Genomic DNA, 547,708 nt, shown 5'->3' with positions numbered 1-547,708 from the left:
CTTCTTAAGAAAGATGTTGAAGGAAGCCTTTAGGTATAGGAAATAATTCAGTTAACTGATAAGAGTTTCTTCATGTAGCAAAAGCCAAGCTATTGGAGGAGGCCCACATTTAGGCCACATTTTGTCTGTAAGGAAGACACTGGGGGGCATTCCCTGGCACCCAGTGCTTAGGACTCCACGCTTCCACTGCCAGGGGCACAGGTTCCATCTCTCGTCACTGAGCTGAGATCCCGCATGCAGTGTGGCGCAGCCCAGGCAGGAGAAAGAAAGGAAGGCGTTGGGGCGTGTCGTGACTCTGTGTGTGGTCACCATACAGTGCGTTGAGGCCTAAGCCTGGGAGGTGAGAGAATCCGTGGTATGGAGTGGCTTGCACGGTGGCGCAGGCCTTGGTGGAACACTGTGCTAACTTGACTCGTCTCTCGCAGCCTCTCCCTCCACGTTTATGTGCACAGCAGTACAAAATGAGATTTTAACACGGGTCTCAGGTGACCTCTGATGAGGCACAAAATTTCTGATTTTAGAAATGTCCTGAGGTCCCACACTCTGCCCTATGTCTCAACCATTAGCTGAATAAATAAAGCATCTATCATATCTATTCTCTGAAAAAAGAAATAACAGGAGTATTAAAACCGTAAGAACAACCAGTGTGGTGACTGTTTTCTTGAATTTTTCTTCCCTCTTGTATCTCCTAGTGTCAACTCTAGGACAGCCTGAATGTAAGAGCTGCATCTTAGGAATGAACAGAATACCCAAGAGAAGCCCTCTCCCCCTGAGGAAAGCGGGGACCCCTGTGGGACATGGGGAGGGGAGTCACAAAACTACATTTGTAAGCAGTAGCCCTGGAGACACTGAGGATTCAAAAGAGGAACTAGGCGAGGGGACTTCTTTCTAGTCCAAAGAAGGTCAGGGAGAGAGGAGGGTAGAAATACTTCTCTTTGGCCCCAAGAAGTTTACAACATCACACACAGGCTAAAGCCTGAGCTTTTTAGCCAAAGGCCAGAAAAGGGGGTACCTTGGAGACAGGACATTAGAGGAAGACTCCCTAGGGCTAGGTATGGCATTCTGGGCTCACCCTCACCTGCACATGCCTGGAATTGACCTTGAGTAAGCAAAGGCTTTATTAATTGAACAAACTCCCATAAAGATTGGCCCCAGATAGCACTGCAGAGCTTGGCAAGCAACTAACCCCAAACAGCCTACAGAGGGCAGGTCAGCCTGTTTAGTCTGAATCTAGCTAGGTTATTTGCTTAGACAAAAAAGTTCTGCATTCACTAGAGGATTTAAACAGGACTCAGATTCATAAAATGAACAATGTCCAGAATGCACAAAATCTCTTTATGCCAGGAAAATCTCTTAAGGGGAAAGAAAGTTAACATGTCAGTTGAAGTATGTTGGAATAATTGGAAAAGGACATTAGCTTTCTATGGCTTTAATTATTGTAACCAAACTCCATGAAGTAACGGCAGATGCTCTTGAAATGAACCAAGAGCTACAGAACTTAAAAATAACAAAAAAATAATAACAAATAAAAAATCCAGTGGATCAACAGAAAGATGCTTGGAAACAAACCTTAGGCTCAGGGACCTGTGAGATAATATAAAGAGATCTAATATACGCTGGCTTAGTGAATTTCCAGTAAGAGGAAGAAGACATTAATGTTTAAAACAAGTATTTTTTAAATTGATGCCTGAAATGTCCCAAATATAATTCTAAAGATTCACAGTTTCAAATAGGATATACCCAAAGAAAAACCCTGTGAAGGCATTACCAGTGGTTATGAAACAAGACATTTTGTCTGGAAAGCAGCCATAGAAAAGTGACTGGTGGCATACAGAGTAACAACAATCTGAATACAAATTTCTCATCAGGAACCATGGAGGCCATAGGCCTAGAAAATTTTCAAAGGGCTGAAAGTAACTGTCAATCTAGAATATTATATCCATAGAAAATATCAGGAGTGCAGATTAAAAGATATTCTTAGATGAAAGAAAATTGAGAGAATTCCTAACCTATAGAGACGCTCAAAAGGAAATGCTAAAGGACATTCTTCAGGCAAAAAGTAATAGCAGAGAGAAAACTTGGAACTTCAGGAATGAAGGAAGAGATGAACAGAAATGGTAAATATTTGGGGAAATAAAATAGTTTTTCTTCTTAAATACTTTAAAATATCCTAACCTTCCAATGTAAAAGTTTTAACACTGTCTGTCAGGGTTTTCAGTGTCTATACATAATATGTATTGACAAAAGTACAGTATAAAGGAGGAAGGCAAAGGTCTAGACGTCTCTACATTTCCATATTGAAATGGTGAAACATTCTGAAGTAGACTGAAAAGCTAGCTTTGTGTGCCATAGCCACTGGTGCAATCACTAATAAAGGAAAAATCCAATAGGCAAATTAAAATCGAATGCTAAATTTTTCTTGAAATAACACAAAGAAGGCAGAGAACAGGAAACCAAGGTGGAGGGGATAAGCAAAAAAACAATATGGTAGGATCTTATCAATAATTACATTAAATATAAACAGTCTAAGCATACTCAGTGTCAGTTGGATCAAAAAGACCCAACTTACTTTAAATAATATGGATAGGTTAAAAGTAAAAGGATATAAGAAGTAAATCCTGCAAACATTCAAAAGAAAGTTGGACTATATTAATGTCAAAGTAGAACTCAGGAAAATTACACCTGAAGGACACTGCATAATGGTACAAGGTCACCGTGCCAAGATGTACAACAGCCCTAAGGTTCCAAGCACCGAGCAGCGGTCTCAAATGAAGCAGGAACTTTGGTTTCTGGTTCCATGGAGCTGGGAAGTCGTCACTCCATCCATCCTAACACATAAATAGCACAACAGCCTGAGAATCAACAACTCATCTCAGATCTAAGGGAGGTGAGGATACAGGGCAAACCACTAGCCCCAAGATTAGAAAGAGAAAATACAAGCGTGGAGACGGAGAGTCCGAGTGTTGCAACAAAGGAACCAGCATGACACAACAGACCCAAAGTAGCCAGATGAGTAAATAAACAAAAAAAAATTTTTTTTTTTACAAAAAATTTTTTAATGGCAAGAATTGACTAAAAGGAAAACAATTCATACAGATGGAGCAAGCATCAGAACCAGATGTGACAGGGTGCTGGTGTTAGCAGATGGGATTGAAAACAAGGATTAATATGCTAAGGACTAATGGATAAAGTAGACAGCATGCAAGAACAGATAGGCGATGTAAGCACAAAGATGGAAATCCTTAAAAAGAAGTGAAGAACCCTGTAAGGGAAATACATGTCTTTGATGGGCTTGCTAGTAGACTGGACACGACTGAGAGAATCTTTGCGCTTCAGGAGTTATCAGTAGAAACAGGTAACAGGAGAAAGACTAGGGGGGAAAACACAATATCCAAGGACCATAGGGCAGCTACATGAGGCATACAACCTATGTGCAACAGGAGTGCCGGAGAAGATGGAAAGAACAGAAGAAATACGTGAAACAATAATGAGTGAGAATTTACCCCAGTTCCAGGAAGCTCAGAGAATGCCTGTCAAGATAAATGCAAAAAAAACCCCACAACCAACTACTTAGGCATAACATTTTCAAAGACGACAGTACAAGACAGAAACAGATGTAGTAGATATTAATCCAACTATATCAGTGATCACTTTGAACATCAGTGGTCTAAATACACCAATAAAAAGCATAGATTGTCAGAGTGGATCAAAAAACACAACTGTATGTTGTCTACAAGAAACTAAATATGAAGACATTTCATATAGATTAAAGGTAAACAAACAGGCAAAGATAACCATGCTAACACTAATCAAAGTAAGAGTAGTGTTTCTGTTTTGGCCACACCACGTGGCTTATGAGGTCTTAGTTCCCCAACAAGGGATTGAACTCTCAGCAGTGAAAGCACAAAGTCCTAACCACTGGACCGCTAGGGAATTCCCAGGAGTAGTTATTTTATTTTCAGACAGAGCAGACTTCAAGGACAGTTATCACCAATAAAGAAGGGGGCACGGTATCATGATAACAGGAGCAATTCTTCAAAACAACGTTAATTAAATGAAGCAAAAGCTGACAACTAAAACAGATAAATCCGCATTACACTTTGACACTTCAACACTCAACTCTAGGTGACTGATATTTTTAAGTAGAAAGCAAGTCTATAAGCCTTGAACAACCCCAGTCAGTGTAACTGTGATTGACAGAGTGTTCTACTCAACAGAATACACATTCTTTTCACATGCACATGGAACATTTCACCAATATATACCAAATCTTGGGTAATAAATCTTTTCAAGAGTTAAAGAATTAAAATCGTACATAGTATGTATGCTCTTTGTCAATTAGGGAAATCAAAGTAGAAATCAATAATAAAGGTATTTTTAAAATTCTCAAATGTTTGTGGATACTGGAAAAAACTTTATTTTTGATCTGCACAGCACACAGCCTGTGGGATCTTAGGTCCCCGGACCAGGGATTAAACCCGTGTGCCCTGCAGTGGACGTGTAGAGTCTTAACCACTGGACCACCAGGGAAGTCCATAGACAACAGATTTTGAGATAATCCATGATTCAAAGAGGAGGTCTTAGAAATTACAAAAAGTCTTAGAAAACTGGAGCAGAATGAACATGAAAATATATCAAATTTGTGAAAACAGCTAAAAGAGTTCATAGGGAATTTTATAGCACGAAATGCTTATAGAAGAGGAAACCTAAAATTCTACCTTAAACTAGAAAAGACTGAACTAAACCCAGAGCAGTCAATATAATTGAAAAAGGCGATAAGAAAAATATCAATGAAATAAAAACTGATTCTTTGAAAAGAAAAAGATCAGCAGATTAACTCCATCTGGAATGACCAAAGAAAAGGGACACAAATGACCACTGAGGAAGGCGAGAAGGGCTGCTGTGATGAGCTCCGGTGACAGCAGCATTATTGGTGATCGCCCAGACCTGGAAGCGTTCCAGACATCCTTCAGTAGGTGAAGGAAGAAACAAGCTATGCTTGTTAAGTGGAGCCCCACTTGGAAATCGAAGAAGCTACTGAAACAACCGGTGAATCAGGCATTTCCCACGGAATGAAGACTCCAGACTTAAGATGCAGACTGCATGCTGGGGACTGAACTGTACCTCCTCCCCGCTAAATATGCTCGTCCTAACCCTCGTTGGGACAAGTCAGTGGAGACAGGAAGGATGTTTGTGTTTGCCAGAGGCTGGAGGTGGGGAGAACGGGCAGTGACTGCCATTGGGAATGGGGCTTCGGTACTGGATGATGGAAGGTTCTGGAACTAGGGAGACTGCACAACACTGAATGTATGTACTCAGGGCCATGAACTGTACTCTGTAAAATGACTTAAATGGTGTATTTTATGCATACTGTACAACTTCTAAAAGTTTTACCTGGAAGAAGGTGGGGGTAAAAAATAGGATTTATGTGATGAGCTTACAGATCTGATCCAACACAGCTGCTGAGCAGAACGAGGGGTTGAAGGGTTCAGGGGTTGGACTGCAAAGGAGAGTGGAGCTTAACCCGTGTTCTGCCCAGGATCCCTGGGGAATTTGCTAAGGGAGGAAGCAAATTCATCCACTCAACACCGGGCCCAGAGGTGGCTGCTGCATGTGACCAAGTCAGGCACACCTAGGCCTTGAAATGACTGCAGAAACCGGGCTGCAAAGGCTGTGTGTGTCTGCCCTTCACCACATCACAACTGAAAGCACCCTGAAGCGGAATTTCACAGAAAATGCCAGCTGGATTTTCTTTGGAGCCTCAATCAAAACGGACTACACACTGGCCGTTGTGTACAGAGCAGATTCGGGAGACTGCCTGGCCTCTTACAGACGTCCTGCCCCTGCCCCAGTCTTGACCCCGACTGGGCTGCGATGGAATGAATCTCCCTGAAGCTGTGAGGTTGCTCGGGTGCCTGACAGCCGTCCCATCCTCCCTTGTGGACCATTTTCGGAAAGCTTTGAATGGTGTCCTCCAAGACACAGGCTGACCTTCGAAAGAGTGGGTGTTACAATGATTTTAACATGAAGAACTCTTCAACGGAGTAACAGGAGACAACTCTTTTCTTGGAATTAGAAAAGTAGTTTGATTGGTGGCTCTTATTCTTGCTCAGTGTTCATTCAGATGGTCTGACTATTCTGGGCTGGACTGGTTGCGGGTGTCCATCTGCAATCTCAAGGCCACGTCCAGCAGGCACTGGGAAGACAGGCACTGTCAGCACGGGCGCTGGCCCCTGGACATGGTAGACCCAAGTCCAGCCCCTCCTGTGTGTGTCAGAACAGCAGCAATCACTGATTTTCTGGAGTCACACGTCTGCTCTGGACATCAAGACACCTTCGTCCGTAGCACCTGCCCAAGAAAGTAACTGGCCCTTTGAGGTAACTAACCCTCATCAGTTCACACCCCCCAGAAGACAAACTCACCGTCACGCAGACCGTGCTCGATGACCGAGCTCTGACTGGCAGCCAGGATGAGGACTCTATAGTCTATGATATTCCTCCAGCATCTGTGCGCAGCACCGTCAGAACAGATGCCCAGGTGAAAACAGCTTTTATTCATGGTGACATTTCTCACACATAAAATATATATAAATTTCACTAGGTAGGTGTTGCCGCGGATCCTTTTTGTAAAAATCCACTGTATGTTTCTATTTTGGTGGCTGTGGTATAAATACTTTAAATGGATGCCAAAACTATAAAATCACTAACCCGAAATCCATGATGCCAAAATGTGGCAAGGACTTTATGAGAAAATTACAGACGAGTATTTCTTATACACACATACACACACGGATCCTTAAATATACAGCAAGTCCGATTGGCAGTAACTAACAGTAACTGAACAAGGACAACGCACCGCGACCCAGTGGGGTTTATCTCAGGATGGCAGAGTTGGTTGAACGCTCAGAAATCAGTGTGATTCACCACGCGAACGGAGTAGGTAACCATCTTACAAAACCACGTACCCATCTGCAGCGGCACGAAGCTGAGTGCTCACACCTCCTTCAACTCGGCGCTCTCAACAGCTCATCTGCCCCCCTCTCGTCTTGACCCCACCCAGCTGCATCACGGGGCACTGTTCAGGTGGGTCCAGAGCCCTTACATGCTTAGAGTGAAAAAACCCTGCATTCCGCAGAGAAACGAAACAGAATCCACAACATACATACCATTTCCAACATCCAAGATACAACCCCACAGTACTAGGACACGCAGGTCCATATGACTAGTACACAGAATGAAAGAAAATCAATGAAGACTTGCTCTGAGAAGATCCAAATGTGAGAATGACCAAAGACTTTAACTCCTGTACTATATGTATGCACAGGATGTAAAAATTGTTCATGTGCATGAGCGAATGAAAAAGTTAAGAATTAGAAACTAGTTTTAGATTCATCTCAAGTTTAAAGGATATTGTAAAGTCTTTAAAGAAGAGTGGGCAGTAATAGGTCATTTAGTGGTATTCAATGACATGATCCTATTTTTTTAAACAGGAAAAAATACTTTAAAAACTGTATGAACAGCCTTAGTAATCATTGAGTGAGGTAATATAAGATGTTATACATGTGTACTTGAATCCCAACAAGAGACAACAGCAGAAGAAATTATTTGAGAGAACAGCTAGGAAATCCCACAAACTTGATGAAAGACATAAATCTAGATTCAAGAAGCTTAGCAAGCCCCGTGCGTGATAAACACAAAGAAAACCAAACGTAAACATCACAGTTTCCAAGTTGTAACGCCATAAAATAATTCTGATCCTCTTGGAACAGAGGACATGGGAAGGACAAAAGGAAGACTCACAGCTTTCCCCACACAAGTTGAACAGCTTTGCCATTAAAACAAGCAAACATGAATAGTAGTGCGCTTACGGTGCCCGCTGTGATATTACATTACTGACGGGGAGAAAATCCTTATCACGTCCTGATACATTCTGTCCCTCAGCTCTTCAGAAACAGAAACAATCACTTTTGAGTTTTTGGAATTCCACTAAAATTTTATTTTTAGCTTTTATCCATTTGCTTTCAAGTTCATCTGGGGGAAAAAAAATGCTTAAGATCAGCAGAGCCATGTAATCAGAACATAGTTCTTCATGAAGCAGTATAGTAAGTCCCTGGGTAATAAACCAATCAGGTGAAAGATGGAACTGTAGTAGGGCAACTATGTAATTTTCACCCAAAGTAGAAAAGAAGGTTAAGGTGGATGAGACACCACTACGTGGGGCGGGAAGAGGAGCTGGGGTTGAGTCACCCTTGGCTTGATCAGTGCCCGACCACCTGGTGCAGAAAGATGAGGCCCTTTCCTCATTACATGCTGGGAAATCAGGCCCAGACTGAATGATGAAAACAAGACCCGTACATCGACGCCAGTGAAAAGCGTTCTGTTTTAATCACGAGCCAATACTAGAAACCATAAAGGAAATAGGCTGATCAATCAGACTATGTAAAGATTCAACATACACAGCAAAGTAAAACCCCTCAAACTGAAACAAACACAAAGTGAAAAAAATGACATGGGGTGATTATTTTTAAAGTCCTTATAAACAAAATACACCAACAGAAAAATAAGCAAAGGCATGAGTAAGCAATATACAAAATAATTTCACATGGCCAGCAAATGTATTCCAAAACGCTCAACCTGGCTAAAAATCAGAGCTCTTTTTTCTCTATCAAATATTAAAAAGCCTGTGCTCAGAGCCTTCTGGTGAGGATGAGGTGTTGGTTACTGAAGTTGACACAATCATGGCGGGCATGATAAATCTTACACATATAGATCCTCTGGCCTGGCAATTCCAGTTCTATTACCCAAAGAAATAGGTGGACAAGTGTGTAAACATGTATGCACAAGGATTTCCATTTCCAAAATGTTTATAAAAGCAAAAAATACAAGTAGGCATCTTTGGGCAATTATAGTACGTCCTGACACGTTCTTGAATTGTGAACTGTTAAAAGAATGGTCCCAATAATGCGATTGAGAATCACAGACTTCACCCGGAAGGCATGGGGGTTCCAAAGGTCGTCTCTGGAGATGGCAGCTCAGGGTGATGTTGATTCCCACGTCATGTTCTTGTATGTGTTCACCTTACAATGAACGTTTTGTATTGTGATTAGTGTTTTTTGATCCACTCTGAAGACCAAAATTTCAGCCTAAGTTCCAAAAGTACTAAAATTGATGAAATACTTTTTACACAAAAGAGGCCAGGGACTAAGTTGTGTGAAATCACCTACAAGTTTGGTTTGGTTGCAGAAAGGAAATGCAAACATGAGAAGCTTTGGTCTCACAAGCTGCCAAGTAAGGAGGGGAGTAGGCCGCACCTCCCAGGCCATGGTGAGCAGAGTGGTGAGCACTGAAGACGGACGGGACAGAGCCGGGGGCACGGCAGGGGCGAGGCTGCAGGGCACGGAGGGCTCTGTCCCCACCTGACACACTGGAGCCCTCCCTCCACCCCCCGTTCACAGCCTGGAGAGCAGGCAGGAGAGCCCAGTGCGCGGGGCCCCAAGAGGTGGTTCCCGAATGTTCACATGGACATTTGGGGGACAAACACATCAGGCTGGTCCAGCCTAGCCACCAAGTGGGGCTTGGGGATGCCCTGGACACGAGAATTTCATGCCTGCCCCTCCGTACCCATGTTCAGGGGCCGGCAGGATTCAGCCAGGGGGGAAATCAGAGGTGGCCCGGGCTTAGAACATGCTTTCCCTACACTAGGCAACAAATCAGTGGTTATCAGTTTGAGAAACCAAGTCTGCTACTGCCCCTAAATGAACCGAGGAAGGTTCACCCAACAGCCCACTGGCCAGGACAGCTCTTCCCGCCACCTCCCTGAGGGGGCGAAGTGAGGCCACGTGCCCAGGCCTGAGGAGGGTGGACAGGCCACGCTCCCTCGGCCTTCCAGACCTCAGCCTGCCCTCCAGGAGACTTACCAGGGCATTTCCCAGGCGAGACGTGGTACTGTCACCATCCCGAGGGGAAACCCGAGAAGACAAACCAGAACCTCTTGGTGGGGGTCACTCACGCACCACCCAGGGTGTCCCTGTGCCGTCACTTTACAAAGCATGCAAGGCTGTGCCCGGAGTGGCAGGGCCTGCACCTGCTCCCACACTGTGGGCTCTTAATGGACGTGCCAGAACATTTTGGATATGGAATGTTTCCGGGTATGGCCTCTCCCAGGGCCAGTGAGCCGGCTCCTCACTCAGCCCAGCTTTCCTCACCAGCTTGCAGCATCTCCACACACCGTGACACCAACCTTTGCAAAATTCTTTTCCTACTTTGATGTATATTTGGATACACTACAGGCATTGTACTGCGGAAAATCTAAACTAGTGATCATACAGATGTGAAATACCCCCTCTTACTCCTGGGCCCAGAGTTAAGGCTGAGACACTGATGGGTGGCCCAACACCAGGCTTTCCCCCAAGGAGACCTCAGACAGAGCCTCCTGACCAGAGACGACGGACACTGCTAGGCAACACCACTCTCTTCCTCTCTGCTCCCAAAGCTGCGCTGCCACCGGGCCCCGGCCCCCCGCAGCCGTGGACAGTTCAGGCCACGAAGCACACTGGGCCGTTCCTGCAGCCTGCAGTCCAACAGAACTGGGGCCGTGGTTTTATAACATACAATTCTCTTCCCTTGATGGGTACAGAATACAACAAAATTAGCCACGTTTATTTAAAAGAAATGTTACAAATAAGTGTGCAAAATTAAATTTCATGATGAAATACACATAAAAGTAACATGCATACTTTACACTGAAATCCACAGACAAAGTTAGTTGATTACACGACAGTAAAAGAACCGGCAGAACTGAGAACTTGCAGCTGCAGATTTTAATGTCTGCAACCTGAAATCAACATAAAATTAAGTTTAAAGGGAATTTAAGAAAATTAAATATATACCTCAAGTAGTACTAACAATATAGAGCCCATAACCTATTTTAGTTACCAAATATTAAAAAAAGTATGTGCCTCTCATTCCCAGAATGTTAGTGTGCAGCTATTCTTAAAAACGGGGAGAGAAGACGGTGAGAGGGGAAGTGAAGTGGCCGGCCGCGGCCCACGGGACCGGGCGCTGCTGTGTTGAGACGCCGGTTTCCCTTCGTATCCTCCGAGCTAAGCGCTGCGTTCTTCTATGACTCAGTTTTAAAGTCTACGCGTTACTCTGTTCCCTACGAGTAAAGGGGAACTCCCTTTGACCCAGAGTGTCGCCAGGAGGCCACAGGTGCGGCTCACGGGGCGTGCCTGGCGCTGCCTCAATTCCAATGGCTCCAACAAGAGGGGGACATGTGATATGTGACTCTTGAGGGAGACACCAAGCCTGTGAACTCTAAACTTTCTTCAGTTTAGGCGGGAGAACTGCTTCCTCCCTCCTCCTCCTAAGGCTGCCGGTGTGATAATCCCACTTATATCTGGTGAGAAAGAACCAAGATTGCACGTGTGTTCACCTCTCCATCACAGACTCAGCAAAAAGGATGGAATCTGGCGCCACAAACGAATTTCACGTTGTCCCTCCTTTTCTCAACGTGCCCCCAGTTTGTCTGGAGCCCTGGCTGCAGGTGGCGGATGCGGCAGAACCACTGAAGCGAAAGGTGAAGCCGGCAGTCAGGCGGGAGTGTCCCCGTGCCCTGCTGATTCTTCCTTTAACACTGGACTCAGGAGGCCTGGCTTCGGAAAACAGCCACAAGTGGCTTTGCGCAAGGTCCCGGGCCGTCCCTCCAGCCCATCGTCACCAGGCCCAGCTCAAGGGGCCGCTGGGCGCCCAGGGGCCGCGGTGCTCCCGGTGGAGGGTCAAAGCTTGTCATCGGTCATCTCCAGGAACTGCGCATACACGTCCCGGACGCACTCTCCCTTGGGGTTGAACAGGAACTTGTAGTAGCTGCCGTCCGCACAGATCGCTGGGCAGAGGAGACCGCGTCACTCAGGGTGAAAAGCAAGCAGTGTGCACTGAGCTCGCCGCGCAGCCTGAGTGGAGGCTGAGCCGCCCTCAGGGATCTGCGCGTGGTAGGGGCACGCTCGACCGAGAACCCACTGTTCTGGGGGCTTGAGCTGTACCTACTCAGCGAGTGCAGCAACAGGAGAACCCTCTTAGGTCACTGGTTCCAAGACCAAATGATCTGCCCTATCAACTTCCCAGGAACCCCCAGAAGGCAGGCAGCTGCGTGAGCCCCGAGAGGGATGCACAGGACCCCCAGGAGAGAAGAAGGAACACCAGTGAGGCCGGTGTGGCGCTGATCACACCTGGGCCACTCTCCCCAGGAAGGACCACTTACCAATGACAGCGTTTGGCTCTGTCCCAAAGGCACAAATGCATGGAGAGCCTGAGGGGACCTGAAACTTGGAGAAACTCCACTTGGAACTGAAGTATTTTGGAAGGAAACTGGCTGATGCCAAACTGTGAGGACAAAGAAGCAAAGAAAGGAAGTGATGGTCACATGACAAAGTTAGAGACACAGCTCTCCTTACTGTCGGCTTAGCCTTAATGATTTAAATTCTATTTTTGCTTTTAATTTTTATTTTTCACACAAAATAACTAAGCTGTTACAAATGGCTCTATTGGAAACCCAGAAACCATCACCACCAGAAGGGGCACAGGGTCCTGCTGCCACCAAATCGACTGAACAGCAAACACGACGAGGACTGTGCAGTCCAGAACCAAGCTCTACCTCCCCAGAAGGTGCCTGGAACCTCATCAGATTTCCTAAGGAGCTAACGGCAGGGCGAGTTGTGATGCCAGTCTTAGCATCAAGTAATCTGCACTGGTTTTTAGAAAATCAAATGAATGACCAATGAGAAGCATCCGGCCTGTGACTCAGACCCAGTGGGCGAGCACTCAGCCAACGCTTCATCCTTCTAACTGGGAAACCTACCTTGATTGTTTATTCCTTTTTGGATCTTCAGCTGCAAAAATGTGCACCGTGCCGTGGTCACTGGACACACAGATGAGGGAAGCATCCTGATTGAAGTTAATGCTGCAGAGGAAGCAGATGAGGCTTGGGTCTCTGTCTTGTGTGGACACAGGAGCGAGCCCTGACCTCAGCTCCCCCGCTCCAACACCCCCGTGGTCAGGACAGACACTCATTTTACCAGAGTCGAAACCAGGGCACAGCCCCTCCTCAGGTGCCAATAGCAGACCACCTTGCCACCCCAGGGGCCCTGAGGCCACCGCAACAAACTGCCCAGGAAAGAAAAACTCCCCTCCAATGATCTGGCACCCGAGGTGGGGGACGTCACTCGGACTGGCTGGATGGGCCCCAGAGCAGATAGTTGGGAGAGTGGGTTGCATGACGGCCCCACGGACACGACATGCAGATACTGGCTACGTTTGTATCACTTAAGCCCAAGTGCAGCTCCACACTTGCAAAAGCCACAGACACAAGGACTGAGGTCCTGCCCAAGCAGGGGTGCAGCCCCCTCAGAGCTACAGACACCGTGAGACGTGGTAACAACCACCACAGAGAGACCAGGTCAGCCTCACTGGAGGTGAAGTGACTAGGGACGGGCTAACAAGGCCTCCAGGGTCTGCCTGAAGACGCTACCAAAAAAATAAACTGGAGGGACAGTGGAGAGATGAAATCAAACAGGCAAATTCTGACAAATGCATGATGACAGGTCCATGGTAACTGTAATATTCTACTTCTCTGTGTATTCCCATGATAAAGAGTTAAATCAGTAATAATAAAGTGAACTAAAAACCCAGCTCCTTCCAGTACAGCAGCCTGCCAGCCTCATGTGGGTGGTCCTGCCTCTCCCGCCAGATCACACAGGGCCCCTTCTCTAAGGTGAAACAACGTGCTTTCTTACCAATAAATATTAGCTGCTTGAGATCCTCTTCGTAGTTCCTGGATTAAATGCCCTGATGAAGTATCAAATATTCGTATAAGGGTCCCCTTTGAAAAACAGTGAAGTGTTTCATTATCAAAGATTCACAACTTTTTAGTTTTTTTTGAAATGATTTTTATTCACAAACCCATTAGCCCATCAGAGTCTTTCCCAAACTCGCCCACATAACCTAAAACTCAACTTTCCCCGTTGTCACTGAGAACGAACTGAAGTCTCTTTAGTCTGACAGCAGCCGGCAGGAGCTAAGAGAGGGTCAGGGAGCCCAGGGCCCAAGCCCACATGTGGCCCTCTCGGAGTCCTGTGCACATGCTCCCCTGGCAGATGCCCTAGGCTGTCTGATGCCCCGAGAGCTGTCAGTTCACTCACCACCCAGGGAAATGGCATCTTAATTCTAGCTCCCACAGCCAGTCAGAAAGAGAAACACTAATTCCGCTGCCAAACAGACGGAGCACGACTGAACAAAATGACTTTGGACCCTCTGTGTCAGCTATGACTTGCTTTCTGAGCAAAGAACCTCAGGGAGTTGAGATCTTCAGGGAAGGGCTAGTTTGCCAGGAGCCCGCACCCTATAGCAGGCGAGGTCAGTCTAGAGGCATGACCTCCGGTGGGACAGGGACACCCACTTACTTTCTCAGATGCGGTCGCAATTCTTGTTCCCTGCAGGTTGAGAGCAATGCAGCTCAGGACGCCCTCGTGGGCGGGAATGTCCACTGGCGGCTTCTCGGTGCTGGCCAGGTCCACAAGCTGCACGTGGCCTGTGTGCGTGCCCGGGAAGGCCAGGAGCGAGTTGTTACTGTTGGGGCACAGGACACAGAGGCCTAAAGAGGGACAAGAAACTTGTCAAGGACTCAGGACTGTCCCAATGTTTCTGCTTTTAAACAACCACACCTACTCTTGGGCTTCCAGGTCTCACCAAAAAGTAAGATTTAGTCACAAAATCCTCCCCCAGTAAAGGGCAGCAGGGAGCCAAGCAGAGTTTGCTCCCTCGAGATGGCTTCATAATTGCAAACATTTGCTGAACTTATTATTAAATAAACTTTATCAAATGTCTGTCTTTTGGGAGAATGCAAAATTGTAAAATCTAAAAATGAATCTGTTAACAAATACATAAAAAAATCCCAAAACTCGACAATAAATTTAACGATAGATGGAAAACACTGTAACACACCCAAAGGCCTCGCAGCGGGAGAGCTGCCCTATGACCTCAGGCTGGAGCCTGCCTCCCTCCATCAACAGAGTAAGTGCAATCAGTACTCTGCAGGCTTTTCTGAAGAAACAGGCAAGCTGTCACCAAGCTACAAGGAAAGTGAACAGTCTTAGAACAGCTCCTTCAATTCTTACACAACAGGAACAAGATCAGAGGACTTATTCTACCTAATTTCAAGAATTATCTTCAAGTTCCAGAAATCAAGGTGGCCTGATATTGGCATACGGACAGAAACACAGACCACTGGAGCAGAATAGAGTCCAGAAAAATCTTACACTTACTTAAAAAAAAAAAAAAAGGTATCAAAGTAATCCAATGCAGAAAAAATAGTTTTAAACAAATGGTAAAGGCACTTCGCTAAGCAAAAAAGCAAAGGTCACAAGCAGAAACATGAAAGCTGTTACAGGGAAAGCTCGCTGGCTGAGGCAAATACAGAGCAGCAGTGAAACCAGCCACACACGCCAGCGGGAAGGCCAGAAGACAAAGGCAGTGAGACCGTCTACGTCTGCAAGGGGCGAAGGACACACACAGACGAAAACACAATGCCAAAGCCAGAAATCGTGGGGAGAGGGAAGAAACTGTAGGGCCGTTAAAACGCATCTGAAATTAAGAGGTCAGCCATTTAAAATAATCACACACATACATACTGATTGCTATATTAAACCTCATAGTAACTACAAACCAATAATCTATAATAGATACACACACAAAGAAGAGAAAGGAATCCAAACGGAACACTAAAGAAGAAAACAAAAGAAGAAAGGAATAAAAAGACCTACCCAAACAACCTAAAACAATTTGTGGCAATAAGTACACACCTATCAATAATTACTTTCAATGTACATGGACTGAAAGTGAAGTCGCTCAGTCGTGTCCGACTCTTTGTGACCCCATGGACTGTAGCCTACCAGGCTCCTCCTCCCATGGGAATTTCCAGGCAAGAGTACTGGAGTGGGGTGCCAGTTCCTTCTCCAACATGGACTAGATGCTCCAATCAAACACAGAGAGTGGATATACACCTGATGGAATACAATGCAGCCATAAAAAAAAAAAAAAGAATAAAATCCTGCCATCTGCAACAGCATGGATGACATGGAGGGTGTTTTGCTAAGTCAGAGAAAGACAGATACTGTACGTTAACACAATGTGGAATCTAAAGAATAATTATAGTATGACCCAGCAATTGTACTCCTCAGTATATATGTAAGAGAAATGAAAAAAAAATATATCCACACAAAGACCTGCACGTAAACATACACAGCAGCTTCTGTTCCTAACAGCCAAAAAGTCTGGTGTGGATCAACAGCTGTGGTATACCCATATGATAGTATGTTACTCAGCAATACAAATGAAAACAACACACACACACACACAAAGGAAGGAATCTAAAACATAGTAAGCTAAGAGAAAGACAGCCAAGACATCTGAAAAGGCAAAACCTGAAGGTCAGGTGGGGAAGCGTGCAGCCTGGGAAGCCTCTGGGGTGATGGGGCTGTTCCGCTCTTACTGTGGTGGCAGCTGCACGACTGTTTACAGTGACTGAAGTTTATCACACGATGCACTTAAAATGGGTGAGTTTTATGTAAAGTATACCTCAATAAAGCTAGAAGAAAAATCCAAAAAGTTTCAAAGCAAAGTAAAGATGATACAATGAGTAACAAAGCCACATGCAAAGAAGAAAACAAGAAGGAAAGGCCTCAGGACTTAATGAAACCATGGATTCCAGGCTCACCACGGAGCTCCTGAATGGCTGACAGTCACTGTGAAAAGTCCCGAGAGAGACCCAGAAGTTCTGGTAAGAGGCGCGGTCTCAGTTCCATAGTGAGGAGGCTGGGCTGTGACCCAGGGCAAGTTCACAGCGGAGTGGGGGGAGCTTGCACCTCTTAGACCTTTCCCCAGCACCCCACATGCTCCAGGACCCACCACGAGGCTGACGTCACTCCAAGACCACCTGGAGGAGAGGCGCCCAGCACGGGTCTGCGTCCCACTTGGTCTGGACTCAAGAAGCCCATTTCCACCATCGGTCCTCCTCTGGATTCTTACCTTTAGGGTTATAGCAGGTTTCAAAGACGTGCAACTGATGGGGATTATGTGTGAATGTAAACACTTTGATCATAGAGTCCAAAACAACCACAATTCTGGAAAGAAGAAAACACCATCAGAATGTTCTCTCCCACAAAGTGAAACTCAAACATTTTGTGGCTTTTGTTCTTGTTATTTGGAAACAGAAACACTCCAACAACCACATACAAGAGGATCATTCCCATTCCTGACCCCGGAGCAGGGCAGCGAGGTGTGCGGAGCAGGTCCGCAGGGAGCCCGAGGGCAAGCAGGCTCCCACCCAGGAAGAGGCAGGTACAGCCCAAGGTGGGGTGCTGGTGTGGGACATTCTCATCAACCATTCTATCTATAGAGCAAGAAACAAGTAGGATACAAAGCCAGAAATTCTATCTTAACACACTTTTAGACATGTCTTGACAATTCAGAAATGTGAGAAAGCAGATCCTTGATTTGGCTCCAGGATTTGCATTATTACAAGCCCTAAATGTTGACATTTCTGGAAGAATCAAGTCTACCTACAAGTGCAGGATGACAGACTCCATTCACACCCCACGCCACAATACAAATTGAAGCTTTGCTCCACTGCAATCAATATACTAGGAAAAACTCCTGTGTTCTACTAAACACAAGCGACAACGTCTGGGAGAGACCGGCTACTTTCAACAGGTGAGATTCAATGACACTCTCTGTGAGCAGTTCTTGAGTTTTCCTTTACCTTCAAACTGAAACATTTATGAGGCATGATGTGGACAAGCGTGGGCTAAGAGAGAGGCAATTCAGGGGTCAAAACTTGTGTCCTCAGTCTGCACCCAACGGGGAGGACGGTTCCCCTGAAGGCCTGAGAGCTGGAGGGCAGGGCCAGCCCAGGGCCGGGTCCAAGGAGGTGCACCCACTGACTGCTCACCTCTAAATGATCCCAGGAGGCAAATGAAACTCACTGTCCTATGTTCTTGAGTCAAAAACTACAGCCTTATTTTTTATACATTATTTTCCAGAACACGTCTCTTCCTTCAATATAAAATGATTTCAGCCATCTTCAGAGAAGGTGACTATTCTATCTTGAAAAATGAGACACCAAACCTACCTATCTCGCCGTAATTTGGCAGCCTTGACTTCGGTAGAAAATTCTATTTCAATCACAGTTTTCTTCTTCAGGTCATCCCAGATCATCACTGAAACACGAAAGAATTTATGAACATGACAACGAACAGGCCAGGGGTTGGCTTGCTAGAGGCCCTCCTGAGGGAGTCTTCGCATCAGGAACACCTGTGGGGTGAGGGCCGTTACCCTCCGCATCTGTACACACCAAGAAACGGAGGCCAAGAGAAGGCAACCTGCCCAAGTCACAGAGCAACCTGGCAAAGGGCAGAGGAGGGCTGGATCTAAACAGTGTGGGCCCAGAGTCTTCCACCACCGGCCACACGTCTTTCTCTAATAAATAAAAATTATAGACCAGCTTACAAAATAAACTCCTAGATAGAAAGCTCTCCCAGGCCCCGCCCCCAGGCCTCAAGCCATGCCTCCTGCTCACCCGCTCGCTCCCGCCCCCCCCACCTTACTCTCCTGCACGCCTGCTCACGCAGGTGCCCACAGCCTCTGCCTCTCTGCACACACTCACGCGAACCTCTTCCCTAACAACCCTCGCCCAACTTCCAGGCAAACTTCTCTCCACCTCTCTCTCCTGGGTCCCATTAGACTGAGCCGAAAAGCAAGCCCTACCACAGGTACCAAGTGCTGGAGATAAGCCTGGATCAAGAAAAGAAAGGCAATCAGACACATAAAAACCTGGGCCAGGGTTCTTCGGCCCTGAGTTCTCGCTCTGCTTCAAGCTGGAGAATGCCTTCTGCTCACACCACAAGCTTCCATCAGGATGGATCAGCAGTTTAAGTCCCAAGGGCTGAGACAACCTACAGACAACCCTGGAGCGTGTGTCCAGACCTCTTCTCTCCTCCACTTGAAAAGCTGCGTATGAGGCACGTGGGGTGAGGGAAATAAGCTCCCTCCACAGTCAGGTCACAGCTGACTGAGAATGGAAGGAAAAGAATGTTCCCCTCAAGGTCTCAACACGTGACCAACAACAGTCCAGGCCGTGGGATTCAGGGGTCAGTTTTGTTAGAATGGGTAAGTGTCATCTAAGTTTCAAATCAAGAAAGAACTGAATACCAGCCTACCAGAACTGCCAAAATTATTAACATAGAACGTATTTACTATTGAAGAGGTTAGTTATAATTCATAACCACTAAAAAATGAAGCAGTGTTTCTTCCTCCTTGAAACACCATCTGTGATAAACTTCTCCTGTCAGCTCCTCCTTAAAGTGCACCAACATGTGAGTAGATGGCTCCTTATTGAAAATAACATCTTTCCAAAACCAAATGCTCACAACTTTTCTAGGCAAAGGACACTACTCTTGAACACAAAAGGTGATTCAATGAACTTCCTCTGGCCCTGCAGCCTAACACCAGAAAGTCTGTAACTCAACACGAACTGGCTCAAACTAGACACAGTCCAGACACAAGGATGTCAAGGGTGTCAGAAAAACAGGTGAACCCCATTTTCAGAAATGTTTGGAAACAGCATGATGAAGCCCCAGAGGCAGCAGCATGAATTTTCACTCACAAGAGAGACCTGGGTAGTGAGAAAAATCCAAGGACACCAGTTAATGCCAACTCCCTGTGGCCTCCGAAGGCTTCGAGCTGCTTTGCTGCCGGGAACTGGAAATTTAAAATGTACTGGGTGGGATTCTGTCTTTTAATAATATAGTTGTTAATAGCAAAAACAGTATTTCAAAATTCTGGACTCCCTTCTAAAAAGGAAAGGGCCTCTCTGCTACCTAAGCAGCACCCTGTCTGGACCCTGTTGGTCACCGTGACAACCAGTCTCCTCCAGTCCTGTTTTATTCTGTTCTCACAAACCAAAGAAGCTAGATTCTTTACACTGTAACACCGTGTATCTTAACTGGCAATTAAGAAAATATTTAGAAGTAATTTTGACATTACCAAAAAAAAGTTTAATAAAGACCAAGCTCTTTTCTTAAAAATCACCTTTAGCACACTACAAAAAGCTTACATTTTACGAAAAATGTGCAGTTAGAAAATTGCTTTAAGTCTGTGAAATTCCTGAGGCTCTCTTACTTCAGAATTTTTTTTTTATTGACAATAAGATGCTACAGGTGAGAGACCCCAGATTATCCAATCCACTGCTTCCTTGGGAGTGGGGAGCAGTGACCCCCTCCTCCCCCAACAGTGCCACAGGTGGGGCCAGGCTCCTGACTCCGCACCAATGATCGATGAAATTCTTCATATGACAAAGGCTGATCCAACAGCAGGATCTGTGCCTATTCCCACGGAGCCAGGTCAGGTAATTCCTGTTCCACTGCAAGACCTGCCCTTGGCCCCAGCACAGCTGCAGGACTGTCACTTCTGGGGGGGCCTCTTCCAGGACTCACAGCCACAGTCCTGCCCATCCACGCCACGCTGGCAATGACCTGGACAGCAGCCAGGCTTCCTGCCCTTCGGCCCGTGTTATCAGGGAAACCCTCAACCTGAGAGTGGGTTCCGTTCCCCACATCACATCCATACAACCCACCAGGCTCTACTGAGAAACTGCCAGTCAGGCCCAACCCTGCCTGGGGCCACACAGAACTCTGTGCATTCCTGTGCCCGCCCTCTTTCTTTACTTCATGGTCTCAGGCAGGTCTCCAGCTCACTCCCATCTTTATTCTCTGTAGGGAGACCTCCCTTGCTATACTCCTTTCCTCTGCCACCAAGCTTTAAGAGAGACTGGTCTCCACGGCCCCTGACATGGTGGAGCCTGTCACCAGTGGGCTCCAACTCAACAGCCCTCTAGGGCTGCAGTGGCCACCCAGGCCTCCTCCCGTCTCTCACATCTGCCTGATGCCCGCACTCACTTCCCTCTCTTGCCTCTTCTGTGAACACGGCTCCCCTTTCTTTTCCAACCGCCGCGTCTGCTGAGCCTTATACTTAACTGCTTCCTGAGACTGTTCCTGAGAACTACTGGCGTTGCTTTCCCAACCACACCCTCACCTGGCACCTGAAGCCCTGGGGTCTGTCCCCACCTTCTTCCCCTGCTCTACTCTCCTTCACTGGGTTTCTTCCTTGTGCCCCAAATGATACCTACACATTTACAGACACATGATATTCAGCTGAACTTGTAAAGTTCCTGTTTCTCCCTTACTTTCAAAGAGCCACACCCTTTACACTGCCGTCTCTTTGAACAAAGGCTCACACATGCACACCAGAAAAAACATTCTTCAACCCAGAGCCCAGCTGTTCTCTGTTCTACGCGTTTCCATGAGTCCATGGCTCTCTGCAGAAGTCGCTTCCCCACACCTGGGTTTCAACGGAATTCACAGAACAGAACACCCACCGCAGAACACCCAGGACAAAATGGGGGTGGAGGCCCCCATCCAGTCAACCCAAGTGAAAAGCATGTGCTCTTTGGCCACGGGGAAGAGTGACTCTGGTCACATGTTTCTTCTCCTGGGAACAGCAGAGAGCACTCTCTTTCTGGAGGCTTCTGTCCCTTCAGGAGTCACAGGGCCACCAGGGGAGATCTAGTGTGGCCAGACACAAAGATACTCTAAAAAGTTCAAGACAGGACTACATGTGAGACGCATTATTAAATGCAGGATTATTTTACCTACCTTTGTTCGGAGGGTATTTTGGCTTTTTCCCACCACCAACTAAAGCTAAATAGTTGCAGCGAAACAACATTTCAATATGACCAACTCCTCCTTCTAGAAATTCTGAAATGATAAAAAGAAGTCAGTATGTATATTTTACAGTTAGCATTTGATTTTTACTTTATTTTATTTTATTTTTATTTGTTTAGCATTTGATTTTTAATCAGCAATCTGTATCTATGATCAGAAATGAAAATAGTGACCAGCTAGGAAAATAATGAGCTTCAAACCTCTCAGCATCAAGAACTGTATTTTCATGTATAAACACTGAGCACCTAAGAAGCCAATATAGCAAAATGTATGAAATATCTGAATTAATAATTTAAAGTGCAGCAAAGTATGTAAGATCTGAGAAAGCATCATTTTCAAATGGTCTGATGCAAAAGCTGGAATTCCTTTTCACCACTTTTAAACACTTCTTCCCCTAGAAGTCCAAAATGTTCACAAATGTTCACAAATTATGTGAAGGGGAGTGTGTCAGCAGCTTTTCAGCTGTGCTCCATGACAGAAGGAAGCCCGATACTCAGGGGAGCAACAGAACCCCCACGAGGAGTGTGGGGAGTCAGAGGAACACACTGTTCTCCGAGCGGTTCACGCCACAGCTGGGCACCCCAACCCTGGCCCCTAAGCCCCCACTCTGGTCTGTCCTGACCACAGGCTCCTGGCACAGTGAGGGTACAGCAGAGGGCAAGCAAGGAACCCAAACCTTTGAAAATCAGAAGTTAAACTAAGAATTGACTCCTACCTGTCTAGTCAGAGCCACACAAGATGGACCCAAAGTCCATCAGCTCACTTGAGAAGTTTCAAATTCAAGGCCTAGTAGAAACCCTAGAAAGGACTCTGTATTTAATACTATCCACAAGGAACACAGCTCTCCTTATAAACAATTTACTGTCCTGTGACACACAAGCCACCTCAAGTAATTCTGGCTGTAACAGGATGTGGCCACAGCCCAAACTCAAAGGACTACAGTGCTTCAGTCCTTAAACTGCTCCCTGCTGGTGTGTGGCCTCAGACCCATGACAGCCCAGGAATCCTCCACCCCAAAGGCCAGGGCATGCCTCCGCCACCAGGGGCATCACCTGGTTCCCTGGCCCTCACCAGGTTTGGGGAGACTGTGCAGTGTGCTCAGCTGCTCAGTTGTATTCGACTCTTTGCAACCTCATGGAGTTTTCTAGGCAAGAATACTGGAGTGGGTTGCCATTTCCTACTTCAGGGTATCGTCCAGACCCACGGATAGAACCCAGGTCTCCTACATCTCCTGCACTGGCAGGCAGATGACAAAGGGGGAAGAAAATACAATGGAGAAAAGACAGTCTCTTCAATAAACAGTGCTGGGAAAACTGGACCACTACATAGAAGAGGGGCTTCCCTGGTGGCTCAGCAGTGAAGAAGCCACCTGCCAACGCAGGGGACTCGGGTTCAATCCCTGGGTCAGGAAGATCTCCTGGAAAAGGAATTGGCAACTCACTCCAGTATTTCTGCATGGAAAATCACATGGACAGAGGAGCCTGGTGGGCTACAGTCCACGGGGTTACAAAGAGTTGCATACAACTAAATGACTGAACAACAAGTAAAAGGAGGAAATCAGAACACTCTCTAAAACCATATACAAAAATAAACTCAAAATGGATTAAAAATCTAAATGTAGGACTTCCCTGGTGGTCCAGTGGTTAAGACTCTACACTTCCATTGCAGGGGGTGTGGGCTCAGTCCCTTGTTGGGGAACTAAGACCCCACTTGCTGTACAGCAAAAAACCAAACCAAAAGAAAAAACAAACACCTACATGTAAGACCAGATACTATAAAACTCCTAGAGGAAAATATAGGCAGAACACTTTCGGATGCAAATCACAACCATACTTTTTTGGATCCATCTCCTGAAGTAATTGGAGAAGGCAATGGCACCCCACTCCAGTACTCTTGCCTGGAAAATCCCATGGACAGAGGAGCCTGGAAGGCTGCAGTCCATGCGGTCGCTAAGAGTTGGACACGACTGAGCAACTTTACTTTCACTTTTCAGTTTCATGCATTGGAGAAGGAAATGGCAACCTACTCCAGTGTTCTTGCCTGGAGAATCCCAGGGACGGGGGAGCCTGGTGGGCTGCCGTCTATGGGGTCGCACAGAGTCGGACACGACTGAAGTGACTTAGCAGCCTGAAGTAATGGAAATACAAACAAAACTAAACAAATGGGACCTAATTAAATTTAAAAGCTCCTGTACAGCAAAGGAAACCATAAACAAAACAAAAAGACAGCTTACATTCTGGAAGAAAACATTTGCAAACAATGCTACCAAGAAGGGATTAATTTCCAAAACATATAAACAACTCATAAAACTCAATAATAACAAAAACAAACAACCAAAACAAAAGATGCACAGAAGACTTAAAGACATATTTCTCCAAAGAAGACAAACTAACGGCCAACAAGCACGTGAAAAGATGCTTGATATCGCTAGTTATTAGAGAAATGCAAAGCAGTAACTACGCTGAGGCACCACCTCACACCAGTCAGAACGGCCATCATCAGAGAGTCCACAAATATTAAATGCTGGAGGGACTTCCCTGGTGGTCCAGTGGTTAAGAACCCACCTCCCAATGCAGAGGACGTGGGTTTGAGCCCTGATGGGCAACTAAAATCCCATATGCTGTGGAGCAAGTAAGCCCCACAACTTCAGAAGCCTGCATGCTGCAACAAACAGCCTGTGCCAATATGCAAGATCCTGGGTGCCGCAACTAAGACCAAATAAGGATTATTTTTTGAAATGCCAGAGAGGGTGTGGAGAAAAGGGAACTCTCCTACACTGTGAGTGGGAATGCCAACTGGTATAGCCACTATGGAGAACAGTATGAAGGTTCCTTTAAAAACTAAAAATAGAGTCACCATACTAACCTGCGGTTCCACTCCTGGGTATATAACCAGAGCAATTCTAATCTGAAAAGATACATGCACCCCAGTGTTCACAGCAGCACTATTTACGACAGCCAAGACACGGAAGCAACCTGGCTGTTCACCAACACACAAATGGATAAAGAAGATAGGACAGATACACACAATGGAATATCATCAGCCACAAAAAGAACAAACCTTTTGCAGCAACATGGATGAACCCAGAGATGATCATACCAAGGGAAGTCAGTCAAAGACAAAGACACATATCATACGATATCACTCGTGTGTCGCCACAATCACTAATTAGGCCACCATCAAAACAAAACAGAAAGTAACAAGTGTTGGCAAGGATGGTGCAGGTGCTCCAGGAGACTGTATGGTGGTCCCCCAGACCGCCGCATGCTCCAGCAGCACCCCTTGGTGGCGTATATTCAAAAGAACTGAAATCGAGGGTGCAAAGAAATATTTTCACATGCCTGTTTACAGAAGCATTATTCACAATAGCCAAGAGGTAGAAGCGGCCTCTATGTTTACATAGTATTATGTTAAATGAAATAAGCCAGTCACAAAAGGACAAATACTGCATGAGTCTACTTATATGAGGTCCCTAGAGTAGACAAATTCATAAAGATAGGAACCAGGATGGTGGTGGCTGGGGGGGGGCGGGGGGGGGGGGGGGGTTAGTCAGTATCTAATGGGGACAGAGTTTTGCAAGATGAAGAGTTCTGGGGGTCTGTTAGGAGTGCAACTATTTCCTCAGCGCAGGTTCAGTAAGTTCTAGAATCAAATATATCAGGAGAAACCTGTAAATTATGCCAAGAAGTAACTAATACATTTTAAAAATACTATCCAACCAAGAGAGAATGTTTCAGACTAATATCAACAACACTACGTGAGCACTGAGACTTCAAACTCATTACTGCTGTATTTGTCAGTTGCAAGTCTTCTCAAGTTCCGAAAGCAGTGAGTCACTAGCAGATGTGACCAAGCTAACAGGAGAATAAAGAAATGCCAGGAGGCACAACAGCCTCGGAAATGTGACCTGGGCACAGTGAACCAATCAGGGAAAAAAACAAAAACTGAAGTACTTCACACAAAGAAATCACAAAAATTTCTGTTAAAAGGAAATTACATTCTGTTTCAAAGGCTGTTTTTTTTTTTTTTAATTTTAATTTAAATGATATAGGTTGTGATTTTTCTCTAAGCCTCTTTCTAACAACAGCAACAAAAAAAAAAACAGTGTTACATGAAATCAGAATTACTTTGTATTACCTGGACGCCTAATTTATGGCTAACATTTTGATGCTTTTTTTTTTTAATCAATGTCAAGATTACAAAGATGTTAAGGGTTAAGAATTAAGACAGAGAAGCAGTATTAACCACTGGAAACAGTCGTGGCCTCTGGGATTTAACTTTGGAAAGAGAGAAGGGCAGATTTTTCAGCATCAACCAATGAGGCAGGGAAAGAAAAACAAGCTTTCCTGGGAAGAGCAGAAGCAATCAAAAGCGAGACTCCAAACTCCCCGAGAATCAGAGGATTTTAGCTCCCCCAAACCAAGGGCCACAGCCCCCAAGTAGTTGGAGAGGAGGGGGTCTCCTGAAAGGAAGCCCAAGGTTTGCCACTAGAGCCCCCGAACCCCAGGCCCCAAGAGCTAGTCCTGAAAGATCCACAGGGGTCGCCAATCGGTGGAAAAAGCAGAGAGACGCGCCCACATCTCTAAAAGCGGCCAGGCCCGGTGGCCAGCTATACAGCAGACTAAAACTATGGAGAGGCAGAGAACACAAGACAGGCTCCCAGGAAACTTTGATCGATGAAAGCTTCAGGCGCTAATCAATAGCTGACATGTCCCACTCTTCCAATAGAATCTGCCTCAAAGTGATAAACTGGAGGGATTCCCTGGTGGTCCAGTGGTTAGGACTCTGAGCTCTCAACTGCCAAGGGCTTGGGTTCAATCCCTGGCTGGGAACTAAGATCCCACAAGCAGCTTAGCCAAAATAAACACACACACACAGAAACTGAAAGAAAATGGGGGAGAGGGACGTCCTGAGTGTTGGCTTAACCTCCCCTCCACTGAGAGGCTCTTGTTTGAAGGGGCAGAAGTCAGCCCTCCAGCATGACATTAGCCCCCAGCCTCTTCCCACGGCATCTGCCCCGCAACCCTCAGCTTCTTCTTTCCTATTTCCCAGGCGTTTTAATAGAAATAGCCTAATTATTTCTCATTCTACAAATCATATATTATCACTATAAAAATGAAACAACACAGAAAAGCATAAAGTAGGAACAGCTGTAAACGAGATCACGTGTGTACTTCTGAACTCAAACCAATGGCACCATCACACTAGTTTCCAACCTCTTCGCTCTTATGGTGCATCACAGCTGTACCTTCACGTCAGCATGCACCACAGCATGGACCATCTACTGTCTTTTTCCCGGTTTTTCCCTTCAGATAAAATCCTTTAAGTGTGATTGCTGGATCAGAGCCTGTGTGTGTGTGTGCAAATATAGAAGATGAACTGTTTGTCAAATTTTTCTACAAAAAAGGTTCTACCAATTTAAACTTGTACCATCAAGGCTAGGAATGTGCCTTTCCACACCCTCCCCAGAGCCATCGCTAGCTTGGACACAACCCCATTCCCCTGCACCCACATCAGCTCAGCCCCTCCCTCTCACATGCTTCCCACTTCTTTCTTGTTCCCTCACCTACCACACGCTGGACTGACTGACCACACAGGGCATGGAGCCCACACGACCTGCTCTCAAACTGGAGGATGACGGGCCCTGGGTAAGACCCTGAGAGACTGTCAGGTCAGGCAGGTGCTGCATCGTGGACCCTATGCAGACAGGCCACCTGTTATTTCCAGTCACTGGGTGGTCTCACCAAGGACCTTGCCCACATTATTCATCGCTGCATCCTCCACCCCCAGTGCAGCGCTTAGTGGGCTCAGAAACAAGTGTCTCACCTGCTGTCCCATCTGTCACGAGTCATCCCGTCTAGGCCTCCGTGTGCCCTCTGCTCCCCACACACGGCTGCCCACGTTACACGTGTGAGCACTGGCGGTGTGGAAGAAGAGTCAGGCAGCACCAAAGACAAGGGGCTTGAGCACCTTGCAAGTTCATCGAGCGTGGGCTACAGAAGTTCTAGGCACCTTTGGAATGTGGGAGGACTGTGTTTCTAAATGAAGACTGGAGTTAACCTTTTAGTGCTCCTTTTATTTTTATAACCACTTAGACATAATTTTATCCAACTGTATTACTCCTGACACATCTTTGTTCAAATTATGACTTGAACCTTCTTGTCAGGATGTGCTTGGATGTGTGTGTGATATACATAGTGTGAATCAGTCCTACACCCTGGCCCTGCAGCACCCTAGAGAGAACACCACACAGGCTGTGCTCCCAGGGCTCCCACTCCTCCCTTGAGCAAGCCACTCGGCTCTGTGCATGGGACACAGGACCTCCAACACCTTGGAGGAGAACGCTGCCTCCACTGGGGGCCCAGGATGCCCAAGACGGCTTCCTGGCACTGCCAGCTCCATCCAGCAGTGGGTGTGACTGCAAGATGCCTGCGGATCACAGCCTGTCGTGCAGTCCCCCTATGCAGAGCCATGGTCACAGCGGAGACAAGGCTGAAAGCCCAGATCCGGGAATGACCCTCCAATGCAGGCACACTTCCCTTCTCACACAGGAAAGCAAATCTCGGCGATAAAATAGGAACAAGGTCAAGTCGTCTGCCTGTTTTGAGTTCGCTGCCAGAAATAAAGCAGTGGACCAGCCTGCAAGCACATGTAGGTGGAGTCCTTAAACACGCCATCAATAAGCACCACACAGTCCTGCTGGATCCCTGGCAAGTGCAAAATTCACCACAAGTGAAGCTCAGAGACAGTCTGAGCCAGATACAGTGCCGCTGAGCAGGGACGGGGATCAGACACAGCACTGCAACATGACAATAGCAAGCCTTCCTGGAGGTTGAGATACTTCTTGTTTTCACTGACTGTTATAAGAAATCCTAGATCCACTGTAAACATTTCATTACTTAGAAAGCAACTTTTAATATGCCGCTAATGATTCAACTTTGACACTCAAGTCTAGTTCCTAAGTTTCTAGGTCAATTTAGGTAAAAAGCATCTGGAAATTTGCAAGGCAAGCTGTTTCAAAATACTTTAGAACTATTTTTCTGTATAAAACAGAACTGTCTTAATCTACAATGCAACCAAAATAAATTAAATAGAAGTCAGAAGCATAAAAGACTGAGAGGAGACTCCCACTATCATGGGTAACCCTCATTAATTCCAAAGACTCACTCTTTAAAGGTAACACTGTTGCCACCAATGAGGAGCGAATAAGCTTACAAAGCACTTTCGGTGTGTGTGCTGCCACTAGCCCGTGTGTCTCCCTCATCCTAATTCATCCATCTTCACAATAAATTTAGGAGGTCGGCAGTTAACATTTTCATTTTTACACAAAAAGAAACTGAGGCCAAGAGAAGGTGAGTAACCTGCCCAAGGTTTCTCCTGCCCCAGGTCACACGGCAGCCTGATACGGCGAAGGGCAAGACCGAATCTAAACAGTGTGGGCCCAGATCTGAGCCTATTACCACCTGGCTGCCCTGGGCTTTCTCTAATAAATAGAAATTACAGACTTCAGCATCCCAACTCAATGGACATGAGTTTGAGTAGGTTCCGGAATCCGTAATGGACATGGAAGCCTGGAGTGCTGCAGTCGGACACGACTGAGCAACTGAACTGAACAGACTTCAGCTTACAAACTACTTTATTTAGAAATAAAGTATCACTTGCTGTTTTACAGAAGATTTTACTTGACAAAGAGGTTTCACTGCTGAAAAAAAAAAATCTGAAAATCCCTGATGTAGACTGTTAGTTGTCAAAACGGAAGGGGGCTGACAGGGGAGCATAAGAATGCAGGGACTTCCTCTTACAGATGAGAAATGGTTCTTGCATCAGAAAATAGAACTTGCACACTGAATAAAAACCAAAACCACAACTGCAGGAAGAAAAAGGAGGTTTCTCACTGTTTATGATTTATCTGAGATTTGTTCATCTGTTGGCAGGTAAGGACTAGGAGTCACTAAAAGCTTAAGAAAAATACACAGGAAAGAAGCAAATGGGAAACGTCTACCCGTTAAATTACACATCTTTCCTGCCAAATGGGCAAAGGACCACCATTATTTTACTTTACAAAAAGAATTTCTAATTTCAGCTTGTGAAAACTTGTATTCCATGAAAACGTAATTTAAGACACTGAAATTAAAAAAAAAAAAAAAAAAGACACTGAAATAAGAAAACAAAAGCAACTATAATTTATCGCCACAATAGTATTTTCGAAGAAAGAGTTATTTTAAGAGTTAGCCCTACCTGTCGTATCCAAGCCTCTCACTTCAGCTCCCCACAGCTTCATGTTGGACACGAAGCATGGCGAGGCCGGCACAGCCACACCTGGTTCTCAGCAGGGCCAGCAGGTGCTGGATTCACCAGGGTCACCAGGACCCATGGAATCATTACTACACCCAGTCCGCAGAGCCCAGCGCTCGTAGAAGCTCAACACAAGGAAGAGAAGAGCTGCTGACAGGCCCATGAACAACTTCTCACAACCCACTCCTCTCCAATCTGAAGGACAGCACCTAGACTCTGAGGACTGGGAACAGGCAGAAACCAAGAATGTGTTACTCTTACCTTGTTTCTCTTTTTCCTTCAGTGGATCGGTGTTATAGACTCGGAATCCATTTTCCATCCCACATGCAAAGCATCCTAAAGTGTAAGAGAGACAAATTAATCACCTCACTGGGGTCTCAGCTGAAGACCCCAGGCCTGGAGCAGCACATGCAAGGGGTCCAGAGACAGTGGCCTCTCTGAGGAACTCTTGTGGATGCTCAGGCCACACGGACGTGGTCTGCATGTGTCATGATGACTCTCCTCATGGACTGTTATCAAAGGGCTTGCACATTACTCCACTTGCCCCCTCAGGGCCCTTCTGGCATCCCATGGACCAGGCTCTCTGCTCCAACACTTAACTCCCGCAAGAGGGGCTCAGCAGCTACCGAACCAGCCACTCTGCCACCCCACGTGTCCCTCAACTCCAGCCTCTGATGCCCACCACTGGCCTCCCTGTTCCCAACACACCTCTCCAGGGCTGTATCAGGCACCAAGCCCTAGAGAGACAACGACAAACAAGAGAGTCCGCAAGGACAGCCACAAAGCAGGCCACCTCAGTAAGCAGGGACACATCCAGTTGGAGAAGGGGTGGAAGGGCTAGTACGGAGGGTCTTCTAGAAGGCAGCTTGAGGTCTCCATGACCTCACTCCCACCGGGAACTAATCCTAACTCCCTAAATCCATCTCAGTCACCATCCCCAAGGCACACACCAGACTGTTAATGGTCCAACTGAAGATGCTGTGAGGAAGTGAAGGAAGCACTCAAGTTTTAAGATGACCCTGTGATCTGGACTTCACTTGCCTAAGTGTGATCAAGACCACATTAATCTCCATCAACACCACCAAGTTCGACTGCTGGCTCATGTGAAGCTTGTGACCAGAAAGAGAAACACCAAACCTTTCATTTCCTTTCCCAAGACAAGCTGCAGTGGCTGGACCCTCACCACAACACATCACTGACCTGAAAGCCAAAGCCACCCTCAGAGTCTCTTCTGGTTTTGATCCCTGTTCCAGCATTGGGATGACATTATTCTATTCTATCAACCACTCCATCCCCCCAATATGAAAAGCACGCTTCTGTTTTTTTTTTTGTCCAAGTTAGGCATAAAACTACATGGACCATAATAGCTTTCCCAGGAGTTGGAATCTGTTCTGTAATTAACTCTCAGGCTCTGAAATGAACTTTATCTGGGCCTGGAGTCTGACACTGACTGGAAAGTGCAATGTTACTTATTATCTCTTATTCTGGGTTGTAACTCCCTCTTTGTGTTACTGGAATTATGTAATCTGGACAGAAGAATCAGAGCTTGGCTTTCTGGAAAATATGGAAATACAAAAGTCGAAAGTTTTCCTTTTGTTTCTCAACTATTACACCTTCCACAAATTTTAAGCCTGCACTGATCTTACTTGTCTTCACCAGAACACACATATTTCTGACAAGACTTGTATAAAATACACAATCCTATAAATCCATAAGAAAAAGGCAGACAACCCAATAGAAAAATTAGCAAAAGATTTGGACATTTCACAAGAGAATATCCAAATGCTTACTAAACCTACAGAATCAGGGAAATGCAAATACAGTCTCACACATACATCACAATGAGATCTACTAAACATCCACCAAAATGGCCAAAACGGGTGTGCCGAGGCGTGGGAATGGAGGGCAATCCAGGACAACCACTGCAGAAAACTGTCTGCAGGACTGCACTCAATTCCACTCCTAGGCATACAAGCCGTGTAAAAATGACAACACGCATTCACTGAAGGACAGGTAACAGAATGGTCACAGCAGCACCCGTACGCTCAAAATGGCCCCAAACCGGGAACCTACCCAAAGGCCTACCAAAGGTTGACTGGACCAACCACCTGTGATGTAGTCACACGAAGAAATACTGCACCAGTGAGGACGACCTACAATTACACTCAACAGCATGGGAAAAAAGCTCTTGCAAACACGATGCTGAATAAAAAAGCCAGAAACAAAATATAGTACAGAGACAGGCAAAACTAATCCGTGTCGCTGAAGTTAGACTGGGCGAGCGGCCTGAAGGAGCAGAGGGTGCCAAGATATTTGGTTTCTTAACCTGGGCGCTGCGGAAGGTGTGTTCAGTTTGGAAAATTCACCAAGCTGAATACTTAGGATACATGCACTTTTCTGTAAGAGTAATGCACTTCAGTAAAAAGCTAGAAAAAAGGTCCTACAAACACAAGACTAGAAACCACTCTCTAAGAAGGCTAGGCATTATCTTTGCTATTTCGCAGGGTGGGAGAAGTAAATTAACTGATTTTAGTTGGTTATCACACAACAGTTGGCATGAACCTTCCCGTCCTTGCTATCTTAAAGCTAGTCTACAGAAGTGTGTCCACTCAAACCTTCTGTTTCCCACGGGAAGAGAAAGAAAAACACCAGCCAGATTATAGAAAGGCACACAGCTCAACACTTCAGAATCTCGAAACTGTAATACAACTTAACTTATCTTTGGGAGAAGATAAGTCAAAAGCTTGAATAATTTAAAGTTATGAGCAAAGGTTTCTAAAGCTGAAGTTTCCATGAGAGTGCTAAAAATGCTGAGTAAAAATTAAAAGTCAACATAAAAACAAAATGTAACTCAATAACCTGGAATACATTTTAATTATAGGGAATTAAGCTAAGGGTAAGCAGAAGGTTAAGTATAAATGCATTTTTTTTTCAGCAACACTGTAAGTTTTCCTTTTAACTATTACAACCAAATGAGGTGGTTTTACAAAAGTGAGAGTGTATTTTTCAGACAACTGAAATATATCCATTTAAAAGCCAGAGCTGTATTTTCTAAATAATCTTTGATGAAACCTTTATAAAAAATTATAAACTTCACTGGTTTCTAAAATAACTAGCTTTATTGTGAGCCTCAATTATTATACCGAAGTCTACTACAAGGATTCCTCATTGGCCCTAAGACCAATGTGTGTGCTTAGTCGCTCAGTCGTGTGGGTACAGACCTTGGATTTAAAGGCCACAGAGTCAGTAAGCTTTGTGTTTCCGTGTTTGTTTTTTAGGACTGCCTCTCCTTGCCCTTAATATCAATCAGTCACTTCTTTCCATTGAAAGCACATTTCTTAAGAAGTTGCTACACCACGGTTAACTCCTTAGAGTTTTCAACTATCAGAACCTTTTAAGAAACCTACTGGCCCTCCTCTGGAAATCAAAACCCAAAGTGTTCAGTCACACACTGCCCGGTGCCCAACTTTTGGCCCCCAAAGCAGACCCCACAACCCTTGCGGTCCCCAGCCCAGCCGCCCGCATCCCACATTTTTCCCCTCGTCCAACTCCATTCCTCCAAGAACTCTTCCCGCCCTTCAAGGCTCCTCCCTGTAGGAAATCCCGGCCTCGCCTCTGTTCCCAGAACACACTTCACTCTCCCGGGGCCCTACAGTCAGAACCTTGGAGCCAGCACACCACGCGCCCACGCTCTGACACAGCTGGGCGACCCCCGCCCGGCCTACGTAACTCTACCCCAAACCGGCTCCACAGACACGGATCCTGCAGTTCCTGCTTCTGGATCCTCTTCAAACGGGCTTCCAAAGCGAACCCTCAGAACAGACGCGATGCCCCTCCCTGGGCTAGAGCGGGGCGCAGTCCCGCATCACGCAGGATTTCAGAAAGGCGAAAAAGGCCATCTCACGAAAAGCCGGGCTTAAGAGTCCGGCTGCCACCCAACAAAAGAAAAACAGTGTGAGTTCGGAGGCATATTCTACGACAATCAGCAGAAAAGGTGAGGACCTTCGCGGACGAGGTCCTGGGCCTGCAGGGGCATTCTCACCTCGATGCGACCCCGTCCCGGCCGCTGGGGACCCTAAACCCGCAAGAAAGAACCGACGCCGCCCCAGAAAATCCCATCACTGTCCGACCTGGATGGGGGTGGGGGTCAGGGCGGGGGGGAGGCGGACTGGGCCGGGGGTAGAGGGGCGGCCTGGGAGAGGAGGACGGCTTCAGGGGCAGGGGAGAGAACGCCAGGGGCAGGGGATGAGGCCTGAACCCGGTGACGACGCCGCCGCAGGGCTGAGGGCGGGACCCCGCTCGGAGGGGAAACGGCGGCAGGCGGGGGCCGGAGCCACTGACGGGCTCTCCTCACCATGGTCCTGGTTGAAGCCGGCGTAGAGCAGCCCGTTGCCGTGCGGGTTGCAGGGCAGAAGGTTCATGGTGCCGCGGGATCCACCGCGCCTCAGCGCCGCATGCCGCTCCGGGAGGTCGACCGCTGGGATCCGTCTGGCCAGCGCCGACGCTGCCGCGGCCGGAAGCGAAAGGCCCACAGCCTGCGCGCGCAGCCAGGGAACCGCGGAGCGCGGAGCAATCCAACCACGGCCTGCCGGGGCGGGGGGGAACGCCGAGAGCGTCACGTCTCCGGGGCGGCGGGGCCGCGTCCGAAGAGGGAGGGTCGACTCGGCTTGGAGGCGGGGCCTGACCTGAGAGGCGGGGTCGCATCTCGAGCGCGGTGCTAAGGGTGGGAACCACCTGACTGGGTACCCCAGCCGTGCTCCTCAAACCTCAGGAGCAGGCAGGACCCAGACTCTCACACTAACTCAAGCCCGCCCCCCCAGAAATCATGTAAATTAAGGTAAAAGAGATTTTCTTATTTTTAATTGATAAAAGGATAAGTATCTCAGTATAAATAACAATGCTTTGTGGAGTTTTTAACAGGTGTGCTGGTAAAATGTTCGCGAAAAGAGCAAAATGGGTGGAAGTGAAGAAATGGAAGTACAAATGACCCTTGAACAACGCGGGGCCACTTAACACGCAGATTTCTTTTCAAGAGTATACGCCTCGGGCCTACCTACACGACCCTGGTTGGTTAGATCCGCAGCTGCAGAACCGTAGATACCATGGATAAGAGGGAAGACTATAAATTAGACGCAGATTTCTTTGCTGTGTGAAAGGCGGGTGTCCCTAACCCCTGTGTTGTTCAAGAGTCAAGTGTAAACGAATGTCTAGACTCTCCCACCCCCACCCTCCACCTCCCCATAGAGAGAACCTCGCCACAGGGACACAGACTGCCCCCCAACCCAGGACCCACAGCTACCCACAAACACACAGCTGACACAGAACCCCCAAGGCACAAAGCCCCCTTCAGGACACGCAGAACCTCCTACAGAGACACAGGGCTCCCCAGGACACAAAGCCCCCCCCCAACAGGCACCAATCTGTTCTGTATTAAAACCCAGCTTTCTATTTGTTAAGAGGAAAAACACCCTCTAACGTTTTAACAGCGTAGGCCCCAGGAAGAAACATTTCTCAGAATGCTTTTGGAATGCTGTCTGTGTCCCTGTGACCAAGTATGTCTCCACTGGGGGCTGGGCATCCAGTGAGTTGTCTGTCTTCTGAGGGGTTATTAAAGAGTTTCTTTTAAAAGATAAAACATACTGAGCAAGGCCAGGGAATTTAGCCATCAGTGGAAAAGAGTTGCACTCCATCTACCCATCAATGGACAGATAGGCAACACCAGAGAGGCAAGAAGCAAACACCAGAGCCCCTTATGTCCACGTGGATGAACATCTAATCAAGAGAGTCCATTCCTAGGCAGGTTGATAAGTCTGGAGTCCCAGAGGAGGAAGGGGTCCAGGGGTATCAAGCAGGAGAAAAGGACAGCCTTTTTTTTTCTAAACTGCTTTGTATTAGTCAGTATAACAAAGTATCTTGCTCGAGGACATGTTTCTCCTTAACAAGAACCTTCTGACTAATCTTGTTATTTTAAGAAGTATGTTGTGGGAGTGGGTCTGGTAAGACCTTTCTATTGTTAGTTCTAATCTTGCTAATTTAAGATGTATGTTGTTGGAGTGGGTCTGGTTAAAGTATATAAGGCCTTGATAAGACCAGGATTGGAGAAGGAAATGGCAATCTACTCCAGTGTTCTTGCCTTGAGAATCCCAGGGAGGGCAGAGCCTGGTGGGCTGCCGTCTATGGGGTCGCACAGGGTTGGACACGACTGAAGTGACTTTAGCAGCAGCAGCAGCAAGACTCTCTGGCCCCCTTCTGATGTCTCTGTCAGAAGCTCTTTTTGTTTTTTTTTGCGCCAGAGGCGTATCCTAGCTTTATTAAAGGGCCCACGCCACAGTCAATATAAAAACACAAAAAGTCCCATCAGTTTAATAATAAAAAAACCCAAAAAATGGAAAACTGAGGGGGCAAGGAAGAGGCCCCTGGGCCAGGGGCACGGGGAGCCCTGCTCGTGGCACCAGGCCTGGCCTCAGGGCCCCCTGGTATTGCTGTTGCTACGAGGTCGGGGTGGGGAGGGGGGCGCGGGCAGAGACTGTCCTGTGGAGCCACCGTTCAGCTGGGTCTACGACCCTTCTTCTGGGGTGTGCTCAGCTTCTGCATGCCCCGGATCTTGTCCAGCAGGCTCAGTGGGTTTGTAACAGTCAACCAGCAGCTCCTTGACCCTGGCAGCCCAGGTATCATCGCTCTCCATGTCCAGGAGTTCATCCACATCGATTTCCAGCTCCGGGATCTCCTCTTCCTGGCAGTCGTAGAGGCGAGTGAGCTGCTCCAGAATCCACTCCTCCAGGCTGAGGCGCTTCAGTAGCTCCTTACCGTCATACTTGACCCTTACGTTCCCTTGGTGCCTCACTGGGCCCCCGTCGTCCGCGCCGCCCAGGCCCTCACCTGCAGCCCCAGGGTGACTCTGAAAGTAGAGGCGGGGCCCTGGGCCGCCACTCCCCAGTCCGGTCTGGAGGCCGGGGCCGCCAACGCGTCCCTCGAGGGTCACGTGCGCGTCTGGCCCCTCCCTGCGCCGCCGCCTCCCGGACCCCACGCTAGCTCTGGGCGGTTGGCTCGGGTTAGCTCCTGAGCTCGGCTCCGGGGCACGGGCAGTGGCGGGGAGGGGGAGGGGGAGGGGGAGGGGGGTGCCTGGGGGCAGCTGCAGCATGCAGAGCCCCCGGACAGAAGCTTTCTCTGTCCCTTTAATAAAACTCTGCTACACAAAAGCTCTTGAGTGATCAAGCCTGGTCACTGGTCCCGAAGCTAAATCTTCCGAGATCACAAATCCGACATCATTCACTGTAAGTTATCAACATGTTGAGCAAAGAAAGCAAGTTACTGAAAAGCAGACCCACGTGCAGTTCACTCTGCACAAAGCTCAAAGCAGGCAGACTCAGGAACCCGCTGTTCAGGGATGCATACCGACCTGGATACAGACAAGTAAAACAGCACAGAACTGGCTGTGCTGTTGTGCTTAGTCGCTCAGTCTGACTCTGCGACCCCATAGACTGTAGCCAGGCTTCTCCATCCATGGGATTTCCCAGGCAAGAATACTGGAGAGGGTTGCCATGCCCTCCTTCAGGGGATCTTCCCTACTCAGGGATCAAATCTGCATCTCCGGTCTCTTCTGCATTGCGGGCGGATTCTTTACCTGCTGAACCATCAGAACTGGAGATGGTGGTTTCTCCTGGAGCAGGGTTGTCGTCTGCAAGAGGGGAGGGGCCTGTGTGGTCAGCTGAAAGACCCCCCCACCCCAAGGTTGTAAATGTGTCCCCTTGTATGGCTGAAGCAACTTTGCAGGTGGGATTACTGAATTTGAGATGGGGAGAGGATTGGGCTCTAAATGCCATCCCTTGGTAAGAGGAAGACAGGGTGTCAATGTGACCCTGGAACCCTGGAGGCAGAGATTAGAGTGGTGTGGCTATGAGCCAGGGAACAATGGCAGCTTCTAGAAGCTGGAAGAGGCCTGGAACTGATTATTTCCTGGAGCCTCCAGAAGGAGAAACCAGCCATGCCCACACCTTGATCTTAGCTCCTTAAGACTAAGGGCTTCTGACCTCTAGAACTGTGAGAGAATAAATATATATTGTAAATCACCGCAGCCAGTGATTCAGTACATCATGTAGCAGGCTGAAGACTGGCCCTCAAAGGTATCAGGTCCTCATCCCTGGAACCTGCAAATATTACCTTGTTTTGGAAAAAGAATCTTGGCTGCTGCTGCTAAGTCACTTCAGTCGTGTCTGACTCTGTGCGACCCCATAGATGGCAGCCCATCAGCCTCCCCCATTAAGGACCTGAGATGGGGAGATAACCCTGGGTTATCTGGATATGCGCTGAGAGCCATCACATGTGTCCTTAGAAGAGCAAAGCAGAGAGAGGTTTGATTCACTTAGGAAGAAGGCCATGTGAAGACGGACACAGAGGTCAGAATGATGCAGCCACAAGCCAAGGTATACCCGAGGTCACAGAAGCTGGAAGAGGCAGGAAAGATCCTTCTAGAGCCTTCAGAGAGGTCACAGCCCTGCCCACACCTTCACATCAGCCCAGTGGTACCCATTTCAGACTTGTGGCCTCCAAAACTGTGGAAGAATATGTTTCTACTATTGGTAAATTTGTTACAGCAGCCACAGGAAACTCAGAATACAAGAGCAGTAGGAAACTATTACAACAAGCAGAGGGCTTTGGAAATAAAGTTGTTTCATATGATACAGTGTTTCACTAGTAAAACAATCTAGCTGCTGCTGCTGCTGCTAAGTTGCTTCAGTCCTGTCCAACTCTGTGCAACCCCATAGACAGCAGCCCACCAGGCTTCACCGTCCCTGGGATTCTCCAGGAAAGAACACTGGAGTGGGTTGCCATTTCCTTCTCCAATGCAGGAAAGTGAAAAGTGAAAGGGAAGTCGCTCAGTCGTGTCCGACTCTTCGCGACCCCATGGACTGCAGCCCACCAGGCTCCTCCGTCCATGGGATTTTCCAGGCAAGAGTGCTGGAGTGGGTTGCCATTGCCTTCTCCGAAAACAATCTAGAGAACCTTCAAAAAGCTACCATCCTTACCCCTGATTTCTGAAGTGGACCAAGGAACAAAGATAAAATTGGGGTGGGGGCGAGGAATCAAGAAACCAGGAGACAATGCTGGCTGGCTTTGAGCTACACAAGGCACTGTTCTCCAGTAGAAGTAGGAAGTCAGCTTCTGCCAGGGCAGACAGGTGTTTTCTCTCACTGTGATGAGTCAGCTGAGTTCCTGATGATCTCTGATTGACAGCAGTGACAGCACCTCTGGGCTGCCTTGCCTAGGAAGGGTAAAGGTTGAAGCAACTACCTTCGGACCAAAGTGGACTATGGAACTTCCTCGTTGTCTCTGTCTTCCTCTCTGCAGTGACTCAGAGGCCTCTGTGCCTCGGCTGGTTCCACTGTTCTCATGGGAAAGTAGAGTGAAAGAAGCAATAGTCCACACTTGATTTCTAGACTGAGGTAGGGAAGGGACAGTAGGATTTCAAGCCAAAACTTGATGGGCAGAAATCAGCCTTATTTGAGAAGAGCAATATGTGAGATTTCAGAGATCCGAAGAAGGAGGGCACCGACCTAAATAATCCATCAAAGCTGGAACAGATGGAGCCAGACCCCGACTGTTGAGTTTAGGCTGGTTGGAGAGCAAAGGCTGGGGATCGAGGGTCAGAGGTGAGGAAGGGCAGGGCCAGCCCGACCCTCCCCAGGGCAGGGATCCCTATTGGGCACCCACTGCCTATGTGAGAGATGGCTCCCATTACTACCATCAACCCATCTGCCTGCTGCCAGCAGGAGCATCTGCAATAACAACCGCCCTGTTCTGAGGCTTTGTCAGCTTCAACCACTAGGTCAGCATATTAACGACACCCCTGGTGGAGGTTGGGGCCCCACGGGAAGAGAGGTCCAAGAGCACACTGACGACACCCCCAGTGGAAGTTGGGGCCCCGCGGGAAGAGAGGTCCGAGAGCACATTGGGAGCAGGGAGTGAACATGGGGTTCCACCCTCCTGGTGTGTTAGGGCATATCCCCTGCCCCCCATGACAGCTCGGCTACCTCCCTCCAGTTCCCCAATACATGCAGCTTCATGCTTGCTTTTCAAATCCACATTTACTTTGATGACACACTTCTCCCGCAAAGGGAAGCATCTCTATCTCCTTCTCTTTGGCAAAACAAATATTATCAAGCCCGTAATTGACATTTTTTGCAGATTCAATATTTGCCTGGATCATCTCTCATCAAAGTTGTAAACTCCGTGTCTAGGAAATTATTCTGCATTGCAGTAATTTTCACAGGGCAATTGAAGACATAATTGTACATAATACATTTTGAATCCAGACGCTTGAAAAGACAATTACAAACAGCTGGGACACAATTTGGTGTTCTTGTTTCTACTAGGGGGTGGATTTGGCCAGGGGAGAAGCCACAGGAGAAAATGGTGAAGTTTGAGAACAGTTTCTCCAGGGCTCAGTTTACATTTCAGTTATGATTTCGGGGTGCTCACCACCAAAACATGCATACTTGTACTTCATACATTCTATACCGCATGAGCCATGCTGTCATTTCACAAGTGAAGCTGTCCCTTCAGTCATCTCCGACTCTTTGTGATCCTATGGACTGTACCCACCTGGCTCCTCTGTCTATTGGGATTCTCTAAGCAAGAATACCGGAGTGGGTTGCCATGCCCTCCTCCAGGAAATCTTCCCAACCCAGGGATCAAACCGAGGTCTCCTGCATTCATAGGCAGGTTCTTTACCACTAGCGCCACTGTATTAGGGTTTATTTCACAGGAATGCCACTTTGATAGCACTTTCTACTATGAAGCATAACTTATTTTCTTGTGTGAGCCCTGGAGCTGCTATAACAGATTGCCACAAACTGGGGGGCTTAAAACAACAGAAATCTGCCTCTCACAGTTCTGGAGACCAGAGTCTGAATCCAGGGGTGGGCAAGGCTCTCTTCTGCCTCTTCCAGCTTATGGTGGCCCCAGGGGTCCTTCAATTAAACAATGAAAAGGGACAGAAGGGGCCTGGTTTAGCCTTGAGACCAGGCCTCTCTCCCCAGCCTCCTCCCCTCCACCTTGGGAACTTACCCCTTGTATATCTGTGTACCCTTCAAGGGTGGGGAGAGGGGCTTGTGTTCAGGATGGACTCCTCCTCATTTCTGCTGGTCGCAGTCGGGGAAGTGACACCCCACCTCAGCTGTCTGGCTTCATGGTCAGCAGGTCAGCCCTTCACTCTCCTTTCTCCAGCCACTGCCCAACAGAGAGAAGGATGTGACAGCCCTCCCAGGCCCAAAGCCCCTTGCAGAGGGACCATCCCCTCCAGGCTTACCTGCTATGCCCTCACCTGCTCCCCTGTGGACATTTGTCCCCTTCATGCCCAGGGGGCTGGGTGACCAGCAGCAGCTAAGCTCATTCCTCCCCTCTGGGCCACACCTCCACCATCTCTGAAGGTGTCACTTTCTTTAAATTTCTAAAAACCTATAAATCAGGGACTTCCCTGGGTGTCCAGTGGTTAAGACTCCATACTTCCACTGCTGGGGGTGTGGGTTCAATCCTTGGTTGGGGAACCAAGATCCCACATGCCAGGTGGTACAGCCTCAAAAGCAAACAAAAACTATAAATCACCAACAGAAACCAAGGACATCTGGGTGTTTTCTCTTCTCTGAAAGTTATTTTTTTAATCCATTGTTGCATCTTCCATCTGCCACAGAGAGTCAAACCATAGAACCAGGAAGGAGGCCCTGCCGGGAGTGTTGGCAGAGTCAGCTCCAATCTTGACGTCACTCATGCTGGGCAGTGATGCCCCATGCACTGGAGCCAGAGCACCTCCCACTCTTCCTGTATAGACACAGGCTGGACAGCTTCCCCTTTGGGCCCCACTGTCTGCCTCTGCGTTCTTTTCAGGAAAAGGCATCCTTTCACTCCGTGGTTCAGGTCAGGGACACAGCCCTGTTGCCAATGCCAGGTACTAGCACTGACTGTGGTTAAGGTTAGGGTGTGGTAACTGAAATAGGCAATAAAGCAAATGGGACCAAGCATGATGGAAGTACACAAAACCAGGAAGAAGCAGCCCACGAGTCTACCAAGAGATGAGTATACTTTTTATTGTCAAGAAACGTCGATTCTTAAACAACAGTGCTCGCTTCACTCTTGGCTGAAAATGGCTCCGAGTGACATTCTCTTGCCAGTCTGGACGTGGTGTGACCATGCTGCGGTGTGCTTGCTGTAACTAGAAATATCTTTGGCATTTTCTTCCCTTTAGTGTCATAACTCGTAAAACATTTGTACAAAAAAATGTAGATTTACAGAAAATATGCATATAAATCACTTATCCTAAAATGTAGTAAATAACGTAGCAAAAACTTGATCAGATCCGTTTCATACACAAGCTGGACAAATTGGCTGTGCGTAATCTCTAACTTATCTATGGCGTTTTATAAATTAGTGCTTTGACATTAAAAAGGAGGTTTATAAAAAGACCCCTCATAGCATCAAAAACTCTTAATTTCTCTCTCCATTTCCACTTTTTGTAGTCCCTAGAATTTATACTCATCACAAACATATCACCATTCTTATAAAAAGTAGTTATTTTAAGAAAAAAGTTGCACTGCAATCATGATACGTTACATTCAAAATTCCATGTTATCAAGAGTTCTTCCCTTCATAAACACATGTCTGAAATAAGAGCCCCATGCCCATCCATGCAGAAGTATCTGGTAAGCGGGGTACCAGCCTCGGTTTCATTGCTCGGGGCCACATGGTCACCACGACACTGGCGGGCGTCTAGATCCAGAGCGGCCTCCCCCTCCCATCTGTGCCCCTCCTCTGCCTTGCACCCTCCTCAAGAGACTTTGCAGTTGTTCCTAGAGCAGCGTCTGGGGGGGCTTTGGGGGAGGTGGGTGCCCTTGGCTTTTCGGAGGCTGGTCCTCTTGTGGCTGGAGCCGGAGGCGAGGGAGCAGGGACGGCCGTGCGCCATCCTGGCGCTCAGGCCGGTGGCCATCGAGAAGGACTTGAGGTGGCTCCTGAGGGCCGTGGGCAGCGGCAGCCTGTCCAGCAGGTGCGCAGGCGTGCAGGACACCACTGCCCGGCAGCACAGGTCCTGCAAGCTCAGTACTTGGGAAAGGAAAGAAAACCCGGTTCACTTGCGTTGTCCTGGCGTGGGGCCAGCACCAGGGCAGCAGGACACCTGTCCACCCTCCGCTCTGGGACTCTGGGGCAAGACGTCAAGGCCCAGTCTCCCACCCTGTGCCTACGGGTGGCAATTAGAAATGGGTGGTCCTGCTTTCATCTTTTTAAACCCACTTTGCCTTCAAACTTGAGACCACCATCTTCCCTTGCACTGGGTCTGAGAGATGAGTCCTGCCCGGCAATGGCCAATGAGGTCTCCTGTGCAACCAGCTTTTGGGGCTTGAGGCCAAGGGCTTCAGGAAACGTGCTTCCCAACTGAGTAGCTGACCCAAAATAATGTGTTATCAGCTTTATAAAGACATACCGGAGAACACACCAGAAAAGCAAATGCTCTCACTTATATTTCACCTACATAGTTTGTTTTATGAGTCAGAGTCCCTGCTCAGATAGAGCAGGGCTCCCAAGGGGCCTTCTGGAAGCAGAGACTGTGTCTCACCCTTGGTGCGGTTAGGGCACTCCTCAACCCCTGGAGGATCAGACAGAAGAAACACAACCCAGGGTTTTGGTTCCTTTTAGAATCAAGGTCCTAACAACTTTCAGAACAGTACTTCTCAACTGGAGGCGATTTTGACTCCCTAGGGCATTTGGCAAAGTCTGGAGACATTTGTGCTTTTCACAAATGGGGGCAGGGAGACCAAGGATGCAGCTCACCCACAGCATAGGAGACGCCCCCACCTGAGGACACTCCATCCCAACTGGCTCTAGTGCCATGGGGCAGAAGCTCTGATTTATGAGAATGGAGACAGCGACCTGGGGCCAGGTCCTGGGAGGCTGAGCGCTGGAGGGGCTTCCTGGCAGCCTGGAGGAGCACCTACCCTTGCTCGGCCTCCAGAGCCGGTCCATCCCGTGCCGCAGCAGCACGATCCTGGCCAGCTCCATAAAGGACTCAGTGATGTTGAAATTGCACAGCGGGCTGACCTCGAAAAACGTCACACCCAGGCGCTCCGCGTAGGCCTGGGCCTGCTCCGTGGGGACCTGCCGCTTGAAGGCCAGGTGCAGGCGGTTCCCCACCAGGATCTTAGGGACCCCTGGGGCGTGCTAAAGGGAGACAAAGAGGCAAGGAAAGTGGGTCAGGCGCAAGCTTTGTTGTTGTAATGACAGGTGCCCTGGGGTGATATCCACCTAGAACTTCAGAATATGTCCTTTTTTGAAACTAGGGACTTTGCAGATGGAATTAGTTAAGATGAGGTCTTGGGGTGGACCCGACATCCCATTACTGTGTCATTATAAGAAGGGGAGAGGATGCACAGGGAAGGAGACACGTGATGGCAGAGCAGAGATGGAGTGAGGCGTCCACAGATCAGAGACCAGGGACTGTCAGCAACACCAGAAGCTGCAGGAGGCAGGAAGGATCCTCCTCTCAAGCAGAGGGAGCCAACACCTTGATTTTGGACTCTGACCCCAGAACTCAGAATGAGTTTCCTTTGTGTTCAGCCACACAGTCTGTAGTGAGCTGTTACAGCCACCCCAGGACACTCACAACGGTGGGTGGGACTGACCACTGGATGTCCCCGTTGGCAGCTGGGCCGGTCAGGGTGCCAGCAGGTAGCAGCCTAGTCACCACTGGTCAACCCACCTGACTGTGTGCAGGGCCTCATCCTGTGCTAGGAGGTGACATGTCCTCCCTGCTGTGGCTGGAGCCTTGTGCCCTGGCCCCCCGCCCGTCCCCGCCGTGGGCCCACAAGGAGGGCGTCCCCGCTGTGGCTGCAGCCTTGTGCCCTGGCCCCCTGCCCGTCCCCGCCGTGGGCCCACAAGGAGGGCGCCCTGGCCCTGTTGTACCTCATTGATCTCCTTAATCCACCGGTCGATGCCATCAAAGGACCAGCGGTTTGCGATGTCGTACACCAGGATCACACCCTGGGGAGGCAACGGTCACTTGTGGACAGACTGGCCAGCACGCAGGCCACTCAGGCACACACTCACAACGAGCTAAACAGTCATTCTACTTATTTTAACGCAAAACACCTTTTTTAAAATTTATGTGCCAAATGTAGCAGCTATATGATCATTTCCAGTGATAATTTCATAAGCTCATGGAGAAACCCACAAATGTGAAGGTGTGTTGGGTAGTGGAACTCAGTTCCCCACATTCATGAGCTGGTCCAGGGACATGGAACGTGGGGGGACTGCAGAGCCCACCCACCTGGACAGAGTTCCCACACGTGCAGACACACACTCATGTGAATGTGGTGCACACACAACCCACATGCCTGCATGTTTATCTATGTACATGCATAAATGCATGTGAACGCACACCACTCATGCACACGTATATACAAATGCAACATGCAACCACCACCCCACCCCACCCCACCCCGCCCCCGATGCTGAAGGCTTGGGAGTCACCAAACAGTCCACAGCACAACTTTAGACTCTGGCATCAGTTTATATGTGAGCTAATTGCTTTGTCCTCCAAGTATCCATTAAAGAGCATTCCGAAAGTCATTATTAAAGTCAGTTTGACCTCCCAGTTCAGGGGATGTTACCTGTGCGCCCCGAGAGTAAGAGCGGAATATGGTACAAAATCTTCCCTGACCCGACGTGTCCCTGGAAAAGATGTTGGAGGCCTGTAAGAAGAAATCACTGCTTCCTGACAACAAGGTTTTTGAACTTGGGAGCCAGAACATTGTATCATTGTCAGTCAGTGGCCATGCCAAAGGAAAGTCCAAGCCCCCAACGAAATGTTGGGCACATTTTCCCTGGAGAGATCCGGACCTTGAGATGTCCTTCTGGGTGCTTTCTCTTTTCTAATTATTTGAAAAGTCAACTAGAGAAAGTAGTAATGGGTTGAAGTGTGATGTGTTAGCCACTCAGTCGTGTCCGACTCTTTGCGACCTCATGGACTATAGCCCGCTAGGCTTTGCTGTCCATGGGATTTCCCAGGCAAGAATACTGGAGTGGGTTGCCATTTCCCTTCTCCAGAGTAATGGGTTTCCACATAATAATTCTGACATTTCAATAAATCTAATTTAGGTTTTTTACAAGTTGTATAATTTGGAGATAAAGCTATCTTTGGAATGTGAGTCTACACTGAGGGAGAAATAGGCCAAAGGATTTGGTGGGGTCACTCCACTTCCAATTAGCTCAAAAACATCATGGGAATTCCCTGACATCCAGTGCTTAGCACTCCTCGATTTCACTGCCAAGGGCACTGGTTCAGTCCCTGGTCGGGGAACTAAGATCTGGTAAGAAAAGATCTCATGAAGCCAGCCCTGTGGATACATCCCTATATTCCTCAATATGAGGAAGTGATCCTGGGATGCATTCATCAGGATAAAAAAGAAGAGCACTTTGGGACGGACTCCGCCCCGTCTCAGGGCATTTACTGAGATGGACCGACCACCCCAACCAGGCACAGGGGCTCCATTTCAGATGCCAAGGAAACAGGAGCAGCTGTTACAACAGCCTTCTGAGTCCAGGACAAGTTTGGATTGAGAGGGGAGCCCTCAGGAGGTCTCTGGGGAGGAAGGAAGGGAAAAGAGATTTGAGAGTCAGCAGGGACAGGGGCATCGAGCGGACATCATGGAGAGAGGCTTCCTGGGTCAGCCTTGGGAGCTTACTGCTCTTGGTTAGGGGTGGGTGGGGGTGGGAGAAGGGGCTCTGGGCCCTCTGGAGACACTTATGGCCTTGAGAGGTCTGGCGTGGTCAGGCGGGAGAATGGAACCATGCAGGTGGCCCAGGAGAGGGGATGACACAGGAGCTAGTGATGGTGGTCAGGAAAGCCACGTGGCGTGGGGGCAACCAGGGATCAGTCACAGCAGGAAAACCCTCGTCACCCACCCCTGGAGCTGGAGGGTCAGGAGTATCACACCAGAGCATCAGAACCAAGGCTGCTGGAGTAGGGACCAAGAAAGAGACCCAATTCAGAGCTGGGCGACACCCTGGCCTCTTACACTCCCACCCCTGTCCACCCTCCGCCCTGTTGAGCTTGATCACAGTGTATGGCCCCTCGGCACTAGCAAGACAGAAGAAGGCCACATGCTCTGGACTGACTCCGAGGCCCATGCAGATCTCAGCTCCCAAGGGACCTATTGGGTCAGGCTGGGGCTAAAGCAGTGGATCTTCCCTCGGGTGCCACCAGAGTCCCCAAGGGCCAGGACAGCTCCCCCCACCCCATGTTCAGGGGTCAGGAGGGACCCCTGACTCACCAGAGCTGCAGCTTCACCCTCCGGCCGTCCAGCAGGATGGTGGTGGTCTTGTAGTCGATTCCTGTGAAAGAGGGTCGAGGCAGCTTAAGTGCTAAGCACTTCCACAAAGTCTTGTTCAGGTAAAAGGTGCAGATCAGAGAGATAATCTCATGCTGGGGAAGAAAGGACTTCTCACTGGTGGGATCCAGCACTCACGGGGCAGCTGAACTGGGCCCTACTTGGACCCTGGCCCACCAGCCTCACCTACCTTCTATCTGAAGCAGGGTCTCCAACCTCCGCTCCTCCCTTACCACCACTGCCTCCAGCTCAGTGCCCAGGCCCCTGCCACTACCTGAGCGGTGGGCAGCAGGAGCCCCCAGAACAATTCTGCAGCTGGCTCTACACATGGCCTGCTGGCCCCAGGTTTGCTGAGAGACTGTGGGCAGCCCAGCCACACACCCTTGTCTCTGCTGGACTCAGGGCTAGAACGTGGCGCTCCTTTCCTCCAAGTTATCCCACTGCGAATGTAAGGTAAAAGTGTGTAGAAAATGAAATTAGTTATGAAGTATTTTCTCAACTATGCAAAGATGAAACATGTACCGATGTGCACAAGGGTGATGAAATAAAGTTCCTGTTCTATGGCGAGACAAGAAAAACTTAGACATAAATAGTTTTTCTGCCCATATGGACTGCCTCCCTCCTCCGCTTTATGTATTGGACATCTGCATTGACCACACCTCCATAGGAGACAACGTGCGTGCCTGCTAAGTTGCTTCAGTTGTGTCCGACTCCTTGTGACCCCATGGAGTGTAGCCCACCAGGCTCCTCTGTCCATGGGATTCTCCAGGCCAGAGTACTGGAGTGGGTTGCCATGCCCTCCTCCAGGGAATCGTCCCGACCGAGGGATCCAACCTGCATCTCCTGCATTGCAGGCAGATTCTTTACTGCTGAGCCACCGGGGAAGCCCACAGGAGAGAACATTCCTTCTTAATTTTGTAAACCATCAGGATGGCCTGGTCAGCACTTGATAACTCCTCAGGAGATAACCGTCTTTCGTAATGTTGTGAGGGATCATGATGACCCAGATTTGCTTTGGATGAGCAGACCTAGACTGTGTAAACCGTCAACGTGCCTTTTGATGTATATCCCTTTGTCTCAAAAACATTTATAACTGTGCTTTGACCTGTGACAGGCAGAGCAGTCCTCAGAGCTTTCCAAAAGACAGTCTCCCAGGTTATAATCCACAGGTTGGTGCAAATAAAATTTTGCATTACTTTCTTGAAAAATGTTAGTTTCTCAGTCACATCTGACTCTTTGCAACCCCATGGCTTCTCTGTTCGTGGAATTCTCCAGGCAAGAATAATGAAGTCGGTTGACATCTCCTAGCCCAGGGGATTTTCCCAACCCAGGGGTTGAACCTGGGCCTCCTGCATTGCAGGCAGATTTGTTACCATCTGAGCCACCAGGGAAACCCTTCATTTTCTTTCTTAGACTAATTGATTAATTTTTCATGGTGTAGTGGCAGGATATCAGAGACACCCACCAGAGGACACCGGGGGTCTACCCTGAATGGGCGCTCGGTATCAGCCTTCTGAGCCCCGCTGGCTCCTCAGTACTCCTCAGGTGTTCTGGTGAGCTCTCCTGATATCCGGATCTCACTGTTTAAGTGATGATCCTACAACTTGTATTTAAGGTTTTCTTTACTTGACTTGGAGTCTTAAGGGGCACTGGTGAATTTCCTTGGTAGAGTCCCAGGCAGGTCTGGGCAGGAAGCCCAAAGAAACATAGGCAGCTGGAGTTTTGTTAAATTTGGCTTCAATTAAGAAGAAAAAAGAAAAAAAAAAAACAACAAGTCGATACATGGTCTGACCAAACAGTTTGCCAGTGACACAGGACAGCCTGCTCAGCCCCAAGAACAAGGGACACCAGCTCCTGCCCGCCACAAGGTGTCCTCAGGTGACTGAGAACCTAACGGAGATGTCCGAGGATCGAGCCTCCAGACCTGCAGCAGTGCTGCAGCAGATCCCAGATCCCATTACGAGGATTAAGTAAACACTGTTCTGGGGACACACGAGATAAAAGCTGATCACCGAGTACTCCAAGCACCCATGATGGTTTTAGACTGTCAGAGGGTGAAACTAAGAAAAGTAAAGAAGTCGAGCCGATCCTGGGAGTAACTCCTTGGAGAGCTAGACTCAGAAACAGCACAAAGCTCATCAACCACACTGTCCTCAGAAAGTTGTTCAGATCGTATCTCATCTCTGAGCAACCAAATCAATAACGGGAAACTGCTTCAGAGGCCAGACAGCTCATGGATGGACAGTTACCGATGGGGACACAAGCTGGGTTTATATAGAACTGATGCTTGCAAGTGCTTACTTAATTGGGAATTAAAGGAAATCCTGCCCTGAAATGACCAAGTTGGGATTCTTTTTTTGGCATTCCAAAACCGATTTTTGTGTGAACACTCAGAGGAAGCCAGCAGAGGATAATTTCTTACTATGTCAGTCAGTCTCCAGGACCTCTGCCTGCAGGGTCTCCTGGGAACTAGAGTGATAAGAGCTTCTCTTTTTTCTAAAGTTGGATTGCATGCATGAGTACTAAGTCACTTCAGTCATATCTGACTCTGCAACCCTATGGACCGAAGCCTACCAGGCTCCTCCATCATGGGATTCTCCAGGCAAGAATACTGGAGTGGGTTGCCATGCCCTCCTCTAGAGGATCTTCCCGACCCAGGGATCAAACCTGCATCTCTATGTCTCTTGCATAAAGGCAGGTTCTTTATCACTAGTGCTACCTGGGAAGCCTTAAAATTGGATTAGCAGCAGAAAATATTTGTGGGGCTAGTTTCTTGGATCATTTGAATTGGAAAGGCTCCTAATTGTCAAAATTTCAAAAGACTCATCTTAAACTATTGTACCTGTTTTAATCTGTATGCAGAAGCCCCTAGGAGGGACTTCCCTGGACGTCTAGTGCTTAAGAATCCAGATTGCAATGGAGGGGATGCGAGTTCTACTCCTGGTCAGGATAGATCCTACATGTTGCCGAGCAACTAAACCCATGCGTCCTAACTACTGAGCCCAAGCCCACGATTAAGATCCCGCCGGCTGCAATGAAGACCCGACACAACCAAAAAAAGGCTTGTCTCCTGTCTTAAAGCAGGTCAAGGGCAATGCCACGTGTCTGGTGGGGATGGCAGAATATTCAGCCTCACATTCTGAGGACACATCATCCAAGTGTTTAGGACAGAGTATAGATTCCAGACAGTGTTTAGGTCAGTAGTTTTGGATCTGGGCAATTGCATCTTTTTAAAATAAATTTTTATTTATTTAATTTTATTTATTTTTGGCTGCACTGACTCTTCACTGCTACACTTGGGCTTTCTCTAGTTGTGGCAAGTGGGCTTATTGTGGTGGCTTCTCTTGTTGCAGAGCACAGGCTCTAGAGTTCAAAGTCTCAGTATTTGTGGTGTGTAGGCTTAGTTCCCAGACTAGGGATCAAACCTGTGTTCCTTGCATTGGCGGGAGAATTCTTAAACACTGGACCACCTGGGAAGTCCTGAAATTACATCTTGTAGTGACTACCAAGGACCTCTTTACAGTCCTTTAAATCCCTTCAAATGCTTATGTCCTTCCTTTTGCAATAGTCAGCACTGGGGCATATGTAGCATGAGACACCCACACACATGCACAATAAATAAATAGAATATATACACATTTACTAAATAGAGTGTATATGTGCATAATAAATAGGTATGAATGCATATATATATACATAATAAATACAATTATAATTATATATTTTTATATAAGCTATACATAAATTAGAGATACCAAGGGAGCATTTCATGCAAAGATGGGCACAATAAAGGACAGAAATGGTATGGACCTAACAGAAGCTGAAGATATTAAGAAGAGGTGGCAAGAATACACAGAAGAACTGTACCAAAAAGATCTTCACGACCCAGATAATCACGATGGTGTGATCACTGACCTAGAGCCAGACATCCTGGAGTGTGAAGTCAACTGGGCCTTAGAAAGCATCATTATGAACAAAGCTAGTGGAGGTGATAGAATTCCAGTTGAGCTATTTCACATCCTGAAAGATGATGCTGTGAAAGTGCTGCACTCAAAATGCCAGAAAATTTGGAAAACTCAGCAGTGGCCACAGGACTGGAAAAGGTCAGTTTTCATTCCAATCCCAAAGAAAGGCAATGCCAAAGAATGCTCAAACTACCGCACAATTGCACTCATCTCACATGGTGGCAAAGTAATGCTCAAAATTCTCCAAGCCAGGCTTTAATAATACGTGAACTGTGAAATTCCAGTGTTCAAGCTGGTTTTAGAAAAGGCAGAAGAACCAGAGATCAAATTGCCAACATCCACTGGATCATCGAAAAAGGAATAGAGTTTCAGGAAAACATCTATTTCTGCTTTATTGACTATGCCAAAGCCTTTGACTGTGTGGATCATAATAAACTGTGGAAAATTCTGAAAGAGATGGGAATACCAGACCCCCTGACCGGCCTCTTGAGAAATCTGTATGCAGGTCAGGAAGCAGCAGTTAGAACTGAACATGGAACAACAGACTGGTTCCAAATAGGACAAGGAGTAAGTCAAGTCTGTATACTGTCACGCTGCTTATTTAACTTATATGCAGAGTACATCATGAGAAATGCTGGGCTGGATGAAGCACAAGCTGGAATCAAGATTGCCGGGAGAAATATCAGTAACCTCAGATATGCAGATGACACCCCGTTTATGGCAGAAAGGGAAGAAGAACTAAAGAGCCTCTTGATGAAAGTGAAAGAGGAGACTGAAAAAGTTGGCTTAAAGCTCAACATTCAGAAAATGAAGATCATGGCATCTGGTCCCATCACTTCATGCCAAGTAGATGGGGAAATAGTGGAAATATTGAGAGACTTTATTTTGGGGGGCTCCAAAATCACTGCAGATGGTGATTGCAGCCATGAAATTAAAAGACACTTACTCCTTGGAAGTTGTGACCAACCTAGACAGCATATTAAAAAGCAGAGACATTCATTACTTTGCCAACAAATGTCTGTCTAGCCAAGGCTATGGTTTTTCCAGTAGTCATGTGTGAATGTGAGAGTTGGACTGTAAAGAAACCTGAGTGCTGAAGAATTGATGCTTTTGAACTGTGGTGTTGGAGAAGATTCTTGAGAGTCCCTTGGACTGCAAGGAGATCCAACCAGTCCATCCTAAAGGAGATCAGTCCTGAGTGTTTATTGGAAGGACTGATGTTGAAGCTGAAACTCCAATACTTTGGCTACCTGATGCAAAGAACTGACTCACGTGAAAAGACCCTAATGTTGGGAAAGATAGAAGGCAGGAGGATAAGGGGACAACAAAGGATGTGATGATTGGATGGGGGCTCAATGAATATGAATTTGAGTAAACTCCAGGAGTTGGTGATGGACAGGGAGGCCTGGTGTACTGCAGTCCATCGGGTCGCAAAGAGTTGGACATGACTGAGTGTGAACTGATACATATTTATATAGAGAGAATATAGAAATATATATTTATGGTTCAGTGGTAAAGGCTCCACTTTCAATACAGGAGACATGGGTTTGATCCCTGGTGGAGAAGATCCCCTGGAGGAGGAAATGGCAACCCACTCCAGTATTCTGTCCATGGGAATCCCATGGACAGAGGAGTCTGGTAGGCTACAGTCCATGGGGTCACAAGAGTCAGACATGACTTAGCAACTAAACCACCACCATCATACATAAAAGTTAACTTTGAGGTTGCTCAGACGGTAAAGAACCTGCCCGCAATGCGAGAGACCTGGGTTCGATTCCTGGGTCAGGAAGATTCCCTGGAGAAGGGAAGGGCTACCCACTGCATTATTCTTGCCTGGAGAATCCCATGGACAGAGATTACAATCCTTGGGGTCACAAAGAGTTGGATACGACTGAGGGACTAATGCTTTTTTTGCATACACACACACACAAATATTTAGTTTTTCCCTTGGAATGCTTAAAGGTTTTGCACTGTCTGCCTGAAGCAACACGTAAGTAGACTTGGGTATCTATTTTTGCATCTGGAGATAACATGGGCTTTGGCACATCTGTTTCCAGACAATGAGAGAGGATGCTTGCTACTCACAGGCTAGAGGGCTGTTTTCACTTTTATTCTAAAGGAAGTTAATCTACCGCATGAGCTGGGCTGGCTCCTTTGATTTAGAAAGTCTCCTAGCGTACTGATATTTTAGGTCCACAATAAAAAAAAAGTTTTCATAAATGTGAAAGAATTTGTTCCTGATGGTCTTCTTAAGCATACTATTAAAATGAGTTTTTAAAACTGTATTTGGTTTTTGTTTTCATGAGTTGTGGACGCACATGGCTTCAGGGGTCACATAATTCTCTAGGGCTTGGTGTGGAAAATGTACCACACCTGTGTTCCACTCTCCATTTTCTTTCTTTCTTTAGATTCACTGCACAGCTTGTAGGATCTTAGTTCCCTGACCAGGGATTGAACCATGGGCCCATGGCAGTGAAAGCACCAAGTCCTAACTACTAGACTGCCAGGGAATCCCATTCACTCCCCATTCCAGTCTTCACTAGTCCCTTCTTTTGCTGTGTCTCTCCAAACTTCTAAACAACGTCCTTATATTCCTACTTCCTGACTTTTCAGTTTTAGGCATTAATCAATTTTCCATTACAGAAGGTGAAAATATAGTTCTCTTTCGCTGACGTACCCCCGCCTCTATCCCTAACACACACTCTCTCTCTCGTTTATACATGCACACACGGACAGAGACTAGTTATGTTGCTGTTTTAGCTAAATCAATACTCAATTTTACATCAATGTGACCAAGTGAACACTGTCCAGAATGGAACCATGTGGTATACTGTGTTTATTTGTCCTTCATGTATGATTTGTTTTTGTTCTGGGTCCACCATGTGACATGTGGGATCTTAGTTCCCCAGCCAGGGATCCAACCTGTGTCCCCTACATTGCAAGACAGATTCTTAGCTGGATTTCCAGGGAAGTCCCCATTTTTTGTTTGTTTGTTTGTTTCTGCTGGAGTTAAAGATTGCCTTTTGGTTTACTCGCTTAGTTTTCCCTGCATTTATCACTAACTCCTCCCTATGGTCTCCCTAGTCATCTAAATCTCTAGATGTGGGCCTATCTGAACTCAATGAAGAGTGACTGCCCTAGACACAGCATAAATAAGTGTCTAGGCTGTCCTCACTCTTACCGCTGAGGTAAGAAATAATTTTCCTTCAGAAACGCAATCTGACCTTTCCTCTGGCAGGGTATGAGGGGATCTTCTCCTTGGTGTTGCTGTTTTGCAGTTGCAAACCTTAGTATGGGGCATCTTTAGTCTTCTTTGTTTTGCTGACCACTCAACAGCTCTTTCAATCTGGAGATGCAAATCTTTCAATTCGGGGAAACTTTTTTTCCCGTATTTAGTTATTTGGCTGCACTGTGCCTTAGCTGCGGCTCCCAGGCTCTCTAGGTGTGGTACAAAGGCCTAGCTTCCCCGCAGTACATGAGATCTTAGTCCCAGACTAGGGATCAAACATTAGATCAATTCACCTTGCATTAGAAGGTGAATTCTTAACCACTGGACTACCAAAGAAGTCCCTGGGAAAACTTTCTTGACATATGTTTTCCTCCTCTGGGGTCTTATTAATAAGACGTTGGCTTTCTTTGGAAATTTTATTTCTGCCATCACATTTGCAATTTCCAAGATCTTTGTCGTTTTTTTGGATTTCTCGCTTTTGACATTTTGCCTCTGGTCACAGCTGCAAAGCTCCTACTGGACCAGCCCTCCTGCAGATAACAACTCTCAGCGGTGGACATGATATAAAAACCAGTGAGCTGATGACCCTGGAGAGTGACTGGCCAAGCAGGTAGGAGAGAGAGCGTCTTCACTGTTTTCTCCACATTGGCATCATAGCTTGCAACAGTCGTATAGTTTGGAGTTGCCCGGGGCCAGCTTCCTCCCCAGGTGGAAATTAACCTAACACAGAAGAAGCAGGGATGGGGCATGTGCAGAGAGCAGCTTTGAGGAGAAGGAATAGTGGAGAGTCCAGAATGGCTCAGCCTTGGGATCTAGCCTGAAACTAGGTGCACCCCTCAGCCTGTCAGTTACATGAGGCCACACAACTCCTCTTTGCTTAAGCTTCTTTGAAAGGATTCTTTTTTTGCACCAGAAAATGCTCTGACAGAAAACCCATGAAGCAGTGACTGGAGAGAGAGGCAGAGGAAACTTAACACACAAATCTTGGAAAAGGTACAGAAGTACCTTTTAACATCTTCCCAAAGCAGAGCATAATGCCCTCTACATCCCAGAGTTTCGCTAATAGTAAAAATGTATTTGGCCTTTCCAGGTGGTGCTAGTGGTAGAGAATTTGCCTACCAATGCAAGAGACCCAAGAGACACAGGTTCAATCCCTGGGTCAGGAAAATACTCTGGAGTAGGAAATGGCAACCCACTCCAGTTTTCTTGCCTGGAAAATCCATGGACAGAGGAGCCTGGAGGGCTATGGTTTGTGGGGTCACAGAGTCAGACATGACTTAGCGACTGAACACCAAACATGTATTTGAAAGAAAATCTAGGGACTTCACTGGCGGTCCAGTGGCTAAGACTCCATGCTCCCAGAGCAGGGGGCCCATCTCTGGTTGCGGAACTAGATCCCACATGTCGCAACTAAGACATGGTGCAGCCAAATAAATAAAAATAAATAAATTTTAAATTTATTTAAATCATTATCAGCGATAATGATCTAACTATTAATATTTGGGACCCAAACTGAACGATGACTCTGGTGGTAGTTCTTATCAGGGCCAGTCCCTGCCGGCTCACCTGCGCTCGGCACACCAACCCTGATGCCTGGGACCCTCAGGCACCCTCCCCGAGTCATGTGTGCTTTGGAGACCCAGGTGGTCTCCATCAGTATTAATGTCCTTTAGTGCTGAGACCCATCCTTCTTCCTGCACAGACCCATCTGTGCAGCTGAGTGCTCCACTCCCATGGTAGGCACCTCGTTTATCCCTGTAGCTGAGAATTTGGGACGGGGAAGAACAGGGGAGGTTGTGGGTGAGGGTTGGGGGGATGGGAAATAAAGTTTGAGAAAACATGCCTCCCCTTTGATCTGTAGGGTGGAAAGTGGGAGCAGAGATGGGCTGGCCCACCGGGGACCCCACAGGTTTCCCATGTAGGACTGTGAAGACCCTGCAGGGAGAAGCTCTGTGGCACCTGGGAAAATCCCATTCCTGATGACCAGCAATTTCCTCCTTCTTTTTTTTTAAATTTAATTTATTTTTTATGGAAGGATAGTTCCTTTACAGAATCTTGCTGTTTTCTGTCAAATCTCAACATGAATCAGCCATAGGTATACAAATATCCTCTCCCTTTCAAACCTCCCTCCCATCTCCCTCCCCATCCCACCCCTCTAGGTTGATACAGAGCCCCTGTTTGAGTTTCCTGAGCCATACAGCAAATTCCCATTGGCTACCTATTTTACATTTGGTGATGTAAGTTCCCATGTTACTCTCTCCATACATCTCACCCTCTCCTCCCCTCTCCCCATGTCCATACGTCTATTCTCTATGTCTGTTTCTCCATTGTTGCCCTGTAAATAAATTCTTCAGTACCAGTTTTCTGGATTCCGTATATATGTGTTAGAATACAGTATTTATCTTTCTCTTTCTCCCTCCCTCTTCTTGTGCCTCAGTTTCCCGGATGGCTCATGTCTGAGACCTGCCACCAGCCATGGCCTCAGATCAGCACAAGCTCCATTCTTGCCCAGGCCTCTGGGCCCCAGAAGATAAACCCTCCGTCAAGGATGTGCCCACCTCAGAGAAGCCCCCAAGTCACACCTATCCATGCCAGGTTCAAAGCCTGATTGTAAGAAGGGTCTCTTTTTTCATACACTTATTTATTGAACCGTTTTTTTTTTTTAATGTTCCTCCATTTATGTGTTCGCTCTGTGCCTATTTATTGCACTTCCTCTTCTCTGACTCTCTTGCTTTTTGGTTCATAGTTTTGACAGCAGTAGTGTCCATGTTAGGCTCAGAATGTATAACACACATTCGGTGCACTCAGCCCATTCACCAAGAGCTCTGTCCATCAAAATAAAATAAAAATACACAAAAGTCCTTGAACAAAGCCTGTCGGAATGTTCACTGAGTGAATCAGAACAACAGAACAAGAAGAGAGATAATTTTAGCCTAAAAGAAAAAGCAAATGTCAACTGCCAAGCCACTCCTTACACTTTGAGGCCACCGGATGTGTAAATAATCTATTTCAGCTTCTCCTGCACCTGCTGAATTCTCTCTCTATGACTTAGAGGACCCAGACATGTAAATACTGGCTAAGTATCATTGACGAACGTATTCATCATGAGAACCTGACTTTTGAGAACATGCCTTATGTTGAATTAAAATATCTGAAAGCAGAGTGCTGGCTGCCAGGGGTGTGGGAGGGTCCAGGTTTCTACTTGCAGGGGCGAGGAAAATGTTCTAAAATTAGAAAGTTACAGGGTTGTGAATGTCTCAAATGCCACTGAATGATTCACTTTAACACGGTTGCATGTGTGCATGCTAAGTCACTTCAGTTGTGTCCAACTCTTTGTGACCCTGTAGCCTGTAGCCCACCAGGCTCTTTTTGTCCATGGGGCTTCTCCAGGCAAGAATACTGGAGTGGGTTGCCATGCCCTCCTCCAGGGGATCTTCCCAACCCTGGGATTGAACCCAGGTCTCCCGCATTTCAGGCGGATTCTTTACCGTCTGAATCACCAGGGAGGAAAATGTGTTCCTTGCACATTTCTCCTTCCTGGTTTTTCTCTTGGAGATAGCAAAGTGGGGACTTCCCTGGCGCTCCAGTGGTTAAGACTCCAAACTTCCAGTTCAGAGGGTGAGGGTTCAATCCTTGGTCAGGGAACTAAGATCCTACACATAGTGTGGACAAAAAGACAAAAAAAAAAATAGCAAAGTAGTTTGACCCGAGTGTCTCCAGCCTCCTCATGGCCTGGCTACCCCAGCTCATCCACACAGCTCCCAGCTCTTAGCTGCCCCAGCTAAGAGCTGCCCATTTGGGGGCTCCCCATTAGGGGGCTAAACTCTCCCATGCCTTCCCTGGCAGGAACAGGACCACTGTCATGCCCACCTTTTCCCCTAACAATCTATGTGCTAAGCTACTGCATTCAGGCCTTGTGAAATCCCGCAGCAAGGACAAGCTCCACAGACCAGATACTGATGGGACCCAGTACATCACCTACCATGAATGAAATTAGGGGTCATCCAGAGTTTCCCCTATCACTCAATATGGCCCAATGACTACCCCTTCTTTCCAGAGCCCTGACACATCAGAGGGTCCCAGGCCCTTCAAACTGCAAGGCTGCCCCTGCCACATCTTGAGGTCACCCCTTAATGTGGGCACTGCTTAGACCTGGACTCAGGCCACCAGCCGGGCTCAGTTGTCGTGTTACTGAGTCTAAGCTCCCTCTGCTCGCCACACAACCCGTCAGTGAATCCAAGAGACAAGGTGTTGAGGCACGGAATACGATGAAAGCCAGCTGACTGAGAAGGTGGCATAAATAAGTGGAGAGAAATAACGTGTTCATGGACCGGATTGATAGACCCAGTATAGTTAAGTTGGCAGCTCTCCCCAAATGGATTCATAGATTCAATCAAAAATCCTGGTTGGATGTTTTGGGGGGGTAGATTGACAAAGCTAAATTTTATATGGAAAACGAAAGGAATTAGTATAGCTCTTATGAGGCAAGGAAGACCCAGTGCAGCCAAAATTAAACTTAAAAAAAAAAAAAAACCCACCCAAAGAGACAAGTCATCTGTATTAGCAAACTGATGAAATGCTGGTAGCATCTTAAGCCAGCGTGCTGCAGTCAGATGCGCTTTAGGAGCCCCTGGAGCCCCTGCAAATGGGTGGGTGGACCGGCACCCTGCTCCTAGAGAGGAGGAGGGGGGAGGGTGACCCAGGTTGAGTGGGGAATTTGGTTGAGGCCTCCAAGGAGGCAAGCTCACTTCTGAAGAAGGTAAACCCTGAAGATGTCACAGAAACTGCTGTCTTACATCATAGCCCCTTTAAATTGTCTTCTTTGTGGATCTGACAAAATCTACATAACTGATATTTTTAGGTCCAAGCCCCCCGGGCGTTGCAGCTCTTCTGTTTTTATTTATATACAATTCACTTTTTGCCCCCAGTTAAGCTAAAGAAGCCTGGAAAGTGTGAAACAGAAGTTCAAAGCAATCTCTTAAGGTGAAGTGAGCCCACCACAGCCTGCAAGTACTCAGTAACATGCCAGCCATTTCCATACAACTTGCTACTTCTCTTCACCCCTAACAGTCGCCACATGGACCCTGAGCTCCTGGGCCAGCCATGAGTAAGCAGGTGTGGCTGGCAGGACCCGGGCAGGACCTGGAGGCTGTGATTACCTGGCTGCTCTCACCTGGCAGCCACCAGGCGTCCCATGACAGTGGCAAAGGACACAGGGAGGGGTGGCTGGGCCTCCCGCTCTGGTAGCTGAGTCTCTTACAACCTGGACTGGCTAGTTCTGAGCCCTTCCCTGCCCATTACCTAAAGTCAGGTTCACCCTGGACTGGGGGCTTGCAGGGGTTAGAGGTCAGACTAAAGGGGCTGTCTCCACTTCAGGGAGAAGATCCCACAAAGACACAGGAGAGGTAGGACTTACTCAAGGACTTTTAACGAGAAAATCTCATACAAATACAATTTTATTGTTTTCAAATACGTGGAAGTATTTATGACGTAATTTTAAAAACCCAATGCATTAAGTTTACTGAGTGCTCACAAGTGGTACTGAGGGAGATGAAGGAGTTTGACCATGAAGAAGGATAAAACACGACTCAATTCTCAGTTCAAACTGGAAAGTGATGACTTTATAAATCGTGTTTTGAATCCTAAAGTGGTTGCCCAGGGAGACGGGCAGAGTCCCTGTAAGCTGTCTGCAGCATCTAGAAGGTAGCAGGAGAGAGTGGGCATCTCCTGGCAGAAAGACTGTCAAAGGCAAAGAGAAAGGACAAATAACCTATTTCATGCCATGGTTCTTCTACACTCTCAATAAGTGGGAAGTGTTATTTTTAGCTCTTGGCAAAGATGAAATGGAGAAAGAAAGATGGGAGCTTCCTGCTGGGAAAAGGAAGCTGGAGAAAGAGTCAAAAGAAAGTAGTCGGAGAAACAGTGAGTCTCCTGTTGGGAAGGAAAAAAACTGGAAGGCAAGAGATTGTAGCTTTTGATGTCAGTTTGATCCACTCCCATCACTCAGGAAATGAACAAAATGTAGAAACTCAGCAATCAGGGAAGGAAAGGGTATGAACCTGGCATCAGGAACACCCCAGCCTGAGCCCAGGGGGAACCCAAGATGAACAGAAGACAGAGCCCAGCTACAGCCTTGATTCGCCACCTTCTGGATACCAGCTGTTGAGGCCTTCTTTCCATTTCTGCCCAGAGCAGGACTTCCAAGGGGTGAAGAGGTAGGACTGAGCACCAACCCACTGGACAGAAGTGAGGCTCCAGGGCCAGTAAGGGCCCGGTAGGACCCTGAGTGTGCATGTCAGCCATGGGAAGGAAGGACAGCTCCTTGGGCAATGGGCCACCCAGTGAGAGGTCTCCACAGCTCACATGCACCCTCCTGCTCCTCCCAGAACTCAGGTTGCAGGACAGGGTCAGGAACCTGAGGCCCCCGCCCTCCAACTGTAGGCTAGGAGGCAAACAGAAGGTCCTTGGTGGAGAAGCCAGGCCTCACCAGACTGTGTCAGAGCACAGACTACATGCAGGTGGAGCTGCCCCGGTATGAGACAGACACAGGGATACACAGCAGACCCGCCTGCAAGCATGGAGCAGACCCGCCTGCAAAGCAGAAAGCCTGCAGGTGGGGGGTGTCTGGTGCCCCGGCTGTGACAAGTGACAGAGCAGTGTGAGGGGAAGGGGGTCTCTACTGGGTATCCAACTGGAAAAGAATGTGTCTTGACCTCCACCCCACACCATTCCTCAGTCCAGTGGGACAGCATCCACCAATGTCAGAGATAAGACAGTGGAGCCTCAGAGGACACCCCCAGCCTGGGACAGACAGAGACTTGTTCAGCACCCAGAGTCCCCCCCATGAATACCCATCATTTGGATTATGTAACAATGAAGGGTTTCAGTACTTAGAAATACTATTAAAGGGATTAAAGGCAACACATCAACACATGAGTAGATAACTCACGATACGTATTTCTGACAAGAAACTCACAGCCAGAATGTATTTTTTCAAACACCCGCACTGCCCAGTAAATTCAGCCTAACGGAAAATGGACAAAAGTGTTCAATGTCATCAGTCATTAGAGAGGTACAAATTCAAGCTACACTCTACTTTCCAGAAGGGCTAGAATGCAAAAGAACAAGAACCAAGTGTTGGTACGGATGTGGGCAAACAGAACTCCCAAACTTGGCAGCAAGAGTCTAAATTGAAAATATTTTCAGTGTATCTTCTTAAGTTAAACATATGCGTGCCACAATACTCAGCCGTCCCAGGTATATTCTGACAGAAATAGGTCTTTGGTGTTCCAAAGACTCACAGTGGACACGTTCACAGCAGGACTAATCACAACAACCAGAAACTGGAAACCACAGAAATGCCAACCCCAGCAGGATGGGTAGATAGATAGATCACGGTGCATTCACACCAGGGATATCATAAACCATCCACAACCATATATGACCCAGGAGAGTCTTATACAATGAGAGCAAGAGAAGCAGTCACAGTACAGCTCTAATTTTTACACAGAATGAATGAAAAAGTAATGACCCGCAATGTCAGAAGCCCGGGCAGCGGTCATATTTTGGGGTGTTGTGGCTGGCGGAAGGGTTGGGGGCCCAGGAACCTGTTGGTGTTGGGCTTCCGGGGTGCTGGTTGCATGGGCTTGTTAGCTTTGTGAAAATTCACTGAGCTATGCAGTGATAATAGGTACATTTTCCTATATGTATGCGTCATACTTCAATAAAAGTTTAAAAAGGAATGGAAAACAACTCAACTTGTAAGGAAATGTGAGCCCAGGAGCAGACGGAAATTCATCCCAGTTACTTCATGCAATGGAACAATCTAATAAAACCATGAAGTTGGTAAAATAGTTCAAAGAAGAGTTTTTTAAATGAACTTGTAAAGAAGTTTTTAAAAATTGAAAAAGAGGAAAATTTTAAAAGTAAGGAAAAATGAGAGAATTCTCTGCTGGTCCTGTGCTTAGGACTCTGTGCTTTCACTGCTGAGGGCATGAGTTTGATCCTTGGTTGGGAAACTAAGCTACTCCGGTATTCTTGCCTGAAGAATTCCATGGACAGTGGAGCCTGGCAGGCTACAGTCCATGGGGTTATAAAGAGTTGGACACAACTGAGCTACTAACAGGCAGAATAATGGCCCATCAAAGAGGTCCATGTCCTAATTCACAGAATTTGTGGATATGTTAGGTTACATGGCAAAGGGGAATTAAGTTTTGCTAGTGAGGTGATCTTAAGATACAGAGATTATTCTGGATCATCTAGTGGCCCCAGTGTGATCACACGCGTGCGTGCTAAGTCTCTTCAGTCATGTCCGACTCTTTGCGAGCCTACACATTGTAGCCCGGCAGGCTCCTCTGTCCATGGGGTTCTCCGGGCAAGGATACTAGGGTGGGTTGCCGTGCCCTCCTCCAGGGACCTTCCCAACCCAGGGACTGAACCCATATGTCTTACATCTCCTGTATCGGCAGGTGGGTTCTTTAGCACCACCTGGGAAGCCCAGTGTGATCACAAGCGTTCTTAAAAAGGAAGCAGGAGGCAGAGTCCAGCTCAGAATGATGAGATTCGAGAAAGACGCACCCCCCCACCCCGGCCCCCGCCCAGCTCCCACTGCTGGCCCTGAAGGTGGGGGAGGACCTACAGGCCAAGAGACAAAGGCAGGTTCTAGAATGCGGAAAAGGCAGGAAAACAGACTGGCCACTAGAACCTCCAGAAAGGAATGCAGGCCTGCTGATCTTGACTTTAGCCGATGAGATTGGGTTGACTACCACCCCTCAGAACTGTAAGAGAATTTGTGTTATTTCAAGCCACTACATTTGTGGCAATCAGCCCAGCAGCCACAGGAAACCAATACAACTGGTGTCACTGAAGTAGAAACACCAATAAATGCACCAGAAGATGTTTTGAGAACATAAAATAAATTTCCCTAAAATTGAGAAAAAAAATCTGCAAATTGAAAGAGTACTCAGTGTGCCAGGAATTCAAAATGAAGCTTTCAGCTCTGAGACATGGTCTGGTTAAGCTCATGAAATGAAGCAAAAAGAAGGAACCCGTCAGAAATTCATGAAGAAAATGCAAATCACCAGTATGGGAAAAAAAAATCAGCTGTCTTCAGGCTTCCCCACATCCAATGGCAGAGGATGGAGCAGCGCTTACAAAGGTTGAGGGAAAGAAAACAGCAGTTGAGACTATTACACCCAGCCAAGACAGTGTTCAAAGATAGAGGCAAAGGACAGTGACATGAAAATGCTTAGGAAACACTCATGAGCCCTTCCTGAAAAAATGATTGAAATGAAATTAGCAATCAGAGGGATAGCAAAATAAAAGATTACCAGTGAGCACAGAGTACTCTGAAATACTGAATTAACACTGAGCAATTGTGGGCACTGTAGCTACTATGCAGAATTGGGTATTTGGAACCTGGGCACCTGAACATACAAACAGGCTCTGAACTCAGGGATAGGGTGGAGGGAGATGGGTTGTGAGGCTGAAAGGCCCTTGCCTTTTCTGCCAGAAGCACCCACACTGTTTCAGAGTGAAATGTGTTTTTAAAATAATAATCATGATGATTCCAATTTCTGCCAATTTTTCATAATCTCTTTTCAGTTTTGAATAGTTTTATTTATTTTTGGCTATGCTGGATCTTTGGTGTTATGTGGGTTTTCTCTAGTTGTGGCAAGTGGGGGCTACTCTCTAGTTTTGGTGTGCGGGCTTCTCACTCTGGTGGCTTCCCTTATTGCACAGTGTGGACTCTAGGGCATGCAGGTTTCAGAAACTGCAGCACCTGGGCCCAAGAGTTGCAGCTTCTGGGCTCTAGAGCACAGGCTCAATAGTTGTGGCACACAGGATTAGTTGCTCCTCATCATGTGGGATCTTCCCAGATCAGGGATTGAACCCGTGTCTCCTGCATTGGCAGGCAGATTCTGTACCACTGAGCCACCAGGGAAGCCCCATAGTCTCTTTTCTTAATCCAAGAAGAATCTTTTAGTAAATCAAAAACCCACAGAGGGCGCATCTATCATATCAGTTCTTTTCTGCAGTGTCTCAAGCCAAGCTGACAAGACCTTTTGTGGAACATGTCTTTTTAGCCTAAATCCTCCCTCTGTGTCAAGGAAAAAACTTCAGGAGAAATCCCTATCTAGTTGTTAGAAGTCTCGGTTCAGCACATAGAATGAAAGTAACAGCAGAAGCACCAAGCCCCCATTCGCACTGTATCTGCTGAATGTTTTGTTACTTCACCTCCGGCCCATCCATTCACTGAGCCGCACACCAAGAGGACCCAGCTGAGGAGGAAACAGTCACAGCTCCCCACTCTCATAGAGCTTAAACCCAGCACTGCGCTGTCCAGCACGTCTGCTGCCTCACAAGTGGCTGTCCAGCACTACAAATGTGGCTAATGCACACTTTTAGGGCTTCCCCAGTGGCTCAGTGGTAAAGAATCCACCTGCAATGCAGGAGACCTGGGTTCCATCTCTGGGTTGGGAAGATCCCCTGGAGCAGAGCACGGCAACCCACTCCAGTATTCTTGCCTGGAGAATCCCATGGGTGGAGGCTATCATCCATAGGGTTGCAAAGAACTGGATGCGACAGAAGTGACTGAGCACGCACACTTTTAGTTGTATTTCCCTCTAACATGCTTTAAGTGTAAAGAACTACATGTAGCTGATGACATCATCTTGGACAGTCTGTTCTAGAATCAGAATCTGCCTTTTCTTAGAACCAGGGGGTGACTGTTACATGCACTGCAGTGTGAGAATGGATCCAGAGGGGATCAGCTCATGCCCCCATCTCAAACCTTCCCCAACTCAGTGTGCTGCCCATTGTCTTCTCAGTCCTACCCTGGCTGACCAGGACAAGAAGCACCCCCAGGCTGGCTTGAACATTAAGATTCCATTCCCTAGGCTGCCTTCCTCAGCTACCCAGGAACCAGACAGCAAGCAGCAGCCTCTGTATTGGAAATGTGGCTCCTGCCCCTGAGATGTTAGCTCAACGGTGAACATCCACAGCTCTCCTTCCACAGCCACTCAGCCTGCACCAGCCAAGCAGCCTTTGGTGGGTAAAGACCCGGGCACTGCGGGAACACCTGGTCCTCCCGCCTCTTGGCCCAAGTTCCTCCCGCTTTCCTCCCTGCGGCCTTTCTTTTCCTCCTAATGTCCACCCTCTTTCAGGGGCTGCTGCTCTCAGACCAGAAACTTCTTGGACCCCCTGTAGGCTGCCATCGGGTGCTCTGGTCTCCCCTCACCCTGGGGCCCTCATTCTCTGTCGATCCTTCCCTTCTTGCACCCCAGACCATGCTCCCTAGGTCACTAGGGTTCCTTGCCCTTTCAGGCCTGTCCACCAGGAGGAGGAGCCCCTCCACATACAGGGAACCCTGAAGAAGCCTCGAGATGTGTCCTCTGTGCTTTCTCTCCCTCCCTTTCCATCCGACCCACGCGCAGAGCCACCACCTGTGAGCCTGCCCGCGCTGTGCTCGGATCCCACGCTCCCAGCCCCTCGCGCCGGCATCGCATCCGCAGGCGTCCTTTCCAGACTCGTCGTGTGCCAAGTGCGACCTCCCGGCAGGACACCCAGGAGCAGCCCCGCCAACCTTCCTCCCCAAACCCGGACTGTGTGGTCGTACGCTCTCCTCCGTCTGGCAGTCACCCCCAGGTCGGGAGGACCCCAGCGCCCCATTCAGCCGCTCGCTCCCGCCTCACGCTCAGAGTGCGCGCGTCCCAGCCTCACTCCCACTAGTCCCCTGGGTCCCCCATGTCCAGGGTTTGGGGTGTGCAGCCGGGGCTGCCCGCGTCGTGCGGGCGGGATTCAGGCAGAGACTCGACGGCCCTAAGCCCGGTGCTCCCCTTCCAGGTCCCGCGTCCCCTTCTCTTTCACAGTCCCGGCGCGCTCCACCCCTCCTCCCCTTGCCTCGGGGGCCTCGCTTTCCCTCCCAGGCTCCGCGGCCCCAGCTCCCCTCCCTGATCTCCCTATTCCCTCCGCCCGCGGAACGCTCGCCTTCGGGACCCCGTACCTCCCCGGCCTCTTTTGCTCGGCTCTTTGGCGACCCTCGCCGGGCCAGCTACCCCTCTTCGCAGCCCCCGCGCTCTCCACCCCCTCTTCTCTCCTCTCCTCCCCTGCACCCCGCCCCCGCCTAGCTCTCGGGTCTGCGCCCCTCTCCTCCCCAGCCCCCGCGCGCTCCACTCCCACTCCATCCCGGCCCGGCGCTCACCCGCGGGGTGGCCATACGGGGACTCGGCCGCACCGTCCTGCAGGCTCGCCAGGATCTCGCCTTTGCCCACGTCGCTGTCGCCCACCAGCAGGAATTTGAGCAGAAAGTCGTAGGCGCGGACCGGGCTGCCCCCGGTGCTCATCTTGCCGCGCCAGCGCCCGCGCCCATGCCCAGCCCACGGGACAGCGCAGAGGCGGTGGCCTGGCAGTCCAGCGCCGCGCGGGTCCAGAGGTCCCTGGAGCACTGCGAGCCCCGCGGTCCCAGCAGCCTGACAGCGCGCACTCGGGCTCCGCCCAGCCATTGGCTGACCGCAGTTGCTAGGGCGGCTGTACGCTCTCATTGGCTGGCTGCCCATCCATCTCGCTTTCGTCTCCTCCTCTAGGCCGTTCCCATCCGCCCCTCCTGGGAACCTACGGTCTCTGCTGCCAATGGTAGACGGGAGGCGGGGCGGGGCGGGGCGGGGCCAAGGTTGGGGCGGGGCGGGGCGATCAGGGGGCGAGGCTGGGTGATCACACTCCAGCGTGGGCTCTTGGGCTGGGTGCCAAGGCTCGCCTCGCACCCACCCAGAGTCCTCACTGGGCCGGGTGGGGTCGTCGCAAGGGCCGGTTCCGGTCGCAGACGCGTGGGAAGTGGCCTGATGTCAAGGGCCCGTGCCCCAGGCAAGCTCGGGCTCTCGGTCGATCCCAGAGGTCCTTCCACCGCACCACGCAGAGTGCTGGGTGCGCGTGCTTGTGAGTGCCTGTTCACGTGTTTGTGCGCATCCGCGTGCCTCTGCGCGCGTGTGTGCATGCGTCTGCGCACCTATGCCTGGGTACGTCTTCAGGTGCTGGTGTGTGAGTCCGTGCAAGTGTCTGTGCAGCTGGGAGAGAGGACCAGGTGAGGACCCTCCAGTTCCTGGGCTCCTTTCCGCATCTAGGGAGCAGTGGGCGCCGGGTGGGGGCCTGTCTTCTGCGCTGGGTGTCTGACGAGGTGCGCGTTCCTTTACTCGCGGAATCCAGACAGCGCTAAGCGGCGCGTGCAGGCGTGATGGCGCTCAATCTCTGGAGACGCCACCCTGGGGCTTCATCCTGAGGCTCGCTGAAGAACTCCAGCGGCTGGGAGGCCCGCGGCCTCAGCCTCTCCTGCTCCATCCTTCCATCCAATGTTGGAAAAACCCCTCTGCGCCTCTGCGCGTGTGCAGGGAACTGCTGTAGCCCCCACTTTGGGAGAGGGGGCAGAGGAGAGAGAGAATTTAAAAACCAATTGTTTAAATTTTTATTGTTGTCATTTGAACTTCTTTGGACCTAAAAACAGGTTTCCTTTGGAACACTAGTTTACAACTTACTGCTTATTGATTGATTGGTTGGTTTATGTATTGGCGAAGCCACTTTAATAAAAAAGAAAATACAGTAAGATTGAAAGATGGAAAGTGGACATTGGAAAAATATGCAGGAGGTGGAATTCTGTCCCCACTCCTATTCTTGCAAAAACCAAGCCAAAAAACTCAGGAGAATTTCTTCCCGTCTCCAACTCTCAGCTCCACGGTCCCTGTCGGCTGAGAGCCACTTCACAATTATCTAGTTAAGCAGGATCCCTCCTTCTGCTGGACTTCCCAAATAAAAGTAACCACCTAAGAAAAGGCTTATATCCACATATAGATTTCCATATTTCTGCTCTAGGATAAAATAAGGCCCACCCAACAGTGCCTGGAATGTCTCCACCAGAGGTGTTTATTTCACAAAAGGAGAAGGGTTCCTGCCACTAGAGCCCCCCCTCCCCCCAACCAGGCCTCCTGGGGGATGATTCCATGGCTAGACACTGACTTCTGCCCCCTCAACCCTGGCAAATTTCAACCAAAGTCCAGGCAGAAATAGAGGAATCTGTATGCCACTTGCCCATCTGACAACTCAAGGCCAGGATTCCAGTCCCATCTACCTCTGACCATTGGAAAATTCCTTCCTGTGGCCAGGCTGAAATTGGCTCCCTGAACATCTCCTGACATCCTGGAACTGCTCCAGAGGTCAGGCTAAAGTAAAGCCCCCGGCTCCTGCTAGCACAGACACTGACTGGGAACAATGTAAGTAAAACAGAAAGGCAGACAGGATCATTTACAGATGCTTCTCCATTGATAAGAGGTAATTAGAAGATCAAGTGGTAAAGACACACTTAGGAGGTTGTGGGGAGGCCACTGCGCTGTTGGTCAAGGAGGCTGGAGGGCCAACTGGTCCTTTACTGGATCCTTGACTCATTTATGCTTTTCTACAACATACCACCCTGGTCAGGGCTCCAGAAATTCTAAAGGATTCATTGAAATAAAACTGCAGTTAGAGATTAAGCAATATTGTAAATCAACTATACTTCAATCAAAATAAAATAAAATGTAAAAAAACCCCACAAAACCCCTACAGCTGATTTTTGTTAAGATAGCATCAGGCCTCCAACTGTTCTTAAGAAAACCAGTTTTTAAAGGCCAGAGTCTTCCTTCTCCAAAAATCAGAAACAAAAAACAAAACCCTTCAAATACTTGATCTCTTTCAAGTGGAGATAGAACCAATACTGTGACCACAAGATGTCGAAGACCCACTGGTGGCATAGTAGGGCCAGGATGGCATCATGACATGCCATCCCAATTTTATGAACTGCTTCAAGCTTCTTTCTGTGTTTCTAAATAACATGCCTTGTTTATCAATGCTAAAAGCTATATTGCTCAGCTGTGACTGTAATACTATAGTGGAAAACTGGAGACACGTGTTTGCCATATACTATATGATGAGGGTTATCCCCAAAAGATCTATTGAAGTCCTATCCCTGGTACCTGTGAATGTGACCTTATTTGGAAATAGGGTCTTTGGAGATATAATCAAGTTAAGATGAGGTCATCAAGGTAGGCCCTAATCCTATATGACCATGAAAGAGCCCATGGACCACACTTGAAAACTGCTGATCGGAGCCTGTCTGTCCCCTGGCTCTAACCAGTGGAGGTGTGGCCGAGCATGTGACTTTAGTGAAGGAACATGATGGGTGTCTGCTGCGGGCTTCAAAAAAAGGGACACCAGGGAGCCAACTTCCAGCTGAAGCTAGTGACCATGAGGGCATCGTGAAGCTGTGGACTTCCTGTCATGTGACTGGAATAGTTCCATGGCCCTGGCCATCTCCAGATAGATGTTCTGTTGCTGGAAGTTAAAATAAGCCTCAGTAACATGCCCAGTATCTAGTTCTAGCATTTTTCTTTGGGGCAGAGCATCATTGTTCTTTATCTTCTTCCAGGGCAAGTGAGGGTCCACCCTGCCCATCCATGCACCCTCATCATATTTTGCTTAACTGCATCACCTGACCCTCATGAAACAATTGTCTGCCCCTGACCCTTGTCTGATCCCTCCCTGATCTTCACCCAGTCCTGACCTGACCTTGATCTGGCCCTCACCTGATCCCCTCGCACCTCCACCCCCACTGCAGTTTCACTTCAAGGTTGATGGTGCCACCCACACATCTGACATCTTCCCTCCCTGAAGAGCTGCACTCCCTGGCCTGCCATGGCCACAGTGCTCAGGGGGCTGCCCATAGGCTCAGCTCTGTGTTCTGCGCGTCTCCGATGGTTTGCTGGGGACACCAGTGTATTTCTGGAGCACTTGATGCCACTTCAGCCCTTTGCTTCACGCACACTTGCTCCTTCCCACTAGATCAGTGTCCACAGTGACACCTCCTCCCAGGAACCCTCCCTCCACCCTCCTGACCTGCATTGGGGCTCATCCTGTCTAATTAAAACATCCGTTTGCATGTCCGTCATCTCCACAAACAGCACCAACTATCCACAGTACAGGGAAAAGGCCAAGCAATTTCCAGAGAACTGCTCAAGAGTCACCGATTCTCCTGGGAATGAACTTTGACTCACTGTCAACTTTGACTCACTGACTTGGCACAACACTGAAAAGCGAGAGAGTCTTATTTTCCTGCCTGGCAGCTAAGTTTTCACCATCCTGTAGGGCATTAATCAGCTTTGTATCTAACTGAATGTTCCTGTTTTGGCATTCCTTCTCCCACCGACTGCGTAAGTTGGGGATTTGAAAACGTGTTTATACGTAGGGGAGTGGGCAGCTTCCTGACACCACGTGAGGCCCAAAGTGCTCAGTGAGTGAGTTGAAAACAGCATCTTCCCTGTCTCCCCATCCATAGGAACGGGACGGTGGGCCCTTTCAGAAGCTGGATCCCCAAGCCCAGGTCAGGGGACGCTCTCACCCTTTCCTGGGGTCCCATCTGTGGCACCCGTCACTGTGTCGTGGACTGTGTGTAGGGACAGAGCCTTGTGTCCCTCTCCAAGGAGCCACTCCACGTCTCACAAACACTAGGGGCTGCATGAGGACTTGGACTTAAGGCCATGCTGGGCTCTCCCATGGCCCCTCTGCACAGTTCTTGCTCACATGCCATCTTCTCAGTGAGAAGCTCCCTGAGCCAGGCAAGGATGCTGGGGGCAGGAGTGTGCGCCTTGGCTACAGAAAGGCTGGAGTTGGTCTCACGCCAATTAGACCCTGAAAGAAGTGGTCCCTACACCCCAGCTGCTCTGGGTTGTCAGGGTCATGAGATCCAGAGCAGAGATGGGAAAGGCAGACCTAGGACCCAGGGCAGTGAATTCAGAAGCAACCTGCAGCCTGCACCCCCCCCCCCCCCCCCCCACGCCCTCATCTCCCCTGTGTTACTCTGAGCACTGAATCCAAAGGAACTGGAGCTGGGAATTAGCATGCACCCTTGGCTGCAGTGAGAAGACCCATCCTCCTGCTCCTGTTCTGGGCACCAGGGAGTGGGGTGTGGGGAAGGGGTGGGAGGGCAGGGGGTCGGGGTGGGGAGGCAACATGGACACACTGTAGCCTAGATCCTACAAGAGGTGGGCCAGCCCAGTGCTCTGCAGAAAGGCCCCCAAAGTGCTTTTCTCCAGGAAAAAAGTATGCAGTTTATTGAAAGAGAACATTTTCATCCTGTGCCAAACCCACCACTTCTTCCCCTCTTGAGTTACAGAAAATATCCCTTCTCAACCCCAGAGCCTGAAGAACATTTCTTTTCAGAGAAAATCTATTTGATTCAGAATGCCAGGGGAAGAAAACAAGCAGCTTCTTTTGTGCGAAACTTCACCCTCAACCTTGTGCTTTTAAGTGAAAGCTCCCACACGTTTGTGCTTCCTAAGGTTTCAACAAGCCATGTCCAATTTTTGCATTAAAATCTCCGCACATCACACAAAGGCATTTAGGAAAATATATTTAGAGATGTCAGAGACAAAGAGATTGTTTCAAAAACTCAGCAGATGGCGGACCCTAAACTTCAGAAGTGTTTGGTAGGACATATCTGGTTTTACAAGTAAACTTGCCTTTTTAGGCTACTCAAGATGATTAAATAGTTGCAAGAAAAGTTAAACATTTTTAAAGATCTTGAGAATTCCCTGGTCTAGTGATTAGGACTCATTGTTCTCATTGCTGAGGTCATGGGATCCATCTCTGGTCGAAGAACTAAGATCTTGCATGCCTTGGGGCCAAAAAACCAAAACCGTAAAACAAAAGCAATATTGTAACAAATTTGATAAAGAGTTAAAAAAAATCCAGTGTCCAGGCCTGTGGCCGCTGGACAGTAAAGGTGTCTCAGAGTGTCTGTGATTGGCCCACATTAATCTCACGGCAACCTTGAGAAGTGGGGGTGTCATTCCTGCTGACACCAGGGAAACGGGCTCAGAGAAACCTTCAAGGCCCGAGGTCCTGCCTAGGTCTTCCCATGGCTGGAGCTGATCAGTGTGGCAGCAGAGACCTGGTTTTGTCCTGTTTTCCTTTTTTAAGGGTGCTAAATTATACATAACATGCAATTTATTATACCATCTCACCCACTTTTCAGTGTTAGAATTCAGTGGCATTAAGCACATTGACATTGTTATGCAACCAACAACCACCATCCATTTCCAGAATTTTGTCATCTTGTAAAACAGAAGCTCTGTCATCATTAAGCAATATCTCCCCATTCTGTTCTTCCCAGGCCCAGGCACTCACCAATCTATTTTCTGCCTCTATGAATCTGACCACTCTAGGGATTGCATATGGAAGCATACAGTATTTATCTGTTATCCTTTTGTGACTAAATTATTTCACTTAGGGTGTCTTCGATGTTCATACATGTTGTAGCATGTGTTAGAATTTCCTTCCTCTTTAAAGCTGAATAATATTCCATTGTATAGATAGACCACATTTTGTTCATCCGTTCCTCAGCTAAGGGATATTTGGGTTGCTTCCACCTTCTGGCTGTTGTGAATAATGCCTCTATGAACATTTCTGTACAAACTTCTGTGCAGATGTATGGTTTTTTTCTTTACAAATATATTTTTATTGATGTAAAAATTCACAAAATATAAAATTAACCATTTCAAAGTATACAATTCAGTGACTGTTTACTACATTGACAATGTTATGCAACCAGCACTTCTTGTTCCAAAACATTTTCATCATCCTGAAAGAGAACTCCCTATCCATTAATCATTCAGGCTCTATTCCCCTTCCCCCTCAGTTCAGTTCAGTCGCTCAGTCGTGTCCGACTCTTTGAGACCCCATGAATTGCAGCACGCCAGGCCTCTCTGTTCATCACCATCTCCCAGAGTTCACTCAAACTCACGTTCATCGAGTCGGTGATGCCATCCAGCCATCTCATCCTCTGTTGTCCCCTTTTCCTCCTGCCCTCAATCCCTCCCAGCATCAGAGTCTTTTCCAATGAGTCAACTCTTCGCATGAGGTGGCCAAAGTACTGGAGTTTCAGCTTTAGCATCATTCCTTCCAAAGAACACCCAGGGCTGATCTCCTTTAGAATGGACTGGTTGGATCTCCTTGCAGTCCAAGAATTTTCTTTATGTCTCTCCGTTGTTGTTGTTGTTGTTAAGTTGTCTCCAACTCTTACAGAACTCATGTACTGTAGCCCACCAGGGTCCTCTGTCCATGGGACTTCCTAGGCAAGAATACTGGAATGGGTTGCCATTTCCTTTTCCAGGAAAATTCGTTTGTATTTCTTTTAGGTGTATACATAGGAGTGGAATTGCTGGGCCATGTAGAAACTATCATGCGTGCTTGAGGAACTGCCAGACAATGGTATAATTTCTGAAGCACTGAAATCATTATGAAGTTTGCACTGCATCTGTGTGGCACTGTGCAGTGGCCTCTGGCCTGGAAGCAGGAGGGCAGAGGAGAGAAGGCATGTCTGCCATTGTCAGGTGATAACGCAAGGAATCTTTTTATGCCACCTTATGCCATTTGACTATGGAAAAGCATTTCTCAAATTTCTTTCTCTGATGCTCAAATAAAAATAGACCGAGGAACTAAAAAAGGACTAACCATATTTTCCCCAAAGCCAGGCACTTGCACACACCAATTAACTCTTCTTATTTCTTTCTCCTGCTGTCGAGAAGTAAATAGAAACTAACAGCTGAGCACAGATTCACACTGGGTGTATATTTGGTGATGACTCACCAAGAATTCGCAGCCATGGTGCCAGTTGTTCTTACGCCATGGAAAGAAAACCTATTTTAGACAAAACTGTAACCTCACGGATGCCCCCAGAAAGCACCAGAGCTGTAGAGACAAAATCCGTGTAATATAGGTTTCATGTCAGATCGTCAGTCCACGGCGTGTTCGAAGCCCCGCCCACTGCCATACCCCGCCCACTCGTTGATGTCCTATCCCGTCCACTCAGAGCTCCTCCCAGACTCCAGCCTCGCCCCTGTCCTGCGCGACTGGCCCTTCCACCGCCTGCCGGACATCCAGGGCCATCTGTGCTCCAGCCCCCCAAGGCTTGTGTCCCTTTCTGGCCACCTCTGAGCCAGGCTTCTTCTGCACTGCCCCTCTCGTCTTCCACAAGACAGTGGCCCGTCGTCATCATTCTTAGGACTGTTAACGTCAGGCCTACCTGGTGGAGGCATGGAGGGGACACCTGGCTCCCCTCTGCCCCCTCCCAGGCAGCCAGTCCTGGCTCTCTGGCCCAGAGCTGCCCCCAGCTCCTACACTTCGACTTGGTGTCTGGAGGACGTGGAAACCCCTCCTCCGTTGTCAAGGAGAGAAGATTCAGATAAGAAATAAATTGGGGCACTTCCCTGGTGGTGCAGTGGATAAGAATCAGCCTGCCAGTGCAGGGGACACAAGTTTGGTCCCTGGTCCGGAAAGATTCCACGCGCTGCGGAGCAACTAAGCCTATGCACGGCAGCTTCTGAGCCCTCATGCCACAACTGCTGAAGCCCAGGTGTCCTAGGGCCTGCAACTGCTGAGTCTGTGTGCTGCAATTACTGAAGTCCACGTGCGCTAGAGCTGCACACCTCAACTACCGAGCCCACGTGCTGTAACTACTGTGCCTAGAGCCTGTGCTCTGCAGCAAGAGAAGTCACTGAAATGAGAAGTCTGAGCATCACACTGAAGAGTAACCCCTGCTCGCCACAACTAGAGAAAGCTGGTACGCAGCAAGGAAGACCCACTGCAACCAAAAAAAAAAATACATTATAAAAAAAAGAAAGAAATTGGGGGTCAGGGTGGAAGCTCTTGAAATATAAGCCAGTTTGTCCTTTACAGTAATTCTGAAGTTATGCCAGCTGGAGCAATACAGCTTCTCCAGTTGCAAGTAAGCCCTGCCTGGGGAGGAGGGGAAGGTGTCCTGGCATTCTGGACGTCCTGGCGTCCACCTTCCCTAGACAACAGCCCCCGTCCCTGTCCTGCCTGCCCCTGCCCCCAGGTCCGCGGCTGAGCCCCAGAGTGAAGGTCTCTGTGGCTATCTGGTGGAGGCTTCTGTGTGGAGGCCGACAAGGGCACATGGGGGCTGCAGAAAGGGAGCTGGACACCAGGAAGGAGGGGGGTGTGGGTGTGAGAGCAGGGACATGCTCATTCCCTGGCTGGGAAGGAGTCATCTGAGGGCGCTCTCCCTGACTCCGCTCTTTCAGTTAGGATTGTGCTGAGACGGAAAAAGCAGGATGCCCTCAGAGGAGAGGACCCCCAGTCCCTGCACCAAGGCCCCGCAGGCTGTGGAAGCCTTGAGGTGGACGGCAGGCCCCTGCAGGGAAAGTGCAAGCTGGAGGACAGGGAGGGCTCCTGCTAATGCAGACCATTGAAGCCCCCCTGAGGACTGATCACTCTCTTGGCAAGTGGGTGGTGCAGAAGGATCAGTGGTGTCTGGTCCCCATATTGTCTCCAATTCAGAGACCCTTCTGGGGAGTGGGTTTGTGGACGTTGAGGTCGGAAGGAGTCAAAGACTTGCCTGCGGTGAAATGCTGACTCCATTTTCCCAGCTGTGTGAACTTGGGTGAACGATCACTTACTTAGTGGGCTTCAGTTTCCCTGCTTCTTCTTTTTCTCTTTTTTTTTTTGGCCTTGCCAGTTGGCTTGTGGGATCTTAGTTCCTCCACCAGGGATTGAACCCAGGCCCTCAGCAGAGAAAGTGCAGAGTTTTAACTGCTGGACCACCAGGGAATTCCCCTTCCCTGTTTGTGAGAAGTCTATGATCCTCACACTTGGCAAGTGTTTGGGGCAAGCGACTGGTACACAGCCAGCACCTAGGTGTGTCATCCGCCAAGTCCCTGTGGAGTGTTGATGGAGCCTCCACTGGATACACATCATGCTCCTGCACACTCTGGTCCACTATGGTTTTAACTTTTGATACAGCAGCAGCTCACCCAACTCATTCTGTGTCAGTGCATCACAGGCATCTCAGGGAGAGGTGAGGTAGAAATATGTTGCCACCAGTCACCCCCACCATGCCAGCCACCTCTGCCACACCAGTGCCAGCTGCCCCTGGCTCCGCAGCAGGTGCCTGGGATGGGAGGAGTGAGGTTGGGGCTTGCCATTGAGACGGGACAGTTGGATTGGGGTACACACGTGCCCATGTACACAAGCACAAGGCAGGTCTCAGACAGAGGAGCAGACGGGGTCCCAAGAAGGGGAGGCTGGAGACCTCCTCTGGAGGACAGCCTCAGGACACAGAGAAGAGAGTGCCATTTGAAGGAGTCACACTGACTCTGCTCTTTCAGTTGGGACTGTGCTGAGATGAGAAGAGGGAGAAACTGGAGAGAAGGAACACCAAGAAACTGCAAGGGCAGGATGTCACAAAGCCGGATGTTTGACTCAAACGCAAGAGTATCTGGAGATGTATGGAAGGGTTGGATTAGCAAGGCCATGGTCCCATCTTCCACCACAGAGCAATCATGGGACATTTTCTCATGGATGAGTAAGCGCATACAAATGATTAGTCTTATATCTAATATGTAATTAATATTTCTGCTTCAAATATCAACACGAATTTTTTAAATAACATAGGCTTAAAAAGCACACAGTGAATTTACATCTTTATATTTGATTCAGGAAAATTAGACTCAGTAGATACAATGGCCCTGGGTGGGAGAACCTTTGTAACATTAGGTGCATAGTCAGCAAAATCTTATATGGACCAAAAAAGAAAAAAAAAAAAAAAATGGACTGAAGGGTTTGATTGATGTGATGACAGTAATTTCATCCAAATGAAAATTGAAAAATAAAATGGTTTATAAAAATAAACCATTTCAGTGAAGTCAGAAATTAAATGGACTTGATAAAACTCACTCTTGAAAGTAATTTCTCAGCAAAATCTCAATTAGTGGTGGCATAATTCTGATGAAAACTTTCCTGTTCATGGCATGAAGTTAAAGTGACTTAGACCACAGATAAAGACAGGTTGTAACAGGCCTTGACGCTGCACGCTGCTGTGCTACCTTGGGCAGATGTGATTCAGGTACTCCATAACCTTTACAAAATTTTTGAAATGCTCCTTACTATCCTCTGAAGTGGCAGTTCACCTGCTACCGTTTGTAGATTTTCATCTGCTCATTTTTGCTTTTTTAAATTGTGAAATACAGGACTTCCCTGGTGGTCCAGCGGCTAAGATCCTGAGCTCCCAGTGCTGGGGGCCAGGGTTTAATCCTTGGTCAGAGAACTAGATCCCACATGTTGCAACTAAAAGTTTGAATGCTGGAACTAAGTGTTTGCATGCTGTAACTAAAACTCAGCGCAGTCAAATCGTAATGCCTGTGGGCGTGCTAAGTCGCTTCAGTTGTGTCTGACTCTTCGAAACCTTATGGGCTGTAGCCTACCAGACTCCTCTGTCCAAGGGATTCTCCAATCAAGAATACTGGAGTGGATTGCATGCCCTCCTCCAGGGGATCTTCCTGACCCGGGGATCAAACCTGTTCCGCCTCTTTATGTCTCCTGCATAGGCAGGTGGGTTCTTTACCACTAGTGCCACCTGGGAAGCCCCAAATATTGATAACTAAATACAAATAAATATTATTTCAATTGTGAAATACTATATATATATATATATATATGGAAAAGTGCATGAAAACACATGTGTACCACTTAATAAATAATTATAAATACTTGAATTGTAAATCACCCCCAGAGGTCAAGAAATACAGCATGGCTGGTGTGCCAGAGACTGCGCACATACCTCCCCAGTACAACACCCTCCCTCCTGCATGACTGCAACCACTGTCTCAGAGGTGGGCTCCCTCAGGAACAGATAAGGTACAAATGCAAATAGCTTATATGAGGGTGACCCTGGGAAGCCTTCGTGGGAGTGGGAAAGTGAAGCAGGAGGCCAGAAAAGAATGTTAAGTTGGCTGGAATGCATCCCTCTGGGGAACTTAAGCAGTGGGGCAGCCTCAGAGATAGCTGCTCCTGGGGGCACCGGACTGGGCCAGCACCAGGGGTAGAGAAAACTCTTGCACAGTCCCAGGAGCCGGATCCGGGAATCCCTGGGCTGGTGAATGTCAGTGAATGTCGAAGGCGCATGCGTGGGGTACCAACACCATCTCTTCCAACCACTGTCCTGACTTTTGTGAAAGACTATGGTGTTATCAGGGACTTCTCTGATGGCTCAGATGGTAAAGAATCTGCCAGAAGTGTAGGAGACATAAACTTCACCAAATATATATAGTCCAGATCTGCATGTACAGGCAAGTGCTAGGGCTTGTGTATGTGGACTACACCTTCAACTTCTAACAGGACTCAGATTATAGTCCTCAGGTTGGCGCAATTAGAATTCTCTATTTCCTCTTTAAATTGACTGTTGATTAATTTTTTGTTGCTGTTGACAAACCAAAAAGAGCTTTTAGAGATAAAAACATAATATTAAAAATTTAAAGCCTAATGAACAGATTCAACAGATTAGACCCATGATCCCTTACAGAATTAAGGAAGGAAAAAAATTAATCTTCCAAAGAGTTACATTACTGGCATCAGAAGTAGAAAAAAAATGATATTTACAGTCAGGCTAGCTTTGAGGAGGTCTAGTGTGGGCTTCTCAGGTGGCGCAGAGGCACAGTATCCGCCTGCCAATGCAGGAGCTGCAGGAGACATGGGTTCGCTCCCTGAGTTGGAAAGATCCCCTGGAGGAGGGCATTGTAACCCACTCCAGTATTTTTGCCTGGGAAATCCCATGAACAGAGGAACCTGGCAGGCTACAGTCCATGGGGTTGCAAAGAGTTGACATGACTGAGCATGCACAGTTAATGTATTCATATAATACATATGTACATTACGGAGGACCCAATATGGACAGGAAGTATGTTATGCCTCAGTTTTCTTGTTTTGCCTTTAAACATAAATTTTACTTCCTTGGGTTCTTCATAGAATCTGAGATTGGGCACTTAACAGAAACGCATTTTTAAAAATTATTTAAATTTTAAAAATTAATTTATTTTATTTTTGGTTGCACCTGGTCTTCATTGCTGCGAGTGGGCTTTCCCTAGTTTCGGTAAATGGGGACGACTCTTTGTTGCAGTGCACAGGCTTCTCATTGTGGAAATTTCTCTCATTTCAGAGCACAGGCTCGAGGCACTCGGGCTTCAGTGGTTGCAGCATGCAAACTCAGTACTTGTGACTCTGGGCTCAGTAGCTGTGACTCACAGGCTGTGGAGCACAGGCTCAGTAGTTCAGGTGCCTGGCTTTAGTTGCCTGCAGCATGTGAAATCCTCCCGGGCCAGGGATTGAACCTGTATCCCCTGCATTGGCAGGTGGATTTTTAACCACTGTACCACCAGAGAAGTCCAGAAATGTATTTTTGAATAGTTCTGGAGGCTGGATGTCAGGGTGCCAGCAGCCCTGGTTCAGGGTAGAGCTCCCCGGTGTATGTATGAAGAGAGATTAGGGGCGAATGTTCCTTGCTATCTTGTCATCTCTCCAGTGCTTTGTATACGTACTGAAGCTGTCTGAGTCAGCATTTCTAGTTATTTTTAGCAGGAATGTTGGGCTGAACTATCTGCTTTTTCCTTAATTCTTCAAACTTCAGAACCTCAATTATTATTCATTCTTCCATTGTTTTAGCACATTCTCAGTGAATGCCCACAACATGACTGGCATTGGTGCATCATGCTAAGTAAGCACTGGGAAACAATGGGGAATGTGATGGTCAATTTTATGTGTCAGTTCGGCTGGGGCACAGTGCTCAGATATTTGATGTCAAACATGATTCTGGATGCTTCTGTGAGGGTGTTTTTTAGATGAGATTAACATTTAAACCAGTGGACTTTGAGTGACGCCAGTTACCCACTCCAGGGTGGGTGGACCACATCCACTCAGCTGAAGGCCTGCTGAGAACACTGACCTCTCATGAGGGAGAAGGAATTCTGCCAACAGGACTCTGCCCTCGGCCTCCAGCCTGCTAGTCTACTCTGCAGATTTTGATCTTGTCTCTCCACAATTAAGGACTTCCCTGTAGTTCAGATGGTAAAGAATCTGCCTGCAGTGCAGGAGATGCAGGTTTGATCCCTGGGTCAGGGAGATCCTCTGGAGGAGGGAATGGTTACCCACTCCAGTATTCTTGCCTGGAGAATCCCATGGACAGAAGAGCCTGGAGTCAGTGGGGTCGCAGAGTAGAACAGGACGGAGGAACTAACACTAGTACACTAGTGCTGCCTCCCCAGTTGTATGAGCCCTGTTAACCGAAAAAAGAAAACATCTTGTTGGTATAGGAGCAAAATGGGTTTATTCGGGAACAGCAAAGCATTGCAATTTGAAAAAGAAAAAAGAAAAAGCTGCAGACAAAGCCAACAAACAAAGGAGAGGAATGTTATTTTACAGACAGAAAGGAGGAAGCTGGGGAGGGGTTGTTTTGAACAAAAGTCAACCCACTCCAATATCCTTGCCTGGAAAATTCCATGGACGAAGGAGCCTGGCAGGCTACAGTCCACGGAGTCAGAAAGAGTCAGACACGACTGATCGACTTCATCACTGAAGAAAGTGAGAGTTGAGAGTAATCACTGGTTTTCATTGGCTGAGTAGACTGGGTAATTAATTTCTTGTAGGAGATACAAGGAGAAGGCGATGGCACCCCACTCCAGTACTCTTGCCTACAAAATCCCATGGACGGAGGAGTCTGGTGGGCTGCAGTCCACGGGGTCGAGAAGAGTCGGACACAACTGAGCGACTTCACTTTCACTTTTCACTTTCATGCATTGGAGAAGGAAATGGCAACCTACTCCAGTGTTCTTGCCTGGAGAATCCCAGGGATGGAGGAGCTCTGGGGTCTCACAGAGTCGGACACGACTGCAGCGACTCAGCAGCAGCAGCAGGAGATAAAAAGAACACCTTTCCTGATGAGGTGCGTTAATTGAGGATTCTTGCCTGTTGATGATTCTTCTTGTTGGGGTCTGTAATTGACAGTTTTTCCTGTTCTTGACCCTGAGTGGCCCCAAGGCAATGGCACTCGCTGACTCATCTTTACCTTCAGGCTGGGTCTGGGCGGACTGTGTGAGAGCTTTCCCTTGGCCTTCCCACTCCATTTTAAACAGGTTTCTCTTTATTAACCCTCACAGCCATTCCTTAAAATAAACCTCTCTATATACACACACACACCCTGTTGATTCGATTTCTCTGGAGATTGCTGATTGACACATGGATCTGTAGACAAAGAATGCCACCTGCCATACCAGTAAGCAAAAGATGTTGAGGCCGTCAAGCCCTTAGCCACTAAAGCCACCCCACTCCCCACACCTCTGTACCTGAGCAGATTCAGGATGGAGAACACAGGAATACTGGCCCTAGATAGTTAGGGTGTATGTATCAAAGGAATGGTTTCACTAAGCTCAGACTGTTGCATTTTCCTATATATAGAAAAGGACTTCCCTGATGGCTCAGCAGGTCAAGAATCTGCCTGCAATGCACAGGTTCTATCCCTGGGTCAGAAAGATTCCCTGGAGAGGGGAATGGAAACCAACTCCAGTATTTCTTGCCTGAAAAATCCCATGGACAGAGGAGTCTGACAGGCTCCAGTCCAAAAGGTCGAAAAGACTCAGACATGACTGAGCCACTAAACACACACACATACACAGAATAGCACCAGATTCATGGCGATGGCACCCCACTTCAGTACTCTTGCCTGGAAAATCCCATCGACAGAGGAGCCTGGTGGGCTGCAGTCCTTGGGGTCACTAGGAGTCGGATACGACTGAGCAACTTCACTTTCACTTTTCACTTTCATGCACTGGAGAAGGAAATAGCAACCCACTCCAGTGTTCTTGCCTGGAGAATCCCAGGGAGAGGGGAACCTGGTGGGCTGCCCTCTCTGGGGTCTCACAGAGTCGGACACGACTGAAGCGACTTAGCAGCAGCAGCGGCATTTACTTGAGATGTCTGGTTTACTTTAATTAGCAGTAGTCTTTCCATGTTTGACTACTTCTTTTTTTTTGGTAGGGGTTGTTTGTTTTTTTGCAAAAACTTCTATACATCCTTGCCCTTTCCTTCCCTCTTCTGAATAGTCCCTCATAACCACCTGAGAGGCTAGCTTCCCAGCTTAAGTCCTCAGTAATATCTCCAATAAAACATAATTCTCAACTTTTAGGCTGTGTTTGTTTGTTTGTTTGTTTCAGTCGACAGAATAAAGACTTAATTCAGCCCTCAAACCTCAAATCATTAAAATCTAGTTGGGAGACTGAAGATAATTGGATGTGTGGGAGCTATGTCGCTTCAGTCACGTCCCACCCTTTGTGACCCCATGGACTGTAACCCGCTAGGCTCCTCTGTCCATGGGATTCTCCAGGCAAGAATACTGGAGTGGGTTGCTGTGCCCTTTTCCAAGGGATCTTCCAGACCCAGGGATCAAACTCGTGTCTCTTAGGTCTCCTGCATTGGCAGGGGGCGCGGGGTGGGGGTGGGGGTGGGGGGGTTCTTTACCCCTAGCGCCACCTGGGAAGCCCTGCAAACAAACAAACGACAGCATTCTGTAGGATGTTACAGAAGCGTCCAGGTCGAGAAAGTCTCTGGGAGGGGTGATGCTCAGACCTGGAGCCGGTGAGGTGATGAGGGGCCGGAGCAGGACGCAGTGTCACGGGCAGGTCACAGGTCAGGTCAGGGGAAAGGTCTCGGCGAGGCCCCTGGCAGGGAGAGTCACCAGGGTCTCGGGGCTGCGGGAGCACGACACGGCCCCGCCCCGACCTCAGGTCGCCCCGCCCCTCCATCCCCGCGCGCTCCGGCCGGTCCCGCCCCTCAACCAATCCCCGCGCGCCGCCGTGGCGTCGCGGCGCCTGCGTGCGGCCTGAGGCGGGTCGGCGGCCCCGGCGCGGGGAACATGGAGGAGCTACTGAAGCGGGAGCTGGGCTGCGATTCCGTCAAGGCCACGGGTCACTCGGGTGGCGGATGCATTAGCCAGGGCCAGAGTTACGACACGGACAAGGGGCGAGTGTTTGTAAAAGTGAACTCCAAGCCGGAGGTCAGGGTCGCCGCGGGTGCGGGTTGGGGGGCGGGGCCGGGCCGAGGGTCCGTGTTCCTAGGCCCTCGTCCGGGCTCGCGGGTGGGGGCCGGTCTGGAGTTGGGGTCCGTGTCCGAGCCTGGGCCGTTGGCTGAGGAGGCGCTCGGTCACCCATGTCATCGTCGGGCCGGCTTGGACTTTTTGGGCCTCCGCGGCTCAGCTCTGCGGCCCCTCGAACCCTCGGGAGGTCGGTGCGTGTCCAGGCCGGTCCGGCGCGAGCCTCTGCCACTACTGGGACGCTGTGGATGGTTTTCCTGCGCGACCTAGGTGGCCGCTGCCTTGAAAGTCCATTGTTTGGCGAGTTTTGAATAAGGACAGGTAACAGAAACCCCTTGTCTTGGGGTTTATTTGAACTTGCAGAGATCAAAACCCTTTCTGAGTATTGGCAGTAATGAGGCTTTCGTCCTCAGGGCTAGTGTAACACTCCCGCACTCTGGGCCGCTTTAAACCCGAACATGTGCTTTTCGGGGTCTGGTCTTGGAGGCTGGACGTCCAAGAACGTGGTGAGGCCTCCTATCCTGGTGTGAAGGCCACTTCTCCCCGTGACCCCATGTGGCAGAGGGCCCAGGAGAGCTCTCTGGGATCTCTTACAGGGGCTCTAATCTTCCCATGAGGGCTCCACCCCTGTGGCCTGGTCACTTCCCAAGGCACCGCCTCCTAACACCATTACATTGGGGGTTAGGTTTCAACCTGTGAATTTTCGGGAGCCACATTCAATCCCTAGGGCCACCCCTCCATTCTGTTTATATCCGAACGTTTTCTCAAGTGTTCGAGTATAAAATAGGTGAGCCTCCCTGCTGAAGTTTACTTACTCTGGGATGTCCCTTCTTTGCACGCTTTGGGTGGGTCGTGCCTGTAATGTTAGCTGGGAGGTCCCGGATGGCTCTAGTAGGCAGGGAGCAGGACTGGCAATACCTTGTTTCAAATAGGGCTGAAGGCACTGACCCCAGTACCGGGACCTGTGTGTTGCACACCCTCAGCCCTTCAGAGAATCCCACCCTGCATAGTGTGGGATGATCTCTTTCTGGATAGATGCTGTTCTCTCAAGACCAGCTTTCAACTCTTTGTTCTACAGAGATCAGCTCCATGTCATCCTGTACATCCCTTCTATAGGAATTTGGCAAATAACGGTCCTTGAAGTTGCTCTTTTCCATTGGTTTCCCCCTAGCAGTACTAATGTAGTGGAGGTGTCCTTCCTTCCTTTCTATCACAGGCCTTCTCAGAGTTCTTTTTCTATTATGTGGCTCCGTCCTTTTCATGTCTGTATTTTCACTGTCATTAGCATTTGTAATAATTCAAAACTTGGTATGGATTACAGGGAAGCAAATGGTTTCCAGCAATTAAAATGGAACCACTCAGCAGTGCTTTTTAAACGTTGTCTTTCTGCTACTATTTCTTCAAGTTGTTGTTTTTTATTTTGTCATCAGGGTCTATTTTATTTTTGCTAGTCTTCACATAAGTTCTTTCTAATCCTTTGGTAGATAGTTTCAAACAGGTCTCTTTCTAGTTTGCTTGGATAGATACTTGTGTGAGTTATGCAGATGTACCGGCTATAGCAGAAACATTTGCTGATTGTGTGGAAAATAGGACTCTCTTTATGCTTTGTATTTTAGGAGGTGAAATGTCTTCTGGACTCTTCTAAGTGAAGACTACACAGCTGCTTTTCTGTTTTCCTTCTCACTCTCTGCTCGAATGACCTGGTCTGAGTTTTTCCTCCTCATTATGCTTATCTGTCCTTTGCATGCTTGTATATTTGGTTTTCTCTCATGTTCCTCTCCTAAGTCCTGGACCTTTTGTAACTCTGCACCCCAACTGATGCTTACTTTGCCCTGGTCCCACTCTGGAGGAGTGGTTTTAGGGTTAGACACTTAGGACTGTGTGGTAGTAGACACTTCTGTGAGGGAGCCTTGGCTCTAGCTGGGTTCACAGACCCTTCTTCACCTCTCCCTGCATTTTTTTTTTAAATAAAAATTTTTTAAAATTCGATTCCTTACTTTATGCTGCACAGCAGTGCTTTAGTACAAAGTACATCCTGGGCCCAGGTGTGTTCCTTCATCTTCAGAGAATGCTATGAAAATTCTCCTTAAGACACAGTTCTTATCTTACTTCTCACCAACCTTAGCTCCCCAAGGTGGTGTACTAATAATTTGTAAAGTGTTTAGAATGGACTGTGTTAACTATTAGCTGCTAACTCAGTTAATTACAGCAGCAAACCTATGAAATTGGTACCGTTAATAACTCCATTTTACAGATGAGGAAACCAAGGTCACAGAATTAGTAACTATGAGGGATAGAAGTAGAAGAATATCCTGGGTCACTGTTTGTAGTGAACCCAAACTGGAAGCCCAGCGTCCTTCATTGGACGAACACATTTTAGAACCTTTGCTCTACAGAACAGGGATAATAAACTCTCTTGATGCAACAGCATTACAAATGCAGTGTGAAATGAAGAGGCCTGACTGTCTGCCTCTGTGTAGATAACAAAACAGATGGACAGATGCACTGGTGGGGCGGCAGTGTCTGGGCGGAAAGGAGTGCCAGGCGGCTGTCATGTGGATGTGCTGATTTTGGGAGAATTAGAGTTGGATGCTTTTGAGTTTGCAGTTTTCTTCTTATATGTCTGTAGAAATTTTACTCTAAAAAAAAAAAAAAATACTTTAAAGAGGAGGAATTACCTAACCTGGTAAGTTAGGGAAGATTTCTCTGAGAAATAAAAATTTTTATTAAGTTGAAATGTGAAGCATGACAAGGAGGGGGCTGACTTAGCAAAAAGAATGGGGAGGGGTGTTCCACGCAGAGGTGACATGGCATCTGGAGGTCTACAGGCTGGAGGCGGCTGGGGATCTCTGAGGAACTGAGGCTATAATCCAGGAGCAAAATGTGTGTGCCGGCCTAGAAGTGTGGGGGTGGAGCCTGGGTAGGGGCTCAGATGAGGGTGCAGGGGAGTGGGCAGAGCCAGACCCTGTGGGGCTGTCACTCAGGAAGTGGGGTGACAGCTTGGAGTGTGTTCCAGGGTGAGATTTGCCTTCCAAAAGCAGGAGCAAGGACTTTTGAACTAGAAATGGGAAAGGCGATGGTGATGAAGTAGTGTCCGGTGCTAGGAGATGCCATAGGATTTGATGGTCCATTCAGGTGAGAAGTGTCCCCAGCTTGGTGGCACCTACAGTTGAGGGCCACCTGTGCCTGAGGGCCGAGTGGGACAGGATTATGGTTGAGGTCCTGTGCGAGGAGGACCCATGCACAGTCCAGTTGCGCACCAGGCGTAGGTTCCTCCCTCTGGAGAGACGGGGATCAGTGATGGCATACGTGCTCAGTCGTGTCCAACCCTTTTGCAACCATAGCCCACTAGGCTCCTCTGTCCATGGGATTCTCCAGGCAAGAATGCTAGAATGGGTTGCCACACCCTTCTCCCGGAGGTCTTCATGACCCAGGAATCAAATCTGTCTCCTGCGTTGGCAGATGCGTTCTTTACTACTGTGCCACCTGGGAAGCCCAACGACAACATAAACATACACAAAACTGGCAAGCACAATCCCTTTAATTCCTACGCAGCTTCAGAAGGTATAATCTGCTGTACTGAAAGGCGAAAAAGCTGTCCTTTCTGTTGAGTCTGCAGAGAGCCTTGGTTGTGGTGCTGGAGAAAACATGTCCACACAGAACCTTGCTCTCCCTCCTCCTCCCCTCCCTTGTTATTTCTCTGGCAGGCCAGAAGGATGTTTGAAGGCGAGGTGGCAAGTTTAACTGCCATCCTAAGGACAGGCACAGTGAAGGTGCCCAAACCCATCAAGGTCCTTGACGCCCCAGGAGGTGGCAGCATGCTGGTGATGGAGCATTTGGACATGCGGCATCTGAGCAGGTGCGTCCTGGCAGCTTCATCCCTGGGTGGCTTTGTCCTTCCTCTGAGTGGGAAGCTTGCAGTTGGGGCTACAGTTCTGCAGGATGTGATAGAAGAAACCCGTGACCCCCACACATCCCTGGGTCCTGCAGAATGAGCATCATGTACTCTGAGGGCCAAAGGCAAACAGGAGAGGAATCCTGTGCTGAGATGCTGACAGAGGACTGATGAGATCCTTTTTTGAGGATGCTCCTGTGAGGTCCTCTGTTCCCCCTTGCTTCACCAGAAGAGACTCTCTTCTCACTGCCTCACCTGCTTCATGTCGCTTGAGATCTTTCAGTTAGAGGTGGGTCCCCATTTGTGCCACATGTTTAGTGCCTGCCTTTTGGTTTCACAGTCATGCTGCAAAGCTTGGCACCCAGCTGGCAGATCTACACCTAGACAACAAGAGGCTTGGAGAGACTCTCCAGAAGGAGGCTGGCATAGTAGGTACGGCTGTGGGCCCGAGGGGACAGCCCCCCACCAGACAGAGGAAGACATCTGGCCAGTATGGGTGTGTGGGCAGAGTTGTGCTGCTGCTGTGTGTGGGCAGACCTGTGTTGCTGCCACAGGAAAGGAGTGTAAACCCAAGGCTGCATATTTGGTGTGCAGTAAACAGTGAATACAACTAGTGTGTTGTTTCAAAAATGCATTTGAAAGACAGGAAATATCTCTGGAACTCGAAACTCCATCATATTATAGTTCCTTTGATCTCTCACTCTCCAGAAGAAAGCCTATCCAAGTTTCTCTGGCTTACCATACCATGCCTTTTCTTCTAGGAACAGTCACACATGAGGCTCAGAATGAGAGCCCTCACGACTGACCTTTTTAGAGAGCCTAGTGTGGTGGTGGCACTGAGGGTGTCTTCCAGGATTTTCATCCTTTGACATTGGATAATTCATGTGTAGCCCAGATGGTTTCTCCGCCAGGCAAAGTAGCAGACACAGCAGGAACAGATGACCAAGAATGTACTGTCCTAGGGGAATTCCCTGAAGATCCAGCGGTTAAGACTCTCCCACTACAAGGGGCACAGATTCGATCCCTGAATGGAACTAAGATCCCTCATGGCATGTGGCCAAAAAATAAATTAGAAAAGACAGCCTCGTCACCTCCACCCACATGTAGTTCAGGCCTTCAGGATTTGCTTTGAGTTTGGGAAGCTGCAGAGGATGACCTTTTACAAGCACAGTGGCTTATCTCCCATAAGTGACAGATGCTAAAGTGGCCACTGGAAGCCATTCTTTGCTGTTGGGTCATGGGGTGGATTCCCTCCTTGTTGGGACACAGGGTTGTTGTCGCTCCTCTGATGCCTCTCCTGGGAAGCAGTGGATGTCCTGGATCGTTGACTCTGATGGGGCAAGCTCTGTTCTGGGCCCTGATAGTGCATGGAGGCCAGGACCCTTGTCTGTCTCTGGAAGAGGATCCGGAGTGGAGAAGGGCACGCTGAGGTCAGGCCTCAGAGCTTCTCTGGACTTCCAGAGCAGGCCCCAGGGGAGCAGGGGGATTGTCATCTCTCTGGTTTCCTTTTGCTCGAAAGGAAGAAGAGATGAGCTGGTGGCACGGCCCTTTGTAGCCCAGTTCGGGTTTGACGTGGTGACGTGCTGCGGGTACCTCCCCCAGGTGAGTGACACCAGTGCTTTGCCCGTATTTCCTAGTCGCGTCAACCATTTAGAAACAGCCTCATTTTTGGTGAAATTTGGTGAACGGTCTTTGCTCCTTTTTTTTTTCTTTGCTAATGAAAGAGGTCGACATGGAGAGTGTCCACCTCACATGTTGCTGCTGCTGCTGCTGCTGCTGCTAAGTCGCTTCAGTCATGTCTAACTCTGTGCGACCCCATAGACAGCAGCCCACCAGGCTCCCCTGTCCCTGGGATTCTCCAGGCAAGAGTACTGGAGTGGGTTGCCATTTCCTTCTTCAATGCGTGAAAGTGAAAAGTGAAAGTGAAGTCGCTCAGTCGTGTCCGACTCTTTTAGACCCCATGGACTGCAGCCCACCAGGCCCCTCCGTCCATGGGATTTGCCAGGCAAGAGTACTGGAGTGGGGTGCCATTACCTTCTCCACCTCACATGCTAGGTCAGCTCAAAGGAGCCAGGAAGGACTAACAGGATGCTGGATACCAAGGGGGCTGAAAATAGAAAGTTAAACAGTGTTTGATTTTAAATTGGAGACTCCTAAAGGTAGTGCAATGGAAAGGAACTATAAGTTTGCGTTTTATGATTTTGAGGTTGGCTGCCCTGGGGGTTTCAGCCCAGGGAGCCACACTTGGGGCAAGTGGGTAGGATGGTGGCCATGCCCCCCGAGGAGAAGCAAGCAGCTCCCTGGGAGGGCCGCACTGAGTAACCTACAGGGCACTGTCCACTTGGTTCAGATCTTGAGGTGTTGTGGGAGGTTGTCCAGGTGCCTGCTGTCCCTGCATGTCCTCTAGACCCCAGGCTGCCGGGTCAGCTCCCCTGCTTCACACCTGTCCCTGTAGTGGCGCCTCTGGGGGTCAGCCCTCCCAACCCTGGCTCTGGCACCTTCCCCTGAGCTCTGCTGTCACCCACACAGGTGAACGACTGGCAGCAGGACTGGGTCACTTTCTATGCCCGGCAGCGCATTCAGCCCCAGATGGACCTGGTAGAGCAGAGGTCTGGTGACAGGGAGGCCCGTGAGCTCTGGGCTGCTCTGCAGGTGAGTGTCCATCTCCCCGCGCCCTCCCCCCCGACCCCAACCTGTGCCCATCATGTCCTGCAGGTGCTGTGGCCAACGCAGCCACCTTGGTGTGGGTCAGGACAGGAGGTGGGTGTGTCTGTGTACCAACCAGGCACCGGGAGCCACACTCAAAAAAGCCCATGTGTCCCTCCCACACGCATCGATCACTTTGCTGAGGCTGCATTTACCCTGGCAGTTAAAGATCCCCGACCTGTTCCATGATCTGGACATCATCCCAGCCCTGCTCCACGGAGACCTCTGGGGAGGAAACGTAGCGGAGGATTCCTCTGGGCCCATCATCTTTGACCCTGCTTCCTTCTATGGCCACTCGGAGTATGAGCTGGCAATAGCTGGCATGTTTGGGGGCTTCAGTAGCGCCTTCTACTCCGCCTACCACAGCAAAATCCCCAAGGCTCCAGGCTTTGAGAAGCGCCTGAAGCTGTATCAGCTCTTCCACTACTTAAACCACTGGAATCACTTTGGATCCGGGTACAGGGGGTCCTCCCTCAGCATCATGAGGAATCTCGTCACCTGAGCTCAGGAGGGAGGCCGGAGTCCTGGTCCCTAGATCCTAACCGGACCCCTGTGGCCAGGCTCTCCTACCCTGGAATAGCTTCAGACCAATTTTCCCAGCCTCGTATATAAAGTATGTGACATCTCAGGAGAAAGCTTTTCTCACCCTAAAGTTAGACTTCATAGCTGGATGCAGCTGCACTAGAAATTGGTGTGAACCAAGGGACCAGTGGAGGGTGGGCTGCATTTAACCTGCAGCTGCCCCAAAGGTAGAGAAGGGAGGTGGCCAGAGTGCCAGGCGCTGCCACCAAGGGCATCTTCCCTCCAGCTCCCCATCTCTGCAGGAGTGACTGGTATCCAAGGTAATGCTTCTTGGTGGGTCAGACTTGATTGTGGACATGAAGGCATTGTCCTGGGAGCACCTCCTGATGACCAGTTCCAAACCAAATACACCCCCTTTCCTCTGTGCCACCGCTGGACTGCTCATTTCTACAGCTTGTGAGCTGTCGTTCATCGGCACTGTAGAAACCGGTACTACAGCGGTGGTTTCCCTCCTTCAGTCTTGAAGTGGTGAGAAATGTTCACGAATGCCACTGATTCTAACAAATCCTTTTGCGTAAAAACTTGAATAAACTTCAAATGGCTTCAGTGATGTGTGAGACTGTATTTTCCTCATTTACGTTCTCTCCTGTGTATTGGTGCTGTTTGCCAGGAAACTCTCGTAATGTGACAATAAGTACAACTGTTGTTTCTTAAAAAAACACTTTTTTTTCTTGGCTTTGCTCAGTAAGAGAATAGCTCAGAGCTTCCAGATAAGGGCAGGTGTAGCCTGAGGACTTGCTGCTACCAGTTTAACTGCTGTTGTTATCACCTTATGAGATTTGCTTAATGGTAAAGGGAGGTTGCGGAGAAGGCGATGGCACCCCACTCCAGTACTCTTGCCTGGCAAATCCCATTGACGGAGGAGCCTGGTGGGCTGCAGTCCATGGGGTCTAAAAGAGTCGGACACGACTGAGCGACTTCACTTTCACTTTTCACTTTCCTGCATTGGAGAAGGAAATGGCAACCCACTCCAGTATTCTTTCCTGGAGAATCCCAGGGACGGCGGAGCCTGGTGGGCTGCTGTCTCTGTGGTCGCACAGAGTCAGACACGACTGAAGCGACATAGCAGCAGCAAAGGGAGGTTGAAAGTAACTCTCAAATTTCATTTCAAGGAAGAAGCCGATGGGTGGCCCCTACTAGTTCTGGCTTGGGCCTTGGAGGACACTGGTGTTAGAGGGGACAGTTTCTCATGACGAAGGTCCAAGGGGATACATCCATGTTTGCCCCTTGTCTGTTTTTTGTTTCTGGGTCAGGGCTCCTCAGTGGAATTCAGAAATGGAACTAATGGCTTCAGAGTTTGGTTTTTGGGAGAGGATTGTGACTTCTTTTTTTTGGCTGCGTTGAGTCTCAGCTGCAGCACTCAGGATCTTTTCATTGTGTGTGCTGGCTCAGTGGCCCCTTGGCAAGTGGGGTCTTGGTTCCCCAACCAGGGGTCGAACCTGCCTCCCCTGCATTGGAAGGAGGATTCTTAACCACTGGACCACCAGGGAAGTCCCAGTTACCTCTTTTAAAAAATCATTTTAATTGTTACTCTTTTTAAAATTAGTGTCATTTATTGATGTTTCTTCACTGTATTGGCGCAGTGGCATGAGAAAATACATAAATAAAAATTCTCCATGCACAAAGGGTGTCTGATTGACCGAAGATGACACGGGAAGAATGTGTTTTGGTCAGAGGACATTCCTCACTGTGCTCGGGGGCTGAGGTTGGCCCAGTAGGGCACCTGCAGTGAAACTTCCAAGCAAGATCGGGTGCCCCAGATCAGGCCCAGCCTGGGCCAGGAGGCATGTTGGGGAGAAACCTGTCCCCTCCCACCCCTCAGCAGGCATCCCTGGCTCCTTTTCTCCTCCTGGGGCCCCGGCCCTGAGCTGAGAAATCCCACCAGGTGGATGGGGGGGTGGGGCTGTGCCTGGGGGTCCATCAGTGAGTTCCCACCACCCTGCAGTCCCCATGTGTCCCTCTCACTTGCGTGCTAGTTGTCCAGACTGTGACTTCTAAGAGCTTGTAGTTGTCAAAAGTTTCAAACGTAGTAATTCCTAGACTATTGTTTGCCAGAATTTTAGCACCTTTACTATGACCTTGATGTGGCTTCCCTGGTGGCTCAGATGGTATAGGATCTGCTTGCATTGCAGGAGACCCAGGTTCAATCCCTAGGTTGGGAAGATCCCTGGAGAAGGGAGTGGCTACCAGTATTCTTATTCTTGGCCTGGAGAATTCCATGGACAGAGAAGCCTGGTGGGCTACAGACCATGAAGTTGCAAAGAGTTGGACACAATTGAGTGACTTTCACTCTGACCTTGAGGAACCTGATGACTGTCTCCGTGGGAGGTTTACCCCCCCACCACCAGGTTTATCGTGATGGCATGTGTGCTGCTGTGTTCACACCTGTCATTACACAGACGTCGTTTCCCAGATGGTTTTGGTTCTGGCAGTAGCCAGACTTGAGTCTTCCTCAGAGAGAACATTCTGTGATGGAGACCTTTTGGGAGCTGCAACCCAGTGCTCCTCCTTCTCTGTGGTCTACTGGGGAGAAGCAGAAGGGTTAGCAGGCAGACACTGGTGGATGTGTGTTTGTTTAGTTAGAGGATCTTAAAGGAAGGGGCTCCATTTCATGTCCCTTGTTTCACACAAACCATCCAGTGGGTGGAAGCCCCAACTGGCATTGTGGGAGTCACTAGTGACAGGGAGGCATTCCTTCTGCTCCAGTGGACTTTCCTGCAGGCCACACTCCACCCTCCAGGTTCTAAGATGGGGAGGCAGCCTGGGGAAGGGACAGGACACGGGCCCCCTGACAAGGAGGATGGTGGACCCCTTCCAGGAGAGTCATCTTGGGGCTGTGCCGCAGGGAGCAGGTGCTTCTGCCCCACAGTGGCTCCCCCGCCATGTCAGCCCAATATGACCAGGGATGAGAGCCAAGGCCAGAGCTTTGCTGGGGCGCCGCATCTTAGAGGGGCAGCCAGTCAGCGTGCTCAAGACAGGATGTTGGGGCGTATCCCAGAGCTGTGGCAGGCACTCAGGTGACAATACTGTGGTGTTTCCCAGCTTTTGTGATGGTGCCAGTATCTGTCAGCGGTTTTTTTTGCTGTGCAGCATGCAGGATCTTGGTTCTCTCACCAGGGATCAGACCTGTGCCCCCGTGCAGTGCAAGCGTAGAGTGTTAACCACAGGACCACCAGGGAAGTCCCTTCTGTCAGCTTTTTAGACTGCACTTTGCTGTGGTAGTTTATTCTAAAATAACTATTTTGGCATCTCATTTTGTATTCATAAGTATGTAAATATTCCTATATAAAGGGTTGCCAAAATTGTATAGACCTCAGGCCAAAGGCCACTGGCCTCTCCAGAGTTACTGTTTGTGGAGTGTTCTGTTCCTTGAAGGCTCCTCTGTGCGTCTGAGGAGAGGGTGGCTCAAATGGATTGGGGTGGGGGAGGTTTTGAGAGGCACGAGGGAGGTTTTGAGAGGCGCGAGTTCAAGGGGCAGGTGTGTGGCTGGCGTCCCTGCAGGGCGGCCTGCTGACCCCGTAAGGAAGGGGGAAATATGACTAGACCCTCAGGGGCTAGCTCTGGAGCTCCTGGATTCCTTGGTCACTGAGACAAGAGGAGAGGCCTGTGCCCTTTGGGGTGGTCGAGCACCTCAGGAGGCCAAGGGAGGTAGGAGCTGCCCCAGGTGCCCATGCAGGAGCTGGCTCTGGGACAGTGGCACTTACTTCTTATTGAAATAGGAATATTACATCAAAACATCTGGTTATCTGCTGCTATCAGGGCATCAGCTTTCCAGAAGGAAGTCTTCAGATAACAGAAGTTTAGCTTTCTACCCAAAGTTACTTACTTTGTATCCTTTTGATGAAAGTGGACCTGAAATATGGGCTTTTCTACCTTAAACAGAGGATGCCAGTGACCTTTACCGCCTTCATGATCAGTCTTCATTGTCCATACCATCCCCCTGTGTGCCTAAAAATGTTTCAGGTCATTTGTTTATGTTAAGGGGCCTTAGCTAGCCGTGTGCCCAGTTTATGCCCTTGACAGCATCTTGGGTGTGGGGTGCTGAGAGACCCCCTCCCCAGTTTATGGCATGTCATCACCATCATTAAGGTTTCACCTACAACTTTTCCCTTTGTCTCATTTACCACTTCCCTTTGTCCCCATATCCTTTCACCTTCCCCTCCTTCAGTTCTAACTTTCTGCTTCTGAAACATCATAAAATCATATAACTGGTGGCTTCCAGAACAGACTCGAGGCAAAGGCTGGAAGTCTCTTGGGAGTGAAGTGTGTGTCTTCAGGGCTTGGGTTTTGAGATCATTCTTGGGCTCATTCTCAGTTATTGCTCAGAGTATGAGCTGAGACAACAGAGAGAGAATGTTTGTAGAAGAGAGTCTGACCTGGGTGGGTATCCCTACTGTAAAAAGCTGGGATTCTGACAGGTCCTGTCTTGCTGTGCAAAGCCCCAGCTCAGATAAGTTGGTGGCCATGGAGGGCCCTGTCTACTGCTGTCCTGAGCCTCACGTCTTCAGGGTGTCAGAAAGACACTTGTAAATAATTGGGATTCTGTTATAGGATGATGTTATGGGATGTATTGGGCTTTCCTTGTGGCTCAACTGGTAAAGAATGAGCCTGCAATGTGGGAGACCTTGGTTCGATCCCTGGGTTGGGAAAATCCCCTGGAGAAGGGAAAGGCTACCCACCCCAGTATTCTGGCCTGGAGAATTTCATGGACTGTATAGTCCATGCGGTTGCAAAGAGTCAGACATGACTGAGTGACTTTCACTTTCACATGGGATGTATTCTGTCTGGGATTCAGAGGGAATCTGGGATATTACAGCCAAAATCAGGGAGGAAAATGCTCATTTAGAAAGAAGTTCAGTTTGTTCCAGAGAACAGTGCACCCAACTGCCAGAAGAAAGTGCCACTTTGCTCCAAACAGACGTGAATCTAGCAAACACTTAACCTGCATCACACAGGACTATATGTCTATGACGTCCTATTGGAGGAGTTAGGAACCGTCCTGGTGGACAGTCTTAGAAGCCTGGAGACCCTCCACTTCTGGTGTAATGGAAACCAAGCTGCGCTGGGGGCCAGGAGACCAGTGTGAGAGGGGACTCTTAAGTTTTACCTGAACTTTGACTCCTTCATTTCTAAAATGGGTTCAGCAGAAGACCCAAGTAGACATATCTCCAAAGAAGACATACAGATGGCCAACAGGCACATGAAAAGATGCTCGCTATTGGCTAATTGTTAGAGAAATGCAAATCAAAACAACAGTGAGGTACCTTCTCACACCAGACAGAATGGCCATCATTAAGTCTACAAATAACAAATGCTAAAGAGAATGTGGAGAAAAAGGAACCCTCCTACACTGTTGGTAGGAATGTAAATTGGTGCAGTCACTGTGGAGACCTGTATGGAGGTTTCTTAAAAAACTAAAAATAGAATTACCATGTGATCTAGCAGTCCCATGCCTGGGCAAAAACCTGGAAAAGGTGAAAACTAATTTGAAAAGATACATGTACCCCAATATTTGTAGTAGCACTCTTTACAATAGCCAAGACCTGGAAGCAATCTAAATGTCAATCAACAGATGAATGAATAAAGATGTGGTACCTGTATACAATGGAGTACTACTTAGCCATGAAAAAGAATGAACTAATGACCTTGCAACAGGATGGATGGACCTAGAGATTATCATACTTAAGTAAATCAGACAAAGACAAAATACTGTGTGATATCACTTACATGTGAAATTGAAAATAGGACAAATTAACTTACTTGTGAAACAGACATAAACAAATTTATGGTTACCAAAGAGGAAAAAGGATAGGAGGAGATAAGAGTTTGGAATTAGCAGATTCAAGCAACTATCTGTAAAGTAAGTAAACAACAAGGTCCTATTGTATAGCACAGGAAACTATCTTAATATCCCATAATAAACCATGATGGAAAAGAATATGAAACAAATATATAAATGTATAACTGAATCACTTTGCTGTACAGCAGAAATTAACATCTATTAACTATATTTCAGTAGAATATAAAAATAATATAAAAAAATTAAAAAGTAAAGGGACTTCCTTGGTGATCCAGTGGCAAAGACTCTGTGTTCCCAAAGCAGGGGACCTGGGTTGAATCGCTGGCCAGGGAACTAGATCCCAAATACTGCAGTGAAGATCAAAGGTACCCCCATGCTGCAACTAAGACCTGGTACAGTCAAATTAAATATATAAATAAATATTAAAAAAAATACAGTGGGCCCAGGTAGCAATACCCAAGGGGTTATTGGAGATTAACTCCTTGGTGGGTACCTTGCCTGTAAGCACTGCTCAGCCTGTCTAGCCTGTCTCCCAGGGTGGGGTGAGTGGGCAATTTGCTCTGTCCTCCTCCTCATGGTCTCCTAGTAAACATTTTTTTTAAGCCACGCCATGCTCTTTGTGGTATTTTAGTTCCCTGAACAGAGATCGAAGCTGCCCCCGTCAGGGGAAGCACAGAGTCCTAACCACTGGGCTGCCAGGGAATTCCTGGTCTTCCAGGGAAATTGCTTCCAAAAGTCCCTTTTGTGAGAACTAGTCTCCTGGCTGGGGTTTCCTCTTAGGCAGAAATATGTGGATATACTGAGAGTTGTTCAGACACAGTGATCAGGGATCAGAGTGGTAGGGAACTGTGGAGGGCATGGAACAGCCGCCTCATCACAGCCATCTCTGAATTCTGAAGTGACATCAGAATTCCCCTCCCTTTCCCAGAGTCTGGCTGAGGGGCATGAACCCAGAACACTTCATTGGAGGCCAGGATAGTGGTCTAGCCTCGATACCTGGATGGCATCCACCGGCCCTGCTGGCAGCCAGGCCTCAGGACCCCAACCCCTGTCCCAGCTGCCTGATTTCAGAATGGACTGTTCAGAATGACAGCACCCAAGGGCCGGTGCTGTCAGCTGCCTCCTTGGTGCTGCTTTTCTAAATAGCATTACACCCCCCCGCCCCGAGCCTTCCCCCACGTGGAGTGGCAGGACACATTCGGTTGTGGGCTCCGTTCTCCTCAGTGCCGTCGGACTTGGTATTCATGGTAAGGGTCTGGATGAGCAGGACAGTCGCTCCTCTGCCTAGGGACCCCAGTATCTTGGCCCGGCCCACCACCATGATCCACACCCCAGACACCTTTCCTGAGGACTCTTGCAGCAGCTCCTTAAGTTTGGGCTACACCTGGGGCTGAGAGGTGCCTTCTGCACCTTTGCAGCCATCATTCTGGTTTTCGGGGAACCAGTAGCACAAGGAGACTGGCTGAAGTGAGTCAGGGGCTGCTTGGATGTGCCTGAGTCACATCTCCCATTTGAGTTTCCGACCATAAACCAAAGGTGTGGAAGGAGGGTGGGCTGGTTTGCAGTGTCAGAGTGGTTTCCTAAACACCTTTGTGCTGAGGGGTCTGCTTTCAGACCCAGGCTGCTCAGATGGGAGCTGGGAGGCCTGGGGGGTAGCCCCAGTGCCTGGGTTGGGGACCAGTAAGATGGTTTGCCCCTGCCTGGCTGCCACCTGGCATGTTCAGACCCTGCTTGGGCAAACTGTGGCCACGGCCCAGAATGGGGCTCAGTCAAGTCCAGCGTCTCCCCCAAAAGGGGGCAAGAGGGTGTTGGAGGGCAGAGCTCACAGGCACTTGACCCCAGCAACCTTGGGACTGGGTTTAGACCAAAGATTTGGAATTCCAAAAGAACAGAGAAAACAATGGAAATCATAAAGAGAACAGAAGAAGCTGAAGGCAACCTCATAGGGGTGTAGGACCTAAGTTTCCATCCTGAAAGGGCTCACCTGCCCTGCCCAGAGGAGACTCACCCTGGCCACCTCCCTGAGGAATTGTCAGGTACTGGTGATAGAGGACGGAAGGACCTCCAGAGAGACAGAACAATGTCCACACAGAGAATAAGAATCAAAATGGCTTCCAGCTTCTCAATGGCATAAGAGCTGGAAAGTGAGGTTGCAGAGCCATCTCAGTGATGCAAGAACAGCCCGGAGTTCCTTACCCAGCAGGACTGCTCATCAAGAATAAAGACATCTGCAGAAGTGCCAGAGCTCAGCTCTGCTGTCAGATTCCTTCTCAAGATGCGATAGGAGATTGGACTTAACCAGGATGAGAGGAAGAGCTGGGAGGAAGGGGACTGTCAAGGGGGAAGTCAGGCCCTTCCTGCAGATGCCACACAATCTCCTGCCCACCTGCTCTTGGGCCTGTGTGTGCAAGGGCATGTGTATGCGTTTATGCATGCCTGTGTGCAAAGACATGTGCATAGGGCGCATGTGTGTTTTGAAGCTCCCTTCCCAGGGCAGCTGGCTTCTGTAATCAGGAGTCCCACTCAGGGTGGGGTCAGTTGCCCGTGGTTCTGGTGGGGTATCAGAACCACAAGGGCACACTCTATCTCTGATGGGCACCAGGTGCCCTAATGAGAAAGCCCAGTGCCAGCAACTGGTGTCACCAGGCATGCCTGGGGCCTGGCATGACATGGTGGAGACCCCCAGCCTTCTACAGAGCCTGTAATCTCCCCTGGACTGTCCTGGGTATGGCTGGGTGGGAGGAGCCTGGGCCAAGGCCCCGGCAGGGTTCAGGGAACCTCAGTGCGGGGAGGTCAGGCCCTACAGAGCCCTGGGCAAATCCCCAGCAGGTCCAGGCTCAAGAACTGTGGACACACGGGAGGGCACCGCCCCCAAGTCTGTCCCCCATCAGAGAACCCCGCCCTTCTCCCCCAGGGCTAGGACCACCGCGCTTGGCCCTCCGGTGCGAGACAAGGAACGCTTGCCTGGCCTGACAGCACCCCGCCCTCACACCCCACCCCTCCCCGCCGGAGGCGGACCCGGAGGCAGGACATCGGGGCGCTGGGAGCCGCTGGGAGCCGGTAGGCCGCGCAGAGCGTGAGCCTCCCCCGCGGCGGACAGCTGCCTCGGCAGCGTCAGCGGTGAGCTTGAGCTCGGGCCCGCTTTCTGCGCGGTCCCCGGCCCCATTCTGCCCCCCGCCTCTATGGAGCAGCTGCTGCGCGCCGAGCTGCGCACCGCGACCCTGCGCGCCTTCGGGAGCCCCGGGGTCGGCGGCATCAGCGAGGGGCGCGCCTACGACACAGATGCCGGCCCCGTGTTTGTCAAGATTAACCACAGGACTCTGGTGCGTGCCCCTCACCCATCCCATCCCACCCCACTCCTCCCTCACGGCCTGAGTCCGCCTCCGGAGCTGGAAGCAGAAGGGGCTGCGGGGAGGGGAGGGCTGGGAGAAGTGGGAGAGGGGAGGAGTGGGGCGAGGGGGCCCGGGGCGCAGGGGTAGGGGGCGCTGTGGTCTGGTTCTGGGCCAACCCTGGCGTCATAGCCGCGGGGTCAGCTTGCGGACTTGCAGGGCTAGCACCAGCTGCGGGAGGAGGGCTCAAGCGTTTTCTGCAGGATTCCACGGTTCTCTCTGCTGCGGGGTTAATTTACTCCCTTTTGCCTGGATGCACAGGCGTTTTCGGTGTCTGTTTTAATTTCCCTACCCATCAAACATGGAGGTGAGGCTTGGGGTCCTGAGCTGCTTCTGCCTCTCCCCTGGGACCCAGCTCTAGTCTGCATTCCCCTTAGCGGCTGGGTCCTCCTGGGCAGATGGAAAGAGGCAGGAGGGACCCTTGCCCGACCTTAAGGGCCAGGTCCCTGCTCTTCTACTCACAGGCCTTGCTTGTGTTTGGACCTGATTTCCATTGCCAGCCTGAAATATTGCTGTTACATATACTTTCCATGTATATTTCCATAGATGTATTCACAGGTGGAGAAAGTCAGTATGGCTGACTTTCTGTGTGTGCACCCACAGAAAGTGCCGAGGATGCCAAGGATGGCGTTCCCTTGACTCTGGTGGGGGACTCCAGGGAGGCCCGAGGGCCAAGCCCCTTTGAGATGCAGCAGTGGGTGGAGGGGCGGGCTGTGGAGGGGAGGAAATCCCAGGGTGATGCCTCTAGTCTCTCTGCAGCACGGTCCAGGATGGCCAGTGGGTTGGTGTTGTCTGTTCCCTGCTCCATTGGCGCTGGTTTCAGAACCCAAATAACTCAGTGCCACCTACCGGGAAGTGTTATTGGGTTCCAGGTTCACACTGGCCCTAGAACCTTCACAGCTGGCTCCTGAAAGCTCTTCCAGACTGGGATACCACTATTCACCCTTGAAAGCTTCGGTGCTGGCACACAGTAGGTGCTCAATCAATACACGAGAACAGGGGACAGGTGAAGCCCTTAGCATGTAGGCAAGCTGAAGCCCAGGTGTTTGCTGCCCCTCTATGTTTAGGAGCTCACCCTGGAGCATGACTAAGGGTCGCTGGACACCCCACTCCATGATTCTAGGTGCAGGTTGGCAGTTAGGACGTCTTGCAGGTTCTCCCCTCAGGTACTTGAATTAAAAGATGGAATTCTTTTCTTATGTGGACATAGATGTTTTGGACTTGTTCATAAGGGTTAATTCTGTAGCCAGAGATAGTCACAAATCATATTATAACAAACACATTTCAAACCCACGAGTACTGTACCTGAAGTGAGAGTTCACGTAATTTAAAATTGGGATATTTGTGCAAAATGTTTTAGAAGTAGGAAGACCCCTGGGTCCCGGTAGAGGCTGTTCTGCTTCCCTGGGGCATGACTGTCTTCTTCCTGGCTGGGGTGGATGGCTCCTTCCAAGCCCCCAGGCCCTGCCGGGTGCTTGCCCCTGGGGACTGGCCCTGGACCCAAGTCTAGGCCCAGCTGACCCCCCCAGCCCCTGGCTTCCCGTGCCCCAAGTGTGTGCCCCAGTCACATTGCCATGCTGCCCCCTGCTGCCCCTCATTTACTGTAAGTGCCCCAGATATTGTGGGGGCAGGTAACCTGGAAGGGGACCCAGGCCCTACCCTGGATCCTCCACTAACCTGCACTCCAAGTTGCCCACCAGTACCCCATGGCACCCTGTGGCACCCCAGCACCCCCATGGTCTACCACGACACTCCATGGCCTCCCAGCACCTCACAGTATTCCCATGATATTCCCAGTACCCTAGCAGGCCCCACGGTATCTCCATGGTGCTCCCAGCACCCCCAGCACCCCGCCCCCCTACCATGGCCTGTGCTTCCTCACCTCTCAGGGCAGGCGCTTGCTGCAGACATCAGCATCCTGTCCACCCCAAGCTCCCTGTGCAACCTCGTCTTTGTAGCTCCTTTCTATCCGAAGGGGGCCACCTGCATCCCGCTCTCTGCGGGGCTGATGCCTTGCTCTCCAGTCAGTTTTCGTCATCCGGAGGTCCTGGGCACTTGTGATTCCTGGCTTCAGCCGGGCTGCAGAGCCACTGTTTGCTTCAGAGCTCACAGCCATGTTCTGGACGCAGGCCCGGCAGATGTTTGAGGGGGAGATGGCGAGCCTGGAGGCTCTTCGGAGCACTGGCCTGGTGCGGGTGCCTCGGCCCATCAAGGTGATTGACCTGCCTGGAGGTGGGGCTGCCTTTGTGATGGAGCATCTGAAGATGAGGGGCCTGAGGAGGTGAGAGAGAGAGAGTGTGCGTGTGTGTAGTGTGTGTGTGCGTATTTGAGAGAGAGAGACAGAGGGAGGGGACAGAGGGACAGAGAGAGGGAGACAAGAGAGGCGGAGGGAACAGCCTCTTGCTGAGCTGCCCACATCACTCAGTGCAGGAACAGAGGCAGGGCTGAGAGCCACACCTGCCTCCCTGATGGAGACAGGAGCTCTTGCTTTCCACGCAGGGCCAGTCTGAGGCCAGTTTGGCTTCACAAAGCTGCACCAAATAAGCACGTTGAACCATCTGTTACTCTGTGTTTAGTGAACACCAGTGCCTGTTCAGTATGGGCAGTGAGGTCTGATCTAGTAATTATCTGAAATCTAGTTATTAAAGTTTTGCCATGCTAAGTCGCTTCAGTCATGTCTGACTCTGTGCGACCCTATGGACTATATAGCCTGCCAGGCTCCTCTGTCCATGGGATTCTCCAGGCAATACTGGAGTGGGTTGCCATGCCCTCCTCCAGGGGATCTTCCCCACCCAGGGATGGAACCTGAGTCTCTTAATGTCTCCTGCACTGGCAGGCGGGTTCTTTACCACTAGCGCCACCTGGGGAGCTCCAAAGTTATGTATGTTTATTGTTTAGAAAATGGTGGAAGAGGCAAACTCGTGAAAAGAAGACTAAAGGCACATGACATCCCAGCGGCAGGGAGCAGTCACAGCTATGATGTGTGACTGTCGTTTTCTTTTTTGTGATTTACATTTGTTTTTACAAAAATTGGAGCTTTTTTTTTCCTTAACTTTTTTAGTATTTGATCCTTAATTCCTGGTATTCCCTTCTTGGGTGATTTTACACTATTTTGATCTTTTGGAGAAGATCATTGCCTGCTGCAGTTCATTTTTCACTTTTTAAAGAACAGAGAGTTGTTTTTAAGGTATTTAAAACATTTCTCAAAAGGGAACATGTTCCCTGGTTGTTGTTTCTTATTTCAGTTGGCTACATTTTCTTCTATCCTCAGTCAGGCATCAAAACTTGGAGACCAGATGGCAGATTTGCACCTTTACAACCAGAAGCTCGGGGAGAAGCTGAGGGAGGAGGAGAACAGAGTGGGTATGTTCAGAATGCTGTTGTGAACCCTTGACCTGGATATGTCTACCCTGGGTAGGTGCTTGGGGGGACATTTTAGTAATGGGTTGGGTTTCATGCCACCTGCTCAGACTGCAGAGTGAAAAATGAGATTGTTAAAAAAGAGTTTTGATGATAAGTTAGTAGAGTTGGCTCATGACTCCTTTATACGCAGTCCTGTTGTCCAATGTGCTAGAGACAGGTATGTTCTGGCTGGTCTTGTGTGGACCAATTGCTACCACGTCATCCCATGGTGACCTTGGACACCATGGGTCACCATGGGCCACACACTTGGGTGACCATGGTATCATATCCCTGGAAACTGGGCAGGCTTGGGTCCCAAGGCTGGATTGTTGTGGGGCTCAGGGATCTGGGATGATGTGGCAGGCTGTGTGCCCCCACGATGTTCTTGGAGTACATCCTCAGCCACCCATATCCTAGCAGTGTGGTCCTGATGCTCGGCTGAGGTCTGACATTAAGAGAAAGATGAGCAGCTCTTTCTGTTAACAGGCCAGAGGGCTGAGGGTGCCGGGCCCCGGTATGTGGCCAAGTTCGGCTTCCACACAGTGACCTGCTGCGGCTTCATCCCGCAGGTGAGTGCCTGGCAAGGGCGTGCCTGCTTAGCTCCTGGCGCTCCAGTGCTGCTCATTCCACCCCTTGTGTATAACAGAGTTCCAGTCCCCTGGGCACCAGGAAGTCTGACTACCTGATTCCTGAAAGCAGTGTGTGAGCTGGAAGAGTTGATGTTGAGGTTCACTGCGCTGAGCTCAGAGGAGGCAAGGAGCTGTGGGGCAGGTGGAAGAGCATTCCAAGTAGGGGAAACAGCAGGTGCAAAGGCCATGTCACAGGAGGGCATGTGGTAAGAACAGTGTAAACAGAGGGCTGTTCTTCCAGGCAGAGTCACTAGGAGCAAAATCCTTATGAAGCTGGAGGCAGATTTTGGGGTCTGAGTCAAGGGCCAGCCCTCAGATCTGGGGTACCTAGAACTGTACCCCATGGTTTACCAGGATTACTAAGACCCTATGAATCTCTGCTGAGGCCAGCTCCCCTGGGGGTTACATGGAGCTACTGACCAGCACAATAGTGGTTCCAGGCCAGTGTGTCCAAATGTGGCTTGTTGTCTTGCTTCAGATGTCGAGTTTAAGAATGCAAGTCTACAAAGGCTCGGTTGACCTCATACATTGATTTTTCAAGAACTGAGGAATGAACTTGTACATAGAACCCCAATGTGTGAAGCTGGTGAGGATGGAGCTGGCCTGTTAGGGACACAGGCAGCCATTGAGCACCCCCATTGGAGTCTAGGATCAATGAACCAACTTGGTTTAGCTTTAGCCTGGCTAGGAAGGGGTGGGAGACCTGGGAGGACCCCTGGTCCACCTCCTTGTGCTGTGACAAGATGGTACAGAACATGGCGTCCAATGGACACAGCCTGGATGGTCCAGCCTGAAGTTTCAGGAAGCTTCCTGCTCCTTGGGACAACCGAGTGGGCCCTAAGGGGCTTCAGCCATTGATGGGGCAACCCTGAATGATGGTACCCTGAGCTGAGCCCCCTTGGGACCACTGGCTTGGTCAGAGTACTGACACGGTTTGTTTGCTGCCATGTCCAACTCAGCTCCCTAGTTTCCATAGCAACCTCAGGAGGCAGGTTTTCACTGACTCATTTTATAGATGGGGAAAACGATGTGTGCAGAGAAGCCAGGCGGGGTCTAGTTGTGCAGCTGGTAAGCAGAGGGGCCCGAGTGTGGCCCTGTCTGACTTCAGAGCACAGACCCTGACCACCACACATGCTGGTCCTCTGTCCAGGTGAAGCCTGGGTCCTCCCACCAGCCATGAACCCAGGTAGCCCTGCCTTTGGTAGCTCAGGGGAAGTTCATGTCTTTCTGTGGGTGAGGGGATCATGGCCCCTCTTTCTAGGTGGAGGGCTAGCCATGCCGGTGTCCAGCTCCAAACACAGTCTGTGTCTTTTATGACCTGGTCATCTAGGAGGAAGACCAAGGCTGGGACACCATGGGCCTAGGCAGGAGATGGGGCAGGAGGGCATGCCATCCCATATGCCTTAGGCCATTTGGGGAGGGGAACTCCCGTTTTCTCTTGAGGTACACCTAGCACCAAGGGGATGAACCCAGGGGTTCAGCAACCACAGCCCTCAGCACAGGATGCTGACCAGGGGTGCATGTTGTCTGGAAAGTTCTTCCCTTAAGGAATTTCATTAAGTAACCCTTTGTATAAAATAAGCTTTGCATCTTAAAAAAAACCCGACTCTATTAAGGTATATAGTTGACATAAAATAAACTGCGCTTATTTAAAGTGTACAGATTGGTAAGTTTTGACACGTGTACACACCTGTGAACCACTAACCATAGTCAGGTCAATGTGTCAAAAAGTTCACCCCAAAAGTGTCCTCCTGCCCTTTTTTAATGTCTTCCTCCTGCCCTTCCCTGCCCCGGCAGCCACCGATCTGTTTTCTGTCACCATAGACGGGTTTGCATTTTGCGTAATTTAATGTAAATGAAATCATATGGTGTGTGCTCCTTTTCGTCTGGCTTCTTTTACTCAGCAGTCATTTCAGTATTCATCCATGTTGTTACACATGTCAAAAATCCATTCCTTGTACAATAAACTACAGTCTGTTTATCCGTTCACTGGTTGATGGATATCTGAGTTGTTTCCAAGTTTTGCTTTTACAAATAAAGCTGCTATGCACTTTTTGCTTCCATTTATTTTGGGTTAATACCTAGGAGCCAATGACTAGGTCATATGTAGGTTCATATTTTGCTTTTTAAAAACATTTATCTCTTATTTTGAGCTGTGCTGGGTCTCCATTGCTGTAGGCGCTACTCTAGTTGCAGTGTGCTGGCCCACGGGCTTAGTTGTTCTGCAGCATGTGGGATCTTCCTGGATCAGGGATCAAACCCACGTCTCCTGCACTGGCCGGCGGATTTATTTTTTAACCACTGAGCCACCAGAGAAGCCCGATATTTAACTTTTTAAGAAACTGTCGAAATATATTCCAAAGTGGTTATATCATTTTGCATTCGCACCACTAGTGTAGAAAGTTCCAGGCCCTCTGCACCCTCACACAGTTGGTATTTTCCTTTTTCTATAATTGTAGCCATCCTAGTGAATGTGAAGTGCTATCTCAGTGAAGTTCTATTTTCTCTAATGACTAAGGATGTGGAGCATCTATTCAGGTGCTGATTTGCTATATATTAGGGACATAAATATTTAGGCTTATTATATCTTCCTCATTAGTTGACTCTCTTTCCATTGTGAAATGACTTTATAGTCGGTGTCTTTGCTCTGAAATCTACTTTGATATTAATATAGCCACTCCAGCTTTCTTTTAGCACAATTTATCTTTTCTATCCTTTTAACCTGTTTCCGTTTTTATGTATAAAGTGTGTATCTTATTCACAGCTTATAATTGGGTCTTGCTTTATTTTTTCAACCTGTTGATCTGTCATTTAACTGGGGTCTACAGACCATTCATGTTTAACGTACTTATTGATATGGTTGAGTTTGGATCTGTCGTCTTGTCATTCTTTTTTTTTTCAATTTGTCTTATCTATTCTTTGTTCCCCCTTTACTCTTTATGCTCTTCTGAATTAACTAAGTATTTTTTAATGCTTTCATCTTGGCTCCCTTGTTGGCCAATGATAACATGTGTTGTGCTCTTTTAGCATTTGCTCTAGGGTTTAGGCCGTTTCCGTGCATAACTCTGTCCTATGACCACCAGCTGCAGCACCAGCCCCTCCCTTTCCCTTGTCACTCAGGTGAACGAGTGGCAGGATGACTGGCCAACCTTCTTCACCCGGCACCGGCTCCAAGCACAGCTGGACCTCATTGAGAAGGATTATGCTGACCGAGAGGCACGGGAACTCTGGTCACAGCTACAGGTGGGCACAGCAATTATCCTCTGCGAGAAGGGCTGTCCTCTTACGAGCCTTACCAACACATTTGTGTGGCCCCTCTGCTAGAACAGAGCCAGAGAGGGGACCACTGAGCCTGGAGCAGGGCTGGGCAAATCATGGACACATAAGTGTCCTGACTATTGGTTCGATGGGGAAACTGAGAAGGGGGTGGCCCCTGAGAGCACCTCTCACTTCCTGGGTCATCAGATATTAACCTCAAACTTTGCTCGCGTGAAATGTAGGTGTTTGACTTGTGATTGGTGGCATTTACTGCTACTTTCTTGCCCACTCTTATGCTGTTCTTTCCACCAAGGCACAAATGACTTACCTTTTAGAGCAGGTGTGAACAGCAGGTGCCCCAGAGTGACTGGCTTCAAAACAGAACTCTCAAGATGTTAAAAACAGAACTCGAAAATCAGTCCCTCATGAGCACGCATAAAAGAAATTTTATTGAACTCCTTACTGAAATAATCAGGCTACAAAAGAGGTACAGATATATATGTGCTATGAAATAAAAGAACAGCAGAGAAAGTTTGCTAAGTTACATACAAAAAACTTCACTCAGATTCATATTCTACACAACGGTAAAACTATAACCTCCGAGGTTCTCTACTGTATGACAATCACTAATGTTGTAGAGCTTTTAGACCTAAATTAGCAGTAAATACCAAGACAAAATTACATTCCCCTGGAGTCAGAGGATATTTATCTGTGGGCTTAGTAGGCAGTGGTAGTTGGACCCTGAGTAAACACAAGGTCCTCTTTACCTTATTTCCAAGTATTGGATGAGGAGACTGTGGCTCCCAGGCCTGTGATAACTCTATGTACCATAATTATTTTCTTAGGTGAAGATTCCGGATTTGTTTTGTGGCCTGGAGATTGTCCCTGCCCTTCTTCACGGGGATCTATGGTCGGGAAATGTGGCAGAGGATGACAGCGGGCCCATTATTTATGACCCAGCCTCCTTCTACGGCCATTCTGAGTTTGAACTGGCGATTGCCTTGATGTTCGGGGGGTTTCCCAGGTCCTTCTTCACTGCCTACCACCAGAAGGTCCCCAAGGCTCCAGGATTCGACAGGCGGCTGCTGCTCTATCAGCTTTTTAACTACCTGAATCACTGGAACCACTTCGGTCGGCAGTACAGGAGCCCATCCCTGGGCACCATGAGGAAGCTTCTCAAATAGCAGCCCGCCTGTGTCCCCTGCCCAGCTGCTTGCCAAGGGACCAGGGCAGCCGCACCAAGGCAGTTTCAGGAACAAATAAAGCCCGTGGGGGTGTCAGGGACGGAACTGTGTGTGTCTTAGTTTCACCTGCGTCTCTGTCCTCCACGCAGCTGGGTTAGTTTACTGGGGGCCCAGACCACCCGCAAGTTCTCTGCCAGGCTCATCACCTAGTCCAATCTAGGGGGAACATGGAGTTTGGAAACTTTCATGACAATTGTACAGAAATTCACACAGATCTGGGGTTTGGTTAGGCAGAAGTTGGTGTCACAGTCCCCGCCGTGGACTCAGGGCTCCTGTTTCTGGCTTAGGTAGAATTGGGGACCATGAAATGGGCCCAACTCTTGAGCAGTGGCTCTGGGGCTGTGTTCAAGTCCACCCTTACTGAGGTGGGCGGGTGGGAGAAAGCCCCCTTACCCCTCAAGTACTGGAGCCACTGCCCCTCTCCCGTGCTCCATTTTGCAGTTGGTAGTTTTGCTCGACAAGAGGGGGGCGGGCGGGAGTCTTGGGTAGCGGGTGTGCCCTGGTAGGTGCACGGGGTGTCCAGGGTGAGCGGGGTGTCACCGTGGAGGGGCGGGGCTGCCGGGCCCCGCGGCCACCCAAGTGTGGGTCTCTGAAGACCAAGCCGTCCACATCACCAATTATTTCGGGGCGTTACGAGCGCCCAGTCAACCCTTCTTATCTCCCACTGCAGCCTGCGCACCTGTGGGCTGCTTTGTCTGGTAGAAAGATTCCCGACACCTGTCGGCGGTCACGGGGAAACTCAGCGCGCGTGCGCGGGGAAGGAGGCGCGGCCGGGCTGGAGTCTTGTGCTCCGCCTCCGCCCCGCCCCTGTCCCCTGGGCCCTGCCCAACCCGGGCTCGGCACGGCCTCCGCTCGCACTCTTTTGGTGGCCGGCGCGTTCCGTAGCGGGGGCTGGCGTGCAAGGTCGGAGTTCGTGGGGGCGGGGCTGGCGTTATTGCCGCCTTCTCAGCTTCAGGCTTCTTGAGCATCCCGTGCCCAGCGTCCCACCACCCTAGTCCCACGGCCCTTACCTCGCGCGCGGGCGTAGTCCGGCTGCGGAAGATGGCCCTGAGCGAGGAGCCGGCCGCGGGCGCCGCTGAGGACCCTGCGGAGGACCCGGTGGAGGATGCGGGGGAGGACGCGGCTCTGGCCTGCGGGGCCGCCCTCGAGTCATTCGGCGAGAGCGCGGAGACGCGGGAGCTGCTCGGCCACCTGCCGGCGGTGCTCGCTGACCGCTCGGCCCGGGAGGGCGCCCTGGAGCGATTTCGGGGTGCGCACGGGCCAGAGGCGGGGAACAGCGTGCAGGGTGTGCAAGTCTCCTTTCCTGCGGCCCCAGACACGGGCGTGCCTAAGAGATGGAGGGCAGTGGGCCTCCACCGTCACGAGTAGGGATGGTGGAGCTCCCCTGGGTGGGTCATTTCCCAGTCCTTGTCCCCACCCTGTCCTGGGACCACCGCAAAGCGCAGTTCCTCCGAGACAGCTGTGTGAACGGGGCAGTGGGAGCAGGAGAGGCCCAACATGCAGGAACGGGCGGGGGCCCCCACCCAGAGCCTTCTCCTCAGCCCCCGTGGCTCTGCCAAGACCGTGCGTGCAGCCCAGTGCAGTAGCGCTGCTCCGGGCAGTGCAAGATGCTTAGTCAGACTAGGTTCTCCAGGTTTAGACAGACCCTTGCCGTTGTCTATAATGGATAACTTACAAACGATTCCTTAAGATCCCGTGGTTAGATAACTAGGGTTTTGTGATTCAGTAAAACCGTCCTTGGGGACCTTTGTAGCTATAGAAGTTTCTACATGATTTTGCCTTGGTGGACTTGTGCCACTCACTTGAGCAACTCCTCCCTGGGTTCAAATCCCACTCTGCCACTTGGGCTAGTTGCTTGATTGTGCCCTTTTCTCTGACTGGCTGCTGGGGTTAGCACTGAAAATACCTCAGGCACAGAACTGTCCTGAGAGTGAGGTGAAAATCCAGGGAGCAGTGAAAGGTGGCTTTCCCATTCATGGGGAGTGGTCAGATGTGGAGGTGTGTGGCTCATGAGAACTGCCATAGGCCAGGTGGGCGTGGAATCTGATAGGAACGGTTCTAGCTGCTGGTAGGAGTAGAAACCAGAGTGTTTGGGATTAAGAAAGCCAGAGTATGAGCGGGCTAGGAGGGCACATGGCTTGATGTGTGTGGCAGAGGGAACATGGAAAGTATGAGTCCTAATGAAGGGGAGAACTCAGCTTGGCTCTCAGCAGGCAGTGAAGGAAGGAAGAAGTGAGGACCTGAGAGGAAGGTGCGTTGAGCAAACAGAGCAGAGGCCGGGGTAGTGTGGCCCTGAGGAGGCGGGTGGCTGGGGGGCTCACTCCAGCTGGCCTGTGCTCTTGGGAGCTGCCTGGGAAGTCCGCATGGGACAACTCGAGGGTTTCCAGGGCTCATGTTAAGTCTCACGTTTTTCTTTTTAGTAATAATGGACAAATATCAGGAGCAGCCTCACCTGTTGGACCCACACCTAGGTAAGAACAGAAGCTGAGGTTTTGATCATTTACAGATAATCACAAAGGCCTTGGAATATGTGTGTGTGCGTGTGTGTGTGTGCACGTGCACCAGCTGAGACTATCAGGATAAACTGCCCGGGTTGTTCTTGTTAGTGGGGCCGACAGTAATAACACCTCTTCCTGGAAGTGAACTTGGGAAGGAGGAAGGTAGTGATAGTAACTTACGTTGAGGGAAACACGGGGTGGTGGTTAGGGTCACCAGCCCTGGGGCTGGACCGCCTGGATTTATATCCCAGCTCTGCTGCTGAGCTGCTCTATGCCTGAGTTTCCTCACCTGTGACGTGGGATCATCAGTGCTGCCTGCCCCCTGGGCTGTGGAGATCTCAGGTCACCAGAGAGGCACCAACAGTTAGCCTCAGTGTGCACACAGGTGCTTTTTAAAAAGTGGGCTGGTGCTGTGTGTGTTGATTTTTCTTTTTTAAGTAACCAGCAGGTTTTGTGGAAGGTAAGCATTCTGAACTCTCCTCTGTCTTGGGCAGAATAAATGCGTTTCATGCCTGTTTGGCTGGGTGGGGATGGAGGGCATGGGTCCATTGTCTCTCGTCTAGTTATGCCAAGTCCGTGTCTGAGTTTCTTTCTCAGGAGCCTTTTTTGCCTTGGAAAGTTTCTGGAGCTTGATATTTTAGGAGGGTGTGACTCACTCTTGGCCTTTTTTTTTTTTTGGTTTTCTTAAGTGTTTTTATTAAATTTTTTAAAAATTGGAGGACAATTGCTTTATAAAGCTGTATTAGTTTCTGCTGTACACCAACATGAATTATCGCTTTCCTCTTGAGCCTCCGTCTCACCTTGCCTCCCCCATCCCACCTCTCTAGGTCATCACAGAGTGCCGGGCTGGGTTCCCTGTATTATACAGCAGCATGCCACTAGCTGTCTGTTTTACGCATGGTAGCATATATGTATCAGTGCTCCTGTCTAAATTCGTCCACCCTCCCCTTCCCCCTCTGTGTCCACAGTTCCATTCTCTTCTTATGTTAGGCATTAGCTGGACAATTTTACACTAAAGACTTGCATCTTTTGGTACAGGGGGCTTTGCTTCTGGTGTGTTTTTGATCGCTTCTCTGCTCTGCCTTCTGGTGTGCCTGTGAACTGGGTATTGAATTTCCAGGAGTGATCCTGTGGGTCCCTAAGCTTTTTCCTTTATAGTTCTACTTTCAGATCTTTGTTTTTGCACATAGAAGATGTTCTTGAATTATTTTTACAGTCATTTTTACTTTCTAAGAGTGCTTGTCCTTGGTTGGGTGTATTTCACAGTTGTCTTACTGGTCAGGTTTTCCTCCCTGGGGAGCACATGCCTGGCTGCTGTGTCCCTCGGCCCCCCGTGGGGAGGGGAGTCCCATGGGCCCATGGGGAGGGTCCTGTAGTGGGCTTCCTAACCCAGAATTCCCTTTTGAGTCAGGCACCGAGGCTGGCTTCCAGCTCTAAGCCCTTTAGCCTACTGTCTTTGGGATACCTCTGTCCAGGAGAGCTTTGTGTGATGATGGAATGTTCTAGACTCGTGCTGTCTGTGTGGTAAGATCACCACTAGATACATGTGGCTGTTGAGCACTTGAAATATGGCTCGTATGTCTGAGGAACTGAATTTTATCTTATTTCATCTTATTTTTTGTTTTCTTCTTTGAATTTTAAAATTGATTTAAGTTAAAAAACAAAACAAAATAAAACAAAACCCAGATGTGGCCAGTGGCTATAGTATTCTGTACTCTTGAGTAAGCCTTTAGTTTTCTGCCTGGATTGGCACAGGGCTGTGGTCTGGAGACCTTGGACCACTCCTCCTGTTTTCAGCCCTGCCTCCATTCTGTCCTGGGCTGTCCCTGGCGCCTCAGGGCTCTGGCCTCAAGCTGTGGCACAGGAGCTGCTGCTGTGCTTTCCCTGAGTGGCTCAGTTACAGCCTGGGCATCATGCTGAAGTCTCTTGGCTGCTGTTCCTTCTCTTCCTTGTGGATTTATTTCTCTTTGTTGATTTACTGGAGTTTGGAGGGGACATTGCTCAGGGGAGCTCTAGAGTCGTCGGCTTTCCCAGCCTCTGTTCATGGTGAGGGCTGTGCTGTCTGAGTCTCTCTGAGCCAAGTCCTGGCTTCTATCTACTGGTCCCCAGGTTCTCCTTTTTCCTCTGGGGTCAGCTTTTCCTTGTAATTTGATCTTTTCGTCTTCAAGGGATCTTCCCTACTCAGGGATCAAACCCAGGTCTCCCGCATTGCAGGCAGACACTTTAACCTCTGAGCCACCAGGGAAGCCCTTCGTCTTGCTGGTTCAGACCAAATGGATGCAGACAACGGCTTCTCTGCTTCTGTTTTGTAAGTTGGAGCATTTTCATCTGGGTTTTTCCTGAACAGGATTCTTATAGGCAGCTCCTTGTGGGGCAGTATGATGAGTTGATGGACAGATTTTCTCTTAGAGCCATTGAGCTGGTTGAGAATTCTCTATCACATTGAGGATGTTCCAGATGCCAGAATGAAGGGCTTTATCTGGGGCACTCCTGTCTCCTCTGGAGAGCCCTTCATTTTCCTAAGGGTTGGCTCGGAGCTTGGTCCCAAGACTTGGTGAGTCTGGGGCTACAGTGATTGCAGACCCTTCCCCACCTTGGGCTGCACCGTGCCTCCTGACTTTGGGCTCTCCTTGGTTCTGCATTTGGGCATCTATAAAGTCGGCTCCTCTGCCTGTTTAATTTGGAGCTGGCTTTTTCCCAGAAGTCTTTACATCTGCTCTCTCCCCATTCTTGCCGTTGATCAGGACTTTCCATTTTGTGCAGCTGTCCCTTTATTTTACTGGCTCTTAGAAAGAGGAAGCAGATGTGTGTGGACTCCTGTTTTGTCCATTTTTGTACTCTTCCAAGTAGCCTAGACATCCACACACCTCTGCACAATTTAGAGTTTCAGGAAGTGGAAGTGCTGTGCTTCTGATTTGTTGTTGTTCAGTCCCGTCCGGCTCTTCGTGACCCCGGTGGACTGAAGCACACCAGGCTTCCCTGTCCTTCACTGTCTCCTGGAGTTGGCTCAGACTCATGTCCATTGAGTCGGTGATGCCATCGAACCATCTCATCCCCTTTGCCCCCTTTTCCTGCCTTCAGTCTTTCCCAGGATCAGGGTCTTTTCCAGTGAGTCAGCTCTTCACACCAGGTGGCCAAAGTATTGGAGCTTCAACATCAGTCCTTCTAATGACTATTCAGGGTTGATTTCCTTTAGCATTAACTGGTTTGATCAGTCAGTTCAGGCTTTCGATACTTAACTTCAAATTCACCGTACGTTTTCATTAACAGTATATATATCACTGCCAAGATGAGATTTGAATATTTGAAATCTTTACCAGCATAAAGTTAACCTATTAAAGGGGTTAAAGGCATCATGTGCTTTTATTTTGCATTTTGTTGTTTTCTAGTGAGGACAAAAATTTTTTTTTTTAACATATATTATTACCGTTGCACAATATTTTTCCCCTTTGTGAATTGCCCATTCATACTCATTTAGTCTTAATGTATTTACCTTGTTCTAAATGGTTTTTAATGCTTCAGTTTAATCATCACAGTAACCTCGTAATACCTGTGGAAGGTCGTCATTTTGGAAACTCTGGGGGTGTGGCCCGTTAACAACGTCGCGATAGTTTCAGGTGTGCAGCAGCGCGAGGCAGCCATACATGTAGTGTCTCCGTTCTCCCCCAGTCTCCCCTCCCATCCAGGCTGCCACATAACACTGAACAGAGTTCCCTGTGTTGTACAGTAGGTCCTTTTGATTATCCATTTATTTGTCAGGTCTTAGTTGTAGCCCCTTAGGTCTTAACCCGCGTCCCCTGCTTTGCAAGGCAGATTCTTAACCACTGGGCCACCAGGAAAGTCCTGGTTATCCATCTTAAGTATGGCAGTGTGTACATGTGGATATCTCAAGCTCCCTAACTGTCCCTTGCCCCTACCCTTTCCTCCCTGGTAACAATAAGTTCCTTTTCTAAGTCTGCGAGTCTGTTTCTATTTTGTAAATAATTTCATTTGTATCATTTCTTTTTAGATTCCGCATATAAGGGATATCATATATTTCTGTTTCTCTGACTTCACTCAGTATGACAATCTCTAGGTCCATCCATATTTCAGCAAATGGCATTATTTTGTCCTTTTTTATGTCTAGTAACTTTTGAGTGGATGATTGACATTGTGATTTTTATGTTGGGTGGCTTTAAGGTTTTTATCTTTAAAGAATGAATTTTGGCAGACAGTTAATTGTGTATCATGTATATCCTTTCAATCCTTTTTAAGCTTTGTTAAGGCAGATATAGCTTTTTCTCTAATTTTTCTCTAATTTAGTCTTCAGTGCAGTTCAGTCTTCAGTTCAGTCGCTCAGTCTTGTCCGACTCTGTGCGACCCCATGAATTGCAGCACGCCAGGCCTCCCTGTCCCTCACCAACTCCTGGAGTTCACTCAGACTCACGTTCATCGAGTCGGTGATGCCATCCAGCCATCTCATCCTCTGTCGTCCCCTTCTCTTCCTACCCCCAATCCCTCCCAGCATCAGAGTCTTTTCCAGTGAATCAACTCTTCACGTGAGATGGCCAAAGTACTGGAGTTTCAGTTTCAGCATCATTGCCTCCAAAGAACACCCAGTACTGATCTCCTTTAGGATGGACTGGTTGGATCTCCTTGCAGTCCAAGGGACTCTCAAGAGTCTTCTCCAACACCACAGTTCAAAAGCATCAATTCTTTGGTGCTCAGCTTTCTTCACAGTCCAACTCTCACATCCATACATGACCACAGGAAAAACCATAGCATTGACTAGACAGACCTTTGTTGGCAAAGTAATGTCTCTGCTTTTGAATGCTATCTAGGTTGGTCATAACTTTCCTTCCAAGGAGTAAGCGTCTAAGTAAAGAATTTTCTGCAATGTCTGCTGGTGGCTCTGGGTGTTCAACAAGGACTCTGCACTCTGGCTCGATGGAGTTTGAGTGTCAGCCCTGTATGGGCTATGGGAACTCTGCCTTAGAGCTTCCTGGCAGTTCTTACCCAGCCTAGTGAACTCTAACCACTGTGCATGTGAAGATTCAGCCAAAGGTTTGAGGGGACCTTTCAGACTTACAGAGCTCGTTTTCTGCTTAGCTTCTTCTGGCATGTTGCCCTGCAAATTTCAGCTAAAGCAGCTTCTGCTCTGCTTGAGTCCCCCTTCTCTGCAGTGGATTTTAAAAATTATTTTCTAGTGGACAGCTTGGGCAGCTATAGAGTCCAGTTGGTTGGTTACAAGTCGCTGTCTTCCTAGTACCTGAAAATACTGAGTTGGCCAAAAAGTTCATTTGGTTTTTTCCTAAGTGGGCTCTAGTAGTGCTTGGTTGTCTTTAACTTCATTTGAAACAGTTTTGTTAGATTATATTGTGACAGCTGTCTTACCAGCATCCATTAAAAAAATTTTTATCAAAATTGGTGAGTATTTATATAGCCATTTAAATAATGAAGATGGAAGAAAAACAACATTTTTGGCATACTGTGCTTTATTATTTCAAGAAAGGTACACGGTGGAAATAAAAAAAAAGGTTTGGGCAGTGTATGGAGAAGGGACTGTGACTGATCTGTCAGAAATGGTTTGCAAAGTCCCATGCTGGAGATCTCTTACTGGACAGTGCTCCATGGTTAGGTAGACCAGTTGAAGTTGATAGCAATCAAATTGAGACATTAATTGAGAATAGTCAACGTTATACCATGCAGGAGATAGCCTACGTACTCAAAATATCCAAATCAAGTGTTGAAAATCATTTGCACTTATTTTCTTATATCATTAAATAATCTACAATGTTAAAAAAAAAAAAATCATTTGCACCAGCTTGGTTATGTTATTGCTTTGTTTGGGTCCCACATAAGTTGTGAAAAATTTTTTTCTTGACCATATTTGTGCATGTGATGCTCTACTGAAACATAATGAAAGGGTTCTGTTTTTAAAAACAAATTGTGACCAATGTGGATACCCGGGGAGGTCACTCTCCCCGGGCTCTGTCCAGGTGGCGTACGGGAGCATAGCGTTCTGCCCGGTAATGTATAGTCCCTTTCCACAACGTTGGAGATGAAGCCGGGCCTTGAGTCTGCGCCTGCATATTCCTACGTCTTCTCAGAGTCCTGTGGACAATGACTGAGGAAAAAAACCATGCAGAAAACAGCTCTGAAGAGCAATCTGTCTGGATCTGGGTTGCTCCGAAGTGAATTTTTTTTAATTGTTTTAACCTGTTTTGCTGTGCAGTTGGGTTAAGGTTTTCCCTCTTTTGCAGCATTTTGTTTGGGATTCCAAATACAACTGGATTTGAGCATTTTGTTTGTGATTCCAAATACCACTGGATTTGAGGGGAGAAGAGGAGCCTCACCAACTTCGCAGTTAGCAATGCTTTGGAGTCTTTCTTTGACAGGGAAATTAGTAAAGTAAAAATTAACTCCAGGCAAAACTACTGGAGTGGAACCCATTCCTTTCTCCATGGGGATCTTCCTGACCCAGGGATTGAACCTAGATCCTACTGCATTGCAGGTAGATTCTTTACATTCTGAAACACAAAGTAAAATGAGTAATACATTCATTGAAGATAAGCCTGGGAAATTTGGAAGTGTATAGGTACGATATTTAACCCCTGGAACTGCACCTTAAAACCCATGAGTTCTAGTGTTCTGTAATGTATAAGAAATGCCAAAGACCATATGGGCAGGTTTTAGAGTATAGTGACCTGGAAGGCTCAAAAGACCTTTTCAGGTTTCCTATCTGGTGAAAACTTGATGTAATGACACTAAGATATTGACCTCTTTATCTATCATTCTTAAAAGTGGAAAGTAGGTGCCCATGAGAATCAGCATGTCTTAAAGAAATCCATCAATTTCTAATGTAATCGTGAACTTTAATAAAGATGACTATATGTGTAAAAAAAAAAATAAAAACAAATTGTGATGGGCAGTGAAGTGGATACTGCACAGTAATGTGGAACAAAAGAGATTATGGGGCAAGTGAACTGAATGAACGACACCAAAGGAGGTGATGCTGTATTTATGGTGGGATTGGAAGGAGTCCTCTCTTAATGAGCTGCTTCTGGAAAACCAGACAATTAATTCTAACAAGTACTGCTCCCAGTTAGACCTACTGAAAGCAGCATTGGATGAAAAGCATCTGGAATTAGTCAGCAGAAAACACATAATCTTACATCAGGATAACACAAGGTTGCATGTTTCTTTGATGATCTGGCAAAAACCGTTATAGCTTGGCTGGGATGTTCTAATGCATCCGCCATATTCAAGAGACACTGCACCTTTTTTTTGGAAAAAAAATTTATTTTTGACTTGTGCTGGGTCTTTGTTGCTGTGCAGGCTTTTCTTTAGTTGCGGCCTGTGGGCTTCTCATTTCAGTGGCTTCTCTCGTTGTGGGGCTTGGGCTCTAGGGCACACGGGTTTCAGTAGTTGCGGATCTCGCTCAAGAGCACAGGCTCAGTAGTTGTGGTGTATGGACTTAGCTACTCCATGCATTTTGGGATCTTCCTGGATCAGAGATCGAACCTGTGTTTCCTGCATTGGCAGTCAGATTCTTTACTGCTGAGCCACCAGGGAAGCCTCAACATTGCACCTTTGGATTTCTGTCTATTTCAAAGGTCTTTACAGAATTCTCCTGATGGAAAAGATTTCAGATTCCCTGGAAGGCTGTAAAAGGCACCTGGAACAGTTCTTTGCTCAAAAAGATAAAAGAGTTTTGGGAAGATGAAATTATGAAGTTGCCTGAAACATGGCAAAATGTAGTGGAACAAAATGGTGAATATGTTATTCAATAAAATCCTTGGTGAAAATGAAAATATGTCTTTTATTTTGACTTGAAAACCAAAGGAACTTTTTGGCCGCCCCAGTACAATTGTTGGGTTGTCTAATTGTTGGTGGAAAGGTAGTTCCATATCAGTTATTCCTTTATAACTGGAAGTGGAAATCCTTTTAATCCTTTTTGTCTGTCTTATTTGTTGTTTAGAACCAGATTGTTCTAAACATAGTAGTTGTAGACGTGTCCTCTGTAAAGCATGGTATTAGATATTGATTTGAGACAGTATTCTGAAAGAGATGGGAATACCAGACCACTGGACCTGCCTCTTGAGAAACCTATATGCAGGTCAGGAAGCAACAGTTAGAATTGGACATGGAACAACAGACTGGTTCCAAATAGGAAAAGGAGTACATCAAGGCTGTATATTGTCACCCTGCTTATTTAGCTTATATGCAGAGTACATCATGAGAAACGCTGGGCTAGAAGAAGCACAAGCTGGAATCAAGATTGCCGGGAGAAATATCAATAACCTCAGACATGCAGATGACACCACCCTTATGGCACAAGGTGAAGAGGAACTCAAAAGCCTCTTGATGAAAGTGAAAGTGGAGAGTGAAAAAGTTGGCTTAAAGCTCAACATTCAGAAAACGAAGATCATGGCATCTGGTCCCATCACTTCATGGGAAATAGATGGGGAAACAGTGTCAGACTTTATTTTTTTGGGCTCCAAAATCACTGCAGATGGTGACTGCAGCCATGAAATTAAAAGACGCTTACTTCTTGGAAGGCAAGTTATGACCAACCTAGATAGCATATTGAAAAGCAGAGACATTACTTTGCCAACAAAGGTCTGTCTAGTCAAGGCTATGGTTTTTCCAGTGGTCATGTATGGATGTGAGAGCTGGACTGTGAAGAAAGCTGAGGGCCGAAGAATTGATGCTTTTGAACTGTGGTGTTGGAGAAGACTCTTGAGAGTCCCATGGACTGCAAGGAGATTCAACCAGTTCATTCTAAAGGAGATCGGTCCTGGGTGTTCTTTGGAAGAAAGATGCTAAAGCTGAAACTCCAGTACTTTGGCCATCTCACGTGAAGAGTTGACTCATTGGAAAAGACTCTGATGCTGGGAGGGATTGGGGGCAGGAGGAGAAGGGGACGACAGAGGATGAGATGGCTGGATGGCATCACCGACTCGACGGACGTGAGTCTGAGTGAACTCTGGGAATTGGTGAGGGACAGGGAGGCCTGGCGTGCTGCGATTCATGGGGTTGCAAAGAGTCGGACACGACTGAGTGACTGAACTGAATAATAAATAATATTTTTCCTACATTTTAAAAGCAGGAGTGAATGTTATATTAACTCTAATCTCCTTTTAGAAACTGAAGATGAAACCTTTTCTTTTGCTCTGTTGATACTTGGATTATAGAGATTTACTAATATTAAACTATTCTGATATTTCTAAATAGCTCTTTTTTCTTTGGGCATTTTGTTTTAATGTCATGTTGATGTTTAATTTAATAGCAAATGTTTTACGTTTGTTTTTCCCTAGAATGGATGTTGAACTTGTTGTTGGAATTTGTGCAAAATAAGACATCTCCGGCAGACCTTGTACATCTGGCTTTTAAATTTCTTTACATCATCTCCAAGGTAATATTTAGATGGCACATTGTAGCTGACCAAACACTTTGTTGATAAACTTGGTCCAGAGGTACCTTCCAAAATGTTATCATGAAAGATGGTTCTCACGCAAAAGTTGTGGGTTTCATCGTTTCTCTTTTTACCATGTGCTGGGGATCAGTTGTTAGCGACCCAGGGGGTCCTTTGGCTGCAACAGCATTTTTCAGCATTGTTTTCATCATCTTGCACTTGAATTGATCAGGCATCAGCTAACCAGAAAGGGAGGGAGAAGATATATGTACACATACATACATGTATATATGTGTCAGTAACTGAGAAAAGATTCCTATGAGGAGAAGGCGAACAAACTTGGAAGCAGAAATGCTTCTCAGACATGAATGTGCAGATGGCTTTCTGGGGATCTCATGGGATGCAGATTTTGAGTTAAGTAGGTCTGGGATGAGGCCTGATACTCTGCATTCTTGCAGGCTCCCAGATGATGTGTGTGCTGGCCTGTAGACGCACCATGGGAGAGACTCGGCCCTCCCGGCTGGGGTTTTGCCTCTGTGGGGCCTGCCGTGTGGTGGAGAGAGGCCTGCGTGCACACTCCTTGCCCTCGGTTGGTTGAGTGCAGGGTCTCCTGAAAGTGTAGCGCCATGTTTCGTGGAAGCCTTAATGAATTTGGGACCTTTTGGGTTCTTGAGGACTTATTCCTCATGATCAAGGTAGACGCAAAACCTGTAGTTTGTAATATATCTGTATTTCTGATGAGCCAAGATTGGTTGGTCAAACTGGAACAGAACACATTTCTGAAATGATTCAAGAAGTAAAGGTGGCTTTCTTATTGTTTAGTCTTACTAAGTTGTATCACTGTAATATGTAATTTTCTTTGATCATTGGGTGGCATAGTTGGTGATTTTTGATAATAGAGAAGTAATCTTGCTACTTTTTGTATTTTCTGGTTGTATGATTCAGTATCTTTTTATTTGATAGGTTCGAGGATATAAAACATTTCTTCGTTTATTTCCACATGAAGTGGCTGATGTGCAGCCTGTTTTAGACATGTTTACAAACCAGAATCCTAAAGACCATGAAGTAAGTGTCCCTTTCCTCCCCCCAGTCCTCGCTGTTTCCTTGGTTTGCCTGCTTCTACACTGGCAGGTTCCTTTCCTGTTTCCTTCAATTTTATCTTATGTTATTTTGTTCATTCCCTCTTTTTCATTTGTTCCTTTGATTTTCTCTTTTTACATATGTTGCTTTAAATTATTTTCTTTTCAAAATTCCCTTTATAAAGAAAACTATACCTGAATATGGTGTGATGATAACTATATTATTATCCAAAATTTTTTTTACTTAAAATAGAACTATGTTGGGGCTCCCCAAGACCACTCCAAGTTTAGTGATTCCCTAGGGCCACTACAAGAATTGACATCTAGTTATCCTCATGGCTATGACTTAACTCCAACAAAATCAGCAGAGTGAGAAGGCATATGGGGTGAAGTCCAGAGGAAATCAGTCGTGAGCTTCCAGAGTCTTCTCTACACTGGGTCACCCAAGGCACTTGCGATTTCCCACAGCACCAAGCTGTGAGAACACATGAGGTGTCCCAACAGGAAGATCACAGGGGCCAGCACCCACGATTTCTAGGAGGCTGGTCATGTGGGAACTCTGCCAGGCACATACGAAAACACGGAAGGTGAGCAGGTGTTCAGCATAAGCCACATGGTGTGTGCCAGCGGTCTGAGCACAGAGTGACCCTCAGCAGTTAGGAGGCAGTGAGAATGTTCCCACAGTTCAGGCTCCCAGATGGCTGCCAGTGGCCAGCCTTGCAGTTGCGTGTGCTGTGGAGTGCGCTCGGGCGCAGGATTCATTCAGAAGGGCACATGGATTTTAACTTCAAACTCAGGAAATTGTCTTGCCGTGTATGTGGCCTGCTCTCCTCCGTTTCTCATGCCTCTGATAGGGAGTCTGGGGCCAAAGCGGAATCTTGTTTTGTTGACTCCTCTGTGACAAGAAGTTGAGAATTTTTTTCTTTACTCTTAAGTCTTCTGTTTTTTTTTTTATCTTTGACTCTGTTTTCCATTTTTCTTGAAATGCTGATTGCATGCTGAAGGGTGCCAGGGATAAGAAGCCGTACACTGACATGTTAATGATTTTTATTTGTTCGTTTTGCTGTTTCTCTTGCCTGCCAAGGTAGCAGCCAGGCTGCGTGCCAGAGGTCGTGCGGCAGAGCATTGTGTGTTTGGAGTCCTGGGTGGGCGCTGAGCGGGAGGGGCGGTGGGACTGCGTGGATGCCCTCCACACAGGAATCATGTTGCTTTGTCCCGGCCCCGTAGACCTGGGAGACCCGCTACATGCTGCTGCTATGGCTCTCTGTGACCTGCCTGATCCCGTTTGATTTTTCCCGCCTCGACGGAAACCTCTCTCAGCCTGGGCAAGAGCGAGCATCCACCATGGACCGTATCCTCCAGGTAGCGGAGGTGAGTGTGGCCCTGCAGTAGTGAGCTGCTGACCGGTGTCCTTTCTTGTGCCATCCTGCTGCTGGGACTTAATTAGGTACACTTGTGATGTTTGGGTATTTCTTCAGCTGTTGTTACCCTTTTTCAGTGAGGTGGAATTCCATTTCATAACTTAACATGAAACTGATAATTCTTACAGGGATCAGGATGTATTATTTCAGCAAATCTCATTTCTCTGTAGATAATACAGATACTCTGATGATAGCATAAAAGGGGGCAGTGATAAGAGAAAGGTCCATTTAAAATCTAACTTTTTAATTTTTAGCACTATGTAAATAATACATGATCATCAAAGGAAAATCAGAAAGAAAAGCAGGAAAAATATTAAAGTGAAATCTCTCAACTACTAGTGTTGAGCGATAACACTTTATTTTTTTTCTTCAAGGTTCTCCTGATGCATGCCTTATGTGTGTAGATACAGGTTTTTGTACATTCTGCTGTGGAAAATATTACCCTGAACTTGAATGACTTAGCACACGTTCATCATCTTATAGTTTCTGTGAATCAGGAAATCTGGCCATGGCTTCGCTGGGCCCTCTCTTTCAGGGTCTCCCCAGGCTGCGGGCTGAGCTCGCCTAGGACAGGTCTGCTTCCAAGCTCTCATGGTTGTTGGCAGGAGTCAGACCTTGAGGGTGTTGGCTGAGGGCCTCAGTGCTTTGCTGGCTGTTTGCCATGCAGCCGCCCCCGCCACAACAGTGGTGGCTTACTCTGTGAAAACCAGCAAGGGGCAGGGTCTGTAGCAAGGCAGAGGTCACACGTCCATGTGACGTCATCATGGAAGTGCCGTCCTACCTCCTGCCAAATTGTCTTGGTTAGAAGCAACTCATTGTGTCCAACCCACCTGGGAGGGATTACACAGGGCGTGGGCGCTGGTGGGCAGGACGCCTGCCACACTTCAACTAAGCTGCTCTGGGCGCCTGCTCTGCACCAGACGTTCTTCTAAGAGGCTATTCATACATTAACTCTTTCATCTTGCTTAATGAGACAGTTCGCTGTTGTTCATCCTCATTTTACTGAGGGGGCAACATGGATAAAAAATAAATGCCTTTGCCAGCTCTCTTTCTCACACATGGTGGATCCAAATTTGAACCCAGGGGTTTGGCTCCCAGCCTATTCTTCACACTGCTTCCTGTGGCCCGCGTGTACAGGGCCGCGGTGTCCTGCTGCTCTGGGACCTGCTTTTCCCTGGAGCACTTTGGTCTGAATGTCTCACGTCAGTAAGTAGACATCTCCCTCACGGTCGTTAAGGGAAAAGGTGCACCACTGTGTCCTTATTTCTAAAATATTAATAGTCTTTTCTAGATGGGTGGTTTGTTTCTAGCTGAGTTTGGTTACCCTCTGGGTGCTTGTCTCCTAAGTGGGATTGCCCAAGGAGAGGCCCAGTTTCTAGAGAGTTGTCCTTCAGAAGGAAGATCTTCTAAGTATATTGTTTGGGAAGCAGTTGAGAATTGGAAACCTCTGAGAGGTGTCGGAGTCACTGCGGTGAACTGCAGCCTTCCTGTGTTTGAGCAGGGCTTCCCGGCTGTTCTCAATGCCATGGAGCTGGCGGGCCCAGGCCTGTTCCGTGCACACTCTGGGTGGCAACACACATGCTTCATTTTTCAGTCACTTTTGCAGATGTACATTTCAAGGAGTGTGGCCACACGCTGCGTGGGGATTGGGCCCTTCCCTGAGGGTGAGCACATGTGTGGCAGCTGCAGCCCTGAGCTCACGTTCATGAGTGCTTCATGCAGCTTCAGAGTGTCTGGCCTCTGCCGCTGAGCCTGCACCCTGAGCAGTGGATCTGCTGAGTGAGGGACCAGATGGCCGAGCGGGTCCCTAATGTTTATATTATGTGTGTAACTATACCTGTCCTTTTACCCTTCCCTGTAGTCTTACCTGGTCGTCAGCGACAAGGCCCGAGACGCAGCTGCTGTCCTCGTGTCCAAGTAAGTGCTTTCTGAGACGATTTGCCGTCTGTTACCTGTGTCTCTGTTGTCATCAGAGAGGACACTCGGTTTCGAGGCCTGGGGAATCTTTGCCGTCCTGAGGACTTTGCTGCATTCCCTGAGGGAACCCAGCACTGGTAAAGGAACCCTGAACCTGATGTGACCACCTTCAGTGCTGGTCAGGGACTCAGGGTTACCTGATGCCAGGTTAGTGGCTCGTGGGCCCATCAAGGGAGTGCAGATTTTGAACAGGTGTAGCAGTTTTGTGGGGCCATATCTCTCCTCTAGCGGGGTGTCAGTTAAAAGAGCTTTTGGAAGTCACTTAGAGAGCAGACTACACTGTGGTTTGTGGAGATCATGGGCTGTGATTGCATCATTGTGCAATCACAATGATAAAAATCCCCAAACATGGCATGTTAACTAAAAACAGTCTGTGCCTGAAGCAGGCAAAGATGGCTTTTTCTGATGAGCTGAGTAAGACGACCCAGGCAGCAGGGCCTGAAGTCTCAAGAAAAAAAATGGTGCCAAAGATGGGTATGAAAACTGAGTAACTTGTTTCATGGAATATGAGAATGGAAGAAAGCAGTTTTTATAACTCTTTTGTATGATGTGATTTAAAGTATGTGTAGACTGTAAATGATTTAAAAAATTTGACTTTTATCCCTCCTCCATGTTTATGAAAGTTGAAAACTGGCTGTAAGAGCTTTTGGGTGTCTTGATTGTGGCAACACTTCAGGGTCACCTTGTCTTAGGTGTGTAGCCGTGATCTTGTGCAAGGTGGGAAGAGATGTGCTTGATTTATGGGGCATTCAAATGGCAACCCACTCCAGTGTTCTTGCCTGGAGAATCCCAGGGACAGGGGAGCCTAGTGGGCTGCCATCTGTGGGGTCGCACAGAGTCAGACACGACTGAAGCGACTCAGCAGCAACAGCAGGGACATTGAAGGAAGTATTTGTGGAAGTACTTGCTAAGCCATTGGGCAGAGCCTGAATTCAGGAGGCTGATTTTAGCAGTGAAGAAGGAAGCAGCTGAACATGTCTGGTATACCTCCCCTGAGTGAGGAGAAAGTCACCGACAGAGCTTTCTCATGGTTTTGACAAGGAATGAAAAAGCATGGGTTTCTTTCTAACTGTGAAAGTAATCATGTGTGTTTTGGAAGATAAAAAAAAGTGCAAAATAAGACTCACATGTACTGTCATGCCCGGAGGTGTAACCGCCGGGTCCTCTGTTCTCCGCTGCCGGTGGGCCTGTTGGTCCCTGGCACGTGGCTGCACTCGCAGGTTTGTTCCAGGGGCCGGCAGGCCGGCCTAGACCTTTGGTCAGTCTTCCAGACGCGATGAAGGTGTGGTGTATTCTTTCTCCAGCCCCACGGCACGAGTAGACCTTTGGTTAGTAAAATTAGCACAGCCTCAGACACTCAACATTAAACTTCGTACTCGTTTGATTGGCTCTATTTTCTCCTTCCAGGTTTGTTGAGATATAATTGATGTATGGCACTGTACAAGTTTAAGGCTTACAGCATGGAGATTTGACTTCTCAGTTCAGTTCAGTCTCTCAGTCACGTCTGACTCTTTGCGACCCCATGAACTGCAGCACGCCAGGCCTCCCTGTCCATCACCAACTCCCAGAGTTCACTCAAACTCACGTCCATCAAGTCGGTGATACCATTCAGCCATCTCATTCTCTGTTGTCCCCTTCTCCTCCTATCCCCAATCCCTCCCAGCATCAGAGTCTTTTCCAGTGAGTCAGCTCTTCACATGAGGTGGCCAAAGTACTGGAGTTTCAGCTTTAGCATCATTCCTTCCAAAGAACACCCAGGACTGATTTCCTTTAGAATGGACTGGTTGGATCTCCTTGCAGTCCATGGGACTCTCAAGAGTCTTCTCCAACACCATAGTTCAAAAGCATCAATTCTGCACTCAGCTTTCTTCACAGTCCAACTCTCACATCCATACATGACCACGGGAAAAACTATAGCCTTGACTAGACAGACCTTTGTTGGCAAAGTAATGTCTCTGCTTTTCAATATGCTATCTAGGTTGGTCATAACTTGCCTTCCAAGAAGTAAGCGTCTTTTAATTTCATGGCTGCAGTCACCATCTGCAGTGATTTTGGAGCCCCCAAAAATAAAGTCTGACACTGTTTCTACTGTTTCCCCATCTATTTCCCATGAAGTGATGGGACCAGATGCCATGATCATAGTTTTCTGAATATTGAGCTTTAAGCCAACTTTTTCACTCTCCACTTTCACTTTCATCAAGAGGCTTTTTAGTTCCTCTTCACTTTCTGCCATAAGGGTGGTGTCATCTGCATATCTGAGGTTATTGATATTTCTCCCGGCAATCTTGATTCCAGCTTGTGCTTCTTCCAGCCCAACGTTTCTCATGATGTACTCTGCATATAAGTTAAATAAACAGGGTGACAATATACAGCCTTGATGTACTCCTTTTCCTATTTGGAACCAGTCTGTTGTTCCATGTCCAGTTCTAACTGTTGCTTCCTGACCTGCGTATAGGTTTCTCAAGAGGCAGGTCCGGTGGTCTGGTATTCCCATTTTTTTCAGAATTTTCCACAGTTTATTGTGATCCACACAGTCAGAGGCTTTGGCATAGTCAATAAAGCAGAAATAGATGTTTTTCTGGAACTCTCTTGCTTTTTTGATGATCCAGCGGATGTTGGCAATTTGATCTTTGATTCCTCTGCCTTTTCTAAAACCAGCTTGAACATCTGGAAGTTCACGGTTCATGTATTGCTGAAGCCGATCATAAAATGATTATCGGAGTAGGCTTAGTGAACAGGTATCATCTCATATAGATACAAAATAAAAGATTCAGAAAAAAATTTTTTTTCCTGTGATGACTCTTTCCTTGTGATGACTTTGGATTTACTCTTTTTTTTTAATTGAATGAAAGATTTGTCATATTCTGTAGTGCTTCCCAGTTTTCAGAAGTTTCACACACATAATTTCATATAATCTCATAATAACTCCTTTTTTTCTCTACCCCTGTTATCGCTCCGCCCCTCCCCAGGTTTTACTCTCAACAACTTTCATATATGATATATATCAGTGTTAATTATATTTATCATGTTTCGTGTTACATGTCTAGTACTTATTCACCTTATAGCTGGAAATTCTTACCTTTTTGACTGCTGTTCTCCAGTTCCCTCCCTGACCCCTTTCTCTGGTAGCCGTAAGTCTGACCTCGTTTTCTGTGAGATTGTTTGATTTCTGATTGATTCTTAGGGATGAATTCCTAGAAGAGGAATGAACATTCTAGGGGTTTTAAATGCAGCTACTGGAAAGGTTGATCAAGTTGAAAGTCTCCTTTTTCCCAAATGTTTGCTAAATTTGTTAAATGAAGCATAATGTCTTTATTATCAGCAGTACTGATTTGGTAGCGTTCTGCTGAGCTTGACCTGGTGGAGTACTGCACGGTGGGGCGAGGGGGCTGAGACCCTAAACCCTTCTTCCCTCGGTGGCAGGTGTCCTCCAGAAAGGCCGTAGCCAGAGACCCCTGGTGGGCTGTGCGCTGCTGACTGGCTGCTCCTGCGCCATCTAGTGGTCGGACAAGCTGGCGTTCGAGAGGTTGAGGCCAGGTTTTTATCTAGCGCGTTAAAAGAGCTCCGGCTGATTTAGCTAGGCTGTAGGTCACCCAGTTTCCTTTAGCTGTGGAAAGGGCAGATGACCTCAGGTCTAGAGCTGCTCTAGGTAACATGCCTCACAGGTGGGTTCTGACTCTCCTGTTTTTTTGGTGAGCTGTTACAGTGAGACCCTGGGTATGCAGAGTGGTCACATGTGGCCTTTGACCCACTGGCGTCTGTTCTCTGGTGTTCCATGAGGGAGCTGCCTGTCTGCCCTATCAGCTTTGAAGGCTTCCCCTTACCATGTGCAGTTCATCTGCAGCTGCATCTGTTTCCCTTCATTAACCAGAACCTGCAAGTTCTGTAACTTTGTTACTTTGATGCCAAGACATTTGGATATGAGTGTTACTTTACAGAAACTTGTCAATGGAAAAATAGGCCTTTATTCTTCCTGATTGTACAGAAATGCATCAATGGAAAAATATGCCTTTATTCTTCCTGATTATATTAGTTTTAAAAAGCAGATGCTTTTATCTAACTGTGAAATCAATGTATGCTCCATGTGGAAAAGTTGGAACATAGAAAATTGGGAAAACCCCACCCATTTATAATAATAATACACAATAATGTGTTGTATTTTTTTGTTTTGTTTTTCTGTGCTGTCACTGTATGGAATTTGTGTAGCACAATCTCTTTGAATTAACATTTGTTTTTTCACTTAATTTCACATTACCACTGATTAAATGGCTCCTTTATATTCCACTGTTTTTAACTCTAACCAGCTAACCAGGAAGACCTCACGTTTTCCTCAGTAGTGATGTAATGACTAGCTTTGGGTGTAAACCTATTTTGATATTTGGGATTTTTTTTTTTAGGATAGTCCCCTAGAGGTGGCCTTCTGAGTCACAGGACACAAGGACATTGTTGAATCTGTACACCAGTGACTCTTGGGAGCAAGTTTTCAAAATCTCTGGCACCACAGGCAGCCTTCAGCACAACCCTGTTCTCCCAGTTGGATTGTGCATTGTTTTATTTATTACTAATGTTTAGATTGTATTTCACTGATCGCTGGTGAGTTTCAACACATTAATCTTATTTCAAACATCTTATGTCCTGTGTTGTAATCTGATTTCTAATATCTGTGGGTTTCTTGGTGCTTTTTCTCTGCTAGTGTGCACTTTCTCAGTGAAGGATGTTAGCTCAAGGAGGGTGTGATATTTTCTCCAGGTGGTTGATAACCTTTTTTTTTTAATTGTTTGTTTAGGGTTGTGCTGGGTCTGTGTTGCTGCGTGGGCTTTCTCTAGCTGTCGTGAGCGGGCACTGCTCTCTAGTTGCCACGTGCAGGCTTCTTGTTGCAGTGACCCTACCCTAGAGCGTGTGGCGCACAGGCTCTGGGTGCTCTGGTCTCAGTAGCTGCAGCACCTGGGCTCAGCAGTTGCGGCTCCCGGGCTCTGTAGCACAGGCTCAGTAGTTGTGGTGCACAGGCTTAGCTGCTCCATGGCATGTCGGGTCTTGGCTGTGCCAAGGATTGAACCTACTCCTGCACTGGCAGGCAGATTCTTTACCACTGAGCCCCCTGGGAAGCCTGGATGGTAGCCTTTTACTTCTTCGGACTGAAGTTTTTAATTCTAATGTCAACGTGGTAGCTATTTTCCTTTATTTATTTTTTACTTTTATGCTTAAAGGTTTACTGTCATAAGAGAATTTACAAAGAATCATATTTTTCTTATTTCCCCTTGCTATTCTTTGGAACTCTGCATTCCAAAGTGAAAGGCAAAGGAGAAAAGGAAAGATATGTCCATCTGAATGCAGAGTTCCAAAGAATAGCAAGGAGAGATGAGAAAGCCTTCCTCAGTGATCAGTGCAAAGAAATAGAGGAAAACAGTAGAATGGGAAAGACTAGAGATCTCTTTAAGAAAATTAGAGATACCAAGGGAGCATTTCATTGCAAAGATGGGCACAATAAAGTACAGAAATGGTATGGACCTAACAGAAACAAAAGATACTAAGAAGAGGTGGCAAGAATACACAGAAGAACTAGACAGAAATGATCTTTATGACCCAGATAACCACAACGGTGTGATCACTCACCTAGAGCCAGATATCCCGGAATGCGAAGTCAGGTGGACCTTAGGAAGCATCACTACGAACAAAGGTAGCAGAGGTGATGGAATCCTGGCTGAGCTACTTCAAATCCTAAAAGATGATGTTGTGAAAGTGCTGCACTCAACATGCCAGCAAATTTGGAAAACTCAGCAGTGGCCACAGGACTGGAAAAGGGCAGTTTTCATTCCAGTCCCAAAGGCAGTGCCAAAGAATGCTGAAATTACTGCACAATTGCACTCATCTCACACGCTAGCAAAGTAACGCTCAAAATTCTCCAAGCCAGGCTTCAACAGTATGTGTACCGAGAACTTCCGGATGTTCAAGCTGGACTTAGAAAAGGCAGAGGAACTGGAGATCAAATTACCAACATCCGTTAGATCATAGAAAAATCAAGAGTATTCCAGAAAAACATCTACTTCTGTTTCATTGACTACACTAAAGCCTTTGGCTGTGTGGATCACAACAAACTGTAGAAAATTCTTAGAAGAGACGGGAATACCAGATCATCTGACCTGCCTCCTGAGAAACCTGTGTGCGGGTCAAGAAGCGACAGGACCGGACATGGAGCAACAGACTGGTTCCAGATTGAGAAAGGAGTATGTCAAGGCTGTATATTGTCACGCTCCTTATTTAACTTATATACAGAGTACATCATGAGCAATGCCAGGCTGGATGAAGCTCAAGCTGAAATCAAGATTGCCAGGAGAAATATCAATAACCTGCAATAATCAATATGCATATGACACCACCCTTATGGCAGAAAGCGAAGAGGAACTAAAGAGCCTCTTGATGAAAGTGAAAGAGGAGAGTGAAAAAGCTGGCTTAAAACTCAGCATTCAGAGAACTAAGATCATGGCATCTGATGGGGAAACAGTGAGAGACTTTATTTTCTTGGGCTCCAAAATCACTGCAGACTGCAGCCATGAAATTAAAAGACGCTTGCTTCTTGGAAGAAAAGCTATGACTAACCTAGACAGCATGTTAAAAGGAGAGACGTTACTTTACTGACAGAGGTCCGTCTAGTCAAAGGTATGGTTTTCTCTTCCAGTAATCATGTATGGATGTGAGAGTTGGACCATAAAGGAAGCTGAGTGCCAAAGAATTGATGCTTTTGAACTGTGGTATTGGAGAAGACTCTTGAGAGTCCCTTGGACTGCAAGGAGATCAAACCGGTCAATGGTAAAGGAGATCAGTCCTGAATATTCATTGGAAGGACTGATGGTGAAGTTCCAATATTTTGGCCACCTGATGCGAAGAACTGACTCATTTGAAAAGACCCTGATGCTGGGAAAGGTTGAAGGCAGGAGAAGGCGACGACAGGATGAGATGGTTGGAGGCATCACTGACTCGATGGACATGAGTTTGAGCAAGCTCAGGGAGTTGGTGATGGACAGGGAAGCCTGGTGTGCTGCAGTCCTTGGGGTCACAGAGAGTCGGACGTGACTGAGCAACTGGACTGACTGATATTTTTCTACCTTCTTATTGTTTCATATAGAATTAGTAATCCATTTGGAATTTCTTTTGTCATAGGTTATATAACAGATGTTTTCCCCCTCTTGTAACTAAATTCACCATTTTACAAACATTTCACTTTTCCTTTATTAATTTAAAAATACACAAATATACACAATTAATTTAAAATACACAAAATAGGGTTCGTCACTTCGCCTGTGCTGTTGCACTCTCAGGCCAGGTGCCGTGTGGTAACAGCACCAATGAGCGGTGTGTCCGTCCCACCTGGTAGGTCTGGTCCTGTTAGAAGGTTTTGCTGCTCACTCTCTGGCGCTTACCTTTCTGAGAGAAGGAAAAGGAGGGGTCTCTGAACACCCGCATGTGTTTTCTGGGCTCCACATTGACAGTGGACGTAATTTGTGATGTAAGTTTTCCTAAAAAGTAAGGAAGCATAGGATTCAGAGATCTTTCAGTGTGTGCAGAAGGGTCTTCTTCTGGGCGTTACATCTGTGGTGTAGATGTTTTCCATTTTTGCTTATCTGTACTTTAGGACCTCTGCTGCTGTTACATTTTTAGTAAGAAGAAAAAAATCCTGCTTAAGTCTTTCAAAGGAGCCCTGGGTGTTCTACTGTGATTTGGCAACTCGCCTTGTATGATTTCTCCTGGGAACGGAAGTCAGCCACTGCAGGATGCACGCAGAGCATCGGGCTCCTGCCGACTCCGCAGGCCAGCGGGGGAGGAAGCAGGGAGTGTGACCCCTAGTGGCCAGCGCTGTGACTTGTGTCTCTCAGTAGGGCTTCGAGTTCCAGCCGGGCTGCCTGTCGGCCCTGTGGGCCACTCTGTGCCTGTCCCCTTGCCTGTCCCGAGGGCTGCCTCACTGCGGATTCTGCGCCTGCCCACGTAGTGTGGTGCTTGGCGGCTGGCTGTTGTCTTCAGCCTATGGGCTGATCAGAAGTCAGGCTGAGGATCAGATCGCTATGTGTGGCCCTCATCCTATCCGCACCCTCCCCCTCATCAAAGGGCTTTAAACAGGGCCAAGGACATTGAGCAGAGAAGGCAATGGCACCCCACTCCAGTACTCTTGCCTGGAAAATCCCATGGACAGAGGAGCCTGGTAGGCTGCAGTCCATGGGGCCGCTAAGAGTCAGACACGACTGAGCGACTTCACTTTCACTTTTCACTTGCCTGCATTGGAGAAGGACATGGCAACCCACTCCAGTGTTCTTGCCTGGAGAATCCCAGGGACGGGGCAGCCTGGTGGGCTGCCATCTATGGGGTCACACAGAGTCGGACACGACTGAGGTGACTTAGCAGCAGCAGCAGCAAGGACATTGAGATGGGTATATATCACCAATTATCCATTTTAGGTGATCCCCCGAAGTGCAGATTTTGTGAAATTTTTGGCCCTTCTTCCCAGACCCACTGAAACAAGATGTCTTGAGGGTGTGGCATGTGAATTTTCCTTGGTAACCAGCATCCTAAAGTTTGGTAACTCCTTGGTGACCTTGTCTCTGGGTGTGCTCCCTGTTGGGGGTGGCGGAAGACAGTAATGGCAGCTTTGTTTTTTTTGACTGAGAGACCTTCCACGTGGCTGCAATAGAATTCTAGCGCTGGGTGGTGGTGGCTGAGAGAAGAGGGGCTTATGGGGTGCGGCTGGGGGGCTTCTGGTCAGGATGAGAGGCTCCTGCAGGGTGCAAAGGACGGTGCTGGGCTTGCCAAATGCTGCTCCTGGGGCGAGTGTGACCTTGCGTGTTTCTGTGGTATTGGTGCCCAGGCACTTAGCCCCTGGCAGAGCGAGCAGTCCTCACAGGTCACCTCCCTGATGCTGTCCCTGGGCCTCCTGTCCTCCCCTCAGCTCTTTCCTTCTTGTTTGCCTGCTTCCTGTGTTTCTGCCCCCAGACTGCAGGTTCCCCTGGAGGACGGGGGCTCAGCCTCAGTCCTAGAGCTGGGGGACGGGCATGTGCGCTGGTTGGAGAGGAGCGAAGGGGGCCCAAGCTTCAGTGTGGGAGCCCGAGGGTGGCTGCCGGCCCAGACCAGCATGCAAGAGGGTGGGCAAGTGCCAGCACGTGGGGAGGGCAGCGCTGAGCACGCACCTGCGATGGGAACGGTGGGGCCGTGGACACGGCCGGCGCTTCGCATGGGGCTGTGCAGCAGGCAGAGAGGACGGGGAACGCGTCCTGAGGGAGGTGCGGAGCGGAGATCGCACGTGGCAGCGCGGAGCCCCATGGGGAAGGGGTCCTGAGTGGGCCAAGGAGTGGGCGTTGCTGGGCTTGGGTGAAGGTGGGCCTGTGGTCCATGGGGCCTCGGGGTGAGCGGGGGCTCAGGAGGTGGGAGCTGGGAGGAGAGGGACTGTGTGAGACTCCCGAGAGGTGGTGGTGGGAATCGCCACCCGAGGGCCAGGGTCTTCATTGGAGAGCGGTGGTAGGCCAGGAAAGGGTGGGCTCTTGTCAGCTGGGGCCAGGTTTGAGTTGTCATTACCTGTCTGTTCCCTTCTGGCAGGTTTGTTACGCGGCCTGACGTCAAGCAGAAGAAGATGGCGAGTTTCCTGGACTGGAGCCTGTGCACTTTGGCCCGCTCCTCCTTCCAGACCATCGAGGGGGTCATCGCCATGGACGGGACGCTGCAGGCCCTGGTAAAATGAACACTGCCCCAGTGGGGCTTCAGCAGTCAGTCTGTGGGGTTGTGGGAAAGGCAGGGACAAGCCCTATTTAATACCTTGGTTTCATTGTGAAGTGGCTGGAACACAGGAGACGTTGAATCCCGACAAGATGATCAACTCGGTTTCTCTCCTCGGCTGCTTTGCATTGGGCCCTGTGACCCAGGGCTGGCCCTGTGCTGTTGGCGATCGACTTTCTGCCCAGGTGAAGGGGATGGACTGGTGATGCTGTGCGTCGCCACCAGGGGGCACTGGTGCCCGCAGAGCAGAGCCAGAGCCAGTGGGCGGGCAGGGGAGTGTCCTCCTTGGGCTTCCTGCTGCTTAGACAAGTTACAGAGGAAAATGGTTAGAACCAGCGTAAAGGAAACAAGGCAGGTGATCTGGAATTTGTTCTTGTTTAGATGCTCTGGGTGTTTGCACCAAGTGCAGACCGGACCCGCACCCTTTCCTGGCTGCCTTTGCTTGTCTGGTGGTACTTTTTCTAGTGTAGACGGGGAGGAAAGGTTAGTTTAAATTCTTCGGGGGAGGGGAGGCTGCCGCACCTGAAGCTCTGGGGTCATGGCTCCCTTCCCTGGACCCTGTGGTCCTTGCAGTGGGCAACTTTGTCCTTGTCTCTGAAGCTGGCGGGCCCAGGGCCCGCTTAGAGGAGAGCAGGGTGTTTCGGGCTGTGTTTAAATGGGGGCATTTGGGCCGTGACTCAGTGTGATATCATCTTCTTGGGTGTCGTCCCATCTTCTCTCTTTGGCGGTGGCAGCTTCTGACGGGGTGTAGGAGGCGAGAGGGCCTGGGGAAAGCGGGGCTGATGGCGTGATGGCCCGGGGCGGAGGGACAGGAGGTGGGAGAAGCAGAGGACAGCACTCGGCCCTGCCTCCTCCACTCCTAGAATGTTCTCTCATCTGTGTCTTTTCATTCACAGTATCTTCAGGAAGGGCTGTCATTTAAATGATGAGACTATCTAAGACATTAAAAAAAAACAAAACCAAAAACCTTGAAAAACAAAACCTGTCCTGAGTTCCTGTGGTCTGTTGAGGTGATGTCTGTTTCTCCTTGTGGCCTTTTATTCTGTAAATAAACGTAATGTGTTATTACAGAGGTTTTTAATAAGTTGAGATACAGTTTGCATAATACCCCCTTTAAAGTTCAGTGGTTATTTTGTACATGCACAAGATAACAACTGTCACCATTGTCTAGTTCCAGAATACTCTGATCACCCCAAAAGGAAACCCCCCACACATGAGCAGCACCTCCTCCTCCATGGCCCCGGGCACCCCCAGTTCCTGGCAGCTAGTGATCTACTTTCCATCTCTCTGGATTTGCTTTTCGAGGACGTTTCACACAAGCGGAGTCGTGTACGGTGTGGCCTTTTGAATCTGGCTTCTTTGGCGTCGTGTTCCCACAGGACTTCCGTGTCGCAGCCTGTCCGTGCTTCCTTCCTTCTTAATACTCCCTTGTAGTTACTCAGAATTCTGAGATACTCTGAATAAGGCTGATCTGAAAATGTGTGTGTCACATTTTGTTTGAGCATATATTTTCAACTTCCTTGCTACAATAGTAGCAGTAGATTTTTTTTTTAAGTGTAACAATTTAAATATACTTCCTGTGTTTCTGAGGTCTTCTAGAAACTTTTTATGGCATACCCACCTGTCATACTGACAAAACATGGGTATCAGCCTGTGGCTGCAGGCAACTCTCATTCCAGCCACGTGTGTGGGGAGGTGCTTCAGGAGGACTTTATTGCTTTGTTGGGGGTCGGTGCTGGGGGAGGCTGGCCAAGAACGGTGCTGAGCATGGAGTAGAGGGGAGGGAGTGGTCCTGGTCACCAGGCTCTCGCTGCAGGGTTCCTGGGTGGGCGTGTGCAGGGCATCGAGTCCTGGTGAAGAATGGGGTGAATAGGGCTGAGATGGTTTATTTGAAGGTTTGAGTGTAAGTGGATTCTTAGTTTTTTGGCGTGAGTCACATCGAGAAGTCTTAGGTCATAGAGAAACAAGGGTCTGACGAACGCCGCTGAGCCTGCCAGTCCACTTGGGCCTGCAGGGTAGGCCCGTCCGGACATGGGTGCCGCTTCCTGACTCACTCACTTTTGTCCTGCTTTAGACCTCTTCTGCCCAGTCTGGAATCTGCGTCCTTGACAGGCTCCTGGGGTCTCCTGGCAGTGCTCCCTGGCCTGGAAGCCACCCCTCCTGAGGCCATTGCTGCACTCATATCAGGGCACCTGGGCTGTGGGCGCCTCCACTGGGGGGCTGAAGCCAGTGGTGACCACCCCCAGGGCCTGCAGCTGGCAGGGCCTCTGTGGCCCTCGCCCAGAATTGGTGGCGGTGGGCTTTTGGCTCAGGCCACTAGCGAGCGGTCCTGTGGCCTCCTCCAACTCAAGTCCTTGGGATGCTGGGGCCTCTTGGCTTGAGAGGGTCGTGGGGTCACTTCCCAGTTTCTGCTGTGGCTGGGCCCAGAGGTCCTTTCTTTTTTTTTTGAACAGTTTTGATCCTCTCACTGCTTGTTTCTGGGTTGTTCCCAAGTTCTGCTGCTCCTTCCTACGTGGGGCACAGGTGTTGGCGAGCCTGCTGCCGCCCTCCTGCCGGCCCTCACTGGCCTCAAGTGGGGAAGGGCTTTATACCGGGAGGCCTCCCCGTTTTACACTCAGGAGGAGTGAAGGCCTGTTGTGTCTTCCTCCTGAAGAGTAAAGTGATTTTCTCAAAGCCTTAGCAAAGTTGAACCCCACGTCCCCGCCCCTGTTTTGGCCCAGAGGAGGAAGCCCTGCAGGCCGAGGTGCGTTGGCAGCCACGCCCTGGTGCTCTCTGGGGAGATGTGCCCTCGGCGAGGGTATTGCCTGCTTCGACAGTCCTGCCAGGGGAGGTGACCCTGCCGTGCTCCCGGGGGCAGGCCCATCTCTTCTGCAGCCTCAGAAGCCCGGTGGTTCCTCTGGAGAAAAAAAAAAAGCCCTAGGGTCTCTCTGGAGTCATGTGCCTTCTTTCCTTTCCTTTCTTTTGAAGGAGAAATCTGGTCTAATTGCCGCTGCTGCCGCCGCCCGCCCAGGCAGGAGGAAGCAGTGCTGGTGCTGAGCTCTCCGGGCAGGAGCGGTTTCGCCATGAGCTCGTCAGACCTGAACGGGGAGGCTCGGCGTCCGCTGTGCATGACGAATCCTGCAGGTGTGCTGCGCCGCAGGATTCCATCTGCCGCCTCTGATGCACTTGGCTGCACTCTATCCACCTGCTCATTAGTGTGGGTTAGGCGAAACAGGTGGACTCGTAACAAGTACCGTCGAAACTGGGCCTTGATTTTTATTTCCCTTGAAGCATATTTCTCTTGCAGCGGTGATTTTTTTTTTTTTTTTTAAACTCTTGTGGGAGGGAAACGTGTCTGGCGGCTTCATGTCATTGGAAGGCCCCTTAATTCTAGCTCTTTGAAACAGCCTTTGATTTAGGCCCTCCTTAAGCATTAGGATTAGTGGAAATCTAGGAAATTCAAGGAAAGGAAACATAGTATTAAAAACGGAGGCTGGTGGCCATTTGGACTTGGTGCGCTCTGCTCACACTGGCAGCTGTGCCGTCCTCGCTCTGGCCCTGCAGGTTGGAGGTTCACAGACCGACGGGTGGCTCTCTGTGCGCCCCGCCCTGCCGCTCCGTGACCCCTACCCTGGCACTGGACAGGGGTGCGCTGTCCTCTTTGCCAAAGTCTGGGGTGTGTCCCCCCTTCACAGTGAGGCTGCTTCTGTCCGTTCTATCACTGTCATAGGTACACCTTGTTAAAGGGTGAAACAGTCACAGACGACACGAGAAACCAGGGAAGTGAAGAGAAGGCGCGGGCTCACCCAGAACCTTTCTCACGTGGACGTGGTGCCTGTCTGTTCAGGGTTCTTTGGAAACAGCACCCAGTGGTTTCATTTAAGGTGTTTGGTCAGAGGACAGACGAACCTGCTGGGGTTTTTCAGTCACAGCACTTGCCTGGAGCAAGGTTCTGGGTGGAGGAACATGGGGTAAGAACCCTTTGAATGTGGCCATTTTCAGGGTGTGCACATTGATGAAAAGTTCGTGTGCTGTTGTCAGATTCAGCAGAAATAAGGCACCTTCAGGTTCCTCATGTGTCTGAGATGTGAAGCAGCCAACTCCGAGTCCGCTTTCGTCTCACGTGACTCATTGTTCTGTGCGCGGCGGGCGGCCCAGAGCACGGGTCTTGTTAGAACACGCACGGTGTGAGGCTGGCCTCCGTTCCCTGGCGGCCTGGTTTGTACACCTGCTGTGTGATGGGGTGACGTGTCCGGCAGGACAGGTGTGCCCTCGCCGGCGGCCCAGCTTGGGCCCACGCTTGCAGGGGAAGGGACTCGGCCATTGCTGCGCCCCCCCGACCCTTGGATGAGAGACAGACACAGAGTGCTGTGCCCTGTGGGAGACAGACGCAGACTGTCTACCGTTGTCCCTCCTCCCAGGTGGTGGTGCCCGCCTCGAAGCCCCCACCCACCCGGCTGCTTGGCCACCCTGCCCTGCCCTCCAGCGTGCTCTGTGTGTGCCTGAGTCTCCCTGACCTTCGTCCCTGGTTTCTGTCCTCGCTCCCAGAGCTCTGGCTCTGCTCACCTCTGGTGCTTCAGGCTCCACAGCTCAAGGCGGTGTCTGTCGTGCTGTGGCTCTGCCCTCCTCCCACCCGAGTTCTGAGTGCGGCCCCGCAGCAGAGGAGGGTGCCGGCCGGCACTCTCTGTGCCCTCCCAGGCCAAGTCCAGTGCTGAGCCCCACGGCAGGGACGTGGTGCGAGGTGTCTCCCCGGCCCAGCCCTCCTTTACTGGTCCAGTGCTCGGCGGGCCACGCTTGCCGCTGCCCCCCCGCCTCCCCCCATCCTCCACCCAGGTCCTCGCCTCGAGCGCGGGTGTCTGCCCGCTGCTGCCCGCCCTCCACTCAGTGGCCTGCCCTGTCTTGAGGGTCCCTCGGGCAGGCGCGCTGCCTCTGGGTGTTCTGCGTCCCGTGCTCGTTTCTGCTCCCACGTGGCCTGCCCCGTCAAAGCCCTTTGGTTCAGTAGGCTCAGCTCTGCCCATCTGGTCCCAGGCGAGGCTCTTCTCCCCTTTCTCTTTGTGTCTCCCTCCTCTTCTCTCACTTCTGCACGTAGTCCTGTCTTCCTGCCGGGGTCGGCTCCAGAGCTCGGCCCCTGCCCCTTCCTGCGTCCTAGCCAGCTCTGCTTGGGACTGTTCTCTGGGGAGCACAGCCCCCTCCTCTGACCTCTGCTCTGGGAGCTGTGCAAGCCCTGTGTTGACTGTTTCTCAGTTTCTGGGATAGGGATCGTGTGTTTGTATCCTTTGTATGCCATGTGTTAGGCAAATAGTTTGCGCAGTCAGTATTTTTGATACTCGTCAGTCAATTGAGAGTCTGTTTTCATCTGAAGAATCTTCAGCAGTAAAGTCAGTGGTCCTAGAGAGGCCCGTTTGGGAGGGATCGGAAGTCCGCTGGTCTGGCTCTGCCTCCAAGACCGTCCCTCTGGTCTTTGCCATCCTCGGGGTCTACCTTCCCAGTATGGAGGTCGAGGTGCAGCAGCCTCTTTACTGCTCTTCAGATTGATTCTGATCCTTTTAAGAGCAGAGCCTTGAGCTTTCTCAGCTTCATGGTGTTTGAAATTCATGTGTTAGGGGTGGTGGAAAGCCTGCCTGTGCCTGTGCCTTTGTGTGGCTGCTCGTGGTTTGTGGTGTCTGTCCAGGCTTTGTCGGGGTGGCCGGGCCAGGTGAGAGCCACCTGAGTGGCTTCCCAGTCGTCTGCCCCTGCCTGGAAAAATGGCCCCTCCGGGTGGTGAGGCCAGAGGGCAGCCCAAGTGCTCGGGTTTGGGGAGGGGTCATTTAAATGGGAACCTCTAAATGCAGCTTGCTGTTAGGATCCTGACCTCTCCATGTTCTGTTCGGAGCGGTTGAGAAAGCTTGGCGGCTAATAAGGTGGTAGAATGCATCATCACAAGCAGGTTGACATCTGAAGACAGGAGGGCATGGTCGTCCGGTGTCCTCTGAGCTCTTGTGCGGCCTCTTCTAGGTGGGACCCTGGAAGGCGCGGTCAGGGGCTGGGCCGGGGCTCCATCTGCCTGCCTGTGAAGGTGTGTGTTTATGGTTGGGATTTCACTGTTAGGTTAGGGAAAGATTGAACTCACAGTGGGAAGATAAAGCTAGACGTGATTGTTTTGATCGTTTAAACATTTCTTCATAACTGTTAACTATTATTTACATGTTTATGTACTTAAAATCCTTTCAAGTTTACTAGGTGTATTAATAAATGTGTTTTATCAGAATTGTAGTTTTTCATTCTGGGTTTTAGCCAATAATAGTCAGCTGTTTTTCCCAACCATTGAAAACTTAACTTCAGCAATTAGAATTTTTCCATAGTTAAGGAAGTTTTTTTCTTTTCCCTTTAATGTATATAGCCCTGAGGACGTAGAGCAGGCACACTCTCAAGGGAGCAGAAGTCTCGCTGCTGCTTGAGGCTGGAGGTGCCTCTGGGCGGGCTGGCTTGCCCGCTCGCCTCCCTCAGGCCTGTTCCTCAGCGTAGCCTGCTGGGCATGGCCTTCAGGTCAGTTCTCCTCTGTATCTGTTAGTGCTCCCTCATCCAGTTTCAGCTTACTTTGATTTCTTAGGGAGATGACGGCATCTTTCATGTTCCCCCCACTTTTATTTTTGCAAGCCTCCAGGTGTGTGTGTGTGAGGGTGGATGAGTGGAGGGTGGTGGAAGAGGGGTGGTGGTGAGGTTTCTTCTCTGACCTGGTGGGAGGGGGCCTGGAGAGTGAGTTAAGAGAATTCCTCTGTACAGCGCCTTTGGGTTTACTTGAAGGGTGCTCAGCAATTAGCCTTTGTTGCCTTCCCTGGAAGGTTTGGCCCTGCTTGGGCTCTGTGGCTCCCACAAGGACCGTGGGTTAAGCTCTGAGTGGCATCCGGCCTGGAACTGAAGTGTTGGTGCCAACGGTCCTTTCCGATCACGTGTTGTCCCCTTTGTGTGCGCACATCAGGAACAGTGGTACCGGGGTTCGGTGCCCTCCTCGGCCCGGAGACGGGCCTCAGGAGCACAGAACAGGGGAGGCTGCCCTTCCTGGCCCTGTGCCGTCTGCTGGCGGTGTCACATCTCCCTGGGGGACGGGGAATGGGCCGTCGTGCAGCCAGGTGTCCCGCAGTGCTCCTCAGCTCGCAGGACAGTTCTCGGGTACTCGTGGCACCCCTGAGCCCTGTGGTGTGGGCCCCTTTCTCCCGGAGCCTGGGGTGGAGCTGCTTTTCTTGGCCTTGACTCGGTGGTGCCTCCAGGGGCCTCAGACCAGCATCTCCTGCTCAGCAGCCAGGCAGACTTGCTTCCAGCAGCTGACAGCCTGTGATTTACGGCTAGAGAACATGCCCCGGGGAGGGAAGCTGGTTGCACAGCGGGCAGAAGAGCCGGCTTGGGTGGGTGGTGACTGGAAGGTGTGGTGGTTGAGAGCGATTACTGAGAAACGCGTCTGTTTGCACCTTGTGCTGTGCTGGTTTCTAGAAGAGCAGGAACAGTCATCCCGCCTCAGATGTGCGTGCTCTGTGGCCTTGTCTCTGTGTGGGGTGATTGCCTCAGGGGTCTTCAGTTGGCCCGTGTCTTACGCATCCATGAGAAGTGGGGTACCCTCCCCATGTAGTGGCTTGGCTGATGGCTCCTCCTGAGCATCTAAAGATCAGACTGTTTCTGTGGGCCACTTCCTCCCTTTGCTGAGGGTCACCATCCTCTGCGCACGCTGGGTTGGACTGTGTTTTCAGGAGGGAAGGCCAGTGAAGACGGCCCCGTTTCCTGTGGAAAAGCAAACCAACCAACAAAACCAAAGCCCTGGCCCTCTGTGATTCTTGTTCCTGTTCACCCCTTTTGCCCTTCTGAGTCCATTCACAGGAGAATCCATAACTCCTGTGACCCTTCCCTTCGTGTGTACAGAGTCCGCCTGGTGGTGGCCGTGGAGCTGGTCTGGGGCCAGGAGTAAGGAGAGGGCAGGCCACACCGCACAGCCCATTGCTGTCCCTCACCTGCCTCGCATCCCTCCAGCTCTACCATGGCCTCCCCTGGAAGCCAGGCCAGGCCCTCGCACAGGACCCAGACAGCTCACACCCCAACAGTGAAGCTTACGGGACACACACACAGCCCCTAAACTGCTGATCTCGTCACCAAGTATAGAATAAAAATGAAGTTTTCAAAGGGGACTCTTCGTTCTCTACCCCCTAATGTGCTGAGGATTCTCCACGCGTGTTACACACGACACGTTTGCTAGAATTTGTTATGAAGCCATGTGGGCCTGGGGTTTTCTTTCTGGAAAGATTCTGCAGTACTAATTAGTTTTTTTGTTTGTTTTGTTACATGATCCAGGTCCATTCAGATTTTCTGTTTCTTAAGTCATTTCTGCTAATTTGGAATCTCGTAGTTTGTCGCTTTCTTTTGAGTTGTCTTACTTGTTGTCATAAAGTTTATAAAACTCCTTTGTTATCCTTTTGGTTTCTGTGGACTCTTGTGAAGTCCTTGAATTCCTGACTTTATATATGTGTGTTGTATGTGTTGGTGTGCACCTGTGTGTGTATATTAAAATACACAACCACACACGCTTGTGTTGTTGAACTGTTTTAAATCACTCCACTGCCTCTAGATACTTCAGTGGGTGTTCCACATAATCAGCACGCTGTTTTTGAGGACTAATTTTTAAAACAAAAGTTTTTTTACCCACATAGTAATAATTCTTTTTTTGTAACTTATTTTTTAACTGGAGGAAAATTGCTTTTCAGTATTGTGTTGATTTCTGCTGAAAGTGAAAGTTGCTCAGTCATGTCTGACTCTTTGCAACCCCATGAGCTATACAGTCCTGGAATTCTCCAGGCCAGAATACTGGAGTGGGTAGTCTTTCCCGAATCCAGGGGCTCTTCCCAACTCAGGGATCGAACCCAGGTCTCCCGGTATGCAGGCGGATTCTTTACCAGCTGAGCCACAAGCAAAGCCCAAGAATACTGGAGTGGGTAGCCTATCCCTTCTCCAGCAGATTTTCCTGACCCAGGAATCGAACTGGATTCTTTGCCTATCGCAATGCAAATTAGCCATAATTAATACATATATCACCTCCCTCCCCTCTCTCCGTCCAACCTGTCTAGGTCATCACAGAGTGCCAGACTGGGATCCCTGTATTCTCACCAGCTATCTGTTTTATATGTATCAGTATATATGTTGATATATGTGTGTGTGTGTGTGTGTTTATCTCCACATGTATATGTAGCATGCATGCCTACTAAATTGCTTCAGTCACGTCCAACTCTTTGTGACCCTATGGACTGTAGCCCACCAGGCTCCTCTGTCCGTGGGATTCTCCAGGCAAGAACGCTGGAGTGGGCTGCCGTGCCCTTCTCATGTATGTAGATATGCATGTTGATGCTACTTTCCCCATTCTGTCCTGCACTCGCCTTCCCCCACTGTGTCCACTGGTCTGTTGTCTATATGTCTGTCTTCATCCCTTCCCTGCAAATAGGTTCTTCAGTACCATTTTTCTAGATTCCACATAAATGCATTAATATAGGAGATTTGTTTTTCTGAACTCCTTCACTTTAACAGGTTCGTCTACCTCACTAGAACTGGCTCAGATTTGTCCTTTTTCATGCCCACGTGGTAGTACTTCTGATGGTAGGAGCCCCTGGAAGAGAACGGAGGGTGGGTACTTTGAGTTCAGTGGTGCCCAGCACGCATTTGTGCCTGCTAACCTGGCTGTGTCTGCCCGCCGCGCCGCCCTGTGTGGCGGGGTCTCTGCTCTTGCCACCTGGGCTCAGCGCAGAGCTTGCGGGGGGCAGGGTTCAGAGCCGTCAGTGGTTCTGGTGCTTCAGAAGTTGAGACCATCAGTCTTCCTGGTGGTATTTTCTACGTCACTTCCTAGAGCTGTTGGCGCGCTAGGGTGTGCTTCATGGGTTTAGAAAATTTCGGCAAGATTTGTGTCGGCAGTTATTCTTATACCAAGACATTTATTTGTGTTTTGAAGTGTATAATTGCTATCACTTTGAAAGTCGATTGAGACCTGAGTGGTTTCATAACTTCGTGCTTGTCGTGTTGTCGGCTGTATCCTAGAGGCTCCGGTTCTTTGTGTGCAACGGCAGTGGCCGTGTGGATGGCCTTGTGCTCCGAGGACAGAGGGGAGGTGGTGTGTGACTGTGGTGCGCTGGCGCCATGACCTGGGCTGGGCCAGCCCTGAGCACCCCGCACCCCTTCCCCCCAGCCCTGCTCTGCTTGGAGGAGAAACCGGACCCTCAGTGAGGCCGCATCCTTGGCCAGGTACTCTGTCTTGGTTTGTATGAGGCACTTCAGAGCTGAGACCACCATGGCCAGGTTATTGTTATGAACCCTGACGTTTAGTTTTTTAAAGTTAGCGGTATCTAACAGTGGTGTGTCCTGTAAGCTTTATTGTTGGGGTCTGAACTGTCTGGGTCGCTGGGGAGGCCAGGGTAGAGCTGGAGGGATGCGAGGCAGGTGAGGGCTGGCAGTGGGCTGTGAGGCGCGGCCTGCCCTCTCCTTACTCCTGGTCCCAGATCAGCTCCGCAGCCACCAGCCTGGGCCTCTGTCCTTCTGAGCCAGTCCACTGGGCCTGTCCTGGCAGTCTGGGCGGGAGGCTGACGGCCAGCACTGAGAGGGTGGCTCTTGTGGCCGCTGCTGCTGGAGCAGGGTGAGGAGTGCTATGCCCGGGGCCGTGGGCGGCTCGCCTGGGGGCTTCCCATCCTGTTGAGACTCATCCGGCTGCCGGATGGTTTCCTCCTTCCTTTCCACGGAGCCACCTCCCTGACTGCTTCCAAAGTTCACCAGGAAGAAGCTCGGGGATCTGGGTGACTTTCCCCCTTGTCATAAATCCAGATTGTAAAGGCAGAGATTTCAAGTGTTTGGGGAGTGGTTTACCAGTCCTGAAATGGGTATATTTCAGATGTGACCTGTGGGTGTCCGGGGGTCCTTCTCCATTTATAGTGTGTGTCATGGAGGAGCGAAGTGCCCTGAACGTCCCAGTCTGATGGCTGGCTCATGGTTTTGGGGTTGCGTTGATGGGGAGAGAAGGGCAGAAAGTGCAGAGCAGAGCGTGACTTCTGCCGAGGGGCTTCGCAGCAGAGGTGCAGAGCAGGACTGGCGTGGCCAGGATGTTGTCCCACGTGCTGGGACATGGTGGTGGAGCTGTGGGCTGCTGGCTGGGAGGTTGCTTGTGCTTTGAGTACTGGGATGTCTTGGGCCTGTGGGTCTGAGCCCCTGTGGCCTGTTCTGTGTGCCTGCCTTGGCGCGTCCAGGGCTCCCGGGTGGTTAGTCTCCACATGAAACGCCACTGACTAAGTGTCTGGGATGGTGTTCACCCTCTTCATCTCAACTCAGTGTAGCTCATTGGCTGGCAGGACCTGGTGTTGGGGGACAGGGTCCAGGGAAGTCAGGCCCATGTACCTTCAGATGGTCTAAGCAGCGGTCTTCTGTGCCAGTTAAATGCTATTCCTGAAGGAGGACAAGTTCCTTAGCTGTTTTCTTAAAGGTGCTCAGCTTTAGAGCTCTTCGTTTAAGGGCTTGGGTACCTGTGTGAATTACCACGAGTCTTGCAGACTTGCTTCCCTGGTGGCTGAGACGGTAAAGAATCCGTCTGCAATGCAGGAGACCTGGGTTTGATCCCTGGCTTGGGATGATCCCCTGGAGAAGGGAAATGGCAACCCATTCCAATGTTCTTGCCTGGAGAATTCCATGGACAGAGGAGCTTGGCGGGCTACACTCCATGGGGCCGCAGAGAGTAGGACACGACTGAGTGACTAACACTTTGACTTTGCAGACTTGAAAGCAGAGGGTAAAATTTCAGGTTGAGGACTTCAGGGTTTGATGTTTTGACGGCCTGCTGGCCCCACGTGTGTGCGGTGCAGGAGGGGCCCTTTCTCCTTTGTTGACTCGGATTGCGGATGAGTTTGTGGGAGCCTTACCTTTGTGTGGGATAATTCAACCTGTGGTTCTTATCCTTTGGTACCTTCAGTTACACGCCAGTCCTGGAAACCTGGTGCCGTTCTTTCCTCTCCGTACAGGCCGGCGCGCTTACTCCAACACGGGAGTGCGTCAGTGAGCCTGCCTCAGGCTGCGTCCCTGGTTTATGCTGCCCACTCGGAAGATTTTCAGTCTCGTAATTTCTTTCCTGTATAGCAAATCTTGTTACTTCATGGCGAGTGTTCAGGATAAAAATTTTGAAAGATTGCAATGAGTTGTTTTGATAATTTATGTTTTAAATTTGTAAAGGTTTTTGTAACATTTTAATAGTTTTTTTTTGTTTGTTTTTTTTTTAGGCACAAATATTTAAACATGGAAAACGTGAAGACTGTTTACCCTACGGTAAGATTTATTTGTAAGTGAGGATGTGTTTGTGACATGAGTTTGCCCAAATTCTGATCAAATGTGTCTCACTAAGATTATTCATAGGCACAAAAATTTGTGACTTGCTGTATTTTTTTGTTGTCACAAATTTTTTTTTTTTTGTCTTCTGTGTGTGTATGTGTGTGTGTGTAAGAGAGAGTGTGTATGTGTGAATAATCTAACTCTTTGGCCTCAGGCCTTGTACGGGAGGAGGTCTGGGTTCCTGACTGACAGGTCTCGATCCTGGGGACTTGGAATGTAGACCTAGCCCTGAGGTCTTCAGCTCGCTTCTTGGGAGCCCAGCTGCATTCTTGCTGGCACCATGGCTACATCATTTGCCCTTTTCGTCGCATTCTCTTAATTTTAGATTAAACTTCAACTTATGAAAACCTATATAGTCATTCTTGCTGCAGGAAGGCTTACTACCTGAAACAAGATTCTTAGTCTGTGCCTTAGAAGATGCATGGATCAGATTTGGGTAGTAGAGTCTGTTTATATCTTGACATTTCATCATGGGACATTTCATATACACAACGGAAGAGACACTGGTATAGTGGACTCTCATGTTTCTATCACAAGCGTCAGGTTTTTGATGCATGGGCATCCTGTTTCATCCATGCTCCCCCTCACACACCGTCCCCCCTGCCCGAGACACCCTGTCATCCCATTGGCATCTGTTCACTCTCTTAAGAAACATCATTTTGATGTCATGGTCACACCTGAGAACGTGAGCAGTCGACACTCAGCATCATCACACGTTTGTCCTCAACAGACTTGCACACGCAGACCCCGAGTCTGTCTTGAGTTACCATCAGTTGTACCCAGGCTGGTCACTGTATGACGTTTGGGTCTTTTGGGGAGTTACCCAGATGCCATCACAACTTGGCTTGAAAACTGCCCTGCTCTTGTCTTAATGCGAAACATGGTCTCGTGTGCTCTCCTCGCCTCCGCCTTCTCTGACGCTCTCCTTATTGCCCTGAACAGCCTTAGTGGCAGGGGGACCCGATCACACCGCTCCCCTGGTTGTGGAGATCCCTCCCTGTTCTTAGAGCCTCACACCCACGTCTGTCTGCATGGTCCTCGTGGCCCTTAGCGTGTGCTCCAGCGCCATGTGCTCACCCAGCCTCTCTGCTCAAGGTGCTCCTCGCTCCCTGGGCTCCTCTGCGTCCCGCCTCTGGATGCCTGGTGGAGCAGGTCCGACTCCAGTGCGCTTAAGTGACATGAGGTGACGAGGTCTTAATGAAGCAGAGCTCAAGGGGCGCAGCGTTGATGTGGGCCTTCACGCTGACTTGGAGGAGGGGCCCGGGAAGTGTCTGGTTTTGATGTTGAGCATGTCAGGTGGGGTTGGTGGGTTTGGGAGATCACACAAACCTTTCCAGCAAACTGAGCAGGATGTTCTGTGTTCACAGCTGCCACCGTTCTCCAGTGCCTGGACAGCTGCAGGCTCCCCGACAGCAACCAGACCTTGCTCCGGAAGCTCGGGGTGAAGCTCGTGCAGCGGCTGGGCCTGACCTTCCTGAAGCCCCAGGTGGCCAAATGGAGGTTGGTAGACTGAGCAGTGACCATGCAGCCTGGGGTATCTGGAGGCTGGTGTGGGGCCCGGGGTTTCAGGCATCTGGGCCCAGTGGGCTAATTGATGTGTCCTCCTGCTTTCATTCCCGCCCCCCCCCCCCCCCCCCCCCCCCCCCCCCCCAGTCTCAAGAGTGTTTCTGATTTTGAAAGGAACAGCTTTTTTCTTTGGATTATTTTCTGACTTCACATCTTCCAGGTAGAATTTTGAAGTGGGGCTGATGAGAGGGAAAGCTTGTCTCTTGTTCTGAAAGTGCCTATTCTAGTGTAGGGCAGCATCACTGACGGGTCACACCGTAGGGGAAGCTCTATTCTGGTCATTTCAGTCTGGGTTTCAGGCTCACTCCTCACGGTTTACTCAGAGAGAGCTGTCTCTGTCTGAGGATGGAAAAGATGTCTTAATGGTCCTAGTGGCTCCCATGGAAACAGCCTGTTCTATTGTGCTGGGGTACTACATTTTTAACAGTCTTCAGTATTTTTTTAAAAAATTAATTAATATATTTTAATTGGAGGCTGATTACTTTACAGTATTGGAGTGGTTTTTGCCATACGTTGTCATGAATCAGCCATGGGTGTACATTGGTTCCCCATCCTGAACCCCACTCCCACCCAGTCTTCAGTTTTATTTCAAGTATTAATATGTATGTTTTGGGAGGAATTATTTGGTTATGAGGAATCATTGATTATGTTTTCAGTTATAGGGAATTGCAGAGAAGTGTGTTATATATTAGTGATGTTTTACTGAAATACCTTTTGAGTATTCTGCATACTGTAAGGATGTTCTGTAAACTTTATGAGACTAATGTTAGTGTCTGCTTTCCAGACGCTGTAAAAGGTTAACATTCTGTACTATGTTAGCGTTCCCCTGAGAAACAGAACCAGTGTGGGAGTGGGTGTGTGTGTATGTGTGTTAAGAGACACAAGGAATTGGTTCCTGGTTGTGAGTGTCCAGATCTGGTAGGCTTTGAGACTCAGGAGGAGCTGATGTTTCAGTCTGAGTCTGAAGGCAGGAAGAATCCCTCACTGAGGGGAGAGTGATCCAGTCTGTGGTCCCCGGGCCTTCACCAGGCTGGGCAAGGCCCACCACACTGGGGAGAGCAAGCTGCTCTACTCAGCCCACAAGGTAAATGTTATCTCACCTAGAGTCACCCACAGAGGTGCACCCAGAATAACGTTTGAACAAATATCTGGGCCCTGTGACCCGGCCAGCTTGACAAATTCAAGTGAACCACCACAAGTACTCTAAGCGTTTACTCGGGAAGGAGAGTAATTCAGCATCACAGTTACGTTGTTCAGGCTGTACCTCCCTGGACACTGAGTGTGATCGTTAAACGTGGACACTGAGTGTGATCGTTAAACGTGGTGGCTTCAGTCTTCCGGCCTGTTGTTTGCTTTCTGTCTCTTCGTCTTTTTTTTCATTTTATCCCCTCTGATGCACTTTCACGTTCTCTTGTAGATTCATTTCCTTTTTGGTTATCGTCCCCTTAGGAGTGCGTCTATCTGGCAGGCGGGTAACTGGCTGCACTGCCCCTCTTGCTATCTTGCTGTCTGCCCGGGCCTGGTCCGTTCCTCCCACTGGGATGCAGCCCTCGCTCCCGCAGCAGCTGCTGTGTCTTACGTGTGGCCTGTCGGTCCCTCCTGCTGGACCCACACTTCAGTGACTGCCCGGTGTGACATGGGTACCTCTGGACTCTGGCTCTTGGCCTCTTACCTGCTCTCTGATGGCGCGTCTGGATCTTAACGCGCCTCACAGTTGCCTGAGGATTCAGGAGACTTATGCAGAATTTGGGGTGCTTTCTCAGGTCCGCTTCCTCTAGTGTCTGTCCCCACTTAGTAGCCATCTCGTCACGATTTTTTTTTCTGCCCGTCAGGACAGTGGCTCTCTGCTTGGGCTCTACTTTCCTGTGCTGTGGTTTAGAAAGTTCCTCTGGGAGGAAGCAGGGGGGACAGTGGGTGCGCCCGAGGGCTTCTCTGCTGTGAGGGCTTGGAGCCTTGCCGTGGGTGTCTTGTGCCTGCCAGCAGTTGGTTTATGCAGTTTGTCTGGATCTGTGGTTAAGGCGGGAGGGAGAGTCCGGTGGCAGCCTGTCTGGTCCCTGGTTGCTGGACAGTGATGAGGACTTTGCCTGTGAGCTGGTGAGCATGTCCTCACTGGAGGAGAACAGCGGCAGAGTCAACAGTCGTCACCACGTGCCTGCTGCTTGTTGGGCGCTTTATGACCACAGTCCTGTGGCGCCTGGTGACCTTCTCCCTGATTCAGTTACCTGTTGCTGCTCTGATTCTTTTGCGTTGTTTTCCCCAGACCAGGCAGTTGTCATACACCCTCTGGGTGACCTGTAGTGTGGACTCAGTTCTGAATCTGTCTCCGTGGAGACAGCACCAGATCCCACAGATTAAGGGCTCAGTCCCCAAGACTGTCTCTTCCCCCCTCAACCCCTCCCCTCGCTGGTTCCAAGTCCCAGTTGTCACCTGCGCTCCTGACAGCTGGGCTACAGGTTGGCGGTTCCCACTACCCCCTTTATGGGTTTGATAATTTGCTAGAGTGGCTCACAGAACTCAGAAATATTTTATTTACGAGATGATTGGTTTGTTGCAAAAGGCTCAGGAATAGTCAAGTGGAAGAGATGCCGAGGGCAGGGCAGGGCAGGGCTCAGGGAGAGGGCATGGGGCTTCTGTGGGTTTTACTGGAAGCCTCATTGCATAGTCAGGGCTGATTCCATCACTGGCCATTGGTGGTTGGTTGACCTTCCATCCTGGGAACTGCCCCACGGAATCTGAGGCCTCAAGGCCACAGCTAACAGCGTCCAGGTTGCCTCTATCTCCAAAGCCCCAGTTATCTCTTGCCGGACTTGGCCTTAGGCTACGGCCCCTAGTGGTCATGCTGTAACTCCGCCTGTCACCATTTGTGCCCCAGGCCCTGTCCTGAGATGGAGCTGCCCCAGAGTCAGGCCCAAGCGTGCCTGCCGGCTTCCAGGAAGGGAGGCGGTGTTTGTGGGCCTCGCTCTGCACAGGCCCTGGTCTGTGCTTTGTGCGCATCCTCCCATCTGCCCTCACTTTACAGACAGGGAAACTGAGGCAACCGGAAGTTCAGGGACTGTGCAGTCAGACAGCTGAGCTGGCCTGTGCTGTGGGACCCTTCACGGCGCCGTGGGAGATAATGCTGGTGACCTCAGTAGGTGGAGGAGGGGGGTGTGGTGGGCAGGAAGTAGTGAGAGCCATTCAGGAGGTGGGCTCTGGGAGCTGGAGAGGACCAGCTGTGGCCCCTGGGGTGCGGAAGGCAGGGCCTGGCCCAGGGGCGGGGGTGGGACTGCACTCAGCTGGGACCTGGAGGCGGAGCCTTTGGAGATAGGGCCAAGGCCAGTGGGTTCGAACATGCCTTTCCTGCCATCTCAGTCACAGGCTTTCTTATTGTCACGCTTTATCATCTGCCTTTCTGCTAAGAAAGCTTTCTAACGCGTGAGGGTTTCTAAGTCCTCTAGAGGGTGAATCTGTGTTCTGAAGCTCAGATGAGGTGGTCATCTTTCCTTGACAGTCCATGCTGGCAACCGTTATTGCTCAGTTTCCTTCCTGTCCATCCCGTCCCTGGAAAGCACATGGAATTTTCACAGTGATGCTATTCATAAATTGCTGAATCAGTCGGGAGTTTCTAGCTCCAGGGTGTCCCAGTGGGTCTGAGGTTTGTTTGCTCCTTGCAGGTACCAGCGGGGCTGCCGCTCCTTGGCCGAGAGCTTACAGCATTCCATTCAGAATCCCAGAGAGCCCGTGACACAGGCTGAGACCCCCGACAGCGATGGACAGGATGACGTCCCCGAGGAGGTGGAGAGTGTGATCGGTGAGTGCGGGCCGCCTCATCTCCACCTACAGGGCACCCAGTTCGACCTCCGGTCTTTGCAGGGCGGGAGGAGAGGCTGGGGGTTCCTGCACCCGCAGTCCCCCTTGCCCTCTGATGCAGCCCTAGATTGCTGTGGTCAGGGTGCCCCTGTGTGTACACCTCCACAGGCTCCGTCCTGCCTCTGCTCTCTAGCAGGGCCTCCACTGACCGGCCTGCAAGGCCTGTCGTGCTCACGAGGCCTCTGAGCAGCCTCTCCTAGTGGCTGACTGTTTCCAGGACCCGGTCCCCAGGAGAACTGCTCTCTGCAGCCTCCAGCAGACACTTGTTTTTTCTGGGCAGCCTCCCTCACTGGTGCTCTCTGCCCAGTGCCTGTGAGGATGGGTGGATGTACTTTTTAGGAGCTATGGCAGAAGTTGGTCTTAAATGATGATTTGAAAACACACAGGAGGAAATGTCCTTTTCTTATGATTAGACTTAAGGTTCTTCCTGTAATTCCCTTCATAGTGTTGTTTGGAGTGACATGCAGGGTGGGTTACCTTAAAGCTGGGAACTGAGAGCTCAGCTTGAATTCCGAGTGCTTCCATGCGGCTCACAGACTGGCCTTCCTTTGTTCTTCCAGAGCAGCTGCTGGTTGGGCTGAAGGACAAGGACACGATCGTGCGGTGGTCTGCGGCCAAAGGGTAGGTGCCCAATTCAGGCCAGGGGTGGGCTGGGGGCTGGCAGCTTACTTCCCAGGTACTCACGGGTCTGCTGGGTCTTCTTAATCATGAAGAACTTCTTGTGGATTTTGATAGCTGTGAACAGCTCTGAGAGTTTTAAAAGGTAGACTGATTTTTTTTTCCCTAATTTATATTTATTGCTTTATGTCCTAATTTTCAAGAACATTGCTGAGATTGGTCAGTGGCTCCTTCATTTTCTTGCATTTTTGGTTGGAGTGAGCCACATTTGCCTTTTGTTAACCTTCAGGTGTTCCTTTTCTTACTCGTCCATGTCCTCATCGCCATGACCCTCACTTCCTGCCCCCAGGGCCAGGGGTACACCCCTCATGTAGGAAGGGGTGCTGCACAGCCCCGCTTAATCCCAGAGTCTGGCATCTCCCCTCTGCTGCGCCTGAGGGAACAACCAGCAGAGGTGCCCAGGCCCACCCAGGTGGGCCAGAGGGACATGGGGGACAGAGTACAAAGGAAATGGTTACGGGGAAAAGTAAAATTGATGGAAGTGCTGGTGGGCCTCCCCCGAGAGTTCTGGGTTTCTGTGCCAACTAATTCACATAGCAAGCAGCAGGGAAAGGGGGCGCACATGGAGGCTTTTGGGTAACTTTGAAGCCCAGAGTCTTGTCTGCTTGGAATGTGATGGGCTGGGAGGGTGGGTCTTCCTGGGGTGCTCCTGGCCGGGACACAACCCAGGCAGGTGACCTTAGGGGAGCCAGCCCAGTTGGCATCCAGCATGGGGGTGGGACAGCCTGCCGGGCAGACCTTGGGGGCTGAGCTGGGACCCTTGACTGTCCGAGACAAACACGTGCCCAGTGGGCCCCCTTTGCCTGGGTCCCCCAGATATCTGTCCTGTGTTCATGTCAGTGTGATGGGCCCCCGATGGGGCAGCTGGCCTTTGTGGAACAGACTCAGCCACTTGGCCCTTCTCTGGCGGGAAGGACAGTCTCTCGGGATGTTCCTAGTGTAGCATGGGCTCTCGACGGGCTGGTTATGCTGACAGATGCTGACGCTGCTTTTTCTTTTCAGAATTGGTAGGATGGCCGGAAGACTGCCCAAAGAGCTGGCGGATGACGTGACTGGGTCGGTGCTGGACTGTTTCAGGTGTGTGGGGACATCACAGAGGGAGGTGTGTTTCTGGGGCATGTGAGGCTGACCCAGGACTTGGACTCTTTCTCTGGAGATCTGAACATGGCTGAACATGGCTGTCCAGTTGGTTTGGAGTACTTTACCTCGTTAGCTGACAAACTTACTAAGAGTTTTAATGATGCTTTCAGCCCAGTGGGTGGACGTGTGCTCTGCGTCCTGGGGGGGACAAGCTGGCACGGTGCTGGGGTCTCAGGCTCTCTTGTATTTTCAGTTTCCAGGAGACGGACAGTGCCTGGCATGGCGGGTGTCTGGCGCTGGCGGAACTGGGCAGACGAGGCCTGCTGCTCCCTTCCCGGCTCTCAGATGGTGAGTGTGAAGCTCAGTTTGTGTGTGCACCTTGTGGTGCTTCATCCAGCCCCGTCCTGGCGCGGCCCAGTCCCTGGCATGATGCGAGCATCGTGAGTGTTGCAGGAGAGAGCCTTCTAGGCCTGTGTCCTCAGGCTTCTTTCTCACGTAGGCCTTTCTGAGTCCCAGTGTCTCTTCTCCCTTCTGTGCAGTTTCAGTATCCTTTCGGTCCCAATTTGGAGGGTCGTGAGCTCTTGTGATGTCTGGGATTGTCTTGTCCCCCAGAACCAATTTCACCCTCGTGGGGGTGCTGTCGCCCATTAAGAATGTGTGCGTGGCCGTGGTTCTTCTCCTGCAGTGACATCATGGTTCCTGGGAGCAAGACTCATGCCAGTGAGGGGATGGGGCGGAAGCTTCTCAGTGGGTCTGAGCAGGGGGACAGCATGGCGGGTGCAGACGGACCACTGATTTCAAGGCCTGCGTGTCCTAGCTCTAGGACCCGGCCACATGGAGGTGCAGCCTGGGACCGAGGCCACAAGAAGCTTGCCTGTGGTGGGTGGGGATGTCCCTGGGAGCACCGGTGCCTGTGGATGGAAGGGCTGGATACCTGGGAGGGATGAAGAGGGGCCTTTGCTGGAGTGTCTCCACAGATGGCACGCGCCCTGGGGATGACGTCTGTGCAGAGAAGGTGCTGTCAGCAGCCAAGCGGTGGGCTTGTTGCAGGCGCTGGCTGTGCGCCCGGTGTTGTGAGGCACGTGCAGAGCTGCTCGACCCTTGATTTCTATGGGCTCTTTCAGCTTATTTTTGTAGCAGCTTTACTGAGAGACAATTTATGTTAATATATTGTGAAGTTCACCCATTTAAAGAGTTCAGTAGTTTTTAGTATATTTACAGAGTTGTGCAACCACCACCATCTGAGTCTAATTTCATTGTTTCTCAGAGAAACTCCATACTCCGGAGAAGTCATTCCCCATTTTCCCTCAGCACCCCCAGTCCCAGGCAACCACTGATCTCTTTCTGTCTCTGTAACTGCCTTTTCTGGACACTTCGTGTAAATGGGATCTCCAGTGGTGGTCTTGGCATTGGCCTCTTTCACTCAGTGTAATGTTTTTAACCTTCAGCCCCGTTGTACCGTATAGTGGTAGTACTTCATTCCTTTTTGTGGCTGAATAATATTCCATGGTATGGCTGCACGTTTATTAATCTTCTCATAGGTGATGGACGTTTGGGTTTTCACCTTGGGCTACTGTGGATAATGCTGCCCTGAACATTTGTGTACAAGTTTTGTGTGGCCACGTGATTTGAGTTCTCATACTCAAATCACTAGGTGTAGACCTAGGAGTAGAATTGCTGGATCAATGCTAGATCTGTCTTCAACTTTTTGAGGAACTGCAAACTCTTCCAAGACGGTTGTACCATGCACCACCGCTTGACATTCCTACCAGCTGCGTATGAGGGTTCCAGTTTCCCCATCCTTTCCAACTCTGATGTTTCTCTGTTTTTGTTTTTTTTTTTTTAATAGCCATCCTAGTGGGTGTAAAGTGGTGTCTTACTGTGGTTTTGATTTGCATCTCAACTGTGTTGAGCATCTTTTCATGTGCTTTTTGACCATTTGGATATGTTCATTGGAGAAATGTATGTTCAAGTACTTTGTTAATTTAAAAAATTGGGCTGTTTGTCTTTCTACTGTTATGAGTTCTTGATGGATATAAGCCTTTTATCAGATACATGATTTGTGGATATTCTGTCTCCTCTGTGGTTGTCTTGTCACTTTGCTGATGGAGTTTGATGCACTGAAGCTGTAAGTTTTGATTGACTTACCAGTTTTCTGTTTTGTTGCCTGTGCCCCTGCTTTCATATCTAAGAAGTCGTTGCCTACCCCAAGGCCACGGAGATGTACTGCTGTACTTTTACTTACTCTTGTTCCACCCTAAGTGACTTACACATTTATTTGTGAAAACAGACGTGTGAGAGTGTGTGTGTGCACAAGGGTGTCACAGGTCAAGAGGAAGTCTGCCTCTGTGGTGCCAATTTCAGTTTAACTTGAAGGAGACCAGAGCCCTCACGGCTTCTCGTGCCTGAGGCTGGCTGGCACAGTGTCTTGTCTGTCATATATCATGACGTCAGCAGCCTCCACCAGCCGCAAGCAGCCAGAGTGAGAACGTAGAGTGCTGGATGAAGTGTACTGTTGTAGACAAATGTAGATGAAAAGTGTCAAGATGGGGCCCAAAAACTGTGAGACATCACATGTGGTGAGGTGGCCTGTGGTCTTAGGTGCTGGCCGCCTCCTGCCTGTGGCGCCCTCCAGGTGAGCCACGCCTCTCCGCGACCTTTCGTGTGGCTGGTGGGTTGTGGAGCTGCGCTGTCTCCTGCCTCGGAGGGGTTGTGCAGGCAACTGCGGTCTTATCCTGGAGCAGGCTCCAGAGGTGATGGGCCTACACCATTCAGTCTTCTTTAGCCCTTTCTCCTGCTCCTCAGACTGGGCCGTTTGAATTGCCCTGTCTTCAGGTTCTCTGATCCTTCCTTCTGTCTGCTCAAACCTGCAGTTTGTTCTCCTTCCTCAGCTGAATTTTTCATTTCATTGACTATATTTTCAGTTCTAGAATTTCTCTGTGGTCTCTTTTACAGCCTGTCTCTGTATTGACACTCCATGTTTGTACAGACATTGTTCTTTTGTTTCCTTTAGCTCTTGGAGCATATTTGAGATAATTGATTGAGTCTGTGTCTTGTAAGACGCTGTCTGGCCTTCCTCAGAGGTGGTTTCTGTCAGTTTCTTTTTTTTTTCACTGTGACTGTACCATAGTTTTTTCTTTCTTTGTATGCCTTGTTACTTTTTTATTGAAAACTGGGCATTCTGACATATGATGTGGTAACTCTAGAAATCAAGTTCCACCTTGTCAGAGGTTTGCTGCTCTTGCTGTTGAAGATTGTTTGGTTGTCTCTTTATTCGTGACTTTTTTTTTTTTTTTTTGCAATGACTTTATTCCTTGTTGTTTGGTCACTGAGGTCTCTTTTCTCTTGTTTTAGTGTATCGCCAGTGACCTAACAGAGGCTTCTTAGATGCTGAAATATAGTAGCCTCTCTGTTCACTAAGCACCCTGTTGGTTGATGCAGGTTTTTTATTAGATTCCAGAGTGCTGAAAAGGTAGATTCTGTTTTTACCAGCTTACTGGTTTCCTTGGTAGAGGGACCAATTCGTGGAGCTCCCTATGGCGATATTCTGTCACATCATCCAAAAACCAGCATCTGAATAGCTTTCCAGTATTACTCTGGGTCTTCTGAGAAGATGTGTGGACACCAAGACAGAATTAAGTGTGCAAGTTATTTTATTAGGAAATGTAGGGAAGGCTGGCAGAGCCACCATCCAGCCCCAAGAGCTGCGAGGCTGGGGTGTGGGTGGCGGAGTCCTGGTGGGCTGTGTGGTCTCAGGAAGGGCTTCTAGGGAAGTGGGGGTCCTCAAGCCAAGGTCAGCCTCAGATACATTCTCGGCTTCCTGGGATGGTCTAGGCGTGGCTGCTGCCCTGCCTCCTTGGTGGAGTGGCCATGGCGCCTAGGGTCAGCCTGTGCCTGTGGGTGAGTCCTGCCCTGGCCACAGCCTGCATGTGCAGAGTGCTGACCTCTCTTGTCTCCTTACTGCTCCCTCTCCATGGGCCTGTGTGCCTGGCTTTCCTTCTCCACTGCTCCTGACCTCTCCTAGCACTTTCTTGTTCTCCTGACGACTATGCGCTTTGCTGGTTTTTAACCTTTGTGCAATCTTGAACATTCCAGCCTGTAAGAAAAGTGATGGCCATACCAAGACATCTCTGGCTTAGTGTGTGGAGTAGGGGTTGTGTTTTTCTGTATCAAAATGTTTTTCTCCTTGAGTGAAAGTGTGTGCGTACTTCATTTCATACTCACTCCTCTCCCTGTCTTGGGAGTGGGGGCATTTTGGTTGAAGATTAAACCAGGGGTAGAGGTAGATGCAAAGAAGGCAGTGGCACCCCACTCCAGTGTTTTGCCTAGAAAATCCCATGGAAGGAGGAGCCTGGTGGGCTGCAGTCCACGGGGTCGCTAAGAGTTGGATACGACTGAGCGACTTCATTTCCACTTTTCACTTTCATGCATTGGAGAAGGACATGGCAACCCACTCCAGTGTTCTTGCCTGGAGAATCCCAGGGATGGTGGAGCCTGGTGGGCTGCCATCTATGGGGTCACACAGAGTTGGACACAACTGAAGCGACTTAGCAGCAGCAGCAGCAGAGGTAGATGGCTGTGGGCTGCTGGTAAGACTGGTACAAAGCAGGTTGTCAGTACTTTAGTTTCTTCAATGTGAATACAAGGATCCTTTTTAGAAGTTATTTTCAGCTTTACCAGGATGTGTAGTTCACCAAACATACTGTTTACCTATTATAAGTGTCTGATTCAGTGGCTTTGGTTTGTTACATTATCGATTTTCAAAAAACATTTTAGAATATATATGACATCAGTTCAGTTATTAGCTCAGTTGCGTCTGACTCTTTGCGACCCCATGGACTGCAACACACCAGGCCTCCCTGTCCATCACCAACTCCCAGAGTTTACCCAAACTCATCTCCATTGAGTCGGTGATGCCATCCAACCATATGTGACATAAAACTTGCCATATTAACTATTTTTAAGTGTACAGTTCAGTGGCATTAACTACATTTACGGTGTTGTATAACCATTATCATCACCATCTATTTCCAGATTTTTTTATGTTCCCAAACAGAAGCCATGTCCCCTTAAAGCCTTAACCCCCCCTACCTCCCCTCCCCTCGGCCTCTGACACCCACACATCTGCCTGCCTCTGTGAGCTCACTGCTTTGGGGCCTCAGTAAGTGGGGTTGTGCAGGGCTGTCCTTTGTGTCCTACTTGCTTCATCTAGGATTCCCGGGTTAAGTTCGTTTTGTAGCTCATGCCCAAGTCTCATTCCTCTCTATGGCTGAGTGACAGCCCTCTGTGTGTGGACGACCTGTTATTTACGTGTTCGTCTGTCAGTAGACATTTGGGTTATTTCTGTCTTTTTACCATTCTGAATAATGCTGCCGTGAACACTGGGTGCCTGCATCTGTTGGAGTCCCGGTTTTCATTTCTTTTAGGTGTATGTCTAGGAGTGAAATTGCTGGTGCACATGGTAATTCTGTACTAAAATTTTTGAGGATTTACTGCTTTTTATACAGGAAGGTTAGAGACAGCTCTGGAGTTGGGTTATATGTGAATGAAAAAAGGTACTGTCATTGATAAATCAGCAAGATGGAGTTTTTTTTGGCTGTTGTTGCTAGGATCTAAGAACCCACTGTGCTTGTAAAGGTAGTTGCAGAGAGCCTGCATGGTTTCTGTGGCTGTACGTGTGCAGATGACGTTTTGGAGGAATTCCCTTAGGCGGGTTAATTTCATGGGGCTGCAGGCACATGTGGCTTCCCCGTGAAAATCTGCAGGCAGCGCTGGGGCTCCCTGGCTTGTGTGTTTGCAGGGCTCTGAACAGTCATTAACTGTCTCTGTTTCTTCTTGTTGTCATTTAAGATGGTGGTGGACATTCTTGGGTGAGCTTAGAATCTTTGGGCCCCCAAAATGGAAGTTTTATGTTCTTGCCTGTAAGGCACGAGGTGAGAGCTTATCTCCAGGGCCCGAGGCTTTGGGCCCCAAGCCTAGAACAGCTTCTGACGCTCTGCTTCCTGCAGGGTGCGGACTGGCTGGAAAGCAGGGGTCCCCTGTTTTTGGTCTTTGTAAGCATATTGGTACACAGAAACACAAGAGCCCAGGCTTGCCGGGGAAGGCTGTGCGTGTGTGCGTTGGTTTCAGGTCACAACAGCACACGTGTTGGATTGGTGGTGTGGGGCAGGGACTCACAGGCCATCCTTGATGATTTATAACGATCTGTATCAGCGGCTTCCTATTTACCTTAAAAGAATCAAGACCAGCTCTACATCCCTGTTGTGGGTTGGTGGTATTCAGTCGCTAAGCTGCGTCTGACTCTTTGAGACCCCATGAAGCACACCAGGCTTCCCTGTCCTTCACTATCTCCTGGAGCTTGCTCAGACTCACGTCCGTTGAGTCAGTGATGCCATCCAACCATCTCATCCTCTGTCATTCCCTTCTCCTCCTGCCCTCAATCTTTCCCACCGTCAGGGTCTTTTCCAGTGAGTTGGCTCTTTGCATCAGCTGGCTAAAGTATTGGAGTATGTGAGTTGGTATCAGTGGTTTTATATAAATCTAACTTGCTGGAAAGCCGGTTGTTTGCCATACTGAATAGTGTTTTGTTTTTTTTAATAAGGAGGATTTTAAAAATTATTTTTATTTTATTTTTATTTTTGGCAACACTGGGTCTCCATTGCTGCCCGTGAACTTTTCTCTAGTTGTGGCAGGCAGGGGCTACTCTCTCATTGCAACACACGGACTTCTCATTGCAGTGGCTTCTCTTATTGCGGAGCACGGGCTCCAGGGCTCATGGGCTTCAGTAGTTGCAGTGTGTGGGCTCTAGAAAGCAGGCTTAGTAGTTGTGGTGATGGGTTTAGTTGCCCCGCAGCACATGGGCTCTTCCTGGACCAGGGATCAAACCTGCGTCTTCTTAATGGGCAGGTGGAGTCTTAACCCCTTGATCCTCAGGGAAGTCCTTGTTATTTAAAACAACTTTCTTGTAAAAACTGTTTGGCTGTACCAGGTCTTAGTTCCAGCATGTGGGATCTAGTTCCCTGACCCAGAGATTGAACCCCGGCCTCCTGCCTCGGGAGCAGAGTCTTAACCACTGGACCACCAGGGAAGTCCCATGAATGCTGTCGTTTTAACACAGCTACTGCATCACTGCTTGGGATGTGTCTGGTGGGATCCAGGCATCATGATGCCTTGGAATACACCATACTCCATCTAAAATGCAGGGACTTTATCCTTCGTCTCCTTGAGCTTGTATTTCCATTTACTTCTCCCAGAGGATTTTTTCCTAATGTAACATGTTTCTGTGCTTGAGAATCTTCTATTGATCTCTCTGTCAAGTGTCTTCAGCACGAGGATGTCTGTGAACGCAGACATCAGCTCTTCACATTTTGTTCTACCAAAAGATACTAATTGCTTAAGAAGTTTTCTAGATTGAGTTTTTACAGAATTAGTTATTAGTATAATCTTGATCAAAACAACTGAAAATAATATCTTATTGAAATGCAACTATCAACCAGATGGATTTTTAGTTCAGGCTGTCTTTCTGTGGTATGAATCCGCCTGCCAGTACAGGAGATGCGGATTTGATCACTGGATTGGATAGATCTCTTGGAGAAGGAAATGGCAACCCACTCTTGTATTCTTGCCTGGGAAATCCATGGACAGAGGAGCCTGGCAGGCTACAGTCCATGAGTTTGCGAGAGTTGGACACGACTTAGTGACTAAACAGTCTTTCGGTGAATAGTGCTTATATCTAGAACAAGGCAACTTTTTATTTAAAGCTTGTAAGTTTTTGGCTTAAGCGCTGAGAAGCCTTGTTGTGCGTGCTTGTCACTGGGAACGGCTCGTTCTCATTGGATGGCTCTATTGGGACTGCCCCTGTGTTGGTCAGAGTTGCATTGAAACCTCCCGTCTTGTGGAGGGACCTCACTCAGTCCAGTCAGCTTAGCTCCATGCCACCATTTCCAGGCCCTTTCTTGACCCCCTCTCCCCACACCTTATGCTTTTGAGAGGCACCCTCTGGACAGTGGGGAATGGCCCTTGTGAAGGGTGAGGGGCCCTGTGGCTGTTTAGGCGGCGGCTTAGGAAACTGAGGCCCTGGATGTTTGGTCTCCACAGGTACCCCAGGCACGTGCCCTCACCCAGGCTTGATGACCCCTGGTGCACAGCAGATGCACGCGCACCCTCACACGCTCGCTGAGGCATCCCCACCTCAGCTTTAATTGCTGTTGCCTCCGTTCTTTTTCTTTTTCATTGAGTTTATTTATTGTGGCAAAATATAACACAGCATTTATGCTTATCTTCTTTTTACGTAACCTTGAATTTTCCCTATGAGTTTATTGGAGAATTAGCAACATATACATCATTTTAGGAAGTGGAAAACCAGTCGAATGTGTCAGAAGATGCACTGTAATGTAGTGAAGACCGAGCACGTGGAGACTGGCTTCCCCGCAACGCGTTCTTCCGGGTGGAAATAAATTACTTGTATAAATAGCCTCTTGCTGTCTGTGATTCAGTCATAACAAACAGCATTTTTACATATAGCACTGTAATGCTAGTACCGGAAATGTCTTTTCCTGGCATTTTTTTCCCCCCAGTAATTGTTCTTTACTTGGAAATACATAGTAGACATAATAGAAAAACAATTAAAAATAAGAAAAGTATTTTTAAAGAGAGTTCCTCTAAGATGCTAACACTTAAAAGTTGCCTTTCGGTCCTGTGCGTTTCATTTGACAATTTGCATCAGGTCCTAAAGTGTGAGTCATTCAAATGTTTTACAGCCAGAAGCAGAAGCACCTTTTAACGTTTACGCTTAATATTTACAAAACTGGATTGAGTTGCAGTTTTATCTTTTTTTTTTCCCCCTATTTTGTGAAGAAGACAACTGAGTTGTCAAAATGACCAGACGAGAAAAGTGAGGGCCAGGTGGGGGTTTGCTGCTGTCTTGCCTACATTGCAAGTCGTCTTGTGGCTGCAGCTCTGGCCGCCCGGGAGCGGCTCTAAGACACCCGAGTTCTCTTCCGGAGTGTGAACACTCTGGCTGTGTCACTGGGCTTTGCCTTCTTGGATCCCTGCTGGCCCTTCCCCACCTCCCTGGGGCTCGTCCTCTTTTGCCCTTTGGGTCTGAGGTCGCACTGAGCCTCCTGGCTCTCTGGGGCCCTGGGGGTGGGTGCATCTGGCTGGCAGGTGGGCTCCTGGGCCGCGGGCTCGACATTCCCCGGGCTGTAGGCTGCCAGTTGGCAGAGGGCCACGGCCGCCGTCTGCTTCTGCTCATCGCTGTCAGCTGCACGTATATCCTGGGCCTTCCCAGTGGGGCTGGGCACCGGGGCCTCCACAGAGCTGGGGTCAGGCCTGTCCCCAGAACTTGCAGGTTCCCTCTGCTGAGTTGGAGAGGGGGTGGGGGCAGCGGCGGGCTCGGCTCCTCGAGGCGGGCTGCACACAGAGGGCCTTGAGGTCAGGGCGTTGCAGGGGTCCTTCACTGAGAGGTTGAGGGGCGCGTCCTGCGGCTCCACGAATCCTCCATGGGCAGGGCTGCACGTGGCAGCCGGCTCAGCCTCTGGTTTCGTGGACAGGTTCAGCGGGGCTGCCCTGGAGCTGTCCTCCGGGCTGGAGGGGGCGGCCTCCAGGCTCCCCAGCTGAGTTGGAGCATCTGTGCTCAAGGCCTCGAGGCTGGAAGAGACACAGAGGGCGTCACAGGGACCTTGCTAGGGACCCTGCCCACAGGGAGTTTGGGCAACTGCCATCCCCTCTGACTGAGCCCAACCAGAGACATTACTTCAGAGGTTTGGAAAATGGACTCGCTTACCTTTTCGGAGATGCCGCTCTGTTTTCTGGGGCCTGGGAATGTGGGTGCTCCGTGTTCTTCTTGATGGGCTTGAAGGCTGCGAGGCCCTGTTCAGGTGGTGGGATCCTTCCTGGGGCACTGGACGTGGGCGCATCTGAGAGGCCGCACAGGCCAGCGCATGGCTGGCTTGTCTGTGTGAAGTTGGTGGGACTCGGCCTTCCCGGGGAGCCTGTGGCCGCGCTGCCCGCACGTGGGCTCATTTTGGTCCCTTCCGTGTCCCTTTGCCCATCTTTGGAAGGTTCTTTAGCCTCGGGAGTCGGACTCTGCTTCTCCAACTCTGTGTGTTTTTTGTGGGAGTTGGAGGAGTTTAACTTGGAGGGACTCAAGGCCTGGTAACCCAGGGCAGCTTCTTCCAGTAGATGTGAGCTTTGGTCCCGTGAAATGCCAGCCACGGGTGGGAGTCTGAGGCCGTAGGAGGAGAATGCAGACTCGGGTCTGTAAAATCCGTAAGGAATTGGCAGGCTGGAGTGATACTGCTGGAAGAATCTGTAGTGGTCGTATGTGGATGGAGCCGGGTTCAGGTGCTTAGGGATGGGCCCTGGGTGAGGCAGGAAGTGTCTTTGGTCTTGGGTCCCGTAGACAGACAGCAGGGGGCTGTCACACTCGGGCGAGGTCCCTGCGAGTAGATAGGGTGAGTAGATGGTGGCCAGTCCATGCTCCGTGTAAAAATGAGGCGGGTACTCCGTGATGCTGGGGTGCACATACGGGGAAGTGGCGCCAAAGCCCTTTGTGGATGGGATTTTATGTGGGAACTCAGGTGTGAGGAAAGGTGAGCCAGCTCTCCAGGGGTAGCCGGGGGCGTGGAAGGCAGACTTGGTGTGGAAGGAGGAGGCTTTGGCAGGGGCGTGGGTCAGGGCCAGCGCTTCAGGAGTTTCCGTGAGCTCCTGCCCTTTGAGTCTGTGCTCCCCCACTGGAACGAATGCTGAAGGCCGGACAGCTCCTTCCAGAACAGGCTGGGTGCCCACGGCAGCTTCTGGGGCTGGGCTTGGGGGTGCTGCTTCCTTGTGGGGAGTGGGCTTCTGTCCGAGGCACCTGTGGGGCCCGCGTGCGTGCAGGTCCAGGTTTTCCTTGATGTCGTCCTTGGCGAGGCTGTGTTGGAGCTTGGCATCCAGGTGTGAGAGCCCGCTTGGGACTGGCTTGGAAGAGGTGGGCTTCACCACAGGGTCGGGCTGATTGGTTTGCTTAGGGTCCGAAGAGTTTGGTTTGGAGCACTTGGGAACGCGATCTTGTTCGGACACTAAAGTGATGGAGTTTTTACAAAGACCGTATTTCATGTGGTTGAAAAGATGTGACTTTTCATTGCAAGTAAAGGGACACTGGAAACACTTGTACTTGAACGGCTTTCCTGGGGGCCTGGGGATGTAATGTGGCTTTTTTGGTTTTCGCTCTTTGAGAAGGCTCATTTTCCTTCTGTGATTTGGCGTCTGAGCCCTGCTGGCTCCTGTGTAGTTCAGCCTTGTTTTTAAGGAAGCAGGTCACCGTTTCTCCTTTGCTTTCCTTTCTGAGCGCTTCTACTTGAAGCCGGCTTCACGGGCTGTGGGTGTGACCAGGGAAGTCTTGCTCATTTGGGGACCAGGAGCTGAAATGGAGGAGCAGAGCTTTAGTGTCAGGATGTTGGCTAACAGGCTAATGAAGAACCAGCCTGAGCTCCCTGGCTCATGGAGGAGGAGAAGCAAAGGCCCCCCCAGGTGATGTAACTGCTGAAGGAGGAGCAGGTATGAGACGGCATCAGCCGCCCCTCTACGATACCCCAGGTGCCACCCCCACAGTGCTTTCTGTTACCGTAGGGGAAGTGTGGTTGCAGGAGGGTTTAGTGGCGTTTCACAGAATACCTGTACCTCTTTGGGTTTTGGGAACCTTTAACCTGTGATCTGAGGCCTCATGTGTCAGGAAGGTTGTGCACCCAGCTGACCGAGTGACTGTTGAGATCCCGCCCCCGTCTGTGTGCCTGGGGTTTCTGGACGAGTCCTGTTACCTGGACCAAGTGCTGAGCTCCAATGCGACCTGAGAAAGCCTGGGCTCACGCGTGCCTGTGACATTCACACTTGTGCTCACTGAGAGCAAGGCGAGTGTGATTGTAACATTCAGTCTATCTGTCCTATTTAATCACAGTGTTCTGTTCTACGAGGGAATATTTAAAAGTGAAGAACAAGTAAAAATGCGACATCCCCTCCCAGGCAACCCCCCGCCCGCTTCTAAATTCACAAATGAAAAGTCAGCTTTCTGAGTAGTGTTTGTGTTGGCCAGCATACAAACATAAGTGCTGTGTTTATGTTGATTTGAATGATATTAAGATGTGATGAGCCTGTGAGTAAGCAGTTGTCCTCATGTGGTTTCGCCTTCCACTGCCCACCTCGGGTAGTAGCCCATCCCTGCCTGTTCTGGCCTTACCAGAAGGCAGAAAAGCTTAGCAGCCCTCCTGGCAAGAGGAAACCAGAGTGAGTGGTGCCTAATTTTAGAAATGATTGGATTCTGGGAGGAACGCAGCCCAGCCTTTAACCTGTAGAAGGGGCCTCTAGATTTCTTCCCCAGGGTCCTCCTGTCCCTGCCCACCCCCCAAGCTTAATCTCCCGAATTTCCTTCAGAGGCTGCTCTGCACACCCCTGGGCTCTCACTCTGCTTCATAAACTGAAGCTGAGAACAAAAGACGTGAGGTCTGGGAGGATCTCCGCAGGGCCGGGTGCGGCTGCGTGTCCAGGACCAGCCCATGGGGTGACTGTGTCTTAGAGAAAGCCTGTGGGTGGGGAGAGCTGGGGGCGGTGGTGGTGAGGAATCAAGGCCGGCACTTTAATTTGCATAAAAGAGTGTCGAAAGGACTTAGCTTCTCAATATTTTTAAACACTTTAAAAAATAAACTTATAAAGGAAATAACTTGCAACTGCAGTTTTAAGGAATGAGTAAATATGGTTAGTTCTGAGCCTTGTGAAATTGCTTGTATAAAGCATCACCTTCTAGACGTCGGGTTGGTTAAAACACTGAGCTGGAAAGCAGCCCTTTAAAAATAGAGAAATATGCATGGGAAATCTAAGAGACTTGTTTTCACAGAATAAAGCGTAGCTACCCTCTGTGCCGTCTCACACATTGAAGATGAGGTAATGGGTAGTTTGCGAGAGGAGGGCTTAAGCGGGGAGGGAGTGGGATTTTAATTTCACTTGGATATCTTCTTTAAAAAAAAAAACTCTGATCTTACTCTTAGCAGACTGGTTCCTCTGCTCATTATTTTCATATTTCTTAAAAACACAAAGAACCACTCTTCCCCCCAACAAGCTGCCTCTGTTAACCTGTTTTATTGTCCCATCCCCTTGAAAACGTGTTTCTGAGAAGTGGTTTGGGTGGCCTGCTGCCTTCTGTCATGGGGACGGTTTCTGGAGAGCAGGTTTGCTCGGGTGCATAGTTTGGACGAGAAACTAGATTTTTGGCTGCCCCCTAATTGGAGAGGTGGGTTCCTCAGGCTGTCTTTGGGGTGTTCATTGGTAGGGTACCAGGTGGGCAGCGGCCAGCCCGGCGGCACCTGGTGCCTGACTCTCGCCCGTGTTCCTCCTCTCCCCCTGGGAACAATTGCGGGAACTACACGCAGTATGAAAGCCCAGCTTGGTTAAACATGTGGTCACAGCTTTGCGTCTTCCTAATTTCCCCTTTTATTAAGGGAAAATGCGAAATAGTTTACGAGTTCAGTCCATACCTTGTGGGGCAGGTGTGCCCTGGGCTATAAAAGCATTATTTCCTGCCTCCCGTCAGGAAGCTATTCCAGCCAGCTTGGGGCCAGCCTGATAAGTCAGGGCAACCTGTGCTGGCACGTCCCATTATGCTCCCTGATTCTGAAGGCGTGAGAACCTCTGCAAGTCAGGTTCCCATGATTGTATAGGATATGTTATGGCAGAGATCTGAAAACTGATGATTTCATCACTAGCTGGAAGCACGGTGATCAAAATGATGACAGTTGCAAAACGTTTCATGAAGTGTGAGCCCGAGAGTCCTGGTGGTACCAGGAGTGAACACAGACACACACCTGCTGCACCAGCCCGGACCCGCGAGCCCAAACCAGCTGAAAACCCCTCGGGTTTAAGATGACGATGGTGTTAGCTTTAAAAGCACTATTGTTTGATGTTGCTCATACTTTGAGGCCAAAATATAAAATAAGCTCACTTTGGTTAAGTTTTCTCAAAGGTTTATAGGAGATCTGTTGTATGTAAGTTTTCACAGCGTTACTCAAAATAATAGTTTGGGAATTAATTGCTCCTATGTTAACATGTACTTTTTTCAGTCAGATGATCTTGTGCCCGCAGTTTTGGTCTGAACCTTTTGTTCTTTGGTCGGCTATCTTACAAGGACAGTGAACAGGTTTTCAGGGGATGGTTTCCTTCGTGCCAATGTTCTGGGAGATGAGAGTATTCCAGGGCGCAACTGTTGGAAGGCGAGCCTGGATGGAGTCACAGGGGCAGCAGTTTTAGTAACTTTGAGTAAACTGACCTCTCCAGGGTTGCACAATTCACTAATTAAAACAAGGGAGTGCAGCTGCTTCAGACGCTGATGGAGACGAGCTAGTTCACTAGGTTATAAAAATGCAATCATGTCAGAGAAATAAATGGGGTAAGATTGAGGCTTCTGTAAGCTTCCAAAGGGGACAGCCTCTAGGAAGATGATGTCAGTCCGTGGGTTTTCTCTTGCCCAGGTGAAGTTTACAGGGTGAGAAGCTAAAGCTGAGTGCCCAGGACTTCGTCAGTCTGGCCATCCGCAGAAACAGGGTTTACCCATCTCTGGTCAGTTTATATCTGCCAGACCTGGTGCAGGCTGGCAGCGGGGTGGGGATGGGGGAAAGAAAGGGTGTTGTTGCCAAAACAATATAGTCCAGAATTTAAGTTTGTAAATAGGAAGTTTAGATTAGCAATCAGAGGTGAAGTTTTTTCTGAAGGGGATAAGATGGGTGTTTCACTGTCCTTGTCCTGGGAAAGCTGATACAATCTAGGGGCTGGGGGGCCATACAGGGAGAGGTTAACAAACCAGGGTCCGCGGTTTGGCTTTCCTGGGAGAACTGCAACGTTAGCATGTTAGTTGAAAATGCAGATGTTAGCCTAGTCCTAGAAGGTTATTTGTGGGACAGCGTCTTTCACCCTTCTTACAGCTCTCACTGGGTCAGCAGGAGGCGTGGGGAGCCCTGCATGTTAGGTCAGGGTGCTGTCCTCGAATGCGGGAGGGGGTCCCCGCCTGCCTTCCTGCCTGCGAGCAGCTGTTGGCGCGAGGCCTGCCCTCAGTTGTGCCCTCAGCGGAGTCGGGTCCCACCCTGAGGGGTGTGGGTAGGGAGCAGGGCCACAGGGACACCGTGGCCCCTGGCCCGAGCCCACTCTGTTTCAAAACACCCTCCCGTGACCCCTCACGTGCCGCCACCCCTGCCCACGTCCCACCTGGAGACCGGGGAGCCGGCTGCGGCGTCCCCTCCCACAGGCCTGGGCAGCTGGATGGTGCTGCCCACATAGTGCGCTGAGCCACCTGTGGTTTCGTGTCCACGGGGCTTTGTCTGCCTGTTTCGGAAGCACTGAGGTGCCATTGCACGTCTCTCAATAGCCTCCTAAGTGTGGACAAGTGTCTCCATAGTTGCCAGTCGTTAGGGTGATAGTGAGTGGCCAGTATGTTTAACAATTTTCTAGAGAGTCTGAACTCCGAAAAATAGGCAAGAGAAAGATGTTTTTGAACTTTGATAGGACACAATAGAGGTAATTACAGCTTAACTTTATGGGGCATTGCTGTGACGTGCCGGGTAGCTATGCGTGTCATGCGTACTAACCTCTGCGCTGGAAGAATCTTCCACCCTCCCCGGTGGTGTCCAGCTGCCTGGCAGGGAGCCTCGCCAGGTAGCGCGTTCTGAAGGGCATGCTATAATTACGATATTGTGATGTGGCATTATTGCATAACTCAAGGACACGCCATTGTCGCCTACCCACTGGGGTGTCGCAAGAACGAGATTTGTGAGTTTTACTCCCAATTGAGCTTTTCCAGTGATTAACCACCACTCCCTCCCAGACTTTCAGTTCTTTAAAATGAAGGATAAACATGAGGGCAACCATGACCTAGGGTAAAAGATAGTTTTCTGGAATATAGTTTGGAGAAATGGATCCAGGAAGACAACCAGGGGCTCTTTCTGGTTTCAGCCAGAGACCCTGGGTTACAGACAGTGTTCAGCAGTGAACACACAGCTTTAACATTTGGGACACCTCCCTAGAGCCAGAGCCCCAAACTGCCCGCCTCCTCCTTAAAGCACCAGGTTAAAGCATTGGAAGGATTTGGCTGATACAAAATAAAAATCAGGATAACAGGTAGACAGGTTTTCATTACTTTAAGTCTGATGTTGGCCAGTCTGACCAATAATTTGATCAGTAATTGTTTTCATGCAAATTTATGAGAAACTTTTTTAAGAGTAAGAAAATTCCCTTTTTGTATGTACAGAGATCCTTTTTAGTTAAGATGTTTTTTGTTTTCTTGGTAAGCTTATGTCAAAACAGCACTTATTTTAAACTCCAAAAGGTTTGAATTTTTTTTCCTCTTTAATTTTTAATTTAAAATTTTTGGAGAGAGAATACATTCACAAAGTTTGGAATTCAAAAAGCGTGAACGACAGCACAGTAAAAAAAAAAAAAAATCTCACTCCCACCTCTGCTCCCCAGGTCTCTTCCCCAGGGACTACCAGTGTTAATCATTTTTTTAATCTAAAAGGTTGTAAAATTAAATTACAAATTAAGATCTGCAACTATCTATATATATATGTGGTCCTTTTATGTTGAAACTTGTTAATTTTTTAAGGTGAAGAACAGATAAGCATAACATCAAATTGAGTTTGGGTTTAAAGTTGTTGAATTTTATGGTAGAATTGAGAACTTCACATCCAAATAAACTCGTTTATACTCTTAGAATAAAGTGTAAGCCTTATTAAAAGTTTTGTAATAATGGTCTCCTTTCCAGCAGTGCACCTGCTGGGTCCTGAGTAATCCGCAGAGAAAAGACCAGGGCAGAGAGACTCCGGGCAGGTGATTCACTGAGCAGATAGTTTTAAGGTATATCTGAGAGGAGTTTTGAAAGAAAACTTGCGTTTGAGAAGAAATAGTAGGTACAAATAGTAGGTACTTACCAGAGGTGGGGAGGTAGAAGCTGTGGCTGCCGGGCCGGAGCAGGACCTGTTCTCACGCTCGCTCTCGCTGAAACTGGAGCCGGCTGTTCCAGTGGGAGGGATTTAATGTAGGAGTCGAGCCCTCGGGGCGTAGAGATGCACCTGATATTCCTCCCGCCCGCAGCTACGATTCATGTGTTTGCACCCACCAAGCCGGCCAGCCAGCGCCACCTCCATGCCTCACGGCAGCTCCCTGCCCGCGTTTCCTGAGTGCCAGGGTAGTGCCGCCTGGCTCTTTGTGAACTCGGGGGTTGCACACATTCGAGGTGAGGGTAGAGGCCTCCCAGGGGAGCTGTAGTGTGTGCAGGCGGCGGCAGCCAATGCTGACATTTAGCCTGAAATGCATCTCTTCTAACGGATGCCGACAGCCCCAGTGTCCTCCCCGTGAGGGTTTGACGGAACCTTTGTCACCCTCCACCCCGGGGACTGGGAGACCTGCCCGGGTCCTCCTGGAGAGCCGGAGGGGGGCCGCCTGGGCTGCCGTGGGGACCTGCCGGTGCACGCCCAGGACCAGCCCTGAGCAAGGCTGTCCTGCTGCCTGGCTGTGTGCTGCTGTTGGGAACGGCCTCCATGCCTTTCCTTGCTCCCCCTTGTTTTCTCTCCAGATGATTAAGACACTTAGTTTGTGATCCGGGGCACCCCCACTCCCCTCCAGCTGCTTGCTGTTGAGTCACTGGCTGCCTCCATGCTCTCCTGGAGGCCGCACGTGGTGCAGGTGTGGGGATGTGGAAACGGGTGTGCGCGGCGTGGCTGCCAGGGTGGGCCTACCAGCCCAGATGCTGTTTTAGTGTTTTCTTTTTAGGCTTAAGATTTTACTTGGCTTTACCTTCACGTTTAATTGAAAAAAAGGTCTTTTAGTTACTTTCATCCAAATCAGACGTCCACATAATTTAGAGCTTACAAAAAATAGTCCTGTCTTACCACGAAAACACAGTGGTTCCTGCTGCTCCCCTCACCTCCTGCTGATGACAAACCACCCAGAGGAGGTGGCTTAAAACACTTCCATTTTTATGATCTCAAGATTTTTCGGGGCAAGAGTCTAGCTTGCTCCAGGCCGGCCTTGTGTGCTATGGCATTAGTGGGCACTCGGCTGCCTCATGTCCTGGGGGAGCAGCTGGTCCCTCCTCCTCCCTTTGTTTTCATCCAGAGGCCTCTCCAGGAGGGTGGTCAGTCTTATTCCATGTGGGACTCAGAGCACAAAGCACCATAGGACCCCACTTGGCTCTCTGGGTTTGAAGGAGGGGAGGGGCCCCAACCTCTCAGTGGGAGGGTGTCACTGGCTGCTCCCCTCCCATCCCTCCTGCCAGGGGCCCCACTTGGACCTTTTTCTTAGCTGATGATTTTGGAAATTTACCTCCTTGATTACAAGTAACATTATTCTGTTGCTTGTTTTGTTGCCTCCACCCCCCTCACTGCTCCCGGTTTTGGGTGTTGTCTGTTGCCTTTATAGGAAATGAGAGTGTAGCCCTTTAACTCCTCTCCCTCCACGCCTGCCTTCCCTGTCATCTGAGATTCCCTCTGCCTCTTTCCTGAATTGGAAGCCAGGCTTCCTGGATCTCATATTGTCTTCTCTCTTGGGTTAATCCTTCGTTTGAGTATAAATGAAGCACAGCCCTTTAGTAGGCTCCTTAGAAAGAATGCAAGACAGGCGAATCTTTGGGACCCTGAATGATTGGAAGTGTCTTTTTTCTGCCCTTATATCTAGTTGATAGTTTGGCTAGGTATAGAACCTTAGGCCAAAAAGTATTTACTGTCAGTGTTTTGAAAGTGTTTTCTGTTGATCTGGCCTTCAGTGCTGTTTCTGAAAAGTTTGATGTGATTCTGATCCCTGACTCTCTTCCTGCAACATTTTAGTACAAAAAAGTTCACACACATAGATGAGTCGCATAATTCACATAAGTGAGTGCTCAGACTCCCAGCACTGGTTCTGCGGCGGACGTTTTCTCTGCCCTGCCGCTCAGGGTCTGCCACACCCCCTCCTCTTTTCTACATGTTGGTCTGTCTCAAGCATTTGTTGCATTTCAAAGACAGACGTGTTCAGCAGGCATGTTGTTAACTATTAATACTTCTTTTGAAGGTAGAAGTCACATGTGATGAGGGCACAGGTCCCAGGAGTACCCTTCCGTGAGTCCTGGGCATGCCTCCTGTTGGGAGGTCGAGCACTATGGTCACTACTCGGAAGCAGCTGCTGGCTGGATTCTCTTGCATTATAGATTAGTTTTACCTGTGGTAAAATTTTGTGTAAATGGTGATTCCTGATTCTTCACATGCCATTGTTTCTTTCCTGTAGGCTCTTTTCTCTGTTCTCACCTTCCTCAGCTTTCTCTTCTGGCCCTTCTACCCTGCTATTGAGATGTTTGGTCTCCATGAGTTCATGCGTGTTCTCTGGGTGTTCCTTTCTTAGTATCGTATTCTTAGGTAGTAGTTGCAATAGGCTTCTCTTATTTCTCTGAGAGTTTTAATGATGGCTTTTGACAGGTGGTGCTGTTCCTTCTGCAGTCTCCGTGTCTTCCACAAAGGTTTCTTTTTTCGTTGTGATCCCTCCTTCACCTGCTTATCTTCGCCAGAGTTTACTCTCTCGGTGGGGCAGGGGGTGGTTAGGCACTTATTGAGTGTTTATTCGATGTAAGGCCCTGTGCTGAGGTAACATTCTATCTCTATTAATCCATTTAATCACTGCAGTAACTCTTTGAAATGGGAACTTCAGGAGCCTGATTTGCAGAGTCAAGCAGCACAGAGAGGGTAAGTAACTTGGCCAAGGTCACCCAGCTTCAAGGACAACAGAGCAGAGTCCTCTCGGCAGTGAAAAGGTTGCGCTGGGGGAGGGATGCCATGTCTGTGAGTTGAATCAGGGACTTGCACTCTGGGGCTGCTTCTGAGTCTTGGCTCCATTCTTTCATCCTCCTGTGACTTAGAGTAGTTATCTGACCTGGGCCTCAGCTTTCCTATGTGTAGAAGTTATCCTGGAGGCCTCTACTGGATCTTTTGGAACCTGGTGGGTTAATTACAGTACCCCACCAAATTGCCTTTGTACAGTGGGAATGGTATGTGTCACAGAACAAAACATCTTTGATGAAGGAAGCAGATCACTTATACTTTCGACGTTACCAGATAGTTTTACTTTCAGTTGTTAGCGCTCCTTTGGGATATGGCATCCGGAGGAAAGGAAAAGGAAATGGAAACGCTACAGAAAACCCTAAGCATAATTTCAGTCTCTCGAATTTTGGTTGTCGTTAAGGACAGTAAGCCCTAACCAGCTGCCGAGATGACAGTCGTTAAGTTCTTTGAGATTAACATGCTCTTTTTTACTGACTGGCTGTGCAGGCTTCCGTCGCTGGCACGTGCAGCTTTCTTTAGTTGTGGCAGGTGGGGTGTGGTGTTGTTGCGGAGCACAGGCTCTAGGCACACGGGCTTCAGCAGTTGCAGCTTGTGGGCCTCGGAGCGCAGGCCCAAGGTCTTTCCTGGTAGCTTATGTTCATGCACATGTGCTCACTAGGCCTTTGTTCATTGGTTGGAGAAAGAGTCCAGGGGATCAGGACAGACACATTCCCAGACTCCTGGGGGAGGCCCAGGACCAAGGCTCCTGGTGCTGCCCTGCCCCCGTGCTGACCACCTCCCCCAACCCCCAGTTTCAAGCCTTTGGCCTGTGTGATCCACCTCGCTTGAGCTGAGTGCAGTGTGTACAGGGGCTGGACTTGCGCCCTCCGGGTCTTCAGGGTCCTCCCTGTCAACATGTGAGAGCTGGGCCTGCGAGACCAAGTGTAGGGAGCATGGGGCACATGCCGGCCGAGGTGGGGGCTTTGTCAGGTGAGGTACTTGGTGTCTCATTAAAAAAAAAAAAATCCTGAGGGTATCAACTGATCTCTTGCTTATCAAATAGTTGGAAAATGGAAATGAAAGTGGAGTTTATTTGGCTGTCCAGTGAGGCAGGCCAGGGGATGTGGGAGTGTCCGGGGAAAGTTTTCTTGTTGGCCCTTTACCTTCCTTTGATGAGTAAGTGGACGGCTTCATTTGTAACTTGAGGTCTGAGATGTGTAATGCATTACTTGAATTTTAATTTGCTTATGATCCCAGTAGGGCTGGTGTCGGAACGTCTGTGGACTGGAGCTGCTCTGCTTTGGAAGAGAGCGTACCGGCCACTTCCCAGCCTGGCCACCCTGTGTCTTGTGCTCCCGGACGGTGGCTGTAGGGCTTCCGGTTTCGGTGTCTGTGGCCTGTGGGCAGCTTTTGTGCCGGCAGCTCCTGAGACTCCTCCCTTATGACGCCTTCCCCCAGGGAGGTGTGGAGCCCAGCCAAGCTGAGCTGGACCCAAGGCTCCTCCTCACCTGGCCAGCCCGCGTTGGGGCCCGGGCTGGGAGGAGGGGTTCTGCTTTGGGCAGGGTCTCTGAGCCCAGCGAGCCCAGCGTGATCTGGGCTGTGGATTCTGTGTCTCAAGTGAAACTTGAAACCATGAGCTCCGGCTTGTTTTGTCTTTGGCTGGGAGACTGATTCAGGTTTGTGAACTTGGGCCAAGATTCGAGGGTTCCCACAGCTTTCCTCTCCTCTTCCCCTCTGCCTGCCCAACAGTGTCTGCCGATGTTTCAGGGTCCTCGCTGGTCTCTCATCAGGCTCGTTATGGTTTTCTGGGGGCAAGTGACGTGGTGCTTACCTCCTTTTATTGAATTTGTACGTGTGTATGTGTTTGTTTATTCATTAAACAAATTTTTTTTCGGCTGTGCCACGTGGCTTGTGGGATTTTAGTTCCCCAAGCAGAGACCGAACACATGCCCCCTGCAGTGGAAGCACAGAGTCCTAACCACTGACCCGCCAGGAAATTCCCTGAATTTGTGTTTTAAAAAGGCTTTTTACCTGATGTCTCTGGATATGTTCACAACCACATGTAGAAGCTGCTCATTTAAAGTAAACAAGGCCACGGAAAAGAATTAGCACCCCGATTTGTTTTTGCCTCGTGCTACAATATAACGTCAGTGAAAACATAGCAATAAAGGAGCTGTGTACAGACTAGAGACAGTGGGGAACAGGCCCCTGTAGTCGCTCCCTTGTTCTGGTCGAGCCGGGCTGCCAGCCCTCGTGTGTGTGGTGTTGCATTGCTCCGCTGGCCTGGCTAACTTCCTGTGCTTGGCCTCCAAGGCCACTGTAGAGCTCTGCCCGTGGCATGAATCTTTTCTCCTTTTGTTTCCAGACGTTGTTTCAGTTCTTTTTAAAATCTCCCTCGGGTCCTTCACTGTGGTTTTCATTCCTCTTCTTATATGTTTAGTACTCTAGGCCTCCATTTCCAATGTTATCTTTTTTTTTTAAGATTTATGTATGTATTTTTGGCTGCGCCATGCCTGTGTTGCTGCACGAAGGTTTTCTCTGGTTGCTTCTCGAGTAGTGGGGGCTACTCTTCGTTGTGACGATGGGCTCTAAGATAGCACTGGCTCAGTAGTTGGGGCGCACGGGCTTAGTTGCCCTGTGGCATGTGGAATCTTCCCACAGGGATTGTCTGCTGCATTGGCACGAAGATTCTTAACCAACTAGACCACCAGGGGAAGCCCCGCCAGTGTTATCTTTTAGGTTCTGTTTTTATCTGGAGCGCTCGGGTTTCTGTCCGTTGTGGCATCTGAAGACTCTCCCTCCCATGTGTGCTTTTCTTGTGTGATTTTACCATGACTGCTTTTCACTCCACCTGTTTCGAGGCAGCTGGTTATGATGTTTGCCCAGAACCTGGGGGACAGCTGGAGCCGGCTCCCTGTGTGTCCCTCAGCACGGCTCGTCCCCTCAAGGTGGTTCATGTGGCCCGGGCGGGGCTTTGACTCCTCGTGGAACCTCCCCTCTTCCAGGTTCCTGGAGGGCGCGAGGCACTGGTGGCAGCTGTGCTTGTCCTTGTTTCCACCAGGAGTTCGGGCTGGGTGGCCTGGAGCTGTGCAGGGTCTCAGCAGGCCCAAGGCCGCGTGTCCCAAGTCGGCCTGGGTGTCAAACCCCAGCCCTTGGCTGTAGAGCAAGTGGTGCTCCCAGGCATGCTTGCTAGAAATAACCAAAACAGCAATTTGAGAATCTTTATTGAGTACCTCCTGGGCACCAGACATTGTTCTGTGAGTCTTCTTGGTCACCCTGGGGACCGAAGCTTTCAGGTGAGAAGAGGAGGGCTGGTTCAGAACCAAGGGAACGATTGCCCCCTCTTCCTCCAGCCCTGTGTTGGAAGGTTCCTGTCCGCAGGCCACCACCACACTGCCACAGTGCCTGAGCTGGGTCCCTCTGCCGAGATCCCCTCCCCTTCTGGTTCTGCGGGAAGGGTATACATGAGGCGGAAGTCAGGCGGTGGCCGTGCACTCCTGGGCCACATCCTGTGGCAATACTTTCATGCATGGTGTGTGTGGACGCTGGTGTGCTGACACTGTGATGCAGCTGCTCCCCTCGCCCTGTCCTGTCACGGCTCCTCCCCCTCCTCCAGGACTCCTCCCCTCATCCAGACCCAGAGGCAGTTCCGTGGTGAGGTGTGCCAGCTCTTCAGCAACGTGACTGCATCCTCCATGTTGGTGGCTGGGAGGCCAGGGGGTGGATGTGAGCATTGCAGCACATGCCCAGAGGTCCCCCTTGTCCTTCTGTCCCCTCGCCATGCCCAAATCCCGCCAACACCAGTAGCAGAGACAGAGGGAACAGATGTGGGTAGTCCGGCCACTTGGCGTCATCCGTGACTGACACAAGTTGCTATTATACTTGAGGACATGAAAAACAGACATCGTAGGGCTCCAGGGATAAATGGACGAATCTGGTGTCATCCTGAGAACTCAGAACACCTCTCTCCATTGCTGACAGTTCATTTATGAAAGAGAATAGTGGGATGAACTGGAATAGCAGGGAGCCTTGTGTAAGACTTAGGCAGCAGGAGACAGGCCTGATTCTGTGGGTTCATGTAGGGCTGTGCCGCTGTGGCTGAGCGGATGCTTGCTTAGACACAGGAGCATTTACAAATGCTGCACATTTACTAGTAAGGCTGTAAAACAAGTCTCAAGAAATTTCAAAGAACCACTGGTGTACAGTCTACATTCTTTGACCAATGAAACAATGAAATTGAAAGTTGGATACAGAAAGATAAAGGCATGACATGAGTATTTAGTTTGAAAATATATAGATTTCTAAATAACACAGGAGTTAAAGAAGAAATCCCAAAAGAAATTTTGCAATAAAATTGTAAAGATAGAAATGAACAGTAACACAATTGTATATCAGAACTCTCCAGATGCAGCTAGCAGCGTACTTACAGGGCAGTCTAAAACTTTAAGGAGGAATTGTGAAACCATGGCCCGCGGGCCCAAGCTGGCCTTGGCCTGTTTTTGTATGGCCTTGGAGCCAAGAGTGGTTATTCCTTTTTTTTCCAACAGTGTTTTCTTTCTTTCTTTCTTTCTTTTTTTTTTTTTTAAAGAAAAGGGAAGCAGTCAGTGGTCTGCAGAACCTCACTGTTTGGGCCCTGGCCCTTTGTAGAAACTGCTGCTGACCCCTACCTTGCTGCTGCTGCTAAGTCGCTTCAGTCGTGTCCGACTCTCTGCGACCCCATAGATGGCAGCCCACCAGGCTCCTCTGTCCCTGGGATTCTCCAGGCAAGAATACTGGAGTGGGTTGCCATTTCCTTCTCCAGTGCATGAAAGTGAAAAGTGAAAGTGAAGTCGCTCAGTCATGCCCGACTCTTAGCGACCCCATGGACTGCAGCCTACCAGGCTCCTCCATCCATGGGATTTTCCAGGCAAGAGTACTGGAGTGGGGTGGCATTGCCTTCTCCAGACCCCTGCCTTATCCCCTTTCTAATGTTGTGAGGAGGAGAAGAAAGGCTCAAACTGCCAAGGAAAGAGCGAGGGTAGTAGCAGGGGAGACAGTGAAGGGGAACACAGGAAATGAGTGAGGGAGAAGACACAGGTTTGCAAGAATCATTGGCCAAAAATGCCTCCCAAAGAGAGAGACTTCCGGCTCATCAACAGAGCAGGAGGGGAAGCGTATAAACCATAGTAGACACCCGGATGGGGGCTATAAGACAGGTCTTGCAGAGAATAAAAGCCACATGTTCAGACTGTCTTTTGCTGGTAACTTTGATAGTTCAGACAAAAATAGACATTCTTAGAAAAATATAAGTTATCAAAACTGACCCCAATAGAAGTAGAAAGGTAACTTACCTGTGCTTGAAGTATCCTTATTGATTACTTGAGATAGTATCTGCTTATCTATGAGATTTTAAAAATAGGTTCATTGGGATATAATTTAATTCTGTACAGTTCACCCATTTAAAGTTTACAAATCAGTGGCTTTTAGTTTATTCACAGAGTTATGCACCACAGTCAGTTCTAGAACATTTCATTACCCCCAAAAGGAACCCCATCCTCCTCAGCGATGCACAACCACTAATCTCCCTCTTATTGCTGTGGATTTTCCTAATCTGGTTGTTTCTGATAAATAGAATAATACAATATGTGGTCCTTTGTGACAGGCTTCTCTCACTTGGCATGATTCAAGGTTCATCCACGTTGTAGCGTGTGTATTTCGTTTCATTTTTTTGCTGAGGATTACTGCCTAGTATGGTGTATTAGTTTGCTCAGGCTGCTATAACAAAGTACCCAAGCTGAGTGGCTTGAACAACAGTTCTGGAGGTTGGGTGTCCTGAGATCAGGGTGCTGGCAGGGCTGTTTCTCTCAAGGCCTTTCTCCTTGGCTTGCAGATGGCCACCTGCTTGCTGGGTCTTCACGTGGTTGCCCTTTGATCAGTGTCTGTGTCCTGGATGGACAATAGCCCTGCTGGATTCTGGCCCATCCATAGGGTCTCATTTTACCTCAATTACCTCTTTAAAGGCCCTGTCTCCAAATGCAGTCCCATTATGAGTTACCGGGGGGATACAATTCAGTTCCTAGCAGGACAGACCACATTTTGTCTATCCATGTGTCAACGGATGGAGATTTGGCTGCTCTTTTATGTTCCCGCCAGCAGGGCATGGGTTCCAGTTTCCCCATATCCTCACCAGCCCCTGTCATTTTACATTAAAAAAAAAAAAAAAAGTAACCAACCTAGTGGGTCTCTCATTATGGCTTTGATTTGCATTTCTCTGATGACTAATAACGTTGTCATCTATTCAAGTCCTTTGCCCAGTTTTAAATTGGGTTGTCTTTTTGTTTTTGAGCTATACAAGCTCTTTGTATTTTCTGGATTCTAGACTCTTCGATCAGGTAGACAATTTGCAAATATTTTCTCCAGTTCTGTGGTTGTCTATTTTCTTGATCTTATACTGTGTCATTTTTGATGTAGAAATTTCACCCCCCCCCCCTCCTTCTTTTTGGCTGTGCTGTGTGGCTTACAGGATGTTAGTTCCCCAGGGCTTAAACCTCCACCCTCATCAGTCCTAACCACACAGAGTCCCAACCACGGGACTGCCAGGGAATTCCCTCATCTTTGCTTTGATTTTCTCATTTGAGTTCTTTTTCTCTTTATGTGTGCAATTTTGGGGGATGGGAGTGTGTATATACATGTATATGTATGGTTTTTTAAAGAGTATTTTTTTTTCGTTTTAAGTTTGAAGGAAGTATTAAGCATGCCTGAGTGGTATGTATTTAGAATTTATACTTGACACAAGTATGGAGCCATGCAAATTACAAAACACCTTGTATCGTATTACTGTATGTTATTTTTAAGAGTTGAAATTCATAGCTTGGTTCAAAACCAAGATTGTGACATTTGTGATCATAAAGTGATTTAGTTGTGTGTCAGTTATATACGGTGTGCTCAGAAAGTCACGTCTGTCCACATAGTTTATTATTTTAGACACTTTGATAATATTTATACTATTTTAATGGAAAATCTTGTTCTGAATCTTTTAATGAGAAATTTCACTACCAGGAAAAACCCTTTGTCCACTAATTTATTTCTACCTCTCCTTAATTTTGTCACCTGCTTCTGCCAGCAGCAAGCCTGTTTGGTGTTTGAAGTCCAATGCAGGTTGGCTGATTCGATTGGGGAGCTAGTTGTTACCCAGGAAGACAGCTCGTGGGTTCATTTCACTTGAGTTTCAGGTTTGCTTATGGAAGTAGCCTGTTAGCAAGTGACGTGTCTGGAAGGGCACCATGGCCCCAGGATGAGGACACAGTGAGGTTGGTTTAATGTGCTTGGGGTGAGGTTACTGTGCCTTTCCGTGTTGCCCTGTGCTCGCTGCCCCTGTGGGCGAGGCTGCCCGGCACACAACAGTTGTTGCTCCCATAGGAGCCTCTTCGGGGCTGGACGGCTCCATGTGCTTCCCTGCCTGGCTCCCACTGTGAAAGCCACGGGGCTGCCGCTCTATTCTTCGTGCCAGTGTGGGCCTGTCCCTGGCCCCAGACTGGTCCCAGGCTTTGGGAAGGGAGCCCGCAGGAGTGCCCTGGGAAGCAGCCCAGTGGTCACACCAGGGGAAGATGCTCAGGCCTGATTTCTCACCCGGCAGGCCTGGTGCTGCTGCACGGTTCTCCGCTTGCTCTGTGCTTGGGTGCTGTGAGAGTCGAAGCGTAGCTCTGGGGTGGGTCCAGATCTTCAGGGGGTACGGTGGGCAGTAGAGTGCTAGGGGCCCAAGAAGTGAGGGCGGAGCTCTGCTTTGGCTGTGTCATGAGGAGGGGCCCGTGGTGGGGATACCCGCCGTTATCTGGGCAAAGGGAGGATGTGGCCAAGTTCTGCCCCTCCCTGGTGGGACAGCCCCTTGCTGGGTGGCACCACCATGCCTGAGGGTCTGCCTTCACCCTTGGAGGTCAACATGGGAGGTCACTGGGGCAGGCCAGGCGGTGTGGCTGTGTGAGACGCTTGGCCTGTGGTTGAAAGTCTGCCGTCCACACTCCCCTGTCCCAGCTCTCCAAGCCGGTGACCCAGGTGGTTAGATGAGAGAAGAAAACTCTTCAGAGAACTCACCCTCAGCCAGGTGCAGGCGTGTCATCAATCAAACACGAGTGACCCATCGTCTGACATTTATCCTCCTTCCTTCTGGCCGTCTGACCCTGGGCCAGGCCTCCAGTTCAGTGACCCTCAGCTCGGTGAAGGCGGATCTCTGGCAGCATGGTCCTCCAATCCTGCCAGTCCTGAAATTTGTGCCCTGGACACTCTTGGGGCCAGTGGCAGTCTGGGCACTGTGGCCAGGAATCCAGGGCTGTGAGTCAGTGGCAGAACTGGTCCCTGACTTCCTGGTGAAGCCTTTAATTCTCCTGAACGCTTGTTTTTGCTGCTTTCAAGTTGTTGTGCTTGGGCCACTCTGCCAGCAGCCGTGGGCGTCTCCTGCGCCAGTGGCAGCGCCGCGCCCCCCTCCTCTGCCCTGCCCTCTCTCGTGCGTGGCCTTTGGCAAAGGGACTGGGTGGGCAGGCACTGGGCCCCTGTGCTGTGTCCTAGGCGGGGGCAGAGAGATGGAAAGAGCCTGTGTTGTCTTTCCCCAAGGAGGGTTATTCAGAGATCACGAGAGTTTAATTTGACAAGAGCCATAACTTAGGTGACCTGAAAAGAAAGTTCTGTAGACTGAGGCCGGGCAGGCCCTTTGGGGAGCCAGCACCCCCTGTGACAACTGAGAACCAGGAGATGCTCTGGCTCTGCTGCTACTGCCAAAGCAGGGGAACACTTTTGTCTGCCAAGGATGGGACCTCCCCCTGGGGGTTCACATCTCGCCTTAGTTCTGGGGTGTTGGGAGAGTGTGTTGCTTGTCCCCAAGTCCTGGCCCCAGGCATGCACAGTGGGCACCTGGACCAGGTGTGGGCGGCACCGGTGAAATGGTTTTGTGCCTGTGTTTTCCCGGTGACAGCGTCCCCTGGGTACCGTTTGGCGTCCTCTAGTTCGAATTTAATAAACCGCAGCCGGGCGAGGAGAGAGCCCCTGTTCAGTGGCCTTGCTCCAGGCACTGTGGTGCTACTTGTCATCGCTGCTGACAGAGTGACAGCTGTTCACGCACAGCCCTGACTCAGCGGGAAGTGTGTGCTGGCCGCAGGCTCTCTGCAGGGCGAGTGGCCCGTGTTGGGGCCAGCGGGGAGGAGGTGTGAGGGCTGCCTGCGCCCTCCTCCTGTCATGCGCTTCCCCCTCGCAGATCGGGGATGGGGGGCTGCCGGGGACTTAGAGGAGGTGTAGGGTGTTTTGATCTTAGAGAAACTGTCTGAAATTTTGGGTTTTCAGTGGTGAAAAAAGGGACTCAATCTGTCAGTAGAAGGCTATTTTCTCTCTGAGGGTTAATTTCTAAGCAAACAGTTGTATTTGAATTTTAGCATAGTGGAGTGATGTTTCAGTTTAGAAACTTTGTTTCCCAGCTAAGAGTTAAAGCAGTCAGTTCCCACAGTGGCCATGGAATCAGTCACCTGCGGAGGTTTCTAAACGTCCAGGTGGCCACCCCAGGCTGGAGACCCTCCTCAGCAGGCAGTTTTGCCATGTGCTGTGGGGCATGTGGGTTGTGACCAGCTGGGGAAGGCTCTTCTCCTTGGTGGTATGACTGGGATGTGGCGGCCGGTCACTTGGATGGAAAGTAGCTCCTTGCTTTCTCGTGCTCCTTCTTTGGGGAGGCTTGTTAATGTGTTTGGAGACGCAAGGATTGGACCTTAATCTCTTGCTGTGACTTTCCAATAGTCCAGGGGCCTGTGGTGAGAGAACCAAACTGCAGTTCTGCCTGTCCCTACACTTGTATTGTCCACAAAGCGTCCAGGCACTGGCCTTATTCACAGATCAGACTCATGGTCACAGTTACTTTAGGCTAGGCAACAGGTCGGGGGGTGGGAGTAGGAAAGAGGTTTTCCTCCAAAGCTTTAGACTGTCATTGATATACATAAAATTTGGAGAAGCTGAAAGATTGTCATGGTAAGTGTATTTCAAGAGGGGTAGAAAGGTGTCTGTTATCCTTCAGTTATAAAGAAGATTATGTTTGTGGGAAACATTAGGGAAATATTTCCAGGAGGAATGGCTTAAGCAGTTTAAACAATTTCAAAGGATGTGTGCTGTTGGAGAAGGAACGAGAGAAGCACTTAGGTTCCCTGTGTTTTGTGCCTGCTGTGTGCAGTGCACGCTCTACATAGTGTGGGCAGGGAGGCTGCTGGGAGGCTGGGCTCCACACGCTGGCACCCTCGATGCATGCCTGAACCGACTTGAGGGGAGGAGGGGTTACGTGGGGGACCTGCATTCACCCAGAGGTGTGGTCCTCAAGCCTTTGAAATGCTGATTCACCTTCAGGGGCAGTTCAGTGAACTGACATGTAACGTAGCCCCATCGGGTTTAAATGGAGAAATGTCTCTGCCATGTACACATCCCGGTTCTCGATGCTGGAAGCTCCCCGCGAGTTGTTTCTTAGATGCGTCGTAAATGAAGTAAATGCTACACGGTCTCCTTCCTCTTCTCGTGGGGTCTTCTTCACAGGCTCATTTCTTGGAGAAAGTGAGTAGAAAATGAGGAACCGTCCGCATACCTTATAACTTCATTTGCTCTCCCGGGCCTCTGTGAGAGGACCCGGCGTCTTGATTTCGTGGAGAGTGGTTTGTCCTCAGAATGTAAAACCCGCTGTGTCCTGTGCTGACTTCTTACTGGGACGTCGCCCTCACAGCTGTCGTCCAGCCGTCTTTGCCCACCTTCTGCGGCAGGCACACTTCCTGCCCTTCTTCAGTAATTCTTTGAGCCCCCACGTGTGGCACACAGCCCTGTGGGTGCCTCCTGACAGAGGTCCAGCTGTTGGCTCCTGCTCTGGCCTGCTCAGAAGCGGCTAACCCCAAGAGAGTGGCTTCAGGGAAGCCTTGTCACTTGGCCTTGTTGTTTATCATTTGTGTGGATGGTGGCAGCAAAAAGGGTGCACGTTGTCCTGTTTTTTGGGCCTGGTGGTAGGGACTTTGGGAACCGCACGATTTCCGTTTCCCCCTTGGAGGCCCTTCATCCCCCCGAAGGCCCTTCATCCCCCCGAAGGCTCAGTTGCTGTCTCTCGTACTCGCCTCGTGTTCAGTGTCGTCTTCATATCCTGTGGAAGTCGTGTTTCATTCGACAGGATCAGCAGCTCGTTTCCCCTGCGCCAGAGAGCTGGTACCGTGGAGATAATCTGTTTACTCAAAGCCGGCCCCACCACAGTCAGAAGGGCCAGCCAGCTCTGGGTTGTCTCATGGTGTGCAGACCGGTCATGCCACCCCCGGGGATGGCCACACGTTAGCCATCCAGGGGGCAAGGTGTGGTGGCGACGTGGGCACAGACCTGGGAGGTCAGCTGCCGGGCCGCACTGGTCAGCCCCTGTCCCCAGTCATGGCAAGTTAAAGATCTTAGCACCCCGGAGTTCATCCTGGGGCAGGGCCTCTGTGGCAGCACCCTGGGGAATCAGATTCTAGAACCAGCCACCACTATCCCCTCGGATGCTTACTGCACTGAAGAGAGGAGGTGCTTTTGTTTATATTCTATTGATACCTTAGTACATCAGTGTATTTTAATTGATTTTTTTTTTAAAAGACATGTAATTGTCTCTTAAAATAGGAAAGATATGCAATTAGGTTATTTTACAGTGTAGTCCAAAAAGTGACATTTAAAAAAACTAAATTTTTAAAGAAAAGCACTCTTGATTGAAATCTTTATTAAGTTTGAACACCTGGAATCATGTGAAGTCTGTTTTTGGAGTCGTGTTCCATTGTGGCAGGTCACGGAACGTGGCTGAACGCACGGAGCCCAGGGTTCCTCGCAGAGCTGCTTGGAAGCATCTGGTTTAGAACAGTTCGTTCCTGTACCAGGTGGATACCAGATGTTTAGTATAAACAGTCTAACCAGGAGTTCCGTGGAAAGCGCACCTGCTCGTCCAGCCTGGTGGAAACTTACCATGGTAGCCACAGGGGCATCTCCTATACTGGGCACTTGCTTTCTCAGTCAGCACCTTCCTTAACCCTCTGGGGAGCCCAGGGAGCTGGAGGGGAGGAAAGAGGTACCCAGTGTCACCTGGGTGGATGCTCTGGTAGCACAGGTGACGAGGAAGCCATGGCTCAGAGGTTCTCAGTTACTCGGCTTCATTGGTATTGTGCCATGGCCACCCCAGTGGTGAGGTAGGGGTACCACTCTGGGCTGGGGCTGCCGCTTGGGTAGGGGGACTGCTGTGGGCTGGAGGAGGACCCCTGTGTGTGTGGTGGGTTACCGCTGTGGGAGGACTTATCTTCCCTGTGGCCTTGGCTGATGTCAGATCTTTTTTTTGTTTTTGGTCGTTCTTATTTATTTTTATTGAAGTATAGTTGATTTACGATGTGGTGTTAATTTTTTAAAATATTCTTTCCATTACGGTTTATCATAGGATATCGACTGTATAGTTCTCTGTGCTGCACAGCAGGATCGTGTGTATCTGTTCTGTATGTAACAGCTCACACCTGCTAACCCCAGCCTCCCACCCCTTCTTCCCTCAGCCCCTCTCCCTCGGCAACCACAAGTCTGTTTCTCTGCGTCTGTGGGACCGTTTCAGTTTTGTCGGTAGGTTCATTTGTGTTGTATTTTAGATTATGTCGTATTTAGATTTAGATACAAGTGACACCGTGGTAATCTTCTCTGTATCGTCCCAGGTTTAGTATATGTGCTGCTGAAGCAAGCACTCAGATCGTTGTAAGTGTTTACTCTTCTTTGATTTGTCCTCTTCTCTGATCTGTGTTCCACACAGGAATGGTTCCTGTGAATAAATGGAGCATATGTGTTTGATGTTGAGAAGGACCCCGCTGTGATCCTGTCTGAAGTGTCAGACTCCTGGGACCCACGCTAGCTGGGTGGGCCCCAAGGAGCAGTCATCCTGGTCCCAGGGTCCTTCACCTGCTCTTGGCCTAGTGGCTAACTGGTGTCCTCTGAATAGTGGAAAGGGTGAAACCACGTTTTAAAGTGTGGTATTGCCTTTGTTAATAATTATGAAGATCGTGAGTGATCATTATGGACACTGGGGACAGTGACATGAAGCAGCAGCTAAGGAAACCTGGAGTCTCGCTGCCTGGAGGTCGCACTGTTGAGGTTGTAGCAGGTGGGGGCCATGAGCACCTGGGGCTCTCAGCATGATGCTTGGGCTGGCTTTGCAGTCCAGGGGCTGGGCCGTCTCTCCGTACCTCGGTTCCCCTACCTCCAGGGTCAATCGGACAAAGGCCTGGCCCATAGTGAGTGCTGATTGTCACCAATATCACACGTGAGCCATTGATGGCATGCACCCTGCTCGAGGGTTCTGAGTGTCCTCCTGTCATTAAATATTCTTTGGGTAGCAGCATGAGTTGCATTGAGTGGCTCTGTTGTATTTAAACAACACCCCCCGTCCCGTCATGGCAGGGTTTATTTCTGCCCTTAGGAACCATGGTGGCAGCAGTGCAGCTTCTGTGACAAGTTGGGGACATACCCCAGGAGGCCCAGGCACACAGGGTCAGGGCCATCTGCCTGCACTGCCCTCATCACCTTGTTACCCATGCCTCCTGAGTCCATGGTGAGTGGCTTGAACACAGCAGTTCCCGCACTCTCCCCTCTGGACAGGTGTCCTGTGGATGGGTCACAGGCACATGGCCTACTGCATCAACACACAGGTCTGGAGGTTTTGTTGAAAGTCAGGTTCCGCTCGAGTGATCTTCAGAAACGGCTCTCTTGTCCCTTACCTTTTACATTCCTGTTTTTTCCCCAAGTTTCCCCGTCTGCTGTTTCTCCCCTTTTTAGGTTGGAATATTCCCATGATACATGTATGTGAGTTTTTTACATGTAATCGCCATCACATCTTTATCCATCATACCACACTTACCTTGTTTGTTATTCGCTTTAAAACTTTCTTGAGTGTATTGATCCACTGAGGTTTGAGATGCTTTATGTAGGAATATTCGCTAATCTCTTCCTCTGGGCGGGAGCTGCCCTGCACACCGAGGAGATAGGGTGCCGTCAGATGGAAGAGTAGGTACTTCTCGTTTGCCCTAGTCTTGCTTTGCGATTGTGTTACGCATTTCACAAGGTCCTGCCCCAAGACTATGGGCTCCTGCCCTAAAATAGTAACTTCCTGCTATCTTGCCATTGTGTGTTTCTCTTTTGAGGAGAGCCTTTATCTGTGGCTAAACATGCATCCCAGGAAATCCTGGACTGCATGCTTCACACCGGGACCTCTCGTGTTTTTACGGCACCTGGTAAAGGGAATGTCCATTTCTGGCCTCTGGACAGCTGAGCCTTGCCTCCCAGCCGCAGCACCATGGGCAGTGGTGGTGGGGGGGCGGTCTTGTTCACAGGGAGGACAAGTGGGAGGGCCCTTGGACCAGCATGGCCACATGACTTTCCTGTGGAAAGGGAGGCAGAGGGCTTCATGGGTGCTCCCCCGTGGCAGGGTGCGTGTGCTGGGAGCACGTGGGGGAGGGGGAAAGCAGGTGGTGTGCGGGCCAGGTGCCCACCCCAGCAACACAGGGTGCCCCAGGATCCCGCTCTGTTGTACCTGTGGAGACGAGCCCTGGCTGAGGACTCCCAGGGTCTGTGGGGCGGGCATCCCTCACGCTCCAGGGAACGCCGGTGCCCAAGTCTGCACTTGCCCCCGAGTGCAGAGTGGTTGGTGCTGTGGCTCGCAGTGCTGCCCACAGGTCAGCCTTTGGGATAGTTTTTTCAGATGTCCTGTGGGAACTAAAAACTAAATGTCTGTGGAACCAGATTTTCTGTCCGTCATTTCCTTTCCCCCAGCAAATTCAGCATGTTTTTTCCCGAGCAAGTTGGACTGCATTCTTTAGGAAGGTATGGTGGCTGTTTGTACTGATGACTGAAATAGAAGTTCAGTGGTGCTGGCCACACCTGCTCCCGGGAAACTGGTGCTTTCCTGGGCTCAGACTGGGCAGGCAGGCTCCTGGCTGCATAGGCGGTTCTATCATGTGCCGAGGCTCAGGGGCATCTCAGGAGACTCAGCCAAATGCGTCTGGGAGATGTCGTTCTAGTACTACTTGGGAGATGTGGCGCAGTGCATCCTGGTAGATACTGAACTGCATCTCGGGACGTGGCTCAGTGACTCTGGGAGACTTGGGCCCACGCGGTGATATTCCTCACGTGCTGAGTTTGATTTTGAAGTAGTATGTTGTTCAGTTGCTCAGTTGTGTCCGACTCTTTGCGATACCATGGACTGCTTTAATTAGGATAATTCATTACTTATCAAAACTCATAACTTCTGAGCTGGCTGTATGGTGATTTTTTTTATTTTTTAAGGATGCTGCAGAGAACGTCTGAGCTCCTCCCGATCCCTGGAGTGCATCTGTAAAGGCCTGCAGTGGGGACTGGGTGTTCTGAGGGTTAACTCGTTTCTCTCACCTAGAGGCTGCTTTGTCCTTAGGCAGTTGGCGTTAGACAAATGACATGCTGTCTAGAGAGAAGGGTATTTAAATTACATTGCTGGACTCTGGGTTGCCAAAAGGAAGCCCTCTGGGGAACCTTATATATTTGACATGTATTTGCAGTGTGTAATTGGAACCGTGAGAAAGGTTTTTTGTTCAGTGTGATTGAAGAGTTTCCTTATTTTAAACCTGTTGAATCTGGAAAGAGCTGTTAGTTTTTGAATTTTTTCCTCTGATAATGGCTTCTTATAAAAGTTTAGGGCAAAGACTGTGTCTCCTTCATATACCACCCCAAGGCTCAGTAATTGCTCCGTACCCTGCGTGGACTGGGGCTGATCTGTCTCTTGTCTTCCCGTCCCCGGATATCTGAACTGGAAGCCCAGCTCATCCTGCACAGAAGAGCCTGGTGATGAAGGTCCCAGAGGTCAGGGGCAGCCACAGGCCCTGCCCAGCAGCAGCAGCAGCAATCCCGACCCCATCCTTCTACCCGCCTGGGGCATGAATTGAAGCCGAGAGCCTCATTTTCCAACTTTCTTGTTGAAGAAATCCGTCATCTCTCTCTCCTCCTGAGCGGTTTTGCATTAGGCAGATCAAATCCCTTTTCAGTGACTGTGAGGCGAGTGTCCCAGCATTGCTCTCAGTGGCCCTGTAGTCCCCTCTCAGACCCCAGTCCAGCAGCGAGGCCTGCGTTTATTGCTGGCAGCACTTCTTCCAGCCCATCCGAAAAGAAACCGATCCTGAATATTCATTGGAAGGACTGGTGATGAAGCTCCAATACTTTGGCCACCTGATGTGAAGAGCTGACTCAGTGAAAAAGACCCTGATGCAGGGAAAGATTGAAGGCAGGAGGAGGTGGAGACGACAGAGGATGAGGTGGTTGGATGGCATCACTGAACTTGATGGACATGAGTTTGAGTAAGCTCCGGGAGTTGGTGTTGGACAGGGAAGCCTGGCGTGCTGCAGTCCATGGGGTCGCAAAGAGTCGGACATGACTGAGCAACTGAACTGAACTGAGCGCTTCTTCACCTGTACTTGGGCCTCAGCCACTGGTGTTTGTGGCAGGAGTAATAGAGGGGTCACCGGAGCTTTCGAGAGAAAGAATTTGAACCTGCCCATGCTGAGAACTGGGGTGGGACCCGCCAGGGGAGCTGCAGCAGCCTGGTCGCATGGGTGGGCAGGGCTGGCAGTGAGGCCCTGAGGCCCATGCGGGCTCAGGTCTCTGCTTCTCTGACCTAGCTGGGCGGACGCAGAGCAGTCAGAGCCTTTGTGTCTTGAGGGCCAGTGGCTACCCGAGCACATCACATGGGCACATGTGGGTGCCAGGGACCAAAGTTGGGGTTTGTGGGGGCCACCTTGCTACACAGAACTCAGAGCCCATGCTTTGTACTGTTTTTTTCCTCTCTCAAGTAGGGCTGAGCCTGAGTGCAGCATATGGCTCCCACTGCCCTCTCACAGCTGGCCTCCTTCCATTCCTTGAGGCAGAGAAGTGGGCCAGATAGCCCTGTGTTCGGACCTCTGAGCGTGTCGATTTTCCCATCAACAAATGCCGGTCAGCCATGTGAGGTCTCTTACTGTGCTGAGGCAGACCTCTGTTAGTGGGCACAGGTCACAGTGGGTGTCCTTTTCTTTGTGACTGGTTGACCTTAGGACCCATCTCACTCTGACCCCGGCGTCCGGCGCCCCCACCCGCTCAGGGGCCTGGGGGCCTGCTGGTCAAGGGTGAGGCTGTGTCCTTGTGGAGGTGGGCTTCTCCCAGGGGTCCCTGAGCCTGTCTCAGGGTAGTGGTTGGATGTGACGTCCACCTGAAGCGCATGTGGACGGTACTGACCGCTGTCACTCATAGCTGTCTGTTTGGAAATTGATTTTGTCCAGTGGACCGATAAATTGGGACTCAGCAGTTAGCATCCAGATTCCCCTCAGGCTAAGAGTTGCTGAACGGTCTTCCCCAGAAGTGTCTGGGCAGCTGGGTAGAGTGGTGATTTTAGAGAATGTGGCGAGGCACTGACGCTGAGCTTATACGGGGCGCCCGTCAGGTGCCACAGCCTGTTAGTTCTGACACGCGTTGGGCCATGACTAGGCTGCCCTCTTAACACAGAGAGTATGAACAACATTAGAAAACTAGGAGTAGTTCCAGGTAAAGTAGAACTTCCCCAGGTAAGACAAATGAAGGCCAATTTTAAGCATTACAGCTTAAGTTCAAGTTGAGATAATTTTTAAAATGGCTAATTAGATTTAACTATTTTATCTGAAATAGCTGTGGTAGTGTCCTCTGGTTTGGTTTGGCATTTATACATGCTTTGTATTTTATATTTTATTTTATTGAAGTATGATTGACTTACAATATCATGTTAGTTTCAGATGTATAGCACAGTGGTTTAGTTTTTCATACACACATATGTTTTTCAGGTTTTTTCCCCCCTAAAGGATATGATAAAATACTGAGTATAGTTCCATGCTGGCTGGCTATTTTATTTTTATTTTAAAAGCTTTTCTGGCTGCTCTGGGACTCTGTTGTGGTGCTTGGCCTCTCTCAAGTTGCCGTGAGCGAGGGCTGCTCTCTGGCTGTGGTGCGTGGGCTTCTCCTGTTGCAGGGCACGGGCTCTGGGCACGCGGCCTCGGGAGCTGCAGCAGGAGGGCCGCGTCGCGCAGGCTCAGGAGTCGGGGCACTTGAGCTCACTCACTCGAGCTCACTTCTTTTACTTTTAAACCCCCTTTGCTGTTGTTTAGTCACGGAGTCCAACTCCTTGTGACCCCGTGGATGGCAGCACGCCAGCATAAAACTCTGTGCGTGAGTGTTATATAGTTTATTTTCTTTTAAAGTAATTTACGTGTCTTTAATAGACAAACCCTTCCCATATACATGAAATACATGAATATGATAATAGGCAAATACCGTACAGCTTCAGCTCCCTTTAACAGTACAGTGTTCTTCCCAGGGGTCTTAAACTCACTTGTTTCTTTGTATAAAAAACCACGTATGCAGTATTAGAAACTCAGTGAGACATTTTAAAATGGAACCAGAAAGAATATCTGTATGTATTTCCAATTATTTTAAATATCACAGATGATTTACATAGTTCAATATATCTGGGTTATTCCTGAAGTTAGCACAGAGTGACCCTGGGCTTGCTTTCCTTTGTCATCCTGGCTCTCAGCCCTGAAGCTCAGCGAGGTCACAGATACCCTCTGAGCAGGGTTAGCACACCTGTGTAACGGGGTCCACGCTCACTCCCCAGCTGGAGACGGCTTTTGGCCAGAATTAGAAACCCATGTGTTGTTTGTGGTCGCCTTGACAACGAGACTCTGGGGGACGTGGCCTCGGGGTCAGGTGTCCTTTGCTCCCTGGACAGTGTCCTGGGTGACGTTGCCCACCCTCCTCTCACTGCCCTGATGTGCCAGCGCCTTCCCTCACTCCTGGCGGCCCCTGTGTCCCTTTGCGTCTTCTAGGACCTGGTAGCGTCCCTTGGGTGTGGCCGACGGGCGTGTCTGTGCCATCCTCTAGGAGTTTGGGGGCAACTTTTCAGAAACATTCTCACCTGAGTCGAGGTGGTGGACTCTTGAGTGACTTCCTGAGCAGGTCGTGAGTTTCTAAGTGACTTGGGGTGGGACCGTGGTGTGTGTTGCTCACACCAGGCTCTGCGGGGCCAAGGTGCAGGCGGGGTGGTGGTACAGCGGGCACAGTGTCTGTGGAGCCAGGAGCACTGCTTCAGGGCCGCTTCACAGTCTCTCTCCCCTGTGTGCAGTTGTCCCCGTGATCCTGAGGGCGCTGACGTACGAGGAGAAGCGGGGCGCCTGCAGCGTGGGCTCCAACGTCCGGGACGCCGCCTGCTACGTGTGCTGGGCCTTCGCACGTGCCTACGAGCCTCAGGAGTTGAAGCCTTTCGTCGCGGCAATCTCAAGGTAAATCCTGTTAAGTGATCCTCCAGTCACTTTGGACTAGTGACAGCATTGGCTTGCCTGCTTCACTGTCTGCTCCTGTGCAGTGAAAACCAGCACAGCCTCATGAGGTCAGAAAAATACCTTTTCCATGGCTTCCTGGGCAGAGCATTGAGGGCAGCGGGCTGTGCCAGCCACATGGGCGTGGGCCCCACTTTTAGGATCCTACGTCTGTGCCCGGGAAAATTCGAAAGAGATGTGTCCCTAGTATAGTGATGTTAATTTTCTCCCTGTCTCCTGTCAGACTGAAGTGAGTCCCTCTGACATGAAAAGGGAATTCAGCCGTCCACTTCTGGTTGTTGGTTCTGTGTCACGCTGGAGGAGGAGCTGAGAACTGGGTTGGTCATGGTTGTAACACCAACCTGACCACTTTTACTCAGAGATGGATTTTAACATGATCTCCAGTCCTGGAAGCTGCCTCCCACCAAGGAGGTGCCCTGACAAGAGTGGGAGACCCTCAGGCCTCAAAATGTATCCACAGGGCAACTCTGTCTCCTCCTCTGGCCAGTGCAATGGGCTTCCCTATGGTCTGAGCACCAGCAGCGCCTGGGGAAAAGCCGCAGGGGACGGGGGCCGCTCGAGGGTCAGGAGAGGGTTCTCAGGCTCGCTTACTGCTCAGGTCGCGTGGCCAGGCTGTATCTCTCAATCTTAACCCTCATGTGAAGGGAAGGCCTGCAGAGCAGCCTGGGGATTCTGATCCTTGCTCAGGGAGATACACTGCTTCCTAGGAAGTCGTAAAAGTGTCTGACTTCTCCTGGCCATGTCACCCCGGGAGGGGCAGGAGGGCAGTAGGCTCCTGGAGAGGCCGTGGTGGGTGTCTGCGGCCTGAGGCCTGGCTCCGGAGACCAGGCTGCCCATGTCTTTGTCCCCTGCTCCTGCCCTCGTGTGTGTTCCCCACTGTCTTGTTGGTCTACGAAGGTGAGATCGTTTGCTGTTAATACAGCTTCGGGGAGGGCTCTGCCTGCTGCTTTCTTGCTCTGCTCCTCAGCTTTTTGGAAGCTGCTTCTGTAACTAGAATGAAAGCGCAGGGTGTATTTTGCTCACTGTTTCCATCAGCAGTCACAGCACGATGAGCCTCTAGATGGGAGCTGTCTAATTCACAGTCGTGGCGTCCCACTCAGCTGAGGTCTTGTGCCCAGGGCCCAGGCAGGTCCAGCTCTGCACCTGTCACACTGCCTCTGCCAGAAGCTGGCATGCCCCGACTTCGGGGGACCTGGCTTCAAAGGGTCATTCCATTTCAGAGTGAAATCATCTCGGCAGGCTTCTTTTTTCAGTTTAACCTTTGTGGCTGAAAGCACTGAAGGTTGCAGGAACCTGGGCCCCTCCTTTCTCTGGGGACTGTCTTTGGCTCAGCCCAGCCAAAGAGAGAATCAGGACTGAGGGCTGAAGCGTCAGCAGAGGCACTGGGCACAGAGGTGAGTGGCCACCACTCATAACGTCCTCTGCTTGGGGCAGAAGCTTCTCGCCACCCCATAGGTGAGAGCATCAGAGTCACAAGACCTCATTGCCAACTTGGAGAGACATAGTGTGAAGAGTCCTGAGCCCTGTGGGCACAGATGAGCCAGAGAGCAGGGTTCTGTGCAGGCCCTTGACTTGGGAACGGAGACTCTTTCAGCCGCAAGCAGACACCGTTGCAGTGTTCATCTCAGCAGAGGTTTTAATGCAGAGTACCAGCCATTGAGGGTGTGCAGGAGTGCTGGTGAATGTTAAGCCTGGCCCTTGTGTAACATGTGACACTCGAAGCATGGTTTCCCATTGTGGGCGATCCTTCACAGACTCCCATCCAGTTCTCCAGGAGGCTGAAGGGGCACCGCACATCTTACTCCAGGGTGACCCCTGTTACTCAGAAAAGGAAAGACCCTGTCTGGTGAAGGGGTCACATCCTGGAGCTTGTGCCTGTCTGGGGAGGGTGTTGAAGAGACCAGTGACCCCACTGGATAGAGGCCTCTGCGGCCAACCTTCAGGGCAAGGGTGCTGCAAGTCTGCTTATAGCTGAGGGCCTGGGCAGGCCCTACCAGGGGACCCCCAAGGGCTCTGAAATGTGGGGGGATGGAGTGGAGGTGGGTGGTCAGGATGCCAGGCTTTCTGAGGTGGGATTTTTTTAAAAATGGTGCTTGGGTTGAAGGACAGATCACAGTTGCAGGGACTGGTGGCCACGTCCATCCACAGAAACTCGTCCATCCACAGAAACTCGTGTGGTTCACTCAGGACCTTTGATCTCGGGGAAGGCTGAATTTCCCTGACGTCTCGGGCACGCCCAAGAGATCGCTGATGAGTTTACACTCACCGAAAGTGCAAGCTGGCAGGGGAGCCCAGAGACTCCTGCTTCACAGCGCTCCTAATTTCTCCTAATTGACCCTGGAATTGGTGCCTTGTGGAGTTTCTGCTCAGAGAGGGCCTCTCTTGTCCCCTTCCCCTGCACCCATCCCAGGACTGGATTGGCATGTGCCCATTGGAGCTGTGCCTGGCAGCTTTCTCAGTCCAGTTTGGCAGGTTCCTAGGGAGCCTGTGCTCCAGCCCTTCCCGGTCCATCTCCATGGCAGGCCTGGGGGGTGGAGCGGGCGGGCTGGAGGTGAGTCACAGTGCCACGTGAGCCTTCAGGACGCTGCTGGTGCTCGCCTCCCTGCCTTAGAAGTATCGGTTGGGGTGTGTCCTTCGAGATCTGCCTCTCTTGGTTTGTAATAAGTGACCACATTTTAATTGTCAGCTTTTAAGCCCATTCATCCTGGCACATGATAAAATCTTGAGATCTTCAACTATACTTTCACAAACTCTTCAGTTTGAATCCTGCAAAAGTAGACAGTTGAGATCAAACTATAATTCTATAAACGAACTAGACACATCTGATGGAGAGAGTCAGGCGGCGGTAGTAACGAGGCAGGGCTGGGCGCAGCCCACACAGAGGGAGAGGTCAGTGTGGCCGGCCCCCAGCTCAGACGGCCGGGCAGGGAAGAACCTTCCTAGAGGAACGTGAGGAACTGTCGTTTCACTTCACCCGTGGATATATGCTCACCATCTCTGTTTTATAAATACCCCAAAGGAAGTTTCTAGGTCAGTACACAACATAGTTTGAATTAGTGTTGGTCGGTTTTGAAAACCCGTATTTCCTAAGTGTTATACGCAGATTAAGAGATGGAGTAATTATTTTGTGGATAAGTAAATCGGGCTTCCTGAGAAGCTAAGCGTAATTTAGGGACAGAGAAACACAGAGTTAAAATGGTAGAGGATGGTCGTGTATTATTCTGAAATAGCCTTCTCACCAGTAATCAAAAGCTAGTTTGCAAGAAGAAAAGGAGAAAAAAAAAGAGCCCTGTTGCCAGCATATGCGTTGGTTGTCACCTTCTAGCGATTTCCTCACCTGAAACTCTTTTGTAAGCCGAGCTCCTGTTGACATCAACCCTGCAGGGCCCCTCCCGTGCTAGGGGCAGTGCCCAGCTCAGCCTCGCAGAGCAAGCTGGGCGAGCAGGGCAGCGTGGGCAGCGCCTGGGGATTGGCTCCCAGATCTCTTCCTCGAGGGCAAGATTGTCCTGAAAAATCAGGAAATGGCAAGCATTGCTCAAAGCTACGTCTTGTTCCCACTCAGCGTTTCTTGATGGCAGACTTCCAGGGGGAAGATAACCTTTTTTGTTTCTTGAGAAAAATTAAGTGGCAGTTACTGACCAGAGTGTTCCCGCCTGTCCACCTGTCAGGCCTCCCCTCGGCCTCCATGTAGCTCTGCTGTGATTGAAGTACTTTGCAGATGTCTTGTGTTTCACCGTCATGTCAGCTGGCTCCTGAACTTTGATTCTTCTGATTTAGGGAAAAATTTAGCCACAGGCGGGTCTTGCAGTTTATTTCCCAAATAGTGTGACTTGTAGCTTTTAAGCATGGATGGGTAAGAAATCATCCATCTTGATATTTTGAAAAGCATATTTTGAAATGACATTTTGATATTTTGAAATGACAGGGTTACTGTTACTCAAGGTAAAAAGGATGTTTTGTTTTTTATTGCCACAAAAATACTACACCAACTAACAAAAATTGAGTTTGGGGTAAGATCTGCTCTTTGCTGTACCTGCTAAAAGCCAGGTGCCTGGAACTTGGAGCAGGTCTGGGCATGCAGCTCCCCTGACTCGGACAAGAAAGAAAATCCCTCTCTGTTTGACATAGACCATCCTTCTGTGTTGGGAAATCCTGGTGAAGTATCACCTGAACTCTCCCAGCGAAAGCAAACAGGTGAAGATACCGAGAGCGTTCCAGGCCCAGTGGCTGCCATGTGCTTAGAATGGTCCTTGGCTGGCTGCAGCCTGGCCCCTGCACCCCTCTCGGAAATGGGAAAAGAGAGCGCAGAGTCATGCTCTGCCCCGTTCTGCTGAGGAAGACTTCACAGCCCACGGGACGTGGGGGCCCTGGGGGCCCTGGGGGAATCTCTCGTGATTATATGTAACCCGTGTTGTCACACGTACTGTTATTTGAAACATGCTGGTATTTCCAGATAAGCCAGTTTTGTTCTGAAAGTGTGAAATCAGAACAATTTTCAAAATTTAGTCCACACCAGAACAGTGTTAAAAACCTGTTGCATTCACAGAGGTTTACACAGTGGACTTGTTGAATTAACTTGAGTCTGTACTTAAAAGTTGTGCTTTTTAAGTGGTTTTGTTATATTTGTCCTACTGTATTCTGTGAAGGCTGGTAGAATGTGAATAAAGCAGTAAATATTTTAAGCCATTTACTCACGAATGCAGAAGCAACCTGATGGAGGTTTGTGGGCCCGTCTGTAGTGCCCCAGGGTCAAGTTCTCGGCTATAGCCAATGCCGGCCCTTTGGTTACCAGTCTTTGGACAAGCCTCACCCTGCCTGTCTGAGTTGGTGGCCTGGCCCCAGGCCCTCATGAGCTGTGGGGGTCTGTTCCTGTGACCACAAGGCCAGGGTATGCTCACCGTGAAGGAACAGGGGCCTTGCACCCAGAGGTAGACCGCTGCTTGCCATTCAGGGGGCTTTCTGCTGGGGTTCCCATGACATACAGTCTCTCCAGGAATGACTGCTGTGTGGCTAGTGACCACAGGAACTGAGCCAATTGGGCTGGGCCGTACCATGGGGGGAGGGGGTGTGCCCACAGACCCACCTGAGGGCGAACACAGAGAGGTGTCTGCAGATGAGTGTAAACGCAGTGTCCTGCAGTGAGTGCCTGAGCTCGACCGGGACAGCCCCTGCTGCGCCCCTCGTAACCACCAGGTAACCATGGGGAGCAGGTGCAAAGAGAGTGAAGTAGATGGAGCCCCTTGCCCGTGGCTGGAAGGAGGTAATCCACACATGATGAAGCTGGGAAGGGCCCTTCGACACAGGAGTTCAGTACTGTTTTGGCTTGATTACAATGTAAACATACAGTCTTAAAGCCCAACTATCTCCGTTTGGCACCACAGGGCAGGCCCCCCAGGCTGACCTGCATGGCGCAGCAGGTGGCACAGGGTGGAACTTGGTCTTGGCTCAGTGGTCTTGGCTGCACCAAGGTTGAAATTGGGCTCAGCCTGTCCTGGGCAGAGCCAGCATGTCCACAGCTTGGAGGGGGGGTGGTCTGGGGGTCGGAGGGGTTTGGTGTATAACTTAGCAGTGACCTTGCAGGGGTTATGGTGGACTGTAGATTGGCAGGTGATTCTAAGTTTCTTCTTTTTTTCCATTTTCTCTTTATTAATAAGTGTTCAATAATTAAAAAATTGTAATTTAGGACAAATAGATTGACAGGAAATTTCAAGAATTCAGTGTGTAATGTGAACTTCTGGTAGTGTTGGCTGGACCCAGAGTCAGTGAAAACATGTCCACATATTTCTTATGTCAGACATTAAAGGAAAGCGGGAATTCTTGGTTAGTATATTTTCCTAAAATACATATGATCTTATGGAGGTGGCGCTAGTAGTAAAGAACCTGGCTGTCAATGCAGGAGATGCCGGAGACACGAGTTTGATCCCTGGGTTGGGAAGATCCCCTGGAGGAGGAAATGGCAACCCACTCCGGTTTCTTTACCTGGAAAATCCCATGGACAGAGGAGCCTGGCAGGCTACAGTCCATGGGGTCACAAAGAGTCAGACACAACTGAAATGACTTAGCTTTAGCACTTACTCATATGTAAATATAACACTTAAAATTCCATTGATGATAGTATATTTTAGAGTAAAATATCAAATATGTTGTCACTAAGAACAGTCACGTGTATATGTTAATCTCAAACTCCTAAATTATCCCTCGCCACCTTTCCCCTTTGGTAACTGTAAGTTTGTTTTATATGTCCGTGGGTCTATTTCTGTTTTGTATAAACGTTTATTAGTACCATTTTTTTTAAAAAAACTTACTTATTTTTTAATTGAAGGATAATTGCTTTACAGAATTTTGTTGTCTTCTGTCAAACCTCAACATGAATCAGCCATAGGTATACATATATTCCCTCCCTTTTGAATCTCCTTCCCATTTCCCTCCCCATCCCACCCCTCTAGGTTGATACAGAGCCCCAGTTTGAGTTTCCTGAGACATACAGAGAATTCTCGTTGGCTCTCTGTTTTACAAATGGTAGTGTGAGTTTCCACGTTACTCTTGCCGTACATCTCAGCCTTAGTACCATTTTTTTCCCTCTGTGTAAGTGATATCATATGATACTTGCCTTTGCCTTACTTAGTTGGTAATCTCTAGATCCATCCATGTTGCTGCAATTGGCATTATGCGTACTGCTGTATAGAAACCCGTCTCAGCAGGACCTCCTGTGTGGCACAGGGAGTTATACTCAGTGTGTTATAATAACCTATAAGAGGAAGGGGTGTGAAGAAGGAATAGATGCACACCTGTGTGTGACTGAATCACTTCGCTGTTCACCCGAAACTAACACAGCGTTGTAAGTCAGCTGTATTTCACAAAAGAAAAAACCAGGAGGTTTATAATTGCTGGTTATTGAAAGATCACGGAATTACATGTCTTGGTCAGTTTAATGATTTCTGAAATTTTGTTAACAAAAGCATTTAGATGTTGAAATGGAATCAATTAATCTTTAAATGGTCCCGCTAAAGTTGATGAATTTCCTTTAGTGTTAAGACTGGTATTTTTTTTTTTTTAATCTCGTCTTGGGTATAGTTTATAATATAGTAAAGAGTTGAGAGAGGAAAAGGAAACCACTCTCTGTTGCCTTTATTAAAGGAAAAGGTTCTTCTCTTTAATAAGAGTTTTGCTGAAATTCATTTCAGCTTCAACTAGTGAAAGGACCCCAAATACTAATAATACTGGATCTTTAAAAATCTTTAGATATTTAGTTGCTTTTCAAAAAAACTTTTAAGTTTGAACTAAATTTAGACTTAAAGAAGAATAGCAAAAATAATAGCAGTTCCCGTAAAAGCCCTTCATCAGCTTCCCTGAACGTTGACTTCTCACAAAGGAGACCAGAGAATGAGTGTTGTGTGGGGCCAGTGATTAAACCGCAGCTGCTGTTTGGTGATGTGCCATCTTGGTTTTGAATTTGGGGTGTGTCCCAAACTCACTGCCCCCCGTTGAAGTCTATAAAATTAACGTTTAAAGAGCGATAAGCATTTTGGGGGTGCTTTGAGACTCTAATAACTATCCAGTTTTCACACTCGGTGCCCATCAGCTCCTGTGCTAGGCCAGCAGCGATGGTGGTGGTTTCATAGGAAAACGGGTCCCTCTGCTTTCTGCTCCTTTGTTGACTTACATCAGTGTGGACCACGCCTTGTCTTCTAACACTGCTGGTTATTTTGGTGTCAGATTGCAGCATGTTTAGTTATTGGGAACAACTTCAGGTTGGCTTCTGTGCCTTTTTTCATTTTTCCTAATGGTTTCTCAATTTCTAGCACGACAAGATGTTCCAGGCTTTTCTTTTTTCCTTGCCCCAGCCTTGGAGTCAACCACCTCCAGGAGTCCTTGTTCCTCTTAGTGGAGAATGGTGTTTAGAATTCAAGACCTGGGTTCCACGCCCACACCCACTCCTACACTACCCTTTGTACCTCCAGCCTGGCCAACTGCGTGGACACCTGCGATTCCAGCCCAGGCCTGCCCAGTCCCCTGACCTCCTTCCTGTGCGCAGTACTTCTTCATCCCGGCTCCCTCCCAGCGTCTGTGTGCAGTGGTTTCAACACTGCTGACCCTCCCTGTGAGAAACACGACCGCTCCAGGGGAGAGTGCTCCTCTGTGTCCTCCCCGTCCATCGAGTGGGGTGCCCCTGGCTCACACAGGCACATTTCCAGTGTCCCAGGGGCCTCGCTGCCTATACTTTTTAATTTGCATTCGGGAAAATTCACCCGTCATGAACAGCTGTTGACAGATTCGTAGAGTTGGCTCCCCCAATTTCAGTACCAAACAGAATGGCTATCAGACAGGAGGGCAGCATCTCTTTCAGGAGATCTCGGTGTGTCCGAAATAACCCCTTTTCAAGCATTTCCTCTGGGGGCTGATGGGAGATCAGTTCACAGGTCACACCAGCAGCAGCGCTCTGTCCCAGTTTGCTTTCTGTTGTCGCCGAAGCCCAGTAAGCACTTGAGCTCCTCCTGATATGTCCCTGATGGTTGAGGGTGACGATGTAGCAAAGGGAGGTTTCAGTGAGGCTGGTGGACAGTCTGAGCCCGGGGGGAGCTTCCTTCTTGCCAACTGTGGTCAGAGTTTGACTTCGGGAATAGGCCCCTCAGAGCAGCTCTGCTTGGCTGCCATTTCTGGGGAGGTGCAGGGCTCATCGCTGCTCTTGCTGGCCTCCTGGGCCCTCTTGTTTCTGTTTGTACCTGTGGTCCTGCCCCCAATACTGCTGTCCTCGTCCTGGCCTACAAGGCCTGTGCACGAGGCCACCCTCCCTGTGAGCCCGCTGGCTCTGGTGCAGTTGGGGTTGGCCACCCCCGCTGCCCTATGAGCATATCTACCACTGAACCCACGAGCCATGGACGGGCTCCTGGGCACGTGGAGAAGGGAGACTGTGGGGTCAGCATCCCGGGGGTCTGTGGAGAGTCCCTTTCATGAACCTCCTCCTCTCTTCCTCACAGCGCGCTGGTGATTGCCACTGTTTTCGACCGAGATGTAAACTGCAGGAGAGCAGCCTCTGTAAGTTGTCCTGTTTGGTCCTTTTCTTGAGGGTGTGGGTGGCTCTCACCCGTGACCACCTCCCAAGAGACTGTTGTCACCGGCTTATGAAGCAGGAGCGAGGCCCAGGGGCGGGGGGAGGGTGGCTCCCACTCCCTCTGGGTCCCAGCTGGAAAGTGGGCTGTAGCCTGTGGCGGGCGGGTCACAATGGGCTGCCGGCCTCCAGGCGGAGATGCAAGGGGGTCCCGGAGGGGCGAGTGTGCAGTGGGTGCTGCCATCTAAGTGAGGGTGGGGCCTGGGATCCGTGTTGCAGCCGTGCCCTCTACTTGTGGGTGATGTGGAATCATGACCTCTGTCCTCAGATGTAGGGGCTCCGTCAGGTCACAGAGCTCCCCACTGCCTGCCTGCTCTCTGTTCTTTGAAGTATGTGGAGTCTTTGAAACTGTGTTTCAAGCAAAAGTTTCCCAGGAAAGCCCAAGACCTTGTCTGTGTCCTGCAGTTTCTCTTCTTTTGTCTTGAGCATCAGTAGGAAACCTAGTGATTCCTTGAGAAATCTTCACGTTTGTGCCTGATATTTTCCCCCAGGCAGTAATTGTAAGACTCCTTGGGATACAGTAAGACTCTTGATAAATCTGTGTTTAAGAGTTGCTTTTTGGGGAGTTCCCTGGTGGTCCAGTGGTTGGGACTCTGGGCTTCCACTGTAGGGGGCCTGGGTTTGATCCCCATTATCTTCGCAAGCTGCACTGCAAGGCCTTAAAGAAATTGCCTTTTATATTTTCTTTCTGTTTATTGGAACCTAAGAACTAATTTTGGGAAGCAATAATAAAATCAAAGCACTGATGCTTTTATGATATCCTAGGGAAGAGGTGGAATAGAAAAACAGAATTTTTTTTTTTCTAAGTTACAATTAAAATCCTTTAAAATCAGTGGAAGTTCTTTGTATTAAACACCGCCTAAGTGACCCCTCCTTCCTTAGTGGCACATGTCTATCGCAGTGAAAGGTGCTTCTGTTTGAAGCTCATTTGAAAAGGTAGGGATCGACTGCCTAATTACTGGCGATGAAATTTCTCCTGTCACAAAGCTGCTTCCTGGTGACGATGTATTTGGTCCTCTTGGATTCTGGTTTGTGCTCTGGCCTGTGCGCTCCGTGGGGCGCCGCACCCAGTGACCTGGGGCCTTCTCCTCTGGGGCCTTCTCCTCTGGTGCCAAGGCGGAGGGGGCGCTATGAGCATGCTGAGCTGCCGTCTTCGCGCTCTTGTGGTTTGGATGCTTTTTTGATGATTCAGTGGTTGTTGGCAATTTGATCTCTGGTTCCTCTGCCTTTTCTAAATCCAGCTTGAACATCTCGAAGTTCATGGTTCACGCACTGTTGAAGCCTGGCTTGGAGAATCTTGAGCTTTATTTTGCTAGCGTGTGAGATGAGTGCAATTGTGTGGTAGTTTGAGCATTCTTTGGCATTGCCTTTCTTTGTGATTGGAATGAAAGCTGCCCTTTTCCAGTCCTGTGGCCACTGCTGAGTTTTCCAAATTTTCTGGCATATTGAGTGCAGCACTTTCACAGCATCATCTTATAGGATTTGAAATAGCTCAGCTGAAATTCCATCACCTCCACTAGTTTTGTTCATAGTGATGCTTCCTAAGGCCCACTTGACTTCACGTTCCAGGATGTCTGGTTCTAGGTGAGTGATCACACCATTGTGGTTATCTGGGTCATTGAAAAAGCAAGAGAGTTCCAGAAAAACATATACTTCTGCTTTATTGACTATACCAAAGCCTTTGACTTTGTGGATCACAACAAACTGTGGAAAATTCTTCAAGAGATGGGAGTACCAGACCACCTTATCTGCCTCCTGAGAAATCTGTATGCAGGTCAAGAAGCAACAGTTAGAACTGGACATGGAACAACAGACTGGTTCCAAATAGGATAAGGAGTATGTCAAGGCTATATATTGTCACCCTGCTTATTTAACTTATATGCATAGTGCATCATGAGAAATGTTGGACTGGATGAAGCACAAGCTGGAATCAAGATTGCCGGGAGAAATATCAATAACCTCAGATATGCAGATGACACCACCCTTATGGCAGAAAGCGAAGAACTAAAGAGCCTCTTGTTGAAAGTGAAAGAGGAGACTGAAAAAGTTGACTTAAAATTCAACATTCAGAAAACTAAGATCATGGCATCTGGGCCCATCACTTCATGGCAAATAGATGGGGAAATAATGGAGACAGTGACAGACTTTATGTTTTGGGCCTCCAAAATCACTGCAGATGGTGACTGCAGCCATAAAATTAAAAGATGCTTGCTCCTTGGAAGAAAAGTTATGACCAACCCAGACAGCATACTCAAAAGCAGAGACATTACTTTGCCAACAAAGGTCCGTCTAGTCAAAGCTAGACGGTTTTTTCAGTGGTCATATATGGATGTAAGAATTGGACTATAGAGAAAGCTGAGCGCTGAAGAATTGATGCTTTTGAACTGTGGTGTTGGAGAAGACTCTTGAGAGTCCCTTGGACTGCAAAGACAGTCTATCCTAAAGGAAATCAGTTCTGAATATTCATTGGAAGGACTGATGCAGAAGCTGAAACTCCAATCCTTTGGCCACCTGATGTGAAGAACCAACTCATTGGAAAAGAGCCTGAATGTTGGGAAAGATTGAAGGTGGGAGGAGAAGGGGACGACAGAGGATGAGATGGTTGGATGACATCACCAACTCAGTGGACATGAGGTTGAGTAAGCTCTGGGAGTTGGTGAAAGACAGGGAAGCCTGGTGTGCTGCAGTCCATGGGATTGCAGAGTCAGATACGACTGAGTGAACAAGAATATACGGTGTGACCTTTAGGACTACCTTTCCTGCAGCAGGATTCCCAGAGTCCAGCCAGGCCTTGGCAGTAGTGGCAGCCCCTGCTTCCGGCCCACCCCTGGCTGAGTTGCGTTCCCAGTCTGGCTGTGCACAGCTGCCTGTGTTGTTCATCTGCTCTTGGGCCTCTGGGTTGTTTCTGCTTTGGAACTGTTAAGAATTAAGCTGCTGTGACCATTTATGTACAGGTTTTCGTGTGAATACAATTTCTATTTCTCTGGGACAAGTGCCAAGAGTAGGATTTGGGGGGCATATGGTAGTTGCACGTTTAGATCTGCACGGAAGGGCCTTGCTGTTTCCCAGAGGGGCTGCACCACTGTAAGCGCGCCCTCCGTCATCTGTCAGCATTTGGTGGTGTCATTATTTTTGTGTTAGTTACTTTGCTGAGCTGTGTGGTGATAGCTCACCATGGCTTTAATTTGCATTTCTCTCATGGTGATGCTGGGGATGTTGAGCATCTTTTCGTGTGGTATTTACCACCTGTATCCTCTTCAGTGAGATGCTGGTTTGTGATGTTTAACCACCAGTGCTCCTTGTGTGCTTTTGGTCGGTCTAGTGATTAAAGTGACACCAGACAGATTAACAGGGGAAAAAACGAGTTAATTCGTACACACGGCGGTCTCATAAAATGGGCCCCCTGAAGTGACCAAAGCAGGCTGTTTATATATCATTTTTGGACAAAGAAACGGTTATTTGGGAAGATTTAACAGAAGGGGCTGGTGAAGGAGTGACAAGATTTATTTCCGTAACTGGTGATGAGGATGCTTTCTTGCTTCCTGAAATGGGGAATGTACCCTCACATGAGACATTTATTCTTGCTTTCAGAGTTGGGGTGTTTTAAATACCATCCCCCCCACTGGCCATTTGTCAAGTAACTTTAACTCATATAACAATATGTGGCTTGGGTGGCCTGCCTTCAGCTCCAACAAAGTCTTTTGCCTCCCTTTTTTACTGGGTTGTTTGTTTTTTGTTGAATTTGGGAGTCTCTGTATTCCAGATACGAGTCCTTTCTTGGGCAAGTGGTTTGCGTGTTCTTCTTACCAGTCTGTGGGTTTCTGTTCATCCTCTTTACAAGTCTTCACGACAACAAGAGTCTTAATTTTGATGAGATCCAACTCACTACTGTTTTCTTTTATGGATCATGTTTCTGGTGTCAAGTCTGAGAATCTGAGAATTCGTTGCCTAGCTCTCGATCCTAAAGGTTTTCCCTGTTCTGTCCCATTGGTCTGTCTGTCTTTCTGTCTGGGTTACCACGGCTCCATAGTAACCCTAATACTGGATAGAGTGAGTCCTCTAATTTCCTTTTTTTCCCCCCCAAATTGTGTCACCATTTTAGGGCTTGTGCTTTCTCCTATAAATCTTGTACTTTTTTATCTTTTAAACGATGTCACCTGTATAGTAGGCATGTTACATAAATTGACATTGTATCTTTTTTTCATCGCCTTTTCGTTGGTTTCATTTTTTTTTTTTTCTTTAATGAATTTATTGTGAAAGCTGAAAAATGGTACATAGCAAAAGTCCGGTCTCCCTGCTCCCAGTGTGAAAGCTGCCTGAGGGCCCTCAGGGAAGGGCGGTTCTAGCTGTACCTCCCTGAGGCCGGCGAATGCTTGGTCTTGGAGACAGCCAAGTTTTTGCTTTCCTCTGTCACGTGCGGGAGGTTTTGGGCGCCCATTTAAACGTTATGTGGGGTCTTTGTGTTCTGTTGTCTTGATTCCTTGTGCACGACTAGGCGTGTTCCTCCCAGCACTCCCAGGGGATGGTGATGGTGTGCGTGAGATGAAAGTCCTGGAGGTTATGACCTCATTCCCAGGATGCTCCCGCTCCAGGCATTCAGCCTGTGTCTGTAAGCAGGTTTGTGCCTCCCAGGAGCTCCCTGAAGCCACTGGCCACCTGACCTGTGCTCTTTGGCCTGTGTCTGGTGGATGGCACGTGGCAATGAGGTTGCACTGTGTGCATTGATAGCTGGTGGCGAGAAGGTCCCTGAAGGACAGGGAAGCCTGGTGTGCTACAGTCATGGGGTCACAAAGAGTCGGACACGACTGAGTGACTAAACGACAAACAAGAAGGTCCATCCGAGGACACCTCGTTCTAAGTGAGGGTCTGGACCTTCTGAGCAGTCCCTCGCTGGGCCTGTGAGCGGGACGTGGAGCGTGTCCACTGTAGTCCTGGGGAAGGCGGCGTGGGGAGGCCAGGCACTCAGTGTCACCCGCTATGTGCTGTCATCACAGATCCCCAGTAAGATGACTTGGGCTTTGGGCCTTTAGTTCACCTAATAGATTTGCCTTTATTCCTGTTTCTATATCTAGGGCCTTGAATCAGGCTTTGGTGTGAAAGTCAGCATCGGCCGCTTAGCAGATTTTATAAACTTGAATTCTTAGCCTGTGGTTTGAGAGCACACCAGGATGTAAAAAGAGAAAGATAAAACCACCCCTGAGGCTCTGAGTGGCCAACAATGAGACCTTTATTTTAAAAAAATAAAGTCGTGGCTCATTTGTTTTGCGCCGGCTTTGCTGCGCGTCCATCACCACTGGCCAGCGAGTGCACGCCTAACTCACCACTCTGTTTGCGTTTCTCTTCCTTAGGCTGCTTTCCAGGAGAATGTGGGACGACAGGTATGGTTACTTTTAAATATCTTCATTCCTAAAACTTCCTGTAGATGTAGAAGTAAAAATAGTAGAGCCACCGACATGGATAAAGACTTGACCTAAAATAAGTGAGTGCTTCACAGGGGGACTCTGGCCACAGGTTTACTCATAACTCGGTGAGTGTTGACACAAGTTTTAAACAATTAGTAGCTGTTTTACAGGAAACTTGAATGTGTAATTTTCATAAACGTCAGAAATCCGTGCCTCGTGCATTGCTGAGACCCTTCTGATGTCAGCAGTTGCCCCTGGGCGCAGAAGGGGTTTGGGCAGAGGAGCCTGGCTGGGCAGGGGCAGAGACATGAGCTCTGCCTATCCCCATTGTGGAAGGAGCCAGCTTCCTCACGCCAGCGCCCCACGGCCCCTCCTGACGCAGCATCCTGCTGAATCTCTTACCGCCGGTCAGCCTGGGCTGGGAGTGTGGCATTTATCCCCAAGTCATTCATACTGTATGTGACAATGACCACCCTTGGACGTGTGGCAAATGGGGGAGAGGTCTTCTTAGGGGAGATACCAAGCTGAGCTCTGTTGAGAGGGGCTCCAGGAGAGGGGTCTGGGCTGGAGGTGAGTGAGTTGCAGGTGTGAGGATACTGGGGACAAGCAGTGATGGGCCTTGGGGTGTTGAGGGGCACAGTTCAGACTGCAGGACTGAGGGGAGTCCACGCAGAATGGCTGCTTGGCAGGTGGGAGGGCAGGAGAGGGGGTAGGTGGGAGAGGTGGTTGTCCTTGAGAGGGAAGACTTGGATGAATACGGGATTCTGAGACTCCTGCCTGGACATCTGGGAGAAACTGTGTGTGCAGAACTGTTGCCTTGGGTGACCCCGAGTCCGTCGGGGTTCTCACGGCACGGTCAGCCTTGCTCTTGGACCGGAGCCTGTGTTCGCAGCACTGGGCCCACGGCCTCTGGGTTGACTCGCCATTCCTGGGCTGACAGGGAGGGACCAGGGTGAGAGGGCTGATGCTGCCGCTTCCACAGGGATGGCGTTTGGTACACGGTGGCAGGGTCTCCTGGAAGCCTGGGGTACTGGGCATGTAGAGGTGCTTCCATCCATGTGGCCCGGGTGTTGGAGGGGTCCCCCAGCCCTTAGGGTGGAGCCGGGAAAGGAATCAGTGGGGCTTCAGGCTGGACCAGGTCTGTGAAGGCAGCCGACCTGCTCACCTTCCATTGAAGGCCATAGAACCGCCAAGGGGCAGTGAGGAGGGTGGGTTAACTGGGAGTCCTGTAGCCTGTATTGTGAACTGTGGCCCTGCACGTGGAGGGGTTAGGGCCTTGAGGTGAGCTCTCCAGTTCTGAATGCAATGTTAAAGCTAAACTGATGCCAAGGTGGTTTCAATCGAAGACTTGAATTCCATAGTCATTGCCAAAGGTAGAGGGAACCAAATCACGCAGCTTGAACTTGAACTGAGATTGCTGAGGTGCCACCGCATCCTTCGGGGGTGCATTTCTGAGGAAGGAACCTAGTAAGGCCTCAGCCTTTCTTCCATTGCTGTGAGGTGACTGAGACCCAGTGTGCTTGAGTGTCACTTAGTCCTGTCTGCCTGGAACCCCGAAAACTTAGAAGAAAGAAAGCTGGTCACTCGGCAGCTAGCAGCCTCTGGAGGGTGGCTGGCCCGAGGAGACCTTGGGGCGTTGGGAGGCGTCTCAGTGTTGGCCAGGAGGCGGCAGGCTTGCGCAGTGGAGCAGAGGGCGCCGCCGCCTCCTGCAGCCACAGGGGCCTCTATCTAACTTGGCCTCAGCTGGTGTGGGCGGCCTGGGGTCCAGCAGGAGTCAGCCCGGTGCGCGGTTGCCCCTGCAGTGTTGGGGGGCCCTCTTCTGCACTGAGCTGTGTAGGGAGATGGATTGACTTTTAGGTTCACTTGAGAACCAAACCTCTGATCCTGAGGTCGTATCCGTGACAAAATTGCCAAGGTCCACTGACAATTCAGAGTCAGATTTCAAGTTCAGTTCTTCATGTGTGGGGCTCCCTCAAAAAGATAGTGTGGAAGGTTAGCGGTTTATGGGTCCCTCTGCCTAGGGCTTGCTCAGAGTGAGGAAGGGTGCCAGGGACCCAGGCCTCCCCACACCCTCATGGTTAGTGACAGCACAGCATTCGCTCCTGGGTTGCAAGTTTGTCATTTATGTCCTTTTAGAAAACGTATTGTCATGTTTTCAGATTTTCAAGTATTGTCACCAGAGAGTGGTATCAGTAATAACTTGCAGACTTTGGGGTGGGGCCTGGGCCTAGGCTGGGAACGTGTGGCTGGGTGTGGCCAGTGTCCCTGACCACACCCCCCCAACTGCTTGTTTCAGAGTCTGGTCCTGGGTGTCAGCTATCGGGCCCCCGCAGGTGACCTCCCAGTTTTTGTCTTGCTCATTCTCCCACCAGCTGTGGGGGTGGGCTCCTGTCCAGGATTCACAACCCAGGCAGGTGCCAGCCCCCCTCAGGGGTTCTGGGGTCCTTCTGGCTGGAGGGGAACTGGTGGAATGAAATCTGAACTTGAGTTCTGCTGAAATCTGATGTCTTTCTGTGGTGTGTGGTTTAGAGAAACGGCTCTTAGAGTATTTCAAAGTTGAAATGTTAGTATTGTTAGGAAAAAATTTTATTTAAGTGCTTCAAATAATTTTAGCACAGTGTCCAGCCTCGGAGAGGCAGTCAGTAGTCCTTGACTTGAAAGTCCTTGGGTGAGCTTGGTAAAGGCGTGTAGTTTTAGCTGTCAGTTTAGTAACCAAGTCTGCGTTCCCCGGCACTTCTCAGTTTGTTTATAAGCCTAACTCATGTGCATATGGTTATCAAACTTTGAAAATGCCTTTTTTATTCATTGAAATAATTTTCGTTTCTTTTTTTTCCCCCATTTTTTTGTTAGGGTACTTTCCCTCATGGGATCGATATTTTGACCACAGCTGACTACTTTGCTGTTGGTAACAGATCTAACTGTTTCCTGGTTATAAGGTAAGTTTTAATAGTCATCGTAAAATACAGTGTTTTCTTTGAATCACAGATCAGTTTCCACCGTTTGGTCTCTTGAGCCTGGAAGATCCATTGAAAGTAAATTTATGTGTGAAAAGATTGAAAACTGTTTTAAAAGGTTTTTTTCTCATTGATGGGACAGAGTGCCTAGTGTATGAGTCTGTTTACATAAAACTTCACAAAATACGAAAGAATCCAAAGGAGGACAGTAGCACATCGAGGGTGGCCTGGAGAAGGGGGTGCTCACCTTTTAAAGAGGTGTTAACGGTTTGAGGAGCACTGCTGTGGTGGTGATTTTTCTCTTAAACCACTATTTCGTTGAGAGCATGGTCTTTTACAGGGAACAGCCAGGAGCCAAAACCGTGTGTTGCTTTCTGTGTGGCCACTGCTCCGCTGGGGAGCTTCTCAGAATAAACCCTCAGACTGAAAGTGACTGTTCCTTTATTGTTTCAGTGAAGCAGTGTTTCCCCAGTGGAAGTTATCTCTAGCTTCTTTATGAGTAAAACAGAGGTATTTGAGCAATCAGGTCAAGGAATAAATATTTAACGTCCCTAACTGCAGTTTTACAGAAATCACATCAAAGCGTACTAAGTCGTGGGGCAGGGAGTCCAGTTAATTAACCCATTGCAACACTAGTACAGGATGGGCATGATTTCATGAAGTGACTTATTTGCCTTAAATTGGGAGAGGAAGCACACCAGTGCCTTTTTAAATTGTTACCCGTTATGTGTCTGAAGTATAAATTCCCCAACACCCCTGCTGTGCGTACCGTGCAGAAACTACATTTCTCCACAACCTGCATGGACAGATTTTTTTTAAAAAAAAGATGTAGCATTTGGCCTCTTTCCCAGAAACAATCTTTGTCCAAACAGACTCTGTATTTTTAGCATCCTTTCCACCTTTCCTCAGCATTTAATGGCCTTCTTTGCCTTATCAGTTCTTTCCTGTTTTACTTCTGTTTTCTTTGATTGTTAATCTTTGAACATGTATTATACATGGAGAATCTCCCACCTTTGACCAAGTTTCCTGGCTAAAAACTTGCAACATTTGGCCTTGGCATGCTTTTCTTGTGGCTGAGGTCTCTTAGTTGGTCTGCTTTTCATAGATGGGCTGGCTTGGGGTCTGTCTTTTTTTACAGAGGGTTCTGCACACTCGCCTGGACAAGAGGCAGTTTGTGCAGATGGGTCCAGCAGTCATGGACCAGGGGGCTGTGGCTGCACCCCATTACCATGGGGCACTTTGGGGAAGCTCTCCTCTTGCCCCAACGCAGGGCTGACACCCAGGGTCCTATGCCAGAGGAGCCTGGTGGGGCTGGGGGGACAGCCCTGCAGGAAAGAGTCCACAGAGCAGGGCCCGGCCTGGCGGGGTGGGGCTTCTGAGCCACAGTGGTCCTTGAGTTGTCCTCAGGTCAGGGAATGAGGTTTGATGGTCAAATCTGCATTTTGAACATATCACTGTAGTTACGTTTTGGTAACTGGAAGCAAGGAGACAGGGCCCCTCCTGAGGTGGGGGACAGTCAGGGGAAGGTCAGGGCCCCTCCTGAGGTGGGGGGACATGGTCAGGAGACAGCTAGGGTGCAGGAGTTGGGTCACCAGGAGAATTGGGGTGTTGGGGGTACCAGTGAGGGAGACAATGCCTTGGGTTTCGGGGAAGGTCTGGAGTTCAGCTTCACCAAACATGAGGGGCTCATGGCACATCTGGAGCGGATGTATGGGCTGGTGTGTGGATGGTTCTCCTGGAGATGGGGGAATCTGACGCAGAATTGCGGACGAGGACCATCAGGTGGGGAGACTGACACCGTCTTGCCTCTCCTTTGACTCAGCTTTGTCACGTACTGGTGACACGCAGAAGATCGCTCGTGTTTAACGAGTAGATTCCGAGCAGTGTTGGCGGGCACAGATCTCTGCCACCAGAGCGCAGATGGCGAGAGACCTGGCTCCGTCTCCGGGTGCCCCTCCTCCAGTGGCTGAGAGTCTGCCTGCTGGTGCAGGAGACACGGGAGGCGGGTTCAGTCCCTGGGTCTGAAAGATCCCTGGAGTAGGAGATGGCGATGCATTCTAGTGTTTTTGCCTGGGAAATCCCACGGGCAGAGAAGCCTGGAGCCTAGAATTCAGTGGGGTCTAAAAGAGTCAGACCATACTGAGCACGCACGTGGACACTCCTCCTGATTTGCATACAGTAAAATTCACCAGTTTAAAAAGTGAGCTTTGGCAGGTACATAATCATCTCTGCAGTCAACACGGGGAATGTTTCTGTCACTCCAGAAAGTTCCCTCAAACCCAGGCCCTGACGGCCTCTGAGTTGCCTTCTGTCGCTGGAGTTGGCCTTTCTAGCGCGTGTAGGACCGGCGCGTGGTGCGTGGGTCCTGTCACCGTGTGTCACCACCCCTCAGTGCTGCAGTGCTAGTCCCCTGCGCGGGCTTGTCCCCTGCTCACCAGCCGGTGGCCGTTTGAGGCTCTTGACTTTGGATGCGCGCGTCCGGGCGGTGCTTCTCTCTGCCCAGCTATTTTCTGCTGTAGCGTAACGAGCAGTTGTGAGCACTGTTTGTTGGTTTTGTCTTCGTGCAGTTGTAAACTTCGTTAACATATCGCTGGCACCACAGCACTGTGCATCCTTCTAAAGATGGATTTTGTCATATTTTGCTTTCTAGTGGTTTTGCATGTTCCTGTCCCGTAAATGCTTCAAACTAAGGAAGCCCCAGAGTAAACTTTCCATCTTACTTCCTAACTCAGTGAACATGGTGCTGTCCACATCATCAGCTCAGTTTTGCTTCTCCTTCTCTCGTTCCTCATGTCCAGTTGGTGACCTAGTTCTGTCACTCCTTCCTTCCTAACAACCCTCAAAAATTCCCTCTGCGTGTCAGCTCAGTTGTCACCGTAGCCCCGCTCTCACTGTCCTGTACACTTGCAGAGCCTCCGTGACCACCCGTCACTTGTCTGAGTGCAGGACGGAATGCTTTCTCTTTGTCACAGCCCCGCCCTGCCTCCTGGCCCCCAGTGGGTCGCGCACCCTCCCTGGCTCTCCTCCCTGTGGTCCTCGCCTTGTGGTGGATGCCCCTCGCAGTTTGCACTTGGCCTCCGTGCCTGAGTCCTTGTAAGTGCTGAGTGCCGCCTGGGCTGGTGGCTCCGGCAGCGCGTCTTCTCCGAGGTCAGCTGCTAGTTAGTGCCTGAGCTCAGACTAGAATTCAGGTGGCCAGCCCCTGTCTGGTTCTTCCTGTGAGGCTGCTGGTTTCTCTGCCCACTTCTCTGGGACCTCCAGGTTGCTGGCCTGGGTTGGGTCTGTTTGTTGGGTGGGGCCAGGGCCCCATAGGCTATGTGGGACCAGGAGTCACATCTTGACTCCATTTCTGACAGCTTTGACTGTCCTGACTTTTCTGTTTTGTTCGTCTGACTCTCGCTTAAGTGATTTCTTCATTTTTAGAGGGGCTCTCAATCCAGCTTGCTGCTGGAGAAGCCTCTGCTTTTCTTCCTCTCATGCCCGGAGCACAGATTTTTCCCTGACTTGACTCTCCCAGAGCTCATGCCTTGTAGCACAGGCATGCCCACCTGGCACCCGTGTTCACCTGTGTACACGCACTGTGCCCACACAGGGTTTGGGTAAAATCCCGTTCCCCCATCTTGGCCTTCTGTGTCGTCCACTGTATTTGGATGACACATGGCTGATGGACAGGTGTAACACATGGGTGATGGACAGGTGTGACACATGGCTGATGGACAAGTCCACAGTGGGGCATGTAGGTGGTGTGGCCGGTTCAGACAGTATGTGTAAGCAGTTGGTGTTTTAGAGGCATTAAGTATAAAGGTGCGTTTTTTTGAGTAAGTAATACATGTGCATGGTATAAAATTCAGAAGGTGCAGGAGTTGTTTAGGGAAAACCAGGGCATCTCCCCTCTCCTCTGAGGCACCTGGTTCTACCCTGGGGGTCCTTGTTGACCCCCAGTTCCTGTGTCTTGTAGAGAGCTTTGGCTCATGTCTGTGGGCGTATTGACTTCCTTTTGTCCATGCTGAGCAGTGGCACACGGTGCCCAAGGTGGGAGCCACTCAAGTGCTCACCCATGGAGGATTGGCCAGATACAGGCACGCCGCGGGGATACTGTGGGCTCCGGGCAGACCGCTGAAGAAAGCAAGCATTGCGTTAAAGTGAGTCACATGAATTTTTTGGTTTCCCACTGCATATGAGAGGTATCTTAACACAAATCTGTAGTCTGTTAGGGGGTAATAGTTAGGTGTCTATAAAAACAATGTACATGCTTTAATTTAAAAATGCTTTATTGCCAAACACTGCTAACCATCATCTGAGCTTTCAGCAAGTCATAGTAACATGAGCCATCACTGTTCACAGATCACCATAACACATATAATAATATTGAAAAAAAAGTTTGAAATGTTGCAAAGATTACCAAAATGTCACACACAAAGTGAGCAAATGCTGCTGGAAAATGGTGCTGATTTGTTCAATGCAGGGCTGCCATGTATCTTCAATTTGTAAAATATGCAGTGTCTGTGGAGTACAATAAGACGAGGTCAGCCTGTAGTAATCAAGTTGGCTGTCAGTAGTAAGGAGCAGCTCTGCGCGTGTGCCGTCACAGCAGAGCCTGGACGCCGTTTGCTGCCTGTGACGTCCTGCGTCTTGGAGAGCCTTCCATATCTTTATGTGGAGTGTGACCTGTAGGTCTCCCCCTCCTGGCCATTGGCTTCTGTCTTCTGCTGTTATGAACGATGTGGAGTGAATATTCTTGTGTATATTCTCACCTGTGTAGTTATATCTGAGTGAATTAGTAGAAGTGGAACTGCTGAACCAACGGATATTCGTTTTCAGTTTCCTGGGCAGTGCCACTTGCTGTCTCCAGAGGCTGTGCCAAGATGCTGTCCCCAGCAGTTTCTGGGTGCTTCTAGATCCTTCCAGTGGTAGCTATAAAACCCTGATTTTGGCAGTTTGCCAAAAACTTTGGACAAATTTTTCTTTCTGTTTCCCATTGAATGACACTGAATGTTTGAGCTGTATCTTTTCTATAAACTTGAGTGATTTTTCTCCTAGGTGATGATATTATTGATTTGGAAATACTCCATGTTACAGAAGTCTCTTGTTTGTGATAGCAGTTGCAGATATTTTTTTGTTTTATGGTGTGTTTTTCCCGGCAGCATTTTTCTCCTTTGGTTGAGTATTTTGAAGGTACCAATTTCTTCTTTTTTTGGCTCCTGGGTTTTGAGTCATAATTAGAAAGGCGTGTCCCACTTGGAAACTATTTTTAGAAGTTCTCCTATGGTATTTTCAGATGGAACTTTCATTTTTAAGGCATAATTACACTTCATCAGCTGTCCTCACATGAAGTGTACAGTTCAGGGAGCGCTGGCAGCCTGCACACTTGGTGGCCAGCACTGCCACTGACATGTGAGGAGCTCAGCTCTTTGGCCCCAGGTGCTGCTCTGCCCATCACCGTAGCTCACTGATGCCTTTTGTAGAATGTCGCACAAGTGGAATCAGAAAGAACAGATTCTTGGACCTGGCTTCTCTCAGCACAGTGGTTTCAGAGAGTCACACTTCCTGTGCGCGTGTGTGTAGCTCGTTCCTCTTTATTGCTGAGCTGTCTTGAGTCTGCCACTGTTGCCGTCTGTGTGTTAGTCCTGTTATAGACAGACATTTAGGGCGTTTTCTCTTTGGGGCTCTGATGAATGAAGCTGCTTGAAGTCTTTATGTATTTAGAAGTCTTTTTGTGGATTTATATCTTCATTTCTTTTAGATAAATACTTAAAAGGGGATTTATAGGAAAGTTAAAAGATTTATAGGAAACTGCCAAACAGTTTTTGAAAGTGGTTATATCTATCGCCTCATGTTCGCAGAAGCAGTGTGTGAGTGCCTCTTCCTGCACATTCTCACCATCTCTGCACATTGTTTTTTCCAGCATGTTTATTGCCGGCTTTCCTGAGTACACGCAACCCATGATAGAGCACCTGGTCACCATGAAGGTCGGCCACTGGGACGGGTAGGTTTTGTGTTTTTGTGTTTGCCGAAGTAATTTATCTGTCAAATAAGAATTCATATTATTTCCCAAGGGAGAGATTAAATTGAGCTCGTAAGCCTTTGATATGTTTTTTGATTATAGATTTCGTATTTTTGAAGTTAACACTTGAGAAGTAATGTAAGCTCCACTCTTCACACCTGATGTGTTGGTTAATGGTCTACCTCCAGCTTTACTTCTGGAGACTTCAGTGACATGTGCTGGGTGTGTAAACATTCCCATGTCATGAGGGCAGGGAACTTGGGCTGTGAGATCCACTCACCCCTCTATGGCCACGGCCTCCCACCTCACATCTGCTCCATTTGGCCACTTAGCCGTCTCCTCCATCCTTCCTGGAGCCAGGCAGGCCTTTGCTTTTTCCTGATTACGGGGCAGTTTCAAGGTGTCTTCGCATTTCCCAGCAGTTAAACGTGTCCGTCCAATGGGGAGGGCCATTGTATGACCCAGAGCGGGTTATCAGCGCTGCTGTCAGCACCTCTGGGAAAACAGCTTATTTTCTCTTGGAAAGCTCTGTGTAGCTGCCGGCACTCAGGCCGAGGTCTGAGGGACACAGACGCCTGTGTGTGTAAGGAGCTTCTCCAGGTTCTACATCTGGAATCCCAGCTTATAGTGGCTGTTGCTTGTGGTCAGTAGGACATATAAAACCAAAATTGCAACTATGTCACCCATGGTGTTAAACTAAACTTTTTAGCCATTGAAATCTCCAGCTGTTGTTGAAATGTTTATTTCTTTTTTCAATTCTGTCTTTTTTCCTTCGTGTATTTTGGGTGAGACTCTCTGGTTAGGTGCATATACATTTCTAACTTTTTTGGTATCTTCCAAATGTATTGTCTCTTTTTGTTTCATGTTAGATTTCTTATCTTAAAGTGTAATTTGATATGATTATAGCTTAAGGGTTGCCAAGCTTTTTCTTGTAAGGGCCAGAGAGTAATATTTTGGGTCATTGTCCCATGTATTTTATTGTTTTTTGGTCTTTATAAAATCCTTTAAAGATATGAAAACCATTCTAAGCTTGGGCCTTACAAAAAGAGGCCTGTCACAGCCCCCGTCACCTCGCACCCCTGTCTGTCTGTAGGGGGACGGCAGACGGTCCTTCCTTTACATTGAGCCTGGCGACCAGTGCCTTTTATTTGAGGGCTTTAGACTTTTCACATCTGATGTGGTTATCCGTGTCATTTAATTTACACTTGTCATTTTACTATGTGGTTTCTGTTTTTTCCTCATTTTTTAAATTGTTAATTTTATTTAAAACATTCTTTGTGGAAGTATTCTTTTTAGTATAAGCTCTAAAAACCTGAAATTTCCAGGATTCATGAATGGAAGGATAACTGCAGTCAGATCTGAAGGTCCTCATGGTAATACCTGCTCAGACTTTTTTCAAATGGTAGGATTCATGGAACAAGATTATGCCTAATTTTTAAATGATTCTTCAGAGGCGGAGATACTTCTGCCTTTCTCTGTTTTTGGCCTAGATTATATCCATAAAGAGATATGAGCTAAAAGTTGATAAACGGGGTCTCTTCAATTTCCTGTGAATACATGGCTATTGGAAAATGGGGAGCCTTGCAGAATTCTTCACTAGTGTAGGTATCCTGTTATACTTCTAATAGTATATACTTTTGAAAGGTATTGTCCAGTGTTTTGGGTTTCTTTTTAAACATTTTTTGATAAACAGCAATGTCTTACTGTGTAGCACAGGAAACTATATTTAATATCCTGATAAACCATGATGGAAAAGAATATGAAAAAGAATACATACGTATAACCGAGTCACTTTGCTATACAGCAGAAATAAACACAACATTGTAAGTCAACTGTGCTTCAGTTAAAAAAAAAATAAACATTTTCTGATACTTGGCCATACCGCAAATAATGTATGTATCAAGATAAACATAATTAAAAAATTTTGACTTTGGTAATATGCACATAATATTTATCTTAATGTCTTAATCACTTTTCGTGTTCAGTTAAGTACATTCCCCTTTCTGTGCAACCAGTCTCCAGAACCTTTTCATCTTTGCAGAACTGAAACTCCATACCCATTAATCACTGACTCCCCTCCCTGTGGCAACCCTGTTTGTCTCTGTGGATATGAATCTTGTAGGAATCTCATGTGGAAGCCTGCAGGATTTGTCCTTTGGTGCCCAGCAGATTTCACTCCACATAACATCCTTCAGGGTTCATCCATGCTGTAGCCTGTGTCAAAATCTCCTTCCTTTATAAGACCAAGCAGGAGTCCATTCTGTATACTTGCCACATTTTCTTTATCCATCATCCTTGGGTTGCTTCCACATTTCAGCTGTTGTGAGTAATGCTGCTATGAATATGGATGTATAAATATCTCTTTGAGACCCTGCTCTCTGTTTTGGGGGTATATACCCAGAAGTGGGATCCATAGTTTTTCGTAATGGTTGTACCATTTAACGTTCCCAATACCAATGCACAAGGATTTCAGTTTGTGCAAATCCTCACCAGTACTTGTTACCTTCTTCTTTTTTCTAACGTGTTGATCTTTATGGGTTACTTCGTTTTCGTTGTTGTTGGGTTTAAGAGTTCTTTATATATTCTGGATGTTAGTCCCTTATCGGATACATGATTTGCAAGTATTTTCTCCCATTCTGTGAGTTGCCTTTTCTCTCTGTTGATTGTATCCTTTGATACTCGGAAGTTTTAGATTTGAACACAGTCCGGTTTATCTATAATCAGTTGACCTGTTGTCAGTGTATATAGTTTTTCCTTTGCCTCTGCTTTTGGTGTTGGAAAACATTTTAGAAAAAGATCTAAAAAAGTTTAGATTTGGCAAGAAAAACATTGCCAAATATAATGTCATGAAGCTTTCCCCTTATGCTTTTTTCCTAAGAGTTTTATAAATGAGGTCTGACATTTAGATGATAAATAATATTATTTTTAAATACAGAAAGCTTATCTTCAAAGTGCACTAATTGGGAAGATCACTGCTGGGATGGGGCTGGGGGGCGTGCATGGAGGCGGGCATCCGTCTCACAAGTGGCCCTCTGATCAGAGCCTGTCCGGCCCCTGGCAGGCTTGGCTTTTTACCCAGTCTTGGGGTCGTCCTGTTGTGTGCTGAGAACGTACCAACTGTGCCTTGATTGGAGATGTTTGCACTGATGTGATGTGCACCTCCTGTGTATTAGCTTGAGCCACTGGAACTTCCCTCGTTCCGCCTGTGATCTTCCCAGTGGTGTTGCCCAGACTCCCGGTACTGCTGTCCGCTGTGTCCCTCGGGGTGCAGGAGGTTAGACCCACGTGGCCATCCAGCGCCACGCAGATGGCAGGCTTGCATGTAGTGCCGCCTCTTGGTGAAGGCTGTCTCCCTCATTTAGGAACAGAGGTTCTTATTTGCTAGTTTATTTGTATCTTTTCTCATAGTGTTTGGCTAAGTGGCCAGGAGACAGCTCCCGCACACTGTTCTGAGTGAAAGCCAGACTCCTCAGCCTGCAGGACTAACAGTGTTGTCTGCCCCGCCCCCAGGACCATCAGGGAGCTGTCCGCCAAGGCGCTGCGGAACCTGGCGCAGCGAGCGCCCGAGCACACCGCCCGCGAAGGTAGGTGCTGCCCACATGCCCTCACACGTGCACAAGGGTGTGCGCTACAGACACACGCACACACACCCAGCAGAACGCTGATGTTAAGACCTGAGGGTCTCTCTCTTGCTGGGAAGGGTGTGAAGAGCTGGTCTGTGCTTCGTTGGGGACAGAACACAAACCAGGCGCCGCAGCCTCTGGGAGCACAGGCGCTGTGAGCACTGAGGTGTGCGTGTCCCCGGGAGCCCCAGGGCTCATTCCTCTGCCATCCCAGCCAGAGTGGAGGATCTGCTGTGCACTGTGTGCGTTTCAGGATGAGCCTTGAAACAAGTGAAGCAGCTCATAATATAACACACAAAACAGTGAGCTGCCTCCCTGGGGCTGCGGGGGACTTGCTGACTTCCTGGGCTGGGCCTGAGTGTGCTCTACTCAGGAACAAGACGGCCAGTCTGAGTTAATGACATGCCCTTATCGTTAAGAAAAGACCCTGTATTTGTTCCATCATGGCTTTTCTATTTGGAATCAGTAGGCATCTGATTTCAATTCAGGAAACAATACATAGGTTTCTTCGATTTGTACTTATTCCCACTGACGTTTATTAGAGAAGTGACTGTTGTTGGATTACAGTTGTTCAGTTGGAGTTACTGATTTTATGCAGACACTCTAGGATTTTACATGAGGACTTGGGGCCTGTGAAGGTCCTTCGTGGTCTCTTAATTAATGTCAGAAATCTCTCCTGGTGTTTACTTTCCTTTGATGCTGATCCTGCTGCCTGAATGAAGGGGACACTTTCTTCCCAGTTCAGGAGTGCTGACTGCTCTAGGATTCTTAAACACTGACCACTGCCACATCTGAGTGCCCGTGACGGCCCCCTCCCAGCAAGGATGCTGTTGACGTCCACGGCCTCTGCAGGGCTGTGACCATGCTTTCCCTGGCTGGTGGGGCTGGAAGGACAGAGCCTCTGTCCTGGTTGTGACTCCTCATCTGTACTCCCGGCCAGGCTGCAGGGACTCTGGTCCTGCTTTCTGTCCCCAGAGCACAGGCTCCGAGGTTTTCTCTGCTCTGAGCAGCAAGGAGGGAACTCCTGGCTGAGCCAACATGTGTTGGCTGAAGGGTTCTACAGCCCAGCCTCTGTCCTCGCTGCCCCCCAGCACAGCCGTGGGGGTCCCTGAACAATAGGAAGGACCTGGAAAACACTCTGTTTTCCTTCTTCCCTGCTGTCTGTCCTCACCCTGAGTCACCACCCTGTGTCTGGGGCCCCGGAGATGTGTGCTATTTGGGACAAGTGTCCTCTTAAGTCACATTCGTCCTCCCTGCTCATGCATCTGCTGATGGGGTTCGGCGTGTCGGAGGCCTTAGTTTCGCCCTGGTTGTGAGGTAATGACAGAACTGAGCGGGTGCATTCTCCCCTGGATCCTGAACCCGCGCGTCTGACAGTCACCCCGTGTGCCTCTCCCGCTGTGTCCTGGCAGTGTTCCCGCGTCTGCTGTCGATGACACAGAGTCCAGACCTGCACACTCGGCACGGGGCTGTGCTCGCCTGCGCAGAGGTCGCCCGCAGCCTGCACACGCTGGCCACGCAGCAGGGCAGGTAGGAGCCCCTTCATTTGCACCTGACAACATCTGTCAGCGGTCCCCTGTCCTCTCTAGGGGATCCCACCTCACTGGGCTTCTCTTGTCACCTCGTTCTTTCCGAGATTTAAACAAATTGTAAAGCAAAGACACGTTTTCCAGACTTGGTGTGGAGTAGCCGTGTATTCAGTATTCTGTGTTCGTTTGTCACTTTGAATAATGTAAAATACTAGAGGATATAAAAGTTTGAACCAGGAGCTTCTTCTGTTGGTGCAGTTGGTATAAATAACAACAGACGCAGTATGGGGTGGCTGAGAACGTCTGAACGTCGAGAATGTTTTGTGAAGCAGCTGCTCCATCTTCTTACTTTCTGACTGACTTTTCCTCAGAGACACAGCTCACCACACACTATGATGTCTGTGCCATGGCTCCTGAACTCCACCTTGAGGAAAACTGTGTTATATAAAGTCGATTCCTGTCCCTCGAGGTGGTTCCCTGGGGGCACGATGATGGCGGATCTGAGTTGACCCTACTTCTCTCCCCAGGGCTCCTGGGAATTTCAAGCCCCCCGCCCCAGACTCAAAACCATGGTCCTCACATGTCGTGTTTGAATTCCTGCAGGCCCGTCTCGGACTTCCTGGACGAGAAGGCCATGCATGGCCTGAAGCAGATCCACCAGCAGGTCAGTGTGAGCCGCCGGGGCGCCCCCTCCTCGGTCTCCTGGTGCCTGGGGGCCTCCCTGCCCCCACGCCCTTCCCGCTCCTCAGCTCCAAGTACAGCCTGGAGTTGGTCCTGGGGCTTTGGGCACGAACCCTGGGGGTGAGCTCAGGCTCTCCTGTGTGGCCAAGTGTCCCCCGCTGGGCCTGGCAGAGAGTGCCTGCCTCTCGTCTGGTCCTGCTGCACTGCCTGGCCGCCCTGCTCGATCCGGGCATTCTCGCGGGATGGTGGGTGGGTGGTGGCTCACAGAAGGCCCTGCGCCCCCAGCTTTACCCCCACGGGGGAAGCTCCCCGTCTGCAGTCACACCCAGGGTTTATGTATGCACTTCTCTGGGGGGGAGGTGTGTGTGTTTTTCTGGGTTTTGAGATTCTCAAAGGCTTTTTGTGACTCAAAATTGGTGAAGTACGAGCTCTGGGTCTGAATGTTATAGGATAGCATGAAAGTCACTCTTGAGTGTTAAGCTTTACCATTTGTTGTTCTGGGTTGAGTTCTGTTGTAGGATTTTTATGTGATAATTGACCATTTTGACATCCTCCCCTCATCCCGTTGGTGCTGTTAGCTTTCATTTCCATTTTAGCAAAGTCATTTCATCTGTTGAGGTGCGTTTCTCACCTTTAAGGGTGTTTCTGTGTATGTTTTTGGCTGTGGTGGGTCGTTGTTGCTGCACGCGGGCTTTCTCATCCCGGTAAGCAGGGGCTACTCTCCGTTGCAGTGCTTGAGCTGCTCATGGTGATGGCTTCTCTTGTTTGGAGCGTGGGCTCCAGGGCGCTTGGGCTCCAGTATTTGTGGCTCACGGGCTCCAGAGCTTATCTCGGGAGTTGTGGTGCAGGGGTGATGTTCCCCGACCAGGGATTTAACTCGTGTCCCTTGCATTGCAAGGCGGACTCTTAACCCCTGGACCACCAGAGAAGCCCTCATTTCTCACTGTAGAGTGGAGTCTGGTGCTACCTGGACACTGTGGAGCCAGGCTGATACCAAGTGGTGCTGTAGAAGGTTCAGTGTGGGGGCCACCCCGTCCTCGGCTTCTTTTTTTTGTAGAGCCTGGATGATAGCGGAACCTACTTGCTTGAGTTTCTGTGAGAACTGAAGAATGTGTCTGGAGAGTTGGGTGGAGTTTTTGGCACAGCATGAGCTTTCAGTGAGTGGGGGCAGGGACGGTAGTTAGTGGGATGCTGAGGTGCTTCTCTGAGTTCCTTGCCAGGAGAAGGGCTGGCAGGCTTAATTTTCTGCCTGAGGGGCTGTTGGGGGGCAGGTCCGGTATCCAGGCATCTCCCTGCTGTCACTGGCTGGTGACCCTCTTCCTCCCTGCTCTGACCCTCGGTTTCCCTACCAGGCCAGGGAGGGAGGAATCTGGGCTGTCTTGGGGATCAAGCGCAGTTGTGCCGGAGGGTCTTAGCGAGGGAGGGGCTTCTTAGCGAGGTGCTCCTGGAGAGTGGAGTGCACTCCGTCAGCCCTCCTGCGAGACGCCCGCCTGTGCTTGTCTCTGTTCTCCTTCTGATGCTCGTTGATGTTATATACCTGCTGTGTTATATTTTTAAATCCTAGTAATTCAGATGACTAATTTTCAATTCTTTATTTTTAGCTTTACGATCGTCAGTTATACAGGTAAGATTTACATACCTAAAGTTTTATGTTTTGTGAAGAAAACATTGGGCCCCTAGTCACGGGCATCTCCTGAGTGGTCCTTGCTGAGTCATCTGTGTGTCGTATTTGAGCGAGTGAAGAGCCGTGAAAGGCGTGGTTGGGTTCTGAGCTTCACAGACAACATGACGAGAAGCTTCCGCCTTTGACTGTGGAGCCTGACAGGCTTGTGGCTGTGGACAGACCACCCGCAGCAGCGGCACCGGCTGGATCTGCCTTCTGCCCTTTGCAGCAGGTCCCCTCTGCCCTGGTGGCTGTGGTCCGCCCTCTGACTATCACGTGGATAGAACTATACTGTGCAGTCTTAGGGTCTGGTCTTTCTCACCGAGAGTGCTGTTTCTGAGATTCACCGTGTGGTTGGTGTGTAGCGGTGTGTTCTCCCATAGAGCTGTTGGTGGTCAGCGACCTGTGTGCTTGGTACCTTCTTGCCAGGTGATGGGCATCTTCACTTCTGTGCATATTGGCATATGAGTCTTGGTGTGGACGTGTGTTTCTGTTTTTCTTGGGTGAATACCTGTGTCAGGACCCTCTGTGGTCAGTGTGGAGACGGGACGAGGTTCCTGGGCTCTTTGGTGGTGTCTGTTTCCTGTTTAATGGTCCTTCCCTTAGAGGCATCCTGCAGGTGATAACTCTGCTGAGCGAGTCTCCTGCTGGGTGGGCGGGGCCTGGTGTGGACCTGCACCCGTGGGTGTGGCTCTGCCTCCCGGTTTCTGCTTCTTGGGTGGAGGCCTGGAGGGAGTTCCCGTGGGCGCTCTTGGCTGTTCCACCAGTGCTGCCTGCCTGCTTTTCATCTGTTTTAAATAGAGAGGAACGACTCATTTTCTCATACATGAAAACGTGTTCAGTTGTTCCTGATGAAGTGGCCTGAACTCCGCTGGACTAACCATGGATGAGCAGGGAGTGAGCTGCGTGCCAGGTGAACTGAGGAGTGAACCCCTGGCCACCCTAGGGCCAGTGTGCTTTTGTCGTGTGTGGCTTTTTTTGGAGCTGAAGGCTTCTGATGATATCGTTAGCATTTTACAAATTCCAAATGCACATCTGTTCATTGCCTTTAAATGTTCTTTTCTAGTGATAAATCTCAAAAGTAATAGAAAAGAAGCCCCTTCCTTGAGGCCAGCGTAGGGAGATGATGCGCGTGGCGTCTGGTGTAACAAGGGCTCTGGGTGGGACGGGCCTGGCGCCTCAGCAGTGTTTGTTCCCCAGGTATGACTCCCACACAGACCACAGAAGGGAGGGCACGTGCCCCACAGAACCAGACTGCAGGGGCCTGAATCCGAGTGTCCAGTCCTGACCTGTGAGATCCAGCTTAGCCCCACTATTTCCTTCGACTGTTTTCTGATTGTGAATTTGGGGGTCCCCGAGACCACTCCCAGGATCAGGGACTGGGCTGGCAGAAGGACTCGGCACTCAGCATAGCCTTTGGTGCTGTGGAAAAAAATGAAAGTGAAAGTCACTCAGTCATGTCTGACTCTTTGCGACTCCATGAACAATACAGTCCATGAAATTCTCCAGCCAGAATACTGGAGTGGGTAGCCTTTCCCTTCTCCAGGGGATCTTCCCAACCCAGGAATTGAACCCAGGTCTCCTGCATTACAGGCGGATTCTTTACCAACTGAGCTCTTGATGCTGTGACTGTGGCTTATTGCTGCAAAAGTGTTCATTCAAATCAGCAACATAAAAGGCCCAGAGGACAGAGTCCCTGGCAGATGAGGCACAGCTTCCTGGCTGGGTCCTGTCCCCGTGGAGTCAAACCAAATCCTCCTAATGGCTACTTGTGACACACAGCTTTTGCCACCCAGGGAGACCACCCCCCCAGCCTTGGCATCCAGGGTTTCCATTGGGTTGAGCTGATTCTCTGTGATGTGAGGGCCCACCACAGATGGCACTACCAGTGTTGACCTCCCACAGGGCTCCCGGCCCAAGTAAATGGAGGATCCTGCCTGGCAGAGCCCTCTCGGGCTCAGACCTCCATAGCTGGGACCTCCTTGGAGCTGGAAGGGACAAAGCTCCGGACCCTTCCTTCTTGGCCCTCACCTCCAGGAAGCAGCCTCGCCTATGGAAGTAAATCCTCTCTCCTGGAAGGGACCCCTTAGGTCAGTCTGGTGCTAGAACCTTGGGTCCCACGTGACCTGAAGATCCCTCTTACATTGGCAAAGAACACAGGGCTGGAGCATCTCACAGGTTCTGACAGACTGACAGGGCAGCCCCGTGACACCAGGGGTGGTCAGTGCTGGCTGGCTGTGGGGGGCTTGTGCTGGGAGGACCGCCGTGTGCAGTGGGAGCTCTGAGCACTCGCTGTGTCCGGCAGGTTGGAAGGAGAATCCCTGTTGAGGAGGGGCAGGAGGGTGAGAACTCCTGGCCAGGCTGCGTGGTGCTCCTGACTGGGAACACCCAAGCTCTGAAACCTGGCAGGCACTTCGTCAGCGGGCCTGGAGCTCTCTGGGGAGCCCTCGCTGAATTTCCTCTGACACTTGAGTGCGTGGGGGCCTCGTTGCTTGTGGTGGCCACGGCCCAGTCCCTATGTGTCTGGCAGCGTCAGGCCCTCCTGCAGGAGTGGTGACAGGCCATCCTTTGCAGGACAGAAAGTCTTAAAGAAATGTGAACTGTGGGGAAATGGAAACGGCAGGTAATGTGGTCGAGGGAGCTGGATCTTGATCTTGGAGGGAAATGTGAGTTGCATGTGGGGTTTGCACCTGCTCTGTCTTCTGGTCCCCTGGGGGGTGTGCTCCTGCTCCTCTGTGAGTGAAGCAGTTGGCCCTTGGGAGGCCGCCTGATGTCCTGGGAGCCACGGCCTTGTGGCCTCAGGGGTGCTGGGTTCCCCCGGTCTCTTTGGGGCCCCCTTGCTTTCTCAGAGATGTGAGCGACTCTGGGAACTGCGTTCTCTTGGGTGGACTGTGCTCAGAAATCTTCCTGGGGGAGGACGTAGCAAGGACTGATTTTCCCTAACCCCGAACGTTTTATCTTGAGTTTGGGGTCTAAGTAAAATTAAAAGAATCACGCAGGGAATGCCTGTTCACCCTTCCTCACCTCAGTCAGTCATTCATAACATCTTGACCGTTTGCTTTCTTTCTTTCTGTATACGTGTGTTGTTTGTTTTCTTTAGTAAGTTCTGGGCCTGTTACTTCCTCTTTAAAACTTGAGAAAGGATCAGGGAAGAGCAGGGACTTTCTCCTGTGTGACCACATACGACCAGCGTCTGCACTGCACCCAGGAGGTTCCATGTGACCTCCGTGACCTGTAAGCGGAGGTTCCTTCAGCTTGTCTTCAAATGCTCTCCGTAGCCTTCTTTCCCCCTTGAGCTAGGACCTACTCAAGTTTTTGTGCTGTGTTTGGTGTTACTCAGTTAGCCCCCTTTTTGCTTTGCACGACACAGCCTCTTTTCAGGCCAGGTGTGCTGTGTGCCGTCGCACATGCCGGGTTTGCTGGGGTGCTCCCTGCATGACGGCTCTGGCTCACCCATGGCGTGGCCGGTGCGGCCGGCTCTGGCTCGCCCGTGGCGTGGCCGGCGCGGCCCTGCGGACCCTTGTGTTGCCTGTGATGTCGGTGTGTTTGCCCCCTGGTGGAGACGCTGACTTGACCCCTGGGTTTAGGGACGACCTCCAGAAGGTCAGACGTGCCGGTGAGAGGCATGCACCCCCTTGCAGCTAGCAACTGGCCTGACGGTGGTTTCAAGACTCGTGGATCCTGGTTTCCAGCGCCGGCCTTGCCTGAGTCAGCCATCACCCTGTGGTCTGCCAGGGGGTGCCTGGCTGATTCCCTCATTCTTTCCATGTGCATTTTCTGAGACTTGTCTGCAGAGAGCAGCGTCCCTCCCCACTCCCACCCTGCTGTCTGCCTGTCTGATGTATCACTATAGACTCGTGCACGCCCCCCCACCCCCGCCAACACCATGCTGTACTTTAGTAATGTCCTTGTTATTCCTTCTGTGACTTAAACCGCCCTGTACTTGGTCCACCGAGGCTATTTAAACGGACTCTGTCGTTTTTACGTGATTCGCTTATCTTTGAGCTGGGTCTCTTTAACCTCTTCGTCTTTATTGCTTTGGTTTCTGTCCCCATCATCGTTGATTGCGTTCAGTGCAGCTTTTCTTTTCAGGTCTGTGTTTTTATTTCTTGAGGTCCTGTTTGTGTCTTGCTGTGACTCAGTCCGTCTCCTCCCCTCCTGGGACATGTGCATGAGCTGAGAGCTGTTCTGACAACCCTGTGTGTGTATCCCCTCCTCTTGGGGAGCTGCTGGGTCTGTGCGGGTTGTTTTCTTGGAGTCGTGAGGGGTGTTCTGATCCTCAGCGGGGCGCTGGGCTCTGTGGTGTTTCTGTCGCTGGGCGCCGCCTGCTGCTGTCGGGCTCTGCTCGCCTGGTGGGCTCAGTTGGACCCCTTCACAGCCAGCTCTGGAGGCCTGGCAGGGCCAAAACAAGTGGGCCGGCCGCTGAGGTGGTCCTTGCGGGGGTCTCCTGGTGCCTCGTGCCTGAGGAGGCCCGTGCTCTGCCTGAGGGGGCTCCTCCCCGCCTGTATGGGTTCCTATGCGTGCCCCGCCTTCTCCTTAGGAGTGTTTTTCTTCTTTCAGACTCAGGGTCAGTGCTGGGGTGCTGCTCCGCAGCCCCTCAGATTCCGGCCGCCTTGGCCTCCCCACCTTCCATCTGCGGGGGCCTCGCTGCTGGGCCCTGGCTGCTCCTTCCTCCTCCCACACCTCTGTCTGCAAGCCTCTGAATGTTTGTCCAGTTTTCCACTTGTTTGAGGCAGGAGGGCGAACTCGAATCCTGTTCCTCTGCCTCGGCCGGAAGCCATAGCTTTCCTGCCTTCTCCCGGAGTGTTTCTTGAACTCATGTCCACCAGTTCCCCATCGTCAGCGTCCCACGTCAGTCGGGGGTCCAGGCGGGCAGCCCCTCTCCCCGATCCTGCTGGGTGATGATATCTTCCTGGTGCCTTAAGTTCCTGTAGTTTTTACAAAATACCCCTCTCCCCGATCCTGCTGGGTGATGATATCTTCCTGGTGCCTTAAGTTCCTGTAGTTTTTACAAAATAAGAGTTGAACAGTGTTTGGAGTTTGTTACATGTGATTCTGTGATATAATTCATACCAGGGATTAGAGTCTCCAGTGAAAACTGAAAATCATCTCATAAGCGGTCACAGCACATATTTTCATTTCTTTTCATAAAAAGTAGTTCACGTGGCCAACAACAAATGCAGCTCTTTAATGTCGTCTTAATATTTTTTGGAGCCTGAAGTTACATCTGTTACTCGGTGAAAATATTTACGTTTTGTATAACAAGAGTTTTAACTTTGTTTTCATTAATTTTCAGGGGTCTGGGAGGAGAGCTCATGAGACAAGCAGGTAGGTCTGAGCAACAGAGGCTGCAGGTTGTGGGGCAAGGTCCTTTCTTCCCACCACTGAAGGAAGACAAAAGTCCCAAGGGTATTTATTTACTTGTTTTCCATCTTGTAAAGTTCCCTGATGGGCTCCTTTGCAGGGACCAGTGGCCGGGCCATTTTCTGGTCAGAGTTACCGTGGCGGTGCACCTGGCCTGCACATCCTAACTCCAGGGCTGCCTGCTCAGCCCGCTGCTTCTCCTGTGTGTGTGCACCCCAGGCTCTTAATTTTCAGCTTCTGTGGGTCCAGATACATTTTAGTAGCTATGGGGCTGGCAGCCGCTGGGGTGGGATGAATGAGTAGAGTAAGTGTCCCATGAAGGGGTGATACAGTTAGGAATGCGAATGTTGCCCTCTTTCCCTCTTCAGTATGATAGATTGATAAAACAGAAGGGAGAATCAGAAGTTTCAAACGTACATGGGATTTCACGTGTGACAAAGAAGGTACGTGTTTCCAACCTGGCTGAAGAGGGCAGTTGATAGAGTGGTTGATGATGTCCCAAGGAACCACGTGGAAGGAACCAAAACTGTGTCCCCTCTGCACACATACACAAAGCTAAATCTCTAATTAACGGACATTTTACTGATTAATTCCTGATTAAACTTAAGTGTAGGAGGTACATTTTTTAAAACTTGAAGGAAATTTTAGGAGAAATTAAGTGATCACATTGGTCCCTAAAAAACTTCCTACCCAGGAAGTTTTCAGCCTCACCTGGTTGCTGGGGAGATGCTGGTTAGCTCCACGAGGAGGACGCGTCTTCTCGATCATATTGGCTACGTCAGAGCTGGGTGATCCTCTGCCGATGGAACGCCTGCTCTGGAGTATATGTTGTTACAGCATTTTCCGGTTGCGAAGGGCATTGTCTCTTAGGATTAAAAACGTGCAGTCTTCTGCCCTGCATGGCCACTCCTAGGACTCTGCACCCCCAAAACATGTAGGGGTGACAGGCATCCTGCTGGACAGACAGGCAGTCTGTGTGCTGATGGGATGTGTGTGGCCATCTTGTTTGACATGACAGAAACTGGAAGGAGAGCTGAGCCCAACAGGAAATATTGGATTAACAGTTTCATAACCATAGTGTGGGATGTTGCCCGTCTTCTAAAGAGCATGGGGTCTCCCGTGGTCAGTTACGTTGTTTGAGAAGAAAAGCAGTTCGGTGGCTGGAGCCGGGGAGGGGCCTGTGCGCATCCTGGCTCTGCTGGGACACCCCTCCTCCGGCCCCCAGGCCCCCTCGTGCTGGCAGGTCACATCTGTGCTCAGGACGGTGGGAGTCGGGAGTGTGAGGAGGTGGGGTGGAGTCCATGCTCGCAGAGACTGCAGAGCTGGCTTCCTCGCTGGCCTGGCAGCATTTCAGAGGACAGCTGCCGCCAGTCACTGGTCCCTGGGGGGCAGTGACGGGCACCCCTGCTGAGGCATGGCGGCTGTGCAGTGGGCACAGGGAGCCTCTGTTGCTGTGGGCGCTGAGGTTGGGATTTGTTGCTGCCAGCCCAGCCTAGCCTGGCCATGGCGGGGGGCGCCTATGGTCTGTGACCCTCTGAGCGTGGGAGGAGGTATGGGAGCCATGCTCCAGCTCAGCTTAGTTTCGGGGTCAAGGTGGGAGCAAGGTGGTGAAGACGGGGTCAGGGCACCGAGCTGACGGGAGGAGCGCCTGTGCTCTCTCAGCCTGTGAAGGTCCGTGATGGGACCCCCAAATTACATGGCCACCAAAATGTCAGTGGTGGTTTTCTATCTCATTTTTCTGTAGTGTTAGATTTTTTCCAGCAAATGCAAACTACTCATTCAGTAGGAGAAAACCATTAGGCTGTTCTATTGTAGGGACCGAGGTAGGGGTGCGTTTGCTGTGTGAATGGGCAGCGTGAGGAGCCATGTGGGATGGGCAGAGCCACGTGGCCTGTGGGCAGGCGCCGGGCAGGTCAGAGCCTCCTTGGTGCCAGGACAGCCATGTGAGGCCACCACACAGAGGCTCAGGTGTCCTTGTGGTGGTGGCCGCTGAGCAGCTCTACTGGTCTATGTTTCCACGCGCAGAAGTGGTAGTTTATTAAAACGGACACTGCATTATTTACAGAGGTCAGGAATTTACCAGAGCTTTGCGCACTGTGGCTCATCTGGGGACTGTCCCGTCGGGGTGATACGTGTTACCTCCTCTGACCCTGTCCGGACCCTGGTGCTGACCTGAGGTGGGGGAGCCCCCCTCCAGGGGAACTTGCTTCTCCGTGGTCCTCATCGGGCAGGTGCCTGCTGCTCAGCCACAGCGCCTGGTCACTTGTGGGTGTCCGTGGTTTGAGAGCTGAGTTGTCTGTCCCTGGGGGTTCGTATGGGGTCAGACCTGCGGCCTCCACGTGTTGCTCCCTTGTCTGGGCAGGGTTCCCCGAGGGCACCAGCGTGATGCTGCTGCTCGTGGCTCCTGGCACTGCCCCCGAGCCTGGGCCAGGTCTGGTGCTGAGGACATGCTGGGGGCTCGCCCCCGACGCCCACGCTGAGGGGCAGGGGCGGGAAGGCGGTGCTGGCCGCGCCGGGCTCCGGTGCGGCAGGGTGGGTGCTGGGATGGGCACTTTTGGGGAAATGACATTGCGTTCATCCTTTTTCTTCCTAGTGTGCATTTTAATAGAAAACATGGCCCTTTCCAAAATGCCCTTCAGAGGTGACGCCGTGATCGGTAAGTGCACCTCTCCAGCGACTCACATTGTGGCATTTTTTTCCAGAACTAATTCAGCTTGAAAAGTGAAGACCAACCTGTTAGGGTGGATGGTAAATTCCATCTTGTTAGTATCTGTTTTAAGTTGCTGTTAAGAACCCACTGTAAACAGGGAGCATCCCCCACACTCTCCCCACAGAAGCAGAGATTCTTCCTTCTCTTCCAAGGGCTCAAGCTCCTTCCTCAGGGCTCCCGACTGGAGCTCTGCCTGTCACGGCTGTGCCCAGCACCAGGCATTCTCAGCCGTTCCTCTCCCATTTGGACAGTGCCAGCCTGAGGGGCGAGAGCGGAGGCCCAGCAGCTGCCTCGGCTCTTCCAGGGGTGGCAGTCAGGCCCCGGTGCTGGTCTGGAGCGTCTCCAGGCTCTGACGTTGTGGCCGCTGGTCACAGAGAGGTAGTAAGAAAAGCCTTGGGGTCACCGCCCCTGCTGGCTGTGCTGGCTCTTTGCTTTACAGCCTCAGAAGTTCTGAAACTTGAGGAAGAAGCAAAAAATGAGTTAGTGTTTGTTTCCAAGTATTAGATCTAGTTGAATTTTGTGTTTCATTTTTATTGGTGGGGGGATTGTTCAGGGAAGAAGTACAGGCAAAGACCACTTGAAGCTTGCAGGGGTAAAAGGAGAACAAAAACTTGCCCATCGTGACAGTTTTCACATTTCAACAGCAGAAAGAAGAGTTTACCCCTATAGGTGGAGAGGGCAAAGGCCTTTAGAATTTCATTCGACCTGGAGAGCATGTACCTCAGATTTCCTGCAGGTTCCTCTCAAAGGTCACTGTCTACTTTGACTTGAGAGGTAGAAGATCTGTGTGGTGTTGTTTTTAATTTGATGCAAATGTTCTTTACCAGCTGAATGAATTTGTTTCTTTGACAGATGGTTGGCAGTGGCTGATAAACGACACCTTGAAAAACCTCCACCTCATTTCAAGTCACTCTCGACAACATATAAAGGTGTGGGGAGCAAAGGCTCTCTGGCTTTTGCACTGTGTATAAATATTTGAGTGTTTCAAAGGTCTTTGTGCATTTTGAGTCCCTTTTGTAGACCAACATGATTGATAAATGCCAATAATTATATTTGGAATTCTGAATGATATTGTTTATGTAATTTATGATCGGGACAACTAATGCAGCCATCATTGACCAGAATATTTAAATTTTTTATTATTGTTTCTAGTTTTATTAATTAATTTGCCTTCTAAACGTGTTCCCTATTGAGCTGTATAATTTAGGGCTGGAGGCTCCTGTTGTGATGCTCACGTGCGGACGAGCAAACTGCTAGAATCGTGACAGCATGTCAGTGTCAGTCACGCCCCGTGGCCACTGCTGTCCTGCCTCAGGACAGGTGAACTTTGGACTAACAGAGTTGCAACCTCTACCCCCGTGCAGAGATAATAGCCTTGGTATTGATAATGACTAGGCTTTGATGTGGAGGATGAAGGACTGGAAGTAGATATTGGTCTTTCTTGTAGCTCTCCAGCCTCCTGTGTCTCAGTTTTTCTGTTGGGTGAATAGAACATATCTTCAGTCTTCATCCCTTTTTCTATAAGTAACTTTATCGTTCTGTAGGATCCAGGTACAGTTTTACTAGTTGAATTTGAGTTCTTCATGATCGGTGTCAGAATTCCTTTTAAAAACAATCCATAGTTCATTCACACCAGTCGTGATCGTGTGTGAACCTGCTCTGATTTGTGCGAGGACACCCCTCCCCCGGCACCTCCGTTGGTGCTCCCTGATCTGAAGGAGCCCTGGGAAGACCCAGGCTTCCCTGGTAGCTCAGTTGGTGGAGAAGCCACCTGTAGTGCAGGAGACCCTGGTTCGATCCCTGGGTTGGGAAGATCCCCTGGAGAAGGGAACTACCCACTCCAGTATGCTGGCCCGGAGAATTCCATGGACTGAATAGTCCATCGGGCCACAGAGTCAGACACGACCAAGCGACCTTCACTTGGGAAGAACACAGGAACCCAGCATTTGCCCCGTGTGGTCTTCACCACGGAGAAAGGCTGAGGTGAGCCACTGTGGAGGCGACAGGAGGGCCAAGGGCCTCTGTGGTGTGAACCCCATTCCTGCGCTTTGTCCCCTGAGGTGCCCCAGCCTTGGGTCAGCCCTCCTCCTTGTCCAGCCAGCCCTGTTCCCAGCAGTCCTGGGCCCCCAGCTCCACTGCATACTAGGCCTCTCTGTGGCTCACCTGAGGGGCCTTGCCATGCAGCTTCTGGTGTTTAACACACTTTTCCATCATTATTTCAGCTGGGAAAGAAGAAAACACCACATTTCATTATTGCCTTTCACATGGAGAGACGTGAAATTTGCACTGTATGGAGAAAATAACTTTTATATCCAGTGTATTAGTTGCAGAGAATAGTAAACTTATGACCACATCTGACTGACGATGATGACAATGTCTAGCAGACATACCAGAAAGAATGATGTCATCAGCCTCTGGGTCTTTCAAACCAAGTCACTGGCCTGACCGCAGGGCCACCTGGCTGCTCCTTGACCAGGAGCCTGCAGCTCACTCACGTCTCCTCTGTTTCAGGAGGCGGCTGTGTCGGCCCTGGCCGCCCTCTGCAGCGAGTACCACGCCCGGGAGCCTGGGGAGGCAGAGGCTGCCGCACAGGGTGAGTGGGTGTCTGCACTCAGCCCTGCACCCAGTGGGGCTGGGGGTGGGTGGCTGTGGGGTGCCTGCCTCTCCTGCTGTGGTGTGGACGGGCCTGGGGGGTAGAGAGAGTGGGCGGCAGGCTGTGGTGATGCCGCCCCTCCTCAGCCCATCCCGTCCTCACCTGGAGCCAGACTTCTCTGAGGCCACGTGGGCTCCACTTCCTGGATGTTACCACTTTACTGTAGAATCAACTCTTACTTCAGCGGTGTTTTGTTGTTATGTTTTTAAGTCCACTGTGCCCTGTTTTGGACTTTGGAGGCTCCCAGTGCTGTGGTGGAGCTTTGTCTCTGGGAGGACCTCTCTTCTGTCCTGTCCCTGGTCTTCCTCGGGGCCCAGCCCTCATTATCAGGGGACTGTCATTCGCACTCGTTCCCCAGGCTCTGTCAGCTCAGAATTGTCCGCTTCTGCTGCCTTCCCATGTCCTCCTGCTTTCATGCTTTTTCCTTGGAGTCTGTTCATTCGGTGATTACTTGACTGACTTTTCTATTTCATGGTTAAGTGCATTTAGAATTTTTGTATGACCCACAATGCTTTTCTGGCACGTGTCCTTCATGTGTTATTATCTTTTCCTCTTCCCATGAACAGCGTCGGTGTAGCTGTCTTGTTGCATGTCTTTGCATCAGTTGGGTTTTCCGGAACTAGCCTCTAAGCTGCAGTTTATCTGACACGTCACACGGTCCTGTTTGTAGGGTCTAGTTCCGGAGTGGGAGTTTCATATTAAAAAGCTTTGTATTTACACGTTATGTGGCCTGGAGCTTTCCCTTGTATCATAATACAGAATATTTATTACAGTTACTTCAAAAATATATGGAACACTTCAAAAATTATTTTAAGTATGGAAGAATCATGGGTTATTTTTCAGTTGCTAAGTCTTGTCTGACTCTTTGCGGCCCCATAGACTGCAGCATGCCAGGCTTCCCTGTCCTTCACTATCTCTCATGAGTGTATTCAAACTCATGTCCATTGATTTAGTGATGCCATCCAACCCTCTAATTTTCTGTCACCCTATTCTCCTGCCTTCAATCTTTCCCAGGATCAAAGTCTTTTCCAATGAGTTGACTCTTTGCATCAGGTGGCCAGAGTATTGGAACTTCAGCTTTAGCATCCATTCTTCCAACGAATATTTGGGGTTGATTGCCTTTAGGATCGGCTGATTTGATTTCCTTGCTGTCCAAGGGACTCTCGAGTCTTCTCCAGCACCACAGTTCAAAAGCACCAGTTCTTCGGTGCTCAGCTTTCTTTATGGTCCAACTCTCACATCCATAGATGACTACTGGAAAAACCATAGCTTTGACACTACATCCCTTTGTCAGCAAAGTGATGTTTCTGTTTTTAAATATACCGTCTAGGTTTATCATAGCTTTTCTTCCAAGGAGCAAGTATCTTTTAATTTCATGGCTGTAGTCACTGTCTGAAGTCATTTTTGGAGTCCAAGAAAATGAAGTCTGTCCCTGTTTCCATTTTTTCCCCATCTATTTGCCATGAAGTGATGGGGAAACAGTGGAAACAGTGTCAGACTTTATTTTTGGGGGCTCCAAAATCACTGCAGATGGTGATTGCAGCCATGAAATTAAAAGACGCTTACTCCTTGGAAGGAAAGTTATGACTGACCTGGATAGCATATTAAAAAGCAGAGATATTACTTTGCCAACAAAATTCCATCTAGTCAAGGCTGTGGTTTTTCCAGTGGTCATGTACGGATGTGAGAGTTGGACTGTGAAGAAAGCTGAGAGCCAAAGAATTGATGCTTTTGAACTGTGGTGTTGGAGAAGACTCTTGAGAGTCCCTTGGACTGCAAGGAGATCCAACCAGTCCATTCTAAAGGAGACAAGTCCTGGGTGTTCATTGGAAGGACTGATGCTGAGGCTGAAACTCCAATACTTTGGCCACCTGATGCAAAGAGTTGACTCATTGGGAAAGACCCTGATGCTGGGAGGGATTGGAGGCAGGAGGAGAAGGGAACGACAGAGGATGAGATGGCTGGATGGCATCACCGACTCGATGGACATGAGTTTGGGTGAACTCCGGGAGTTGGTGATGGACAGGGAGGCCTGGCGTGCTGTGATTCATGGGGTCGCGAAGAGTCGGACATGACTGAGCGACTGAACTGAACTGAACTGTTGGACCCAGATGCCATGATCTTAGTTTTTTGAATGTTGAGTTTTAAGCCAGTTTTTTCACTCTCGTCTTTCACCTTCATCAAGAGGGTCTTTAGTTCTTCACTTTCTGCTTTTTGCATATCTGAGGCTGTTGATATTTCTCCCTGCTATCTTGATTCCAGCTTGTAATTCATTCAGCACAGCATTTCACATGATATACACTGCATGTAAATTAAATAAGCAGGGCAACTGTATACAACCTGACATACTCCTCTCCCAACTTTCTACCAGTCTGTTCCATGTCCGGTTCTAACTGTGGCTTCTTCACCTGTAAACAGGTTTCTCAGGAGGCAAGTAAGGTGATCTTGTTTTCCCATCTCTTTAAGAATTTTCTGCAGTTTGTTGTGATCCACATAGTAAAAGGCTTTAGCAAAGTTAATGAAATAGATATAGATGTTTTTCTGGAATTCCCTTGCTTTTTCTATGGTCCAGTGGAGGTTGGCAATTTGATCTCTGGTTCCTGAAAGACGAGGCTGTGAAAGTGCTGCATTCAATATGCCAGCAAATTGGAGAACTCAGCAGTGGCCACAGGACTGGAAAAGGTCAGTTTTCATTCCAATCCCAAAGAAAGGCAATGCCGAAGAATGCTCAAACTACTGCACAATTGCACTCATCTCACATGCTAGTAAAGTAATGCTCAAAATTCTCCAAGGCAGGCTTCAGCAATATGTGAACCATGAACTTCCTGATGTTCAAGCTGGTTTTAGAAAAGGCAGAAGAACCAGAGGTCAAATTGCCAACATCTGCTGGATCATAGAAAAAGCAAGAGAGTTCCAGAAAAACATCTATTTCTGCTTTATTGACTATGCCAAAGTCTTTGACTGTGTGGATCATGATAAACTGTGGAAAATTCTTCAAGAGATGGGAATACCAGGCCACCTGATCTGCCTCTTGAGAAATCTGTATGCAGGTCAGGAAGCAACAGTTAGCATTGGACATGGAACAACAGACTGGTTCCAAATAGGAAAAGGAGTACGTCACGGCTGTATATTGTCACCCTGTTTATTTAACTTATATGCAAAGTACATCATGAGAAACGCTGGACTGCAAGAAACACAAGCTGGAATCAAGATTGCCGGGAGAAATATCAATAACCTCAGATATGCAGATGACACCACCCTTATGGCAGAAAGTGAAGAGGAACTAAAAAGCCTCTTGATGAAAGTGAAAGAGGAGAGTGAAAAAGTTGGCTTAAAGCTCAACATTCAGAAAACGAAGATCATGGCATCCAGTCCCATCACTTCATGGGAAATAGATAGGGAAACAGTGGAAACAGTGTCAGACTTTATTTTTCTGGGCTCCAAAATCACTGCAGATGGTGACTGCAACCATGAAATTAAAAGACGCTTACTCCTTGGAAGGAAAGTTATGACCAACCTAGATAGCACATTCAAAAGCAGAAACATTACTTTGCCAATAAAGGTTCGTCTAGTCAAGCTATGGTTTTTCCAGTGGTCATGTATGGATGTGAGAGTTGGACTGTGAAGAAGGCTGAGCGCCGAAGAATTGATGCTTTTGAACTGTGGTGTTGGAGAAGGCTCTTGAGAGTCCCTTGGACTGCAAGGCGATCCAACCAGTCCATTCTGAAGGAGATCAGCCCTGGGATTTCTTTGGAAGGAATGATGCTGAAGCTGAAACTCCAGTACTTTGGCCACCTCATGCAAAGAGTTGACTCATTGGAAAAGACTCTGATGCTGGGAGGGATTGGGGGCAGGAGGAGAAGGGGACGACAGAGGATGAGATGGCTGGATGGCATCACTGACTCGATGGACGTGAGTCTGAGTGAACTCCGGGAGCTGGTGACGGACAGGGAGGCCTGGCGTGCTGCGATTCATGGGGTCGCAGAGAGTCGGACACGACTGAGCGACTGATCTGATCTGATCCGCTGCCTTTTTAAAATCCAGCTTGTACATCTGGAATCATGGATGCAGTAGTCTAAATCTACTTTTTGGGAATTTTTCCAAAAGTTAGAAAATACTTTGTCATCTGATCCTGATAGACTTTCTGAGTTAGTGACGTTATACTGTGTCCTCGTACCACACGCAGTTCTACCTAAAGAGCCAGCACAGTTGGCCCTCTGTGTCCGCAGACTCCACGTCTAGAAAGAGGACTTTCAGCTGAAGTGTGTTATCGTAAGTTCCGCCAAAGGTGTCCGTGAAAGTGGAATTCGTTTCCCCCCCCCAATGTATGAGGACGGAGGCTTTCACACACACGTTACAGAAGCCTTGCTGTGTTGAAGTGTAAGCGGTGGTGGCACCGCCTCTTCGGTTGTGGTGGGTGCAGAGCAAGGGCGTCCGGCCTTCCTCGACTTCGGAGCTGCCTTTCCAGAGAACAGAGCTGTTTTCCACTTGACCTCCTTGAATTCTTGAATAGCTTCAGGGCCCCTTTTCCTGTGAAAGTGAAAGTCATTCAGTCCGTGTCCGACTCTTTGCAACCCCGTGGACTGTATAATCTATGGAATTCTCCAGGCCAGAACACTGGAGTGGGTAGGTAGCCTTTCCCTTCTCCAGGAGGCCTTCCCAGCCCGGGGGTTGAACCCAGGTCCCCACATTGTAGGCGGATTCTTTACCAGCCTGTCCTGTGTCTCCCTGTCAAACCTCTGTTTCGGTTGCTCTCCAGTTCCCATGACTGGCCTCTCCTGTGTGGGAAGGTCTGCTTTCCCAGCCCTGTGCTCTCTCAGTCTGACTGACTGCACTGCCCGTTTCTGCCCGACCGGCCGTGGGTGTCTCGTGCGGAGTGGCCCCTGCACCCCTGCTGCGCCTGAGCACCTAGCCCTGGGGGTCCCACTTGGGACCACATTCGCTCTCGGTCTTTGAGGAAGTATCCTCATCATCTGAGGAAAGCATTTGTGTTCTTAGTGAATAAAAAACAGAAGTTTGACCGTGTTGACTACCGGTAAAACTGTTGGCTTTATTTTCTCAAGAGTGAAATTGTGTATTAAAATTGCTTATGAAAATCTTAAAACCACCTACTGAAAACCTCTTTTCTTCAATCTGGCTGATTTACGCTGCTTTGAAAACACGTCTGCTCTAGGCGTCTAAGTCGCCCCTCCTTCCTTCAGCCACTGTTTGCTTATCTTCTGGACTGTACCTGGGGAGTGTGTCTTGTGGATAATGGACAACAGTGGTCACGCTCTGGTCCTTTCTTTTCAGAGGAGCTGGTGAAGCTGTATCTCGCTGAACTCCAGAGCCCCGAGGAAATGACTCGCTGTGGCTGTGCCCTGGCCTTGGGCGCCCTGCCGGCCTTCTTCCTGAAGGGCCGGCTCCGGCAGGTGAGGCTGGCCTAGCATGGCGGGGGCCATGTGGGACCGGACCCACGAGCGGGGTATGTAGGCCGAAGGGGTTCCTGCAGGCCAGCGTGTGCATCCGTAAGGAAGGGGAGGGGAACACCCAGGGCAGTGAGTGGTCTGTGAGAGCCTGGTGAGCAGTCTAGCTGAGGAGGCTTGGGGGAGCTGACTCCTTGGCTGAGGAGGGAGCCTTGGCCTCCGTGGAAACACCCCCGGCCTTTCCTTGCCTGTGGTGTGCCATCCAGCCTTTTCTGCATTAGGAGCAAATGTCTCCGGCCTCATCTGGGAAGGCTGCCCCCGTGGCCACGTGAAGGGTCCCAGGCCTCCCACCCCAGAACTCCTCCTGGGGAGGGGCCTTTTCTCCCCAACACGGGGTCCTATGCTCTGGCATGGCCGGGGGGCAGGGTTCTGCTTGCCCTTGAGTTCCATGATCCTCGGCCTGTCTCCTTTCAGGGTGATCCATCAGCTCCCCTCATACCCTGACTCGGCTCCTGAGCTCCCTGGGAGAGTGGGTGCCAGAGTCAGACCTAGGAGACCCTGCCGGCCTCAGCCCACCCAGCTCTTCCCTTTGTGCTCCCCTTTCCCTCGACTCAAACGTCAGTCATGGTCCTGGCGGCCCACCTCCCAGGTGTCACTGTGGCCAGGTGCCTGGCACACGTGTGCCCCTCACCTGTGTCGCCTTCCCCTGCCCCTGACAGCTTGGGATCCAAGGCACCAGACCAACTTAGGTATCAAGATGGGGAGCAGACCATCCAAACCCTGCCCGGGGGCTTTTCTATTTGAAGCACCTGGCGTTTAGAACGGAACTGTCACTTCCAGAGTAACTGGTGAAGATGTGAGCAGCTGGGCACTTTCATGTGCCGAGGGCTCCCCTCCAAGCAGGGAGCGGGAGGGAATGGCTGGCCTTGGGTGCAGGGTCTTGTCCTGGAGGGAGGAGGCAGACTGGCAGAGATGGCCTGAGTGCCAGTGATGGGGGCGTGGGTAGGAGGGTCGTTAGGAGCCAGCCGTGGGAAGTGCTGGAGGCGCCTCTGCCCCACTCGGGCTCTGTGTGTGCTCCAGAGCATGTGGTCTACCCGGACAGGCCGCCAGCCATGCTGTGCTGTGTTCCGGGCACAGGGTGCCAGGCCAGGCCTCCACCTGCATGCACGTACGTGCGTCTTCAGGCCCGCAGTTCTGCCTTTGCTTTTCAGGTTCTAGCAGGCCTGAGGGCCGTTACCCACATTTCTCCCAAGGACGTGAGCTTTGCTGAGGCCAGGCGGGATGCCTTGAAGGCCATCTCTAGGTGAGCCCTGCTGGTTTTTCTCTCCAAAGTCACTGTCCTCTCAAAAGCCAGCGACCGAGCATGAAGGGATGTTCACAGCAGTTTGTGTGAGAATACCCGTGGGTCAGGGGCTGAATCTACTTTGAGGCAAACATTTTTATTTTCTAGTTTCTTCTCTTTACAGAGGACTGTCTGAGACATGCCAACTCATAGAGGATCATTACGGTTTTGTCATAATGAATAATGAAACCCATAGTGCACTTACCTCTGTGTTTTGGGGACAGTGGGCCTGCTCAGGAACTGGGGCTGAGTTATCTGCTCGTGACCGTGGCCCCCCGGTTGCCTGTGTGGAGGGAATGCTGACGTTAGTCACACACATGCACGTCGGGAGGGGTTGCCCTTTCTCTGACAAGCCCTGTGGAGTGCGTTCTGTAGGATGGCGGGGTAGGAGGGGCCAGCCACAGCCAGCCCCCAGTGCACCCTGAAACTGTAGACGCTAGAAATGTGGCTTGGCGACGTGTCATTCAGCATTGCATTAGTGCAGGAGCATTACGAGTCTGCTTCTGAGGTTATGGGTCTGTTCTGAGGGCATCCTGGCAGGAAAGACACATCCAGCCAAAACGACAAGAACGGCAGGAGAGCTTGCATGGGATTCTCAGACGTTAGCTGGGTTTCACACGTTTTTAATTTTAGGATTTGCCAGACTGTCGGTGTGCGGGCAGAAGGGCCTCCGGACGAAGCTGTGTGCAGAGAGAACGTCTCCCAGATTTACTGCACGCTGCTGGACTGTCTGAAGGATTACACCACCGACAGCCGCGGGGACGTGGGCGCCTGGTGAGGCGCTCGTGCTGTCCTCGTCCCCTGCTCTTCTCATGAGTGTCCCACCAAGGCCAGAGGTGGTCCATGTCGCTGCTCTGACCCTGGCTGGGCTCTTGATCCCCAGGGCAGTGTGGGCGATGGTGCTCTGCCTGTAGCCGGGGCTCACGTCTGCCCGGGACATGGGGCCCGTCTTCCTGGTTCTTTTTGTGCCGTGTGGCTCTCGAGCGGATCCTGGACACTGAGGACGCTCTGGTTCTGCTTCGTCCTTCCAGAGGGCGCTGACGGCTCTGCAGCAGGCAGCGGGTCTGCCTCGAATGCAGAGCCATGGTCTCCATCTCGCCTGGTGTAGGCGGCTGCTCAGGGTCTGGTCTTCTGACCGCGTGATGGTGCATGCTACCTCCTGGGTGGTGCTCTCTCCTTGGCGGGAGGGTGGATGCCCCGGGTGTGTAGTCCCTGCTGACCCTGGTAATGTGGGGCTGTTTGTGGTCCCCATTGCCCAGCTGGACTGAGTGTTCTTTGTCCCAAGTTTGAAATGGTGCTCTTACTCTGGAGTTAGCCCAGCAAACAGGAGCTGTTCTACATACATTTATCCCTCAAAAAGCCTTTAAAAGTTTTTTTGCCAGGAGGAAAAAACAAACCGACTTTGTAGAGTGGGTATGTTCTGTGCTTAAAGGTTCAGGGGGAACCAGCGCTATTTCTCTGTGCACTATTGGAGAGTTTTCTGGGCCCTGGCCATTTGTCTTTGGGTGTCAGGTGTTTCTGAGGTAATATGTGAGGGAAGCATCCTCAGAGAAGGGCTGCGAGCAGCCTTTGTCGAGCCTCCTGCGTGTTTTTTGTCCCGGGTTGAGGGCGCCAGGCCCTGCCGAGTGGCTGATGGTCACGTAGCACCTGGGGCAGTAGGCCAGCTCCTCAGCCCCTCCGTGTCTCTGCAGGGTCCGCGAGGCAGCCATGACCAGTCTGATGGACCTGACTCTCCTGCTGGGTCGGAACCAGCCAGAGCTGATCGAGGCCCCCCTGTGAGTCTGTTCTCCCCGTGTGGGGAGAGGGGCAGCCCAGGCCCTCCCTCCTGACACCAGGGCCCCTGCCCCTGGCTCAGCCTCTCCTGGGGTTCAGGCCTGTTAGAGGACAGCCAGCTCCTGACCTCAGGGCCCCTGTGCCCGAGCGTGCTGCTGCTGGAGACTGGCCATCCTGTGCTCTGTTGGTGCCCTGGGCACCGGGCTGCCTCTGGGCACCTTGCCAGCTTGGGGTCACCATGCCCCCTCCATTGCTCTTGTCCAGGCCCCTGAGGAGACCCGGGCTGGTTTCCCCAGCAGCCCCCAGCTCAGTTCCTCTGGCTGCAGATGCCCCTTCCTCCATCTCTTCCCCTTCTTGGAGCCCATGGTCATGTCAGGCCCACTGCTTCCACTCCAGACCTCCCGCGCGGGCTTCTGAGGCGTCAGGTCCCATCCCGCCCGCCGCCAGGTTGGCCCAGGTGCCCACTCTCCGGTTCCAGACGCGCTAACCCTGCACTCTGGTCTGCAGCTGCCAACAGCTCATGTGCTGCTTAGCCCAGCAGGCGAGTGAGAAGATCGACCGGTTCCGTGCACACGCAGCTCGCGTGTTCCTGGCGCTGCTGCACGCCGACAGCCCTGCCATCCCCCACGTGCCCGCCCGGCCGGAGCTGGAGAGGCTCTTCCCCAGGTGCTGGGCCCTGCTCCAGGGCGGGGGGACAGCCCTGCTCCCCATGGGCCAGCGCCTCCAGCTCTTGCTCCTGTCTTGCAGGGCCGCCGTGGCCTCCGTGAACTGGGGCGCGCCCTCCCAGGCCTTCCCGCGCATGGCCCGCCTCCTGGGGCTGCCTGCCTACCGCTACCACGTGCTGCTGGGGCTGGCCGTGTCCGTGGGTGGCCTGACCGAGTCCACGGTGAGCAGGCGCCTGGGTGGGCGTCCCTGTGAGGGAGCGCTGCCTCCTTCCTTCCTTCGGGACCCTCTGGGGGTGGGCGGGTGGTGTTCCCCTGACCTGACGGCACATGAGGCAGAAGCTCAGCAGCCAGCTCCCTGGCTTTTGTTCGGGTCTGGATTCATGCCCCCGCACAGTGAGGGCCCCGTGCTTCCCCAGCCGGTCTCTCCAGGTCCCTGTCCACTGCTTGTGTGTTCTGTTGGTGGTTCGTTGTCTGTTCTACTCTGTTGTCGCCCCTGTGTGACTCTGCCCCCGCCTCTCATCCCTCCCTTGGCCCCGATTCAGTGGGTTTGTGGGTTTCATCACTTCTGAAAAGGTGTCTGCCCCCTAATTCCTGCCTACTGTCCGTCCTCTCCGCCTTCATGCTCCTGTTAAGTTACTCCAGTGTCTGCAGTTTTGTGTAGCCTGCCTGTTCCCTCCCACGCTTGAATATTTTGTCATTGCTGTTCAGTCCTCACTTGTGTCTGACTCTTTGTGACCCCCACGGACTGCAGCACGCCAGGCTCCCCTGTCCTTCACTGTCTGCTGGAGCTTGCTCAAACTCATGAATGTTTGGTGTTTCAGAAATTGTATATTTCATTACCAAACATTCGGTTTGATCTGAAGCGTTCTTGTGCTTTTTCCTTGCACATTCATCTCATGATTGCATTTTCTTTAATAATCATCGCCCACTGTCCCGCACTCTGTTTCACGAGCTGGTGTCTGCTGTCGGAGGGAGGCCTGCATCTGCTCTCCTGCTCTGCTGACTCCTCCCTGAGGACTCGCCTGTTGGGTGCTGGTTGCTGACTCCTCCCTGAGGACTCGCCTGTTGGGTGCTGGCTGTGTGGGGTTTGCTGTTATCCTGAGCGGAGGTGCCTTGCTTTTTCTCCCCAGCAGCAGTGGTTGCCCAGATGCCAGGCATCTAAGTGGTGCTTCTTACAAATTTGGTGACAGTGTGTGAGGGCTTGGGTTGCCTCCAGAACTATCTCCCTGATATGGGTGTCTTCACGCCCATGATGGGCTCCTCACGCCTGGCCTGGACAGCCTCTGCCGGATCCCCATGCTGTGCAGCAGACGAAAGTCTGTCACACAGGCAGCCCGGGGAGGGAGAGCTGGGAGCAGGGTGGTCTTGTCCCTCTTACGAGAACGCTTCTCTGTGTGGCAGGTCAGGTACTCAACACAGGGCCTCTTTGAGTACATGAAGGAGATTCAGAACGACCCGGCGGCCCTGGAGGACTTCGGCGGGACCCTTCTGCAGGTCTTTGAGGATAACCTTCTGAACGACAGGTGAGCGCTGGTATCGTCACAGTGATTTCTCAGACCCCCAGGGTCTCACTGCCCAGCAGGATTTTGTGGGGAGGTAAGGTAGGCACAGCCAAGCAAGAGCGTGACCCAAGCACGCGTCCCCGGGTCTGGCCGTCACCTCCCAGGCCCCTCAGAGCCTGCACTCTGAGGTGGCTGTGTATGTTGGAAGTAAAGTGCCAGAGGCTGTGATCCCAGGAGAGCTTGTCCGGCTCTGGCCTGGGTGCTTCCCGGTCGTGCCTGCCTGCACGTCATGGCCGCTGTTCCAACACGTGGCTCACGCACAACCGTGACCACCAGGATTGGAAAGCAACCGGTCTTCTCATCGTTTTTGCTGTAGCATTTTGTTAACTGCTTTTCCAAGAAGATGGAGTGTAGACCCCAAAGCCCTGACTTGCAGACTTGGGGATGTTTCGTGCACCTTCTCAGAGGGCTGTTCCTGGACTCGGTGCTCGGCTGGCCCAGGGCAGCCGGGTACCGGTCACTCTGGCTGGACTGCCTGCCCCTCACACAGGCCCTAGTCCTGGGAGCCAGACAGTCTGAATGAACAGGAACTCGACCCAGAGCGCTCTGCTCCGAGGCATGGGTGACACCTAACGAGAGGCACGTAAAGAGTGCAGTCTGAGAAGTTCTGGCTCATGCCGACAACCATGACCTAACGAGAGGCACGTAAAGAGTGCAGTCTGAGAAGTTCTGACTCGTGCCGACAACCATGAAGCGGTCAGGCACACCTGTCACCCCCAGTTTGCCTCCTGACCCCCGCCCCCACCCCCTGTGGCCCCCCAGCCCCAAGGCAACCACTGATCTGCTTTCTGTCACTGAGAAATCTGGGTGCCCCCAGCCTCACCACAGCTGGCCTGGTCGGCCCTTTCACTTAAGCTGATCTGACGGGGTGCGGTGTCTCGTCGTGGCTGTGATTTGCCTCCCCTGCTGATTGAGGGTGCCGGGCCTCTTCTTGGGCACTCGTGGGCTGTCTGCAGAGCCTCTTTGGTCAGGTGTCTCTCGGATCTTCTGACTTTTTTTTTTTAACTGGGTGCTTATTTTTAACATGCTGCTGGAGTTTGAGGTTTCCTTACAATGTTGGACGAGTCCTCTGTGAGATGTGATTTGCACGTTTCCTCCCAGTCTCTAGCTTGTCTTCCACACTCCTAACAGTCTCTCTGTTAAGGAGAAACATTTTATACTTTGATAAACTTGTTTGTATCCTTGTTCTTTTATGAATTGTGTTTTTTGTGTCATTATCTAAGAAATTTCTGCCTGACTGAAGGCTCCACGACTGTCTCTTAACGTTTTCTCCTAGAAGTTTCGTAGTTTGAGTGTTCCGCTCAGACCTCAGGTCTGAGTGGGGTTGGTTTCTGTGTGATGCGACTACAGGTCCAGGCCTGTGTCCCGGTTTTGCTTGTTGACGCCCCGGTGCTCCACGTGTGCAAAAGACTGGACTTCCCACTGCGTTGCTTTTGCGTCATTCTCAGAAATGGTGGGTGTGTGGTCCAGCCTGGGGCTCTTCTGTTCCTGGATGTATTTGCTTGTCTTCACACCAGGATCCCACGGTTTTGATACTTGGGCTCTGCGGTGCTAGCTCTCCAGGCCCACGCTTTCTTCCCGTCGCTGCGTGGGCTTGTCTTCATCCTTGGTGTCTGCACATGAGCCTCAGGACTGGCTTGTCGTTTCCTGCACGTCCTGCCAGGAGTTTGGTTGGGGCTGAGCTGTTGGCCGTCCAGGGAGGCCCGCGAGGCAGTGGCACTGAGTTTCCCGCGTCGCGGGTCTGCCCTTCTGCTGTTCTGACACCTGGCATCTCACACTTGCCTTCCCCCCAGGGTGTCCGTGCCGCTGCTCAAGACGCTGGACCAGATGCTGGCCAACGGGTGCTTCGACATCTTCACCGCCCAGGAGAAGTGAGTGCTCCCTGTGCTCTGTGTTCAGTGCTGCCTCAGTGGTTCAGCCTCGGGCTCACCTTTCAGAGAACCGTTAATCAGATCCAGAGATCAGGCTTCTGGGAGATAGTTTCCTGGTATGTTCAGGGTCAGCTTTTATACACACTCTAAGAGCCACCAAGAACATCGGCTGCTCCCGTGGGGGTTGGGGGCTCCTGCTGTCTGTTTGGGACACGGAGCAGGTGGGGCGTTGCCCCTGACGGGGGCCTGCAGTCAGCACCACTGTGGACGGTGGATTGGATGGTGAACGGGATCACAGAGGGCCTGTGATGGTCACGGTGCTGAGACCTGGGCCAGGTGAAGAGCCCATCTCAGACACAGCGGGGCCACTGGGAGGCCGGCGGGGGTGGGCACAGGGAGTGGACACGAGGCCACTTCCCTCTCCGCTGGGTTCAGGCTGCTCAGCTGCCGAGCACAGAGCATTGCAGCCGCTGCGCCAGCCTCCCCGTCTGCAGCTCTGGCATCTGGGGTTCATTTTCTCCCACTTCTGAGGTCTCTGCTCTCGGTCACTTGATCTCAGAGCCCCCCCTAGGCTGATGGTAACAGTCGTTGAGGGTCACATTTCTGGGGGTTCTTCCACAGCCAGGGCAGCATCCTTGTGCTGAGCAGGGTTCGGGCGAATCTCTCAAGGCCTCTGGCCTGCAATTTGAAAAAGAGTGGCACCGGGTTCTGCGCCAGTCCCCTCTGTGTGCCCGCCACACCCCCTCCACAGGCAGGAAGCTAGGCAGCTGCAGGCTCGCCCCCTTTGCCACTCAGGCCTCGGTGGTCCCGTCCTTTGCACTCTGCCGTCTTGAGTCTTGTTCACTGTCAGTTCCTCCAGGCGGGAGTGGATCTGGTTGGTCCCTGTTGCTCTGCCTTTGCTGAGACTCTCAAGTGCTCTTTTAACATCGAAGGGTTTCTCCTTTAATTCGCTGGCGGTGCAGCGCAGCGTGTCTGTTAGGCCTGCTGTTGGAGCGGTGGCCTGTGCGTGCACGGGCTGTGCCATGTGGTCCTGTGTGTACTGCACGGCTGGACTTGCCAAGTGTTCTGTTTCAGATCTTAACCTATTTTCCTGCTTTGAAAATTTTCAGACTGAAATGGTAGGAGAAAGCAGCGCTCCAGGTTGTCAGGCTCATCTCCAGCTGGGGGTTCGTGGCTGCTGGTGCTGGAGAGGAGCAGCTTGCCAGCAGATCTCTGTGGGTGTGCGGGCACGAGGCAGCCGAGGAGGACTGTGGGCTCCTGGGCAGGCCCCTGGGAGGGCACAGTGGTTCTCAGACAGGAAGGCTGGATGGAGCAGGCGTGGACCAGAGAGGCCTGGGGGTCGAGTTGGAAGGCTCTCCAAGCAGATCAAGATGCTGTAACAAATACCACGGCCCAGGTGGTTGAACACCAGAAACTCATTCCTCCAGTGCTGAAGGTTGGATGTCCAAGTTCAGCAGAGGGACGTGGTCTTCCCGTGTCTTCAGGTGGCAGAGAGACCATCTAGAGACCACGTCTTCTCTTAGCCCACTGATCCCCTATGGGCTCCTCGTCAGCCTCCCAAGGCCCCACCTCCTAATGCCCTCACGTTCCAAGTTAGAACTTCAACGTAGTAGACGTGACCATTCGGTTCATAGCAGAAAGGTTTGGTTTAAGGTGCTTATAGATCTCGTCCAGAGGAGATGGATCATCAAGGCTGGAACTCAGTAGAAAGTCCTCAGTAAACAGGTGGTGTGTGATCTCACGAGGTCACGGGAGGGCAGGAGTAGACAAGTGGCTGGGGCAGGCACACCAGGAAGAAGGAGAGTTGGGGAGCAGCCACATAGGCTGAGAACAGAAGGGACCTCAGCGTCCAGAACCGGCCTGGGGTCGCGGCTCTGCCGGAGAGGAGCATGTTCCTCTCATGGGGACCCACGCTGGTCGTGGTCGCCATGGCCTCACGTTCTCCTCGGTCAAGCAGAACTGGGTGGGGGGCGCCCCTGGTCCCTCCTTGACCCTCCAAGAACCTGGGCGCAGGAGTCCTGGGACCCAGTCACGGTGCGGTCGTTTTCCTTGATCCTGCGTTGAGCCTGGTGCTGCCATGGCACACGTCGGCTAGGTGTGCAGTGGGGTGGGGGTTCTGGGTGTTCCTGTTACTTCGAGGCCCCACCAGGGCGTGGCCTGCCCTCCTGTTGCGGGGCCATGGGACAGGGAAGTGTGTGGGGAAGGTGGCTTGTCGAGGACAGGACAGTGGGGCTCTGTCCCCTGCTGCACTTGCAAAGGGGCCAGCTGGGTGCCCTGGCGTGCATCCCCAGGGGGGAGTTGTCTTTGGGGGTGCCATCGGCAGATGCTCCCCAGAAGCCCACCTCCAGGTCTTGTCCTTTCCTTTCAGTCACCCCTTCTGTGTGAAGCTGCTCGCGCTTTGTAAGGAAGAGATCAAGAAATCCAAAGACGTCCAGAAACTGCGGTCCAGCATCGCGGTGTGAGTTCCAAGGAGCTTATTCAGGCGGGAAGGGGAGAGGCCGGCCCAGCAGCTGAGCACAGGCTTGGGGATGTTCGTTCTGATGCTTCCGTGTTCCTGGCAGAGCTGGGGGGCTCTGCCACACCCTGCCCACCCTTGGGCCAGCCTCCTAGGCAGGTCAGTGGGCACTGGGTCAGGGAGCCTTGTCATAGAACAAGACTTGATCCCGACCGTGGAGGTATGGATGCCCCCACCGACAGAGAGAAAGTGGATGTTGAATCTGGGCTGCCTCCCTGCAGGGAGACGGCCCTGAGGCCTGGGGATCCTCACAGACAGCACCTGGGTCCCCTCCCCCGCCGGGAAGCGAAGGTGTGGGGTGTCGTGGGTCACTCACTGGAGTGTGGGGTCCCCGCAGGTTCTGTGGGCTGGTGCAGTTCCCCGGAGACGTGAGGAGGAAGGTCCTCCTGCAGCTCTTCCTCCTGCTCTGCCACCCCTTCCCCGTGGTGAGTGTCCCGGCCCCCACATCAGTGCTGGGGGTGCTGATGCTTCCTGGTGTTGGTGTGGGCGGCCCTCAGTGGAGGGCGGGCCTCGTCACGGTGGGCGGGGCCTCGTCACGGTGGGCGGGGCGTCCTGTGCTTGGTGGCTGCAGCAGCTGCCGTGTGATGGCTGAGCTTGGCCCCTGCCTCTGGGGGCAGGTCCTGATGTTCCCCTGGGGCCCCAGGCAATGGGCCCGGGTGCAGGGAAACGCCCACACTCAGGGGGACCCCTGCCCCCTGGAATCCTGGCCGCAGGTGCACCTGGGTGCCCCACTGAGAATAGGCATTCAGCCTATCAGTGTCCTGCGGGCTCTGGTTCTGAGGCTTCTGGAAGGCCCAAGCTGAGTGGCTTTACCCCCACCTGGGGCAGCACCTGCCCCACAGCCCCCACCCCAGAGTCAGGTTCCTAGGCAGTCTTCTCTTCCTTTGGCAGAAGAGATACCCCAGTGTGACATCTTCCTAGTGGGGCCACTGGATGCCCCTTTCCCCGTGATCAGAAATGCAGGTTCCAGGCCCTGAGCTGCTGGCCAGGACCTCGGGGGTGGGCCTGGGGGTTCTGAGGGCACCTGTTCCATGAAGTAAGTCCCCACCAGGCACAGCTAGACGAGAAAACAGGTGAGAGGACTGCTCTGATCAGGGGCAGGGTTTAGCGCAGCGTTTCAGCGAGGGCATGTTGGAAGCTGTGCGGCCTCCTCCTGATAAGGGCCGCTGGGGGGCGCGGGGCGGCCATGGCGGTTGTGGCCTTGGATCGTGAGTGGGGAGAGGTCAGCTCCTCTTAGCTGTCTGCCCAGCCAGCCTTTCCTGGTTTCCCGGGACTCTGGGCCCTCAGGAGCTGCCTGGCCCCCATCCCTGCTCCCAGCCAGGGTCCCGTCAGCTCTGCTCTCCGTCCCACCAGATCCGGAAGAACACGGCCAGCCAGGTGTATGAGATGGTGCTGACCTATGACGTGGTGCCCACCGCGGTCCTAGACGAGGTCATGGCTGTGCTCAGCAGCACGGCCTGGTGAGTGTGGCCCAGCCTTCTCCCGGGAGCGCGGCGGGTGCGGCACCTCAGTGAGTGGGACCCCCGGAGCATGTCGTGGTCTCTCCCAAAACCCTCCAGAGGTTAGGGGAAAGAGGGGCTCCAGCCCTCGGCTCAGCTCTGGGTTACAAGGCGGCAGTGGTGTCTGGCCGACCCCTCCTCACCCACGTGTCTGCGTTTCTGTTGCGCAGGCTCACTTCCTCCCACCCAAGAGGATGAGGAAGGAGAGGGTGCCTCCTGCTCCTGGGGTGTTTGGGTTGGAAGATCCTCGAAGTGAAATTATTTTTTACCAAATACCATTTTTTTAAAGTGAAAAGTTGGGTTGTTCCGAGCACTGATTGGTTAGAGCCTAACTTATTTTTTTGTGGCCACTTTTCCATTGATCGTGTCATGGCTCTGGGCGCCCTTTCTGCAGTTTATTGGGGTTGAAATCACTTGAGAATGGCAGCTCCCGCCCCCTGAACTATGGTGTCAGAAGTGCAGGGAGGCGTGGCGTGGCGTGGCGGGCAGTGTCTCCCTCCGTGGGGAATGTCTCCCTCCCACCCCAGACACTCACTTCCCTCCTGGCGCCCAGGGCCACCCCTCATTCCAGGTCAGGGCTCCAGGGTTGTTTTAAGCACAGTTCCTGCCATCTCTGTTGGCTCCTTGACTCTTGATGGGTTTGGATGATAGGTTTGAAAGGGGTGTTGAGTGGGGCAAGGAGGTGCTGATGGAGAAGCAGGGAAGGGGTGGCCCACGAGCAGAGTCTAGCGGGCAGCAGTGCAGGATGACGGGGGGTGACGCTTGTCCCGCTCCAGGCACCGCTCACACGTATGCGCACCCTCGGGCATTTGCACGTGCTTCTTCAAGGTGACCACGTTCCTCGTCCCCATTTTGGGCACAGAACCAAAGTTCAGAGGTTGCTCAGGCAGCAGCAGTGAGGCCCCCAGGACTGGGTTCCGTCCAGGTCAGGTCACCCTGCTTACGAGGGAGGGACATGCATCATGTCCTCACGTGGCCCTCCCTCAAAACAGTGACGTTCCTGCAGGGCCAAGCCCTGCGCACGGAGACTGAGCATCGATGCAGCTCCCACCCCCACCCCAGCTGCCCCGAAGGACAGGGCAGGGCCTCGGGTTTTAGGGCCTCGTCGAGGTTTCCTTGGGAGACCCCTGCCTCCAGGAGGAGGGCGTTCTGGTAAACATGCTGCAGCCCCCACGACAAAAATTCCAGAGCAGAAAGCATGGCCCCAGGAGACGGGACGCCTCTGCTCTGCGAGCCGCTGGACAGGGCACGCTTGTCTGCGATGTCAGTGATAACAGCACAGAGGCGTGTCCTCCATGCTTGAGAAGGACTGTGAAGGGAGGGTGACGTGAAGCCACCAGCGCCCGGTGGGCCCCGGGGTCCCCTTGAGCTCCCACACCTGCCTTCCTCTTCTCACAGTTCAGGGCAGAGGGGGCGCGTTCCCAATTCCTTTGCTAAAAAATTCCAGAGGATTTATGGATAACTTTTTTTTCTTATAACAAAAGAAAAACATGCCCAGTTTTCTTTATGGTGCTGCTAAATATAATTTTTATTTTTAATGAAAGTTGTAACAGCTTTCAAAGTCAAATAAAACCCATCTGTGCCCTAGCCCCATCTCCCTGCTGTCTTGGTGTTTCCTGCCTCTGGCCCCTGGGTGGGGCTCTTTGGGGGCCAAGGGCCCCTCGCGGGGCTCCCTGAGAAAGCATTCAGGAGCAAGGCCTTGTGTGAGTGCGGGTGAGGCATCCTTTTCCCTGATTTCTACCTCATCTCGGGCGTTGGGGTTTCTGCACACCCGACAAGATCTTGGCAGATTTACCTGCGTGGACTGTCCCCACGGCTGACGGTGCTCCCTGCCTTCTCCTCCCCAGGGACGCCGAGCTCCCGGTCGTGAGAGCCCAGCGGAACCGCCTGTGTGACCTCCTGGGCGTGCCTAGACCGCAGCTGGTTCCCAAGGTATCACCTGCCCCTCAGGCCACCTGGGGGACCTGGGTCCCTTCCTTGTGAGACCTCCAAACACAGCTCCATGAGCTCCTGTTCTGAGTCCCAGGGTTCTGAGTTCCAGGATGAGCTGCCTGCCGCACGTTCCATGTCAATCCCTTTCAGGATCCCAGGAGGCAGCAGAGCAGGACTGTGGGATGGGGGCAGAGCCGAGGCCCACACTCTCCTCTCCCACCTGCCCCCCGTCCCACCAGATGGGCCCACCCTGAGCCCTGGAGCCGTCCTGAGCGATGGCGGTGTTCCTGCTGCTGCTCCCCCCGCCCCACACTCTTCCGCCAGGCATGTCTCACGTGTGTCCTGTGGAGCAGCAGCACCCAGGCCTGGCCCGCTGAGCACCCGTCTCCCGCCCTTGGAGCAGCACAGCAGCCTTCCGCTGTTTCCACTGCCCCCCGGGCCTTTGTCCCCCCAGGGCCGGCTGCCGTCCGCCCGCCGAGGCCGCCGTCCTCCGTGGCGCGTGTGCCTCGTTGCTGCGGTTTTCTGACACTGAGGGCTCCAGGCTGCTCTTGCAGCTTCTGTGTCATTGGGAGACTTGAGACTGTTATGTGTGTTCCTGGAGAGGATCAGGGCTCTATTTCTTTTCAGTCTGTGGGTCCTGCAGGAGCGGAGGTGGGTCGCAGCAGCTTGGGCTGGGGTCCTGGGGAGGGCCGTGCCCTCCTCCTGTCCCCACCAGCTGTGTCCCTCTGACCTTGGGCACGAACCCTGCTCTGGAGAGGCTGTTAAGGAAGGACATGTGTGCAGGAGAGCGTGGTGTCGAAGCTCTAGGTCTCCAGGCACCCCAGTGTTTGCCCTGGCCACCCCAGGCGAGCGCCTCAGGCTGCCGGAGCACCAGTGCCCGTTTCCGGTGGACTCGCCGGGCCGAGGACTCGGGCGGGCAGTGCTGAAGCAGACTCCAGCGCGACGGTGCTCCCTGCTCGCGCTCAAGGCTGTGTGGCGTCTGTGATGGGCGCTCCCTGGTTTCCCTGGTGATGGGAACGTGACCACTTTTTCTGAGATCTGAGGTGTTGGGACATTGTCGTTCCTTGCGTGTCAGACCTTTTGTGTTCTCTCCAGGTTGTCCGTCTTTCTATACTTTTGTCTTCAGGGTCCTTTTTTTGGACGTGTGTCCCGCCAATGTCTCCTCCTCCAGGGATGACCTTCTCGTCCTTAGACTTAACATGGTCCTGTTTGGGTATTTCGACCTCCTGTAGGGTTGACAGTCTTTTTCCTAAGAGCTTTACTGTATTACTTTCTACGTTTGGACTACGATCTGCCTGATCAGCTCCTCCTGGCTACGTGGTGGCATCAGGCCACACGCGTGGCTCCGTTCTCGGATCGTCCTCCCTCCATGAGCCAGCCAGCCTACAGCGCCGGATGCAGGCCTCAAGATGCAGGGAGGGCTCTGCAGTCTCACAGTGGGTCCTGGTGCCCAGTTATCTCAGCCTCACGGTTCTTTTTGCTTCGTGGTCGTCTTCTCTTCCCAGCCCTTGCGTTCGCACCACACCTGTAGGATAGGCTTGTTGGGAGTTTGGCTGAGGTTGCCTGCAGCCTGAAGGTCCATTAGGTGAGAAGTGGCGTCTCTGCTCCGAGTCTCTTGACCGAGAACACGGTGTGTCCCTCCGTGGACCCCTCAGTGTTTCATGGTTTTTGGAGCAGAGATGTTCATGTCTTTTGTAATTGCCCCACAGTTCTTGGATTTTCCACCCCCCCACCCCCACCCCCACCCCCACCCCATTTTTGTTTCTCTTTGCCTTTCAGTTTAGGAAGCTTCTGTTGACCTGTCTGCAAGCTCACTGATCGTGTCCTTGGCCCCATCTGGCCTTAGGAGGCGCCCACTGGAGGCACCTGTTTGACCCGCAGTGCTGGTGGCCCCTCCGTCCCTGCTTGGTGACGTCCGTCCCTGCGTGGCCTCCGTGGTGCCCACCAGAGCCCCTGGTGTGCTGATCCCAGTTGTGTCAGGCTCCTGGTCTGATAGTTGCAGTATCTCTGCCGTTTCTGAGTCTGCTTCTCACATCTGCACTGTCTCTTCAGACTGCTTTCTCTTGCCTTTTTTGTATTTGGTATGTTTTTGTTGCTGCTGCTGCTAAGTTGCTTCAGTCGTGTCCGACTCTGTGTGACCCCATAGACGGCAGCCCACCAGGCTCCCCCGTCCCTGGGATTCTCCAGGCAAGAACACTGGAGTGGGTTGCCGTTTCCTTCTCCAATGCATGAAAGTGAAAAGTGAAAGTGAAGTCGCTCAGTCGTGTCTGACTCTTAGCGACCCCATGGACTGCAGCCCTCCAGGCTCCTCCACCCATGGGATTTTCCAGGCAAGAGTACTGGAGGGGGTGCCATCGCCTTCTCCAGTGTTTTTGTTGAGGGCCAGCCTCTTAGGGGAACAGGTGTGAGGTGACCGGAGTGTGAGGAATCTGCTGCAGCCTCTTAGGGGAACAGGCGTGAGGTGACCGGAGTGTGAGGGATCTGCTGCAGCCTCTCAGGGGAACAGGCGTGAGGTGACCAGAGCGTGAGGGATCTGCTGCAGCAGCAGGTCCGAAGCTGAGCCGCTCCTGGTCCTGGTCCTCGGGAACCACGCGGGAGTGTGAGCTCCTTGGAGAGGCCGCCAGGGCTTCTCATCCTTGTGCCCGGCCACGCTCAGCCACCAGCTGTTCGTCAGTCACCATTTAAGTTTGTCTTCTAGATCTTTTCTGTTTCCCAGCTTTGGGGTGGGTGCTGAGAAAGGTGACTGGTTTTCAGTCTGTGTATGACTGTACTTTGTTGCCATTTTGTTGATCATTGAGAAAAATCTCAGCTTGTCTTTTCAGTTTTCTCAACTTCTGTGATGCATTTGAAGCTGTGTTCCCTGTAGCTCAGCTGGTAAAAAATCCACGTGCAATGCAGGAGACTCTGGATTGATTCCCGGGTTGTTAAGATCCCCTGGAGAAGGGATAGTCTACCCGTAACGCCAGTATTCTTGCCTGGAGAATCCCGTGGACAGAGAAGCCTGGCGGGCTACACAGTCAACAGGGTTGGCAGAGAGTCAGACACGACTGAGCCGCTTTCACTCACTACAGGTGCCTGTAGGTTTTAAAGTCTGTGGTGTCTTCCTGGCGGATTGACACCGGTGGGAACATTCTCGTTTATCTGTGATGATGCCTCGTGCCTTAAGTCTCCTTGGTGTGATGTCGAGCGCCACAGTGGAGTTTTTGCTTAGTGTTTATGTAGTATATCTCTCTTCGTTATTTCACTTCCAATTTCTGTATGTTCTTATATTTGAGTTTCTTATAAACAGTAGATAGGTCTTACCTCCTTTTAATCCAGTTCAACCATTATTGGTAGCTTGAGTGTTTTCTCCACTTGCATTTAATGTGTGATTTTGGCTTTATTGGGTTGGTTTGCCGATTTCTTTTCAGTCGTTTCTTTCCTTCCTTGTCATCGTTGGCAGTGGTTAATGACGTTTTTACCATCTCGCTTCCCCTTCTGTTAACTTCTGCAGTTTTCCTGCTGTTCTGCTAGGGGCTGCTCGGCGGCGGCGTTCCTTCCTGATGTACTGCACTCAGAACGGGGCACCACGCAGGGGGCTCAGCTGTGCTGCCCTCGCTGCCCAGGGCCCAGGTGGCCGTGGCGTGCCTTCCATTCGGCCACCTCTCCCTTCATTGCCCTTCGGTTCACTGTGCTCTTAACTCTCCGTTTCTCCTCTCTGTGGCAGTTATTCCTGAGGTGAAGTCTCCCCCACCCCCACCTTCCATACAAGTGTACGGCCCTTGCCTTCTCTGGGGCCTGCAGGCCCCCTCGGGTGTGGGGCAGGGGCAGCCCAGTCGGTCCCAGGTGATGCTGCTGGTGACAGGGTGGCCAGATGAGTGTTGAATCTGTCTCCTCATGTGATGGCCAAGCACACCACCGGCTTCCTAAGGAAACGCGCTTTCAACATTATTAGGAAAATGTTGTAAAGATGGGTGAAGCGGTGGGGACAGGACAGTCACCCTCCACACCCGCTCACTGTGCAGAGGTGGTGTCGGCCAGAGGGCTCCCGGCATGTTCAGGGAAGTGGCACAGATGCAGTTTCCGCAAGAAATGGGGCGCAGGGGCGGCTGGGAAGACAGCACTGACCGGCTGGCCCTGTCCCGTGTCCCCCACAGCCTGCTGTCCGCTGAGGCCGGGCCCGGAAGCGAACTCGTGCCTGCCTGGCCGGGAGGAGGAGCCCGGGCACGGTTGACAGATAAGATGCGGACGGATGGCAGCCTGGCTGGTGTGTGCGAGGGACCCGGTGTCTGTTACCTAGAGGTGGCATCTCCTCACGTGCGTCCTGCGCCCGAGCGCCCTGGCCTGTCGGTGCTTCTGTCCTCATCCCCAACCCCTGTTTAATAAAATTCCCTGCTGAGAAGCTCCCCGCCTGTGTCTGCCATTGGTGCCAGCAGGGATGTCTGGTCAGGGAGCTGGAACCAGAGAGGCGTGTAAGGTCCCTCCCCACCCACCCCCCTGCTGAGACCCACAGGGAGGGGTGCCTGGGAGCACAGGCCTGGGGAGACCGGCTGCAGCCCCCCAGCTGTCCCGTCACCACGGCCGCCGTGCCTTGCTGGGCTTGGTCTTACTCACTGACAGGCTCTAGAAGACTCACACTTAACGTCAGATCACAGGGCAGAGAAGGCGCCACGGCCCGGGGTGGGAGAGGGCGCCTGCTCCAGGCCCTTTTGCAGGGCCTGTGAGGGGTGGTGTGACAGTGTCTCCCTCACCCTGTTCTGGCATCCCGTGCACGCGGCCATCGCTAGTCACCTGCCTTCCTGTGGTTTTGTTCAGTCGGAGCTGACACTGTTTTGAATGCTGCGGGGACCAGTTTCATCTACACAGGGGACTTGTGGTGGTAGCTCAGACCCCGGACTGGAATGGTGTGGCCAGCAGCTTCACAGCTGTGCCACGTGTGGCCTCCAGGAAGTGGAAGAACCACACGGTCTGTACCTTTTTCCCATCTGTCCAGAGTGGGTGCACACTCGGGGTTTGTGAAGCAGACAGGCTTCTTCCCTCCACGCAGGCCTGTCCAGAGGCCAGCGTGCGTAAAGGTTCCCCGCCTGGGCACTTGCGTGGCCGGGGGTTCGGCACCTCCCTTGCTGCCTCCGGGGCTGAGGTCTGGATGCAGCAGAGATGTGGACGGACAGGTGAGGATGTGTGAGGCACAGCCGTCGGGCCAGGACGGCGCCGCTGCTCCCAGGCCACAGGACAGACTGCCTCTTGCGGGACGCGTGGGGCCGTGTGGACTCAGCCCGCGCGGCAGGAACAAACAGGACCCTGGGGGCACAGCTGCCCTTGGTGCACAGCTGGTCTCCAGTCTTCACTGCTGCCACTGAGGGCGAGTAGCTGCTGTGGGGACTGTTCTGTGCGTCGCAGAATATTTAGCCACAACCTAGATGCCGGCGGGAGCTCCTCCCAGTTGTGATGACAAAAACACCTTCAGGCAGATTCCTGCAAACAGTGACCACGTGACAAGAATAACAGCTACTGTGTGGATTTTTCAAAAGCACGTAGGATTTTAACAGCAGCAGCAGTGTGAATACACGCAGTTTTAGGTTTAGAGCCCTGTGGCCAGAACACCAGTTCTCCTGCCTCTGCCTGCCACCTTTGTATTCTGTGAAGGGTCTTCCGAGACCCTCTGCACACAGGGACCGCAGTGCTTTAATCACCAAGGCTGGGAATTCCGACCAGACGTGGCTTCACAACGCGGCCACTCCTGATTGTTCAAGCCCCTTTGACCCTCCTCAGAGCCAGGAGTTATTGCCTCGTTCATGTGAACTGTTAGGGCAGGGCCTCCATCCCTGAGTCATCACTCTGGCATCGATGACACTAACGATTCAACACGTCGATGATTTCTTCTTGGATCAAGGAGACAAGCCCAGTGGCACCAGCATCACCTTTAGGGGAGAGCCACTGGGCTCCTGAGACCGAGAGACCAAGGGGAGAAATGGTCAGTGCCCGGCCATTTCTCAACTCAGGACTGCTGTAGCTGGGGGCCCCCAGCGGCCAGGACGTGGTCAGAACTGCCACCTTCCCCAGTTCTGGTCATACCTCCAGCGTAGGACCAACCAGAGAAAGAGGCGCTCCCCTGCCCACTCACACCCGCGGCCCCTGCCAGGCACCACGGGCCTCTCCCTCCCCTGCCCAGGTATCTGCCTCACTCAGAGAGGGGCTGACTCCCCACCGGACAAGCATCAGCGCACAGCCTCTGTCCCCTCGGGGGCCTCATCCAGACCCACGTCTCTAACGTAGGCTGACCCCCACAGAGCCACGCATCCACCCAGACCGCACAGAGGGCAAAGCTGGGAACAAAGTGGGCGTTGGGGTTCGTGGCCATGGGGAGCTGGGAGTGACCAGTACAAGCTGCTGGTGCCACTGACGTGAGGGATGCTGCGGAGGGCGTGGTGGGCAGCCAAGCCCCTGCCCCCAGCAGAGGAGCTGTTCCGGGTCTTAGTCTGTGTGTGTACATGTGTGGACACGTCAGAAATACACGGTGGGGCGCAGACCACACGTAGAACACTGAGCACCCTCTTGGTGAGTGGGGTTTGTGGGGCATCTGGGCACCACCCGCCACATGCATGTGGGGCCCTCCTTCCCTGCTGGCCCTCAGCCCTGGGCTGCAGCTGCTGGGGGCCTCGTACATACCTGGGAGCAGCTGCCACGGGTCTGTCAGCTGAAGTGAAGGAAGTCCCGGCCCTCCTGCAGGTTCAGCGACCTCAGGTTGTCCTCAAACGCGCCCCCCGTGAGGTCCTGTGGGAAGAGCGACAGGTCAACTCTGTCCAGCCTGCGCCGGGGACCCCAAGGTGCTCCCTATGAACTCCTGTTCCACGGCTGAGAGGACAGAGGGGCCTGAAGGGAATCCCCTGGGCACTGTGTCTCACTGGTCACCAGGGAGATGGGGGGCAGGGGGTCCTCTGAGGGGCCTCCACCCACCCTGCCTTTGGCCCCCCGCTGCAGGTGGTGGCTGACCCACCCCGGGGACTCAGGTGAGGTTCACGTGGGCAGTCCCTTTCACTCGTGCCTGGGTCCAGGGCAGACCCAGCTTCCCCGCTCCTGACTTGATCCCAGGGTCTCTCTGATGTCCCCCTGCCCCATGCCCTCCTCGGGCCACAGGTGGGAGGCGGCCCGGGGACAGAGCCTGTGACTCTACAACCAGCTGCAGGCAGAGCCCTTCCTACCCCCCACCCCAGGCTGTCCCCATGGCTGTGACAAGCCGTGGCCCTGCAGCAGGCAGGCTCCGCCCACGTCTGCCCTGGGACCTTGCTGGCGCCCTGGGACCTTTCTGGCACGGGACTCGGTGGTCCGAAACCCTTCGGCCGAGCCTGCCTGGTGGCCACCCCATGGATCCCCAGCCCTCCTGTGTGGGCCACAGCGGGTTTGGGGAAATGCTTGCAGGCACCTGTCCTTCGTCCCAGCACCACCTGCCGGGTTCCCTCCTGCCTCCATAACCAGCAGGGCAGGCGTCTCTAGCGGGACGGGGGAGGGGTGACCTGACCACCACGTCCCTCCCATTGGGTGTCACCTCTCCTGGGACCCCACATGGAGGCGCCCCCTTGTCCTCGGCCGTTTCTGCAGCTACTGCTATTACCTAAGTTTTGCTAGAAGCATTTGAATGGAAACCATTCTACCTGGAAAACAACTGGAATTTCCACATTCTGTTCTCTACTTGCTGCCTGGTCTCAGCCCCCCTTTTCTCCTCCCGTTATCTCCAGTTTTCAAAGGAAACACATGTGGGTTCAGGGCCAGCCCGGTCACAGACCTGGGTTGATAGAGGGGCCACCGGGCAGGCAGGCCCGTCCCTGACCTGGGGAGGGGACTGACTTCACAAAACTGTTCAAGTTAGATGCTTCCATGAGTGGACAGACCTCCTTAAGACAACAGAAAGGTCAGACAAAACCAACAAGGACGAGAACCCAGAGGGTACAGGGGACTTCTACAGGTCATGAAACACACAATCCCATAGACGAGCTGATCAGAAATGTCAGGGGAGGAAATCCACACACCTGATGTGGGAAAGGTCTCAGCCTTGCCAATGATCAGACAGAAACGAACCCCACCGTCTAGCTGTGGGGCCTCGGAACCCTCCTGCCTCCAGGCGTGTCCCCTGGCCTGGCCACTCCCTAGGCCTTGTCTAGCAAAACAGAAGACATGGCCATCCCACAAGCCGAGGACAGCAGTCAGGACCCTCCACACAAAGCTCTGGTGTGACGCCCATGGCTGGATCCCACAACACCAAGAAGAGAACAGCTGGCCGCTAGCTTGATGTGGAGGAGGCCGGACCCCAGAGGGCACAGCCGACTCCATCACACAAGCCAGGACCATGCACTCTGCCTGGAAGGACTAGCTGAGAAAGTATGAACCACAGAACCAGGCAGTGCTGGGGGATGGCTCGTCATCTATTAAACTGTGTGGCAGGTTCTGGAACAAATGCCTCAGTTTTCTTCAAGGGCAGGTGGTTCGTATTTACGCCTCTGTTCTGGTAAAACTACATTTACAGATGCAGCTGATAGGCCACACTTTGGCCATTTCCTAAAGGTGTGAAAAGTTCACAATAAAGTTTATCAAAGAAAAATGTGAGAGGGACTTCCCTGATGGTTCGGTGGCTAAGACTGCACACTCCCAATGTAGGTGTGCTGGGTTCGATCCTTGGTCAGGGAACTAGATCCCACATGCCACAGCTAAGACCTGGCACAGCCTTGAAGGGTAAACAGAAGAAATGCGAGAAAAGTTCTAAAAGAATAATGAAGGAAGACTAGCTGCACTCGGTGGTGAACATTATAAAGCTACAGTCAGTAATGATGCAAAGCAGACAGATGAGTAGAAAAAGGCCAGGACTCCAGAAGTAGCTCCACATCCACATTCATACCTCACACACCAAGACGGCACTTCCCAACAGGCAAAGACATGGGCGCCTCACCAAACGATGTGGGGACAACTGAGGGTCCTCATGGAAAGAGAGAGTCTTTATAGCAAAATAAATTCCAGTTGTATCGAAGATATAAGGAAAATACCGGAGTCTGAGGACCAGACTTAGATAATGTTTTTATAAAGTCTCATGAGGAATGATTGTCTTAGAATGAATAAGACATCTAAAAGTCTTAAAAGGAAAAACTATTTTGACTATACCTGAATAAAAAATTTCCAAGTGGCCAAAGATACAAATTCAGTCAAATGGCACAGAAGAATCTGCAGCTCTTCACAGACAGTGGTTGGTTTTTGTTGCTACATAAAGAAAAATACTGAGACCATCAGAGAAACAGGCCAATGCAAAGGATAATGTACCAAGGGGAAATAAAGATGATTACGAATGTGTGAAGAGACGCCCTCCTTACCCACAACATGACATTGCTGGTTGGAACCATAAACTTACTGTTTCTCACCAGCAGCTTGCAAAGACGGGACGTCGGGTCCCACTGGAGAAGGGTCACTGGTGGGGGTGTAAACTGGCTCAGCCTCCAGGGATGGAATGGCTGGTCTCATGGCTGATGGCGGGCATGCTCGTTGACCAGCACCTTTCAAACATTTCTCCTAAGCGTGTAGCCACTTGAGCAAAATTATGCGTATATAAAGATATGTAGCGTTATTTCTAACAGCAAAGAGTAAAAATGGCCTAAAGCTACATCAGTAAGTATTGGGTTGGCCAAAAAGGTCTGCAGGGTGATACATTCTGTACATTTTCTGTAATATAATAACATAATATCTGGATAATAAATGTATGAAACATCTGTATAATTGAGTGGGATGCAGATATTTTTAGGACAAGGGACGTGATTCCCCCAGAAGCTCCTCTAGCCAGCAGTGAAGGAGGCGTTCCTGCCGGCACAAGGAACCCTGGACCTGAGCCCCTAGAAACACGTTACCCCACAAGCCAGTTTTGGCAACAAAGAGGTCGCAAGAAAGCGAGGGAGACGGAGGTTACCGCGGGTCTGCATTCCAGCACACAAGCATGAAAAGATAAAACACACCTACAGGGCAGATTTCAACACTGATGGGATATCTGGAAATTTGGGGTGAGATAGTGTTGTTTGGGTAGTTTTTTGTTTTTTTTTTAAGCTTTTAATTTTTTTAGGAAACAATGAAGAAACAAGGCTAGAATCTGCCTTGATCGCAGGTTGGGGGAGTTGGGGCTCAGGACAGCAATTGGGGCTCAATGCTTTGGCCGCATGTGCTGGAAAGAAAGCTCCCTTCATGGTGAAGGCAAGCACAACAGGGTTAGGCGGCGCCAGGGGCTTTATGTGGAATTAACTCCAAGATATACCATTAGGTGAAAAAGCAAAATACAGAATAAGTATGTACAACATGCTGATGCTGGTTTAACACACACACACTCTCTCTCTCTGCAGGGGGCAAGGGTTTGACCCCTGGTTGAGGAAGAGCCTGCACGCCATGTGGTGTGGTGTGTCCAAAAATAAAAATCACTTACACGTCTGTGTTTGCGTTTCTGCCTCTGGACCCTCCAAAGGCACAGAGCAGGTGGCGGGGCGGGAACAGCGCTCCCCCCCCACCCAATGTCTGCTCCCCAGGGAAGGTTTGCATGGGTGGGGTGTCTGCTTCCTGGCTATTGTGGGTCCCTGAGAAGTAGACCCTTAAGAGAACCCATCTTATTTGAAAAGTTAGGTATTGTCTGTGTATAGTTCTAAGTTTTCACGTTACAACTGCTCCTTTCAGCCCCATCATCATTCATCCAGGGTCCCTGGTAACTTGGTACATCGCTTATCTTGGTCTCTCAGGAAACTGCTTTCAAACCAGGAAACCCAAGACCAGGTGGGTGAGGGCCACAGGAGCAGTGAGTCCGTCCCTGTGCCAGGCCCCAGAAAGCCATGCCCCTGACCCAGTGCCGGCACCCCGTGGAGCCCCTGCTTCTAGTAGACACTCCATGATTAGGTCATGCGTTACTGTGACGGGCGTCTTGCTACAGACCCAGCCCCTTGTTGGCTTTCACAGAATAAGCTGCCATCACAGGGGGGAGTGGGGGCGGGTGGCAAACAGCCAGCAAAGCACTGAGGCCCTTGGCCAACATCCTTGAGCTCTGACTGCTGCCAGTGACCATGAGAGTCTGGAAGCCAACCTGCCACACATGAGCCTCCCAATGAGAGCGCGTCCCCGGCAGGCTCCACCGCTCTCACCTGAAGCTGAAACCCACCTGTGGTGCCTGGACCTCTGACCCACAGAAACGTGAGGTAATAATAAACGTGTGTTGTTTAAGGCTAAGTTTGTAGCTTGCTATGTAGCGTTAGTTTAATAACAGGTTCAACCTGGCAAACAGTCTGAAGAAAACCTCAGGGTGACAGGTTGGGACTGGAGCCATCTGGCCACCTGGCCCCGGGACCGTCACTGCAGGGCCACCAGCAAAAGTATGAAACTGGCCCCTGCTGGCCCCACACACAAACATCAACTCAAAATGGGTCCAAGACCTAAATGAAGGGGCAGAAACCATAAAACTCGTAGAAGGAAGCACAGGGGTAAATCTTCATGACCCCGGATTGGGTGCTCTTTTCTTAGCTGTGACACCAAACAGGAGCAGTCAGATTTAAAATAGATAAAATGGGGACATCCCTGGTGGTCTAGCGGTTGAGAAATTGCCTTCCAAAGCAGGGGATCTGCATTCAGTTCCTAGTTGGGGAACTAAGGTCGTGGGGCGACTAAGTCTGCCTGCTGCAGCTGTCGAGCCCAGGTACCACCACGAGAGATCCCACAGGCTACAAGCAAGACCAAACCCAGCCAAAAAGAAAGAGCATTCTTTACAATTTGATAAAATGGACTTTGTCAAAGTTAAGCACTTCTGTGCACCAAAGGACACCATTAAGAGAGTGAAAAGACAGCTCACGGGGTAGGAAAAAACTTTTGCTGAAGCATCTAATCGGGGACTTGAACCTGGAACTATAGAGAACTCTCAGGACTCGATCAAAAGACAACTTGATCAGAAAATGGGCCAAGGACTTGAACAGACAGTTCCCCAGAGGAGACAGAAAAATGTCTAACAAGCCCATGAAAAGATGCTCTGAGTCCTCAGTTGTCAGACGCAAATCAAAACCACCATGACAGCCATGTCACCCACCAGGACAACTGTGATGAACACACACGTCACGAGGTGGGTGAGGATGTGGGAAACTGGGACCTCTGGGCGACGGGTGGAGCATAAGTTGCCCCAAGACCAGCGATTCCACCGCAGGTCTGTGTCTGAGAGAACTGAGAACACGCCCCACGGAAATCGGACCTGAACTGAGTTCACGTGGCCGTGTTCAGACTGACAGAGCCTGTTGTGCCCCTGAAGCTGTGTCCTGGTCTGCGTGTTCAGCTCACCCGTGGTGCAAAGTCACCAAGAGCAGTGGGAACCTCACCTCTACGGCCTCGCAGCTTCTGTGGGGCTGGAGCCCAGCCACGCGGGACCAGCTGGTGCTCTGAGGCCACTCCCTGCGCCAGGCTCCTGGGCTCAGCCTGTCCTCCCACCGCTCTCCCAACAGTTGGGTGACTTCACCACAGCGGTGCTTTGAGTGATGAGAAGAATAGGGATGCCCAGCCTGTGCTCCAGCCCCGCACGGGACCCCCCGTCTGACCAACACGCTTCAACACCTCCCATGTCAGCTCGAGCCCCGTGGGAGCACAGCCTCAGGGAAGCAACATCCCCCATCAGCGTGGGCTGCCCTGGCCGGTCTGGGGGACCCCTGGACCACAGAGTAAACCGCACTTGGAAGCTGTGAGTAGCGCTGCAGTGCAGAAGGAGGCACAGGAGGAGGCCTGGGATCTTAAAACCAGTCACCAGCGAAGGGCTCTCCTTTCTCCGGTGCCCTCCACGGGCTTGTCCACTGCAGAGCAGGCCACCTTTGCTGTGAAAGTGTGTGTGGGACCCATGGGCTCCCCGAGTCCAAGACTCAGCGAGCGTCTGCACTTGAGGTGAGGGTGAGAGGCGGGTCCTGCCCGCTTCCCTGCTGCTGTTGCCTAACTGTTGAATGAACACTGCCTCCCTTCTGCAAAAGCCGCTGCCTCCAGGAAGGCCTCTGGCCTGCCACCCTTGTTATTGAAGTTCCAACCTCAGAGGCTGGAAGCAGCCGCCTGTGTGCACATCTGTGCACCGTGGCACGTCCCCAGGGCACAGCACAGGGCCCTGCTCATTCACCCAGCACTGCCCCCTGGCCCCCGGGGACACTTTGGGGCAGCCCCATCCTACACGAGCCCAGAGGACTGGCCCTACAGTCCAGGTGGGTTAAGGACACTTTACACCTTCATCTGTGACTATCTTTCTGACCACAAGGAGGAAGTTCCAAAATGGGGGGGACACTAGAAGTGTTCATGAGAAAAGCTGATAAATGTACTGTGTTAAAAGTAAGTTTTTCTGGGAATAACCTGTGAAAAGACAAGTCACAACTTGTCTTGTTGTTCAGAGAAAATGTGCTGAACACCAGTCAACCAAGGGCCAGCACCCTCGATGCCAGGCTCCCAGAAACCAAGGAGAAGAGACGGGCAGGCCAGCTGGCTGAGGGCTCCAAAGTCAAGAGAAGGTTGCCATCACCAGAGCCCACCAGTGGGCTTCATGATGGAAACTCGCATACCAGGAGTGAGACCCCCACGAGGAGAGGGTAGTTCAAGGACCCAGCTCGTCCCCTCCATGCAGGACCCCAGTGTCCAGTCTGGAGCTGAGAAACAAGCACCTGTCCCGTGCAGCCGCAAATAAGAAAGGCGAGAGTGTGATGGAGAAAACCGCCAGGACGCTGGTCACCCAGTGGGTGCGCGCGTGCAGGGCCACACGGGTGCAGCTGGGCAGCCTCGTGGGAAATGCAGCCTGCTTATAGGGCACTGCCGCCTCCCCGACACCCCGGGCCTGGCTGGAGGTGGCCCTGTTGTACCCGTCCCCGCCCGCATGCAGACCACCCTCCTGCCCCCACGCCCAGAGCAGCGGTTGCCTCCTGCCATCCTAGCCCACGCCCTCCTGGTGGACACGCCATACTACCTGACCCTGGGGCTGTCCTAGCCACACGTGGGAGGAGAGCTGATACTCACCAGCTTCACGCAGATGACAAAGGGTGGCCGTGCAGCTCGGAAGTGCAGGACTGGGATCCGGGGCTTGGGCCTTTCCTGAGAGGAGAGGAGGGTCATGGGCTGCCCCGTGTTGCTCCCTGCTCCCCCACAGCTGCCCTGTTCACAGTTTGACACCCTCAGATGGGCACCAGGGCCACAGCCGGACCCAGGACTGGATCTGCTCCCCAACACCCTGGCCCAGCCATCGACACCTGCCCCAGGACTCCCGAGGCAGGCAGCGGAGACCCAAGCCTGTGAATAGCATCTTCAGTGGGGCTGGGGGCAGCGGGGGGCAGGCACAGGGGCCCTCTGGGGTCCTAGAGACCCCGGGAGCCTGGGGGCTGCCTCTGCCAAGCCTGGCAGCTATCTGGGCTCAGATGGCCTTTCCCCAGGAGGAAGGTTCTGGGTAGTGTCTACTCAAAAGTCCTGGGATGGCACCCAGCAGTGGGCCAGGTGTGGTGTGAGTGACTCCCGGGCGGGGGTGTAGGGGGGGCCCGCACCTGAGAGCCCTCGTAGCAGTAGAAGCCCTTTCTGATCTTGTTCTCGTCCACGTCGCAGAAGGCAGCCACCTGGGAAGGACACAGCACACAGCCTCAGGGGCAGCGGGGGCAGTGCTGCCTGACAGGCAGGGATGGGGCTGGGGCGGGGGGTGGTGCAGGGGCAGGCCCCCACCTTGCGCTGTGAGCCCGCCGTCAGGCTGCGGTAGAGCCGGCGGCCCTGCCGGCCCGCGTTCCAGATGGTGAAGGTTGCCCAGTGGGGCAGGGCCTGCTCTTCCAGGAAGCGGACACGGTGGGCCCAGATGGTGGTCCTGCGGGGGTGAGGGGTGGGTGAGGGGTGTGAGCCAGGAGGGCAGGCCTGTGATACCCCAGGCCTTCCTCCCTGACCCAGAGCCCGCCCCACAAGTGCCCCTGGTCTGGGGCCCAGGTTGAGGCTGGGGGGAGCGGCAGCGCTGCAGCTGTTGGCTGAGTGGCTGAACCCAGGAGCCTGGAAGACAAGGTCACACTCCTTGCTCCACATGGGCCCTCAGACGTGCCCGGCTCATGTCCACGTGCTCAGGAAATGTGGGGGATACCAGGCACAGGAGCCCAAGGGAGACCTGGCCACCCTGGTGTCCAGCACCTGCCACTTTCAGAAACAATGAGGCAGAATGTGCCGCCAACATCACATTTTTTAAAGAGGGAAAGTATACTGGTTAGAGGACATCACACGTGGTCCAAGTATAAAGAAATGGGTCCTGTGGAAAATAAACTTCCCGCTTGGGACACCAGGAAATGGAACCTGGGAGATGCAGGAGATTTGGGGAAATGGGTGACTTCATCTTAAAGACGATTCCTCCATGCCTCTGGCTGTTGGAAGTATTTCATAGTGAAACTGTTAAGTGATATAAATGTTGATCATTCTCAATTTAAAATGTAAAGGACAAGATTCAGGGAGCCTCTCATAGGGCTTTTGGGGAAAGACTTTGAAGGAGTTCAATTATTGACAAGCCTGAAGGTGTAATTAGCGCTCGCTGCTCTGTGAGGTTTTGCTGCTCAAAGACTTTAATCCGACACAGAAACTAACATGAGATCACCTCTTTTACACTGTGGGTGGCAAAGCCTCACGCTGCGAAAAGAGAAGAGTCCTGGCATAAAAGACTTATCGCATGAGAACAGGAGGAGGGTGTGTGTGGCACGAGCCATCTGGCCGGACAGCTGCCCCCAGGTACACGGGCACACCATGGCGAGGCGCGGCGGGCCACCACCAGGGTCGCCACAGACCCGCCTCCACATCACCTGCTTCACAGCAGCTAGTACGAGGACACACACACGTGAACCTTCAGGAGACAGTGGAAGAGATCCTAGAGGCCCAGGCATTTCTTAGCCCTGCAGAGCATCTAAGGTGTCCAAGCACTTCTCAGCTCTGCAGAAGACTTGTGTCCAGAAAAACTGTCTTTGCATTTTATTCACCCAGCGTTTCCAACTCCGTTTTATGGATGGTGGGAACGTGGTTACTTCCCTGAGGTATACCTGCCAGACAGTTTGGTAATGTTTAATGAGATCCACATAGAATAAGAGCAAGGAGCTTAGGTATACATACAAGTCAGGTGGTTATGACAAACACGTACCCAGGTCACCCCCAGCCCTATCAAGAGGTGGGGCACCTCCATCACCCCAGGAAGTTTCTGCTACCTCCCTCCCCTGAGGAGAACAGTCTCGTTTTTGTCCCTGTGGACTAGTTCTGCCTGTTGCAGAAGTGTGTGTGCTTTTGTATCCGGTTTCTCTTACTAATCATATACATACATACATATACATATATATATATATTTTTTTTTTACATTAATCCTGGTCTGGCAGGTATCAGTTGTTGAGCAGTGCTCCGTTATAGCGGTGCTTATCGATCACCTGCTGACCGGCATCTGGGTTGCTCCCGCTCTTGGCTGCTAATAGAGAACTGTTGCTCAATTCATTCATTTCTCATGGATAAACACCTAGACATGGAATTCCTGGGTAATGGGGCAGGTATTAATAAATAAAATAAGGTCCAACAACTTTCGAGAGAGGAGGCACCATGTTTACACTCCCAAGAACAATGAATATGTGTCTGGTGGTCCACGTCCTCCCCGTGATTTGGAATTTCAGACATTCCTTTTAACCCTTCCAGTGGGTGTGCAGAGGTTAGTTTTCATTTCTCTGATAATAGTGATGAAACCTTTTTCATGGACTAATTGGCCATTTATATATTATTTGTGAAGTGTCATGTCCATTCAAGAATTAGCAATCCCACTGCTGGGCATACACACTGAGGAAACCAGAAGGGAAAGAGACACGTGTATCCCAATGTTCATCGCAGCACTGTTTATAATAGCCAGGACATGGAAGCAATCTAGATGTCCATCAGCAGATGAATGGATAAGAAAGCTGTGGTACATATACACAATGGAGTATTACTCAGCCATTAAAAAGAATACATTTGAATCAGTTCTAATGAGGTGGATGAAACTGGAGCCTATTATACAGAGTGAAGTAAGCCAGAAGGAAAAATACCAATACAGTATACTAACGCATATATATGGAATTTAGAAAGATGGTAACAATAACCCTGTGTACGAGACAGCAAAAGAGACACTGATGTATAGAACAGTCTTATGGACTCTGTGGGAGAGGGAGAGGGTGGGAAGATTTGGGAGAATGACATTGAAACATGTAAAATATCATGTAAGAAACGAGTTGCCAGCCCAGGTTCGATGCACGATACTGGATGCTTGGGGCTAGTGCACTGGGACGACCCAGAGGGATGGTATGGGGAGGGAGGAGGGAGGAGGGTTCAGGATGGGGAACACATGTATACCTGTGGCAGATTCATTTTGATATTTGGCAAAACTAATACAATTATGTAAAGTTTAAAAATAAAATTAAAAAAAAAAAAGAATTTTGCTTATTTTTATTAGATTTTATTTTTTGGTGGTAGAGGTTCTTAATATACTCTCTATACTTGTCCTCCGTGAGATACATAAATTATGAATATTTTCTCCCAGTCTATGGTTTGTCTACTTATTTTCCTAATGGTGTCTTTTTAGGAGCAAAAAGTTTTTAACTTTGGAGTTCGATTTGTCAAGTTTTAAATGGCTAAAGAGTCTGGTGTCCTAACAAATGTTTGCCTATCCCAAAGTTGTGAAGATATTCCCTGATGTTTTCTTCTAGAAGCTTTATCGTTTAACTGCTTCTATTTTTACATCTAAGCCATCTAGAATTAATTCTTCAATAAGGGGGTGAGTTCTTTTTTCCATATGCATATCCATTTGTTCAAAATATTTTTCTTTTTCCATTGAATGCCTTTGGAGACTTTGTTGAAAATCAGTAGTGAGTCTATTTCTCGACTCTCTGCTCTGCTTCACTGATATGTATTTCTGCATTTATGCTACTAATACATTTTCCTGATTGGTGTAGCTTCAGAGTGAGTCTTAAAATCAGGCACAATGGATCCTCAAATTTTGCTCTTTTCAAGATTATTTAGGCCAGTCTGGGTCCTCTGATTTTTTTGTGAATTTTAAAATCAGATGATCGGTTTCTACAAAGAAGCCAGCTGGGACTTTTACAGGGGTTGCACTGAATCTACAGATCAATTTGGGCAGAACTGATGTTAACAATACTGAGTCTTGGGATTTCCCTCATGGTTCAGTGGTTAAGAATCTGATGCAGGGACACAGGTTCGACCCCTGGTGTGGGAAGATTCCACAGGCCGCGGGGCAACCAAGCCTGTGCGCCGCTTCTGGGCCTGAGCTCTTGACAGTGCAGACTGCAGCTACTGAGTCCTGCGTGTCCTAGACCCCGTGCTCTGCAAGAAGCCTGTGCATGGCGACTAGAGAGCAGCCCCCACCCGCCACAGCTAGATAAAGCCTGCATGCAGCAACCGAGACCCAGCACAGCCAAAAGTAAAGTAAAAAAAAACCAATAATGAATCTTCCAATCCATGAACGTGGTATCTCTCTCCATTAATCTATTGTATAGGTTTTAATTTCCCTCAGCATTTTTTGGAATGGATTTTAGCAGCTAGAGCTATACTTTGTTACACTTACTTAAAAATATTATATCACTGATGTCACTGTACATTTTTTAAACTGCATTTTTTTTTCAATTGTTTTATTCCAAGTCTATAAATTTGTATCTTGGAAGACTATGTTATTGGTTTTGATTTCCTATGAGACACAATCATGCCATCTATTGATACAAATGATGCCGTCTTCCTTCCACTTCCTAATGCTTGTATCTTTTCTTCTCCTGATCTTACTGCACTGACTTCCTTACTATGTTGAATAGAAGTAGTGAGAGGAACAATCAGGAGATCGCTTCCTCCTGATCTTAGAAGGGAATGCTTTCCGTCCTTAATTATTAAATATAAGGTTAGTTATAGGTTTGTGTAGATACTATCAGACTGAGAAAGTTTCCTTCTATTTCTAGTTTGCTGAGATTTTTTTAAAAAACCATAAAGGGATATTGAATTGTTAAATGTTTTTTCTGCATCTATTGGGCTGTGTGATTTTTATCCTTTATTCTGTTACTGTAGGAAATCAAACTGATTTTGGAGAGTTAAACCAGACTTGTATTCATGATGCATTATCCTTTCCTATATATTTCTGAATTTGACTTGGCAATATTTTGTGAATGATTTTTTGCACCTATTCTCATAAGGGATATTGGTCTGTAATTTTATTTTCCTATAATATTCTTGTAGCATTTTAAACTTCAGAGTCATGCTGGTCTTAGGGAGTAAGTGTGAAGCTCCTCCCTCCCAACACCCAATAGATCTTTCTCCTCTTCTATTTCCTAAAAGAATTCACGTAAGGTTAGTATTAGTCTCCCTTACATTTTTGATAGAATATATCAGTAAAGCCATCTGGCTTGGCTTTTCTTTATGAAAAGTTTTAAAATTACTAATCTAATTTTAATTATTATTTATACTTTAAGTATCTCTTGGATCTGTAGTGATGTCCTCTCTTTAATTCTCAGTATACTGGCAATCTGTGTTCTCTTAAAAATCAATCTTGTGAGAGGTTTTTCAATTGCACTGATTTTATTTCAAATCAATTCCTGGTTTTACTCATATTTTTCCTATTGATATCCATTTTCAGTTTTACCTTCTTTATTCCTTTTCTTCTATTTGAGTTTACTTTGCTGTTAGTTTGTAACTTTTAAACGTGGAGACTTAGATAATTGCTTTTTTCTTTAATAACATAAGCTTTTAAAGCCATAAAACTTTACTGTAAAACTCTGCTTTAGCCAAATCCCACAAACTTTTACACACTGTTTTGTCATTAGTTAAAATTTCCCCCTAGTATCCTTGTGATTTTTTTCCCTTGGTTGCTTAATTTCCAAATATTTTGGATATTCAAGATGTCTTAATGATTTCTAATTTATAAAACATACCCAGTATTTCAATCATTTGAAACGTGTTCAGACTTGCTTACTGGCCCAAAGTAATGTCTATCTTGTACTTTAAAAGTATGTATATTCTGGAGTTTAGTGTTCCTTGTAGATTCCCTGGTGGCTCAGATGGTAAAGCGTCTTCCTGCAATACAGAAGACCCGGGCTTGATCTCGGGGTCAGGAAGATCCCCTGGAGAAGGAAATGGCAACCCACTCCAGTATTCTTGCCTGGAAAACCCCATGGACAGAGGAGCCTGGCAGGCTACAGTCTATGGGGTCACAAAGAGTCAGACATGACTGAGCAATTTCATTTTCTTTCTGTCAGTTCAGTCGCTCAGTCGTGTCTGACTCTCTGCAACCCCAAGAACTGCAGCACGCCACGCCTCCCTGTCCATCACCAACTCCTGGAGTTCACTCAGACTCACGTCCATCGAGTCAGTGATGCCATCCAGCCATCTCATCCTCTGTCATCCCCTTCTCCTCCTGCCCCCAATCCCTCTCAGCATTAGAGTCTTTTCCAATGAGTCAACTCTTCGCATGAGGTGGCCAAAGTATTGGAGTTTCAGCTTTAGCATCATTCCTTCCAAAGAACACCCAGGACTGATCTTCAGAATGGACTGGTTGGATCTCCTTGCAGTCCAAGGGACTCTCAAGAGTCTTCTCCAACACCACAGTTCAAAAGCATCAATTCTTCGGCACTCAGCTTTCTTCACAGTCCAACTCTCACATCCATACGTGACCACTGGAAAAACCATAGCCTTGACTAGATGGACCTTTGTTGGCAAAGTAATGTCTCTGCTTTTGAATATGCTGTCTAGGTTGGTCATAACTTTCCTTCCAAGGAGTAAGCGTCTTTTAATTTCATGGTTGCAATCACCATCTGCAGGGATTTTGGAGCCCAAAAATATAAAGTCTGACACTGTTTCCACTGTTTCCCCATCTATTTCCCATGAAGTGATGGGACCGGATGCCATGATCTTCATTTTCTGAATGGTGAGCTTTAAACCAACTTTTTCACTCTCCTCTTTCACTTTCATCAAGAGGCTTTTTAGTTCTTCTTCACTTTCTGCCATAAGGGTGGTGTCATCTGCATATCTGAGGTTATTGATATTTCTCCCAGCAATCTTGATTCCAGCTTTCTTTCTATAGTGTTCCTTAAATGTCTACTGTTATGTTGGCTAATTAACAGTGTTGCTCAAATCTTCTGATCCTCAGACTTCCCAACTTCTAACAATTACTGAGATACGAATATTAAAATTTTCAACTGTAACTGTGGGTTTGTCTACTTCTCCCTTTATTTCTACCAGTTTTTGCCTGTGTATTTTGAAACTCTGTGATTAGGGATATACACATTTAGGACTCTTATGTCCCCCTAGACCTTCACCCCATGTGTGCAGATCACACTTACAATGAGTCAAGTTCATGACAATAAACTCCCTATGATGCTTCACTAGAGCTACTATATCAAAATTCAGATTTATCAAAAGACAAGAGAAATCAAGCTCTTTTGCTTAAAGCTGGAAAACAAAGAAGCTAAGCTTCAGTAAGGAATAGCGCCCCTGCAAAAGTTCAAAGATCTCCCAAATGAATATGAATACTGCAATCTGTGATCCCCCCACAACACATTCTCCAATCAGCATCACGCCCGCTGTGACAGTGGGCAGGAGACCTCTCTGGACAGCAGCTGAGCGGCCATGCCTTCCAACGAGTCTCATACCCTCTGGGGAAGAAAAGAGTCTCCTCTGTGTCCAGAAACTCAAATGCATGTCTTTGCCTCACGCTCTTTCCACTCAGAAGATGCCCTGATCACAGACCTGTTTCAGGGCTCCACTCCTCTCTGTCCCCAAGTGAGCAGCATCACGGTAGCACCGAGTGTCTCCACACTTGTGGTGGTTTGAAACAAAACACTCACACACACCTGCACAAACATACATGTGCACATGCACAGAGTTCAAACTAAAGAAAGAAACACACAGCTCGCTCGTCTTCACCCAGCCTGCACTTCGGGCGCCTCCCCTGCCCTACCCCTGGCAGTTGACCTCCAGCTTTGGAACCTGGGAGGCCGTGAGCCACGACAAGGAGGGGCCGGCCTTTGCGATGGCCTCGTAGGGGATGACCCAACCTCTGCCCCAGCCGGCCTCCCCCTGGTGGGCAGAGAAGGAAGAGGATGCCCCCAGCCCACCTGTCATCACATCAGTGGTGCGCTGGGCTCATTCTGAGTCCTTTCAGCTCAAATCAAGTGAGAACAGGACCCACAGACAACATCCACATGTGGATTCTGTGTGTGCCCAGTTGCTCAGTTGTGTCCAGCCTTTGGACTGTAGCCTGCCAGGCTCCTCTGCCCATGGAATTTTTCAGGCAAGAACACTGCTGTGGGTTGCCATGCCCCCTGCAGGGGATCTTGCTGACCCAGGGAATCGAACCCACGTCTCCTGTGTCTCCTGCATTGCAGGCAGATTCTTTACCCACTGAGCCATGGTCCAGTGGTTAAGAATCTGCCTGCCAATGCAGGGGACACGGGTTTGATCCTCAGTCCAGGAAATACAATCCCATGTGCCACGGGGCAACTAAGCCCCGTGTCACAACTACTGAGCTCATGCTCTAGAGACCTTGAGCCGCAACTACTGAAGTCCAAGGGCCCAGAGCCTGCGCTCTGCAATAAGGGAAGCCACCACAATGAGGCGCAGCTAGAGAGCAGGCCCTGCTCGCTGCAACTGGAGACAGCCTATGCAGCAACAAAGACCCAAAGCAACTGAAATAAATAATAAAAGTGAGAGCAGACACTTAGCCTTGATCCTGAGGAAAATGCTGGTCCACAGACTGGGGATGACCTCCCTCCTGGGAGGCCATGGGCTCTGGTGTCAGCCACGCTCCCAGGTCCCCACCTTGGGGCAGAGACCTGACTGGGTCCCCCCACCCCACCCAGTCTGGACCCCAGGACCACGTACTCGAGGACGGAGTGTGTGGCCGCGCCAGGGTGGTAGCGGTACAGGAGGAGGCTCTGGTCCACACGGACGACCCCGCCGCCCTTCCTCAGGTGCTCGTAGAAGAACAGCAGGTCCTCAGGGACACCCTGCAAGATGAAGAAACATGTATCCACTCAGAACAGAGCCTTGGTTCAGGCAACGGGAGATGGAGGTCGGCCTGGGGCCCCCACACTTGAGCCCAGCCTGACCGGTGAGGCCTCAGCTGGAAAACAACACATCCAGCTGCCCCCAGCTCATGGCCAGAGCTCGGCAAACGTGACCATAAGAGGCGGCTCTGGGACAAGAAGGTGCCCGAGGAGTAGACCCAAGCCCTGTAGTCACTCTCACTCACGGCCTCCAACTGGACCCTGGACCCCACTGCCCCCTCCCTGTTGACGGGCACACTGCTCTGAGGGTCTGCAGGGTCCCATGGGGTCCTCCTATCCTGTGAGAACCCAGGCCTCCCACCCTTGTCTGGAGAAGGGCTCAGATCAGGGCTGGCTGGCGGGGCTGCAGCTGCCCTGCTGGTCAGTCCGGGGCTGGGGGACCTCAGTCCTGACGGGGATAACAATCGCAGCTCCTTCACTTCCTTGAGTTCAAGGTGAAAACCAAGAAAGCAGAGGGTCTGGACAGGGGGTCACCCAGGGCGTGACTGGTGAGCAGAGCCCAGCAACAGCTGGGCAAGCTGCCAGGACCCCTGCTCCGGGCAGAGGCTGGTTTCCCCACAGTGCACAGGCTGCTGTGCGCCGGCCCCAGCCTGTTCTGCCTCTTCAGCCCAAGCTCAGGTCAGGGCAGCGCCAGCACCACAGTGGGGCTGACTGTTCCCGGTAGAGCCAATGTTGCTCACCCAGCTCATCTACCCTGAGGGGAAGGTGGCATGGCTGGCCTCTGAGGTCTCGACGCCCTGGTAGAGCCCCGTGGCCGTTACCCTTGGGGAGAGAGGGGACTCCTGGCCACTTCTGGCCAGCTTCTTGGCCCAAGTGTATCCCCGGACTGGGCCCTATGCACCCAGCCTCTGGGGTCTGTGATGAACTGATGCCCCTTGTCTGTGATCACCCGGCCATGAATTCTGCCACCTCCTGGCTCAGGCCTGAGAGCCACCCTGTGGGCAGCCCACTGGGCTCACTTCTGAGCTGCCACACTGAGCGCCGCATCGGTCCCCACACAGAGCCACCCCTGCCCAGGGAATCGCTGCCAGGGGGTCTCAACACACGAGAGACTGACGGGGCAGCAGGCCGCATAGGAAAGTGACGCAGGAGCCGTGCAAACAGCCTCACTTCCAGCATCAGCTGCTGAGTCATTCCGTGACTTGATGGACCACTGTGGTGACTGAAGTGTTTTCACAAAGACCACAAGTCATGAAAGGATTTATATCAGAATGTTAAAAGTCAGCTTTCACAATTGTGCTTGCACGCGCACTGCAACTAGAGAGGAGCACCCACTAACCCCACCCAGAGAAAGCCGGCAAGCAGCAATGAAGACCCAGTGCAGCCAAAATTAAGAAAAGAAAAAGTTTGCAGCTCAGCTAAAAGTCGTCCACAGTTAAAGAAAGACAAAAGGACCCCACACAAAAGTTCAGAGCAGATGTGTGGTGATGGGCTCACCGGTGATTTGTATATTCTTCCTTTTGCTAATTTTCTGCATTTTCAAAGGCACCTTTCAAGAGCACATTGTAACTCTGCGCTTTATAGATTTAGGAAGGAGAGAGGATGTCCTCTCTGCTCATGACCAGTAGGAACTCAACCCCAGAGTTTTCTTATTTCTGGCAGAGAGACAGCTGAGAATTTAGCCAGAGAAGGTGGAAAACCAGGTCCTGAGGCCCAGTCCTCCGTGGGGACAGGGGCCTGAGAAGATTGGGGGAGTCACCCCTGCCCTGGGGGCTCTTGGGGTGTGGAAGGGCGTGTGCCCTCGGAGGTGTGGAGAAAGGGGATGAGGGTCCTGTGGGATGAAACGGGAGAAGCAGGAGACACACTCTCCTCCCCTTCCTGCCCTCAACGCTGCTGTACTTCCCTGGGGTCACACAAGGGGTGACCCTGGGGCAGGAGTCCTGTGAACAGAGGCTACACAAAGCCAGCGTGACAGGAAACAGAAAAACACTTCTGTGAACAGACAAGCACCCCAAACAAAAACATCACCACCAAAAATCAAGGAGAAAAAAATTCTGTGAACAACTCTCCACGTGAAATCACACGTCCTCCACAAGGCTTGAGAAAGGGGCAGGCCATCTTGAACCAGAAATTCCGTAACAGAGCTGGACCCGTGCAAAGAGTGCGTGCAAAGACAGAGGAGGGGGGACTAGCCTGGGCTGGGGGCGTGACCGCAGGTGGGCTTCTCTGGGAGGCGAAGCTCTTTCGTAACATCAGACAGTGGTAATGGTTGTACATCCCCGTGAATGTGCTGAAATACACTGAACTGCACATTTAACAGGTGAATTATACGAATTATACCCCAATAAACCTTTTAAATAGGAGAGGATTGACTGAACTCAAAATAGAAATAGAAGAAAAAGACAAAAATTATGTGAGAAATGAAGACGAAATTAGTTCTCCAGGGAAAACAGATCTGAATAAAAATAAGGGGCACTGAAGAAACGTAGGAAAATAAACAAGAAAGTGAAGATTAAGAAAATTAAATAATAAAAAAGGGTTTAAGAGAGAGTTGTTGAAATGGAAGACAAAGAAAATCTAGCCAATGTATAATGAATATTGAAATAGAAAACCACAGCAACAGCGGACAGCTAAAACTTAAAACTATAAGCCAAAAAGAGATAAGAGCAGACCTGGTTCCCACATCGGAACCAGATCACGTCGGAACCCAGTGAAACCAAGAGTCTTTAACAACAAGGGGGGAATTCCGCTGTTGCCTCCAGGTGAGTCTGAGGAGTGTCAGGCAGAGAGAGGCAATGGGGAGCTGTGTCCTTAGGACAGGAGGGAAGGTGTGGCCCAGGGTTTTCTGTGCAGTCCATCCCTCCTTTGTGTGTCCAAAACCACAGCGTCAATGTGCAGGAACAAGGAACGCCATGGCCCTTCAGACGTGGGGAAGCCTGACGTGTGAGGCTGAGTCCAGGGACTCGGACAGGCACCTGGGGACTCAGCATGGGGCCCACCTTCTGATGTGAGCAGAAATCCCACATCAAAATCAGGAGAGAGAGAGAGGGAATAGGCTTGACTGCCATTCAAGCAACAGGTAGGAGTCAGAATACTTTCAAAAACAAACACAAAAAGCTGAGCAGGAAAGGTTTAAGAAGAGCATATGGAATTAAGGGCATTCGATACAGAGATGACAAAATACAAACTTTCTTTGATACCAAGAGAGGTTTCTAAGGCACGAGAGAAGATGCCAGCTTCTGGCTTTGGGTGTCTGAGAGGCCAACCTCTGCAGCACCTGTGAGGCCCAGGCTCAGAGCGGGGGGTGCTGGGGCAGGGAGATGACACCCACAAAACAGAGGTGGACGCCCAGCCTCGCTGCCCTGACATCCTCGGGACAGAACCGGGGCGAGCATAGGTGGGAGTGAGGGAAGATCCCAGAACACAGAGACCAAGGATGGGCGGAAATACCCACGAGCACGCATCTGACCCGGAACACCAACACCTCAACAAGACGACTCCACAGGGATCTCTCCGGCGGTCCAGGCCCCCTGCGCTGGAAGCATCAGATCAAGCGACTAAGACTCCAGGCTTCCAATGCAGGGGCCTGGGTTCGATCCCTGTTCAGGGAACTAGATCCCACAGAGTCTGAGTGCTGCAACTAAAGATCCCACGTGCTTCAACAAAGATGGTAGATCCTGTGTGCCGCAACTGAGACCTCCCTGGCCACATAAATAAGATGCTCCACCCAAAACCGGGCAAAAAAACTGGATGCTGCATAAAACATAGGAGCAGCCAATCCGCACATGAAAAATTGCTCAACATTGTAAGTCATCTAGAAAATGTAGACTAAAATACAACAGGAAACCACACAACTCCAGTCAGAATGGCTAAAATGCAAAGGAGCCTGGGGCCCCCACCTCCAGAGAGGGGGTGGCAGCTCATAAGCCACACGGCGACTCCAAGCCTGAGGATCTTTCCAACGGGTGCAAAGGCACTTCTGAAAAGTGTCTGCCGTGCCGGGTAGCAGCTCTTCTGAGCAACCACGACCCACTCCGGGCCATCCCCGCCCTCAGAAGAGCTCTGTTCTGAACCAACAAACACCATTTTGGTCACTTTCTTTTTGGTTTAAGGGCCTGAAACAGTTGTCTCCTGGGAACATCCAGACCCCTCAAGCTGGGTGCCGTCCCGCGCCCTCCTCCAACTCTCCTCCTCCCTTCCACCTCACTCTGGGAGTGCATCTTCCGGATTTAAGACCTGAGCACCTTGTGGGCTCAGCTCATGCCTGCTTCGTCCTCGTTTATCCCATCCTGCTCTGGGACCTTTAGCACCTCAACTGTCCCGGCGGCTCCAGTTCCCTGTTCTTCCCTTCTGGGTGAGAGCTGCAGCCTCCCGGACTGGGACAACCAGCTGAGGACCAGCCCCCAGCACATGGTGCTCCCTCAAATGCATTCCACAAAGAACTCTTCAGCTCAACCTGTTTTCTTGGGGGAGGGCCTGAAGGAACCAGGAAACACCTCATGTCCTCACCTGGAGGTGGGCTTCACGGCCATCTGTGACCCCCTCCTCATGCCACATCCCTCACTTGCTGCAGCCACGGCCCCAGCCCAGCCCAGGTCCTTGGTCCCTGAGCCCCGATTCCTGTACAAAGAGAGGGATGGACTTTCTTTCCTTCCGCAGCTGTCTCTCCAGGAAGAATTAACTTGTGCTAAGAGGCCTGACGCACTTCCCGTCCTGAAGTTGGTCATGGCTGCAATTTAGGGAATGCCTCCTGATGACCATCTTGGAGCTACTTGCCGCAGAGGAATGAGAACAGGTGCTTGGACTCAGCACCAGTGAGAGCGGCTTTTGCAGCACCTGCTTAGTGGTGGGGAGACTCATGGTGTGTCCCTTTGCTCCCCCCATGCTTTGATTTCAAGGAGAATCTGTTGGCAGAGAGGACACTCCGCCATCTCTCTGGCCTTGGCCCCCTGCAGCCCCCAGTGGGAGTCCCTGGGCAGAGTGTGGCTACGCGCTCACGAGACCCTCGAGGACAGGGAAGGCCAGTGGAGCTGAGGCGCAGACATTCCCCAGTCTGGCCAGTCCTGAGGACAGGCGGGCTGGGCCCCTGGTTTGTACACGCAAGACCAGCACGGAGGGCATGTCTGGGTAGTTATGGGAGGGACTGTCTGGCCAGGGTCCAGCGCAGGGGGCAACTGAGGAGCCGGCCTCTCCCTGGGGGGTGGTCAGAGAAATGCTGGGTGGGGTCCGGGAGGAGGGGGCCCCAAGCCAAGGATCCCCTGGGCCCCTGGCAGTGGGTGACAGTCCCCTCCAAAGTGGAGAGAAGACTGTGAGCGGGCTGGACGGGGGCCAAGGTCCTGGGGCAGATGGTGAGCCTGGGCCTGCGTCACCCCCACCTTCTGGCCTGATGGGCGTTAACACGTCTGGCCCACGGGCTCCATCCACCACGAGACCAGAACACACGTCTCAAAGCCAATTTAAGGAGACTTAAAGGAAAGCAAACTAATCAACCTTGATTTACCTTCTGACCGAGTGTTCCGTCGGAGTGTTCCCTCTAAGGCCGTCGAGGAGGGACAGAAGGTCGGGGTCTGTGTCCCCGTTTCTAAGCCAGAGGCCAGCGTGGGTCCTGCCCTGCGGGGGAGGCCCAGGCCAGCTCGCCCCCGGTGCTCCGGGGCCGCCACCCTCAGGGGAGCGAGGGGCGCTCCTCTCCCACTGCCGCCCAGGGTGGCAGGGCGGCACTGCCCGTGTCCTGCGTTTTCCCACAAACAGCCCTTAAACCAGGATGAGGTGGCCGCGTGGGTGTGAGCCCAGAGCAGACGCCCATGGTCTTCACACAGAAACCTGCTGCTCCCGGGGAGGCCCAGCACCCACACGCAGCCCCAGGGAGCGCCGGGAAGGCCCTGAAAGCCCCTCCCCGCGTGCCCAGAGGAGGGATCCATGGACCACACTTACCCGCCCGCCCTCATCAAACGGGCCCACGTGGGCGAACCAGGCTCGGGAGCAGAACCAGGTGGGCATGATCACGGTGGGGCCGTTGGAGGTAAACACCTGGAAACAATTAGCACCGACACAATTAACAGAGAAGAACAGTTGTCACACAACCCCTCGGGTTATCTCCCAGAAAGTCACTCAGAAAGTGATAAACCGTGCATGGCCCTTCCCTGTCAGTACAAAGGTCAAGTGGCTCTAGAGGCAGATCAGTGGTGTCCGGCTCCCCAGGCGGACAGGCAGGGGGGATCCCCACCCCAGCTCCTTGGGGCTGTGCTCTAATCACTCCCTGATCGAGCTTCACCTACACCCTAATGCAAAGGAACGCCTGAAAGGAAGAGCGACGACAGAGAGGAGCTGCGTGTCCACCACGGGGGCTTTGTCTGCCTGACTGGGGGTGGCTGGGCTTGGGGGCTCCGAGCTCTTTATTTCTACTAGGTTATAAAGTCTGCACTTGTGCCATGGACTCTGTGAGAACCTGCCTGACGTCAGGCCCGACCTGCACCCAAATCAGGGACAGTGTGAGGCTGTGAGCACGTCTTGGGGACAGGGAGTCACGCCCAGAAGCTAAGCTGGAACAGAATGGGACGGACAGACCCCCACGCTCTGTGCCTGGGACAAGTTTCTTCTGTACTTGTACGTGGTTTGTGAACACCCAGCAGCAGACAGTCACTTGGGACAGCCCACCCCTTCCACGCAGCCCTCACCTGCCAAGCTCGCTCAGCCCCGAGCAAGCCTGTCTTCTGCACTTTTGCTTCGAGACACTTCCACCAGAGACTACTCCCTGCCTAGCCCCCGCCTCTCAAGCTTTCTGCTCACTCAGGAGCCTCACCGACCACAGGTGGCTGGGGGAACCTGTTTGTGGAACTTTCTCTTTGGTGATATAGGGAAGGGGCGAGGCTGCTGTGGTGACTAGGGCTTGGTGATTGACATGGGATCCCCCCTGCACCCCACCCCACCGTGGGCTTAAGAAGTGGAGCGGCTGCTGACGTGTGGGTTCTGAGTTTTAAATGTGGTTTCCAGCAAGACAGAACTCGTGAGGGTCTTAACAATCCTCTTAGAAATTTGCCAGTCATCAGTTCTAGTCACTGTTTGAATTGTGTGTAGGTGAAGGAATGTCGTGTCTTAACCTGGTGTGTGAAGTGTAGCGTGTGAGCCCCTCTGTGTACAGGTGCCCCCGTCTGTCACCTGAGGCTGCCAGTGGGTGCCCCTTCCTTGTCCTGCAGCAGAGCAGGGGGCTGAGGTCCTGTCCAGATCAGCCCCTGACCACGGGAGCCGTGGAGCCCTCGGGAGAAGGTGTTGTAGGCTTAATGAGCATATCCCACCTCTAAAACCCCAGGGACTCATTATAAGAAACCTTGAGCAAAACTGTCTTAGAAGAAAAACAACCCTTTCTTCAATGAATGGCCTGTTGTGGCCACTTCCTGCACTCAGGTCACGTGTTCCTGGATGTGAAACATGGCCAGGCCCCAGTGTGGGTCAAGCAGGTCAGCAGGACTCAGGGCCAGCTCCCTGGCATGGTCACGATTCTGCCTCCACTGCTCCCACGAGCTCAGGCTGGTCCTGCCAGCCCACAAGGAGTGGAGAGGGGTTCCTGGCTTTCTGGGATTCGCCCTGCCTGTAGCCACAACACCTGGCCTGGGCCATGGAGGTTCTGCCAACAATAACTAGAGACCAGAACACAGGGCTCTTTCCCTTGACACCCTGGGGCACGAAGGATGTGGGGAAAATAAAAAAGGGACTGGGCCCCCCTCCCTCCCTCGCTGTACTGCCTGCACTGAGTCTGAGGCAGGGAGGGAGAAGGAGGCAGCACCCAGGAGCAAAGGGGTCTCCAGGGAGACCCAAACATCTGCCTCTCTCTGCCCTGGACTCTGGGCAGAGAGCCTTCAACCCAGACAAGCCCCTCACACACGCACACGCCTACACACATAGACAACATGCATCCCACAGCCTTGGGCAGGCGGACCCTGAGGGCAAGCCCACCACCTGCAAGGGAGATTTGCAGGAATTGAAGACTCCTGTACTGAAGTCTGGAGAAGGCAATGGCACTCCACTCCAGTACTCTTGCCTGGAAAATCCCATGGGCGGAGGAGCCTGGTAGGCTGCAGTCCATGGGGTCGCAAAGAGTCGGATATGACTGAGCGACTTCCCTTTCACTTTTCACTTTCCTGCATTGGAGAAGGAAATGGCAACCCACTCCAGTGTTCTTGCCTGGAGAATCCCAGGGACGGGGAGCCTGGTGGGCTGCCGTCTATGGGGTCACACAGAGTCGGACACGACTGAAGCAACTTAGCAGCAGCGGCAGTACTGAAGTCAGCTCACTTCCGCCTTCATTAGGGGCGCAGGGCGGGCACCGGGCCCACCCTTCTCAGCCCAGAACACAAGCTCCCCCGCGCGGCAGTGCAGCAGCCTCAGCGGGTGAGGGTGTCTCAGGCAAGGCCCTGGGAGGAGGGCTAGGGTCCCCATGCTGGGCCTGGTTACAGCCATGCCTACCCACACCTCTGAGCTTGGGCGCCGTGTCCAGCCACGGCACTGGCTTAGAGTGACCGGCGTGTGCTCCTGATTCTGACAACACACACTCGGCCCGGAGACCACCAAGCTGAACGTTTGGATAGTACACACAGGCCCTGCTCCCCTGCGCCACTTCATTTGGCTGCAGCTGCTGAGAGGCTCACGCGGATGGCGACTCACACCACAGCTCAGGGCCCGGTCTGGTGGGGCCTCTTCCTGGCCTGCAGGCGGCCTTCTCCGTGTGGCCCCACATGGCAGCAAGAGCTCTGGCGTCTGATCCCATCACAGGACCCACCCTCACGGCCTCAGCTGACCCCAGTCACTCCCAAAGGCCCCGTCTCCTAGTCCCATCACATTGAGGGTTCCGGACCTCAAGACAAGGATGGAGGACATGGGCATTCAGTCCAGGACAGGTCCACCCCATTCTCAGACCTCCAGCTCTGCCCTGTCCCCCAGTGGCAAGTGCTCCCGAGCCCTGAGCCACAGGCATTCGCACCCAGGAGCCCATCAGCAATGACCACTCATCTCTAATTGACCCCAAGCTCCAGACTACAAACCTGGCTGCCCACTAACGTCTTCCCTTAGTTGCATGAGGGACGACTCCAATGACTTACAATTTTGTTGTGCATGATCAACACGCAACACATGGTACATATTTAAAGTTTGATGAATGTGACCAAAGCTTACACACCCAACCACCCCATCCCCAGCTTCCTTGTGCCCTTGTCCGTCCCCCGGGGTGAGCTTCCCACCTCCCTCCCCCAGGCAATTGCTAACTTGCTTTTTTGGGGGGCGGGCACACACTGCTTTCAGGATCTTAGTTCCCCAAAAAGGGATCAGACCCTGGCCCTTGGCAATGAAGTGTGGAATTGTAACCACTGGACCACCAGGGGATTCTCTGATTGGCTTGCTATCACAAGTAAATTACTTGTGTTTACCAGGATTTCACCGAGTCATGCAGTCTTTGCTGGTTTCTTGCACTCAGTACCATCTGTTCGCTCTGAACTACAGCTGTTTTCCCTTTTGCCTGTTGGATGCGGGCTGCTCCTAGTTTATGTGGCGAGCATCTGGGTTTAAGTCTCTAGGCTTCTGTTTCTCTCAGGTAAACACCCGGAGGGGATGACTGGATGAAAAGGCAGTTGAATGGACAGCTTCTAAAAAATCTGCTAAACTGTTTTCCAGAGTGGTTGGATCATTTGAGTTCCCACCAGCAGCAGTGTGAGTTCCCGTTGCTCCACATTCTTGCAAAAACACGTGGGATGGCCAGCCTTTTTATTCTGGACCTGCTGACAGGTTTGCACTGGTATCTCACTGAGGATGTAACATTTTTCTGATGGCGAACCACGCTGAACTAATTTGCCATCCATATACCTTATTTGATGAGGCATCTATTCAAATCATTGGCCCATTTTTTGGGGGGACGTTTATTTTCTTATCATTCAGCTTTGAGAGCCCTACAGAGCTCTGGGCACAAGCCCTTTATCAGAAATTATCTGCAAATATTTTCTCCCATTCCCCTGACCTGTCTTTTCCTTCTCTTAACAATGTCTTTCAAAGAAGTTTCCAACGTTCTTGAATTCCAATTGACCCATTTTTTTCCTCTTATTAATTGTGATTTTGGTATCTTATCTGAGAACTTTTTTGCCTAACCCAAGGATGTAAAGATTTTTTTTCCTAAGTTTTCTTCTAGAATTTTTACAGTTTTAAGTTCTACATTTCGTTCTAGGATCCATTTTGAGTTAATTTTCACACATAGTGTGAAGTTTTAAAGTTCAATTCTATTGCATATGGATATCCATGTGTTCCATCTGTTTGAAGATGATGCTCTTTTCCCACTGAACTGCATTTGCACTTTGATAAAAGATCAGTTGTCTGTGCACACACAGGTCAATTCTGGACTCTACTCCGTCCCTTTGATCTATCTTTATGCCAGCACACTTTGGATTAGCCTTGAGGTTGGGTAGTGCTTGTTCCCTAACCTTGTTCTTTTTCGGATGAACTTTTGACTATTCTAAATCCTTTGCATTTCCAACAAATTTTAGAATGAGTTTGTCAATTTCCATTAAAAACAACAACAACAAACAACCCTGCTGTGATATCAACTGGGATCATGATGAACATACAGATCAGTCTGGGGAAGACAGACATCTCAGCAACACTGAGTCCTCCACCATGAGCACCGTGCATCTCCCCATTCACTTAAGGCTTATTTCTTGCAGTAACTATACTGGTTTCCTGTGGTTGCTGTCACAAATTACCACAAACTTAGTGACTTAAAACAACAGTGGTTTATTTTCTTAAAGTCCTGGAGGCCAGAAGTTCTAAGTGAGTCTCGCAGTGTGAAATCGGGGTGTCAGCAGGGCCTTGCTCCATTCAGAGGCAGGGGGACCATGGTTCCAGCTTCTGAAGGCCACCAGCACCACTCACCCTCCCTGGCTCAGGGCCCCTCTCCTGTATTCACAGTCAGTGGCTTGGTGTCTTATCTGTCTGGGTCAAATCTCCTCTGACTCCTCTTATAAGGACACTTACGATGGCAGGGCAGTCTCGAAGTCCTTCATCACATCCGCAAAGACACTTTTTCCATTTAAAGTAACATTTCCAGTGTAACCCCCAATCCCCAGGGGACATCTGTCAGATGTTTACAGACCTTTTCAGAGATTACACCTGGGGGTGGGAGGGGTGAGGAGATGGGGAGGGGCCCTCCTGCTATCTAGCTGGGACAGGGGAATGAAGTTTTAACTGTGAGGAAACACACTACACCCTCATGTTGCTGCAATTAAAAAGACTGACACCACCAAGTGAAAATCGCACAGGTTTCGGGGAGGACAGTGAGACAGAACCACTTTGCAAAGCAGCTGAGCAGGTGCTCAGACCTTCTGCACAACCAGTCGCTCCGCTCCTGGGCACACACCACACAAAACCTGTCCACGAATGTTCCAAGCGGCTTTCTTTAGAGCAGACAAAACACATTAGAGCCTAAACATTATGCATCAACCATGTATGGCAGGACGCCATAGTGCAGACGCAACACACGCGCCCCCAGCAAAAGAGCAACCGATGCGCACGCAACACAGGTGAACGTCAGCCAAGTGCAGCCATTACCGTTTTATTTGTGTGGAATCCTAAAAATGGGAGTTTTAACCACTAGCGACAGAGATAAGGTTAGTGGTGCCTGCAGTCGAGGTACAAAGACACAAACTTAAAAAGTCTTTAACAAAATCTTTGCTGCCACGCAGCAAGCTGCTGGCATGAGCGTCCTGAAGCCATCAGTACAGACCTGAGCCCTGTGACTCCCAGCATCTCAGCATCTGGGTGTTTGAGGGGGTATCCTTGGGGGTTGGGAGGGGGTCTGAAAGGTCTGTGAAGCCAGGCCTACAGCCAACAAACGCCACAGAAGGGCCCCTGAGGCCCTCTGGACTCAGCATTATACAGCAAATACAAAAACATCAGTGCCAACAAACGTGCTCCGTAATTTCCCAACAGTCAGAAAAAAAGCTGATTTCACACTATTATTTGGAAACCATTATAAAGCAAAACAGAGCTTCCTGTTTTCAACGCTGACTTGCCAAAACTCCAGACGCATTTTCTGGTGAGTGACTCCACAGCTGCACACCTGATGTTCCAGCTGTTTCCCCCGGTTGTGGGACTGACCAGAGAAAACAGACCCAGTCCCCAGACACACGGGTGCATGAAATGAGGCTTTGAGTGTAAAATGCACATCAGATTTTGAAGACCTGGTATGAAAAAAAGCATGTAAAATATCTCACTGACATTTTCATATTGATCACATGTTGAAAGGATAATACTGTGTATACATTAGACTAAAGAAGATATTATTATAGTTAATCTGTTTTTAAACCTTTTTAATGTAACTACTAAATTTTTTAAAATTGTATTTTGGCTTCCATTTGTGACTCATCTTCTTTCTTTTTTAATTTGAAGTATAGTTGATCCACAATGTTGTGTCAACTTCCACTGCATCACATCATATTTCTAAGTATCTGTCCCCAAACAGTTCAATACGTTCTTCTCCTTTCTTTTTAAAAACAGTGTATTTTCAGAGTTGCTTTTTCTCTTTTTAAATTATTTATTTGGCTGTGCTGGGTCTTAGCTGTAGCATGTGGGATTTTCAATCTGTGATGTGGCATGCAGGATCTTTTTAAGCTGCAGCAGGAGAACTCTTAGGGGGACCCAGTACCCTGACCAGGGATCGAACCTGGGCCCCCTGAATGGAGCATGGAGTCTTAGCCACTGGACTACCAGGGAAGTCTGTCAATCCATTCTTTAAGTGGCATAGGGCCATGAGGTAGCAGGAAATGCACAGAAACAGCAAAGGCTAGTTCAGACAATGGGCAGCACCGGTGGGAGGGAAGGAGTTTAGTCAGCAAAGAGCGAGGCCATCACCAGACTGGCCGAGGGTCAGGCCTGGGCAGCTGTGGAATTTGTGAGCACCAGCCTTCCCTCCTGCATTGCCTGCTGCTTTGGTAGGACCACCAAATATTTGGAAATTAAAACAAAGTATTTCTAGATTTCCATGGGTTGAAGAGAAAAAAAAAAAAAAAGAAACTTAGAAAATATTTTAAGCCAAAGGAAAATGAAAAGAACAATATATTAAAATCGTGGGAAGCAGTCAGAACAATAGAGAAGATTTTATAGCTTGAAACATTTATATTCGAAAAGAAGGTCTCAGATCAATGACCTAAGCTTCTACCTTAAGTAGAGAGGAAAATAGCAAAGTAAACAGAAAAAGGATAGAACAGATACAAGAACAGACATCTGTGAAATAGAAAATGATCAAGAACATCAATAAAACCAGAAGCTTGATCTTCAAAAAAACACGTGATATTGATAAATATCTACCTTATCAAAAGTAGATACAAATGATCGATATGAGAAATAAAAGAACATGTCACTTTTACAAAACTACAGACATTAATAAGGAAGTAAAGGAACATTGTTAAGTTTACACCAGTAAATTCAATGACCAGATAAAATGGACAAATTCTCAGATGTTCCAGCCAAGGAGACCAGGTGCCTGATCTGGGGGGAAGCAGGAAAAATGCCACAGATGTCCCCAGCCCACCATAAGCCCAAGAAACTCGACTGCCCACTTAATCCACAAACCATGACCATTGACAGCAAACTGTTGCAAGCCCTAAGTTTGGAGTCGCTGGTTGCTGCTGCTGCTGCTGCTAAGTCACTTCAGTCGTGTCCGACTCTGTGCGACCCCATAGATGGCAGCCCACCAGGCTTCCCCATCCCTGGGATTCTCCAGGCAAGAACACTGGAGTGGGTTGCCATTTCCTTCTCCAATGGAGTCGCTGGTTAAGCAGCAGTAAATAACTAGAACCAACTAAGTGTCTGTTGGATGGCCTAAGTGGTGGAGATACCACGACCAGAAGGTAAGAGAAGCCAGAAAGGCCACAGGCAGCCGTGCTCGGTCCAGGGCTGGTGTGGAGGGAGTGATGCAAGAGGACCACCCCCAGAGCTGGAAGAGGGAGCAGAGCCCTCGGGGTCACGGTCCTTCATGGCTGCCACTGGGACCCCCCACACATGTCCCCAGTAAGGACACCGGCCCAGGGGTGTCTGGGGTCCCACAAACCCCACATCCAGGATGAGGGCTCTGAATGCAGATTTATGGAGCAGCTGCTAGCCAAGAGGCAAAGATTTGGACCTATTTCCTCCAGTTTCATGGCTGAGTCGTCACAGCAGCAGCACCCAGTGAACCCTCCTTGGGTCAGGCGTGTTGTTTGTGGACTGCATACTGGCCCCCAAAGGGACAGTCACCCAGGGCCCAGAGCAGGCCTCCCCGGTCCTGCCAGCCCCAGTGCCCGCATGCGCAGTGGGCACTGCTGTGTTATCCATGGTGTCTTACTCCATGAGGTGGGGCCTGTCCACCTTGGCATCTGACCTCCAGACTGAACCCATGGAAACCTCCATGTCCTGGAAATGTTTTCCACTTGCAGCTCCAGTGCTGGGCTGGAGGAATGATGGAAGGAATCATTCAAAGTTCCAGAGAGATTTGCCAGCAGCTCTTTCAAAAAAGGCACCAAGGTTTCCAGCATGTGAATACGCAGCAGCTGATGAGGACGCTGCTGGGAAATGTTCTCATGTGTGGCTGGTTCAAGGAGTCCAAGGGTCAGGTCTCCGCAGCTGATCTGCAATGGTCGGCCATCTCATAGGCCCTGAGGGGCCTGAATCAGTCTGAATCACTGAACTTTCTGGAATTATTGCAGGACAGATGACCACAGGCTCGGGAACCCCTTCACTCACAAACCATCACACGAAAACTGGCTACATATGGCCCAGGGAAGCCATCGGATTCATCAACCCTTCTCGCCCATGCTCAACCATCACCTATTTCTCTGAGTTGTCCAGCACCAGGAATGAGGAACAAGGCCCACCCGCTAAATCTGAATCTAGGGCGGAACTGGATCTAGGGTGGAATTAATAGATTTCAGACAGGCCTTAAAATCTCAAATCCTAATCAGAGAGAACAGGGAGAGAAGGCCCACATCCATTCACAGATATGTGGTCAGTGCTTCCCCTGGGACTAAAACACTAAAAAGTCACTTAGTAAATGGAATTAAGCAAGAAAACACTACAGCCTACCATGGGCACACTTTTTAAAGTATTTTGAGTAGAAAATTGATACTCGTTTGATATAAAACTGACTTGACATGAGAATGAAATGCAGAACGCTTGGGTTCCCCCTAAAATGAGAGAGAAACAAAGGGTTTACAGCAGGTTTAGAAGCAGCTCTGTGTCTGAGACCGTGTTGACCACGACACCCCACGTGTCCTCACACGTCTCTGCGCTCTGTGGCCTTGTGGCCTCATGACGTCCCCCTCGGGGTGGGGTGGGGGGTTCTGTCAACATGCCTCCAGCACAGACAACACAGAGGATACGCATGTCCGTCCACACGGGTGATGCTGAACTGAGACACCATAGCCAAGAGCTCTCCGTGGGCAGTTCTGCCCATAGGATGCCCAAGCAGGGCCAGCAGCTTTGTTCACACACATCCACACTCATCCCATGTGGACGGGGCCCAATTTACCGTGCTTCCTGGTTCCAGAAACACCTGCTGAGCCACTTCCGATGTTGTCGTAGTGGAGGAAAGGTGTTGGTGGCTGGACTGGTTTTCTCTGCAGGAGAGTCTGGCCTGGCAACCGGGCACACGCTGCCCCGGCCAGCTGCTGGCCCACCTGGGGGCCCAGCTGCTGCAGAATCCCTCATCTTGCTCCCAACTTGGGGGTAGATCTGGGCCGGGCAGCACCCATGTGCCTCCCTCGACTGCTGAGCAGCCAGTGTTGGCCCTGAGAACCACTGCTCGGATCTCCCAGGGCCTACTGCTGCCGTCTGGGCAGCGCTATGTCCAGCCCAGGTCTGGCCAAGAGGCGCCTCTGACTCAGACCCCGTCCCTTGTGTCTGAGGTGCCAGTCATCCCACAGGGCAGTCAGCAAACCTGGCGCCACCCAGACTCCCATGACAGGGCAGGGGTGCCCATCCTGCAGTGCCCTGGCACCACGGCATCCAGCGGTGTCCTGCTCACCACGGGGCTCAGCGATTGCCCAGTGGGTGAGTGGGTGAGCTTGAGGGGCAGGACTGACCAGAGGGAATCCAGCTTGTGCCTGTGCTCTGCTCACACACGTGCAGGCACACCCGGCTGCAGGCATCCACTGTGACGGGAAAGGAGTGGGCGGACACTGTGTGGGGCTGAGCGCGCCAAGGGAGCCCCGTCTGCGTGGGCACAGGTGGACACGGTGCCCTGGGCAGGACACATACACTTGTTTCAACTGGGGTCCCCAGAGAGGAGCAGCCCAGTGCCTGTTGGGTATGCCTCACTGTCCCACCCTCGGCTCTGCAGGCCCTCATGATGAGGCCACGAGGGGCTGGAGGTCCCAAAAATCCTTCCAGGTCAGACTCAGCTGCAGGATGCTAGAGGTCAGAGCCTCACACGCTGACCCGTAGGGGCGGGAGGCCTGGGAGAGTCTCCAGGCCAGCGAGAGGGGTGGGCTCCACAGGGGAACATGGCCTGCACCAAGGCTGTGAAAAGGCCCTAAATTTGGGGATAAGGAGCAGCAGATGGGTAACAGGGCAGCAGCCAGGACCCCCAGACGCCAGCTTCCCACGGAGGTGAGAGGAAGGAAAGCCTGGGCAAGGGGCCAGCAGCACTGCCACAGCTCCGGCCGCTCGCAGCTCTGCCCGTGGGGACCTTACTTGTGCCGGCTGGGCCCTTGGGTGTGGGGACGCCGGGGGCCGTGGGACCAGGGGCTGTGGCCACACAATACCAACTGGCACCACCAGGAAGTTACGTGCTGCCCTGACAGCCACCCCTCCTTAGCCTTACGGCTCATGTGTCAACCACATTCTTGGGTGGCCTTGACGAGCACACGCCCAGCACTTGAAACTCCTTCACACAGCCGACGCCAGGGATCCTGTGTCAGTGGAGGGAGCGCTGACCAGGTGGACCCCCACCCCTGGTCTCCCTGGAATGGGTGCCAAGGGCACTGCGCAGCCTGAGGCTGGCTCTGCCCTGAGCTCCCGTGTGGCCCTGCTGGCTGCCGGCCGGGTACCCAGCACTGGGTTGGTGATAATGATAAAAAGGACAATGTCAGGAAAAGCCTGTCTGTCATTATTTGAGGAAATTGTTAAACTAACTCCTTTTGTTGAAAATGGGCAACGACAGGGAAGAATTATCCTTTTCATGACATTAAGCTCAAGCTTGCCCCTTGGGGGAACTGCCCTTCAGAGGAACATGAACTTGTCCTCCAGAAATGCCAAGGGTACTCTGTGTCCCTAGAGGTGGCAAAGCTGGGGGACCTCCGATGTGGGGGGCACGGAAGTGCCATCCCTCCAGCTGGGTGTGGGTTCATGGTCCAGCACCCCTGTGGGCCCGGTAGGGGCTGGCCTCGGGCCAGCTTCTCCCCTGCCATGTCTGTACGGTCTCAAGCTCTGCTTTGCGGAACCCAACCCAAGTCATTCATGCCTGTGCGTCCTAGGCAGGCGAGGACGGTGGGTGCCCAGGAGGTGAGCAAGGATCAGGAGTGGTGGAGGGAGGGTGGAGAGACGTTTGTTCCGGGGTGCTGCTGGCAGAGATGGGGGCACCCAAGAGCCGCTTGATGAAAGTGAAAGAGGAGAGTGAAAAAGGAGAGAAGGAGGGAAAGGGCAAAAAGGAGAGAGGGAGGGAAAGGGCAAAAAGGAGAGAGGGAGGGAGGGAGGGAAAGGCTGCATCTGGACTCCCCCTCTGGGACTGGTCATCGCAGGAGGATTTTCTCGGCTCTGTGCTTTGATCTCCAAATTCACGTTTCAACCTCCCCTTGGGGGAGGGAAGGAGGAAAGTTTTTTCTGAATGTGCAACAAAGCCTCCATCCAGAGCGGGCTTTGCAGGGCAGCCCCCACCCCCCGCCCCAACCCAACACGGAGAATTCCTTAACACCCAATTTACATGGAATCATTTCAGATTATACTTAATCACCGAGAGCAGAACACCTATAATTTTGGGGGGGGGGGGTTGCTCCTTCCCAGACATTTCTTAAAGCTTCATACTTTCTCTGTCTTATCGACCCCCGCCTGCCCCAATCCTATCTGAACAAGACAGAACAGTTTCCAAAGCATTTCGTAATGTTTCTCTCGATCTACAAAGAACAAAGCAAGAGGCCTCCGTCCCCACCTGCCACTCCCAGGGCAGCTCTCGACCTTCATGCCTCTCACTGAGCGTTGTTGGGGCTGCGAACCCCCGAACCCCGAGGGGCAGGTGTTTCTCGGGGCTGCACTTGCTGCTCCTCACTCTCACCTCTTTCCTCTTTCTTTCTCACCTTTTCACCTCTTTTTCACGTTTTGGTGAACTGGCATCTCCTCCAGGAAACATCTCACCCTGAATGACCTGAACCATGCCTGGGGGCTTCAACGGAAAGGGCTGCAGACCTCCTCACTGTGGCCTGGCTGTGCCCGGCGTCCTGCTGAAGGTCATCTGACTCAGTCCCAGCACCCGGTGTGGAGACGGTCACCGTGCTGGGGACTCAGACCCACTGATGCTCCAGCAAGGCCAGCAGGCGGCCTCCTAGCTCTTGGCTTCCTCTCTTCCATCTCCAATCAAGACCCGTGGAAATCAAGTGCAATTCTTAAGCAATTTTATGATGAATTCCCTGGTTTTTTTTTTTTTTTTTTTTAACAAAGGTAGAATTAAAAACAAACAAGAGAAGCCAAATTCAAAAAAAACCTTCCTTAAAATGAATGTCCAGAAGACACCTGACTTTTTACCCTAAATCATTAAACATTTCTTCTTTTAAAGAGACACATATTTGATTCAAGTAGTCTAAAATATAATGACCCCCCAAAGAGTCAGTTTTTGGAAAAAAAGAAATATGTGGGGTTTTGCACAACAGGGCTAGGAGAAGGTACGCCAACACTCGGCCCTGCACACTTGGACTTGAGCACATGTTCTCCCAAAGAAGATACAGAAATGGCCAATAAACACACAAGAAAGATGCTCAACATCACTGATCATTAGGGAACTACCAATCAGAACCATGAGATACCACCTTATACCTGTGAAAATGGCTACTATAAAAAAGTAGACAAAAACAAAAAATGAAACCAGAAAACTGTAAGTAATGACGAGGATGTAGAGAAACTGGAACTCTCTTACATTGCTGGCGGGAATATAAAACACTGCGGCTGCCATTCTTCAAAATGTTAACCATGTAACGATCCTGCAGTCCTACTCCTGGCTATACACCCCAGAGAATCAGAAACAGGGACTGAAGCACAGTAGGGCAATGTTTTCACAGCAGCATTAGCCACAAAAGCCAGAAGGTGGAAATAACCCAGTGGCCCTCAAAACATGAATGGACACACAAAACGTGGTATATGATGGACTATTACTTAGTAACAAAAAGGCATGAAATTGTGACAGACACAGGCACTGCCACCACCCTACACTGCCTGAAGGCAGAATGGGAACAAAACATAAAAACAGGACAAAGAAAAGACAGAAGAAAGTACAAGTTCGGCGGCCGCTTCTTTTGGTCCCATCAGAACAAGGCAATTATTTTCAAAATTCAAAGAGAAGTTGGCTCGTCATGACGGTTTCTTTCAAGCTTTCTTTCGTTCCCGCTTCCAACAGCCACCCATGATTTCAGACTAGCAACAGCTGAGGGGTTGCGTCCGGCCTGTGCCTTAATACTCACATGAAGCCTCGGACACACCTGAGAATACGCTGGCTTTCCACCGGATCTGAGCCCCCGGGGAGCTACAGCAAAGGAACTATGAGGACAATCTCCCTGTTTGCTTCAAGGGTCCCTGCCTGCTGTCATTCTCCAGACCAGCCTACATCTGACTCCAACGAGCAGTTTATCTTCATTCTTTACCTCCAATAAATCGCACATGGAAACGGCCACTCAACACAGAGCTGACACCCAAGATGGCTTCCTTCTTAATGAGGAGACCAGGATAAGAATAAATCACATATTCGTGGGACCAGGAGTTTCACCAGCACATTCTAGCCAGTACCAGGGTGGGCTTGGCTCGGTCCATCACCTTCCTGCTCCCGGGCGGGGGCTGGCTTGCTCCAGATCATCCCTTTAGTCAATTAAATGACTCACACACACACACATACATACACACAAGAGCTGTGGTGGTCTTTCCTTTCCCCTGGGACTGTCCTATCCATGTTCTGTAGTGACAGAAGTGCAGTTGTTATCAGATGACTGCAGTGTGGGTGCAAGAGCCCCAGCAGAGGGCGCTCGGGCCGCGAGGAGGGAGCTGACCCGCGGGCAGCAGCGGCAGCGGCAGACCTCGTGGCTGACCACACACCACCTGGGAACACAAACGCACCTCGCCAGCAAACTGCTCAGAGGCGCCCCGTGAGGCGCCCGGTGAGGCTGCACACCTGGCGGGTGTGGACCTGCGTCTCGGCTGCTTCTCACAGGTTGAAGGGGAGCGGTCCCCTCCCACCCCCTCCTGCCTCCATCCCTCCATCCCCCCAAGGAAGAGACGCAGCTGGCTTCACCCCCCGTTCTCCCACCTGTGCCAGGTGGCTGGACCCTCTCTGCCCTCCTCACCCACAAGGAGGGCCCTGGCCCACCCACTGCCCTCTGTCCAGGAGTCTCAGCGAGTGGCCTTTGTCTCCAGCATGTGGGAAGTCATTTAGTGGGTTTTCAGCGATATTTTTACAAGTATATTCTTCACCTCGCCTCTACTTTGTATTTCTACGGGGACTGCATCCCTCCCCCTGGACCATGAAGTTTGTCTTCAGGGAAGAGCTCTCTTTACTTGAGGAGGGGTGAGCATGTGAAAGAAGAGTTTTTCCTTAGATGACCAGAAGCTGTTGTGAACAGATGAGGCCAGCACCCTCTGCGGGATGAGACCTGTTTGAGACAAGAGGTCCTGTCTGCAACCTCAGGACACATCTCAGTGATTTTCTTGGACCTTCAAGGATGACGTTCACTCAGTACGCAGACGTCGGAAGCCCCTGAACTCAAGTGGTGCCTGAAGTGAAGGTGGCAGCTGGAACTCAGGGCCGAACAGCACCCCTGCTCTCGTACCCAAGTGTGAGTCACAGTCTGTTCCCAAACACGGCGATTCACAACCAACTGGAGGATCAAACCTCTCCACAGCGGAGTCAAACAGCAACCCCTGCCACACAAAGGCAGCAGCAGTGGCCGTGGTTCCCAGAGGACCAACGAGCTCCTCTGGCTCATGTCTGGATGAGAAAAGGCAAGTTTTCAAGGGGCAGAAGGACCCAGATGGGGGGACAAGGGACACAATGCTTCTGGTCACTAGGCCACTGTGGGTGTCCTGCTGTGAACATAGGTCATGTGTGCCGGTAGGGACAGTCCCAGCTGAAGAGAAACAGAAAGGCCTATTATTTCATTAGGAAAACGAAGGAACACACACAGGTGAGCGGGAGGTGAGCATACAGGTGGGGGGTAGGTGAGCACACAGGTTAAGAGGGAAGTGAGCACCTAGGTGAGGGGGAGGTGAGCACACAGGTGAGGGGAGGTGAGCACACAGGTGAGGGGAGGTGAGCACACAGGTGAGAGTGCAGATGGTGACTCCCCAGGGGCATCAAGTTTACAGCAGATTCCCTTTCATCCATTTTTGTCTCTTACTGTCACTGCATCTTCTGGTTCTGATGTGTCACCAAGTGTCCTCTATAATCTAGTAATCTAGTTTCTGATTTAGATAATCTAGCTTCTTGGAACTTTGTGAAGCAGAAGAGGGCTCAGGGTCACACTGTTCTGGGTCCTGGCAGTTTGCTTTCGCACTCTCCCCTCGTTTTGCCATCAACCGAAAGTACATTTTGCGAAAAGACATTCTACGCAGCTCATACAAGTTAAAAACTGATTCCAGTGTGCCTCGGGAGTTTACAGCACAAACCGAAACATTCCCTAAGCTCCTGGCCATACTTTGTCCTGAATGAGTCCACCCTTGGTTCTCAAGAGAAGCACGTGAAAAGGTAAAGGTTCGGATGGACACTTCTTTTTTTTTTTTAATTTTATTTTATTTTTAAACTTTACATAATTGTATTAGTTTTGCCAAATATCAAAATGAATCCATCACAGGTATACATGTGCTCCCCATCCTGAACCCTCCTCCCTCCTCCCTCCCCATACCATCCCTCTGGGTCGTCCCAGTGCACTAGCCCCAAGCATCCAGTATCGTGCATTGAACCTGGACTGGCATCTCGTTTCATACATGATATTTTACATGTTTCAATGCCATTCTCTCAAATCTTCCCACCCTCTCCCTCTCCCATAGAGTCCATAAGACTGTTCCATACATCAGCGTCACTTTTGCTGTCTCATACACAGGGTTATTGTTATCATCTTTCTAAATTCCATATATATGCGTTAGTATACTGTATTGGTGTTTTTCCTTCTGGCTTACTTCACTCTGTATAATAGGCTCCAGTTTCATCCACCTCATTAGAACTGATTCAAATGTATTCTTTTTAATGGCTGAGTAATACTCCATTGTGTATATGTACCACAGCTTTCTTATCCATTCATCTGCTGATGGACATCTAGGCTGCTTCCATGTCCTGGCTATTATAAACAGTGCTGCGATGAACATTGGGGAACACGTGTCTCTTTCCCTTCTGGTTTCCTCAGTGTGTATGCCCAGCAGTGGGATTGCTGGATCTTAAGGCAGTTCTATTTCCAGTCTTTTAAGGAATCTCCACACTGTTCTCCATAGTGGCTGTACTAGTTTGCATTCCCACCAACAGTGTAAGAGGGTTCCCTTTCCTCCACACCCTCTCCAACATTTATTATTTGTAGACTTTTGGATCGCAGCCATTCTGACTGGTGTGAAATGGTACCTCATAGTGGTCTTGATTTGCATTTCTCTGATAATGAGTGATGTTGAGCATCTTTTCATGTGTTTGTTAGCCGGATGGACACTTCTTAATGCTTTCGGTGCTTAAAACATACAAAATCAAAGATGATAGACTTACAATGAGCTCAGTTTTTATTTAGAAAGGAGAAACTCTTGAGTTAAAGAAAATGAAGCATTTAATGAAATTTATAGACCTCATTAGCTATATCTTACCAGGAAGTGATACGAATTCTTCTTTGAGAAAAAGAGCAAAGTTTATATGACTCATTTCCAGATTCCTGTGGTTTATTATCCTTATTTCTAAATTCTAATTTGTTGGAAGACTATCTTTAGACAGATAACAAATTTTCCAGTATTCTGACATTTTAACACCCACATAGCAACAAGAATAAACTTTGATGTGAAATCCAAAACCTATGGCTTCTGGATTTAATAAAGACACAGACTTAATACAAAGTTTCCTTTCTCGATAGTATGTTTTAGAGAAAGTGGGTAAGTAACCACTTTTCTAACAGTGGTAAAAGTTGCTAGTGGACTGTGGCTCTACTATGTATAACATAGATGCCACATTCTGATACTCCTTTTAAAGAAGAAAATGAATAAAAACGGTACAGCTTAATCTGTTTTGAAATGTGTACTTTTAAAATTTCACGAACGTTAACTGATTAGAATGACTAAACACCGCTGAGCTGTGAAGGACAAAATTTCAAGGGAAAGACCCACTGAGCTGAATGAATATGTGACCCGGGTGGGTTCCAACAGTCTGGTTGTAGAGACCCTGCTTGGATGACAGGAAAGGTCTTCCAAAGCAGCTATGACAGAGCAGATGCGAGCAGGCTCATGGGAGGCCTGGCCCCATGGGCAGGCAAGAATCCCTGCGACCCCAAGTCCACTGCAAACCCTGTCTTCTCAGTTAGCTGAAGTTACCTTCATTTAGTTCTGCTAATATCTTCTAACCCGCGGGTCACACAGATGGTTGGTCCTGGAGTCCGGGAGCTGCTGCTCACTCTCACATTTTCCCAATAATAATGAAACTGAGCACTGGCTGGAGGGGTGACAGAGGCTGGGGCCTCTGGGGCAGCGACCCGTTGGGGGAACCCATTCCAGCAAGGACTCAGGGAGCAGGACACCAGTGCTTTCTTACCAGGGCTGCTGTTGACCTGCAGTGTGGCCTGAGCCCTGGACCTCATGGGAGCCTTCCGGCCCGCCCGCCCTGCTCCCCTGTAGCGCTGACCCCACAGGGTGAGCCTCTGCCCTGCTGCCCCCCCAGGGTGGAGACACCCGCCTCCCTGCCTCCCCACCCTGACTCTCAGCTGCTCAACAGCATCCTATCAAACTCTCTTACTCTTCCCAGGTCAAGAGAGAAGGATCACGTGGCTCCCACACAGATCACCGAGGTTCCCACTTTGGTCAGCCCCATCCGGGGACGGGAGGTGGACGTTGGGTCAGGAAGCTGGGAGGTGGTGCTGGTGACCAAGGCAGATGTCCTGGAGTGGGGCTGCTGGCTGTGGAGCTGACCACCTCGGAGTGTAAACTGAGGAACGCGATGTCGACAGTGAATATTTGGCAGTGGAGACACTGCAGCTGCCTGGGCCCTCCGGTCCCCTGTGGGTGAGGAACAGCATGCAGCCTTGGAACCTAGCACTCACACTGGGACCTTCATGGGTGTGAGCAGCAGAATCTGAAGAGGGGGGCCCGGGCACACTGTCCAGGGAAAGAGGAGGGGCTGGCTTGTGCATGAGACCCAGCAGCGAGGGGGTCACCCAAGGGCATTCACTGCAGCAAGGATGGAGATGTATTCTCTGCACTTTCGTAGAGCTGGAATATTTTAATTTTTAAAAAAGTTTTCCTTTTTCTATTTTTTTAAAAGAAAATGTATGTGCAACAGCAAGTAAGAGGAGATGGTTGGGGGCTGCTCTTGTTAGGGGAGGGGTGACCAGAGTAAAGGGTGGCCTGGGCCCCTCTGTGAACAACCAGAGCATCACACACCCAAGTGGCCTGCTGCGCCAGGTACCAGGCTGGATGTAACCCGCTGGGGACCCAGGGTGAGCCCGGCAGCCTCGGGAGACGGAGACGAGGGCACGGAGCGTGCAGGTGGGATGTCAAAGGTACCGGATTAGAATAAAAACAGGTACTTCCTGCTGCTGCGTTTCTCCTCCTGCATTCGGGAGGTGATCTGCCGCAGCTGACGTGTTTCTGTTTCCCTGTTCTTGGCGCCTTTCTGCTCCTTTGCTGTGGCGCCTTCATCCAAGCACTTGTCTAGTTGCTCAGTCGTGTCTGACCCTTTTGCGACCCCATGGACTGTAGCCCCCCAGGCTCCTCTGTCCGTGGGATTTCCCAGGAAAGAATACTGGAGTGGGTTGCCATTTCCTTCTCAGGGGATCTTCCCAACCCAGGGATCAAGCTCATGTCTCCTGCACTGGCAGGAGGGTTCCTACCCACTGAGCCGCCAAGGAAGCCCCCTTCAAGCACTGGGAACCGCTTCCGTGTGGTCACCCCTGTCACATCTCCTGGCGCACACACCTCCTTGCCTCTCCCTCGTTTTCCTTTCTCCCTGAGTGTGGAAATACTCATGCTCCTTGAGTGTGAAGCACTTTTCCTGTCTCCCCACTCCTGCCTGGGCTTCTTCTGGCCCATGTTAGAGACCTGCTTCCTAGATCTTCTATCTTCTTCCTCTTCAATTTGCTTCTTAATTTTATGGAGTGTCTTCCAGTACATTTCTGAGAAGGACACAAATATTTCTCAGGAGCAAAGATTTTGAATCCTTACATGAAAAAGTCCTAGTTGTATATTCACACAACTGACAATTTGTTTAGGCTTTGAATTCAACATTCAAAATCATTTCTGTGAGAATTCTGAAATCTGTGTCCTGGTGTTTTACAGATTCCCCTGCAGTTGTTGAGAAATCCACGATCAGATTTGTTCCTGCCATTCTTCTCTCCCTGGGCAAGGTCTTCTCATCTCCTGGGCAAGATACTCAAGAGCCCTTTTAATCTGACTGCCCATATCTTTGGTTCTAGCAAAGTTATTCCTAGCTAATTTACTCTCCTGCACTTAAAAAGAAATCTTACTATGCTGGATTGTGCTGTGTCAACTCAGCAAGAGCTGGGCACCAGACATCTCAGTGGGAATCCAGGTTAGAGCCAGACCAGAGTGGAACCTGCCTGCGGTTGGGATAGAAGGAAGGAGGACCATCGTCCCTGAGTCATGGTGGTTAGGCAGGAGTGACGGGGGTGATACATGAAAGGCTCCCCACCTGCACAATGTGGGTGGATATTCATGTTCTTCAGGGACAGAGCTCCTGTGCTCAGGACTCTTCTGGACCCCCTTCCATGCACCTGTTCACCTGCGTTTTTCATTGTATCCATGATCATAAACTGTAAGCGTAAATGAATGTTTCTCTGAGTTCTGTGAGTGGCTGGAGCAAATTAACTGACAGAGGAGGGGGTCGGTGGGAACCCTGATTTATAGCCAGTCAGGTGACAGCCTGGACTTGTGACTGGGCTGAAGTGAGGCAGTCTCGTGAGGCAGAGCCCTTAATCTGTGGGGTCTGACGCTGTCTCCAGGCAGATGGAGTTAGAATTGAGTGAAACTGTACGACACCGACTCAAGTGTCTGCTCAGGATGGAAGAACTGCTCAGTGTTTGAAAAAACACATAGAGGAAAAGGCAAAGAACTAGAATAACAAAACTTTGAAAAAGAAGAATGAAGTTGGAAGACCCACACTAACTGATCTCAAACTTCCTCCGTAGCTGCAGTGACCAGGACAGTGTGGCCATGGAGCGACAGACAGATCAACGCCACAGAATGGCCTGGAAACACACCCACACAAGCACAGCCAACCCGTCTCTGACAAGGTCCAAAAGCAAGTCTATGAGGAAGCTAGTATTCTCAACAAAAATGGTGTAGAAGCACTTGAACATTTGTAAGCAAGAAAGAAAGAAAGAAAGGAGAGCCTGGATCCAAAGCTCAGTTCTTTTGCAAAAAACAACTTAAAATGAATCACAGCTCTAAATGTAAAATGTAAAATTATAAAACTTCAGGAGAAAATCTTCGTGACCTATGGTTACATAAAGCATCCTGAGACATAGGTACCCAAAGCACAATCTATTTAAAAAGTAGATGAGTTGAACTTCACCAGAATTAAAAACTTGGACTCTGTGAAAGGCTCTGTTAAGTAGATGAAAGAAAAGCCATAGATGAGGAGAAAGTACTTGCAAAACTGACACCCAACAAAGGACTTTTGTCCACAAGGAAACTCAAACCCAACAGTAAGAAAACAAATAGTCCAATAAGAAAATGGGCAAAAGATCACAAGAAGCCCCCGTTAGGGAAACACAGGCAGTGCACTGATGAGACAGGCTGGAGGGCTTGCAGGAAAAATCTGACAACACCAAGTGCTGGGAGGCGGATGGCGCAGCTGCTCGGGCAGCCTCGGACGGACTTCAGTTTGAACACAGCCGCATAATCCAACCCTGGTGCTCATCTCAGGAAGTGAAACCTGTCCATGAAGGTCATGGCAGCCCTTCTAGCAACAGCCCCACAACGACCGGCACATCGCAGCAACAAGAGGAATGAACTGTTATCTCCAAGGCATCACGTGGAATGACAAAGTCACAGTTCCATTAACGTAACTGTCTCATATGACAAGATTCCAGTGAAGCAGACAGATAAGCTGTTGTCAGGGTCAGTTTCTCTGGGGTGTCAGTTTCTCTGGGGTGAAGGATAGTTCCATATCCTGACTGTGGCAGGGGTTGTGATGATGCAGAAGTGTGATGAAATTCCATACACTTCACACCCTGCAAGAATGTGTGAACTCCGAGCAGGGATGTACCAACGTGCATCTTCTGGTTTGAACACCATACTATGGGTGTAGGACATCAAGGATGGGGATCTGGGTGAAGGGCACACAGGACTCTATTTCTGCAACTTTTATGTGAGTCAATACAGTGTTTAAATTGGGCAGACTTCGTAACATGACTCTATGATCTATAGGGAAGCAGTTTTTCTAAGCAGGAATAATATTCTCAAAGAGTTTCATCAAAAATATTCAGGCATGTGTTATAAATGCACATTTCCAGAGCCACTAAATCAGAAACTATGGAAGTAGATGAGGAATCTGCATTGTTTTCAAGTTCTTGAGCTATTTTATGATCAAACAAGTTTGGGGAGCACTGGTTTAGGTAGAGACTATACTTACGGAGGCAGAGGTAAACTTTAATCATCTAGAAATTTTGCTTGTCTAGAGTCCTTGGATGCTAGATAAAGTGAGAGCTTGTACATTAGCACTGACAGGTGGGCTGTACATTTTTCTCATTCATGTTCAGGATGCTCAGATACTGCAGGGAAATGGCAGCTGGGTGACACCCTCCCTGTGGGACACACGGGGCCATGAATGAGAGGAGAGGCTGCACAGGAGGCGGGCCATTCTCTTTGGTGCCGCGCTTGTCCACATACCACTGCGTCCTGTGGGCCCAGGCCAAGGGGACCACAGGGGGCTGTGGAGGAGCCAGGGAGGGTGTCCCCCAAAGTCCACTGCAGCCCTAACCCCCCACCCCGAAACCGTATTCAGAGATGAGGCTTTTGAAGAGGTAATTAAGGTTAAATGAGGTCATAAGGGTGGGGCCCTGATCCAAGAGTCATTGGGAGTGAGTAAGCGCAGAGGAGGGCCATGAGAGGGCTCAGGGAGGAGACGACCATCAGCACACCAAGGAGAGAGGCCTTAGGAGGAACCACCTGCCGGTACCTAGATCTCGAACGTCCAGCCTCCAGACTGTGAGGAACAGATGTCTGTTGTGTGTGCCGTGGCAGTGTGAGTGGGCTAAGACACCAAGGAAGCACGGACCCCCGAGAGAGGCGCAAGGGGAGCTGGGAGCAGGTGTGGAGGATGAGGACCAGGTGGGGCTGGGATGAGGGACGCATCTCACACCCACACCTGCTGTCTTCCTTCTGCTGTGAACCTGAGCACCTACTCCAGGCAGCCAGAGCTGATCACAGCTACCCCCATGCAAGCTGCCCTGACCCCCACCCTCCCCTTGAAGCTGCCAGGACCCTCCAGGGGCAGCCTCTGAGGCAGGATGCAGTCTGGCCTTGTCTCCCCTTCCCACCCCCCCCCACCACCACACCCCAATCCAGGAGGCGCAGGTCTGTTGGGAACAGCCTCTCCCTGAAGGTGTAAAGTGGGCACTGCCTGAAACAGGTGGCACAGGCTGGCACAGGCCCCAGGCCATTGGTCCAGGCTACGTTTGGAATTAGCAGAACATTAATTTTATGGTACTCTGGTTTATTGGAACTCATTGGAAAAGACCCTGATGCTGGGCAAGATGGAAGGCAGGAGAAGGGGATGACAGAGGCTGAGATGGTTGGATGGCATCACTGACTCGATGGACATGAGTTTGAGCAAGCTCTGGGAGTTGGTGATGGACTGGCATGCTGCAGTCCAAGGGGTTGCATAGAGTCAGACATGACTGAGCAATTGAATTGAACTCTGATTTAACATTGTCCATGGTATCTAATCAGACATTCAAGTAGACACACAAATATCAAATCAAATAAGTATGACCGAGCCCCTTTGCTGTTTACCTGGAACTATCACAGTGTTGTGAATTGGCTATACTTCAATACAAAATAAAAAGTTAAAAAAAAAATAAAACCAAAGTACGTTGCTCCCCACCTCACAAATGTGACTCAGTTTAGACTATGAACAAAGACCCTAAAGAGTGCTGGTGATTCCTGCGACTGTAACAGTTGAGAAATGGCTTAAACAGAGATACCTTCTTTCACTCTGAGAAACCTTATTCTTTAATTTCCCCTAACTTGCTAAAGAGAAACGCTGCTGAGGAAGATCCTCCCTTAATTATTTCTATGACGCTTAACAGTTAAGTCTGCCCTGGGCTCAGAACTCGTCATTCTGGCTGAGAGTGTGCTGCATGTAAATTATACCCTCAGTATTCAGTCACATAGTTTCCGCGTGACTCAGGTTCTCCCAGAGAATCCAGCACACGGCAGAAGCCGACTCAGCAGTTTCTCTCACGAGGCCACCTCCCCACTGACTCGCCGACCCTTGAAGGCTCAGGGCTGAGATGAGCGTGTCCAGAGACCCCTTGCGGGTGCAGAGTTCCACATGTGAGGGCGCTAAAGCAGGGGACCCTGGGGCTGACCGCCAGCCAGCACTCTCACACGCAACGGGACATTTTAATTTCCCAGTTAGGATATGAAAGCTCTTACTAGCTCTCCGCTGAAGTGGCTGTGATTCTTGGTTCTAAAACCAGCAGTGTGTGTGCTGGGAAAGCATCTGCAAAAGGGCAGGCACGTCCCAGAACCGTGACCCGCGGGCTGGACGTGCTCCACGGACAGAAGGACCGGGGTGGCGCCAGGAGTCCCAGGCCCGGTGCTCACTCTCCATGCGCCAATGATGGTTTGCAAACTCATATCCAAATGCCAGCTGAGATGCAAGGTGATGTGAGTGTGCGCCCAGAGCCCTCGGCTTCCTGACTCTGGATGCTCAGGTCACAACCTGGAGGACAGAAGACTCTGTCCTCCTCAGAGACCTGAAGCTGCTGTGGACTCAGAGCTCCACCAGCTCACATACCCCTCAGAGGGGAAGGACAGCCTCCCAACAGCTCTGCAACAACCAGGCGCTCAGTGTGGCTGTGGGTGAACCAGGACCGCCCAGTGCAGACAGGACAGAGCTGCCCCTGTCCTGCGTGACTGTCAACATCAACCCGAGTGCTCCCACCACTACCAGAGACCCTGCCGGCTCCTGGGAGACACACGCTGGCTCTTCTCCTGCCTCACGGCTGGAGGAGCAGCAGGAAAACCACTGAGCGTCCCGGCGCCCTCGCCACCTTCCCCTGTTACTAGTGCATCTATTATCACCAGCTGTTCTGAGTGCACCACCCGTGGCCACTGGGCCGCTCCTGGAATAGTCATCTCAAAAAAGTTCATTTGGAAAAGTAAATCCAAATGCAAAAGAACTTTCTATGTGTGTGGACCAGCATGAATGGCACAGAACCTAAAAGCTGGTGAAGCAGCTTTGGTAACAGAAGCAACAGGCAAACCCAAACCTAAAGAAGAAAGGGTAAAGAACTCAGATCATCCAGAGAACTATGTGAAATAGCCCACAAGAGGGACGTGGTGGTCCCAGGCACCATTCAACTCTCAGGGTTTCTTCAGCATCACTTTGAATTCAGCAAACAGAAAGCTTGATGCCAGAATTATAAGCGGCTCTAATTTCAGAAGCCAATTATCATTATAAATCATTCCATTATACTGAGATTTCAGTTTTCAAAACCCAGAGTTTAGAAAAAAGCACTTCATTATACAGCAGGATTGCAAGGAATTGCAATGTGGGACAGACCCCAGCACCTCACTGCGAGGAGAACGTTTCCACGCCTCCCACAGCTTCTTCCTGGTTGGGCTTTGGGGGGCTGCTCCCCACTCTGACGTGGCCCAGCCCCTGAGGAACACATTTCTCCCGCCCTGGGGGATTAGGTCCTGGGAGGGGCTTGTCCAGCAAGATGGGGCCTGAAGCGTCTGCTGTTGGTGGGGCAGCCAGGGCCGGACCAGGAGGCAGACAGAACAGGCCTGGGCCCATCCCCAAGAGCCCGGGGCAACTTTAGGTCTCTGTTTTGGGGTAACTTGCTACAGAGCTTAAAGTGGGTGCAGACACATTGAGGCAGTGGCTTGTTTTCAAAGCTGGACGAAGAGAACATTTGGTTCTCATCCTCACTTAACACCTCATCATGTGGTCAGTTCGCAGGATTCCCTCGACGTCCCATGGACTTTGGGACACCCCCCAGGCTGAGACCTTGAGACCCTTCTTGACCTCTTCCTCCAGCCCCCTGCCCTGCCGTGGTTTCTAGTCTGACCTCAGCCTACACCCATTTCCAGCTCCGTGGACTTCTGTTACCTGCCCGTCAGGTCCACCTCCTGCACAGCGCATCTCAGCTCGTTCCCCAGACCCGGGCCCCCTCCAGCTGCCCTGCTCAGGGGTGGCCCTGCTCCACTAGAAACTCAGACCTTTCCTGGATACCCCCACCCCTGCAGCTGCTCAGCACTGCCCAGGCCCCCACCTCCTGCCCTCTGCCTCCATCCACCTCAGCCCGTGTGACTGGGCTGCATGGGTCCTGCTCCCCAGTCTTGAGCCAGACCCTCCACACTTGCCTCCTGGCTCCAGCTCCTTCCCAGGCCAGGCTCCTGTGAAACGCTGTTCCCCCTCCTCCAGGCAGCGCCTACCAGGATGGTGCTTGGCACCCAAGAGGCAGCAGGCACAGGTGCTGAGAGCACAGAAACTCCCTCCCACCCCCAGACGGCAGACATACCTGGGTGAGAAGCTGGTCGGGCGCCAACTGGTTGATCCACCGCGTGTAACGCTCGGTGGAGTTGGGGGGCTCCCTAGTCACTTGACAACCGATAATCTGTGAAACAATAACAAACAGGACTTAAAGCCATGCAGCCTTGGGGGCAGCCCCGTGTTTTGATAACTTTCTCCATTCAGCTTCTAAATAAACAAGAGCTGCAGCCCTAACAGCTCATTGCCCCCCCGCCGGCTTCCTCTGTCTAGGCTGCCACAGCAGCCCCCATGGTGATGCCATCAGACAGGCACTCCTGCCCCAGGAAGAATCCATGCTAGCTGCCATATAAATCCTCTCCTGTACCCTGCCAGATTACTTCTCACCCCTCCTTCTGCTCTTGGTTCTGGAACCTGGCCCTGCCTCCTCCTGGCCATGGACACCATCCCCTCTCCACAGCTTCGCAGGCTGACTCCCAGCACCCAACACCTAGGGAAGCCCCCCTGCATGCTCTCCTCAGGTATCTGCTTGCAGTGCATTTAAACACCCTTAAGAATGCTCAGAGGTAAAGGGTCCAGCCATCCCGTCAGTGAGGCAGCCTTGGAGAGAGGCTGGCCCCTCCCGCAGATATCAGGGGTCCTGATGCTCAGAGACCAGCAGCCCCAGGGCTCAGACGCAGAGAATGGGCTGGTTTCCGAGGGAGGAGCCCCTCGCAGCGCAGGAGGAGGCCTTTCTCCCCCTTTCTGGCCAGGGGAGGGCAGCTGGGGTGTCCGAGGATGGCAGAAAGCCTGCCCCTGGGTGAGGGTCCTATGAGGCTCTCACAGGCTGGCTGACCTCGGAAGATGACACTAACCTCTGATTCCAGGCTTTGTCTTCCCCACCTTCCCGACCATCGGGTAACAGTGAGGAAGGTCAAGGGTGGCTGGCTGACTTATGTCACTGCCTAAGTCTCCTTATTGAGAAATGCGCAAAAGTCACCTCGTGAGTTTCTTAAAACTTGCTCTAATATACACAACACTTACACATGGTGATTAATTTATATTAATTCAGTTATGCTACTGAAGAGTTTTCAGAAGGGTTTTGTCTGCTTTGCTTGAATTTTGTTGCTGTGGTTGTGTTGTGTGATCCTGTTATACATATACACATCTCCATTCATTTTCAGATTCTTTCCCCATACAGGTTATTATAGAGTACTGAGTAGAGTTCCCTGTGCTATATAGTAGGTCCTTGTTTGTTGTGGTTTTTTAATCTGTTCTTGACAGAGAGAGAGAAATGGTAGATTTGCATGTAGTAGTAAGAAATAACACACAGAGATCCCATGTGTATTATTACTTGGTTTCCTCTAATGGTAACATCTTGAAAAACCAACACTTGGCTTCCACTGGGCTCAGGGACACTGGGCGTGTCCACGGCCACAGGGGCCTCTCCTGGTGCCTTCATGGCTGCTTCCCGCCCCCCCAGCCACCCACACCCCCCCCACCCGCCCTGCCCCGTGCCCACACTGCTAGCTCGGGGCCACAAACCTGCTACTTCAATGCCGTAACTCTTTCAAGAACGCTGCAAAAATGCAATCACACTGTGTGTAGCCTTTAGCAATTGGGTGATTTCCTGGAGATTTGTTCCCTTTTTTTTTTTTTTTTTGGCTGAAAAATACTCCACAGCTTAACCCTCTACAGGACACCTGGGCTATTTCCAGTTTGAAGCTGTTACTATTATTCTGCTGCACTCATGCAGGGGCTTTTGTGTGAACAGAAGTCTTCGTTTCTCTGGGACGAACGCCCAGGAGTGTGACTGCGGGGCGTACGGTAGTTTCATGTTTTAGGACACTGTTTCCCTGAGCACCACTTCCATCCCCACAACAGCACGTGTGACCAGTTTCCCCGCGTCCTCGCATGTGTTTTGGTCTAGCTTTTCCAACAGGTGTGTGTGGACTCGCGCTTAGAACACGCATCCCCAATGGCTCGTGAGGCTGAACCTCCTTCCGCGGGCTTATTTCTCATCTGCCTGACCCTCCAGAGAAGTGTCTTTCATCCATTTCCTGATTAGGATAAAACACACTTGGCCATAGGTGTGTATTTTTTTTACATATTACTAAATTCTGTGGACCTTTTATGTATTTCTCCTAAAAGCACATACTAAACACAGTTACAAATCAGAACAGCTCTTGAATGAGCAGCTTGCCCAGTGTGAGGCTGCAGGACTGAACTGACCAAGGCATATATTTTTAACTGTCTATTCCATCTGTTTTCTGGTATCGTTGACACTGGCTTGCATTTGATGGCTGAACAGAAAAGGTCTTGAAGAAAAAAGGAAACGTGGATCAAAGCTGTGAGATAGAAACCCTCTGTTTCAAAAGTATTCCCAAACATGAAGATGAAGAGGCTTAACTTCTGTATAAACAGCCAGGCTCCAGCCCCACACTGCTGTGTCATGAACAGCTGCTGGGGGTTGAGGGTCAGGCTAGCACAGCCCAGCCCACGCTGAGAGACACACTTTTAGCCAGACCGCGGGCAGGCGGACATGGCCTTTCTGGGACATGAGCTGACTCACGCTATTTCCTCAGTGAACACCTGAGCCCCCTTCCCAAACCACGCCTTCCACTCTGCCTCCGAGGAAGGCTGAACCACACTGGGTGGAGTCTCACAGGGAGCAGGGCTAGGAGGACATGAAATGAAGCTGGAGCTTCAGGGGCTGGCTGTTCTTGGAGGCTTTAATCAATGTGAGTGTTGGTCTACAAAGAATGAAAGGATATTTTGTTTGCCTTGTGAAAGTTGGACACTCAGTCGTGTCCGACTCTTTGTGACCCCCATGGACTGTAGCCCGCCAGGCTCCTCTGTCGATGGGGTTTCCCAGGCAAGAATACTGGAATGGGGTTGCCACTTCCTTCTCTAGGGGATCTCCCTGACCCAGGAATTGAACCCAGGTCTCCTACATTGGCAGGCAGATTCTTTACCATCTGAGCTACCAGGGAAGTCCTTTGTTTGCGTTAACACTTTTTAAAAGAATGCTGGCCTGGGCCACAGGGCAGACAAAGGCAACCCATAAACAGAGGCGCCTGTGGCAGGGCGCCGAGCTCCTCTCCTGAGCTGCCTGCCCTGCCTTCATGCCAGGCCGCTGTGGACACCACGCCAGCACAGGGCCCGTACACAGTCAGTGCTCAGTAGGCACAGGCTGAACGAATACAAAGAGTGGGAGACTGAGAAAACACTTCAAGAAATAATGGTCAAAAATTTTTCCAAATTTGATGTAGGCTATAAAACCACAGATCCCAGAAATTCAACAAAGCCTCATTAGAGTCAACCTGTTAAAAAAAAACCAAAAACTTAAGTTTGTACATCATAACCAAAGTGCTAAAAACTAATATTAAAGAAAAAATCTTAAAAGCAGTCAAGAGAAAAACACCCATTACACAGAGAGGCATAAGGAAGATAGCAGACTTCTTGGCAGAAGCTATGGAAACCAGACAAGGGGGAGGGATCTTTTTAAAAAAATATTTTATTTGTGTTTATTTGGCTGAGCCTCGTCTTAGATGTGGCATGCATAATCTTCAATCTTCGTTGCGTCATGCAGGATCTGTTTTTAAGTTGCAACATGCGAACTCTTGGCTGTGGCATGCGGGATCTAGTTCCCTGACCAGGGCTCAAAACCAGGCCCCCTGCATTGGGAGCACAGAGTCTTAGCCACTGGACCACCAGGGAAGGGCCAGGGAGAGGCATCTTTAAAGAAAGAAAGGACTTCAACCTAGAATTCATTAGCCAGCTGCTATAGCTTTCAAAAATTAAAGCAAAAGAGACTTTTTCAGAAAAACAAAAGCCAAAATAATTCATCACAAGAAGAGTTAAATTACCAAAAAAGATGAAGGAAGCTCTTTGGGGGAAAAGAAGACGATCTGACTGATAACAAGGAATGGTAAGTGGCAGTTATGGTAAACGTGTGTAAAAGCAGAAGACATTTTGCCATGTGTAACCTCTTTATAAGATAGTTGATTTTGGTAAAAAGAAAAACAACTAGCATGGGGTTTACAGCATAAACTGTGTGACGGGATGTGATTCTGTGATCTTACGCTCCACGTGAGATTCTGCCATCTATCTGCGGTAGAGTGTGAGGGGTAAGGTAAACACTGCACGTGGCCCGAAGCCGACCACTGAAAACCAGCGAAACAGAGAGGCATAGCGGATACAGCAACAGCACAGGTAAAGTGGGATCAGGGCAAACACGGAAAAGGGGGAGCCAGAGGAGAGAGGCTCGAGGCAAAACACAAACCAGAAGATGAAGACCAATTACGTAAAGTACAGAAGGAACATAGTAATAAAAAGCAAAAGTCAGTGAAATAGAAGAAAAAGGGGGAAGGGACTGGCATGTGGCTGAGTTAGGAGGGGGGCCACTGCAAGGTGGCTTGGCTTGGCTGTTGCTGGCATCAGTACCCACATGCAAGCTCTTACTGAGGAATTGAATTTTTAAATTTATCTTTAAAAATTAATTATTTTTATTTATCTGGCTGAGCTGGGTTTTAGTTGTGGCTCATGGGATCTTTAGCTGCACGTGGGATCTAGCTCCCCAACCAGGGATCAAACCTGGGTTCCCTGCATCGGGAGCATTTCCATTGGGAGTTTTCACCACTGGACCATCAAAAAATTCCGTTTCTGGGACCATCTGAGAAGTCCCAGAAACTGAATTTTTAAAATTTCACTAACCTCAGTTCTTCATGGAAATGAGAACTGATACTACAAACCCACATAACAAACCAGACAACAAGCTTGAATAGGAAGTTGTAAAATGAGCCCAGGACCTGCACCTTGAATTCTGAGAGGAAGGCAGCCCCCCCTCCCCACCCACTGTCTTCACGGTGTGGCTGGAGGGCCCCTCCCGCAAGCCCTCTCAAAACCACGGCCTGAGGATGAAAAGTAAGGGGTGGGGGTGGGGGGAAGTGTAGAGCATAAAATTTTATTAACTACATTTATGAAATTAGTTCTAATTTATGTTCATCAATAGTTTAAAGATTACTAAAATATAAACAAAAATTAGATTTCATTAAGAACTAATTGCCTTATGGATCCAATCCTCAAAATACTTAAAGTGGGTACATTTAGGAACGGAGGCAGTGCTTTACTATTTTAAGTTAGATTAACTATTTTCCTTATTTCATACTCCCAAATGCTTCTTGTCATCAAAAATCTTTTCTGAATCATGACTTACAGATCAACGTGTAACAACCTGGGCAACAACCACCACCAGGGAACAGGGTCATTCAAACACCCCCCTAGCTCCCGAGGGGCTCACCCGTGTTTACTCATCAAGAGCGGGGTGTATCAGGTGTGACGGGGTGTGGTGCGGCCACGCTCCCCGAAACCTACACACACAGATGCGTGCTGTCCACGTGCGGCAGTTACATCAACACGGGGCAGATGCGGAAGAACACCGCTCTGTCACTGTGATGTTTAACCTGAGAAACTTCTCCGGACGGTAGGAGGTGAGGTGCCCTCATCGCCTCTGCCTCTCAAATCTCCCGGGCACTGGACCAGGTCCATCTTCAGCAGGGCTCTTGTAGCCTCCCCACAGCCCCCTAGTCACCCTCTTCCCCTCCCAACTCACCCCACCTCCCAAATACCAAGAGATGGGTGCCTGGCCTGCAACATGCCCCCTCCCCAGGCTCCATCAGGGCCAGCCATGGACACAGAGGCCCCCAAGCCCACATGCAAACCCATCCCCAGGCGCTGCAGGCCAGAGGGCTCCCCAGCCAGTCTCTAGTGCTGTGAGGCAGAGCTGGACCATGGGGTCCGGCCACCAGACTCCGTCCTGTGTGACTAAGTGAAGCCCCCATCTGCACCCACTTCTTCCAGCCTCTGCTGGGTACACAGATGGTGCCCACTGTGTGCGAGGTGCAGTGAGGACCGAGCCAGAAGTGAGGCAGCGCCTACTGGGCTTTAGGTGCTGACAGCAGACCCACCCGCCTCCCAGCCTCGTGCAGCGTGAGCTCCTTGCCAGCCCCTTCAAACAGCTGTGCCCTCTCTGCAGCGCTGGCACTGCTCCCGGGCACACACTCAGCCTGACCAAGTCAGTGCCTCTCTGTGGACAGAGGTCACAGTGGCCACACCCACAGGGCAGGATGAGGCTGCACTGCGCAGAGGGGAGATGACTGCCCTGGTGTCACCTGAAGATGGAGACTGGCCCACAGTGCCTGCCTCCCGCCTCATGTTCCCACCAGGCAGGGTGGGCAAAGGCCAGGTCACCGAGGACTCCTCCCGAGCCCCCTGGAGACTCACATACAGGGATGTAGGGAAGTCCTGCCATCGCCCTGTCCAAGAGCACAGGGAAGGACCCGCCCACGAGTGCTGGAAAAGCTCTGTGCCGCCCTGAACCTCCGCAGGGTGCTCCCTGCCTCCTCCGCACCTTCACCCTCAGTGCCTCCATGTTCCTGAGAATGCAGAGCTCCCACCTCCGCCCATCACAGGTGACCCTCAGGGAGGGGCCCGGAGCAAACACAGCGGCTTCCCTGACCCCACACAACTCCTGTCCCAGAGCCGACCCTCGCTCCACAATGCTCAGTAGGTGGGTGGGGAAACGCCTGTCATACCATCTCAGAAGTTTTGCAGAGAATATGCAGCTGCACGATTTATGGGAGCTGCCACCCTCATAATCAAGTGGCTTTCTTGTAAATGGCCTTAAAGAAGTAATGACCAAGGACAAACATATACTTAGCATTCATTTCATTCTTTCCAAACAAACTATATGATATAATCAACAAAACCACCAAATGGCAACTGCAAATCAAGATTTTTGTAGGTCATGACTTTCATAAAACCCGGCTCCACAGTAACAACCCTTCTCAGGCTGGTTTTGTCTGGTGCAGCAGGGCTGCTCTGAATCCCTGGTCTCACTGCAGACCTGTGATGTGGGAGGAAGCACAGCTGCGCCACTGCTGGGAGAAAAGCTTCTCCTTTGTTGGAAAAGTATGCAGTGCACTTAACACAAGCTTAGCGAGAAAAGCCTAACCTCGAACCTCAAACAATGTTTAAATTAAGATTAAGATAAACTGGAAGATTAAGATAAGCTTTACTGTATTGCACACAGTAAAGACTCTGCCTGCAATGTGGGAGACCTGGGTTCGATCCCTGGGTTGGGAAGATACCCTGGAGAAGAGAAAGGTATTCTGGCTTGGAGAATGCCATGGACTGTATAGTCCATGGGGTCGCAAAGAGTTGGACACAACTGAGTGACTTTCACTTCACAAGATAAACTGACACGGCCTATATTTTCTCCAAGTTCCTTATATATGCCTAGATTTCAAGGTCTTTGAACTTACATGTTGTTCGGTTGCTCATTTGTGTTCAACTCTTTGTGACCCCATGGCCTGTAGCATGCTAGGATTCCCTGTCCTTCACCATCTCCTGGACCTTGCTCAAATTCATGTCCATTGAGTCAGTGATGTCATCCAACCATCTCATCCTCTGTTGCCCCCTTCTCCTCCTGCCTTCAATCCTTCCCAGCATCAGGGTCTTTTCCAATGAGTCAGCTCTTTGCATCAGGTGGCCAAAGTATTGGAGCTTCAGCTTCAGCATCAGTCCTTCCAATGAATATTCAGTGTTGATTTCTTTTATGATGAACTGGTTTGATCTCCTTGTAGTTCAAAGGACTCTCAGGAGTCTTTTCCAACACCACAGTTTGAAAGCATCAATTCTTCGATGCTCAGCCTTCTTTATGGTCCAACTCTCACATCAATACATGACTACTGGAAAGACCATAGCTTTGACTATGCAGACCTTTGTTGGTAGTGATGTCTCTGCTTTTTAATATGCTGTCTAGGTTTGTCATAGCTTTTCTTCCAAGGAATAAGCATCTTTTAACTTCATGGTTGCAGTCACTGTAGTGATTTTGGAGCCTGGGAAAATAAAATCTGTCACTGTTTCTACTTCTCTATCTATTTGCCATAAAGTGATGGGACCAGATGCCATGATCTTAGTTTTTTGAATGTTGAGTTTTAAGCCAGCTTTTTCACTTTCTTCTTTCACCCTCATCAAGAGGCTTTTTAGTTCCTCTTTGCTTTCTGTCATTAGAGTGGTATCACTGCATATCTGAGGTTGTTGATATTTTTCCTGGCAATCTTGATTCTGGCTTGTGATTCATTCAGCCCGGCATTTCACATGATGTACTCTGCATATAAGTTAAATAAGCAGGGTGACAGGATACAGCCTTAATGTACTCTTTTCCCAATTTTGAACCAGTCCACTGTTCCATGTCTGGTTCTAACTGTTGCTTCTTGACCTGTATATAGGTTTCTCAGGAGGCAGGTAAAGTGGTCTGGTATTCTCATCTCTAAGAATTTCCCACAGTTTGTTGTGATCCACACAGTCAAAGGCTTTAGCATAGTCAATGATGCAAAAGTAGATGTTTTCTGGAATTTCCTTGCTTTTTCTATTATCCAATGGATGTTGGCAATTTGACCTTTGGTTCCTCTGTCTTTTCTAAACCCAGCTTTCACCTCTGGAAGTTCTCAGTTCACGTACTGTTGAAGACTAGCGTGAGGGATTTTGAGCTTTACCTTGCTAGCATGTGAAGTGAGCGCAAATATACAGCAGCTTGAACTTCTCTGGCATTCCCTTTCTTTGGGATTGGAATGAAAACTGACCTTTTCCAGTGAGAACCGCCAAAAGTAACTTCACATGTGAGCCAATCACAAAAAAGTGGGGGGAATAATACATCTAAAAGTATCTCACTCTCTACAATGTCAACACTGGTTACAAAATTCTTCACACAAAATTCTTTCAAGGCAAAATGTGTTCTCAGTGTTTGGAAACTGCGTGTCATTCCCAGTTATGTGAAAATCGCCTCTGATGTTTCCAGACCTGGACCAGCTCTCACCCGCTAGCTGAGGGAGAGGCCCCACCCACGAGGACGGGCCTGCGATGCCAAGGGCAATGTACTCAGGATGCAGGATGTAAGGCTAGGAGGCGACACCGCTCACATGAGGCAGCTGGACACAGGACACAGGTGACACCAGGCCCACCACGCCCACAGGAGTAAGGGTCCATGGGTCAGTGATAACCTGGGCTCATGCGCACACAGGCCCTACCAGTGACCACTTCCGGGTTCCTGAAGTTGCAACCAGAGAGCGCAGGCTCAGTGCCTGGCAGAGCCCTCACTCGGGTTCCCTGGAATGTGATTAGGGGCGCGTGTAAGAGAAGGGCCAGGTGAGTGGAAGTCGAACACCATATCACATTCTGAGGAAAAGGCAGAGATTGGGCCATCCCGGAGGCTTGAAGGATGGGGGTGCTGGTCCCCACACACCCCTGCAGAAGCATTCGTCTCGCTCACATGCTGCATCAGCAAGTCAGCACTAGGGACCCTCTCTGCTGTCTTCACATCTTTCAGTGTTCTGCACGCTGGACATTCCCACAATGGCCACCCTATTGAGGACATCTGTGGCACCTGGTGAGCAAAACTTTCGGATCCAGAGGTCTGGGCACCACGTCTCCCTCTCTGAGGTGAGGGTCCATGCAGAGAGAGGCACAGGACTGGGCAGGTCTCCCTAGTCCTCTTGGGGTCCTGTTTACCCCTGACCCTCGTTGAGAGTGGGGTCTGGAGAAGCACAGGCCTACTGTCTGGCCCTCAGGCTGCACAGCCCTGGAGGAAGTTGGTGGTGGTCAACAACATGGAGACCGGCAGCCCCAACGGGGCTGTCACAGCACAAACCCCAGAACCCTGTGACAAGAGCTGTGGGCCATTCAACGTGATGTGGCTGGGGCACATGGTCACACTGCCCACCAGCAGCTGGGCACTCTCAGACCACACTGAAGCATGAGGTTGAGTGGCTCTATAGCTATGCAGACGAGGGTGGAGGTCCCAGGTCACCCACCTGTGGCTCCGACCTCTCCCTCAGCTGTACCCACAGCATCATGGGGGTCCCCTAGGACCTACGGATAGAGCAGGTCTGCAGGCAAGCTAGTATCATACGCTGGCACAACCCAAAAAGGGACTGATACTGCAGCCCAGTCCCATTCAGACAGTTCCAAGGCCCCGGAAGCCTGGAATGTCCACCTGTGGAAAGCGGGGAGGTGGCTAGGGCAAGGACATATACAAACCCACAGGCCCTGGTCAGCATGCAGGGGAGTTTGCTGGGAAGAGCAGACCTCTGAGACACTGCAGATGGACCTGGGAGCACTGGGAGCAGCTTCTGGTAGGCAGTGCTGGCTGCTGGGCCAGAGTAGAGGATGTGGGTTCCTTTCTAAAGGCTGCTCTAGCTACCACCACCCCTGACCTCCTGGTCACGGAACAGACTCTGGGCCACGAGGAACCGGCCCAAGGATTCTAGCAGCCCTGGTGAGTTGGCGACACCAGCCCCCAGGCCACGCACTGGTTCCCTTGATGCTACCTTGGCCGAAGGGCCATTTGTCAATAAAGGAGCAGCTGGGCATTTTTGAGCCTCCCTCAAGTCCAGCCTTCTGGAAACGTTCAGCCTGAGAAGCAGTGGCGTGGACTCTCAAGACATAGCTGACAGCTGTTTTTATCTTCTTACAGGCATATTTCAAGGACATGTTTGTATTAACAATGTTTAAATGTAAGCAATATAAGTGCAATCACAATTTAGGGAATAAGAATCCTCAACATCAAACTTAAGGTTGTGAAAATCACTTATTCCATGAAAAGACAACAAAAGCTCTCAGGAGGAGTGTGCAGGTGTGTTCACAGGACAGCCAAGTCCTAGAGTCCTAGTCACATGTGTGGCGCTAGGCCGTCGGACACAGCACGAGGGGTACATTTCTTTGTTGTTGCTGTTCAGTCGCTCAGTGGTGTCTGACTCTGTGAAGCAATGGTCTGCAGCACGCCCGGCTTCCCTGTCCTTCACCATCTCCTGGACCTCACTCAAACTCATGTCCATTGAGTCGGTGATGCCATCCAACCATCTTGTCCCCTGTCATCCCCTTCTCCTCCTGCCTTCTAATCCTTCCCAGCATCAGGGTTTTTTCCAGTGAGTCACCTCTTCGCATCAGGTGGCCAAAGTATTGGAGCTTCGGCTTCAGCATCAGTCCTTCCAATGAATATTTAGGGTCGATTTCCTTTAGGATTGACTGCTTTGATCTCCTTGCAGTCCAAGGGACTCTCAAGAGTCTTCTCCAGCACTACAGTCCAAAAGCGTCAATTCTTTGGGGCTCAGCCTTCTTTATGGCCCAACTCTCACATCTATATATGACTACTGGAAAAACCATAGCTTTGACTATACAGATCTTTGTTTCTTAGAAGGAGAAAATCAGCAGATTAAATTCAGAGCTCCAAAATTAGGGGCTATTGGAAGAGAAAGAATTCATCCTGGATGAAGAAAATCCTTCAAACTCCTTGAGAAACCATCTGAAGGAAGTGTGTTTTTGAACATTTGTCTTCACTCAGTACACATTTCATGGGGTGCATGCTCTGAGCCCTGAGTGAACCGGCTCTCTCCTTCATGAAGGCCAAGAGGCAACAGTCAAACCTCAAATATAGAACCTGGAGCCCGTGAGAAATGCATAGTGTCAGGCCTCACAGACAACAGGGATCAGATTTCAGGGGCTCGTGCACTCACGACCTGGAGACACTTTGGTGTGTGGACACAGCACAGGGACAGAGGTGAGCAAAACCCAGGGCCGTTCCTCAGCAGCCAGGCACATGCACCCTAAGGCCGTCCTGGACCTTCTCCTTCCCACTTTCAAAACCAGGGATTCAAAGCTGTTTTTACTAAAACTTCAGAATAGACATCTGAGCAGTGCCCTGTGGTCAGACACCAGGTCTGGGCCACCCTGGACCCTGAGCCTCAAGGGGGCAAGTGACCCATGGGCCTGAGATGTCCTTCCAAGTTTAAGTGGGTGGGAGATGCTCCCCTACACGGGGCTCCTGTGGGAGGACGTGAGCCTCCCTGCCCTGGAGGATGGGTCCTGTGGAGCCTCACTCATGGGGGCCAATGAGGAAGCCATTCTAAAGATGAGAGTGTAGTCTGAGGTTATGTAGATAGTAAGACTTTTTTAACTGATACACCCTACAGCTCTCAATCTATTTTCATGTCCAAGGTACACAGCTTCTAAAAATGCTGATAAAACTAAACCAAACCAAAAAATAAATTTAAAAATCCTTTGGACCCATTTGAAAGTAACAAGTGCTACTCAAAACAAGAAGCACATTTTTCTTGAAAGGAAAACACCCGCGAGCGTGCGGCCACCCCGGGCACAGCCGCGAGCATGCGGCCACCCCGGGCACAGCCGCGAGCGTGTGGCCACCCCGGGCACACCCGCGAGCGTGTGGCCACAATGGGCACACCGAGCACACCCACGAGCATGCAGCCACCCCGGGCACACCCGCGAGCGTGCAGCCACCCCGGGCACACCCGCGAGCGTGTGGCCACCCCGGGCACACCCATGAGCACGTGGCCACACCGGGCACATGTCTTTCTCTGAGGGCCAGTCTGGCTACAAACTGACTCTCTCAGTCCTAAGGAAGGGCCTTAATCTAAAAAAACTGTAATGGCATTTCTACCAAAAGTTGTAGAGATGTGCACAAACATCCATACTCACACTTTTCGGGTGTCGCAAAGCGGCTTCGTGTTGCAGCCTCACTCTCTGAGGCATCATCACGTCGTCCTGCAGGAGAGAGCACACTTGAAGCTCCAGGAAGCAACTCTGACAAACAAGCAAGCAGACAGACAGCCTGACGGCAAAGCAGCAAAAACCACTACAGTACTGTAAAGTAATTAGCCTCCAATTAAAATAAATAAAAAAGAAAAAAAAAGAATTGTGCACGTGGGGAAGGCAGTTTAAAAGGTGGGGGGATGTATGTATACCTATGGCTGATTCATGTTGATGTATGGCAGAAACCCACATGATACTGTAAAGCAATTATCCTTCAATTAAAAATAGATAAATTAAAAAAAAAAGAAACTTCAGGAAGCAACTCTGACAAACAAGCAAGAAGACAGACAGCTTGATGGCAAAGCAGGCAGGAGACCAGAACAGGCGGTGCAGCCACTGCCCAGTGGCCCATGACCCCATCAGTCATCCGGGAAACTCAACTGCCCAGGATGCAGTGGAGCATGAGTGAGAAGCTGGACAATTCCAGTAAGAACCACACAGCTGGGAGGAATGGTCTGAGGAAGACAGTGGGGCGTGTCCAGCAAGATGGAGACTCTGATCCCCAAGAGCCAGTAACTTAATTTACCCCATGGGCAGAAAAAGGCTTACACATACGCACCAAAGAGATGTAGAGAAATGTTCACCACAGTGTTGTTCAAAATGGGGAACAGTTTGATGTTCACAGAGATCAGCAAAGGTAAGCAAATTGTGTGCATCTCTACAGTCAAATACCATTGCGGTCTGAGAGTGAATGACAGCTACACACACGTAAGTGAATTTCACAGATACAATGCTGAGGGAAAGAGGCAAGACAACAGAATATATATAGTATTACTCCATTTATTTAAAATTCAAAATCAAGCAAAATTAACCTGATTATTTAAGATACACACATACATATAATATGAACTACCATAAAGAAAGCAAGAAAATTAGAATCTCAAAGTCAGAATAGTGGTGATTTTGTAGGGAGGGGATCAGGGTATACCTCTTAAGTATTAGCAATGCAGTTACTTACTGGGAGGTAAATACATGTGTATTTACTTACTAATTAATCTTTAAAGTGTACATGTATGTTCTGTGTATTTTTCTATAGGTATGTTTCATCTCACAATTTTAAAACTGCCTTAAATTGATAAAAATTCAAATATGGTATCAATATGCCTAATAGAAGAGCTAAAAATAATGTCATTGGGAAGATATTTATCTTTAAACTGAGCAATGAGATAAACTAAAGACCTGCATTGTGTCTCTCATTTCTTCAACATGGCCACATGGGCTAACGTGCTAATCAAATGAACTGCAGATGAAGTAAGCTGAGAGGAAGCTTGTGGCTAATGTGGGGAGGAGGGGGAAGGAGGTGATGAAAGAGGAGGAGGGAGGGGGGAGGAGGAGGGAGAGGACGGGGAGAAGAAGGGGATCGGCAGGGCAGGGGCCCCTCCAGGCGCAGCGGCGCCCTCAGCAGGCAGGAACAGAAACGCAGGGAGGAAGCGGTCAGAACAGGAGTGGAGGAGCTGTCTATTCCAGGCCCAAGTCCTTCCCTGGCTCCCATCAGGACCACGCCTGTGGGCATGTGCGTGGTCAACCGCAGCTGGGAATCTTAAAAAGGAAGATCAGGGGGGCTTCCCTGGCTGCTCAGACAGTAAAAAGGAAAACAGGGAAAACTGAAGTGGTGGTTGGGGTAGCGGGTAGGGGGTGGGGTGTGCGATGTGAGGAGAATAAAAAGAAGTTACGCTCGAGCTCAGCCTATTTCTCCCCCACAAAGGGCACAGCAAGGCAGCAGGGCAGAGACAGAAGAGGGAAATTTCCCTGAAAGGGAAGGTCTATTGACCAAATTCCTGAAAAGTGACCCCGTGTCTGGTGGCCTCATGCTGAATCCTAGAAATTCTGAGGGTTTCCTAAACCAGCCCCGACTCCTGGTTACAAGTGGGAAGGGGCACACAGGTCAGCACAGGACTAGGTGAGGAGTGTTTCAAAGTGAAAGTGGGGAGGGCTGAGGAAGCCACAGTCAGGGTCAGGGTCAGGGCCGGCCTCTGCCCACAGCATGACCTCCCCTGGGACCTTGTGCAGTAGCACCACCACACACGCAAGCCCCACTTCCTCCAAACTCAGGTGAGAACCCCGGGAACCCACCACAAGCCTCTGGCCTCTGGTTCCCATACATACTCAATGACACCAAGACATCCACGGCAATGGTATCGTGTGTGAACCAGCTCAGCTGTTGTATTTGGCTGGACCTCAAAAATATTTGCCGAGTAAATGAAGTGTCTGTTCAGGGCGGAATTGTATTTTCAATTCACCTCACCATTTACACAACACTCTTTTATTGTGTGTGTGCTATTTATCACCGTCTTCTACAGTTGGAGGCAGAGCAGCTAGTATTATCCCCATTTTTTGCCAAGGAAACCAAGGTTTGGAATCTCTACAGAACCCATTCAAGATCTCATAGCAATTACACGTCAGGATTAAAATTTGAATGCAGGTCCAGTTTTACAGCTAAAGGATTTATACAAAAATCAAAATTGCCCCAAAAGTCTTAGCTCTCAAGAACATTCTAATACAGTCTTCCATCACCTCTGCTGCTAGGTGTCTGAATAAAGTGAACATCTGCAAGTACAAGGAGAATACAGGAGACATTTAACACACCCCTGACCCCAAGCTGAGAAGGTCAAGGATGAACACAATGAGTAAACATTCAAGTCAAAAAGCGATAGCGTAACAGGGTAACAGACCGTCTCAGCTGCACAGTGACTGCAGATTATAGATAAGCAACTTGCTCTACCAAGACCATTTTGAAAGAGGAAAAACTTGCTGAAAGATGGGAGCATGAAAAGATCTTTATTATCCATGAAAAGTGATGTGATATTTTAATAACAAGCCCAGATGTGTTTCTGCTGTGATCCCACTGCCTTTCATTGATGTCCATCCCAGGGAGGGGCCCGCTCTGGTTGAGATCACTGTGCTCACAGCTGGTACCCAATACCAGGAGCTGGTTTTAATAAAAGTCAGCCGGTATCTGCAATGCAAACAGGAGGGGGCCTACAGGACGGATATAAAAGGTCATCAAGCATGAACTAGTAAAACCCAGAGTCTGCGTATCCTGATCCCAAGGTGTATCTGGAGACAGATTTTCCCTACCACAGGAGGGAGGGTTCAAAACCTCCAGATTTATTTGCTGAAAGTGTGCAACATTCCACGATGATTACCAGGTAAGAAATGTTCTTGGCAGCCAAGGGGAAAGAATTTTAATGTATTATAAAAATAACACTAATTCAAGATGAAACACTGTTCCCTTTCTGACCATAAGAATGTTGGGTAGAGAAAAACTAATCTGGTCAAAGAATTTGAGTTAAAAGAAACCTGCATCTTTGAGTTCAGTAGCTTCTGAATAGAGGGTTGTCTGAGGGAGCAAGGCTGTGGACCCCCAGGGATGATCAACTCCCAGGATGGGTGAGGGGCAGGAGGAACCACTTGCAGATGAAGGAAATAACAGCCAAGAAGATCTGTGAAGATAGCAAGGTCGATGTTGTGGTTTCTGTTAAGTCTCCTTATGCTTGACTTTTGGACAAGATTTGAAGACACAGGTAGCAATTCCCTGGTCACACCTCAACCTCAGGACGCACACTTCACACAGAGGACCCTGAAGGACAGGGAAGAGAGCAGAGGAAGCCCCACCTGCACGCCAAGAGCCGATTTCCAAAGCACAGCATCAGGGACTCAGGCACGTGACCTACCTCCATTTTCCCGAAGCCTGAGACACTGAGGGGAAGCGAGTCTGCTTGAGAGAAGCTGTCTCTGTGATTTGCTACTTAGCCTGGGTAACTAAGTCATGGCAGGGCAGGACCCCCAGGCAGGTCAAAATGCCTCCACATCCACCTGCAGAAATGACAGGCTAATGGCACACAAACAATTCCCAAAGATACTGAAAGAGTCTTGAACAGACAGGTACAAGGTAGTGGGGACTACTGAGCCCAAATCCCTGAGAATCATCAGCTGAGAGAGGAAGCAAGCCACCTCTGCCCGCAAGTCCTCGCTGATCTACAAGAAACAGCTAAACTCTGAGCCATGGTTCTGGTAACCCTTCGAGGCTGCAGGAGTGGAGATGAGAGCCAGGGGTCTGCTCAAGACTGGGAGTGGGGGTGGGGCCTGCTAGTCAAACCACGACAGTCCTGAGCTCGGGCCAAGGCAGGTTACCTCCTCAAAAGGTGAATGGGCTATGTAGCCTAAAACAGCCCAGAAGCCTCAAAACAGGATAACAAGGGTCCCAGGATGGTGGTTCTCCCAAGAACCTGGAAGAAGCAGAGGAAAATCTCTGAGGGAAAAAACTTTCATCCATGGCCTCAAATTAACTCCACAGAGAAGTATTCAAATACAATGACCAATACGCAAAGACAACTGGACATGTAAGTAAAAACACACAAAAGAACAGATAATAAAAGACTTCCCAAGGCAACCATTAAGAAAATAATTTAAAAAGAGTTAAAAATAATAATTTATTATAAATAGTACACTAGAAAATATCTATTTCATTTTTTTAAAAGGGAAGCAGTAAATAAAGAACAGAGGAACAAAAATAATATGAGTCACAGAAAATAGAAAAGAAAATAAATAGCAAAATGGCAGACATAAATCCAATTGTAAAAAACTTAAATATGTGAATAAATTCAAAACTCTAATCAAAGGTAAAAGCTGTCAAACTGCAATAAAACACACACACATACACACACAAGTTCTACCCATAAGCTATCTACAAGAGACAAAAATTCAGGTTCAAAGACACAAATAGATTCAAGTAAAAGAATGGGAAAAGATACACCAAGCAAACTATAACCATAAGAGAGATGTAGTTTTACTAACATGAATCAGAACAGACTTTAAAACAAAGAACAGAAGGTGTGGCCATTTCGCATCAGGGCATCTGATATGAAAGGCTGGGTGCAAGGCCTCTGCTGGAGGCACTAAAAAAAAAAAAAACAAAAACAAAGAACATTAAAAGAAACTGAGAGACATTAAACACTGACAGAATGGTCAATCCATCAGAAAGATATAACAATGATAAATATGCATGTATCTGACAACAGTGGTACAAAAAGAAACAAAAATGAATGGTACTGAAGAGAAAAACAGACAATTCAACAACAAGAGTTGGAGACTTCAAGAACCCACCATCAAGAATGGACAGAACAGACTCAAATGACTTCCACCATATGCAAAATAGATAGCCAATGGGAATTTGCTGTATGGCTCAGGAAACTCAAACAGGGGCTCTGCGTCAACCTAGAGGGGTGGGATGGGGAGGGAGATGGGAGGGAGGTTCGAAAGGGAGGGGCTATATGTATACCTATGTCTGATTCATGCTGACGTTTGACAGAAAACAAAATTCCATAAAGCAATTATCCTTCAATAAAAAAATAAATATATTAAAAAAAGAATGGACAGAATAACTTTGACAAAATAATGCAGCTACAGATGATATGAGCACCACCAACCAACAACATCAACCAGCTGACTTCTCTCTATGGACACCCACCCAATAACATCAACTTGCTGACATCTACCTATTGAACTCCTACCCTATAACAACAGACTGTATACTACACCACAAAAAAGGGATTGTAAAATTTTAAAGATCAGATCCCCTGGAGAAGGGATAGGATACCCACTCCAGTATTCTTGGGCTTCCCTGGTGGCTCAGTTGGTAAAGAACCCGCCTGCAATAAGGGAGACCTGGGTTTGACCCCTGGGTTGGGAAGATCCCCTGGAGGAGGGCATGGCAACCCACTCCAGTATTCTTGCCTGGAGAATCCCATGGACAGAGGAGCCTGGTGGGCTGCAGTCCACAGGGTTGCAAAGAGTCAGAAATGACTGAGCGACTAGCCACAGCACACAAAAGCATATAAAGGGTGTTCTCTGATCACACAAAATTGTTAGAATTCAAAAATAGGATTTGGGGAAATCTACCACCAATATATGGATATATACAATGTACTTCTAAATAGGCAATGGGAAAAAAAATTAAAAAATAAATAGGCAATGGGTTAAAGAAGAAATCACAAAGGAAATTAGAAAATACTCCGAGGTACTTGAATGAAAATGAAAACAGGACACAATACAAAACAGCTATAGCAATTCTTGGAGAAAATTTTATAGCTGTTAATGTCTAAAGTAACAAAGAAAGATCTTAGGAACCAACCATACACACACACAAAGCAAACTCAACCAAAAGTAAGCAGAAGGAAGACAAAGATTATAGCAGGAAATAAAAAAAGAAAAACAGAAAATCAATTAAAACAACGGTTGGTCTTTTGAAAACATCAACAAATGTATCAAACCTTTAGCTAGACCGGAGATGAACAAGCTTTTTCTGTAAAGGGTCAGATAGTCAATATTTTAGCTTTTCTGCCACACATGGGTTCTGTCAATATTCTTTTGTGTTGTTGTCTTGTTTTTACAACACTTAAAAAATATAAAGACCATTTTTAGCTCAGAGGCTATACAAAAACAGGCTGCCAGTGGGTTTGGCCTGTGAGCTGCTGTCTGTAGACTCCTGAGCTAGACAGACCAAGAAAAACAGAAGACACAAATAACCGATTCAGGAGTGAAAAAGTAAGACAGCAGCTCTGACTTCACCAAAGTTAAAAGGACCATGAGAGAATACTATAAGTAACTACATGCCGACAATTTAGACAGTTTAAATGAAATGAACAAATTTCTAGAAAGATATGAATTGCTAAAACTGACTGAAGAAATACAGAATCTGAATAGGTCTATAAGAAGTAAAAAAAAAAAAAAGAACTAGTAATTTGAAATCTCCACACATAAAAGTCCAAACTCAGATGGTGAATTCTATAAACATTCAAAGAATAAAGAACATCCCACCTTTACAAAGTCTCCCAAAAAAATGAAGAGGAAACATCACTTCCCAGCTCATTCTTTTAGGCTCATATTACTTGATACTGAAGAAAATAATATCACAAGAAAAGTACAGAACAATATCCCACATGGATACAGATTAAAAAGTCCTTGACAAAATATCAGCAACGGGATTTATCCCAGAAATGCAAGGTTGCTTTACTATCTGAGAGCCAATTAATGTCACAGATCACATTGAAAGAAAAAAAAGAAGAATCACTACATGATGGTCTCAGTAAGTGCATAGAGGCATTTCATAAAATCTAATGGTTATTCATGGACTTCCCTGATAGCTCAGTTGGTAAAGAATCTGCAATTCAGAAGACATCGGTTCGATTCCCGGGTCAGGAAGATCCGCTGGAGGAAGGATAGGCTACCCACTCCAGTATTCTTGGATTTCCCTGGTGGCTTAGCTGGTAAAGAATCTGCCTGCAACGCGGGAGACCTGGGTTTGATCCCTGGGTTGGGAAGATCCCTTGGAGAAGGGAGCTACCCACTGCAGTATTCTGACCTGGATTCCAGAAATCCATGGGGTCCCAGAGAGTCGGACATTTCTTAGTGACTTCCACTTTCACTTTTCATTCATGATAAAAATTCTTGACAAAGTAGGAGGAAAGGAACTTTCTCAACCCAATAAAACTCACCTACAAAACCCCTGCAGCCACATTTTAATGTTGAGTGATGGAATGCTTTCCCCGAGGCTGGAAACAGGGAAGATGTCTGCTCCTGTGACTTCTGTCTGGTCAGTGCAATCAGGCAAGAAAGAGATATAAAAGGCATCCATATTGGAAAGGGAAAAATTGCCTCCATTTGCAGACAATAAGATTTTGTATTTAGAAAACCCTAAGAGATCAAAAGCTACTAGATCTAAAAACTACTAATATTAACAAACAAATTCAGCAAGGTCACATAATATAAGATCAAGATACAAAAATCAATATTATTTCTATATATTGGCATTGAACAATCCAAAATAAAATTAAGAAAATAATACATTCACAATAGCATCAAAAGGACAAAATATTGAAGTATAAATTTAACAAAAGGAAGTATAAGATTTGTATGGTAAAAATTGCAAAACACTGCTGAAAGAAATTAAAGACCTAAATAAACAAACCAGATATCTCATGTTTATGGACTGGAAGACTCAATTCCTCAGCAAAGCAATTCTCCCCAAATTGACCTATAGACTCAATATAATTGAAATCTAAATCTCAACTTGCTTCTTTTGTAAAAATGACAAGATGACCCTAAAATTCATTTGGAAATATAAAAGATCCAGAATGGAAAAAATGTTGAAAAAGGAAGAAATATTATAGATGGAGGGCTTACAGTTTCTGACTTTTTAAAAATTGGAATATAACTGCTTTACCACAATTGTGTTGTGTTAGCTTCTGCACATTTTCTAACTTTGAAACTCACTACTGGAAAGCTACAGTGGTGGCCTAAAGATAAACACAGCGATCAGTAAAGCATAACTGAGAATAGAGAGCTACCTTGGCAATTATGGTTGATTCAAGGCAGTTCAACAGGAATAAAACAGTCTTTTCAATTGCTAGGACAAGTGGATCACCACAGGGAAAAGGTAAATAAGACCCTACCCAGACACAAAAATTAACTCAAAATAGACCACAGACCTGAATGTAAGAGATAAAACTAAAAAAATCTTAAGAAAAAAAACTTAGGAACAAATGTTAGTTATTTTGAATTAAGCAAAGAATTCTTAGATATGGCAACAAAAGCACAAATAATGAAAAAGAATTGATAAACTGGGCTTCTTCAAAAGTTAAAAATTTTGTGTTTTAATTTAGGTCCATCCTAAAGGACATCAATCCTGGGTGTTCACTGGAAGGACTGATGTTGAAGCTGAAACTCCAATACTTTGGCCACCTGATGTGAAGGGCTGACTCATTTGAAAAGACCCTGATGCTGGGAAAGATTGAGGGCAGGAAGAGAAGGGGATGACAGAGGATGAGATGGTTGGATGGCATCACCAACTCAATGGACACGAGTTTGGGTGAATTCCGGGAGTTGGTGATGGACAGGGAGGCCTGGTGTGCTGCGGTCCACGGGGTCGCAAAGAGTCGGATACGACTGAGCAACTGAACTGAACTGAACTGAATTTAAGTATAAATTTATCAAGAAAGTAAAAAGACCATAGACTGGGGAAACATTTGCAAATTCTATATCCAGCACTAACCAGTATCACCCTAAAGACATGACCTCCTTCCTGACATTTAAGATCTTTTAGTCTACTGCAGGGAGAAGGCAATGGCACCCCACTCCAGTACTCTTGCCTGGAAAATGCCATGGATGGAGGAGGCTGGTAGGCTTCAGTCCATGGGGTCTTGAAGAGTCGGACACGACTGAGCGTCTTCACTTTCACTTTTCACTTTCTTGCATTGGAGAAGGAAATGGCAACCCACTCCAGTGTTCTTGCCTGGAGAATCCCAGAGTCAGCGGAGCCTGGTGGGCTGCCGTCAGTGGGGTCGTACAGAGTCGGACACGACCGAAGCGACTTAGCAGCAGTAGCAGCAGCAGTCTACTGCAGAGGTGAGTGTTACTGCATTTAGTTGAAGGAGAGATCCTGAATGGAAGTCCTGTGAGTGATGACCACAGAGGGACGATGACCACAGTGGGATGGAGCTCACAGTGCCAGGAGAGCAGTTAAAATGGAGGGAAATAGAAATGACACTTTTCTGAAGCATTTCCACCCAATCCCAGTACACTTTTTCTGTCTCAGGGTATCCTATATTTCTTTGGCTTTTGGAAGAGAATTTATTAAGGCTATATATGAAAAAAAAACCTATGGTAAACAACATATTATGCTTAACAGTGAAAGATTTCAGCTCTCTGAGATTGTGAAGGGAGACAAGAATGCCTATTATCATGATTTCTATTTAACAATTCACTGGAGACTTGAGTCGAAAAAAAGAAATAAAAGATACAAGGCTTGGGATTTCCCTGGTGGTCCAGTGAGTAAGATTCTGAGCTCCCAATGCAGGGGGCCCAGGTTTGATCCCTGATCAGGGAATTAGACCCCACATGCCACAACTAAGAGTTCGCGTGCTACAACTAAAGATCCTGCGCACCGCAACTAAGACTGGGCACAGCCAAATAAAGAAGTATTTAAAATAAAAGTTACAAGGCTTAGTAGAAAGAGGGAAAGTGACTGCTTACATAAACAACCCAAAATAATCAACAGAGAAATATTAGAATTAAAAATGAATTTAATAAGGTTTCTGGATACAAGATCAATAAATAATTTCTTTATAGGTACAATGATGTCTCTTACAGTAGTATCAAGAAAGGTCAAATAACTCTCATATATTGTTGGTGAGAATGTAAAGTGGTATAGTCACTTTGGAAAACATTATGGTAGTTCCTCAAAATGTTAAACATAGAGTTACCATATGACCCAACAATTCCACTCCAGGAAGAACTGAAAACACCTAGCCACACAAAAACTTGTACAGGAATGTTTATAGCAGCACTATTTATAACAGTCAAAAAGTGGAAACAACCCAAATGTTCATCAACTAGCAAACAGATAAAGTGTATATTCATACAAAGGACTGCTACCCACCAATAAAGAGAAATGTAGTCCTGACACATACTATAACATGACGAACCTTGAAAACATCACGCCAAGTGAAAGACGCCATTCACAGAGACCACATGATGTAGATTCCATTTATATGAAATGTCCAGAACAGGCAAATCCACAGGGACAGAAAGGAGGCTAGTGGCTGCCCACAGATGGGAGCTGGGGGGATGAGGGGTAATTACTAATAGGTACGGGGTTTAATTTTGTGGTGATGGAAAAAGTCTAAAATTAGACTGTGGTGACAGTTGCACAACATTGTGAATATACCAAAAACCGTTGGATTGTACACTTTAAATGGGTGGATTTTATGTGAATTGCATCTCAAGAGAGCTGATAAAAATGTGTTTTTTTAAATCAAATATCAAGGAATTAATTTAACAAAGGACTGTAAGCCCTCTGTATGAAAACTACTCATGGCTATTGAGATAAATTAAAGAAGATCTAAATAAATCAACAAACATATAGTCATTGTTAGGAAGACTAAATATTGTAAAGAAGCTATTCTCACCTAATTGATCTATTGCTTCAATATAATCCAATCAAAATACTCAAAGCAGGTTTTGTGAAAATGAACAAAATTACGCTAACATCTATCCAATGCAAAAAGATTTTTTTAAACTAGTCCCAACTACTACATAGATGAACAAGAGAACATATAGCATGAAATCAGATGTTCTATAAAGCTACACTGTTTATCAGCAGACAAAAGGACAGACTGACAACCCAACTAGACAGAACACAGAGGCCAGAAACAGGCCACACTCACATTCACGCTGGGCTAAAGTCAGCTCACAGAGCTGCAAGGAAGGATACAAATCGGCCAGGATATCTGTTCATTAGAGGGAGTGCAAACTGACCAGCCTCCATGGGAACCTGGCAGCAACCAGCAAAACACAGCACAGGCACCTGAGGACACCCCAGTCCCATCCCTACACGTGCCTCTGTACGTGTGACAAGAGAAAAGTACAAGGGTTTCTTGGCACATGACTCAGACACCCCAGTGTCCAAACAGCAGAATGGATAAACTGGCCACATTCGTATCATGGAATATTACATAGCAATGAAAAGGAGTGACTTCCATTCCACAAAATAGTGTGAACTAGTCTCCAAAATGTAATGTTGTGTGAGATAAGGCAGGCACAGAACACATGATGAATCACATAAAGGTCAAATGACTAACTTACGGTGTTAGTATCCCAGCTGTTTTGTGGAGAAGAGGAGGGGAATTACTGACAAGGAACAGGGGGCATGTGTGACACCGGCCATGTTCCATTCCTGGGCTGGGCCACTGGCTGCACTGGAGCGTTCACTTTCTCAAAACTCAACAGACTGTGCACTTATGTGCTGTGTTTATACGTTAAACAGAAATAAGCAAAATCAATTTCAAGTGGGGTTTACATCAAAATAGAAAAGGTTAAAAAAAAAAAAAGCATCTGGAACATTAAAGAATAACTTCAGGGCCTTCAGGTAAGAGAAAATAACTCATGAAGAAGACAAAAAGCACTGACCATAAAGGAAAAGATTACTAAATCAAACTCCGTAAAGAATTCTATTCATCAATAGACAGCTTTCAGAGAGTGAAAAGACAAGCCACAGAATGGGAGAAGCCAGACGTGGAAGATTATACATGATTCCACTTATAAAATCTTCCAAAACAGGCAGGGCAATATTTAGCTTTGGGGAGGACGAAGAAGGTAACTGTGAAAGGGCAAGAAAGGTGCTGCTGAGGTGGCTATTTTCTATGCTAGTTCAGAAACATTCACCGTGTGATGATTTACTGAGCTGTACTTTTGTGTTTTATGCTCCTCTCTAAGTGTGCTTTTTTCCCCATGATGTAAATGATGAAACAAATAAAAATCTGAACACGACAAGGACTGTCACCAGAACCATTCCTATTTGACATTGCATGGGGGTGTCCCAGCCCAGACAGTGGGCCAAGAACAAAGAAGAAAAACATGTGGACCAGAGAGAAAGAGGCAGAGTCTTTACTCACAGATACCATGGTCACTAAACACTGAGTTCTTAATCGAAAAAACAGAAGGCAAGACAAAACCAACTAAAACAAATAAGGTAATCTATTAATAGTATATTTATAGCAATGAAACTGGGAGATGAACCATTTTTGTTAGCACCAAAACACATAAAATACTTGGGAAGTATTTTGTTAAATTTATGTAAGACCTGTATATCAAAAACTACAAAATATTTCTGAGAGAAACTTAAGAAGGCCCAAATCAATTGACAGATATACCATGTTTATAGATTAGAAGATTCAATATTAAGATTCCCAAACAGAACTATAAATTCAATGCAATTTCAATAACAAATCCAAGCAGACTTGACAAGCTGATTCTAAAATTTTGCGGAAATCCTGAAAGAGCTAAAGAGATTTGAAACAACTTTGAAAAGGAAGAACAAAGTTGGAGGATTTACAATACCTGATTTTTTTTTTTTTCCAATAAAATGACACTGCAGCTTTATCACTATAGCTGCTATGGGGTTGAAAGAGATGCATGTACCCCAATATTCATTGCAGCACTTTTTACAATTGCTAGGACATGGAAGCAACCTAGATTCTGCTGTCCTTGGGATTCTCCAGCATGATCACTAAGCGCCCAAATAAATGTTCAACATATTTAGTTATCAGGGAAATGCAAGCCAAAACAATGAGACAGAAACACATGTGCACTACAAGGGCTCAAATTTAAAATATAGACAATTCCAAGTGTTGGAAGAACACGAAACCACTGGAAGTCTCTCAAACTGCTGGTGGGAGAGTGTAAAATGATTCAGTCTCTTTGTAAGACAGTTTTGTAGTCTCTCACAAAGTTAAATATACATGTATTGTATCATTTAGCAATCTATCTCTAGATATTTACCCATGAGAAATGAGCACATATGCTCATGATAAGGCCTGTACACAAGTTTTCATAGCATCTGCACTCATCATAGCCAAATACAGGAAGCCACCTAAATGTCCATCAATGGATGACTATACAGATAAACAATTTGTGGTTTATCCATGCATTAGGATACACTAGTCAGCAATAAAAAGACTGAATTATTGGTATAAGAAACAATATTGATAAATCTCAAAAACATATGCTGAGCCAACAAAGGCCAACCACAAGAGTACGTATTGTATGATTCCATTTACATGAAGTTCTGCTGCTGCTGCTAAGTCACTTCAGTCGTGTCCAACTCTGCTCGACCCCATAGATGGCAGCCCACCAGGCTCCCCCGTCCCTGGGATTCTCCAGGCAAGAACACTGGAGTGGGTTGCCATTTCCTTCTCCAATGCGTGAAAGTGAAGTCGCTTGGTCATGTCTGACTCCTAGCGACCCCATGGACTGCAGCCTACCAGGCTCCTCTGTCCATGGGATTTTCCAGGCAAGAGTACTGGAGTGGGTTGCCATTGCCTTCTCCGACATGAAGTTCTAGAACGGGAGAAAAAACCTAACGTACTGAAAGAACAGATAATATAATTAGATTACTAACCTAAAGAAATCACATTTGTGGTTGCTTCAAGGCATGGGAGAATGACTGCAAAGAGGCATGAGGAAACTTTTTATGGCAACAGAAACATTCTAAACTTGACTAAGTTGGCTTTTATATGTGTGTATACATTTGTCAAACCCATGGAATGTACACTTAAATGAGTGTACTTTATTATATGTAAGTACTATTCCAGTAATACTGATTCTTAAGTGAGTAAAAGTCACTCAGTCATGTCCAACTGTTTGTGACCCCATGGACTATAGAGTCCATGGAATTCTCCAGGCCAGAATATTAGAGTGGGTAGCCTTTCCTTTCTCCAGGAGATGTTCTCAACCCAGGGATCTGAACCTAGGTCTCCCGCATCGCAGGCCAATTCTTTACCAGCTGAGCCACAAGGGAAGCCCTTTTAAAGTATAATGTCTCTCACAAAGTACACTCAGCGTTGGGCTTCCGGGTCAAGATGGTGGAGCAGAAGGATGTGCGCTCATCTCCTGTGACAGCACAGAAGCTGCAACTATCTGATGTACAACCATCGACGGAGGCTGCTGGGACCCACCAAAAAGTACACTCAGTGTTTAGAAAGAAATGAATCTGAGTTCAGTCCGTGGCACTTTTGGAAAATATTATAATTCTGGGTTTATTGCACAAGCTCCACAGCAGGAATGCCAGAAATGCTCAGTATTACATATTACACAATATCATCATCCTCTGAACATACTATCTTCACCATCCTAAGTTCCCTTCTAGTCTCCATCGATATGCATATATAATTTTTCAACAGCTGTAATTACAGCATAAGAAAAGCACAAAAATAACTTCGAATCAAACATGCAATTTTACTATATACACAAAAATTCAAGTTGTGCGTTTCCCTCTGCTGACAGCGTTCCCAACAGAACCCAAAACCTAAGTGCTGCCAATGCCCGTGCCCCTGCTTCTTGCTCTGTCCTGGGTGGGTGGAGGAAGGAATTCCCTTTAATTGGGAGAAAAGACAAGAATCCCCTCCGACCAGCAGGAGATTGGCAGGAAGGCGGGCAGAGGGAGTCTGGAGGGGGAGGACACGCCTGGCACTGTCCGTGGTCCTGGTCCGCCCAGAGCACACGCATGCAAAGCAGACCGCGCCCTCTCTGGGGTGGAATCCACACCATCTTTCCTTACAACTCTGCCACTTCTCCGCAAGTCCACCCTGGTGGTAGGCTCTGCAGGGCGGGAGCTTGGAATTTAGTGCCCACCGGGCCCAGGACACTACTGCAGGAGGCAGAGAGGCCTCTGCTTTCACAGTGCCCGCAGTTTGGTAAGATAGAGAGGGACAGTGAAACTGGCAGTAAGGGCCAGACACAGCAGTGGACAAGATGACCACTCAGACCTCGGGAGCCCCGTGGATGAAGCGCCTGGGACAACACAGTCCAGCACCGACCTACTTGATAGTAGAAACATGCATGCCATCTGGGCTGGATACAGAAGAACCACCGTGGAGCTCCTTAAAGCCAGGTCTGCTGAGAAGACCTGGAGTCTGAGCCCCTGCAGCAACGGGCCCCAAATCTGCATTTCTAACAGACTCTCTCCCTGGCCAGCAGGTTTTGGAACCAGTGCTGGGGAGCAGCAGCCCAACAAATACCTGGGTCACTTCCCTTCCCCAAGCCTTAAAATGAAAACACTCTGCACAAATAAAAAGCATCTCAAAAGCTCAGTGTCTGAAGCATCTTCTCTTTTAAAACACCAAGTTCAGTGGCTTGGCAAGAACTATAGCTTTCCAAGCACAACAGGTTATGGTGGCGACAAAACAAGAATATGTAGGGCACCGAGTGGCTGACGCTGAGGAAGTGTCAGTAGCAAGGGTGCCAAGATTTCTCAGGTCTTCCTTCAACTCGTTTATGTCTTTCCTCCGTTCAAGAAAAACCCTTCTGAACAGAAGTGTTAAGAATAAGGACTATCTCTTCTTTCAAAGAACAGAAGTAGAAGACTCTACACACATGGATCTTTACCAATTTGCAGCTGCCATCAAATAAGGGGTCACCCCTTTCTCCCCTCCTTGATACACCAAGGGCCTAATCTACTTCCCAGGGGTGCTGCTTGAGCTTCCTGGGAAACAGCCATCACTAAAGCACACGGCCCTGCTCCTGAGCTAACTAATACCCTTCAGGTCTTGGGTCCAACCAAGTCCATAATTTTTCTCTATGGAAAGAAGAGGCAAGGGGGAGCAGAAAGGAAAGTGAGTGGTGTGTTTAGATGTTTATAATTGAGCTGAACGTCAGTGGTTTTCAAATCAAAGTATAACTTTAAAACATGGCAGAAGTATCTTTGATGTGAAAACCACTGACGTTCAGCTCAATTATAAACATATTCACATGAAAACACACAACCTCCTCTGCACCAGCAGCTATAAGGCAGGGGAGAGGACTCAGGGACAGCGAGATGCCAAGAGACGGGAGCTGAGGGTCCCCAGCGCCTCATGCTCTGGCTCTTCTCGGCCTGGCTGCCCCTCTCCTGGGGCTTCCCAACAACGTGTCTTTCGCTTGGGGTTGAGGGGCAGCAACCCTTACCTGTGGAGCTGAAATTCCCAGGCGGCACGCTTGGGAAAGCAGCAGCCTCCACCTGTTCCAGACCTGAAAACACATTTCTCAACTGTTTTCTCAAGCTGTAGCAGATTCTCTCTAGCTGATAATAATATTCTTTTCTGAATGATCCCATACTAAAACTGTCAAGTCAAACAGAAAAATCAGGTGGTCACAGGGAACTATATTCAATATTCTGTGATAAACCATAATGGAAAAGAATATATATATATAAATATACAGTTACTTTGCTGTATAGTAGAAATTAATACGACATTGTAAATCAACTATACTTCAGTAAATTTTTTTAAAAAGTAAGGCGGCATGTGTTGTAGAGACAGGAGAAACAAACTTCCTCACTCTGTTGGCAACATCTGCATTTAATAAGTTACTGGCAAGGATGCCATTCCAAATATAGTGAAAATAACATTATTCAGTAGCCCTGTGGTAACCACCATGCCCTGTGGTCAAAAGCTGTGCTCTCAAGAAACCTCAAAGTAAAGTGCGTGGCCTCGTGTTCCACTCCCAGGAGGTACGTGGCAGGAGGCACTCAGTTCTCTCCCTTCTGTGTCCACATTCCTCCCCCTCCCCACAAGCGCAGGGAAGAACTGGAGGGGAAATAGAAATACAAACCACTAATATCTACACCAGTCAAGGTTGCCACTTACCAGAAGTTTGGAAAAAATGTTTAACGGCAAAAGAGGCTGAAATCACTTTTCCAGTCACCTGTAAATCAGTTATTTAAAAGACCCCTCTTCCCCCAACCAGATTCTGTAACCCAGTTCCTTCTCTGATCCTATAAATTAAAAAAGCCAGACTGCGGTGGGCATGGCACAGGGAGGACTCAGCTTGGCCCAGGGCCCCCCTGTCCCACATCTCCTTTTAGACCCAAAGGTGAACGGGGTGGGGGCAGGGTGGCACAGAGCCAAGAACATGAGGACAGTCTCTCCTGGAACAAATGGCCAGCCCAGAGTGCAGCAAAAGGCCACAACGGCACAGGAACTCCCGGGTAGAGTGGCTAGCAGCCCCAGGACCGACCACAAGCTCCAGGAGCCTGCAGAGCCGCAGATGCCCTGGGGAGGGCCGATGTGCCCAGCCACACCAGGAAGGTCTGCAGAGCTGCTGGGAGGATTAGGGAAAAGGGACGCCAAATGATTAAGCTTCTCTTCACCCCTGAGGCTGGGAGAGAGCTGGGTTTTGAATTGGCCAAAAACATAGGACACCTGGAAACAGGTCTCTCCCAGACCCAGCAGAGACTTCCCACCCGTGGACAGAAGGGCTCAGTCCCAGGACAGGAGGCCCCACACCTCCTGGCTCGCCTGCTGCCATGGTCCCTGGACCATGTGGTCCGGCCTCCAACGGAGCAGAGAGCCACAAACAACCATTAATGAACCTGAGAGGACCCAGGACACAAAACAAAGCGGCAGTCCTCTAGAGTTGCTGGAGGAAGATACAAAAAAGAAGAGCTCTCAAAGGTGCCCTAGGACGTGGAGGAATGGAAAGTATACATCTAACTTCTGACAGCAAAGGCGAAGACAAAACGGGTGGTCACAGCTCACAACTGAGTAAATGAACTGGAGGGTCAAACTATAAAATGCAAAGTTATAGAGAAACAGAAATCAAGAGGGCAATGAGCAAATGATAAGACCCAGCATTCAAACACCAGAAGCCAAAGGAAGAAACAAGGCACAAGGAAGGAATTAACAGCCAATACAGAAAATTTCATTTCATCTGGAAAAAACCTTGAGTCTGCATTTTAAAAGAGCTCACCACATTCCAGAAATGATTCCTGACACACAGAGAAAAATTCCCAAATTCCAAGAAGATGGAAAAAAATCTTATAAATCTTCGGTAACAACCGTATTTTAAAAACCAACAAATTCCAACTGATACAGAAAAAGCATGTGACAAAATCCAACACCTGCCCACAAGATAAAAATTCTGAGCAAGTTAGGAATGGAAGACAACACGCAACGTGAAAGGCTGGTGCTTCCTCCCAGTTCAGGACAGGACAGACATTCCAGCTGGAGCAATGAGGCAAGAAGGCAAATAAAAGGGCCTCGAGATCAGAGGAGAAGAAATCAAACTGCCCACCGTCTGCAGATGATGTGACTGTCCATCTAGAAAATCCTCAGAAATCTACTCTAAAAACCTAGAAGCAGTGAGTTCTGCAAGATCAACAGATAAAATAATCACATTTCTAGATGCTAACAATGAACACAGAAATTAGAGATGCTATGTTCATGAACAGGTGCTCCAAAGGAAATGAAATATTTTGGTGCAAATTTAACAAAATATGTACATGATCTGTGTTGTGAAAAACCACAAGATGTTGATGAAAGAAATCAAAGATGATGTAAGCAAATGCAAAACACATGTTTAGGAAAGGACACAGACACCCCCTTCTAAGTAGGAATTTATTCCTGACAGCAGTGCCCAGATCACAAAGTGTGGGTCCTCTGAAGGCTGTAGACAGAGCCCTCAAGCCCTCGTGAGAGACGCCAGGCCTGTTTTGCATGGGTTCCCTCTGGGGTGAGTCCCTGTGTCCCTGAGCTTTGTGCTCTGCCTCTCAGGTTTGGAGGGACTGTGCCTGAGGACGTCACCTTCCCATGAGGGGATGGGCATCAACTTCCCACTCACCAGAAACACTGTTGATGGACACCCTCTGAGACAATTGGGATCTTTGTGTGACTCACTTTCTCTCCAAGATGAACATCCTTGGACACATCGGGGACTGGGAGTGACACTGAGGTTGCCCCGGGTGGCCCTTCCAACCCACTAGAAAGGCACTACTGGCCCCAGGCAGCAGTCTGTAACGGCTACTAAGAGCACGTTCTCTGAAGGGCTGCACTACAGCGATGGGTGCCGAAAATCCATCTGTAAACACACTCAAGACCGCTCTCCATGGAAATGACAGCCAACAGGATGGCTGGGTTCCAAGACAAGTATACAGAAGTAACTAATTCAATCTGATGTAACCATTTATATTGAACACACAAACCCAAACCCCACTAATTCATTTCACAACCATCTATTAATATCTACTATTTGCCAAGTTCCAGGTGCTTCAGAAACATCAGGGAAAAAACAAGCCCTACTCCTCCGGTGTGGAGCTGATATTCTACGAGGGAAGGCAAACAAAGACGATAATGAAGGATGCAGCACTGAAGGTGATAAATGTTGCATGCAGAACTGAAGTGCAGGGGCAAGGACATCCCCGATGCAGGCAGGTCCCACCACATGCGGAGGGGTGAGAGTATCACTGAGAAGCCAGAGGGGACGGTGGGCCACGCAAGTACTTGAGAAAGAGACAAAGGACAGGGCCTGGGGTGGTGGTGGGTGGGGGGTGTGGGAGCCGGAGGCACAGTAGCTGCTGTCAGGGGAAGCTGGGGAGGCAGCGACTTCAGGGCCTGAAGTTGCCTGAGCTTTGGCCTTCGCTGTCTCCATCTGTCTTTCTGCTGCTGTATGCCCTGCACCTGCTGATGTACCTGGCACATCCAGGTACCGATCTGATGAACGAATGAGCTCTGGTACAGGAGCAGCATGGGAGCTGGCCCCCAGCTATGCTATTGCTCCTAGTGAAATATGTTCTGAATCCAGGCACAGTCACCAGACTGCATCCCAGGAAGCTAACAAGTCCAAATACAGCCTCGATGCCCCAGCAAAGCGGCCTCGTGAACCCAATCTTCCTGCAGAAACGGTCCATTTTGACACAGGCTGTGGTTGTGCTGCGCTGGCATCACTCCTGCACTGAGACAGAACACACTGGTCACACTCAAGCTGGGTGTTCGCTGGAGACCACAATCATCTTCTCCCGGAAGGCACGTGCTCAGGGGGCCAAGGCCCATTTCCCACACCCCCTGCCCAAGGAAGGCCAGGCCAAAGGGGAGGTCTCTGCAGGAGGCCCTGTGGGCCATCCCACATAGGAGATGCCTTCTTCATTAAGTGACCAGTGGGCTTCATCAGGGTTGGGGCACAAATCACAGGTACCCAAGGAGGCAATGAGAAGAGGCACTGCCCCTTCTGAGATTTCTGGACAGACACTTGGCCCAACACCATCACTCAGTTTAAAGGGTATTCTACAAAAGTGCCTGGGAATCTCTGAAAACATCAAGATGAAGAAAGTCAGGGAGGGCCTGCAGAATGTTCCACATGAGGAGACGAGAGACTCCCAGGTAAAGGCAACATGGATTCTGGGGCCCTTCGGAGACTGTGAGGGAGGTGGGCACTAGGGTCAGCCACCTGTTGGCAGGACGTCCTTGCTCTGGGTCAGAGGAGATGTCCTTGTTTGCAGGAAATACACACAGACGGGCTCAGGGATGATGAGGAACAGGTCAGCGATGCTGGCCTTGAAAACAGAGTTTTCTGTACTATCCCTACAACTTTCCTCGCAGTTGGAAAGGGAAGTGGGCAAAAAGATGCAAACACACGTCATGAAGAAAGGAAACCCACAGGGCCAATCAGCGTGGGCTGATGCCAACCATGGCTCGAGATCAGGGCGCACACATCAAAGCACAGTGAGGCTCCAGTCTGCTCCCGCCTGCTGGTCGAGATCTAAGAGCCTGAGGGCACCCAGTGCTGGGGAGGCTCGGGACCCACAGTGACCTGCCAGGAGGGACAACGTCTCCAGCCGCGTGGCAGCAGCACAGCTCCTCTCCTGTAGATAAACTGCTCGTCCCCTGAGGCCTGGGCACTCACTTCTGGGTGTGAACCCCAGAGGAACTCTCATGTGTGTACAACAGAGGGTGCGTGCAAGAACGTCCCCAGCAGCTATGCACAAGGGCAAGAGCGTGGAAACGGCCTGGGTGCCCGTCAGTGGGAGCACGGGTGAATACCCGCAGTGTGCTTGCCCAGTGGAATGTTGTACAGCAGACGAATGAATGAGCTGCAGACAATAGAGAAACAGAACGGAACAGAGAGTCTGGAAATAAACCTACACTGACACGGCCAATTGATTCTCAACAAAGCACCGGGGCAATACAACCGCGAAAACAAAGTCTCTTCAGCACTGGTGCCGCTTAATATCCATATGAAAAAATTAACCCCTGCTTCCTACCACAGGAGACACAGAAATGAACACAAGGTGGATGATGGCTCTAAATATGAAAGAAAACAAGAGAATAACTTCTTTGGGGTAAGCAGAGAATTCTCAGAAAAAAAAAATTAACTATAAAAAAAGAAAAATCAATGATTTGAACTCCATCAAGATTTAAAACTTCTACTTACCAAAAGACACCATTAAAATATGAAAAGGCAAGTCACATGGGGAGAAAATACTCAGGAAGCAGGTATCTGACAAAGGACCTGTATCCAGAATACACACCAAACACTGACAACCAATAAGACAATCCAATTTTTTTTAAAAATGGGCAAAGATTTTGATATCTCACCAAAAAGGATTTATGAATGGCCCGTAAAGCGATGAGGCGGTGCTCAACATCACTAGCCATCAGGGAATGTAAATGAAAACAAATGAGATGCACTTCGATTCTGCTAGAGGGGTTGAAGCCGAGGCTGACTCATCAGTGCTGGGAGAACGTGGCGCAGACAGATGGGCCACACTGCCCCGGCAGGTCCCTTTACCTGTGGTTCTTCAACCCCGCAGCTTTTATCTTCCCAAGAGAAACGGAACACACACCCACAGGAACACTTTCATCGTGATGTTGATGGCACTTTTATTAAAATAACCCAAACTAGTAACTGCTTGAATGTTGACCAGTGGTAGCACCATCAGCATGGCACCTTCACACCACTGAGTAAAACAGAGAACAGCCCGCCAGCACTCGCAGTCACAGGTGCCCGAGACGTGGTGTGGATGCTAAATGCAGGCACTCACACCACGTGGCCTGTCTGGGAGCAGCTCTGGTTGACGGAATCGTCGTCTGCTCCGATTCGGCTGTGAGTGACAGGGGTGTGTACGGGTGTCAGAACCCTCACGTGGCTCATTTTGTACACCATTTTCACATTTTGATGCAAAATGAAAATCTTGCATTTCACTGTATGTAAATTCTCCCTCAATTAAAAAACAAAAACAAAACAGAATGAACTACAATGACGTGCAACAATATGCATGGACCTTAACAATATAACCTTACAAAGTTCCAAAATATTTTATACAGCCTGGTGCCCTTTTTATAAAGTTAAATACAACTAAAATTTTTTACTTGGCTTTTTTTTTTTTTTTTTCAGATTTGCTTAGACACCAAAAAGTTCAGCAGCGGGTGGGGACAGGGCGTTGTGTGCTGGTCGCCAGGAGTGGAAGGCAGTGTAAACAAGGTTGGAGCAGGAGTTAGCGCTAGTCTTGGACGGCAGGATTATGGGTGCTGAGCGTTAGCAAAAGAGACATGGGTGCAGAAACAAACGAGGAGATGGATGCACAGCCCAGCAACCAGGATGCGTCCTGAACCCAGGGTCAGGGTTCATCCAGTTCTGTGCCCCTATGACCTGGGGACCTACGTTCACAAAGAGGGAAAGGAATTACCATGGACACTGGAAAATAAGCTAAGATTTCTGCTCAGAACCTACGGGACACCACACAGCTGTCACGAGAAGAAAACAACTGTCTTACGTTGCACTTCAGAGAAGTGAAGGGTTGCAAGTATGGAGCCCAGGTTCCAATTTCAGGTGTCAGAGGTGGAGCACCAGGATGAATCCAGATGTAAAACCACAAAGATCAAAACTCAAAGAAACGAAACAAACAGAGATAGAGGAAAAGGAGCCCCAGGGGCAGAGGTCAGACAAAAGGAGTGCAGCCCACCCTGCACCCCCAGGCCTGGAGGGGCCCAAGGAAGACTGCCTACAGATAAATGTTCTCAGAGTGCCACTAAAGAGAAAATCTACACATGAGTATACACAACACATACAATCATGGGTTCTTTTTTCACTCACAATCATCATTTGTCATGTTATTAAAAATTCTTTATGAACATTACAGTAATTTTCTCATACAGATTGACCACAGTTCACTTCACCATTACTCTCCTGTCCAGTATTAACTTGTTTCCATTAACTAATTTTCCATTATAATTAATAACACTAGAGCTTCTTTGTACATATATCTTTTTCAGAACTTCAAGGATACCTAGAGTGAAATTCAGGGTCCAGAGCATAAGCCTTTTTTAAAGTTCTTAATACAAAATGCAAAATTATGCTGTCAACGCTACCAGTTCACACGGCATTTCCAAACACTACATGTTTAAATTTCATTTTTAAACATAGCACCAAACTAATTCAATTTGTGTTTGATCACAAATGATGTAACATCTTTAAAAATCATTGCTTGCATATCTGCCTCTGAAAGTCTCTACTCCTGTCCTTTTCTGTTTATCTACTACTCTTTACTCTGTGTTTTCTCACCAACTTGCATGAATTAGTTCTATTAAAGGCTATTAATCTTCTAAGTATTGTTATCTGTCAACATCTCCTTAGTTTATCTTCACTTTGTTTATATGTTTCTCTGTTGTGCAATTTTCTGCTTTTATGTAACCCCATTTATCAAAAATCAATCCCCTCAACAGGTGCTACAGCAGTTACACTGAAACAACTTGCCAACGTTAGAGACTGATTGCAACATATTAGAACAATGATTTTAAAGAACTACACTAAAGTGTAATATCTCTTAATTACTGAACCAACATATAGTCAGACATTTTAAATAAAACAGTTACTTACCGCATCCAAGAAGCAAAGGTAAGACCCTGAGCTCTGTGCTACTGCTTGATTTTTGGAATATCCGACTGTTTAAAAGAGAAAAGGAAAAGCTCTTTTAGAACTCAGTTTTAGTGGATTCTCTTGCATAAAACTTACTGCGATGTACACAGTAGGAAAGCTAGGAACACTCCTCACTGCCAAGTAAAAACTCAGACCAATTTAGGTGAAACTGACGCAGTAAATATAATGACGACAGACAACAGTCCACCCAGTACTGGTGTTAAGGCAGAACGTGCTCACAGAAGGAAAATAAAGCCGGCAAACATCTATCCAGCACAGCACTAAGGTAACCCTGGGGAGTATTTTTAAAACACAAAATTACAATGTCCCTGAATGGAAGGACTTGAATAGAACTGGCAGAAACACTTTCTCTAAAGCCTCTGCTGATAAAAGTCACGATACAGTTACCTGACAGATGGGGCCACAAACACAAGAGAGATCGGCTGGTAGAAGCAGCTCATTGGACTAGACGCTTCATGGGCACAGATTGCACTGAACACCTGTTCCGGGGATGAGTTACAGGCCCTGTCAGTGTCCACTCTTCCTACACGTCCTGGGACCCCCCAGCTCCCCCAGGAGGTGCAGACCCAACTTCACCAAGACGTGACTGGCACAAGAACCCCTCACGGAATAGAAACTAGACCACGTGTATGAACAACCTGGCCGCACACAGAGCCGGCGCCACTTGCACTGCTGAGCACCAGGACAGCACGTGGAGCACAAAGGCTGCAGATTCACCTGTGCCTGGAAATCAAGGAAGCGGTGCCCGGGGATGGGGGGGCTTCCAGGGCCGGTGAGGTCAGCTCTGCCTCAGGGAGCTGGCTGCAGGGTGTGTTCAGTTTGTGGAAAAATAACTGAGCTGTACTTTGATGATAGGTGTACTTTCCTACATGGATATTACATTTTAATGAATGGTTTAAAATCCTCATCTTCAAAGAGATTACAACTGAGGTGGAAAGAGAGGTAACCGAAAACCTATGTAAGGTGCCAAATGAATTAGGGAGGCTTATGGAGAGGAGATGAGACCATGGCAGAGGGGGTCAGAGAGGCAACATGAGTTTAAATTCAGAGAATGAGGTTCCGAGTGATGGACTGGGCAGTGAGCCGCATGGGGAGCACAGACAGCACTCGCAGGGAGGGCAGCTAGGAAAGGCTTCAGAACAGGAACAGAGCGCAGAAATCAATACACAGCAGGCCCGGTCTGCAAGCCGAGGGCAGGGCAGGTTAGAGGAGGCACTGAGTCCCAAAGAAGGAGCCAAGGGGCCTTTGAGGGGCACAATTCCCACCTCCCTAGAAAAGAGGTTCCGGTACCCTAATTGCATTACAGAGACACTTAGATTTGGTGCCACCCTGGAAAGTCACACAAAGCACAACAGGTGTGTGCAGAATTGAAACAATAAATCCCTTTGACTCAAAGCTGAGATGACCTGAAGCCTGTGGCCATCCCAGGGGACACCATCAAAGGTCTGCCCCAGGCCTCACCCCAGGTGCTCCCCAGTTTTCTGCAGTAAGGGGAGCAGGAGGAGAAAGCAGGTCCCTCCCGTTACTCGGCCGCGCTCTGGAGCAAATCGCACTGCAGCCACAAGGGTGGACCGCGGCCCTCGCGCAGGGCGTCAAAGGGTATGACCCAGAGCAGTGTCTGGCTATTATCACGTGAGGTAGCACCTTAATTTCCAGTGTTAATCCTAAAGCTTGGCCAACCCAAACCAGTTAGTGGGACTGTCACAGATTTCAAAGAACCACAGGTATAACAAGCAAGCAAAGGAAAAGCACAGAAGGGGAGGCAGGGGCCTGCCTCCTGACCCCTGGGGATGGATTAGTAGCTAGAGCTGAATCTCCATCGTCACTGCAAAGCAAGGCAGGCCCAGAGAGAGAGCACATGGAATCAAAACGAAAAAAAACGGGAAGAGACTTTTCATAATCACTTGGAAATCAGCAAGAAAGAGGTTTTATTGGCATTGGGTTTTAGAAGGGGAAAAACTGACCCCAAGAATTTGGGTAATGAAGGAAAACACATCTACCAAGGAAGCTGAAAGTTTCTCACGATGAGTCTTGTGTTTGGCAAAGATAAGGAATTTGCTTTAATATTATTGCCTTGAAAAGTCAAATGTTTGTGCCAGGGCCTGATGTTTGGGGAGGCCTGTCCCTTTGTGAGGGGAGTCGGTTGTCATGGTCACAGCAGGAAAAACTCCCGCCTCGGTGAGATATTAACATTCCTTACTCTTGGAGAGAAGAGGGTGGGATTGTGTTTTACTTCAATTTTAGCAAGTGATCACATTATTAAGAAATGTTTTGCTCTATTATGATATGAAATAATAGTAAATGAATCTTAACCCAATTTAAATACCCAACACTTCTCAAAATAGATACTTTGGATCTACAGTATCCAATAGTCGATATAACATTGCCTATTTAAGAAAATATTATTATAGGAAAATGTGTCCTTTCAGACATAATCAAATTAACTCCATTTTATTAATGTGTAACACAGGATTCCCATGAATTCGCCTTATCCAACCTTAAAGAGACAGCAGAATCATTTCTTCACAATATTACAATTTACTTTTTTGTTATTGATAGAATATATACAAAGGTGATGTGGCTCAAGTTATATCTACTCTATAAAAAGCATATTATGAAAGATAAAACTTGCTTTTTAAAAAAAAACAAAACTTGCTTTTAAAGTAGAGATTATACAACCAATCACAGGGGTCATCAAAATGCCCTTAATTTACTCTCATTCCACTATGGAAGATGCAAAACATCCTGATTTTAAAAAATCTTCAAAGGTTGTTCATAGTTGTTGCTGTTCAATCGCTCAGTCGTGTCTGACTCTGCCATCCCATGGACTGCAGCACACCAGGCTTCCCTGTCCTTCACCATCTCCCAGAGCTTGCTCAAACTCACATCCATTGAATCGGTGATGCCATCCAACCATCTCATTCTCTGTCATCCCCTTCTCCTCCTCCCTTCTATCCTTCCCAGCAGCAGGGTCTTTTCCAGTGAGTCAGCTCTATACATCAGGTGGCCAAAGCACTGGAGCTTCAGCTTCAGAATCAATGAAGATTCAGGACTGATTTCCTTTAGGATTGACTGGCTGGATCTCCTTGTAGTCCAAGAGACTCTCAAGAGTCTTCTCCAACACCGCAGTTCAAAAGTATCAATTCTTCGGCAGGTTTCAGAAGGAAGTTGAAACAGATGTTCCACAATAACTGATTTATAAACAATTTCTAACAGACTAAAGATAATGAAAACAAGAAATATTTGGGGGGATATATTAAAAATGTGCACGAGATGATGAAGAGGAGGAGGAGGAGGAAGAAGACAATAACCGAACAGCTGCTAGACTCCTTGAGGGCCCACCACATGTGGCCTCTTCTGGATCCCTGCTCCCATCAGCTTGTCCTGTGCCTGCCAACACCCACATGGGCACTACTGATACGGCTGGTTCACAAAGAAGGAAGTCAAGGCATAGGTTGGGTGCAGTGGACCCAACCGTGGCGCCCTCACCCACCAAAAGGCACCTCTGCATGCGGTCACTGTGCAATGTCAAACAACACAGTCTTTCCATAGGAACCTTCTAAAAGGAGGAAAAAAAAAAAAGAGAGAGCTTTCTTCTTTTAAAGGACCAAGATTTTAAAATTATTTCTGATTTTTAATTTTTTTCTAAAATATTTTCTACAGTTTTCTGCTTTCCTAGGTAGAGGGCACTGGCTGCTATTTGTGAGGAACACAAGGCAGGGCAGGGGAGCATATTTTGGGAGAGAAGTTTGTTTCATTCGCAAAAGTCAAACTGTTTCTTAACTCACCTTCACCAACATTCACCCTTTACTTGTGAAGGGTGAATTCACCCAAGAAACAAAAATAAAAATACTGGCTGGAAGCTACAAAAGGCAAAGCAAAGGGCACTGGTCCTGGTTGCCCTCGGTGGGAGGATAAGCGCACTTCACAGAACAGTGCACCATATTCCTTAAGAGCTAGTGTTCAGGGATGTTTAAACCCGTTAGAGGGCAGGCCTCAGAGAGCTCAACTCGGGGGTCGGGGATGAACTCCAGGTAAATCAGCAAGTCCCCCAGGGGTAGCAACACAGTCCTCCCGGAACTCAGGTGAGAACCACGTGAACTTGCAAGGGGCACAAGCAAGAATCATCAAGTGAAAGTGACATAGTCCCCTGACCACCCAGCGCTGGAAGAAAGGACCAGAGAGAAAGCAGGAAGATGAGAAGGGGGCTTACAGGACAAGAGGTGTAGAGAGAGCAGGACTATCTCTCCCACTCACACCTTTCCCCTGAGAGCTATCCTGAATGCTCCAGTCCTGACCCAAACCCTACTGACCCCCTCACCAGGAAAGGATCTGAGCAGCGGCGAGCCTGTGTGTTGGCAAGTCACCCACTGGGTCCGAATGGGATCTCAAAGCGAACACCCCCTTGGATCTCATCTGAGGACTATTCCAGGAGGACCCCAAACCTTCAGCTGTGTCAGGACCTAACAAGACTCCCTCAGGACCAAGCCCACCATAGAGTGAAGCTGCACATTCCTGAGGGTTTTAAAGGAGTGGATGCACCTCAGTCAGAGAAGGCAATGGCACCCCACTCCAGTACTCTTGCCTGGAAACTCCCATGGATGGAGGAGCCTGGTAGGCTGCAGTCCATGGGGTCGAGAAGAGTCGGACACGACTGAGCGACTTCACCTTCACTTTTTCACTTTCCTGCATTGGAGAAGGTAATGGCAACCCACTCCAGTGTTCTTGCCTGGAGAATCCCAGGGACGGGGGAGCCTGGTGGGCTGCTGTCTATGGGGTCACATAGAGTCGGACACGACTGAAGCGACTTAGCTTAGCACCTCAGTATCTCTTGGGAAGATTCTTTACAAATCCCCTGCTATGTCTGTACCCCAGACAAATTACACAAGAAAATCTTAGGGTAGGACTTGGGCATCAGGTTTCCTAAAGCCCGCTAGACTATTCTAACATGCAGCCAAAATTAAAGAAAGACACGACTCCTAAAACTTATAGGAACCTGTCTGCCAGCCAGTCTTATCATCTGTCCTGCCTCCACCTCCAGTTCTAGCAGTCTGTGCAGGCATATAAACTTATTCTCAAGTTTTACATGAAAATTGTAAAGTCAAACTACTGGAAGCACAATAGATTACAATTAAGGCTAAGAATGCAAAGCTAATCATTCTGTATAGAAAAGAGGGTAAATGAAGAAACTACCCCATCTTGACCCAGCTTCATGAAATTTCAAAACTCAAAACATAAAGAGAAAAACCTTACACACTTTCAGAAAAGATATCTTTAAAATAATAAGAATCAGACTGACATAAGATTTCTTACTAGAATCAGCGGACACCAGAAGATAATGAGGCAATTACTCCAAAATTCTAAGGAAAAATACTTTCCACCTAGAATTTTATACACAGCTAAACTGTCAAATAACCACAGTACAAAATAAAGACATTTTCAGACATGTAAATACCCTGAATATTTTACCATCCACATACCAGATATGGAAAAACTACTTGAAGAAATATTCCAGAGAAATGAAAAAGGAACATATTAAAAAGAAAACTAAATAAAAAGCGAAGGGAAAAAAACAAACGGTGGCACGTGCATATAAATAGAAGGGAATAAAGCAGAAGGTTTTTTAAAGGCTCCATAGATCTTGGCACCTGGGAATCCCCTCAGTGTGCAGCACGGGGTTAGCAGCAGATTCATTTCAGTTCCTCTTCCAAGTCTAATCTGCTAGGTGGTCTGCAGTGAAGAACAGTCACTTATTTTAAAAACCACTACTGCTGTTTTCACAAGGTTTAAGCTGTTGGAATCAACTTATTAATCAAGTATATAAAATAACAAGAGTTATAGAACAGAATGTGAAGATTATAAACACTGACAATATAAATATAACAAACTAAAACTCTGAGGGAGGAAAAAAGAGAAAGGGAAGTGTGAAGTCCCTTCAGTGGGTTAAATGTTTCCTCTTTCATAGCAAGTATCAACTGATTCTGTGAGTTAAATAAATCCAGTAGGAACTAAAACACACTGGCTGCTCCCTGGGCGTGGGGCTTTTACATTTCATTGCAGACTTTCCTATAGTCTACTTTTTTTTTTAACCACATTTTCTTTATTTTAAAAATATCTGCAATTAGTCAAAGCAGACATTTATTCATGAAAATAAGTAAATGGTTTTCCTGCCATCTAAATGCAGGCTGGAAGCTAGTTTATTGGGGAGGTTGAAACAAAGGGGGGCTGAAATGTTCTAGGCAGTCATTGCTCTTACGAAGCTACATTATCAAGCCCCAGATGGAGCCAGACATGTAATTCACACAAGAAAACTACAAACCAATGTTCTCTATGTACACAGATGTAAAAATCCTTAAGAAAGCTGATCAATTTCATTGCATAAAAACACTATACTGTCACTGTTGATTAATTTTGGCACTGTAAGAGTGATTCATTATTAAGAAAAATATTAATGTAATTTACCACAATAAAAACGTTAGGAGGAAAGAAAAAAACAATCACCTTAACAGATATCTAAAAGACATTTAACTAAATTCTATACTCACACCTCATTTTCTGAAGGCTTACAAAATTAGAGATCTCAAGGTACCTGATAAAAGTATCTATCAGAAAGCAATAGTAAATATCATGCTTGTAGCACAGAAACACTACAAACATTTCCACTAAGCCAGCACAATAAAAGGACTAGTTAATGTGATCCCACATTGTTCTTCTAGACTTCCTACCCCAATACTACTTATGAAAATAAAGAATAAATTAGAAATAAAGAAACAAAATTAAAATATTTATTCAGGATTAGATTGCCTAACTAGAAAATCCAAGATAATGTGATAAACTGTTGGCATTGGATATGACAGGGAACCAAAGAAACTGGGAGTCTTCCCTCTCTACCCAAGTCAACACCTGGATCAAGAGATCACAAGGCTCTGAACACCCAACTAAAAAACTGTAGGAGCCTCAAGAGGAGACAGAAAGAGGTCGGACGCCAGTGTGGAAGGAAACCCAGCACCACAATTTGGGGCCTTGCTTGGCAAGAACTTCTGCAGTGTGGTCTTTCCTCCACCCACTGCTGTTTGGTGAGCTGGCTGCCCACCCGTCCCTCCATCTCTGCGAAGCACAAGAACCGCAGGTTCAGGAGGCAGCACAGGATGGGAGAAGCTGCTCCCACAAATACACAAGACCAGCCACCTAAGGCCTCCCCTTCTCTTCTCCCCGTCCACTCTGAAAAGGAACAGAGTAAGATAGAAGGACGAACAGAAGGGAAGAAAAGGGAGGAAGGCAAAAGCAGTACAGGCAGGTTACCTAAGAGACAGGCTCACCTGAATGGGGAAGGGCTCTGGGGGCAGAAGTGAAGTCGCTCAGTCGAGTCCGACTCTTTGCGACCCCATGGACTACAGCCTACCACGCTCCTCCATCCATGGGATTTTCCAGGCAAGAGTACTGGAGTGGGCTGCCATTTCCTTCTCATGGACTAAAGGAAGGATAATAAAGCTTGTGATGAAATTTCATCATCACAGGATTCACCAGCCAACACTCAAATGCACCAGATAAAGACATACGAAAGGTGTAAGAATTCATTGCCAACAGACCATCACTGCAAGAAATGTTTTGAAAAGTCCTTCAGGCAGAAGGAAAAGCAGATGGGCATCTGGTTCAATTCAAAGAAATGAAGAGCACTGAAAACCATAATTAATGAGTAAATGAGTAATTTTCTTTCTTATTATTTCAATCCCTTAAAAAAATGATTGACTGTTTAAACTAAGTTAATACCAGCATTTGTGGGGTCTACAGCACATATAAAAGTAGAATGCATGACAACAGCCTCAAAAAAGGTAGGAAGGGAGAAATGGACGTGCACTGTCCAGTTCTCACACTATCCATGAAGTTCTACACACATTTGAGGGATTGAACTTGCTAAGTTGTATATACTATAAACTCAAATCAACCATTAAAACAGCAAAAAAGGGAACTGTAACTAATAAGCCAACAAAGAAGATGAAGAAGAACCATAAGGAATTTTTATTGGAGCTGGTATGATAGTAAGCAGAGCTCCACAGCTGCTTGCCAGCAAAACTGGTGAAACTTATTTTTAAAAACCCAACCATTTACAGTCTCTGGAAATGGCCCTAAGGGCACCAAGCAAATGAAAAAAAAAAATTATTCAAGAAAATCTACTAAAACTCAATAATAGTAATATCAAAAACTTCAGATATGCAGACGACACTACCCTTACGGCAGAAAGGGAACAGGAACTAAACAGCCTGTTGATAAAGGTAAAAGAGGAGAGTGAAAAAGCTGGCTTAAAACTCAACATTCAAAAAACGAAGATGGTGGCATCCAGTCCCACCACTTCATGGCAAATAGATGGGGAAACAGTGACAGGCTTTATTTTCTGGGGCTCCAAAACCTCTGTGGATGTTGACTTCAACCATGAAACTAAAAGACGCTTGCTCTTTGGAAGAAAAGCTATGACCAACCTAGACAGCATGTTAAAAAGCAGAGACATAACTTTGCCAACAAAAGTCCATCTAGTCAAAACTATGGTTTTTCCAGTAGTCATGCATGGATGTGAGAGTTGGACTATAAAGAAAGCTGAGTGCCAAAGAATTGATGTTTTTGAACTGTGGTGCTAGAGAAGACTCTTGAGAGTCTCTAGGACTGCAAGGAGATCAAAACAGTCAGTCCTAAAGGAAATCAACCCTGAATATTCACTGGAAGTACTGATGCTGAAGCTGAAGCTCCAATACTGTGGCCACATGATGCAAAGAGCCGACTTACTGGAAAGGAGCCTGAATCCTGGGAAAGATCGAAGGCAGGAAAAGAGGGCGTTAGAGGATGAGATGACTGGATGCCATCACTGAAGACAATGGGCATGGGTCTGAACAAACTCCAAAAGATGGTGAAGGACAGAGAAGTCTGGCTGCAGTCCACGCTACAGTCCATCGGGTCTCAAAGAATTGGACACAACTGCGCGACTGAACAACAACAACAAGATATTTGAGCTGAGATCTGCTCCTTCCCTCCCCCTAAGGCGGAAAGCCACCCTAGACAGATATAGCCAAAAATACAAGCTTCCCCCTTCTGCTTGGCCTGTCAAAAGCTGTTTTCCTGGAAGAGATCGGGCATCGACATTTCTCGTCTTGACCCCAGGTACCTGCTGCTGAGGGTGAGGCCCAGGCAAGAGCAGTCGAAAAGTGGGACCCCCTTTTCCCACCAGCCCCCATGCTGCACTGTATGCTCTGTCTACCTTGGGTGTGGTATCACCAAGAAAACTGGGGACCCAAATGCCCTTGCCCTGGCTTGTGGGGTAGGGGGTTCATATGAAGAGAGATAAAGGGTTGCTGCCCTTCCCCTACTTCACTTGCATTAGGGTGCGAAGTTTAAGCCCTAGGGTACACTCAAAACAGAAGTAAAGGCAGCTAGAAGAGGAAATCACAGCTTTTCTTCCAAAGAGCGACGGATAGATTCATCAACAATACAGGTTAAGCTGTGGGACGACTAGTTTGTCAAACATAAACTGGTAAGAGACAGCTGGGAAGAGCCCTCCCGGTGTCAGAACAAACTTTATTTTAAACACTGACCTCAAGAACTATTCCTTTGAAGGAGCTTGAATTCACTTGAATTATTCTTATGCCCCTAGGTATCGCTGAAAACAGTAAAGCAGTCAGCAATCAGTGGAGCTTGACAGCTGGGTGTGGTCAGGGAAAGAGAGGCCAGCCCACACCGCTGCCCCCTCAGGATGACTATGGGCACGCCCGGCATGGCACTCCTGAGACAGAGCATTACAGGTTTCACACTGCAGCCACAGGGGAGCGGACTTTACTAAAACTATCCCAGCAGTCACTTTACAAGCAAACAAGTCAATAAGAGTAACAACCCTAGATGGAGGGGAAACCAGAACCTGGGACATGTTATCTACTATGTCCAGTTTCTAACAAAATTAGGAGACAAGTGAAGAAACAGGAAAGCAAGACCCAGACACCAAAGAAAAAGAAGGCACAGGAACTTCCAGTGAGAGCATCATGTGTTTGATTTAATGAAGACCTCAAAGCAACCATTATACACATGCTCAAAGACCTAATGCGCTGTACTTGGTAGCTTCAGTCGTGTCCGACTCTTTGTGACCCCATGGACTGTAGGCCACCAGGCTCCTCTGTCTATGAGGATTCTCCAGGCAAGAATACTGGAGTGGGGTGCCATGCCCTCCTCCAGGGGATCTTCCCCACCCAGGGATCAAACCCAGGTCTCCCGCATCGCAGATGGACTCTTTACTGTCTGAGCCACCAGGAAAGCCCAAGAATACTAGAGTGGGTATCCTATCCCTTCTCCAGGAGATCTTCTCAACCCAGGAATCAAACCAAGGTCTCCTGCACTGCAGGTGGATTCTTTACCAGCTGAGCTGCCAGAGAAGCCCAGAATAAAAATACAGCACACCAAAACTTATAGGAGGCTGCAAAATCAGTGCTCAGAGGGAAATTTATAGCTATAAGTGTCTACATAAGAGATCTCAAATCAACAACCTAACTTTACACCTTACAGAACTAGAAAAAGAAGAACAAACTAAACAAACAGTTAGCAGAAGGAAAGAAATAATAAAAGGTTCAGAGCAGAGACAAAACGAAATAGAGACTTAAAAAAAAAAAAAAGTGAGACTCAATGAAACCAAAAGTTGGTTCTTTGAAAAGATCAACAACATTGACAAATCTTTAGCGACACTAAGAACAAAGATGCTTCAAATCACTAAAGTTAAAAATGAAAGCGGGGGGGACTTCCCTGGTGGCCCAGCGGTTGACTCTGCACTTCCACTGCAGGGGGTGTGGGTTTGATCCCACAAGCTGTGAAGCACAGCCCCCAAAAAAGTGTGCACATTACTACTAAACTTAACAGAAGCCTAAAAAGATTATAATTGAATACTATGAACAACTACATGCCAACAAATTAGAAACTTAGATGAAAAGGACAAATTTCTATAAACACACTACCGAAACTAACTCAAGAAGAAATAAAATATCTGAACAAACCTATAACAAAAACAGAGGCTGAATCAGTAATCAAAATCCCCCAACAAAAAGGCTAGGATCAGATGGTTTCACTAATGAATTCTACAAAACATTTAGAGAATTAACAACAATCCTTCTCAAACTCGTCCAAAAATAAAAAAGAAGAAGAAAAGAAAACACTTCTTAACTCATTCTATGAAGCCAGCTTACTTTGATACTATAGCCAGACAGATACATCCAAAGAAAAGAAAACTACGTACCAATATCCCTTATGAATCTTTATAGAACTCTTCAACAAAATACTAGCAAACTAAATCTAGCAGCATATTAGAAAGATTATACACTATGACCCAGTGGGATTTATTCCAGTAATGCAAGGGTAGTTCATCATAAGAAATCAATTGATGTTAATATATCACGTTCATAGAATTGAAGGAAAAAAACCTATATGATCATCTCAACTGATATAGAAAAAAGGATGGACAAAATCTTTCATGATTAAGAAAAACACAGTGAACAAACTAGCAATTGAAGGTAACTTCTTTAGCATGATTATAAATCCGTATTTATAAAAATCCACAGCTAACATTATACTCGAAGGTGAAACACCACAAACTTTCCTCCTAAGATCAGGGTCAAGACAAGGATGTCTCCTCTCCCCATTCTTACTAAACACTGCAAGTTCTAGCTGGAGCAATTAGGCAAGAAAAAGAAATAAGCCATCCAATTAAAAAGGAAGAAGTAAAACTATTTCAGTTGCAGATGACATGTTCTTAAATATAGAAAATCCTAAAAATTCACACACAAAATAACTTCTAGAGCTAATAAATAAGTACAGCAAAATTTCAGGATACAAGATCAACACGCAGGACAATCAGTTTCCCTTTACACTAACAATGAACAATCTGAGAAGGAAATTAAAAAGACAATTCCATTCACAAGATCAATGAAAAAACAAATGCTGAAGAAAGAGGTGAAATACTTGTACCTTGAAAGTTACAAAGCATTGATAAAAGAAATCGAAGAAGACCTAAGGAAAGACACTCTTGTGTTCACGAACTGGAAGTCTTACTACTGTTAAAGTGATGTGTGTTAGTTGCTTAGTCGTGTCCAACTCTTTGCAACCCCATAGACTGTAGCCCACCAGGCCCCTCTGTCCATGGGATTCTCCAGGCAAGAACACTGGAGTGGGTTGCCATTTCCTTCTCCAAAAGGAACTACAAAAAGAAAGAAAGTGAAGTCGCTCAGTCATGTCTGACTCTTTGCAACCCCATGGACTGTAGCCAACTAGGCTCCTCCATCCATGGAATTTTCCAAGCAGGAGTACTGGAGTGGGTTTCCATTTCCTGCTCCAAAGTGATACTACAAACCAAATAGATCTACAGATTCAAAGCCATCCCCCATCAAAATTCTAATGGTCCTTCTTAAAAACATGGAAAAACTGATCCTAAGGGTCATGGATGTGTGCATGCTAACTCACTCCAGTTGTGTCCAGTTCTTTGTGACCCTATGGACTGTAACCCGCCAGGCTCCTCTGTCCATGGGATTCTCCAGGCAAGAACACTGGAGTGGGTTGTCATGCCCTCCTCCAGGGAATCTTCCTGACCCAGAGATAGAACTCGTGTCTCCTGCATTGGCAGGTGAGTTCTTCATGACTAGTGCCACCTGAGAAGCCCACCCAAAGTTCATATGAAATTGTAAAACAATTTTGAGAAAGGAAAACAAAGTTGAAAGACTCATACCTCCCAATATCAAAACCTATCACAAAGCTATAGTAATCAAAGCAGTGTGATACTTACTGGCTTTAGAGTCCAGAAACTGCATTCATTTCCAGCAACTAATTTTCAAAGAACTAAAGAGCCTCTTGATGAAAGTGAAAGAGGAAAGTAAAACGTTGGCTTAAAACTCAACATTCAGAAAACTAAGATCATGGCATCTGGTCCCATGACTTCAAGGCAAATAGACGGGGAAACAATGTAAACAGTGACAGACTTTATTTGGGTGGGGGGGGGGCTCCAAAATCACTGCAGATGGTGACTGCAGCCATGAAATTAAAAGACGCTTGCTCTTTGGAAGACAAGTTATGACCGACCTAGACAGCATATTAAAAAGCAGAGACATTACTTTGCCAACAAAGGTCCGTCTAGTAAAAGCTACATTTTTCCCAATAGTCATGCATGGATGTGAGAGTTGGACTATAAAGAAAGCTGACTGCTGAAGAACTGATGCTTTTGAACTGTGGTGTTGGAGAAGACTCTTGAGAGTCCCTTGGACTGCAAGGAGATCCAACCAGTCAACTGTAAAGGAAATCAGTCCTGAATATTCATTGGAAGGACTGATGCTGAAGCTGAAACTCCAATACTTTGACCACCTGATGCAAAGAACTGACTCATTTGAAAAGACCCTGATGTTGGGAAAGATTGAAGACAAGAAGAGAAGGGAATGACAGAGGCTGAGATGGTTGGATGACATCACTAACTCATCGTGGACATGAGTTTGGGTAAGCTCCAGGAGTTGGCGAAGGACAGGGAAGCCTGGCATGCTGTAGTCCATGGGGTCTCAAAGAGTTGGACATGACTGAGCAACTGAACTGAACTGATTTTCAAAAGGGTACCAAGACTTTCGATGAAGACAGAATAGTCTGAAACAAATACTGTCAGAACCACTCAACATCTACATGCAAAGGAATGAAGTTATACTTACTTTACACTATATAAAAAATGAACTCAAAATGGAACAAAGACCTACATAGAAAAGCTCAAATTATAAAATTCTTTGAAAAAAACAAAGGAGTAAATCTTCATGACTTTGATTTGGCAATGAGTTTTTAGATATGACACCAAAAGTACATGGTGAAATCCAAAAATAAATTGGATTTCATCAAAATTATAATTTTTGTGCATCAAAGGATATTCTCAGGAGAATGAGAAGACAACCTAAAGACAGCCCAACCCAAAGAAAATATCTGAAAATCATATATCTGATAAGAGTCTAGTATCCAGAATATGTAAAGAACTTGTAGCTCAACAAGAAAAAAACAATCAAATTTTAAAATGACTTGAATAGACATTTCTCCAAAGACGATACACAAATGGCCAACACAAACACAAAAAGAGGTTCCATATCATTAGTCAGAAGGGAAAAGCAAATAAAAACTACAATGAGATGAGAAACCATTTCATACCCACTAGGATGGCCATAACAAAAATAAACCCAGAAAATAAGAAGTGTTTGTGAGGATGTGGAGAAACTGGAACCTTCATACATGGCTGGTGGCATTGTAAAATGGTGCAGCTGACGTGGAGAATAGTTCAGCAGTTCCTCAGCGTGTTAAAACAAAGAATTACAGTATGACCCAGCAATACAACTACAAGGTATATACCCAAAGAAACCGAAAACCTGTGTTCAAACAAAAATTTATACACAAATGTTTACACTAGCATGCTTTACAACAGCCTAAAAGTAGACCAACCCAAATGTACCTCAACTGGTGAATGGATAAACAAAATGTGGTACACCTATACCATTAAATATTATTCTCTCATAAAAAGGAATGAAGTACTAATACATGCCTCAACAGAAACCTTAAAAACACTGAAAAATGAAAGAAACCTGTCACAAAAATCACAAGTATTGTATGATTCAGTTTATCTGAAATGTCCAAAATAGGCAAATCTATAGACAGAAGGTAAGTCCATGGTTGCACGGAACTGGGGGGATAGGGCATGGAGGGTGACAGCTAAAGGACGCAGGGCTCCTTTTTGAGGTGATGAAAATGTTCTGAAATTGACTGCGGTGGTGGTTGCACACATCTGGGAACCTACTTAGAAACAACTTGATTATACATTTTGATGGGTGACTTACGTGGTGTATAAATTATATTTCAATAACATTGTTATAAAAGATACTTGATTAATCCAAACAATGGCAGAAAAAGAGGAAAATGGAGTGAAGAATAGATGTGACTAACAAAATAATAGCAAGAAGAGAGACTCAGATCTAACCACATCAATAATCACAGTACATGTATCTAATGCAAACATCCCAGTTAAAAGGCAGAGATTGTCAGACTGGATTTAAAAAGCATGATCATATGCTGTCTACGTGTGTGTGTATGCTAAGTCGCTTCAGTCATGCCTGACTCTTTGTGACCCTATGGACTGTAGCCCGCCAGGCTCCTCTGGCCATGGGATTCTCCAGGCAAGAATACTGGAGTGCATTGCCATGCCCTCCTCTAGGGGATCTTCCTGACCCAGGGATCTAACTCATGGCTCTTCAATCTCCTACGTTAGCAGGCAGATTCTTTACCACTAGCGCCACCTGGGAAGCCCCTACAAGAATCTATAACGAAGGGGGCATCCTTTAAATATAAACACAGGAATGGGTTAAGGGGAAAAATGATGGAAAAGATACACTATGCTAACACTAGTCAAAATAAAGCCAGAGCAGTTAAATTAATAGCAAACAAAGTACATTTCAGAGCAAAGAACATTACCAGAGATTAGGAGGGTTATTCATAATGATGGAGGGGTCAATTCTTCACAACAGTCTCAAATTTTAACAGAGTAAAATTTAAAATGCATAAAGCCAAAAATGATAGAACAGCAAGAAAGAATAATAAATCTACAATTAGAGTTGGAGATTTCAATACCCCCTCTCAGTAACTGATAAAACAAGCAGACCTTGCATCAGCAAGGATACAGAAGATTTAAACAAGACTGTGTTCAACTGGATTTGTGTTTACAGAGAACTCCACCCAACACCAGCAAATACACAACCTTCTCAAGTGCACGCAGAACATTTGCCGAGATAGGCTTTATCCTGGACTGTAAAGTAAATCTTACTAAACTTAAAAGATTCACATCAAAAAAGTATGTTCTCTTACGTCAGAGGAATTAAAATAAGAAATAAATAACATAAAGATATCTGGAAAATCCCTCAAATATTTGGAAACTAAATACTCTACTTCAAATAATCCATAAATCAAATAAAAAATCAAAGGAAGCAATTAGAAGATATTTTGCAGCTGAATGAAATTAAAACACAATATATCAGAATTTGTGGGATGTTAATGCAATACTTAGGGGGCAGTTTATATCACTAAATGTCTGTTTTGGAAAATGAGAAAGGTCTCAAACCAGTGACCTCAGCTTTCACCTTAAGAATTCCAAAAAAGAATAAATTAAACCCAAAGTAAGCAGAAAAAAAGAAAATCAAGCAATTCAGAGTGGAAATAGAAAACAGACAAAATAGGAAAAAGAAAAACAATATAAACAATCAATGAAACCAAAAGCTGATTCTTCAAGAATATTGTTTTTTAAATGGACAAAAACAAATCTAATGTCACAAGAAAAGGATTTTAAGAATTAGAGGGGCCTTCCCTGGTGGTCCAGGTCTTCCTAGTGGCTCAGATGGTAAAGAGTCCACCCGCAATGTGGGAGACCTGGGTTCAATCCCTGGGTTTATGAAGATCCCCTGGAGAAGGGAATGGCTACCCACTCCAGTGTTCTTGCCTGGAGAACTCCATGGACAGAGGAACCTGGTGGGCTACAGTCCATGAGGTCGAAAAGAGCTGGAGGCAACTGAGCAACTTTCACTTTTTTTCCCCTGATGGTTCAGTGGTTAAGAATCCGCCTAGAAATGCAGGGGACACTGGTTTGATCCCTGGTCTGGGAAGATCCCAAATGCCGAGGGGCAACTAAGCCCATGGGCCACAACTACTGAGCCCAAGCTCTAGGGCCCACAGACCACAGTTACTAAAGCCCGTGTGCTCTAGAGCCTATACTCCACAAGTGAAGCCTCTGCAGTGAGAAGCCGGTACACCGCAAAGAGCAGCCCCTGATGGTCACAAATAGAGAAAGTCCACGCACAGCAACAAAGACCCAGTAGAGCCAAAAAAAAAAAAAAGAATTAGAAATGATCAATAATGACCAATCACACCAGGAATAAAAACACTTAAGGGCTTTCTGTTAGGCTAAATAAGTAAGGAATGAGCAGGGTTTCAACGTTATGTGGCAGCATGGATGGGAAGGGAGTATGGGGGAAAACGGATACACGTATGTGTATGGCTGAGTCCCTTCACTCTTCACCTGAAAGTATCTCAACATTGTTAATCGGCTATACCCCAATACAAAGTAAAAAGTAAAAACAAGAATGAGCAGAGGTCGTACACAAATCCTTACTGAAGCACAAGAAAGCCAGGCCTACCGGGTCCTTAATAAGTGGTACACTCCAATGTTACTTAGCGTACTTTTCACCAAGATTTAAACAACAGGAAACTATTTAAGTACATAAGTTGATAAGAATAATAAACTAAACACGGTTACTGACCTCCTCGGGGAGAAGGAGAATCATGCCCTCCAATGACCACGAGGATGCCGGAACCTTCCAGCTTCTTTTTCCATTTTTCGATGATAGTCATGGACTTGTCCTGAAAGTACGAGGAGGTCGGCAGGTCAGGAAACTTTCCTCCAAACGGTCAGAGGTGACTTACACTAAGGCTAAATGACCAACAGGAAGTTTGTAAATACCTTACTGGCATCATTAAAAATGGAGAGCTCCATGGAGCCTTCAAAGTCTTGCTGCAAAACCGACCCCAAGCATTCGTCCAACCACGGTTCAGCATCATGGACCGGGAGGATAACAGACTGGAATTCAAAACAAATGAATTGAGAAACAAGTGTGGAAACTGAATTCTCTTTCCAAGACTCTAATTTACTTCCCCATTACCATCTGCACAATGCTCATTTTCCAAGCTCGAGACATGACTTACAGAACAACCCAGAATAAGGATTCCAGGGAGAGTACCACCTGACAAACAAAAGGTGCCTACGCCTCCTCTCAAGATTTGTTGTCTTAGATTTCCCTGAATTGGTCTTTCTGGTTGCTTTTAAAAAGGAAACAAAATCTGAAAGGCATCAAAAATGTTCCCAATTCAATGGCAAATTCATGTGGTTCCCAATCAGTGGTCAGAAACATCATCATTTTGGTTGAAACAAGCATCTGTGTATCTTTGAACCCACTCATGAAATAAGCATTTTCAGTAAACCATGATGTTGGAGGAACTGCAACAAAGAAACCCTTTTAAGTACCCCCCCCTACACTTCAGTATTCTTGCCTGGAGAATTCCATAGACAAAGGAGCCTGGAGGGCTACAGTCCCTGGGGTCCCAAAGAGTCAGACACTACTGAGCAACTAATACACACACTGGGGAAGAGGGAGGTAACCTGCCTCCAGCACTCTCTTCCTTTGCTCTATTCAGTTTAGGACTCTTTGGCACTATCCTCTTCTCACAGGGCCCACATAAAGCAAACATTTCTGAAGTGTGTAAAGTAAAAACAGTGAAACCTGAGTGCCAACAAAACAACTGATTACAGGATTTATCTTCTGTATACTGCCACATTAAGCAATACAGACTTTGGGTACGAAAATAGAAGTTACAGTCAGTCCCCACTCTTGAGTTTATACCTTAAAGAAGAGTGGACATATTTCTAAACAAGAAAACAGAAACACAGGTCATTCAAGTGAGTGTGTACGTATGCATATATGCATACACATGTGCAAATACATCTATACAAAGCATAGATAGGAGTTTTAAATGCTAAATCTTTATATGGTTATGAAAAGCTCACAGATAAAAGTACTGAAAATACAGTTCTGTCAAGGCAAGTTCTTTACTCTGAAGATCTAGTTCAACAGTGTTATTCCCTTCCTAGATTTATGTTATCCACAAAAGTAGCTCCCTAACTTACTTACATATTTACTTTGGAATTATTTTTTAAAGGAAAAAAGGAGAGAATATTTTTACTGTTCTCAAGATCTACAATACAAAAGATAATGTGAATTTCTGCCAAAGATGAGCCTGGATTACTCTGTCCGCACGCTTGTTGGTGCTTAAACGTTTATTTGGGCGGAAATCCTCACAGGCTGCCCAAGAGAAGAGGTGGTGGTAGTGTGTGAAACGGAGACCGGGAAGACGGAGGGGAGACGGATGGAGGGATGGAGCAGGGCGGAGAAGAAGAGGATGGAGGGAAGAGGGATGGAGGTGAAAAGAGAGAAGGGGCGGAGAGTCGAAGGATGGAGGTGAGGGGGACCGAGGTGTGACGTGAGGAGCGGATGAGGGGAAGCGGGAGTCTGAGAGACTGGGACCTGAACTGGAGCAGAGGGGCGGGGAGGGCCGGGGAGGGGCAGGGCGCCCTCCCACACCCCACCCCCGCCAGCCGGGCACCTACCACTTGGGCGGGGGCGCGAGCCGGGCCCATCGCCCGGGCGGCTGGGTACCCCCTGGCCTGCATGGCGCGCGCTCCTCGGGCTGCCCCGCCCACCTCGGGCTACAGCGCCTGCGCGGGCGGCTCGCCGGGAGGCGGGACCGAGGCCGAGCGCCTCCGATTGGCGCAGAGGGACGCCGATCAAGCGGGGACCCGCGGGCGGTGGAGAGGAGCGGTCTAGTCGGGCTGGAGGGCTCCCGAGAGAGCTATTCAGCTCCTCTGTCCTCAGGGACACTTGTGTTACTGGAGTGCCTGGGTTGTGCAGGAGGTGGGGTTGGTGGGAAGACTCTGCGCCATCTGACATGGAAAGGTTCTATATGAAGAGCAGGTGACTGCTTCCCTGCTCGGGGGACGGGGCGCCTGAGCGGCGCCCGAGTGCACCGGCTGTCACGCGGGCGTCCCGACCCATCTGGGTCAGTGAGCACAACTTCATAACCTTCACCACCCAAACTAACGTTGAATGCAAATCATTCGACAAACCAGCAATTATGACAAAGCCAAACTGCTGTTTCATGTCTTGCAAGCACTGCTTCAAATGTCATTGTTCCTTAAATTGCATCAGTGTTTTCAAAGCCTGTTGTAAAAATTGGAACGCTTAGGCCAGATGAGTGAAAAATGCATCCTTATCTACAATGGGAAAAAAGCAAGCTGAGGATTTGTTTCCAAGGACCTGGTGTGCTCCAAGGGTTGGTATGTTAGGAATAGTTCCATTTTAAGGGACTCGGTAAAAAGTCACATTGTAACTTCCAGATCGTACTGTGGGCTTTGGAGCTCGACTGTCTCAGTAATCAGTGGGAGGAAGAGATAAGGGGTCCCCACGGCGTCTGGCACCTCCACTCCACAGCACATGCTATCAGAGTTGGGCTTGGCTGCTCCTGTCTTGCTTCCTGTACATCTCCTGCTGCCAGAAGTTTGCTTTTCACTGCCTTCCCCCTAATAAAAATTTGGCTAGAGTCTGCTTTTTGCAAACATTCAGAGTGCCAAGAGGCACTTCAAAAGTGCAGGATTTGGCTGGGGATGGGGGTGGGGTGACGTTTAGATTCTTCTCTTCATGGTAGGAAGATTCTCAACAGAGGGGCCAGGCTATGAGGCCTGACACCAACCCACCCCCATCCACCCCCCCACCACGAGGGACATGAACATAGGGGAGGATGAGGAGGTGACAAAGTCATGGGCCTCTGGAGAGGAAGTGATGCAGGTCTCCCAAAGCTCTTGTCACTGTTGGCTCACCCCATGAGTGACAGTTTTCTTTATTTTTAAATGTTGTTTCTGCAGACTCTTGGCAAATCCTGGTTATATTCAGAAAACCCAGTGCCAACTGCCAGGGCCTCCAAAATTTAAAAGCCCTTTTATGAGGTGGGTGTAGGCAGTAAAGAGGTCTAGGCTTGACCACACCGGACCCAGAGTCAGAATGTGTCTGCCCTGGGCGTGCCCATGAAGAGTGAAGTCAAGCTTTAAAGCCAGCCGCTGGATGTTTCCCTACAGCCCACACTGCAAGGCCACCAAGCAAGCATCCTGTCCAAGTTTCCTGAGGGGACAGACCCCAACAGTGCTCCAGCTGGACCTCTACTGGGCAGTAATACTGCTGGGAGGTCAGGAACTGCCCAGCACCATGGAGGACAGTGCACTTGAATGGGTGAAGACAGGCTGCCTGTGGTGGCCAAAGTGCCCTGATAATGAATCCATTCACAGCAGAGCAGCCAGAGTGTGACTGTCATGCGCACCAGTGTCCTGTCTTCTCCTCTCTCATTTTTTTTTTTTTTAATGACTAGTTGAGACTCACTGTGTTGAGTTAAGAAACTGAAGCTGGACTTTTTACCAGCTGTGGGAAGTAATGAGGTTCCCATCACAGGAAGCATTCAACTAATAGTTGAGCAAATGTTTGGTATGGATTTGACAGGAGCGTTCAAGTATCACATAGAATGTTTGTGCGTCCTGGATGCCAACCCCCTTAGCCCAGAACGCGGAGCCTGAGTTGGGCTTTTGTCCCCAGGAAGTTGCAGCAGGGGAGTAAGACAGGGGAGGAGAGAGTCCAGGACCAGCATGCTGTGTTTGAGGCAGCCCCCATCATGGACACGGGAGCTGAGCCCCTAGACCTTTCCTGAGACCTGGAGAGCTGACCACCTGAGCGAGAAGGAAGGAAACCTTACCTCTCCTACTCTTCTGGGGGGTGACTTCAGGATCCCACAGGTGGCCCTCAGCACTGGTGTGCACAGCACGCTGTAGGCCAGGTGAGACCTGCCCAGAACTGTGTGCAGTGGCTGGACTTGAGTCAGGACGAGGAATGTAGGAAGGGTGGAACAAGGGGCCAGAGGAGCCTGATGTGTGATCAGGAAGGCAGATGGAAACTCAAAATAGCATCCCCTCCAACCGCCCTGTTGTACAGTTAGCACATGTGGATCCTTCTGGAGTGATTTTAGCAACTGCTCTTCCAATCTGGGATGATGCACGGGTGGGTGCCAGGTGCCTGCGGGAGCTATGTGCACAGCACAGGGTACTAGTGCCTGAGGCCCTTGGGTATTCAGTGAAAGGCTAGGAGAGGCCAACCAGACATCTTCCTCCTAAATATTAACAGGAAAATGTCATGTGTGGGAGCAGAGGCTTGGATAAATGCACATCTGATAGAACTTGGCGGAAGAGTAGGCACACCAGAGGCTTTAGGGGCCACCTGCCAGTGCTGCTGACGTCACTGTCAAGGCCAGGGCCAGGCTGTTAGTGAGGAGACCACCCCAGAAGTGGGGTGCACCGTGGGGCTGGATTCAGCAGTGCCTGTGTGTGTGCTCAGTCACTCAGTCATGTCCAACTCTGTGCAACCCTATGTCTCCTCCTCCCATGGGATTCTCCAGGCAAGCATACTGGAGTGGGTTGCTATTTCCTCCTCCAGGCGATCTTCTCAACCCAGGGATCGAACCCACATCTCCGTCATCTCCTGCATTGTCAGGTGGATCCTTTACCATTGAGCCACCTGGGAAGCCCAGGTCCAGCAGTGAGTTTCCCCTTTTATGGGGCAGAGTGAGAGTTTGCAGGATGCAAAGAGGGAAACGTTAGCCAGCCCTCCCCATGAGGAGCTGTCTGTCCCCTCAGCCCACAGCCAGGCCTCCTGCTTCCTAGGGCTGGCTCCACACCGGGGTGCTGCCCGCACACAGATCATCAGGCCTAAGAGGTAGGCAGGACCGTGACCCTGATGAGGGAACGGCATCCAGCAGCCACCAAGGAATCGGTGGCCTGTATGTGAACTGAGGACGCATCGTCTGGCCCTCAGCACTGCCTCCCGGAACCCCGAGACCTGAGGTTGGATCTCAAAGCTTCCTTAACTGGCCTTTGTTGAGAGATACTCCTGCATGGGTCTCCCAAGCTCCTGCCCCCTCAGCTGGGTGCCCTGGTTACCTGGGCTGTTTCCTGAGCAGCCTTGAGGAATGAGGTGATGGTGCCCTACAGGAGGAAGAGCGGGCTTGCCTGCTGCCTCTATCCTGTTCCCCCTGCATGTCAGTGTCCATCAGGGCTCCACTGTGTCACCCCTGGGAGAACGGAGGCTCCAGGAACACACGTGCTAATCTTGACCCTCTGACCACTGCTTTTCCTGCAAGTAATAATCTCCTTTGGGCCTTCTCAGGTGGCTCAGTGGTAAAGAATTCACCTGCCAATGCAGGAGATGCCAGTTCAATCCCTGGATCGGGAAGATCCCCTGGAGGAGGAAATGGCAATCCACTCCAGTATTTTTGCCTGGAGAATTCCATGGACAGAGGAGCGTGGCAGGCTATAGTCCATGGGGTCACAAAGAGTTGGATATGACTGAGCACACACGCACACACAAAATATGCACAGGAGCCTGTATTTCAGTCAGCACCTGAAGAATGTGACCAGCTGGCCATCCCGTTAGCTTGAAGTCGAGGGAAAGCTCTGACTCCTTCACGGTTCTGGGCAGCGTCCCACCCTCACAACCCCCTCCTCCCTTCCAGGGACCTGCCCTGGACCCACCAGCTTGAGGAGTCCCGGCCGATGAAAGGCAGGGAGGAAAATCAGCGCACAAAACCCCAGCATGACGGGGCAAGTACCAACACTGACGCACTTTTATCTTTTCTCAATTTCGGGCCTCCCCCGTGGCTCACTTCCTCAGAGACCCCAGCACCCCCCTGGCCCATCTGCGTGGGTCCTTACGCTAAGTGCTCACTGCACTGTCTCCCTCTAAGCTGCCGCCTTGGTGGGGGCAGGGACCGTCTTTTTGTCCACTGCCAGCTCTCTGCGGCTGGCACAGGCCAGCAGCCACGTGAGCCGGCTGCCGATGCGGGGCCAGGATGGGAGGCTGGGAAATGGGGGAGCTGGTTCCCAAGAGCGAGCCCCTGTCTGGCTCTGCACACCTGCAGTCCACAGCCCGGTGAAGCAGAGGTGGGGGGGCTTCCCCAGGCAGAGCGCACGGCCCTGCTCCCCACTCACCCTTGTCCCTGAAATCCCCAAGTTGATTTACTCGCTCTGGGAGGCCAGGTCCATGAAAACACTGCTCAGCTGTTCACTGGAGCCTCTGACTCAGAACAGAAAGGCACAGGGTACCTGACCAGGAACAAAAAAAGGAAGGAAAGAATAAGTGAATACATGCAGGACAGTCTACCTATAACAAAATCTAGAAAATGAGATGTGCCTACACTGGATCTAGTTAGAGTTCTGTGCTAAGTCGCTTCAGTCATGTCTGACCCTCTGTGACCCTATGGGCTATTGCCCCTCAGAGTCCTCTGTCCATGGAATTCTCCAGGCAAGAATATTGAACTGGATTTCCATGCCCTTCTCCAGGGGATCTTCCTGAAACAGGGATCGAACCCAAGCCTCTTATGTCTCCTATGTTGGCAGGTGGGTTGTTTACCACTAGTGCCACTGGGGGAGCCCAGGTAGAGTCCTTAATAATGTTATCAAATAACTCAAAATTTCATGTGGTCAGTGTAGAAATTGCCCAACCCCAGCTATATTCTTTGGCCACCTGATGCAAAGAGCTGACTCATTGGAAAAGACCCTCATGCTGGGAGAGACTGAAGGCAGGAGGAGAAGGGGATGACAGAGGATGCGATGGCTGGATGGCATCACTGACTCAATGGACTTGAGTTTGAGCAAGCTCCAGGAGATGGTGAAGGACAGGGAAGCCTGGAGTGCTGCAGTCCATGGGGTCACAAAGAGTCAGACACAACTTAGCGACTGAACAAGGTATATTCTGTCTGGATAAACGGCTGGTTATTTTGATTGGTGTGGTCAGTAAAGTCAGTTGATAACTCAGGCTCTCCTGGAATTCACATGGTCCAGTTCCAAGGCTGTGGGTGGGGCTACAAGCCTCCCACTCCCGTAGCCACATCCAGCAGTCCCATAGTGTTTGGGTCCTGGCTTCTCTTAGAACTGGACTGTTTGACAACCCTGGGCTCATGCCGTCCCCTGCTGGAATCCACATTGGGAACTGGGTGGGGGTTCTTCTCTCGAATGTCCTGCCCAGGCCCTACTGCCCAGGACAGGTGAGTGGACCGTCATCACAGCTGCAGTTTTTGAGGACCCCTCCCCGAGTCGAGCCCCCTCACTGGTCACCGATGTCCGTGACTTATTTGCCTTTCCCGAGCAGGAAGATCTCTCTGTAAGGCGCTTGGCATCACTTCTGTACATACTGCAAAGTTCTAAAATTCTATTAAAATGGATAGAGCCCTAATCAAATAGGAGCATTTAATTAAAAAAACAAAAAAACACTCAAATGTAAGAGTATTTTAAAGCAAAACTTGTCCCTTGAGGCCATGTCTGGCATTTCTGCACTGCCCATTGTGCCTGTCAGCATGACTATTGAGCTTCCTGAACTAATGATACGGAAAAACAAGAAATAATAACCAGCAACACCGAGCATTGCCAAACTTCGGAAGGAAGGAGCATTGGCCCCAGAACACTGACTCTTGCCAGTCTGTCCCAGTCTAATGATTGGTGTTCCAACCAGCGATTCAACAAATCCCAAGTTTGCAACCAGCCTGCCGAGAGATCTACATCAGTCCTCCGCCGGCCCACAGCCGACCGGCTGAAAGATAAGTCAGGGTTTTCTCCTGAGAAGATCTACAAAATATACGGAGATCTAGTAACTGGAATGAGAGGCACTGCTCATAAACTGTGTGCTGATGCTCGTGAATTGCAGGTTTCCTGGCACGAGGATCTGGATGCTGACTGGACTGGTAAGTCTTGGTGACTTGCAGGAGGCCAAGAAAGAGGAAGCGCAAGGGGTCTTTACAAAGAACTATGCAGAGCCCAAACCACAAAGCCATAAACAGGTGAAGAGTTTTTGGCCTCAACTCTCAGCCAGTGGGGCTTCCCCAGGTGGTGCTGCTGCTGCTGCTGCTAAGTCGCTTCAGTCGTGTCCGACTCTATGAGACGGTAAACAACCAGCCTGCCGATGCAGGAGACCCGGGTTTGAGCCCTGGGTTGGGAAGATCCCCTGGAGGAGGAAATGACAACCCACTCCAGTATTCTTGCCTGGAAAACCTCGTGGACAGAGGGACCCAGCAGGTTCCAGTCCGTGGGGTCGCCAAGAGTTGGACACAACAGAAGCGACAGCATGCATGCTCAACTGGTGGGTCGTTCACTCCCCCTGGAGTTGAGGGCTGCACCAGTGGCCACAGCAGTGCCTCTGAGATGCCCCCGGTTACCCCTAGCTGAGCTGGGAGCTGTCCGGCTTCTGCATGGCCTTTCAGGTCCTGCCTCAGCCCTGCCACCCTGGAGTGGCCTGGCCGTGGAGAAAGGCACGCTCTGACTGCTTGGCACCCCTGAATCATCTCACCCCAGGGCAGTAGCATTTCCAGCCAGGTCCTGGCCCACACAGAGTGCTGGGCGGACACCAAGGTGCAATGCAGATCTCAGCTCGTCACAGCCTCCCTTCAGCTTCACGTCCTTGCCTTCAAAGCAGACGAATAATGTCTGTATCCCTGAGTGATGCGAAGGACCCAAGGGAGGGGTTGGGGCAGGGAGACCATGGAGGAGCTGCAGGGGTAGCTGGAGAGAAAAGTGTCCACATGGGGCCCTTGCTGGAGCTGTCACGGGGACATGCAAGGGGACAAGGGGAAATGTCCAGATGGGGTGTGGTCCACGAAGCCTTGAGGAACATTCTCACGGAGCCCAAATCTGGTTTTCAGATTTCCTGCTGACCTTACTCTGTGGCATCACCCAACGCATGAGTTTGGAGTATGTGTGAATCAGAACTCCTGACTTTAAAAAACACAGGGTTGGGGATACCTATGGCTGATTCATGTTGAGGTTTGACAGAAAACAACAAAATTCTGTAAAGCAATTATCCTTCAGGAAAAAATAAATTAATTTAAAAAACAAAAAATCATAGGGTTGGCTGGTTGTCAGTGTCCCGGTAAGGTTGGTGTCAGGGAAGCTGAGTCCGTGCCCTGCCAGTATTGTCAGTGGATGTGGCCCCTGTTGGCTCATGGGCCCCACTGTCCTCTAGAGGTTTGCGTGACCAGGAGTAGCAGAGCTTCCAGTGTGGGCACCCAGGTCAGAGCCCTCCTCCCTCCAGCTTCGGCAGAATCAGCCTTGAGCAATTCATCCCAGTTTACCTAAAACTGTTCTGGTTTTAACTCCAAGAGTCCCATGTCCCAGGACCCCCTTAGTCCCAGAAAATCAGGACTGTTGGTCATCAAGCTCCAACAAGAACCAGTGTCTGGCCGACAGGACCTGGGCACAGCACACGCTTGGGGGCACACACGGGGGCCCATGAGAGGGAGAGGTACCTCGTCCCAGGCAGGCCTGCCCAACCCCCAGTAGATGGGGACAAGGATGCTCTCACACCCCAGGGTGTCGGGAACCCAGTCACCCCTTCCTGGTTGGCTCACCTTGGGAGAGTTTCCTGGCCCAGAATGTTTCAGGATGACTCTGGGAGGTAACAAGGCTAGGACTCCTGACCATCTGTGGCTGTCAGCACCCCTGCAGCACCAGCCCTGCCTGTAGACACCCCAAATTATCTGCCTTACTAGCCACACCACCGGGGACAGATGCCATGCTCTCCTGAGGGACCACAGTCTTGGGCATCTTGGGCCATGTCCAGTGTAAGAAGCTCCTGAGTTCACAGCCAGGGATTCTCCCACGGTCCCTCCATCCCCACCCTGGTGAGGACACCCTGAAATGTCACCAGGCTGCCCTTTCCTGTGGGAATTCCTCCTCTCCATTTTATCCATTTCTATCAGGAAAGTATTAATACAAGAACAATTTCAACAGCAGTGGTGGGTCATTGCCCAGATTCAGCTCTGCCCTCCCCTCTATCCAGTCACTGCCTGGCCCAGGTCCTGCCTCAACGACAGTATGTGTGTGTCCTGACTGTCAGAGTCCAGGCCTCATGTGACCCAAGGGGAGGCTGGTGGTTGGGTCAGGAGGACCCCTCGGAGCTGCAGGGGGGAACCGGCTTCCCCATAGCCAGCCTGTGGGACGCAGAGCCTGCTTCCTGACTGAAAAAGGAGGGCCCAGTGAGGGCACAAACCGGTGGGCTGCCTCTGAGAAGGGTGACACTGAGTCACCTGTCATCCTCACTGATTCACACCTTGGCTTCTCGTCAGCCCTCAAGTGGAAAAACGTTACAAAAAGCACAAGAATGCCATGTTGGCTGGGGTGAGGGTCACCATGAGGCCCCAGGCCAGGCCTCTCTCAGATCCCCCTAATATCCCCGGGACAGCTGTTTCACCCCATAGACACTCTGAGCCCAGCCATTACATCCAGCTGACCACACTGGCTGCTCCTGGTCCCAGGCCTGAGAGGCATGGACAGCCCGCACTGACTAGGCCTGAGCCCCGCACTCCCTTCCCTCTGCTCGGGTATCTGCAGTTGTGTTTTCTGTGGCTGCCCTGCAGGGATTCCTGGGGACCCCACTGAGACAAGTTGCAAGTGTTAATCGTTTAGTCATGTCCAACTCCTTTCAACCCCATGGACTGTAGCCCGCCTACAGGCTCCTCTAGTCCATGGGATTCTCCAGGCAAGAATACTGGAGTGGGTTGCTATTTCCTTTTCCAGGCGATCATCCCAACCCAGGGATCGAACCCAGGTCTCCCTGCATTGCAGGTGGGTTCTCTACCATCTGAGCCATGAGGGAAGCCTGTCTCAGTGAGACAGGCCATAGATAAAGGCCTCTGAGCTGGCTAAGAAAAGCAAACTTTAGTCTTTGGGGGAATGGGGTGGGGTTAGGTTAGGTCGGCTCGGCTCAGATTTAAAATGAGAAGAAACGTTACCCAGGACCTAAGAGTGCGAGCAGCCCAGACGGTGCTCTGTGGCCGTGAGGGCCATCTCAGGCGGGGGAGACACAGTTATTTTTGCCTTTTGAGGTTTAGTCCTTCCTGCTTGGACATTTTTGGAAGTACAGGAAACACATGGGGTTTGACTTAGGGAAAGGGCCTCCGAAACCTTCATCTTCCACAGGGAGTGTGCCCAGTGGGGCTGAGGCCCTTCACACGTAGGTGACGGAGAACAAAAGCCCAAATCGGACTTGGACGGGGCACCACTGCTTTGCTAGGAAGTTCGAGGATCCCTTCTAACTTCGGCTTCCTCTGAAGGAAAAATCCTCGCAGTTTACCAAAATGACGATGTATTAGGAAATGGGCAAAGCCACTGATGATCCATAGAAACCACCCCTGTAAGCACAGGAATGCAGAGAACGAAACAAAACGAGAGAGCACGGAAGTGTGTCACTGCGAATAGCTTTGCACACCAGCTTGATCCCGGGGGGGGAGGGGGCTCTTGGGGTCACCCCAAGGGGCCGCCATCGTCAGCCGCATGACACGCGCAGTGGAGTCACGGCCCCCACAGTGGAGCTGAGAACAGGGAACCAGGCCATGAGCCACGCCTGCCCACCATGCTCTCGGCAGCAAGCCCTCGGCAGTGAATGCTGGTGATGGGGTCTGGCCCTGGGACCCTCAGCCAGCCAGAGAAGGCCCTTCTGGAAGGTGATGCCTTTCCCTCCCCTACAGCTAATGTGGGTGTGGCATGAGCCCTGGAGGATCGATCATGACCTGAGGCTGAGATCAGGGCCCGCTCCTCCTTCCACTTCATGGCCCTCGTTCACGGGCACACAAGCCATGCCAGTTAGTCCAGGGACTTCTCGCCTCTCTTTCAAGTCAGGGAAGGAGGTGTCGGAGGCTGGAGTCAGCCTCCCAAGTTGGGCCACATGAAGGGTCTGGGCTGGAGTTCACACCCTCTGGGAGACAGCGCCGAGGACAAGGGAGATGGGGGATGTCTGGGTCATGGCCCCACATGGCCTGAGCAATGCGTCACGAGGAGCAGACACCCAACAGCCACAGGCTCCTATGCAGGACACTTTCCCCCGAGGATGTCTTGGAGACTGATGTCGCCCCAGGCCTTTCAAGTACACTTTTGCTGAGGTCAGAACACTTCACTGGTTTAAAGTCCTGTTGAACACCTACTGTGTATGTGATTGGGTAAGACATGGTACCTCAGGGAGCCGGGCCTGGGGGCTCCCACCTCCCTAGCTGGTAGCAGTGCCCTGACCACCACCCTGAGGATGGCAGTCTGACGTCCTCCCAGGGAGGGCCCACCTGGGACCTTCACTGGGTGGAGGTGGTGGGGGCTGGGGGTGGGCAGGAGGGACCGGGCTCAGCAGGCCCACACCCCAAGGGCCATGTCACATCCCTGCCTTTGGCTGTGGCCTTGAGGCGGGGGGGGGGGGGGGGGGGGGGGGAGTCTGAGACCCTAGAAAGGGTCAGGGGGGACTGTGGGGTGGGCAGGTTGGGCGGTCGCCAGCAAAGGAGACTGTGGACATTCAGAGGCTGGTCACCCAGGGAGATGGCAGCCGCTCTGCCCGCCCTCGGCCGGACTTGAAAGAAGTGAGAACAGGCAGAATTCAAAGACGCCAACAAAAGGGCTTCCTGTTGACACCAACAGGCTTAAGTCTTTTCTCCTCGCACCCCAACGCCGGCACCCCGGCTGGCACTGCGTCCCCCAGGAGACAACACGACCACGAGAAGACAAGAAGGAAAGTCACGCCGTCAGCCGCAGCTTGGCGCGGTGATTTGTTCTTTAAAATTGGGCTGGAAATCCAGACCCTGCCCCACAGACACAGGAACCAGACGGGTGGCCCCTACAGTGCCCTGCAGATTTCCTGCCAGGGCTAAAGCTGCAATGGGCCCACTGTGGATGCTCCTTACTTTGCCGAATCCCTGTACACACACACACACAGACACACACACACACACACCTGCAGCACATGGAGGACACTGGCAAACACACCAACCGTGCCGCATAGTCGGGAGGACCAAGGGGAAACCCCTCCTTTTCTCTCCGTACTTCCAGAAGAATTCACCTTTCTTTCAGTAAGTGTATTTACTTTCAAAATGAAGAAGAATGACTGTAAACATTTCAATGAGATTTCTAGACTCAATCATGATCTTTCACCTTGTTTTCTCCATCACACGTGCAGCTACTCGGCAGAGTCGAAGGGTGGTGGGAAGGCACCTCCCCACCAGCCACGAGCGAGCAAGAGGCCCAGGGTACCCAGAATCAGCCCCTCCAGCCTCCAGGCTGAAACTGACATCAGCAGTTTCCAGAGGTCACGCTGCCACCCTAGGAAGAGGGGGTCAGGACTGGACAGCAGGGAGGATGAGAAAGGGGAGGGTCAGTGCTCCTGAATCACAAAGGAAAATGGGACCCTCACCCACCCTGGAACCTAGGCACAGACCAACTGGGCCCCCACAGCCCCTGCAGAATACACACCGTGAATTCATCAGGTCCATTGACAGATGTGCGTGTGCTCACTGGTGTCCCACTCTTTGTGACCCTATGGACTGTAGCCCACCAGGCTCCTCTGTCCATGGAATTTCCCAGGCAAGAATACTGGAGTGGGGTTGCCATATCCGACTCCAGGAGATCTTCCTGACCAGCAGGCGGATTCTTTACCACTGCACTGGGAAGCCCACCCGTTTACAGTTGGGGAATGGTAAATCGAAGCAAAGATGGTTTTCCCCCAATAACACGGAGAGAATGTGTCAGTGTATCTGCAGGGCAGAATGACCTGCTACAGGGCCTTCTCCTGCCCGGGGCCCCGCTCACACCAGCAACTTTTCAGGTCACTCAGAAAAAGGTGCAGAGTAACACACATAAATGAGGGACAGGTTGCCTCAACATCCCAAGGGGCCCACGAGGCTTGTGCCTCTGTTGTGGTTCTGGGACAGGCTGATGCAGCAGCACATCCTTCACTTTAGGAGGGATATCTCAGCATGTACCACGCACAGAGGGAGAAGGCCCTGAATTTTAGTCCAATTTAACTCCCCCACTCTGACATGCAAGTGTCTGACCAGTAAGTCTAATTGCTCCTTACTGCTCACTACTTCCAATCAGCATGATGTCATTGAGGCAGGGGGCCAATGTGCTATCTGGTGGAAGGGAATGGCTCAAATTCCCTGAGAACTGAACTGTGATGTGGGCCTAAAGAAGGGGTGTACCCCTGGATTAGGACAGTGAAGGTGTGTCATGGGCCTTGCCAGCTGAAGGCAAACTGATTCTGGTGGGCCTTATGGAATGGGATGGATAAAAAGGCATTTTCCAGATCGCTGGCTGCATACCAGGTACCCAGGGATGTGTTAATTTGCTCAATCAGTGGAACCGTAGCTGTAACAGCAGCTGCAATTGGAATCACCACCTGGTTAAGTTTATGACACTCCACTGTCACTTTCCAAGACCCACTGTCTTCCGCCAAGTTGTAGTTCAGTCGCTAACATGTCTGACTTTTTGCAACCCCATGGACTGCAGCACACCAGGCTTCCCTGTCTATCACCATCTCCCAGAGTTTGCTCAAACTCATGTCCATTGAGTCAGTGATGCCATCCAACCCTCTCATCCTCTGCCGTCCTCTTCTCCTTCTGCCTTCAATCTTTCCCAGCATCAAGGCCTTTTCTAATGAGTTGGCTCTTTGCATCAGGTAGCCAAAGTATTGGAACTTCAGCATCAGTCCTTCAAATTCAGGGTTGATTTCCTTTAGGATTGACTGGTTTGATCTCCTTGCAGTCCAAGAGACTTTCAAAAGTTTTCTCCAAGGCCACAATTCAAAAACATCAATTTCATGGTGTCCAGCCTTCGGAATGGTCCAACTCTCACATCCATACATGACTACTAGAAGAACCACAGCTTTGACTATATGGACCTTTGTCAGCAAAGTAATGTCTCTGCTTTTTAATATGCTGTCTAGGTTTGTCATAGCTTTTCTTCCAAGGAGCAAGTGTTTTTTAATTTCGTGGCTACAGTCACCATCTGCAGTGATTTTGGAGCCCAAGAAAATAAAGTCTATCACTGTTTCCATTGTTTCCCCATCTATTTGCCATGAAGCAGGGACTGGATGCGACGATCTTCGTTTTTTGAATGTTGAGTTTTAAGCCAGCTTTTTCACTCTCCTCTTTCACCTTCATCAAGAGGCTCTTTAGTTCCTCTTTGCTTTCTGCCATAAGGGTGGTATCATCTGCATATCTGAGGTTATTGATATTTCTCCCAGCAATCTTGATTCCAGCTTGTGCTTCATTCAGCCCAGCATTTCGCATGATGCACTCTGCATATAAGTTAAATAAGCAGGGTGACAATATACAGCCTTGACGTACTCCTTTCCCAATTTGGAACCTGTTGTTCCATCTCCGGTTCTGTTGATTCTTGACCTACATACAGTTTTCGCAGGAGGCAGGTAAGGTAGTGTGGTATTCCCATTTCTTTAAGAATTTTCCACAGTTTGTTATGATCCACACAGTCAAAGGCTTTAGCATAGTCAATAAAGCAGATGTTTTTGGTTTACTAGGTGGAGGCTATTATAGTGGCTTCACCTGGCCTTTCCCACCAGAAAAGCCTTTACTCCACAGGTTGGGGAAGGAACATGGGATTCTGCTGGTTGCTGAGAATGCCTATTCCAGTCAAGCCTGGAACTGGGGAAATAAACACAGGATGGTTTCCAGGACCTACTGGACTCACTGTGAGGTGGACCTGAGTGAAGACTCCACTGACCACGTGACCTCCACCAGCCCCACTCTGACTGTGATGTTTCAGGTCTTGGAATCAGGGTCAGTCCAGAGTCAGCAGCATGCAGTCATTCCCCAAAAAAAGTTACATTTTCTAAAGGCACAGTTACCCTGGTGAAAGGTCACAAGTCCCTCAGAGAATATGAGGAGAAAGAGTAATAATATGAATTGCTGGCACTCTACTGGGCTTCTTCCTTAAGGGGACCTGGCCTCCCCTTCATTTGGGGGCTTCTGAAGTCTGTAAACTGGCTCTTGTCTGGGAAGTGATGGAAAGCCATGAGGCTGCTTTTATGAATCGGGTTAGACTTTTGTTTACTTGACCTAGAACTTCTCTGCTTACACAGATGAAGTAAGAATCCAACAGGCTTCCTATCCGTCTCACTCCCAGGAAGACCAAGGCCACGGTCTGAGCCAGGTGGCCTGCTTCCTTGCTGTCCACGGTGGTGACCATACCCCTCTCGCCCTGGGGCCAACCACCCCAGGAGCCAGTCACTCCCATGGCACTCCGTTTTCCAGACTGAGTGGCCGTGGCTCCCACTGTAAGTTCTGGCCCACAGAGGAGTGATTGCAGCCCTTCAGGGGTGCCAGGGCTCCCCTCTCAGGTTTATTCCTCACCGCTGTGGGAAGAGCTGTGTCTCTGGATCCTCCCACGTGGGTGAGCAGGTCTCAAATGACAGGCCATCTCCCAGCCTCTGAACCCCTTCTGCAGGAAACAGGCAAGTCCTGCATTTCCAATTCATTCACAGCCAAACAGCCCACTAGAGCCCTTCCTGCCCCGGCACCACGACCCCCGCTGCGGTCTCCACTCAGTGGGGCCCGTGTCCGACAACTTGATCTTCCCCCCACCGTATCCCATACTCTCCTCTGTCCAGGGCTGCTGCTCCCATAAATCAGAAGACTCAAGCCCCTCTCTGGGAGCATAGCCCTCCTCCTCCTCGTGGGTCACACCTCCCTCTTACTCACCTTCGGTAGCCTCAGGGGAGGCCGACACTGGTCACCCAGGCAGTGTGGGGTTGACCTCTTCAGAAGTGGGGGGAGAGGCTGACATCGGGGGTGCTGCTCTGGGAGAAAGAGGCCCACCTGCGGGGCTGAGTGCTGAGCGCCCCACCCACATCTTCTCATTAACTTGCGATAAACTATCACCCTGGCCTGCCTCCCAGCTCCTGTCCTGTGTTTTCTTGAATAGGTTTCCTCTGCCTTCTCTAAGGACTGGACACATCCACTATGACTTCAGAGGCCAGAAGAACGAGTCTGTAATGAAAACAGCTCACTGCCTGGTGAGCTCATCTAGGTCCAATTTTGGGGGGAGCACACCAGTGACCCGACCTGACCCTCCTCACGCCACCGGCCTTGCCCCCACATTCCTTCTACCCCAGGTCCCAGCACCTGTCCCTCCCCTCCCCCACCCCTTCCTGCATCATCCTCCTCACACTGTCTGCCTGTCTCCTGGTCTGCCCAACCCATGTGATCACCCCCCGGACTCCCCCAAGGCCCCAGGACCCACACTCCACACCCAACCTTTGCGGGGTTCTGGGGCCCAGGGAAGGTGAGGCCCCCTTGGCACACGGGACGTCCCAGCACATCTGCATGGCACAGACCACTAATTCAGCAAGTGACCCTCACTTGTCCTCCCAGGCTAGCTTCCTTGCTTCTCCTGGTTCTGGGTGGGACTGTCCATCCAGATGGAACCCTCTGGGCAAGTGGATGATGGCCCACGGCTGCAGTGACAACCTCTGGCCTTCTCCAGTAACTGGGGCGTCCCCCCACCCCCACACCACGGCAGGGCCCGCAGGCTTGCCCTCAGCCCCTCCAGCAGGGGCAGCTCTGAGTTGTCCAGCCCGCTGTGGCCTCTCCCCAGGGCGGGGCAAGTGAGAGAGAAGCTAAGGGATGAGGCCCCACCCCCCCAGGCTCCAGACAAGCGTGTTTTACAGCCACCCCCGCCTGCTTGCCCGGGCTGAGTCACAGAGGTGCAGGTGACCCAGAACTGACTCAGGAGCCTGTCGCTGGGGCTCCCAGCTGAGACCACAAAGGGGTCCCCGAGTGTGCTGGCACCCGTGGGACCTGGGGGAGGAGAGCTTGTTGGGGTGGGGGGGGCAGCGCTGAGTGCACATGGAGTTTCTGCAGGATCTGCCTTGTCCTTTTCTCCTTTCTTGGGCAGGAAGGGGATGCCACACCTGGTTACTTGAAGGCCAGAGTGCCCCTGGTCACTGTCTCTATGCCACACGCCTGGATTCCTGGGCCTAGAGACGTAAGACAGGCCAGCACCAGCAAGAGTATCCAGCTATCAACAGGTGTGGCTGGGAATTCATATGTGCCACAGCCCAGGGCTACCTGCCCCACTGGTGCACCCCAGCACAGGGCTGCTGGCTGGGGGAGGGGCAGAGAAAGACTGTCCCTCATACTGGATGTTTTGGGGACAAAGGAGAAAACGGGGACTCGGACCTCTCCTCAGAGGGATCTCATCTCCCTCTGAGCTCCTCACCTGCTATCGGAACCACAGTGGTGTCGGCACCATCCAGGGAGCAAGCGACTCTTCTTCCAGAATTTAAAGGTGAAACTCATGACCTCTGCCACTCATAAAGGGCCCAGCAAAAAATGAACAAATGTGCATACATGAGACACACAAAGATGCGCCCGAGCTGAAAGGGGGTGAATCAAAGGGCGTGTGGTGCTGGGCGCGTGGCACCTGACTTGGGCAGCTTCAGACGTTTGAAAATGCCCAACTGGGATATACATTGGTAACTGCTGTATCAGAAACTTCTGCTCCTCAGGGAGACAGCGTGGTTCTGAGTCCTTCCTCAGAAGCCGTCCAGCGGGGTGGCTGAGTGGGGAGCAGCCCACGTGGCACACCTACCAGGAGACACACGCGAGCAGCGACCGGAGGATACAGGAGCATCTCCTGGGAACACCTGGGAGCTCCAGGGGGCGGTGAGCCTGGCGAGGGTGAGGATGCAAACAGTGAGGCTAGCGTCCATGCACAGAAGCAGGATCTCTGGACCTGGCTCCCTGGCACGCCACCCTCAGCACCCAGGACACCGCCCTCTCAATGTTACCACCCTGGGGTCGCCAGGCCTTTAGGATGATCCCAGCCCAGCTTAGGAGCCTTGATGACCAATCGGGTGCAGCCGCTGGATTGTAGAAATGTGTACCTGCTTGGGGGCACTGCCAGGCCTGGCCCGTAGCTGCCTGGGACAGAGTCGTTGAGATGGAGTTCAGCCGGCTCCCCAGGAGAAGTGACGTCTGAGCTGGGTGAGGAGGAGGGTTGTAAGACCACCAGCAGCACGTACTCACTGAATATGTGGTGCCAGGGTGGGGGTCCTTCTCCCCTGTGGGGTGCTGCCTCAAGGCACTCAGAGAACAGAGACGTTCCTGCCGGTGTGACGGCCGTGGGGTCACCAGACATCACCACTGTGTGGTCTGTTGACAGCCAGGCAGAGTGAGATGCTACCAAGCCCAGGCTGAACCAAGGTGGCCGCTGCAAACAACGGCAATGAGGGCACAGGAATAATCATACCACCTTCGCTGCTGACCCATGCACACACCTGGCTGACTGGCAGGAGCCCCTCACTTTCTCCCTCCCACTTTTCTCAACCTCACAGATGGCAAACATGCCAGTAAATTAGGTTAAAGAGGTGATTGGGTGAAGGTGTTTGGGTTGGGGCCAGCCAGCACTCTCCTGGCTGTTTCACATTGTAATTACACACTGCTGGCTACAGTTGCTAAATGTTAAATTACAAGCGTTTGCTCGTGATCCATCATTTCACCACGATTACAATAATTATGTCAGCAAAAATGACCTGGAAGGGGAAAGCGGCGTGGCAGAAATGACAGCGATCCAGGGGCTGAGGAGGGACAGGGCTGGGTCCACGTGTAAACCTCCCTTGGCAGATGGGGGTCTGGGTATTTTCATGTGAACCAAACCAGTCAATCCTAAAGGAAAGCAACCCTGAATATTCACTGGAAGGACTGATGCTGAAACTGAAGCTCCAATCCTTTGGCCACCTGATGCAAAGAGCTGACTCACTGGAAAACACCCTGATGCTTGAAAAGATTGAGGGAAGGAGGAGAAGCCGGCGACAGAGAATGAAATGGCTGGATGGCATCACCGACTCAATGGACATGAGTCTGAGCAAACTCCAGGAGATAGTGAAGGGCAGGGAAGCCTGGCGTGCTGCAGTCCATGGGGTTGCAAAGAATCGAACATGACTTACCAACTTCAACAACAACGTGTGTTTTTCGAATGCCAAAGAATGAGTTCTCTGGACACATTTGGGAAAACTTTTAACATTTTTCTGGAAGTGTCCAGTTTCTAGGGGAGGAAGCTGATTCTTCAATGAGCAGACTCAAGTGACTGGACATTATGCATGATAGAATGATCATCAGTACACATTTGAAAACCTCAAGACTGGGCAGAAAATGAAAGCATTTACAGGGACTGAGCATTACTGGCTCAAAGAACTCACGATGCAATGAAAGCAGTGGGGTGGTGCTTGGGGAGAGGGTTTCCCCACGAGGTCCTGAGCCCTGCTGAGAGTCAGGTGGGACCCTGACCCCCGAATCAGCATCTGTGTGGAGCTGAGGTTTATCATGCCCACCTTATATAAGGCTTTGTGTGATGATGTGACACACTCTATATCCCCCTGAGAATCAAGATTCCACCTACTTTGCAGGTAACAAGACTCAGAAACAGACCTGACTCCACCACCTGTGTGACCCATGGAGGGGTGCCACATCGGAGCCCATGTCTGTGGTCCATCCACCACCCGCAGGGCCTGCTGCACCCTGACATTCAGAGGCTGGTAAAGCATGTCTGGCCCCATAGATCCCACCCCAGCGAGCTTCCTTCCTCAGGTGGTGGGTCCCTGCCGCACTTAAAAGGAACAACTGGAGAGGCTGGAGCACACGGGAGCTTGCAGGTCAGGTGGACACTTCAGAGCTGCAATTATCCGGCCATAACCATCGTCATGGTCTCACTGGAGGCCATCGCTGCTGCCTCTCAGCCTGGCCCAGGTCCGGGGCTGCAGCCCTGGAACTCACCCCAGAGATGTGCCAGGCAGGCGCCTGGGAAACATCTCTTTAAGTGAAGGGACAGATCAGGAGTGAAGGTTGATACTGACCTGAGTTTGGGCCGTGGACTCCGTCATTACGTGCTCTCCGTGGACCAGTAGGTGGGACAGGCGGCTCTGTGGTTAAGTGCCCTGCGTCACTGCAGAGGCGAGGCCCAGCAGAGGTGTGCACCTCAAGGGCACTCTGAGCTGTGCTCTGTGGTCTCTGTCATTGCTGAGCCCTATTCCTCTGGCCTCATGGGGCCGTGGAAGGAACTCAGGCAGGACGGTGGGGCTGTCACCCGGGTGTATGGATGGGCAGCTTTGCTCTCTGACTACAGTGGGTCTGATCCTCCATTCTGCCTTCCAGTGGGCATGCTGGTGTTGGGAGGACCATGAATGCAGCACCCAGCTTTTCTCAGATGCCACAACACTCATCTTCTTTCTCACTATGGGTGGGGTGGGCACACCACCTTCCTGGGTTTAACTGGGAGAAAGTCTCACTGGGAAGTGCTCCCCGACCCCAGCCATCCGTGGACTTACACACCCCAAGTTTCTCTGACTGGACTCCTGCAGGGTTTCCCTGTTCCCCGCTTGGTGGGGCAGGGGGTGATGAAGCGGGGCAGGTCGTCTTTGCTGGGGAGCCTCAACCAGCCATGACCCACTGCATTGTGCTGTCCTGACCCCCACCATCACATGCCCCCCAAGAGCTGACACCATGAGCACCAGGAGGTGGCTCTGCATGGCCAGGAGGGGCCGTCAGCCCCATCTTGAAGGACAAAGAGGTGCCCAGGAGGCCCGGAGGTGAGTGAGGAACCAGTTCTGCTGCTGTGGCCCCACCCCAAGGCTGGCGCTTGCCATGAGGAGGGAAATCTGGAAATTCCTGCTTCAGGGACCCTCCAGGAATCCAGAGGTACCTGTGTCCCCAGAAGTGAAGGCCTGTCACAGAGACTTAGGTTGGACAGTCCCAAGAGCCTATCAGATTCTCCCAAGAACGCTGCTAGAAATTTTGTCTTTAATCAATTGTCTTAGATTTCTTAGGCTTACAGAAAGCTAAGCGGATACTAGAGAGTTCCGATATACTCCCTGCCCTGCCCGATTCCTCTTACTGACATCTTGCATTAATGTGCACTGGTGCTATAATCGCTGAGCCAATGTGGATATATTATTAACTGAATGCTGTAGAGTTGGCTCCTGGTTGCTGCTCCACTGGTCCGGCAAGCATCATTGTGCAGAGCTTGTTTTAGGGAAGTGGACCTGGGCAGAGGTGGTTTGGCAGCTTTCCAGGTCACAGTCCTGAGCCTGGGACAGGAATCAGCTCCACTTTGCCCCCCCCAAAACGGCTCTCCTCTTTGGTCCAGCGGTCACTATGGAATTCTGAAACCCTGAGCAGATCACTCAGGCTCACAGCACTCAGTCTCTGCATCTGTAACAAGAAGGGGCCCTCAAACCAACCCACACCTTCCTTTGTATGAAGACCTGGACCCTGACCAGCCCCAAGGCCCTTCAGGGGTCGATGAGCTGGGCCAGGCTGCTTATATAGCCTTTCCTTACCACCCAAAGTGCCCTGGGTGAGAGGTGCTGCTGTGAAGACATGCTCCGCGTGCACAGAAGTGGTTGCAGTTTCCAGACCTGCAAGCAGCAGAACCCTCTCCCCTGCGCCTGGGTGGCAGTTTCACCTGGCTCACTCACTTCTCAGCGCAGTTCTGCACCCTGGTACCTGCAGCAAGGGGGGGAGTGGACATACACTCCAAGGGGGTGTGGTGAGGGGTGCAGCAGGCTGTAGAGTCCTCCAGCCTCAAAGCTGACTTTGGGTCTTGGGATGACATCACCATTTATGACCAGGCAAGGTCCTTGCTCCAGGCTTAGGCTGGGTGGGTTGACCTGCTATTGTGGGGCTGCCTTAAGCAGATTCTTCAACTGTAACCCCCTTCAAGGGTGAACCACGCCCCCAGCCTTGCCCCAGCACTCCAGAGGCTGTCTCCCAGACTCATCTGTTTTGGACCCTGCAGCCTCCGGCTTCTCCAGAGGGTGATAATTCCATCTCTACAAGCGACTTAGAGTTCCAAACTCTAACCAAATGAAAGGGTGCAATGCAAAAATAATAGGAAGTAACTCCCCTCCCTCACAAGTCATTTGCAATTCCTACCGAAATGTATATTGGCCAGAAAAGAAATGCTAAAACCAGGTCAGATTTCTCTACTGTTTGAAGGAGTTTCAGACTCTGGAACTCAAATCAACACCCGAGTCTGAGGAAGCAGAAAAACCTGCTTCTGATTCCTGGGGTGGCTGGCTGGCGTGCCAGGGCTCCCTCCCTCCACCTGGTAGATCCTTATCCTTCCAGAGGCTAGCGTCCTCTGAGTTGCCTTTGTCCTCCTGTTTGGATGTCAGGCACTTGCTGGCCCCAGTGACCAGCGGGGGAAGGCAGCGGCTCTCCTCATGCTGTGCTCAGGAGGCTGGTGCTGCGAAAACAGGGAGCTCAGAAGGAAACCTTGCACCCAGGGAGCATTTGGCAGTATCTGGAAACAGACAGGTCTTGTTGCCAAGCCTGGCAGTGCGGGGACTGCTACTCCGGAATGCTGCTAAAATCCTACAGTACACAAGAAGGTCCCCACCACGAAAATCAAGCGCGAAGCTTGGGCAGGAGACTAACTTTGGAGCAGGGATGGGGCGGCGGGTGACCAGGGGGAGGGATGCACAGGAGCGGTGACCTTGGCCGGCAAATCCAGAGCCTTTCTGTGGAATGGGTGTCCCAGGGTCCACCGCACACTCAACTCTGAGTCAGCCACATCACCGGCCACAGCCGGGCCTTCGCTCCCCCGTGGCAGTCTGAACTTCCGCAAAGCACACTCAAATCCCGTGGAGGGTGGGTGCCAGGAACATCCCTGACGGCCTCAGGCTGGTCACACAGCAGTGACACGGCCAGGCGCCCCTGCTACATCCCAGAGGCCATTCCGGACTCAGTCTGCCCGCGGGAAGGACCTGCCGACCAGGCGCTCGGCTAGGGTCTGCACAGACACCGGGTCTCGGGTTTCTACCCCGCCCCCGCACCTTACAAGCCTGGGACGCGCTGCTGCCCTTCCCCCTCCCGCTCGAAATTCCACTTTCCAACCTGGCTCTTCCCTCCCGGGCCCTCCTCCCCGTCCCTCGCGCAGCCCTCTCCTCTCCGCGGCGGCCTAGCCTGTCCCACCCCTGGGCCACACGCCCCCGGCGCTCCGCGCCCCTGCCACGCCGCAGACTCGGGTATCCGCCGCGTCCAGCCGGGCGTACTGGGCGCGGGGCGCGGGCGCAAGGGGCGGAGTTCCGGCGCGCGGGGGCGGACCCGGAGCGGGGGCGGAGCGGCGGGACGGGCACCGCCCCCCAGCTGAGCCGGGACCGGGACCGCGGACTTGCAGACTTCAGAGGCTCTATCGGCGGCGGCGGGCGCGGATCTGTGCGCACGGGTCCAGCGGCTCGGGCGGCCCCGACTCCGGCGGGGATGGGCGGGCGGCCGCCCTGGAGGCGCGGGGGGTGCGCGACCTGACCGCCTGGACTCGGAGCCCGGCCGCCCGGCCGCGCCGGGTCGAGGGTCTGCTCGTTTGGCGCGGACGCGGGACAGGCGGCCGAGCCGGAGCCAGAGCATGCGGGGCGCGACGCGGGCGGCTGGGGGGCGCGCGGGGCAGCTGTGGCCGAGGCCCCCCGCCCCGGGCCCTGGACCGCCGCCGCTGCTGCTGCTGCTGGCCGTGCTACTGGGCGGCGCGGGCGCGCAGTACTCGAGCGACCTGTGCAGCTGGAAGGGGAGGTGAGTCCGCGCGGCGCGAGCCCGGCCCTCGCGTCCACTCCCCTCCCGCGCGGGCCGAGCGCGCGGGGGCTCGGGGGCCCGGGGGCCCGCTCTCCAGGCCGAGTGCGGTCCCCGCCCTCCCCCGCCCCCGGTTCTAGAACAAAAGAGCCCGCGGCGTCCCGGTCCCCCGGCCCAGAGGACGCCCAGGGGAAGGCGCGCCTGCAGCGCGGTGGGGTCGGTTCCGTCTGGCAGCCCGTTCTCCCGGCGCAGGATCGCGCGGGTCGCCACTCGGTTCCCAGAGAGCCGCAGCCCGGACCCCCGCGACCCTTCACTGGAGGCGATCGGGGGTCAGCCCTCTGTCCCTTCCCGGGCTCTGCCCTCGGCGAGGAGTTGCGCGCCCCGGGCCGGGAGGAGCCGGGCCTGCGCTCAGGGCCGAGCGGGAAGGGACTGACGGGTCGGTAGGAGGGAGCGGCGGCTCCGGTGGTCGGAGAGGGGGCCCTGGCGCTGACCGCGCGCTGACCACGTCGGTGCGGGCGGAGACGCGCGGGCGGGCACCTTGCGCCGGGCGAGTTCTGGGCCTGGTCGAGCCCCCCGCCCCGCCCGGTGAAGGTCAGGACGCCCTTGGCAGCGCGCGCTGGGCTCGGCGACCCCCCTTCACGCCCTCCGCCAAGGCAGGCAGCCGAGGACTTTTTTTTTTTTTTAAACTGCAGTGTGACAGGCAAGTCACAAGCGTGGGCGGGGAGGGGGGGTGGTTGGTGAGAGCGCAGATACTCAGGACGAGACCAGTCGTCTACCAGGGCGCCGGCCAGAGCCCGGCACCTCGCTGTCGGAGAAGACGGCATGTGCTTCGGAAGTTGCGGGTTCAAGAGTTTGCAGAGGGAGGGAGATGCTAGCGTCGTCTTCTCCGAAAACAGTGGGCCGGGACTCCCTTGGGGGCTGGGTGTCCGGGCGTCCCACCGTGCAGGGCCCCTAAAACCCTGCCTTCTGGTTGGAAGACTCCCGTGGCAGACACCTCATGCTGTGGGGGTGTCATGGGGTTATTTTGAGTGAATACGGTTTTTCCGAGAAGGGCATGGTTGTGCCAGGGTGCTGGGTTGTGCGTCAGCAGGGCAGCTGCCGGTCATCTTGGATATGTCCAGACCCAGTGTGCGTGCTCCTCCGTGGGATTTTCCCGGCAAGAATACTGGCGTGGGTTGCTGTTTCCTCCTCCAGGGGATCTTCCCCACCCAGGGATCAAACCCGGGTCTCTTGCATTGCAGGCGGATTCTTTACTGCTGAGCCACCCGGGAAGCCCGCAGTTCTTTGTGGAAATTGGCAATTACGTTGCTCCTTTCTCTCTACTTCCCACCCATCCCAGAGTGAAGGTCCCGGGCTCCTGAGGTTGGGCTGGTGTCACCCGCCCTCCAGGCTACAGAAGGTCTCCCGGCAGCAGGGGTTGGTGGAGCTGAGACTGGGCCCTGTGCAGCAGATCCGAGCTCTGGGGGAGGGTTGGCCTGGAGAATGCTGGCGCCAGCACAGAGCTGGCTGGGAGCCTCTGACTCTGACACACTCTTCTGGGGCTGCCCTTTCCCCCCTCGCTGGTAATTAAACTCCCTGCTTTGCAGCCTCTGCTAGATGAATCAGTGCATCCCCAAAATGAGGCCTTGGGGTGTCCTGCTTCAGCAGATCAAAAACAGAAACCCAGTCCCACCCCTGTGAGCTTGAATTTCCAGAGGAGGAGCTGACACCCTTTTCACATTCTTAGAGGACAAGTGTGCAGAGGATGCCTCCCCTGGAGACCCGAGGGAGCTGGGGACCATGTAGGTGTTTGTAGGGAGTAGAGGAATCCCTTCTTCTTCCTGTGCATCCTCTTATCTACCTGGAGAAACAGAGCCACTTGCCTGTACCCTCTTTCCCTCCATCATTGCTAATGAACCCCTGGTCTTGGACACCCTCCAATGTCCTCCACTCACCCTAAAGGTAGAAACTTGTCAAGGGTGGCTGCAGTGGTTGTAGAAGTTATGGGCAGGATCGGAGCAGAGATAGGTCCAAGTCACATTCCAGGAGCATAAGACCCCCCTCCCCCCACGCCAGTGTTGTAATCGCTGCCCCTCCAATTACCTTTTTTTCACAGATCAGCTGACAGATTCTTACCCTGGTGCACTGGTTTGCCTGCTGATTCTATAGTGTTTATGACTTTTTATGAGCTGTTCTAAAGACAGCACAGGGTGGTGCAAGCCCCAATGCGCCGGGCGGTTTCTGATCCCCTGATACAAAGGGAGTTGCTTTTTTATGACACTGGCCACTCACATTTGACAGGCTGGATGTGTTTCTGGGTGTATCCAAACAATTAAGTAGGTTTTGAAATCCCTCTCCCTCGGCCAGGGCAGGATGCGTCCTATCTTTATTAGGCCCTGCTCATAAAGGTGGACCATGAACTTTCCCACTGAGATGGGCTGGGCACTGCCAGTATGTCACACCTGGGCTGTCTCTCCTGCGAGGTGGGGAAATGAAAGGTAACTCCAGGAAGCAGAGCCTTTTGGTTTCGCCCTTGATCTGAAGCTCTTCCTGACTTTAGTCAACCAGAGACCATCACTTCCTTCTGGTGACTCAAGGTTTGGACCGAGCTGTGGATATGAGTGGTGTGGGCTCTGCTGCCACCGCACTGACCCTGTCAGAGAGTCGCTGTAGCAACTTGGAATTTGCCATCTTTCCCATAAAGGTGCTCCATGGGTGTGTGTCCTCCTGGGGAGTGACACTTCCCAACTCCCTGCCCCCCCCCCCCCCCCCCGCCTTTTTAATGCATTAATTCAGTTAAAATAATCCAAGATCAAATGAGTTTTCTCAGTTTCCTACGGCTGAACAGAACCATATTTTTTTTTTTCCTGCATCCTTTAGCTTCATCACATCAGGGCATAGTTATTTCATTTTTGTTTGGTTAGGATGTCATTTGCATGTCATATGAAAATCGTTAAATACCATCACCAGTGACCATTACCCATGTGTTGTGTGTTTGCATCTCCAGCACTTTTGCATTAACAGAAGTTTTTTTCAGTCTTTCAGTGGTGACTAGATTTTCCGGTAGGTACTAGGTAGACCGCGAGTCTTCTACTTCAGCTGGCCCCAGGCTGAACGGAGCAGATGTCTGTCTGAATGGAGCTCTTGCTGTGAAGTGACCGTGGACACTCCTGTGTTGGGTGCCTAGTGGGAGTCTTGTTGGTCCTGATGTTTTAGTAAAACAAGAGAGAAGCAGCAGAGGTGCTGACTTCCCTGGTGGTTCAGTGGCTAAGACTCTGTGCTCAGAATGTAGGGGGCCCGGGTTTGATCCCTGGTCAGGGGACTAGGTCCTGCATGCCATAAGTAAGAGTTCACATGGTGTAGCTAAAGGTCCTGTGTGCCACAGCGAAGATGGAAGACCCCGTGTGCCGCAAGTAGGACCTGGCACAGCCAAATAAGTAAATAAAAATAAATAACTTTTTAAAAAGAGAGAAGAGGCAGAGCAGAGCCTGTGCAGGTTCTGGGGATGGGGTGGACCTGCTAGAGGGTAAAGTGATGGGCGCCAAGTGATTTCTTGTCTGTCCACTGTCTTTTTGTTCCTAGTCCTCTTTTAGGTGGCGAGTGACTTGCAAGTAAATGGATGCATGTGGTCATGGGCACAGGCTGGTGGTGGCAGCCCCCGGGGCCTTGGGTCCACCTCCCCCTGGGCAGCGTGGGCTGGCCATCGGTCCCCATGAGGGCCCCCTTCACCCCTGCCAAGACGTGGGTGGAGGGTAAGCTCACCCCTTTTTCCCCCTCCACTGCTGAGGTTAAGGCAAGTTAGTGAGAGGTACCCACAGCCTCTGCCGTGGGTTCTCCACTCCCTCGACCCCTAGGGTCCCCTCTTCCCACTGAGAGGGAAGCAAAGCCTTTAACGGGATGGTTTTTGTGGGAGAGAGAGTTGAGGATTGGTTCCTGGGCATGGGGCAAGTGTCCAGCTGCCCCTCGAGGCTGGAGCCAGGAGAGGAGGGACACTGTGATAAAGTTTGTTTGGCTGCATAAGAGCAGGGCTGATTATAGTCATCTGTGGCAACCACACACCATTTAGTCTAATTTTGTCGCCCAGCACTGTAATTACACCCATCCCCTCCTGTGTGTCAGATGAGCTCGTGTGAGTTTTATGTGGCTGTAATTTGTAAGTCTGTTCTGCGTGTGCGGCCCCGGTAGGCGTCTGAGGCCAGGCTGCCTATGACCCAAGGCCTTGGGGGTGGGGAGTGGGGTTAGGAGGGAGTTCACCTCCTTGACACCTCCTTCTGATGTGGTCTGCAGGGTGACTGTGCAGCCCCAGCCTGCAGCTGGCCGTCGTATGAAAAGCGAGGCTTTTCGGGGCCCAGAGCATGAGTCACCAACAGTAAATGCAAACCATATGTTATGTGTTTTCTCCTCTGCAGAAAAGGTTTCTGGTAACTCACTCAGGCCAGGGCTCTGAATATAGCATTGTTTATTTCACATAAAAATCCTAAGAATGTGGGTGAACCTGTCTGAGATCTGATCAGAACCAAATTTCATGTAATAAAACATTTAGTTGAAGTCACCGGGTTGAGTTCCAGGGCTGCTCGGTGGTCATGACGTAACCGTCACCACAAGCTGACATTTACATTACAAGTTTTGAGTAGGGGAAACTTGAACGTTTTTGATGGTTTCAATTTCTCGAAAACATAGCGTTACAACTTACTCAAGACCTGCCACCCCGAGAGCATAGCACACTTCATTTTTTCCTGTTTGGCATTTATTAGGACTGAAACCCGCTGAACTCCTCAGCAGTCCCCATCGGGAAGACAGGCATCCACAGATCTTTTGTGGTTTTTTCCACAGTTCCCTCCTGTGTTTCCCCATGGAGGACCTTTTCTTGACTTGTGTATCTTGCTTTGATGATATTTGAGTTTGTTTTGGGAAAAAAAAAAAAAAAACGATCGGCAATGCAGGGTCTTCAGGTTTACAAATGAATGACAAAGCGGTCACATCATTGCCTTCAAGACAATAGGAACATTGTGTCTAATGGGGACCCTAAAGACAAAACTTACCAACAACCTCCCCCCCCACCAACCAAATTGCTAACGTTCCCTTTGGTTTAAAAGCTGCTCCCTGGAGTGCATTCTTTATTGTCTGTGCATGGCATTCCAGCCTGCTTCCTGTCACTTGAATCTGCTCCCTGGTCTCCACTCCACTCAATGGGAATCTCCCATCAAATGAGCTTCCTGACCCTCATTTGGTCATCTGGAACCTGGGTTGGTGCCAACGTCTTGCTGGTGTTTCCCTGTTTATTTTTTGGAAGATCCGTCCCTTCCGTGTTTCCCACCTCCGCTGCACCTGTCACCATCCCAGCTCAGGGAGAGACCCCAAGGACTTGGGCTCAGAGGCCAGCGGAGTGTTGGGGTATTGAGAGGAGCCAGGAGCTCCCACATGTACCAAAGTGCTCAGAGTGGACGGGTGGGAGCACGTGGCCGCACCCCCTCCCTGGAGATGGACCCTCAGCTGCATGGTGGCGACAGCACCCACCTGTCTGTGGGTGAGGGGTGCTGCCGTGCCCTGCCAAGTTGCTTCAGTCGTTGTCCAACTCTTTGCAACCCTATGGACTGTAGCCTGCCGGGCTCTTCGGTCCATGGGGATTCTCCAGGCAAGAATACTGAAGTGGGTTGCTGTGCCCTCCTCCAGGGGATCTTTCTGACCCGAGAATCGAACCCATGTCTATTGCAGCTCCTGCACTGTAGGCAAATTCTTTACCGCGGTGCTCAGGTGCATCTCCCGACTGACGTGTCTCTCCCCCTCCGCAGCGGGCTGACACACGAGGCCCACAGGAAGGAGGTGGAGCAAGTTTACCTGCGCTGCTCGGCGGGCACCGTCGAGTGGATGTACCCGACCGGGGCGCTCATCGTGAACCTACGGCCCAACACCTTCTCGCCCTCCCGGAACCTGACTCTGTGCATCAAGCCCCTTAGGGGCTCCTCGGGGGCCAATATTTATTTGGAAAAGACTGGAGAACTGAAACTGCTGGTGAGGGATGGGGACCTCGGGCCCGGCCAGGCGCCGTGCTTCGGCTTCGAGCAGGGGGGCCTGTTTGTGGAGGCGACGCCACAGCAAGACATCAGCAGGAGGACCACGGGCTTCCAGTACGAGCTGACCAGCAGGCGCACGGGGCCGGACCTGCACGCCCTGTTGGGTGAGTGTGGCATGCAGGGTGCGGGGGTGGCCTCGGGGGGTTCCTCACCTGTTTGCTGGGCCTGCCCCCCATCCATCATCTCCTGCCCCCATCTCCTCTCATGAGGAAGAATCTCCAGGCAAGAACACGCTACCCGAGTCTGGGCTTCAGACCTGGTGGGTCTGCCCAAGGGCGGCCGAGGCTGCCCCCGGAGTGCTGTGGGCAGTTTGGACTCAGGACGATGGCCATGGGTCAGAACAGAACCGAGACATGGTCCTGGCCCCCAGTACACTCTTCTCCCCTGGACCAGCTGTGACTGCAATTTGAAATGGGTGCTTTTACCATCCAAACTCCTCCAAAGTTTCTCCTGACACACGAGTCGGTCAGGTGCTCTGGGTGTCGGCTGCAGCCCCTGAAACATTTTGGGTGGGAGTTGAGGCTGATTCCCGTTCCCGAGCTGAGGTGTCCTGAATCATGAGCCGATCCCGGGTTTCCCAGCCGATTTATGTGTGGGTGTCAGTGAGGACTCGTCCATGTGGAGAGAGGGCACCAGCGCTGTGCCAGGCGGGGCGGCTGAGTGGCTGTGACAATCCGGGGACTCTGGGCAAGGTCCCCAAGGGAGTCTCTGGGTGGCTGAGGGCCGGTGTGTTGGCTTCAGATTTTCCTTCCTTCTCTTTGAGGCCAGCAGACAGCTCTGCTGCACCCTGTGGGGAGAGCAGTGTTGATCTCTGGAAAGTTCTGTGGGCAGAGAGGAGTGTGTGGCCCCAAGAGCTCCCACACAGGGCAAACTCAGGGTCTTTGTCGTTTCATCAGGGACAACCAGGCCCCGGGGCTCTAGCCCCGAGACACAGATGGCTCTGCAGGGTCCAAGTGTGTGGGGCGGGGGCTGGCAGCACTTGGTGCGCCATCTGCACCATCTTCCTCAATTCCAAAACTAGTCGGTAGCAAGATGCCTCCCAAGGGGAAGGTGGGAGCTCGGATAATCTTGGGGGCAGGTTCCAGGCAGCTGTTCTTCAGTGACTGACTGAGATGATGGGCCCTGGGGGGTGCTTTGGCATCAAGTAATGGAGGTGAGACAGGGGTCCTGCTCACACCCCATAGTGCATAGGGCAGCCCCAACACGGAGAATGAGCTGGCCCCAAGTGTTGGCATGGTCCCTCCACCATGGAGGATGACCTGGTCCCACACGTCAGCAGTGCTGAGGTCGAAACACCTGGTGTGAGGGGTGGATCAGCCCCAAGAATAGTATAGTCTCCACATTTTAGGGAATAAAATCTTCCACTGGGAAAACTCAGACCTCCTAGGATTTGAAATGTAGACTTTTCTCCTGAGTGTGAATCTCCAGTATATTGTCCTATTGTTCTTGACTCCCATGATTTTCCAAAACCTTCACTCTCTCTCAACCTAAACTGGTCTGTTATAGAGCTTCAGCGTATGGCTGCCCAGGTAGGACCCCTCCCCCCAGGGCCTGACTGGGTAGGACCCTGTCAGGAATGCTGAAAGTGGCTATAAAACCCCAGGACTTGAATAAAACTTTAACCACAACAGCCTTTATCTTGATCACCAGCAAGTGATCACCGGGGCTCGCTCTGGTGTGTATACGTATGGAGCGGGGAGCCACTGGAGTTAAACTCGCCATAAAAACAAAATCTGGAAAAACCCAGTCACCAAATTTGACGTGTCTGACCACGGCGATGGTTGGCCGAGGGGGCAGATGTTAGGAACTCGCCAGCGTTCCTTTTACTGATTAAAATGTTGATGGGTTGAGACCATTGGGCTACTGGTCACTTGTTCTCTCCGGCTGGAACTTTGTTCTTCTTTGCCGTGCGGCTCCCACCAGATTCTCAGAGGCCATGGCGTAAAGGTCTTCCTGTGATGCCACCTGGGTGCTCTGGTCAGCACAGACTGGAGTCTCTGGTGGAAAATTCACCATGTGGTCGCAACCTGGAGTGACTCAGCCTGTGACTCAGCCCTGGGGACCCAAGACTTTCTCTCGCCTTATCTGGGGCCAGGATCTGAGCTTCCCCAGACCCCAGGTCCATGTTTCCAGGCTAGGGCAGTAAGTGGATTTGGGAGAGCCCTGTGGGGTCCCAGAGAGGAGGCCCCTTGTGATGGGGTGGGTCATCTGGTCACTAGCCAGGGCCCCACACTGGTTGCATGGCTGCGGCTGGACATTGAGCTACTGGGGTGCCCTTGTTACTCCCAGCCATATGCTTGCCTGGCCTTGGAGTGTCACTTTAAATCTGGGGCCTGCAGGGATCCCAGGGACCCTGGGGGTAATGGGGCGTGAGTGTCCATCTATCTGCCCAGTGGCTGGGGCGCTGGCCTGGGGCAGTATATATGCAGTAACTGTCAGAACTTGAGATGGGGACTCAAGATGCTCCCAGGGTCTGGCAGCTGTGGGCCCAGCACCTCTCTGTCCTGAAGGAGGCGAGGGTAGCAGGGATCCGGGGAGGCTGGTCCATCCCTTCTCCCCAGGGATGCATCCCTAAGCTTTTAATGCCAAAGGAATGGGTACGTAATGTGGAATGCTGGTCCCAGCCATCTGGCAGCAGTGACCTCCCCTGGGACTGGGCGGGATCTCAGAGGGCAGTGCCCTCCTGTCTGGCCCTGGCTCCATCTGGGAGACCCCGGTGAAGCCAGATCCCTGGTGCGTGGGCTGTGGAGGCCAGCGCATGTCCTGGGGCCGAGCAGCCCAGGAAGCAACCTGCTGCGGAGGTGGACAAGCCTTCTCCCTCGCCGATGAGTCACGAGTTCCAGTTTGTGCTGACATGAAAAGTAGAGGCCCTGTGGGCTGGGATCCCGGAGGAGGGGAGGTGTGCATGAGCCTCGCCGGCCGCAGCTCTGGGTGGTTCCGCCGGGCGTGTTTACGGCGAGCGTGTCAGCCTCGTGTTCATCATGTTGCACAATCGGCTGCCTCGTATGAACTGAGACGTGCCGACAGCCAAAAAAGAGGCCAGAACAGAGAGGCAGGCGGAGACAGAGGGGTAGGCGGGCGGCAGGGGTCCTTCAGCCCCGGGGGACTCAGGATTGGGCTGCCAAGTGGCCAGAGCTGGGGGACCTGGCCCCTCCCCTCCCCCTCCCACGAGAGCCTCGCCAGGCACCTGAGGAAGCCAGCACTCCCTCCTCTGGTGCTGGAAAAGTCTGGCAGGATATAAAAGGCAGGCGAGCAGCCAGATGCAACTCACTAGTGGAAGAAGCTCCAGGCCACGCCTGGACCGTGTGCCGAGGCCTCACTGTGGCCCCGGCTGACCATCTTCCGCAGGGTCCCAGTACACTCGGGTAAACGGGCACTGGCAGTACCCCCGTGGCCCAGTGGGCTGGGGGACCCATTGGGGTGGCCAGCAAGGGAGGGCAGGGGTGTTACTCGGTCTGGTTCTAAGGGACAGAGGCAGACCCCATCTTTGGGGTTCTTCTGGGACCCTTGATTCCAGCCTGTTCTTTTCCTGCTTAGGGAGCTGAGAAGCAGGGGAGGGCTGTGTGTGATGCCCACCCAGAGCTGGCCCCCTGTGTGCAGGTGAAGGGGGACGGCAGTGGTGTTTCAGACCCACGGCTAGAGGGTGGGGAGGGGCAGGAGGACTCACCCTTGTGCCGGCCGGGAAGGCTCAGAAGTGGCACCCATCGCTGCTTGTGGGTGTCAGGTGGGGTGAGGCGGCCTGGGTACCACAGTTTCTGATGGGCTTCACCTCCCCTCCTCTTTGAAACCGCTCTGTTGGTGAGTCAGAGGCAAATGACCCTTTTGCGGGGGTCCCTTCTGAGATTCCCCGCCTCAGGCACCTTAGAATATAGGAGTGGCCTTGAGGGGCCATGGGAGGTAAACAACAGCGTGCAGAAATGAGAAGAAACTTGGTTATTTCCTGGAAACAGAACTTAATTTTTTCCTTGAAAATTTAGTTTCTGGCACCAGTGCTTCTCCAGCTCCCCGAGTCATTATTAAGATTACTTTTCATCTTATCCAGCTCCAGGCTCTTGAGGTGGAGGTGTGACTCCTTGCTCACCAGGAAAAGGAAGGGAGGAGAGCAGGTGTGGAGGAGACGGCCGGTGAGGGGAGAGTTCCCTGTGCTTGTGGGGCCTCTACAGGGGGCGACCAGCCTGAGTTCGGTCCCTCAGGGTCCTGTGGGGCAATGTTACCTTGCAGCCCGGAGTTGGGGTGAGCGCGGGGTTGTCGTGCCAATCAGAGGAGGCTCTCGGCTTAGGGAACACTGGCCACATTGCCATCTGCACTTTCCTCCCTGTTAAAATGCTGCGTTTCCCCACCTGGCAAGGCTGTGCTGGAGACCCCAGAGGGCGTCTCACACGAGATCTCCACCCCAGTCATCCTTACCTCGGCCGTCCCACCTGCTGAACCAGCATCTCACCATCTGCAAACATCTCCTTGGGCGTCGGGCTGCCCGGAGCCTGACAGTAGGGGGCTGCCCTTCCCATCTGTACCTGCCATTCTCACCTGCGTCCCTGCCACCTCCAGGCTGGTCTCCTCGACCCTGTTTTTTTCCCCACTTCATTCAGTTCATTTTATACACATTCCAGAGTAATCTGCTCCACGTCCACACTCCCCTGTCCCTCCCCTTTTCCGAGAACCACAGGCCAGAATTCCACCCGGCCCCTGGGTCACCCCCTCCCCACCATCCCCGCAAGGAAACGAGATTCGATGTGTCAGGAACCAGCACATTCCACTCTGCCTTTACAAGCCTGACTCCGATTAATAATTGTTTCCAGACTGCTGCTGTTAGCATCTGCAGCCTGGATTCTCCACGAAGGTGCCTACACTTCATAAAGCTCAGGGTCATAGAGAGTCGCAGGGGGTGCGGGATTTGTTAGCTCCAGCTGTCTGTGTGGCGCCAGCTCATTGAGGCTTTGACAGGAGGGTCTGCAGGCTGCTGCCCACCTGCCCCTGGGGCCACCGGGTCCTCGGACATCCTCCATGGGACTGGGCTTGAGTCAGGGCCCGGGACAAGCTCGTGCCACCTTTCTCCCCAGCAATCAGCCAAGGTCCTGGAGCCTATGACCCACAGACGGTGAGGCTCCAGGGCTTGGTGATTACACATACCTAGGCCTGCAGTCCAACCTGGGTGAGTGGCCTGGGCCCATCTCAGCTTCTGGAGAGTTTGTGCAGACCTCACCTCTCATCCCCCTGCCCTTGGAGCTTGCAAGGCCTGGCCCCGGGGCCCCAGGTGGGGGCCTCTGTCCCTTGGGGACACCGCCAGGATGGGAAGTCTCCCCACTGCCATGAGCTGCCTCTCATAAGATGCAAGTCCCCCCAGTGCACGTGAGGCCGTGCAACCCACTTTCCTCACCATAGTGACCTCTGTCAGGCCCACTGTGGGCAGCAGACCCCCGGCAGGCTAGAGGTAGGGGACCCCCCAGTTGACCACCCTCTTTTTTAGGGGAGGCCCTCAAGGCTGGGGGTCCACACTCATGACAAAGAGCCACAGGTGGGCAGAAGGCACGGGATTTGGAGCTAGGGCAGGAGGCGCTCAGTCCTCTCAGATGCTTCCGACGCTCCAACAGGCTGTTCTTGTTCTGTGGCTTCTCTTTTTTCCTGATAACTTGACAGACACGCCCGTGAGTCATGCACTCGCCAGACTGGACTGGGACGCGTGCACCCACCCCTGCTGGGGGCAGGACAGGAAGGCCAGCGCTCTGGACACGTCATGTCCATCCTCAGGGGGTCCCAGGACACTGGAGACTCCAGGGTCATCTCTGGCTGCCCCCACACACACTCTGGGTCCCAGAGGCCCCTCCTGTTCTCCTCCGCGTTTCCCTGTCTCCTCCAGGGCCCCGAGTGACTGCAGCCCCTGGGCAGGTGATGGCTCAGCCCAGTTCACAGCCAGGCAGGCAGACAGCTGTAGCTTTGTCCAGGCCCAGTGAGCGTCAAGACTGGAGACCCTGTGGGGCCTTTAGAATGTGAAAGAGCCGAGGGAAGCTTGTCCTGGTGAGCGTTCATACCTAATGTTTCTGTTGTTAGGGAGTTTGGGCCCATAGAAACAGGTGAGGAAAAGTGCAACATCAGAGCCAAATAATAAACTCGTGTCTCCCCACATCCACTCTTGAGTTAGGAGCGCCGTGGTCCCTGGGGGTCCCCTGAGTCTCGAGGTTTCGCTTTCCCCTGTCCCCAGCCTTTCTGGAGGGCTCCTGCCCATCTGAGTCAGTAGGTGGAGGGCAGGGTGAGGACTGAGCCGGGGCAGAGGCCCACCGAGAGGGACTGGTTTGTCTGGAGGAATCAGCCTCCTCCAACATCTAGGGATCTCAGAGGGGATCCTGTGAACTGAGCTTGCTGTGAAAGGTGTCTGGAGGGGTTTGGAGTTGGTCACCCGGTCCCATTGGTTAGACAAGGCCCCCACCAGTGAAGCAGGTGGACACGTCTCTCACTCCCACCAATGCGCTAAGCAGGGCCACAGCCTCCTGGCACTTCTAGACAGTGCTTTGACCTCCTGTGGAATGGGGGTGGCAGATGGGACTGTGGGGGCAGGCAGTGTGAGTGGGAGGCCCTAGCATTTCCAGGCCTGACCACCGAGGCCATGTAAGGCTCTTGGCCAGGCTGGTGTCAGGAATGCGGCTTCAGATGAGCTCGGGTTGGTTTCGGCACCGAAAAGCGACTTAGAGCCCAATGGTTGCTTGCCAAGTGTGAGTGCAGACATGAGCTGAGTGCAGTCCAGCACAAAACTCCACTTGCCCTTCATTTTCATGCCATCGCAGGCGGCCTAGGTGAGCCTGGAACTCCTAGAGACATCTCCCCACCCACGAGGCAGAGGTCACGGTCCCGCCTGCTCGCTCTCTTGGCACCTTGATGGCAGAGGCCCCTGGGTCTAGACAGTTGCCGCTGATAGCAGAGGATTTATAGGATGTTATATGGCCTGCGAGCTGTCGGCGGGAGGGTCTGTGCTCCTCGAGCTTCCACAGGCCCCATCTGACCCCACACCTGGCTCTGTCCTCTCCCTGCAGCCCCGTGCCGCCCTTGCAGCCACACAGAGGTTCTCTTGGCCGTCTGCACCAGCGACTTTGGTGAGTATGCTGAAGGGTCCCACCATGTGGGAGAAATAAACCCCCTGGGGGGAAGAGACTCTCCTGAAGACTGGGCTTGGCCCCCGCTTCCATCACCAATTGCAGGTCATGGGAAAATGCCTTCCTTTCCACTCATTTAGAGTGACCCTAGCCCCAGCCCAAGGGAAGGGACCTGTGTGCAGGGCCGGGCGAGAGTTGGGAATTCCTCTTTAAGGTGGGAATTCCTGTTTGAGGGGATATTGAGCATTTTCCTACTTTGTGCTTGAGCCCAAGTCCTGGTGCCCCACCCACACCCAGGTCCCTTGCAGGCTCCGAAGAGGGAGTTAGAGGCACTGGTGGGGCCAGGGCTGAGGTCAGGGACTCAGCCTCCGCCTGTTTATGACATTGGCACAAACATTCTCGGGTTAAGGGTGGCAACACTCAGTATGAGTTTGCTGGAACCGGCCCAGCGGGACCTGACTCTGCCCTCTAGGCTCTCAGGGCAGTTGGGGAGTGGAAGTGCAACCCCCCTTCTTCTTTCTGGCCCTGCACAGAGGGGATCTGGGGCTGGGCTAAGGGTCCCCAAGCCTGTGCCTGCTCTGTCCTTCTTCCTGTCACCTCCCTCTCCTCCAAGCTTCACCCTTTCTGTCCGATCTTGATGCAGGATCACAGCAGATCTTGGGTATTAACTGCAGTCACTTTTCTTGTTCCAACTTGAAAAGTTGGTGCACAGTGAGGTTTGTACCTTCTGTTTTCCTCCACTTCTGTGACTGGACCTTGAGAGAAGTACATCTTTGCCCCCCGACAGTGTGAGTGGCTGGGCAGCCCCTAGGCAGCCTCTTGGGTGTGGATTGCACTTTTTAATGAGAATTTCTGGAAGGCAGCATTCAGGATCAGTTCCCAGTTTTGCTGCGGGGTGCAGGGTGTGCTCTTGGCTTGGTGAGCACCCTGCTGACCCCCATCTCCTTCCTCTGCAGTCGTCCGAGGCTCCATCCAGAAAGTCACCCACGAGCCGGAGCGGCAGGAGTCGGCCATCCACCTGAACGTGAGCCGGCTCTACCGGCAGAAGAGCAGGGTGTTCCGGCCGGCCCCTGAGGGCGAGGGCGGCGGCTGGCGGGGGCGCGTCTCCACGCTACTGGAGTGCGGCGTCCGGCCTGGGCACGGCGAGTTTCTCTTCACCGGCCACATGCACTTTGGGGAGGCCTGGCTTGGCTGCGCCCCACGCTTCAAGGATTTCCAAAGGATGTACAGGGACGCTGAGGAGAGGGGGCTGAACCCCTGCGAGATGGGCACGGAGTGAGCGCCAGGTGACCGCGGCCGCAGCAGTGGACACTCACACTGTGCTGGGTGCCTGGCGCTCCAGCTGGGTAGGCACACGCTGCATGCGGCCCCACAAGGTTCCAGCCAAGGACTCCCTGACAGATTGATCGGAGATGCTGTAACATGCCAACTAAGTTATTATATTTTTTTTAAAAAAGAAATGTCCATAGGAAGCAAACTCCCGTGTCGTAAAATGCCTTTGTGTTCGTTTCATACTGTTTTCTGAGCATCTGAAGTCACTGTGTTTGGCTGGTGTGTTGGGTGAAGTGTGGGGGCCATAGCCCACTGCGGACGCCCGACACCAGGCTTGGGTACTGTTCAAAGTTGTTTCTTATGATGGAAATTTATGGAGCCAGACACCTAATGGTTTTTCATTTTGTTTTTGAATTTTTAAAGGGGGGGCTTTGCCAGCCACCATCGTTTTGGGACTGCAGGCTGTTTCCATTCCAGGGAATAAAGACCAGCCTCTGACGGATCAATGGCGCGTCTGTCTTCGGGCCTGGTCAGGGCTGTGTGGCCCTTAGCTGGGGGTCCAGGTCAGATCTTCTCCTGGGGTCAGTGCCCCCCACCGCCAGCCCTGGCGTTAGGGACCTTTCATACTGGACCCAACTCTAAATGAGGCTGTTACCCCCATACTTACAACCCCTGCCTTTCTGGTGGACCAACCCCACCCCCTTCCTGTTAACCCAGATGCTGCCCTTTGACCTCAGCTTCCCCCAAATGCCTGATCCCAGGGCAAGTGTCTAGATACCCAGGGGCTGTTCTGAGCCCCAGATCCTCAAGGATGTCAGTGTCCTACAACTGCCGAAGCAGATGACCACAACCCAGGAGCTTAAATAACAGGTGCTTATTCTCACATGGTTTGAGAGACCGGAAATCCAAAATCAAGGTGTGGGCAGGGGTGCACTCCCTGCAACAGCGCCGGGGGAGACCCCTCCTTGTCTCTTCCAGCTTCTGGTGCTGCCAACAGTCCTTGGTCCTTGATCTGGTGGACACATCACAGTCTCTGTTCTGCTGTCCCTTGGCCTTCTTCCCTCTGAGTATCTCTGTCCACGTGTCCCTCCACTTATATGCCCAACAAGTGCTGGACCCAAGCCCACCCTGACCCAGTAAGACCTCATCTTGATCATACCTGCAAAGACTTCATTTCCAAATGAGTTCACATGCACAGGTGCTGGGTAAGATAAGAATCTCAGGAGATACTCTGTTCATCCTGTTAAGGGCTTCACCTTAACAGGTTTTTCATGTAATCAGACCCCAGGCTGTGATTCTTCCCAAGCAACTGCCGAGACGCCAGGGACCTGGGAGAGGCTGACACCGATCAACGAACACCCAGCCAGCTGCACAGAAAACTCAGGCACACCATGAGGAGTGGCTGTCTGCCGGCTCAGGCCTGTGTGGGTCAGCTCAGGTGTGCCCTGGCTCAGGCCTGTGGGCTCCTGCAGGTCGCAACAAGAAGCAGGTGCTCAATACCTGCCCAGCAAGAAGCAGGGTGATGACCTGAAGCAGCAGGTCTGGTGACGGGCACAGGGCCCACTGTGGCTAGTCACTGGGATGTGTTACGCCAGGAGGACGCCTGTAACAGCAGCAGACGTGCCTGGCCCAAGGCGGGGGAGGAGCTGACCCGCTCCTGGGTTCACGCATTGGGTTTTCTGGGCTGGCTGGGCACGCGGATGCTGCAGAACCAGATTGTTGGGCTTTGGGCTGGCGTCCCTCACGTCAGTCAATACAGGGACGCCGGGATCTGCCCCAGGAGGATCTGGGGCCTTGACCCCATGTGCTGATGTCTGGTGGACAGCAGTGTTTCCTCCACGTGAGGCTGAAGCTTTGCAGGAAGTGCCTGGGGGTGGAGGCCTCTTGGCGAGAGGCTGGAGGGAGCGTGTTGGACAGGCTGGGGAGAGGGTGGGGTTTGACGCTGAGAGTGCGGCCCCGCAGGTGGGTGCCTGGTGCCGGCACGTGGGAGGTTTCTCTCTTTGGCCAAGCAGAGCCCTGGCAGTAGTCCAGGGCCGCTGGGTTTTGGGGAGAGGCTGGAAAGGTCACCATTTCTAAAGGGGTGCAGAGCCCCCACCTCCATCCAACCTGTGCCTTCCTGCTGCCCAGGGGCTACTGTGAGGTCTGAGGCCCCCGCATGCACCAGCCCACTCTCTTAACAACAGAACTCCTGCCCCCTCAACACTGTGGAGCCCTGAGGGGACTAGGCACCTGGAGGCTCTATGGAGGGTCCTTATGACTGACCAGTGGCCCTTGGCCCAGTGTCTCTGTCTTGGCTCCGGGCAACCCCCGTCTCTCTGTGGATGGAGAGGCCGGCAGCCCCCTGTGCCTCCATCCAGAGGTTGAAGGGGAGGCGTGGAGGAGCCCTGAGTCCTAGCCCGGGGTCCCCTGGATCCCACCTCCCTCCTGCCAAGTGGTGCCCCCCACCCCCACCCCTCGTGTCCACTCTCTCCCATCTTGCACACTCTGCACCGGTCGGCCAAAGCCCAGGAACCACCCAAGAAACACCTCCTCCTGGCAGACCCTAAATGAGATCCCTACTCTCTTGGCCCCTGTGACACTGGGCATGCTGGTGGGAGCCCCAGGTCCTGGGCTTCCCAATAACATCAAGGTCAGGAAACACCTTCTGAGCCTCTTGGCCACCATGGCGTCTGTGGGCATCAGCTCTCCTGCTTCCTGATGGTGCCCGTATGCTGAGGGTGCTTTCTCCTCCTCTCCAGTCTGTGCTTTCCTAGGACATAAATGGGTCCCTGGCCCTCTCCTGCTGCTGGTCTGGGCTTCCTGAAGCCTCAGGGCCCTGCACCCCAATGCAAGGGGACCACCCACCTCTCCCCTGTCCCGACCACCTGAGGAGTCAGGCTGCCCCTGCAACCTCCAGCTGGGGGCTGCTCATCATATGCCCCAGACCTCATTTCCAGCACCATCGGTGCCTGCCCGGAGGAGCCAGGGTGGGATGGACCCCAGGTGTAGGGGCCGTGTGCTCACCAGGGCTTACCCTTGACCCACACCTGCCTGTGTGGTCCACTGGGACCCAGGGAAACCTCCAGACTGCTGCATGTGGGAGTCCCTGTCCTGGCCTCCAGAGGCCAGCTGGCCCCCAGGTGAGGGCCCCTGTGGACATCCCAGGTCAGACTGGATGGCCTGACACATGCACTGTTGCTCTGAGCCTCCTCTTTGCTGGGTGAGAGTGGAGCCTAGAGTCAGATGCACCTGCGGGGCTTCCCTTCCAGCTCCAGCACCAGGAGGCTGCCCCAGAGCTGAGGGACTGTCAATATGTAAACTGACAGATGCTGAATCACACTGAGGTGACCGCTGGTGCGGAGGGAAACAAAGGGCAGAGCTGGGTCTGGGATGCAGTGTGGAGGGGCAGAGGCGGATGAACTGCCGTTTTATCCAAGGTGTTTGAGGTCGGGGTTGAGCCAGGCCTTGAGGAAGCGGGGAGCTGGTGTGTGGGAGGAGCAAACAGGCCTGGGAGGGAGGGGCGGTGGGCGGGAACAGTGATGGAACACCACGTGACCTTTCCCTTTGCTGTCTGTCTCCTGGGCACTGAGGAAACCACTCGGTTTTGGAGGAGGAGCAGGGTCTCCTGGAGACAATTCGTTTCAACTGCCTGCTGGCTGGGCCATGTTTCCACGAATGTGGTCCATATCCTGTCTGTTGTCTTCACCTACTGTGGCGGGGATGGCAGACTAGTGGCTCCCAAAGGTGTCCCATTGGGATCCCTGGAATAATTATCCACATAATCCCTGTTACCTGACATGGCAAAGGGGAGTTAAAGCCACACATGGAACTTAGATTGCTAATCAGATGAGATTATTCTGCTGGGCCTACTGTCATTATGTACATGTGGGCCTCGCTTCAGTTGCATCTGACTCTTTGCGACCCTACAGACTGTAGCCCTCCAGGCTCCTCTGTCCATGGTATTCTCCAGGCAAGAATACTGGAGTGGGTTGCCATGCCCTCCTCCAGGGGATCTCCCCAACCCAGGGATCAAACCTGAGGCTCCTGCAGCTCTTGCATTGCAGGCAGATTCTTTACCGCTGAGCAACCGGGGAAGCCTATTATCATCACAGGGGTCCGTAAAAGAACCCTTCTAAGGAAGAGAGTGAGAAGAGCGAGAACCAGAGAGACATAGTGTGCTGGCTGTGGAGGTGGAGGAGGGTCCTCCAGAGAGAACCAACCCCCGACACTCGAGAGCCAGGGGATCATAACCTTGTGCTGCTTTCTAAGCCACAACAAGTTTGTGGGAATTTTTTGCAACATCTATAGGAGACAAACGCACCCAGGTACCTCCTTAGCTGGGATGAAGGGGGCTTGGCGGGGTCCCCAGGCAGCCTGAGTGCTTGTGAATTCCCCCTAAAATTGTGTGCAGCGTGCCGTGTATGTGCCTGTGTCTGTGTCTTTAGAAAACTGGCCCCCAACTTGTATCTGACTCTCAGAGTTCAGTGATTCCGTGCAGGCGGAAGCCACGGGGCAGGTGTGGTTTTTGATGCAAGGGACATCCCCATACCGTCCATCTCTCTGTCTGTCTCTCCTTCTCTCTCTGCCCTCCACCCCCCATCCCAGGTGCTTCCCTCTTGTCTCCGCCACCCGATACTACATTGTAACTGGTTGCCTTTGAGCTCACTGCCAGGAGAGTCCAGGTGTGGTTCCAGCACTGCCTGTCCTGAGTCACCTTCTTGCCCCAGGTACCAAGGGTGATGACGGGCCCCGGTGGTCCAGAGACCGCCTACCAGGCCCACCTGCAGCCCCCCTCTGCCAAGCGTCCTGGGCCTCTCTTCCTTGTGGGTGGCCCCTCTCAAGCCCTGCACATGCCTCCTCCCCATTGCTCTCTCCTGTCCTGTCTGCGGACCGCTGCCCCCCTCCGCCCCCTGCCCATCCCATCTTCCCCAGCTTCTCTTCTTCTCTGGCTGGATTTTGGGACCTCACCTGTCCCCCCAGCCCCGCCCTACAAGATGCCCCATCTGCCCTGTGTTTGGGCTCCACTCACCTGCACAGCTGACACAGATGTGGCATGACAGGGTGGGCTCAGAAGGGCGGGGACAGTCTCGCTGGCACAGCTGCAGGCACAGCTGGGGGTGGGGCGGGTCTGGACTCACTGGTTCCTCGCTGGGCCACGGGAGTCCTGTCATGGCCTCAGATGGCTTTGCCCCTGGAGTGGGCCCACTTTGAGATGGGAGTAAGTACAGTAAGTAGGAAAGCCAGCCCAGGGTTTTCCCCATCAAACACTGCGTCCTGCCGCCTTGAATGGATGGGTGGCATTTTCTCACCCTCCAAGATGACCCTCAGTGTGCTCCAAAGTGTTGCCAAGGCACTTCCAAGACAAGGCCCCTCCCGGAGGCCCCTCTGTCCTTTGCCCTCCCCACAGCATTAGGGGAAGAAGGGCAGAGTGGGACGGTACCTCCCTGCCCTGAGAGGGCTCCCTGGTCCCTGTGTCCACTGTGCTCAGCACCCAGGAGGCTGGTGGAGGGCTCTCACTACAGGATCTGTCCCCAGCTCCCAGAAGCTGAGGAAGCCTGCACCCCGGCCTGCACGGCCCTCGGTGACTTTGAGCATGACACGGATATGTGGGCTTCCCAGGTGGCACAGTGGTAAAGAATCCACCTGCCAAGCAGGAGATGCAGGAGACGTGTGTTTGATCCCTGGGTTGGGAAGATCCCCTGGAAAAGGAAATGGCAACCCACCCCAGTATTCTTGCCTGGGAAATCCCACGGACAGAGGAGCCTGCTGGATTACAGTCCATGCGGTCACAAAAGAGTTGGACACGACTTAACAGCTATCAGCAGCAGCAGCACAACAGCTGTCCTGCTCCTGCTTGTATCCTTGCGGTGGATATGTCAGTACCGGACCCCCACTTGGGACCCCCAGGTGGGACCACCGCTCAACACCTCAGTGGACAAAGGACAGTGTGTGGAGGTGAGCGGTGCTGGGGTGTCGGGGTATGGAGTCCACAGCCGGCATGTGTGAGCCTGGGCTCCTGTGTCCCTCTGCAGGGTCCCCTCTGTGGAGAGCGGAGATAGTCCTGGATGTTAAATGGCCTTTTCCCTAGCCGTCTCCTTAGCTACCCCAGGGCCTGGTGGTATGGGTGAGGGTCTCCCTGCCAGATAGGCTTGCAGCCTGACCCCACGCTTGAGGGCAGGCTTACATCCCAGGACATGTCAGCGCCCAGAGAAGAAAAGAGATTTACACCAGATTATTGCCCAGTCCCTGTGCGAGGTCAGCGACCCACAGCCCCAGTCTTTTTTAGAACGGAAGTCGGAGGACATTGGGCTGGGCTGAGGTTTGCTTTCTTTCTGGCTGGCCTTTCCTGCTCACTGAAGCCAAGCGTTGAAACGTCCAGCCCCCTCGCTGCAAATATATGAGGAACTTTGTAGTGATCATGAGCGGGTTGGCAGCTTTATCTCTAACTCACTGAGAAAAGTCCAACCTGATTGTCAGAAGGACACACGCAGGCTGGTGCAGTCAGTGCCCAGAGTCCCTCACACTGCGGATGCTGGGAGGTGGGGGTGGGGGTAGGCAGAAACAGAGAGACATGCCCCCACCATGTCACATGATCACACATGTACGTTGGCATTGACCCTGACCCTACGCCTTGACCTGGACAGATCAAGGGGAGGTTCCAGGCCTGAGTCTCTGCAGGGTGCCTGGGTCCTGTGCCGACACTTTGAAACTACTGGGAGATTGCAGCCTGGGAGCCCGTGAGTGCAGATGCGTGTGTGTCTACTCGTGTGTCTGTGCATGGACCTGTGGTGTGTGTGTGTGTTCGAGGCTAAGAAACGATGGGAAGGGAGCGGGGTGGGCTGGCTCGTCCACCTGTCATCCCTGTGACCTCAGTCCCACTGGGCCACATCCAGGTCCCCAGGAGTTTTGTGTCCTTATCCACAAACGGAGACAGTTCCGTAGTTCTCCCCCACGCCCCCACTGCCCCCACCCCAGGCCTTCCTGGCTCTGCTGCTTGGGCTGTGGAGGGAAAGTTGGTTGCAGGGAGGGCCTGGCCCTGTGTGGCCGAGCATCCAGCTGAGGCCCTGGGGCCTGGCTCCCAGACCGGCTCTTGGGGCTGTGACCGCCTGGGGAGGACCTGGGCTGAATCCGGCCCTGTCGAGGCGCCCAGGGAGAAGGCTGATGCGTCCCACGGGTGGGGGCAGGGAGCCCCTCATTAGAGCTGCAGCTGACACAGAGGCTTCCATCTCACTAATTGATTAAACTGTTTAATTCAGGCCTGTGTGGTGGGAACTGGCCTGGCCAGGCTGTCAGCATTCCCTTCTGCGGAGTAAGATTTGGGGCAGCTTTCTGCCTGAGCAGTGGTTCTGGGCGTCATGTGACAGAGGATCCGTGAGATCAGTCATGCAGGCCTGGGTGCCGTCCCCTCCCCCAAGGCCGCCCTTCTGAGCGGCTGTTTTGTGTGGTCATAGTTGGCGGGGGCCCCCAGAGAGCTGGTGAGACCCCCAGAGGTGTGAGCTGACATTCACTCTGAGCAGAGCCTGCTCTGTGCCGGCACGATCCAGAGTCCCTGCCTGCTTGGCGATTCCACTCCGGATGGCAGGTGGCTAAGTGCTGTGAAAAATCAGTACATGGTAGTAGGGGGTTGGTGGTGTCTGTGGGGCTTGTGCTGGGGCAGAGGCCAAAGGAAGCCACCTCGAGGGGTCCTGAGAGTCCTCTGGGCGAGGGGCATGCAGCCATAGCCCTGAGCACTCTGAACACCCATCGCCCCCATCTCCCCTCCCCAGACCTTCCCACCAGGACAAACTCAGCCGGTGATGCAGGATGCAGGTCTGGGTCTCCCAGGGAGGCTCTGAGCCCTGGGAGGAGGGCAGGACCTCAGTTCCCAGTGGGGCTGATCCCTCCCGGGCCATGGCCAGCGCTCCTGGGGCTACACCTGCCCCAGGGTCCAGCCTGTCCTTCCTCATGCCGTCACGGGTGAGCGTCCACCCAAGGACAGATTGGGCTCCAGGGCTGGGGACGGACGCGGAGCCACACAGGGGACGCACCCCTAGCAGCAGCACGTAGAGTGGGGGCCTGGGGAACGTGAGGAATCCGGTGTCAACACTGGCCATTGTGTGCTGCCCCCGGGCGGGCGGCGATTTATAAAAACAGCCGTGATCTGCCGCGTATCCGTGCGGTGAGGTCACGGCTGCCAAGGGCTTTGGAATTTCGTCTTCACAAGAATTTTGCTTACCAAGCCACATACTTTCCTGGTCATCAATTTGATTGGGGTAAGAAGAAAAAAATGCTTAAAAAAAAAAAAGCCTCTGTGGGTTTTGTGTGAGGGATGGAGAGGGGAAGGCAGAGAAACAAGACTTCAGGGCCAGAAAGGCAGGTGTGTATGTGTATGTCTGTGTGTGTGTGTGTGTATCTGTCTGTCTGTCTCTGTGTTATGGCCCTCACACCTGAACCCAGAAAAGGCGTGTGTGTGTGTGTGTGTGTGTGTGTGTGTGTGTATATCTGTCTGTCTGTCTGTCTCTGTGTTATGGCCCTCACACCTGAACTCAGAAAAGGCAAGTGTGTGTGTGTGTGTGTGTGTGTGTTGTGGTCCCAACTAGACCCCTGCAGTGTCAGAGCCGGGGCCCCACGGCCCCTCTGCAGCTCCCTGAGCTGCGTCCTCGGTGGTCCTGTGGGCCAGGGCTGGGGGCAGTGCAGAAGGACGTTCCCATGCCAGCATCCTACCGTGGGAAGAAGCACGGGGGCCTTCACCCCTCTTTCCCTTTTAGCTCTGCTGAACTGGACCAAATGTCCAAAAGGAGCTCTACCAGAAGAGGGAAATAAAGAAAATACAGACGAAGTAAAAATAGTCCAGGGCACATTCCTGATCACAGGTAACTGGTGTCGGGCAGGCACCTCCCCCCAACCCTATCTTTTCTGTTTCCACCTGGGCATCTGTGTGGTCCACCTCAGTGTAACTCAGACACAGAGGAGAGGAGACACATCCCAGGCCAGGGGTACTCGATGTGATCACGCCATTCATAGCAAAGACCATGTGACTTCTGCCCCCAGCCCCCACAGGAGGCTGTCGCTCACCGGCGCCGGCCCTCTGCCACCAAACGCCCACCTCCTCTAGCATTTGACACTGAATCAAAGGGAAAGGCGGGACACACGCTGATCACACATGTGCAAGTCGTTATCATCGCGGGGTTATGAGCTTATAAATCCCACTCAGTGAGGGGCGAGCTCCCAAGGCTGAAGGAAGGTCAGCCAAGCCCACGGGCGGCCCCTTGGCCCCAGGTGGAAGCACTTTCCTTCTAGGGCCCCCAGGGCCTGCGAGAAGCCTCTGCCTCCACCCACGTAGAAGAGGCCGAACCCCGGGACCGGCCTGCGTTTCCTGATGAGATAGCGAGTACATTCTGGTGAGATGTGAGGGAGCCGGTCCAGCCATCAGACTCGTGGCTTCCTGTCCTATGTGAACTGGCCTGGCCTCTGGGGGGAGGTTGGGGGTGGAGGGCTGAGGACATGAACCCCACCGTCCCTGTTTTTCTTGGCAGCTGGGCACTGGCAGCTACCTTCCACCTCTGGAAGGGCCTCTGCATGGACTGGCTGCAGATTCAGGGGGAGTCCTCGCTGATCCAGGTGGGGCAGACCCTGAAGGTCTAATCATGGGGGGATCATAGGAGATGGGACTCCCCCCCAGAGGCCCCTGCTGGTAAGAGGAGCGACAGACTCCTCCGTGTCCCTTGTCTAAGTGGTGACACCTGAGCCTAGCCCGAGGCACTTTGGGGACCAGCATCAGGCCCTGGGGGGGAACCTGGCAAACTGTCCCGCCCAGGGAGGAGGAGGGCCCATGCCTGGGGAATCTTAGCCAAAGTGCAAGGATTGAAGGATGACCCTCAGCCCAGAAAGTCTGCGGCTCAGAGAGGTGGCCACTGCCTCGCTCCCCATGTCCTTGCTGCTCCCAGGGCCTCCGCCCTCTCCCGCTCCATCTCAACAGACTCACAAGTGTTGATACTAGTGGGCCTGGGGCTGGAGTCCCCCTGCCCCTCAGCCCAGCACACCCGGACTGAAGTCTAGCTCCCTAGCCCATCCCGGGGCGATGAGCCCAACCAGCCTGAGCAGCGACTGTGGACAGACGGAAACGGGTGGAACTGAGTTCATGGGAACTCTTCACCTTCCCTCCTGGTTCTGGGACACCAGGCTTCTCCTCTCAGGAAAGCCTTTTCCAGGGGCTTCCCTGGTGATCCAATGGTTAAGACTCCACACTTCCACTGGAGGGGGTGCAGGTTCGATCCCTGGTCAGGGAACTAAGATCCTGCATGCCACACAGTGTGGCTAAAAAAATTGTTTTTAATAATAAATGTTAAAAAAAAAAAAAAAAAACCCTTGCTGGGCCCCTTCCCTGAGTTCATTTTCAGGTCCTCAAAGGCTGAAGAGGTGGGTGGACTAATTGTTCAGTTCACAGCAGGGTGTGTCTGTGAGCAGTCAACTCTGGCCAGAGAGCTCTTGGATTTGGCCTTGAGATGAGGTCAAGCATGACAAACCCATGAAGATGTTCCCCCAGGCGCCTGCCCACACTGCTGCCTGAGACCCTTGCCGCCTGCCACCAGGACCAGAGGATGACCTGAGCCTGACAATCAGACTCTCTCACCAGGATTTAAACCCAGCTTTGTTGGGGTCTCGGCACCGGACAGTGGATAACACCCCTGCCTGCGAGACACCAGACCCGTCCTGGGTGGAGACCCTCAGCCCACAGGATGCCCTACTTCAGGCCTGGTTTGTGTTTGCTCCTGGCATCTGTCAGGATGACAAATGTTGGAGCGATTTTAAAATCTGGATTTAAAGGGCCTTGTGAAGGAAATGAAAATCAGAGCAATTGAAACAAACTCGCTGGATCCTTTGGGGAGACAATTGCTGGACTGAGGGCAGCTGTGGGCGGTCTTGGCTGTCACGGCCCTGGCCTGGCTGGGCCAGCACTGCTGGTCCCGGACATGGGAGGAAACAGGAGGGAATTTGGTCATTGTTGTTGCTCGTTGTTCAGTAGCTAAGTTGTGTCTGACTCTGCAACCCCATGGACTGTGGCATGACAGGTTTCCCTGTCTTTCACTGTCTCCTGGAGTTTGCTCAAACTCATGTCCATTGAGTTGGTGATGCCATCCAACCATCTCATCCTCTGTCGTCCCCTTCTCCTCCTGCCCTCAATCTTTCCCAGCATCAGGGTCTTTTCAAATGAGTCAGCTCTTCGCATCAGGAGCTTCAGCTTCAGCATCAGTCCTTTCAATGAATATTCAGAGCCGACTTCCTTTAGGATTGACTGGTTTGATCTCCTTGCTGTCCAAGGGACTCTCAAGAGTCTTCTCCAACACCAGTTTGAAAGCATTACTTCTTTGCTGCTCAGCCTTCTTAATGGTCCAACTCTCATATCTATACATGACTAGTGGAAAAATCATAGCTTTGATATATACAGAACCTTGTCAGCAAATGTGGCCATTGGGCTGGGTGAATTGGCAACTGCAGGGAGTCCAGGGTCAGGGAGGAAGACGAAGATGGTCCGTGCAGAGTGGATGTGGGGAGCAAGTGATCTTGCATCTTTGGATAACCTGGAGTAGGCTCAAGGGCCATTTTTGTTGAACTGAATCCCTTCAGCGCAGTTTCGTGGAGTGTGAACAGAGGCGCAGAGAGGGTCAGGAAGGGGAGGTCACGGTGGGCTGGGACAGTGTGGATGGCTGCTGAGGCTGCAGGAGTCTCAGGAGGTGGGCTGGACAGTGCACACTTCCTGTCCCTGGGCTGGTCAGCCTGGTACAGTTCAGGGGTTGGGGGGAGCAGACAGTGGGCCCCCGCCTCCTATCCCCCAGCATGGGCCTGTCATCCAAGGGTGCCTGGGATGTCCATGGCAACTCCAGGCAGTTCAGAGTCCAAAGGCAGCACCCCCGAACTTCAGAACAACCCTGAGACTCCAAGGTCACCCCAGAAGCTGTGCACAGGGCATGGTGAAGGGGCCACCTCTGTGGTTCTGCCAGCCTTAAGACCAAGGACGACAGTGTCTTGAGTCCTCTGACTCTGGAACCTCAGAAACCTAATTGGGTCTGTAGCCAGCCCGGAGCTCTGGTGAGACCCACTGCTGGGAGCAGGGTACCCTGTCTCCATCTCCCCTCAGGTGAGAGGCTGTCTGGGACACAGACCTGAGCCTCAGGTGACCCCTCCCCTCATTCTTTCCACCCAGCCCGAGGTCTCCTCCTGGGGCTCCTCCCAGAGCTCTTCCCTAATCCTCCTCCTGAGGGTCCTCCCTAGTCCTCCCCCCAACTCTTCTCCTAGGACTCTTCCCCTCCTAGGGTTCCTGCCAAAACTCCTCCCCAGTCCTCCTCCCCAGCTCTCCTCCCGGGGCTCCTCCTAAGGACAGAGTCCAGAAGAGTCAGGTCCCATGGCCAGTGGTGATGGATGTCCCTGTCACAAAGGAGGGGAGGCATGGGAAGGGATGAAGTTTCCCACAGGCCCGGTTTCCCTCTTTTGCCATCACCTGTCTCCCCTCCAGGGGGCCCCGTGGAAAATGAGGAACGTCCAGGTGGGCTCAGCTGTGCTGAGAAGCCCCCAGACGGAGGGTGTGAGGTGGGTGGGGGCAACATGAGACACTAAAGGGAAGGTAGGTGGTGGGCAGTCCAGGCAGAGGTGGGGGCGGGCCTGGGTCAAATTGACCAGAGCAGAGAGGATGTACTAAGGAGAGGGCCAGTGCTGAGGATTTGAAAACAAAGCCTTTATAGTCTTAAACAAATGTGAAAAGTGTGCCATGAAAGAAAAATGAAAAAGTCGTAAAAATAAGAGAAATGAGCCATCACCCCATCACCTGTCACGCTGATGACATTTAATTGCAGCCAGTTTAGTGGTGGCTCTGGGCACCCTCATCCCTGTGGCCCATGTGCTTCCTGGTGAAGACTTCCGAACAGGGGATTTAGTGACAAGGCTGGGGTTTTGGAAGGAGGATGAGGCGAGTGTGGGAGATGGTGGGGGGTGGAGGGGCCTGGGCTGCAAGGCTGGGAAGCACGGGGATCAGGAGGCTGTGAGGTTCCTGGCCAAGGGGAACCTCCTCAATCATCCGAGCTTCATTTGTGCAATGGAAACACCGCGTGCAGGGCACACACCAGAACCTGCATTCTGCTTATGGCACAGCCACTCAATGAAACATACACTATTGTCATACTCATTTGCTCAGTTGGCAAAGAACCTGTCCACCAATGCAGGAGACATAAGAGACTCAGGTTCGATCCCTGGACTAGGAAGATCCTCTGGACTGGGAAATGGCAACTCACTTCACTCTCCTTGCGTGGGTAATCCCGTGGAGGGAGGAGCCTGGCGGGCTACAGTCCACAAGGTTGCAAAGAATCGGACGCGACTGAGCACACACACATGTACACACGTCCTCACTGACAAGTGAAGAAACCATAACAGAGAGGGTGAGCCACTAGTCCAAGGCCACACAGCTGAGGAAGTAACTCAGAATTTTCAGGCAACATTCACAACAGGTACTGTACACATAATGGTTGTGATGGAGCCTGATCGACTCTAATAATTGAGGTCTCTGCTGCCCTCGGTGAGTTTGTGGTGAGAGGTCTCCCCTCTCCCGGACTCCTCAGCAGCTCAGAGGAAGATGACCTTGGCTTGCCAGGCCCGAGGGCTGGGCTGTTCCAAGTGGCTCCTGGGGTGATCTTTAGTGAGTGTTGTCCTGGCCTGTGGACCCCTCATGTGCTTGTGGGGTCCAATTGTCCCTTCCAAGCTGGCCCACCGGTCTCTTAACCCAGAGGTCTTAGTCCAGCTGGCTGGAGCAGACTGAAAGCTGTTTTGACCCATCTGGCTTCACTTTACAGCGTCCCTGGCTGGCCGCTCACAGCAGAGCTCGGGGTCAGAAGGGAAGGTCCTCCCCAAGCCTGCTGACCGCTCTTGGATCTCAGACCTAGTGGGCCCTCTCTTCTGCAGAACCGGAAATAGGGCAGTCACCCCGGGGCTGGCGGGACAATGACCACCACGAGTCCAGGTCCTGCAGCAGGCAGGAAGTGTCAAGGCCGGGCTCGGGCCGTGGATCCACCAGCAGTGGATTTGGGCAGCCCCTCACCCCAGTGGCTGCGGTGCCCACCTGCAGCGTCCCTTTGCCCCAAGCTGAGCCTGCGTGGCCAAGCCGGCGTGGCAGGCACTCTGCACACATCTGGCCGAGCACAGCAGGCCATGGCGTGGTGGTGTCATGGCCCAGGAATGCAGGAAGACAGTCTGGGGTTCTGGCATGGAGGCATGGCAATGCACCAAGAATGTGTCTCGTAGAAAGATAATTATGCGTTTGGGGAATATGCGTAAGAAACCCGGTAGATGCCACCGGTTCTGTTTATTTTACCAAGAGCCCAGGCGACGGCAAAGTGGCGCAGCTGGGAAAGCGTCTCTCCCCTCAAGGAGATGAAAGATGCTGGCGGGTACCCAGCACCCGCCTTGATGTGGGTCACTGTCCTCCAGGGGCTGGGTATGGGCGGCCTGGGGGTGGGGGTGGGGGATGCGTGGGAGGGAGGTGGGCGTGACACGGGGCCCTGCTGCGGCCCTAGAGGAGGCAGGAGAGAGGCCGCAGGGGCCGCGGGCGGCGCTCAGCGTCAGGCTGATTTATGGCCGAGTGCGCGGGCAGTGGGCAGGGCGGCTGAATGACCCATTGTGTGGAGGCTGAAAGGCCAGCAGAGCGGGCTCAGTGGGGAAAGATGTGCATTTGATAACCTCTATTCCATTGTGCAAACTTGGAAATCACAGCAAAGATCAGTCAGGGAAAGCAGCGCGGTCTCACTAGCAGAGCTGACGACCGTCAGCCTGCTGGTACGTTTCTTTCAGAATCGCTTAAACCATATGTCTCTGTGTGTGTTTATGCATGCGTGAGTGTATTCCCATGACAGGGGTCATGTATATGTTTAAACATTTATTTTATTGTGGTAAAATACACACAACCTAAAATTTACCATTCGAATGTATACAGTTCAGTGACATTAAGGACCTTCACACTGCAGGACAGCCAGAGCCCCCGTCCGTCTCCAGACCTTTCTCATCTTCCCGAACTGAACCTCTGTCTCCATTGAACACCAATTCCCCTTTCCCACCCCCCATCTAATTTTCTCTCTTTATGATTTCATCTACCCTAGGGACCTCATGTGAGTGGAATCACACTCTATTTGTCTTTCATTGACCGCAGTGCCCTCAAAGTTCATCCACGCTGTAGCGTATGCCAGAATTTCCTTCCTCTTTAAAGCTGAATCATATTTCATTGTCCAAATTTTGTTTACCCATCCCTCCATCGATGGACTCTAGGGCTGTTTCTACATTGTGTCTACTGTGAATTACCCTATGAACATGGGTGTGTAAATATGGTATAATGTTTTGTTTCAAACAAAACACGTTTCCTCTCTTCCAAAATGTTCTTGTTTCCTGTCGCATCCCAGGGACCCAGGAATTGGCAGAAGTGGCGCACTTGGAACCCACGATATCCTGGGTCTTCAGGGTTTCACGTTTGGAGGTCAAGTTCTCTCCAGCCTCACCGCCAGCCTGAGTCTATTTCTTTGTTTCTTCTTTTGACGATAAACGTGTGTGCCAGTTAACTCTGACAGCATGACGGCTGGGCTTACAAACTCTGCTCCTTGGTTGGAGATGCCACTTCTGCCCTTGGGCACTTTAGGCCCACAGACTCCCAGACAGAATGCAGGGTGCTGGGGTTCCCCTCCTCATCTGATGCTTTCTCTGCTGTCTGAGAGCGAGAGAGGAGGAGGGTAAGGGCTCCATCCTCTGCTGGGACTCCCGAGGGAAGACAGGCACAGGATTGCCAAGCCTGACCTGCAGGGAAGGGGCCTCGGCCGGTCTAGGGCCTGGGGCCCTCAGCGTAGCTGGTCCCTATGTCATTTTTGTTTCTCCAGCGCCTGCGCACTCTGGCGGTGAGTTCTTCATGAGGATAGATTGTGTGAAGGATTCATTTCCTTTTTTCCTTACGAAAAGGAATGTGGTCAGGCAGAACGTTGAGATAGAAGTAACCAGATAATAGCAGAAGTTAGATTTTAGACCAAAGTCTAACCAACAGGAGAACTTACAAGATGTATTGTGAAGCTGGACAGGAGAAGGTTTGCAGAAGGGCTTCGGGAGAGGCCCATGGTGGTCTGCATGGGGGGAAGTGCTTGATGAGAATGGGGTACAGGAACCTGTGAGTCCCCAGGAGACGTCAGAGTCAGGGGCGCCCTGGAGGAACCTGTGTGGAGCCTCAGAGGGGGTCCTTGTCCCTCCCTCAGGCTTCTGCTTCCTGCGAGATAAGATGCTGCACCCTAGCTCTGGTTTGCATAGGAGTGGGCCCGAGGGAATCTCCAGCAATGAGTGATACTTGTTTCTGGATGTGTCTCGGCCTTCCCTGAGTCAGGGGATGTGAGATTCCTTCTTCAACACTTTTGAGAACATATTTTGAGGGGCTTCTTTTTTAAAATCACAAAATGGGACTTCCCTGGTGGTCCAGTGGTTAGGAATCCTCTTGCCAATGAAGGGGACATGGGTTCGATCCCTGGTCCAGGAAGATTCCACAGGCTGCAGGCAACTAAGCCCATGCACTGCAACTTCTGAACTCTCTCTAGAGCTTGCGAGCTACAACTATAAAAACCCGCATACCTAGAACCAGTGTTCCATAAAAAGAGAAGCCGCCACAATGAAAAGCCTGCTCATTGCAACTAGAGTAGCCACTGCTTTCCACAACTAGAGAAAGCCCATGCACAGCAACAAAGACTGAGCAGAGCCAAAAATATATTTTAAAAAATTTTAAATAGATAAAACCACAAAATGACTATTGTTCTCCTACTTAAAAAAAAATAAGTAAAAAAAAATAGCCACTGGGGTCACACCCCAGAATCATCTATTTAATCTTTGGTGTAGATCGTTCTCTTCACTTGTAAATACCCACAGGTATGTTTTCAGGCTTTTCAAAATTAGGATCACATTATATCTACTGTTTTCTGGCTTGAGTTTTAAAATGTAATGTCTTGCAGACAGATTTCCATGACCACAAATGAAGGCTAATAATTGCATCAGATTTATTTTGCAAATACTGTTGATGGACACTTAGGGTTTAAGTCTCCCTTTTCTCCTTGAATGATAAGGTAGGCCATGGTGACCATCTGATCCTTCTCTCATTCTGTCCTTCGCACAAACTCCCAGAAGTGTTAGCCTGGGGAACAGAGAGGCAGCTTAGTATTGGAGTGAGAGGATGTGCCTGCCACCCCCAGGCCCTAGCCACTGGCTCACAGGGCAGGGGGCTCCTGAGGTCCTACTGCTCCAGGCCCATTGAGGGCGTGGAGTTTGTTGCTGTCCCTGAACACCGGGAAGTTCACTGCATTCTAAGATACAAAGCCCTTTCCTGGTACAGAGAAGGTTCTAGAAGGAAAGAGGAGGCTTTGCCTCACGGTAGGCCAGACCCTCCTCTCCCCAGCCCCTCTCTCTCCTGCAGAGTCTTTTCCCCTTCCTGGTCACAGCCCATCTGTGTGGACACCAGCCTGTCCCCCACCACCTTCAAGAAGGCTAGGATCAGAGAGTGTACCCAGGGAGTCCTGCTCACTGGCCAGCCCGAGAGGCCATGGTGGCTGATCTCTGTGACCTCAGGGCCAAAGGTCAAGGGGTGGGGGGCACAGTGTGCAGGGCCCCAGGAATGCAGGCGTTGAGAGCTCAAGGGCATCACACTGGCCACTGTCATCCATGCAGACCCTCAGGCCTGCTCCACAGGTGGGGGGACTTCCTCCCTGTCCTGGTTCCAAGACTTCTCGGGCCCCACCAGGCCCGTCTTGGAGACCAGTCCGCCTACCGTTTCATGTCGGCTGCTCACTTTGAAACCCAAGAAGTCTGATGATAATATCGCCCGGGACAGAGCCGGGTCTGCTGCTAATTACCATTTGACATTCTGGCTGAGTCCAGCGTGGGTGGGGGGGGAGCATGAAAAGCTTATTCATCTGGCTCAGGGCAACTTCAAATACAACTCCCCCTCCATGGGCAGCAGGGGCCTGCACGACGGACGCCTGCTGGGGTGTCCAAGGCTGGCTGAGAGGGAGAAGCTGGTTGGAGGTGAAACAGATGGAGATTCATTCTCTGCAAGAAGGTGCTGCCTGTTTCTCATGATGGGGGCTGGTCTGGGCTGGCATGCATCTCTTTAAGACCCAGGAACCTCACGGGGCTTTCAGGGAGTGGGTGAAAACCCCAGAGCTGAGGCACGTGGTCCCGGCAAGGGGCTCCCTGGGCAGGTGACCAGGAAGGGTGTGCGGCCTGGGTGTGTGTTGTCGCCTTCAGGGAGGCAAACACATTCTCCATCTCCCTCCTCTCGTGCAGCTAGAGACGTACCAACCGACAGGCATGGGGGGCAGGAATCCCTCTTGTAGATCACCGTCTGATCTAGAAGGGCCTCCACATTGGTTTTCTCTCGCGCGCGTCTGTGTGTGTATTTTAGGAAGCTTTTGCTCTACTGTTTTTCCTACATGGTGGTTTAGTCGCTAAGTCCTGTCCGACTCTTGCAACCCCATGGACTGTAGCCTGACAGGCTCCTCTGTCAGGTTGATTCTTCGGGCAAGAATATTGGAGTGGGTTTCCATTTCCTTCTCCAGGGAATCTTCCCGACCCAGGAACTGAACCCAGGTCTCCTGCATTGTAGACAGATTCTTTACCGACAGATACGAGGGAAGCCCGTTTTTCCTACATAGACAAACTAAGCGTACAATTTTGTCCTTTATTTGGGGCTGAGCACGGACAGGTTCTGGTCCATTTGTTCTCCTGCCGAGTATTGGCCATCCCCATAATGTCAGTCCTGAGAACTGGATACCAGTTCCCCTTTCTCTAGATGGATCACATTCCTCCAGAGTAGTCAGTGGCTGCACAGGAAAACGATTGGACATCCAATGCCCTGATGCTCATGGTCAGACACTCCCTGCCCGCCCAGCTCCTACAGGGTCCCTCTGGACACTCCCTAATTTGGACAACCCAGCAGCCTGTGGGCCAGAAACTCAGAAAGGGCCAAGCGGGTGGGCACAATGGAGCACTGTTCAGTCCTGAGAAGGAAGGGCCCACCGGTACGCGCTACAGCACAAGGAACCTGGGAAACCCGCTGCTGACATGTGGCCACGTGTTGTACCTTTTATGATCCCACTGATACGAAGCATCCAGAGCAGTCAGACCTACAGACAGAAGGCAGATTGGTGGCTGCATAAAGCTGAGGATGGGGAGTGACTGCTAATGGGTACAAGATGTCCTTTTGGGGTGATGACAATATTCTGAAACTAGATAGAGGTGATGGTTTCACAACATTGTGAAAGGACTAAATAATTTTCTATGTGGATTTTTACCTTAATTGAAAGAAAAAAAAGCTGTTTGAGAATTCCCTGAGGCCAGAGGCCCAAAGTCCTCCAGGGCTGCACACCTTTGTTTACTGGAAACTAGAGAGAAACTGATTCTGGGAAAGATTAAGGGCAGGAGGAGATTGGGGAGACAGAGGATGAGATGGCTGGATGACATCATCGATTCAAAGGACATGAGGTTGAGCAAACTTGGGGAGACAGTGAAAGACAGAGAAGCCTGGCAGGTTGCAGTCCATGGGGTGGAAAAGAGTCAGACACAGCTGAGCGACCGAACAACAAGAAAGAATCTCAGATTCAGGGTGTGACCTTGGAATGTGCCCCTTCCCCTCCAGCACTGACCCTCCCAGTGGCACTTGGGTGCTTGGGAAGAAGTGGAGCCAGGATGGGAGGAGGTAGGGCCAGGATAGGAAAAGGAGGAGCCAAAGCAACGAGAAAGGTTTGGAACTCGGATTAGATGTCGCCTATAAAATATGTGTATGCACGCACGTGTGTGTGTGTGTGTACTCAATCATGTCCAACTTTGGGATCCATGGACTGTAGCCCACCAGGCTCTTCTGTCTGTGGAATTTTCCAGGCAAGAATACTGGAATGGGTTGCCATTTCCTAGTCCAGGGTATCTTCCAGACCCAGGGATCAAACCCACGTCTCTTGAGTCTCCTGCATTGGCAGGTGGATTCTTTACCACTGCACCACCTGGGAAACCCCATTGTAAAAATATTCTAGGTTTAAAACTATCTGTCTTATTTCTAAAAGTTTATGCAATATTGTTTTCATGAGTAAGTATATTAAGAATAACTAAAGCATGTTTGTTCATCTGCGTTCATTTTCTGAGATTTTAAGCTGTGCCAGTGCTGTGTCTTAGGCACGGCCCTCACACAAATAGAGCTGATTGGTTGTGAGAGGCACACACAGAGTTTAAAGTTCTGGGAGTAAAATGGCAGTCCAGGGAAATCATTCAGAATGTGTCCCCCGATCAGACATGATTAAATCTCAAGGGTGTGGAGTGGGATTCATAGGAGGGCCAGGTGGACCAGGGCTGCAGCCAAGGTCTTCAGAAGAGACGGGGAAAAGTAGTCAATCCTGGAAAGTGGCGGGGACCCTGTGGGTTAGGGCTGGCGGCTGAGCCTGAGTCACTTCCAAAGCCTAGGGTCAGCTTAGGTCATGACAGCCCCCTGCTGCCCAGCATTCCAGAGGGAGGAATTCTTTTTGATGTCGGATTCCCTTGGGTTCCCTTTTAGGGGATGGGTCACCACGTGTCCCTACCTTTGAGAGCCAGGCCCTGCAGCTTCTTCTCTTGCTGGCACCATGTCCTGCTGCAGGCCAGGGACACAAGAGGAATCAGGACTTTGGCTCTGAGCTTGCAAATTCAAAGTACAGCCAGCACCATTTCATTGCCCTGTAATTAGCTGCGAAGTGACAAGAACCTGGACATGACTCAAACGATAAGCATAGGGTGATAATCAACACCGCTCTGGTTTGTATGGAGCCTTCTGCAGAGTTCTAGAAGAGTCTGGGGAGTCCCAGTCACGTCCAACGGGATGAGAAATACTGCAGCTTGAAGACTAGATATTCCTCCAGCTCCCTCTTCTCCTCAGGGTTGCACAGCCCTCCCCGTGAAGAGGGTTTCATGTCTGAAACGAGCAGCAGGGTGCAGCTTAGCCAAACAGCAAGCCGATGAGTCGGACAGACACCCCTGTCCTCTGGCCGCTGGCCTGAGACCAAGCAGGCTGGGCTTGTGTCCTGGCTAAGCTGGAGGCTGGAGACTCAGGGTCCAAATACCATGGGTCCCTAACACCCAGCAGACTGCTTTTTAGATGTTGAACAACCGATGCAACTGAACTGAACTGAACAACCGATCAACTGTATCACTTATAGGACAATGCTCAAGAACTCCTCACGTTTCTGGTAAAGAACACACCTCTCAGTGCCCGTGTGGTTCAGGCACACCAGTGATTCCATCCGTGTTTTGTGGGTCGACAACCACCACCCCCCTACCCCGCGCTACACACGGGCTGAGGACCCAGGTGGCTCTGCAAGGACTTTCCTCCTCCGCCTCCTCCAGACATCACCCATGAGGAGCCCGGGGGTCTCCATGACCATCATGGGAGGAGAGTGCCATCCATTTGGAGAGAAGCAGGTGGTGAGGGTCGGGGAGAGTGACATCACACTCCAACAGTCCTGAGTGACAAGTGTTGACGATATGAGCCGCGAAGATTTCCCGGTGGCAGCGAGCGCCTCGGTCCTGAGCGCCAGGCTCCATGCTCAGCCCCCCTTCACCCCAGACATACACACGCTGGCCAAGGGTTGGCTTCGATAGGAAGCTGCGAAAGGGTCTTGTAGGCAATACTGTGTGCCATTGTGAATTCCAGTCTTCCGAAAAATCATGTTTCTTTTGTATTGTGGTTCACAAAGAGGATGAGGAGGAGGGAGAGACAGCAAAAGAGAAGAGTTCACCCCACAAACCAATGCCTCCCGCAAAACCAAAAGCCTCACAGGAATTATCTCTAGAGATTTCCACCGTTTTCTCCCCAAGAAATCTGAGATGGGCAGGAAGGGAGGAGAGGTGTGTGCCTCATTGAGGACGGGGGTGTGCCTCATTGAGGGTGGGGCGGCATTGGTCTGCCTTCCTGTCAATCTTCCTCAAGCCCTATCATGTTGGGAGTTTGAGGCAAGGCAGACTTTCTGGGGCTGCGGGGGTGGGGTGGGGGGGCGCCGATCAGATGCCATTTGAATCTGAGCAGTCTAGGCTTGAGTGCAGGAAGAAGCCTGGATGGTGGAGGCAAACTCAGGGGTCTGCGTTTTCTGTGAATTTTTCTGAATCTTTGTTCAGGGCTGGGTGGTCCTAGTCCCAGGTCCCTGTCCAGTATTTGTACAGACATTAAACATGGGGAGGTGTGTGAAAGTGTTGGAGAAAGTCTTTTCAGCTTGGGCAGTTCCGTTCCACCCCACCCCCACCCCCTCCCCCACCACAACACACACACCCGGGGTCATGAGCTGTGTTGTGAACTTGCTGGAAGTTCAAGGGTGGGCAGGTCTGGCATGCCTCCCACGCTCCACTGTCAACAGTAAAACCCGGACACACAAGGACCCTGGAAGCTTTACATCCAGTGCCTGCTGTCCAGTGGGGTGCTCCCTGAGATGCAGCTAGCTCTCATTCATTCTCAACGGCATCTTGGGGCAGGAGGTGGAGGGGGGGATGCCTCCAACCCTGAGCAGAGCTGAGCACTGCACCACAGAGGCTGCTGGTGTCTGTCCTGTGCGACTCAAGGAATCAGCCTGTCCTGGAATCTTGGAGCCGCAAGGACAGCAGCGTGCTCGCACTCCAGTGGGTGACTGTCCTCTGTTTTGTCCCTTTAAGGCAGGCATCTGTCTTCCTTAAATGTTCTCCTTGGGGAGAGTGAGTCAGAAAGGCAGGTTCTCAGCTCACATCAGGGCTGCCACTCAAGGCTGTTCAACTTTAGGCCAGTTGCTTGGCCTCTCTGGGCTCCTCAGGGAGCTGAGAAGGTGGGCATAGAGTGGGCTTTCATCACACAGCTCCCTTTGCTTCCTTGTTTCCACTTTCACTCCTGTGTGAAGGTGTTTTTGCTGGGAGGGGAGGGGGTTGAGGGGCCTTGATGTGGACAGAAGGGTGCCATCCTCAGGGGCACTGTGGCCCAGGGGTGGGGGCAGCCAGGCTGGCAAGGGGAGGGCATGCGTCTCTCCATGGTGGGGTCTGAAGAGAGATGGGTCAGGGGTGACAGGACACAGTGGGTTCCTGTCCCAGCCCTCAGGACGTCGCCCTGCCATCCAGGGTCCACGCTGCCCTGAGCCCTCCCCTTCCTGAAACTCTGTGGGTCCTTCCAAGCTCAGGGCATGTCAGGGACTGGGAGGGGCCTGCCTTGGAGGCCTTCTGGCTGCAGAGATGGGCAAGGGGCTTGGTTCAGACCTTCTGTGTGACGCTGTGGGGGTTTAGCTCAGGGGCAGAGCTTTGACTGCAGAGTTTCGGTGCAAACAAGATGAGCAGGATATTTCTAGATGACTCCCTCGGCCAACCCAGGGTGCGGCTGGCCGTCGCAGTATCTGGGTGACTGCCGGCTGTTTCCACGGCAGCGGCCCCTCCCAATGCCACTCTGGAGCTCTTGTTAGCTCAGGGACCCATGTGGGGTTGCTGTGGAGCTGGGGACCCGAGGGGCCTCTGGGGCCGGAGACTTCAGACCCCCAGTGTCAAAAGTAAATTAAAGGCAGGTGAAGAATATGTGTGGGGGCAGCCAGGGCCCCTGGACGACTATGGCCTTGCAGTGCCGGGTGGCTTTATGGGCCCTCTTACAGCTGACAGGCAGCCCTGGTGGGCAAACACTGAGAAAATTGTGATGGGAGCGGAGGACTGTTGACCAAACATGAAAAAAAGGAGGCACCAAGCCTGAGAAAAGGCCAAGAAGGGCAAACAGAATGAACGCCGACCCCAGCTCTCACTGGGCCCTGTGCTGACTGGAGGCAGCACTGGCTAGGGGGCAGTGCCCGCTCACTCCCAAGGGTGGGCACCATCTCCCGTGGAGGCTGGGGAGTGCTGGCCCACACAAGCCCCACCCCAGTCCTGCCTGTCCTTCCTTAGAGACCTTGGAATTGAACAAAAATCAAGCAAGGGCTTGTCAGAAACCTTAGCCTGTATTTCTTGTGAATCTCCTTAAGCAGCGGGACCAGCTGTGGGGCCTTGGATGTCGGCATGATGGTTGTGGAAACACCTGCAAGTTTTTGACATTACTCTGTGAAGAAGGTGGGGACCAATCCCTTGCCCCTGAGTGCAAGCTGGACTTCATGGTCTGATACCAGTCAGCAGAAAGTGGAGGATGGGATGCTGTGTGCTCTCTGGGGCTTGGCCAGAGGAAGGGCCGCTCTCCCAAGGAACATACACTCTGGGGGAAGCCAGCTGCCATGGTCAGAGGACGTTCTAGCAGCCTGAGGCTTGTCCTAGGGGAATGGGCCTCCACCAACAACCAGCAACAGCCACCAGCCATGAGAAGGGCCACCCTGGCAGGGGAACCACCAGCCCGAGTCAAGTCTTCAGGTGAGATGGGCTGAGACCACAAAACAACACAGCTTTGTGGCTTCCAAATTCCTGATCCATAGAATCTATGAGGCTAGTAAGTGCTTCTTAGTGTTTTAAGTCACTAATTCTTGTTCTGCAGCATGTATGCTTAGCCGTTCAGTCACGGCCGACTCTTTTCGATCTTTTGGACTATAGCCCGCCAGGCTCCTCTGTTCATGGGATTTCCCAGGCAAGAGTAATGGAGTGGGTTGCCATTTCCTCCTACAGGGCATCTCCCTGACCCAAGGATCAAGCCCATGTCTTCGGGGTCACCTGCATTGGCAGGTAGGTTCTTTACACCTGAGCCATCATGAAGCCCTGTAGCAACAGGTTTGGGTTTTGTCCTGTTGGAAATGGGGAGGTGTGGGAGGTACAAGGAACACCAAGATGAGGAACCAGGAAAGAGCAGGAGAAGCCATCGGGACAGCAAGAGCCGGACGGGGAGAACGTTCTGGACCCAAGGTGATCCTTCCCAGGCCTGTCCTCAGTCCCCAGTGGTGCTGGGAGACCAGGTTTGTGAAGCTTGGGATTCAGAGGAGCGCTAAGCCTTCCCCCCCGATCAACTGTCATTACAGCGCACTTGACATAAAAACATTGTTCTTAATATTCATGCTTAATTATTTTAACAAAGAAAAGTGGAAAAGTTTGCTATGTGGGGCAGGGGTCACAGGACAGGCAGCAGAAAGGAGCATCCTGAGGCCCCAGTGGAAGCAGAGGGGCAGGTCCATGGGGAGGCAGAGAGGCAAGGAGGCTCCGGCCTCCCCAAGGTGGAGGCCTGGGCTCGGGAGGCTGAGCACAGCTGGGTAGTGCAGAGGGAGCCTCTGAGAGCAGCATGGAGTGGATGCAGGTCCTCACCAGTCTGCTGGCTACAAACAAAGACAGAGGATAACAGACGCTGGTGAGGGAGGAGCCGGGGAAACGGGAGCCCTGGTCACTGCCGTGGGAGATAGTCTGGCAACTCCTCAAAGTGTCAGATGGAGTGACCATGGTACCAACAATTCCACTCCTAGGAGTAAGCCTGTAAGAAATGAAAACCTACATCCACACAAAACCTTGTACATGACATTATTCATATTAATCCCAAAGTGTTGTCAGGAGTAACGTATGTGTGTGTGCTCAGTTGCTTCAGTCACGTCTGACTCTGCGACTGTAGCCCTCCAGGCTCCTCTGTCCATGGGATTCTCTGGACAAGAACAGTAGAGTGGGTTGCCATGCCCTCCTTCAGGGGATCTTCCCAACCCAGGGATAGAACCTGCGTCTCCTGCACTGGCAGGTAGATTCTTTACCACGGTGCCATCTGGGAAGCCATTAGGAATAACAACATAATCCAAATGTCCATCAGTTGACAAACAGGTAAACAAAATATGGTCTGTCCACATGGTGGACAGTTATTCAGCCACAGAAAAGGAATGAACTGCCAACCAGACTGCAACGTGCGTGACCCCTGACAACGTGATGCTCAGTGAAAAAGAGCCACAATTCCATTTATGTGAAACATCCAGAAAAAGCAAATCCACTGAAAGAAGAGATGAGTGTTTGCCAGGGGCTGCGAGGGGGAGACTGAGAGTGACCACTGCTGGTGTGGGGTCTCTGGTGTGTGATGAAAATGTGCTGAAATTAGGTGCTGGTCGCACAACCTTGTGAATGGGCTGAAGACCACTCACTGAATTGTACACTTCAGATGGCGGGTTGTATGGTGTGTGAGCTCTCTCTCAATGAAGCTGTTTGACAAAGAAGGAGAGGCAGATATCAAGGGAAAGGAGAAGAGGAACACGCAGGGCAAGAATCCACGTAGATGGGCCGCTCCAGACAGAAAGGTGGGACCTAGATGCCACGAAGCCATGCCAAGTGCCGAGGGGGGACCCTGTGCTGCAGGTGAACAGCCTCACCAGAGTAGTGCTCACGTCCGCAGGTAAATGATCCCACCCAAGTGCCAAATGGGGCCCGTGTCTGTAGGGAATGAGCCTCACCTGATACAGCCTCACTTTGAGGGAGCGGAGAGCCTGCTTCTGCACAAAAGACAGCTTCGGGCTTTTCTCACCAGCCAGCAGGTAAGGGAGCACACGTGTGTGTTGGAGCATTTTGCTTAACCATTAACCCTTAACGATAAGGGTGCTAGGAAACTATTCCTTGGAGCCCAGCTCTTTTCTTAGATTATTTTGGATTTAAAAAAGGAGGCAGAAAGGTCTGCTTTCTAAATGGGTACGTCCTTCCCACAAGCGAAATGGGGAAAACTGCTTGCGGACGGCAATGTGTCCTGTCAAAGGTGGTGCTGGAAGGAGATGCGAATTGTTTTTGCTTTATTTGGGAAGAGGGGATGGGAGTGGGGCTGGCGGCCCAGAGGTCTGTGGACTGATGGAGTGAAGCGCATGGCTTGGATTGAGTGATGGTGGCGATGGTGGTGACCGAGGCAACTCCCAAACCAGGAAGACACGGTGGAGGAATTGATGGAGGAGGAGGGGGCCCAGACAGGAGGCGAGGGGTCCACTCAGATGCATGCCCAACATACCTGCGGAGGAGGGTCCCTGGGACAGGACTTGGAGGCTGACAGTGTGATGGGAATCTGGAGGTAGGGGGGACGTGGCGGAGGAGGGTAGGTGCCCCTGTGACTGAAACCATGGCACCTGCGGGAGGAGTGAATTGACACATCAGGATGGCATCAAGGAGGCAGCACCAGGGCCAGTGTCTGGTTTTGTTTGGTTTTTAGAAACATTTCGGAAGCTCAGAAGTACGGAGCGTGGAGCGTGCGGTCTGGCGCAGGTGTTGAGGGTGGTTTGCGGGCCTTGGGATCCGGGCTGGGAAGCTGTGGAGCCCTTGGAGCCAAAAACCCTGTAACAACCAGGAAAACAGGACAGGGGCCGTCACAGCAGGTTGAAAAGGGAGAGGGGAGCTTTGAGGGGCTGAGAGCAAGCATTATTACCTCCAGAAAAAAGAGCGTTGCAGGAGCCCCTCGCAAGCTCCTGCAGGAGCACGGGGCTTTGTCTGGAAACGAGGTTCTCACATGTGCTCGTCCCCTCGGGGCCACAGCCCACTCTTGCCCTTTTCCTTCTTTGGGGCCTGGGCTGCCGGGGTTGGGCGCCCACGTGAGCCTGGGCCATCCTGACTCTTGTCCAATGACACGCAGCTGATGGGAAGGGACCCCCCCGGCCACAGGCGGGACAGGAGAGCATCAGGAAGTATAGTGACTAAAATGGGTTGAAACGCGATAAATAAATTACAATGCATGAGTCCACGGCTATCCAGAAAATAATGAAAACTTGGAGGGGGAAAAAAAACATAAGGAGCTCTCAGTAACCTTTGGGAAATGCCGGAAACCAACACGTTACTCAAAAAAATGGGTAAGGAAAGGAAAGCAGCAGTCATTTATCCTGCTTTTCCTGAATGAACAGTAACCACACAGTCAAGAAGGTTCTTAGAGAAACACCCAGCTGACAGATACAGGGAGGTAGGGAAGGTAAAAGCAGCCTTGGACAGCCCTGGACCCTTGGTCAAGGGCAACATCCTTGAGGAAGCCCCCAGGAGACATGCCGGGAAGCCCAGTGAGGATGTGCTCTTGCGGAAAAGCGAACCTGCTCCTACTGCTGCTGCTAAGTCGCTTCAGTCGTGTCCGACTCTGTGCAACCCCATAGACGGCAGCCCACCAGGCTCCCCCGTCCCTGGGATTTTCCAGGCAAGAACACTGCAGTGGGTTCCATTTCCTTCTCCAAGGAATGAAAGTGAAAAGGGAAAGTGAAGTCACTCAGTCGTGTCTGACCCTCAGCGACCCCATGGACTGCAGCCCACCAGGCTCCTCCGTCCATGGGATTTTCCAGGCAAGTGTACTGGAGTGGGGTGCCATTGCCTTCTCTGAAAGCGAACCTGACGTGGAGCAATCTCTGTGTCCATTACAGGCTTGCAGGAAATATTGGCACAGAAGGATAGCCAGGCAACCTGGGGACCCAGCCCGCTGGAGCCAGGATGTGGTACATTCTACAGGGCAAGCAACAAGAAATTGCTTCAACAAGAAATTAAAACGAAGGAGAGTGTTATTCATAAAGCTTGGGGTGTATTAACACATTGCCTTTTTTAGATTCTGGATTCTGATGTTTAAAAACAACAGCTGTATGAAATGAGACAACTGGGGAATTCTGGACATGGGCCGTTTATTTGGTTTCAAGACTACTAAATTTTTAGGTGATAATGGTAGTGTGGTTAAATTCTTTAAAAGTGCATCTATTTTGGCAGCATTTACAGGCAAATGTGGTACGTGCGAAGGTGGGGCAGAGACGGAATAAGACAGGCCAAGGGTTGAGCGTTGCTGAAACTGGGTAACGGGACGTTGGGCTCATCATACTGTTTTTGTCTACTTTTGCATTTATGTTTGAAATTTTCCATAGTAAAAACTTTAAAAATCAATGCCCCCATGGAGCTTACAGACTGGCTTTGCTGTGCGTGTTTGTGAGGCGGATAAATGAGAATGCTGCACCGTGTATTAATTCAAGGGGGAGGGAGAGTAGGTGTAGGGGGCGTTATGATTTAAGTTGTGGGGCGGGTCTCACTGAGGAAGTGACTGGAGATAGGGGTGGGTGGGGGTGAAGAGCAGTCCAGTCAAGGAGTTGGACATCCAAGGCCAGGGCTGCAAAAGGAGCAGCCTGCCATCCAAGGGGAGGGGTAGGATCCTAGAGAGACCTTGGGTGTCAGGTGGGGGGGATGTGGAGCCCCTGGCAGAGGCTTGGCAAGTGTACCACCATCTGTGGGCTTGATCAAGACCAAGGGTGCAGATCAGCTGACTGGAGTCAAGTCGGTGAACAAGGCAGAGCAAATAGGGCTGGCCCAGGGCTGGTGGTGGCGTGTAGGGCTAAGTTCTGAGAAGCCCAAGGAAGAAGAGCGTCACCCGGATGCCACCCTAGGGGTCAGACTCAGGGGAATCTGCCCGCTGGGGCCCCGCCCCCATGGTGGCAGTTTCCTCCTCTGGCTCTGCAATCCGTTCCACACACTCTCACCTCTGGCAATACCCAGGGGGCGACTGCCGCCACCTTACAAGTCTTCAGGATGAAGCAGCAGCCCGAGGGCTCTGGGACAGGTCCTTTAGCTGCTTCCCACCTGCGTGGGGGCAGTGGCCCCCGCAGGGCCAGCCATGCTCGTCCCCCTGTTGCAGGCGCGGGGCTATTGCAGTGCCCTCATGTCTCACATCCTCTGAGCGGCTGTGGTCAGACGGCTCCCCTGGCCCACGATGCGTCACTCCCAACCACTTTTCCTGCCGCGCCCTGGGTTCCTGGCCGCCTGGGTCCTTGGAGAACCGAGATTCTAGCTCAGCCTCGGCGCCTCTGGAGGCATCAGCTGGAACTTTGCCCCGAGAGGGTGAATTGCAACACAGGGAGATAAACGGCTGTGTCGGCATATTTCCACCACGTGCTCAGTGCTGGGCAGGCCTTGCATTAAAGCAGAAATGTGCAGCATCAGCAGGAAACATCTGCGTGGGGTGGGGATGGGCTGCCAGGAGAGACAGTCCCGCGCCCTCAGACACGGCTCCTACAGCAGGTGGAGCCCAGCCTGACCTGGCCCGGGGAGGAGGGTCCCTGCAGTGGAGCGTGAGTGGGGAGGGTAGGGAACCCCGGGTGGGCTACTCAGGTCTGGTCTCCGTCCTTCCACTCGGGCAGGGGGGCTCAGGTGCCTGCCGGAAGCTCTATTTCCCTGTGAGTTTGGTAGGAGGATCAGCCCCTCGTGGGCGGTGAGCAAAACTTCCTGTTAAGGCAGCATCTTGGGGCTCATCCCTAGGTTGTCTTGTCCATCTGCTCCCGTGCAAACACCCCTAGGCTCCTGCTCTGAGCCCTGGGTGCTGCTGGACACTGGTGCTGCTGGCTGTCCAGTATGACAGCCCCACAGCTGTGGAGGCAGCCAGGCCTGGGCGGTGTGGCCAGGTGGGGTCTCCTCCTCAAAACAGCTCCTTGTCCCTGTTTCATAGACAAGAAACTGGGGGAAGGTGGTGAAGCGTTTGGCGAGGTTGGGCCAGCTCAGGGCTCCACGGTTCAGCTGGGCTTACCGCCACCTCTGACCCAAGGTTTCTGTAATAAGCTGACAGCCATCAGTCCCTTTAACTATACCCCTTGCCATGGACAGTCACTGAGAATTCACCTCCTGGAGCTCAGAGCAGGTGGCAGTGAGGGTCAGAGGTCAGGACCAGGGACAACTGCCACCACCCACACCAGCTAGCTTGGGTTTCGTAGTTCACACAGAAGGTTGGAGCTTATCCCACTTCATCTCACACCACAGTGAGATTTACTGTTTGGAGTGTTTGTGAAGAGAGTGGAGGGCTCTGGCCTCATCCGAGGTGGCTGGCTTCCCAGGGCCTGTTCTCCTCTAAGTGATGCTGTGCGTTCTGATGGATGCCTGGGCGTCTATGGAGATAGCCTGTTTGTGGTTTTCGGATACTTATGTTGTGTGATTCATAACTTGGTCTATTTCACAGCTGCACAAGATCTGGCTCCTCAAGGAGAACAAGCTTCAACCAGAATCTAGCAAACCAACATTTTAGCTCTGAATTTCAGGGACCAGTTAAGGATCTCCCCCAAGTCTGAGGACTGATCAAACTGACTTAGTCTTGCCTGATCCCCACCCCACCCCCCAAATTAAAAATAAAGCAACTGCAAAAGTCACCACTGTCATCACTTAAGAGAATGAAATGAGGAAGGAGGAAGTTGCAGAGTAAAAGACACTGCTCACTGCAGTGGTGGTCAGTCCTCACCGGCACAGACATTCAAGACTCTGCCCCGCTTCCCTGACCAGGTCACTGACAAGTTGAGGTCCCTTGAGACCTCAGAGCACTGAGAGGTATAAGGAAAGGACCCTCGGCAGGTGCTGTGTCCTTCAAGAGGCTGCCTGCAATGACTCAGGTTGCCTGGTCTCTCCTGGGCAAGACCGTGGTCACATCTGTCACTGGTCACTCCCTTTGCTGCCCACTCAGGGGCCCACTCCCCAAAGCCACTCCACGATGTGTCCTCCTCTGGGGTGGGTGGGAGCCAGGCCTCTCTCTCTCTGATGGAAAAAGTCACAACTGTGCTTGGAGGGACACTGTGGTCATGACAGAAGTCCCACCCCCCAACCCCACAGAGAAAGACGTTCCCCCTGTAGCCCATCTGAGGGAGGGGGCCCTGCTCAGCCACATCTCTACTCCACCCCACTCCCCTGAGAGGGCAGGTGCTGGGAGTGTCCCTCCCTAGGGTAGTCCTAAACCCCACGGACATAGGGTCCTGGAGACCTTCTGGGGCTCCAGGACCATCCTGTGACTCATGTGCGCATTTCACCTGTCTGTGGAGTTTAAGACATGATTGAGCATGTGTGTCCGGCAGTGGATACCTCAACAACCACCTCTGTTTACTCGTCTCCTGAGGCTAATGTCATACTGCTCAAGGCCATCAAGGCTTCTCTGGGTTTCCGACTACTGAGCAGCCTAAGCCGAGCATAGGGGGAGGAGCTATGGTGAGAAGGGGAGGAGCCATAATGTGAAGGGGGGAGAGGCCATGGTGAGAAGGGGTGGGGCCACGGTGAGAAGGGGCGGGGCCACGGTGAGAAAGGGAGGAGCCACAGTGAGAAGGGGCGGATCCGGCTCTGAGCGAGTCTAGGGGCCCTTGAGCCCAGTGGGCGGTCCTCTCACCGTGAAAGTCTCAGATGTCTGACATGGTGACCACGTTTGCTTCAGGATTTACCGACGGATCTGTGATTTTGCCAAGGACGCTTTGCTGTGGATTTTACAGTGAAAGAATCCCTGGAAGATGTATGTTGGTGCCCGTGTGCTGAGACTTTCACTCTGTTCTGCTCACTGCACTTGTCCTTCTCCCCAGCCACTAGGCTCTTGGACCCTGGTCATCACAAAGGGACTCCGGAGATGGCGCAGGGTTGCCAGCGCTTCAGGTGACCACCCAGCCTGACCCATGGGGCCCTGCCCCCGTCCCCACCCCCAAATTCTTGAGCATGTGGGAGACAGGTTCCTTTTTCTCTCCCTTTCCATCCTAGGAAGTCACTGCCACAGCCCACATTTAAGGGATGCACAATTCTTTTTAATTTAATGCTGCTTCTTTCTCTTTTTTTGGCCACTCCATGTGGTTTGCAGGATTCTAGTTGCCCGACCAAGGATAGAACCCTATGCCCCCTGCAGTGGAAGCATGGAGTCACAACCACTGGCCTGCCAGGGAAGTCCCTCACTGCTGTTTCTTGAAGAGCTTTTCCTTTTGTTACTAAAGAACTTTGTATTCTTTTCCTCACCTGCATAGTATTCCACTGTGTGTACCTGCCATCACTAATTTGACCAGTTTTCTCCTTAGTATACATTTAGGATGTAAAGAATATTGAACTTGCATAATTTTTTAAAAACCAGGATGTAGAAGTTTTATGGGAAACAGTGTATTTCAGTTCAGTTCAGTCGCTCAGTCGTGTCTGACTCTTTGCGACCCCATGAATCGCAGCCTGCCAGGCCTCCCTGTCCATCACCAACTCCCAGAGTTTACCCAGACTCACGTCCATCGAGTCAGTGATGCCATCCAGCCATCTCATCCTCTGGCGTCCCCTTCTCCTCCTGCCCCCAATCCCTCCCAGCATCAGAGTCTTTTCCAATGAGTCAACTCTTCGCATGAGGTGGCCAAAGTACTGGAGTTTCAGCTTCAGCATCATTCTTTCCAAAGAACACCCAGGACTGATCTCCTTCAGAATGGACTGGTTGGATCTCCTTGCAGTCCAAGGGACTCTCAAGAGTCTTCTCCAACACCACAGTTCAAAAGCATCAATTCTTCGGCGCTCAGCCTTCTTCACAGTCCAACTCTCACATCCATACATGACCACAGGAAAAACCACAGCCTTGACTAGATGGACCTTTGCGGACAAAGTAATGTCTCTGCTTTTGAATATGCTATCTAGGTTGGTCATAACTTTCCTTCCAAGGAGTAAGCGTCTTTTAATTTCATGGCTGCAGTCACCATCTGCAGTGATTTTGGAGCCCAGAAAAATAAAGTCTGACACTGTTTCCACTGTTTCCCCATCTATTTCCCATGAAGTGGTGGGACCGGATGCCATGATCTTCGTTTTCTGAATGTTGAGCTTTAAGCCAACTTCTTCACTCTCCACTTTCACTTTCATCAAGAGGCCTTTGAGTTCCTCTTCACTTTCTGCCATAAGGGTGGTGTCATCTGCATATCTGAGGTTATTGATATTTCTCCCGGCAATCTTGATTCCAGCTTGTGTTTCTTCCAGTCCAGCATTTCTCATGATGTACTCTGCATATAAGTTAAATAAACAGGGTGACAATATACAGCCTTGACGAACTCCTTTTCCTATTTGGAACCAGTCTGTTGTTGCATGTCCAGTTCTAACTGTTGCTTCCTGACCTGCATACAGATTTCTCAAGAGGCAGGTCAGGTGGTCTGGTATTCCCATCTCTTTCAGAATTTTCCACAGTTTATTGTGATCCACACAGTCAAAGGATTTGGCATAGTCAATAAAGCAGAAATAGATGTTTTTCTGGAACTCTCTTGCTTTTTCCATGATCCAGCGGATGTTGGCAATTTGATCTCTGGTTCCTCTGCCTTTTCTAAAACCAGCTTGAACATCAGGAAGTTCACAGTTCACATATTGCTGAAGCCTGGCTTGGAGAATTTTGAGCATTACTTTACTAGCGTGTGAGATGAGTGCAATTGTGTGGTAGTTTGAGCACTGTTTGGCATTGCTTTTCTTTGGGATTGGAATGAAAACTGACCTCTTCCAGTCAAAAGAAATACAAATGTAGCCCCTTGAAACACATGATATGCTCAAACTCATTCATGATAACAGAAATAAATTTCAAAACGATATCAAGAAACCGTTTTCCATATATCTGATTAGCAAAAGCCTAGAGTTTAACTGTACACTGGTGGGCAGCACAGGAACACTTACGACCCTGCTGGGGCTCCAGGGCGGGAGGGCGGTGAAATGGTACAAATTCCAGTAGAGAGAGGGCTCTTGCTCAGCAATTTCACTTCTAAGAGTTTATCAGATCTATGTAAAAACTAATGTTCGAGAGGAACTGATCACTAAATAGCGTGTTTGGAATCTACACCGTTATTTGAGCCTTACTTTTTAAATATCTCTGAACAGTCTTAAGCTTTGTCAATATTATCACTTACTGATATTTATATTTAAAATATGGCATTGTATATTGCATTACTGCCTTTCACAGTAAAGTTACAATGAGAAGATGAATTTGTTCATTATTTTTCCTGATGGTAGATGTGAAATTGTGCTTCAAAAAATTGTCTTTATGTATGTCCATGTGTGTGAGTGTGTGTGTACTGGGACATACGTTTTAAGTATAAACTTGCTCTTTCAAAACAGCGCTGCCATCTGAAAATGGGAAATTGGGATCTGAGACCTGCTAGGGTGTAGAAGAACTTGATGGAGGGTTTTTTTAAAAGCCCTAGTGAAGTTAATAATGAATTTAAAAAATATATGTTCAAAATTCATGTATTGGTTTTGAAAACTTTATTAAAATTAGGAGAACAATCATATGTACTCACATTAAAAATAGACCTAATGTTTGAAAAATTATGTATGTTCACATTTGGAAGACGTAAGTTAAATTGCCAGTTGGTACTATGCTCCAGAGTAAAAATCTGGGTGTTTAAAAGCCAAATTAACAAAACAAGATGAAGTATTAGGCTAAAAATATAGGATAATATATCTATAATCCTGGGATAGGCAGGCTTTTTATGTCTTTAGTTTTAAAACTCTTTATTTTGAAATAATCTGGAGATGTTACAAAAACAAAGACTTACCAGATTCCCTAGACAGTTAATATTTTAACACAGTTGCTTTTTCTCTCTCTTCCTTTCTCTCTCATATATATGTGATGTATATAACCATGTATTTATTTGTATGCTGTGCCCTTCACAGTGTATCATATTGAGATAGGCTGGGACCTGGGATCCTTTGCTTGAACTTACATCTGTCTCCTGGAGCAACAGAATACAAAGAAACTACAAGGGAATAAAAGTAACTGCCTACCTGCTCAGTTGGGGTCCAATCATGAACAAGATGAACAACAAAAAGCCACAAACCAACTGTCATTTCTGAGGGGCCAGAGCAAAAGCTGGGTCCCCCACAGGATCTCTGCACACAGCATCACCAAGAGGGTGGACCCACCACCTAAGCGCCCCCTCCAGCCCAACCCACTGATCAGCCCCCACTCTCACACCATTTAAGGAACCAGCTCACTCTCCTCAGAGAGCAGGCAAAGGGCACCTGTTACTTATTTTTATTCCCTAGTGCTGCAGGAGTCTCAGTGCAGCTTTGTCTGAATTCCTTGTCTGGCTTCTCAACAATTTTTATTGATTCAAGAGCTCAAGGACCCTGGTCTGTAACAGTATCAAGAGGGAAGTGATATCTATTTGTCTCATTACAGATAATGTCAACTTGGATCACTTGCTGAAGGTAGTATCTGCTTGGTTTCCCAACTTTTATTCTTTTGTAATTAATAAGTATTTTGTGAGAGATAATTTGAGACTATTAAATACACTGTTGGGCACTAAGTGTGCCCACACTTAGTTGTGATCCACACTAAGCCTTTGACTGTGTGGATCACAATAAACTGTGGAAAATTCTGAAAGAGATGGGAATACCAGACCACCTGACCTGCCTCTTGAGAAATCTGTATGCAGGTCAGGAAGCAACAGTTAGAACTGGACATGCAACAACAGACTGGTTCCAAATAGGAAAAGGAGTTCGTCAAGGCTGTATATTGTCACCCTGTTTATTTAACTTATATGCAGAATACATCATGAGAAATGCTGGACTGGAAGAAACACAAGCTGGAATCAAGATTGCCGGGAGAAATATCAATAACCTCAGATATGCAGATGACACCACCCTATGGCAGAAAGTGAAGAGGAACTCAAAGGCCTCTTGATGAAAGTGAAAGTGGAGAGTGAAGAAGTTGGCTTAAAGCTCAACATTCAGAAAACGAAGATCATGGCATCCGGTCCCACCACTTCATGGGAAATAGATGGGGAAACAGTGGAAACAGTGTCAGACTTTATTTTTCTGGGCTCCAAAATCACTGCAGATGGTGACTGCAGCCATGAAATTAAAAGACGCTTACTCCTTGGAAGGAAAGTTATGACCAACCTAGATAGCATATTCAAAAGCAGAGACATTACCTTGCCAAACAAAGGTTCGTCTAGTCAGGGCTATGGTTTTTCCTGTGATCATGTATGGATGTGAGAGTTGGACTGTGAAGAAGGCTGAGCACCGAAGAATTGATGCTTTTGAACTGTGGTGTTGGAGAAGACTCTTGAGAGTCCCTTGGACTGCAAGGAGATCCAACCAGTCCATTCTGAAGGAGATCAGCCCGGGATTTCTTTGGAGGGAATGATGCTGAAGCTGAAACTCCAGTACTTTGGCCACCTCATGCAAAGAGTTGACTGATTGGAAAAGACTCTGATGCTGGGAGGGATTGGGGGCAGGAGGAGAAGGGGACGCCAGAGGATGAGATGGCTGGATGGCATCACTGACTCGATGGACGAGAGTCTGGGTAAACTCTGGGAGTTGGTGATGGACAGGGAGGCCTGGCGTGCTGTGATTCATGGAGTCGAAAAGAGTCGGACACGACTGAGCGACTGATCTGATCTGATTTGTTCACTGGTCTGTAAGAGCTCTTAGAATATAAAGATTAGTCCTTCCTACATAGTATGAATAGCCTGGTCTCATTCATCTTTGCACTTTGTGTCGTAGTATTTTGGCCATTAAAAAAGTTTTTTAACTAAAACATTTTCATTTTTTATTGTTTCTGGGTTGTTTTTTTTAGGTGATGAAAGGTGCTTTTTTTTTTTTTTTTTAATGCTTTCCTCTAGTACTCTTAGGGTCTTCCTGCCTTTACCTTTACATTTCTGATCCTTTCGGAATGATGCTGGTGTCTGGTGAGAGGTGTGTGTGTAACTCGTGTGTCTCCCTTGTTGTTCGAGGAGCATCTATTCATAACGTCTTGTTGGCACCACCTTTACACACAGCAGCATCCCCTGTTCTGGCCTCTGTTCTGTTCCATGTTCTGGCTAGGCGTATTTCAGGAGGCAGGTCATGTCATGTCCCGTTTTGCTGATTAGAACATCAAGGCCCCGGGGAGTAGTATCCTCCAAAGATCCCCTGGGCGGGTGGCTCTGCCAGCCTGTTTCTTCACCAGGGTTTCTTCTTACTCCCCCATCCTCCCACCCGCCCCGGGGGGTGAGTTAAACAGGAATGACCAGAAGACAAATGTCCAGGTTCCTTATCTGTGTGCTGAGATCTCAGAAGCTGCCATGTTATCTGGGGCTCACAGAGGCGCCATGCAGCCCGCTGGCCACAATACTGGTCTCAGAGAGGAACAAGGTTCTGTTAGGGTTTCACAAGATCACTCTTTGACCTGAGAGTGAAGTTCAGATGGTGCCAGCTCCCAGTCCTTCCTCCCTCCTCCCCAGCTATGTGTGGGCAAGGCTGCCCGATCCCTGCTGGAAGCCTTCTTGTCTCTCATCTGTGAGCATGTGTTACCTGCTCAGGTGAGACTTTCCTGACTCCTCTCCCCTTCCCCACGCAGAGTGACCGCATCCTGCTTGGACCACTCTGCCTCCCAGGCATCATCCCTGAACTTCAGGGAAGTGTTTGCTTGTCTTTATCTGAGCTCTGAGCTCCTGGAAGTCAGGGCTGGGAGTTTCTTCTTAGCCCTAAGGGCTCATGAAGTGAATTGAGGGGTGTTGAGGGTTTTAGGATAGTTCATGAATTGCTAATATTCATTTCAGCCTAGGACAAGCTGCGTGTATGTACAGCTGTTTGAGTTCTAAACCAGGCAGCGTGTGCCTTGGTGCTTAGCAGTATATGGCCTTGGTTCTCTGACTTCTCTGTAGCCACAGAGCAAAGATCCTCGGTCACAGCACAGAAGTTTCTAGAACTGGGGAAGTCTGTGTGGCCATCCTGAGTTCCTATCCCGCACTGTCCCTGTACTCCTGTGTGCCCACACCCTACCTACCAAAGCCCCTACTGGGCAAGTTACGAAGCAAGTAAATCAGTCATTCTCTCCAAAGCTCCTCTTTCTCCTCCTGATACCCCTCAGATGCATCTTCCTTCCCTTTCCCCCAACTCATGGTCTGCAAATCCCTTGAATGTGTGAGGTCTCAACTTAGACCTTAGAGGCTTTTCCTTCCTGAGGATATGGGTATTCTGATAGGAGATTCTAGAAAATCAGTAAGTGCCTCCACCCAACTCATTTGCCCAGCCAGCTTCAGACAGCTGAGCTGAGACAAGCAGGTGTGAGGCCCTCCAGGAGCTGTATGCAGTCCTTTGCACCCCTACCTTCCATGTTGATGAGAAGGTTAAATAGCATCACCGACTCAACAGACATGAATTTGAGCAAACTCTGGGAGATAGTGAAGAACAGGGAAGCCTGGCGTGCTACAGTACATAGGGTTGCAAAGAGTCGGCCACAACTTGGCGACTGAACAACAACAATTTCCATCTTGATTGGCTGTGATCAAGCCACGGGTCCATACGGGTCGGTGCAAGCCCACATCCCCACTGGATCCATGTGCACCACGGTGGCTGCAGCCACCCCATTGCCTGGGGTAACCCAGGCACACCACCCACCCTGGTGTCTGAAGTCTGCCCGTGGTCTTCGGTCAGGGCTGTGGAATATCCCCTGATGAGCCTGGGGGCCTGGATCATACACAGTCAGTGAGAGAAAGGCTGTAAGTCTAACAGAGGCCGTCCTCATCTACCTGCTCCTAAAGGTCGCACAGAAACCCTGATGTCCACGGGTCACTAATCTAGCGCACAGACCAGGAGATGCCAGGCCTGAAGGCTGCGGCCTTAGAACCCTGCATGGAGCCACATTCCAGCGCACGTGGGGGCTCTCTCCAGAGACATGGTCACTCGAGTAAGTTACGTCCATAAAATGCATCCCTGATAAGCACAGCGAGAGGATCCTGTGACCTCACAGTCAGGACGGTTGTGCCCTGGTGCTGTCTCACTGCCCTGGAGCACGGTGGAAGGAGGCAACAATGACGGGAAATCTAAAGAGAAGCTATAGTGTTACATGCTGTGATAACTGATTTCATGTTGGTGGCTCGGATAGTAAAGAATCTGCTTGCAGTGCAGAAGACCTGGGTTTGATCCCTGGGCCAGGAAGATCCCCTGGAGGAGGGCATGGCAACCCACTCCAGTATTCTTGCCTGGAAAATCCCATGGAGCAAGAGCCTGGCGGGACATCGTGCATGAGGTTGCAAAGAGTCAGACACCATGGAGCAGCTTTCACCTCACATAGTTTTATCTTGCTAGGGAGTTATATGTCAGGCATAGTCAAAATACCAAGCTGCATGGTGTAATGAGTGACAACGAATTCTGAAGTTTCCACCTGTGATGCTGGGGTTTTGGCGGTGATGAAAGAATGGGGATTTGTCCTGGGCAGGGGAAGGTCCCCCCAGGGTGGCTCAGATCATAAGCAGGAAACCCCACCCCGGTCCCCGTCCCTCACTCTCACTTCCCGTTCTGTTATTTGCGTGGTGAGATGTCAGGGAGTGAAAGGGAAGTTGGAGGGGAGATGTAGCTACACATGAACTACATCAGGATGTACCGGGATGCACTTTTCCTGGTGATTAATACTCTTCTGTATGACTTTCTCCCCGAAGAACGCCTGAATAGGATCCCAGCAAATGAAAGAGATTAGTCTGGGTTGTTCAAGGGTCCTTAATACCTCACCCACAGAATCATGTGGAGCTTATTCTGAGTTCACTTTCTCCTCTTCCTCTCATGTTACTTGAGAGCTTCATCCCTCTGGGTGGGACCTCACAGCTTCTCCTAGGAGCTGGCTGCCTGTGGTGGCCTCATCCACTCGAATCAAGCGACATTGCTCTCCGAGAGAGTAAACCCATAGACACAGCAAGGCCCCAGGAGGTGGCTGGAGCCCTGGGGTGGAGGGAGGGACCTGCATGGTGGCTGGGGTTGGGATCAGCCAGGCAGGACAAGGACAGGAGCAGAGGATGTGTGCAGGGGTCCCCTGAGAAGTCTTTGCATCACCCACAGTGTCCATCAAAGATCGCTGGTCTCCACACTACCAGCTTACTGTCTCATAAAGTGTTTTCTATTAGTTTTATAAATTGAATATAATACATTATAAAAACAGGAAAAGGCTTTATAGTCTGTAGATAAGTTCATTGACCACCTGATTTGTGTTAACACTGTGGCTGCTTTGCCTATATAGTCTCCCCCATCCAGAGACGGCGGTGAGAAGGAGGCTTCTGGAGGAAGAAGGTGATGCTTAGACCATCCTCATGTCAGAGCCAGGAAGAGCAGGACCAGGGCTTCGGCTCCAGCGCCCTGACTCCTCGCCTTCTAAAGTACAATTTCATCTTAAGGGACCTGCTTGGATTCAGCTCTGTGCTGGTAGCAACCTCCAAACCCTGCAATTTTCACTGAACAACCTGGGGGGAAGACCACATGGGTTATGATGGGGGAAAGTGAGGAAGAAAAGGAAAGGGAAGAAAGAAAAAATACTTTTAATTAAAAAAAAAAAAAAAAAGGAAAGGGAAGAAACCAGGCAAGGGAAGTTCACACTGCTGAAATGAGGCCCTTGTGGGCACGGGAGGTGCAAACAGCCTCCAAGATTGGGTCCGGTTCTAGGTTTCCCGTGTAGTACAGTCGTATTTCAGCTCATGGAGAGAACAGATGTGAGATGTATTGGAAACCCACAAGCTCTTCAGGAGGATAGAGTGATGGCAGGTTGTGGACTGTGTCTCTTCTGAAATTTCCAGGTCAATTATTTTTCAAAGGGACATTCAGCCTTTATTTTCAGGCCAACCTTGGCATGACACCCGTCATCTTGAGATGTGGTGGGTGATCCACTGTGGAGAGAGGAAATGTCACTGGGAGATTTTCCACTGGTTCAAGTCTGGGAATGGGGGAGGGAGAGGGCACCCCATCTTTGCTTGGAACACACACTCTTCTTAAGGTTGCGTCCTGTGGAAGCTCATTGTTTTAAGAATAAAAGGTGAAAAAAATGTGAAAAGGGAGAATTACCTAAAACCCTTTACTGGTAAGGACTTCCCTGGTGAGTCAGTGGTAAAGAATCCACCTGCCAATGCAGGAGAAGCAAGTTCAATCCCTGGGTCAGGAAGATCCCCTGAAGAAGGAAATGGCCACCCACTCCAGTATTCTTGCCCATAGACAGAGGAGCCTGGAAGGCTACAGTCCGTGGAGCTGCAAAAGAGTTGGACACAACTTAGCAACTAAACAACAACATCAACTTTGCTGATAAAGATCTGCAGGCTCTAAAAGTTCAAGGAAGAGGCTCAAGTATAAATGGTATCTTCAAGAGGCTTTAAAGGCTGCAGGCATCCTGGGCTTGTGATCTCGGAGCTGGAGATGAGGGGAAAAAACTCAGCCTCCCTGGGTCAGTCTTCCAAGGAGTAGGGACCCAGTGGGGAGTGCTTGCTCTGGGAAACAGGATGAAAGAGAAAATAGTCTTCAAGAAACAATAAACACTAAAAGCAATATGGATCCCATCAATGTGACACGGTTGAGAAACAATAGATCATCTATCAAATATAACATGTACTTTTATTCACACAAAGACATGAATGAGAACAATGTTGACATGGAAGGGCTGACAGTTGTACAAAAATGGGGTGACGAGTTCTCATTTATTTGTCTGCATTTGTGTGTGTGTTTCCAGTGATACCAAGGTGGGAAGATGGTGCGGTCTGTCGCAGGCGCAGACCATAATTGGGTACCTTGTCTGTAGAGAATCTTAAAGCACTAATACAAGTGCCTAGAAGTTTGTCTCCTTTTTAGTATCACCTTGCATCAGCCATTCTAAACCCTGTTAGTGATAAAAGGCTTCTCCCTGCCAGCGGGTACAGCTGCCACTGCTTCCTGTCTCGCTCAGCCACTGTGCATTTGCATATGATGTATATAAACATGAAGTTAAACATGGGGTGCACACAGTTTTTTGTTCACTCGGGTTACCTAGGAAGCGCTTGGGGTTGGTATGGTAGGGGAAGAAAGAAGGATCAGCAGGGCAAAAACAGAGGAGGAGGGAAAGGATGGGAGGAAGGGATAGTCAGGGAGCTTGAGATCAACACGTACACACTGCTATATCTAAAACAGATAACGAACAAGGACCTACTGTATAGCACATGGAACTCTGCTCCATGTTATGTGGCAGCCTGGATGGGAGGGGAGGTTGGGGCAGAATGGATACATGCGTATGGATGGCTGAGTCCCTTTGCTGTGGACCTGAAACTGTCACAACATTGTTAATCAGCTGTACTCCGATACAAAATTAAAAGTTAAAAAAAGGAAGAGGAAACAAAACACTACAGACTCATAATGTGATAACATTGGATGACATTTTATTGAAAATTACATGTGCATTTAAGTAAAGGGAAATTTCAAAAAGAAAAAAAAAAGAGGAAAAGATCTTCAAAGCTCTAGATTTTCTTCCCAGAAAGCCATACACTTTCACACCGAACTCAGGTTTAGACACTCCAAAAGCCGTTGCTGGATCTCCTCTCCCAAGGTGAGAGTCTGCCGCAGGCCTTGGGCTGGTCTGGGCTATAGCCTGATCCTTTCTGCTCCTCATGTAGAGCAGTTGAAATCCCTGAATGTGGTCAGAAGACCTGGACTGGGATCTTTTCTTGCAGCCTGCTGTCTGTGACCTTGGTTGTATGAATCCTTATGCTAAGGAGCAGTTTCCTAACCGTAGAAGGGCCCCCACCTCCTAGCTGAGTGGACAGCACAGGTGAGCTTCCGGCCAGCTGGGTGTGGGTCTCCGCAGGTCATAGTCAACCATGGGACTTCTAAGAACAAAACACGTCTCCCATCATCACCTCCCAGGGCTCCTTCCATTAGAATCTGCCCAGGCAGAACTGTGTGTTCAAAGCTCTACATATTCAGTGCTTGATAAAAGCTAATTGGATGTGAATTTGGCCACAGCTCAGCTAACTGGTGAACTAGGGATCCAGGATCAACCCTTGGGGTAAACCTTTTCAAGGATTGCAGAGTATGGCTGGACACAGGTGGGACGGGCTGGTTTGTGGACACTCACTGACTTGCCCTGGTCCCTGCAATTTCTGCTCATTCTCTCTGCTGGTTTCCTCCTTTCCCCATCCTGCCAATTTTCTCTCTGCTTCCATTACTTTTTTCTTTTCTTTTCCACTTTCCTTTGATCTCTCCACCTCAGCTGGTCTTTAGTGTTTGTTGTATGTATTTTAGAAGTTTTCTGTGTTTTTAATTAAAAGAAGACTTTAATCCCCTCTCCAGATCCCCCATGTCACCCTCAGGAAGTGGTGCAGCTGCTGAGCAAAGTGCAGCCAGGCCCTCACTTCACACCCCCGCTGCCAGGCACGGGGCCGCCCACGGGAAAGTTCCTGTTGGCCTCGCTGCCTCCATGGTAGAGGCCAGGAAGGCTGATGGCTCTCAGTGACCTCACAGCAGGCTGGACAGTCGGCTAGGAGGCAAGAGCTGTCCGTGCTCCCAGGCATTTGGGGTGTAGCCTTTCCCTTCCAGCTCAGAGGGGACCTGGGAGCCCCAGCTGGCAGTTCTGTGTTCTGCCTTTGGCTATTAGTAAACACTGCTTGGAGACTCTTCTGTGAGCACCGGGGAGGCATAATCTGCATGGCTTGACTCGGGTCATGCCTGCATTTTTCCCTGAGTGGCTGCCCCCAGCAACACAAAGCTAAGAAGCAGAGGCCACCAGGAGATGAGGCTGCAGTTGCCTAGCAGAGCTGGCTGCTGCCAGGCTACGTGGGCAGGCACCTTTGTGGGGCTTGCTGGCCGCTGGGCAATCCACACCACGCCCAGCTCCCAGAGGTGCCAACATGATGCTCACAAGCCTCAGACCAACTGGGCTTCTGGAGCTCCAGACCCCAGCACACACACAGCCACAGTTCCAGGGCATCAGTGGCCCTGGCAGGAGTGGAGCCAGCTGCCCATCCTTGCAGCTGCTCTGGGCGAGCGGTCCAGGGACCATTACCCACCACACAGCAGATAAGCCCAGGGCTCCATCACCCAATTACCCCAACTCTGGGGTTTTCCTGTTTGGGCCACTTACTTGGGCCACTTATCCAGTCCATCACAGAAGCGTTGTTCAACACTCCTGCTGTAGGAGTAAGCAGAGGAGTCTGGGTGTGGAGGCTTGGACGTCTTTCATACTCTGCTTGGTCTGTAACCCTTTGTGTTAGAACAGGAGTCTGGGGGAGGATTGGGCAGGGGGGCGTGTGTGTTTTAGCTCATTGGACACCACAGAGTCCCTGAGAAATTTGGGGACTGGCTAAGCTGTCATGTAGTGACCTCCTTGGCGCTATTGGCTCACCGCCTGGAGAAACTCCAACAGAGAAATGCCGAGTCCTTGAAGATCCACAGCCCAGGCCAGGGAGAGTGATCCTGAAGCAGGGATGCTGACCCAGACTGGCACATAATGCTCCCCAAATGAATGAGGTTAAGGAGAATCCAAATGTAAGATTTGAACCATTTGGGAAATGGCCTAACAGATTGGCTCTGACTGTGAGGTATTTCGGAGAAGGCAATGGCACCCCACTCCAGTACTCTTGCCTGGAAAATCCCATGGACGGAGGAGCCTGGTAGGTGGGGTTGCACAGGGTCGGACACCACTGAGCAACTTCACTTTCACTTTTCACTTTCATGCATTGGAGAAGGAAATGGCAACCCACTCCAGTGTTCTTGCCTGGAGAATCCCAGGGACGGGGAAGCCTGGTGGGCTGCTGTCTATGGGGTTGCACAGAGTTGGACACGACTGAAGTGACTTAGCAGCAGCAGCAGCAGTGAGGTATTTACATTATATGTGCTGATACAGAAGTGCTTCTCTAAGGCATTGTATTGCTCTGCTTGAAAAGTGGAGCTTCCCTGGTGGCTCAGATGGTAAAGAATCTGCCTGCGATGCAGGAGGCCTGGGTTTGATCCCTGGGTCCGGACGATCCCCTGGAGAAGGGAAGATGTATAAATGGTTGGGTGTAGTCTGTATGGCACCTAGAAAAGGGAGTGCAGGAAGACAGATCTGGCTTTGTTCTTCAGCATTGCTTGGAAGGAGGGTGCTTTGGCCCTGAATGTGGGATTCAGAACTTCATGGGAGGCACAGTCCTGTGGTGGAGGTGGGCATTCCCACTATATATTAACAATTCTTCTCTTGGACTCATTTGTCTATTCCCCTAGTACTGATTCTCTGTTAATTTTCTGATTATAACTTGGCTTCCTTTGATTTGTTGCCTACTGAGTGAGAAAATACTGATGGGCATATGAGCAGCTGGAGAAGGCAATGGCAACCCACTCCAGTACTCTTGCCTGGAAAATCCCATGGACGGAGGAGCCTGGAGGGCTGCAGTCCATGGGGTCGCTGAGGGTAGCACATGACTGAGTGACTTCACTTTCACTTTTCACTTTCATGCATTGGAGGAGGAAATGGCAACCCATTCCAGTGTTCTTGCCTGGAGAATCCCAGGGACGGCAGAGCCTGGTGGGCTGCCATCTATGGGGTCGCACAGAGTCGGACACGACTGAAGTGACTTAGCAGTTAGCATATGAGCAGTAAACTGAAGCGTCAGCATTTTGGGTTTGTACATCAGTATCTAGGGGTTTGGTTATTGTGAGTCAGTCCCCTGAGAGGGGCACCCTTCTAGCCTTCTCCTGTCCTCATTGTGTACTCTTCTTTCAAACTGCAGCAACACTGGTCTGTAGTGTCCCTGATGTTGCTTTTTACAAATAGCTTTACTAAAAAAAAAAAAAAAAAGCTTTACTGAGGTATAATGTGCATAAAACTCATTTCAGTGTAAAATGCATGCTTTTTAGCTAATTTATAAATTGTGTAGTGATCACTGTAACCCTGAAAGTTTTAGAAAATTTTCATTACCCCCAAAACATTCCTCATGCCCATTAGCAGTCAATCCCCCAAAGCCCTCTCAACTCCAGGCAACCACTAACCTGCTTGCGGTCCCTATAAATGTGCCCTTTAGGGACATTTCCTATACATGGAATCATAAAATAGGTGGTCTTTTGTTTTGAGATTCATTGGTAGTTTGTTCCTCTACGTTGCTGAATTGAATCTCATTGTGTGGATAGGCCACACCTTGTTTATTTATTCACCAGCTAATGAACATTTGAATTGTTTCCAGGTTTCAGCCATTATAAATAATTCTGCTGTGAACATTCACATTCAAGTCTTTGTGAGGACATATTTTCATTTATCCACGATTGGTACTAAGGAGTGGAATCACTTGGTTAAACAGTAAGTTTAACCAAGTAAGTTTAACAGTAAGTTTAACTTTAAAGGAAACTGCCAAACTGTGTTCTGACATAACTCTTCCACTTTTTCTTTCCCACCAGAAATGTTTGAGGGCTCCAGTTCCTCTGTGTCCTGGCCAACACTTGTTCTTGTGTCTTTTTGATAATAGTCATTTCAGTGGATATGAGTAGTATCTCATTGTGGTCTTTAATTTGCAGCTCTCTGATGACTAAGGATACTGAACATCTTTTCATGTGCTTAAAGCCATTGACAACTTTTTACTTTTTAAAAATTTTTTATTAAATAACAGAATATGTGAGGTACTTAGAGCTTCCTCAGTGGCTCAGCAGTAAAGAATATACCTGCAATGCAGGAGCTGCTGGAGATGCAGATTCAGTCCCTGGGTTCCCCGAAGGAAGACTTGGCAACCCACCCCAGTATTCTTGCCTGAAGAAACCCACGAACAAAGGAACGTGGCAGTCTACAGCTCATAGGGTTGCAAAGAGCTGGACATGACTAAAGTGACTTAGCACGCACACACAAACGTGAGGTACTTAGTACAGTTTTCTATACATTTAAATACATTTAACTGCTTTATTAAAGTCTAATGTATAATATTATATATTACAAGTGTACAACACAGTGATTCACAACTTTGAAAGGTTATATTCCATTTATAACTATTATAAAGTACTGGCTATATTCCCCACATTGTATACTATATCCTGTAGCTTATTTCATACATAACAGTTTGTGTACCTCTTAATCCCCTGCCCCTTTATTGTCCCGCCCCCTTTCCTCTGCCCACTGGTAACCCCTAGTTTGTTCTCTGTATCCGTGATTCTGTTTCTTTTTTGCTCTATTCATCAGTTTGCTCTATTTTTTAGATTCCACATCTAAGTGATGTCATACAGTATTTGTCTAAGATTCTTTTTGATGTGGACCATTTTTTAAGTTTTTATTGGATTTGTTACAATATTGCTTCTGTTTTATGTTTTGGTTTTTTGGCCACGAGGCATGTGGGATGTTAGTTTCCCAACCAGAGATCAAACTTGCACCCCCTGCATTGGAAGGTGAAGCCGTAACCACTGTTCTGCCAGGGAAGTCTATTGTGTCTGTTCTTGAGGCTTACTAGGCTATAGTCTTCTTTTCTTGTGATGTCTTTGGTTAGAATATCGAGATAATACTGACCTCACCAATGAATCGAGAATGTGTTCCCTCCACTTCTATTTTTTGAATAGTTTGGGAACAATTGGTGTCATTTCTTCTTTTAATATTTGGTAGAATTCACCCATGGAGTCAACTGGTTTTTCCTGTGGGATGATATTATTAATTGATTGTCTTTACATGTTCAGATTCTATCTCTTTTTGAGTCCGTTTCGGTAATTTATGTCTTTCTCAGAATTTGTCCAATCTAACTGATTGGTATAGAGTTGTTCATAGTGTTGTTTTTTATTCCTTCTAATGTCTGTAAGGTCAGTGGTAACCGACTCCTCTTTTGTTCCTGATTTTGGTATTTCCTGTCCTTTTTGCCCCTTCACATTGCTTCTGCTTCACAGCATCTGCTCCTTGCCTTGGACCCTCCCTCTTCAGCTGATGCCCAGTAGCTCCCTTTGGGTGGTCGTCTAACTTGGGCTTTTTGGTCACGTGCGATAACACAGCTGTGCACCTGGTACATGGCTGGCATTAGAAACTAGGGCTCCGTAAACCTTAGCTTCTTCCCTTTTTTGTTTTCCTTGACCCTGAACCTATCTGGACTTTGGTGCACTCCCCACATGGCCTGGATACAAGAGTTCCAACCTCTTTCCTGCGATGCTGGCTGGAGGGCAGCCAGTCTGACTGCAGAGATGCCCTCCTCCACCACAGGAAAGACAAACCCTCAGTGTGCTGGAGTCCAGACTCCTCAGTATTCGGCATTTCTCTACTGTGTCTCCTACAAAGAGTGATGCTTGGAGCGGGGCTGGGGCTGGAGTGTGTCAGCGTAGACAGCCTGCTGGGATCCCACCTCCAGGGGCACAGCTTAGAGCCAGGGAAGGGTAGGGCAGGGTGGAAGTTGGAGGGCGGGCTTGGCCAGTTACCGCTGCTGTGTCTGTGTTCCCTTCCTCCTTGTGTCGGCCCCAGGCCACATTGAACTGGGGCCCCGACTCGCTCCTGCTGACCCCAGCCTCTGGAATGGGGGAGTGGCTGCAGTGAGGATCCCAGTCAGATCTGGGAGATGTACTTTACAAACAAGGGCCACCCAGACAGACCCTCCCTTCTTGGCATTTCTGTTTTCCTCTCCCTTAAGAAGCCATAATGAAAAATGTTATTGGAGTCAAATACAATCTAGTTATAAATGCTAGTAAGAGATGAAAACATGCCTACAGACTCTTGCTCATTGGTTGGAACCATGTGGGTTTTGGCTGCTGCCCTCCTTGTTAACATTTTTATTCCTATCTAAACCAATTAAGCATAAACAGTGGGACAGGAACTCCCCAGATGAGGGGATCCTGATGGCCTGTTAGGAGGCCTTGCCTGGGGGGCTCATGTGATCTTTTCAGCAAGAGCAGAGAAGTGCTTTGTTTTAAAAGCAGTGAATGTGGGTCCTGACCAGGCACTGTTTGCAGGGTCCTCCCCCCAACTTTTGAGAGCTGCTTGTGAAGATTTGGGGGAGTCTTACTGGCTCCTCTCCAGAGTCTGGCTCAGAACCCTGCCAGTTCTAGTGACACACCCCAAGAGGCCTGTCCAAGTCCTGACACCAGGAGCCCAGGCCATAGGCACTCTAAATTACAGCCTTGGGGCACCCTCCTGGCTGAGCTCCTGGTGGTGTCATCAGTGAGCAGAGGCCGGTCTGGTTCCCTCACCCTCTAGGGCCCTCTGCTCCGTGCCCAGGGACCCCAGCAGGGAAGGCACGTTGTCCTACCGGGCCCACACCAACTGTGAAGTGAGTCCCCTTCTCGGCTCCTCATTGCAGCCTCTGGCCTTGGTCTCTGGGAAAGGAGGCAGAGCTTCCGTGTGTCCCTCGTGTGGTGGCCACTGTGACAGGCCCTGTGGCTTTCCAGACATGGCTTGGCCACCTGCCCAGCCCTCCCTCTTCCTGCTAGAGCGGCTGGAACATTCTGGATTCATCTCAGGATTGTTCTTTCCCCACTGGTGGCCCAGCTCCAGGTGAAAACCCGCCTCCCCTCTAGAGACTCAGAGGAAATCAGACACGGGGCGCTGGGGGTTCCAGGTGTCTGCTCTGCCCAGAGAAGTCCAGGTGTGAGTGGTCAGAGCCCCGGGACCCTCCCAAAGGACAGGGCTGGACCCACCAGGGCGCCTCTCCACCCTGCAAGTCCTTGTCGTTCGGTCACCAAGTTGTGTCTGACTCTCTGCAACCCCAGGGACTGCAGCATGCCAGATGAACCACAAGGCAGTGATCCATGAAGGGGCCATCCTGCAAAAACCGTGCAATCCTAACCCTCGAGCAGGGTAGGGGTTTGGCTTTGCATCTCCTGAGCCACGTTAAAGAATCGTGACTTTTGTTCTAGAACCCACTTTTCTTCTTACTCCCTCTCTTTTCTTGTGTCAGACTAATTCTGTGATTTAGAACAACTGCTCCTCTTGGGATCCGGGAAATCCATCCTCAGACAGGTTGATAGTGTGAGTCCCCCAGCCCTCGCACCAGAGGCAGCGACCGGGAGGGCAGGGGGCGCAGCTGCAGCTCCAGAGCCTGCAGGTTCTCGGGGACTAAGGAGGTGACCCTGATGTTCTCGGTACTGTCCAACTCGCAGCCTGGGAGGCGGTGTCTGGGGCCGTGACCTGGGTTTGCGGAGATAATAAGTTGCCCTGCTTACGCAGAATCCACGGGCTTCAGTCCTTCCCAGATAACTTTCTTCATATCAGTTGTTTGTTTTTTTTTTCCTTTCTGGGCTTCCCTGGTGGCTCAGACGATAAAGTGTCTGCCAGCAATGCAGGAGACCTGGGTTCAATCCCTGAGTCAGGAGGATCCACTGGAGAAAGAAATGGAAATCCACTCCAGAATTCTTGCCTGGAGAATCCCATGGACAGAGGAGTCTGGTAGGCTACAGTCCATGGGGTTGCAAAGAGTTGGACACGACTGAGCAACTTCACTTTTTTCTACGAATAATGCACAAGCGAGCTCAGAAAATGGAAACAGTATGAAAGTTCAGGACGTGGGTGCCGCTCCCCCGCCCCCACCTCCGCCCCCACCCTACCCCGCCTCGGCGTGGCCTTGTGTATATATTTTCCTATCAGAGCTTCTGTTTCTTATGGCAGAATCATCAGATCTCAAATAATCCCCGCTTTCTTCCTCGGGAATATCCTCCTACAAAGCCAGCTTCTTTCCCTCCCCCTTGACATTTGCACGCTGCCTTTTCTTCACTGCAGCCTTGTCCTCAGAGGAGCCCCTTTCAGAGTTGTTGTCCCTCTGCCTCTGGGGCCGGCCAATGAGGTCTCTCGGGGACAGACACTGGTCCCGTCCTGGCCCTGCAGCTGCCCTCCGGGCTGATCCTCTTGCAACCCGGGCAGCAGTGCTGAGATGGTCCATGTGAGGGTTGCTGACCCACGCCACACGCCTAAGAAGAGAAAAAACTCCATGAGAAAAAATAACAAGTAGGCAATTTTTCTGGAACTTGAAAGTTGGTTAACTTCAGACTTGAACTTCACACTTGTAAGAGCTGAGCTGTTGTGTTTTCATGAGACCGAAGTCACAAACGGCCCTCTGAGGCGTGAGGGACACCCTGCGGTTCACGGCGAGGTCACTGCCCTCGCTGATGCTGTGCGATGCCTTGTTTACATTCTGACCCCAGACCTCCGGCATTCCTTAAATTGTTGGGAACTTGGGAGCACAGACCAGCATGGAGCTTCAAAACCCACCCCCATCATCCATGGGACTTCGCTGAGGGCCGCGGACAGAACAGACTACGGTGCAGACAGATGCCAGTTGACCTGGGAGGTGATGGCATCCCCTGCTCCCACAGGCAGTGAGGAATCTGGATCCCGGAGGGCCCAGGGGAGGGTGTCTGCAGGCGGACCTGCAGGGTTGACAGGCCTGGCCACAGTCTCAGGATGGTCAGCACACTCTCCCTCTACTCGGGGGTGAAGATGTGGATATAGGAGGCTCATCCCTCTCTCCAGGTCTGGCCAGGAGGCAGGGACATACCCTGTCTTGGTCACCTACTCTTGTTGAACGGACCTCGGAAAAGGAGACCTGGGGCAGCCCTGCTGGGGAAGCACCCGAGAAGGTGACTGTGCTTTGGCTGTTTGGCGAGGTCAGGAAACCGCAACTAGAAGTGAGGAAGAAAGGGTAGAAGGTCAGAACATCCAGACAGAAAAGTGAGTGGGAGGGAGGCAAATGGAGAAGGAACAGTCCTGGGGATGAGGCTGGCGCGTGGGGAGCTTCGCGTGAGGAGGAGATGGTTCCAGGTCCCCCAGGCCTTTACAAAAGACAGGAAGGAGTGATGCTGCAAGTCTGACCTAATTCGTCTGCACTGAACACCAGGCAGGTCCCTGGAGAGGAAACTGGGTCAGAACCAGAGAGGAGACCCCCATCTGTGTAGGGAGGGGCAGGCGAGAGTACAGTTAGAAGCACACAGCTCGGAGCAGGGCCACTGGGGTCAACCTTCAAGGCTGTGTGACTCGAGGCCCCAGGGCCATCAGACAGGCCGCTATCCAAGACTTTTCCCATGTGATCTGAAATGAGAGAGGTTTTACTTGTGAAAACAACTCACTGCATTTGGGAGACACACTTTGCTCGCCACCCGGCCAGCTCCTTTTCCTCCAGCCACGTTTTGCTCATTGTCACCAGCCCTTTTCCCCAGAGCATCACCGCAATAGGCTAATTGGAAACACAAATGCTGGGTCCCACCCCCGCTTTCTCTGTTCCCTGTTTTCTCACCACTTCTTCTTAAGTTTGGGTTTGATTCTTCAGTTTGCTTCTTCCTTTTACTTTCTTCTTGCGTCCTGTTTCTGGTTGTGTCTGGCCTGGCGCTTTTTAAAAAATTATAATTGAACACCTCATTTTTAAAGTATGTTTGCAAGTGGCTGGCCCCTGATGCCTGGGTCATATCTGTACCCCCGTCCTCACCCCTCGGGGCAGGAGGGAGGATGCGAGGGTCCTGAGGTCATGGCAGGTCACCTTCCTGCAGGTGCCTGCCACTCCTGGGAGTTCAGTGGGGACCCAGACGGGGGGACATGCTGCCCTGGGGCTCCCCCACCCACCCACTGCTGGTTTCAATCCCCTGGGGCCCTCCTTGGAGCACCAATGACTGCCCCGCTTGTCCTGCCTCCTTCCCTGGAGGCATCCAGCCTGGACAGGGTTCGTGGCTGTGGGGTCTTCTGCCCACTGAGGTTCAGGGTGAGCGGAGGCCCAGGCGACACAAAGCTGGATGTGGTCAGGCCTGCGCTTCCTCCAGCCTGGGGGCGGCAGGGGGGATCAGTGGATCTGGGCCACCCATCCCATCTCTCTACCAACTCTTCCCAAACCTGCTCCAAAGGGATCCCCCTTTTCTACACCTGCAACAGGTCCACTTCAGGCCACATACTGGGAGTCGCCAGAGTTCAGGAGCCTGAAGAGGCCTCTGGGGCCTCTGGGACTCGGTCCAGAGAATCACCTGGATCTTGTGAGCCCCTGAATCTTGTCAGCCCTCTCCCAGGGACTAATGGGACCCACAGGGCCCAGGTGATGTTCTCTGCATTAGAGAAGGACAGATGGGTTTTAATCCCACCTCCCTCCATTTGTGCTTCACCCTCCCTTCATGTCCCCCAGTCAACCCTCCAGTTCCTTCATGAGAAACACCTTTCTCACCTGAAGAACCCCGAAGCCCCCAGGAACTGCCCACATTGCAGGGCATCCAGGTGCCCAGACCTGTCCTCCCCGTAGAGGTCCTTCCAACACCAGGTGACCCTGGGGTCCCTGCCTCTACTCCCCATGTGCCCCCCGACCCCTCAAGGCCAGGTGAGGTCTGGGCAATCTTTGGTGTGTGAGCCCCTGTTTTAGCCCAGATCTGTTGTGAACATTTCAGACTCTCTTGTTGACTATGATGGCTACTCCATTTCTTCTAAGGGATTCTTGCCCACAGTAGTAGATATAATGGTCATCTGAGTTCAATTCACCCATTCCAGTGCATTTAGTTCACTGATTCCTAAAATGTCAATGTTCACTCTTGCCATCTCCTGTTTGACCACTTCCAATTTGCCTTGATTTATGGACCTAACATTCCAGGATCCTATGCAATATTGCTCTTTATAGCATCGGACTTTACTTCTATCGCTAGTCACATCCACAACTGGGTGTTGTTTTTGCTTGGCTCTGTCTCTTCTTCATAGTTGACAAAAGAGTCTGAAATGCAGTTCTTGGATGCAGTCCCAAAAATGACAGAATGATCTCTGCTTGTTTCCAAGACAAACCATCCAATATCACAGTTATCCAAGTCTATGCCCCGAACAGTAATGCTGAAGAAGTTGAAGTTGAACAGTTCAATGAAGACCTACAAGACCTTCTAGAACTAACACCCCAAAAAGATGTCCTTTTCATTATAGGGGACTGGAATGCAAAAGTAGGGAGTCAAGAAATACCTGGAGTAACAGGCAAATTTGGCCTTGGAATACAGAATGAAGCAGGGCAAAGGCTAATAGAGTTTTGCCAAGGGAACGCCCTAGTCATAGCAAACACCCTCTTCCAACAACACAAGAGAAGACTCTACACATGGACATCACCAGATGGTCAATACCAAAATCAGATTGATTATATTCTCTTCAGCCAAAGATAGAGAAGTTCTATACAGTCAGCAAAAATTAGACCGGGAGCTGACTGTGGCACAGACCATGAACTCCTTATTGCCAAATTCAGACTTAAATTGAAGAAAGTAGGGAAAACCACTAGATAATTCAGGTATGACCTAAATCAAATCCCTTATGATTATACAGTGGAAGTGACAAATAGATTCAAGGGATTAGATCTGACAGACAGAGTGCCTGAAGAACTATGGATGGAGGTTCGTGACATTGTACAGGAGGCAGGGAACAAGACCATCCCCAAGGAAAAGAAACGCAAAAAGGCCAAATGGTTGTCTGAGGAGGCCTTACAAATTGTTGTGAATAGAAGAGACATGAAAGGCAAAGGAGAAAAGGAAAGATATACCATCTGAATGCAGAGTTCCAAAGAATAGCAAGGAAAGATAAGAAAGCCTTCCTCAGTGATCAGTGCAAAGAAGTAGAGGGAAATAATAGAATGGGAAATTCTAGAGATCTCTTCAAGAAAATTACAAATACCAAGGGAACATTTCATGCAAAAATGGGCATAATAAAGGACAGAAACAGTATGGACCTAAAAGAAGCAGAAGATATAAGAAGAGGTGGCAAGAATACACAGAAGAATGATACAAAAAAAGGTCTTCTTGACCCAGATAGTCACGATGGTATGATTGACCCAGATAATCATGATGGTGTGATCACTCACCTAGAACCAGACATCCTGGAATACAAAGTCAGGTGGACATTAGGAAGCATCACTATGAACAAAGCTAGTGGAGGTGATGGAATTCCAGTTGAGCTATTTCAAATCCTAAAAGATGATGCTGTGAAAGCGCTGCAGTCAATATGCCAGCAAATTTGGAAAACTCAGCAGTGGTCACAGGACTGGAAAAAGTCAGTTTTCATTCCAATCCCAAAGAAAGGCAAGGCCAAGGAATGCTCAAACTACCGCACAATTGCACTCATCTCACATGCTAGTAAAGTGATGCTCAAAATTCTCCAAGCCAGGCTTCAACAATATGTGAACCGTGAACTTGAAGATGTTCAAGCCAGATTTAGAAAAGGCAGAGGAACCAGAGATCAAATTGCCAACATCTGTTGGATCATCAAAAAAGCAAGAGAGTTCCAGAAAAATATCTACTTCTGTTTTATTGACTATGCCAAAGCCTTTGACTGTGTGGACCACAATAAACTGTGGAAAATTCTTCAAGAGATGGGAATACCAGACCATCTGACCTGCCTCTTGAGAAATCTGTATGCAGGTCAGGAGGCAACAGTTAGAACTGGACATGGAACAACAGACTGGTTCCAAATAGGAAAAGGAGTACGTCAAGGCTGTATATTGTCACCCTGCTTATTTAACTTATGTGCAGAGTACATCATGAGACATGCTGGACTGGAAGAAGCATAAGCTGGAATCAAGATTGCCGGGAGAAATATCAATAACCTCAGATATGCAGATGACACCACCCTTAGGGCAAAAAGTGAAGAGGAACTCAAAAGCCTCTTGATGAAAGTGAAAGAGGAGAGTGAAAAAGTTGGCTTAAAGCTCAACATTCAGAAAACGAAGATCATGGCATCCGGTCCCATCATTTCATGGCAGATAGATGGGGAAACAGTGGAAACAGTGGCTGACTTTGTTTTTCTGGGCTCCAAAATCACTGAAGATGGTGATTGCAGCCATGAAATTAAAAGACGCTTACTCCTTGGAAGGAAAGTTATGACCAACCTAGACAGCATATTCAAAAGCAGAGACATTACTTTGCCAACAAAGGTCTGTCTAGTCAAAGCTATGGTTTTTCCAGTGGTCATGTATAGATGTGAGAGTTGGACTATAAAGAAAGCTGAGCGCCAAAGAATTGATGCTTTTGAACTGTGGTGTTGAAGACTCTTGAGAGTCCCTTGGACTGCAAGGAGATCCAACCAGTCCATCCTAAAGGAAATGAGTCCTGAATATTCATTCTAAGGACTGATGCTTAAGTTGAAACTCCAATACTTTGGCCACCTGATGCGAAGAACTGACTCACTGGAATATTGAAGGCAGGAGGAGAAGGGGACGACAGAGGATGAGATGGCTGGATGGCATCACTGACTCGATGGACATGGGTTTGAGTAGTTGGTGTTGGAGTTGGAGTTGGAGTTGGTGACGGACAGGGAGGCCTGGCGTGCTACAGTCCATGGGGTCGCAAAGATTCGGACATGACTGAGCAACTGAACTGAACTAAACTGTTGTGAACATTCAGGCTGAGCATCAGCTCGAACCTGAGTGCAGTCCCCAGGGTGTCCCCTGTTGCTCCTCAGAGACCCTCATCTCCATCCAGGACTCACACAAGGCAACTGGGCCTTCTCCTGGGGCAAATTTCACCTGAGATTCAGATCAGCATGATTCTTATTAAATATACATGAAGCTCTTCCATGGAATAGCTAAGTATAACTAATAAGAAAACTTTGTAGTAAGAGGTGATGTATATTGGTAAGTGGGTTTTTAAAAAATATTTATTTGGTTGCTCTGGATCTTAGTCGCATTGCATGGTGTCTTTAGCTTCAGCAAGTGCTCTTAGTTGCAACATGACCACAGATCAAACTCAGGGCACTGCACTGGGAACAGAGTCTTAGCCACTGGACCACAAGGGAAGTCCTGGTGTTTTAAAAAGAACATCTGTATAAAGATTAGCTTCCCAGGTGGCACTAATGGTAAAGAATCCACATGTCAATGCAGGAGATGTGGGTTCAATCCCTGGGTCAGGAAGATCCCCTGGAGAAGGAAATGGTTACCCACTCCAGTATTCTTGCCTGGAAAACTCCATGAACAGAGCAACCTGGCGGGCTATAGTCCCTGGGGTCGCAGAGTTGGATATGACCGAGCACACACACACACATAAAGCGTCATTCTTATTAATTCTTCAGTCACAGCTTAATTCAATCCTGGACTTACTTCCCTTGAACCCCCTGGAATTCTCTAGAGTTACAGGGTTCCTGGGGACACAGCCTTTGGGGAAGCTTATTCTCCATTCTTTTAAAGACCTCTAATTGTTTATTTAACACCTATTATTCACAAAGAGTGGGACATGACTGAAGTAACTTAGCACGCACATGCGTACACGCAGTAAGTACCAAGAATAAAAGTATGAACACGACATGATCCTGATCTTTAAGGAAAAGCAGAGCACAAAGTAGGTAAAATCTACAGAGATTGGAGTTCTGAACCCTATTTTTCAAATTATTTTTCTCTAACTAAAAGGATGGAAACTTCTATTTCCTTAAAAAGTTGTCATACATGCAGAAAGAATAGTATGTTCCAAAAGACATGTAGAGCTTAAAGAAAACCAAATTATAATCACTATGGTAACTGTTTTTTAGTGTCTTTAACTTTTTTTATTGAAATATAGTTGCTGTGTGTGTGTATGTGCTCAGTTGTGTCCAACTTTTCGTGACCCTGTGGACTGTAGCCCGCCAGGCTCCTCTGTCCATGGAATTTTCCAGGCGAGAATACTGGAGTGGGTTGTCACTTCCTCCTCCAGGGGATCTTCCCGACCCTGGGATGGAACACATGTCTTCTGTGTCTCCTGCTTTGGCAGGTGGACTCTTGACCACTAAGCTACCTGGGAAGCCCCTTTACGATATTATATAAGTTACGCATGTACCATATAGTGTTTCACAATTTTTAAATGTTATATTCCAATTATAGTTATTGTAAAATATTGGCTATATTTCCCACATGTCCAATATATCCCTGTAGATGATTCTATACCTAATAGTTTGTATTGTGGTGACTTTTAATGGAGTATAAACTGTAAAAACAAAACTGGATCACTATGTCATACATCTAAAACTAATTTCAACTAAATCAACTATACTTCAATTTTTTAAAAAAAGGAAAATAGAACAAACACACTTTGCTCTGCCCCCACCTGCCTGGTCAGGGAAGAAACATGCAAGGCAAAAGTAACTGCTCATGTCCGCTGTGCTTGTCTGCTCTTGTGAGGGAAACGGGTGGTATGGCCTGGTCTCTCACCGGGGTTTATTGAGATCTCACTGATTATTAATGAGATAATGAGCTCTGCATCTGTCCGTAGCCTCCTCTGCAAGTGGGCTCCCAGCCCTGTTCCTGCACAGACCTTTCCTCACCTCTGCCCTCCACCCTTTGGTCTTTTTTTTTTTTTGGCCATGGCATGCAGGATCCTGAACATTCATTGGAAGGACTGATGCTGAAGCTGAAGCTGCAATACTTTGGCCACCTGATGCAAAGAGACGACTCATTGGAAAAGATTCTGATGCTGGGAAAGATTAAGGGCAAGGGGAGAAGGGGATGACAGAGGATGAGATGGTTGGATGGCATCACCGACTCAATGGACATGAGTCTGAGCAAACTCAGGGAGATAGTGAAGGACAGGAAGCCTGGAGTGCTGCGCTCATGGGGTCACAGAGAGTCAGACATGACTTAGTGACTGAACAGCAATGCAGGATCTTAGTTCCCCTGTCAGGGATCGAACTTGTGCCCCCTGCAGTGGAAGCATGGATTCTTAACCCCTGGTCCACTGGGGAAGTTCCTGCCTTTTGTCTTTTGATGTAGTTCCTAACTGGGATGCGGTGGGAATCTGTCTGCCTTTCCCCCTGTGCTTTTTCCCTTTCCTATCTTAACAAACCCTTCCCATCCTTGAGGACCTAAAGATCCTGTCCTGTAGCTTTACTTTCATAGTTTGGATTTTCAAACACAAGTGCTTACCCATCTGGAAGCAATCTTTTGTGTTTGGTTCAAGATACAGATCCAATTTCACTTTTTTTATATATATGCATAACCAGCTCCTGGCGCCATTCACTGGTCTGCACTGGAGCTTCCATCTGCTTTTGGGCTCTGCCCCCTTGGCCAACACCATCCTGACCCTGAGACTGATCACAGGTCTAGATAACCCTATAGGGTACGCGTTTCTGCCTTGTTCTTCATTCACTCGCCCAGTAAGTGTTTACTGAGCACCTTCTATATGTCAGGAAATTTCTAGGAGATGTAAAAATGTCACTGACAAAAACAGCTGCCTTCCTTAACCCTGCATTGGAGTGACAGAGAGACTATAAACTTTGGGTGTTTTTGGAAAAAAAAAAAAAACAATATAGGGTGATGATGAGATGAGGGCTATACTTTAAACAGAATGGTCAGGACAGAATTATAAAAATGAAAAAATAAAGGACTTCTTTTCACAGCATCCCTCCTGACTGCTGCAGCTCTCTCGGTGGCCCTGGTCACCCGCCTCCTGCCCACCCCCACCAGTCCCCTCTGTCTCTGACACTTCTCCCCGCCCTTGTTTGCAGTGGCTGCCCCACTCCTGCAAGCTCAGTCTGCAGACAGCTCAGGTCCGCCCAGCCCAGCGATGGCCCTCGCCTCCCCGAGTCCTCTGGCCAGACTCCCACATGTCCTCCTTGCCACAGACGGCCACCCTCACCTCTGTCCCCAACCGGCCACCGCTTCCAGCTCCGGCTGCATCTCTTTGTCCGGGCTCTCTCCACGGGGGCCCAGCAACCCTCTGCGGCCCTTCAGTCCTGGTATTCGGAGCCCCGCCCTCCCTCATCCCTCACCCTGCTTCTCAATACCTTCCCCTGTCACCTTCCCTGGGGGTTGCACTCCTAAGCACAACCTAAAGTCTCCAGGTCATTGCCCAGGACATGCAGCACGCCCACCTGGACAGAAGATGAGACCGGTGGTTCTGAGAGGGGCCCCACCTGGATTCCAGCTTCCCATCCTGGCCCCAGTGACCACTGACCCCATCCTATGTGCTAATGTTTATTAAGCAGCACCGTGTGCGGGGCTGGCGGGGCTGGGCTGGGGGGGCTGGGCTGATTTCCTTCTCAGGGCCGACTGGGTGCTTAGTGTCCCTAAAACCCCCCGCCCTGCTCTCTGTGACTTTGGCCTCTATTAGAGGGGGGTGCCCACATCCACATTGTTTCAGGATGGACTGTGGCTCCGACCCTGGGAACCTTCGTGCAAGCAGGGTGTCTGGTGTCCTGCGCCCGAGGGCGAGAATCAAGCCCGCAGCCAGCTCAGCTCTAGATCCAAGAGGCAGTGCTCACATCTCTTTTTTCCGTTCACATTCTGAATCATCAACTGTTTATTAAACATGTGGATTTTTTTGGTTTGCAGTTCCTTGGGCAGTGAAGGCGTGATCCCACCAGCTGTTTACAATCCATCATCCAGCAGTTTCCACATGGTGGTTATGCGGCTTGGGGACTGGGGAGGAGAGTCCTGGTATCCAAATACTGGATTTGCAGCTTAATTAATCAGGGAGGATCTCAGCATTCAATTGTCACATTGACAGCAAATTTGCATTCTTGTTTTCTTTGCGCTCAAGGTCAAGTCTCTCCTGCGTTAAAAATGTTGTTCTCAGTGGGTGGCTCATGAGAAGCAGCCAAGCAGTGTTATCTCCACCTTAAACTGGAGGAGCTGATCAGAGGTGTCTGGAGGGGTGAGTGAAGCCCATCCTGATGCCTGGGGCCGGGTCTAGCAGTGGAGCAGCTCCCAGGCCTTGGTGACAATGAGGGTACAGCTCAGGGGACAGTTTCCTCTTCTGGGGAATCGCAGTTACCTTTCCCTAGAGCACAATCTTGTGCCAATAGATAAATGGGCAAAGGTCAAACATGGGTAGTTCAGAGCTGTGAAATTCAAATGGCTATCAAGTATAAGCTGGGAAAGACTGAGGGCAAGAAGAGAAGGGGACGACAGATGATGAGATGGTTGAAAGGCATCACCGACTCGGTGAACATTAGTTTGAGCAAACTCTGGGAGATAATGAAGGACAGGGAAGTGTCAGTTCAGTTCAGTCGCTCAGTTGTGTCCGACTCTTTGCGACCCCATGGACTGCAGCACAGCAGGCTTCCCTGTCCATCACCAACTCCCGGAGCCTACTCAAACTCATGTCCACCGCATCAGTGATGCCATCCAACCATCTCCTCTGTTGTCCCCTTCTCCTCCCGCCTTCAATCTTTCCCAGCATCAGGATCTTTTTCAATGACTTGGTTCTTCGCATCAGGTGGCCAAAGTATTGGAATTTCAGCTTCAGCATCAGTCCTTCCAATGAACATTCAGGACTCATTTCCTTTAGGTTGGATCTCCTTGCATTCCAAGGGACTCTCAAGAGTCTTTAACACCACAGTTCAAAAGCATCAATTCCTTGGGGCTTAGCTTTCTTTATAGTCCAACTCTCACATCCATACATGACTACTGGAAAAACCGTAGCTTTGACTAGATGGACCTTTGTTGGTAAAGTAATGTCTCTGCTTTTTAATATGCTATCTAGGTTGGTCATAGCTTTTCTTCCAAGGAGCAAGTGTCTTTGAATGGCTGCAGTCACCATCTGCAGTGATTTTAGAAGCTTGGCGTGCTGCTGCAGGGAAGCTTGGCGCTCTGCAATTCATGGGGTTGCAAAATAGTTGGACACAAAGGAGTCTCCAGAACTGTGAGAGGGTAAATTTCAGTGGTTTTAAGCCCCCCAGGTTGTGATAATTTGTCACAGCAGCCCTAGGCAACAAATAAGGCAGGTAAAAACTCTATAACCAGGGGTGGGTGCGGGGAGAGTTTAATTAAAACAGTAAGAGGTTAAAAAAAAATCTACCAATAAGCCAGGCCCTGTTTCATAGACAGATGGAACTGAGTAGATGGGCACAGCCCCGCCCCCAGCTGCCCCAGCCTCCCTGGGCAACCCTCCCCACCCCAACCCCTTGCAGGCTTGCGGGCTCCTGCTGTGCTGTCCTGTATCATAAGTGATTGTAATACAGAATAAAAGTGCAGTTTTAGTGTAAAACTGACCTTACCGAACCAAGTTTCATGTCTCTTAGTGTTGCTGTAAAGTTGCTCTGGCCTCTTCCTTCCCCTCCTCAACCCATCCATCTGACCTGTCCACACCCTTGGCCGCACCTCTCCTCTAGGCCTCCACCCCTGCCTGGGCTCCTCCAGCCTGAATTGCTGCCCCTCCCCTTGCAGCATGGCCTCTTACAGCACCAAAGTCCCACTAGCTTGCACCTGCCCTGCCCCAGGATCTCTGATTTATCTATCTGTGGAATTGAAGTCTAGCTCCACATCCTAGTAATCACAGGAGGATTACCAACTCCCCAGATCTCTAATTTTGACTTCTTGGCTATACTCGCTGACTGCACCCTAGCCTAAAATGTGATGGTTTTAATGAAAGCACCTCTGGTCAAAAATATCCTCTCACCAGCTAATATTTGACCATTAGAGATTCATTCCTTTGGTTAGAATGTGTCACTAACATTTTACCCCTGCTCCCCCAAAGCTACACTCCCTTCTTTCCTTAACTGACATGGGCCTGCTCTGGCCCCACCAATTTGTCAGCCTCAAGTCTGCTCTCACCTGTCCCTCCAGTGCCCACCCATCCCCACACTGAGGCCCAAGGTGGGGCCCATGGTCCCCTTCTCCCAATCTCTCCTGGACAGAAGGAAGCACCTGGCATACCTAGCTCTCACCGCACGTGGGGAGTTACTGTTTTGTTTTCTCCCATGCTAAGTACTTAATGTTTACTGAATAAATATTTGCTCTTTGGCATTGAATAGAGTAACATCAGTTTCTTTGTGAATGCTGGAGAAGACAGGAGGGAAGAGATATTTTGCCCGTATCAGAACAAAAGGTTAGAAGAGGCTAGACCGCAGAGGGAAGGGGTGGCTGAAGGCCATTTTGCCCATTCCCCATGGCCACCTCCTGGCCTTCCTGTCAAGGCCTTGCTCTCTGCTGGGCCAGGTGTCTCTGCCTCAGCCCCTCCTGCCTTGAAACTCAGGTGGCTGGGTATTGTCAGGAGTTGAGGGGGTGGGTGGTCTCAGCCCTCCACAAGGTCTCTCTCCTAGGCGATGAGCCCTGCTGCTCAGGCCTGGTGCGGACACCAGCAGGCGTGGCTCTGGAGTCAGAAGCAGAGAAGGTGCTGTTTGGCTTCTTTGTCTGCCTGGGGAGCCAGTTCAACGCAGACTCGGGGCCTCCAAGATGTGCCGGCCACGGTCAGCCTGTGGCCCCTGGAGGTGATGTCAGGGCGGGGGTCTTCACTCAAATGCTCTTTGTATCTACTTACAGCCTAGTTGAGGGGGAACCACATACTCTCGAATAGTACGCTGATGCCCTCCTGGGACAGAAGAGTCTGGAGTAGATGGTGGGCCAGGCTGAAGGTGCAGAAAGCCTCGACAGGGCCGGGCTGGGACTGAGTTGGGTGCATGTGCCCCAGTGGGATGGGCCCCTCCGACACTCTGCCTGGCTGTGCCTGCAGGTCAGCGGGGAGGAAGGCTGGGGTAGCATGTCTGCTGCTTCCCCTCCGCCCAGTCCAGGCACCAGCCAGGGTCCGTCACCTGGAGGCTCAGAAATGCCGACCAGCAAGTGAAGAGGAAGGGTTCATGATGCTGGAGCCTCCCAGGCTGTGTCAAGAGTCCTGCTCCCTAGAAAAAAGAACCTTCCTCGACAGGTGAGAGCACTGAGGAGGGGCTGAGAGGGCTGAGGTAAGGGCTGAGGGGGGCTGGGAGGGGCCAAGGAAGGCCTGGGGGGCCTGGGAAGGGCTTGGAGGGGGTTGGAGAGGGAGCAGTGAGGGGAATGGGGCGGGGCAGGGAGGTGTATCCTTCATCACACGTCTCCCAGTACCAGGTCCCTCGGGGGCTGAGGCGGACCGTGTCGCGTAGCAATCGGTGAACCCCCTCTGATTCCGGGACTGGTGCAGTCAATGGGGGTCAGAACTGCAATGAGGAGGCAGGGAGGTCCCCGAGTGTGTCCTTTGTGAGTCCAGAAACCTGAGTCCCCCGAGCAAAAAAGCACTTCAGACCAGTGAGTCAGGACCACTCTGGACTGGTTAGGGCTCTCCCCCACAACCACCTGTGTCTCTCTCTATGTGTATGTGTGTGTGTGTGTGTACTCACACGTGTGTGATTGTCTGCAGGACTCTCTCAGTATATATAGGACAGTGGGCTTTGAGAACTGGGCGTCCGGTGCTCTGCTGGCTGGCGTGGGCCCCGGCCTCTGGCACTGGCCACTCAGCCCCTCACCTGGGCTTGCTGACACGTCATCAGCTCCCTCTTGGAACCGACTGCATGCTCTGGCCTTCATCTAGCATTTCCCCTCTCCAGAAGCCCATGGATCCCCCACAGCCTCACTGTTCATGCATCGAACCCCGAGAAGGGCCTGAGTCCCCCTCGCCTGCTCACAGGGGAAGTTGCAGGGGCCCAGGTCCTGGCTCCTGCTGTCATGGGGCAGGGGTGGGAGGTTGTTTCAGGCTGGCTGAGCAGGTTATGTAACTGCACACACGTGGGTTTACTTTGGCTGCCTTAAAGCCCTACACACTCTAAATGCCCGCCCTCCTCCAGCCATCAGAGCCCCCCATCCCCCACCCTGCGCTGGCTCAGCGAGTGTGCTCAGCTGTGGCCAGATGCCTCCACTTGGCTGTGACCTCCTGTCAGCTGAGCAAGGGTCCCTGGGGAGTCTTGGCAGCCTTGGGTGTGCAGATGCCTTGCAGTGAGGGCTGAGAACTGGGGTACACGAATATCTCTTGGCTCTGCCTGCCTTCCCTGCCTGGTGCACCCACAGCTAACTTGTGCCTCTTTACTATCCAGTGGAGGTCCCTCTAGGGCTTCCCAGGCGGTGCTAGTGGTAAAGAACCTGGCTGGAGACATAAGAGACGTGGGTTCAATCCCTGGGTCGGGAAGATCCCCTGGAAGAGGGCATGGCAACCCACTCCAATATTCTTGCCTGGAGAATCCCCATGGACAGAGGAGCCTGGTGGACTACAGTCCAAAGGGTCACAAAAAGTCAGACATGACTGAAGTGACTTAACATTCACAGGGGTCTCTCTACTGATCTCAAATGTGTCTACTGCTCTCGCTATTCTCTGCCAATTGCACTGACCATTTGGCATCCTATCACCCACCATTCCACTCCTTCCATCTCTGCAATGGCTTCCTTCTCCATGGCATGGTGTCAGCCAAACAAAGCCCACAGAGGATCTGGTGATTGATAACATACTGGTGTCCTCCACATCCAGATACTTGCATTTCATAGGAAATGTTAGCAACACATCTCAGCCAAAGGAATGAATCTCTAATGGTAAAATACCAGCCGGTGAGAGGAGATATTTTTTAATAGAGGCCCTTTCATTGAGGCTATCAAATTTTACATCGACCCAGGCTGGGCTCCACATCCAGGGAGAATTTTATTTACAGAGCACTTGGTCTGGCAATGCAAGTGAGTAAAGTCTTCACTGGCTGGACAGGGACATGAAGGCTGAGGATGCTCCTGCCAAGTGGCATCTGCTTCTATATTTAGGGGAGATCTCATCTGCAATCACATTCAGGGAGGAATCTGCTACTGACACTAGGGTCTCACCCCGCAGCCTTATTGAAAAATACTCAGTGGCTTTGGTGAGGAAATCGCATGTGGAGGTGATGTAACTACGAGCATCTATGTCCAGGTCACCCACCATCCCCTTGGGCGAGCTCCATGGGTTCTGAACGTCCAGGTGCTGTGGCCATCAGACTTAGGACCTTCGTCACCTCAGCTCTGCTGGAGCCTTTCTGGAAGCTGGTAGAAGGAAGCTCCTTGGCCAAAAGGAGCTTCCTGTCACTCAGGGAGACTGGGCAAGGCATGCAGGGATATTCGGAAGGCGTCTCCGGGACAAAACCTGCTTCTTGAGCTTCATCTGGATGACTTAAGTGGAAATGATTCAGAAACACGTGGATTTCATTTCTTGGAAGCACGTGGTCTGACATTGGAGGAGGTGAGGAGGGTTTGGGCCAAAGAAATTTGGGTTTGGCCCGAGTCAAACATGGGAGAGAGAAATTGGGACAAGTTTTCCAAACCCGTCCGGGTCTGTGCATGGATCCCCCTTAAGGAGGGTGAAGAAGGGGAGCCCCTTTCGCAGTCAACAGCAGTCAGAGCAGTAGTACAAAACGACGTCCCAGGATTGTATTTTCAAGCCCAAAACAGCTCTGTGCGTTCAGCTTCAGAAATTGAGTTTCTGGGATATGGCACCCCATCCAAAGTCTCCAGGAGCTGGGGGTGAAGCCGGGGAAACGTCTCCAGAATGGAGCTGGGCAGGCAGAAACGCCAGCACAGTGTGCTGCTTCCAAAGTGTTTTTATTTTTGGTTTCCTCCACTTCTGGTCCCTTTTTTCTAAATGTATAAGGATGGATGAGGTAGAGGCTTTCCAGCTTCCTCTCTTCTCTTCCTTGGAAGGCTTTTCATTTTTTATTGGAAAAAACTGTTTGACAATAGTCTGAAAAACAACATCCCCCGGCACCCTCCCCCCCTCCCCCTGCCCCCTCCCCCCCCACCAGCTCTGCCCGGCACCGGGTGCCGTGTTTGGCAGCCGCCTTCCGTGTTAACGCTCCAGCCCTGGTTCCTCAGTCGACCTCGGTACAGAGGCCAGCGAGCGACTCGGCTGGGAGCAGCACAGACCCGGGTGCCAGACTCGTTATTTTTTTTTGTCAGAGTGGTGGAAAACATTTGCTTTCTGGGAGGTGACCCTGCTTTCGAGAGCCAATCTTTGGAGAATACAGGACAGGAAAGCTGGTTTTGGTTCTGAGGTCCAGACAGGCCTGAGTCCTTTGCAGCCTGAGGCTCCATCTGGGTCAGGAGTCTCAAGGGGCTTGAGTTATTCCAGAAGATTCCCTCTCCCCTGTGAGGGCCATGTCCAGCTGTCCACTGTCGGTAAAGTGCAAGTCTGCGCTGACTGCCCCACGCACACCCTGCAAGCCGCTGCCTGGCATGGCTCCCTCCCTGAGCATGGGATCGGGCAAAGGATCAGGACCCGCTTTGGTGCCTGGCTGTGGGCAAAAGGACGGAGGGAAGCAACATTCCAATGCAAAGCCGGCTTTCCCAGTGGTGTTCACGTGGAGCAGATTGCTCCAAAGCTTGGCCGGAACGCCAGAGGTCAGACGGGGTGCACCCTGGCTGTCTGCCCAGTGGCGGGTTGCGGGGGGTGTCTTCTTGACACCCAGCTCTCCCCAGACTCCCCAGGGAAGGTGGGGGCACAGACCCTGGTGTGGGCCACAAGGCAGGCCACTAGCCTGCTGGGCAGGTCACCAAGGCTGCAGAGTCAGAATGAAAACTGAAGTGCTTGGTCCAGCTGCTCACATGACATCAGGTAGAACATTCTAAAGTGGTTTCACTGAATTTAACCTTTTGAACCTTTCAGTGAAAACAAAAGCCCCTTTCACGACATCAAAAATTGAATTCAGTAAACACTGATCTCTCCTGTAGACGATTCACATGAAGTGGCCAGAGTGGCCCTGTAGATCCTGGCATTTGCCGTTAGTTTGGGAGACTGATGAGTCAAGTCCCATGGAAAAAGGACAAGAATTGAGAAGTGCAGAGCCACAGCAGAGAGCCGGTGTCTGAACCCTGCCTCCCTCACTGACTAGAGAACTTGGAGCAGGGGCTTAGCCCCTTTGAGCCTCATCTCCTCATCAGCAAGGCAGGCTTGGAAACAGTGCCTACTTCATTTATTCTTGGGGATCACACTGGGTGCTTGTAGAAGTGTTGCTACAAAACCCACTGGCCAACACAGATTGGGACAGGCATTTAAAGTTCTAAAATCTATTAGGGACTAATATCTTGAATGTACAAGAAATCCCTTACAAGGAAAAGATGAGAACCACGACAGAAAGTGGGCAGTTCAGTTCAGTTCAGTTGTGTCCAGCTCTTTGCGACCCCATGGACTGCAGCACAGTAGGCTTCCCTGTCAATTACCAACTCCCGGAGCCTAATCAAACTCATGTCCATCGAGTCGGTGATGCCATCCAACCATCTCATACTCTGTCGTCCCCTTTTCCTCCTGCCTTCCATCTTTTCAAATGAGTCAGTTCTTCGCATCAGGTGGCCAAAGTATTGGAGTTTCAGCTTCAGCATCAGTCCTTCCAATGAATATTCAGGACTGATTTCCTTTAGGATGGACTGGTTTGATCTCCTTGCAGCCCAAGAAACTCTCAAGAGTCTTCTCTAACACCACAGTTCAAAAGCATCAATTCTTAGGCACTTAGCTTTCTTTATAGTCCAACTCTCACATCCCTACATGACTACCGGAAAAACCATAGTTTTGACTAGACGGACCTTTGTTGGCAAAGTAATGTCTCTGCTTTTAATACACTGTCTAGGTTGGTCATAACTTTTCTTCCAAGGAGCAAGCGTCTTTTAATTCCATGGCTGCAGTCACCATCTGCAGTGATTTTGGAGACCCCAAAACATAATAGATCCCCTGTAGACCACCAGGCTCCTCTGTCCATGGAATTCTCCAGGCAAGAATACTGGAGTGGGTTGCCATTTCCTCCTCCAGGGGATCTTCCCAACCCAGGGATCAAACACATCTCCTGAGCCTCTGGCCTTGGCAGGTAGATTCTTTACCACTGAGCCATCTGGGAAGCCCTTGCAAGTATAATGTATTAAAGGTTAGAACAATTGCCTTTGTGCTGGAGAGAAGAGTGGAGGTGGGATTGAAATGCATACAGGGTGGAGAGGCCAACTCAGACCACCTTGACCTAGAACTGTCGACAAGGAGCTCAGACCCCTTTTGCTTGAAGCTCCCACCTGCTGTGGAGAGAATAGGAAGAAGCCCTTGTCCTAATGCTCATGGCCACCATTGCTCAGCTCATGGCTGAACAGGAAGGAATTCAGAAGGCCCATGTGGCCTGAACAAGGGTCCACTCAGGTGAGGCAGACTGGTCTCTGCCTTCATCCAGGCAGAGATGACCATCCCAGGGCGCACGGGGAGTGTCTGGGAGCCGATGGGATCAGGTTTATCCTTCCAACTGGGGCCAGGACAGCCCACGGCAGAGAGCCTCAGAGCCTGTGGTCTCCTTGAGGTCCAGCCCTGTACACAAACAGGAAGTGATGTGACTGGCTCACGACAGTCCAAGCCCGGCTGGCCTCTGTGTTTACTGAAGTTTCCAGCTTCCACACCCCTCGTGGAGGCCCCCTGGCTAAGCCCTGAGGGAGGGCGTGAGTCCAAAGGGAAGTCACACAGTGAGTGGAGGTGGGGGGAGGGGTGTCTACAATTTGGAGAAGCGAGCCTGGAAAAATGACAGTCCTATTAATGTAAAGACTATCTACTTCTACTTGAATTTGTGATAGTTTAGACGGAAGTATTGTTGTTCAGTCAGTCGTGTTCGACTCTTTGCAGCCCCGTGAACTGCAGCACACCAGGCTTCCCTGTCCTTCACCATCTCCTGGAGCTTGTCCATTGAGTCGGTGATGCCATCCAACCGTCTCATCCTCTGTTGTCCCCTTCTCCTCCTGCCTTTAATCTTTCCCAGCATCAGAGTCTTTTCTAATGAGTCCGCTCTTTGCATCAGATTGGAGTTTATCTTTTGCCATAAGAGGGACACATTTTGCGTAAGAGAAGCAGAAGGATACATTTGCTATGCAAAATGATAAAGTTAAAAAAAAACTTGTGTTGCTGGCATCCAAACTGATTTCAAACCCTATCGGCCAAGCAGGGAGAAGTGTTGGCTGCACTGTGAGCACAGTGACGCTCGGGAAAAGCAGGCTTTGTGTTTCTTCATTCAGATAATTGATGCTGCTGTTGTCACGTAAAGGACGGAACTGGGCTTCTTCAAATGCATCCTGACACAGCCTCTTTCATCATTTCAGCCCCATGTATCTTCGGGGTTTGGTTCCTGGGCCTGCCTGTGCTTTTTCTTACTGTTTGGTTTCCAGTCTCCCCTTTATCCTGGCAAAGCCTCTTGCTGTGAAAACATCAGTGTTGTGTCAAGATGTCCCAGCGCCTTGCCAGGCTTTGGCCAGGGTCCCCCCAATGCCATCATGCGCACGGACAAGCAGAGGCTCTGTGGGCACTGGTCTCACTTCCTTGATATTAATAATACTATTGTCATGGTCTTCATCACCTCTTCTGCTTCCCCTATCACCACCAGGGAGGCTTTTAAGGTGCCTCTGTTGTTCAGGCTGTCTTCTGGGGAATGCCCCCTCTCCATCGCATTCTGAGATTGGTTTTGGTAGTAGTTTTGGTTCACATATGTGGATGTCGAGACTCAGAGAGGTTAAGAAACTTGCTCAGGGCCACACAGCTGTAAAGCGGCAGAGCCAGGACTTGAACCAGATCTGGCTCCAAATCTCAGACTTCCTTTTGCTTATCACATAGGCTTTCTCAGGCTACAGTCGGTGACCACATCTGTCTTCCCAGGAGGAGCCATGTTCACAGGACCAGCTGGGCAAAGGTGTTGGACACCAGCTTCTGGGCAGAGGTCCTGGGGGCCGAGGCCACAAGGCGACCCTGTACAAAAATAGGGGGCAAAGGGCCCTGGGATCAAAGCGAATACCCTTCTGCCCCATCCTGCTTTGGGGCAACCTGACGAAGGCGAGTTTGAAGTCAAAACCCTGGCTGGTGGAGAACAGAGGGTTAGCTCAGGGCAAGGATGGTGGTGTCTGTGGGCAGTGCTGGAGCCTCCCTGAGCACCATGCTTCCCTCCTGGCACACCTCTGTTTATTGTCTTTGTCCGAGCTCCCACTCCCTTTCCCTCAGCATATTTCCTTCATAACAGGATGGCAGCCACCGTGGGGCTGTTCCAAAGACTGAAAACATCGAGATAAGCACCGTGGCGGCAGAGGTCCCCGAGGCTGTGTCCTTGGAGCTTGGAGAGTGGGTCTCCCTGTTTCCAGTCATTTTGGATGGTGGTTGGCTGCCACACAGAGATCTGGTGCTGAATAGACTGATGTGGGTGCCAGGGTCTGTGCTGGGATGCCCAACTCCAGGCGTCTTAAAAGCCTTCTCTGACTCAAGGTGGCTACTCAATTCTGTTCATTATTGGTAGAAAGAACAGGCTCGATTCTTAATCCTGCAAAGGCTGGAGTTTCTGGGCTCCCTGTATTTCCTCTCAATTCTGCCGCAGGTTTGTCCATTCTTTGCTGAGCTCATCTTTTTTTCCTGAGGTACTTGATCAAACGCAGCACTAACACCTAATCCACTCCAGAGATATTTTGCTTGGAAAGCTCTTCCCCAGAATTGCGTTAGGTATGTTTCCTGTTTACTAGCTTATTGAGGGAATCAGTTTGAGTGACTTTTTTTTTTCCCACCATTACATAACATAGGTTGACATTTTCCAACTTTCTAAAACAGTTTCTTCACCACCGGGTTTATCAGCTATCTATCTTAGGTTTTATTATGGCAGCACTCCACGATCAGTACCGAATTCTCTACTAGTCAGCTTTCGCTGCAACAATGCCGTGTAACAAGAGACCTCGCCAGTCTCAGTGGTTTAGGAGCAAATGTGTATTCCTCACTCATGCTTGTGTGTCGATGGCAGAATCTGCTTCAGGCTGAGGTGGGGTCAGGTCTGCCTCTCAGCTCTCATCCCGGGACCCTGATGGAAGAGGGGAGCAGCCCAGGGGTGCAGAGGGTCCTGTCTGTCCTGTCTCTGAGACCTCTGTGCAGAACTGCCCATGGTCCACTGTTCATAGCTGGACATGAAGCCAGGCTGTGACACAGGAGCAGGAGAGATGGAAGAACTGTGAGCAGACAATGCCGTCTGCTATAGGACTGGCCAAAGGACTAAGGCAAAGTTAACACAAGACATGGCCTCAAAGTTGCCCCTGGCCCTCTACTTCTGAAACCCTTGGTTTCCTTCAGCTGACACGGTAAAGCGAGAAGGACAGAGCACACAGTAGGCCAGCCTGGTGCTGCCACCTACTTGCTCTCACAACCTGACCCAGTGGGCCACTTTCTGGAGCTACAGCTCCCCACTGGGAACGTGACTCAGGATGCCACTCCCCAGGGACCCAGGATATTGGGGTGAGTCAAAGTATTCTACACACGGGATGTTGCCTGTGAACCTTTGGAGGCCAGAGGGCAGACTGTGATCAGCAGAATCACGGCCCCCAAAGATATTCACATTTCAATTCCCCAAACCTGTGAGCCTGCTCGCATAGCTCCAAGAGGAGTTTGCAGGTGTGATTAAGTTAAGGACTTTGAGAGCTTCCCTGGTGGTCCAGTGGTTAATCCATCTGCCAATGCAGGAGACGGGGGTTTGATCCCTGGTCCCGGAAGATTCCACATGCCAAGGGCAACTAAGCCCGTGTGTCAAAACTACTGAGCCCGTGCTCTAGAGCCTGTGAGCTGCAGCTGCTGAGCCTGAGTGCCCTAGTGCTCAGCGATTAGAGAAGCCACAGCAATGAGAAGTCTGGGCACCGCCACTAGCAAGTAGCCCCTGCTCACTGCAACCAGAGAAAGCCTGCTCACAGCAGTGAAGACCCAGCACGGCCAAAAATAAAATAAATTTTTTTTAAAAGAAAGCTAACAACTTTGAGATGGAAAGATTAGCCTGTATTATCCAGGTAGACCCAATGCAATCACAAGTCATGATAAGACGGAGGCAGGAACATTGGAGTTAGAGAAGATGTGACATAGAAATGAGATCAGAAGGATGAGGTGGCTGGCTGGTTTGAAGCTGGAGAAAGAGACCAGCCTCTAGAAGCTAGAAATGGCAAGGAAATGAACTCTCCCTGGAGTCTCCGGAAGGAAGGCAATCTTTTCGACAACCTTGATTTAGCCCAAAGAAATCCATTTTGGACTTCTGACATCCAGCACTGTAAGACAATAAAAATGTGTGGCTTTAAACCACTAAAATTGAGGCAATTTATTATAGCAGCAATAGGAAATTAATACAGGGGCCATGATGACAAGGAGAGTCCGTAACGGAGACGGCAAAGTGGAGGACAGCAGTCAATGATGGAGGAGGAGCACCGGGAGACTGGGGGGTCCTAGGAATCCCAGGAAGAAGGAGTTTCCCCAAGGGGAACAATGCTCTATTCTGGCTGTTGCTGATCTTCCAAGATGCATGCATGCTCACTCACTTCAGTTGTGTCTGACTCTTTGCAACCCCATGAACTGTAGCCCACCAGGCTCCTCTGGCCATGAGAGTCCATGGGATTCTCCAGGCAAGAATACTGGAGTGGGTTGCCATGCCCTCCTCCAGGGGATCTTCCTGACCCAGAGAGCTAATCTACGTTTCCTGTGTCTCCTGCATTGCAGGCGGATTCTTTACTCACTGAGCCACTAGGGTAGCCCTGGATTTAGCAAAGTGGAGGTCAGCAAAAGTGTTTTTGGTGGACGAGGGGAGAGAAAAGAATTGGAGAGGATCAAACCAGTTGGTCCTAAAGGAAATCAACCCTGAATATTCACTGAAGGACTGATGCTGAAGTTAAAGCTCCAAAACTTTGGCCACCTGATTCGAAGACCCAACTCATTGGAAAAGACCTTGATGCTGGGAAAGATTGAGGGCAGGAGGAGAAGAGGGCAACAGAGGATAAGATGGTTGGATGGCATCATCAACTTAATGGACGTGAGTTTGCTCAAACTCCAGGAGATAGTGAAGGACCCAGAAGCCTGGCATGCTGCAGTTCGCAGGGTTGCAAAGCGTCAGACACAACTTAGCGACTGAACAGCAACAATAGGAAAGACTAAGACAGAAGATGTAGGGGGCTAGGCTCTTTTCCGAGGGGCTTATGGTGAAAAACAGAAAGATGTTGAGCTGTTAGGGTGCCACTGGCCCACAGAGTAGGGCAGCATGAGTGCTGTGGAGAAGGACTGGGTCCTGAGGAAACTCACAGAGGGGAGCCTTGTCCTTGAGTAGGGGGAGGGGGGCTAGATCCAGGGCACCCGGCAGAGTTGGCTGGCTGGGGGTGGGAGTATGGGATGGGGGTAGGCTGAGGCAGGAGATGCCATGGCAGTGGTGGGAGCACATGGAAGTTCTTTTCTGATTGCTTCAATTTCCTCAGCGAAATAGGAAACAATCGTCTCTCTTTTTCACTTGCTAAATGTGCTGAGCAGGCTTGAAAATGAGTGCGCTTCACCCAGGAGCCCCGGAGCCAGCAGGAAGCAATAGTAATGTATCGCACATGCAGCTTCAATATTGTTTGGTTGGAGAAATAATATACCGCCCAACTAGTTTGTTTTAATTAGACAAACACCCCGGAGCCCGCCTGCTGCTGGAGAGGACGGCGCTGAGGTCAGCTCTGTTTGACATTCCTGACGTGCGAAGGGCGGCTTTAGAACAGCAGAGCAGGGCCCTGGGCCCAGCTCCCTGGAGCTGCTCCAGGGCCCCGCTTGAGAAATGTTGGGTCCTAGAGATTCCGCCCCAATTTTAAACATCTGTTGGTGCCTGTGGAAAATAAGGTTTGGGACTGTTGGTCACAGCCCATGAAAGCCGCCGTCGAGCTGTGTTTCTGAAGCGTTGTTGATGGATGTTTCACACTCTGACTCAAGTGGGGCCGCGCTGGCCTGTCGGATGTAAACAGGCCCCACCTGCCCCGCGTGTCAGCAACGCCCCCCCTGCCCCCGCTCTCCTTAGAGACCAGCCGTGAGAACCCAGGAACCCAGGCTCCTCAGCAGCTCCAAGCCAGCCTGTCAGGTCCCCAGGGGTCTGTGTTCCCCAAAGCATCATGCCTCTTGGGGTCAGAAGCCCTGGCCTTCCTTTGAGAGGTCCTGCTCATCGCCTTTGAGAGCCTTGAGGGTGGTCCCTCTCCCTCTCCAAGCTTCTCAAGTGCCTCCTCCGGGCAATTCTCACCACATCAGCAGCAGGTCAGACGTGTCATAGCTTTTTGTTTTATTTTGTTTTTTTCAATCAAGCTGAGGCCAACTTGGAGTCCCGTTTCCCCTGGGATGGTGGAAACGTGAGTCTTGGGCCCTTGAGGGGGCCGCCCCCTGTCTGGTCTTGAGAAATTTCAGGACCCTGTGCTCCTCCCCACCGACCCACACCCCCAGCCTCCTTGCTTCTCCTCTGCACGCTGGCTCCTCACTCACTAGAGCCCAGAACTGCAAATGCTCTTCCCTGCTCTTCTTCCAGGCCCTTCTCGCTGAGGCCAGCTGGTACCTGCTGACTGACCCCTGCCCCACCTGCACCTGTAAACACCTCATGACTGTGCTGTCAGCCTCCCTGCTACAGACAGGTGGGCAGGGGTCTGAGTCCATCTCTTATGGACATGTCCTAAGCCCTAGAACCATGGCTGGCCCACCATCAGACCAGAATAAGAAGCCAGGTAGCAAACCTCAGTCTTTTACTGTGCTGCTCCAGGGCCATTTCACACTCACAGTGACCTTCCACACGTGGGTCCTGGTGCTACATGAATACCCACTTACAGCACACAGAGGGGTCACTTAGGTTCATAGTTGAATGGCCAGTAATGGGTGGCCCTGACGCTGGACCCAATTTCTGTCAGTTTCAATCCCCATAGACACTGCCTTCTCGGAGTCTACAGCCTCCTAACACGCACACGTTTCCACACACATCTGCCTCTCCCCTTTTGTCCCTCTGTGTGTCTGCGTGCATGCTAAGTCGCTTCAGTCGTGTCCGACTCTGTGTGACCCTATGGGCCTATAGTCTGCCAGCTTCCTCTGTCCATGAGATTCTCCCAGCAAGAATACTGGAGTGGGTTGCCATGCCCTCCTTCAGGGGATCTTCCCGACCCAGGGATCAAACCCACATCTCTTACATCTCCTGCATTGACAGGTAGGTTCTTTACCACTAGCGCCACCTGGGAAGCCCGTCTGTTTGTCTAGCCATCCACTCTGTACCTATACTTACCCTTCTACACACCTATCTGTTGAATATCTATCATCTTTCTATGCATCCATCCACCACACAACCAGATATACACGCACACACACACCCACCCCTCAATCCCTGAGTGTATCAGCACCCCTCTCGTCCAGGCCAGCCTACCCCCTGCATCTGCTCAAGCCCTCAATGGACAGCCCCAGGTCTTCTGCTCCATTCCTGCTGCCCCCGGGAGAGCCCCCCACCTGGCTCTTCTGGCTGTGTCCCCTCTGTGCTGGCCCCACTGCCACAGAGGGGCTAGGCCTCCCTCTCAAAGAACTTCTCCTTGGTGCCCGTTTCCTGCCTGTCGACATCACAGAGATCATCAACCCCAAGCCATGTAACATCGCCAACAGGAAGTTCCCCTTGGCCCCCCACCCCCACCCCGGGTGGAGGTGTTGCTTATCTACAGAAACTGAAAGGATAAGGCCTTTTACTTCCAATTTTACTCCTGCAGTGAGGTTGAAGGTGGTGGTAAAGGAACAGCATGGAGGCTGAGAGGGGCCTCTGCCTTTGGTCAGGACTGTGATGGACAGAGTCCTGCTCCCGGTCCTGGCTCAGCTGTCACAGCACCCGAGGGCCTGAGTCCTGGACTACAGGTGACCGACATAGTGGCACCTGGGGGCGAGGCCTTCTAAGGGCAGCCACAGGGGGGGCCTCCCCCAGCTGGATTAAAATATGGACACGTGACTTCAGCCATATCTTTATGTTATAATAAACTTCTAAAGTCAACGTCACAAAGGTCCATCTAGTCAAAGCTATGGTTTTTCCAGTAGTCATGTATAGATGTGAGGGTTAGACCATAAAGAAAGCTGAGCACCGAAGAACTGATGCTTTCGAACTGTGGTGTTAGAGAAGACTCTTGAGAGTCCCGTGGTCTGCAAGGAGATCAAACCAGTCAATCCTAAAGGAAATCAACCCTGGATATTCATTGGAAGGACTGATGCTGAAACTGAAGCTCCAATACTTTGGCCACTTGATGCAAAGACCCTGATGCTGGGAAAGATTGAAGGCAGGAGGAGAAGGGGGACAACAGAGGATGAGACGGTTGGATGGCATCACCAATTCCCTGGACGTGAGTTTGAACAAGCTCTGGGAGATGGTGAAGGACAGGGAAACCTGGCATGCTGCAGTCCATGGGGTCCCAAAGAGTTGGACACGACTGAGTGACTGAACAACAACAAAAATCAGCGTCATTCCTGGGAGGGAGGCACCTCCACTCTTCTGCTGCAGAAACTGCTTTGCAAAAAGCAAAAGTAGAGCCATTTTGTTTGCTTGATGTTAAGATGTCCTGGAGAAGGGAAAGGCTACCCACTCCAATATTCTGGCCTGGAGAATTCCATGGACTCTATAGTCCATGGGGTTGCAAAGAGTCAGATACTACTGAGCAGCTGTCACTAAGGCCTTTCAGGCTGTTTCTGATTCGGGTGCTCCCTCTTCCTACCAGGTGTCCGCTAGGCACGTTCTCTCCGTGGAGCTTTGTCCTCGGACTCCAAATGCCTCCCCTTTGCCAGTGCACAGCATGGTCACCTAGTAGAGCCACTGAGCCCAGCTCTGTGCCTGTGTACTTGTGTGTGGGCATACATGTGCATGCACGTGTGTGTGTGCTCACATGCACAAGGAAGTCAAAATGCTTCAGAGAAACAGCAGCTGGGAATGCAGGGTTTGGACGGGATGTAGGCTGTGTCTGGGGGGTCTTTCCCAGGCTTGTGTGGGGGCGGGTGGGGCTGAGGCCACAGGAAGAGCCTGCTACCCCAGGAGAGTGTGGGGGACGCTGCTTCTCACCTACTTTATTTCCTGTTTTAACACATGCGAATGTCTTGAAATAAAAACTGTTAGGGCCCCATGAGGGTGAGCAGGTATCCTGGGGTTGAAACCCTCCTGAGCTGCTGTCCTGGAGATGGGGGTGCTTCCCTGGCTATGGGCTCCGTCCTTCCCTGTTTGACTCCCACAGAGAGTGGGTGCACAGGCCCAGGACCAACACCCCATCTTTGGTCTGCCCTGCTTCATAGGTGGAGCCTCTGAAGAGGGTAGTCTTTTCCATGGGCCTCAGGCCCACCTGGCCTCCTCACTCCTTGGGTTCCCTGAACCCCTTCTTGGGATCTTCCGAGGAGAAGATCCCAGGGGATCTGGTGCTACCCAAGTCAGAAGGCGAAGGCTGTCAAGGGAGGCCCTCCTGCTTCAGGACCAATATTTTTTATTCACATCACCCCGGGGGGCTCCGACACTCTCCTGCATCAGGCTGCCTTGTGGTCAGTCAGGCCTTGCTCTGTGCCCTGGGGATTGGTGTCCAGACCCCAGCTCTTACCACAAACAGGAAGGACTCACAGGCCCTATGGTTCTGCTTGTGCATGTCCCCAAAGTGTTAGTTGCTCAGTCCTGTCTGATTCTTTGCTACCCCATGGACTGTAGCCCACCAGGCTTCTCTGTCCATGGAATTCTCCAGGCAAGAGTACTGGAGTGGGTTGCCATTCCCTTCTCCAGGGGATCTTCCCGACCCAGGAATCAAACCCAGGTCTCCCACATTGCAGGCAGATTCTTTACCATCTGAACCACCAGGGAATGTCCCCAAACCACCCTGCAAACCTCCAGGTGAGTCAGCTTCTGCCTAAAGACAGCTCTTGGTGGGAGCCAGAGAGGGCGGGATTCAGAGTTCAGGACAGAGCAAAGGCGGAGGAAGGAGGAGGCTGGGGCTTCACAGAGACCTCTTGGGGATCTCGGAGTTGGGGGGCAGCAGAGGAGTCCACAGACTGGGACAGGGCTGCAGCTGTGAGCACTCTTCATGGGACTGCGGGGGGGTCGTTCACCTTGGGCATGAGGAGCAAGGTCTGCAGGAATGGGTAGGTGGAAGACCTGCTTCCTGGGACAGGCTGTGTTGGGTCTCCTGAGAAACTTGTGGATCACAGCAAGGCCCACAGGAGGGGCAGGAGGGGCCTTGGGAGTGGGGCCCCGACAGCTCCGCATCTGTGTTTCTGACCCAAGCCTGGAGAAGACACAACAGGTCGGGCATCTTCCTCTAGGAACAGGGAAGCTGAGGTGGGCACCAGGGTGGAAACTTAGGCTGGCTGAATTCAGCCGGAACGTCAGTCTGTTGTTCTTTGATGGACTTCGGGACCTGACCGTGGCCTGGCCTGGGCGGGGCTGCTGGCATGGGCTCTTCCTGCGGGGCGGGGCTGGCCCAGGCCCACCGCCCACCTGGAGCCTGTGCGCTGGGAGGATGAGCGCCACAGGGACTCCCAGCCTCTGTGAGATCCACACGGACAGACTCCCAGCTCTGCGGTCCTCAGAGGCCCGGACCCCACCCTGGTTGGACCGGAGGCCACGCTGTGTGCCCCACGCTCTGCTCCTAGCCTGGGCCGTGTCCTGCAGACAGGCCTCCCCAAGACTTCCCAGCCCCTCCCCCAGGCCCTGGAGGACGCCGGAGTGAGTGTCTTTTGGACATGACTCTGGTTTGTGGTCACTCTTTGCAGGCACACCCGGTATGCTGGGGATGAGAGGTCCCCCTGGACCTTGGTTTGGGGTGGGAAATAGGCCCTGGCCCATGTTGACCTAACTAGTTTTTTGCTCTTAAAATTCCAGAGTCATATTTGAAGCCAGGCCCAGTCCCCCCTGCCATTGGTGGCTCTGAGACTCAGGGCTCATCTGAGAACCCCCGAGTGAGGTGGCCTGGGGTGCCACCATGACTTGGGGGTGGGCAGGAGGCCAACCACCCCCCACCCACTGAGGCTGCTTGGCAGAGAGGCTGAGACCTGGTGCCACTCAGAGGGAAGGAATATGCCTTCCTCCGGGCAGGGCCAGGATGTGCTTGGGGGGCATCCAGTCCCCCAGTCCCTTCTGACGCCCTGGCCCCCGAGGGGATCTCCACGCAGCCTTGGGTTGGGCTCTGCTCGCAGGCCCTCTTGTTCTGGCCAGGTATGCACACACTGTGGGCCTGCAGGGGCTTGTCCAGAGAGTCACCCCAAGGGTGGGCAAGCCAGGCTGCAGCTGATCATTCCAGAGCTAGGGATGCGTCCCCACGACAGGGCTGATTGTGAGGAGGGGGCAAGTCCCATCTGGAGGGTGAGCTGGGCGAACGTTGGGAGGAAGAAGGGAGGCATCCAGAGAGGGTGGGAACAAGGCTTCAGCAGGTAATCGGGACCCTGGGCCCCCTCAGGGCCTCTGCCACCCCAAACCCCAGCTGGCAAGTGTGCTCAAGAGGAGAGACCCACATGGGGTTGGGGTCAGCCTCTGGAACGAGGAGAGCAAGCGGCCTTCAGCCTGTCCTTCTTGACCTGGCTCAGTAAGGTGGTGAGAGGGAGCATTGTGGGCCACAGGGGACGTGGCTCTGACTCTCAGTTGGGAGCCTAGGGAGGCAGCCGGCAGAGGGGGCGCCATCTGACCGAGTGTCCCCATGGAGAAGACTCCATGGGGCCACCAGGAGGAGATGATGGGCTGGGCCATGGAGGGGGTGACTTCCAGAAGAGTCCCAAGGTCCAGATTGGAGATGGAGGGGGAGCAGGAGCAGAGGGTGTCCTTGCAGCATCACATCAGGCCCCAGGGGTCCCACACAGGGAGCCTCAGCTCCCAAGGGGCAGGAGGGCCCGAGGTGACCAAGCCCCCCAGGTACCCTCAGGGCCACCCCACGTCTGGCTACCTCTGAGTACTTTGCCCGGGGGGGACTGAGGTCTCTGCTGGCCCGTGGCCTCAGTCCCTAGGTGGGCAGAGGGCCCCTCCTGGGTGATACCTGATCCTCAGGGCGCTTGCATAAGGGCAGAAGGGTGGGGAGGTGTCACCCGCCACCCCCGCATGCCTCAGCCCCCCACCATAGCCAGTCGCCCTTCCTCTGTGCCTCCCCTGGGCCCCGAGGTGCGGGGGTGGGAAAAGCACCTGGAACAAGTCCTAGGTTGTTCCCAGGAAAGGGGATGCACCCCTCCCAAGACCCCACTCCCTGAGTCATGAGACGGGAACCCTGCCCGGGACACACACCCCCGTCCAGGATGCTCCCAGCGCACAGCGCACTTCATAGGCATCTGGATCAAATAACTGGCTGATGGCGAGTATGAATTAGACTTGGAACTCTCCGCAAGGCAGGGTCAGCACAGTTCACGCCGAGGCAGCGTACACAGCGGGGGCTGTGGCTCCCTGGGATTCAAAGTCACCCCAGAGAGAAGAGACGCAGGGCCGCCCACACCAGCATGGCCTCAGTGGCTGCACAGCCCACCAGTGGGGGGAGGAGCTCGTCCCGAGCTGGCAGGCCACGTGGTGGGCAGACGGGCCTGCCTGCAGAGTACGACTGAGTCAGTACCCTGAGCCAGACCCTGAGTGTTCCCCACTCCCTGCTCGCCGTGTGACCTCGCTGAGTCTCTTACCCTCTCTGGGCCTCCTTTTCTTCCTCAGGTTTTGTGAGAATCCAGCAGAGACTGACCCTAGCGGTGAATCTTGGATCTGTGTTTTTGGTGAGGGGAGGGCGGCTTACCGGGAAGGTCCAGGACTTCAGGGGCGCGGGATACACAGTGGCGAAGTGGGTGCACAGGGAGGCTGGAGGGAGGAGACGATGGTGAGACCACTGGTGAAAGGCCAGGATGGGAGCCAGACCTGGAGGGCTAAGGGACCCTTAAACAAATTAGGGAGGAGTGGGGTGGGGAGCCTGAACACCTGTCCTGGTAGTGGGGTGCCGCAGAGGGACACGCACCTCCCTGAGACCTGGAAAGTCAGGCCCTACTTCCTCATCCCCAGAACCTGGTCCTGCTACCCAGCCCGTGTCTCTGCCAGGGTTGACGGTGACCCCTTAGAGTCCAGGACAGGCCACAGGTCCCGGCCACATGTCCACAGCCCCTCAGATACAGCCAGCACAGGGTCTGGGGGTGGAGATGGCCTCCCTACCAGACTCCCAGCCCACTGGCCACCACACGGCTCTGAGTTCTCCATGACAACTGGCTTTCCTGGAAAGTGAAAGCTCAGGGCTCGATCCCTCAGGGGTTGTTTCCATCTGTGGCCTCTAACATCCCAGCCCAGACTCTTTCCACAGGGCAGGGGTCACAGGGAAGGTGTATTTAAATTTCTGATGGAATCACCAAGTCACCTTGTAAAAAAAGGCTGTTCTGATTCATGCCCATGCATATGGTTTGTGAATGACCCCCTTTTTCTCACTTCACCAACACTGGCTCTTGTCATCAGGTAGTCTTCAGCTTCTGACTTCTGTGATTAATATGGAGAATGACTATTCTGTTGTATTCATTAAGGTGTGTTTATATCCTTTTTGCTTCTCTCCTTTGACACTTTTCAGTTGGGTTGTTGATTTTTTCCTTACTGATTGGTGGGAATTCTTTATATGTGATGAATATCAGCCCATGTATTTACCCTGCAGATATTTGTTTCTAATCTGTTGCTTAATATTTTACCTTATTAATAGTGGGTTGTCGTGTCTGTTTGTTTTTTTGTCACACATGTGTGTGCTGCATGCCAAGTCACTTAAGTCATATCCGACTCTCTGGACTGTAGCCTCCAGATTTCTCTGTCCATGGGATTCTCCATGCAAGAATACTGGAGTGGATTGCCGTTCCCTTCTCCAGGGGATCTTCCCAACCCAGGGATCCAACCCACATCTCTCATGTCCTCCTGCATTGGCAGGCAGGTCCTTTTCCATTTTGCCACATGGGAAGCCCCTTCATCACATAGATGTCCTTAAATTCTATGTTGTCAGATTCGTCAATTGTTTCCTTTGGGTGTTGCATCTTGCCTGCCTTCCTGAGAATGCGCACATATGCTCTTGTATTTTCTTCCAGTGCTTTTTAAAATTATGCTTTTTGCCTTTAATCTATCTGAGTTTATTTTGGGGTATGGGGTGAGACAGAGTGGAACCGTTTTTCCACATTAAGTCTTAGATATCATGAACCCTGGAGGACACAAATTATAGCATGGGGACACGGAGCATAGGCTGGAATCCATGCCCTGCCCCTCACTGCTGGGCAGGGTGGGAGGGGGTTGTATTGCTGAGCCGGTCTGAGCCTCAGTTTCTTCTTCTCCAGAAGGTTCCTGTGCAGATTAATGAGCACCTGTGTGTGAATGACAGGAGTGAGCCAGGTGGTCTGCGGGAGACCAAATGGTCCTGGGAGACTCCACAGCTTCCAAGTGGTTCCCCTGCCTGGGGTCCCCCCACCTCTTCCTGCTTTTTCTAGAAGAGAGGGGTGGAAGGTAGGGCCAAGAAGGGGAAGAAAATCCCAAGCCCCCAAAGTGACTCCGCCAGAGTGAGACCAACACCTACATTCGGTGGGGTGTCCCTCCCCCTGGTGACCTCAGGGTGGAGACGGCCCTGCCAGGCTTCTCGGAGGCCTCTGGAGAGAAAATGGCCACAATGTGGTCATGTCCAGCCAGGCTTTGACAAAGCCCATGGAGGCCCTGAAAGCCAGAAAGGGATGTAAGGGGAGCAGTTAACAAAACCAAGAAGTAGAGTGGCCTGGCTGAGAGTGGGAGCTGAGTCAGGACCCTTCGCAGGCCACCATCAGCCAGGTGACCTGTGCCACTGAGGGACGGAGCTCGGCCAGGAGACAGGAGCCACAGAACCAAACCGCCTCAGTGACCATCATGGGACCATTCTCTACAGAGTGTCTCGTCTGACAGGGAAGGGGCTGTGCTGGATGCTCACACTGCCCGCGCAAGGGCCACCACCTCAAGCATGGGTACCTAGGGGGCTGGGCCTTCCTGATAGGACACCTCGGGGAGGTCAGTCTGGGAGCGTTGGCAGCAATGGCAGAGGCCCTGAGAACCTGCCACAGGAATGGAAAGAAACAGCGTGCTCTTTTCGAAACAGGCGTGTTAAATTCCACAGAAAGGGAAAACTGTTGAGTTTTCCCCTTTTCATCTGAACCTGCCTTCGCATTTCCAACTTTATTAATTTTTGTGACACTGTGGAGGGGAGACGGCCTTCCCCTACCGCTCCGTGGCAATGAATGTTGCTGAGCTGAGCATGGTTGCAACACTTTCCTGTAAAATGGACTAAAACAGAAGTCGAGGTGTTCCTCATATAAGAAATACATAAATCAGTTAAAAATAGTTCTCGGAGCGGATGTGATGATGTAGCGGCTGTCACAGGAAACACATGAGTCAGACTCGTCCCCGGTAGCAGGAGGGTAGAGGCAGAGTCCGTGGCCCCTGGGCTGCTCCTCGCGGGGCTCGGCAAGGCAGGCCACTCGGGCCACACCGCACACCCGGCCCAGGCAGAGGCTCCCAGCTCCCCCGAGCTGGCTGCACTTCTGCGCATGTGGTTAATTGCTTGGTGTTCATTCTTGGTTCAGAACTTCTTGGCCAACCACAGGACCTTACCAACCAGTGGCACACACACAAGTGCTTCCTGGGTCATCCCTGCCAGGGACCCTGGTCCCTGGGGACAGAGCACAGCGGGTGGATTTTCAGGCTGGTCTGCTTGAACATGGGACAGAACCCGTGTCCCCCCTTGCCTTCAACCTGGTGGGGAATGGTGAGTGTCACCCCCAGAGCCTGGGCACCAACAAGGCCTCTGGTTTCTTTTGAGGAGCCGCATCTATGTGTTCGCACGAATAAGCAGAAATTTCTCACCTGATCTATACAATTGCTAGAGGCCTAGGAGGTCAGCACCCCCCCCCGCCCGGCTGCAGTGACAGTAACCGCTGTGGTTCTGCTGGTCAGGGGAGCAGGTGCGGACTGAGGCCTTGGACCTCATTATGGAGAAAGGCTCTGACCCTGGAGGCCAGGGACAGTTTAGAGGGAACGGACCAGTGTGGCCGCCAGTGACTTTGGGGGCTGAAGTCCACCGAGCATTTTCACAATATGAGCCTGAGGAACCTTAGCACTAACTAGACACAGGCTTCTCACTTACAGGGTTGGGGCTGGAGAGCGAAGAACCCAGGGAGGATAAGGGCCACCCTACTCCAGCTGGCAGCTGCAGCGCCGGCAGGCACATCATTTGCCTTGTGAGCCTAAGACTGTGTTGAATGTGAACTTGAGAAGAAAACTCAGCTCAGTGTTGACTGAAAGGCTCTACATGCTGAGGAAGTCCCCTGTGCCTTCTACCCCCGTTCCCTGGGGTGGGGGCACCTCCCTGGGGGGCCTACATTGGGCTAAACCTCCTCCCCCAGCCCCAGGCCTGAGGCACGTGGCTGTGGAGGTGGCTCAGGGGTCCAGGTCATCACGGGCAGTGCTCCAGACATCCGGGTCAGCTCGGCAGGAAGCTGGTGGGGGAGCTGAGCTGGCCCAGCTCTGCCTGAGTCAGGACATCTCTCTGCCCTGTGGCTGGGTGGGGTCCTGGGGTGGCGGGGATGAAGGGAGAGGAAAAGGAACCTTGGCTGGGAAGGAGTTATGTTTGGGAACACGCTCTTCCCCAGAAATCCCCCAAACAAACACCTGTGGGGTGTCCACCGGACACAGGGCATGTCACGAGGCCAGGGCTGTGATTTCTCTTAAAAGAATCCACTCGGCATTGCAAAAGACACAAGAGTCTCAGGTTTGATCCCTGGGTCAGGAAGATCCCCTGGAGAAGGAAATGGCATCCCACTCCAGTGTTCTTGCCTGGAAAATTCCATGGACAGAGGAGTCTGGCGGGCTAAAGGCCATGGAGTCCCAAAGGGTCAGGCATGATTGAGCACACATACATTACCATAACAAGCCCAGGTACCTGGATCCAGGCTAGAGACACTGGGTGGGAAGTGCTTCTGGGAGTGGGCACAGGGTTTGGCCAGTTGGGGTCAGTCCCTGGTCAGCCAGTGTTTGGGTGGTACCGAGACCCCCGCATCTGGGTCTGACTGCTAAACCATTCCCATGGGGTCACCGTCTCCTCCAGTCCCTCCTGCTGGGCAGTGCCAGGCAGGGCATATGCCAGGATCTGATCCTGGCCAGCCCTCCCCAGTCCATACCTCCCACGGCCCCTCTTGGGCTCAGCAAAGAGCCAGTCCTGCCCTCACTGACCCAGCAATGCAGTGTGCATTTGAGTTTTGCAGAATGTCTTGCTATTTTCAAGCCTGTGATGATGCCGTGAGTGGATGCAGAGCTTTAAGTGATGGAAGCAGTCAAGCATCATCAACGTCCACCTGGAGGCCTCTCGGCTCAGCCTCGAACTTCTTATCTTGCAGGCCCAGTTCCTGCCTGTCCATGCTGCCCTCTCTGGCCATGGACTTGACCAGATGGTAAATATTGGAATAGCTGAATTTCTTTTAAAAGTGTTTAATGGCAAGGCACAGCATCTGAACACAGTTAGAAACGGAAAATCTTCCCCAGGCTCCCAGCTCCCCCAGAGGGGACCAGTGCACTGGTCAGAGCCAGTCTCTGTGAACCTGAATCTTGAGCCTATGAGGCTGGTCCTCACAGTTCAGGACTCTGTTCTTGGAACTGCCTGAAGAGGATCTCTGAGCAACACGAATTTTAATAAGGTCAGACTCCAAGCAGGGCTTCTTCCCTGGTGGCTCAGACAGTAAAGAATCTGTCTGCAATGCAGGAGACCTGGGTTTGATCCCTGGGTTGGGAAGATCACCTGGAGAAGAGAATGGCAACCCACTCCAGTATTCTTGCCTAGAGAATCCCATGGACAGAGGAGCCTGGCAGGCTACAGTCCAAGAGGTCGAAAAGAGTCAGACACGGCTGAGCGACTAACACACAAACTGGAGCCACCAGAACCGGGTTGGGCAACCACAGAGGCTAGAGCTGGGGGTGGCCTTGGCCTTCCCTCTGGGTATTGGTGACAACCTTACCCAGGGGCGCTGAGTGTCCACCCAGCCTGTCCCCATCCCTTTCTTCCCTTGTCATCTATTTCTCCATTGTTTCTCAATCACTGCATCCTCAACTGTCTGCCCCAGGCTGAACACTCACTATGTGGGGGTTCATCCTTGAACCTCAGAGGCTGCTCAGTTCTGCCCCAGAGCCCATCATTTAAGGCTCTGAACCTACATTACATAGGTCTAGGAAGCTCTGGCTATTTCTGTGCCAACTTGCTAATGCACAAAAGGAAGAAAGCTCAGAATGTGGAAGGAGCCCTCCCCAAAGGCTTCTTCAGCGGAATGTATGTCTGCCACAGCTGGCCACCACCTCCTCATCCTCCTGGGCTCATGCTACAGAGTTCATGGATCGGCCTGGCTCCGGGAAGGAAGAGCCTTCAACAGTTCCTGGGCTGCTAGTCCTGCAATTGTGCCCATTTTACAGGTGAAGAAATTTAGGCACAGAGAGGTTGGGGAACTTGCCTGATGCCACACAGCAGCGAATGAGATGCCACAGAAGCCATCAAGGCAGGACAGGCTCAGGCAGGGCAAGCTTGGCATCCTGAAAAAGATGGGCTGCCTGCCTCCTGGCCAATGTGAGGGGTAGACAATGTGAGGGGGGCCCAGCCCACCCAGAGTGGCTGGGAGCATCATGTTAGGTGCTCTGGGTGGGCGAGACTGTGATGACATTGATAAGACCCTAGCATGACCCCTCCCTGATGATCACTGCCTCCTCCCCAACTTGTGCCTCCAGAAGCTACAACTTCACTGAAAAGTCAGTTTTCCTGCTCAAGGAGACCCTCTCCTGGCAAGCTGGGCAGAGCCCCTCCAAGTCCTCCTTGCCTAGAGACAGAGGCTGCCCCACTCCTGACCCGCCAGCTGGTGTGACCTGACCCTCCTCTATCCTGCAGACACACTCACTCCTTCCATCCCCTTCTCTCTGGCTGCAGACAGGGTGCGGTGCCCGGAGCCTGCAGAGGTGCACCTCGGGCACTCTGGTTTCTGTATGGAGTGGCCACAGCTCTCATAGCCACGTTCCGCAAAGCAAGGCAGGGCCCCTGTGCAAGGCCAGCCGGCCAGTGGGTGAGCAGGCCTTCGGGCTCTGCCACCAGCCAGGCCATTCAGCCAAAGCACATGTTCTCTCTCTAATTGGAGCTGGATTAGGGCTGTAGCAAGAGAATGGCGGCTTGTCAACAAAGAGGCCTTAGACTTTGGGCAGCAGTGGGTCAAGGCGGCAGCCAGCGGTGGGGAGGTTGGAGTGGGGCGGCCGGCCCAGTCCACAAGCAGCTCCCTCAGCCTCGCCCTTCCTCTGCTGTCTCAGCTCTCACGGACCCAAGACAGAGGAGCAGGATTCCCAGTGCTGATCCCACCCTCCTCTGCAGGGCCCCCAACCCCTCGAGGGCTGAGGCCCGTCAGAACCTACCAGGGACCCTCAAAACCAGAGCAGCCTGGGTGTGTGGGCTTCAACTGCTACCAGGGCAGGGGGATGGAATCTCTGGAGGTGAAGTCTCCTTCACCCCAGGGCATCAGCCCTGGGGCATCTCGCTCTGTGCTGTGAACAAGAATGCAGCTGGTTCCTGCTGAGTTCGTGTGGACCAAACAGCTTTGAATGGAAACCAAAGGGTTCGCTTCTCACCAGTACCCCCACCCATCTTTCTGCAAGAGAGAGCAGGCCATCAGCACCAACTTCTGTTATTCTGATGGAGATGGTATTGGTGCTGAGCATCCCTTTGGGCCCCCCTGAGTGGACTTTGGCTGGCAGTAGGGCAGAGGGTGGGCTTCCCTGGTGGCTCAGTGGTAAAGAATCCACCTGCTAATGCTAATGGATCTGTCCTGCTAATGGATATCAATGACCCGGAGACATCGATCCCTGGGTCAGGAAGATCCCCTGGAGAAGGAAATGGCAACCTACTCTAAAATAGTCTTGCCTAGGAAATCCCATGGACAGAGGAGCCTGGCAAACAGTAGGACATGACTTAGTGACTAAACAAGAACAACAAGGGCAGGGGGTGGAGTGGGAGTATGGGAGATCTTTCTAGAGGCCAGAAGGGATCAACTGGGGAAACCAGGATCACAGGAGGCTTCCTAAGTCCAAGGAATGCAGAGCACTGCACCAGTGGGGTAGCAGTTTTCTCGTCTGTACAGAGGAGGGTATATACTCTGGGCTCAGACACCCCTTCCTGCATTCCCTGGAGAACAGCCTGCTCAGCGCCACCTGGTTAGATGTGGTTGGGGCACATCTAAGCTGAGCCGGAACACGGGACATGCAGCCAAGAACCATTGTTGAGAATCCTCCTGGGAGGGTGCGGGCAGGGGTCTGGGCAACAAGACATGTAAGTGACAAGGGTCTGGACCAAGGGTGGGTGCTCTGGGCAAGGCCTCGCACCCCACTCACACACTGCCTGTGGGAGCTCTGGACCCTCACCTGGGATGATCAGAACAGGTAGGTTGGGGCTCAGCCCTGCCCTGAGAGCAGGTAAGTTTCACTGTCTGGAAAGACGGCCTCACAGCAGGTCTACAGGGCACTCAAGCCTGGGACCTGCTCGCTGCCCAAGGGGACATTCTGGGCAGTCTAACTGGGCACAGATAGGGCACTCTTGGGAGCACCTCCAGACTTTTACTTTATAGGCACGCTGGTGGGACCTGTGGGCCCCCTCAGGTTTCTGCTCATGGCCCCTTGTCCCCACCGAGCCTCTTTCTGTCAACAAAATGCACACACCCCGGGCCCTTTCTCTTAGCAGGATCTTTCATGTTGCACGTGTTGAAACATCTCTACAAGCTGACCAAGGGTCTGTGACTCAGCATTCCTGCTCCCACACAGGTTTGCAGGGATGCCAACGGACATTGGAAATCCCAGGAGAGGCCAGCAGGTGGCCGGGCCCCATGGCCCCTAAGTCCCGGCTCTGCAGCCCTCCAGCCTTCTTCTCTCATCCTTCGACCTGCCGGGGCCATTGGCGTGTTTGATGGCTGTCACTTCTCAAGTTGCTCAGCTCCTTGAGTCAGCTGCTACCAGTGCCCAGCTTGTCTTAATCAGCTACTGGGGGGCTTTGTGGGCCCCACCCGCCACACCCCATGTATCCCCAGGATAGGGTAGTGGGAGGTGAGATGTACCCCAGGAGGTTGGGTGACGCAGCCAGGGAACAGAACCCGCATGCTGGGCCTGCAGAGGCGGGATATGGCCAGCCTCTGAGGGCTGTGGCTGGGTGGGGTGCCTTCTCGAGCTGAGTCACCCGCTGGCACCAGGAAGCCTGGCCGCATGACCTCCAAGCTGAGGCAACTCGGACTTGCTGAATATGAGCAAAGTTACTACTGTTTCCTAGAAGCAACGGGGAGTTGATGAGTTTCACCGAGCGTCTCCTTCCTAGAATGGTCACCATCCTGGGGGCACCTCCAGGGTCAGCGGGGACAGGGTTGACTGAAGTCACATGAAGGGTGGGGACATCTCCACCTGCAGACACTGGGTGCTCCCTTTGAGCAGAGGAAATGGTTTGGACCCGTTTTGCGGATGCATTTGTGAGACAACTTGTCTAAGTATCTTAGATCGAGGAAGAGATGAAGCTTACAGGACCCAGGAACTGCTTGCACACTCATATACACAGACACACACACTGTGAGATACACCCAGACACTCACTCACAGGGAACACATCCACACCTCACACCCCTGCACGCTCATAGACACCCACCCTCCCAGCCCTGCACACACCCTTGGCCTGATGGACAGGCTGGAGACAGAGGTCCCCAGGCCGACCTGAGACTCCAGGGCTCAGAACAGAAATGGCAAGAACATGCTGACTTTCTGCCTCGGCCCGTTCAGGGCCGCCATGTGTGCACCCTGGGTCCTGCCCCTGACCTGAGCCTCTACTCTCTCATCCATGAAGCAGGCATCAAGGGCTGACCAGGTTGCTTAAGTGGATCCACCCCTGAAGCATCAAACACGGAGGGCAGAAAACACGGGGATGAGATAGAGGGTTTCCCAGAGCTCTGGCCTCTGCGTTAGTTCACCCAGCCCTCCCAGCACCGCAGCCTGACCACTCACCCTGAGCGCACACTCCCCAGCCAGCAGGGGAGCCTCAGCAACCAGCTGGGGCTGCAGCGAAGGCTGCAGGGAGTGGGGGTCCCATGGGGAGGAAGCCCAGCCCGCTGCCCTTCCAGCGCTCCTGCATCGCCACCTGCTGGCCACAAGGAGCCTCGGTGTGCGCCCGGCACAAGCCCTGGGCATCAGCCCAGGTTCCTGGAGCCCCCCAACAGGTTCAAGACAGTGGGTAGGGGTGTAGGCTGGCAAGGCCAGGGACCTGGCCCCCAATTTCTCAAGTCAGGAAGGGCAGAAGCAAAGCTTTGGCGCCAGGAGCTGGGCTCTGTTCCCAGACTTCCTCTTGGAAATGGGAGAGCGCAGGAGGGCTGGACGCTGAGCCACGGTGACCGTGGCTCCCTGCCCCAGTCCTCTGCAGGCCCCAGAGCTGAGGCATCTCCTTGATAAAGCAGGGTTCAGGTAAGGACATAGGCTCTCATGGAATGGGTCAGCTGATTCCTGGACACACCCAGAGCTCCAAGGATATGGCCTGATCTCTAGTTCAAGAAGTGACCCTTGGCAGGACACCCCAAGTCAGCGAACAGGCTGCAAAGGGTGCGAAAGAATATTTGGGGGAAACTGCTGCAAGTTTTGTGTGGCTTATGAGTGTGTACCTCTAATTCCACTCGAGATAGTGCATTGCCTTTTCACCAAGCTGCACAATCTCTCTGCCTCTGGGCTTCTGCATTCCCGCTGCCTCTGCTCAGCTGCACAGCTCCTCCACACCCAGGTGACAGCAGCCCCGCCCTACCCCCCCCACACACACACACTGGGGGTGTTCCTGGGTCTTGCTCCTTTGTTATTCAGGAGCCTGGTGTCATTCTTTGTAAAAGCTGACTCTTAACTAAATACAAGAGTGTTAACAGTTCACCTAAAAAAAATACATTAAAGCTTAACTGAACCAGATCTCTAGTCTCCAGGACACTCAGCTACAACTTGGCACTTATTCAAGTCCATTTCAACTCATTACTTCACCTAACTTGTTTCTCAACCCAGCTCCAGAGAACAGTTTTTTGCCTTACCTGGATTGCTGCTTGGAGTTGAAAAATACCAGATTTCACACCCTGGGGAGGGGCTGAACAGGGGAGGAGAACAGGGATGAAGCCCAGGTGCTCCATCCGTCCAGCAATGTCCAGAGCTGACTCCTGGAGGAGAGCCCACCCCAGGCACAGGCAGGCCAGAGCCAGGTGGGCCGGGTGGACGCCTGTGATGGCTGATGTGGTGGCTCCAAGACACTGCATTTCAGACGTGTTAATGAGGGGTTAACCAGACACATGCTTCAGACCGTCACACTCTCCCTAAGTTTCTGGGCCTCAGAAATACATCAGAGGTCAGACAGGGGGAGACCCAGCTTTGCCTCCAAGGTCCAGAAACCCAGGGGAAAACACTTGAGGCCACATCACTGGGAAGGATGTGTGTTGGTGACTTTCTGAGTGACAGGAAGCATGTTTCCTGCATCACCTTTAAAGTCAGGCTGCTGCTGGTGCTGCTGCTAAGTCGTTTCAGTCGTGTCCGACTCTGTGTGACCACATAGACAGCAGCCCACCAGGCTTCCCCGTCCCTGGGATTCTCCAGGCAAGAACACTGGAATGGGTTGCCATTTCCTTCTCCAATGCATGAAAGTGAAAAGTCAAAGTGAAGTTGCTCAGTCGTGTCCGACTCTTCGCGACCCCATGGACTGCAGCCCACCAGGCTCCTCCATCCATGGGATTTTCCAGGCAAGAGTACTGGAGTGGGGTGCCATAGCCTTCTCTGTTAAAGTCAGGCACCTGACTCCAAATGATCCTGGCAAAGGATGCAAAACATGATTTCCCTGTTATGAGATTGAAAGGGAAGAACCAGGAAGAAGGGAGGAGCAGAGGGGAGACAGGCTGTGAACGCTGCCCTCCTGCAGCCCCTCTGAGAACTGGAGTCAGTGGTGCTTCCCAAGGGACCCCAGTGTCACTCCACCAGCCACCGTGCCTGAGATGCTGCTCCTCCTGTCCAAGCAGGCCTCTTGCTCTTCCCATAGTGCCTATTCAACCAGTGCCACTTCTGGGCATCCCCCAGTGCTCCAGTATGGTGCCCAGCTTTGGGGTTCATGCCTTGGGGCTGACCCTCACCTGTGCCACCACTTCTTTGGCTACACAAGGAAATATATACAACTGTGTACACAGCTCTCACTCCCGCCAGGTCCCCCCTAGACACTCACGGCTGCCCTCTCACAACCCTTGTTAAGGACAAATTATTCACTGGACACTTGTTAGAAAGTGCAAGAGAGACTTTATTCAAGACTCTGGCAAATGTGGGAAGAAACTGACTTCAGCTCCCAGTATAACAGAGACAGAGTGAAGAGTTACAGCCCAAGGCCAGGTGAAGATGCAAATGCAAATTTACTAAGAGGAACTTGGTTAGCTTCAAGGGTGGGGGATTCTTGCCTGGGACGGGACTCAGCAGGCCCAGGATGAGGCCTGGAGGAGAAGAGGAGCCAGGGAACCAGGCCTGAGTTTGCTCTGCCCACCCCCAATGTCCCTGTCCCCTCAAGTGGAGGTTGGGGTCTAGAAACAGTTTCAGTTCAGTTCAGTCCAGTTGCTCAGTCATGTCCGACTCTTTGAGAACCCATGAACTGCAGCACGCCAGGCCTCCCTGTCCATCACCAACTCCCGGAGTTTACCCAAACTCATGTCCATTGAGTCGGTGATGCCATCCAACCATCTCATCCTCTGTCATCCCCTTCTCCTCCTGCCCCCAATCCCTCCCAGCATCAGAGTCTTTTCCAATGAGTCAACTCTTTGCATGAGGTGGCCAAAGTACTGGAGTTTCAGCTTTAGCATCAGTCCTTCCAATGAACACCCAGGACTGATCTCCTTTAGGATGGACTGGTTGGATCTCCTTGCAGTCCAAGGGACTCTCAAGAGTCTTCTCCAACACCACAGTTCAAAAGCATCAATTCTTTGGTGCTCAACTTTCTTTATAGGAACCCTCCAAGGAGAGGACCCACTGTGGTCGACAGATCCAAAGCTGGAGACCGACGCCACATCTAATGTGCCAAGACTCAGAAGGTGAGTCTCCTCCCAAGTGTGTCGCTTTGCACTTCAGGCTCTGGTTTTCTTTCCCTCCGTCCCAGGCCCGCCTTTCTCTCTCTGCCTCTCACTAGCCTCTGCTCCGACGTTCTGGGCAGTTGTGAGCTGCTGTCTTCCCGCCCCCTCTCCACTGCCACGTTCCCTGTCCGCCTCCCTTTCCACGCCTCCACAGAATTTCTAACCCTGAGCCCCACGCCCCGCCCGGACCAACCACAGCCCAAAACAGATCTGCTGATCAGGCTGTGTACATCATACAATGTGCTTCTGTGCTGTGGGCCTGCTTCTAAAGGTGACAAGTACAACGCTTTATCTCTTCTTTCTTGAAATAAAAATCCAAATGACAAAATTAATTGCCCTTCATGGACTGTGCCCTGCTGGAATCTCTCTACCTGTGGCCCCGAGAGGAAGGGTTTCTTGGAGGAAGCTGAGCCCCTGCAGACAGAGGCTCTCAAATAATACGCAGGGGGATAGTTTCCTGGAGGTCACACCTGAAACTTCCACATCCCAGAGGGTGGCCCAGGAACCTCCCCTGCTCAAAGCCCAATAGCCAAGTAGAAACCGACGTTCCCTCCAACCCACCCCCCCACCAGGCCAGTTTTTCCTGCTTGTCCTGTTTGGGGACTCCAGCCAGAAACCCAATAAGCAGAGGGGAGGGGGCGAGGAGGGGAGGCAAACAAGAGATCCCAGACTGTGCACGGTGCTGGGAGAAGGTGGGGGCAGGGCACATAAGAGCCTGATGGCGCAGCATTAAGCCCCTGAACACTTGCTCACCTGGTCTCAGGACCTTGCTCACGGCACCTCTTCAGGGTCCTGTGCAGGAGGTACCTACCCCCACCTTTGGAAGCTGGGTGCCCCTGGGCTCACCTCCTTGGGTGGTCTCTTCCCCTATACTTCTCCCCCATATCTCCCCACAGCTCCTCTTCTCCCCAGCTCCAGCTGCTTCCTCTGTTGAAGACTCTGAGGTCACCTCTCTCATGTCACATCCAAAGAAGAGCCCTCCATTCAATCCTGAAACCTCAGGCTTCCTGTTCAGTAAGAGGCCGTGTTATTCTAAATGCTCAGGCCAAATCGCAGTGTCAACTCCGCTTGGCTCTTTCTCACAAATCCCACATCCTTCCTTGATTTCTTCCTGCTCTTAGTTTACAATGTATTCCAAACCCAGCACTCCCCTCACACACTCCCATCACTGCCAAAGAATTGATGCTTTCAAACTGTGATGCTGGAGAAGACTCTTGAGAGTCCCTTGGACTATAAGGAGATCAAACCAGTCAATCCCAAAGGAAATCAACCCTGAATATTCATTGGAAGGACTGATGCTGAAGCTGAAGCTCCAATCCTTTGGCCACCTGATGTGAAGAACTGATTCATTAGAAAAGACCCTGATGCTGGGAAAGATTGAGGGCAAGAGGAGAAGGGGATGACAGAGGATGAGATGGTTGGATGGCATCACCGACTCAATGGACATGAATTTGAGCAAACTCCAGGAGATGGTGAAGGACAGGGAAGCCTGGCGTGCTCCTTCATAGGGTTGCAAAGAGTCGGATACAACTTAAGCGACTGAATAGCAACATCACACAGCACCACCACCCTGCCTCCCGCTGGTCTAAACTACCTCACCAGGGCCTGGATTAAGGTAAATAGTCTCCCAACCTCTCCTGCTGTCTTCCAGGTTATGACATTCTTCTCTCATCTCACTTAGAATGAAATCCAAAGCTTCAGGATACTCATAACCTGGTTGTCCCCTCTATTCTCACTGCTCTGCAGATACTTTGGGCTCTGACTCTCCTCAGACAAGCACCCATGCCTCAGGGCCTTTGCACGTCCCATCAATCTGTTAGAAAGCTCTTCCCACAGGCATGTGCATGGCCCATCCCACTTAATTTACACCAAAGCTCATCTTACTTGTCTATCATCTGCCTCCTTATAAGAACTGAAGCTCCCAGGGCTCATGGAACAACTTTTCCTCTTGTTTTCCCAGGCCCTGGGGTGATGGCCAGCACATTGGAGATGCTCAGTAACATGAGTTATGGATAAATTAGTGAATGGTCAGGGCCACAGTGTGGGGGTGCTCTGGAGCCTGTGTCCTGCCCGGAGGGATGTGTTCTGAGCCCCCACTCAGCCCTTGCCCATGCCCAACTATACAGACCACCTGGCTGCTTTCTCTGCCCTTGTATGAGCAGCCCCACCTGCCTTCTTCACAGACCCTCTTTTCTTCCATTCAAACCCTGCTTCTACCTCCTGGCCAAGCTCACCTGATTGTCCTCCACATCACTGCTGTGTCTGGGGTTGGGGGGAGTCTGGAGCAGCTTTGCCAAGGGGCTAGTGTTAAGACAAGTTCAGAGTAGAATTGCATGAACTGGCACCCTTTTCCAAAGGGGGAGGTCTTCCCTGCTGTACCTGGCTCCTAGACACCTGCTGGGTGATTGAGGGGCGGTATTGACCAGGCAGCAGCAAAGTTCCTCATGGGTCCAGCCTTCACTGGGCTTCACTGGGCTTTCCTGGTAGCTTAGCTGGTAAAGAATCCACCTGCAATGCAGGAGAAACCGGTTCAATTCCTGGATCAGGAAGTTCCCTTGGCGAAGGGATAGGCTACCCACTCCAGTACTTCCCTGATGGCTCAGAAAGTAAAGAATCCACCTGCAATGCGGGAGACCTAGGTTCAATCCCTGGGTTGGGAAGATACCCTGGAGGTGGGCATGGCAACCCACTCCAGTATTCCTGCCTGGAAAAATCCCCGTGGACAGAGGAGCCTGGTGGGCTACAGTCCATGGGGTCTCAAAGAGTCGGACACGACTGAGTGACTAAGCACAAGCACAGCACTGATGGAAACGGGCCTCCCGCCATGGGACTGACTGCCTCAGGTGTTCTGTGCGCCCCCTGCCCACTCCTTGCCCCGGTGACTTGCTGTGTTCATCAAGCCGAAAGCAGCGGCCCCATGCACAAAGAGGTATGAGTCCTGGCTGGCAAATGCCAAGAGGGTGCTTCTGCCAGCCTGTGCCTGAGAGTGATGAGTCCTGCAGCTCCGAGGACACTGTGCGCTACTTAGGCCACTGACACCGGCTGTGGTGCTTCTGCACAAACGGCATGTTGTGAACACCTCATTACTGTCCAATGGGTTCTCACCCCTCACCGCACCCCAAGATTTCAAGTTCCTGGAGCCTGTTGGCGAGTTCGTGTTTTTCCTCCTGTGCCGGCCGTACTTCCGGGAGGAATACTGTATGGCCCTCGGGGAAGGGGGTTACAATGAAGAGAAAGGAATTTGTGTTTTTATAGCCAGACATCCACCTTGCAACAGGTCCTGTGTGTGTTAATGATCTTGCCTGTCAGGGACCTTGATCCCCCAGAGCCCTAAGGCACTAAGTAACTCACACAGAATTCCATGCACGGCTGCTGACCACACCCCAGTGGTCGGGTGCCTCTGTTAAACCCACTTCTAATTCCAGGCTCGGGGCATTTTGCTAAAGCCAGGTGTTGGAGTCCAAAGCCTTTCCTGATGAAGCTCATTGCAAGAGAAACAGACAACACAAACCAATAAACCGCAAAACAGCCAGACACAGCTAAGATCTGTAGCACAGAAAGAACGCAGGGGGCCTCCCCGGCCTTTGAGTGAGACTGAGCTGGGGTTTGCTCTTTCCTCTGCTGCCACCCAGCGCCCCCAAAGAGAGGCTGACCAGAAACCACACCAGTTTCCTTTAGCCTCAGCTCAACAATTTTGGGGAGGGCAAGTAACCCTTTGAGAATCTTCTTAAATGTGGGGAAATCACACAGGAAAATGCACATGCCCAAGTTTTTGAAAACACTTGTAGGGGTATGCCAAGGATGCTAGATAAAGAACTCCCTTTTCAGAATTTAAATTTGAAATCAGGAGTGCTGTTTGTACTCTATGGCCATCAAATCCTTGATTTCCTGAGGTCCAGGTGTGAAGAGCAAAACATTGCAACTGAAGGCACCTGGAATCAGGATGTGTTCAGAGGGTTACAAAGCAGCCTGGACTGGGACCACAACAGAAATCCAAGAACAGATCCCTGATTCTATAAAAACATACTTGATGTATTGGAGAGACTTGAAATCCACGGGAGAAAGGGCAGATGACTTTACAGCGTCGGGATAAGTTTTTGCTAGTTCGGCTTTAATTGAAGAAAGTAGGGAAAACCACTAGACCATTCAGGTATGACCTAAATCAAATCCCTTATGATTATACAGTGGAAGTGAGAAATAGATTCAAGGGCCTAGATCTGATAGGTAGAGTGCCTGATGAACTATGGAATGAGGTTCGTGACATTGTACAGGAGACAGGGATCAAGACCATCCCCATGGAAAAGAAATGCAAAAAAGCAAAATGGCTGTCTGGGGAGGCCTTACAAATAGCTGTGAAAGGAAGAGAAGCAAAAAGCAAAGGAGAAAAGGAAAGATATAAACATCTGAATGCAGAGTTCCAAAGAATAGCAAGAAGAGATAAGAAAGCCGTCCTCAGCGATCAGTGCAAAGAAATAGAGGAAAACAACAGAATGGGAAAGACTAGAGATCTCTTCAAGAAAATTAGAGATACCAAAGGAACATTTCATGCAAAGATGGGCTCGATAAAGGACAGAAATCAAGAATACACAGAAGAACTGTACAAAAAAGATCTTCATGACCCAGATAATCACGATGATATGATCACTCATCTAGAGCCAGACATCTTGGAATGTGAAGTCAAGTGGGCCTTAGAAAGCATCACTGCGAACAAAGCTAGTGGAGGTGATGGAATTCCAGTTGAGCTCTTTCAAATCCTGAAAGATGATGCTGTGAAAGTGCTGCACTCAATATGCCAGCAAATTTGGATAACTCAGCAGTGGCCACAGGACTGGAAAAGGTCAGTTTTCATTCCAGTCCCAAAGAAAGGCAATGCCAAAGAATGCTCAAACTACCGCACAATTGCACTCATCTCACATGCTAGTAAAGTAATGCTCAAAATTCTCCAAGCCAGGCCTCAGCAATATGTGAACCGTGAACTTCCTGATGTTCAAGCTGGTTTTAGAAAAGGCAGAGGAACCAGAGATCAAATTGCCAACATCCGCTGGATCATGGAAAAAGCAAGAGAGTTCCAGAAAAACATCTATTTCTGCTTTATTGACTATGCCAAAGCCTTTGACTGCGTGGATCACAATAAACTGTGGAAAATTCCGAAAGAGATGGGAATACCAGACCACGTGACCTGCCTCTTGAGAAATCTGTATGCAGGTCAGGAAGCAACAGTTAGAACTGGACATGGAACAACAGACTGGTTCCAAATAGGAAAAGGAGTACGTCAAAGCTGTATATTGTCACCCTGCTTATTTAACTTATATGCAGAGTACATCATGAGAAACGCTGGACTGGAAGAAACACAAGCTGGAATCAAGATTGCCGGGAGAAATATCAATAACCTCAGATATGCAGATGACACCACCCTTAGGGCAAAAAGTGAAGAGGAACTCAAAAGCCTCTTGATGAAAGTGAAAGTGGAGAGTGAAAAAGTTGGCTTAAAGCTCAACATTCAGAAAACGAAGATTATGACATCCGGTCCCATCAGTTCATGGGAAATAGATGGGGAAACAGTGGAAACAGTGTCAGACTTTACTTTTTTGGGCTCCAAAATCACTGCAGATGGTGACTGCAGCCATGAAATTAAAAGATGCTTACTCCCTGGAAGGAAAGTTATGTCCAACCTAGACAGCATATTCAAAAGCAGAGACATTACTTTGCCAACAAAGGTCCATCTAGTTAAGGCTATGGTTTTTCCTGTGGTCATGTATGGATGTGAGAGTTGGACTGTGAAGAAAGCTGAGCACCGAAGAATTGATGCTTTTGAACTGTGGTGTTGGAGAAGACTCTTGAGAGTCCCTTGGACTGCAAGGAGATCCAACCAGTCCATTCTGAAGGAGATCAGCCCTGGGTGTTCTTTGGAAGGAATGATGCTGAAGCTGAAACTCCAGTACTTTGGCCACCTCATGCGAAGAGTTGACTGATTGGAAAAGACTCTGATGCTGGGAGGGATTGGGGGCAGGAGGAGAAGGGGACGACAGAGGAAGAGATGGCTGGATGGCATCACTGACTCGATGGACATGAGTCTGAGTGAACTCCGGGAGTTGGTGATGGACAGGGAGGCCTGGCCTGCTGTGATTTATGGGGTCGCGGAGTCGGACACGACTGAGCGACTGAACTGAACTGAGTTCGGCTTTTCCTCCTTAACAAACTAACCCAAATCTTAGTGGCTTAATGCAGTCATTTATTTGCTCACGATTCTGTGGGTAGACAATTGGGGCTTGCTCAACAGGACAGTGATTTTGCTGACTTCTTCTGAGCTCACCTGAGCATCTTAGCAATTGGCACGTTCCCTTTTTCTCATCAGTAAAGTGCCAGGATTGACTGACTGCACTACACTCTCCCATTTTTTTCATCTTGCTAGTGTCACTCATGGCATACCATATTCTGTATCTTATACCAGTTTTGCTATTTGTGAAGTTGTTTGTGATCAGCTTTGAAGCATCACCTGATTCTATGCCCTATGCCTAACTTTGTGAGTAGATGTAATGCTTGCCATATGACCTTTCTATAAATTGCAAAGTATGTATTTTAAAAACTTTTTATGACACAGCAGTAATTCTAATTCATGGCAGAAAATTTGGGAAATATGGAAAAACATAAGATAAAAAAATGCAGATGACACCACCCTTACGGCAGAAAGTGAAGAGGAACTAAAAAGCCTTTTGATGAAAGTAAGAGAATGAAAAAGAATGAAAAAGTTGGCTTAAAGTTCAACATTCAGAAAACTAAGATCATGGCATCTGGTCTCATCAGTTCATGGGAAATAGATGGGGAAACAGTGGAAATAGTGTCAGACTTCATTTTGGGGGGCTCCAAAATCACTGCAGATGGTGGTTGCAGCCATGAAATTAAAAGACGCTTACTCCTTGGAAGGGAAGTTATGACCAACCTAGATAGCATATTCAAAAGCAGAGACATTACTTTGTCCACAAAGGTCCATCTAGTCAAGGCTGTGGTTTTTCCTGTGGTCATGTACGGATGTGAGAGTTGGACTGTGAAGAAGGCTGAGCACCGAAGAATGCTTTTGAACTGTGGTGTTGGAGAAGACTCTTGAGAGTCCCTTGGACTGCAAGGAGATCCAACCAGTCCATCCTAAAGGAGATCAGTCCTGGGTGTTCATTGGAAGGACTGATGCTGAAGCTGAAACTCCAATACTTTGGCCACCTCATGTGAAGAGCTGACTCACTGGAAAAGACCCTGATGCTGGGAGGGATTGGGGGCAGGAGGAGAAGGGGACGACAGAGGATGAGATGGCTGGATGGCATCACTGACTCGATGGACATGAGTTTGGGTAAACTCCAGGAGTTAGGGATGGACAGGGAGGCCTGGTGAGCTGCAATTCATGGGATCACAAAGAGTCGGACACGACTGAGCGACTGAACTGAAGATAAAAAACATTTTTAAGCCCATAATCCCTGCAGCCCAAAACAGTATTTCTTCCTGGTATTTTTTTCTATATGTACTTTTTCTGCATTTTTCAAAATTTGTACAATGAACATGCTGTCACATTTGTAATCAGAAAACAAACATTCGCAGTTACAATAGGGATCTATCATGCTCTTTGGCCAGAGAGAGAAAATGAGAAAATAAACAGCAGGACAGGACTCCCCACTGTTACTGCTGCAAAGGCCCTGACACTGGGACTTGATTGTTTTCAGGAGCTGAAGTACTTCGTGGATCTCTTCCGCGCCACATATTCTTTACTCAGCATTCCAGGCTGCCTGAGCTCTTGGCAGATTAAAAACAAACTCAGTCGACCTCTGGATGGCTTTTGAAGTATCTGCTGAGAAATGCCAAAAGTGACGTTCACTCATTAATGTTATCTAATACCCAGCTCCTCCTTCCATTGTCCCCGATTCTCAAAAATATCTTTTTACAATTTGTTAGAAACAGTATCCAAAGAACCACAGCGTCCTCTAACGTCTGTAAAGTTTCTACTTTGTCTTTTCTTCCCAGGGCCCGTTCAATTGAGCGCGGTAAGGCCGCTGTCAAGCGCACACCAATCCCCAGAAGCGGAGCGCCGGCCAGACCCCATACCTCGGATGCAAGCTTCTGCCTCCACTGGGAGCATCGCCAAAGTGAGTGGGCTTCGGCGGTTACCATGGAGATTCTGGCTTGCGGCCCTGGTTGGCTGAGACGCCTCCGACACCGCCCCCCGTGCTCAGCTCCGGGAGAGAGGAAAGCAGAAGCGGAGATTTCACAGGGACTTCTGGGAAAGGGAAGTCCCTGAGAACGGAAACGGAAGCGGCTTGGCCCGGTGCGTTCTGGGAGTTGCAGTTCAGTTGTCTGGGGCTCTTGTGCCCTCAGGCCAAGCGGTCTGGGAGCGTCGCGCGAGTAGCCACAGACGCCGGAAGGCTCCCTGGAGCTTGGTTTCACGAAAGGTCGGTGCGGCCCAAGGCCCTGCTGTCACGCCTCCACTCTGACCGGGAGCAGCGGCCATTCGGCGTTGGGGCTTGGCGGGGAGCTGGACCCCAGGTCTCTCAGAAGCCGCGGAGCCCCAGGGCACCCGCTCGGCTTGGGAAGAGCAGAGGTGGAAAGGGAAAGGAAAGCCAAGTGCTTAAAAGGAGATCTGAACGGACCCAGAATTTCCTGGTTGTGACAGCAGCCTTGGTGCAGTGGGCCAGATTTTAGTCTCAGGACTGCAACCTGCAACCCCTAGACGGTGAGCCTTTGCCAAAATATTTGCTTGGAAACCCCAAAGTTGACTTGAAGCAGTTGTTTTTTTGGAGGCCTTGTGAAGGACTTGCATTTATCTTTACACTATAATCTACACCTTTCCAAGATTTCTTAACACTTGCTGAAAATTGAGTATGCAAATCTTTAATTAAGGAAGCAAAGTAACTTGCACAATTTAAGTGACTATTCATTTGGGTTTCTCAGAGGTTTGTATTTGTTAAAAAAAAAAAAAAGAGAGAGAGAGAGAAAGGAACAATTCTCTAGTGCCTTACCTCTCTTGATACCAGAACATCTCTTATGTTTATGATCGGTGAAAATGCTCTTGTCTCTAGTTAATGATTCCACCCAAATGTTAACTGTGATCTTAGATCACCTTGTCATACTGCCCTTCCATTTTCAACCAGTTTGATAACACCTCCTCAGACTCTGTATCTTCTCTAGTATGGTATCTTGTCTTTTCTGTTGACTGGAGGTCAGTCTTTGACCTTCAACACAGACTTTTTGGGAAATTCAGGTTATATCCTTTTAAAAACTAATAATGCTTGAAACATTTCACAATGTTTAAGTAATGACAGTTTTTATTTTGTTGCATATTTTCTTTTCCAATTAGCAGAATTCTCAGTTTCTGAAATTAGTCTCAGCCCAGGAAAGAATTGTGGATATCTAAGGAGAAGGCAATGACACCCCACTCCAGTACTCTCGCCTGGAAAATCCCATGGACGGAGGAGCCTGGTAGGCTGCAGTCATGGGGTCGCTGGGAGTCGACTTCACTTTCACTTTTCTCTTTCATGCATTGGAGGAAATGGCAAACCACTCCAGTGTTCTTGCCTGGAGAATCCCAGGGACAGGGGAGCCTGGTGGGCTGCCATCTATGGGGTCGCACAGAGTCGGACACGACTGAAGCGACTTAGCAGCGGCAGCAGCAGGAGATATTGATGTCTTGAGAGGCACTTATTCAGAGAGGGATAAATCTGTATGTGCAACTTAGGGGTGAATGTTTAGGAATGTAATCTCAAAAATGTTGTGCAAGGGGCTCTCCTTAATGCCTTAAATTCTGTTCTATTCAGATTTAGACCTTCCTCAGTTATCCCTTGGTACATTGCTTTTTCAGGTGCTGTTTTTACATGCCTTACTGGCTTCTCTCCAGGTGCTGTCACTCTGACGGCATCATTCTTGTGCATTTTCTAATACTGTTACGCATCCCCTTCATTGTTTGTTTTTTGAAGAGGTACCTGTCCATTCTCTCATTTAAGCTCCGATCAGTCTCCAGATACTGCGGTAGTATAGTGGACAAAGCCTAAGTTCTATATCTGACCATCTCATTAATAACTTCTGTATCTTTAGGTTAATCACATAACCTCTCTAGTTCTAAACTTGCTTATCTTTAAATGAGAAGGTTAAAGTTCTACATCTTTAAAACATTTTTTTTCAGCTTTCAGAGTCTTTGCCTATTGAGCCAGCTTCTTTCCTACCACTTCTGCCTCTATTTCTCTCTACTGCACTGGCTTATTATTTTCCCAGATTTCAAGACTGTAAACATGCATTCTAATTTTAGTAAGGTTATTTTTTTTTAAATCCTGAGTGCAGTTCCCAGCACAGAAAATGTTTTTATAAATTTTTTATTCCCCTCAGATATGAAGACCAGAGCAGATACCAAAGAGATCAGTAGAATATACTTTTGAGTAAGCAGCAACATTTTTGTCATCATTGAAAGGCTCAGAGTTGTGTCCAAAGAATATTTATTTGAAGGAATCTGTGAATTTGAGGCCAAGATAGAAAAGCGAAAAGAGAACTCTATAGGCAAAATTTCAACAACAAAAAAATCTTTTGCCCAAACCAGTGGTTTTTAGCCAATAATAGTTGCCCATGAAAACTATCTTGTGAGGAAAATGGGCATACTTTTAATGAATTTGAGAGAAGTTTTGATCTAAGATCTAAACTTATCCCAAAACATATTATTTGTTCAGAAGAGAAACTACATATACTTGATCCAATTGGGAAAAATGTCAAATGGAATTTATCTCCAGTTAAAAGTCAAAGAACTTCTAAAAAGAAAGCATAATTGTAGTGACTTTGGAAAAAAATTTCAGTGACCGTTCAAACTTTTTTTTTATCAAGAATTCATATTGGTGAAAAACCTCGTAAGTGTGAAGACTGTGGAAAAGCATTTATCCAGAATTCATGTCTTACTGAATATCAGAGAACTTATACTGGAGAAAAACCCTGTAAATTTGTAGGAAAGCATTCACTGTAAATTCATCTGTTCAGCATCAGAGAATTCACACTGGGGAGAAACCTTATGTATGTAATGAATATAGGAAAACCTTCAGTGACTACTCATCCTTTATTCAACATCAAAGAAGTCACAGTGGGGAGAAACCCTATGAATGCCTTGATTGTGGGAAGTCCTTCACTGATATCTCATCTCTTACACAACATCAGAAAATTTACATGGAAGTGAAACCCTGTAAGTGTAGTGATTGTGGGAAGGCATTCAGATGAAGTGCACACCTTACCCAACACCAGAGAATTCATACTGGGGAAAAGCTTTATAAATGTAATGAATGTGGAAAAGCATTCAGTGCCCACTCAGTGTTTACACAACACCAAAGGATTCACACTGGAGAAAACCCCCATACATGCAGTGAATGTGGGAAGGACTTCCCTGAAAACTCATCCCTTACTGAAGATCACTGAATTCATACTGGAGAGAAACCTTATGAACACAGCAAATGTGGTAAAGCATTTAGCCAGAGCACTCATCTTACTCAACATCAGACTTCATACTGGAGAGAAACCCTTTAAATGTGAGACGTGGAAAAGCATTTGGTAACAGTTCAATCCTGATCAGACATCAGCAGCTTCACACATTAGTCATCTTAATGATACTGTTTCGTGGACTACTCTATCCTTTCATGATCCACTCTTAACATTTTGGTCATATGTCTCTTACCCATGCCACCCACTCTTCTGCTTACAATTAGAATCTAGGAATGTTGTACTCCTGGGATAAAGTGAAACACTGGGTAATATTTTAAGTTTCCCATACTGACACTGTTTTGTTAGGTGCATAGAGATTTAGACTATTTTCTTGGAGAATTAGCCCATTTATCATTATTTAATGCCCCTTCTTATCCCTTGCCTGGAAAATCCCATGGACAGAGTAGCCTGATAGGCTGCAGTCCACGGGGTCAGAGTCGGACATGACTGAGCAACTTTACTTTCACTTTCTTTCTTATCCCTTAGTATCTTCCCTGAAGTCTGCTTTGTCTGAAATTTATAAAAGGTAAGTCGGCTTGCTTTTGGTTAGTGTTAGCATGGCATGTCTTTCTCCACCTCTGTACTTTTACCACGTTTGTTAGTTTTCTGTGCTTTGTATTTGTTGTTTCTATCTTCCTTCTTCTGCCATCTCTGGTTTTAACTGAGCGTTTTACGATTCCATTTCTCTCTTGTAGTACATTAACTATATGTTTTTTAAACAGTTTAGTCGTTACCTTAGAGCTTGCAGTATACATTTTTAAATTAAGTGCACATTTAAAGAAGGCGATGGCACCCCACTCCAGTACTCTTGCCTGGAAAATCCCATGGACAGAGGAGCCTGGTAGGCTGCAGTCCATGGGGTTGCTGAGGGTCGGACACAACTGAGCAACATCACTTTCACTTTTCACTTTCATGCATTGGGGAAGGAAATGGCAACCCACTCCAGTGTTCTTGCCTGGAGAATCCCAGGGACGGGGGAGCCTGGTGGGCTGCCGTCTATGGGGTCGCACGGAGTCGGACACGACTGAAGCGACTTAGCAGCACCAACAGCACATTTAAATAAAAAGATCCTGCTGCACACGTAGCACAGGTAACTTACATCAGAGTATTCCCACCCTTTGTGGTATTGCCGTCATTTATTTCACTTATACATATGCTATGATCACCCAGTATGTTGTCATTATTATTGTTTTTAATAAACAATTATCTTTGAGAATAAGAAAATATTTTTTTATCCTTCTAAAATTTCTCACTGGTGCTATTCATGTCTTGATGTAGATCTAAGTTTCTGAACTAAATAAATTTTCTTCTGCTAGAAGAACTTTTTTTTTGGCCATGCCACGCAACATGTGGGATCTTAGTTCCCTGACCAAGCATTGAACCTGTACCCTCTTCTGTGGAAGCACAGAGCCTTAACCACTGGACCACCGGGGAAGTGTCTGGCAGTTTTATTCTTATATAAATATCCCTTTGAACTGGTTTTAACATCTGATTGGTTCCCTTATTAATTGTAAGTTGAATAGAATCTTTGATATGCATACTTTGCATTTACACGCCATGATCTTACCTTAGAAAGAAAAACCTGTTGAAATTCACATAACAAAATTAACCATTTTAAAGTGATTCAGTAGAAAATAGTACATTCACAATGTTATACAATCACCACATGGATCTAGTTCTATAACATTTTTATCACCCCAAACTAAAACCCCTTATCCATTAAATAGTAACTTTCATTCCCTCCTTCCCCACCCCAGCAAAGCACCAGTCTGCTTTTTTTCTCTTGGCTTCACCAGTTCTGGGTATTTCATGTAATGGAATCATACCATATATGATCTTTCCTATCTGACTTATTTTCACTTGGCACATTTCAAGGTTCCTCCTCACCACAGTATATATCGGCATTCCTAACATGGTTCTTTTCTAGCATTTACTGTAAGTGTGGTCAAGGATCGGTTCTCAAAGCGTAGTGCATGGGTCAGCAGCATCTGCATCACCTGAGAACGTATTAGAAATTAAAATTCACTGGAACTGTAAGATTAAATTTCACAGAAACTCTGGGGGTGGGGCCAGCAATCCATGTTGGAACACGCCTTACAGGTGATTCGCAGGTGTGCTAAGTGAGAAACCCCTTAGTCAAAACACAATTAAGATACAGCCTGTCACCAACCCCAAATCAGGAAGAATCCAGGGGGAAAAGCCAACCAGTTGCAATGTACAAAATGTCTTCTCATTGCTTAAAAACAGGATTAGAGAGGTAACATGATTTTGAAAGAAAAAAGGTAATTATCTGTGGCTTTTTGTTATGAACAGTAAAAGAATTGAAAAAAGAAATGATCTTTTAAAGTATGAGTTTTATTCTCCAGGTTTTCTTAAATACCACAAATTAGTGCTTTTATTGCAGCTATATCCAGAAGCTGAAAACAATTTAAAATATGTTCTTTTATCATACATTTAACACTTGTAAGAGACAGAATGGAACGGTATGAATTTTAGAGATGAGTTTTTCGATTCAATAAAAAGCATATGGAAATTGAATTACAGAAATAATGACTGAAAGCATAAATCATATAGAAATAAAAGGGTGAAAGGTGTTTCATTAAAAAGTCCCTTGTTACCTCTCTTGCTGGTTAGTAACCTAATGAAAGCAGTAAGGCAAGTATTCTCTGTATTAAAACCAAGTGGTTCTATCCTTTCCATGCAGCTTTAGGTCAGAAAGGGCGGGGGCGGGGGGGGGGGGGGGCAGGATTTTAGGTTCTAAACATCCCAAATATTTTACTGCCTTAGGCTAATGGATCTTTTTAACACTAAGAAATTGGTAGTAATTCTTGTTTGCTTGGACAGAAAAAACAAAAAAATGGATGAGCAGTTAACCAAATCAAGTGGGATTTAGTCACTGGGGCACACTTAAAGTGGCCCCAAATGAGAACACACAAAAAGCTTAGTCTGAAGGTATGTTAAAATAAAAGCAAAGGAGAGGAGCACTTGAGATCTTTATAGCAACATATTTGGCCAAATAGTCAAGGTTTGGCACGTACGAGGGGAATGAGTCCCTAGAAAGATGAAGTTAGTGAAAAGATATTCAAATTAGTTCCAATTCAGTTTACAAACTAACAATACAAAATGATTTTATTTTCCATCCTTGCCATTGAAAAGAAAATTAAAAACCATATTCTTAGTGCTAATGTTTCTGAGCTTGGCATATTTTTGGTTAGTTTTTAAAGATGTGTTGTGTGCTGTGCTTAAGTCGCTCAGTCATCCAACTCTGTCCGTGGGGATTCTCCAGGCAATACTACTGGAGTGGGTTGCCATGCCCTCCAGGGGATCTTCCCAACCCAGGTCTCCCACATTGCAGGCAGATTCTTTACCATCTAAGCTATATGTGATAACAAATGTTATTAATGTGGCCAATACATTAAATTTCTAAAGAATAAAATTAGATTGATATTGTTATTATTCACTGATGACTCAACAAAAATAATAGAGATTCTACAATTGTTCCCAGCCCTGGGATCATGAAATAGAATAATTTAGTGACCATTAAATGGAAAATGGAATTATGAAAACTGTTGTTTCCAGAATGTCTTTCCCCTCCCCTCTTCACTTGTATTAAGAAAAAAAAGACCTTTTACTTTCTTTAGATACATTTTAAATAACCTAACCTTTTCCATTTTCTCTGAAATCAAATTTTAAAACTTCTAAAATTTGCTCATAGTAAGTGATCTCAGATGTTTCTTTTGACAATAAAACTACTTCTGTTTAATAATAGTTTTTTAAAAACTGTCAAGACTATCTCATTTGCCAAGAGGGTGCCCTGAAGTCTTTTGGGGTCATTTTTAATGCATTTTAGCTTGTTACCTAGTGTGCATATAATGGAATTCTCTCCTATGAGGAGAGAATGAAATTGGAGCACTGATGAGGTAATTAGACATGGTTAAAGCCACAAGGAGTTAGAAAAATGACTGTGTATTAAACTTAGTCAATACAGTTAGTTCAACAACTGGCCAAGTCAGGGAAAGGGAAAATACTGCGATTCAAACAGCCTGACTCAAAAAAATAAAAAAAGAGTCTATAGCCTACCAGATAGCTCTGTACACAATCTAGAGACTTTCTGCCACAATACTAAAATACAGATTCTTCACAAATCACAACTTTATCCCAAATGTTCTTACAGGTTCTATGTTGCTTTTAAATTCTACTAAATAATCAATAGCTTTACAACAAAATTTATTTTATTTTAAAAAACACATTTAAATCACTATCCCACAAAATGTTTAGAAACACGGTAACCATGGAAAGTAAACGTGCATAGACTGCTTTTATTATAATAATTACGGTTGTTAGCTGAATGAAAACAAATTGTAGCTAAAAAGGTTTCAAATGACAGAAAAATGTATTTAGGTAAGTTATAACAATTTTTTGAGTACTCAGATGATGAAATGTATTGTGTATTTCTGCACCAAATGCAAAGTTAACAATGAAATTAAGGTACTAAAAGGTCAAAAGGGGCCTCAAACATATTCACTATCTTTTAAATTTTAGACAAAAGAGCTGAGAATAGAAAAGAAAAAAAAAAAGAAAAACCAACATATACACCATAAAAGTCTTTCTTTTTTAATGACTTCCAATTTTAACTCTTTTCTAAAAGCATTAAGGGCATGGAGACCCTTATTGTAGATTATGTATCATCTCCTCTTTGGCTATGAGGTGTGTGGTTTTGTTTACTAAAGACATCAATGAGTTCAGTTTCTGAGACCAGTCATTTAATAAATTATTTGGATCCTTGGGTCTCTGGAAGTTGATAATTCCTGCCAACCTGTCTACTTTAGCAAAGATGGTCTTATTGACTACTAGATTTGAGAGAAAAGCCTCTGACTCCTGCAAGAGAGAAAGACAAGTTGGTTTAAGACATGATAATTTAGATAATAAAATTTAAGGAAAGCATTTTCTAATTATCTTCACTCAAGAATATGCAGGGCTAAAATTCATTATTAATAGTTAGAAATTGATTTCCTGCAATAATGTACTTACCTTACTGAGAATCTAGGGCTCAGTCTGAATCTCCCCACAAACTTAATACTGTGGGTACTGTTCAAGAGCCTTTGTCAACAGCAACTTGGTCTACCTTCTACAATGTTTCCCAACAAAAGCAGTATTATACAGTTTGTTTCCAGAAATACTGGTTAGAATATATGCTCTGCCACTTGCTAACTAGGTAGCCAAAGAAAGGCACTTTACTTCTAAGGCCTCTGGCGGCCTTGTCCAGAAACGAGAAGAGTTAATGAACTAACCAAGGATCAAGCCCTCTAACCCAAACTATTCCAAGATTCTTCGTTTGCAGTTAAACTGTCAGGATACCTCCTGTTGACTATACACTTTGCCTAACTCCTATCTCTTTGGTGGTGTATATTTTACCAACATGAAACTCAGACCTGAATACAATATTCCCCTAACATGTCCTAGCAACTTTCCAGGGGAACTGCAGTCAAGTCTCCCTCATATGGTTTATTTCTACAGTTCACTTTTTGAACCTAGATGTATTTATTATAGAAATATATACTTTAGATTCAGATTAATCAGTGTAAAACTAACATATTTAAATAGAGATGTTAAGTAGTATAATATTCACATAACTATAACTTGGTATTTAGGCTACTCTTTGGTGTTCAAGATAGCTTGGGGAAACCTTCTATCACCTAAACTTAAAATAAGATAATAAAATGAAGTTGATTTGCTCACTCAATTTTTACAAGTCAATTGATTTTCAAAATGAATGGTTACAAACAATGGTATTTACTACTTACATCAACAGACAGATCCAGAAGCTGCGCCATCCTCTTCATTGTTATCCTCGTGTAATACTTGGCCATTATTCTAATATTCTGAGGAAAGAAGGGTGGGCGTGGAGGACACAGCTGTCAGTAAAGCCAGAAGCTCATTTGTTTTCCTATCCAAGTAGGTTTAATTAAAACGTCAAGACTCAGAGCTTTTATTCTGCTGCAGTCTGCCACTGGAATGAAGCCGGTTCTAAATGTCCACAACAAAACTAAATATTTCAATATTTTGGCTTCTGCAGTTATTTTTAAGTTATTCTGAGCACACTCTACAACTCTTTTAAAATACATACAGTTAAAACACAGGCTTAGCTAAATTAGTTGTTAAAAGTTGTAACTGTACTAAAATATTTTTGCTAAATGTAAGAATTGAATGTTAAGTTTTTCTAACTATGATACAAATGTTTAAAAGGCTAAAATTTTAAAAAGATCATCTCAAAATACTATCATCACTGTAACTACATAAAGATAACCTGGATTAAATTTCCCAATTTTCACTGGAAGTGATGCTAAAATTAGAGGTGCCCTTTGAGTATTCTTAATGTTAACCTTACTAACAAGGAGCCACACTCACAAGGAAAAATGAGCTCATCTTTGAAGAAGCTGCACTTCCTCCCATCACTAATCAGGGTCGATGGCAACACCAACCTCTCAGGAAGAATAGGAATCACTCAAGACTTCCTGCTTTTCCTTCATCCTCTCATCAATGACCAAACTCGATTGTCTGTCTTCTTTAAAATAGTTAATTCCATTCCATCCACTCAATTCAAGCCCCCAAAGCCCCTCTCACTTAGCTAGTCTTCTTATCTCCAGTCTTTTCTCTCTCCAAATTCACTCTTCACACTTACTCCCAGAGGAATCGCTATAAAATACAAGCTGGTCATTATCCTCTCAGCTTTTACTACTGGGTGTACAAACTTTGTTATGACCAAGACCTTTTCCGTATCTCCAAAGCCCTTTCTCACTGAGCCCTTTCCTTGGAGGTCCCCAAGTTCCCCGGCTGGTCTGCCTCTGTGACCTAGCACAGACTAACCCATCTGCCTACAGGGACGGCCCTCCCGTCCTGCCCACTGAACCTACATACCCTTCTCACAAATCTTACCTCACCCATCAATTCCTGTAAGTCCAGCTTGACCATTCTACCTGGTGGAACCAATCAACTTTCTCCTTATGCTCCCCTCTCATCCATGTATACTTGTACCATAATACATAATTTATAAGTGCCTCTTGCACTGTGATGCATTTTTAAACATTTGGAAGGTAGAGAGCATGTCTTATTCTCCCATGTGTCCCAGCACTCTGTACAGTGTAGCACACAGAAGGCTCACAACTTTTGTTCTGTGAATGAAGGTTGACATAATTCAATTTGTAGTGACACCCAAGAAGATCAGAGGTTGGGTTTAAAACATGTTACCTGTTTCCAAAACTACCAAGTCAGTACTAGTGAGAAACCACCCCCATCCATCCATCCCTCACATTCTTAAGAAATTCCTTCTGCTTTATTTACTATAAAAGTTTGTATTCCTGAGGGGTGCTCTCAAAATGCAACATGGTAACACGTAGATATCTTTTCTGAAAAGCTAAAAAGGTGGGGGAAAAATGACAAGGGGATAAGATAATTCTGATGTGCTTGGGAAATAAGACAATAAATATCTGAACAACAAACTTACATCACTACCACACTAGGCATGGGGGGGGGGGGGGGAAGAATCCTGAAGTGAAGAATTAAAGATATAACATCTAAAAGAAACATTTGAGAAATAAAATTTTAAGCTCAAATTTGCCAAAGTTTGCTTCTAAATTGTTATTTACAACATGCCAGATCCTTACATGTTCAACAACTCTGTTTTTCAAGTCTTTCCACCTTTTTTCACCTTCCTCTGTATAACCAAAAACGTCAGTTGCAGGACTCTCTAAAGAACCTTTTCTTAATTCCATCCCATAGTCTTCAACAAGTGTGGACCAGCGCATCAACTCCATTGTGGTAAAAAGCTTTAAAAGATCCCTGTAAATTACAGAAAACTTATTATTCCAAATCTGTAAAGATTGCATTTCATCTAATAGCAAATTTTAAAATATCAAAGATGATTTTTTAGAAAGCTTTGTAGAACAAGACACGAGGTGATTATTATTTATTTTACCAACTTTGCTACCATTTTTTCCACAGTAATTCTGAAAGTGCCTTCTCCTACTTATCATTCTGCTCTCTCCTATATTATATTTGTGAATTGCTGGACTAACTGACTGTAAACTTACTAATGAAACAGATAAAAGAAGAAGCGCATAAAGCCCATGTCTGCTTTATATAACAGATTTTCAGAAGCATGTACTTCTAAAAATCACAAAGCCCCAAACATTTACTATGATAAAACTGACTGAATAGTTAAACAAGATCTGCTCAAGTGAGCTTGAAATAAAAACTTCTTCTTGATAAGTGGCTTAGAATAGAGTATGTTATAATCTCATTATGTTAATTTCTAATGTAGTCCTAACAACAACAATAACAACAAAACCACTTTACTTTCCCTGAGTTTATTCTCTAATATCAGCCATCAATTAAGAAGCATACACTTGTTAACCAGTCTTTCAAAATGGTACTTCTACTGAGACATACTACACTAATTATAAAAGTACTTACTTGTATTTAGGGATTTCTTCTAACTTCTTGTCACCGCTTATTCGGTGAACCAAGTCTGACTGTTCATTGTCAAAAGGAGCCAAGATAACATAAAGGACAACACTTTTCAGGGCCTAAAAAAGTTGTGCAATTCAACAGAATATAGGCAAGATTAGAAACAAAATGAAAACTCTGGCAGAAAGTGAAAATTCATGGAATAATTGTATACAGTCATCTTTAATAGTATATTCAAAAGTCTTAGGGGAAAAATCTTACCAGATTGATCTTTTCATAGGGCTTTTTGGTAATATTTACTTTTCATAAAACTATTATAAAACAAATACAGTGAATCTTTGTAATGTGAATTACTACCTGGGTTGGCTTTTTTTTCTTTAATTGAAGTTTAGTGATCTAGTTAGTGTTTGTTTCAGGTATTTGAGAAGGAAATGGTAACACACTCCAGTATTCTTGCCTGGAAAATCCTGTGACAGAGGAGCCGAGTGGGATACAGTGCATGGGGTCACAGAGTCGGACATAACCGAGCGCCTGAGCACGATTTCAGTTACAGAGCAAAGTGATTCAGTTATATATATAATATATGTATTGTTTTCCAGTTTCCTTTCCATTGTAGGTTATTACAAGATATTGAATATAGCTCCCTATGCTGTATGATATATCCTTGTTTATTTTATATATAGTGGTTGTATCTGTTAATCTCATACTCCTAAATTATTATCCCTCCCCCAAACATTTTAAAAAATAAATGTATAAAAGAAAAAGTCCTTATAACAAGTTAGCAATAAAAAGGTGGAATCCACATGTACACTGTTCACAAGTTTTGCAAAATAATTTTCCAAAGTAATGCTGGATCTTTATCTATGACCCCAGTTAGAAGGTAATGGCTGCACATGTCTTAAATAGTAAGCCTACACTTCTTCAAAGGTCATAAACAGAGTATTGCCACAGTTCATCTGAGTTAGTAATGCTAAAGTGAACTATCAACACAATGAACAGAAAGCAGACCACACACCTGCATGTAATTACTGAAGTTAAAATTATTTCAAAATAAATTAAAAATGCAAATTCTTTCTGATAAGTTTCAACATCAAGTTTAAGACTCTATCTTAAAAAAAAGAATATATTCTTACCTGTTGCCACTTTTCACTTTCTGCCTGTATACAGGGTGTATCATAGATTGCTCTGTAGTGCTTACAAATAGACAAATACGATCCTTCATGCTGATCCAGCTGAATCATTAAGTTATAGTATTTCAACTTTAATTTCTGTAAAATATCGACAAAATGGGGTTTATGGATTTTTTCCCAAACGTTTTCAAAGTAAATTTACAGTAAGAGAGAGGCTTACCTCTGTATTTTCTTCCTGGAAAAATTTGGTGTTAATTTTTTTGCTGATGATTTGTGTACGAATGTAATCCTTCACTGCTAGGCAGAGCCGCATTTGTTCCAAAATAAATTCCACTCGCTCTTTCTTTTCCATTGACCCATAGGTTTCCACCTACCAGAGTAAATCCCCAAGTTTATAATGTTTAGTAATAGTTTACAATTGCAACAAAGTTAAATAGTCATTAAAAATTCACACTTGATAAATAATAAGAAACTTCATGCATATTGGGAGAGTGCTGCTGATGATATAAAAAGCTAGTTTCCTTCAGGAAATTACAATTAAAAAAAATTATTATACAGTAAAATGCATGTTTTCCTCTTGGTGTAAAGTTCTATAAATTTTAACACATGTACAGATTTCTGCAGTCACCATTACAATCAAAACCTAGAACAGTTCGATCACCTGAATAACTCTGATGTACCCCTTCAGTCACACACTGCCCCTACTCATAACCCCTGACAACCAATGATCTCTCCTCCAACACTACAGAGTTGTCCTTTCAAGAATGTCAAATATGCAACCTTTTGAGACTATCTTTGTTTACTCAGCATAATGCTTTAAATAAGATTCATTCAAGCTGTTGTGTAAATCAAACAGTTCAATCCTTTCTATGACTAAGTAGTATTCCACTGCATAGATGAACCCCAGTTTACCCATTCCCCTGCTGAAAAACATCTGGGCTGATTCCATCTTTTTCCTAGCATAAATAAAGCTACTCTGAACATTAGCGAAAGAGTTTTGTGAACATAAGTTTTTCTCTCTTGGGTACCCAAGGATAGGTTTGCTAGGTTATACAGTAAACATAAGTTTAACTTTATAAGAAACCTCCACCCTGTTTTCCAGAGTGGCTGCACCATTTTGCATTCTTATCAGCGATCTGTGAGAATTCCAGTTGCTCTGCATCGCCACCCACTCTTTGTGCTATCAGTTTTTAGTTTTAGCTATTCTAATAGACCCTGAAGCTGGGAAAGATTGAAGGCGGAGGAGAAGGGGACAACAGTGTATGAGATGGTTGGATGGCATCACCGACTCAATGGACATGAGTTTGAGTAAACTTAGGGAGCTGGTGATGGACAGGGAGGCCTGGCGTGCTACAGTCCATGGGGTTGCAAAGAGTCGGACACAACTGAGCGACTGAACTGAACTGAATAGGCATGTAGTGGTATCTCATCATGGTTTAAATTTGCATTTTCCTAACGGCTAATGAAGAAATGACAATTCTAAATATGAAAAAGATGTCAGTTGCAAGCTAACTATATAATAGTTGAAACTATTACATAAAAAAGAGGCATCAGTCTTTTTAAAATTCAGATAACAAGTCCAATGTGACCCCTTATGGATGTAGAAGTAGATATACATGATACAAGAGAATCAATTATATCAAGTACTGTGAAAAAGTTCCTAATATAATATCTGGCACACATACACTATAAATGATTTATAAAATCTAGAATGACACTTTTACAAAGTAGACTGAAGTAAGGCTATTGTTATTCCTATAATTTGGTCTAAAATTTTTTTATTTCACTGCTTCTCCTTTGTAAATTCTAAAACTAGTTATTCAACACCGTGCTAAGCACTCTACATACACCAATTCTCCTTTGTAATTTCTTAAGGAAAGTAAACACACACACAGTGAACCATTAATGTTTCATTTCTACATCTTCACTCACTCTCTCTGTGTCAATTACTTTGAAGCAAATCTCAGACAATAAATATTTCAATGTGGTATCTCTAAAAGATAAACCCTGAAAAAAATTCTTACATAAAAATTCTTTGTATCATTAAATATCTAGTCACTCTACAATAGTCTCATTTACTTTTTAATCAACTCAGAATCCAAATAAGGCTCATACTTTGCAATCTATAGATATGTTTCTTATGTCTCTTTTTTTCCTTGCCATTTATTTGTTGAAGAAATCAAGTCAATCATCCTATAGTTCCCTAGAGTCTGGAGTTTGTGGAGTGCATTCCTGTGGTATCATTTAACTGGCTCCTCTGTCCCTGGTTTGTGGAGTGCATTCCTGTGGTATCATTTAACTGGCTCCTCTGTCCCTGGTATACCTTAAAAACTAGTAGTTAAACATTTGTATAATTGAGATTAATTTTGGGGGCACAAATACTTCACAAGGGATGTTGAATCATGAGGCATGTAATTCTCCTGCTTGGAAAAGAGTTTGAAGACAAAACTATGCAGAGAATAAAAAGATCAGTGGTTGCCAAGGGTTAGGGAAAGGAAGGGATAAACAGGCAGAGCCAGAGGATCTTCACGAGCAGTGAAACTGTTCTGTATGACACTGTCGACATGATGGTGGAGACCTGCCATTATGTTTGGCAAGTCTATAGAGTGGGCAACCCCAAGAGTAAACCCTAACGTAAAACTATGCTCTCCAGGTGCTAACGACGTATCAGTGCAGAGTCAATGACGTAACAAGGTACCGCTCTGATTTGGGATGCTGATACAGTGGAGGTTGTGTGTGGTGTGAGGCAGTGGATACATGGGGAATCTCTGTATTTCCCACTCAGTTTGCTGTGAACCTAAAACTGCTTTAAAAAATAAAGTCTTTTAATTGAAAAGAAAAACGTGTGTTGGGGGGGTGGGCGACTTGAAGTCAAACCGAATTAGTGTGAATCCAAACTCAACCGCTTCTGGACAGTGACTATAGTTACTTAACTCCTTTGACTCAGTAGCCTAGAAACTGACCACCAATCAGATATTCATTAAAAATGAAGCCAGTGATTAACGGTAAATTTCTAAGGCACAGAGAGATGTACATGAATTACTGGTTTAAGTTCTAAAGAGAATTGAAATGTTCAAATAATAGCATAAAGTTAAGACTAATTTGTTGATCTTAAGTTTTCAAAACTTTTTAAACAAACATAGTTGGGGCCATAATTACACAATTTCCAGCTGCTTGAATAACCTCACACACCACAGTACTCACTCTTAATCTTGGTGGTTCAGAAAAAAGCAATAAGGTGCCCAAAAAAGCAATTATAAGAAAATACTGCTGACTGAATAGAAAATTTTACATACCCTAAAATGCAGCTCCTTACCTGTAACTCTTGTAAAATGGAGGCTGCCTCTTTGACATCACCGTTTTGTTCTTTTATTGTGGCTAACGTTTTCGTCAGCCGAGCACGCTCAATTTCAACATAAATCTACAAATACAAGAAATTCATATTATCGAAATTCCTACAGAAACATGTTAAAATTGAAACGGCAAAACTGAACTATCATCAAACAAGGTATTTCTCTGCAGCTGTCATGCACTTATCTTCCTCATATGAACATTTTACATTTCACACTCACATAATTTTAAAGAAGACATCTCTATAAAACATTATCCATATTTTTCAGCTTCCATTTGAGAACCTAAGCAGGAAACCACTGTGCTTAACAAATAACAGGGCCAAACAGCAAAGACAGTGCCACAGAATGGCACAGCCACAGAAAGCACCTTTAAAAGAATTGATTATTTGAAAAATAACACTCTGCAAAGAGCACAGGCAGTCCAGTAACTGTAATTCAACCAATACTCTCATTCTGACTTGTTTAAATGCAAGGCTACTTTCTCTAAAAATATCTGATCTTGTAAACTATTAAAAGCTACTAGCATTTTTCATAGCTATATGTAATGTTCAGTTTATAATTTCCAACAAATGAAGCATTAAAAATATAACTGTAGCCTAACAGAGGCTAGGGGACTAACCTTCATGCTCATGCTTGTTGACCTGCTTAGCCTTTTCTCTGCAACAACCCCTTTCCCCACTCAACTCCCAAAACCTTCTCTCAAATGATAACAGAATGCTTACAGTTTCCTAAATGTATGAAGCATTTCTCACTTGCCATCTCTGCATATAATTTCCCCTATATCTAAAATGTCCATCTCCCTACATCCTGGCCCAATAGAACTTGTATTCATTCTTTTTTGGATGCCACTTGACAGCATGGGGGATGATCTTAGTTCCCTGACAAGGGATTGAACTTGCGCCCCTTGCAGTGGAAGCATGGAGTCTTAATCACTGGACGCCACGGAAGTCCCAGAATTAGTATTCATTCTTAAAAAGCCAGGTGAGCCACCATCAACTCTTTGAGGCTTTCCTGAGGTCTGCAGCCAGTCAATCCTCACCTCTGTGCTGCAGGGACACTGCTGCTGTCGTGCCCAGCACAGTGACTGTTTCTACGACTCACTTCTTTTGACGTTAAGATCAGTGTCCTGCCCATTTTGCACCTCGCACAATACAGCCAGGTGCTCAATAAACATTTAATGAACTAAACTGTCAGAGAGGTAATAATTTAGATACAAAACTTAAGTTTTTGTCTTCAAACCACAAAAATCTACCTAGGAAGAAATGTATCTACCACAGTCACCATTTCATGCTTGGCCTTTTTAGAGAAACACAGACTGGGTTGCGGGGCGGGGGGGTATCAAAAAAAATACAGATGCATTTTAAAAAGAGTGAAATTTTGAAAGCTAACCTCACACTGCAATACTCTATGAAACCTCTGCTACACCAAACAAAGATTTCTCAAGCATATCTAGGTGACGTGAAGAAATAACCTTATGTTTAATATCAGCAAATGTAAAACTGGGATAAGATGACTAATTTTTAGAAAAATCTGGATATACTAAGATTGTCACTTACATTCACTGGCATGTGGGAAGACACTAGATGTACAAAGGTATGGGTTAGATTAAGGTGATGGCATTTTGTGCATTTGATCTCAAAAGTACATACATGTGTGCTTAAAATGTTTAAATACATAAGTATCTCTGAATACAGGTAAGACAGTACTTATCTCACTGTGAGTTATACTAATAGAAAACTCACCTTTCCTTCTGTAACCATTCGTAGAGTATCAATTAATCGAAGTTTGATGGGAAGATCTGTGATTTCTTCAACGTAAGTACAGCACTGTTGAACCATTTTTGCAACAGCCTAAAATAAAAAAATCCATTCACAAGTTAAATTCATTCCTCACACAGGAAAAGGAAATATTTTATTTATGGAAGTACTGTGGTCAAATCTGGTCTCCCAAAAAAACTATATATTGCAATGCCTATATATAAAAAAAACCCTCCCTTAGCTAAGAAGTACTGAATACTCAGTAACAAATCAATAAAGGATAGGAAAACCTCAGTCACAAAGACTTTACCCCCTTGATAACTGGTGAGCTGATCACACAGAAGGCCAGGTGAGAGGGGCATGTCTGGCCATGTCCAGCAGTAGGCTGCCTAGTTAGTTTTCTTGCAGCCAAGAGGAAAAGTATGGAAGAAGCGGCAACAGACTAAAGGTGTGGGGAAGAGAAAACCACCATTTCACAGTAGCAGTGATAGCAACGAAGCCATGAAAAAGGGTCAGTGGCAGAAGCAGAAGATAAAACAGTTCCATCATCTGGGTGGAGAGAAGGAGCCACAGCCAGCCATGCTCACCCCAATAAAATGTGACATTGAAAAGCATAGCATCTCTTGCCCATAGTTCCCAGACAAGTAATACAAGCAGGCTGGACTATATTTTTTCCAGCTCTAACAGTCTATGATCTACGTCAGGGGTCAGCTAACCTCTTCTGTATATTTTTATTAACATTTACACAGTAAGTATTTTAGATTTTATGGGCCAAAGGGTCTCTGTAGCAACAATTATGCTCTGTCTTGTAACTCCACAGATACATGACAGATGGGTGTGGCTCGGCCCCCAAAACTTATTTACAAAGGTGGCAGGGAGAATTTGGTCCTTGGTCCATAGTTTGCCAACCCCTAATCTAGATTCTAAATGGCACAGCATAACCATTGATAACACTAATCAGGACTCTTGTCATCAGGAAAATGTTATATTCAGCATATTTAGAGATAGCAGAAAAGTAAACAAAATATCTTGCCTCAAAAATAAGATAAATACTAAGTGTCAAATAAAAGACATGATTAACTAAATTATAATTAATCAACTTGATGGTTTATAACACAGCCATTTAAAATAACTATGAAGGAGCTACATGGAACTAGAAAAGAGCTGCATCAACATTCTCAAAGCAATTTTGTAAAAATATGCAACTACATAAAGACTAGAAGAAAAAAAATAAAAGCAGTTGTCATGAGAATATGGACAGAATTTTTTAAAACTCTCTAAATGTTGTAATGTTGACTTAACATTATTAGGTTTAAAATAGATTCATAGAAAGGTTTTCTTTTTCTAAAAGTCCTTATTCAAATTTGAATGTATTTATTTTTGACCAATCTTGAACTCACTTGTTTTAACTGACTCCGTCTTTTTGACAAAAGCATAATATTTTCATTAAGTAAATCCCATTCTTTAGCCTCATAGCACATCTTCACTATTGCAACCAAGATACGGGATGTGGACACCATATCAGAAGCCTGTGAGAATGAAAATACACTTTAAGTTAATGGAACAATGTCAAATGAAATTAATGGCAATTGAGGTTTTCATTATAATCTACTCACAGTTCGGGTCTGTTTTTCCAAAGAGAGAAGGGTTTCAATGACTTCTTGAAGTCTTCCTTCCTAAAACAAAAGGTAAATGAACAATAAAAACACCACCACCAACGCAAAGCCACATAATTTAGTCTAACATAGGCATTTCTGAAACAGTAAAGACCAAGTCAATAGTCTACCCTAGAGGACAGAGACCACCTGCACAGTGTTGTGTTTTTTCTTTCATGATACTGCCTGCTTCTCTAGAGGGTTCCAGAAGTCAGTGGTTCCCAACTTGGGGCTACAAGCTATTTTTAACATTTCAAAATACCTAGGAGAAATGGAATCTAGTAAAGCGATGATTTAACATCCAAGAAAAACAACAAGTCTTTGTTTTGGATTCTAATTCATCATTTCAGAGTCGTAACACCTGTTTATCTTGTTCTGAACAGAGACTCTTAACTGGCAGCCACCTGTGCCTTAAATTCATCAAAAATATTTTAAAACACGGAGCTCTGAGGAGAAATAAAAAGGGTATTTGGTGGTAAAAAGATAGGAAACCCTGGTTTAATTTTTAAATGACTTTATAAATAAAGTGTGCTTAAAGAAAATGAAGTCCACCTGAGATTACCACTTGGTAATGCATGCTATACCAAGTAATACCAATGCAAGTAATACCCACTTGGTATGCATGCTATACCAAGTCATGAACTGATAGTAACCTCTGTCTCATGTAAAAACAAAACATTCAAAAAAAAAAAAAAAAAACACACAAAACATTCTCCCTGGGGCATACATTAAGAAATGAGAATAATAAAATTTAGATAATATAAACCTAGATAATCATACACCAGGACTAAAATAAGCCATCATATTAGGAAACACACATTTTGGTAAAAACAAGACCAACCCACAACACAGAGACTGCATTTATTTAAGGTAATGATATTAATAACACTGAATAAACTAGAAGTGATGAGGAGGGTTTCATTTATAAACTGCTTTTCTAACCGTAAGGAAATTTATTTTTATGTTAATGACATTCACAGATGATGCGTGAGTACTATCCCCTTTTCTTCTTTTATTGGCCGTGCTGGGTCTTGGCTGCTGTGCAGGCTTTTCTCTAGCTGTGGCGAGCAGGCGTCTCACTGCAATGGCTTCTCTTGTCTTGGAGCACGGGCTCTAGAGTGCTCGAACTTCAGTAGCTGTAGCACGTGGTTCCTAGGCGCTAAAGCACAGGCTCAAGGGGTGTGGTCCACTGGCTTAGTTGCTCTGTGGAATCTTCCTGGATCAGAGATGGAAACCACGTCTCCTGCATTGGCAGGCGGAGTCTTTACCTCTAAGCCACCAGGGAAGCCAGAGTACTACTCTTACTGATGAAGGAAAGAAACTAAACAATTTGTGAATTAAGGGCACAAATAATGTTTAAACTTTTCAAAATGTTGTTTCCATATTTTCCATATGAATTTTCCATGCAACACAGAAAATGTACTGTATAGCCACTGTATGAATTTACTAATTCAATCTGAAACATATACAATTACTAACATTTTAACAAAGTTTCCTATGCAAAAGGGAGACCAGCTCTGAAAGCTATATAGGCTCATGTACATTTATTGTACACAATAAATGCTGGCTAAATGCTTCTGTCCATCAGAGCAGAAGAACAAAGAACAGGGCTATAAATTCTCCAAAGCTAAAGGCCAATAAATCATAAAAATCAAAGAATCTAAACCTGTGTTGTTCAAGGGTCAACTGTAGTTTCCACAGGGAAATGGTTACTATTTGGCAACAAAACGTAGTGCAAGAACAGCTAAAATGCAAAGTATTGTTTACTAATGGTACCCTCCTGTCACTTTTGTAATTACCATTAGTCACACGACTGATTCAGAGAATAGAGTTTACTACATGTGGTATTTTAATTCAAAAATACGGGTTTTAAAGAACTGTGCCATATATAGGAAGGAATCACACACCATTCTAGGGCTGAGGTCTACCGGTATCAATGGGACATTAAATGTCACTGTCACCGTCTCAGAAGGGCACTCTTTGATACTGCTCTCTAAAGTCAGCAGTCACTCAGCACCCCCTGTAACACTCCAGCCCGCTGACTTTCCGGTCTGCAATGACTCTGTGGACAAAGACCGGCACCTACCTGAACTAAAGGATACTGGCCCTAGATAAGATAACGTATCAAAAGAATGATTTCAATAAGCTCAGATTCCTGCATCTTCCCCTACAAAGAAAAAATCTAAAACCATTAACTTGACCTGTCTGTTTTGGTGATTAGAAATAATCATTTGATGTTCAACTACATGTTTGATTTTCTTTTTTTCCCCAGCCAAAACTCCTATACATTCTGATTCCTCCCTTAACTTTTTGGAACAGGCTCTCAGAGATATCTGAGTGGCTGCCTTCCTGGGCGACAGTCCTCAGGAATGCCCCAAATTAAGAAATAATTCTCAACTTAAAGGCTGTGCATTTTTTTTCAGCTGATAACCCCAAACTCTTTTCCATCTTCATGTTCACCGTCTAATTTCACTAGAATGTACTCAGTAAGAGCAGGGGGCTGTGTCTGTACTGTTCGCCACTAGCTCAGTGCTCGGCACCTACCCAAACTTACAGTGGTGTTTCTGAAGGCATACTGGTGCACCCCTTTACACCTGTACATAGTTATTAATATCCATGTCTCCAAAGTGTTTTGTAAGTTCTTTTAGGGCTAGACTTTGTTTGATTGGGGCTTCCCTGGTGGCTCAGACAGTAAAGAACCTGTCTGTAAAGCAGGAGACCTGGGTTCGATTCCTGGGTTGGGAAGATCCCCTGGAGAAGGAAATGGCAACCCATTCCAGTATTCTTGCCTGGAGAATTCCATGGACAGAGGAGCCTGGTGGGCTACAGTCCATGGGGTTGCAAAGAGTCGGACACAACTCAGTGACTAACACCTGTCTGATTGGGGCTTCCCAGGTGGCTCAGTGGTAAAGGATTTGCCTGCCAATGCAGGAAACACGGGAAACTCAGGTTCAATCCCTGGATCAGGAAAGTCCCCTGGAGAAGCAAATGGCAACCCACTCCAGTCTGGAAAATCCCATGGACAGAGGAGCCTGGCAGGCTACAATCCCGTGAGATCTTAAAAGAGTTGGACACATATACCCTTGTTTGATTGTATACCTTGCAGCAACTTGCGCATAGCATGTGTCGAATGAACCCACGTTGACCTGAACTATTCATTTGATCTCGGCTTACAATTCCTGATTCTTACTGTTACAGTAAGCAGAATGTGACAAATTATATAGCTGACAATTCAGTGCTGAGGGACACTATCATCAATTTCATTAAATGCAGCTCCCAATTCTCAAACCATCCCACTTTTCACCCAATCTTCCACGTTCAATCCTATGGCTAAACATCTTCCTCCTCCTTTTCCTCTCTATTCACATGTCATCCTTGCAATCCTACCTCCTCGATGCTGCCTTTCAGTGCAGAGGAACAAGACGGTTAGAGCTACCAAAAGCAACCTGTTAGAACATGTGACTCTTATGACTCCGTTTTCTCATTAAAATAATCCTTGTCAGTGAGGTAAATGACTAAGGAGTTTGTTCAGCATCAATACATGCTGGGGATCTGCACGCTCTACATGTTTGTGTCCTTTAACTCCTAAATGACCTGATCTTTTAATGTCTCCTTAAACAACCCAAATAAGAAAAGGCTAATAACATGTTAACCACAAATAACTCAAGTGAAATGCCAATCCAATACTTTTAAATGACCTATTTCTTGAAGAGGTTTTTTGTCCAAGCCACTGACAATCAAGTAAACTCTCTCATTTCACCTCCTCTTTATTTTTAGTATTAACCATGAGAAGAAGTTGCAGGTAACCAAAAGAAATGAAAAGACATTAAGAGGAGGGAGAAACAAAGGATATATTTAATTTAGGAATGCAAGTAGTCCCTAAACACCCAGGTGTCAAATACACAGTGATCCAAAAGCGGGACGCGGTAGGAGGGGAACCTTCTACAGCCAGAACTGTTAAACGCTATATCTCCACAGTTCAGAAAAGGCCCTCCCAGACTAATTTTTAAGTCCTGAATGCAAGAGTGAAACAACAACGATTATCACAAACTAGTATCACTTTTATTATCTAACCAATCTCATACAGGGTCCTCAAACACCAATCACAGAAGCAGTAGAATGTAAGGTTTAAAACAGGCTCTGCAGGGACTTCCCTGGCAGTCCAGTGGTTAAGATTCCATGCTTCCATTGGGGGCAGGGGTTCAGTCCAGGGGAACTAAGATCCTGAGTGGCCAAAATACAAAACAAAAACAAACAAAAAACCCGGGCAGGCTCTGAAGCCAGTCTCCTTGAGTCGAAATTCCAGATCTACCACTGTCTTACTTCAGGCAAGACACTTACCCTCTCTGACCCTCAATTTTCTCTTCGGTGATATGAGCATAATAATAGTTCCTACCGCAGAGAGTCGGTATAAGGATTGAAGCAATACCCATGAAGGTATGCCTGAACGTTCAGATGTATGAATGTTACCATCAACATAACAGCTAACATTATTAGTTACTGTTGTTGCTTGCTGAGTGAGTGTTAGGACACAGAAACACAATTGTACGAGGTCACAACTGTAAGAGATACAAAAGGCCTAGATCTGGCAATTTTACCACCTGGGTTTAGACTTCAGTTGGACTTTTGAAGGCTTCTGCTGTATGTGGTTTTCTCACCTGATACATTCTTATTCTCTACACACATAATCTTTTATCTTAAGTTGCCTTCCATATTTATAAAATGTCTTAAACACAGACGTGACAGTCTCTTAAAGAAGCCATGGGACATAGCAAAAAGAACACTTGTTACCTGTTGCCAGGAGACCTCAGCTCGACCTGACTCTTCTCTAGACCTTGGATAACCGCTGAATCTACCTGAGCCTTAGTTTTCTCTGAAGTGAAGATAACAAAACTTCCTTCAGTTTTATTAATGGGTTCACAATGAAAAACAAAAGAATGTATGCTAGGGCTTCCCTGGTGGTGCTGTGGTCAAGAATCCACCTGCCAGTGCAGCAGACATGGCTTCGGTCCCGGATCTGGGAAGATCCCACATGCCGCAGAGCAGCTGAGCTGAAGAGCCGCTACTACTGAGCCTGTGCTCCAGAGCCCGGGAGCTGCAACCACTGAAGCCCATGGGCTCCAGAGCCCATGCTGGGCAACAAGAGAAGCCACCGCAGTGAGAAGTCGGCACACTGCAACTAGAGAGCAGCTGCCGCTCTCTGCAGCTAAAAGAAAAGCCCACACAGCTATGAAGAGCCAGCACAGCCAAAAAATATATATAATAAAGTTATATTAAAGAATGTATGTTAAAATATTCCATGCATTCCAATGCAGAAATGTAGTGCTTTAAGTTTTTCATGATTAGCAGAATGCTTAGAATATAAAATGATGAATAAAAAGCAAAACAGAGAAACATACCCTAAAGAAAACTAAGACAACTATCTTATCCAAAAGTTGAAAACTGTGGTCTGTATTAAAAGAAGCCTTCTACCCTCCATGCCCCAGCCCTCTTCCCCTGTCCCACCTCCCCACAAAGAAAATTCACATCTACACTTTGTTGTGTTCAACAGGCACAGTGGCTTAAAAGAAACACCAAAATGGCTCTAATTTTTTAAGTTTAACAGGTCCCAACATTCCCGGCTTCAAACATATCCATCAACTTGATACCTAAAAAAAATCAGTTGGCATTTGAGTTTGCAAATCTATTCAACTATCTTGAACATAACCACAATGTTGTAAATAAATGCCATACACTGACCACTAAAACAACTGTAGCAGCAACATTATTTTTTTCTTACTGGCTTATAAGCGATTAGAGAGCAAGAGTTTTATCCATTCATCTTGATACTCTCCACAGTGTCTAGCACTGACTGGGTCTTGCACACAGTAGGCTATTAGAAGAGACTGGTAAGGGGAAGGTTTTCTTTCACACTCATCTTAGTTCTACGAATAGCTGTACTCCTTTAAAGCAATTAGCTTCTTCTTTATGGACACTATAATTCCAAAGAGGTGGTTTTGGGGCTGACTCTGGACTGAACATATGTTTTGTTTCATCTATGTGGTATTGCCTCAAACTGCTTCAAAGCAGTTTAGTGTCCAGTTTCTACATACAGAGCCAATTCATACAAAAGCCCATACTCTGGTCACTCCCACAAATAAGCAGAGTTGACAGGCTTGGCCTTCACCCTCCGTTGGCAAAGCTGAACCTAAGTGCAGAGTTCCTGCCCGCTTTCCCAGTGCAGGTGCTCAGAAGTTCCGCTTTTCACCACACTTTGCTCACGGGGCAGGACAGCTCAGTGGGAGCAGAAACTCTAGAGTCAGCGTGCCTGGGTCCGTATCCTGGATCCATCACTCTACTATCGGTATGACTCTGGAGCGTGTGACTTAACCTCCCCTAGACTGTTTTCCTGTCTGTGAAATACGAATGATAACAATGTGGACCTCACAGGGCTATGGTGAGGATCAAATGAGTTAATCGGTGTAAACAAACACTTAGAAGAGGACCTGGCACTGCAGAAAGCACTCAGTAAACGTCAGCGGTTATCTGCCCGGCTCTGGAGGTGTCTTGAGTTTTCCAACCTCTATGTAACTGGTGATGTTTCTTTACACTAGCAGCTAGAAAGCTCAGAGATGAATCTGTGGTTCCCTTCCCCTTACGGTACTAAACCTAGGAAATACAGGTCTATCAACTTCATCATCTTTTCCTACCCCTGACTTCTCTAAAGCCCTACTACATTCTTTTTTTGGGAACAAGGGAAGCATTAAAAGGGTTCTTTCTAAAAACTAAAGGTAAAGTATTATTTGACACTCCTCCTGCCCCTGAATTTACTGTTTTAATGTACTTAGATAGAAAGCTCCATAATAGACAAAACAACTCTATTAGTGAATGCATCCCAGATGAACTGGGATAAATGACTGTGGATAGATTGATCAAAGAATTTCAGGAGGCCTGAGCATAATCCTTAACAACCTCCTATAATGGAACTGATGCAACAACCATCCAAACCCTAGTCAGGCAAAGTGAAAGTCACTCAGTCGTGTCCTACTCTTTGTGACCCCATGGACTATACAGTCCATGGAATTCTCCAGGCCAGAATATTGGAGTGGGTAGCCTTTCCCTTCTCCAGGGGATCTTCCCAACCCAGGGATCGAAACCAGGTCTCCTGCATTGCAGGCGGATTCTTTACCAGCTGAGCCACAAGGGAAGCCCTCGTCAGGCAAACCTAGGTTTAAATCCCTGGTTCCACCTATTACTAACTGTAACCATCGACAGACAACTCTGAGCCTTGGTTTCTTTACACACATACACAAAGTTGCCTGACACACAGTAGTGGGGACATGATAAATGCTTGGATCAAGTAAAATTTCTATTTCATGGGAGATAAGGAGTTGGGCTAAACTACAGTTCAAGACCTCCGCTAATCATGTTATTCTGTACTTCGGTGCCTATTTGTCTTTACTCGCCAAGTTCCCGCTCCTAGGATGACTCCTCCCCATTCCAGAATTACTCATTCTTCAAGATATAATACAAACGTCAGCTTCTCTGAAAAATCCTTCTTTAAACCATCAGTAAGAACGAACAATTTCCTTCTGTTTTTCAGTAACACTTTCATACTCATATGGCACTCACGAGCGTGTGCGACTCGTCTAATTCGTTGTGTACACGAACTCCTTAAGGACAGGGGTCCTGAATTAATCCCCTTCGTACTATCACTTTTCCGTCCCTTCTCCTGGCCAAAGGCCAAGCACATCGCCACGATCCGTCCGCAACTTAACAAGAGAAACTGACTGGGCAAGAGCAATAGAACTAAACTCTCTGATCCACCGTGAATGCTGAAGCCGCCTTAAACCCTGAGGAACTACTAAAGAAAACTGGAAACGGTATCCACGAAAAGGCAAAGAATACTACTGGAGCCCCAACTTCTACGGGAATGAAGTGACCATCTGTCCTGGGGAGGGTCTGGGAAGCTGGAAGTACTACGGTACTCCCACTGCGGGGTCTTCCTGGTCAGGCAGACCTGGGATGTCCTGCTTATGCAGGCCTAACTCGGGCCGGACAGACAACAGCGGGATGCGCGCTCCAGCCCGGAGGCCCCCTGAGGCCTAAGCAAGCTTGGCGCCGTGACTCAGCCCCTGGCGCCCGCCAACAGCCAGCCGGCCTCCCCTCACCTTGGCCAGCTTCTCGCACTCGGGCAGTCGCTGATCCACTGTGGCGCTGTAGTCCACCTCCATCTTGACGATGCGCCCATCAGCCCGCTCCGAGCCGCCGTCCGCCATGGTCCCCGCCTGAGCGTCCCTTGATGTCCCCCTGCTTCGGCCACCACTCGTCACCCACACCGGAAGCCGCCGGCGCACCCGCTCAGGCAATGCGTCGGCAGCCCGCGCGAAGGACCCCGCGAGGCCCCCTGCACTGGCCGCCAGTCAGGCACCGCCGCGGACAGCCTCGGGGGGCGGAGCTGGGGGGGCGGGGCTCGAGCGTGCACGCGCGCGCACACACACATATACACACACCCCTACACCCACCACCCCCGCCCCCGTCTGATTTTGCCTTTGGTGGCAGACTTTTCATCTACAGTTCGCGGTGAGAAAAGCTAGTATAACCGAATAGACTGTGATACATATTCTTGCACTTCTCTTTTGAAATATTATGGTTTCTCAGAGCCACGGGCAAATCACTTAACGTTTTCTTGGATCTCGGTTTTCTCCTGTCTTACAGGAGCAAGCTGAAATAAACCCTGAAGAAAAAAATTCTCAGGTTTCATCTGGTTGAAAATCTTGGTGACTTAATCAATCTGTGGGATCTCTTAAAGCTCGTAAGAGAAGGTATGGGAGTGACTCGGTAGTAAAATCGGTAAATATTATGTTGGTAAGCAGAATCTTTAGAAAGACATTTTATTTGTTCTTTCCCACTTCTGAGCATCAGATGAGATCGCGTTTATAAACATGAGTCGATTTCCAATTCTTAAGGAGCATACTAGTTTTATTATCATCCATACCATCTGGATCCCTTTAAAAAAAAAAAAAAAGCTTAAGATCCTTGAAAGTGAGAAAGAGGTTCTGTGTGGTATGGTACAAGTGTTAACAGTAGCCTGGGAAGCAAATGGGAAATCTTTGAGTGGTCATCAGTTATGTTAGTGATTCTCAGTTTCATCAGCACCAACCTCTATATATGCTGAATAGACCTTTTTTCCCCTACTGTTCTATAATGAAAATTATGGATAATATAACCCATCTACACACATAACTATAAAAAAAAATCAAGAAGACATCCTAGCTGTAAAGGAGAAACATTGCAAAATAGCAAGATAATGATATATTTCAAAATATAAAGGCTAAAAAATGTTTACCATAGAATACAAAGAAGTAGTCATTTGCTTGAACACATATACAACACAATAACTAAATACAAACGTTACAGCTGCCACAGGTGTGTTCTGTTGGTTCCTCAAGCATGATTTTTCCAACCTAGTATACAATGTCTTGGTAAAGTTCTGTCTATATCAAAGTATAATCTTACGTTGTTTTTCACATAGAAGTCTTTGAAATTTTTTAGTGGGTGTTAAAACTTCAAAATGAAAAATAGCTTGACATATGCATAATGGAGCTAAGAGTTTATGCCTCGGATACATAAGGAAGGGTCTGGCAGAATGTCAAAAAGTCTGATGAAATGTGGGATTGTATTCTATTGTGTAGGTTTGTTGCATTGAGGTTGTTCAGCATCACAATTACATGTTGATATCGTCCTCCTCCCCAGCGATTGTGGCAACCCCAAATTCCCTTGCAGATTTCTAAACCACACTCTAACGCCCACTGAGACATACTAGGTAAGATGTTTTCTGGTTCTGCATTTGGGGGGCAGTTGGTTTGACTAGAGTAGACAAAAGGATTTGGAGGCCTATCCTTTGCTTGAAAAGACAAAAAGTAACAAAGGTGTGATGGGCTAAAGAAATTTATAGTTTACAGAACTCAAAAAATAGGAGTGTGGAGGAGCCAAGTAGGTAGAGAAAAGTCTAGTTGGCTCCACACCAAACTGAAGCCCTTCCTTGCTAGGCTTGGAGGTAGTGAAAACAAAAGCAAGTTGAAATCTAAGGAAAAGCTGGCAAAGGAAACCAAAAAATTCAAGTGAAGTAAATAAAGAAGGAAATCCAGGGACTTCCCTGATGGTCCAGTGGCTGGGACTCCACGATCCTAATGCAGGGTGCCCAAGTTCGATCCTTGGTCAGATAACTAGATCCCACATGCCACAGCTAAGAGTTTCCATACCAAAACTAAAGATCCCACATGCCATGACTAAGACCCAGCACAGCCAAGTAAATCAATAAATACTAAAGAAAGAAATCAATAAAAGTCTGAGTAATGGGCAGAGAAAATAGGTAAAAGTACTGTATTATAGACAGACTATAAATCTATTATTTGAGTGAGCCTGAGAGTAAATTTGTGGCTTTGTAATAAAGAATTTGGTTTCAGAAGAGAAAAATTGGCAATGGAAGACTAAGGTACTTAAAATGGAGAGAGAAATACAGACTGGAAAAAAACGTTTGTCCAGAAAGAATCACAGTAATGCATATTGTGATACTAATTATTGAAAATAATGTGCTTATATATTAATTACTGCACTGGTGTGTCTGTTTTCATATCTGGCATTCCTGGCACTTTCAGCTTATTGACTGTGCACTTATCTGACCCAAAGTTCCTGCCTTTGTGAAGTGAACAAACATTCTAATGGGGAGGAAGACAGAAAATCGACACGTAAATACATGCTGGGTGTGATAGTGCTTGGGAGGTGGTTGAGGAGGGCATGGCCAGTGAGCCAAGACCTGAGCAGGTTGCTGGGGCATGGAGATTCCAGCCAGAGGCAACAGCAGGAACCCTGAGCTGAGAGCAATCAGATTATGCCTGGCTTGTGTGAAAACCAGAGTGAGTGAGGGTGAGAGTTGTAGGAGATGAGATTTAGGGCAGTGACCATTAGAAGGGCTTGGGGTTTTTTTTGTTTGTTTATTTTGTTTTTCATCTTTTGGCCACACCTAGCAGCATGTGGGGCCTTAGTTCCCCAACCAGGGATCGAATTCGTGCCCCCTGCATTGGAAGGCAGAGTCTTAACCACCAGACTGCTGGGGAAGTCTCAGGATTTGGTTTTTAATTTGTGTAAGATGGGAAGCCAGTGGAGTTTGGGGCAACAGAATGGCAAGTGTTAATTTACATAGTATAATTCAAGAATCACTCTGTTTCCTGTGGGGCAGAAGTTGTCTTCTGTTGGGCAGAAGCTGGGGGACTAGTTAGAAAGTTTCAGCAATAATCTGGGAGAAAAATGAGGGTGGAGGCTGTAGAAGTGGTAAGAAGTGGTTTGATCCTGGATATAATCTGAAAACACAGCCAAGGTAGTGGGTTGTTGGGGGGGAGGGTGAAGCATGTCTGCATCAAGCTCTGAAAGGATGGAGTTGCCACTTACCAAGATGGAGCAGACTAGGGGCAAGCAAGTCAGAGGAAAAAAGGACAGGCATCACGTTTGGATATGTTAACGTTTGAGGTGCCTGTTGAATATCCAAGTGATGATGAGAAGGCAAATGGATATTCAAGTGTAAATTAAAGGGAGTCATTAGGGCTAGAGATTTAAGTTAGGAGGCAATAACATACTGATGGTGTTGAAAGTCATGGGGCTTAGTTTATAAAACACTTCCTGACCTGTGTGTAAAATATTTGTTTTTATTTATTTATTTTTTGACCATGGATTGAACCCTGGCCTGGCAGTGAAAGCACCCAGTCCTAACCACTGGACTGCCAGGGAATTCCCCCAATATTTGTTTTTATAAATTGCTTATTTTAAAGACAATGGGAGGGGCTTCCATAGTAGTCCAGTGTGGTCCTCCACACTTCCATTGCAGGGGTTGAAGATTTGGTACCTGGTCAGGGAACTAAGATCCCATATGCTGTCCTATGTCCAAAAGAAAGAAAGAAAGACAATGGGAGAACTTGATGTTTTCAAGTCTGTTGTGAAGCACTTGATCAAGGAAAATATGCTGTGTTTTATCTTTTGAGTAAATCTCTTGGTCCTGGGTTAGAATTACTTCCTGTCAAGTGCATTTATCTCAGGTGAGGAAAGGCATACCTAAGTCACTGTATTCATGTACTCTTGCTGCTGTAACAAATAACCATGAATCTGGTGGTTTAAAACAAAAGCAATTAATGCTCTTACAATCTGGAGTCTGAAATCAGTGTCGTTGTGGGCTGAAATCACTGTATGGCAGGGCCATGCTCTCCCTGGAGGCTCTGTTCCTTGCCTCGTCCAGTGGTTCCTTGCCTTGTCTGGTGGCTGTGGGCATCCGTAGGCTTGTGGTCTCATCTCTCCAGTCTCTGCTTCCATGGTCACGTTGCCTTCTCCTCTGTGTTTGTCGGATGTCCACCTGGCTTTCTCTTATATAGATGCATGCGTGCTAAGTCACTTTAGTCGTGTCCTACTCTTTTCAACCCCATGGACTGTAGCCCGCCAAGCTCCTCTGTCCATGGGATTCTCCAGGCAAGAATACTGGAGTGGATTGCCATGCCCTCCTCCAGGGGATCTTCCTGACCCAGGGATCAAACCCGAGTCTCTTATGTCTCCTGGATTGTCGGGAGAATTCCTTACCACTAGTACCACCTGGGAAGCCCCTCTTATACAGATGTTGTTGTTGTTCAGTTACTCAGTTGTATCCAACTCTTTGCTACCCCACAGACTGCAGCACGCCAGGCTTCCATGTCCTTCACCATCTCCCGGAGTTTGTTCAAACTCATGTCCATTGAATCAGTGATGCCATCCAACCATCTCATCCTCTGTATCCCCTTCTCCTCCTGCCTTCAATCTTTCCCAGAATCAGGGTCTTTTCCAGTGAGTCAGCTCATCGCATCAGATGGCCAAAATACTGGAGCTTCAGCTTCAGCATCAGTCCTTCCAATGAATATTCAGGGTATATAAGTATCTGAAATACCCCAAATATGAGTATCTTATATAGATAGTTGTGACTATATTTAGGAACACCCAGATAATCCAGGATAGTCTCATCTCAAAGTCCTTAACTTAATCAAACCTGCCAAGACCCTTTTTTCCAATGTGGTGACATTTTCAGGCTCCGGGGCTTAGGACCTAATATCTTTGGGGGCCATTACTCAGCCTCACTATAGGCACCTATCCTTAGTCCCTCAGTCGTGTCTGACTCTCTGCGACCTCATGGACTGTGGCCTGCCAGGCTCCTCGGTCCATGGGATTCTCCAGGCAAGAATCCTGGAGTGGGTTGCCATTTCCTTCTCCAATAGTCACCTAAGCAATTTCTAAACTGAGGTTTTGATATAAATGATTACATACTCTTAATAGCAACCACAATTCCTTCTTCTCTCTGGGGACATTTAAAATGTTCCACAAAAAGTCAAATTCCATGACGTCTGTGTGGCACCACATAGCTAAGAAATCCTATTTCTGGATCTGTGTTGACATCATCTGATGATACTAGGTCAAGTATACTTTGGCATTAGAGAGCTCCCATAAGTTATGGTTGCATTTACCTCCTTTTAAAGGACACTCAGGATCAAGGACAGCATCTTCTTTCATCACTAAAATTTCTCTCCAGTGGGTTTAGGTTACAGATCCTCTCATAATTCATCTCAAAATATTCCAGTGTTTTGCCAACTGCTGTAAAAACAGGTAATGCAATAAAAAATGAAAACATCATAAAATTTATTACTAGCTTATTTATTTAAAAAAAATGATAGAGACTTCCCTGGTGGTCAGTGGCTAAGACTGCATGCTCCCAATGCAGGGTGCCCAGGTTCTATCCCTGGTCCAGGAACTAGATCCTACATGCCACAACTAAAACATCCCGTGTGCCGCCAAAGCAGCCGAATAAATGAATATTTTAAAAAAAGATAAAGCGATACATTTGGCCATGGAACCTCCAGGTTTTTTCCCTATGTAAAGAAATTTGTACCACATCACTCTCAATTAATTTTTATTTTATGAGCATTTACTGCACGGCTGTAAGCAATCCCACATCAAAGGCATTTTCCGTATTTAATAGAGGCCTGATAAATGGGTCTACACATAAGAATTGCTCTGGGACTTGCTTTATGTAGTTTTATTGAGAATGAATTTAACATTTGCTTAGGATCTAACAAGATCAGCATACAAGTGTTTAAAACGCGCACACATACACAGATTCACACACACACACACACAGACCCATACACACAGACGCATAAAGAGGAATATGTAGACATAGCTTTAGCTGGAATTAAATAATGTTTAGTAAAACAAAAATTAATTGCAAAGTATAACTTTGATTTTCAAAAATTGCCCTTAAAGGGGAGGAGAGCATGTCAAAAGGACACAAGAATGATCCTGCAAGAGCTACCAATGGCCAAAGCTGGAACAGTCTGAACAACAAAAATAACGTATTGAATTACAAAGAAGGGAAGGAATATTCTCGAGTCCACACAGATATGGATAAATACTTGAATGAACACACAAATGAGGGGCAAAGGACGCATCTTGCAGGTTGCCACAGTACCCTTCCCTCGAGGAGGTGGGGCTTAGCTCTGCTCCCTTGAATGTGTGTGTGTCTGTGTGCGTGTGTGCGTGTGTGCTCAGTCCTGTTGGACTCTTTGCAACCCCATGGACTGTAGCCTGCCAGGCTCCTTTGTCGATGGAATTTTTCAGGCAAGAATACTGGAGTGGCTTGCCAGGGGATCTTCCCGACCCAGGGATAGAACCCGTGTCTCTAGCCTCCCCAGGCAGATTCTTTACCATTGTGCCATGATTGTTCTTAATGACTACCTTCCAAAGGATAGAGTATGGAAAGAAAAAAAACTAGTCACTTTACAACGGAAAAACTTGGCTGACATCACCTTAATCAAATGATCAAGGTGAAAGTCAAGGCCTTTACCAAGGGCCATTTTGCTAATAGAAATCAGAGCATGGGGATGAGAAGGAGACAGCTTTATAGCACCATGATGAAACAGTTTTGTTCTGTTCCTTCTGTCCTGAGCTTTAAAACAAATTGAAAGTCCATCTCTTCAAAAGCTTCTTTGGAGTATCTACACATTTAGATAAGATTAATGAATACTACGGGGCTTCCCAGGTGGCGTTAGTGGTAAAGAACCTGCCTGCCAATGCAGGAGACCTGAGAGATAATGAGTTCAACCCCTGGGTTGGGAGATCCCCTGGAGGAGGGCATGGCAACCCACTCCAGTATTCTTGGCTGGAGAACCCCATGGACAGAGGACCCTGGCGGGCTACCGTTCATGGGGTTGCAAAGAGTTGAACATAACTGAAGTGACTTAGCACACCGCCTGAGACTGTATGCTGTCATAGACATGTGTAGGCTTATATTTTTTTCCTTTTGGTAGTATTATTCACCACTGGTAACTTTACTCTCGGTTCCTCTTTTTGCCCTTTACACCCCATCCACACTTTTTAAAAAAATTATAATTTTTTTTATTTGGCTGCGGTGGGTCTTAGTTGCAGCATGTGGGATCTAGTTCTAACCGGGATTGAACCTGCGCCCCCTGCATTAGGGGCACAGAGTCCTAACCACTGGACCACACGTTTTAATATATGATAATCCCGTAAACTGTAGAGTGTACGTTGTTAGTGGAACATCGCTACCATCCTTAGTGATGGTAGCAACACCTTCAAGGTTCTTTGGAAATGAACCTTGCAGACTCCATTGGTTGAAACAGACAACTCTCGCCAGATTGTTGCTGACGGTGACTTGAAACATTTTAAAGCAAGGTGACCAGTAGATGGCGCCCTCCTCCTTTTGTGTGAGTGAGTTATGAATGAATACGCGCTCCTGTTGCCCTCCCCTCCCCCAAGCGCCGTTGGAGCGAAAACCCTTCGGTTCCCAAGTACTGCCTGAATCTTTTAAATCCATCATCTTTTCTTCTTCATTCGCTAATTCAGGCTCTCTCCATTTGTCTGCTTTAGAATTACAGTAATGCAATAACCTCTGGCCTCTGTCTAGTATCCTGTTCTAAGCCATTCAACACACTGCCATCAGAGTCACTTTCCAAAAACACACATTGTCAGTGCCCTGCTGCCTGCTGGGTCCTGAGGGAGCGGGTAGGAGAGGCTCTGTGAAGGCAGTGGCAGGAGCAGACGGATCCAGGTAAGTGGAGCCCTTCTCCAGACAAGAGATGTTTTTCATTTGGCTGGAGTAGGGCTGGAAAAGGATGCTGTGGCTCCATAGGAATGATAGATTCAGAGCCTTGATCCTTCCGCCAAGGAATTTCAGCTTGCTCAGTTAGACCACAGAGAGTCACTAAGGTTTTGATGGTGGCAGGATTACAGCTGTGCTTGAACAAGGGTAATGTGACCAGGCATGCGAACTGAGTGAAAAGGAAGAGTTCAGGGGAGAAGGCAGCTTAACAGAGAAGGAAAGGGCAGAAGCATATCTGTGGTTATTTACAGTTTGCCAGGTGCTGGAGAAGACTCTTGAGAGTCCCTTGGTCTGCAAGGAGATCCAACCAGTCAATCCTAAAGGAAATCAACCCTGAATATTCCTTGGAAGGACTGATGCTGAAGCTCCAATACTTTGGCCACCTGATGCAAAGAGCCGACTCACTGGAAAAGACCCTGATGCTGGGAAAGATTGAGGGCAGGAGGAGAAGGGGGCCACAGAGGATGAGATGGTTGGATGGCATCACTGACTCAATGGACATGAGTTTGAGCAAACTCCGGGAGATGGTGAAGGACAGGGAAACCTGGTGTGCTGCAGTCCACCGACACCGCAGAGTCAGACACCCTGAGCGACTGAACAACAACAGATGCAGAGAAGTAATTCTTCAACCATAATATTCATCAGTGAAATACTTAGTTATAGCATTGGTGTCAGGAACGGCTGGGAAGCTAGGAATATGTCCATGTATGCTAATGTCCTGTGTAGGTATGTGGCTAGCCACTGCATCCCCTAGCTGCCTCCGGGAAGAGTTTTAGGTGCTATAAGTGAAGCCACTACACTTGTTTTAGTAAGAAGCAGGAAAAAGAATAACAGCTTGAGCTTCCTCTGCGTATCGCAGGCTTTCGTGTGTTATTATTCAGCAGTACAGCATCAGATTTAGATTTTTCCACCTCGAGGAATTTGGTTTAGCTTTAATTAGTTGCTGTGAATCTTTCTGAGCCAATACTGGGAAGCATTTATCTAGAAAATAGTTTTTCCCTAGAATATAAGCTGGATAGAGGATGTCATTTTTCTATCAGCCTTTGTTATCATGTTCACACAGAAATTCTCTTCAGCCATCTGGATGATTTTAGCCACAGCCCACCATAGCAATTAATTACTTATTGCTCATAATTTTAAATACTGTAATATGGAAGTCATCTGCATTGCCATCCAAAGCCCTGTGAGGAGCTGCAGGATCTTAGAACACGAGTATTTTTTTCTTTTCCAAGAAAAGATGATGCTTGCAGGTTATTCTGCAAAGAGGCAACTGATGCATTTTTCATCCAGCACTTTTCAGAAAAACAAGCTTAAAAATACCAGACAAATGAAAAACAGACTTCAGCAGTTACATGCAGCTTCCTGAGTAACTGAAGAATGTGCCTCTTGTGGTTAAAATGAGGGATCTGTTTAATATGGATGAAATACCAACACTCCAGGCATTTTCATTGACATTTCATTGTGACTTTTTGAACTTGGGAGTGCTGACAGGAAAACCTATTCTTGCTGCTCTGCGAAGCCTGCAGTCAGACTGCAGAGCTGGGCCAGGAGAGGGAAAAGGCTATGTCCCCGTTCACGTTCCCCCTGGGTTGTGTGTCTTTCCGTGTGGATTTCATTTTCATTTACCGTGTTGCACTTTGCAGTTTCTGCATTCCTGCTCTGAAACCAGTTAGGAAACCAGGCACGGGTTTGCTCTTTTGCTCCCAAATCCCGTTGCCTCTCCAGCGCTGGACTTGTTTACTGGACCAAAGTGAAAACGCTCTCGGGTGGGCATTTGTTTAAAAAAAAACCCCACAAAAACCGTTTCTAAAGGTCAAGGGACACACTCCTGTACCTTGGACCCAGAAGCTACCCATAGTGGCTGGACAGAGCACCGTGGCACCCGGGGTACATCTGAGAACAAGACTCAAAGGGTTTCAAGGAGCCGACGGGAGCCCCCTCTTTTCCGATCCTCCCCAGCGCCGGCCGGCCTGGGCTCTCCGGGGCAGCCCCGCCGTCTGGCAGCAGCCCGGGAGAGACATGCTGTTTTGTTTAAATCCTCCACATTCTTTGCCATTTCCCCATTGGCCGGATGGGGCTACCCTCCCCGCCGCGACGGCTGCTGATGTCAGCTGCGCTTGCTCCTCCCGCACCCACCTCCCCGGCCCGAGGCACACCGCAGTTCGGCGCCGACTCTCCGGCCCCGGCGAGGTGGCTGCAAACTCGCGGGCACGCAGGGCGCTCGGGGATCCGGACTCGGGGGAGGGGACGCGCGCGGAAGGCGCCAGCTTCCTCCCGTCCGCCCGCCCCTCTCAGGCGCGAGCCGAGGTCGGAGGAACCCGGGGCCCCAGCCCCGCAGAAGCCGAGCGGCCGCGGCGGCGGAGGCTTCCCTTTTCTCACCCAGCGAGACCCTGGAGCGCCTCCGCGACCGGCCCTAAAAAGAGAAGGAAATCTTGTTTACCGCCGGGGAGCACAGCCGTTCGAGCCTTTGTCTGAAAAGTCAGCATCTCTGGCTCTGGCTGCAATGTGTGCTCGGTGACATTCGCCTTGGGCAGACCGGCCGGAAAAGGGGGTGGGAGGGAGTCGCCAGGTTAAGATCTGGTTTCAGAGGCGGATCGAGAGGGTGACTTTTGTGTATTCCGTGTAATTTTTGGAAACCTCGTGGGTTTGTTTTTTTTTTCCCCTCCTTCGCCCGCCGACGGGCATGTCCTGATCTGGCTTCCGCTCCTGCTGCCCGGGGCTGCCGATCAGATTGGTTTCCAGTGGGTCTCCCTCCCTCCTGACTTTGCAACACCGCGTTCCAGGCGGATCGACCTCGGCGAGGAAGGAGGCGGGGGAGCAGCGAACACCCGGACCCAAACCTTGACATGCTCTCCGGCGGAGAGGAGGAAGCCAGGAACTGAGCGCACCGCCCGGGGGGCTGCTTCGCCGACCGGCTCCAAGCACGGGGCTCCCGGCGCTCAGCTCTGCGCCTGGGCGGCAGCCTTGTTGATCTGGGGGAGCCCCCACCCCTGCCCCGCCCGCTTCCCGCCTCGGAGGTCCGTGGCCGGCAGGACCATGCTGCTGAAGGAGTACCGGATCTGCATGCCACTCACCGTGGACGAGGTAAGCGCCGCGCCGGGCCGGGCCTCGCCAGCTGCCGGTCCCAGGCTCCGGGGCGCCGCTTCCCCACCACCGCCTCCCGCCAGCGGGTCCACTGCGGACGGCGGGGAAAACCCTGGTGGAACATTGCCTCCCAAACCGGGAGGCTGGAGGGGGAGGAGGAGGGGAGTTGCTGCTTCCACTTGTCACCCCAGCAAGGAGAGTAACGTTGGGTGGGGCGGTGGACTGCAGGTGGGTTCTTTGGGGGCATCCAGAATTCGGATCGCTGAGGATCAAAATGCGCCAAAGGGAGTTGGTCGTCCCCTTCCTCCAATTAAGAAAATGAAAAAAGCAAACCCAAGAGCTCCAAGCACACCCTGGTAGCGCAACCCTGGGGGGTGGGCATTCCGTTCCCTTCGTGGACCCGGGTTCCCTTCCCGCCCACCGCTAGAAGGTTGGGGTAAGGAAGCAGTCCTTCGCCCTCGGGATTTGGAGGGCCCGGGTCCCGCTTGGGGGCATCTCGGAATCCTTGGGGAGGGGGGAAGTCCATTTGGACTCAGACCCCTTGCCATCGCCGCCAGCCTGGGCACCGCTCCAGCCACGCCCGTGCTTCGAGGCTCGGGAACCTGGCCTCGACCTTTCTCTAACCGCCTGGCTCGGAAACTTTGTGCGTGTCTTGTTTCTTCGGCCGCGGGGAAAGCGGTCTGCGGGCGAGCGGGGAGCGGCGGGGACTGCGGCGCGGCCACAGAGGGGCGCTGTAGCACGCGGGTGCCGGCCGGGCCCCCCGGCTCTCGGGTCCCCCAGCTGTAGGGCAAGGGGCGGGGGACTCTTCCTGGGCTCGTCCTCTACCGGCCGCTCAGGTTGCTTTCTCCGGATCCGCACCCCTCGTCCCCGCCAAGCGGCAAGCTCTATCATTCAGGAAACGATGACTCAGTGAGGATTATTCAGGCCCGGCTTCCCTTTATTCCCCCTCTGCCTCCCTACCTTTTTGGTGATTTCACAATTGCTTAGCGCCTGTCCAGGGACTGCGAGGGAGCTTGAAGCCGTTCAGGGCAGTTTGAAACTTACCTAGTGTGGTTTGGTGTGACAACACACGTGACACCGGCGACCCAAACCGTATTTATGTTTAAATACAGTGCCCTTAATCTCTCCGATATGTTCTTGAGCCACTGCTTTGGGGAAGGGGCAAGGTGCTTTGGGAGAGAAAAAGATTTTTAACTAAGAACGTGGTTGTGCTCCCAAGGGACTTGTCTGCATGTGTCATCTGGAGCAAGTGTTAAGACCCACAGTACAATCCAAGACAAGATCAAAGTAGCTCCGCGTTTGCAAAATGTATCCGAGGGAGGCTGAGTGCCAAAAAGAGATCAGCCCCCCCATCCAGTGAACACTCGAGCAGCGCGGTTCTGTGACTTTGGAGGAGACAGCATTTGAGCAAGGTCCTTGAAGGATGGATGCCATGTGGGTAGGCAGACCGTGTAAATCCTGTGGAGAAGCAGCACCCCGCTCTGTGGACAATGGGGCAGCAAATGAATGAAACTGGTTAACCAAAGCAATTTTAGGAATTGTTGAGATCTTCCCACCCCTGAGCCGCTAGGCTGGAGTAGTTCAGCTTGGAGGTGTGTCTGCTTCCACTCCATCTCCTCCTAATGACTTTATTTATTGAGAGGAGTTTGGGATCTCCGGGCAATGCTGGTATGGCATGAAATGCCCAGCGAGGCAGGTGATAGTCAAGAAAGTAACCAACTCTAGAATCATCTATACCACCTGCAACGTCTCTATTCTGGTTGGTTCCCTTTTCAGACTTTCTTGAATCCTCAGGCACCACCACTCTTTGTACACTTTTTTTTTTTTTGTACTGAAATACTACAGTTTTGGTGTGAAGTAATCTTATTTGAGTGGTATAGGTGGAGGCCCTTCTTTTCTTAATGGGCAAATGAAATGAGGCTAGGCCTGTAACATAATGTATAATTATAGCTTACTTAATGTATCATCCATTTGGACCAAAGCGTGATTCAGTATCTGAAAGGTCATATTCCAAAGTAGTTTTCTTCTTTGTTAGAGAAACAGGAGGGTGGTTTTGGTTGAGAGAGGTTTCCAAGTGGAAGGATTCAGATTAACCAAATCATGATGCGTGAGGACAGGAGGCCCAGCTTACCAGAGGTTAGACCCCTAAGGTCTGACCTGTAGTGAACCCCACAATCTCCACCATCCACTTTAGCACTATGTCTTCCTAACCTTAAAACTGAAAACTGGGGAAGCAACTGACGTGTCTTCAAAGAAGACAATTGTTGGGGTTTCCCTGGTGGTCCAGTGGTGAAGCATCCACCTGCCAGTGCAGGGGATACAGGTTCAATCCCTGGTCCGGGAAGATCCCACATGCTACAGCGCATCTAAGCCCACATGCCACAACTACTGAGTCAGCACTCTAGAGCCCACAGGCCTCAACTACTGAAGCTGGCTTGCCTAGAGCCCGTGTTTTACAAGAGAAGCCATCACAATGAGAAGCCCACGCACCTCAGGAAAGAGTAGCCCCCACTCTCCACAATTAGAGAAAGCCCACCTGCAGCAATGAGGACCTAGTGCAGCCAAAAATAAATGAGTAAATATATTAAAAAAAAAAAAAAGAAGAAGAAAATTGCCACCAACTTAATAGACGTTTGGAAGCCTCACTTTTGCTACAACTCTTTTCTTTAAAAAAAAAAAATTTTGGCCTCATCTCACATGCCCTGGGACCTTTGTTCCCTGACCAGGAATTGAACCTGTGCCCTTTGCATCAGACGGGGGAATCTTAACCATTGGACTGCCAGGGAAGTCCCCTTGCTACAACTCTTGATTTGCTTTGGGCTGATTCAGCCTATGTTTTAGGACTTGTCTCTGTTCTAACCACCAGTTAATTAGTAGCAATGTCCATACTTTAAAAAATTAGGCAAATGCCCCTGTTTTGGAAAGTCATCAGAAGAACCAACACTATATGTCTGTTCTTTTTCCCTGGCCTTATCTCATTTAACTTCTGGTAGAAGGGAGCGGAAGGTGGACTGGTGTGTTGCCCGCATTTTACAGATGAGTGAACCAGGGTTCAGAAAGGCTAAGTAATATGTGCCGGGCCACACAGCTAGTTACTAGCCAAGCTAAAACCAGACCATGGTTTAAAAAAAAAAAATTAGTGTTTGTTTCTCCTTACTCAGCTTTTTGTCTGTTACTCATATTTAATCCAGCAAAAAGAAAACAAAAATTTCTTGAAAATTAGCACTTTGAACTAAATGAAAAACCAAAGGCCTTTTAAACGAGTATAGAGAATACTGGTTTCTACTGTTTCACTCACCTTATTTTGACTCATAAAATGTTCCCTAGTTCCAGGAAAGAAGAATAGCTCTAAGAGATCAAGCAAATAAAGCTGAATTACAGTCTAGCTCAGAGTGTTGGTGTTTTGTTTTTTAGACATTCATATTCAGAGTAAAGAACTATAAGAAGTAGCATCCCATAGATTCATTTTAACTTAAAAAACCCACTTCATTGGAATATTCTCCTCATTTATGTTCAGTGTTGTTGTCTCTGAACTAAATATAAGCCTGTTGGAAAGTTCTAAACAGCAGAGGTCCCTAGGGGCCAATAGTTGCCTGTAAAGAGACAGTTGTCTTTGTGTTTATTTGAAACATTTGGTGATAGAGATTGTAGAATTTTAGACTTGGAAGGGCTGTTACAGATGGTCTAGAGTTGACCCATTTCATTTTGTGGAAAAGAAGACTGGCGCTTTAGAAGGTGCAGTCAGTTAGTTGCCCATCTCATAGCCAAGGTCAAGGTCCAGGCCAGAACTCAGAGCAAAGCTTTTTGTTACAAGCCAGGGATTCTCTCACTTCCCCCTCTGGGATTCTTTGTTGGAAGGAAATATCCCTAAACTGGATGCGTGAATCAGTCTGTAGTGGGAAAGGTGGGTTGGAGACTCAGACGTTGTCTCATTAGGGGAATTTTAGGAGTTCGTCAGCTGCCTGGAAAAGGGTCCAGCGGCTCTCTTTGAAGCTGCTTTTGTATCATAAGCCCACTGGTTTTCCTTAGATTGCACTTTTATTTGAATGTGTGACTTGATGGAGATTACGGTGGAGTTCAAGGCCTTCCCTCCCAAGCCACTCCTGGATGCTGCCACTGATCCCAGCATCTGACATGGATCCCCATCTTCAGGACGCCGTGGAACACAGTCTGATCACTCCTCCCTGACAGGTCCTTATCAGTAAGATAAGCATTTTCCAAGAGCTAAGCACATCCCAGTATGATCTAAAGCGGGAATCTTTTCAAGTTCATTGCTCATGTTGGTGTTAACACTTCCTGTTCTGACTGCATCAGCATTAATGTCTGGGATTTATTTGTGGTCTTCAGGGATTTGATGCACAATGAAAAACTCCCTCTCCGTGAATTTGAGCAAACTCTGGGAGATAGTGGAGGACAGGGAAGCCTGGAGTGTTGCAGTCCATGGGATCGCAAAGAGTAGGACACGACTTGCTGCTAAGCTGCTGCTAAGTCACTTCAGTCGTGTCCGACTCTGTGCTACCCCATAGACGGCAGCCCACCAGGCTCTGCCGTCCCTGGGATTCCCCAGGCAAGAACATGGAGTGGGTTGCCATTTCCTTCTCCAATGCATGAAAGTGAAAAGTGAAAGTGAAGTCGCTCAGTCGTGTCCGACTCTTAGCGACCCCATGGACTGCAGCCCACTAGGCTCCT

General features: G+C 49.8%; 9 protein-coding genes, 2 long non-coding RNA genes, 1 other non-coding gene and 1 pseudogene across 22 annotated transcripts; 7 read left to right on the top strand and 6 right to left on the bottom strand.

Moving 5' to 3' along the window:
- Nucleotides 1-10,638: 10,638 nt before the first annotated feature.
- WDR45B (WD repeat domain 45B) lies at nucleotides 10,639-34,680 on the bottom strand. Its single transcript, XM_019981803.2, has 10 exons — nucleotides 34,480-34,680; nucleotides 30,387-30,461; nucleotides 21,762-21,863; nucleotides 18,182-18,269; nucleotides 17,080-17,174; nucleotides 14,457-14,647; nucleotides 13,791-13,876; nucleotides 12,857-12,958; nucleotides 12,260-12,381; nucleotides 10,639-11,884 (listed from the first exon to the last, which is right to left on the bottom strand). Exons 1-10 carry the CDS (start codon nucleotides 34,544-34,546, stop codon nucleotides 11,778-11,780), a joined length of 1,035 nt encoding a protein of 344 aa, XP_019837362.2. The 5' UTR covers nucleotides 34,547-34,680; the 3' UTR covers nucleotides 10,639-11,777.
- Nucleotides 34,681-36,462: 1,782 nt separating this feature from the next.
- LOC109573434 (protein phosphatase 1 regulatory subunit 14B pseudogene) lies at nucleotides 36,463-39,744 on the bottom strand (annotated as a pseudogene).
- A 2,440-nt stretch (nucleotides 39,745-42,184) lies between these two features.
- RAB40B (RAB40B, member RAS oncogene family) lies at nucleotides 42,185-67,191 on the bottom strand. Its single transcript, XM_019982532.2, has 6 exons — nucleotides 66,894-67,191; nucleotides 47,441-47,501; nucleotides 45,779-45,839; nucleotides 45,072-45,149; nucleotides 44,108-44,330; nucleotides 42,185-43,217 (listed from the first exon to the last, which is right to left on the bottom strand). The coding sequence occupies exons 1-6, from the start codon at nucleotides 67,033-67,035 to the stop codon at nucleotides 42,946-42,948; spliced, it is 837 nt and encodes a 278-aa protein (XP_019838091.2). The 5' UTR covers nucleotides 67,036-67,191; the 3' UTR covers nucleotides 42,185-42,945.
- Nucleotides 67,192-67,443: 252 nt separating this feature from the next.
- LOC139177767 (uncharacterized) lies at nucleotides 67,444-68,148 on the top strand. The gene is made up of 2 exons (XR_011562252.1): nucleotides 67,444-67,769; nucleotides 67,892-68,148. It is a non-coding gene; the product is annotated as an uncharacterized lncRNA (long non-coding RNA).
- Nucleotides 68,149-83,408: 15,260 nt separating this feature from the next.
- On the top strand, nucleotides 83,409-91,368 carry FN3KRP (fructosamine 3 kinase related protein). 4 transcript variants are annotated; one of them, XM_019982191.2, is made up of 6 exons: nucleotides 83,409-83,603; nucleotides 87,347-87,498; nucleotides 87,875-87,966; nucleotides 89,054-89,136; nucleotides 90,064-90,186; nucleotides 91,049-91,368. In XM_019982191.2, exons 1-6 carry the CDS (start codon nucleotides 83,463-83,465, stop codon nucleotides 91,220-91,222), a joined length of 765 nt encoding a protein of 254 aa, XP_019837750.2. In that variant the 5' UTR covers nucleotides 83,409-83,462; the 3' UTR covers nucleotides 91,223-91,368. The 4 variants fall into 4 exon arrangements, with proteins under 4 accessions (XP_019837750.2, XP_019837747.2, XP_019837751.2 ...); XM_019982188.2 differs by having other exon boundaries at nucleotides 83,410-83,603; nucleotides 90,404-91,368; XM_019982192.2 differs by having other exon boundaries at nucleotides 83,468-83,603; nucleotides 87,352-87,498; nucleotides 90,404-91,368.
- An 8,083-nt stretch (nucleotides 91,369-99,451) lies between these two features.
- FN3K (fructosamine 3 kinase) lies at nucleotides 99,452-108,589 on the top strand. Its single transcript, XM_019982455.2, has 6 exons — nucleotides 99,452-99,945; nucleotides 102,141-102,292; nucleotides 103,283-103,374; nucleotides 103,900-103,982; nucleotides 107,163-107,285; nucleotides 108,146-108,589. The coding sequence occupies exons 1-6, from the start codon at nucleotides 99,805-99,807 to the stop codon at nucleotides 108,482-108,484; spliced, it is 930 nt and encodes a 309-aa protein (XP_019838014.2). The 5' UTR covers nucleotides 99,452-99,804; the 3' UTR covers nucleotides 108,485-108,589.
- An 879-nt stretch (nucleotides 108,590-109,468) lies between these two features.
- TBCD (tubulin folding cofactor D) lies at nucleotides 109,469-258,011 on the top strand. 2 transcript variants are annotated; one of them, XM_070773833.1, is made up of 39 exons: nucleotides 109,469-109,793; nucleotides 110,965-111,015; nucleotides 120,342-120,439; nucleotides 121,403-121,504; nucleotides 122,746-122,889; nucleotides 124,801-124,856; nucleotides 134,496-134,628; nucleotides 146,912-146,957; nucleotides 148,388-148,520; nucleotides 152,240-152,376; nucleotides 152,996-153,056; nucleotides 154,116-154,190; nucleotides 154,447-154,541; nucleotides 193,164-193,320; nucleotides 202,356-202,413; nucleotides 207,835-207,864; nucleotides 210,739-210,824; nucleotides 216,745-216,825; nucleotides 220,354-220,427; nucleotides 221,879-221,996; nucleotides 222,599-222,659; nucleotides 224,278-224,300; nucleotides 229,636-229,667; nucleotides 232,297-232,359; nucleotides 233,266-233,342; nucleotides 234,925-235,006; nucleotides 240,359-240,477; nucleotides 241,683-241,774; nucleotides 242,447-242,587; nucleotides 243,505-243,588; nucleotides 244,094-244,252; nucleotides 244,334-244,472; nucleotides 245,653-245,774; nucleotides 247,607-247,684; nucleotides 250,053-250,142; nucleotides 250,537-250,624; nucleotides 251,553-251,659; nucleotides 253,546-253,630; nucleotides 257,767-258,011. In XM_070773833.1, exons 1-39 carry the CDS (start codon nucleotides 109,586-109,588, stop codon nucleotides 257,779-257,781), a joined length of 3,600 nt encoding a protein of 1,199 aa, XP_070629934.1. In that variant the 5' UTR covers nucleotides 109,469-109,585; the 3' UTR covers nucleotides 257,782-258,011. The 2 variants fall into 2 exon arrangements, with proteins under 2 accessions (XP_070629934.1, XP_070629933.1); XM_070773832.1 differs by lacking the exon at nucleotides 109,469-109,793 and adding an exon at nucleotides 109,861-109,932.
- Nucleotides 116,975-117,178, top strand: LOC139177823 (small nucleolar RNA SNORA73 family). The gene has a single exon (XR_011562290.1). It is a non-coding gene; the product is annotated as a small nucleolar RNA SNORA73 family (small nucleolar RNA).
- ZNF750 (zinc finger protein 750) lies at nucleotides 161,920-171,508 on the bottom strand. Its single transcript, XM_019981169.2, has 3 exons — nucleotides 171,137-171,508; nucleotides 163,978-165,595; nucleotides 161,920-163,841 (listed from the first exon to the last, which is right to left on the bottom strand). Exons 2-3 carry the CDS (start codon nucleotides 165,417-165,419, stop codon nucleotides 163,172-163,174), a joined length of 2,112 nt encoding a protein of 703 aa, XP_019836728.2. The 5' UTR covers nucleotides 165,420-165,595; nucleotides 171,137-171,508; the 3' UTR covers nucleotides 161,920-163,171.
- B3GNTL1 (UDP-GlcNAc:betaGal beta-1,3-N-acetylglucosaminyltransferase like 1) lies at nucleotides 233,340-364,959 on the bottom strand. 6 transcript variants are annotated; one of them, XR_011562120.1, is made up of 14 exons: nucleotides 364,866-364,959; nucleotides 363,165-363,281; nucleotides 362,965-363,064; nucleotides 345,575-345,639; nucleotides 321,278-321,343; nucleotides 308,772-308,867; nucleotides 282,559-282,654; nucleotides 276,503-276,627; nucleotides 268,322-268,457; nucleotides 268,150-268,218; nucleotides 267,632-267,706; nucleotides 260,279-260,383; nucleotides 242,019-242,096; nucleotides 233,340-239,596 (listed from the first exon to the last, which is right to left on the bottom strand). XR_011562120.1 is itself a non-coding variant. In XM_070773835.1 (13 exons), exons 1-12 carry the CDS (start codon nucleotides 364,926-364,928, stop codon nucleotides 260,303-260,305), a joined length of 1,089 nt encoding a protein of 362 aa, XP_070629936.1. In that variant the 5' UTR covers nucleotides 364,929-364,959; the 3' UTR covers nucleotides 241,770-242,096; nucleotides 260,279-260,302. The 6 variants fall into 6 exon arrangements, 5 of the variants coding, with proteins under 5 accessions (XP_070629936.1, XP_070629937.1, XP_070629935.1 ...); XM_070773835.1 differs by lacking the exon at nucleotides 233,340-239,596 and having other exon boundaries at nucleotides 241,770-242,096; XM_070773836.1 differs by lacking the exons at nucleotides 233,340-239,596; nucleotides 242,019-242,096 and adding an exon at nucleotides 254,909-259,084.
- A 22,387-nt stretch (nucleotides 364,960-387,346) lies between these two features.
- METRNL (meteorin like, glial cell differentiation regulator) lies at nucleotides 387,347-402,640 on the top strand. The gene is made up of 4 exons (XM_070773831.1): nucleotides 387,347-387,727; nucleotides 393,496-393,881; nucleotides 400,803-400,862; nucleotides 401,819-402,640. Exons 1-4 carry the CDS (start codon nucleotides 387,567-387,569, stop codon nucleotides 402,139-402,141), a joined length of 930 nt encoding a protein of 309 aa, XP_070629932.1. The 5' UTR covers nucleotides 387,347-387,566; the 3' UTR covers nucleotides 402,142-402,640.
- Nucleotides 402,641-431,973: 29,333 nt separating this feature from the next.
- LOC139177766 (uncharacterized) lies at nucleotides 431,974-435,569 on the top strand. The gene is made up of 3 exons (XR_011562251.1): nucleotides 431,974-432,085; nucleotides 434,194-434,405; nucleotides 434,605-435,569. It is a non-coding gene; the product is annotated as an uncharacterized lncRNA (long non-coding RNA).
- A 67,781-nt stretch (nucleotides 435,570-503,350) lies between these two features.
- On the bottom strand, nucleotides 503,351-532,113 carry PSMD12 (proteasome 26S subunit, non-ATPase 12). 2 transcript variants are annotated; one of them, XM_019981654.2, is made up of 12 exons: nucleotides 531,921-532,113; nucleotides 523,732-523,791; nucleotides 523,516-523,644; nucleotides 522,101-522,208; nucleotides 520,322-520,426; nucleotides 517,226-517,375; nucleotides 517,009-517,143; nucleotides 515,882-515,994; nucleotides 515,074-515,248; nucleotides 513,214-513,291; nucleotides 504,011-512,287; nucleotides 503,351-503,756 (listed from the first exon to the last, which is right to left on the bottom strand). In XM_019981654.2, the coding sequence occupies exons 1-11, from the start codon at nucleotides 532,026-532,028 to the stop codon at nucleotides 512,078-512,080; spliced, it is 1,371 nt and encodes a 456-aa protein (XP_019837213.1). In that variant the 5' UTR covers nucleotides 532,029-532,113; the 3' UTR covers nucleotides 503,351-503,756; nucleotides 504,011-512,077. The 2 variants fall into 2 exon arrangements, with proteins under 2 accessions (XP_019837213.1, XP_070629931.1); XM_070773830.1 differs by having other exon boundaries at nucleotides 503,351-503,753.
- Between the last annotated feature and the right edge of the window lie 15,595 nt (nucleotides 532,114-547,708).

Source organism: Bos indicus, chromosome 19 (assembly GCF_029378745.1).
Source record: "Bos indicus isolate NIAB-ARS_2022 breed Sahiwal x Tharparkar chromosome 19, NIAB-ARS_B.indTharparkar_mat_pri_1.0, whole genome shotgun sequence".
NCBI classification, from domain to species: Eukaryota; Metazoa; Chordata; class Mammalia; order Artiodactyla; family Bovidae; genus Bos; species Bos indicus.
This window is presented reverse-complemented; position numbering and strand designations above follow the sequence as displayed.

Excerpts from the sequence above, each read along its gene's own strand:
- ZNF750 (XM_019981169.2), bottom strand. The coding sequence starts at position 165,419 with ATGAGCCTTCTCAAAGAGCGAAAACCAAAAAAGCCACATTACATCCCC. Across the intron at positions 163,842-163,977 it reads AGAGCGGCATCTCCGAAAAG|CCTCGAGGCCTTGAGCACAG; the intron begins GTAAGCGAGTCC and ends TGTCTCTTCCAG.
- FN3KRP (XM_019982188.2), top strand. The coding sequence starts at position 83,463 with ATGGAGGAGCTACTGAAGCGGGAGCTGGGCTGCGATTCCGTCAAGGCC. Across the intron at positions 89,137-90,063 it reads GCTGCGGGTACCTCCCCCAG|GTGAACGACTGGCAGCAGGA; the intron begins GTGAGTGACACC and ends TCACCCACACAG. Across the intron at positions 90,187-90,403 it reads AGCTCTGGGCTGCTCTGCAG|TTAAAGATCCCCGACCTGTT; the intron begins GTGAGTGTCCAT and ends TTACCCTGGCAG.
- FN3K (XM_019982455.2), top strand. The coding sequence starts at position 99,805 with ATGGAGCAGCTGCTGCGCGCCGAGCTGCGCACCGCGACCCTGCGCGCC. Across the intron at positions 102,293-103,282 it reads AAGATGAGGGGCCTGAGGAG|TCAGGCATCAAAACTTGGAG; the intron begins GTGAGAGAGAGA and ends TTCTATCCTCAG. Across the intron at positions 103,983-107,162 it reads GCTGCGGCTTCATCCCGCAG|GTGAACGAGTGGCAGGATGA; the intron begins GTGAGTGCCTGG and ends CTTGTCACTCAG.
- WDR45B (XM_019981803.2), bottom strand. The coding sequence starts at position 34,546 with ATGAACCTTCTGCCCTGCAACCCGCACGGCAACGGGCTGCTCTACGCC. Across the intron at positions 21,864-30,386 it reads GAAGGAAAAAGAGAAACAAG|AATTTCTAGAAGGAGGAGTT; the intron begins GTAAGAGTAACA and ends TTATCATTTCAG. Across the intron at positions 12,382-12,856 it reads AAAAGGAATAAACAATCAAG|TTTGGCATCAGCCAGTTTCC; the intron begins GTAGGTTTCCCA and ends TTGTCCTCACAG.
- RAB40B (XM_019982532.2), bottom strand. The coding sequence starts at position 67,035 with ATGAGCACCGGGGGCAGCCCGGTCCGCGCCTACGACTTTCTGCTCAAA. Across the intron at positions 47,502-66,893 it reads CCCGTATGGCCACCCCGCGG|GAATCGACTACAAGACCACC; the intron begins GTGAGCGCCGGG and ends CCTCTTTCACAG. Across the intron at positions 45,150-45,778 it reads CTTACTCTCGGGGCGCACAG|GGTGTGATCCTGGTGTACGA; the intron begins GTAACATCCCCT and ends TTGCCTCCCCAG.
- PSMD12 (XM_019981654.2), bottom strand. The coding sequence starts at position 532,028 with ATGGCGGACGGCGGCTCGGAGCGGGCTGATGGGCGCATCGTCAAGATG. Across the intron at positions 523,792-531,920 it reads AGTGCGAGAAGCTGGCCAAG|GAAGGAAGACTTCAAGAAGT; the intron begins GTGAGGGGAGGC and ends CTTTTGTTTTAG. Across the intron at positions 523,645-523,731 it reads TGGAAAAACAGACCCGAACT|GCTTCTGATATGGTGTCCAC; the intron begins GTGAGTAGATTA and ends TCATTCTCACAG.
- TBCD (XM_070773833.1), top strand. The coding sequence starts at position 109,586 with ATGGCCCTGAGCGAGGAGCCGGCCGCGGGCGCCGCTGAGGACCCTGCG. Across the intron at positions 121,505-122,745 it reads AGAATCCTAAAGACCATGAA|ACCTGGGAGACCCGCTACAT; the intron begins GTAAGTGTCCCT and ends CCGGCCCCGTAG. Across the intron at positions 233,343-234,924 it reads ACTCTCGACAACATATAAAG|GAGGCGGCTGTGTCGGCCCT; the intron begins GTGTGGGGAGCA and ends CCTCTGTTTCAG.
- B3GNTL1 (XM_070773835.1), bottom strand. The coding sequence starts at position 364,928 with ATGCAGGCCAGGGGGTACCCAGCCGCCCGGGCGATGGGCCCGGCTCGC. Across the intron at positions 363,065-363,164 it reads TTTTTAATGATGCCAGTAAG|GACAAGTCCATGACTATCAT; the intron begins GTATTTACAAAC and ends TCGTACTTTCAG. Across the intron at positions 276,628-282,558 it reads CGTTTGATGAGGGCGGGCGG|GGTGTCCCTGAGGACCTGCT; the intron begins GTAAGTGTGGTC and ends TTCATCTTGCAG.
- METRNL (XM_070773831.1), top strand. The coding sequence starts at position 387,567 with ATGCGGGGCGCGACGCGGGCGGCTGGGGGGCGCGCGGGGCAGCTGTGG. Across the intron at positions 387,728-393,495 it reads CTGTGCAGCTGGAAGGGGAG|CGGGCTGACACACGAGGCCC; the intron begins GTGAGTCCGCGC and ends CCCCCTCCGCAG. Across the intron at positions 400,863-401,818 it reads CGTCTGCACCAGCGACTTTG|TCGTCCGAGGCTCCATCCAG; the intron begins GTGAGTATGCTG and ends CTTCCTCTGCAG.